The 512,220-nt window shown below is 43.0% G+C and overlaps 3 protein-coding genes, 1 long non-coding RNA gene, 1 other non-coding gene and 1 pseudogene across 5 annotated transcripts; 3 read left to right on the forward strand and 3 right to left on the reverse strand.

Annotated features, from left to right (window-relative positions):
- Positions 1–20,601: 20,601 nt before the first annotated feature.
- On the reverse strand, positions 20,602–356,046 carry BABAM2 (BRISC and BRCA1 A complex member 2). The gene is made up of 12 exons (XM_024552599.4): positions 355,915–356,046; positions 353,037–353,188; positions 322,471–322,547; positions 285,493–285,587; positions 248,476–248,670; positions 239,056–239,130; positions 177,304–177,413; positions 95,664–95,763; positions 92,374–92,444; positions 88,958–89,040; positions 51,139–51,292; positions 20,602–21,046 (listed from the first exon to the last, which is right to left on the reverse strand). The coding sequence occupies exons 2-12, from the start codon at positions 353,162–353,164 to the stop codon at positions 20,983–20,985; spliced, it is 1,152 nt and encodes a 383-aa protein (XP_024408367.3). The 5' UTR covers positions 353,165–353,188; positions 355,915–356,046; the 3' UTR covers positions 20,602–20,982.
- LOC112298205 (U4 spliceosomal RNA) lies at positions 81,711–81,873 on the reverse strand (annotated as a pseudogene).
- On the forward strand, positions 213,990–214,115 carry LOC112298189 (U4atac minor spliceosomal RNA). Its single transcript, XR_002974111.2, has one exon. It is a non-coding gene; the product is annotated as a U4atac minor spliceosomal RNA (small nuclear RNA).
- Positions 356,047–356,330: 284 nt separating the features above from the next.
- Positions 356,331–439,124, forward strand: RBKS (ribokinase). The gene is made up of 8 exons (XM_024552603.4): positions 356,331–356,497; positions 376,825–376,957; positions 387,521–387,584; positions 388,515–388,577; positions 391,275–391,439; positions 399,210–399,301; positions 406,772–406,960; positions 438,073–439,124. Exons 1-8 carry the CDS (start codon positions 356,409–356,411, stop codon positions 438,244–438,246), a joined length of 969 nt encoding a protein of 322 aa, XP_024408371.1. The 5' UTR covers positions 356,331–356,408; the 3' UTR covers positions 438,247–439,124.
- Positions 439,125–439,894: 770 nt separating this feature from the next.
- On the reverse strand, positions 439,895–449,164 carry MRPL33 (mitochondrial ribosomal protein L33). Its single transcript, XM_024552604.4, has 4 exons — positions 449,082–449,164; positions 448,214–448,232; positions 446,138–446,244; positions 439,895–440,198 (listed from the first exon to the last, which is right to left on the reverse strand). The coding sequence occupies exons 1-4, from the start codon at positions 449,101–449,103 to the stop codon at positions 440,149–440,151; spliced, it is 198 nt and encodes a 65-aa protein (XP_024408372.2). The 5' UTR covers positions 449,104–449,164; the 3' UTR covers positions 439,895–440,148.
- Positions 449,165–471,089: 21,925 nt separating this feature from the next.
- LOC123478924 (uncharacterized) lies at positions 471,090–480,801 on the forward strand. Its single transcript, XR_006654338.2, has 3 exons — positions 471,090–471,288; positions 472,973–473,098; positions 480,675–480,801. It is a non-coding gene; the product is annotated as an uncharacterized lncRNA (long non-coding RNA).
- The last annotated feature ends 31,419 nt before the right edge of the window (positions 480,802–512,220 follow it).

The following is a 512,220-nucleotide window of genomic DNA, read 5'->3' on the forward strand; positions in this document are numbered from 1 at the left end:
ACCCGGAGACCACCTGATCTGAACTTTCATGTTACAGCGGGGAAACTGATGCTGGGGAGGGAAAGAGAACTCCCAGCCCCAGCCCCCCCTCACTCTGACTAACCTCTGGCACATGCAGGGCTGGAGCCCGGCTGCCCTTTCCACTGCCCACGGCTTTCGTCCTTACAGTCCCAGCCACAGGGCAAGAGGGCTGCAGGCGACAGACCCCAGAGCGCCTGCTGGGGCCAGCCTGGTTTCTTCAGGCTCTCTGTGTCTTGGGCCATGAGTCAGAAAAGCATCGCTGTGGCACCAACTCAGTGAACTCTGACTTTTGGGGTCAACCAGTTGCTTATGACTAATCCTCACAGACAAGGTGCTGTGTGGGCCTTGGGAAAGTGGCAAAAGACGTTAATTCTCTCTTTGGCAGCTGACCCTAGAACCCCGGGACCCTCTCTCAGCTCCACACCCACTGGCCAGGGCCCCTCAACCCCAAGCCTGCCCTCCACTTGCAGCTGGTGGCATCTCGGAGAGGACACAATGTCCTGTGAGACTGACAGCCGTGACCGGGAGGGAAAGCCCCAGCGTGAGATCGAGGACAGTGGGCGCTTGCTCCTGTACCGCCGCCAGCTAACTGTGTGGTCCACGACAAATCCTTTCTCCTCTCTGGTCTCAGTTTTCGCCATCGTGACACAAGACCTTGTGCTGGGCATCTGCGTGTCCCTCTGCACTCCAACTGTCCAGGGTGACGAGGTGCTGCCCTCCCTGGGTGGGGGGGTTACATTATTGAGGAAAAGAATGAAGAGGGCGAGCCTCCACCCAAACAGCCGGGACTCCAGTGAAGAAACCTGGGGCACTAGGAGGCCTGGGAGAGGAGCGGGGCCGACTTTCCGCCTCCTGTCCCCTGATGGGGCCAGTTGTCCCTGCAGGCTGTCAGAGCAGGTCAAGGCCAGCCCTGTGGTCCTGCTTCAAGGTCTCAGGACCCAGGCTATGCCTGGGGCAGGTCTGTGCACGTGGCCAGTCTTGACCATAGGACCAGGCATCACGCCCACCCTTACACTCCCACCCAGACACTCCCCCTTTAGGCAGCACCCCACTCATACAGCCCTGCAGTTGGGGGGTGTGGAGAACCCAAGAAAAGTGAGGCTCCTCCTGGTCTCCCCAGACAGCTCTGTCCTCATCAAGCTGCTCACTGACCCCCCACCACCCAGTGGGGACCCCCGCCAGCCCACCAGGACCCATGCACACCCAGGCCTGTTCTCTGAAGCCAGTTTCTCCAGAGAGACCCGCTCAGAGCTTTGACAAAGCAGGGACGACGTTGAAGAACAGGGTTCGCTTCAGGAAGTCTCTTGTCTCTGAGGCAGGACACTGGAGGAAGAAGCCAGGCTCACACGGGGAACGCAGTGGGGCTGGGGCTTGAACCTAGGAGCCCTCTGCTCAGGCCTCGGGGTGGACAGACACCCAGCCTGTGGGCAAGTAAGCTGTGTGGTTTTGACGGGGAAGGCCCAGGCCGAGACCCAGCAGCCGACTGTCCCTTGTCTGCACGTGGGAGTTACACCTGCCTCAGTGGGTCCGATCTCATGGGTGCTGTTGAGGCGCTCACAGGACCCCCTAAATGGCACTTATTGCAATGTTCTTGTTATTATTATTATCATTGGCAGCCATCATTTACACAACAGTAAACACCTCGGGTGCCAAGGCTGGAACTCGTGAGCAACCAGCACGGTTGCCCCACCCAGCGGGCCACCCCTCCACAGCCCCCAGGAAGCTGTCCTGCAGGCCTCTGACGTCCGTCCTTCGTGGGGGCCCTTTCCTTCCTTGTGGTTCCAGGTTTGAGAATCTGCCCGTCTTCCCAGACACCCTCTGACCAGAACGGCCCAGGCTCTCTGCCCCTCCGTGCCCGGAGTGGCTGTTGCTGAAAAGCAAATACCACTGGGACGCCCAGCCTCGTGGTTTCAGGCTGTGCGGTTTACCTCATGACGTCATTTTCCTTCCTCCAGATAAACCAGAAGAGACTCTACTGCTAACATTTCGGCTGATCCTGGGGAAATGGTGTCTGCCCTGGCTCTTTGTGTGAAATTCGGAGAGGGCAGCCGGGCTGAGGGACGGCCAGGGAAGGTGTCCCCAGGCTTGGACAGGGGCCAGGCTGACCTGGGGTGACGGAGGGGATTCTCCATCCCCGAAGATTCTGGGTAGCACAGGCTCCGACAGGGCTCTCAGCCCAGGCCAGGGGCCGAGGCCTCCCTGGGAGTCCTTTTTCCATCCTCTCTCCGGGGCTGCACCTCCTGGGCTCCAGGGGACAGAACACAGGGCTCTGAGCCACCCTCCACGCAAAACAAGAAGGCAGCACCAGCCTGCGCCCAGGGAGACCTCCGCTTCCTCAGACCAGGGCACACTCCCCCACTCTCCTCCCCTGCCAGCCAGACAAGAGATGGGGTACGCCAGGGAGGAGCATGGGGGAAAGGACAGCTTGCATCTGTTGAATACCCACCTTGTCCCAGGCTCTATTACTATCTCACTTAATGTTCCAGCAGCCCTTTGAAGTGGGTAATTTATAGAGTGCTCAGCTGACAGATGACAGACCCAGGCTGGGAGAGGTCTGGGGCTTGCCCAAGGCCCCGTCAGCAAGGGGCCTGGAACGTAGACGCAGTCAGCGCGCAGGAATGCTTGCCGCACGGAAAGGAGCCAGGACGCTACCTTTCTTCAGAGAAGTGGAGGGCTGCCGGGCTCACGTGGCAAGACCACGTCCCTGCCCGGTGTGACTGTGCCCACGGGCCCTGCCTGACCTGGGGCCTCTGCAGAGGGAGCCCAGACACCAGGCTGGAGCTGTGGGTGGCCTGGGGAACACGCTGTTCCCTCGGTTCAGGTCTGTCCATTGCTGGGGAACACGATGGCCCTTCTGCCTTCCCAGAGGAGCCCCATTTCCTTCCACTTGACCCACATTCTTTTTTAAGATTTTATTTATTTATTTTTAGAGAAAGGGGGAGGGAAGGAGAGAAGCATCAATCAGTTGCCTCTCGTACATGCTGTGAGGGACTGAACCCGAAATCCAGGCGTGTGCCCTCACCAGGAATCAAACAGGCAACCTTTCACCTTGCGGGCTGACACCCAACCAACTGAGCCACACCAGTCAGGGCGGCCCAAATTCTTACTGGGCTTCTATCCGGTGCCTGTCGTGCTCACTCTGCAGGGGGCTTGGGGAGCCGTGGACAAAAGAACATGGCTCCCGTCCTCAGGGAACCACACCCTTTCCAGAGGTAATGACGGGAACAAGGGCCACCGTCACCACTACTGCCAGTGTTCGTAGCCGCTGTTTCCCCAGCACTACTGTGTGCCTGGCCCCTTAGAAAGCATGTCACATACATGTCTGACTTAACCCCTGTTAACAAAAACCACCTGTGAAGTGGCCATTATTCCCCATTTTGTAGGTGAGACAAACGAGCTTCAGTCTCCTGCCCCAGCTCACCCAGGCAGGAGGTGGCAGAGCTGGGATTTGAACCTGGGGCCACCACACTGCAGGAGCCTGGCGCTGGCTGCTGCACACCCTCAACTCAGACCTGATGCAGAAGGACCCACATTCCAGAAAGATGCGCTGAGCGTGCCCAGGAGGGGGTGCTGGGACACTGGGCCCCTGTAGGGTGGACAGGACCCGGCCAGGCAGATGCGAGGCAAAGGTGCTCCCAGAAGGGCACTGGCATGAGCCCAGGTCGAGGGTGCAGACTCCAGGAGCCCCCGCGAGTCCCACTGGGGCAGAGGCAGGGTGGGAAGAAAGTGCTGTTAGGAGGGGACATCAAGGCAAACCAGGAGCTGGGTGGCAGCCCCTGCTCTGATTCAGGCCCAGGCTCCTCTCAGAAGGCTGTGTCCTCAAGGTCAAAGGCCAGTCCAGGGCAGAGCTCCTCTAGCACCACGCCACCCTTCTTTGTGCTGCATCAACCTCCTGAATCCCTCCCTGTGGTCCAGATGCCTTCCCAGGGCAGCTGTTGGGACTCAGCAATCCCAGCTCAGAGATGGCTGGGCTTGTGGGCTGAGCTAGAGATCTGGAGACTCAGACTAATCTGAGCTGATAGAGCCCACGTGGGTGGTCTCTGGAGAGCCTGGGCCCAGAGCCTGGGAGGTTACCGTGGTGGGGGGGCTTGGAGGAGGGGACAGGGAGGCTCTGTCCTTGGCCTGGGCTCCCAGAGCTCATTTGGGTCAGGAGTGGTGTTCATGCTGTAGGCTGGGCCAGCTGCAGGGCCTCCAGACCTGCCCCAAAGTCACTGCTGGTCATCAGGGTCACTCCTGGTAGCCACAGCTGCCTGCTGCCTGCTCCTCCTGTGGCTCCCAGGGGAAGTGGGGGCAGGGGAGGCCTTTCCCGCACTCCCGGGGCTCAGTCCATAGCCAGGGCCCTGGCCATCTCCTTTATGCCCCTTGTCCTTGGGCACCCTCTTCTCTAGTCACCCGTCCTCTGCTGCTTCCTTATCAGGAGTTGGGCCTCAGCTAAGTGGCTCTTTGCGGCCCCAGCGTGGAGGCAGGCGAGACCCTGTGCTGGACTGCAGGTCCGAGGACAACTGGGGGTGGAGAAGGGGCAGGACCGAGGCAGCAAGCCCTGACAGAGACGGTGCTGAGCCCAGCTCTCCCCTGAGCACAATCCTGGCAGGAGGCCCAGGCTCCAAGCTGGCCTCACAGGCAGATTCGTGACTGAGAAAGTGCCTCCCAGGCCCTGCTCTGGGTGGGAGGGGCCTGGGAAAGCCAAGTCTCTGGGCCTTCACAGCCCTGTGGGGCCTGCCCAGGCTGTGGGTGGCGGCTAGGGAGCCATGGAAAGCCGTTTTCTCCATAAGCAGCTGGGTGGAGAGTGAAGGGATCAGCAGGAATGCTTTTCCAATTCCCCAGACCCAGCTGGGCTGGGGGGGGGTGGGGGGAAGCGGGTCTGCCTCCCTCAGTCCTTCACGAGGCTCCTGGCTCTCCCTCCTGCTGTGGTAATGAGTTGGGAGTGCTGCGGGTGGGGGTGGGGGTGGCATTTTTCTATACTGTCCTGCCATCCCGCTGTCCAGCTGCAGCCCTTGACTCTGGAACCCAGGAGGAGCAGGGCCCTCAGCTGCCACCCGCACGGTGGGCTTAGGGGAGGCTCACTCACAGGCCCAGTTTCGGGGGCCAGGGACCAGTGAGCAGCCCCCTGGCTTCCCTGGAAGCCATCGGGCCCCGAGCTCAGCACCCTGGCAGGGCTGCTGCCTTCAAGGCCTGCTCTCAAAGAGCACGCGTGCAGGCAGACCCCATCCTGGGGACCCCAGGGGTGCAGCCTCATCTCTTCCCCTTGTCAACCTCCAGAGGGCCACCCCACAGTCTGGCTGTGTCCGTTTGCTGACCTGCTGTCCCCACCTGCTGTGGCCTGGGATAGACTAGGGCGGAGTGGGCAGTGCACAGACCGATGGGGCAGGAGGGTGACCCGGGAGTCCACACGGGGGCCACGGGGGTCGGCAGGGGGAACGGTGGTGGGCATGGGACGGGGGCAGAGAGTGTGGGGCTGGGGTGCAGGTGTGAGAGAGAGTTTGGGGGAGTTATACATAGGACTAGGGGCTGGCTGGATGTGGTCATCCGAGAGAGTGTAGAGTTGCCTTCATCTCCCAGCCCCAGAGCACCCCAACCCCGTCCACTTCCGATGCAGGGTGAGTGAGGTCGTGTATGCCCAGCTCCCATTGCCCCATGGGGTCAGGGAGCTGGAAACTCACACACAAAAGAAGCAAACAGGAGTACCGTGACCCCCAGGTCAGGTCGGCTCAGCCACCTCTTCCTAAAAGGCTTAGCCCTGTGTTGGGGGCCGGTCTATGGGGTGGTGGGGACAGGATCTGCCCCAGAGGACGCTGATGTGGAAATCGCTAAGGGCGCTTCCATGTGGCCACTGCCACGACCAGCCTGGAACCAGGAAGACATGAGATCCTCTCTGGACTCCCCAGCATCTTCAGGATCAACTCGATGGGGCCAGGAGGTCCTTCAACGGGCCCCACGTCTACCTTGGTCCCCTGTCACCACGTACTGCCCTCTCTGTGTTGCCTGTGCCCCAACCTGCTGGAGTGACCAGACCTGTCCCCTGGCCTAGAACACCCCTTCTCCCTCCCTCCAGGGTCCTGCAAAGCCCTCCCTGAAATTCTGGGTCACTCCTGTGCCCCCACCATACCCCCCAGCCCTTTTCTGATGCCTGTTCAGTATGCCCGGGGCTTTCCACAGGGCAGGACTGTGTCTGCTTCGTGGGCCAGTCCTCCACAGTGGGGATGTTCGCATGTTGGCTGTGTGACCACGGGTGCAGACAGAGGACAGAACTCGTGGGAGAACAGTGTGCGGAGGAAGGGAGCAGTGCCTGGGAACCTGTGAGAGTGGGGGAACGCTCTCCCAGAGTTCTCCGCCCACCTCTAGAAACAAAAAAGAGATGGCACCAGTGAGAAGTGCTGGGGCGCCTCTCTCCTCTCAGGGAAGAGGGCCTCCCGCCCCTTCCCATCGGCCACGGCCTGTCCTGCCCTGTCCAGTGTCCTATGTCACTGGCCTCTCTGAACCTCCAGGGCGGTTTCCCTCCCTGGAGCAGGCTGGGAGCAGGCACGGGGAGCTCGGCACCTGGAACCTGTGCCTGCTCCTGGGGTCTGTTTGCACAGGGTCATCTGGTTTCAATCAGGTGAACTCCTAAAACTTTCCACGGGGACATCTTCTGTCTTAAATGCCCCCCCCCCCCATGGGCTGCACAGACTCAGCCAGGGGGCCTGTGAGCTCCTGGGCAGCTGCTGGGGGACTTGCCACCCCCAGGCCTGTCCCCTGCCCGCCACCGTGACCCACAATAGCAGGGGTGGGCGTGGCCAGGGAGTGCCAGGGCCTGGGCCCAGCCCCACTGTGGGTCCCTGGACCACCCTGTATAAGTCCTTCCTTCTTCCTCCAGACACCACCCGCCCTTAAGTCTGCGACTTTGGCAAAGTTACTGCTCCTCCCGGACTTCAATTTCTTCATCTCTTCAACGGAAATGAGTTGATGTGTTGAGACTACAGTTGGCCCTCCTTATCTGCAGGTTCCACATCTATGGATTCAACCAACCATGAATTGAAAAAAAAAAAATTCCAGAAAGTTACATAAAGCCAACCTGGACTTTGCCGTGTGCCCCGCACGACAATGAAGCCACGCAAATGAAGTGACACGCAGGCCCACCCTGGGGCAGCCTCTGTACAAATATAGGCTACATGCAAATACCGCGCTGTTTTAGACAAGGCACTTGGGCATCTGCAGGTTTCGGTATCTGCTGGGTTCCCAGAGCCCCCTGGGACACTCGGGGACAACTGTACACGACGTAATCCCGGGAAGTGCTAAGCTGAGGGCCGGGATACCGCAAGGCCTGTTCTAAGTGTGGGTTATCGCAGATCCACGATTTCTTATCTGAAACCTTTGGCCTCATGTTGCAGAATTTATGTGGCTGCTGTTCTAGAGAAGTAGTGGTATGCATGTCCCTACACCCTATGTGAACCAGTGAGGTCTGGGCGGCAGCCCACGATCGAACACATTAGTATTTCCTCACTAACCCCTGTGACTGTTTACCCTCCATGGGAAAAAGAAAGTTCAGAGGCAGCTTCCCAGAGCTTTTGGGAGTTTGGAAGTTCAGATAAAGGGTTGCGGAACCTGGTGCTGAAATGCTTCCCATCGCTCTGGGGTGGCCTGCGCTGAGAAGGCAAGGTTAGCACCCTGCGGAGAGGGGGGCTGGGGATCTCCTGCCCCTGGGAAGTGTCCCAGGCAGGGCCACCACTACACACCTTGTGCCTTTGTGTGAGTTAGAATAATTCCCACAGGCTTGGCAAGCAGACAGCAACCCCGGGCACAGAAAAGGCAGGCTTTCCCCTGGGGAGGCCAGCACCACGCCAGCAAATGCCACAGCCCAATGGGAGTCCTGCAGCCTGCGGGAACCGGGGGACTGGCACTTCCCTCACCCAACACAGACCCGCTCTGAGGCCTGCCTGCGTCTTGAAGAGTCATGGATAACACAGGCTGTCCCTGGAGTGGTGCTCTGGAAGGAGCCCCTTCCGGGCAGCCATCTATCTGTCTGGGGCCCTGGGGCTGCCTCCCTCCCCACCCTCCACTCCGGCTGCGTGGACCAAGGGGCTCAGGTGCAGAATCCAAGTAAGAATGCCAGGCTGATGTCCCCATGGGGCCATCTCTTCCAACCCCGTCCTCCTGGCAGGGGCAACGCCCTGGACATTCACACAGAACTTTAGCCTTTGCAGAGAACTTTCACAGACAGTTCTCATGAATCTGATATTCATGAGAGTCCCTATCCCCCACCCCCACCCCCACCATTGTATGTTTCGATAAAAACCAGGTTCACAGGCAAAGGGACTTGCCCCAGGTCACACAGCAGAGGTCGGCACAGCCCAGCTTCCCCATTTGGTGCTCCCCCACACCTCCCTGCGTCCGTGGGTTCTGGGAACAGACACAGAGACGAAGACAGGTACGGAGGGGCACCAGCCTGGGGAGGACCTGGCCCTGGGCCCAGATGGGCTGGCCGGGGAGGTGTCCTTGGCCTGCTCCGCCCCCGGGTTGGGAAATTCCCCCTGGACTGGTGCCTGCGGGGTCCCCACACACCTCAGCTAATAATACAATATGAAGCGAAACAAGACAACAGAAGGAGACTCACGCTGATGAAAGTGCTCTGAGCCCGTGGCAGAAAGGACACACCAAACACAAAGCTTCATCCCAGCCTCAGGTCGGGGGCAGGTGGCTCTGCGCCTCACAACGGTGGAGAGGGAGGGGGAGGAGATGGCCAAGCCCACCAGGCAGAAGACAGCCACCTCCGTCTTGTCCAGAGCTCAGGGCATCCCTCGAGGAAGGGGGTGAGACACCAGCAGCACCAGACTCCAGAGAGTGGTCTCGCCCCGGGTCACACAGTCTGCAAGGCAGAGGGAGGCCACCTCCAGCCGCTGTGTGTGGGGCCCTGCCACCAGCCTTGGGCTGGGACACGATGCAGGGAGATGACCTGCCCTCGGGCTCAGAGCCCATGTGGCTGAAGAGGTGTGGCAGACCCCACACAGATTAAGGGCAGCCCCAGTGGGGCTCTGTGCGGGCCGGGGCCAGGTGGGAAGAGGCAGGAGCCCAAAGCAGGTGCCAGCACCTTTGCAGGAACGGGCGCAAAGTGCAGAAATGGCCCCAGGGGCCAGACCAGCCTCTGGAAACGGGAGCGGAGCCCCAGCTCCCAGGCCAGGCAGGAGGCACAAGGAAATCAGCCCAGAGCCAGGCCCTCGCTGCTGCTACAGCCCTTCCTGCCCTCCCCCAGGCCAGGCGGGGGCTCCAGCTGCAGTGACTTACCCAGAATGGGGCAGGTGGTTTGAGTGTGGGCCGCCCGTGGACCCTACAGGGGGCAGATTGGAAAAAGGGGTCCCCTACCCCCAGCAGATGCAGTCCCAGGCCCAGGTTTGCTGTGTGGATGTGGGGCTGGGCCTGCAGTTCACCTCCCCTCTGCACCCCACCCCGACAGGGTGCTGGTGCCTGTCCCCCTTCTCACTGCACAAGGGGGGCCTGACCTGGCACGTCTTCCGAAGACCCAGGACCCTCCTGCCTTCACGAGGCCTCTGCGGTCTAGCGCCCCACCTCACCTGCAGGCAACACCTCACCATGGGGAAGGGCCATCCTGCCTTGTCCCTGCCTTGCCAAAGAGGCAGGTGAAAACCCACTGACCTCCTTGGCAGACCAGGGCCTCTGCCCCAAGACCCTGCCCCTCTAGCCTCAGTTTGCCTACCTGTATTATCTTTGGACCAGATGGTCTCGATGATGGCACGCAGCAGCCCAGGCATCGGGTGACCCACCAACAGGTGCCAGAGAAAAGGCTGCCCACCACCCTGGGGGAGGCCCCTGCCCTGCCTTTCCCGCAGAGCACCGAGCTAGCCCCAGAGGCAGAGGTGGGGGAGGGAGCAGGGAGCGTGGGAAGGGCCTAGGCCTTTCCCTGAGGCCTAGTCTCCTGGGTCCCAGGCAGATGCCTCAGAAGGGACTCATGCTGGGGGACAGCATGGCCCTTCCAGAGTGGACAACAACCCTGGGTTGTGTGGGTGTGGCCTCCCCACGCAGCTCCTCTCCTCCTCCGCTCAGACCCCAGCCCTTCACCCTCGCCCCGCCTGAGGCCTGGGGGGAGCCTGGCATCACAGAGCTCAGGCGGCCAGGCAGAGTCCCAGTCCCCGCAGTGCCCGTTAGGAACTGTGCGGTCATTCTCTGGGGCCTCTATATTCCGGTCTGTAACATGGGGAGAAAAAACTTCACTTTTTAGGGTGCCGTGAGGGGAAAGGCGATGCGGGCAGGGTCTTGGCCCTGGGGTGGGCACAGGCTAGAACACTCAACAGGCAGGACCAGTGGCCATCGTCCCACCCCCGGGCCAGCTGCCACCTGGTCAGAGGCCCAGCCGTTCTGACAGCCTGAGACCCCGTGACAGACAAGTGCCTCCTCCACCCAGGTGCATTTTCTGACCCTCCTGCTGGACTCTATCTCAAGGGCCCTTTCACCTTCACCATAGACTCTCTCTCTTCCAGAGCGTCCCTGGAGCGCAGTTGCTTCTCTGTGTGGGCCCTGGGGCCGGCCAGGTCTGCTGCCTCGTGGGAGTGGTTTCTCGGTGCCCAGCATGGAGCTGGCACACAGGGGCATGCTGAGACAGTGGGAAATGCCCGACATGGAGGCCGCCGTTGGGGCCCTCACGGGGGAAACTCAGGGAAACCTCTGGATGTGCTGGGTGAGTGCACGGTGGCCTAGCCGGAGGGAGCCAGGCCTGTGGCCCCAGGCCGGCCAGGTGTGCCTGGGCTTCTTAGTCATCCCAGTCACAGGAACCACAGCTCCCATCCCCTGGCTCCTCATTACGTCCACTATCTCGGCCAAAAGGCACAAACGCCAGCCTACGTATGTGCTATTATTATTCCGTTTTATAGACAAAGAAACTGAGGTTTAGCGAGATGAAGATCAGGTAGCCCATGACTGGCTTAGCAAGGATTTTCATCTCTTTGGCTCCAGACCCAGGCTCCTAAGCCCAACTATTTCCTGCCTTCCCTCTAGCCTGGGGGCCTGGGCTGGGTTCAGGCGAAGCCCTCTGGGCCTCCCATCAGCCCTACCTGGCAAGAGGCTGGCGGAAGAGGCCATCGGAACATCCTCTGAGACTCCAAGGCCTCCCCTTCTGTCTCAGAGCTCCTTCCACCTCCACCCCGACCCCCCTACCCCTGTCTGTATAGACTGAGGTTTCAGGCCCACCCCCACGCCAGCCCTCCCGCTTCTTCCATTCCCAGGGCTTGCAGCCAGGCTCCCCGCTCCTCCCTTCATCCTTGGTGAACGTGTGGCCTGGATGGCAATGCCTATGCTTGCTCAGGCCCCTGCTCATGCTTCGTGCCCGCTGGTCTCAAGGCTTGAGGACGTCACCCTAGCTGGTGTGGCTCAGCTGGCTGGAGCGTCATCCTGTACACAGTAAACAGTAACTGAAGGGTTGCAGGCTCAGTCCCAGTCAGGGCGCATACGGGAGGAAACCAGTGGGTGTTTCTCTCTCACACTGATGTTTCTCTCCCCACAGCACCTCCCCCCCGCCATCCCTCTCTCTAAAAAATCAATAAGCATGTCCTCCGGTGAGGATTAAAAAGAAAAAAACCTTGAGGAAGTGTCTTCAAATGTTTTCTCACTTCCATCTCTTTCTGTTCACTCCCTTCTAGTACCTTCTGCCCAGGGCCCCCCACCCTGCCCCACCTCCAGCTGAGATTCCTTCCGAGGTTGCCTGCCTGGGCTCCCTCTGCCCTTTGCTGGCTGACCAACCTTCCCAGACATTGCTTTGATCCCGTCTCCCCCCTGCTCACAAGCCCTGGGGGCTCCGCCTCCACCAGCTACAGCCGAACACCCAGCCTTCCCGAGAAGGCCTTCACAAGCCAACATGTTCCCTTCTCCTTGCTCCCCCCACTCAGCTCCTCCTGGAAGAGCGACACCATCTCATTGTCCCGCCACCTGGCCCCCAAATTCCAGCACGTTCTCCCATCTTTCCCCTCTCTGAAGTCTTTGAGGCATGAACTAGCACCCGCCCACACACTCACCCTCCCTGTTGTTTGCTGAATGACCACCTTGGGTTAGTCTTGCCCAAGCGCCTTTCCCACAGTAGGTTATAAGGGGTTATTTATGGGATATGCTTGTAACAGGGATAATCGAGAAATAATTCAAACGGCCAAATGTGAGGCAAGTGGTGTGTGAGCGATGAAGGAGCACAAGGCAGACACTAAAGGTGGTAGTGAAGACCGCAGCACCTATGGCCACATGGTGACAAAGGCTAGCGAATAATGTTGGGTTTGCTCAGTCGGGACGATGGAGTGCGGGCTGCTCTCTGCTCCTTCCCTGCTGCGAAGAAGCCATCACTGAGCACTGTTCTGATGGGAACGACGCGAGAGGACAGGCACCCTTCCAGGTCATGCCCGCCGCGGGCTGATCTAGGGCCCCAGAAGCAGCTTTTAGGCAGGACCCACTGCGGGCCCCTCTCAGGTCCTCTCGGGCTGGGAGGGGAAGGTGGCCCAAGCCTATAGAGAGGGCTTGCTGTGTTACAGAGGAGGGACCTGTGTGAGGCTCGGAGAAATTAATGTGCCAGGTGGTCAGCGAGCAGCCAGCCAGGACTCGGCCCAGTCCTGCTTCACTGCTCTTTGCCTACCACCTCTGGACATCCAGGTTTGGGGGATGATGCCATGGAGTGGGTGCCTGGGCGGGGGTCAGGGGAAGAGGCAAGCCCATACTGGGCCCCGGAAACAGGCTGGTTTTAGGAGGGGAGGAAGGGGCTGCTGCACCCTGCCCCCCTCACTTGCCTCTTCAATGGGGCCCCCTGGATCACCCTGCCTCATTTTTCTTCTCCTTCTCACCCTCACATACTACCCACCTCCCTATGCATCTTATTCCTGCTCTCTCTGCCACCCCGATGGGAATGGTAGCCCCACGAAGGCAGGAATTGATGTTTCAGTCACTGCTGTTATCTCCAGGGTCTAGAACAGTGCCCGGCACCAGGGAGATGCTCAACAAATAATGGAACACATGAGAACTAGGCATCGGTGCTCCTCAGCCCAGTTGGAGAGCCCGTCAGGAAGCCAAACCACCACAGTGAGGCGAAGGGATACAATATGGGTAGAGCCAAGAGGCCGAATCTGTGCCCAGCTGGCCCCTCCTCCAGGAAGCCCTACCTGACTCCCCTGGGCAGACAGTAGGCAGTGCAGATCTGCTGCTCTCCCTCAGAGCTTAGCACCGTCTCCTCTGATAGCTGGGGGTGGGTACTCCCCTTACCTCCCAGCTCCTCCACCATCTGTACATCCCCAGGGCCAGGACACGGGGGGGGGGGGGGTGCTCCACACATCTGTCAAGTGCATGGATGGGACTCAAGTTCTGCTTTTCCTCCAGAAGCAGCTCCCACCTCCAAGCACATAGAAAGTGCTCAGCAAACATGCACGGAATTCGGGAGGGCCCTCCTGGCTTTCCTGGCGGTGCTTTCCTCTTCCTTACATCTGTTTAGTCGGCACCCACCTCAGACGCCCAAGCCCGGACCTGTGGGCTCACCCGTGTCCTGCGTGCACTAGGCCCACCTCAGTCAAGGCCCTGGGGGCTCCAGGACAGCCCCAGCACCTGCTCCCACAGCGTCGGCAGGCCTGGCCGCCCTTCCATGGGTGTGGGCGCTCCTCAAGGTTTCTGCGTGATGCTGCCCTCTCTGGCCCTGGAGACCTGCTCCTCGTTCTCTGGGCTGCTGGTCATGGCCAAGGCAGCTCACGTGTGAACAAGGGGCGGGGAGGGGTGCTGGATGGTTTTGCTGCATGTTCATCCTGCTTCTCCAGTTGGACCTCGGGCCTGGCCCCGGGCATGCCACGTTCCCCCACCGGAGTCTGGAGAGCAGTTAAGGGGTCTGAGACTGACAGGCAGGTTTCAGGAAGGCTGATGTTTTTTGTATGTCTACCAGAGAGAAGGAACCCTTGGCTCGGAAAGTGTCCCAGCTTTGACTGGAAACGGGCCCACTCAGGGAGGTAACTTTGGTCTTCAGCACTCGGTGGAATCCCTAGCATGCAAGTATGTGAGTTGTTGATTAAAAGGGGAGAAATCAGTGATTACTTACTACATACAGTTTGATAACCAAAACTTTTGAAACAAGGCGTCCTAGCAGATGGAAGTGAAGAGTTGGGGACCCCAGGTCAAGCCGCTCAGCACAGGCTCACTGAGAGACCCCAGAGAAGGGGGTCCCAGACACTCCAGGAGGGACTGGCATCTACAAAGCTAGAAGGCAGGGGCAAAAGTGATTTTTTGGGGGGGGTCAGGTGAAGCTTAAGGGCAGGAATATGAAAGGTAAGGAAGGAGCAAAAATGGGGCAAGGGGTCACCTGTGCCTGACCCGAGACAGTAAGGGGACCGGGGCCTTTTCCGCGCCTAGGGGGTGCACCAGCGCCGCTCTCAGCTGTCCCCGCGCCCGGACTCAGCGAGCCCTCTGCCGCAGGTGAGGGCAGTCAGCCCATTTTTCAGAGAAGGAACCTGAGGTCAAGTGCCTTGCTCAAGTTCAAGCCTTCCTAGTAAGTGATGGAAGCGGGTGGGCTGGCTCCAGAGCCCACAGGCCGCAACTCTCACAACAAGCCGCAACTCTCACAACAAGCCAATTCGCCAAGGGCTTGGTTTCACCAGAGAGAGGCTCCGGTCTGAACCTCGCTCTGTGAAGGGGTTGCTCCCTAGTGGCTGCTGACTAAAGGAAGTGGGGGTGGGCAATGTTGGAGGCCAGTGGGCCTGGGTGGCCAGGGCAACAGCAGGAGAGACAGAGGAGGCACCCTGGAGGGCAGCCTGGGGTGCCACAGCGGGCTGGGAAAAGGCAGAGGAGACAGAGGTGGCAGCTGGTTGCGCTACTCAGCAGCCCACGCAGGCTGAGAGCCCCGGTGTGGAGCCGGGGGAGGAGTCCTGCCCACCTGTGGGCCTGCGCTGGAGTCCTGAGAGCAGGCCCTGAGGCGGGGCAAGGGGCATCAGTCACCGAAAGCCCGGTTGTGTGCCAGTGCGGGTGTGGTGCACTCAGGCAAGGAGCGAGCCTCTGAGGAGTGACCCCTCCCCAGGGCAATCTGGCCGTGGCGGGCTGACCCGGGCCCCAGACCCTGTGGCCCAGGCATGACACCAGCCCCCGGCAGGGCTGTGAAATGAGTCCAAGGTAAAAATCCCTCCACAGACCTACTTGAGCTTATGCACCCGAATGACCACTGACCCCTTCCTTCCAAGTTGTTCCCTGGGGAGCTGGCAGCCTTGTTCTGTGGGCAGTGTCTTATTCAAATGGTTTTTGGCCTACCCGGGAAGTGCCGTCACAACCCTGACGCCTTCCTTTGGCTCTCAGCGTGGCCTGTCCCAGTTCTCTGGCGGGTTGGAGGGCCAAGAAGGCAATGGCTGCAAAGGGCTTGGAATGAGGACGGGAATATCAGGCTCGGTGCTCCAGAGGGCAGCCATCACTGTTAACACCACCCACCACCTTATTTCTAGAGGGCACCTGGCACTCTCCTGGCTTCTGTTCTACCAGCACCTGTCCAAACAGCCAAAGGTTGTCGAAGCCGGGGAGTTCTGTTTCGCGGCACAAGTATGTTCCTGGGGTTGAAAGAGATGGATTTTCTTGGGTGGCTTCTAAACCATCTCAAAGGGCATGTTCCAAAGAGAACCTTTGGAACGAGGAGAGGGACTCTGTGCCACGGGGGCTTTGAGGAGGGGTGGGGGGGCTCTGTTTTGGAGGAACGAGTGTCACACGCTCCACATGCCATTTGGCATGTCCCGAGTGGTGCGGAGGCAGCTGGCCCGCAGCAGGGAGGGTCGTTCCAGCCATTCCTGGGTTGCTTGCAGGGCTGCTTTTATTGCCACGATTACTCATCGTTTCTCATGACCCCAAGCATGACCTCTCAGGCTCGTAAAGTGCGGCTCTTCCCAAGAAGTCAGAGAAGAATGGAGGTGCGCATGCGGCAACCATGAGCTAGGTGAGGAAACCACCCCGGGAGTGATTCCATGTGTGACCTGGAGTCCGGTCCTGGGCCCCACTGCCTTTGGTAATACCTCGGCAATTTTCTTTAATAATCATGACAACTATTTTTATCTTGTTTTCCTCAGGTAATAGGCCATTATTTCAACCAAGTGTGTTTTGGACTTTAACCTGAGGATATGACACACACTTTGAAGTCCTGGCTCAACCATCTGAACATCAGTTGGTATTTACATATATTTACACAGCCACAGAGCAGACCTATCTGCACAGACCAGGGCAGCTTCCAAGTTTGTCTTAGTTGGGTGCAGGCAGACTCACAGAAGCCCCTGTGGGGACGTCTAGCCTGGGGCCCCACACACCTGGGCCTGGTTCCCTCTGACCTCAGCCTGTCCCAACAATGCCAAGCCCCTCTCCTCCCATGGAAAATAACAAAACAAGGGTATTTCTCACACAGGGCCTTGTGCAGAGGAGATGCCGAATACCTATCTTTTCATTTGGGGAAGCTGGATAAGGTAAGTAGAAAGAAGCAGGAGGATGTGGCTTCACTTCCTTTGTGTAATAAAGATGAAAAGGGAGAGAAGGAAGAAGGGAGGAAAGGAAGAAGAAAGAAAGGGAAGGGAGAGGAGGTAGGATAGATGATAAGTAACCATACCAGCTTGCTGTCCTTCGGTAAGTTATCTGCCCTCTTTGAGGCTCAGTTGCTTTATCTATAAAAGGGGGATAACGACACCGACCCTCATGTAGTTGTTCTGAGGACTAAAAAAGAGAACATACGAAAGTAGCCAGTACAGAGTATCGTTCACAGCTCAGAAAGAGCAGCTATCACCACCACCACGCACGCATTTCTGTCTGACATCGGGTGTACTCGCCCAGCTTTTACTCTCCTGGCGCTGTGCACGAGCCCTCTGGATGCACAAACAAAAGCTGATGTTCCTTCTCTTGTCTTCATTTTAAAAAGCACCGATGAATTAATTATGGTGCCATTAATAGAATTCCATGTCATTTTACCATGAGATGCAGTTCTTAAGATCCAGCCTGTCCCTATGCACTGGGGCAGGTTTGGGGCTAGTGCTATTTAGAGGCCCAAGCAAGAGGCAATCTGAATGTGGGTGTTTCTCTGGCAAGGCTATGACCCCAAAACGAGAGTTTGTAGCTACCAGGAACTGAAACTGAGTCAGAAGCAAAAGTGACCGGCCTGTTCTGATTTTTCTGCCTGTGGGAAAGCACGGGCCCGGGGGAATAAGCAGGTCAGTGGGTTGTTTACACTCAAGCCCTGCTGAGAGTGCGAGAGCCAGTGGGGTATGTGTGCGTGTGTGTGTGTGTGTGTGTGTGTTGCGGGAAGGGGGGCTGCTGGGAACTCCCATTGATACAGCTAATCTCTCATTCGTTAAAATTGAAATGACTCACTCTTTTGTCTTCCTAGTTCACCAGACAGGGCCACCTTCTAAAGGCCACATTCATGGGCAGGACTTTCTAACAGGGGCATCCTGACATTTTAGAAGAAGGCCAAAGTCAACATCAGAAACTCCTTTCTGGTCTGCTGTTAGCAAACGTTTGTGTGTGCCAAGCACCCTGCTTGGGGCTGTATGTACTTGCTTAATTTTCACAACGCGGGAGGCAGATATTACTTGTTCCCATTTTATAGATGAGGGAAACAAAACTCGGAGAGATCCAGCCAAGACCCAAACTGGAGCCCACTCAGCCGGCAAGCTCCTACCACAGCAACCTCCCTGCTCTTCCCCACTCTGTGTCTGGCCACCTCTCCTTCGGGGCCTGCAATGGGCCAGGGTGGGAGTACTTACACATCGGTAAGATGGCAAACAGTAGAAACGAGGGCCCCTCCTGTTTTTAACCGCTGCAGAACTGCTTGTTCAGTATTTACCAGGCACTAAATGGGCAGAGTCAGGATTCAAATATAAGTCTCTTGCCTCCTCGGGCTCATACTGCTTCCAGTTGACCCCAGAAGACGACAGGCTCTCTCTGATGGAGCACCACCTGCCTGTAGGTCGGGGTGAGGCATCCCCCAGGTTGCCAGCCCAGCGGCAGGGAGCAGGCTGGACACAGACTGCCAGGTTTCTGTGCCGCCTGCCGGGCCCCCAGGAGATGCCCCCATCACAACTGGGTATTAGTAGTAAACATATCTGCGTCCTTCTTCTGAGCTGTGCTGAGCTAAAGATTCACCGAAATCACAAGGGCTGAGTAAGCCGGAGACAGGATTTACGAGGTAGTAATAATGTGCTCTCACATACGGCACTTTTCATCTTCAAAGCGTTTGATGGCCATTTACTAATTAGTCCTGGGCTGCACTCTGTGTACAGCACAATGCTCGATGACGGGCCGAACTCAAAAGAAGTGTTTAAAAATATACAGGTGACTGTCACTCATTTACAAGCGCCACTTGCTTCTGTTGCTGTTGGGGATAGAGATAAAATCTCACAAACGCTGGTGTTGAATCCCAGGTATTTGAAATGTGAAGTTGCCATTACCACCTTCCACTGTTTGGTTTCCCTTAAGAAAACCAGTCCAAACCCTTCCCCTGTGCTGAGGGGGCTGCAAGTCTTTAAAAAACACATTATCTCCACACTCACGAGCTATATACACACACTACATCACCCTTTACTGGGAAAGATAAAATAAGCCTCGGTTTACTAGAGTTGTGGGCCTACATGAAAAGCGGCTTTGGATCTGGAGCCAGGAGCCTGGGTGGAGTCCTGACCTGACCTGACCTGATACGGGCTGGCTGGTGACCATGACTAACTCACTTAACCTCTCTGGTCCTGTTTCCTCACCCGTGGAACAGGGCAATCCTCCTCACGAGCCACTTCACAGGTCTGCTGCGGAGACGCGCTGAGAGAAAGCGAGCAGCAGCACTTCTGAGTGAGACTCGTACGCGGCAGGTGTGCGGGCGGAATCTTCAATGGCCCGGCCAGCCTGAGCGGACGTGGACCCTAGGGGTGGGCAGGGGCAGGAGGGTCACTCCCAGATCACATGGCCCACTGCTGACGGCTGTCAGTACGGACTGGCTACTTGAAATGCCAAGGGTCTGGGACACATGACCTCACCCCACCCCACAACTGCCTCTGCTAAAATGAGCTGGACACCCCTACTGGGTCGGTCAACTCTCGGCTCTCTAGGTGGCGAGCCCACTCCAAGCCCCTCTGTAGGGGAGGGTGGCACAGCAATCCTAAATGAGAGTTACGGAGCAGAGAGAGCAGAGCTTGGCACACAGGTAGGGGGACAGGCAGCAGGCTGAGGGGGTCACTCAGCAGAATCACTTGGGGAGTATTATCAGGCTCCAGATGCCTGAGCCCCAGCTAGTGAGCTCTGAACCCACAGGCCAGCAGTGGGACCCAGGGCAGTGGTCCTTTAAACACCTCCTAGGAGGTTCTGATGAGCCCAGTCCTCTACAACAGAGCAGGGACTTACTCAAGGCCACCCAGCCAGCTAGTGGCAGGGCTGGGGTGTGGACACAGGACACTGGACTATTCCCTGCCATGGGAGTTCCCAAGGTGTCAGGGCTAGGGACAAAGTACCCGTGCAGTGAAAGTACCCGCGAGCTGGGCAGCTGTCGGGCGAGCCGCCACGCTGGGCCACCATGCCAGGCGTCTGCTGGAGCTCTGCTCTGGCCTCCTGGGCACCTCCCTGGGTGCACAGAATACAGGAAGGAGAGATATTCCTCACCAGTCCCCACAAAGGACTGAGCTGGTTCCCTGCCAGGCTCACATGGTAAAACTGGGCTCTAAGAGCCACAAGGGGAACTCCAGAGACAGTGAGAGTCCAGAGTAAGCCTCGTGCTTCACCTTGAAATAGGAAGCAAGTGGGTCTAAGGAGCCGCACAGGCAACTCAGGTCAGCTGCTTGCGTCTCTTCCCCTTGTGCGTAGGTCCTGCTTCCTTCCGGTGAAAGCCCCCAGGCTGGAAGGACGCTGAACTAAACTGCGGACCTTGTAGAGCTGCCAAGCTGGCTGTAGTCAGCTGGTGTGGGAGTTAAGGGGAGTCGTGTGATGGTACAGAGGCCTGGCTCCCAACTCCCAGCTTTACCCCTCCTCTGTTGGGAAGCTTTCTGTGCTCTTGGGCCTCAGTTTTCTCCTCTATGCACTAGGGAGTAGCAAGGGGGAGAACTGGGGGTGGGAAGCAAGAAGACCTCTGAGACCCCATCCAACTTCACTAATCCATACATTTAGGACAAATGCTATCTTCCTCAGCTCTGTTCCTGATGGCTGAAGACCTGCCAGGCCTGAGCCTGGGTATCTCCTACTTGCCAGCGAGGACCCGCGAGGCCCCACCTGGGTCTTGCAGGAATCATTCCCTCGGTGCTGCAAATGCCCCAGTAGCTCTTCCATCAGCCCAGGGAGGGGTGAGGGGAGAGAGGGGCAGGTTCACTGATGCACGCAGCAAGCTTTACTGACGGCCTGTAGGGCCAGGCAGGCTGTGCACACGCACTCAGGGGGCTGTGAGGGGGAGGGCAGGGGAGGCACTGGTACCCTGTTGTTCTGAGCTTCAGCTTGGGGCCTGGCTGAGTAGACGGCTGACACGGTGCAAGTCAGCCAGTTTCATTCAGGCAGCACCTTTTCCAACAGAGGACCTGCCCCAAATGGGAAATGCTGGGGTGTAAATGAAACACGCACACATGTGCACGCACACATGCGCGCACACACACACGTAAGACATTAGTTTCAGGGGGTGGAAAAGGCAAAGGAGGGTTTGGTCTTAAAACTTAAAAGAGGTCTTAGAGACAAAGAACAAGGGTGTGTGCGTTTATGACGTCTTACTTTCCCTGGAAAAACACTGCGTCATGGCTTTTGTGACTTTATTTCTTCCAACTAAGAAACACATTGAGGGAAACAAAGAGGGTGCAACCAGAGGCGGGGGGCTCGAGGACGGGTTACCGCCAGCCAGCTCAAGTGTGGGTTCCAGACGGGGCTCGCAAAGCTGCTGTGTGAGCAGACCGTTGCCATGAAGACATTCCGAGTGGCTTCCAGGAAGCGGCCCTGTGTGCTGACACGCGTGTGGACAGAGCAGTCTGGCTGGCCACCTCTCAAGACTGGTGTTTCCTAGAGCTTTCCATTGGCAAAGGCTGCCTCCTGGAACTGAGGGACAAAGGTTTTGAAATAAGCCCTGGTGGGAAAGAGGGGGAGAAAAAATTGTGGTTAGCACAAACAACTTGAAAAAAGCGCAACTCAGAGCTTTCAGCCTAACTCAGAACAGTTGTTATTTATTGTCCATGTGTCTCGGGTCGGATTTTCCTTCCTGCTGATGCAAAGCTTTCTGGATTTTTCCAAGGGAGGTGCATGCACTTCACTGTTGTGCTATCTCGTGTGGATATTTAAAGGGCCTGTACAAAGACCTTCCTGGCTGCCAATTACTCTTAGACATCAGTACTTAGGCTCTGCCTGCCGTTTCCCAGGCCAAAGACAAGGCTGTCCAAACTACAAGCCAGAGACTGCCCAGGCCAACTGCACAGTCGTCGTCGTGATCTAGAATATTAAAAGGGCTGCACTTTTTACTCAATTGGATATTCACGCAGACAAAGAGGTTCTAATAAAAAGGATTTCTAAGTGATCCATGGTCTCCAATTATTTCCAAACATATGAGGTCTGTCCAGAAGAAGTCCAGCCATTGTTAATATAATGAGAACAGTTTGTGCAACATCGATGTAGCTGGGCAGCCAAGGAGAGTGGACTGGGATGTGCATGAGTGAACAATGATAACTTCACTGTACTAGTCAGTGGAAGTGGTAGATGCCATTGGGTAAGCATGTGTCCTGTGTGGCTGTGGCATTCAAAATGAATGAATGATTAGAGCAACGAATCTGCATCAAATTTTGTGTTGAGCTTGAACAGTCCTCTGCAGAAACTATTCAGATGATTCAGAAGGTCACAGCTATGGGCAACGGGTGATTGGCAGCTCCATCATGACATCGCGCCCACTCATGCATCACGTCTTGTGCAGTTTTTTTTGCAAAACATCAAATCACCCAGGTGACTCAGTCTCCCTACAGCCCAGATTTGGAGTCCTGCAACTTCTGGCTTTTCCCAAAACTAAAATCACCTTTGAAAGAGAAGAGATTTCAGACTGTCAATGAGTTCAGGAAAATAGGACAGCACAGCTGATGGAGACTGGGAGAACTGTGTGAGGTCCCAAGGTACCCACTATGAAGGGGACTGAGGTGTCACTGTCCTATGTACAATGTTTCTTGTATCTTTTTCAATAAACGGTCTCTATTTTTCACAGTAGATGGCTGGAGACCTCTGGACACACCTTGAACATGCAGCTTGGTCTCCTGGAAAGACAGCTGGGTGGGTATCAAGAGAATCTTCCCCCGTCAAAGACGTGATCTGGGGCAGACCCGCCTGCTGTTGGGCTTCTCTGGCACCCAGGTTCGAATCTGTAGAAGTGGGGTCTGCACATGCATCGGTTCAGGGGCCTACTCTGTGCAGGCCCTCCGTGAGGTGCCCGGGGCTGCGAGATGATACAGATGTGGCACCTGCCACCCAGGGATCTCCGTTTAGAGGAGGAGACAGACACAAATGTAACACCAACTGAGGTGGAGGGGAAATGAGGCACTGACCCGGGGTAATCAGTGCAGGCGGAGGTACGGTAGGCGTAGGCGTTACAGGGGTTCTAGGAGAAAGACACAGCAGAACAGTGGCTTGGGGGCATGGGACAGCTCGCTGAGAGCTAAACACAGTAAGTGCAGGGGAAGAAGCCGGACAGGTCAGAGTGGGCAGCCCACGCCCTTGTCACCTGGGTTTGCGAGAGGCCAGGAGAGCCTCCTGAAGCCCATTTTCTTTAGGCTGCGGTTCTAACAGGCTCGGGTTCCAGGCCCCCGGGACAGTAGGAGCACCAGACAGACCCCGAGAGGCTACCTGGAAGACAGCAGGAGGCCGTGAAAACTCAAACAGGGATCCCCCAGCAACTCAGTGGGCAGGGGCCATCCCCAGGTCATAGTGCTGAGCCGTTACAGGTGACCCCTGACCGTCTCCCCTCCCCCAACACCAAGTCCACGGAAACAGGTATTTGAATTTCACCCCTTCGCTCTGGCTTTCTCAGTCCTAGGCTCTGCTGCCCTTGGCAGCGCTGAACTGTTGGCTCCCAACCCTGGAAGCGCTCCTTTGTGCGACACCACACCTTACGGATCCCCTTCCCCACGCTCAGATGGCCTCCCCACCCTCCACCCAGCGTCCCCCCAACTCACAGCCTGGCACTCTGTGATTTTCCTTTTCTGGCTCCACAACACATTACAAACTGTGCCCTCCCCTTATCCTCACTTTGAGAAGCTAAGAAAACTGAGGATCCTCTCCCAGAAAACTGCTGGTAAGTCTCTCCACCGAGACATTACTTGCAACGGGGGGATGTCCCAGACCCCCTGAAGCCCATGTATAATCCAGTGTTTGACCCTCCGCCCCTCACCATCCAGCCACCTGCTCTTCCCTCACACATGCCACCTTTCACCTCTGGGCTTCAGTCATGCTCGGGCCAAACACCCTTGTCCTCATCGAGGCTTCCCCCATCACCAGGGATCTCTCCCTGCACGTAGACACTGTGTCTCCCAGGCATCTGTCACATGCGCGCACGTCTTACTCGCCGGGCTGCTGCCAGCCCTGGAAAGCAGTCAGCAAGTCCGTTCTCGGGGCCCCACAGGCCTGCCCGCAGATGGCACACGGCGGGGCCTCTTGGACTGTAGTGAAGGTAACTACCGAAGGCTGCCTGTGTGCAAGGAGTAAGCTGTCTGGGCCCGCCCATTATATGCTGTTTAAGAAGCAGGGAGACAGCAACCCCAGAGAGCAGGCAAATGTAACATTTAGGTACTGAGGAAGAAAACGCAGCCCACTCTCATGCTTCCTGCCATGAGGAAGAAAGACAAAGCCCCCTCCTTCATCCACATCTTGCTCAACATGGCCCTGAGCCGGCTGAACTTTCTCCATGACTTAAGACCCCAGAGCCCTAACCCACTCACTGCACCACGCCACAGTGGTCCTCACGGGAAGGGGGACTGTGACTGGGTACGAAGTGCCCTAGACCTAGAGTGAGACGCCCTGAGCTCTGTTTCCCCATGGTGAGGAGGGGGGACAAGCCCACCGTGATGTGACGCTTGCAAGAGACAACGTGCAGGAGCAAAAAAGCAGTTTAGTTTTTCCTTGGAAACTTCTGGGGGAAGGGGCTGCTGCAGTGCAAGCTCCTTAGACCAAAAGGTCTTGGCGAGAGGGAGCAGGCCTGACAGCAAGCTCTTTCCTCCTTCAGAAAGTTCTGAAGTTTCCTGTCCTGTCCTGGGCTTCCCCTGCCAGGGCCAACTGCGTGACCTGGAGGGGAAGCTGTGTGGAGAAGGGCTGTTCCCAGGCACGATGCCACCGGCATCCGTCGGTGACTGCCTCTCAGTGGTCCTCAGGAGGCCAGTCACGGGAGGGGGAGGAGGTAGGCAGGCAAAATGACAATGGCTCCCACCCATGGAGAGATTTTTCTAAAGCGCTCTTTTCATTTATTTCACTTTTGTATTGGAGAAAATGGACAGCTTCCAGGAGCATATCTTGCCATAGGCATTAGTTACGTCACCTTTTAAAAACTCTTTGACCCAAAGACAAAGTGGGTGATGCAGGGTGGGGAGGGAAGGACCCCTCACCCCCCAGGAGCCGGCCAAGGTGGCCGGCCAGGCCCCTCACTCTCCTCACACTGGAAGGGAGCTTACTTTCAGGTGGCTGGAGCTCAGTGTGCTGCAGGACAAAGGCTCCGACCCTCTTCACTGAGCTTGGTCCCTTTGCTCTGGTTCTGTAAAACCAGAACCCAGGCCAGTCCAAGGGTCTTGGGCTGGGAGAGCAGAACGGAAAGAACGGGCCCCAGAGTGCAGCCGGGTGGGTTTTCCACTAATGGGAGCAGCACTGGCCTCTGTCCAGGCCTCAGTGCACGGGCAGAGCAGGGGCAGGGCTGAGGCCCCCTGAAGCACAGGTCAGGGACCGAGGTGCTCAGAGAGTCTACTCTTCCGGACCTCGGGTCCAGGGGTGAGTCTCTTCCCTGCTCTGGGCTCATGTACAAAATGGGGAGCTGAGCTGGATGACCTCCAGGGCCCTGCAGGCGGCAGGCTGTGAGGGACAGGTAGTGTGGTGGGGGCTCTGCAGCCCCCCACACCTGGGCTCCAAGCGGGGCCCTGCTCCTCACTGGTGCTATCACTTGGGCAAGCAAGTCACACACTTAGTTTTAGTTTCATCAACTCTAAAGAGGAAAATAATGCCTGCTTAAAGGGTGATCCTCCGGGGACTACATGAGAGGGTCCCAGTGCCTGTCACAACAGACGATCAATAGATGTTGACTGTCACCAAGCTGCGTCTGAGAGGGCGAGGCCATGCATCTGAGGGGACAGGCAGACCTTGTGTGGAAAGGGAGGTCCCCAGGGCCATTGCCCTCAGTTTGTCCTTTCCCTGTGGCTTCTTGGGTCACTCTGCACTTATATGGAGCTGACAGATGGAGGCACAGGGATGGCCAACCTTGGGGATGAATGTCCAGCCAGTCATTGGGACACTGTGCATCTCTTGAAATCCAGTCCAGAGCTGCTAGTGACATACTATGGCACCTAAGGATGAGCTCTGCAGTGAGTGGCACCTGCACGCCGGCACGTGCAAACTGGCAGGTGTGCTCTGGTGTGAGGCTCTGGTCAAAGGCTTGGTCAGGGAAGAGGCTGAAGCTGTGGACGTTTAAGAATCATGGGGCTCTGCCCTGACTTGGGTGGCTCAGTTGGTTAGAGCACTGTCCTGATGCGCCAAAGTTGCAGGTTCGATCCCCATTCAGGACACATGTAAGAATTAAGCAATGAATGCATCAGTAAGTGAAACAACAAACTGATGTTTCTCTCTCTCTCTACTTTCTAAAATCAATAAATAAAAACAAACAAAAAAAAATCTTGGGGTTCTGACTACCCATGATGGGAGTATTGAAACTGGCCTCAAACAGATCTTCTACTGTCCAGGATAGCATGTGTCATAAAGGAGAGAAAGTGGGGAAGTGGGAAGCACATTGAACCATGAGGCACAAGACGTGGGTTCTAGTCCAGGCCCTGGCTTGTTATGTCATCAGAAACTGGGACTCAGTTTCTTCACCTGTAACAAGAAGATTTACACTTGATGATCTTCAAGTGCCACCCAGGTATGGTTCTAAGATATCCATGTGACCTTGAGTAAGCCACTTGACCTCACTGTCTTGACTCTTCATCTGTTAAATCAGGGCGCTAGCCGAACCCAGGGTCCGGCGTGTCGTACATGGCAGCAGTATGGGGAGGTGGGGTGGCAGTTGTCATTTTGTGGGACACCTTTTCACAAACGGGACAGGGTTAGTGATGAGCACTGCAGAGCACCGCAAGCAGTTCATCAGTGTGTGTGGGGGGGTCCGGCCTGCCGCTCTCAGCCCTCCCCCGAGAGGAGGCCCGCAGTCAGGAAGCTCACGGTAAGGTGTCCTAGAGACAGTGTGTGAGAAATTCAGTAGTCCGAGTGCTTTGGGGAAGGGGTTCTGGGGGCACCGAAGAGAGTTACAACAGGAGGCCATCAGGAACCTCCTCAAAGGCCTTGGGGGGGAGGCGGTTAGAAATCTTTGTTCAAAAGGTCTCATCAACAGGGATTTTCCCTACTGGAAGCACAGTTCTTAATTAAGTGGGGCTTTTCAAAAGAATAAAAATCCATGCAGTCTGAAAATCTGAATCAAAAAAGCTTTAAGAAAGTGAAAATAAAAACAGGCTCTACCGCGTGAAGAGGCTGGGGACTCTGGGCGAAGGGAAGGAGCCACACGAGGCAGGCTGTGCACACAGCTGGGCTCACAGAAGTGCATTCTGGCCAGTGCGGCGGCAGCCACTCTGCCGTTTTGCCCGTGGGAAAGCGAGCTTCTCGAGAAGCTTGGTGAAGACGCTTGCCCAGTGTCGTTCTGGTCCCAGTGCCACTGGAGCACAGCCACATGGAGGGGAGCCTGTGGTCTTGCTGCCCTTAGCCTCCCTTACTCATGACTTTTTATTTTGCAAGAGCCTGAACAACTGCCGCCTTCCAAAACAGGACCCAAAGTAGACTCGCTCTGGAATTCAAAAATGCTTTTCTCTGGGCAATCATAAGATGAGCCTTATGATGCCTCCCAGAGTCAGGCCGACGTGGTGGCAGGGCGGGCGGGAGAAGTGGTTCAGGGACACGACCCTCATTGTCAGGAAAACGAGAACATATAAATCAAGTCAGAATTCATTCTGGCAAATAGAGGTAAGTTCCAAAACATCTAAGGCTCATTTCTTTTTCCAGTTTTCTTCTGCAGTGGTGACTTCAACTGGCACATGTTTTCAATCACCCATATGAAAACCGATTGCGGTCTGAGAAATCAAGCAGCCTTGTAAATAGTGTAAGTCAAGTCCTGCTAATTATTCCTCGTGGTCTCGCCTCGTCTGCATTGTCCTGAACGGCCACTGTAAATAGTGACTCATCTGGGGTTACTCTCCCCACGTCAAAGGGGTCATCCTGGCAATAGGATCTCCACAAAGAGACCGGTTCTACTTCAATGCCCTTCACCCCAAGCCCTCTGAAGGCCCCCTTGCAGACCTGGCACCATGGGAGTTTTTTGTAGCTGTGCCCCGGGCCATGTCAGCCTGGCTTTAGGAACAAACAAGAGCTTGTAACTGGTTCACACACTCAGTCTCCCTACATGCACCAACCCCTGAGCAGGCCCTGTTCGTTTTTAGGGGGCCCAAACTTACAAAACAAGTAAGTCAACATACTTGGGATGCAAAGGCTTGATATCTTACTGAGAACAAAATATCAGAGCTCAGTGTCAGGGAGTGGCCCTTGTCCTCAGCTGGAACCAACCTCCCCTCTGCTGAATTCCATGGCACACAGGGCCACCGACCTCAGGCCCAGCCACGGTCGGCCTCGAGTCTGAGATGTTGAGGTTGGTGTCTAGACTACGTCTTACACAGCTCAGGCTCCTCGCCTGTGATATGTCTGAGACCATAGTCTCAGTATGTGTTGAATTAAATCAAAAGCTGTTTAGGAGGACTTCAACCAACTGGGATCCATTTCTAGACATCAAAGTATTGGGATGAAATCTGGCTTCGTCTAAATCATAGGGTATTTTTAAATGCTTTTCTAAAATGATCAAAATTACCTAGTAGTTCTCTCTCCTCCTGAGGCACTCCAAGGAGGCCACCTGGAGCCTGGCCAGTTCCCCTGGGCTGGAGCTGCTTGCAGCCGGCTTCTGCAGCTGCAGGGGCCGGGCCCTGCTCCCAGGGGCTGCTGGCAGCTCTGCTCCCTGGACATTATCGGTGAAGTGTATGGTGGCGGGGGGAGGAGGGCAGGAGAGGGCCAGCCAGCCAAGTGAGAGGGAGGGACAGGGCTGTCCTCACAGGCTCCTGAGCCTCCCCCAGCCCCAGGGCTGCCCCCCTCCTCTGGGCTCCATCTCTGTGCGCATGTGTCTGTTGTGTCCCAGCCGCTCTCCCACACCCCAGCAGAGGCTCCTTCGTGACAAGGCCCATTGTCATGTTTACCCATCTCTGCACCCTACCTTCGAGTATACTGCCCAATGCACAGCAGCTCAGTATTTCTCAAGCAAATGGAGACATCTGGCTTATTTAAAGAGAACTTTAGAATTGTAGAGTTTTGTAACAGAAAGAAACCTCAGAGTTCATATAGTCCAATCATTACTGAGAAGGGAAAGCTGAGGGCCAGCGGTCGACCGTCACTCTAATGCATACAATAATGCCGGCGGTTAGCACAGGTCTCCTCTGTGAGCTCACTGAGGCCAGAGTTTGGGGAGGGCTTGGCCTTAAAGCCCCTGGTGCTCACCTTCCTTGGGGCTCCGCAGCAGGAGAATGTAAAGTTAGTGCATGCATGAATGAATGAATGAAGGCCTCCCAGGGGCTGACCTAAGACCCCAGCGCTAGCAGGCAGTCTGAGCCAGTCTTCCCTGTCTCCTTACTCTCAGGCTGATGCCATTTCCATCATGAACCTACCTTATGAGAGGCTGGGAGGAAAAGGAGGTGACAGTGTGGCCACTGAGAAGGGATGGGTCCTGGGGTGAGGGGTCATCTGAGATGATGGCGGGCACCTGGCTGGGCTGAGGCCAGACAATAGGTGCAGGGAACTAAGAAGCATGGTGCTGCCTGGGGCCTGGGACCCCAGAGCAGAGCCACAGTCCAGTGCTCATTTTGCTTCCCCATCTGCACCTGCCAGGTGTGACTCAGGTGGCAGGTACCTCGGCAGCGGGGAACCTCAAGTCCTCTGCTCCTGCAGCCCACCTGCACTGCGCTGCCAGGGAGAAGATGGTCGCCTGCTGGCGGTGGTGAGTCACTGCCAAGATCACCAACTACCCTCTCCTTCTTAGTCAGCAAAAGGGGAAAAACCAATGGATGGACCTCAAAGAGGAAGTGCTCAGGGTCCCAGCAGAGCTGACCAGGCGGAGTGTGAGTCCTGGCTAGTATGGGGTCCAGCACCCAAGTCCCACTCTGGCGGGGAGGTGCCTCAAGGCTTCTGCTCAGCATTGCCAGGCAGCAGCCTCCACAGGAAAGCACCAGACCCCCAAAGAACTGACAAACCGCTTAGGAGATCAACTCTTTGGGGTATAAAACCATCCTCCCCTTCCCAGAGAGTCCCCCTGAGGCTTTTGAGTATTGTTTGCCTGGCTACAAATCTGGTTTCTCCCCTGGACCTCAGCATCGAGAGGCTGCAGCTCACGTCTCCCATGGCAGCCCGGGCCCCTGCCGGCTGCCTTTGGGGCACAGCGTGTGGTCACTCCAGCACTCTGGGTATTCCCCCTCCTAGCCGGGTGTCCACAAAACCCCTTGGAGATCTAGAGGAGGGGCAGCGAGAACAGCCATAGTGACTCTTCTTTTCACTCTAATCTCCCAGCCTGGCAGCTGAAATAATCTCCCCAGATGCCTGGCTTTCTGGGCCTATAGGTGGAAAAGCAGCAATTCCAAATAAAGGAACTCTTCCATGGGAGAGAAAACCAGGGGCCCACCCTCCCTGGTGAAGTGCCAGGCCCTCCCCAGGGGCTGGGCGGGGGCGTGGGGAAGGTCCATGGCAGGCTGGCAGGAGGAGGCAGAACTGAGGGCAGGCAGCGCACCTTCAGGGTCCTCTCGATCACACTGAGGTGCACTGCAGAGGGTGGGGCGGGCACTCTGCCCTGTTGGTCCGCGGGGCTCACTCCACTCGGCACAGGCCCAGGGCCCCCACACATGCTGTGGACAGGTAGCTCTGTGGCCCCATGTGCCAGTCACAGAAAGGAAAGGAGGAACACATGCAGTGCAGATGAATGACAGCCACACGCGGTGCCAGACAGGCTTGTTCGCATGGTGGGTGTGGCCCACAAGTGCTGTGCACTCAATCCAGTGGGTCCGGAGCAGCATGGAAATAAGATTCCATAAAAGCAGAGTATATCACACGTGGCAAGGATGAGCCATTTTTTGTGAAACGTTTGTTTCAGTTACACATACTGGGTTAGCATATAAAATGCACGTCTTCCTGTGGATTGTGGGAAAGTCTGGAAGCCAGGAGTGTAAAGGAAGGGAGGTGCCTAACACATGCCAGACATCACGGGATTTGCTTTTATCCATGTTATTTTATTCTTACTCCGCTGGTAGGCCTACTACCAGTTAGGTATCATTCTCTCTCTTTTTGCCAATGAGAAATCTACGATTCAGAGATGCAAAGCAACTTTTTGAAGATTATGCATCTCATAGGTGGCAATGCTACTGATGATCCAGAGCTGCTCGACCTCAAAGCGCGCACTGTCTCCACCCAGCCAGGACTTCCGGTGGGGAGAGCACTGGAGGGTGAGTGGGGAGTCCAGGGCTCAGCTTTCCGATTCACTGAACGACATTGAGTCACTCCTCCATTTCCTCATCTACACAATGGAGCGAGACAGGTGATATCTAAATTTTTTTGATGTGGTGATCCTCCCCCTGCCCGAACATCTAAGCTATTTTTCAGTTTCCTCCATTAAAACTGGAATTACCAACAGCCTGGTAGTGAACTTCGAGAGCTGTTTCCTGCCAACTCCTGTTACCCCTACACTTGTTCTTACAACCCCTTCTGGATAGAGGCGTGGACTGCTATCTCATCCCTCTCCAGGGGCCTGTTCAGGGTGGCTTTTCAGTAGAACTATGACTGTGATAGCAATGGACAGCGGGGATGAACTGACTTCCCTCTTGCTCGTCCACCTGCTTCCTGATGGTGCTGACTCACCCTGGGAGAGTGAGGCCAGCCTTGGGTGTCTGGGAGGAGGGAGAGAACGAGTGTGAAGGGCACGTGCAATCTGCCAGCAGCGTGCGGGAGGCGCCGTAAGTGTTCTCCAAATAATGGGCCCCAGAAGGTCCCTGTGACATAAAAGCCCCCCGTCTGGAAAGTGCTGTAAAATGGCAGGTATTGTAATCCCAATGTAACTGAGCTACGCACTGGAAATGGGGAGGCCGGAGCTGTGGTTCTGGCTCCACTCCTTACTTACTTTGCGACCTTGGACAAGCACCTCTCTGCTCTGTGTCCCAGAGGCCTCATCTATAAAGTGAAGGGCTGGCTTCCAAGTTCACTTCCAGGTCTAATATACTATTATCCACTACTCTTATTATTGCTTTGGTATCAATCCAACCACTTGAGCCAGAGGCAGTTTCTGAAGTGGAAGCAGTAATTAATAAATGACCCTTCCCCTGTGCTTTGCTACAGGGGTGCCCTCAGAAACCTTGATAATCATCATCAGAGGCATTATATGTGTGAGGTTCCTATACATCCCCCCTTTGTCTCCAGAGAGGACCTCAAGGATGGATGGCCAACAGCCATCCTGGCCTTCTGCCTTCCATCCTTCAGAGCACTCGACAACCAAAACCCCACTCATTCGTGGTTGGCTCCTATGCTAGTAAAGGGCTGCTTCCTGCAGGGGCCAAGGGACAGATCTGAGCAGGGAGCTCATGCTGACCCTGGTCAGGTGTCGATGGCTTCACTTCCACAGCCATGGGCCAAGCCCTCCTTGGCCAGCTCCTTCTTCCTGCCATCGCTCTGGGACAACCACAGCGAACTTTCTGCCTGGGGTTCGACCTCTTTCCTCTCAGAGTTAAAACAGGGCATTATCCTACAGGCCAGACGTCTAGCACCTTTAATGACAATAATAATAATTTGCATTTATACAAGGTCTTTCATCAAGGGAATCTTAAAGTATATCACAAACAATAATTAATTCCCTTTTGCAACTATGGGAGCCAGCTAAGTAGGAGTCCCTCCAGTTTGCAGGTTAGGGGTACTTTCCTGAACCATGTAATGTGTTGGGGGTCTTCCTGTCTACCCCACACCTACCCACCCTCAAGGTCTGGCATGAGCATCAAGCCCCCCACAGAGTCTGCCACCGCCAACCTGGCCCAGTCACTTGTCCTGCCTCTGAAGCTCCCCAGCATGGACCGCTGAGCCGCTCATTTGGTACTAATCAGACACTCACAGTTGGAAGAGATCTTAGGATCTTGTCCAAGACAGGACTTGCCCTAACAGCACTTCGAGAGGAGAGCCTCCAACCTCTGCCTGAGTATCTTTGGTACGGGACAGCTCATCACCTAAAGGCATTGCTAAGTTACAATGTTCTCCCTTCTCCTGAACTGAAATCCGTCCCCTGGAAACTCCCACACACAGGCCTCACTTTTGCCGTCTTTAACAAACCAATCCTACCCAAGTGGTCTGGGGTTGCTGGTTGGTTTCTCTAGTATACACGCCACTTGCTTCTGTGGTCAGCCTTGGGGAGAGATTGGCAGCTCACACCTGCCGAGGCTCAGTGGGGCCTTGTGAACTGAGGGGAGGGGGCAGCATGTGAGGCCTCCATCATGTGCTCTGAGCTCTGAGGCCAGGCTGCCATCCTGCGCAGTGCAGGCAGATGCTCCCTGGGGGTTGCTGGCGCTGGAGCCTTGGGTCCGCCCAGCTTTAAATGTAGCTCTTTAGATTCCCCACCTCTGGTGTGGATACCAGAGGCTTCTGTGACCATTTCTGGGGGTTGCACCCCAGGGACACAGAAATACCCTGATTTTCTGCTGAATGATTGACTGGCCAAATGAATGAATATCCTTCTTTCTTTCCTAAGTCTATTCTGAAGTCTAGGCAATGACTGCCAATTGCAGGGACCGGTTTTGGAGACCAAGCCAGACCATAACTTCTTTAGTTCTTCTTTTTCACCATTCTTTATTAGAGTAAATACTTGGTGCTAAATTTCAGCACAGGACACACTGAGCTGGGCTGGGAACCAACACGAGGACACATGCTCCGTGACCATCCTCTTCTCCAAGGAGTTGGAGGCGAGAGGCCTCAGGATGGGGGCAGGGCCAGAGGGGCCAGTGAAATCGTCTACAATTTTATTTCAAAAAGCTGGATCCTCTGGGGAAACCAACAGCTCCCTCAAAGGATTCTGGGTCCTTGCTAGTAGCTTTATGCCTGAAGAGATAGCTGCGCCCCTCTGCCCGAGTACACCGTGTAGGTGAGATTTTTCTTGCAGTGGCTTACACCGGAGGCTGTTGTTTCCCTGAAACCCCTGCCCTTGTGGGCACCAGGTTTGGCTTATATTAATGGAGCCTCATTCTGCTTTGATTTCATGTGGTTCCAGCTTTCCAGCCTAGAATCGGGGAGTACCATTTTTGGCTTGGGTTTGACCTGGGTCATTGATCCAGGGGATCCTTGGGAGAAGAAAAATGGATCAGGTGGGAACCTGCTAGGGTCGTTCATTCTCTGGCAAGGAGCACACCCTATAGCCATTCCCACCTGTTCGGAGGTGAGAACATGGACACTGGAGTCAGAGAGAACTGAGTTCAGATGCGGCTCTGTCACTTAGTAACTTTGTGTCTCGGGAAGTTACTTCCTGAGTCCGCATGTATTGTGTTTTCCCTCCGATGGACCCACAGGACCGACAGGGCTGTTGTGAGGCAGCGGTGCCGGGACATGGTAAGAACTCAAGCCGCGTTCGTTTCCTTTCCTCCCATCCTCCACTTGTTTCTCATAGCTGCATAAACACACTATGACAAGCCCCCACATCACATTAATGCGACAAAGATTTACAGACTAGCGCCTGTTTACGAGGAGGCCTGGGACGCCTGGACCGCGGCCTGGACCTAGTAAGGATTAATAGTTGTTGCATGAGTAAATAAACTAAACTACCTTCATACTCGGTATCTGATAATATGCTTTCAAAATTACCTCATTTTTCAAGCAACAATCACATCTATGAAACAGAGGCACGTGGTAAAAGCCAGAAACAAGTGGCAGCACACGCCAGCCCCAGAAGATCCTCTGTGACTTCTGTGGCCACAGGCTTAGGGCAGGAAGGGCATGGCTCTGCGGACCCCACGTTCCACTAGAAGGACCCTGCTGAGTGCTACTCCCAACCCATGCCTGGCCATAGCATCTGTAGCTAAAAGTGAGGGCATTATCGAGAGCTTGGTGACTGAGAGTAGTACGTTTTTAAAACTGAAAACATTTGCTAACTGGGAGAGTTCTTTCCCTCAGGCCCCAGGCCCCTGAGGCCAGCTAGCGTTCAGAGCTATTCCCCAGTGTGGACTCCACTGGGCTCCCATCACCTTTCCTGTGGGCTGCCAGCCTCCCTCTCATCTTTCAGGGCACACAGAGAAGCGCTCCTGTCCACAGGGCTCTCACCGTTCCTTAGCTGGGCACTCCGCACGTTTCAGAGGCTCAGAACCTTGACGACTGACTACATTCCCTCTTGGTGCCAGTAGCCTTTTGGAACCAAGAAAGGGGACAGGAAATAATGTTGAGTTCTCAGCTATGATAGGTCCCAGCCTTTCTTCTGTCTCAATCTTCTAGCCTCTGAACTGCTCAGAACCGCTGACAGATGCAGAATGTAAAGGGTGAGTTAGGAGTCTTTCAAAATGTGCGCACATGGCTGGCCCAGATGCAATTTCAGTGTCAGCGGAGAGTTGGGAATCAGATCTGACCACGCAGCCGTCTCACCCACGGAGAGCTCTCAAAACCACTGACAGCACGCCCTGCAGAGTGGTGTCTCGGCAGTGTCATCACCACGCACACCGGGCAGCGTGTAGCCCTACGCCCCGGGGGTGAGGTCAGTCCCACCACCTCGAGCTTGTCTATTCTGGACCTCTGAAAAGACATTTCTTTGGGCTGTTGCATGTCACCTTTGAGATACAACTGTATAGAAAATCATGTGCATTCCTTAAGCTGAGCCAGTTTTAGGTCAGAGGTTGGCAGAGAAGAGCCAGGACCTGAACTAGAGCAGGGCCTACAGTGCCTGCTGGGAGAGGCCCCAGCCTCCGGGCACCCGTGTTCTCTCCCTGAGACTCTGAGCTGCTGGCCTCAAACGCCAAGGCCGCGCAGAGTCACCCTGCTGTTGGCTGGCAAGGCTCCTGGGCGAGGACCCCACAGACTTCTAGGACGCCAGGGGTCAGGAATGGCCGCTGCAGTTGGGAGTGCAGCTTCTGCCCTGCGCAGAGGGTCTGGCCTGGGAGCCAGTGACGCTGAAACCTAGGCCCCACTCTACTCACTGAGCTGTGTGCTCTCCCAGGGCTAGGTGCCCAGAAAAAGGCACAGGTTTTCCTTACACAAAGCTATTAGTTGAATTCTGCACCAACCCAAGGGGGCACCTTTTACCAGTTTGCACAAAAGTTCTTTATAGGCCGGGGGGGACTTTGCTAAGAGGACTGTTTGATTCTGTGTTCCGGTTTCCCTATGATGCGTCTGGAACATGGGTTTGGGATGCATGTCACCGGGATACTAATTTTATAAATGAAAAGATTAGAAAGACAAGCTCTTTCCTAGTCTCTGCATTTGAAAGGCATCTTCAGGACTCATTCTTGTCCTTCTCACCCGTCACCCACCTACCCCGCCACTCCAAGCTATCCCTGCCCCATCCACTGCTCTGGCCTACAGACTGAGGCAAACACAGGCTCTCAGGCAGCGTCTGGCTCCCTTTCCTGTCACAGTTGTCAAGCAGACAAATCAGTGCTCCCTTCCACGTATATGCAAATGGGTGGCCCACCTCGAACCATGCTGCCGGATGAAGTCAGACCTCCATGGCTGCAGTGTCTTTTTTCAAAATGGGCGGACACCATGGATACAGAGCCATCAGATCAATAAACAAATACAGACATACAGCAAAGTACACCCCCGCCCTCTGCAGATTTCAACAATCTGAACGCAGGCTTGGAATGGAACTACCACAGAGGGGAGAGAGGCCCCGTCTAGTTGGCTCTCCTTAATTACTTCAGGAGCGCTGGCTGCAAAAGAACTGCCACAAGGCCAAAGTCCTAGAAAGTGGGACTTGAAAACACTGCGGATTAGCTAGTCCAGAGATTAGTGACCTTTTCTGTAAAGAACCAGATCGTAGGTATTTTCAGCTTAGCAGGCCAAATACGGTGTCTCCACGATGCTTTCCTTGTAGTGATAGTGGCCATGCTTAATTTGTAAGTGAATGGGGGTGGCTGTGTTCTGGTGAAACTGTACTTATAAAAACAGGCAGCTAGCTATATGTGTGTGCCCTTAGGCTATTGTTGGCCAGTTCTTTATCTAGTTCAACCCTCTCTTTGCAGAGGAGGAGTGAAGTGATCCCTTCACAGCCTAAGGACACACCCAAGACCACCAGAGACCAAAGCCTGCATGGCTGGGCAGGAGGAGCAGAGGTGTGGCCGCAGCCGTGCAGCCACCCATGCAGTAGGCCAAACTAGCCCCCGGGCTAGCTGCAAGTGGGAAACCACAGGCTAAAATCTAATGGGATGGGGGAAGACAACCCTCAGAGATGTGACTGACAGTTATATCCTCTTAAGTATATGTTGCTAATGGTCATTCGTCAGTAGACTCAGGCACAGCCTTAAAGTGTCTCTGGGGAAGCTGGAGAAAGGGGGAACAAGGACCTGGAAAGCCACCGGCACTGGCCTGTGCACAATGTAGGAGAAAAACAGCACACTCATTTTCTCCAGTCAGCTGCTAGTTCGACAGCTCACAGCGCACGAGGGTCAGAGAGGACAAACCCTCTCATCCAGGGCTGGGAGCAGGTTGTTTCGGCTGTCGAGCATGTTCAAAACAAGTTTTCTTGGTCCCATGACAAGTTGTGGCAAGAACAAGAAAATAAAAAGAGTGGAAGATCCCATGATCGCCGCTCCGGGCTTCCACGTGGGCTGGCCCTGCCTGCAGCGTCAGGCTTGCTTTCAGAGTGTGCAGATAAACCCCGTCTTAGGGCTAATGCCGCCTCGCCAGCAACACCATTAATAAAGTGATTCCTCTAAGAACTCTCTGGCAGCTGGATAATCATTCTAGTCTGAGAGGAATAGGTCAAAGTCACTCTTAAGCCCAAGGGCGCTGCTCTGCGCAAACTACGCCCTGCTTTATTTTAATTTTCACCTCATGGTCCACGGGTCAATTATTCCTCTGAAACGCAGGTTAAAAGCCATCTGCTCTGAGGTGGATTTTTCCACCTCAACCGCAGAACACTTGGTCAGGGTGGGGCAGGGATCCGCATGGAGGCACCCAGGGGGAGGGCCAGGATCACGCTGGTCTTAGTGCCAGGATCTCCCTGCCGGCAGTGGCCTCGCTCTTAAGGGCTTAACAGACTCCAGCCGAAGGAGAGGCCACGTGGGGCTGCGCCAAAGGACGCGCGGCGAGTGGAGATCTGGAGACCACTGTTACCAAGTAATCCAGAGAAAAGCCTCAGAAATCCGCCAAGCGAGTGTGGCGGGAACTCAGACGCACTAGATGATTACTGAAGAGTCCGGAGAGGCAGACCCAGACTTCAGTTCAGGCTAAATTCTGGAGAGCTGTGTGGCCTCGGGCCCAGCACTTTCCTCCGCTGGGGCCCTCAGACTCGGCAGGGCCGGGCAGTCTCGGTCAGTTACCATCATGCCTGCTGCTGTGGCCGCCCCAGTGTCGCACCGCGGGGCAGTTAAAGTTCCTGGGAGCAACTCTGCTCTTATTCCACGACACAAGTTGTCAGACCACAAAGGCTTTCTCCGTTCTGCCAACTGTCTGAATGTTCCGCAGGAAGAGGGCCAGGGACATGTGAAGACTGGGACAAGACTCCCCAGCCCTCTGCCCTCACCCCCGAACACATACAGTGGCACCAGCATTTAATGTCTCTCCCAGGAAGTGATGTGAAGACACGGCTAAGGTCTGCTGTGCAGGGCCTTCATCCCCCGACAGAGAAGCCAGGGAAGGGACGGATATACTACACTAAGTTATTTTTCGTTTGCCTGAAATTCAAATGTAACTGGGCATCTTGAGTTTTCAATTGCTAAAACTGGCAGCCCTGGCCCTGGAGAACAAGAGTGGGTTTTCAAAGCCCTGGGCATCGAGGTGGCCAATACAGGGTGAAAGGGGCCAGGACAAACATTCCTTGATAGTGTTCCACAAGCGTGACCGTAGTACTTAGTTCTTCCTGCCTTTCTTAGTATTTTTCCAAGGCCAAGAGGACCTACTATGATTTACCTATCTCCACCAAGGTAGATCATTGTATCAATATACAATTTGTTCATTTAAAAAAAACCTCATTGCCTACATAAAAAAAGACAGAATGTCTCAGCATGGCAGTTAGTAACAATAGTGAGCATTACTGGAACACCAACAATATGCCAGGCATTTTACGATCACTTTTGCATTTAACAGTCCCAGTGCCCTGCGAGAGAGGACTGTTTATCCTCCTGCGCAGATAAGGAAACCAATGTCCACAGAGGAAACAAAACACTACAGAAAACGGTAGCACCAGAGTTTGAGTTCTGGTTGGTTTGATTCCAGAGCATATTCCCTCCACTTCGCAGCACTCGGCCCACCTGCCTGTCCTTCCCTTTCTCTGGCCTCGTATACCGCCCCCTCCTCAGTGCAGCCTGGCCCAGGAACCCCGTGCAGCCTGGCCAGGGAACCCGTGCCTCCTGGCCGCAGGGCACTCTGCTCCATCAGGCAGGAGTCTCCTCCCTCCACCTCTGCCCATCAAATCCTACCCACCCTCCAACGTCAGCATCCTTGATCTCAGGAAACAGACATCCTCTCCTTTCCTCAGGACCCCTGCTGCGTTTCACCTGCACTCTGCACGAATTGCTGCCTTAATATAGTGTTATTTATACAGAATTTTCACCTCACCTCTGGTTCAGCAAAGGTGGGGAGTAAATCCAAGACATCACTTAACGTGGTGCCTAATACCTAATTTGAATTCAAAAAACATTTGCTTAAGGAAAGAATGAATACATGGGAAAAGGGCTGGGGATCTGGGCAGAACCTGATCAAAACACTTGTCACTACAAACCCACACTGGGGCACACCAAGCCCGAGTGTCAACAAGGCAGAGCGCTTGGGGACCCCAGAGCTGAACAGACAGCTGAGCTCAGCTGCCTGGCGAATTGGGGTAATTCAGGCCATCAATCTGAGGAAGACAGACAGGGTATTTTGACAGCAGAATACCAGTCTAAAATTTAGAAAACTGATGTATATTTTCAGTTCCTGTGCTAATTTGCTCTGTGACCTTGGACCAGTCACCTCACTTGGTGGGGGGTGCTCAGTTTCACAATCTGTGAAGTAGGTGTAATGCAGGACCTGTCTCCTGGGGTTGTTATGAGAATTACAGGAGGTAGGACACACAAAGCATTCACAGCTGCGCTGGTGCAGTGTGCGCTCAGCACATTGTTATTACCATCTACAAGGTGATTGGGCTTTGTGGGTGGGGCTCTTCAGAACGGGGGATGAGTTTTAGCACCTGGAGGGCAGCACCTTGAGTGTGTGTGTGTGTGTGTGTGTGTGTGTGTGCGCGCGCGTGTGTGCCGCTGTGGCCTCCCCAGTGCTTTGCACGTACTCTGTATGTAGTGTAGGTCACTCTAAGATGTTTGCAGAATGAACCACTAGCAGTAACATAACTGCAGAAACCATTGTTACACTTGATACTTATAATCAAGACTCTTCTGAAGTCTGTTCTCCCGACTGCCCTGGCAGCTCTCCCTGGCAACAGAGCCCTGACCACCCAGGGCACGCAGGGGGCAAATCACTCTTCTCCTCAGAGGTGGCTCTGGATTAATGACTACCCCAGATCACCCCAGCCTCACTTCTGCTTTCTTGGCTTCCATTTTCCATTAGGCATGACTAAGCGCCAGAGGTTCTGTCTGTCTGGGAAAATAGGAGTCACTGGAGTTTTTCGTCCTCCTGTCAATGTGCAGCCTTCCTGCTGGTGCAGTGGCGGCTGGGAAGCAGTGTCTTTCCTTCGGCCTGCTCCATTGCCACATCCCTTTTCTTCTTCTGCACACTGATTCTAGTGATAAGTTCGGCCACAGGAGTGTTTCCCTCCCCTTGCAGGCAGGTACTCAGCGCCAGGCCTTTATACTCTCAGGAGAGCTATTTTTGTTCAAGAACACCCTGGGCTTTCCCCATGGCCTCCGCAGCCCTCAGCCTCCCGAATGAGCCACCCATGGGCAGGTGGATGGGTGTGTGTGTGCAGAAATGCGAACTGCAGCCCTAGACTCCACTGTGCTGCTCCTGCGAGCGAGGGAGCAGGAAACGGGCTTAACAAAGGGAGGCGGTCAGAGGTAGCTTGGGTTTGGCTCTGGACCAGTGACCGGGGGCAGAGGGTTCTAATCTTAGTACTGACTGTGTGGCCTTGAACAAATCCTTCCAGGAAATGAAAATGATGAATTGAGTGTCAAGTGTATGCCAATCACTGTATAAAGGGTTTGATAGCATTATTTCCTAATTTGCACCACAATGGTTAATGCTTACCACACTCAGCCTTGGCCGTGCTAGATGATCTCTAATGGTCTTTTCTGTTCCAAGTCCTGAGACTAGCCCCCAGTGTCACACTTCCTAGATGCATGCCTGCTCGGTCTCCCAACTTAGCCCTGCTATTGGCTGTGGATTTTGCATATCACTGGAGTAGTGGTAACTGCCCCCAAATCTGCTTCTGGTTTTGCTCACCTCTAGAAAGCTTCCAGTTCAAAAGTCATGAATTCAGTGCATTTCCGCAGGCGGCCCCCGTGCTGAACGATCTGACAGCAGACAAGAGAGAAGCCCGTTTCTACAGAAGCAAGACCTCAGCTCGTCACTAACGATGTGCACAGAGTGGATGGTCCTGATTGTTCTCTGAGGCTCCCTTTTCCCCCTGGAATTCATGCCTTAACGAGACGTGATAGAAATAAACACTTGGCCCCCCTGCCTTGGCTGGACTCCACATCACACACGAGAGCCCTGAGCAGCCCTGGCGGCATCTGTCAGAACCCAACACGCACATCTGAACAGTCAAGCCCGATTCCCAGGAAGCTGTTTTAACTTGACATCTGAAAATGTGTTACATCTAGAATTGTTTCGCTGGGTGTGTGTTCAGGGCTGTGTGTGCACGTTCCACAGCTGAAGTGCTCTGCAAGTATCAGATGCGGGTTGTACAAAAAATATCACGTACTAGTGTGCTTAATTCCATTTAGAAATGTTTTCAATTCGTGTCTGACCTCTGGCAAGGGAGATGAGATTTTCTCAAGATGAATACAAAAGCACGCTAAACCACCTTAAACACAATTTTCACTTAAAATGCCAGAAACAAATTAAGACTCGGTGATTATCTGCAAATAGCCCAGTACTTTCAGACGAGGGTACCGAGGCCCCGAAAGGTAGAGGGTCTTTCCCAGGATCACACAGCACATCAAGAATGGTGCCAGATGAGACCCAGGTCTCCCGAGTCCCGGACCACTATTCTTAGCACTTTCTTTATTTACTACACATGTCTTCTTCCAACAGTTCAAAGGCAACTCTGATTCCATTAGTGAGTCCATGTTTCTACTGTGGTTTTTTATCATTTTATAAAAATCCAAAATCAACTCCTCTACCCTTTCCTTTCTGACTCCCTAAGACGTCTATTTCCACACGAAAGAACACATATGACCACAACTCACAAACAAGGGGGCAGCTGCACTTGGTTATCACAGACAGTCCCAACAGCCGAAAGGGATCATCAGAACCCAGGCCTGAGCCCTCGGGAGCTCTCACAGGTACCACTGAGTCAACTTCCTCGACAGAGATGTGCCGACCTTCCAGTTATTCTTTCCACGAGCAGCTTCTTCCGGTCCAAGACTGAGACCAGTCAGTAACCCCTAAGCCTGTTTTTCACTGAGAAAGCGGGAAGGACAGGGGTGGGGTGCTGTCCTTACTACAGCCCTCGGAGGGGCCACGGGAGGGAATCACAGGTGCCAGGAACAGAGACAGTGGGCCTGGGAAAGGTCTGCGGGTCCTGCCCGAGGGGGGTGCGGAAGCTGAGACGGGCTGCAAGCGCTCTGTGCCTGGTACAGCCTGAGAGGCTGGTGAGCAGCTCAGCCTGGGATGAGGGCTGTATTGGCAGTAACTGATGGCCATGCTTTTTAATGGAGCTTATCACTTCACAGCAACAGATGTCAGGTTCTAATAAATAACATGTTCTCGCTGACCTACGCAATTTGGAGAGGATGCCTGGACGTCAGGCAGATCTGGATTCCTCCCCATCTCTGTTGCTCTCTCCTCTGAAAGGAAAAACAAACCAAATCCCTTGAAGAGACTTTTTAAAATGATTCTCTTTGAGAGTTCAAGGATCCCCAAATGCCACGTTATTTATCGGCTTTATTTTTCTTCTCACATCTTCCGTATTTCGAAACCCCAGGTCGGATGGGTGAGCTTGCTCATGCAGGAACCCAGGGCAGGCATGTGAGTGGAGGGCGTTGAGGACCTCCACCCTCCTCAGTCCCCTGGTGGGCTCACCCTCACTGGCCCCTTTCCTGTCCTCTCAGGGCACTCCCGCACACCCAGGCTCTGCTGGCTGGGGCCTGGAAAATTCCCTATTCTCTCCTGAGGGGAAGATGAAGTTGGGATTTTTGTAAAGGGAACTATTCCTAAGAAACTCAAGGCAAATCAAAAGAAAACAGAAAACCCATGAATCATAGCAGCAGTTGGGCTTGGAGTTTCTGTCACTAGTCACTAGGGTCTGACCCTGATAGGCCCCTGCAGCAGAGCTTCCCAGGGGCCCAGACTCCCCGCTGTGCTGTCTCTGCGGGGCAGTTAACCTTCCTGCCCAGTGGCTCAGCTGCAGCTGCTCCCCTTGCACAGGGGCTGTGGTCACAGCTGGCCACAGTCCTTAACTTTCTGGTCATCCCCCTACCTTTGGTGTCAGAAATACAGATAGAAAGGGAAGAGATGGGGGGGAGGGGGAGTAAGCCGAGGGAGAGGGAGAGGTGTTGCTGTGAAGTCCGCACCAGGGTTCTCCCTACACCGAGCGGGGTCTGGACACCAGGGCACCAAAGCTGGTTGGGCTCCGGCTCCCTCCGGCTGGCTTACCAAGCACAGGGACTGCTGGACTCGGCCACTAAACTGCGGCAGAGACAACGCATAATTGGAGCTGCCTTAAAGAGCTGCCAACAAAGGAGTGAGTGAGTGATTAACTTCTAGAGAAACAAACACATAGGCTCACATTATAACCACTTACACTTCAGGAACGCCCGAGTCCCCTGGGACCACACTGTGACATACCCTCTTAGAACGGATTTCCATACCATGCTCCCTGGCATCCTGGGGGTTCAGAGGGGCCTCAGAGGCCACAGTAAAGGAGTAGGGATGGGGTACAAACCAAGTGGGGACATCTACTGCCTTCCCCTGAATCAAACAGAGATCTATTTTTGTCTGTTTTATTTAGAGGACTGGACTGAAGCATTTGGCAGCTAATGAGAAGTTTGAAGAAAACAGTATCTTTGAGAATACTAAGGTATCAACAGTGCAAAATAATTTAAATAGTCCAGAATATACCATTTAAAAAATATTGAAAGAGAAAGTTATTCTGCACAAACAACTGGATGACAGACAATGCAAGTGTGCGCGGTGAAGAGCGGCACGTGGGAAATCACCGACTGCTTCGGCAGCACATGGACAGGTTTCCAAATAGGAAAATAGCATCTTTCTGACCTGGAGACCAGAAGGGAAACAACATATGCCTTTGGGAGGTTCATGATGAATTTCTCCCATGTGTGGACCGAGGAGGTATTTTTCAAACATTCTTTAGTAATTCCACTTATATCATAAATTTAATGTGGGACACTGCAGTAGGTGGTTCCCCAAATTAAATTAAATTGCATTCTATGCTAAGAACCTGCTCAGGCCTTTAGGATCAACCTGTACTTTGCACAGTGAAGTCCATGGAAAACTCTCTCCGTGTATTTACAGAGTTATCTGACTAGAAAGAATTACAAAAATCACTTGGTCCACTCTTCTAGGCATCTCCAAAGCTACATAGAGGAGAGCAAGTAGGTAACTAGCGGGTCCAGCTTTTTTTAAGTGAAAGTTGAGTCTATGTGAATTAAACTGCTCAAGGGCAGATTTCCCCCGCTTTTCAAACCAGCTGTGCCGGCACCAGGTAGACACAACCAAGGGGAGCAGCAGCTGTGGATGGGACAGCCCAGAAGTAAGAGGCTCTGGCCAAGTCACTGAAGTTGGGAGACTGTTTACTGGGGTACATGTGAAGACAGCAACGTTGACTCTGCTATCTTTAAAAAAAAAGTCTCTTTCTTCCTCCAGGTGTGAAGATGCTGAGACTTAACGCTGACCGAATGCTCAGCACTGGCCAGGCCCCGTGCTGGACAGTCGCCTACACAGCACCATGTAGCAGGCAGAATTCTGAGATGGCCCCCAAGCTTCTGTGCCTTTGGTTTACACTCCCTGTGTAATCCGCAGGACTGCTAAAATGATGGTTTCATTCCTGTCATTGGGCTATGATACACGGAACAGATGTTTTTAAGGAAGGTAGATTAACCGGTAGGCCTGACCTTACCAAATGACCCTTTAAATCTGGGTCTAGAGGTCAGCGACAGGGAAGTCAGAGAGCAGCAACATGAGAAAGACTGGATGCACTGCTACAGACTTGAGAACGGTGGGGACCACGTGGCACGGAATGGCCCCCAGTTGACAGCCAGCAAGGAAACAGGGACCTCAGTCCTATAGTCACAAGAAACGGAACTCTGCTGACAACCTGCATAAGCTGGGGAGAGGCCCTCAGCCTCAGACGAGAGGGCAGCGCCAGGCAACACCTTGAGTTTGGTCATTTGGGACCTGAACACGGCACCCAGGCATGTTGTCCTGGACTCCTGACCCACAAAAACCGGGAGACAATAACTTGTGATGTTTTAAGCTGTTCAGTTTGGGGCAACTTGTTAACCTACAATAGAAATCACCCCATTTAATACTCATAAAACCCTCTAAACTAGCCTCAACATTTTGTAGATAAGCAGATGGCCTCAGGAAAACTATGAATTTGTCCAAAGTCATACTTGCTGGCCACTGAGGGGCAGAGACGGGTTTTAACAGAGTTCTGTCTTGACTAGGGCCAGTGCTCTTTAAACGCCGCATGAATTCCCTCTCTATATTTACGTCAATCAAGTGCCCGGACTCTGAGGAGAGGGCTCGCCCGTGGGGAAGGGGATGGGGATGCCATCTCTCTGCCTGGGTATGAACATGCCGAGAGGCCAGAGGCCCTGGGCTGAGCCCTGACTCTGCTGGAAGTTAGCTGTTTGCCCGTAGGTAAGTCATTTACCGTATTTTGCAGTGTATAATGTACACTTATTTGCCCAAATTTTTGAGGGAAAAATAAGGATGTGTATTATATGTGGGTATAATGACTACATACCATGGGCATGATAATCCCGTATATAATGCACACAGAAACCGTGGGTGTGCATTGTACACAGCAAATATATGGGTAACCACTGAACCTCAGTATCTTTATCTGCAGGAAGGAAGGTGAGGATTCCCACACTGTACCCCTCACAGGGCTGCAGGGATGGCCCATGGAAGGGTGGCAGGGTGCCTGTAAATGCTGAAGTCCACAGGGAAAGCAGAGGGGCTGGGATGTCACACACCTAGTGTTCTTTTCTGGAAGATGGTGAGTCTCAATGTCCTCTGTATATAGGCCGAATATAGGCTCTTTGATAGTTTGTTCCAAGGAAGACATTTAAAAATAAGTGGTGTTTTTCTATTTTTGAGGGAGAGGAAATGATTCTCCATTATCTTTATTTAGAAATTATAAAATAAAATTAAATTAAATGTAATTTTTCTTTTTTTTTCTTTAATTCTTTATAAGCTAAGAGAACACTAAAAGCCAAAGTAATAACAATGTATTGTGGGATTAATAAAACATGTGAAAGTAAATATACGAGAGTTCAAAGGACAGTAGTCGAAAGTATAAAGAGAATTACACTGTTTTTATACATTATACTTAAAGTATTATGTTAACTCATGCTACAGTATGACATATTAAGGAAATATTATAGTGTATTAATAACTAAAATAGAATACAAAGAGCTATAGCTCAAAAGCCAATAGAAGAGAGAATGGTACTAAAAAATATTCAAATAAATCAAAGGGAAGATTTGGAAGGGAAGAATGAAGGAATAAATAAATAAATGAAATGAGACAACAAATAGCAAGATGTTAGACAAACTCCATCAACTTATTAATTATATGAAATGTAAATGAACCAAATACTCCAATTAACAGTCAGGGATTACCAGACTAGATCACAAAGCAATTTATAAAAGGTTTCTCTGCAATATGAAGATATACATAGGACAAAAGGAGACACGCCATGAAAAAAATAAGCCTAAGAAATCAAGTGCAAGTGTGTTACATCAGGAAAGACTTCAAGTCAAGAAATATTACCAGGAATAGTTGTTTCATAGTGATAGAAAGGCCAATTTATCAAGACATAACAACTCTAAATATGTATGTACCTTAATAGCAAAAATTCAAAGTACAGAAAGCAAAAATTGATAGAACTAAAAGGGAAAACAGACAAATCCAAAATCATAGGTAGAAATTTTAACACCTCCATTCAGAGGCTGATCTAGTAATAAACACAAAAAATTACAGTAACGATACAGAAGATTTGAATAACACTAATAAGTAATTTGGCTAAATGTATATATATAATATTATACCTCAAAACTGCAGGACACACATTCAAGTTCACATGGATTAATTACCAAGATATGTTGAGCCATAAAACAAATCTCAACAGATTTCAATGGATTAAAATCTTACATATTATGATCTTTGACCAAAACAGAATTCAATCAGAAATCAATAATAAGATATCTAGAAAACCCCTCAAACACTTGAAATTCAAGCAGCACAATTTTAAATAACCCAGGAATCAAAAAGAAACCACAAAGGAAATTAGAAAACATTTCTAAATATTTCCAACAAAATGATAATGAAAAACAACATCAAAATTTGTGGGATGCAGCTAAAGCAAACCTCAGAAAGTTTAGAATCATAAAGGCTTATATTAAAAAAGAAGAAAGGACTAAAACCAATGACCTAAGCTTCCATTCTCAGAAGGCTGAAAAAATAATGAATTAAACTGAAACTAAGTAGAAGAAAATAGTGAAGATAAAAGCATAAGTTAATAAAATAGAAAAGAAATCATGGGTAAAATCAGCAAGGTCAAACTTGTTTCTTTGAAAAGATTAGTAAAATTGATAACCCCCTAGCTAGACTGTTTAAAAAAAAAGGAGAAAAATATACAAATTTTCAGCATAAGGAATGAAAGTGGTAATATCACTATAGCTCCTATAGGTAGTAAAAGAAAAATGAGAAAATATTACAAAAATTATGCAAAAACTTAGACATGATGGATAAATTCCTTAAAAACAAACAGGCACACAATGTGCTAGAATTAGCACAAGAAGAAATTTTAAAAATCTGAGTCTCTCTGTATTTAATAAAGACATCAATTTTGGGGGCCACAAATAAAACTCAAATACTGAGAAAAAAACAGAGCCGAACCTACACAAACCCTTTCAGAGAGTGGAGGAGGAAGGAAAACGTGCCAGTTCATTTTATGAAACCATCATTGTGCTGTTACTAAAATCCAACAAGGACAACTCAAAGAAAAGAAATTTCAGACCAATATCATCAATGAGCATAGACATAAACACCTTAACACAATTTTGGCTACCAAATACAGTAAAGGGTAAAATATCATGACTGAGAGAGGTTTGTTTATCCCTGGAATGCAAGGTTGGTCTAACTTCTAAAAACTAATTAAAGCAATTCACCACTTTAATAGCATGAAGAAAACCCACAGGATCTATGCCAGTACATGCAGAAAAAGCATTCTACAGAATTCAGGCCCACTCATGATAAACACTCTTAGCAAAGTAGGAATATGTGGGAATTTCTTCAACGTGAGAAGGACGTCTATGTACAACCTATTGCTAATACAACTTGAATGTGTAAACATAAGGCCAGATGTCTGCTCTCACATTTGTGTACACATCCTACTGGAGGCCCCAGTCAACTAGGAAAAAGAAATTTAAAAAAGGGAGAGAGTACAAAGATGAGAAAGAAAGAAGTAAAGCTGCTAACAGATGACATGACTGTGTGTAAAAAAAAGCTAAGAGGGAAAATAGCTGCTGGCAAGTTAGCACGGATGGGAAAACCTTAAGGAAGAACACTGTGTAAGGAGTGGATCTGGAAGGACAGAAAAAGGGCAGGGGGAAGGAGTGAGCAAAGGCACAGTGGGACAGAAACTAAACCCAAGGGTCTTTCACAGGTCTGCTCACAGACAGACCCTTCCTATCAAGCCTATCCAGCAGGGAGGAGAACAGACCTGTTTTACAGGATGAAGTTCAAGAGGTTAACAGCCTTGCTCAAGGCCACAGAGCCTCCAGGGTTAGACCTTATGATAGGAACTGGGGCATGCAGGACCCTAGAGCCTGTGCTCACCCAGGGAAGGGCACTTCACTTGTGCAAACAGAATTTGCTAGGCTACCCCGAGTAAGAAGCGCACGTCCCAGGAAAAGCCCTTGTCGGTGCCAGCAAGTGTCCTTTTTGAGTTCACATGTGCAGAATTTTGCTCGACAGGAGGGAACACACAGCCGTCTCCACTCAAAGGGATCTACCGCTGTTCATAAACCGTGAGACTGTTTATGCCACGGGCAGAGCTCTCGAAATGAATCGGAGCCTTTCACGCACTGTGTGCATACAATGCCTCCTCAGGACAAAGAAAATGGGTGTGGGGGGAGCGCTGCAGTGAACCTTTCTTTCCGGCCTTTCTCTCCACCTTTCCCCACCAGGCTCCGATCTGTATTGCAGGACAGTGCCCCGGCTGTGCTTACCCACTGCCCAGCCTTCTGACACGACCCAGGGAAGCCACCCAGTTCCACTTAAGAAGAAAGCTTTTAAACTGTTTCTTCTTCCTGGCATGAAGCTGCTGGCTTTTTCTCTTATTACATTTAAAATGAATCCTTCTCACTACAGTAGAAGGCAGATTTTTTTCTCAATGTTACTTCAGATGTTTTCTTTAGACTGGTGTTAACATAAAGCAAATGTCTCTTCCAACTCTGAACCAATCTGTTAAGATAAACAAGCTTCACTTACAATATTCCCATACTGAAATCACAGGCTTGTGGTCTGCAGCTCCTTAAAGACTCAATTCATACACGCTAAAATGTCTACTCAGTATGCCCCGCCCCCCCCCCCCCCCCCCGATAGTTTTGCCATGGAAACCACAAAGACACATCTGGTTCAGACTCCACAGCACACACCACAAATAACAGCCCGTTTTCTAGAGGCAGATCCTATGTATACACAGGGAAAGCCCAGAGAATTAAACAACGGCAGTACCTCAAACACAAAACTTACTGTATAATCCCTTTTTTCAAGTGTGTTTCAAGGTATGCAAGTCTTCGTCATTGTTATGAGTTACATTTGTATATCCTTGTGCTTTTCCTTAAATAGACTCTCAGACCTGGGTTATCATGGCTAAAAATGGCAAACACAGGGAAAACGGCACACCGAAGGGGCAGTAACAGCAACTCTGGGTTGCGCAGATGAATCTAGGGAGGCCTGGGTTTCCAGAGGACGCCACTCTGTCATTACTTGGAAGAGTCCCGATCCTGCTATAAGTGAAGGTCCTGTACCTTGGAAAGATGGGAGATGCCTGGGAGGGAGAGAAGTCTCAGGGAGGGGGAGGCTTGAGCAAGAAGTCCTACTAATCAAGAGCATTCTCGGTCTGGAAGGCCAGGTTTTGTTAGGAGGTACTTTAAAACGGTTGGAAGTGTGGTATGATGGAGGCTTTGGTCTCTCCTGCTGGCCTACAGACTCCATGAAGACACAGACAACTTCTCATTTGCTTATCATTGTACCCCCGGCATGGGGCACTTGCCTGGAACGTGGTAGATGCTCAGTAAATACTGGATGAGCAAATGAAGAGGATGCTTAATAGATAATTTTTCTTTTGTGTGATTCTTTGAATCTGGTCATCCTTCGATTGAGATCCCAGGTATGAGCATAAGGCTGTTCAGAGTGACAAAATAATAACCCCTTGCCGTTCAAACTATGACTTATTTTTAGAAACTATGATTTTGATCCCCTGTTGCTTCAGTCAAGGAGGCCATGGTTCATGAAGACTGGTTTGCACATACTGAAGTCTCACCTATACTCACCTATACGGCATGTTTCTACACTTCCCCATTCCACCTGACTGGTGACCTCTTTCTGCAGAGAGGTCCGTGTCGGATACTTGTAACTGTGAACTCCACACGCAGCTAACTTCAACCTCTACTAAATTCCCAACCTTCTCCCAAAGGGATTTTAATAGTTCTGGGCTATCTGTGTAGCCACTTATTTAATCAAGGTCAACGTGGGCCCTGCTTTGGGCGATGGCTGCAGAGATGCAGTGAGGTATATACGTCACCCTGTTCCTTCAGAGACATTGCAGCTCCATACGAAAGGGCAGGGACCAGATCCTTGCACTGACGACTAAGCAAAACATCTGCTGTCAGCTGAAATTTCCTGTTTTTTAAAAAAATATGAAAGCAGCTGCCCACACTTCCACGGACACCCTTTATCCACAACTCTAATTCCTATCTAGTACTTCTCTAAAGAGACCAGTAGATTTCTGCTAGATCCCGAAACCCATTGAAAATAACAACAGTAACAGCGCCGTGCTCCTGATTAGGCTGGCTGAGGGGTTGGCAAGTTTTTGCTGCAAAGGGCCAAACAGCAAGTATTTTTGGCTTTGCAGGCCATGTGCTGTCTGTTGCAATGACCCACTCTGCCACAGTAACATGAAAACAGCCACGGAAAACAGGTAAAGACATGGGCGTGGCTGTGTTTCCATAAACCTTTACTTACAAACAGAGGCCCAGGGCAGGCTTCACCCAGTGGGCAACACCTTGCCAACCCCTGAACTAAACAGACAACATGTTCTTCCCTGTAGGAAATAACAATGGATTCACTCACTTTGCTCTTTTGGCCATTTCGTTTCCATCCCATCTGGGGCTGTATGGGTAATTTTTCTGGGCCTGGGAATAAAGCTGTCCACTATTGGTGAAGTGATAGACGGACTGAAATGTGAGCGTCGGCTGGTCTCGAGGGAAAAACAGGGGCAGGTCAACTGCAAACACAGAAAAAAGGATAAGAAAGTTAGGGTTTCAGTGCATCTTCACACAATTTTTTGGCTAAATCTAAATGCTGGGTACAAGACTCTATTTAAGCCACACATACCGGTTGAGGCTTAGGTAAAAGGTGCAGAGAGAGGGACCAAGAAATACAAGGTGCCTTCCCTGCCTTCAGGGAGCTTACGGGTAGGTAGAGGCAGACCACACGTAAGTGAAAATGTGACCACTCTGAGGCATGGTGTGTAGGTGCTGAAGGATGCCACCTGAACCTCTCCTGGGGCACTTACCTTGCCCAGTGGTCTAAGCAGAGTTAGCTGTGTGCCTGCGTTAAGTCTATTAGACCATAAACACTTCGAAGGCTGAGCAGTGTCTTCCTCACCTGTAATCTGACGGAGGAAGTGCGGTGGAGGCTGTCCTCAATCATGAATCAGAAAGGGGCTCACCAAGAGGACAGCTGCTAATCTTTCCATATTACAGGATATGGCAACTGGACCCCCAGAGAAAATAAAGTGATCACTTTACTTCTAATCAAGCAGTGAATTTTGATACTCAGCAGTTTCAGGGCCTTCCGCGTGTGTGACTGCACAGACCTCCTCCTAACCAGCGGGAGCCCCCTGATGGCACGCACCCGACCGGAGCACTACGTGTCTGCTGCGAGGACAGACTGACGCTCATCTCCGTGGTTACCACGAATGATGCGCTTTCGCTGTTCGCCTGGGGTTCTTTAACTCCATTTTTAAAAAGAAAACGACACTGGTTTTACTGGAGGCAAACCATCAGTAAGAACAGATTGTCTCAATAGCTAAAATGTATATTTGTGGGAAGGTTACCCATCTCTAGAACAGAGAACAGGCACATTAATTTATCAAAAATAGTAACAAGAAGAACACGTGTAGAATTTCTAGCTTTACAGGGTACTTCTACATACTTTATCTAATTTGACAGTTATGACTCTGGGAAGAAGACATGATTTTTACCATCTGCATTTAACAGATGAACAAACTTGAGACTCCAAGAGGGTTATTCACTTGCTCACGCCACAGCGAGGCAGAGGCAGGACTCAAACCTAGTCTCACGATTTAAATCCTAAGCTCATTCTACGAGGCCACGTTGACTTGATTGGTACAACCTGCTTGCCACACACTCTGTCACAATTACAACTCAGTAAGTTCAAGTGTTTACTGTGAAGGATGTAAAAGGCTCATCTTTTTGGCGACACGAGGCAAATATATGAAAAAAAGAAACCCCAAATACTAGATTGTTATTCCAGTTTGGGGTGACATGTGACTTGGACTAGGTTCTCTTAGGACCCGCCATGATTTCTTGAAGAAAAAGTCAGGTTTGCAGCAAACTTGAAAAAGAAAAGAAAAGAAAAGAAAACACAAACAAACCAAGAAATAGAAAACTGTCCGGCCGGGGCGGAGGGCGGGGGGGGCCTCCAGCCTCGAGTGTGTCTGACTCTGACTCAGTGCTGCAGGGGGTTTCTGAGTGAGTCACTCCACAGCCAGAGAAAAGTGGCAAGATTTCGAAGGTCCACTCTTTAGTCACATTTTCCGCCTCAGTGCAGTCTCAGTGTCTATTTGTGCCAGAACACAGATTTAGTAACATATAGAACAATACAAAATATGAAAAACAGACTAATTCAAATTATAAGGAATTTGATCCAAAAAACACTTTGGAGTCCCGTATGTTACAAAGCATGGTCTGTAACATCTTTAGTCATTCTGAATAAATACTGCTTTCTAAAATAAGTTTATATTTGTCCTGATTACTCATTTATTTCTCCCGGTTAATTTTAGAAAAAATGCCTATTCACATACACTTGAATTATGTTTACGTATACATTTCCAAATATAAAACAAGATCCAGATTAACGCTGAAAACAATCACTAATAGCATAGGTGAAAAGTATATAACATGTAAGTTTCCATTCAAAAAACCAACACTTTTGAATAATAGAATTCAATGGCAATAATTGACTAATTTAAAGCAAACATAGTCACCATCCAGTATCAAAGTAACATCACAGATAACACCACAGGCTTCACGATGCTCAAGCTACCAGCTTTTTGGGCTTTGGAATGTATCATATTTCTTGTTCCTGTTGTTTTGTTTTGTTGCAAATGAATTGCTGGTGTTTTGATAATCTGAAAAATGATTTTCCCACCTAGTTCTGAACCATGCACTTTGTTCCCCAAAATGCCCAATTAGCATCAGAAATAATTCAAAATGTGAATGCAAATTTATTTACCTAGGCAAGTGAGTTGTTTTAATTAAAAAAAACAAATGCCAGCCACTTACAGGGACAGTGATCTCACAAAAGCATTGATTACACTATTTCTCCATGGAGGCTTTTCTATAAATGTACAGCTGAAGCCAATGTTAAAACCTGAACACAATACCTGGATATCAGGTGAGCAGGAATGGCTAGAGTATTTCAGAAACAACGTCAGTAATCCACATACTAATTCACATGTGAGAAAATTAGAAAAATATCTGGCTCAACTAAACTAAGTTGTATCCTGTCTGTATAAGTCAGCAGTCAATAAAAGAATGGCTTCTTTAAAAATGTTCTAGGCATAAGAAAAAATTAACGAAAATATTTATAAGAAATCCTTTGCATTCTTCTTGTGAGAATGATTTAAATGGTACAAATTAGTCAGAACTAAAGAAAAACAAAACCTGTTCCCCCATCCCCAATGTTTCTGTCACTTAACATCTGCCTATAGGCTCACTCATGATTTTCTGACGCACAGAACACCGCTTCAGGCCTTCAAAATAGCTTCCTTGTTCTGAAGAACTCCCAGGTTCTAAGCAGCTTCGGCTCATGGTTTCAACGATTTCAAAATTAAACATTTTAACCATTTACTTCCTCAGAACCCAACCCACCCACTGGCTCATGTTTGATTCCCGGAGTATTTGGGTCAGTTACTGCCAGTACTATTTTGACAACTGCTTTCTATTTCCTTCTTCCTGGATGCAGAGATTGAATTCTGGTCAGCTCTCTACCCGGGGGAGGGATGGTCCTCACTTGTTCAGTATAATCTCAATAACCCCTTTCAAAGCATTACTTCAGGAACTTGCTGAAACAGGCCACACCCAAACACTTCTAGTTCTGCACAACCTGGTCAGTGCACAGGACTCCTTCCCAGGGCCTTGGCGCCCTGGCACTGGGCAGGAATAACTGAACTCTGTACCACCTTGCCTCATGCTGGACAGTTGCTGCAGCGGCAGTCCCACTAGTCACGGTCCCAGAGCAGGTGGTGCTGTGCAGGCGGCCACCGGCCATGCAGCCTTGGGAGGGAGCAGGATGCTGCCAGTCTCTAAAGCACCCTGGCTTCAAATGGACAGAGGCAGTCTCCCTGTCTCTAGTGAAGGAGCCTAGCCACCCCCAAGTGCTCCTCCTTTCACGAGGAGACTTCACGCAAGTGGTATCGAAGTTCACAAGGCGCTCTAGAAACCTCCCTTCCACAAAACCTCACCTACGGAAAAAGGACACTGAGCGGCCAGAGGAAATTCGACACTGTGTATCTCACCCACAGGACAGCTGTCAGATACTCAGAACATTTCAGGCACAGTTCTAACGAGTCTGATTTATATGATTTTTCCAGAAAATAATCTAATTATGGCAAGATGAGGGCAAGGCATATTAACAGCGAACAGAGATAACTAGCAACCTGACACAAAGGAAGGAGAGGGAATAATATATAAAAGCAGACTTAGGAAATCAAAAAGAACCCTAGTCTGGGGTCGTTTAGTGTAGAAACAGAAATTCGATCATCCGTCCAGTTACGGCCATACAGGAAGTGATGTTCACCTCCAGCCCTGGAAACTACAGAAGACACTCTGTGGCCCGACCCAGAGCCATTCTCCATCCTTCTTCATGGGCAGAGCCCCGCCCACTCCGGAGCCCAGCAGTGCCGGATGCCCACTCTCTCGGCTTCCGAAGAACCGAAGCACAGAACGTGACTCAGCCCTACTGATGGGGCCCTAGGGAAGTTGGCTGGGGGTCTTCTGAGAAATACTTTCCTCTGTGATTACAGACATGTGTAAGGAGAGGCCCCCATTCCATTCATGTCAGATCCAGAGGCAAGGAGTTGTGTGCCCATCTTGTGACCACGAGGGGAAAGTCAGCCCCATGTCACTGGGGTGCGGGATTCGTCATCCTTGGGACTGACCAGCTCAGGGTTCTTCTTCTGTGAGGCAGTCACAAGTCCTAACTATTTAAACCTCTTTTTTTCCCTTTTCATTGCATCTGTTGGGCTGACACTGGTGAACAAAATTATACAGGTTTCAGGTGCACAGTTCCACAACACATCCTCTTTTCCCTGTGCTGTGTGTTCAGCACCCTTATTCCCTCAACCCCTCCTCCAACCCCCTCCCCCGCAATCACCACACTGTTGTCCGAGGCCATGAGTTTTTTCTAGGCCTCTTTTCAATCAGGTCTTCTCAGACTTGCAATCAAAGGCATCTAAGGAAATGCTACTTCTTGCAGCTTCTGTTTAAGAAGGCAGGATAATTGTATAATCTATTACAGAAATATTTCCACCAAGCATGGTTAAAAAACATTCAAGGCACATAAATAGGAAAGTTTTAGCCGTCTGGAAAATTCAGTTCTGTGGGACAGTTCCATCCTTGAAAATGCCAAACAAATGAGGGGTTAACCATAATTGCTTCCTCGGGAGTCGCATCATCAAATATTTTCACCGTTAGTCACAAGTCAGCCATTACTTCACTTCTCCAGTCCTTCCAAACGACACACTCCTGTGCTTTCCCCCCGTGCCCCTGGGTTAGTAGGGAAGACACTCATGGATTCGCTCTGCGGTGGTTACGGTTGTTCCCATTTCCAGGCCGCTCAGGCCTCTTCAGTTCCTCGAAGACTCACGAGGAGAGAGCTCTAACTCCCTGTGGCCTTGCTGTAAACCCCCCTCCGACAGCGACGCCATCAGTCTTTCCGAGAGCAGTCTGCACACAGCTCGTCCCAGGCTACCCCGTGGTGGGCACACAGCCAGCTAGGGAAGCCGGCCATCCATTTACTAACCAGCCCGATCTCACTAACTACACACTGCACCTTCAGGACACACGGGCTGTAACCACTAGGGAGTTAAACACCACGTATCCAAAATACTCGCCTACAGGCAATATAAAAGTAAGGTTTTCCAGTTCAGAAGTATCCCAGGCTAAGGCACCAAACATTTCCTTTTACTGACATCACTGCCTTTCATGTCAGTGACAGGGGAGACTAAATATTAACCGGATTTTGTTCAACTGGCTTCAGATTTTCACTCTTTTGTGTGATTTGATCATGCTAACAGGTTACCTTTGGGGTTTTAATATTACCAAACTGAAGCCTGGAGTTTCTTGAATTTTGCTGTAAGTTCAAAATATTAAGATTTGACTAAGGTAGATACATGGGTATCTGCTTTGGAGTGTAGACATTCTTCTATGAGTGGTGTTGCCCTTGAACATTTCTAGGGAAATACACCATTTCCACCCACTCCAGTGGGTCAGACATTTTCCTACAATTTAAACATCGTCAGCATAGTATAAATTCTCCAGAATGGAGAATGTTTGAAAGGTATGATGCACAAATCAAAAGTAAGTTGTTCATTATTAAAAGAGAGCAGCCATTCATTTCTCAGTATGGAAAGTGATTGCTCCTTACAAAACATCTCGAGACTCACTTGTGTGTCCCCTATAGTCAGGAGGCTGAGTGCAAAGCCTTAATAAAGGATGGGCTGTGGGCTTGGAAACCATATCCCTCCAGAGCGATGAGATAGGGTTAGCAGCCCTGGTCACCACGTCATTCCGCTATGCAGAAATCTTCACTTATTTTTAGTTGGGTGTCAGACTTTGCAAGCATTCCCCACTCCAAGCATACACTGTTCTGGGCTACTAAAATTGTAGAAAACTCTCCGACCCACTAGATTAGGTGGCAGGGGATACTTTCCTTAGGAAGGCTCGAAGATAAGCCACTCCATTCTTGGGCTGTGTCAGGTGAGATGGACAGGAAATGGCCAGTCTAGGTGGCACCGAATGTGTAAGTGGGGAAGGTGCATGCTTTGGTGATGGGCACTGGGTCAATTGACCTCTCTGGCCCTCTTTTCCTGTCCATAAACTGGAAAAACTCTAACCTCCAGGTTGAAAATAAAGCAGGGGCACAGTGTTTGGCACATAGAAAGTGCTTGATGAGGAGGGTGAACGCCCACAGGAATGTAAGAACAGGATGGTGTTGTGGAAAGAACATGACCTTCGGATTTTGACAGATCTGGGCTTGATTCCTGCTCTGCCAGTTGCTGCCTGGGTGACCTCAGGTAATTTACTAAACCCTGAGTCTAGGTTTTCTCACCTTTAAAATGGGGTAATACCTACCTTACAAGGCTGCTGAGTGGTTTACATGATATAATGAATATATGTAGAATACTTGGCGAGTAGCAGATACCCATAAGGATACCTATTATTAGTCGCTTTTCTCTTAGAAGCAATTAAAAAAACAAACTTGAGGCTATATTATTTTTTTCCAACCTGACTTCCAGCTCAGAAAATACAGTCCATAGGTTAAAAGTAGTCATGTTATTTCAATCAAGCTTCCAATTTAGTTTTGCCCATTTTTAAATTTGAGGCAAATTTGGGAGTCCTTAGGAACTCTTCACTTTTAATTCTATGATCTTCCTTAAAAAAGAAATCATAACTCTGGAGAATCCAAGATCATATACGGTTTTGCAGCAAAAGTTGACCACAGACCAGAAAACATCTGAACAGAAAAACCTGGTGAAAACTTGGTTAGACAATGTAATATTCTTTCCATTCTTGTAGGTGTTTCCTTTAAGGCAAAGAAAGGTTTTTACTTTTTTCACTAAACTACTTATTTGTGAGTGATTTTGTTTTTTTGGGAAAAAGAAGACCAGAAATGTAATCAATCTTTGTATACCTAAAGATGACCTACTTGGGCTGTGAACCACCCAGGTTTTTTGCTTAGTCATTGTTTTTCTGGCCAGTTCCTTGGCCATTATTTCTTCTACAAGAATGAGTTGGGAGATATAGTTGGGAAATGGACATTAATTCATGTTCTTTTTTGATAGCAATTCCAATTAGAAGTTTCGTTTGAGATGAAAGCAGGATTCTCTCTAAAAGGATGTTTTTAAACTGTCATATTCTCATATGTAACTAACTCGAATTGAAGAGAATAAACTGTGTAAACATGAGGTGATCACGTTGAGGTATGCCCTGGACTTAAATGAGCCTCTTGACTTATATATCCAAATTCAAAGGAATAGGATCATTTTCAGACAAAGGTACTGGATCAGTGGTACCTAAGAAAAGCATATTCACACCTAGTAACTAAGGATTTATTCTTGGAAGCTCCAAAACTTTTTTCCTTTTTATTGTTGTTGTTGTTGTTTTTTATAGACATCTTTCTAGAGTGGACTTCACATTTCCTTCTAAATGACTCGAAGTCAGAATTCTGAATATTAACTCCTGGAGTGGGACATACAGTTGGTAGTTTGTGGTTCCCATCACCCAGGACTCCCAGTCCAGGCTATGAGGTTAGTATACCTGTACACCACAGACCTTCTCTGGGCAGTCAAGTTGCTTGGGGCTTGGGAACTAGTGCACCAAGCATATGAGAGGGTGTAGCTCAGGCCTGGAGGGCTCCACACACTCTGCGACCCTCTTCAATCCACTCCCTGCCTTTTGGCTGCGTTTTGACAGGTACGCTTAAAGGGCTGGGCTAAGCTTCAGGGAGGTGAGAGAGTTCCTTAAAAATCTCCACATCTTGTTACAACAGAGGGCACATTCTTAAACCACAGTTCAGAAAGGGGCCTTGGAAGTCATCTTCCCGCTTGGTAACGGAGGAGCCCAGGGCCCAGAGTGGGGAACCGCTTGGGCTGCCACACTGGGAGCCCCAGGGTCTCAGCCCACAGCTGGGGAGCTACCCTGCTCCAGGTCACTGGTAGTCCAGTAAGCCTCCCTGCAGGAGCAAAGTAACACAGCTACCACAGCGGCTTTTGCAGTGGGACTGTGGGCTCCTCATTAACCCAAATCTGAAAAATCTCTTACTGCCGGTAACAGCGAGGTGTGTCTTCTTGTTTTGTTTTATCCTAATAAATAATGTTTTTAAATGCTAAGAAATGGAATGTATCCATGTTTATCGAATACCTACAATGTGCTGGGTGCTTTCTGCAACATGAGTCTCCCTTACCCCTTTTTATTACGGAACAAGTCCTCCTGGGGCAGGCCCAAGAACTTCCTTCAGCCACAAAGAAGAGATGGGCCAGGATTAGCACTGGTCCACCTGGTTCAAGAGCCCATGTTCTCCTCACCACAAGTGCTACAGATTACATTTATTGCTTGTTTCTGACGTTCTGGAAGGAGTTCCTACTCAGGGGCATTTGGCTCATCTACCATGTCAGCCGGGGGTTGCTACGGGAGAGCTTGTCCTCTGGCCGCTGATCACGAAAATGTACAGAAGTCTGGGACTGACACGCAGTCATAACAGACCAGGAAGAGGAATATAACGTGTGTGTCTTTCAGACCTGGTAAGTTACACTCGAGGGTGCAATGATCCCAGACTTTTAAGAATTTTTATTTTTGATGTTTCATTTTCTTTGTTTTCTTCCTTTTGATTTGGAAAGTATTTTATGGTCCTATCTATGGGGTTTTAATGGCATTTGACACTGTTGCTCACTTCTGTTCTTCTCCCATGGTTTCCATAACACTGTATCGATTGCTACTTCCTTTTCTTTTAAAATGTTTACTGCCTTCTTTTTTCTGTCTGCTTCACAGCCCCTCTCTCGAAGCTCAGTTGAGGGACACATTAACCCTGAAGCCTTGGCCCTCAGCTTTCCTCCTCCAGAAAGTCCCAGAAAGTCCCATCCATCAATACACAGATCATTTCAAAATCTCCATAACCTTCCCTGACCACTCACCTGGCTTTAGTCTGACCATCCCAGCAGCCCAGGGGATGGCATTAACATAAGCTTTATGGCTTAAATATCTTTTCACATATACTGTTTCATCTGTAATTTCCAAGGTGGCCATAGTACCCCATTTATAGGTAAGAACACTGAAACTCACGAACACAAAGTAGCTTGTTTAGAGTTAGAGTTCTATGGCAGAGCTGGACCTCAAATTCAGGTCTTCAGAGTTTGAACCCAATGGTTCTGATCCACTGGGGTGTTCTGCTATCACCTGGGAAAGAATTATACTACGTGTCTGAAATAAAGCCACAACTCGATTCCCATTTGCCCACGCACAGATGGGGACGAATACTCTGCCAAGCTCAAAACCTCCATGTCACCTTTGGCCCTTCATTCTGCCATTTCTACCTCTGGAAAGGCTCACCACTGACAGCGCATCCTGGGGAGGCCTGTCCACAAGGCTCTGTCCTACTGGGAGGGTATGGGGGAGGGGAGGACTGAGGGTCACATTTACTTCTGCTGTGGATAAACACAAGTGGGAATAGATATATTTAAAAACAACAACCTACTTGACACAGCTGACCATACTTTTGGTTATAAGAACATACACCCACTGTTTTAGGTCAGCTCCAAATACTAGTCAATTCACACCTGAAGTAATTCAATAAGCTTTCTCCGCCTCCAGGAGCTGCTTTGCTATCTGACCTACACCTTGACGCCAGCTTAATTACCTTAATTCTACCTCTTGTTCTAGTCCACAGGGACTAACCACGGTCTCCTGCTGGTGGGGGCAGCTCAGAAGAGGCCTACCTCCCCTCTTCTACTAAAGAAGGTGTGGTACAGTTCATGAGTCTCTGGTTGAAAGACTAAGATTTGAATACCGAAGTCCAAGTTCATATACAGAACACATTTAAGGACAATCAAAAGAGTCAGATTAGGGATAAAAAAGAGAAGGAAGTTCCAAAGGGCTTTAAAATAAAGTACCTTCAACCTGGTCACACCTGAGCAGAGCCTGGTGTGGACTCCACACTTAACCCCTTCTCATTCAGCCTGCGTTCTGCTCCTAAGCTCTCCTCCCTGCTCCACCTAATTCATGACCTGCCAATACTCTCTGCTGAAAATCTCTTTGTTTCTATAGCTAAACAGTTCACTTTAGGTATGTGATTAATTAGTTGCATGGAAAAACAGGTTTGATTCTTTAAATGGTCAACTTGCTCAGTCATCACTCAACCGGAGCTCACAGGAAAATTAAACTGAAATCTGCAGAGGACTGTGTGAGCAGGTATGCATACAGGTCCGAAGGAGAGGTGCAGGAACCCCAGGTCTGGAGAAATGTACCAAGTGGTGCCACATTTTATATGCATGCACACCCCCTGTCTAAATATACATGTGTATGTATGTGGATGTATCTGGTTTAAGGAACAGGGGAGTGTAAGGCTTGCACAAAAAGACAGAGAGCTGCTTGTCTGAAATTCAGAGGCTGACCATGGGCGTTCCTGACGTGAGAGGCGAGGCATTGTTTGGCACAGCACAGAATGGCCTACGGCACGTTACCTCTTTAAGGTCGGTAATGATTTGGTATGAGAGTGGGGCCGAAGGCACTGTTGTAGGTCAAATGAGAAGAGAGTGTGTGAGTTTGTGCATGGCTCTTTTCAGATGTCCGGTCTGCACTGACCCCTGTGCTAAGGGTGGGGGTTTTGAGATGAAGCACAAATGAACTCTGCCCTAACGGGCTCCTCATTGGGGAAGGTCCGTCAACAGAACGATCCCATATAGAGTGAGAAGTGCTAAAGCAGGAGGACGCCTCACGTGGCCTGGGGTGCAGAGGAAAAGAGCCTGCCCAGTTTCCGGGCAGGCTTTGTTTTCTCTTCTTTGTTTCATAAAGTGCTGTTTATCTTTAGTAGGTCCTTGGAAGTAGACAGTAATAAGATCAGTGGCCGTGCTTTGCTGTGGAGCTGTCCTTACATTCTGGCTGACTAGACCTCAGGTCCAGGGACAACTCCGCTTTGCCTCCCAAGCTGCTTCTTCCCTTGTGGGGGCGTTCAAAGCACAAACTTCACGGTGGCCCGACGGGCCGCTAGGGCAGGCCGGCCAGGGACACGAGCTGAGTGTTGCACTCTCTTCCATGTTTTGCTCACAAGGGGCTGCGCTCGATGGCCAAGAAATACTGTGGTTGGATTGGCTGTGACTGTCGCGCCCTGCACGCCAGGCAGGGCGACAGGCCACTGGGCCTGCCCCGAAGAGCAGGTGCTCCTGTGTTCAGGCTGAAGCGGAAGTGCTCTGTGGTTGTCCATTGTGAGGTGAAGGACCAGACTTGTTTTGTTTTAATTTCCAATCCGCCACAGACTTACAGAATAAAACTGAATGGCTGAAACCCCAATAATGTGCTGAACTGTCACGGCAGTGTCAAACTGCTACAAACATTTCGAGATGCTGACTCTCAATTTCTGCGTGTGTCTCTCCACAGTCAGGTAAGCCCGCAGACTGAGGAGCTCCGAAGAAGAGCCTCTGGCCAGACGGGCCCCCAGACATGCCTGATGTGTTCTGGAGCCGGGGGTCCAGGCCTCTGCAGTGGCTCTCCTGGAACAGGTGGCTTGTGCAGGCAGCCTGCTGGGCAATCTAATCACTGGCCTACCTGTGGCTTTTTGAGGGTCTGGCAGAGTTCCAGGCAGCGACAAGTTTTCCGCCATGACTTTCTGTGCTGCAGGGGCTGCCTTCTCACCCACTGCCTCTGCACAGACTCTCAGAGACCCCTCTCCTCACCCAGCTTCTCCCTAATCAGTCCCTGCCTCTCAGTGAGGCCCTTCTGTTATCCCTGCATAAATCTGCCCTCCCGACTCTTCCTAATGCCCTCTGTCACCCTGGATCCTCTCAGGACAAACATCCAGGACCACACCCTGGTGATCTCCACTCTTCTTCGAATGCTCCTGTTACCTCCTTGTCTCAGGGGGAAGCTGGCTTTCTTCCTTGGCCGCCCCCTTGAGTAGACCCGCCCACCCATGGACTTGCCCCTGCACAAAAGCATCCCATCTGAGGTTCATTCCATTTGGCTGGATCACCTCTGTTGATCCTCATTGCTGTCGTCTCTCTACTCGGTCTCCTGGTTACACATCTACAGCTGCTTCAAGTCTTCCCCTCTGTCCTAACTTCTCTAATTATCTGGTGTGACTGTGGCGCTTACAGGGCAGCCCTTCCAGCACCCGCTTCCCTGTGGCCACACCCTGAACCTTCTCATCATCGATTCATGCTCCAGCTGGAAAATAATAACTTCTAAAATCCTACTTTCTGACCACAAAGTAAAAACTGATTGATTCAGAGACATATTTGAGTGTTGACTATGTCCAGGCACCATTAGGTGCTGGTAACAAAGAGATAAATTAAACAACTCCTATTTTGCTGGGCCGGCTCTGATGACTACTCCAAAATGTCCCAACTCTTTAAAAATCCTAATCCCGTCCCTGTCACCCTCACTCAGGAGATAATCCTGCTTCTAATGTCTTAGAGAAAATGGACACTCAAGGGCAAACACCTCCATTTCCGGGCCCTCCCTCCCTACCTCTAAACTTATCAACGTTTGTCTGCATCCTCTCTTCCTCTCTCAGAGGAGGCTGAGTTCCTTCTGGTCCAAAGCTTCTTCCTTGACCTGCATCCCAGGTCCCACACTCTTAAGCCACCTCCAGGATTTTGCTCTTTTCAATTCTCTCTTCTCTCTCTCAATTTTAGCCCCCCACCCCCTACTGGTTCCTTCTCATCATGCTAAAGAATCTCTTATCCCCCGAAGTACCCCTCTTGACCAGTACCTATTCTAGCTACTGCTTATTCATTCTTCCTTTAATCCCCCAAACTCTTGGAAAGAGGATTGGCTCAGCTTCCTCCTTGTCAGTTAAGGCTGTAAAGCAGAAACACCTGGCTCCCACCTAGCCCGCTGCACGGATGCTGCTTTTGCTACTCCAGCACTGCGCACAATGGCCACTCATTACCAACACGGGTGCTGTTCATTTTCATCTCGCTTGCTACTCCTGCCTTCCGGATGTCCTGCTCTCCTGGCTCTCATCTTGCCTCTGATGCTTATGAGCCTGTGTCCAGGCCTAGCTGTTGTCGTCCCCAGAGCTGTTAGCAGGGCTCTCATGTGACAGGTAAGTCCTGTGCTTTTCCACTAGCCCCTCCCGTGTTAGGTGCTACGTGGCTCACAGATCTGCATCAATTAGGGTGGCTATTACCAGCTTCAGTCTCACATTTCTGGCCACTTACTGAATACCTCCACCGGGTTGTCACATAAACTCCTCAAACTCAGTATATTCAGACTCATTATCTTGCCCCCCAGTTCTGGTCCTCCTCTTAGATTTCCACTTTCTGCGCAGCAGTCCCAGCGCTCTGCAATTCTTCCCTCTCCCTTACTCTCAGTGCTTGCTAAGGCCAGCTGATTCTACCTTTGCAGGGTTTCTAGAATCTGTCCTTTCCTCTCCGTCCCTACTCCGTACCTTTGTTTTAGCACCTTATATTATTTTGCCTGGACCAGTTATCCCAAATGGTTTTCCTACCCCTGGCTTCCTCCCACTTGAACTCAGCCTCTACTCTGCCATCAGCTGTGTAACATGATTGAGACAATGTCACACCCATTTGAAATCTTCCCAAGGTTCTCCGTCAATAATAGCATATACTTTAAAGTCTTCACATGCACAGCCAGACACACTTCTTTCCCACCTCATCTCCTATTACTCCCTTAACTTGTGCGCCCTAAGCACGGAATTCCATGAATTATCCCCAGTCTTCGGAACGCACCACATCAGCTCATGAGCGCATTGTCCTCTCCGCCTGGGACACCCTTTCCTAGTTATCTGCATAGTAGATTTCTGTTTGTACCAGAAGACTCAGCTCTAAAACATTCCTTTTAAAAAAATATTTATTTTTAGAGAGAGGGAAGCGAGGGAGAAAGAGGTGGACAGAAACAACGATGAGTGAGAGATACCTGTTGCCTCTCTCACACCCCCAACCGGGGACCCGGCCCACAACCCAGGCATGCGCCCTGACTGGGAATCGAACTAGCAGCGCTCAATCCACTGAGCTACACCAGCCAGGGCTAAAACATCTCTATAAACTCCACAGAAGTTGATATAACACACCGTGTTATACACCTGTGTTATATTCAATAGCGTTTTCCACCCCGTAGTTATATCCATGTGTCTGCATACCTGCCTCCCCGCCCCCGACTGCAAACTCCTTGGAGCACCTGCCCATTTCTGTGACCACAGGGCCTAACACAGGACTCAGCCCTGGCAGATACTCAAACATTTGCTGAGTCGACTTGAGTGTACATGGGCTTTTCTCTGACAGTGGAACCAAGGTTTTGGTGAGGGTGCCTTCTCAGTAATGGTGCCACAGACACAGCAGGTGAGAAATAAACCAGTAACAGGGGCCAATGCCAATTAACAGACGTGGTTAAAAGTGACTGTCAGTGAGCAGGCGTGGGGCAGAGTACCTTTTTATTCCTATTTCTTTCGGGAATATTTGCTTCTGTAACCTTGTTCATGATTCCTTGGCAGGCAATAATAAATATAAAATTCCTTGTTGGTTATGAATAATCTATTGATATTTCTACCAACCACAAAGGACCATTTCCTGTCTATTTGCAAGGACAGGTCACAGTCTGAGGGCTTCACTCTGAACAGGCCGCACACTCAGCCTGTGCCAATGACGAGGGGGCGGTCCTGGCATGAGGCTGCACCCCAAGGGCCCCTTGGCCAACAGAGCCCTGTGCCTGAGAACAGAGTGGCAGCCCTGTGGGGACAACAACATGTTTGCTTCAACAAGTCGGTAAACGTGGAGAGATTATTCTTACCAATGTATGTGCATTAAACATTTTTTTGAAGCACAAGAATATACTTTAAAAAACATTATTTTATTTCTTCTACTGTCTGAGGTGGGCAGTGTGGAGGGGAATAGCCTTTGAAAGCTTTCTGCCAGCTTGTGAAAACTAAAATTTTCACATGTCAGCCCGAAGATTTTCACACATGCACACATTTGGTTAAAGGAATTGGGCCTGAATATTGGCTATCTTAGTGCAGAAAGGGTAAGCCTGAGGTTTTTACTGAGGACAGCTGGGCACAAGGGTCAAAGACCCAACCGTGGGAAGGTAACGCTGTAACATAGAGCAGCAGACTGAATGGGCATAGTAGGCAGCATGCATCACAAACAGATTCTTTCAAAGGCCAGAGATGAAGATAACTCCATCCTTGCTAAAATCATCTGATGGCTGCGTGGTACAAAGGCATATTTTGTTTTACTACGTAATTTCCTCACCACTTAACTAAAAATTGTGTCCCAGAATTGAATTCTAGTGCTCTTTCTAAATGGGAGCTGAGTCATAGGTACCTCAATGCTGTGTCTGCAATCTAAAGTGGGTGACTCACATCTGTAAAATTCTGAGAGAAAGTACCAACCGACCCGTTGCTTAGTCATCTTTTGCATGGATGCTGGGTTCATGAGCTCTGTAAACTATAATGAGCTATCTAGCCTTTTACCATCTCTTTATTCTTTTCTAAACAGTACAAATTACAACTCTAAAAATAACTTCATCCATGCAAGTGAGTCACTTCGACCTGACAAGCTCCCACAAGTCACCCAGCTAAACTGTAATATTGACTTGTGAAGGTACAAAATTACTGTCATATTAGCCCCATTTTTCCTTCTGAGATCAAAATGTGGTACTTGGGGAAGGGAGGAGGGTTTCATCAAATGTTTTAATGAAAATCTGGTTTACCCCTAACCTTCGACATGGGCAGAGGTTTGGAGTGGGGATGAGAGAAGAAATCCTTTGAAAGCTATTTCTGAGAGCCTATGAAAACTAGAATTTTAATATTTCAGGTTGAAGATTAATGAAAAACTCTGCACTTTTCTTTGGTGGGGGGTGCTTATTGGCTGTTGAAAGAAAAATGTTGGCAATCTTATTTACTTTAAAATCCTGAACCGTGACACTATGACTTTCTTTTTAGTTACGACATTTTGGACAAAAGGCCCAGCCACGCTAATAAATGCACATGCATTAAACATTAATCTCTAGTAGCTGATCCTCTCACCACACCTGGATTCTCGGGCCACACCCTGAAGCTTCGCTGCTCCACCTGTTTGCTGGCAGCAGCCCAGCCCGCAGGCCTGCTGGCCCTTCTGGGCCTGGAGTAGCCAGCTCTCAGCAGCCTCGCCCCAGCCTGTGCCGGTCAGGCGGTATGTATAAGGAATTCAAATGGACACAGGGGCAGGTTATCTGCAAGCAGCTAACACTGTTAATCTACACACTGGCTGAAGCCAGAGAAAAATAAAAGTATTCCTCATCAGTGTTTGGTCAGAAATGGAATGACTGATACCTCTGGCCTAGAATGTTTCCACTGCTGCTCAGGCTTCTCCTTTAAGAGATCAGTCCACTTGGCCTCAATAGGATGGCCATGCGAACAGGCTCTCCCAGGGCACGAGGGTGCTTTGGAACAGAAAGGTGAAATCACTGGTCCATCTGAAAATTCCCCAGGAAAGGACTCGCAAGGCCCACTAACTGGCACCAATGAGGGGGGGAGGCTGAATCACCGACATCCCTCCTGGCCCCTGTGCACTTGGCTTGTCCTAGGGAGGCCTGCTGGAATTCCCAGGGTGCTGCTGTTCACCCTGGTGGGCAGCCACCCCCTGCCATGGTGCCTACTGAGGGATCTTGGGTCTGGTCGCTTCTGCTAGGTCTTCACTAATTCAGCCTCTGACCCGAGGTGGGACCTCGGGTGTGTACCACCTGCATTGCCACACTCTGGCTCCTCCAGCACACGTGCCCTCTTGTCTCCCTTTCGTTCTGACAAGTTTGATGTCACCTCACCTCTCTAGGCCTCTCTGTTCTCCTTTGCAAAATGGGGAAAGCAGCCACGTCCCTCTCAGGGTGCGACGATGAAAATACATCCTGTCAATGAACGAGCTTTACAGACTGCAACTGTGCTCTGACCACTGGCCCCTCCCTGCTGAGTGCCTAACACCGTGCTGGGCACTGTGCATAATGTTAATGGAAAAATATCACTTAGATGTTGTCTTTGACTTTGGCAAGCAAATTAACCAGAGTAACCAAGCAAATACGCACGACAGCGACATCCAAGATAATCAAAGTCCCATAATTACATTATTCAGATCAAGTACTGTGAGATGCGGATAATCGGAGTGGAGAGAACACTGGAGACGGGCTCTAAGAAATGGTAAGAGACAAAGGGCAAGGAGAGAAGCAAGCAGGGGCAGCGAGGAGGCCAAGGCCGAGTGAGAGAGAAAGCCTCACGGACAAGACGAGCCTTGCTGCTGAGAAGCCAGTGGGAGCTTCCATGCATTAAAGAAACAAAATGACAAGTGATGTTCCAACGCCAATAACGTGGTGGCAGGGCACAGGGGCCACAGACAATCCAATCAGCCAGTGAAACAGCCCTGGAGTGAGGTGATTGATTATAAACTCGGGTGGAGGCATGGGAGTGGCCAACACCTTATATTTCTACGGCGCACAATGATCTCCAATGTGACTTAATTCTCATAAAAACCCTGTGAGGCAGGCAGGAGACGCACAGATGAGAAAAGTCTGAGGGCCAGATGTGACGACGCTGGGGACTTGACCCGGATTTTCAGACCGTGAGGTGAGTGTTTTCCCTACTATCTACGTAGTTCTCAGGACAAGCTGTGCATCAGACTTACCTATGACGCTGTTTTTAAAAAGAAACATGCTCAGCAACCACCTCCACCCCCTGTTCTGACTCAGTAATGGAGGGGAGCCGGGCAGAAGAGAAAGGCAGGGAGGTGTTCAGCGTCAGACCTTTTCAGGCCTTTGAGGGGTCTGGTGCAGGCTGGTAGAATGAACACACTGTGCTGTACTGCCTGGGGCCCAAACAGGTGAAGGGGTACAGGAGAAGAAGAAACTGCACACCACTCCAGGTTTGGAGCCTCCGTTCCCTGAGTCCGATCCTGCTATTGAAGGCTGGATGGAGGAGACGATGTTCAATCAGGGGAGCTGGTAAACCCGTCTCCTAGACGGGGGTGTTGTATCAGCTCCGTGTGCCTGTCTTCACTCCTGTCGTTTTTATCTTCACCAGCCCGAGTGGAAAAGAGTTGGGCAGCATTCCAGAAGACTGGCTGAGAGTGGCAGCTGTGAAGGCGCGTTCCTATGATGAGGGCTGGTCCACAGCTCTCATGAGACTTCAGCCTTGTCAGCCCCATGCAGACGGCGTCTTTGGGACGCCTCCCGCAGCTCCCGCAGGGCCTTCTTCAGTTCCACAAAACTCTGGAAGTCCCTACCACTGTGCGCTCTCTTGGGCTCAGACTTTCCCGAGACAATGAGTAACTTGAGGGCAGACACACCTCACGTGGGCTCGTACTTCTGACATGGCAGAAGCTCAGACACTATTCGCTTCCTCTGCGAACCAAACGGGATAAACCTTGGTCCGACATTCAGCGTTATCCTACACCCTTCTGGCGCTCTGCGACTAACGCTGACTCCTATCAAACCACAGCTTCAGCTGCCTGGTCTGACAAACACTTGATTTGAGCCATGTTGGCCTGCCCCTTATCTCTCTGCCTAAGCAAGAGGTTGACCCTTTTATTCCATGGGATTCATCTTCCACTCTGTTTCCCTCCCCAAAGCCATAAGTTTTAAAAGGTTTTGCCTTAATGACCATTTTCTCAGGCTGACACAATTCTAAACCAAGCACAAAACTTGATAATTCACTAAGCTTGTCCAACTCTCTCATGGACAGGTGTCTGATTTTTATTAGGCTTTTTGAATTACAGCTCTGAACATAGTTTGGTCATGGACCTCCATTGCTGCTTTCGTAAATAGTAACCTGGTCTAAATACCAGAAAGAATCTCTTGTCTCCTGCTTATCACACCAGCGCCCCCCTCCCTCCCTTAAAGGAGACTCTTAAAACCTCTTAGATGCTTTCCCAAAAGAATTCTCCCAGTTCTGTACCAGCTAACAAACTCTCCCTCTTCTGCCCCTCTTAGAACATATTGGTATCCATCGTATCCGCACCCTCTTTCTCTCTGCACGCAGGTTACTTGTGAATGCCCTTGGTGATGGGAATCACCTCTAAAGTCTATGTGCCCAGAACTAGAGGAGTGATCATCTGAAATTACTATGCATTGCTCATTAGCATAAATGTCATGGGCCAGGGGTAATTACGAAGCTTGAGCACACATTTGAGAAACTTGAAAATCCATTTTAAACCTGCCATTTTCAAATTGATAGGCAGAATCTTCTAATATGACAGTGAACCTGCAGGCTGGCCCTTTCCCTTTTACTGATGGCTCCATAAAGGCTGGCTTTGGGGCGACCCATGCTTCCTGGACTTACCTAAAACCCTTTCTGATTCCATGGGTCTGCCTCACTTTCTATACATCAGTGGAGCACTTGATGTGAGGGGCGCCGACGATTATCATGCTACGCCAAATGATCTACAGAGTCAGTGCAATTCCCATCGGAATCCCGACAGCATTCTGGACAGACGTTTTTTAAAAACCCTAAAATTCATATGAAACCACAAGACAGTGAATGGCCAAAGCCATCCTGAGCGAGAACAGAGCTGGAGGCAGCACACTTCCTGATTCCCAAGTACGTTAAGTGCTACAGCAATCTAATCCGCAAGGCACTGGCCTAAAAACAGACATACAGGCCAGTGAAACAGAAAAGAGAGCCCAGAAGTAAGTCCATCCATTTACAGTCAACTGACCTTTGCCAAGGTTACCAAGGACACAATGGAGAAAGGACTGTTTCTTCAACAGATGTTGCTGGGAAAACTGGATATCTACATGCAGAATAAAACTGGACCCTTATCTCACACCATGGACAAAATTCAACTCTAAATGCATGAAAGACTTGAATGTAAGGCTTGAAACTGTAAAACTACCAGAAGAAAACACAGAAAAAAAGATTCTTGATACTGGTCTAGGCAATAGCGTTTTTGGATATGACACCAAAAGCACAGGTAACAAAAGCAAAAATAGACACGCGTGATTGCATCACACTGAAAAGCTGCACAGCCAAGGAAGCAGTCAACAGAGTGAAAAGGCAACCTATGAAGTGGGAGAAAGCATCTGCAAAGCACGCATCTGATAAGGGGTTAATATCCTAAGGGACTCACACAACTCAAAGCCCAAACCCAAATAACCCAATTAGAAAACGGCCAAGGACCTGAATAGACATCTTTCTGAAGAAGATATACAAAGGGCTAACAGGTATATGAAAAGGTACCATTGCTAGTCATCAGGGAAATGCAAATTGAAACTACAGTGAGATATGACCTCACACCAATTAAGATGATTATCATCAAAAAAGACAAGTCATAACAAGTATGTAGGCAAGGATGTGAAGAAAAGGGAACCCTTGTGCACTGTTGGTGGGAATGTAAATTGGCGCAGCTACTATGGAAAACAGAATGGAGGTTCCTCAAAAAAACATTAAAAACAGAACTACTGTATGATCGAGCAATCCCATTTCTGGGTATATGAGGTCTGTCCAGGAAAATTCCAGCCATTGTTAATATAACCAGGATGATTTGCACAACATCGATGTAACCTGGCAGCCAAGGAGTGGACTGGAATGCACATGTGTGAACAACGACGACTTCACTGTACTAGTGAGTGGGGGCGGTAGATGCCATTGAGTGAGCCATGTGTCCTGTGTGGCTATGACATTAAAATGACTGAGTGAGAAGAACAACGAATCTGCATCAAATTTTGCATTTAGCTTGAACAGTCCTCTGCAGAAACTATTTAGATGATTCAGAAGGCTGCAGCTATGAGCAACTGGTGATTGGTAGCTTCATCACAACAACACGCCTGCTCATGTATCAGGTCTCACGCAGAGTTTTTCGGTGAAACATCAAATCTCCCAGGTGATTCAGCCCCTCTACAGCCCAGATTTGGCAACCTGCAATTTCTGGGTTTTCCCAAAACTAAAAAACTAAAATCACCTTTGAAAATGAAGAGATTTCAGAACATCAATGAGATTCAGGGAAATGGAAATACGACGGGCCAGCTGATGGCTATCGGGAGAACTGAGTGAGGTCCCATGGTGCCTACTTTGAAGGGGACTGAGGCATCACTGTCCCATGTACAATGTTTCTTGTATCTTCTTCAATAAATGTCTCTCTTTTTCATATTACATGGCTGGACACCTTCTGGACAGACCTCATATATCAGAAGGAAATGAAACAGGTACCTTGAACAGATAGCTGCACTTCCATGTTCATTGTAGCATCATTCACAATAGCCAACACACAGAAACAATCTAAATGTCTACCAATGGATGAAAGAGTCAAGAAAATGTGATACACATACACACACATACACACACACAGGAATATTTTTCTCCCTTTAAATAAAAGGAAATCCTGCTGTCTGTGATAAAATGGATGAACATGGAGGACATTTTGCTAAGAGAAATAAGACAAACACCACATAACTGTACTTATATGTGGGATCTACAACAGTCAAACTCACAGAGGCAGAGAGGAGAGTGGTGGTTGCCAGGGTCTTGGGAGGGGGACACAAGGAGCTGTTAAGTCAAGGGTACCAGTTTCAGTTATATGAGATGAATGAGTTCTGGAGATCTAATACACAGCCCAGTGACTACAGTCAACAATTCTGAATTGAATACTTGAAGTCTGCAAAGAGGGTAGATATGAAGTGTTCTTGCCACACACACACACACCCACAGAGAAAAAAATGGTAACTATGTGAGGTGATGGATATGTTAATTAGCTTAACTGTGATCATTTCACAGTGCACATGTGTGCCAAAACATCAAGTTTAACCCTGACTGATGTGGCTCAGTTGGTTGGGCATCAGTCATCTCACAAAGCAAAAGGCTGCCAGCTCGAGTCTGAGGTCAGGGCACATGCCCAGATTGGCTAGGGTGTATATGAGAGGTAACCAGTCAATGTTTCTCTCTCACACTGGTATTTCTTTCCCTCCCTTCTCCTGTCTCTTAAATAAATAAACAAACAAACAAATAAATAAATTCTTTTAAAAACTCCCATCAAGTTGTATACCTCAAATATATATAATTTTTATTTGTCAATTATATACCTCAATAAAGCTGGAAAAAAGGGGGCATGGCCATTTAAGAGGCTTGCTTCCTTCAGAATGTCTTGACAGGTTGACCTCTCAAAACTTCTTTCTTTGGAAAAGAAACCTGGGAACCATTTGGAGACTGTAACTGAGTCATGTCACTGCAATTGGAAGGACATCTCCCTGAGGGCCCATGTCATGAGGAGAGGAGGTCAAGTTGGTTTACTACCTGGGCAGGTGAGACCTTGAAGGAACAATGTCCTTGATGCAGCAGGAAGTCGCCCTGGTGGCAGGTGGAGGCTCTGGTCCAGCTCGAGGCCCAACCGAAGCACACACACCCAACCACCTTGCCTTTACAAAGACCTCCTCTACTTGGATGAGATGGATGAAAACCTCTAGGGCCTGGGTCTACAATCTTCTGTAGAATTGCACACATCTGAAGCAGTTGCCTCCTTTTATCTCAAACGCTGCCAAACAAGTTAAAAATGCCACTCAGCTCTAGCCACGTGTCCTTGGACGGTCATCTTCTACACTGGGAAAACCAAGTGAGGTGGCTCCACATCCTTTTTTGCATCCAAGGTTCTGTATATGTCAACTCGGTGTTCATGTACCGCCTGCATAACTGACTCCTGAATGCCGAGGAAACAGGGCAAGATCATATCACTACAGGAATCAAGAAATAACATCATTACGTGGTTGTGTGAGCAAGATAAAGCAAGGCAGAACAGAAAGGCTCAGGGTTTGAATGTGGACGGTCGGGCCCTGACTTAAATCATTCTGCAGTTCTGGCAGGTTACCAAACCTCTCTGCTCTCTATCTTTCCATTAGTAGAAGAGCAGTCATGACTTTTGTCTGGCAGGATTACTGGAAGGATTACATGACACAATGCACTGAGTGTATCTAGCACAGTTACTGCTGCATAGTGAATGTTCCATACGTGACGACTATTAGCGTGATTTGGATTGAGGGCTGAGACACTTTCTCCTCATAGAAATGGCAGGAGTCATCAACAGATCAAAGGGAAAACCATGCCGTCTGGGTGAGCGGCAGACTGACTCTTGGTTCAGGCGTGAGAAGATGAAGGTGGCGTCTGGTTTAGGTCTAATCAAATGCATGACCAATAGCAGCAGTGGCCAAAACCCTGTCCACAGCATAAAGGTCACAAAGTGGGGCTGTCGACACCCAACACCACCACATAGAGCTTTTTTGCAGATGTGGTCCTTTCTTAAGAGACAATGTTAGTATTATTTTCTGGAACAGTAGGATATAATGATAATTTTAAGTTCCATGAGGGAGGATACAGTGCCTGGCCCAGATCAGGGGTTCAGTAAATAACTTTTAACTGAATTATAACAGTGGGCCAAACCCTGTTTTCCAGGGCAGAGTAACAGCAAATAGCACACGTGCCATGAATAATGAATGCCAAGGCCACATTCCTTCCACCATTTTCATAACGTGTACAGTTAGCCAATTACTGCTAAGTACTATTAGTCAAGTACTGTTAGGGCCTCTGACGTGATCTTCATTCACACTGAAAAAAGACACGAATAAAATCCCAAATCTCTAAAGGTTATTCTTATTGCACAGCCTAGGTTTGTTTTTAATCTTTCCACAGCCAGGTTCACATCTGTGGCCTCCCTTTTATGGGCTCTGCAGCTGTAAATCTAAAAGAAGACAGATAAGGTAGAAACCTTGTTAAACAAATTCCCCACCAAAATAACAAACATTCAAACAGGAGTGGCTGCCTTTATCTCATCACCACCCAGGTTTGACGGAGTCTGTTTCCCTCTTACAAAGGGTTTGCTGTCTGAAAACCAAACCTTTTACCCGGGAGACCAAAGTCACTCCCTGGGCAGGTATTTCCCAAAGGAGCTGCACTGCACGTTCCAGGGCCGGGCTGCAGAGCCCACTCTCTGGGTGGCTATAAAATGCCTTGATTGTTATCTATGGTTGGACAGATCAGGTTTTTTGATAACTTCAGTCCATCTTCCTGGAAATGCAGGGATGTATCCACACGCTGACTCATTCGGGGTGAAGAGAGCACAGAATGCCCTACAGAGGGTGGAGACGGCAAAGGCTAAGGCTTGGGGTAAAGAGGAGAAGGAGCAGGGAGCGGGACACACAGGACTGCTCTGGATTGATTATTTACAGACAGTTTGCCTGTAGCCAGATAAGAGATGGATCCTGGCTGGCAACTATTACCGTGGTACTTCCTTCAGGTCTTTCACTTTAAGATCAAGAAGATTCAACTTGTTTATTAAGGAATTCTGTTGCCTTGGAAGTTGGGCATGTTCCCGTGGTGATACCTGTATAGGAATCACTCCTGTTTGTTACAAGCCTCTGCTTTTATTTGCTAAAATGTTGGATGTGGTTGCATCTTTCTAGGTATGAGACACTTTTAAAGAGACAGTATTTAGTATATTTAGATATATAAAACTTGTCTTTCCCTGGAAGGATTACAATATAACTTTGCAGGGTTTTTCTGCTGAGAACAGTCTCTACAGTAGACATCAAGTCACACTACACCCTCAGAGTATGAAGATGACTGAGTCACTGATTTAATGGGGATGCAGAGGAAACTTAGGAAAACTGCGGAGAACCAGATTGGACTTCGACCAGGGCACTGGGGCTGGTCAAAACAATGAGGACCAGCAACATCTGTGATCTTAGGCAGACCCAGCCCCAGCCAATTAATATGAGTCACCTTTTCAAGTGATGGGGCTATTCCTTGCTATGTTCTCATAACTAATAAAGATTTGTTTTTACTAATTATAGAGTTCTAGTTCATTCTTTTAAAAATTACTATGCAATGTGGTACCCCCATTTAAGTTCTGTAACACAGCGAAAACTCAGAACAGGCGTGAATCCACGCTCTCTCTCAGAACAAGGCTCCCTCTTTCTCGTTAATCTTCCTGTCTTTCTCCTCAGAGAGAGCCACTATTCTCTAATATGGGTTCACCATGCCTTTGTTTTATAAAAACATGGTTTTAATGCCTGTTTATTCATCCCTAAACAATATATTGCCTTGTTCTGCTTGTTTTTGAGCTTTTTACATAAAAATTCTCCTGTGACTTGCTTTTTTTCCAGTTAACATTAATTTTGTTTTTGTTTTTTTAAAGATTTTTGTCTTTACTGTTTGTAAATATAGTTTTGCCATTTTCACAACTGTATAATATTCCATGGGGTGAGTTTCACACTTTATCCATTCTCTTATCAGTGAGCATTTGGTTTTTTCTGGCTTTTACCACAACTAACAATACTACCGTGACTAGGCTTGTTTGTGTGTTCCTCAAATGTTTTTTCTGTCCAGGTACAGCCAAACAAATTTCTCAGCCTTCCTGCGGAGAGGTGGTGCCAAATCTGAGCAATGGACTATGGATGGGAGGCATAAATGCGACTTCTAAACCTGGCCCTTTCAACCCTGACCTGCTGGCCTGGGGCAGAAGATGCAGGGGAGGCTGCTGAGCCCAGAGGGGAGGGTGGAGATGGGAGAAGCCAGGCCCTAGAATGCCCACAGGTGGCAGATCCTTTCCCCAGTGACCCACCAATGACCAGCACTGAACTGATACCACAAAAAAATAAACCTAGTTGTGTTAGCTACAGTGACTGGGGTTGCTTGTTATAGCCTCGTGTCAAGGTCAAAGTCCTGGTTGTTGATACTGTGCTACAGTGGTTCAGATGTCACCGCTGGAGGAAACTGGGTAAGACTACATAGGACCTGTCTGTATGAACTGTTACCCTTACATGTGAATATACAATTGTCTCAAAATGAAAAGTTTTTAAATACCACGAAAAGCTGTACGGTAAATATGGAGAAGCATTAACAAAACTACAGAAGGCAGTTTCTTCTCGTTTTTGGAAAACAAAAGTAAAGTGGCATTAGGTACAGAGGACAGCCCTTAGCCCCAGGTGTGTGACCCAAGGCAAACCCTTCACCCTTGATTTCCTCACCTCAGAGACAAGGATGGTACCTGCCCTTCCAACTTCATGGGAGATTTGGAGACTCAAATTAAATGAGATGATAAATGGGAAAGTACTTCAAAATACTGGAAAGTCTTACATTGGGATTGAAGAGTCATTTCTAATAACAACTTGGGAACGACAGAATCTTTTGTAAGAGCTAGAAAGCTGCAGGTTCCAAGCCTTTGCATTAACTCAGCAACCAAAATTAAGGAGAGGTTAGGATTTGCACATGCATAGTAACAAGACATCAGAAACTTGTTCCAGGCACTAAAAGGGCATATAATATGCTACTCTCCATAAAAGAAATTAGAAGATTGGAAATATATACTTGTATTAATTTTATACACACAAAGAAACTGATAGGCTGAATTTAAAAACAACTAATAAAAGTGGGAAGAAGAAGAACAGGGTGGACTGAGCAGGGTTGAGTGAGAGACTTTTCATAGTGTGTATTTTTTTAAATTTTTATTGTTATTCAATTACAGTTGTATGCCTTTTCTCCCCTTCCCTCCCCTCCACCCCAGCTGAACCCACCTCCCTCGTGATTTTTTTTAACAAGATGAATATATTGCATAATCAAGTAATAAAATAAAAAAAAATTAAAGGAACTCTTAGGCAGGGTCCCTATGTATTTTTGCATGTGTAAGAGGGACAATTATTCTTTCTTCCTCAAAGTCTTAGTTCCAGGAGTAGCAGTTAGCTGAATGTTATCACCGAGGTATGTGTTTTTGTGCATATGCCTGTGTGTGTGTGTGTGTGTGTGTGTGTGTGTGAAAGAACATGCCTGCACATGCCGGAGAATTTTGGCCAAGCCCTACCTCCTTCCTGTTTCCCCCATATTGGGAATACCAGGAGTCGTGGAGGGGGGATCACTGTAGCAGCAACCCCCGCTTTTCCATTTTCTGCCTCTTAGTGTACTTTAAGGACATCAACGGACTTAATTAGATCATTACCTTATTTGGGGAAACTGAGACTGACCTAACTCACTTGACAGGACAAAATGAGACCAGAAACGGGAGCTGAGGTCTTCCCTCCCACTTCAGTACTATAACCACTGGTCAGTCCCTTTTTGGGTCATATGTGGCTTAAAAAACTAAGGCTCTCGGGGTACCAGGGTTAAATCTGGCTTGTTTCAAAGGACTTCCTAGTTTTAAAATAATCAAACTTGCAAAGCTGAAATCAAGAAGCAGTCCTGATTGTGTAGGTTTTCTGCGGCCCCATGACCTCTGGAACAGTGAAAACCATGCATGCCATTGGCGTAAACTGTCTCTGAACATCAGAGTGTATAGTCTCTTTCTGTTTACCCTCTGTGGAGTCCACGGAGCCTGCAATCTTGGGCTGTTCACCTCCCAGAAGAATGGATCCTTTAAAGTATTCTATCCTCTTGGTTACAGGCCAAATGAACATGTTTTCGTCTCTTATAAACATAAGTGTTCAGGCACTGGCCCGCTGCAATGGGTCCTCCCTTCTCATCGACTAACAGTGGGACAGTCTGAACTACGGGTTTGGGCCCGCTCCACCCCTCCAACATAAAACAAGAGCTATGCCATTTGGAGACGCTTTCTTGAGACCACAATTCATTTCTGAGGTCTCAATCAAACAAGAACTTAAGGAAAGACTTTGCAAATCCTTTCAATTTGTCTGACATAGGAGACAGTTTACAATACATATGAGGTTTCCGAACTACAGTCAAATTAAAAATAAAAAAATATCAGCATAGCCAAAGACAGCATTCACTGGTAAAAGCCTCAGGGAAGCCGAGTATAATATACTGTGAGCTCCCTTGGAAAAGGAACATGTCCCACTCAGCCCTGTATCTTTAGGGTTCATTGCACCATTGCCTGGCACAAAGAACACGCTAAATGTTCACAGAGTTAAATTCACGTGTGACCTGGGAGTACATGAACAGGCAAACCTCATTTCTACAAATGTTTAGGCCTATGAATCTAAATAAGACTCCATGTATAACCTGAAAGACTAACTGGAAAAAATGAAACTAAATTTGTATCTTTATTGGGAAACAGACTGAGTGGAGACAATGGTTTGGGTGAGAGATTGTGGGGTGGCTGGCATTTAACATGTGAATGTAATCGCTAGTTCCCTGGCCTCAATCCCACCAAGAGAGTCCCTTTTGCAGTGAACTTCACCAGGCTCACCTGCATGCAAAGTCTGCTGATCAATGGCGGGAACCATGGTTTCCCTGGAGACAGGGAATCCTTACTCCACCTTTTCAACAATGGAGAGAGTTCAAAAGACTTACAGTACAAAGAAACAGATTCACAGTTGGAGGCATCAGAACTAACACTGGAACACTGCAGGACCTCATTTGCAGAAAGGAACGAGGAATTAAGATCCCTACTCATCAGGTATACTGGGGTTGGGAATCTCTTGACCATATACTTATCTAGGGTTTTCTAATTGTTATAGAAGAGGCCATACAGTGTTGTACTGCACTCCCCTGCCTCTTGCAAATCATGACATGTACTCAGAAAAACGGTATGATTTTATGGCACCCTAGGGAAAGCGTGTGAAGGTGGCAGAAGTCGTTGACCATGGGTCCAGCTCCCCCAAGGACTGAAGCAATCAGTAGCCTGTCCCTATTTCCAACCCAGTGCTGCCTGGCACATGGATTGGGAAGCTTTAGCGAACTCTTGAGAGAGTAAGAGTTCTAGAATCCAAAGGTCTTAGTTCAAATGCTGTTTCCTTCAACTACTGGCTGTGGGACTTCTGGCAAGTTACTTTATTGCTAAGTGTTCTGGTTTCTGCTAATGTAAAGTGGGGTAAGTAGCCGGCTTATAGAACTATTGAGAGAATTATATGGAATTATGAATGTAAAGTACTTAGCACAGTAGTGAGCACTCAATAAGTGATTTTATTTCTATATGACAATGGCATTATTATTTACTACTACTAGAGGTCACTTCTTATCATCTCAGCAACCTCTGACTGCAAATGGATTAGAAAAAAAATACCAGGTTGACTGAGACTGAAGAAAGGTCGCCAACAAAATGCCGACTAATGAAGTGTTATTTAAATTTGTTCGGTTTCAAACTTGTGGTAAAATATACATGACACATAACCATTTTAAATGTTCAGTTCAGTGGCATTAAGTATACTCACCACCAGCCAACGCCAGGGCGTTTTTCATCGCCCCAAACTGAAGGCGTACCTGTTAAACACAGTGACCCAGCCCTGGGAACCTCGTGCTCCCTTCGGTCTCTGTGAGTTTGACTACTCTAGGGTCCTCAGGTAAGTAGAATCATATAGCATTTGTCGTTTGGTGAGATAAACTGTGTTTTGACATTCCCTTCACCCTCAGCTGACTAAAGGCAAAGGTTTAAATTCAGCCAGGGCTCATTCTCAGTCCAGAACTCACTCCCAGTATCCACTTTCGGCACATCGTAGGCCAGGCCACCTCAAGAATTCGAACGACCTTTTTGGGGGAAAGTGTTATCAGTAAGGCTTCAACTTCCAAACCAGATCCTGTCCAGTGAGAAGCATGACTGAATCCTTTTGCTAAGGGTTTAGTCAGGCCAAATAGTTCTGAGCCGTCCAAACTGCAGATGGGGACCAGGGGTTGCTAGGTAGGAATGGACTCCCGGTTAAGGGGATGAGAACCTCTACTACACATTTGTTCTATGGGAATGTTCACTCATTCATTCTTCCCCTGGATACCCAGTGGCTCAAAAAAGTCCACGTACCCCAAACTGGGCTCAGCATTTCCACATCTGTTCCCTCTGATATAATGCCTGCTTCAAATGACAGCATCACCAGCTACCTAGATGCCTAAGAAAGAAACCTGTGAATCACCCCAAATTCTTCTTAGTCCTTTACCTTCTTGGGACCAATCACTAAATTCTGCTGGTTTTACTTCTAAAATATTCTCTGAGACATTTTCTTCCCCTCCATCCCTAGTGTGGCTGCTCTCGTTCAGGTTAAATCACGTTTTTAGGTTTCCTGGCCCCCATTCCAAACCACCTTCTGCGTAACACCCAACAGTCGCTTTTTAAGACAGCAAACATATGCCACTTCCCCAACGAGGGCTCTGCAGTACGCCTCACTGCCCTCAGGGCAAAGCCCGAGTCCGCCAGCCTGGAGCAGGTCTCTGAGTTTCGGGCTCTGCCTGCCTCTTTAGCTCAGTATACCGCCCCCCCACCCGGCCCCCCCGCCGCGCTCCTCAGGATCCCCTCTGTACCTGAGCAATTCATGGCCACTTTGATTTCTAGCGTGTATTCTATTTCTTCCCTCAGTGCCTTTGTTGATGCTAGTCTCTGTCTGAGATGCTCTTACAGCCCTCCTGCCCTACTGGGTCCATTTTAAAACAATTTCACTCCATAGTTTTTAAACTAAATCATGCGGAAAGAAAATGGGCAGCGATAACCATTATTTGGGTGCACATGCATTCTCTTCTAAAAAAAGATTTTCAAGATTCATGTGTCCTGACTTGTCTGGATTCTGATTTGGACAAACCAACTGTAAAAAAACATGTTTGCGACAAACAGGGAAATTTGAACAGAGGCTGGGTACCAGTTGTAATAATGTTGTATTAGGTACATCTTCCAATTAGCAATAATCACGCCTTGGACAAACCTCATTGGCTATGATACTGCCACTGCGCAAAGCTATATATTAGGTATATCTTTTAAAAAAATCCTTGTCTGTTAGAGTTACACACTGAACTATTTACAGGTGAAATGAAATTTCATATTTGCTTCAAAATATTACAGAAAAATTTCAAAAATTAAATTAAAAGGAGAGAGGGATAGATAAGGTGGACAAAATTGCAATATGGGTGATGGGCACATGGGGGTTCATTATATTTTTCTCTCTACCTTTGTATTTGTTTGAAATTTTTATAATACAATATTTTTAAAAAAATTCATGGACCATCAGGGTAGACCCAGCCCATAGAAATGTTTGGATTATACTGTTTTTGTTTAAATCAAAACCACGTAAAGGGGCATGCAGTTCACCACCATCCCCACTACTCCGTCCTGCCAGGGAGCCTGGGGTGCTCTCACAGCCACACTGCCTGTTTGGCCCAGCCAGCATTTGATTTTGTAGGTCTGCATGCACTTGTACCATGAACCTATGTCTAAACAGATTTAACCTAGTTTTTGATGATCGGTAGCTGGTTAATTCTTTAATTAAGCCACTTAGTTTTGCATTTCCTGTGGCCATAGAGTAAAACCTTACAAGAGCCAATATATTTGTGCTACTGGGTAGGAACAGAGATGAACAACCTGTCACCGCTAGTGAGAAGTGACACCAGCTTCCTGCCTTCAGATCAGTAACATCTTTGGAGAGATGTCCCTTCATGTTCCTGAGAGACGAGACAGCCTACACATCCCCAAGTGCATGGTGGACACTGACTCTCTATTTTTGTTCCTGGGGCTTCCAGGTTCTTTGAGAAGCTCCAAAGACTTTCACCATTGATCACATATGTGGAGACCGCACTCCCCATAACGTGAAGCAGCACAGCAATGCAGTGTAGCACAAGGGCTCTGGAATCTGTCCCTGGATTGAAAGCCTAGCTCTGTTGCAGTGAATACAGTCCCTCTTTCTAAGCCACAGTTTTGTCATTTGTTAGATGGGGCATTACTAGGAATCATCCTCAGAAGCATGTTTTGAGGACTGAGTAACACGAGTATATGCCAAGTACTGAGAACGGTGTCTGGAGCCTGCTACGCACTCAATACCTGTTTGCTGTTATTACAATAACAATGATCTTCAACAACAGCAAAGGTCTTGCACCAAAATCATGCCAATGTTTCCCCAAGCCAATAATACTTCAAAATTAATTTTAAGAAAGGTTACACTGAACTAGGTCAACACTATATAAGTTATTTTCTCTCATTGACTTTGATGTCTTCTTGGGTTACAATTTATTAACTTCAAAGCAGCTGCGCAAACTTTTAAGTTAAAATCACTGAGTTTTCATGACCTTTCTTTGATCGGATAAACTCACTTCAGTAATTACTTTAATCCAATAATTACTGAAAAGAGTCCTACAACATATATAAAAGGTACGGGAGCAAAAACATCATATTGGTAACGTGCATCTGCTTTACAACCTCCCTCCTTACAAGAGGTCCCACAAGGTCACTAAAAAGGGTGTTGCATAAATCCAAGATATTAGAATGAAGGGAATATTCCCAATGAAGATTGATGAAATAAATTCTCAAATCAGCATCAGAAATGATCAAATAATGCTTTCTGAAAGCAGACTCTAAAGACAAAACTCAAGTCTCACTCTGAATCAGTGACAGCGGCTGCTGCAGGAGCCGAGGTGTCCAGCTGCAAACTGTGCACGGGGCTTGCTCGTCTCTGTGTGAGCAAGAGAGAAACACCGCTTTGCCCGGCAGAGCTCCCCACGCACAAAGACGTCCGGGCTAAAAATTAACAACAGTGTTTAAAGCAGCTGAAGGACCCACCAGGTCTCATAATCAAAGCAAAAGGCACTTAGAAAGTAAATTTTATCTTTTTCCACATCCTTTTATCATTTTGAACAATACAGAGAACTGGTTGGTTTCACTTTTTGTTCATAATCAATTTTAGTTCTGACTGCTTTTGATAGCTATTATTACTACTAGAAATAAGAAAATTAAACCACAAATCTTAAACATGCCTAATCTGAGGTAAACACATTAATTCTAAAATAGATTTGTGTAGATTTGGTTTGAAATGAATTCTAATACGTAACATTATAGTTTATAATTTTAATCACTTTATCAACTCTGACTTGCGCTTCAAATCTATTTATATAAGAATATGATTTGTATCCCAAAAGTATGCAAATTTGAGATACCCACAAACTGATACTTCAGTTTTGGTTTCGCTGAATTATCCAGCAGCCAGCTGTCATGTTTGTGGCTGCTAACTATCTCACAAGTCACGGTTTCTGTGGCAGTGAGGAAAGCCCACACCACTCTGCTCAGGGACAGTGGCTACAACTACAGGGGCTCAGCCTTTGGTGGTGAAGTGACAGTGCCCCGTCAATGTCAGTAACCGCCGTGGCTCTGCCGGCAATCATACAGCCTGACAAAGTCAGAGCTTAGAAGGGGCATTTGTCGCAGTAAACAGAAACTTCTGATTTTTACTTAAAATTTCAAAAGCCGTCCTAATTTCTAAGTCATTGGCCTTGATTACAGGCCTATGAGGAAAGAATTATTTAAATGACTAGCAGAATTAGTCTACAGTTGTCAACTTCCTCTAGCTAGGGGGAAAAAAATCTTACCAGAAACTGAGCTCTCTTGAAAAATAAAATAACTCTTTTCTGAAATTAATCTAAGAGTGAAACTAATGAACAAATGAATGAATGAAAGAAAAGATGAAGACAAATACCAAAAAAAATTTAAAGAAATTCAAATACCAACCCCCCAAAAAAAGGGTTGAAAGCAGCAAAGGGAAAAATATGTACCAAGTAAACAGTAAACATAAGAAACTGGGGTGGGAATATTTACACCAAATAAACGAGACTTTAAGAGAAGGAGTGTCATTAGAGACAAAGAGGGACATTCCATAATGATAAAAAGGTCAATACACCAGGAAGACAGAACAATTGTAAATGTGTATGTACCCAAGGGGAGATTGCCCTCAGCCCAGCTACAGGTTAGCAGCAGCCACATTACTCTACCAAAGGCCCTGCCCAGCCCCGGCCAGGAAACCCTCTCCTACAGCTACTGTTCCAGCTCTCTCCAGCCTTTGGGGACCATGCTCTCCTCTTGCCCAGCAGACCTAGAGAAGGTAAGACTCCCTGCTGCTGCTGCCCATCCCTTTTGGTTTTCTTTCACCCTGTCCACACCTCCGGACACAGTCCTTCCACTGAGTTCTCCCTAGTTTCCTGTGTGATGGGTCATCTATTTCCTGATGGGACCTTAACCTAGAAAAATCCAAACTCCTAGCTTTGGTTTGAAAGTGACTAGTAGTTGCTTATTAGTATCCATTCTCTCTCACTCAAAGAAGTTTGATTTTTAGTTGGGCATTTGCCGTCCAAACTAAAGAACTACACTTCCCAGTCTGCCCTAGCTCATATGCTGAGGCCACATGAACCAGTTCTGGAACATTGAGACGTAACTGGAAGTGGTGCATGAGATTTCTTATAAGTCTCAGTGAACAAGGTCTGTACCCTTCTCCCATCTTTCTTCTACACATATTCACTTAGTATGTGATGGGATGGCTGGAGCTCCAACAGCGTTCTTGGACTATAAGCAAGACAGACACACCCAAGGGTTGGTGGAGAAAATGCTTGAAGGAACCTGGGTCCTATGTGACCTTTGGACCTGTCATTCCAGCCCTAGACTGCCTACCTATACACAAGTGAGAAGTAAACTTCTATCTTGCAACCCGTTGTTAATGGATGAAGGAAAGAAAGAAGAAATAAATGGATAAAAAAAGCTCCATGGCCACAATCCCTACTCCTGGAATCACCAGGATGCCAGGAAGCTGCAAGATCTCCTGAGAGATCCAGAATAAGTACAATGTTTTCCCCTAGGGCATGACTGCTTCCGCACACTCTGGCAGAGTCTGAGGTCAGAGCCGCCTGTCTCCAGAGAGGAGTGCCTCTTTCCTCCGGCGCCCAAAATGCTCAGAATTATTGCCAGCACCTGCCCTCTTGACAGTCCTCTTCCCAGGCCTGGGCAGAGTGGGGGAAGAGGGAGCAGATATGTTATTTGCGGTCCTGCCAGGTCTGCAACCTCATGAAGTAGTGCAGCCAGCCACAGAGGACTGGCTCCATCTCTAGGCACTTCCTTCTTCCTTTACAAGTTCTTGAGATCTCAGAATAATTCACTGCAGTGTTCTATCATTAAGTCTTTGCCACCCCATATTCACATCCCCATCTTCACAGAGAAAAAGGGGAACAAGTGGTCCCTTGGGTGTTGTAACCAAACAAGCAGATGCTTCCAAAGGAAGGTAAGTGTCAGATGCTTAACTGCATGACTGAGTAAACACATTATCTAACCAAGCTTCATTCTGATGCAGCAAGTCCTAGACATAAGGAAGAAGCAAAAAGGAAACGATTTAGTTAAAGACAGGCTGTGAGTTAATGATGCAGCAGGAAGCAGCATCCAGATCCCCAGGGACGAGGTCTCATCATCTGCCAGAAGAGCCCAACAAGGGCAGTGACGCTAAGAGACCAGAAGTGAACAGACTGTGGAGGAAAGGAGTTGCAGGCCGAGGAAACACTTTGCTAAAAGTAAGTTAAACGAAGTCCCTGTAGCTATTCTAATGAGTGCCTGGGAGTTTTATGTTTCTGAATAAGGTAATCCATACTAAGTGAAAACATGGCTTTGGGACTTGATTTTGCATGGACGTCTGACTTGGAAAAGCTACGACAGACAGTGGAGAAGGGGCTGTGAGAACTACTGGACTCATGCTGCCATGGACGGCACTTTTGGGGAGAGAGCTTCCCGAGGAAAAGAACCGTTAGAGTACTGGAGGCCCTGAGAAGAAAGCTGGCCGGAGCTGAGAGGTACGTGTGTCCTTTTATCCCTGAACATCCATCACTCTTGCTAGTCACCACTGAGTCACATGTAAAAAACATGGGTTAGAATGAGCAATGCCAAGGATATCTTTTTCCCCCTTATATCTGACATAATGGGACATCAAGTTTTTTGAAAGTAGAACCACAGCTAGAAACTAAAGTAAGTTTCAGGGAAGAGGTGAGATTTCGTGCCACTTTGGGATAAAGAAACTGGTCGAAGCATGCATCTCATTTAATGTTTGCAACTGTCCTTCTGTGTGTCCTTCCATCTGCATCCTTCTCCCATAGCAACTCTGGGTGGACTCAGACTGTTGCCACCACCATTCAAGGCAGGGGACAGGTCTTTCTTGCTGAGCTGGACTAGGGGACTCACACCAGACTAATCACCCAGCCACTGTCCAGGGTCACGGGAGATAAACCAAGGATGCAATCAGCACCTGGGGTCAGGTCAACAGGCTGGAAAGAGAATCACTGGGGTCAGGTGGTGGGGCCAAGTGGATATGGCCAATAGGAAGTGAGCTCTCCCTAAGGAATTATGGCTCAGAATGGAAACCAAGCAGCGACAAAAGTCAGAATCAAAAGTAGTGGCTGGAAGTGGCAGTATGGCCACAGAAGATGGTCAGCAAAGAGGGGACTGCCAGGAGACCTCGATTGTGAGGCTACCTCTCCCACCTGGCCCTGTGCTGCAGGTTAAGCTTTCTACGCAGACGTCTCCACGGGACTTAACAACGAGATTCCCAGTGCACAGAGAAGAAAACTAAAGTAGAAGGAGGCTTGTCCTAGTAATGTGAACAAGGTCATGTAAGTAGTTGGAGGTACAGCCAAGATTAAAATCTACCTCTCCAACTCCGCCTGTGCACATTACTAACACAAAATGAATGCTTACATTTTTTGGATGCACTTGAGAGCATGGTCCCATGTGTGACTAGCTGCAGAGGAGCACGAGGCAAAGCACTGCGTGAAAGCGGCTCGTCCCTGCGGAGCACCGGAAAGGCAGGGAGAACCAACTCCTCACTAGTACGGCCAGCCACCTCTCAGTCGTGTCCGCGTGGAGTTCAGGTACGGTTTGATTAGAGTCTTTCTTCCCTCTGTCACTATGGACATTTTAGTGTTTCTTCCCTTACTATCTGTTGGTGTGAAATAAGGTAAGACAAACCAATTTAAGAACTATTTTAGCCTAAGCAAATCACAACCAAGAAGGTCAATCTGCTGGGGAGTAAAAACCTCCCCAAACCAGTATCTTTACACTATCTGATGTCTTGGCTAAATAGGACAAAAGCTTTGCTTCCTGAAATAGTGTATTAAGGTCTAGAGTAGTTCCAGCTACTGAGTGAAGTCAACCCTAACCCACTGCTTTTCTGTAATTTTACTTGAATAAGCTGAAACTTCCTTGCCTTTAGCTTGAAAACTGGGCATTTTGCATTTCAAATGAATAAAGAACAAAGGTCTTGGTTACTTGCAACTTGAATCTGTCACCATGGGTTACTGGTTCTTATACAACAAAGAAATAAACAAAAAGACTCTAAATTACCCATCAAGAGAAAGCTGGACCAAAATTGATGGACTTACTGATTAGTGTAACAAAACAAACATTTAAATACACCTACCCTGCAGAATAAAACTGAAAAATGTTGGGAATACATTAAAACATCATTTCACCTTGAAGATATATACATTGAAGGTATTACCAAAGCTGTACACTTTTAACTTAATAAGGATGATAACCATATGATCAAAGCAAGTATGTTTTGAGGGATCCTGAGAGTTCTGAGACCTGATACTGGAAAGATTCTTTGAAAGAGAAATCTGTCTTGGGAAGAGTTTCTTAAGTTCAGCACCCCTGGTATTTTGCACACAATGATTGTTTGGGGAGCGGGTGGTCGTGGGAACCCGTCCTGTGCACTGTAGGATGTTCAGCAACATCCTTGGCCTCTACCAACTAAAAGCCAGTAGCAATAACAACCTTAACAACCTTCCCCGCCTCTCCCCATCTAAATCACGGCAATCAAAAATGCCTTCAGACATTGCCAAGTGCCCGCTGAGGGGAAAATTACACCTGGCTGAGAGTCACTGATATAGAGATATTCCTCTTTAAAAGCAGCGATACACATACTGAAGTAAAAGAAACCAAGTCAGGACACGACAGGTTCCCGTGCTCATTAGTGCGTGTGGTTTTTACATCTGCAAAGGTATGCTGACATGCTGACAGCAGAAGTATACTCACTGTGTACAAGAAAACAAAAATCTTTCCACATCAGCAGTAGAGTGAGTTTTGTAAAGCCTTCTGCATCGTATTCCACGACACCTCTAAGTAATAAAAACACACACACACACACAAACAAAAACTCATAAAATAAGGTATAAGAGAAATAGAACCAAGTACAGAGTATATTCACAAAGTCAGGGTTACTGAACCTGAGACGCATTTAAGGCGAGGGAGTGTTACCACAGGGAGGATGTGGATTCGGAAGGAGAGCATCTAGGTTTAAGTTACAGCTTTGCCATTTACTAGCTATCATAATCTCAGGCAAATCACTTAACCTTCGGAACCTCAGTTCCTTTATCCGTAAAACAAACATAATGTTTCCAAACTTCATTACAGGGTTGTGAAAAACAAGTAAGATAAACCATAAAATGCTATGCAAATGTGAGTTCCTAGTCATGAGTAAAAGGACACATGAAGGAACCAGGCCAGCGAGGTCTGTGTGGTGACTGTAAGCGGCACTTTGGCGTAGGCACTGAACAGTGATGAGCACTGACAACATTATGAAGTTCAGGGCTACCTATTATTTTCTTCCCAAGTTGGCCAAAAAGTCCGTTTGGTTTTTTTCCATAAAATAAAAGACATATTTTTCATTTTCACCAATAACTTTATTGATTTGGATACTTTGAGTATGTTGGCTATCTCCCACATGATATAACATTGATTGTTCTCAGTTAACGTCTACATTTGATTGCTATCAATTTCAACTGGTCTATCCAACCATGGAGCATCATCCAGTGAGAAATCTCCAGCGTGAAATTTCGCAAACCGCTTTTGACACGTTCGATCAGTCACAGCACCTTCTCCATACACGGCACAAATCTTTTTATTTTTGCATTTCAGTTGCATTTTTACCTTTCCTGAAATAATAAAGCATAATATGCCAAAAATGTTGCATATTTTCTTCCATCTTCAATATTAAAATGGCAACACAAAAATTCACCAATTTTGATGTTTTTATTTTTTAAATGCATGCTGATATGACATTTGCCACAATACAATTTAACAAAATTGTTCTGAATGAAGTTAAAGACAACTAAGCGCTACTAGAGCCATCTTATGGGAAAAACCAAACAAACCTTTTGGCCAGCCCAATACCTGGAATCCTTTACTTGTGTCCCCCTGCCCTCCCCACCGGGCACAAGATGAAATGTTAGCTGGGCGGACACTGGTCTCAGGTGGGAGGTGCACTCCTCACGTGGCAAGGAAAACAGGTCCTGACAGCTGAGGGGCCCGGCAGGGTTCTGGAAGGCTCTCTCCCCCATTTCCTTCAAGAGCTGAGTGCTTGGGGAACGTCACCGTAATGTAACAACACTAACTGCACCCCGAGGACAGGGTTAATGTTCTCTGTCATCCACACAAGAAGGCCTCTGCTGTCCCTGGAGATGTCTTCTCCCTGGCTGAGTCAGGCCAATCAGACCACTAATACTGGTGGCCACCCAGTTTAGGTTCAGAAATAAAGGAACAGCTGCACCCATTGTAAAGGTAAAGGAACGAAGACACTGAAGGCTAAGTGATTTGCTCAGAGACTATTTCTATATCATTCAGGTTTGCTGGCTTAAGTCAGTATTTTATTCACCAGCATATACTTCTTTCCATGAACTTATAACTAACTCAATATATTACAACACTGCTAATCTGAACTTTTTAGATCCTGCATTCCATGGGCAAAAACAATCCCAGAATCCTTCTCATCATGTACACAGGGTTGGGCGAAGGCAGGTTTACAGTCACTTGTATGGAAAATGATACAATAGTTAATAAATAACAATGCGGGGTTGAACTTTCATGTACTCACAACTGTAAACCTCCTTTTGTCCCACCTTGTATGGTACAGTAATACAGTAGAGTTGGTACAGAATTTAGTAGTTGTATACAAGTACTACTGTAGTATATGTACAATGAAACCACACAAAAACGTACGTTAAAAAGAATGAGATTTAAAAACAAACGTGGAATTTTCGTATTTTTTCTGTACGACCATGGAGCGAGGTAAGTCACTGGGGTATGTGCACCCTACTTGGGAGCTCACTGTGCTGGCTTCCTCGTTTGCAGTCACATGTACTAAAGACAGTCTTACTCAGAAAAGACATACACTAAAGACGATCTTACTGATAAACAGTGTCATTTATTAGCCACCGTTTGCATCATAAGTACTTTCTCAAAATGCTCATAAATAAAGCCGAAAAGACCTTAAGTATTAGAGGCTCATGTGAGAGACAGTCATACTGTTCAGATATTGACAGATCTATTTTGGAGGCATAAAAATTCCATGGTGGATAATAAGAACATTTCTTGAAATTGTTTTGAGGAGTCAGAAATTTTGCTTATAATTATGCCACAGTGTGTAAATTTATATCCTGGGGGACGGCCAACCTTAGTTTTTATTTCATTTTCTCTTTCCTATTCCCACTTTCCTTTGTCCCAATTTCCTCTTTAATTTGCTGTTACTGTATCTATCTTCATATATTTAGAAACCTTCTCTGCAACATGGTGGGCTATAACCAGACCACTGAAACCCTTGGTGCCTGGCCCCCCCAAATGGGTAGAAGGATCCATCTGTAACGCAGCCTGGCAGGAAAAGGCGGTCCTTCTCCCACCGAGCCCCGCCCTGCGAGGCCTCTGCCGTCAGGGACAGAAATGGAGCTGCAGAGCAGCACTGCCCCGGCCACAGCAGGCAGCAGCAGCAGGACATGCCCACCCTGTCACTGCACTTACACGCTGCCCCCCTTTCCCTCTAAGTGCCTTCTTCCAACTCTGAGTCCCGGTGGGGGTGGGGGTCCCGTCGGGAGGCCTGAGTCCCAAGAATCTAGGCTCCCGCCCTGACGGCTCTAGCTCTTCTGGGGCTCTAGCTCTTCTGGGGCTCTAGCTCTTCTGGGCGTGTGACTTCCACCGGGTCACTAAACTTCTCAAAGTCACAGGGCTTTCCACCAGTAACGTGTGTCACTACCGCCTGCCTGGTGCACCTCCCAACGACTGTGAGCCGCGGGAGCTGACAGGGCTGTGCAAACTGTAAAGGGCTCTGTGACAGCAGGTGGGGCTCCCGTCACCACTGCTGTGCTTGGCGCTGGTCATGCTGCTGCTTCAGGGACATATTTCATTTTGGTATTTACTAAAGCTAAAAAAAAGTCTTCTTGGGAACTTTATTGTAAGCAGTATATGAAATGCTTACTGTAAGGTTCTGAACGATTTCTTTTAATAGTTGTGTGTTGTTTAATTTAAATGGAAGAGGGAATCTCCATGACAGTTCTGGATACTATTTCTGGATCAACATTGTGTCTTAGCTCTTAGACCAGTGACTTTTGACTGCACCTCACATTAGGTCATCAGAGAGCAAGCACACTGGTAACATGTGGCTCAAGCAAAGACAAACTTACGTGCCAAAGTGACTGAGGAAAGCAGCAATATACTCTCTTCGTTTGTGATATCCTTGGATCACATACTGCACCTGGAATAGGAACCCAAAGCTGAGAAAACTTTAAATGCTTTATTAAGAACAATTTCAAAGATTCAGAGGAGTAGAAGTAATAGTAAAATGAATACCCGTATCCCTGCCACCTATATTCAACAACCGTGAATATTCTGTCTAGTTGCTTCATCCAGCCATCTACCTACCTATCAATCTATCAATCAATCTAGCTGAAACATTTCAAAGAAAATTAGAGACATCATGATAGTTTGCCCTAAATACTTCAACATGCGTCTCCAAAAAACAAGACATGTTCCTGCATAACCACACGCCCCTGTGATATCGTCATCACACCCAGCATGTCCAGCAATCATCCTCTGAATTCATCCAGTATCCTGTCCATCGTCAAATTTCCCAGTTGTCCTCAAGACATTTTTTTTAAGGCAGGGTATGACCAATCAGGGATTGGGCAACTTAATCTAGAAAGCCTTCCAGTCTACGCTAACACTGCCTCGCAGGCTGTGTGTCCAAGCGTCTGTGTGTGAGCCTGTAACCACTGACTTTTCAAAGAGGCCAGGCAAGTTATCTTGGAGGAAGTTCTGCATTCTAGATTCTCTGATCCTTTCCTTTTTCCACTACCCTCTGTATTTCCTATACAGGGAAAGTTAGAGCTAAAGGTGTAATTAGATTCAGGTTAAATATTTTTGGCAAAAATTTCATAGTTAATCCTGGCTTGATCACTGGTTAAGGTGATCACCCCACTGTAAAGGGATGCTTCCCCTTTGCTGGGGTGAGTGAGCCATGGGTGCACCTCTCCAAGCATGTACAGATCTAGTTCTCCACAGCTTTTCACCTAATGGTTTGAGTACCTGTTGGAGATCCTTGTCTGAACCAATTATTTCATTATGACCTAAGAACTGGTAATTTTTTGAATTCTATCATTTCTTCTGCATGTATCAGCTGGAATTCTTTGAAAAGAGCTTCCTCTAATCAAACAGGACTATTTAGTTATCCTGATCTACAACTCATATTGAAAAGGCAGAATAATGCTTAAGTCTTTCTTTCTAAAGTGTTAATATTCAGAATAAGGAGTGTTGCAATAGAAGACTTTATTTTGCCTTTTTTTTTCCTTGTTATCACCAAATGACAGTTTCTTTTGAGAATTGTGAACTTGCCCTGGCCAGTGTGGCTCAGTTTGTTGGGGTGCTGTCCCATAGCTGGAAAGGTCACGGACAGGTTCTATTTCTGGTCAGGGCACATACTTAGGTTGTAGGTTCAATCCCCAGTCGGGACACATACATGAAGGCAACCAAAGTGTTCCTTTCTCTCTCCCAAAGCAATGAAAAAATGTCCTCAGGTGAGGATAAAACAATAATAATAAAAATAAAAGTAAAAACAATTGTGAACTCAGTAAGCTAGACATCTATCTGAAAGTTAGTTATTTATCCATCAGCTTTTAACACAAAAATACAATCCTTACAATGTCTGCAAGAAACAGTGGGGGTAGGAGATCCCCAAATTGTTTACACTGGCTGTAGCCACAATGAGTTTCCATGGCTAACAAAAGCTCGAGATAAATTGCTTGAATAACCTTGACACAATTGGTACTGATAGCCATGTTGTACACTTTAAAAGTAAAACAATTCTATTTATATAATAGGGCTTTATGTCAATTTATAAAAACAGTGCTTACTTTGCAGGCTTAATGCAGGATCAGAAATGTTATTTCAGGAAAAGACAAACAGATGATAAGTTTGCTTTAAGTGGCTTTGTTTAAAAAGGGGATGAAAACAGTTCTGTATACTTGATTTTAAAAACAGAAAACCATTTTAACAGAAACCCACAACAAAACTGGCTATAAAGATAGATTCCAATGTAATTATGGAAATTCATTTGAAGAGATTGTTTCTAAAAGCAGCCATACTGTCCTCATTTGTAGCAAACAGAAGAAAATCCATTTTAAAAGACAAGTAAAATTAATGAAAGGGAAACAGATAAGAAAAACAAACTGATTCTTTTATTTCTGGGGAAATGGTATTATAAATTTTTGAGAAAAATGCACAACTAGAAAATCTCAACTGAAGAGCTTTAAAAAGGCTTTTCTACTCAGTTCTGGAAGACCAGATACACGTTTTTCTCCATAATACTGGGACACAGCTTTGCAGGCAGTGCAAAGCCCCGCAATAGAAGAAGAATTCTGTCCTCTGATCAGTTTTGGAGGAGGGTAGAAGCTGGGGAATTTGGTCCAATGAGAAGCAACCACCCTGTGAAAGTTAAATACCCTGGAATCTGTGCCAAGCCCACAGACTGCAGAGTTGCCAGATTTTAGTTTCTCTGACATTTAAAAAATAATATTGAAGCATTTGAAATATTACTGTACGTTTAAGAGATTTTCTATGTAGACATAAGCTGTCTTTTTTTTTTTTTTTTTTTGAGATGAGCTATCTTTTGAATGAAAGAGACAAACAAAAGCTTTTTATTCCAAGGCAATGTGCACGAATCAATAGGAGCAAAGAAAATAGCACTTTGGGAATTAAGCAAACTGAGTCAGTCCATGTAGGAGAAGAAAGTCAGTATTGCTTGTAGATTAACTATCTCCAGTTTTTAGCTAAATACACATGCTAGACATTTAAAAAATATATGATGACAATCATTAATGCAAATTCAGCTACTTGCCAATGTAATGGCTCATCAATGCAGCTAACCGAAAGCTTCAGATAGTCAGATGTGCCTGGAGATAAGTCCTGAAACCCCGCCCCTAGGAGCAGGACTTGGCAAACTGCTCCCAGACAGGACAGGGAGAATCAAGAAGTGACTATTAAAAAGCGAGGTACAGAAAAGCAGCAGGAGATGAAGGCAGCTCTTTAGAATTATCCTAATATTAACTAGTGCAAACACTAGTTAATACACAAATACACGCATGCACGGGGTACTGAAAAGTGAAGGGAGTTCAAAAATTTTAAGCCGTAAGAAGATGTAAATGTAGCAAATAATTAGGGCGTAAAGGAAGTTCTAGAAAGCAGAGATACGATTTAAAAGATGAAGGTAAGACCGGAACAAGAGGTCAGAATCCCCAGACAGGGAAGAAGGAGGCAAAGAAACAGGGAGAGAAATCCAGGACCCGCATTCAAAGTAGGAAAGGCCGCTGTCAGATGGAGGCTGGAGCTAAGATGGGGTGAAGAGGAGGGGCTTGCACGAGGATGCTGGGTGGGTGCTACACTGGAGGGAGGCGCCTCACAAGGCGGGGAGCCCCTTTACCTTGTTGGTGAGCAGGTGGCACACTTGAGGAACGTAATCAATGAGACATCCTCCTCCTGGAAAAGCCGGAATATGAAGAGCTGAGGAGCCTCCAAGTGCACTGAAAAGATAAGAGTACAATGGATGCTTTTCCTAGGGCTCAAGCAATACAAGAAGTGATACCCCCAAACAGACTTGGCTTCTCTTAGCAAAGTCTGCCTACGAACTGCCTGAATTAATGATGGTGGGAATCAGGCTTAACTTTCCGATCGCATTTCTGTATTTCAATCTGTTTTGTTAAATCAGCACGTTCATGTTACACATGACTAACGACTAAGGATTAATAACAACTAATGATCCCATCACACAACAGTAAAAATTAGCAAATTTTAATTGGCATGGCTATATGCCTTACCAACATTAATGGGTTGTATCTATTACTGAAACAGACTTTTTACTCTTCATTATGTCCAGTTCAGTGCTTTGCAAAGATAAGTCATTCATTAAACACCTTAACGGAACTAAACTGAACCAATGCAACACTGTTACAGTGTTACAGTTATAACACTGTAGTGAAGGCACCAGTTCTGCAGTTTACCAGCTTTGTTGCCCTAGGCAGCCTCCCCTGGGCTTTACTTCCCTCATTTTTAGTGTGAGGCAGGGAGGGGTCTGGGGTAGGTGTCACAAACTCCAGGGTCTACTCAGCCCAGGCAGGTGATGTAACCGAGTGGAGGAACTGGAAGTTCTGTGCACAGTGGGAAGGGCTCTCCATTGCTCAGCTCCAACTGATCTCTGACATGCAGGAACATGGGCCTGGTCTTACCAGATTATTTAATCTCTCAATTTTTAAATGCTGACAACTAATTAAACACTTCCTGAAATACTGTGCTACCTGGTCTCATGTCTGTGGGCTAATAGGAGTAAGGAGTCTGCAACTAGTCCAAATAAATGTTGACATTCAACTCATCTAAACAAGAAGGTCAAAAATCACCGATCTAAGAACTAAGACCCAAGCTGATCCAGTAATAGTTCCCAGAACTTTCATGAAGATTCCCTTTTCAGTTTAAATTAACCAGCATATGATTATTAAAAGAAATTTTTCAGAACCTTATAGCATACTTTTCATATATCCTTAATCTCAATTTTGTCTTCTTTCCTCCTCTTAGTTTCCTTTGGTACTAATGTATTTTTTTCTTATTTGAACTTTATTTTAATGTACTATATATTTCTGTAACCCCTTAAACCCTCTCTATAATACGATGGAATATAAAGACCCCTAAAACCTGTTAATGCTGTGATTATTCATCATCCAAGTCCCCATAGCTACAAGATTATAAATGGAAGCAAAGCATCTCCAACTAACAGTCTAGAAAATCATTCCTATGTAGTTTAGAGCAGACGGAATGAGGCTAGAGTTGTGATACAGGAAATAATACGGATATCTACTACCAGGACTCCAGACCCAGCCTGTCTCCCTATTGACTAAACTTCTGAAATCATGTTTTCTGATAATGAATATTATCTCTATTTGTGGGAATGAAAAACCCACAAACGAATAAAATCCCAGGTGATGGGAGGAAGTCAACATGGAGTAGCAATATTCACCACAGACTTTTTCTACTTAGATGACACCTAAAAAGCACAGACACTGAGGAAATCATCACAGCACAGGACTAAGTACAACATTAATGAATCATCTACACACTGAAACTGCGCACAGTCAGCACCAACATCGCTTCCGTTTGCTACTCTTGGAGGAGACACTGGATCAGATTTAGCCTAAAGCCTGAGGGAGGCCAGGACAATTCCTATGACTTCTTGTGAACTGGAGGAAGGCTTTACACCCCCTCTTTTGCATTAACAAGCACACAGAGGGCACACATCTTACAGGAGGTTCTAATGGTACCATTAGGATGAAAAGCTGATTAGGAAGAAAACTCCATAGTACAAGAAAAATAAATCCAATATTTATATCCTGTAGTTACTGGTGAAATATCTGTATAACACAGAGAATACACAGGCCCAGGCTTCTCATAGCTTACTCAGAGAGCAACAATCCTTAGCATAACAAAATTCCAAAACAATAAAATAATTTGAACAATTCCTTGGAATTGACTGTAATGGGCTGTGACCTGCATAAAATACTACAGGATAAGTTTTTAATCATTCATGAAAGGAATGAAAATAGTCTGTGGCTAATCCCTGAAACTGGAAACTCTCTCTCTGCTTCTGAAATACAGCATTAAGCAAAAATTACCTATAATCATGGAAAGAAGCGGAGGTGTGGATAAATCCAAAGACCAGCTGCTTTGCTGCCAAGCACACATCTCTGCTCTCTGCTTTTGTGATTATCAAGAATTCACACTTGTTGCTAGGAGCTTCCTCATTATCTAATTTCATCCTCCCCACAATTTCAGTGAGGCAGGAATTACCACTGTAATTTTACAGGTAAAGAAACTGAGATTCAGAGAGCAGAAGAAATTTCCCTGGGTTTGCACAAACTAGAAAATGGTAAAGCCAAGATCTGAACTTGGGCCTTCCTGCTGCAAGAGTCTGTGCTGTTATTGCTGAATTATGCGCCTCTCTGCGAGCCAGAGAGTTCCAATCTCGCAAGGGCTACAGGAGTGAAAGGAAACGGTCAGTCTGGTGCGGCTACCAGTGAGCTGGGCTGGGAGTCCAGTGAGGCCGAAGGGCGAGCGGCACTCAGGCCACTACTACCGCCGGTGCTGTGATGTACGGCCCGTCCCCCTTTACAATTTTCCACAGAGCAGCAGAGCAAGCCTTCTTCTCAGATCTGCTCATACGTCATCCTCTCCAACCCCAACCATCAAACAACCGGGTTCACTGAATCTTGGATGTGAAGGACTAACCACTCTGTCATGTCCGATTGCGAATGACTTTGATAGCTGCGCAGGGTAAGCCTCAATGTGGGAAGCATTTCGGATACTGTAATGGATATTTTAAATGAGAGTTTATTTTTAAAGGGCACAATGCCCCTTTATTTAGCTCAGTACAGTATAGTTTCTTAGCTTGAGAGCGTACTGAACCTGACTTCCAGCGTCACACACTGATAACTGCTGCTGATTCATGTATAAATATCCGCCTCATGGGTAAATATTTAACAGCTTGCTATAGCTTGAATGCTGCCCTGATCATGCTGAATAAACAAAGTTAAGTGCCATAAAATAAAAGAGCTATTCTGTTTGGAAAGGGTACAAGATGGAGGTAAGACCCTGTGATCTCTAACTATTTAATATTCACGAATCAAAATACATGGGGCTGAGTGTGTACAACAGAAAACTCACTCTGGGCCGAGATTCCAGGGCTCACTGAGCTATCCCCAGGAATGCAGGGCTGGCTGGAGAGAATGCAGAGCCTGACTAACCCACTGAGTGGCTGGGCAGGGGCGGCAAGAGATGAAAGGGCTTCTGATCTTCAGAGCAATGTGGGGGGGCGGGAAGCAGGGATGAAAGGGGAGGGAAATACTGGTGTGGCAGAGTCTCAGGCTGAACTTTGGAGGAGAAAGGTGAAAAGGCTGTTTTGAGAAAGTAATTTCTATCTCGTTATGGAGTGAAATGAAACAGGAAATTAGGTGATAATTTTTAGAACTGAAACCGTAGATATAAATTAGAAGGACAGGCCAGAGTTTGAGAAGCCTTTCCAACAATGGGGCTGAACAGACCAAAAGGTAACCAGAAAAGCATTTAATGTCTCACTGGCTCTAAAAGTCAAATGTAAAAACTGTCTATGTTAAATGTACTAATACCATTGTTTTTCATGCAAATAACAGCTAATAGAGCCCTTCATGAACGCTGCTGTTTGCAAATATTCAGAGCATCTCTAATACTGGGGGTTTGCTGTGGCTACAGCACAACAGCAGAAGGGAAATATTTCTGAGCATTTTGACATGAAAAAGTACAAGGAGTCAGCCTGTCTGAAAGCTTGACTTGGGACGATGGGGTTGGATTTTGACCCACTGTGGGAGAGCAATTCCCTCCTCCCATGTGGGGTTCTACGTTGCTAGCCAAATAGAATGAGCAAACGGTGATTGGACACTAGAGCAAACCAGAAGGGCCAGTGAGTCTTGCTTCTTGCTTCTGCCAAGTTTGCCTTTTGGTTCTACTCAACTTTCTCATCAGGGTGGTGGGGATGACCCAACTCCCAACAAGGCCCAACTCTCTCAGGGGTTAAAGGGTTTGAGTAGCAATAAGAGTTACATTAACATTCAAATGGCACCAAGCACTCCAAGTAAGACTTTATTCAGAAATGCCTCTTGTTCCAGTGTTCTGTGCCCCAGGGTTCTGTTCAGGAGCTGTCAGAGACCCTGGGGTCAGCCTCAGTGAGCTGCTTCCCTCTTCCACAGCACAACTGGGGAACTTCCAGGTGGTAGACAGACGCAAGCTTCCACTAGCCCCCAAGTTAAGAGAAATCCTAAGGAAAGGCAGGCCATCAATTCAAGAACCACTAACTGCATGCACGAATTCTGTTTAAGGTCTTGCGTTTCCCATTCTGAATATGTAACTAGGGCACCACTGTTAGTTTCCCTCAAGGCAGGGAAAGGCCGAGGACCTCACAAATCTGCGGCCCTCTGTAATGTCAGAGTATGTTTCCTTGTGGCCTGCCAGGAAAGCTATGACAATAAAACAAAAGTCACTGTTCTTTATTGAGTACCCGCTTTTGCCAGGCACTCTAACAGGCATTTCATTATCTCTAAACCTTACAAGAACCCTGCCAAATGGACTTACTTAGCCCAATTTACATATGAAGAAACTGAAGTTCTAAGAGTCTAAGTATCTTGTCCAAGATTACTCAGCAAGTAAGTTGCAGAGATGGGCTTGAATCCCAGCCATTCTCGCTCCAAAGCCTCTGTCCTTTTCCATGCGAAATTCTGTCACAGAAAGATGATGTGAAGCTTACTGAAACAGTAGTATAAGTGGCTGAAATTATCCTCAATAAGGCTTTCATCCATAAAATTCATCACCTTGTCATCTCACTTTTTCTTATCTTAAGATATCTTATGTCACAACAAGTTAACTTGGTAGGATAAAAAAAAAAATCATATATAGGATCTGAAAATCCGAGGAGAGACTCTTAAAAACCAACAACAACAACTGCATTTTCTTTTTCCCAGTAAAGCATTTTCAGAGCATGGTTTGCTCTCATCTCATCTTACAGATTCAACTCTGAGCCGTCTCCAGGGTCTCTGATCACTCGGTTAAACAAAATCAAGGAATAACTCAAAACGGAAACATCTCAATGCGTCTAACAGGAGATGAAAACAAAAGACCAGAATGACAAGGGAAGCTCCTACGTAGAAGAAAATTTGGGGAGTCCAGCTCGATCAGAGGCTCACTGAAGCGCCGATGAAGGCCTGGCCCTATCACATCTGTGACTGATCTAGGGTTTCCACTCAACACACTTCCTCGCAGAAACTGGGTCTTTATTTAGAGTGGTCTACTAACGGGTCTACTTCACAGTAAAGCACTGCATTCCATTCCTGGTTTCCCGTTTTTAGAGGGACATATAAATATGGAAATGTTCTGAGACAACAATAAATATGATTAAATACTCAAAAAATGTTCCTTGGGAACAAAGCTTTAAGAAGTTGAAATTGTGAAGTTAAATTACTTAGAAGGCTATGAAGTTATTAAATAGAATAATTTAAAAACGTGGATGCATACGATATGAACACTTTAAATCAGCTGTTCTTTGCTGAGGCACAGTACACGTGAAGAGAGTTTACCAGGCGGTGTGAGAAATTTAGCTGGAAAATGAGTTCTCCACAGAAAGGGGTAGAGAGTACAGCTCCACTTACGCAGCACTGTGGATCAGGCGCTTTTCTACACAGTACCATCTCTTCTTCACACTAATCTGTGAGAGAAGTGTTGTCCCACTTGATAGATGAGAAGGCCGGGGGCTTGGAGGAACAATGTAACCTAAGGTCACATGGATGGTAAATGGCAGAAAGGCGCCTAAATCCAGGTCGTTCTGCCCTGAACCTACCCCACTGTCAGGTCTTCAGTTATCACTTTCGTGACTTCTGAACCCTTGCCAGGACCTGCCATCTGGTTCCACGTGTGTGAGATTCATCAGGCTCCTGGCTTGGGTGTCTCAGGCAGATAGCTAGGCTCATTAAGCCCCTGCGGCTGTTCCCAGGAACCGTTATTAAACTTATTCAGGTAACTGAACTGAACGATTGGGGCCTTTTTCATTCTAGACAAATGAACCCCTGGAAACCTGAAGAACTTTGAGAGCCAGAGGACCTGAGGGAGACTTCCCAGCGGAGAAGGGTGGGTGCAAGCAAGGCGACTTTACACCTAGAGCAAAACGACGATGGGAATATTGTAACTGCAAGCAGAATAGGTCTAATGGCATGAACACTAGTTTTTGTTCAGAAATGTGCATTCTAAGTTTGTTAACATCTCAAAAAAGCCTTTAAGGGACGGTAATCTTAACAGATGTCCACCATCAGGATTTTGTTAGCATGTGGGAAAGCATTTAAAGTAAGCTCCCTAAAACAACAATGGTCTTAGCAGGTGTTCTACTAAAATTTGGTATAAACTATTTAGAACGATGCCCGGCCATGCACGATGAACAGGCTAAGGGAGAGAAAAGCCTTTTTCCTTTTGCTGCATTTTAAAAAAGTTTTTTTAAATTGATTTCAGAGAGAGAGGAAGGGGCGGGGGAGAGAGTTCGTCCCATTTATTTATGCAGTCGCTGCTGCGTGTGCCCTGACCCAGGATCAAACCCGCAACCTTGGCGTATCCAGACAACGCTCTAACCAACTGGGCTACCTGGCCAGGAGGCCCTCTTGCTGCATTTTGATCCCTGGCCTATTACTTAAAGCTGTTTTCATCACAATTTCTTTAAGAAGTAGAATTGTTTCCAAATACCGGTCAGGAACGAGTAAATTTACTATGAGCTTGTTATAAATTTACAACTTTCAGGCTCCAGTGAATGACTTTACTGCTCTGCTATGAACATGTAGAGGTTACTTTTCCTATAAATTGCCTTTAAGTCATATTTACTGAAAAAAAAAAAAAACCCTAACACATACAGATATCAAATCATCACATTGTATATTTTAAATATCCTGCATTCTGTCAATGATACTTCAGTAAAGTTGGAAAATAATCGATGCATACAATAGTTACCCTGGACTAAATCCACATGCATTTTTGTAACTCCCTCCTCCTTGCTGCATACAGGTTTTGATGGCGGTCAAAGACAGAGCAGAGAATTAGAAAACAACCCTCCACCCCACTGACAGTACTGGAGGCTCAGGCACAGGTACGGCGTCAGACAGCTTCATGCACACGTTACTGGTCGCTGTGGTCAAACAGCTCATGCGTGGGGAGCTGGAGAACGAGATGACCTGGGTACTGGTACACAGCACTTTACCATGTTTCCAAAGTGCTACCCAGCTGTTTTTTTACAACAGCCTTACAAAGTAGGTAGCAGGTATGAATCTCAGCCAGTTTCATTGCTTAACATGTATCTTTTATGCTGATAATTTCCAAGTTTATACTCTAGCTCAGACCTTCCTTTAACCTGGGACTCGTATAGCCAACTGCCCACTCAACACCTCCACTTGTGTCTAAAATGCACCACAAACTTAACCTGCTCACAAGCAAACCCTGAATGCAAAACCCACTGTTCTAGCACTCAGCTCGTTACAGTCAATGGCAGCTCCAACCCACTGGTTTTTCAGACCAAAAACCTCAGTCACCTTTGACTCCTCTCTCTCATACCCCACGTTCAATTAGCTGGGTCCAATCTTCCATAACTTCTCATTGGAATTATTGCCTCCATGGATGAGCTGGGGCTGGGCCCACTCAAGGCACTGGTCCAGTTCTTCTGCTGTTCCCTCTACTTGGAACTCTCTTCCCATCTGCAGGGCTTGCTTCCTCACCTGCTTCTGGTCTCACTCAAACATCAGCTTCTCAGAAGGCTTCTTGAATAGCCTATTTAAATGACCCACCTCCAGCTCCGTGTCACCTCTTCTTCATTTTATTATTATTTTTTGCATATATCTCCATAGGACATTCTACATATTTTATTTGTCTCTCTCCACCCCCACCACCCTTGATGAGAATATAAACTCCTCCAGGATGGGAAACTTGTCTGTATTCACTGCAGTAACACCAGATACAAGAAGAATGTCAAGTTCATAGGAAACAATAAGTATTTGTGTCCAGAATGGACACCGGAAGTCAGTAAATGTATATGTGTCTTCTCTGAAATAGTCACTGTGAAAAGGAAGGTCTGAAGGGCGTAGGACAGGGGCTGGCAAACTTTCTCAGTAAAGAGCCAGGCAGTAAGTATTGTTGGTGTTGCAGCCATAAGGTCTGTTGCAACAACTCAACTCTGATGCTGTAGCACAGAAACAGCCACAGACAGCATGTAAACAAATGAGCACATCTGCGTTCCAATAAAATTTTATTACGGACACACTGAAATGTGAATTTCACATAATTTTTATGAGTCACAAAATATTATTTTTTCAACGTTTTACTAATCATTTTTAAAAATGCAAAAATCATTCTTAGCTTGCAGGCCATACGAAGCAGGCCGCAGGCCAATCTGGCTACTGGGCAGTAGTATGCTGACTCTTGATCTAGGATCGCAGCATCATTCGACAGTTTCACAGATGCCGAAGGTAGGGAAACAGCCCGCAAGAAACACAGGCAAAAGGACCTATGTTGGTTAAGAAAACTGAAAAGCGGGTAAACCACAAGCAGTAGCCTTTTGCAGGCGAGGGCGAGGTGCACATTAGGCAACCCATGGACTGACTGTGGGAGTTCTCGTACTGACGCTGGATTGGAACTGTGCAAGAAGGAGCTATTTATATGATTTCGAAGGAAGCTTAAGGCATATATTCTGGTGCTTTTTACTTCTATGCTAGGTGAAAAAGCTGCCTACAAAAAGTCTTCCTCCCACCCAAAATACTAGCTGTTAGTCGGTGACTGATCCTCAGAAATATTAAGATGAATCATATATGCTCTTTTCACAGTACAGAAAAGATAATTTTAAAACTCAGAAATGTCACTTTGGGTAGTCACAAACCACACAATCGGAAAGCTGGCCAGCCTGAAAATTGTAAATAAATAAAATCCTGTTCCTGCACGGAAACTTTTTCCCTCATTTAGATTCCAATGCTTGTTTCAGGACTTGCCGCCAAGGTTGGCTGGTGTTAAAACGTGTTGGGTCCCATAATCTGATGATGGAAGGCAGCCTTTGTTCTCCGCCCCGCTTCCCTGGGGCCCTGCTCGGGTAACTGCTGTTCCTGGTAACCCAGCACACTCAGTCTTGATGTTCTCAAGTTCTCAAGCTGTGGCCTCCCTGTCTACTGAGCTCTGCCTGGGTTGGCATGAAAGGCACCAGTGGACAGGGGGGCTCAGCCTTTACCCAGGCACAGGGAGAGGGATCCCATGTTTCTTTCTTCTTCCTGCTTGGAGGAACAGGTAGTTTTGTCTTTGATCCTTAAGGTCTGCTTTCTTTCTCTTGTTACTGAACAGTTCACTCCCAATCTCCCCCCTAGCCCCTCCCTCGCCCTTTTTTGCAACTTCATCATTTTTCCACATTGCACCGTTTGGCACAGGAGGAGGAGGGAACCACATCAAATAAAGGAATGCAACCACAAAAGCTGCCTTGAGAAGCAAGGCCCCCACGATTTTTGTGTGTGTGTCAATTTACCATTTTTAGACTTGTTCTCCCATAATCAAATCCTCCCTATCGTGTTAACAGTGTGGTGGTGTGTCAATGCATTGGAATTCTGCTTCAATCAGCAACCCAGGGATAAATAGAAAGATGGAGCAACAAAATGTTGGTCTTGCTGCTATCCTTGAGCTAGGCCTGTACTTAGGATGGGGATGTTGGCTTCCTGACGGTTCTCAGGCCAAACCTTCAGAGCGCTGAGAGAGCTCAAGGCTGTCAGCAGAGGCCCAAAGCCATGTCTCGAGCATTATTTAGGCATGCTTCTGCCCCTGCGAGAGGAACCGCCAGTCTGAGTACCACACACTGAAGCATGAAGTGCCCCAAATTTTAGTAAGCTTGCAGAAATTTAAAAGACACATTCAGCTTACTGGCAGCAATTCCCGGGTTTGGCTCTGTGACACCTAAGATGTCAGTAGTTATCACAAAAGGGCTGTGTCAAGTTAAAGTGGGTTTAAAAAAATGAAAAACATGTGTCCATCCTATAAACTATTTAGGGACAACAATAACATGCCACGATTCCAAACTTTGGAAGTCACTATTCCATGTCCTCAGGACATGTGTTATAGTTAATGTTTAACAAGAGCTGGCTAATAGTCATCGCAGATGAAAACACCAGGTAGATGTAGTGATTTTATCTTCTGTGACTAACTTGGAAGTATTTCTGTTGTTGTTTGAGTTTGGTTCACATGGAGTAGTCACACACCGTTCTGGTTAATGGTGGAAGTCAGCCTGTTGTTGAACATCACCTACAGCCGATAGAAGCAGTCAACACACAGCCACGAGGCCGCGGTTCCCCATCTTCATCTGCCCCAGCACACCCAAGTCATGTGACGTCTCTCTCCAGAGACGAGGGCTAGAAGAAGAAATACCCCTTTCCCATCCCTGTTGTAGGCTAGCATGTTAGGCAGAGAAATGCACGACTTGAAAAAAATAAAAAACCCCAAACCCTATAGCTGGTTCTGATATGAACAGGACAGATTTTTCAACTGCCCCACCCCAGCATGAGAATCACTGTGTCGAACATACAGAAGGAGGAATCTTACATCCTAGAAGTTAGAGCCCTTCCCAACTAATAGGTGAAATTACTGTCAATTTTGGCAATATTCAGCCTGGCCCAAGCTCCACCTTTAAGAGTGTAACCACCTGTGTTGTGCCAGTTGCCCACTGATGTTCCTGCCCCGTTTCCAGCTCCTGTTCCCTGTCACATCGCCACAGCTGCCCAAGTGTGATCCAGTCAAGGTGGTGGGCAGGAGCTTGCTTAGGTGGCCCCTCTCTACCGTCTGCTGACACAGCTGAGCTACTGCCCCAGGAAAGGCCACAAATGCGCACCAGGGACACTGACACAGGATGGGCATGCTGCTCCCCTCCACAAACCACAGGCAGTGGGCTCCCAAAGCCACAGGGAAAGCAAGGGCCTTTTCTGGAGCACACTGGGGAGAGGGAATCAGGGGAATCTGAAGAGGTGAGGCATTGAGGAGGCTATAGTATAATGAGAACTTTAACAAAAATAACATGTATTCAGTAGATCCCTGTCATTTAAATAACATTTTATCTTCATATTGTTTACTTACTAAGGGAGAAAAGTGGGAGTTCAGTTCTGTTAATGTCCATCTGTGCAAAATTGGGAGCCTATTTCTAAATAGCATAATTTATTTACCTGTATCTTTTACTTTAAAAAAATCCATAGGTTTAAATACTATTTTTATCAAATTTTCTAAAATAGATGATTCAGAACAGCCCTGACAGTAAGCAAGGGCCTGCACACCTGCAGGGCAGGCCTGAGGCGAAGCGGCAGGAGACTGGGGGATTGCGAGGTCCGGCAGTTCAGGGCAATCTGTGTTTGGGGGGACCTGATAATCCAGAAGGCAGATGTGTTTGCTTTCTTTAACCCGGGGGCACGGATGCAACCAAAGAAGAAAGGTTCGGCAGAAAGGAATGGGGTTCTGGCAAATGCAGACAGGACAACGCCAATTTAATTAGCTAAAAATAATTCAGGTTGAATTGAAAACACACTTTCTTGGTTGCTTCAGAATTTTGATTTTCTTAAGCTTTCAAAACCAAAACATTCAACATTTATTAACAGAGCAATATGAATTGCATAGAGGGAACTGCAAACACAACCTCCTTTAAAAGCTGTAGGCTGTTGAATCCTGACCCTGCAGTGGGAACGCATCAATACTGCGTCGGTGGCGTCTATGGGCCTGAAGTAATTAACCCACACTCACACAGGAGGAGCTGAATGGGCCTCTTGGTGTAAGGATTCAGTTCAAGACACTCTTAACTCTCAGAAACGCTGGTACTCTCACAGAATAGCAATCCTATAGAAGTTCATGTGGGTATTTATAGTCTTTGAGGCAGGGAGGGACCCATCATTTCTGGGCCACCTGGCAAACCCTGAGCATCCAAGTACGCAGGACTTAGTGGTCTATCCCAGAGCTTTCAGCCACTCAGGAGTGGCCACAGGCCGTATCAGTACCTGTCTTTCCCAGTCCACCAAGACTGCTTCCCAATAGGGGCTGCAGCAAACTCAGGACAGCTCACTTTTCTGGATGCTTACTCATTTCTCTAGGAAATGGCCTGGGTCAGGGCGACTTCAGAGCAGGGGAGCCCTGAAGCTCACTTACATCACATCCTCAAATTGTTAAGCTGCAGCCATGCTCGGAGCCTGGGCAGCAACCATCACAGTTGACCTCCAGAATCAACATACGGATCGGGCGTATCTGAGAGAGGGGAGCATCTTCAGAAGGGTGAGGACTGATGCCAAATGCTAGAGAGAGTAATGACAAGTTCATATGGATAGGGCCAAATCACAAACATCCACAACAAATTTCAAACAACTAAAATATCTGTCGATTGAGCATTTGAATACATTAAAGTAAAATCTTCCAGTGGAATACCATGTAGCTGCTAGAAAGAATGCAAGTGACCTACAGTCCTGATTTAGAATAATGGCCATGATAGATTGTTAAAGAAAAAAAAAAGCAAGTCGTAGAATAGCATATAATATATCATACCTTTTTTATGGCCAAATTAAAACAACAGCAGCAAAAACCCAAACTGGGTGAACAGGGACAACATGGTGAAAATACTAAACCCACATACTTGGCATTTCCCAGGAAATCCTATTTTGCTCTGCCTTTTGAGTGAGGAGAAGACTTGAGGCTTACTGTGCTGAGGAAGGCGGCGGCACTGTGCAGGCCAGAGAAGCCCCCAGCAGAGGGAAGAAGAAGGATACAGCACCGATGAGCACATCCTCCCGATGGGAACGGACAGAAACTGGCAGCAGGGGGAGAGATTCAGAGAGAACAGGGTCTGCCCGGGGGTCTCAGAGACCTTCCTTGGGCCTCAGTGGAGGGAGGGAGGGAGAGAGAGGCCGACAGAGAGGTATGCAGTGGGTGAAAGGACAGCTCTAGATCAACTGAGGGAAATTCACATGGAGGGCGGTTTTAACTCCACTTCCCACTGGGGGATGAGGTTATCACGTTGTAGAGTGGCTTTCAGAGTAATAGGGAGCGGCAGTGACACAAAATGACGGCATTTCACCTTGTATACTTTGTCCTTTGGTGGTACTGAAATTGGGATTGGTAGTTACAATCAACACATATTACTTCTGGCGGGGGGGGGGGGTGGAGACACACACACACACACACCAAGGGATAAAAATAAGTGAATGAGAGGAACAGAAGGAGTTGAACTTGGTGGGTGCAGGTGTAACAGGAAGGGCCACAACCAAATGAATGAAGCGCCTGAGTGGTGTGCACAGGATTTCACAGTTTGGTTTGGTTGAGGGGCTGGGAATCTAGAAGTCCAAGGGCTTTGGGATTTCATATTATGGATCTGAATTCTACTATTTAATAGAAGAACAGTAATAACAGCTGACATATACTTTTTATACTGAGCACTTTTCATGAACCAGGCATTGTATTGCCAGCTTTCATTTACTAGCGTTACTCCAACCTTACAAAAGCTCTGTGAGGTGGGTAAGTCTTACAGCTAAACGAGGCTTGGCGGGTTAGGTAACTGGGTCGATGAACTCATCCAGTAAATGATGGGCACTGGGTTGAACCAGGCCATCCAATTCCTGAAGCCACATGTTTCACCAGCACTCCACTCCCTGCCTTCCCCACAGAACATCTGTAACATCTGGCCATGGGGGCTTTAGCAACCACGTAGCTTTTCTGGTGTCCTGTTTCCTTAGATACACAATGAGCATGAGACCAAGTAACTCAAATGCCTTCTAGTTCTGTCATTATACTCTGGTGTAATGCAGTAGTGAAGACAGGAAGGTAGCTATTTGGATTCAAAAAGCTAGGGGTATATTTTATTAAAGAAATCTTCACAAGAACTGTAACAATTAAAGATCCAATCTTAATGTACAAACTTTCCCAGCACAAAATTAAGAAACTGTGACTAGTTGGCAAAAACATATTATTCGGAAGCAGAAGGTCAAGGTGCTGGGAAAGGAGCAGGTCCGAGGTTTGGGAAACAGGAACACAGCCCTGACTGTGTCCAGTGTGATTTTTCTCAGCAGCCCTGGGTGCACCGAAGTCCCTGCAGCCAGGAGCAACATGGTTTCGTCCTGCCACAGGGACACTTGGACACTGAGGCTACATGCTTGCTTGGCTCCTCGCCAGGCTGCCCAATCCTTCAAACAGCGTCTTCGAGGTCCTGTTACTGCCACATGCTCTTCTCAGCCCCCACTCTTGACTACAAGCCTATCCCTATGAGCTCAACATGACACCTTCTTGCACTGAATGGCTTCTTTGCTGGCAATCCTCTGACATTTCCTCTGACTAAATAAAAGTAACCTCCTAGCACAAGCCTTGAACAAGGGCAGGCATTTGTGGCGGGCAGCACAATGGCTCCCCAAAAGTGTCCAAGCCCTAATCTCCAGACCCTGCAAATATGTGACCTTCCATGGGAAAGGACTTTGCAGATGAAATAGAGGCTAAGGACCTCAACACATCCCGGAGGACCTGGGTGGGCCCAAGCTAATCCCCTGAGAGTAGGACAGGAAAACAGAGGAGTACGTGCCAGAGATGGGACAACAGAAGAACAGACAGAAAAGACTCGGGAGTGAGAGGGAACGGACCTGCTACCGCTGGCTTTGGAGAGGGAGGGAGAGGGCCACGCCGAGGGGGGCAGGAGCCCCCACTACCTGGACGAGGCCCTCTGCTGACCTCCAGCAAGAATGTGGACCTCACCAAGTCTCACGACTGCAAGGACCTGGATTCTTCCAGCAGCCCGAGGGAGCAAGCAATTTTCCCACAGGGTTTCCATAAAGGAATATGCAGCTTGCTGACACCTTGATTTCAGCCCAGTGAGACCTGGGCTGGGCTCTGACCTACAGAACAGTAAGATAATAAAGCTGTGTTGTTTGAAGCTGCTCAACATGTGGTGGTTTGTTACAGCAGCAATGCAAATCTGACACAGTACTCGAAATACAACTGTTTCTTCCAGGACACATGATGAGATGGTATCTTTCTCTACACAACAAAACAACGAAGGTAATGGCATTTGTCTCATCAAATAATATAAAATTAGTAAGTCCTTTCTGATATGAATAGATGAATGGATAAATAAATAACCTGCTACAGCAGAAAGACAACTAATAAGTGTATAAGGGAAGATGAAACCAGAAAATCATCAGTGGGTGTTAACACTAGCAGTTGAAAGTCTGGTAAGGACATTTATAGTCTCAACATATCTCCCCACAAATTTCTCATTAACTACAAAGATAAAATCGGTGATGTCAGAGTAAAGAACCTCGTGGACATCAGCTAAACCGAGCGATCCATGTTAACGTCGTCGGTCCTTGGACGCGCCGGCCCCGTGTACACCTGGGTCCCATGCCCCCCAAACACACGGTGTGTCTGCAGCACTGCTTCCCAGAAGTCACCGCCTGAATCTAAACTCGAGGAAACATCTAATGAACCCAAACTAAGGAGCAAACTAGCTGGACGGTGTCCTTCCAAACTGCTAAGGTCAGGAAAGATAAAGGAAGACTGAGAAACTGCTCCCGACTGAAAAAATAAAATAGAGAGAGGCTGACGGCTGAAGACAGTGTGTGATTCTGGCTTGGATCCTGGGCCAGGGTAAAAATTAGCTAAAAGGGTGTTATTGGAACAATGGACAGAATTGGAATACGGACTGTGCTGGATAATAGTGTTGTGCCAACGATATGTTTCCTCATTTGACAACTGCACCGTGGCTATGTAAGAGAACATCCGCGTTCTTAGGAAACACATTGTGAAGCAGTCAGGGTAAAGGGCATCATGTCCCCAACTTGCTCTCCAATGGCTGAGTTAAAGGGTAATCGTAATATATAAATACATAGAATGATAAGGTGAATGCGGCAAATGTAAACAATTGGTGAAACTGGGTAAAAGATATGAGGCAGCTCCTCATTCTCTTAGAACCTTTTCCCTTAAGTTTAAATATCAACAGAAAAAAAGTCATCCAAAAAACCCTATAAATTAATCTTTCAACTCTTATGCTTATATTAGATCCACTATTACACGACACACAAAGAGAAGTTGGGGGACAGAAAACCTAAGTTCAATGAGTTTAATTTTTTTCTAATGGAATACAATATATAACTGCCTGGGTGATTTTTCAGTTCATGGTGTTAATACGTGATGCAATACCTTGAATATAGTAGGTAAACGGTAAGTGTCTGTGGACTGAGCATCAAATAAACTATTTTGGGGAGGAAAGTCAGTACCCCAAATAGAAGCATGAAGATACATTACATCATATGAAATAAGAACTTGAAAAAACAAGCTTGCAGTGTGAATAAGCCATGACAACGAGGCGGTTAAGAGCCCTTGGCTCTGGAATCAGATGGACCATGAGGATTTGAGATCCAATTTGGCCACGTAGTGTACTGACCACGGGCAAGTTGTTTTAAACTCCCCTAAGCCTCGGTTTGCTCATCTGTGAAATGGGGATAAAAAAGTTCACAGGGCTACTGTGAAAAGTGAAGATTCATGGAAGGTATTTAATGAGTGCCTCACACATAATTTTAAATATTAACATTATCATGGAGTTCTAATACTTACATACTTGTTTAATTGTTTCTTTTATAATAGAGAATCAACATTCGAACCAAAGTAAAAAATTAATTCATTAAGGAAGGTAGCTACTGTCAAATGCTTGAAGAAAAAATCAAACTTTTAATGGAACTTAAAAAAAGAAAAACCAATCTGCTCTGGAGGAAAGGGCAGTTACAGGGATCTCCTTATACTTCCTAGGTCACTAGTCCAACTGGCTTCTCCTTCTCCCTCCCCTCACCCAAGACTCCACAACTTCAGACATGTTTCTTCAAAGAGAGAACTGCTTGAGCATGTTAGGGTTTCCGCTCTCCCTGCTGTAGGCCCACTGTTTATTTCCTTGAATCTAGGATGGCTAATGGTGTCTTTCTGGTCAAACTTGAACTGTTTCTTTAAAATTCTAAACTCCATCTATCCAGCTTCCCTCCTGCTCACTCTCCAAGTGATCCCTTCACTACGGTTCAGCTGGGCACCAAAAAATGCTCTTACTGATCGAAGGATCACTGACCTCCAAACAGCACTTATGAATATAGATAATTCCTCACACATAAAATGACATTATCTCTGCCCAAGCACATCCATCATCTTTCCTAAAACACTTAAATAAATGCCAATCCGTGAATCCTTCCTTTTCTCCCTGTTTTAATCACTTTGTTATTTTTTTATTTTTCAGAAATGCATTTTTTGGTCTTGTTAGAGAACTGTGCAATAAGCAAGCACTTTGCTATTAATCTATTAAGAATAGATAGAGATAATTGCAAGGAAATTATGTTATTTCAATTGCTGAGTACTACAGCTGATCTGAAGCCTTTCTTGACCACCATAAAATTTACCACTCTACTCTTCATTAATTCAAGAAGTATTATGAAACATGGTAGAGAACAAGATAAGTACAATTCTTGCTCTCATAGAATTTATATTCTAGGAAGCGACAATGCAGTAACAAAACAATACTAACCTGAAGAGAACAGAAAGCACGAAGAAGGAGATAAAATACAATGTTGAAGAGCCTGCCTATATAAGTGGGAAGGCAGCGGGAGGCATCATCAGGGCGATCAGGGAAAGCCTCTCAGGAAATCAATTTAAACAGACTAAATGATGAAGTGGAGCCAACCAAGTAAACACTGGGAGGAAAAGAGTCTTTCTGGTAGAGGGAACAGCAAGTGCAAAAGCCCCAAGGTGGCTATGAGCCCTGAGTGCTTGAAGCACAGGAAGAGGCCCATGTGGCCAAAGTGGAGGGCGCCAGGGAGGGCCGGAGGAGAAGGGCACACGTGCCAGAGTATGAGGTGATGGCATGATGTTTGGATTTTATTCTTTATCCTTGAGAGCATTTTACATTGCTTCTTTCTTCTTATGGAAGATCGTGGGTTTACATAAGCTCCCCACGTAGCAGGTGCTTGTTAGGGGCACAAGTTACAGAAAAGGAGCTGGGAGAGAAATGGACCCAATGCCCTAGGATGTTGGGTGACGGTGTCTGTCACCAACATGTGCATGTGCTTCATCAGCCTGAACCTGTGGGCCGTAGGTCTGTTATACTACCTGAAAACAGAGTTGTCATGGCAACTCTAATTAGGTGGTTTTCTTTCCAAGGAGGATGGGCCTGACACCGCACTTACAGGCTGGTTGGGTTCTCTAAAGTACTGGAAGGACTGCAATCCTCTACAAGCTGAAACAGTCAGCACAGGGAGTGCCCCACTTACCAACACAGTAGGTTCCCAAAGCTGGCTTATTGGGGAGGAGTTTAGGGAATGCACGTTCCCTCAGAAATAATGTTATAAAAGAGGCCAGACTCTTAGGCCAATCCACTAAAGCTTTTAAAATTCACAAAGTGGCAGACATACTATAAATCTGCATCGAGAAAATAACGAAAATGAATTCTTTTGAAATGTAGCAATTAAACAAAAATTAAGTTGGTGCTTTTAATTTGTCTTGACGCTGTTATTTGAGGAAAAGAGGGTTTAATTAGAATAAAACGAGCAGAGAAGTGGAAATTTTAGCAGAGATTCTATTAAAGAATTCTGGGCACCATCAAGGCTTTTAGAGGTTAATGTCACTAATTTTTTTGTTATTATGACTTTCGATGCAGGTGTCTCTCGGATAGCTTAGTCACGACCATAATCACTTTTGCCTCAGAGTAGCTGAGCACAGCAGGAGGAGAGGCTGCCCTGAGGTTGCTGTGCTGTGTTGAGGTTCTCTATGGAAACGGAAGAGATTAAAGAGAAAGATGGCTTAAAATATAATTAAGAGAACTATGAGAAACTGAAAAAGAAAAATGAGGGAGAAACAGAAGGAGAAAATTCATACAAGAGTAGGCAAGACTGGAGGGGTAGAAACTGGTTCACCTAGGACTGCTGGATTGTTACCAAAACCCTGGGAGGAGGAGGAGAGAGAAAAGAGGAGAGGGAGAAAGAGAGGACAGGTACAAAGGGAATGAGTGAGAAGTTAAGGACCAAAGACTGACTGGTCTTGGATGAGTGGAAGAAAATTTTCATTCATTTATTCAAACATATGGGATGTTTGAAAATTGAATGTCACATTCTTCTAAGATTGAATCTATGCTTCATATAACTGTCTCATCTTCAGGTTAAGTGCCCAGCATAGCACTTAAAAAGTAAGAGAGTTTAATAACTTATTGTGAAATATGTGAATGTTTTAACAACAATAACATCTAATTACTTATTAAATGCCTATTATGTGTTAAGCAATATTTATATTATCTCATTTAATCCTCACAACAACATGACATAGTTATTAGCCCCATTTCACGGATGAGGAAACAAAGGTCACACAGAGTTAGAAAATGATGAAGGCCACATTAGAACCAAGTCTAATTCCCAAATGCATGCTCTTAACCTCTCTGTTCTGTATCTGCCTCAAAGGCCAGACCATCAACAAGTATCTGATCAATTCCCCAGACATATATCAATGTAGAATTAGTAGTAACATGAATTCATATCTCAAATTGCTTTGTCTAGGATCTTCCTCTTTTTTAGGTTACTATATTTTACCACTGGCAATATGAAGCCTGCAGTGAGTACTTGGGGAAGGCAGCAGTTACAGGATAAATTTCATTTGCCAAATTATATATGAATATCAATAGACGCAGGAAAATATTCAACAAACTGCCACAACCATTCATGATAAAAATGCCTGGCAAACTAGGAATAAAGGAAAACTTTCTCAAGTTGATAAAGAACATCTACAAAAAAACCAGAAACTCTACAGCAAACATCATATTTACTGGTAAAACCCTGAATGCTTCCCCATCTAGGATCAGAAAGAAGGCAAAAATGTCTACTTTTACTACTCTTATTCAACAGAGTACCTGCAGTCCTAGCTAATTCAATAAGACATGAAAATAAAAGGAAAGGCATACAGATCAGAAAGAAAAAATAAAACTGTCCTTACTTGGAGATGCACGACTGTCTATGTAGAAATTCCCTAGAAATCTGCAAAAAGCACACAGAACTAAAACACAAATTCAGAAAAGTTGTAGGATATAAGATTACCAAACAAAAAATAATCATATTACCATACACTGGTAATGAATATGGAAATCAAGATTAAAAGCACAGTACCATTTAAATAGCTCTCCAAAAGTAAGTAAGCAAATAAATAAATAAATTCCTATGTATAAATGCTAGTACAGAAAGATCACACAAAGGAATTCTTTTGCAGTGATGTGACCGCTCTGGACCATGACTGTCGTAATGGTTACATAAAACTATACATCGGATAAAGCTGCACAGAGCTCCACACACATGTGCATATATATGCACAATGAATGAAGAATAAAAAGATGATGAGGACTGGATAGATGGAGGAAGTATGACAGGAATGTTAAATATGGAGGATGAGTATCTGGAGTCCATTACACTATGTTCTCTGGTTTTGTGTATGTGTGAAAACTTTAACAAGTTATTTTTAAGTTCAAACCTAATTCAACATAAAGGTGGCAGTTATCTCTTGAAGTTCTCCAAACCAACCTTAGTATTTTCTTTTTTGGTGACCACAGGAAATTCAGATGACATTAGAATGAAATTCTGTAGTACCCTCTGAAGGTTTTGGCAATAAATTGCTTAGGGAATACAAACTCATCTTATTATCAATCCAAGAAAAGTATGGTAAACTTGGAGAGCCAAATCATACAGATTGCATTCTGAAAACAGATTTAAAATATTTGAATTGTCGTTACCACTGCCCTTCGTTTGCATAATAAATTAAGGGTTAACACTGAGATGAAGTTATTTTATATCTCTGTTCCAAAATGTCTAAATGCTCTGCTTAAATGCTTAAAATATTTTGTTTAGGAGAAATATAATCATTCTAAGAAGTCTGCTCTGAGGAAGTACTTTTTAAAAAATCTATCCTTCTGGAGATTCATTTCTAAGGAACTGGGCAAAAGTATTTAATGACTGAGCTTTGATACTGTACTTCAGTTTCATGGAACACCTAACCCAGGAGCTTCTACTGACACTGTTAGGAGTAGGGATTCTTGCTTGCTCTTGCTTTTCCTTTCTGTTACATTTTGTGATGCTCTAAATGTAAACACAGAAAATCCTTTTTCACTGGAAAAAAGGTCACTAGAGCACATGCTTTTGGCATCTCTTTCCTTAAGCTATAAAGGTGAAAAACTATGTTCTACCATGACCTTTGCTACCTGGCAAACTCCAAGGCCTTATTTCATACCTAGCTCAACCATCATCTTACCTTGGTGAAATCCCTATGCCCTAGTCTTTCTGGAAGTTTCTAGCACTCTCTTCTTTTTAAAAAATTAAAAATATTTTTCAATTACACTTGACAAACAGAATTATATTAGTTTCAGGTATGATGATTAGACATTTATATAACTTATGAAGTAATACCCCGATAAGTCTAATACCCATCTGACATCATACATAGTTATTACAATATTATTGACTATATTTCCTAACTAGCACTCTCTTCTATCCCTCTAGTATACTTTGCTTGGAACTCAAACACGGCCATTTTCTACACTGTAGCATAATTTACTATTTCATATGTTGTTCTCCCTCCCTAGACTGTGAGTACCTCAAGGGTGGAAACACATATTTCTTATTTATCTTTATAGCTACAGGACCTGGCTCTATCCCAAGCACACAACAGGTACTGAATACCTAATAAATTAGTAAAAGGTAGGAAAGCAGGAGAGGAGAACCAGAAAAGAGACGCTCTCCCCTTGCCAACTGCCCCTACAAGCTTTTTTCTGGAGGCTAACGTGTTAAAGAGATGAAGGACATTCGGGGAAGCCACAGAGCCGGTCCACTCCAGGGGTCCCTAACGTTTAGGGATGGAAGTGCAAGAACAGAATGGAAAGTTCCTCTTTTAGACAAAATGGAAAGAGGACCCCCAGATTAAGAATTAGAACAGTGAACTATGTGAATAAGGTACTTAATTATATTTAGACTTCTGTTTTCTTTTGCATTTCTCTCTCATCAATTGCTTTAAAACAAGGATATGCCAGCCTTAAGTTCTAGAGTTATCTTATGAAATAATTTTATTTCTAAAAAGAAAAATCATATTAGAATCTCCAGCTCAGGTAAACCATGTTTATATTTTGATCCCTAGATTAGCTGGATTATGTAGATGATTAAAAAAAAACACTACCTCCTAATGGCAGGAAACCCTAACTGCAGGCCAAGTCTAAGAAAAAAACAAACAGTGCTCAGTACTGGTCCTACCAGTACTAGGAGTAAAGAATCCCCAGTGGCTGGACGAGCATCTGATACACAGCTTCAGTGCACACAGGCCGAAGGAAGGAGTGAGTAATGTGACGATGACAACAACAATGACAACAAAATTACAGCACATACATCATCTCCAACTAATCTGGCAGGCCTTCTCTCTTCTCTCTCAGTTGGCAATGCTGTAACTCAGTGTCTTGAAACTTAAAACTTTTTACTGTTTCTTATCAAGGTAACCTTTACCCCCACCCAGGCCACACCTTCTACAGGGAATCTGAAGATCAGGCTAAAGTCCAAAGTTTCTATTATTAGCAAAGTCCCCACCCCCCAATTTATGGGATGCCAACCCTAGCAGATTGCTAATAGGTAGGTAATCAGAACCTTCTCCACCCAGTGCAGCTACTTACAGAAAACAACTCTAACTCCGAGATAAATTAGTCACCCAACTCCACCCCCATTGGGAGAGCGAATCAGGAGAGGGACGTGGACTTCCTGCTGTGGACCCGCAGACCAGTACCCACACTGAGCCAGCAGAGGATTGCTGAGCTAATGGGGTGTGACCATGACCAAGTCAGCCGGCTGCAAGGATCAAAACTTATTATTGAAAATAACTTACTAGGGACCCTCAGACCTAATTTAGCCTCATTACATTTCAGGAAACCAAGACCCAGACACATTAAAAGACTTGTCAAAGCCTATGCAAGCACTCTGAGGGGAAAACTGCTAGTCGGGTATCATCTACTTATGAACTTACAAAATGGTCTGAAGAATAGGAGAAAAGGGTGAGCACAAAAGCACATGTGCAGAAAGAGAAAAAAGAAAACAAAATCATATGAAAGGTATATACAAGAAGAATGTGTCTAGAAGAGAGTGCCTTTGCGGGGCCCCTTCTGCACATCAGAAGGAACAAGTCCCACCAGGCTGGGTTCTGATTCCGCGTTGTGCAAACTGGTATTGGGAAAGGGGGCATTTCTGTCAACTTAAAATCTCCCGCTGAGTGAAAGTTCAGACTGAGTTGGAATTTAATTTAATGACTGATCTCTGCACCTACCTGGGCACATGAAATGACCCTGTTCCTAACCAGGCTAAGGAAGATATTCCAGAGAGCCAGGACGACCCCCACAGCTGACCCCAGGGCTGTACACACTGCAGGCGCCTGCGGAGCCTCCCGTGTGTTTGCTTCCCAGAAAGTTCCTAGGAAGTGCAATCTGCACACTGCTCTGTCTCAGAGATCAGGCTGGCTCTTGAATTCTCTAAGGTCTTGGTTGAAACACCCTAATTTTCAATACCCTCTACTGCCAATCTCTAATTCAATACAGATACAAAATATATGTTTCCCCCCAATGCTACAAAAATTTAAGTAGAATAAATAAGGATTTCCATTTAAGGAGGAACATAACAGACAAAATGAACAGATAGGTAACGTACAGGAAGAAGATAATGGCAAAGATTAAAACAAGCCATTAATATCTAAAATATAGAAGGAACTCTAGTAAATTAGTAAGACAAGAAAAAATGTAAAATTGGACAAAAATATGAATAGGGGAAACTTATATGGGTAAAGCAAATAAAGTGATCAACCTACTAGTAATCCGAGAAATAAAAAATTTAATGCACAATGTCATAAAGAATGGCAAAACTGGTAGTTCATACAATACAAAGTGCTGGCAAGGGTGTGGGGAAACGGGCACCCTCAAGCACTGCTGACGAGCTTCTGGCCTGGCCCCGCCTCCCTGGAAGGGCCGTCCCTGAAGGACGTCCACCAGGGCACACTGAGGCACCTAAGCCAGTTCTCACTTAGGGATGAAAAGAAAAATATGGCGGGGGCCTGCTACGGAACCATGCCTGCTGTCAGATTCCACAAGCTAGACATTAAAGGAAAGATCTTACAAACATAAAGCCTAGTGAGTGTAAGACATAGAACAGAAACCTTAGTATATCACCTATGTAAATAAAAAACATCACTCATGGAAAGTCCACAGAACAACACTATGTGTTTTAGAGTATATCAAGAACATTATTAACAGGAATGGGAATAAAATAGAGATGGGATGGGGAATGAAGTAAAAAAAAAAAAGAAAAGAGAAAAAGAAAAAGCAAGGCCTTGCACAGACTGGTGGTGTGGACAATACTAACTAATAAGTATGAAGACTTCCAGTTTCTCCCCCGAGGTTCCACTGATACTCACACCCACATGAAAAAGTAGAAAATACCTAGAAGGAATTAGCTGATACTCATCCATGAAGTTCTGCCTAAAATTACTGACTGATATATGTAGATAAATGGAATAAAACAGGCTATGGGGTGATGAGGACCTGAACAGAAAAGACTTTAATGCAAATAAACACTGATGCTTTACTTGCTTTTTAACTGCTAGAGTGGATCAAAATGGTTTCACAGCAGCCTTTAAAAGTAAGCCCTTTCCTTTCGATAAATGTTGTGAAATGAGAAACCCAGACCCTATGATATAAGGCAGCCAGCCCTAGTGGGACATTTTCACAGAGGCTTCAAAGAAGTACATAAATGAATTTATCATAAAGGTCAAAGTACAACCTGCCACCTTAGCTCACTCTGACCTTCATTTTGCCTTTCCTAATTCTGGTTCGTGTTAATTTTGGCACCTCATTAGCCTATACACGAGTCAGGAAGTGTCCATAATGATTCATCAATAAGAATGTATTCTTTCTGCGGGGGTGTGTAGGAACACAGGTGAGCTTAAGGTACAAAACATATGCTACTTAGCCATAATCAACAGCACTAAAAAATGGGAGCAATTTTTTCCCAAGTGTGAAGCACTAAAGGCATATATTCAGGTTATATATTCATGTTGTTTTATAGGCTTTATTTTGTATTACCTGTTGAAGACTTTTATTATATTTGTCTTTTTACTTCCTGTTTCTTTTATTTTTCCCTCCCTTCTTCCTTCTCTGCCTCCTTCCCTCCCTCACTCTTTTGTTACATCTAAAATAAAAAGAGAATTTTGATTATTTGTGCTCACAGATTCAATTTTCTGGCATATTTGAAGATAATGTTAAGGAGAAGTTATATAATGCCACGTCCTTTCCCCACAGCTGCGTGGATTAAATTAACAAAAGCCCCAAATAAAATGTCCAAATCACATAAACCAGAGCAACATCACTGAGTCCAGCTTTGGCAAATCCAATCCACCCTGCTATCTGTGAGCAACTAGATGCTGGAATTAAAGCAGAATTTTCTATCTTTCGAGGACTGCTTACTCAACATGGTAAGAATATAAGCAGTCCTCCATAAAGCTACTGACAGAACTTAAATCAGAGGAGGAGGGAGAAGGACAGGGAGGAGGAAAGAAAGGGAGGAAGGGGGACAAATGGGGAAAGGAAGGGAGAGGGAACAAGCAGCAGGGGAAGGTGGGGTGAGTGAGGAGACAGGGAGGGGGACAGGAGGGTCAAAGTTGAGGCAGACTAACAGAGCAAAGCTAAAGGAATCCTGTACTGGGAACCAGCAAGTACCCTGGTCATGAACTGTGCTCCATAAAGCGGCACTGAACCACAGCTCTGTGGTGTTGGCTCCAGGATTTATTCTCACTCTCCGACCCAGGAGTGCCGCCCCAGCTGGTCTCACACTCCCCATCAGAGTGGAGGTGTGAACGGCACCTAGAGAAGGTTCCCAGGCCTCAGAGCACTCTCAGTTCCAAAAGCCTTTAACTTGCTCTGGCGAATGATGCCTCTGGCTGGCTGCTCCCAATGGCTCCACTGGCCAACTGGGCTCGTGGCTCAACCCATGTGACCCCCCCAGATGCAAGAACGTCCCGTCTCTGCGTCTGTTCGGTGACCACAGCGATCTTTCGCCACCTGGGGCTCCAGCTCCATTTTTGCGGCCTGGCCTCTATCAATCCTCCGTGTCTTGCCAGGGGCTTTGTCTTCTTTTTGCAACCTGTTCCTGCTGATGCGCTGTATTTCTTGCCAGCGTCTCTGTAAGTATCAAGACTTAAGAAATCCCTGGCAAGTAGCTGTGCAGGATTAGATGAGGCTACAAAATGGAGATGAAACCTCTGACAGAGCCAAATTGTCAGAGTTTGGCCCTGCTCATTCTTGATTTTCTTCCCCTTCCCTTCATATTAAAAATCTGCCTAAACATAACAGTAGAGCTTTTAATCAAAATTAGCAGTGGTCTCTTGGTGACAACTACAGCCAGGACCCGAAGGCTGCTCCTTATGCACACAGAGATTTAGAGCCCCATGCAACACCTAGGCCAGCACCATATCCTGTTTGAGTGGGCACTGGCTTCCTCAAAAATATCATCGCTCTTGGCATCCTCCTCAAAGCTCTGTATATATAGAAAGAAATATAAATGAAAATGTGTGCGTAAGGCAGCAAACAAATGTTGAGGAGATTGGGTCCACATTAGCCATATGGTATTTTTGGGTAAAAACAACCATTATGTGATATTAGAACCAAAGAATATGAAATTCAAATTCATCTAAAATCTGGCATCTTGTTTATTTCTGCTATCATGTTGTATACTGGGAGCTCTCTACTTATAGTGAAGACCTCAAAACAACAACAAAAAGACACTATCATACAGAATAGTACACTGATGTTTTTAAAAATGGACTATAGGACATAGGTCCTTGGTTATTACTGAAATCTACTGCCACTCCCCATCCCCTCCCATGGGAAAAACAACACGAGAACTCGGTAAACTTGTAAATAGCCTAGAGTTTTTAACAACAAAAGACAAACCTTGTAGTTTTAGTCTATTTTTGGAAAGGTCAATGATGCTCTCTATTCTTTGAGTTTGATTGGCTGTTCAGTCAACTGAGCAAGAAGAGGAAGTTATTTAAACTATTATTTATAGATGATGAGGCCGATTAATTGCTTCAGCAAACTCCCAGCTGCTTACTAATATGCACTTGACCCCTCTGGCTAATTGAGTGTGTGCACAGGACGGTTGTAAATGGCAAGCTTATGGTCCTCTCTTCCATCTGAAATGATATACTGCTTTTATTAACAGGGAGTGAAGACGAGGGTTAATATCTATAGATAACACTATATTTCATTCACATCTCTAAAATATTAGCCCTTTCAGCCTTCCATTAGTAGAGGGTAATAAGGTACAAACATACTCAATGGAAAGACACTTGGACTTTGTGAGAGGCGAACGGCAAATGATGATCCATGAAACATGGATAAGGAAGACTCAGCAGTGACTAATGAGGGGAAAAAATGAGTGAAAAGTTCCAATCTTTTGTCTTTAGCCTAATAGACATGAGAGGTTGTCCAGAAAGTAGATTCTAAATAACGATAAAGAAGGTAAACCAAAGTGAAACATGTATTATATTTCCCTAAAAGGCACATTTCACACATTCAGTAGAGAAGAAACCAGTGCTAACTGTGATTAGCAGTTCACTTTTTTTCAAACACATACAGAATGAATAGGGGTTTCCTAGTACTTACTTTACACCACAGCTGGGTGTTAGGAACTGCCCAGCAGTACCCATGCTCTGCTCGAATGTTAATCCCAGACTAGGGGCACTTATGTGGGCTTATTATCTGGGTTATTTTGTTCTGTACAGGCTGACAATGGCTCCCAAATTTTGGCCAGACACCTATCAGCCTGCGGGTTTCTCCACTGTTACACACTTCCACCTTCCTGGAACCCAATCTGTTGACCTGACCCAGAACACTCACTGGTTCTCCTCTCCTGACCTGCTTTAGTGTCAACTAAAGGGACAACACAGCTTCTGACATCTTCTTCGGCTGGGCTTCAGACATGAGTACCTAGCCAATCTTACCTCCTTGGGCTAATAATACCTAGTTTCAGTTTTACCTTCTGGAGTTTGAACTATAGTCTAAACAAAATAATAATTCATTCAAAAAATTTACTGAGTGCTTACTATTTGCCAAGCAGAATTCTAGGAGTTGGGCATACAGACATGAACAAAGGCACTTGTAACTTTTCAGAACTTAGAAACAAAGACTGTAATCTGCTAGAAAAAACCCACAGCCACCAAACAGCAAATACAGGCTGGGAACAGGAAGAGCTGGATGGCTCGTACCTGGGCCAGCAGAGCCAAGAATGTGCACGTAAAACATGCAGCTTGCTGCAAGCATGTAATGAAAGAACAGGGTTGTGTGTTGGCCAAGAAGTCAATTCAAAATGTAATGTAACACATGCCACCTTGTTTCTGGGATCATACCAACTGGCACAACACTTGTAAAATCCACTGTTGCCCTCAATGCTGACCCGGCACAGGGATTAGCACTGCTTTGTAAAATGAAATCCAAGAAGCACAAAAACAAGGAAGGCACTAAAAGGTGAGCTGGGACAGAACCGTGGTAACAGTTGACAGGTATACAAATTCGAGCCAATAAACCCAAGATTCTACGTTTTAATAAAGTTACCCAAATAGTGGGTATTCCTGAGCCTGTGCTTAGTGTGAGTGGCCCTCTGGGGAACCCAAAGGCCCGGCCACTTAATTCTTCCTCTGGCTGCCATAGGGGGTCTCACCCTGGTCAGAACGTTCCCCTCTCTGTCCTGTTGCCAAAATTACCACACTCTTAATCCATGACCCCTGACCTCTGTCCCTAAAACCCACACAGGGCCTGCTTTAGGGTTTTGTTTTGGGGGGGAGCTGTTATTGTTAGAAATGATTTTTAATATAGTTAGGGCATAAAAAAACTGTCATTTCTCTCCCCTCCCCCCCCCCACCCCGCTTGTCTCCTTCAGGCCAAGACCAAAGACTGTGGATGCAAAAGTTGTTCTCTGCTTACTAAAGGCCCAAGGTAAGCCTGATATTAACTGAGCCTATTTCAGCCAACTGCAATATCTGTAGGTCAAAAGAAGACCCAGTCGCATGGTATTCAATCATAAGGAGGGGGCAGGTGCTTTGGAGGTTGGGCAGAAAGACAGCTTGGGTGCCAACCACCTAAAACAATGTTAAAGCAAGTTTTTGGTTGAAGGTTTTCAGACCCTCTGACAGTGTAAATGCAGGCTGCAAGCTTGCTTGAAGGCTGTCTGTGGTTTTGAATTCTCAGGAGAGAACTTTTGCTCCCTGATACCCAACGCCAAGGTCAAGGAGAACGTTATTCCTTGCTGTCCTCTTCTGCAGTACAGATTCCTTTCTAATTTATCCTTCCTTAGAGGGCACTGCACTTCGGAGTCCCATTTTTTATGTACTCCTCGCCTGAAGCAAATCCTTGGATCTTCCTCTTGTCCTTTACATCCAGTGAGCTATCAGAACCTTGGTCCAAGGACATCATTGTTACATACACGTCTGTGGGCTGAAAGCTGACTCTACTGCCAACTTACGCCACTGGATTCGCACTTACACATTATTTCTGGCCTTTGAAGTTATGTTACTTTCAGTTTTTATTTTATCTTATTTCATTCCCAGAGTTTTTAGTCAGAGAGTTGTTCAGGTACTTAATCTTACAAAAAGATGGGACACGTATTTTTCATCAGAAAGTTCCCCAAGTCATACTGAAGTAGAATCAGCTTTGGTTACTAGTGCTTTCAACAATGGATGCAGTCGACATGATTTCCTGATTCCTTCTAACAGAAACAGCCATTACCTAGGTAAGCTCTTTTACCCCATCTTCAGCTCCCACCTGGGTTTAAAGGTAGGACATGTAAATTGTAAAGAGGAAATATTCTGATATAAGAAGGAGAGAAGCACATTCTTCTTCATGGGTTTTTACTTCTTTAACCTAGTAAGTTAAGTGTTATTAGCTGTATGTTCACAGATAAGGGAGCAAGGTCAGAGAGGCTAAATGAACTGGTCAAGGACCTCCATACACTGAAGCCGCACTTTGGACCAGAGTCAGTGGGACTCAAAAGAATGTTTCTCCTCCACCCATGACACTGTTCCTTAGAGGTGTACAACACAGTCTCCTGTCCCCCTGGAGCGCACATGTGCACTGGGAAACTGGTGTGCCACTTCAGAGGGGGAGAAACTGAGGTTTAAAAAAACGTTAGTGATAAGCTCACAGACACAGTTCAGGTTAAAGACAGAGTGGGCAGAGTGAGCATGCGTAGCCTTAAACATATTCTTATGTATGGAAAAAATCTTCACTTTGGGTTAATTATGCACTATGGTGGGAAGTGCAGTGCTCACTGCACTTGGGAAGGTGATGCTTGCTCAGAAAGTATGGCAGCTCTCCACGTACCACCTTCCCACCTGCTAGGTACCGGGGCGACCCCGGCGGTATCTGTGGGATGCAGCATGGGATACTGCTTTTTGGCTTGCTCAAACTAATATGTTACGTGGGCTTTAGACTCACCCAAAGCATCTTCCATATTAGGCAGACTTGAATTTTCAACTATTTTGTGTGGAAAATGCGTCATGTTCAACTTAGCACTCTTGTTTCTGCTGGTAAGTTAACTAAGGCCTGTGTCCCACACGCTTACTGAGACCTCATGTCCAGGGACAGCCACTTTCACAGTCAGGCCCTGTTCAGTCTGAACTGTGCTGCACGTGTATACGCACACCACACATGTGTATGTGCAGGGTGGGGCAAGTAGTTTTACAGTTGTGAGTACGTGAAACAGAGTTTGTTCCTGTATAATTGTTATTAATTATTTTATTTTCCATATGAACAACTCTAAACCCGCTTTTGCCACTTCTGGTATACATGTCCCAAACATGTATACTGGACAGACGTTGTCCCAAACATACGCTGGTATTTCTTTCCCTAAGGATTCTCTGGCATACCTGGGGCTCTGGGCTTCTCGACAGGCTCCCACTGCCCAAAAGAGCGGAGACTGGCTGACGCGGTTGCTAAGAGGACCCAAACCTGGACTTCTCACGTCACAGGAATGGTTTCCCAGATAGAAATCTGAGTATTAGATGATAAAATGCCTTGACACCTGGGGGAAATTCTGTAAAGATTATATATTATTATTATCATCTGTAATAGAGATCAAGGAATCTGAAAAGTAACCTAAAGCTATAAAAGAGAAAGATAAAAGGAAGAGCAACACAAGTACAAATAAGCAAAAAGTACAGATACTTTTTTTGTTTTTAAATCCTCACCTGAGGTAACATTTATTGATTCCAGGGAGAAAGGAAGATGGGGGGCGGGGAGAGAAACATAGATTGGTGGCCTCCCATACATGCCTTGACTGGGGACCAAATCCATAGCCTAGGCCTGAGCCCTGAACAGGAATTGAACCCATGACCTTTTGGTTTATGGGACAATGCTCCAAACTAGTGAGCCACCCTGGCCAGGGCTGTAGATGCATTCTTAATATTCTTAAGGCCTGTCTAAGTGCCTAAGCACACCTTCCCCACAGGGGTTTTTAAAATGTCAATGTGGTATCTAGGAAAAGGGAAACAGAAGTGAACTGTCTCACTGTTTAAAAACAAAATCTCATTGCACTTGACCTCAGAGAGCTTCCCCCTATATTCAAATCTTTCCCAGTCTTCTCTGCTAGAGCACAATCTTCTCTCTAATGTGGGGTTCCCATTTAAAATGTCTATGTTGCAACCATAGAATATATTGTGAGGGAAACACTGAACAGTATGGTTTTACTAAACCGCACGTGTGATACTCACTGTTTATTTGGAGAGGTTTCTGTTTTCTTGGCAGAAAAGCACTGTAAATAGTCAATTTGGTCACCATAAGCCAAGTTCTATCCAAGAAAACCTTGCCTAGACAGTGGTCACCAGAATTCTCAGTCATGAGGACCACCAACGGGACTTCACAAGGGACTTGGGAGCTGTAAGCAGGAAGCCCACTGCAGAGACAGGGAGCTGGAAGATCCACCCCATGCGGCTCTCTGCTGCCCTTCACATGGCTTTCAAGGCCCCCCAGTGATCCTTCCCCAGAAAACGCCCCATTCCACCTCCTGTCTTCCCATTTGCCTTTCCCTCTAACCCCAGTCCTACTACACCTTTGCCTGTGCAGCTCCTTTTGAGTGGGACACTCTTTCCTAGTCTTTGCACAGCTAATCCTTACTTATGCTCAGGTCTCAAGTTAGAGCTCACTTCCCCTGACTCCCAAATCTGGGTTATGGGTCCTGCCAGGCACTCCAGAGCACCCCCAATTCTTCCTCTCTGAGCATGTATCAAACTGCATCACACCCCCCACTGGAATGTCAGCTTCTCAGAGGCAGTGACTCATGTGTTTTCTTCCTTGATTTATTTCAATTGCCTACAGGACGTGATACCTGGCAGGTGCTTAGCAAACATCTGTTGGCTAAATGAGTGAAGCAAAATGAGGAAGTAGAGGAGGGAAAAGAAAACTGGGGAGAGAACTGCTTTGGAAGGAGCAGGGTGGAGTGTCCATGGCAACAGTATCATACATCTTAGTGACATTATCTGTTTCTAAATAGAAGTTAAATTATGACATAGTCTTCTTTTCCCTCTTGCAGATTGCAAAGATTACATACTTTTGTTTTTCTTGAGCAATGGATAAGCACACAGTGAGATTCCAGACGAGATAACAGCAGAAGTAACACTAACCCCTTACATGTTTATGCCACAATTCAGCTTTTAAAAAGTGGTCATATGTCTCTCATGTCAATTCTGGGAGGTAAGCAGCACAGGTGTTATTATTGCTCTTATTTTACACCTAGAGAAACTGGGGCTCTGCAACATGTGACTTGTCAATGTCATGCGTTTATTAAGGGGCAAAGCCACAGCCAGAGACCAGGCCTTCACACTCCTGGTTCAGGGTTGACTTGGGTCCACTCAGCCCAATGGATCTTTCCAGCATCTTGCCTAACACCTGAGGAACCGGGCTCAAGAGTGCAGAATTATTAGTATCTATTTACAGAAAATTAAAATCTAGTCAAAATGTAATTTTATAATGTGCCCAATTTATTCTCCATAGGTACTGTAAACAGAACTGTTGCCCAAGAGTAGTGTCTCTGAAATAAACACAAACACAAGCTAAAAACAGGAGCTGGAATCCCAATCAAGTTAACGAAGTCTCACAAATGGTGGCTGCTTTAGCTTTTCTACCTGGCTTAGTATATAATCTCCTGCCAACACCAACGGGACGCTGAGCTCCTCTTAAAAAAATCTTTTTGACGGATATCAAATAAAAATGACTGTATTAAGCAATCCATTTTGTACAGCTTTGAAGGATAACTGGCATACAATAAACTGCACATTTTCAAAGTTCACAATGTTAATGACTTTTGACATATACACCCAAGAACCCTCACTACAGTCAAGATAATGAACATATCCATCATCCCCCAAAGCTTCTCTTATACTTTGCAACTCTCACTCCTGCAACCACACCACTCCTACCCCCAGGCAACCACAGACCTGCCTTCTGTCTTCATACATTAGCTTGCATACTCTAGAATTTTAGATAAATGGAATCACACAGTATATAACTCTCCTTGGTCTAGTTTCCTTCACACAGCATGATTATTTGGAGATTCATCCACCGTTGTATGTATCAATAGCACATTCCTTTTTTATTGCTGAGTAGTATTCCACTGTATATACATACCGCAATTTATTTATCCAATCACCTGTCATTTGGGTGGTTTCTACCTCTGGGCTATTACAAAGGCGCTATGAAAATTCACCTGGACATATGTTTTTATTTCTTTTGGCTACGTACCCAGGAGTAGAATGACTGGGTAATATGGCAGGTGTGTTTAAGTTTGTAAGAAGCTGTACTTTTAAAAAATACATGTACCGTTTTATATTTCCATGAAAGTTCCAGTTCCTCTATATTTTTGCTGACACTTGGCTGGGTCAGTCTTTTTCACCATCACAGTGGGTGTATAGTGTTATGTCCTTGTCGTTTTAACCTGCATTTCCCCAATGCCTATGTTATATTTTCAAATCTCTTTCACCTCTATTTTACTGAGCTACATGTCTGTTATTCTTATGTTGTAAGAGTTCTTTGTATATAAGAATAAGAAGTCTTTCGTCAGATGTATATTTTGAAACTTTTCTCTTTAGTCTGTTGGCTTGCCATTTTGTTTTTGTAAATGTGCCTTTGAAGAGCAACCATTTTTATTTCGACCAAGTCCACTTTATTGATTTTTTCCTTTTATATTTCCTGTTCTTTTGTGTACCACACTTAAGAAATCTCTGCCAAACCCAAAGTCACTAAGATTTTTCCCTTCTGTTTTCTTCTAGGTGTTCTATCTATAGTTTTAGCTCTTATACTTAGTTAGGTCTATAATCCCTTTTGAATTAACTTTATATATGGAATGGGGAAAAAACTGATGTTTATCATTTTGCTTATGGCTATCCAATTGTTCCAGCATCGTTTGTTGAAATGATTATCCTTTCTTTGTTGAATAAATTTAGCACCTTTGTAAAAAAAATTTTTTAAATCAATTGTCCATATAGTGTTTGGCTCTATTTCTGGACTGAATGATCTGTTTCATTTAGCTATTTTTATTTCTTTATATTAATACACTACTTTGATTATGGTAACATTATAGTAAGTCTTGAAATCAGGCAGTGTCAAGTCCTTTCTCCAACTATGCTCTTCTTTTTAAAAAAAAAAAATCTTGATGGCTATCCTTGGTCATCTGCATTGACATACACATTTTAGGGCCAGCTCGTCAATTCCTACGAAAAAGTCAGCTAAGATTTTTGACTGGGATTGCCTTGAATCTAAGGTCCATCTGGGAAGAACTGATATCTTACTATTAAACCTTATGATCCATGGACAATATATTTTCTACTTATTCAGGTCTTCTGTAATTTCTTAAAATTTTCAGCATAGAGGTTTTGAATTGTTTTTTATCAAATCGCTAAGTGCTTCCTATTTTTGATGCTACTGTAAATAGTATTTAACAAAAATAACCCCTTTGCAAAAGAAAGATGTAAACTCTTCCTCCTGTTCTGCCTATCTCTAAATCCCCTGTCCTGCAGTTTAACCAGTATTTTCTGCATGACCACCATGAGCCACGATCTGAAGACTGGCCCAGGCTGACCACTCCCCCTTTGCTCTGGCCCAGGCCGACCACCCCGCCTCTGCTCTGGCCCAGGCTGACCACTCCCCCTGTGCTCTCACTGCCGTGACGCTTAATCAGCACTCACTCTTACTGCACCGCACAACTGAATGTTGTCACCTACGCTGTTGTGTGCTTACTTGTTTTTGTTTGGGTGTGCATCTTATCTAGCCAATGAAATTACAAGCTCCTTAGAAGTAAAAACTATAATTTGTACTTATTTGTAATTCCACAATGCTCGGAACATATTGACAGGCAAACCAAAAGTGAATCTTTTTTTAATAAGGCATTCACAAAGTTCAGCAAACAAAACTTGTCTGAATCTCTAGTCTATTTGTATTCAATAATAACTTACAATTACACAAACAAATAAAAACCCAACTATTTAATGTGTATTTGTTGTGTTCAACTGTAGCCCAGGGAGGCAGGGGTCAAGGAGCAGGGGATGGCCTCCTTGTCCCTGGGGAGCTCACAGGAAGGGAAGCACGGGGAGACTGGAGCCCGCCCCACACATCTAGATGGCAGTTCTCACAGGCCCCCCGGGCCTATTGCTGAGGGAAGCCTGGCTCTGGGATGGCTTCTGTCCACTTTCCATTTCAGTCTCTGGTATGTGCGATTCGGACAAATAGCTGTTAGCATCTGACTGAATCTGTTTACAAGACACAGGCAGATGTTTACAAGACACGGGCCAAACTCTACCCTTCAACATCCAAGAATTATTTTCAGTGGTTTCAGGCCCGTTATTGGATTCTGGATTCCAGCCCTAACCATTTATCAATACAGTTTAAGACTGCAACCAACTCGCATTGCAGGATCTCTCCTCTCCCCCAACAGTAAATCAGTTTCAAGCTTATCCACTACAAAGAATATGAGGCAGTTTAAGGAAGTCATCACCAGCGTTTTTTAAGAGGCACGCCGGTTAGACGGCTGGGCTGCTCTGCCACTGCCACACAGATGCATGTGTGAGTGGGAGGGGGGAGGAGGTGTGTGTCCAGAAATGATAGCACGAGAGGCATCGGGAGCAAGCATACGAGGCGGGCACTGTTGCAGAGCATACAACTGCATTTGTCCCAGGGCGCACCTCGTTCAGAGATTAAAACATCAAAATTGCAAGTACGAGACTTAGGATCTAGTCGATGTTTACAATTTAGCATCTTAGCAAGTACAACTTTTCTGAGTTTCTCCATGTCAACCATCTCAATCCACATTATAAATTGCAGGTAACAGAGACTGTATAAGCAAATGGCTGTGGCAGCCATATGCAACACTGTATTTGACAGGTAGCTGCTTAACCCAAACTCAATACAGAGAGTGCTAGGGGTATCCTATCCACCCTTCTCTTAAAAATAAAAATAGGCATAGTGATAGACATGCGTGAAAGGGAGAAGTAAACAGCGTCACTATGGCATGGTTAATTAACAAGCATGAGTTCAAAACCCACCACACCTCGTTATAAAGTCGCTGTTATTTTTGGACTCAACAACATGGTTTTGGATCGCACGTTCTTTCAGATACCAAGCAACCATACATGTCTACTGTGTGGAGTAGGGGTGGGGGTGGGGGAAGCGTGTGCTAAAAAAAATTTTATTTATTAAATTTCGAGAGAGAGAGAGATCAATCAATCAATTTGTTGTTCCATTTATTTATGCATTCATCAGTTGATTCTTGTGTGTGCTCTGACCGGGGATCGAACTCACAACCTTGGCGTATCAGGGATGACACTCTAAGCCACTGAGCTACTTGGCCAGGGCTGAAGCAGGCCTTTTTAAATTGCAACTACAGTAAAAAAAACATCTTTCAAACACCCCAATGGTCAATGGTCAAATGAATGATAATCACTATGTTATTGAGTGTATTACAATTCCATTGGTAAAAGCCAACAGTCATTATGAAGAATTTTTTTTTCAGATTTCAGACAGATAGATAAATAGATAGGACAGACAAATTTTTACGCTAAAAGACTTAAAGCACAAGAATCCCACCAACTGTTCCTGTAACTCTGCTTTGTCTTTAAAGCTCTGTGTCGGGGAACTCTATGTAAAAAGGGTCTCACAAGTCTTCCCCCACTTACTCAAGGGAGAGCTCCACAGATGGAAGCCTTCATTCACTCAACAAACATCTACCAGGGCCTGTGGAAGCCACAACAAAACAGCCATGGCTTCCACCCTCAAGAGGCTCAGCTGGGTGGCCCCTCTTTACAGGCCTCTAGGAAGTTACTATGTTGCTACTGCCGCTTCACCAGGCAAGACTCTGAGTGCTAGAGGTGGTCATGAGAGGTAAGTGCACTTCATGGAAAAGTCAGCGACCAAGGCTCACATACCACAGAGCCAGTGACATGCATAACCAAAACCGTTTCTCCATTATTACAAATGGTGAATTCCTATGAGCCACATTACAATAGTACAGAATAGCAGGATAGGCTACCACCCTTCCTTAGCGCTGTTCCAATTTGACTCGCCTTTCCCCTCCCCTCCCTTCCCCTCCCCTCCTTTCTTCTCTTTTCTACTTTACAATATACTTCTCGTCTCCCTTTTGCTTTCTTTGTGTGTGACAGTAATGGTAAGTCCTCTAAAATGTCCCCCAAAAGACAAAAGTTCTTACTCACATTTTTGTATTTGTTTCAAAGTAACCCAGTGGGCAGTGGGGTGCTGGGGCTGGGATGGAAGTGGGAACAGGACTGACTACATATAAAGAAGTAGGGTGACAGGTACCTGAGGTTTATTATGCCATCCTACTTTTGTATATTTTTGCAATTACCCATAAAAGAGGTTACAATAAAATAAATAATTAAAAAAAAACATCACCACCTCAACATTTTCTCCTGTGGTGGGAGGCTAAGGTAGGAATTAACCATGGATCTGCAGACATGACAGAAATGCATTAAATTTACATTTATAAGTCACTGTCTTTTAAAATAAGGAAGCCCTGTCTTCAACTTTATCTCTTTACCCCTCTTTACCGTCTCCCACATTAAATTCTACCTTTGGGAATTTGCCTGCTTTTAAAGAAAGAAATCAGTGATATTCTACATTAGACCAACTAACTCTCTTAGCAGGCACTTTAAACTGTCACATTTTAAAATAACTTTCACGAAAAAGATAAGTTTAAAAAGGTAAAAAAAAAACCCTCAAACATTTTAGATAAATAGTGAAAATAGAAGAAATGCGGTGATCCCGGTGATTACTTCCCTGTCTAAGCAGCTTGTCCCACTCGTCCTCCTCCGTGACCAGAAAGACCACAGGCACTGACTCCCGCCCCGGGGTCATGTGTGTAGAACACACACTCAGACAAAAGTCTCTGGTGTGACAGTGGAATTCGAGACCTAATATATTTTCAATGTAACCGAAGTTCAATATTCCAGGAGTTCAAGTCAGTTCCAAAACTATGCCCAACAATGTTTCTGGTAGACGTGCATTCTGGATCATTCATGGAGCTATTTACAACTGCCTGTCAGGTAACCACGACGGATTTTAGAGATCAAAACACAGGTGTGTATCAGTGTTGCACAATTCTGCATTAAGGGCAGAACATGAGATCACTCCACATAGAAACAGACCCAAACACAAACACCCACCTGGGGCTCAGGTGTATGGCTTTGTAGGAAGGCAGATGAATTTATCTCTGGAGTTTTGTTCTAATATAATTATCTACTGATAAGAAATGAGATTTTGCTATGTTAATATTACTCTAAACTGGGTGGGTCTTTGTAGCTGGCAAGCATCTTATACACCTGCCTTTATGTTCTTTTTAACCTATTCAAAGAGACTTTTCTCAATCTAAATGGATTATCATCTCCCATTATTGAAGTAACCTTTTTTATTCTTTTTAGCCTTGATAAAAATAGGTAGCACAAAAGTTTCAGGTCGGTAGAAGGCATAAAATCTTTTCCATTTCACTATGAACCAAGAAGGAATATTATTAAGATAAAGCCTTAAGAAAGTAATTCAATGAAAGCCACCTCACAAAGTAGCATGTGCACTTCATCCAATGTTCACTTAATGTTAAACATCTCCCATACATAAGGCATTACACACTAACTGTTTCGTGAGTTAGAAAACTACTTGGGGGGGGGGGGAGAAAACTGAATAGAGGCAGTGCAGGTAACCTTTGCAAGTCTTGTCCTGGACCATGGTTTGTGTGAGTAAGGGCACAAATAAAGAGTTATGTAGGCATCTTCGTGAACAAATAACTATGTTGTTACTCTGAATTTAGGCTTTCCCACGAGAAATAAATCCTTTCCTTAAAAAAAACTAAGAAAAAGAAAAACACACACTTAAACAGGAGATGCGTTTTGTCCACTACCAACATCTGATGAGCAGAGGCTGGCGTCTGCCCTCAGCTCTCACAAACCAATCGATGTACTTTATTTCTGTGTAGCAGCTTCTACCCAAGAGTAACACGAAAAGCCATGCGGCTGGTTTGACGGTGTGTCTGCAGAATCTGCGGAAGAATTATAACGGAGCGAACACCTGTCAGGCTTGTTCAGATGCTGTCTCAGCCAGTGACGGGCTCCGTGGTAACGGGGCTGCTGGGCGGGCGAAATCTTCAGTCTTTTCTAAAGCAAAGCCAGGCCCCATCATTTGTCACAATGTGTTATTGCGCGCTTGCTTCGTGCCTCATTATTATATGACCTTCACTTATACTGAGAAAAGGAGAGTATTTTGTGAATTTTCCTGATTCATAGGGATGTTTTGGATTAATGGGAACCATAAATGACAGACTTTAAAAAACAACAATAAAAACAACACTTAACTTCTGAATCCAACAGAACCCAGATCTGGTTCCAGCTTTGCCACAGACAATCTCCCCAGGGCTGTGGCAGTCACGTAACTCCTCTGGATTTCCGAGTCCCGGCTTGCAAAGGAAGTTGGAGATTTGTGTTTACCAACCTTTTCAGGAGTGAGGGACATTTTAACACATCAAAACCTCTCTCAGACTGATCAAATGACAGCAGGTATACTTTAAGAATCTGTGCAGTTAGAAAACTTGTAATGATAAAAAGATGCTTGTGATGCAGTTAGAGTTGGAAATAAAATTCCAATTTATTAATCGCAGCGGAGTCTGAACTCATGTTTAAAGTAATGGTATGCAGATGTTGGATATTGTTTATTTAGTATGAAAACAACACTGGTTTACCTAGGAATTTGCCATCTTTGCAGTAACTCCATAGCAGATCTTCCCACCTCAACAACGCCTCCTGTTTAAAGGCTGGGAACCCTGAACAATACAGGCGCGCCAGGTCCTTTCTGACACTGACCTCCATTACTCTAGTCCTACCGCCATCGTTTACTAGGCCATGTTACTCTGAACATGCTCATCAGCTCTGACACATTGCCAGCCACCCCATACATTCCATCCCACCCCCCCAAAAAAAACAAGAGAGAGATTCTAGGCCCTAGAATCTAGGGGAACAATCTCTTTGAATTTGAGACAAAATCTGGGGACACCCACACTTGGCTTTCTCCAAAAAAACCTGTGGCAGACACCCAGACCAACCCACAGGGTCCGCACAGTCCTTGAGAACTTCATTATCAGCTTCAGGTCAACTGAGGTATCGTCCTTATATACCTATTTACTGCCTAGGCAGGCACTACACAGTGATAAATTCAGTTATGCTAGAACCATCGTAATGGAATAATTTCTCAAAAATGACATGAAACAAAGCTACGGAACAGTCTCTATTTTCTAAGGACAAAAATCCAGACCTTTGCCTTTGGTAAACTTTTACTACTCAACTCCTGTTACTATTACCCCAAGTTCTTTAGAGGGTGACAAGGTCCTCCTACACATCAGTGACAATTGTTTGGAAGCACTTACCTAATCCCTCCCACTAAACCAACCAACCGACCAACACACAATTACAAAACACCTCCAATAAAAAATGGACTGAAGACCTCAGCAGATGCTTCACCAAAGAAGACAGGCAGATAGCAGATAAGCATATAAAAGATGTCCCCCATCATATGTCATCAGAGAAAGAGATACCACTGTACCCCTATTAGAAGGCCCCAAATCTAGAAAACTGCCAGTACCAAATGCTGATGAAGATATGGAGAAAACAAGACCTCTCATGCATTGCTAGTGGAAGTGCAAAATGGTACAGACACTTTGGAAGACAGTTTGGTGGTTTCTTACAAAGCTAAACACTGTTACCATACATGCCAGCAATTGTGCTCCTTGGTATTTTCCCCAAAAAGTTTAACACGTGTGCCCACACAAAAACCTGCTCAGGGATGTTCATAGCAGCCTTACTCACAGTTGCCAACACTCGGAAACAACCAAGATGTCCTTTAATAGGTGGATGGATAAAAACTGTGGTACATCCAGACAGTGGAATATTATTCAGTACGAAAAGAAATGACCTATTGTGCCATGAAAAAACATAAATGCATATTACCTTACCTTACCTTGTACGTATATTACATAATGCATTACCTTAAATGCATACTACTAGGTGAACAGGTAATTATTATCAATGGTCAAAAAGAGAACCAAATGTCATGTACTTATGCCTTTGTCCCCAAACTATAAAATGCACACAAGTTATCCCCAAATTGTAGAAATAACCTTAAAAAACAAAATCAAAAGGAAACATACATCTTTCTATACAGGTATCCCATGAATTACCTTGGGTAAAATGTTTAACAATCTTTACCATCAAACGGTTATTACTTACATAACCCCAATCTCTCCTGCTACAAATTTGCGTCTTTTTCTGAAACTGACCTCTGCTGATCACACATCTTCACATCTCCAGTAATTTTTATGTACTTCTCATGTAAGACAAAAAAACGATAAGGCACCAAACTTAAAGTAAAATCTTGAAATTAGGACTTTTCTGGCTAGATTGGGCCAAACCAATTTAATAAAGTGTAATGTGATAGCTTGGCTCTGTTACACATTGTCTAATCAAAAGGGATTCCTGGAAATCCTGCCATCTAAGAAAGAAAGCAAAGAAGGAAAAGTCTTGGCATAAAAACAAGTGCAGGGATATACCAGGTTCAACATATTAGGGCTCATGGGCCAAATCCAGCTTGCCGCCTGTTTCTGTGAAGTTTTACTGGACACAGCCATGAGTGTTAGTTTATGTGTTGTCTATGGCTGCTTTGCACTCCGCTGGCAGAGATAAATAGTTGGCCCACAAAGAATAAACTAGTTACTATATGGCCCTTTGCAGAAAAAGTCTGCTGACCCTTGACTTCAACATTCATCTTGCCCTGAACTGGTTTATGGTGGAGCTCCAGGGTTCAAATTTTACTCTTGCTTGCTACATGAGCTCATCCAGTTTCAAGACTTTAAATGTCACCTATCCACCAACAACTCCTAAGCATGCTTTTCCAGACCAGACCTCTCCCTGAGCTCCAGACTCACATATCCGATTGTCTAATGGTCGTGACTACTTGGAGAGCTAACAGATATCTCAAGCTTAATGCATTCAAAACCTAATTCCTGACCCCAGTCCCATCTTTACCCACAGTGTTTTTGATTTTAGTAGAGGGCAACTCCATTCTTCTAGCTGAACCAATCAGACAAAAACCCTGGAATTACCCTAATTCCACTCTCAGCAAATCCTCAATCTTCATCTATCAACAAATCTCCAACATACTCAAAGTGATCTTGTTAAAATGACAGTTGGATCATCATTCATCTCTTCCCCACTGTCCGCCTCCCCCCCCCGCCCCCCAGCCCCACTGCCCCGCCAGCCAACACACACACACACACACACACACACACACACACACACACACAGCTCCAGCCACAATGGGATCCTTGATGATCCTGGATCACTCTGGGTGAGCTCCCACCCTGGGCCTTGGTGCTTGCTGATTCTCCTCCCCGGAGTACTCCCCCCCAGATATACAAATGGCTTACTCTTGTACTTCCTTCTGCTCAAATGTCACTTTCCCGGTGAGGCTTTTCCATGACCCCTCAATCCAAAATAAAAACTTCATCTTGCAACCCCACCCCACCCTCATACCCTGTCCCTCTTCTCTGTTTTATTTTTCTCTGTTTTTTGTGTTTATTTTGTTGTCTGTCTCCACCAGCTCGAGTGTCATCTCCAGGAAGTCAGGAATTTCTGTATGTTCTATTCACTGCTGTATCCTCAGTGCCTGGTACATAGTAAGTGCCCAGCAAATATTTGTGGAATGAATAAATGGATGTATAGGCCTTCCCAAAGGAAAACAACATTTCTGATTTTATCATGAAAATTAATGGAAACATTAAAACTCCTTAGTGAAATGTACTTCACAGACAAATTGGCTGGCAGGTACCATTCTACCCTAAAGCAAGGCATCCTATCCCTCAATAATCTTTTTCTTTGTTTTTCACTTGAATACCTGTATACTAGAGGAGTTTATAGTTCATCTTTACCTTTCTTTTCATCCTCCTAACTCTTTTAACCTTTGTAAACCCTATTTCTCAATCTCGTCTTCGTTTTTTGTTTTTTCCTAGATTATTTTTTTTAAATCCAAACTTATTAATTAGTAACTTTATTGCAAACCCAAAGGTCATGTACCAACTTGTACCACAGAACACTTTACGCTGCTGTCATTGACGTCCTGGCAGTACATCACCGACAGATGCTTGGGTAAGTCAAAGAGAAATGACGATATCACGTCACTCTAAACACGACACCTGACTGAGTTAAAAATCTAAAAACAGCAAGGGACTATCAGGAAGGCTGCGGTCCCAGCATGAAGTCGGTCTGCACACACGAGCGCCACACTCAGCGTGATCAGGAGCCTTGCCACCCCCGGACCGCTGAGCTGTGCTGGGTCACTGCAGTTGCTTTTAATGACTTCAAGTACATCCTTACAGTGCTCTGAACCTGAGGACATCCAGAGAGCTAATTTTAGAAATCCCCTCCTTACCCTTCTAGGGGTTGTTTGGATCTGGGGGATCTGACAGACTACCTGGTCCTTATCTAAAGTCTTATGAGACCTAGAGGCTTGGACTACATGGTGAATTGTAAGCACCAAAGGGGAAAAAGTAAATAGAGCCAATTATCTATATATCACTAGTCGGTTTCTGCTCAGTCAGTGTCTTGTTAAAAGTAAATGGTAACCTGTACCAGGGCAACCCCCACTAAGCAAACTCAAGCAAGAACTGAATGTTTATGCCTCCCTCAAACTCCTGTGTTGAAGCTCTAACTCCCACATGATGGTATTTGGAGAAGAGGCCTTTGGGAGGTAGTTGGGGTGAGTTGAAGTCATGAAGGTGAGGTCCTGATCTGGTGGAGTTAGTGCCTTTATAAGAAGAGATATGGGGAGATCGCTCACTCTCGCCATGTGAGTACACAGCAAAAAGGCAGCCATCTGCAAGCCAGGAAGAGAGCCCTCAGAAACTGAGCAGACTGGCTGCCTTGAACTTGAATTGCGGAGCCTCCAGAACTGTGGGGAGACAAATTTCTGTTGTTTAAGCCACCCAGTCTATAGTGTTTTGTTATGGCAGCCTGAGCTGACCGATATATAAGGTTTTAGAGTTTAAAACTTGCTTTAAATTGTCAAGTCCCAGAAAGAAAATTTGGAATGCTCTGCCGATGACATGCTAAACTTGATTTCTTCTAAACAATCATCTATTCTCATTACACACACACACAGAGTACTCTGAAAGCAACCACACCTTGCTGAGACAAGGTTTTTCTTTGTAGGGAAGTATAAACTGATTAAAGACCAGTCGTAGGATGTCCTGGGGGAAAAAGACATAACAGGGCAGAGTCCCACTGCCCTAGACTTCTGGTCCGGTCCCCTTCCAGCATTCTTCTGGCCCAAAGGAGTCACTGAAACAGAATGAGGAGGAAGATACATGCTGGGTGGATATATTGGGGCTAAATGTGGGTCATTAGGGGTATAAAACACATCTGTATCTTTCCTGCTTTGTAACCGTTTAGAGGAGATCCTTCAAATGCTTAAAAGAACCTCTTCTTGTCTTTTTAATGAGAAAAATTAACATAATGAATACGAACAACTAGAAAAAGGAGAACAAACCCATGTATATTATCGCAGATGCTGTTCTCCAGAGCACTGAACAAATGCACTCATCTAATTATGCTATCAGATGCCAGAAAAAATGGTCCATTCTGTTAAGCATGCTATGCTGAATAATACACACACACACACACACACACACAGCTCGAAACAAAAGAAAACAGGAGAGGCAGGTAATCTTTAGGAGGGTCACATTTCCTGAGTTCCTCTGTCTTCTTAGTTCCCTTTTGATCACATCCCTGAACTATAAACTCTGAGTAGCGTAACACATTAGGAAAGTCCTTTGTTCTAAAATTATACACACAAAGGAATCAATTAGTCATTTATTCTAACCAAAGAGAAGGAAATAAAATTAATTTTAAAATCTGAAGAAAATAAACTCTTTTAATTTATAGCCTTCTCTGACACACACATCTCTTAAAAGTCACTAAACGTTCCAGGTGCTATACATACCCTAGGAAAGCCAGCTCTGGTATTAATGATGTAACTTATTAATTAACAAGGAATTGTGAGGTGCCCCAAGCAAGGGGTAAATAAAATTCTCAACCACAATTGTCCAATTAAAAATGTGCATAGGGCACTAAACATAAAAAAATAAAATAAAAATACAGAGAGATTTCCCTCCTTCTTTCCGTCTTCAGTTATTATTAGTAAGAAAAACCACCAACTGCTAAAAAAATGTTCTTATAACTGGAAGACCTATTGGACAGGGAAGCAAGAGTGGACTGCCTCACCTCTCCACTGCCTAGCCAGAAGGCACCCCAACCATTAAATGAATGATCCGCTCTCCCTACCAGCCTTGTAAATGCACCTGATGGCCGACCACCTCCATCAGTGAAGAACTAACCATTTCTAAAGGCAAAACAAACGGGGCAAATAAGGTTCTACATGGGAAAAGCTTTGGAAACTGTCAAGTACTATAGAAATATGAGAATCCCATCACCATCTCTAGTCATTTAACAGATGTGACTGTTACAATAGTCCTCCTCAGCATATGTACGAAGATATTCATTGTTAGATAGTAGTAAAAGACCAAAAAAAACCCCAAAACAAAAACCCAACCCCAAATCTCATGTCATTCAACAAGGATTTGGTTAAATAAATTACCTTATAATCATTCAGTGGACCTATCTGGTTTAATATGGATCAATCTCCACATTACATTTTTAATTTGAGAAAAAAAGAAGGCTGCAGCACACTGTGTACGGTACGCTACGGCGACAGAAAGGATACATTCACTGACACTTGCGTATTCGTGAAGGACACAGACCTGTGACTGGCTGTGTTTGGGAAGAGGAACTAGAAGTCTAGGGGCTCTGGGGTTACCTACCTCTTCTGTGTTTTCTCTTGTTTCGAGCTGGGGTTGTAGGCAAAGTACTCTGCACTGTATATCCTTCTGTATCTTTTCTTCACTTACATTTTTAAATATCTTTCATATGGATATACTTCTTAATTTTTCTTTAAAAATGGTGTTTAAAAAAGATTTTACTTATTTATTTATTTTTAGAGAGAGGGGAGGGAGGGAGAAAGAGAGGGAGAGAAACATCAATACACAGATAGCTTGCCTCTCGCACACCCCAAGCTGGGGACCTGGCCCATAACCCAGGCATGTGCCCTGAATGGGAATTGAACTGGTTACCTTTCAGTTCCCAGGCCAAAAAATGTTTAAAATGTGAGCGAGAAATGAATTTCTTGCAAAGTTAAATTCTTTTCCTTTATGCTTATGAACCTACTTAATCTCTTAGAAACAAAAACTATAAAACAATAATAATAAAAGTCCTCTAATCTCCCTTTGACAGTTACATGATTCTGCTGTAGTTCAAAACTTTAAAAAATGACTTTTTAAAACTATAATACTATCAATCAACAGCAAAGATATGGAGCATAGCTTTTAACTTTTAGGGAGGAATACTTCTTATATTTTAATTGTTCTATATTTTCATCATTAATAGCTAAGTTAATTACTTTAATGGCAATTGGTGGGTAGAGTTAATATTTCAGCTTTTTAAACACACTAATTATGATACTTTGGGTATCAGAGAAGTCAAAATATTGGCTCTATTATTTCAAGGATTCCAATAACATTTTTCTGAATAGAAAGTAGTGCACTGTGGAAAACTTGAAAAATAGAGAAAAGCCAAGAAGAAAATTAAAACAATTCATTATCCCAGCACTTGAGAGGAAATCACTATTAATTCTGATGTATAGCTTTCCTTTTTTATTTTCAGTGTAAGCAAGTATATTTTTTTTATATAATTGGAGTCAAACTGCACATATTGTTTAGAAAGTCTGCTTTAATAAATTATCAGCCCTACTTATCTTGTTTTATAACTTTTGTGCTTATGATTATAAAATATACATTACTTGTAAAATTTCAAAGATAAATTTTTAATTCTAATTTTTTGTTTCAGTTCGATAAATGTTAACTGAAAAAAATTTTAACTAGCCAAAATTCAAAGTGAAATCAGTATTATAAAAGAAATTTAAATAATGTTTGTTAAAATCTGAAGCATTCACACTCCTGAAGTTATTAAAGCTTAAAACTGAACTAAGACTTTTGGAATGTATTATTATATTATCCTATATTATAAATATATCCTTATAAATGTAAATATAGGATACATTTATAAACATAAATATGCATTTATATAAATATAAATGTATCTATGCATTTATAAATATAAGATATAAATGTATATGAATGATTTATACATTTATAAATATAAATGTATCCTATACTATAAATATATTTCCATGTGGTTAGTTCTAAAAATGCCTAATGGGTTTCTGTTATTCTGATATGTCATAATAGACTAATCTAACCCCTTATTACAAATATTTAGATTGTTTCTTTGAAGAGGTCATAAAGAACATAAAGATAGGTAAGTAAATGCTTATAAGCTATAAAGGCCCCACCCAGGTTACAGTTATATTAATAGATTGAAATCTTGGAAAAAACAGGCATGCACCTTGAAAAAGTGCTTAACAACTATCATCAAGTTCTCTTCTAGAATGAGTAACCAGCAACGATGCCATCGATGGGCATATTCGGAGTAAAATAAAAATGTCTTTTAAAATGTAAGTGTTTTTCCCCCCTTAACCAAAGACACCTATCCATAACAATGATTAAAGTAATATGTTTCAGGCTTAATTTGTTACCACAGCTTGGAATAAAATTCCAATATATGGCTTAAGGACTCTTAAAAACTGACCCACAATCCTTATTGGGGTTTACAAGGAAGTAAAGTTTTAAATAAACCCATAATAAAATAAGTTAGTCAGGTCTTCAATGGGAGTAGTACCATAAGAAGCCTACATCTTGGAGCTCAGCTAAAGTTTTCATCAGTTTTCGCAGAAGCCCCACCACACCATGAAGAAATGTAAGAGGCCATTAGTGTCAAATCTATGAATGACTGAGTAATAAGACCGAATGCTTACCTGCAGTGTCACTGTATTTCTGAAAGTTTGGTTGCATTAACTGACTTGGGTAAGTTACTAGATCTGTGCCCAGATAGGATACAAAGAAAAAACATGTGAGGATAGTAATCCATTCCAGGTGCAAGTTTCAGAGATTAGAAACTTGCTCAGAACTAAGCTTATTGTCTTCTAAGCATCATAAATATAATAATAACTTTCAACAATGAATTGGACAAAAAAGGCAATAAGGACCTTGGGCCATAAACCATTTCATCTTTGCATGCCCCCACCTTTCAAAACCTCAAAAGTGGGAGAATTTGATATGAATACAAGGAAAATATGCATAGTCACTAGCAGTGACCACGGCCTGTACAAAGCAGACTGGTAAACTCCCATGACACATACCAAGCCACACGCACACTTCCAGAAGCAGCAGACCATGGCTTATAAAAGTACCAAATGTACTCTGAGTATAATACATGAGCCTGTGAGTGATGGCCTTCCAAGGAAATGAGATTCTGGCTACATTATTTAATTTGGTACAAAGGAAACAATTTTATACTAGCCAAAGATAAAAAGGATATATTTTATCCCTCCTACACGGGCAATCCTGGCCCTTTATGATAAAAGGTTCAGCTTTGTGCTGGACCTTCTTTAAAGGTACCTTTCGAGTCTAGACCACAGGAACACCTTTTAGGTCAAAGCGTGTTCGTTACATTGGGTTCCCTGAGTTCTTCTGTAACAAAAAGCCCTTGCATGCAGTCCAAGAAAGTCTTTTTAAGTATTAATGAAAACCCTCATTTATTCAGATAAATAGAAGAATTTGGCTTTGACATTTACTAGCTGTGTGCTCTTGGGAAAATTATTAACTTCTCTAAGCCTCTGTTTCATCAACAGTAATAAGGCAGTATTAGTGGTACCCAGATCACGCAGGAGGAATGCAGATTAAATAAGCCAGTTCATGAAAAACATTTAGCATCTGAACATTATTATTATTATCATTATTTCAATTTTATAGGTACTATAGGTTAACTACTTTGGAATATACAGAGTAACTGAATCTCAGCCAATAAAGTGTCAGCTACCAAAGGGACTTCTCAAACTGTTTTAACAAATAGATAAAAATTACCTGTCATTAACTATTGATTACTTATAAATAAATGTATTCCTGAAATCTTTAAGGATACTCAAAAGTGGTTTCCTTTGTTAACCTACTTAAAGTTCTCTTTGAAACTCTTTCAGTCGTTACTGACTTAAGCAACAGAACTTTATTTCCTTGCAGTTCTGGAAGCTAGAAGTCCAAGATCTACGTGTTGACATAACTGGTTTTTTCAGAGGCCTCTCTCCTTGGCATGTAGATGGCCTTCTTCTTCCTGTGTTTTCACACGGTCTTCCCTCTGTACATGTGTCTGTCCTAATTTCCTCTTTTTCTAAGGACACAAGTCACATTGGATTAGCACCACACTAATGACCTCATTTTCACTTTATTACCTCTTTAAAAGTCCCACTTCCAAACACAGTCACATTTTGACATACAGGAGGTTAGGACTGCAACACGTGAATCTGGGGGCAACAATCAGGGGGCAACAATCAGTCCATGACACAGACTACGTATTTTTTCACTGCCCCCCGCCTTTCTGTAAGACATACTCTAGACTTGTAAGGGTGACATGCAAAATGACCTTAACAACCTGGCTGCCCATCTTACTTTCCAGCCTCATCTCTCATAGCTTCTGTTTCTGCACCCTGGACACCGACCCCACTGTTTCCCACACTCTCTCATGCTTCCCTGTCTCTGGATATGCTGGTGTCTCCGTCTAGAATACTTTCACATGTCAGGTATTCTGTGAAGTTATTTTTGATGCCTGAGGCAGGGCCAATTATACTCTCCCCATTCCTCAAAGAACCTTCATACCCTACTATTATATCATGTAGCACCCTGAATTGAAATTAACTCTTTACATGTCTTCCTGCCCCCCCATTCTGGGAATTCCTTGAAGGCAAGGATGATGTCTGATATTGCATTACTAATTCCTCTGTACCTGGCACAGACCTGGTACACAGGAGGACCTAATATATATATTTCTTAAATGAAGGAAATGAACAAATAAAAGCATGAACAAACTAATGAGTGAGAAAAGGGTTTAATTTCTCTTTAATGCCAAATACAGTGCTTAATAAGTGACTGCTCAATAAAATACTAACTAAACCATAGGAGAAAAACCCCAAACTGGGAAGGAGTCTGGAGTCATTTACTTTAAGAAAAGTTGTAGAGGCTGATCGTCTTCGGGGTAAAAAGAAAATGGGTTTTAAAAAGTCCACAAACTTCAGGAAGAAACGCCAAGACACTCGTACTCGTGACAGGCAATCTGAGCCCCACTCAGGTCCAAGAACAACGGGTTCCTGGTCGAAGCCATGGAAGGGTCTGCTCCAGAAAGCAGCTGGGCAGAGTTTCCTCACACGAATAGCTCTCAATGTATGGAAAAAAGAAAAGAGCAAAAGAAAACAAGCAAAGGCAGCAAAAGGGAATAATCAGTACAAACAGTTTTTTTAAGTGCCTTGGACAAACCCCAAGAAGACAAATGCTGTGGGATAAACATCTGTTCATTCGGAATGCGACCGAGCCCGACGGGCTCTGTGGCCTGTGTGTGTCCTCGTGTGCCCGAGGTTTCTGTTTGTGCTTCCACGCTCAGACGGCCCAGACGCTGGCCCAGAAAGAGGCCCACTCCAGGCCAGGACGCACTCCACTAACTTCAGCTGGGGCTGCTGGGGAGTTGGGGGTCGGTTACTCTCACTCAGTTGTGTTGGACATGACAAAAGCCACATCGAAGAGAACAAATATCAACCCTATGTATGTGCAGAACTGCCTTGCTCTGTTTGTACAGGTTTCCACCAACATTTTTTTTTTACTGCTTGCATCAAAGTGACCAGCCGTGTCACCGTTAGAGAGATTAGTATCTGTTTTCCATCCTAAGATCCTAGCTATCAAGATAGGAAGTACAATAAGTTAAAAGAGTCTGTTTCCTGGGCCAGATGTGCCTGCTGCAATCAGTCACTGAGTCCAGGCGTTTCTGTTAGGGAGAGTTTCATGGGAAAATTCTCCCATCTCCAGTTATCACCTATTATAGCTTCTGCCTCCCCAACTAAGCAGAGGTGAGTAGCTGTGGTACTAGAGATGAAGCCAGATGGGACCAATCTAGCAATTTTCAATGGGCAGTGCCAAGGGGTGGGTGGCCTTAATTCCCCTTCTCATGACACTAGATCACCGTACGTGGGTCCACTCCTGAGCCCTCCGACCCAGGTCCGTCGGCCCCGCCCATCTTGCGCAAGCTGCCCTCTGTGGAACACCTTGTATTGAGATGGAGACAGACTGGGCCTCACCCTTCGTCTTTCTTTCTGGCTGTGGTCAAACTTGTCTTGCTTTGCCACCCAATTCACTTCCCTTTTACTTTCCAAAGGCCCCATGTTCCCAGTGTCTCAGTATTGTCATGGCATTAATGTCTAAATCTGGTGTTTTATTAAACACCCGGCAGGGCGACTACCTTATGCTTCTTTCCCAGACCTCTGTTTCTAGCTCCGAGCGGTCTATAAAGGGAGTCACAGACATTATAACTGTAGTGCCCTGATCGTCGAAGGTGTGTTTGTTTTTCAGACGTCATCTTCTGTTACCTGCCTCAAGTCCAGAAAAATGTGCCGCCCGCCCCAGACCCAGACCCAGAGCTCTCTACATGTCTACAGTCTCCTGGTAGAGCCAGCAACTGACCTACCCTATAGAACACAAGAGGCCACATTTAACAGAACTATTTTGAGACTGGCCAGTTGGGTTAGAAAACTAATTATACGTATTCTGGTCCACCTACTGAGTTGGCTGGAACAAGTACCAACACTCAGAGCTTCACATTCAGAAGAAGGTCACAGAGAAAGCAGAGTAGCTGCAGGCTGGGAAGGCGTGTACGGAAGAGCAAGGATTTCACCAGAACGAAAATGCCATAAGCTGGCCCCAAACCACAATTCCAGCACCTTTTCTTTGGGGCGTCCCACTCCATCTGTCCACATATTCACGATAAAAAAGGTTTATAAATAAAGATATTTGGTACCAGTTTTTATTTTCTACAGAATTTTGACTGAGACCGAAAAAACAGTTTATTCTTATGGATTGACTGGTTACTCCAGTTTACTTTTATCTGAAGTGTAAAAAAAAAAGGTGACATCTAGCAGTTAAGTCTTTGTCACCAGAGGCCTGTGACACAAATCTCAATGGTATTTTAGGGGCACATGTATAGCTTTTCTTCCTTTGTGGCTATAAATGCTGCTGGAGAAGCCCCAACATGTAAAGGTTGATGCTTCTGAATGTGCTGAAAGATGCTGGAACTAAACCATGCAGTGACAGCTATCAAAATGTCACCAATGCAGTGTCATATTCAGTCAAGATGCTTAAAAATTCAAATGTTCAACTAACACCGTTCTAGCCCTAGAAGGAAGAGGATGACCTGCCTGGGTGGTGGGGAAAGGAAATGAGGCGATGCACGCACCAGCACTCAGTAAGGAGCTTGGCACCGGGCGAGCCACAGAGTACAGGCCCGCAATCACGGGGCGCTCCCCAAAGTGCGGGAGTGTGTGCCAGCTGCTGCTCTCAGTGTGTATGTGTTCTAGCCCAATGAATCCTCATGACTATCCTTAGGCCCAGCTCACAGGCGACAAACTGACGCACAGAGAGGTTAAGGAGCTTGTTCAGTATTACCCAGCCAGTAAGTACTGGATTCAAATACAGGTCTGCCTGCCTCTGGGGTCTACACTTTAACCAGCATGCGAGCTCTCGCTCCACACGAGCGTCCTCCTGTAGAAAGCGGACTACACTTCAGGTGCCTTTTATCTTTATGGCCCAGGTGTGAGTCATGCACTCAGAGCCCACAGATGATACTCACTTCATCCTGGCCTAAACACATACTGGAGGCAGCATTAAAAAAGCAAAAGTACATTGCAAATTTCTAAGTAATTTCTGTTTAAATGATTGCAACTCCTAGTCATGTGACCATAAATTCAAAAGGCTTCATTTGAAACCACTGGTATTCATTTTGGGAATTAATAACTTGTCTGAAGATATGGACGCAACGGCCAAAATTTAGACTTTTGCTAATGAAGGGGGCAGCAAACAGTACAGGGACATGGGTTATGTTTGAAAGTGAAAGCAAACAAAAGGATGCCCGGATCCTGGTCCCGGACCTGTCAGTCAGTTTCTGCTTTAAAGCAAGTAATCACAGGTCTCAGTCCTCAGTTTACCCCAACTGCAAAATGGAAATGCAATAGTACCTCCCTAAACACGTAAGTGGTTAAATTAGCTGCAGCTGTGCCAGCTTGGCATTGAGTAACTGCTGTGCAAGATTCTTTGACCACAAAGAACAAACTGGAGGGGGACAAGGGCCAAAAAGGACACACCCACTTGTGTTCCCTTTTATGCTGTGAATGCAGGGCTCAGCGCTGCTTAAGGGGTTTCAGGATACAATCCTGGGCGGGTCTGCCACCAAGTCTGGCTAACCCTTGCTTGAAAAGTGGAAGGAGAGTCTGGGTTCTAAGGCATTCCAGAGCAAAATGAAGAAGGCCCTTTGATACACTTTGGGAGACTGGACAAAATCAGAGACTCTCTGAAAATGGGGAAAACAAACTGGTATATCCAACCTATATGAAATACCTGCTTTCTACCTATTCCCAGCCCGACTCTTGTCCTCATCCCTACACACAAGCTCTGGAGTCATTTGCCCTGGAAACCTGCTCAAGCCTGAGTGGATCACTGTCTTCCTCTAGTACCAACCTGGATCCCTGGAGCTACTCCCTAGCCCTAGGGGTCACAGAGCAGCCCTTGGCTCAAGAAACACAAAACAAGAATATGCCAACTACTGTCCCTCTCCAAAAAAGGGCAAGGGTTAGATGTGTGTTCTTTGCTCTACAATGACATTGTTCAAATGCTTTATAAGCCACTTAAAAAGAAAACTGCCAATCCATAATTCCCTGAAGATGTCTGCCTGGTTTAAATAATTCCTTAGTTATGAGCCTTTCCTTTAAGGGGAATCTATTGGGAAGCTGGCTCTTCACAATTAGAAAACTTGGCATCATCACAATTATGAACCACCATCAATAAATCCCCAGAGAACCACACTTAATAGTTTTAACTTTGCGGAAATTTGACTGACATTAAATTAAAAGGAAGAAAGCATGGATAGTAGACATCTTTCATGCACCAGATCCTGACAACTCTCAGAACACAAGTTTCTGTCCTTTCCAAACTCTCCTCTTCATCACTTTCTAACACCCACCCAATCACATCCTTTGCTCCTTGGCCCACAGACACTGTTTCATTATGATGAGCCACATACCAACTATTTTTAAAGACAATTTATTGTGCCTCTTTCCATGTTCACTTAATTCAGTTCCCTGAGTAAGTACGTATCTAGTGCTTGTGCAACCCCTCCCTCAAAAAAGTCCCCACCAAATATTTAGAAAGTACCTCCTGGGGACTCAACTTTTTATTGAGAATAATGGAAGGGCGTACAAAAAGCCTATCTACATGACTGAGTCTGTGGTGATTATGCGTACGTTCGGGGTGGGGGGGGACTTTAAACTACTGCCTCTGCAGCCCAACACTGTGGCTGAGTGAATGGGAAAAATACTGCCAGCATGATGTGTGAAGAGCCATTAGCACAGCTGGCTGGGTGGCTGCAGACCTGGAGGGGACTGGCTGCGGCCTAAACACACAGAGAGCTCCGTGCACAGGACCCAGCAGGAAGAGGACATACTACACACTAACAATTTTCTGAGAGGGAGGAGGAGGAGGTTAAACCCTTCTGGATCATTACTCTTTACCTAACTAAATTCCGGCACTGACTGAGCTACAGCCAGGATCACTCATGATTAAACATCTATACTGCTCAACTCGCAGTGCCTGGAAATGCCAGGCACACACTTGCCTCGGTCTGGTTCACACGTCCCTTCTGTCTGGAATGCCCATCCTCTCCTTCACCCCCTGGAAAAACTTTATTCTTCCATCAGTGCCCTAGTCAGCAGCCACCCCCCTGTGACTGCCTGGACCTTCACGCAGACAGAGATCATAGCTCTACAGCCCGGCTCCTGTGTGCGTAACTCCAGCAGAGCATTCATTACGCTGCTCCGGCTAGTCTCTAGTCACTTGTGTGCTGGTCTCTGCTAGCAGACTGCATTCTTCTTGTGGGCTGGACATCCTCATCCTCCTTCCACACCCTGAAATAGTGTCAGCAGAGTGTCAGGCATATGAAAGGAACTCAAAAATGTTGGTGGAAAGAATGAAGGACCGACATTTTTCTTAAAAAACCAACAGAAACTCCTGAAATGCTTTGACATAGATCAATTCCCTCAGAATGTAGGAATTTCAGGTAAAATGTTATTCTCCCACAGCCATTCAAGTGAAAAGAGAATCTTGATGATGCTAAAGCTCCAAAAATGCTTTCCATACCGGTAAAATTTTCAGGCATGAACTGTAAAGCAGAGCTGAGGCTGCCACAGAGCTTAAACTGCTGTTGATAACCTGAAGCTGGGAAAGCAAGCGCAATGCCATTAATGAGAATGAGCAACAATTTCCTACTCTGCCAGCTTTAAACTTTTCCTATTAAAAAAACCTCCCACAGTCCCTATGTAAAAATCCACATTGTAAATCATGCAATAATAACGAGAATGCAGGCGAAAACTGCATTAACAAGTAGGATCAAGAAATAAGGTAGAGGTCTCAAATTATGTTATACTGCCTTTCTGTAATGTTGGAAGAGTAAGAATTTGGCTTCCAATAATGACGAGGACAGAGAGCAACAAATGGAGGATACGAAGCTAAGTGTAGTCCTAAGACAGAGCACTCCTGGAAACTCTCACGGGTCAAACAGCACCACCACAGAGACCCAGAACGGAGGCCAGAGCTCCTCACCTGAAAGCACCTTTGCTACTGACAGTCTGAGGGCCACCAGGCAGCTCGAAGTGGGCGCTGCCTTACTAAGGGAACATCCTGTAAACAGTCATTTTGTGTTTCCTTCAGGTCTGTCTTTTCTCCCTGTGTGAGTTTCTTCGTTTAGAATTCATTTGCAAAGTTTTACTGTCCTGCTGAGTTACACCTGACGCAAGTACTTTGTTGTTTTTATTTTGAACTTTCCGATCATCGGAGGAGGGTGAACACTGTTCACGTTCATTAGTTGCCTTATTTTGTCTTTTGTAAACTGAATGGCATTATTCTTTACACCCTTTTACAAAGACAGTTTGGGTTTTTTCGCATCAATTTATACAAAAAAGATGTTAGCTTGTCATATTTGTAACAGGTACCTTTCCATTTGTTTTCATATTTCTGACATAGGAAAGAAGCTCCACTTAAACAGTTGGCTAAATTATTAATGATCATATCTGAGATTACAGGCCATGACACGAGGGCATGTCTGACCCCACAGTTCATGTCCTTAAATAATTTGCTGAACATAATTAATGAATTTTGGTACAAATTCTATTACTGTAGAGCTATCATTAGGGATGTCAGTTAATATATTGTATTTTTTCCTGTCTTTTTAAAAAGATTTTATTTACTTATTTTTAGAGACAGGGGAAGGGAGAGAGAAAGAGAGGGAAGGAAACATCAATGTGTGGTTTACCCTCGCACGCTTCCTACGGGGGACCTGGCCCACAACACAGGCATGTGCCCTGACTGGGAATCGAACCAGCGATCTTTTGCTTCGCAGGCCGGCACTCAATCCACTGGGCCACACCAGCCAGGGCTGCTTTTTATAGCTGTCTTCTTTGCTGCTATCGAAGCATGTCTTTCCATAGCAGCCCACCTCTACTTAACCCACTGTTTCATATGTGCCAGGAGTATAAAACTAGGCTAACCATATTTGCCGGGTCAGATAAAACAAAATAGCTGAGTGAATTTTTAAAACAGGTTCTTTAGCTACACAGACTCCCTTTCTCTGAGCCCAGGGATCAAGGCTCCTTTCCAGGGGGTTGCCAGGAGTCTCACCTTCGGAGAAGTGGGGTTTTTCCAAGGGACTGGGAATATGACTTTCCCATAGCAGGCACTTGATAAATGTTTGTTGAAGATGATGAAATACTTTTCTTCAGTTTTCTAAATTACCCAGGAGGAAACTTTTCCAGTCAAGATTAGAGAAATGGAAATTTTCCATACACAGGGAAGTAACCGGGATGTCATTCTTATAAGGAAAAAAAAAAGTCTTTCAATATTCTTTAAGTTAAAAACACTATTTTTATTCTCACAGAAACCTAAAAATTATAGACCAATACATTTGTTTTCTGAAGAGAAATACTTAATTCACTTTAAAGAAAAGTTGGCTATAAAAATATTTCTATCAATTGAACTGAATGGAATAAATCATATGTTCCTATCAAATTCCACTTAAAAATTTATAATACAGAATCAAATTTGGCCTACTACTCAAAGGTGTCCCTAGACTACTTAAACTTATTTAAGCAAAAGATCTATATTTTTTTCAATTAAAATAGTAAGTAAATCCATTCCAAATAATCCACAAACTTAAAATTTCAAATAAGTCTTAGAACTCCAAAGTCTGCTATAGTGGGCGGAGACTTAAAAGTAAGATAAGATAAGCCTTACCTACAACAAGGTCCTTGGAACTAATCCTCCAACCCTTTCCCCTTAAGATAAATACTTCTTTCTAAAAGTCTTCTAAGTCTCTTATTTAGTAAGCTGACTCCTGTTAGCTTATTTATAATCCTGGGGAAGACTGCTCAGTTACTGTTACTAACTTTACATTCTTTAAATAGTCTATGAAAACTACAATTCACAGATATTTAAGTGTTGCTCTTTAATTTTTTCTAAGATCTTATTTATTTATTTAGAGAGAGGGAAGAGAAGGAGAATGAGAGGAAGAGAAACATCAATGTGTGGTTGCCTCTCATATGCCCCATACTGGGGACCTGGCCAGCAACCCAGGCATGTGCTCTGACTGGGAATCAAACCTGCGACCCTTTGGTTCACAGTCCAGCGCTCAATCCGCTGAGCCACACCAGGCTTATTCTGTGAGTACTCAGTTTTGTACTCAGCAGTGGGAACAGAAATACATAGTTTCAAGAATCTTCCAGTTAGGGGCATACATAGGTAAAAAAAAAAACTATTATAATAAGAACTCTTATAGAGAATAAACAGTCATGTAGACGTAGAAAAGAGGGCATTCTTAACTCTGTCTGGTAGAAAGGTAACAAGAAAGGTTTGGAGAAGAGCTGGTACTTGAGCTGAATCTTGAATGAAGAGTAGAAATTAACTAGGAAAGGAAGGTACAGAGAAAATAGGAAATAACTTTTCTTGTGCTCTCTCTTAACTCTGGGAATGTATACTCAGAAAAATATACCTGAACTTTCCCCCAAATAAATTTGTAAGCATCAGAAAGCTGATAAAAAGTAGCACTATTCCATAAATAAATCTAAGCAAATTACTCTAATTTTCTTCTCAGATAAAAGGTGCAAAAACAGTAAAGTGACCTAGAGAATATAAGTAAATATTCTGCCTAAGAGAGAGCTACCTCGCGTTATCAATTACCCACACACACAACTGTGAGTTTCACAGGTCTTTCACCCCTACCATCTATCCAACAAGAAACAGGTGCACAGCAACTGAGCTGCCTATGGCTGACAGCCCCCCCTGGTGGTTTGTGTGGGGTACTATGTGGTCAGGTTTCCATCCCTCTGCTCAGTCTACTGTACTTTTTCTTCTTCCCTACATTGAAGAATGAATGTACCAGGTTCCCTCACTGTCTCTGCCTTCCTCCTGTAGCTCAGTATCTCCAGCCCCTGGTCCTTAGTACACAAATACTTGTTTTGTAAAAGAATCACTAATTCAAAGATTTTGTTTGGCCCTTTCCATTTTTCTCAAGCACTTTTACATTTACTGAGTACTTTTAGCTCAATCATCTTAGTAAGAAGATGAAAAACAATGTTGCATAAATCACCAGGATTTTGATCAGCTTGCATTAAAATGCGTGTCTTAGTTCAATATCTTACTTAGTAAGAAGATGAAGAACAATGTTGCATAAATCACCAGATTTTGATCAGCTTGCATTAAAATATGTGTACTCTATAAAGAGAAGATCCCTCTCTAACAATCAATTATTTGATGAATTAATGAATAAATTTCCTATCCTCTTCTCTTCAAATTCTTAATCTTTTATGTTAGGAACTGTTCATTTTATTTGTAAGGCAAAGGTCACCATAAATCACCCATAAAAGCAATGCTAGTTATGCATACACCTGCAGCTGAGCAAACGGAAGCCGAAGATTGTGATAATAAAGAACCATCTATTTCCACAGCTGGTGAAGTGCTTAAAAAAACCAAACTCAAATACTCCATAAGTCTCCCAGTACTTTTTTTTCTTTATCCTTTAAGTAAGTCTGCTTTTTCTAAAGGGTTGATCTTCAGGATTTAAAAAAAAACTTATTCAATTTGATTTTTCTGTGATATTTAATTACGTTGAAACAGTATTGTTCATAAAAGCAAAAGACAGAGAAGGAAGATCATAAGAAGAATACATAGAATGAAAATGAAAGAAAACTTAAGGTAATAATAGCAAGGAAATACCAAAGGATCAAAAGTTGAGGTGAAAGAAAGAAAAATGGGAAGAAAAAATGGTGATAAATAAGGTCTGTGAAAGACCCGAACTGATTCTCAACTCTAAACTGCATCCATTTAATACATACGCCAACCCATCTGAGAAAAGATATAATGAAACATGCAAATACAAGAACTCATAGAAACAGAGTAGGAAAGCGGCTCCTAGGGGCTGTTTCCTAGGGGGAAACAGAGGTAAGTTGGTACGAAGGCACATACATGCCGTAAGATGAGTAAGTTTTGCGGACCTAATGTACAATACAACATGGTGACCACAGTTGATCACACTGTGCTGCATAAATGAAATCTGCTAAGAGCGTGAACTTCTCATCTCCCATACCCAAACTTTCTGGGTCATTTTGGGTGAGTCTTTTACTTAACCTTTTCCAGTCTAAAGTATCTTGTTCTGTAAAACAAAGGGGCCTGGTGATATTATCTTTAAGGTCCTTTCTAGAAGCTTCTGCTTCTTCCTCTTTTTTTGAACATTCTCTGACTTTATAAATAATTTAAAAATAAAGAAGGCCAGGGAAAGGCAAGGCAGACGAAGAAGCCAGAAGGAATACGTGATGTGCAGTACAGAAATGCTGATGAGAGAAACGATGGTGCTTTCCCACTGAACTTCTCTAGTTATTGAAGGCATTAATTAACCAAAAATGGTTGTTTTCACTCAGGATATACCCTGAAATGCCAAAATAGCTACCACCCTACCACCACCACTTCCCACCCCCAAATCACAAATGTTTCCTTTGAAATATTCCCATTTCTGCAAGTTGAATGTCATTATCTAAGAAAAGTATCTAAGCTAAACTTTTGTGTTCAGCTTCAAGTTTTAAATCTATAAAATGAGGAACTTAACACTGACCTTTCTTGCCAGGGTGCTGCACACTATGTTTAATAAGGTGCTTTAAGGCTTTCAGTTTAAAGAAACTTGAGAAATACTATCATTATGTTAATTACTATTATTATAAGGCTCCAGAGCTTAGACTAGCTATAGTTTAATGTCTAATGTACTAAGTAGTCCTCTGTGACCCAGGAAGGTAATTTCCAAGCATCATGTGTAGGTCTGCTGCCCCTGTCTACCTCCAAAGTGCCACACATAACAGACGTAAGAGGCTCCCGTGACTTGGGCTTTGAGAATATTGGTGGAGTCTGTCCTGGTCGGTGTGGCTCAGTCGGTTGGCATGTTGTCCCATAACTGAAGGGTGGCGGGTTTGATTCCCAGTCAGGGCACACAGCTAGGCTGCAGATGCCATCTCCCATCCAGGCGCCTATGGGAGGCAACCAGTTGATGCTTCTCTCTTGCATCGATGTTTCTCTCCTTCCTCACTCTCTAAAAGCAATAAAAAGTGTCCTTGGGTGAGGGTAAAACATGTTGGGAGTCTAACCTTTTCTAAAACTCTCTTTAATACCAGGGAGATGACCCAACTCATTCCTAGCAGTATTCTTCACAGAATTCAAGTCAAAGACAAAAGAAAGGCCCAAACTCATTTGTCCTGGAAAAAAATCAGGTAATAAATCCCAAGTGAATGAGTGCCGAGCCAACTTCAAGCAGAGGTTCTCACACTTCGTGTGCATACAACCACCCATAATCCAGATTTCTGAGCCTTCAAGATTCTGATTTGTAGGTATAAGGGGGATTTGAGGATTCTATCCTATTAATTTCCAAGACTAGTGCAAGGGATCTGCTGACCATACTTTTCAGAAACACTTTTTGGGGTTCCAGAAAGTCATTGAATAAAACAGCAAGATTCTGATTCAATGCATTCAACAAAGATTTAGAGCTCTCAAGGCAGTAACATGAAGTGGACGTATTAATTACTTTTTAGTTTCAATTAAACAGCAACTTATGGGGCTAGGATTTAGACTACTCATTCAAAAGTCAACAACAACAACAAAAAAGCTGAATTGAGAAACTGTTTCAAAAATGTAATATCAAGAAATCTACTCTATATGAACAGAATGAAGCAGAAGAGCCTTTTAGATAGCAAAAGTGATTGTTACACACTTTGTATCTTGAAATGCATCCACTAGCAGCTCAGAGAACGGGTGTGACGAACAATGGATCAATTTAATGCCCAATAAAAGAAGTAGGAGCAAAGAAACCATTTGTGAGTAAGCCTCTAAGGAGGAGCATCCAAGGAACAGCATCCAAAAATCCTAATGTGCCTTTACATTCTTAAATGCTAAAGTCATGGGGGAGAAAAAAAAACCCAACTCCAAGTGAAATGTTATGAGGTGTTAATGTATCAAAGTGTTAACCACTAAGAATAACACACAAAACTGCTCAAGTGATTACTGGAAGCTTTTATTACAAAGACAAGCAGAGGTAGAAGAGATGTAGCTGAATAAAGCAGAGAACGACTCTGCAGAACAACAGAAGGTCCACACACTCCCATCCTCCAGCAACTAAATTACACACTGAACTACTGGTAAGGAATAAATAGCATATAAACTTTATGTAAAACTCCTGGTGTAGCTAAATCAACTGGACCTGTAATTAGAGCTCAAGTCCTAGTAGCTGGTGACCGTCCTTTAAGACTGCTCAAATCCCACCTCTTCTGACAAACTTTCTATTCTTTACTAGTGAGTATAATACAGGTTTTAGGTATCCTGGTATCATACTATTCTTACAACCAAAATACCGGTATTTCAGTTGGCCTAAGAACATGATTTCAGACTGGGAGAGCAGCTCCATTTGTCCTTGGCTCTCCAATGATTGGTTCTCTACACTTCTTCCTCTGCCCCTCTTCCTGCCTCTCAACCACTCTCTCCAGACACCTTTACTATAAAGCAGATGAAGCCTCCCTGCTCCTGCAAGGCCCCCTCCCCGCACCAAAACCAAAAAAGGCCCAGGCTAGACCTGGAGAAGGGGGAAGACCCCCTGAGTTGAGAGACCTTTACCCTGGGGAAAGAGTCAGCCTAGAGACAAATAGAGGTCATACAGACTCCTCAAAGAAATTAGTTCCTTCTTCCCTCTTATGCTGTTATTGTTGAGATTTCAGACAAGTAATTTAACTAGTTAACCTCCCCTATATAATGAAAGATAATAAATGCTTCTGATGAAACGACACTATATAAAAATATAATTATTAACCATCAAGATTAATACCTGAAGGCATTAATTCACTTTGTAAAATATGCAAAGGTACCAATTCACTGATAAATATACTGTGGCAGGAGCTTGTCCTAAGGTGCCAATTTGCTGAAGTAAGAGGGATGCTGAAGCCAAAGTGCCAAGAACGCTGACTAGAGCAGCCAGAGAGGCATGCCAAGCTCTCTACTAGAGATGTTTAGCATGGACGGGCTCAGCTGAGCTGAAGGGCAAACCCTGCATCCCAGCTCCAGACCTGTAGGAGAGGTTGAGAGAGTCGGGCACGTCCTTTCAACATTGATTTTAATTCTGGAAAACAGGGAAGACAACGCCTGTCCCATCTAGCTTGCAAAGGTAATACTGGAGAATGTGCTTCTAAAGTACAAAGTGCAATATAAACGTAAGGTTAAATTACTGTTACCAAACCAGCATACAAAGATAGGAAGTAAATACAGGGAGGAAGCCCTGAACGGTCATGACAAGTCAGGAGGAGAGGCACCACCCCTAAGAGAGGAGGACACCAGTGAAGACTCGAAGCAATGGCCAGAGAAGGACTCGGTACTACCTACCCTGCGCCCAGCAGGCCTATGATGACCTACCATGCCCAGGGACAGGGCAGGTGATAAACAGGCACAATAAGCATCTAAGTTGCACTCAGCTTAATTTCAAACAAGAATAGAAGGGCACAATGACAAAAATGCTGGTACTCTTCCAGCGTTCTCTCAGTTCCTTAGTGCAAGAACCCAGACCATGGGGTGATGAGCTTTTGTGGACAGGCCCCACGGCCAGTTTGAGTCAGCTGGCTTTAGGGAGGGTGACACAGGGTCCACATAGACGACTCACAGAGACAATCGCTTGTTGCAAGGACCGTTGGTCACATAAGAAAGACAGGAAAGAACTCCATCTGCTCTCTGCTCACTCTGGCTCCAGTTACGGCTCTGGGACATGGAGTGGGTTTCATGGGCGGGGGTGGGGGTAGGCAAGTTGCAAATAACAATCCAGAACTGAGTGACAGCTCAGCTGTCGTTTGCCCTGCCCTTATACTTTGTGCAGAGAGGATATGCCTGTGCTTGGGGGGCCTCTTGGTATATGGACTTCTGTTGGGTGAACTGAGCCTGGCCCATCTGCTGTGGCTGAATCCCTGCTGGCTCCCTGCCACCCCCCAACAAGGCAAGCTGTACAGCCGACAGCCACTGAAGATTAAAAAAAAAAAGGGCGTTGTTCTGTCCCTCAAAATGTGGTGAAATACATGGCAGGCACCATGACTTGATGGAATCCTTCAGAACATCCAGTTTCCTTGGTAACCTAACTAAGTACTAAATGGTTTCCATAGCAAAACATATCCCAGAATCCAAACAATCAACAGACGCATACAGTCTGAAATGTAACTTACTACTGGTGGGGAGCTGCCCACATTCAAAAAAATTAGTAAGCTTAAAAACCAGTCCTGATCACCTTACTGTGGCACCGACGCAGGTGTCTTGGGGAAGCCCTGTTGAAAAGGCACCACTGCTGTCACAGAAGGGACAGGGGAAGGGGGAGTCAAACCTACAGTGTGCCAGCCTGAGCAATGTGACACTGTTTCCACAGTATCCTATGTTCCAAGACACAAGATCCTGGTCTGAGAGACGCCGGACAGCCACAGAATACAAGTAAACTTCCGGGATTCCTAGAACTCTCTTCTAAGAACAGGAATAAGATTCTCAAATAAACAACCTCACCAGGTGTTCGGTGTGTAATCTGGAATTCACAGGAAGAGCAGTTAGTACTTTCTTCCCCAGCTGAGGTAACAGAACCCCTTAGGGGGCACATGGGAGTGTATGGGGACCTAGTAAGTGGTCTCAGTCCCTGAGGGGCTCCTCATGTAAGAGGCTGGAGCCAAGAAGGCTAAATGTCCTGCACTGCACAGGATGGTGCCACTCGATAAAATGGGTCATATCACCAAAAGAATTTCCTAATGGAAATAATTATCAATTTTTGATGTATTTCTTGCCATTTACCCTTTCTTCTTTAAAAACAAAAGATAGAAGGGGAATAAACAATAATTAGGTAATATTTTAAAAGTTCTTAATCTATTTAATAAGGGTCTTATATCACAGAGATGTGAACTTAAACAAATGAGATACAAGAAGTTAAAAATGACTTGTTAAAATGAGAAAGGAAGCAACTTTACTTTCTAAGAAAGGACAGTGCTCCAAAAGCAGGCGTCGAGACTCCATGACAGCTCAGATGGGTGACTCCCCTGGGGCCTACTGTCACCTTTGAATTCAGATCCCCTTGGCCCAAGGTCAGGGTCCCTACAGGCCCTCTTTTCACCCTGCAATTTCCCAAGGCTCTCCAGCAGCCTTGACTGCAAGCAGTGTAGAGGACAGTCCCTGAGTGCAAAATCCCTCCTTTCAGATCTTCAGAAAGCCTCCAAGTGACTGGGTCTGGGAGAGGCAGAGCCTCCACAGCCTGTCCTGCTGCGAGTCCAGTTTCCGGTCCCGACAACCCACTGCAATCAGAAGACTTCCTTAGTTCACGGCTCCCTTTGGAAGACCTGAACATCTTTAAATTTGGACTGAACTAAAAAGCACCTATTGGCTTTTCTTAAAATTTGTAGAAATGCTGGGAATTTAATCCATGTAAGAGTTGTTAAGATTAGGATTCGAGCCAGGATGAGAATGGATTCACTAGGGAGCTGAAGACTTCTCAGGCCTTCTAGTTCTGATTGAGAGCCCTGTTCCGCCTAAGATCTCAGAGGCTGAGCGGCATCCAGAGTCACTCAGTAGTTCCAACGGCTCAACAGCCTACTGTGGTCCGCTGACGGAATACCAGTTCCTACTTTATTAGTCATTCACATTTCCTTGTCTGTGAAGTGGCTGTTCATGTTTTTTGTCCATTTTTCTGTAAGAATTTTTGCCATTTCTTATTAATTTTAACGAGTTCTTTATTCTGAATATGAATCCTATATCAGTTATTTTAGGTTTACCATGTATTTCAATGTTATAAAACTAAGAAATGGCAATTTGTATCTTCAATCAGGGACATAAATGAGCTAAAGTAGGAAATGTTGAATGTATACATGGGAAAACTTTAAAATATGATTGCAGTAGGAAGGAGATAAAAATACTAGCCAAAAGAACTTCAATAACTGGCTGACTTCAAAGAACACCACCAAGAAAGTGAAAAGACAACCCACAGAATGGAAGAAAATATTTGCAAATCATGCATCTGATAAGGGTCTAGTATCCAAAATACATAACGAGCTTTTAAAAAGAACCCAATTTTAAAATGGGCAAAACATCTCAGTAGACATTACCCCAAGGGATTTGAAACCATATGTCCACAGAAAAACTTGTCACATCAATGCTTGTAGCAGTATTATTCCTAACAAAAACTGAAAACAATCCCAATGTCCACTGACTGATGAATGAATGAATGAATGAAATGTCCTAGCCATACAATGGCGTATCATTCACCAATAAACAGGGATGAAGTTCTGGTATACAAGAAAACACGGATGAACCTTGAAAACATTATGCTAAGTGAAAGAGGTCAGTCACAGAAGACCACACATGCGTGACTCCATTATATGACATGTCCCGAACAGGTAACTCCACAGATAGAGAAAGTAGATTATTGTTTGCCGGGGCCAGGGCAGAAATGGGGAGATGCTGTTAAGGGGTATGGAGTTTCTTTTAGGGCTGATGATAATGTTCTAAAACTGTGGCGATGGTTGCACAGCTCTGTGAATACACTAAAAAATGCTGAATTGTATACATTATAGGTGAATTGTGTAGTATAAATATTATATCTCAAAATAAAATAGTAGGCTTAGGCAAAGCAGTGGTCAAGAGGGCAAGAGTGACAGAACACCCTAAAATCAGGGTGACAACTTTAGGTGTCATACACAGTGCATTTTCCCGTGGGTCACAGGGGGGTAAATGCCATTAAAAAGTGGGCAGAAAACACCACTGGGAAGAGGCAGTGAAAGTCAGGAAGAGAGCGTGTAGGAGCCAGGACTCCCCCAAGGGAAAGGGGTGGACCAAACCATCTGAAAAATAGAAGGGTCCAGATTGAAAACAGCAAGGGTTGAGACACAGCACGCACAGTATGTGTTTAAAGGTAAGAGCACATGCAGGGCATACTCGTAGTTCTGCCCTTCACCTTTCTCCTCGGTTTCAGTTCTGTCCAGCTCTCTCGATAAATAAACCACATCACGTGAGAATGACTAGTGGCTCTCAGACACTCAGTGAGCAAAAGAATCACCAGGTACTCGTTCAAGGCACAGGTTCCTGAACCCATTCCCAGACCTTAGATTCAGAACGTATCTGTGGCCTCAGAAGTCCAATTCTATCCAACCCCACACTCATACCGATGCAGGTGTTCTGAGGCCCCACTCTGAGCACTGCCCTCAGTGGTCTGTGCCCCGCCCCCCGCAGTGAAGCATTAGGTGGTATGTAAGAACAAAGGCTTCGGAAGATACGGATCTTGGTTTGAATCCCACTGCTGCCGCATACGTGTTGTTGACCTTTGACAGTTAACTACTCTGTGCCCCGATATCCCCATGCATAACTGAGCCAGTGACTCCTGTTGTGCAGATGGAATAAAGTGGAATTTCTAACATGTTCTGCACAGTGCCCAGCGGCTGCCGGACTGCTCTTGTCTCTGATCCTTGTCCTTGGCCAGCTTACACACTGCCACTGCCACTGAGGTGGCCAGCAGACATCTCACTGGTTTCTCAATGAGAAACTTTAGAGAAGGGGGTCTTGATTCAGGGTCAGTGGATCCCTAATCGGTTGGGGCTTAGATATAAAAAAAAATCTATGAATCCTCTGACAAATATGCAAGATTATCTGGGATAGAAGGGACTACGGGTAGTCATAGTTATTATGAGATTCTCAAATCCAAAATGAGGTTGTGATTAAAAAAAAAAAGTCAACTTGCTCCCTCATAGAAATCTTTAGTTCGTTTCTCTCCCTCACTCCAGATTTCTGTTTCTACATTTCCCCCCACTAGCTTACCCTAAATGGACTCAGGTAACCTGCTACCACCTAAGGACCTGGCGCATAGCACCTAGAGTGGAATTTTCAATAATTGGTGTCCCTGAACATTTCAAGAGTAGGAGGAAGATGCTGATTGAGATGACAGTAATAACAGCAACTTACCATGTACTGGGTGTTTACAACGTGCCAGGCACTATGCGAAAATAAACACTATGTACATATTCTCTCATTCAACCCTGACAAAAACTCTATGAGGATTACAGATGAAGAAACTGAGTTACAGAGGTTAAGTAATTTACACTAGTTTCCATAACCAGAAAGAGGCAGTCAGGCCTCAACCCCAAATCTGTCCTGTTGCAAAGCATGGCTCTTAGCCAGTGCCTGCCTTTGGATTTTGCTAAAGACTTAATCACGATGGGAGGGGTAGATGCCTGGGACAGAGGGTCAAGTGAATGCTGGGAGCAGAGGTGAAGATTCTGCTTCTGGCTGAAGCACAGTTATCTCCCAAGAATTGAGAATTTGGGCCCAAGGCAGAACTGGGCTCTGTGCCCTGTTGATCTTTGGAGATGTCAGTCTGGAACTAAAATGTTGGGGGACGCTTCCAGTAAGGCAATAAAAATCAGCCCAAAAATGTAAACATGCAAAACTGCTCAGATCAACAAGTCTGTGAACAAACCAAGGACTAGGAAATATTTGTCTGTGGAACGGAAAGTAGGAAAAAGATCAAAGGAGAAAGGAGAAACACACCTTAAATATGGTACCAAGTCCCAGCTGTGGACTTCCTTCCTGAGCTTAAGGGAGGATAGGAAGTAGTGCGCTGGAGAGACACTAAAAGCAAGCTGGCTGTACAGCTCACTCAGCACGTGTAAATGCCAGCGGCTCTGAGTTTGGGGGTAGGACGGGAATAGGGCAATAACAGGAGAGTACCTGGTCCAAAATTTTATCTCAATTTCCAATGGCTGTGCATGACCTAGGCATGGCAAGCTGTATGGATACGAGTGGAAAACAGTTCAGTGGTGTGAATGAAAGATATTTCTAAAACTCAGCACAGGTACAACTGGACTCTCGCAGGTCCCTAAAGACTGATGACAGTAGATGGCCGGTGGTCAACTGGGAATAACTCTGCTTCCCCCGCCACCCTCTGCCCAGGGAACACTACAGACACGGCTGATTGTCGTGACTAGTGTGCAGAGGGCAGGGATGCTGCTAAACATGTTTAGGAACAGGAGAGCCCCCCCACAAAGAATTATCCATCCCCAAATGTCATAGATGAGAGGGATCACAGCATAGCACTGCTGACAATTACTAAATGTTCGAAGCCCCACACAGAATAGTATTTATTATATACAGCAAACAGGTTCCACCAAAAAGTATCTCAGTCATCAAATATCCAGTAAATTTATACCAATGTATTTCAATTTTTTTTACAAATTAATTTTAATTTCATAATGAAAATGCCTAGATCCACCCAGAAAAAAATTAAAACCTCACCAATAGGCTAAAGCTCCCTTTGCTCTCTACCCTCAATCCTGTTGGAGTCCAGGATTTTCTTAAAAATCTGTATTTTTAAGAAAGAGCTTGCAAAAAGTGAATGGGCAGCTCGCCACTGGTGAATAACCCTAATAAGAGTGGAAATAATAACAAAAACAAATAATATCTACAACTAAATATTTTGAATGATTCTCTTATTGTATAAAGAGAAAAATCTAAAATTTTAAAATAATAATATGCTCTATAATCTGTTTTTAAAGGAATCATATAGAATCATATATGACATTACAGTTAATAAATCCTTAAAAGCTTTCGAAATAATTTCCTTGGGCTTTAACATACATAAGATTGGTTATGTTGAACTCCAACAAAGTCGAAGTGAGGAAAACATACCAGGTCTTGAGGAGAGTATGAAAACATGGAAGTGTTATCACCCTTTGGTCATAAACTCCTTCCTCAGAGAAACATGGCTATAAAACTCCGTTCCAGGATGAAAACTTGGCACAAAATGACCCAATATTACATTATATTTTTTAAAGACTGGGGTGGAGTATGGAGGGAAGGAGGCATTACAAAGAGGGAGGGTGAAGTTCTTGCTTGTAGGGGGGAAAAAAGGTTGTCAGTAAAATAAATTTTCCACTGATGTATATAACTTCTTCAACTTAATGGTTTGGTTTAGCTAAAATTTGGCAAGGTAGCAGATTTTAGTCTTTTTCAAGAATGACCTCTATTTTGTGGAAGCTGTCTGTAAAATACAATGTGCACAAACAGGATGGTCATTCCCTGTTTTGGTCCTATATAGAGTATTATGTCAACTCATCAGCTGTTTGTTTTAAACTAAAGGCTTCTTCATTCATTAAAGTCATTGATGCTGCTAGTGAAAGCCAGCGTGTCTGAATTTTGGCAAGTACAGAAAAACTCCAGTGTAATTATTAGCCCTGTACTACGGGAATCAAAATGAGGCATCCCAGAATCAAATCACGTGCTCTGTGATAAAAGCTCACCCAGTGAACTCTGACCACATAGGTGTTACACCTTTCCTCCAACGACAGTGTAAGGGGTTCCGCTTTACACATTGAAAGCCTTGGTCATTGCCTTCTTACACCAAACTTGTAACCAAGAACCACGCCATTACTTTGGTACTAAATATTACCCTTTGAAACCATGTTGTGGACATAAGAAACCATATACTTTTTTAGGGAGAAGATGAGGTGGAATGACTTTATTTTTAAAACCCAACTGATGTATCTCCCGATCCACACCTACACTCTTCTCTGAAAACTAAGTGAAAGATATTATGTTAGTGTAATAGGCCAATTCACAGATCACTGTGTAGGTGGAAACACAGTGAGAAACATAAGAAGACACTGGAACATCTGAGAGCCAGGAGCCCTGGAAAAGGAAGTGCTGGGAACCACGTGAGTTTCATGGAGGCCAGGCAAGCGCAACGTGAGAGCTCCAAGGGTTAGTTTCAATTCCCTGGATCCTAGCTCTGCAGAGCTCCTCTGCCCCCACCACGAGCTAAACTAAGAAAGCTGGGTGTTTGTGTTGGGCAGAGAGGAGTCAAACTGGCAGCGCTCTTCATGCATCAGTCATTCCACGGTGAGACAGAGCTGAAAGGTTAGAACTGCTTCCTAACACAGGAATTATGTTAGCTATTTTAAGAGAAAGAAAGTTAAAATGTGTTCTTATTTAAGCAGATACCAATAAATATAAACAACAGAATTCTTGGGGAAATGGTCATTCATTATACATCCTATATAATAAATGTTCCCAAACTGTTGGCTTCATGGCATTATGGGACCTTAATATAGGGACCTTAGACGTGATATAACAGGTTTACTAATTTATTAGACACCAAGCATCTGAAGACTGAATAAAGGTTGTGTGTGGTATCACATGTATAAAGTATGTATAGTGTGTGTATACACATATATGCATGCACACACACATATATACATATCCATGTACATACAACACATGAAAGTGTATATATTTATCCATTTTTAAATATATATACATGCCCCATTGTAATTAATAAAATATAAGTTCATTGAAAAAGCATTTAACTCATCATTTATTAATAGGAAGTGTTAAAATGTATTCTTTATACCTGTTTTGTTCTGTGAAATTGTTCTTTAATCTTCACCCAAGGCTATATTTATTGATTTTGGAAAGGAGGGAAGTGGAAGAACAGAGAGAGAAGAAGAAAGAAACATTTATGTGAGAGAGAAACACCAATCAGTTACCTCCTGTACACTCCCTGACCAGGGATCAAACCCACAACCTAGGTATGTGCCCTGACAGGAAATTGAACCTTCAACCTTTTGGTGCATGGGATGATGCTCAACCAACTAAGCCACCCAGCCAGAGCTGCAATGTTTTTAAAATTTATTTGTAACACACAGTAAAATCCACTCTTCGCTATGCGCAGTTCTAAGGGTCCTGACAAGTGTGTAAAGTTGTATAGCCACCACCACGGTCATGAGACAGAACAATTCCGTCATCCTGAAAAGCCCTCTTAGGCTCCCTCTTTGTAGTCAAGCCCCCCTCCACCCTCACGTAAAAGGTTTTGACACTCGGAACAGGTTCTCACACATGAAAGGGGTAGAAATAACTGCCTTATAGTGCTGATGACCATCTTTTTCATAGTCTTATGCCACCATTTTTACACATTAGTTTCCAGTTCTACCCAGTGCTTAACAAAAGAATTAAAGGAAACTATAGGATAAGAGGAAATAAAGAGTTGGAGAAGTTCAGCCTTTAATACAGTATGAAGAAAAAAAACTGCTAGAACTTGATAATAAGCTAGATATAGGTAGATTTCAAAAATAAATATGCCTCAGAGACAAAGGGAAAAGCTCCGAGTTGGATAAAGCGGATGAGTGATCATTTATGAGAAAAGATAATGAACTTGTTTTTAAGCAAGACAATGATGAGATCAGATCTGTTTCAGAAAGGCCACTCTGCCTGCAGTGTGGCAACTGGATGGAAGTGGGGAAAGAGGGGATGCAGAGACCAGCTGGAATGTTTCAATGGTCCAGCTGAAAGAGGACAGTAGTTCAGATCCGTTATCTCAGAGAATGGAGGCTTACTCAAAACCACAGGAGGAAAGACAGAAAAGAGTTTCACCAGCTCCACAGCGGACTACCACTGGAACAGCATTCAGAGCAAGTCTATAATCACAGTCGTCCCTGCAGAAAACCGGGATCAAGACACAGTGCCAGGAAGCAGATGGCACAGTACAGCCAACCACATAGGGTCTTCCTAACACAAGACACCTAAAAATGGTGGACAAAAAACTTAAACAAATATAGCTACACTCCTAAAACATTAAGAAAATTTCCCAGAAGTACTTCTCCCTGGTTCAAGCACCTGTGGGGCTGGGAGTGCGGGGGGCACTGAGGCTTCTCAGACAGGACAATGTAACAGGCATGTTTCACAGCTGTCCGGTAAAGAGGCATGCAGAGTGTTGAAGCAAGGGAGAAGCGCGGATTGAGCTGTGCTTTCCAAAGACTAATCTGGCAATGGTAAGATACACAGAGGCTTGAAAGAAGGCTGGGCGAAAGGGTGAGGAGAAGAAATTGAGATACTGTGGAGGCAAAATCAACTGGCTGTTGCTTAGATATGGGAAACAATGGCGAAAGAAAGGCCAAAAATAGGATGCCTAGGTTTCGTGGTTGGAGTCAGTAAGACGGTAAAGTCATTAATAAAAATAAAGAACAATGGAGAAGAGCAGTTTGGGGGAGGGGAGGTGGGCAGTGGTGGACGATAATTTGCACTTCAGATGTTAAAGCTTCAGTGATTATTCTAGCATGAGATGGTACAGAAGGCTAAAAACACAGGACTGAAATCTAGAACAAGGATTCTTAAATGCAGCTTATGAATTGGCTTCAGGGGAAGGTGTTATTCTCAAAACTGTAAATAAATTTTCCTGGGGGTAAAGTCCATGTCTCTAGTCCTATTTTCAAAGAAGTCTGTCTCAACTTGCTATTCCTTTAAACAGAATGGTCAATTCTGAATACTTTTATGGTGTTCTGCAGTTTCAGATGGTATGTCTAGGTGTCAATTTCTTTTTATTTAGCCTGTTTGAGAGTCTCTGTACTTCCTGTTTCTGGGGATTGGTACCTTCCATCAGTTCTAAAACATTGTAGGCCATTTTCTCCTCCACTTCATAATTTCTTTGCTCCTAATGGTTTTTGTTAACTGCCACTCCTCATTTCAGACCTTCCATTGAGGAATATTTTCCTACTTGTGAATAAATATAAATGAACATTCACTGCATAAAACAGCAATGCTCAGTGTTCAGAGCCCTGCTGTTGAGATATAACGTCGCACTGAAAATCATGGATTTCTCATCTTCGGTACTGAACAAATTGCACTAAACCCTTGAGGTGTTTAGCAGAAAGGTGCTAGGCCTGATTTTTAAAATAAAAACTAATCATTACTCTATAGAGAAGAGAATAGCACTTAAGAAAAACAAGGCACAGAACTGCCCACAGACACAGAATAAATCTAAGGGCTTAAGGGTCAGACAAGTTTAAGACACATGTACCAGCGAGATTTGAGTTATCTCAGATGTATATATTTCTTCTTTCTAAATGCGTATCTTCTGCCTAAAAAGAAAGCCAGATAAAAAAACATTGATATATCACTAACTTAGGCGGCTGGGGAGGTGAGAGTTCTATACCAGAATGTTTCCAAAAATATGGTATTTGGGGGCTGATTGATTTTCACCCTCAACTAAATTCCATCCTGGTTCTTTTTTTGTAATTTTTCAAAGTGCAGGCTGAGCTCTTAATCTTTTGAGAGGCACAAGCAAGACAAAATGCCAAACTCACTAATGAAAACTTGCTGCGCTTACTTTTCAAAATTCCATTCTAAGTCACGAAGAGCCCCTTTGGCCCTGCTCCCGGACTAGGAAAATGAACATCTCAAGTCCCTAGAGGCTAGGATAGCTCGCTCCACTAAAACCAAATACATGTCTTCTCCTGACAGCCGGTTGTCTTAAGCATACTCAGAAGTGTGTATTTATCCAAGTGGGGGGACCCTCTAGGACACAGTATTTATTAAGATTATCTCAGTGACTCAAGGAAATAGGAGTGATGCTAAATTAAACCATGTTTACTATGATATTCCATTACTTAAATTCTAACATAGAATCACCCCCAGAGATTTGAGGTCTCATTTCTTGAAACAATTGATACAGGTTAAAAAAATGTCAAGAATTATCTTTTCTTTCAAATCTATCTGTGTTAACTTGCATAATTTTTCTAATTATTCTTAAAAAATATTTGAGCACCTAAAATGACAATTTTCCATGCTGTCCAGATGTTGAATTCAGTATTAAATTCTAATAAAATCACAAAATATTGAATCTGCTCATTGCTTTAAAAATGTGTTATAAAAATCTGATTTTTCTGGATTTAATGTCCATAATCTCATTGAATCTCACCCATAATTCTAAGTAGCACTACATTAATTTTCAGCTCCCTGTACCCTTGCCCTAGGTCCTTCAGTCAAGTTGCCATTTATCCCTGCCTCTATGGATTCCAGGCTATCCAAATGTTCTAAGGGACCGTGTCTGTGGCATGGCATGCTGTTGGGTAAAGGGAGGGAAAGGAAGACTGGAGAGACCACAACAGGAGTAGATGAGAGGTTAACATGAGGTCACAATCATGTTTAGCACCTCCAGGATTCAGCTGATAAACCACCTGTGAAATAAAGCTCCATTTCTCAGAAACATGAGCAGGGGCCCACAGGGAAACAAGCCCGCTGGCTAGCCACAAGGCACAGCAATGAGAAAGGGCTTATGGAGACCCCCTCCTGTGCAGGCGAAGGAGGCAGGCAGGTTCAAAGCCTTCTGCCCCACTGGGGAGACTGCTGTGGCTGAGCTCAGGCAGGGCCAAGGGCAGGGCCAGCTTGGGAGAAGATGGGCTGTGGCTCACCAGCCCTCAGCTGATGGAAGCAAAGGCCACCCTTAAGGAGTTTATAGTCCAGGGAAATTATATGACAACAGAGGCACAAACATAGGAGGGGAAAGTGCAGTCTTGTTGGGGAGGCAGGTGGTAGTGGTCATTCCGTGGAGGAGGTGGTGACTGAGAATATCAAAGAGGATAGACAGAACTTTGACAGCCCCTATGGGAGAGGGAAATAAATGCAGTGTTCTGGTATAAGAAGCAGCCCAAGCAAAGGTATGGGAGTGAGAAAAACACAAAGTGAGTTCACAGGAAATCACTAAAAACCTCAGTCTGAACAAGAGGGTATGTACAGAACCCAGACTGGAGGAGAAAGGTCAGTTAGGACAGCAACAGAAAACACTCCGAATGCCAGGCTGGGAGATGTGCGCCCAATGCAGTCGGTCATAGGAAGGCACTGATGATGCTGAGCGAGGAGAAGACATTACGTGACCAGAACTCATTTCAGGAAGATGGTGACAGTTCTGTGCTGGATAAACTCAAATGGGAAGAAGAGTTAAAAGGCAATCAGGAGACAAGGCAACTGAAGGACTGACTAGGAAATGACAATAGGAATGACAAAAATGAGAGCTATTGTGGAGAGAAGATTTCTAGCACAAAACAACGGTTGGCTAATGCCTTTGAGATGTGGCACCTGGGCACCTAAGAAAAAGAAACATTAGTTTGGAGAAATGATGAGTTTGGGTTCAGACACTTTGAATTTGAAGTGTCACTGAACACACAGACAGACCCGTCTACCAGGTGGCTAGAAAAATGGACCTGTAAACAGGGGAAAGATGGGATTAGATATGGGGATTTGGGGGCCCTCCACAGGGATGTAAGACGACAAAAGAGCCCTAGGGATAGAATCACAGAAAACATTACTAAGCATAATTCAATGGGTTCAAAAGGAAAGCAGAGCAGCAAAGGAGGCCAGGAAGGGTCCGAGAACTCCAGGTTATAGAGGAAAGAAGGTGTATTATGAAACACACGCCAGGACTGCTACCATGGGGGTCTGATGGGATGGAGGGTAAAGTGAAAAGCAGTTTAAACGTTTTAAAGTACTAAACAAATGTATTTTTATTATGATTACAGTAGCACATGTTTAATCTCTAGAAAAGCCACATTACATTGGAAGAGCCAGGCTTCCCAAGTCCTTCCTAAGTCCCCTCTCCACCAAATCAAATGGAAATACAACCTCCTCCTCCTCCCTTGAACTATTACAGTGCTCAGTAAGTCTTTTCCTGGGTATTTATCTAACTCAAGATGTACAGAGCATCACCCATGTGCCAAACACTACAGTGGAGACTTTCTTATATATATATATATATGAGATACGTATGTATCTCCTCCCCTTGGCGTTAGATGATTCTGAAATTTAAGACTTATCCCCCTTTACAGAAGATGAAATGAAGCTCAAAAAGGTGAAGTACCTTGAGTAAGACTGCCAGGCAATAAGTGGAGGAACAGAATCTGATGCCAAGTCTTACTGTTGCCTTCTCCACTAAAACACAAGTTGGAACCTGCTATATTTGTTCTTAGTTCCCTTACTATATTATCAGCAAATTAAGGGCACAGGCCTCATCTCGCTTATCTTGCTATCCTCTACAGAACCTAGCAAAGGGCCTTTTCTCATTGTGGTCACTTACTGTGTTTTGTTGTCCGGCAGGATAAACATACAAATTTGCAGGCACACAGGCCACATTAATGGTGAGCGTTGGTGGGCCGGTAAGATTTGAGTACTTATTTCTAAGGCGGACTGCAACCTAACAACAAAAAGTTCTAAAAACAAATTCTGTACTTGTGAAAGATGCCACCTGGTCTGCCTCAGGGGCTGAAGGCCTCTTTTTATGCACCGAGTGGGAACAGCACAGGGAGTGATGAGCTCGTTTTCTTCAAACCACTCCCACAGATCGGCTCACGCCAAGAAAAGGGCCCACACGTTTCAGGGAAGAGGACTGTGCAGCACATGTGACCTCTGGTGTCACTGCGGGAACTGCCAACCGTCTGGGGAGGAGGGAAAGGTGGGGCGCGCTTAGTGCCAGCGCTGATGATGTAACTTTACAATCCCACCTTTCGTGCCAGGACAAACAGACAGCTGGTTTGGAAACTACATCCCCCCACCCTAATATCCAGCCAATGTCTTGCATAACTGACCACTAGATGTGCATACCTCATCCTTTTTTAAAAACTAATTCAATTGACTGATTTGGATCCCTTGGAAAACAAATATATAGGGTCTGAAATATGTACATTTCATAAATGTCCCTGTGTGAGAAGAGCAGGAAATTCTCAGAAGCATTTACTTTGCAAGTTGTATACAGGCACAGTGGGACACCAGGAAACAACATGCATCTAAGCCCCATAAAGGTGAGCAGTCGTGTGTGCCAGCTGCCAGAAACACCAGACAACTGTGCCAGGGCCCTGGGTAAACAGAGGGCCTTCTGAAGTGGGATTGCATTTCAGAGCTCCATAAATTACAACACACTGGGGAGTTGTCTACCCAATGTCTCTGACAGATGTTCCTGCTAGTGGGGAATGTCTAATTTGGAGACATTTGGTATCCATGTCCCTAGAAATCTTTAGGGTACAACAAACTGATCTCTTTTCCTACATGTGAAGGCCAAAAGTCCAAAGTAGCCTCTCCCTATTTCTAAGACTAGTTAATGTGAGCATAACATCTTTGCCCACTGCACAGTCAAGCTGGGCCAGACAGAGATGAGCCATACTGAAATGGGGTATCTCCCAGGCTTAAGATATCCTTCCATGCTCATGGAGAGCAGATGGTGAGAATGCAAGCCTTTACTCATCAATATTTACCTAATATGGGCTCAGGCTATTAGCCTCACTTAGACCTCTGCCTGTCAAACCACTGCATGGGGCTTAGGACTTCCTAGAAAGAGGACCCACAGCAGAAGCCAAAAAGAGTACAAGCCTCAGCTAGGGCAAGTGTCTGGCATCAGTTTTGGGCGGGTCCACATGGGATGCTTTCCCCATGACTCCTGAAAGAACTCTCCAAGTCTGAGTCTATAACCAATGCTTGGATAGCTAACAGTTGACAGGATAGTATGAAACACAGAAAAGAGATGAGAGCTTAACACAGTGTCAGAGACAGTACTGACCCCGCTTCTCACAGTTCTTAATATCTTTCCTATGACCTTTGCCTCACTGAAATGGCATTACTTCCATTCTAATCTGATCTCTGTAAGAGTTAACCAAAGATATTAATAACTTTAGCAAATATGTAAGCCCTTAGAAAGTTATAACACAATTTGGCCACTTTCCATTTTAACCTTTCTCTAAAACCTCATTTGTACAACTTCTACTTAAGGATGCGAGTGGTGGTGGTAGTGGGGTTGTTAACACAAGTACAGCCCTAAGTAAATTTTTACTAACAAGGAAAAATATAATAGCTTTCATGCAGCATTTTCAAATTTTCTTGTAAGAATTACTTACTGACCTAGAACACTGCCATTCAGGCTATTAAAGGAATGAAAAGACTTGTTCCTTGCCCCTGAGTAGCTTGCAATTGAGTAAAAGATGAAAAAAAAAAAGTGCACATCATAACTAAATCTATGGTGAGCAGATAATAAGAGTAATACAAATTCAGTATTATAAGAACTCAGGGAAAGGCTAGGCTAATTGTGCTCAAGGAAATGATTGGTAGAGATGGCATATTGAATAAGGCCTTAGAAAATGTATAACATTTCAACAGGAAGAGGGCATTAGAGAAGGGCATTTTATGAGGAGATGACAGCTTTAGCAAAAGCACAGAAGACGAGTACAGGAGAATTAAGAAAACTTCAAGTGAGAAAGTCTGGCTGAAGGACAGGTTACAGGAGGAAAAATGAGAAACTGATCTGGAAAGGTACCCTGTGGCCAGTTCTTAACCTAAAATGAATGTGGAGGAAAATGTAGAAAGCTGGACTTTAGAAATAGGCAACAACTTAAAATATATCCTGCACTAATAATTTTTCACATCATGCCTTAAATTTTTAGAGGGAGAAATATTTTATTAGAAAGCTTATTTGCAAGCTAGATGCAATAACTTCTGGGAAAAACAGTGTGGGGGCTGGGAAAATTGTTTTTTCAGAGCTGGCAACTTCTTGACTGCAGCTTAACTGATAGATTCTTATTACCTACCTCCTGGGATTGTCTCATTAACATCTCTCTTTTCGCATCACCAGAATACCTTCTTAACTCATCACATACGTACTGAGTGGCTACTCTAGAACTACCTTCTAGTCACTCATTTACCCATCCACTTGTCCTGCTAACCACTCACTCACTCACTCACTCTTTCTCCCCTATGAACTATATCACTAATAGTAACATTAACAGCTACTACTTGCTATAATGCCAGTCAGGCCCTGCAATTACTTAATGCTTTACGAACAGTATTTAATATAATCCTCAAAACAACACTATAAAATAAGTACTATTATCCCTATTTTATGGATGAGAAAACAAGTTCAAAGATGTTAAATATTTTGCCAACTGGTGTTGCAGAACCCAGGTTTAAACCAGATGTGCTTGTTACAGAACCGTGTTTGTTACCACTTCCCTGTAATGCCTCCAGCACTCTTTGATCTCTTACTGATATGTGTTAGTATTTTAAATTAAAGATTAAAATACTCATTGAGTGCCTGCTACTGTACAACCCTGCCCTAGGTGCTGCCAGTGGTACATAAATAAAAGAGAGCACGTCTACAGATTGTCGGTGCTCATAATCTTCCATATGTGAGCACAAACAGCTACGCCATATCAGTGTGCAAGATGGTGTGTCCACGATTCATGATTTAGAGCAACTCATGTCAGAGGGGGTGAAGATGGCTTAGTATATGAATGCTGAATGGTGACCGCATCTCACAGACAAAAACCAGCCAACCCTGACTATGACTTACTGAGAATTTTAATAACACACTTCAATCAGTGTCTGTAAAAACTCTCTCTGCTGATGAAAAATCTGTCCGAAGTTCCCAAGCAAATCTGGTTGCAATCTATTTTCAATGAACTTCAGCTCCCTTTGAAGTAAAATAAGCTACTAAAGCATTTTAACCAACAATACGCAGATTGTGAGGCGAGTCCTGGTAAAATTCATTACCAATGAGTAAAGTTATTCGGTTAACACCAATGTGACATCAAACTACTTGTACCATGTAGCCTGAATGCTGTGTACAATTACATAGAGCTATTTAGACACAGAAAAATAATTCAAACATATCCTCTTTTTAAGCTATCGGCTTTTAATAGACCTGTACTAACTTCCGAATAAGTATTTGCTTAATATTTTCAGGAGACTAGTTACATTTTTAAAAATAGCTATACTAGTTACAAATATATTAAGAAATTGGGTAGGTGGTGTTGTTCAGCAGTCCTCCTCAAGCTGTAACCATCCGTACCCAAGGAACAATTGGAAGGAGTCACAGTTTCAGACTCAGTCTGCCTACTCATCTCTCTGCGAAGGTGCAGTGTTCACATCACAAATTACACAACCAAGACTCATCCAAAGATTGCAGGGGCCAATACTAATCGCATTTACTCTGTAATCTAAACTCCTAATACAATTCATTTTTAAGAAAACAAAGTCAATTAAGAAAATCATTTGAAGACTTCAAGAGTGGCAAAAGAATTACCGAGGCACGCTTGGTCAACAAGGAGAAGCACTGGACTACAGAAGACTAATGACACTGACACTTACTGTTCAATTCGGGGTGACAAGTACAGCTTGGGGTACACCTGAGTGGCTTCAGTATCCTCAAAACTGACGGAAAGGAGGGCCACATCTTCTCCAGGGTCTTCATTTACATCCTTAAACAGGAAGTGAAAAACACAATGTTATCAGTAGCCACTCTCACAACATCTTTTGGGTGGCGAGCTCACAGTCCACTGTCATTTAGGCTAGGAGGTCTGAGTTACCTGTATTTGAATTTGGCGGCTCTGTACATCCTTCGCCACATACCTAGTCACTCCTGTAGAGTGATGGTTTCCAAACTTTCTGACCAAAGCCTACTGTGGTGAGGAAAAGACCCTCATCTATCTACTTGTTCCCACACTCCAAGAGGGGAAAAGTGAATCTGGTGATAACAAAGAATTAGACAAAAACATCATTAACAAATGATAGTAAACATGTTGCTGGAAGCGAATATACATACATATATATAAAATGGCTTATAATTTATATATTTATAAATGGCTTCTAATTTACTTTTTATAAAAAGAGTATGAATTATAAACATGATTTCTATAACAAAGACAACCAAAAAATCTTAAATTACCCAGTAATCTTATTATACCTACATTGATAGTATGTTGTAAGTTATTTTAAAAGGCAAAAATTCCCAAGAAACCTATCAGTTTGAAGTGAGCCACCACAAATGGCAGGGGGTTATATACACATGTACTTTAGCAAAATTATCATAGATGATTCATACAAGAACCATAAGACATACATATCCTAAAGTCAAGTTGTAAGAATATTATAAGACAAAAATATTGTTGATCCAAGTATATAGTAAGAAATGCTGAGCCCTGGCTGGTATGGCTCAGTGGATTGAGTACAGGCCTGCGGAACAAAGGTCGCTGGTTTGATTCCTGGTCAGGGCACATGCCTGGGTTGCAGGCCAGGTCCCCAGTTTGGGGTGTGCAAGAGGCAACTGATCAATGTTTCTCTCCTCTTTCTCCCTCCTTTCCCCTCTCTCTAAAAATAAATAAGTAAAATCTTAAAAAAAAATAAAATTAAAATAAACTTCATTAGACAAGTACTATAATCTTTAAAAAAATAAAAAGAAACACTGAATAGTTAACTAAACAACCAACAAAAAATTAAACTGATAATGATAAAGTTAAATTGTAATTTACAATTAAAAAGCAAGAACAGCAACAATTGAATGCCATAACCAACTCAAGCCAACACTGATGATACACTGAGTCAAAACTGTGGGACCTACAACTGTGTGTATACTTTACAATTATTGCCAAGCACCGAGTGTTGGCCAGACTTCTGAATAGAATACTGACTTAGAATAAATTCTAGTAGCATGTGCTTTTAATTTGTGAATACCAAATTTTAGTAACCCTTAATAATTTATTGTTGGTGGATAGTGGCTCCAAGTGAAATATAAATTAAAAAAAAAACTGAATAGAATTACACATCTTTCACCCACAGAGACTAGTAAGAACTGACCTGTATTTCTGGATTAGTTCATAGGTCCCCTGGAGAGCTGAGCAGCCATCCTACAAGGGTCCCAACCTGGAAGCTAAGAACCACTGCCTGTGAACACTGAGAGCCTCAGGTGTGATGTCCTGCCTTCTGTCTAAACTAACTTCACCCCTTCCCTCCTTGCCATGCTGGGGCACTGTCGTCACACTCATCCTGCTCAGCATTTACATCATCAGTCTCTACAGCAATTATAAGATGGACAAGCATGACATGTTTACAGAGGGTTAGAAGTCTCTTCCACCTTAAAAAATAAAAATAAAATCATGCTTGTCTCTACACAACCCCCTGGATTCTCTCTCATTTCTCTCTTCCCCTTCACAGCCTCCCTCCCCTCCCATGGGTCCCCTAGCCCCAACACTTAAGCCTCTGACCCTACTGGCCACCAAGGTAGCTCCCACAGAGTACATCCACTCAACACAGCAAATGCTTCTCTATCCTTACTTTACTTGCTCTCTAACAGTATTTGACTCGGGTGATCTCTCTCCTCTGGAATCCCCTCTATTCTGGTTTCTAAGAAATTATACTCTCCTGGTCTTCTGCCAATTTGGCTACTTCTTCCTCCTTTTCATCCTTTGTTTCTTAACTTATCAATTGTTTTTTGGTTTTTCATTATAAAATTTAGGCTTCTAGCAAGTCAAATCATAGAGAAGTTTATAAAGGAAAAGTCCTTCCACCCTCACTTTTTAAGGTAACTAATATTAACTGTGTGTAGCCTCAAAGAGCTTCTTCTTTTTCTTTTTTTAAGATTTTATTTATTTATTTTTGGAGAGAGGGGAAAGGAGGGAGAAATAGAGGGAGAGAAACATCAATGTGTGGTTGCCTCTCACTCACACCATACTGGGGATCTGGCCCGCAACCCAGGCATGTGCCCACACTGGGAATCAAACCAACGACCCCTTTGGTTCACAGGCTGGTACTCAATCCACTGAGCCACACCAGCCAGGGCAAACAGCTTTTTCTATGCTCATTAAAAACATACACACATACATGCATTTGCATATAAATAACTGTTTAACCTTTCTTTCTGTTTTGTTTTCCCTAATGGAATCACATTATACACATCACTCTACTGACTGCTTTCCAAATAGCCACACAGTGCTCCACGGCATGCTCCCAGCCATGAACATGCAGGTTGTTTGTAGCTCTTAGCCACTTGATTGTGCTACAAGAAACATCCATATGTGTGTCCTTTACTAGTGGGGCTTACTTTTCTTAATAAATTAGAGCTGAGCTTGTTGGGTCAAAGGTTCTGAACATTTTACCTTTTAATAGAGTTTAACAGATTATTTTTCTAAAAATTTATAGCAATTCACATTGGGACCCATAAATTTTCATCAGTATGAGAGCCTGTTTCCACTCATCTTGAATAACTAAGTAATAGTGCTGTTGTCATTCTTTTTAATTAATGTTGGCAATCTGACAGCTGGAAAATGGTGTCTGGATTTAGATTCAAAGATCAAGCAGAGCAACTTTTCACCTCGTTTACTGGTCATTTACACTTCTTTAAATTTTCTGGTCAAATCCCTTGCCCATTTCCCTTTCAGGTTCTTAGACTTTTTGTTATTGACATTTATTAGGTTTATTAATGCTTGTCTATTCACATGTTATATATTTTTTCTCTCAGTCTAGCTTTGAAGTTTTACTTTGGTTTTGGAATTTTGTTTTTACTTTGGTTTTGGAATTTTGATACGCAGAAAATTTAGATTTCTCTATAGAGTTAAATCTGGTCAAAATAACTGAGGTTATTTAACTATTTCCCTAGTTTTTCACCTAACACTGTTATAATTTTATTTTTACATGGACATTTGAATAGCTCTGAAATACATCTTTAGGTGGTATGATACAGGAAGTTTGTAAAAGGAAGCCCTTAGTACAGTAGCACCTGGACCACGGAAACTACTCAATGTTTGCCAAATGAATAAATTAGTGAACAAATTAATGTTAATTCCTAACCTTTACTCTCCATACCTATTTATTTTCAGGAACCTGCTTTACACAAGCTGCCACCATCGAAGATGTCTAGCAACTCAGTACTGACTCCTTGCTCCTCTCCCCCCCACCAATAATACACCAAGTTTCCTGAACTACTGGTTTTAAAAAGAGAGCCAAGATCGAGAGTCTGAGTTTACCTATAATAGAGTATTCATCCTTGAATATTCTTTCCTGTAAAATGAGGATAGATGCTTTTAAAAATATGGCCGTAACAAATAGAAACTACATAATTATATGACAAGTCATAAAATATCTAAGATTAGGGTTAAAGCTCAGTTTGAAAAAATTTACATTTAGAGGGACAAATTCATTTTATAATCTAAATTTACAAGTAGTCCCCTTTGGAGTTAGATTGGTCACATTAAGAAAGACAATAAAAAAAAGAACTAACATTGATTTTCATATACCTTCCTCAAATGGCTGAGTTTCCTTGTTAAAAGTCAAGGCCCCGACTACAAGTCACAAAACCCTGTTTAAAACAAAATGCAATAATGAGGGGCCACTGAAAACCTTTTTCATTAGCAGCTTCATTCCATATGCCTATCTCTTTTCTACTTTTTAACTTCTCACTTCACTATTATTTAAATAAAACATAGAAATGCTCAGGGACAGTCCTCCAAACAAGTGGAGTGACCCTGGTCTCTATAATCAGCATTTATCATGACATCTTACAAAAAGTATACATGAAACATCAGTCAATATAAAAACGGTTGTTTCCAGGAGTTCCTTTTCCTAACTACTATAATATGACTTACTCCCCTTGGAGTGACACATGAGTTTTCCCCGAACTAGTATTTGATTCCTAATGGATACCTAAGTTTGACTTGGAGTGCTTAAATAAGCCCAAAGAGTTCCAAAAATACAAACCCACACAGTGCTGTTTCCAGTTTCTGCAACTCTACCCAGCGTGTACATGTGTTCCTTCCCATCTGGGAAATTATAAAAGCAGCTCTTGTACCACGGTTCTTAGAAGCTAACATTACAGATGATTATTGTAACCACTAATGGCAGCACTTGGAAAACAGGAGGTGGTTACAGTGTAGTAGGGGACATTTAAAAATGTACAATTGTACATTTGCAGGGCTTTCTTCCTGCACCATTTGGAACTGCAGCGGGCTAAAATGGAGGAAAAGGGGGCGGACCTGCTGAAGCTAAAGAAGCGTGCTGCCTGCCACCTTTGTAAAGTGTGTCAGGCAGTGCCGTACACACAGGGAGGCGATAATGGCTATGATTTATTGCTAAGATTTAACAGTGGATTTGGCTCAGCCTTTGACTATATCGGAAAGGAGTTCCTACGGCCTATAGTGAATGATAACTAGATGGTAAGTTCCTTGTAGGCTGGGAGCTTTTACTATTCCTTTTTGTATCCCCAGCACCTGGGACACTGTAGATACATGGCAAACTGAAATAAAATGAATTAATGGTGGAGTGCCTATAAGAATGAGTAAATGATGGGAATTAAGTAAAGTCTTTCAGTTAGAAAAGTTCCCAATATTTCTCTCTCTAGTTCCTTCAATATGTAACTAAGGTTTTATTAAAGCAAACTCAAATCTGAACCACATATGAGCAAAGGGTACATGTACTAATAAGATTCACCATTTTGCTTAGGTCATAATGGTTTATTTATATAACTATTCTCAAATGGAGCTCTTTTAAATGTCAAAAGGGTGCAGAAAGCCCTGCAACAATTAGCTTTGGAGGAATTAGTAAACACGAGTACAGTTGTTCATTATGCTGTACCCCTTTGCTACGTTGATTTTCTAAGTGAAGACAGCAGCCATAAGCAGCCCCTCTACGCTGAGTGTCGATATAGGTACAAACTACCAATTAACCAATTGCTGACAGACATTAGCTGAACAACAAATATTACAAACCACAAGTCACACAGGAGACTGTAAAAAGGCCATTGTATTTCTCCATTCAAAAAGGCCTACAACAAAGCTATAACCATTACTAGCAAAACCAGTTTATAGGCATAAAAATTATAAAGAAGCTATTACACAATATGTCAAAAATCAAGAAAGAACCATTTTAAGTTACATTTAAAATGGCATTAAATTAGACCCAGGATTAATCATGATTCCTGGGGTGACAAAAAACTAGGTCTGGCAAGCACCTCATTATATAAAAGCTCTGAGTTTTTTAAAACCTGTAGGCGAATTATAATCTCCAAAACAGCATTTTTTAAAAATTGTGCTAAGTGTGGTTTGTACTTACAAGGTCCCAGGATTCTGATAACATAGATTCATCATCAAACTACATAAACTTACATTTTTCAAAGTCAAGATTCTTTTAAGAGAACAAGACTCTCATGGTGCTACCATTCATTTATGCATTTAACAAAGTAAGTAAAGTATATACAGTATGTTACAAATGTTCCAGAGGAAAAAAAAGAAAGAAAGAAAAGGGGATGAGGAGTGAGGAAGGAATGGAAGTTTAAAGAGGGTGGTCCAAGACAGCCTTATGGTGACTCAGCAGCAGCCTCTCACTACTTAAGACAGGAGATTTAAGATTTAAGAAAAAAAAAATCCTTGACTCATCGTGTTATATATCAACGTAAGCAGCCCCAATCAAAATCTGAGTTTGGATTCTACTGGCATTAAGACGTGTCAGTGAAAGCCCTGCTCAGTTGGTTAGAGCATCGCCCAGTACACCAACCTGTGGGTTCAATCCCCAGTCAGGGCACATCCATGAACCAACCAATGAATGCATAAATAAGTGGAACAACAAATCGATGTTTCTTTCTCTCAAAAAAAATCAATCAATAAATATAAATTTTTAAAAAGACATGTCAATAAATATTCTAGGAATGGAATTAAATATAAGCAGAAGAAATATTGAAGAAAAAGGAAAATGATGTATGCAAAATAAGACCTTGGTCTCACTGTTAAGAAGTATCTGCCCAATAATAACACCAGTTATTCTAGAAATCAGGTCATTTCCTCTTCATCAAAGAGCTGGGAAATCTACAAGTGCTAGGGAAAGCAGCATAGTCAGAAAGTAAAGCAAACGCAAGAGTGAGGAAGTTGAGCCAAACAGCTGAGGAAGAGCAATAAATGGGCCCCCTGTCTGGCTCTTTTGCCTGATGCTGTGGCTCCCAGCCCCCGGCCCCCTCCTGTCCATGCAGCAGGGAACTGCAGCACTGGGCAGGTTCCTGAGGGCCTAGGAGCAGCCTATCTCTACCACAAACTGTGTTCTTGCTAAAAATCCATTTGATATTTTGGTATCTCATATGAAGATACCATTTAAGAGAGTTACTTCTGATTCGGTTTCCCCAAATGGGAATGGGAGTAAAAAGATTCTCCTTGCCTGGTCCAGACAAATTGGGTCACTTCCCATGTATTTTACTAGATCTTGACTAAATGCATTTATACTTTTCCATTCCGCTTATCAGGAGCTCTTTCTCTCCTTTTCTTAATTGGCTGTGGTTTTAATTTCTTTAACTGTGACTGCAAATTCACTTGTTCTATTAAGATTCCTATGAAATCCATGTCTGCCCTTGGTACTTTTCACCACATTGCTTCATGAATTCCCCAAGCTGTTTACACAGTATACAAGGTCTGTCCGGAAAAGGTCCAGCCATTGTTAATATATCAAGAACGGTCTGTGCGACAATGATGTAACCTGGCAGCCAGACAGTGGACTGGAATGTACATGCGTGACCAATGACAACTTCAATGTACTAGTCAATGGCAGTGGTAGATGCCATTGAATGAGCATGTGTACTGTGTGGCTGTCATGTTCAAAATGACTGAGCAAGTAGAAAAATAAGTCTGCATCAAATTTTGTGTTAAGCTTGAATATTCCTCCATGGAAACTATTCAGATGATTCAGAAGGCCGCAGCTATGGGCAACTGGTGATTGGCAGCTTCGTCACAAAAATGTGCCTGCTCATGAATCACGTCTTGTGCAGTTTTTTGGCAAAATCACCCAGGTGACTCAGCCCCCTACAGCCCAGGCTTGGTGCTCTGTGACTTCCGGCTTTTCCCAAAACTAAAATTTTGGGAAAGCAAAAAAATTTCAGACTGTCAATGAGATTCAGGAAAATACTATAGGCAGCTGATGGTGAGTGAGAGAAATGTGTTCGGTCCCAAGCTGCTGTATTTGAAGGGGACTGAGGCATCACTATCCTATGTACAATGTTTCTAGTATCTTGTAGCTTCTTCAGTAAATGTCTGTATTTTTTATATTGCAGGATTGTGTACGTTCTGGACAGATCTCATATATTTTATATTCCAAATAGATTGTATTTGGAATAGGTAGAAATTGTATTTGGCAGGGTAGAGATCTTTTACTTCCTGTTATGTGTAATAACAACAGTTGACATGATAACAGCGTTTAATCAACAGTCACTTTGCCTAGTGCTTAAATGCATTATCGCATACAGTCATCATAACACCCTTATAAGGTAGGTACTATTAATATACATTCGCAGTTGAAGAAACTGAGGCTGAAAGAGATTAAATGGGGAAGATGAGTTTTGAACCCAGATATATTGACTCAGAACCTGGACTCTTAATCACCCATGCTATACCAGCACATAGAAGAGACTCAGTATCAATACTCAGAGAAAGGTATAAAAAACTTAGAAACCCACAATGCCAAAAAGATAGCAAAGAGTTACTATACATTTACTTGTTCTCCATGTAGCGTCTAAATCCTCTATGCTCCAAAAGACCACATGCAACTTAAGAAACCATTTCTTATTCCCTTTTTACTCAAAATAGACTCTCCCACCTGCACCAGACACATAATAAGTATTCAAAACAAACTGAGAAGTATATGCTTTAAGTGTTTTAGTTTACTTTTAGAAACTATGGAGCAAGAAATTCAAATTCTTAAGTATATACTAACTAAAAGCTATCAAGGCCACTATGCCAAATAAAATGCATTCCTTTGACATCTTGACACCGACTCAGCTAAGGAAGGGGATGGCTTCTCGAGTACTGGTGAGGACTGTGGAGCTCTGAGCCACAGATCAACCTTCCCCCAGCCATATATGGTTAGGCATGTTCTATGATTAACTAACTATACTCAGTGAAATAAGAAGAGCTGATTGTCAGGTCAGGAAAGGATAACTGCAGTGTTCTAGAAATAGCTGGGGTGAGTCCAGGACACCGGGATAGCTTTTGTCACCTACCCATGTTTTCCAGAACTAACATCTTGAGTCCATTACTACTAGATGTCATGATACAGGATGGTGTTAGGGTTTTTTAAAAATTTATACCTTATTATTTTCATAAACAAAGACCACTTCACTGCGCTCGTTTATGCAGGAATCTACTTGTGAAGCTGTACTTACCCTAATATGCTGGTTATAGCTTCTGTTTATAAAGTTAAATTGAAACACATGCTGTGCAAATAAACGCTGGGAGGAAAAATCCTGGCTCTTTCAAAATAATGGTGATCAGGGTTTCGCTGGTCAAATACTGTCCCCTAGGTTCTTGTGCCAATCAGACGGAGCCTGCAGAACCACCAATTTTCTTTGAATGGTCACGGCACTACTCTAAAGGTGTGTGAAATGGAGTCTTTTCTCCAGCAGGCAGAAGAGGGGGTGGGGACAGGAAGCCTTGGCAGTACAGCCAGGGTCCTCACTGGAAGCAAACGATGGCTTCTTGCTTCCACCACCTTCTCTAAAAACTCACCAGAGTTTTTAGGGAAAGAATCTGGAGTGTGAGGTTTCTCTGTTGCCCTAACATTGTGTTCTTAATGAGTCCGATAAGAAGCTGAACTTAGTTAAGTAATCATCCATATCTTTGCAATTGTCTTACAAATCATACCGAACCACATCTTCAGACATCTCTGAGTTGTGATGTTATGCACACAGACTGATATAAACGTTGTGCCAGACTTTTATCTAAGAGCCTAACAAAACAAATTAAAACAATCATGAGTTTTACGTCAGCCCATTCAGAAAAAATATGAACACCATTTACCACATCTCCAGTATGTCTCCAAAACTTAAAGAAAAGGCAGCTAAAGCTTTCACATAAATGTTTTACACAGCTCTTTGTAAGGGACAGAAAATTACAGCTCGAACGTGGTAGCTGATACAGCGGTCACTGTGATATTGCTTGCCTGCCACCCTCTCTTCCGGGCAGCGCCTTTCTCTTTCAGTCCCTGCCGCTAGGGCCCAATCCTTGGAGTTCCTGGCCAAGCTGCCTGTTCCTACCCTCTGGGAACAGTTTTGGGTCCAGGGAGAGGCTGGGTTTTTTTTTCTTCAAGATTTGTGAGCTCAAGAGTCTAGTATAGGCCAGTCCTTCTGCAGAGGCAAAAGAAACTGTCGGCAGTCACGTTTCCCACACATGGAAGAGGTCAGGCTGTGCTATGAGAGAAGCTGAGTGTGAGCAGAGAGTCCTGGCACCATGCACACCCTTAGTCCCCGTGGTTCCTGGCCCAACCGCGTCCTGCTTCTACTGTGGTTTGGCTATTCAACGTTCTCCTGGCTCTGGAAAGCTAATAAACTGCCCATATGCTTAAGATGGTTTGAAGTGGTTTTCCTTCACTTATAACCAACATTCTCTCTTGTAAATTATTAAAGTAATATAGATGAAAACCCAAATCTGCAGAATTCCGTGCTAAAGGGAGACTTTCATTCCTGAGTTATTTGAATACTTGTTACACGCTACACAATGTCAGGCCCTAATCAGAACCTAGAAAGGGTTGTTAGAGTAAAGATGGCAGAAGCAACCTTTGCTACAGTAATCTGCCTGCAGCTCCAGGCTCTGGCTGCAGCTAGGCTACTTCCCTGGACTTGCTGCTTCTCATCCTGGTGAGCCTGAAACAGCACAGCAACCCACCCCGGGTCTTGGATGAACACCTTGCACCCTCTGCTCTAGAGCCCCCTCTAAACCTCACCCAGTGAACAAAAAGGTAGTAGAGGTGCCAATGCTTAGAGCAGAAAATTCCACAGCAGTATGCCATATGAGTACATGAAATGTTTTGCAAGTTTGTAATGCAACTTAAAAACTGTACAAAAATGGTGATCTCCTAGCTGTAGAAATGATTTTTTTTTGCAAAGAGTTTACATGTTTTTGGTTTTTCCATATGATATGCTAAATGTGGGCCTTATGGAAAGCAACATGCTTGCACAGCTTTGGCAAGTGTGTGTGTAAGTGCTGAGCACAAAGCGAGGCATGAAGAAAGTGCTCGGTAAATGTCAGCTTCACTTCTCTTACTCTTTCAGGACTCTGGTGTGACACCATTTCCACTACCTGCTATTCTTCCTACTAATTATTCCTACTATTAAAGCTCCACCTTAACCTTTCCTCTGAAGGTTGCTTTGCACTGTGGGGTTTAGAGATTCTTCCCAAGTGGGTTCTGTCTGTGAGGGAGAAGGGAAAGGCACCCTAGAAGCTCATAACACCTTTGCACCCACCCACTCACCCACCAGCAAGTCACTTGGCTCAAACTTCCTGATGCCCAATGACAACTAGGCAACTGGTTACTTCCAAGTTATTTCAACCACCTGGCTTCACATCCTCATTAACTGGAGACAATCACAAACCACAGGTGTTAAAGCAGAAAACGGAGCCTACTAGACACTCTCTCCTTGAAGTAATCTGGGACCTCTGATTTGCATACTTGATGTTATCCGCAGAACCTACCAGGCAGCTAGTTAGGAGCTCTGGAAAAAATGAGAGGCTTGGAGCCATATCCCTCTGGAAATGGCTGGAGGGATGGTTCCTGTGTAGAAAATTAGTTTTGCGAAGCAGAGTGAAGACTGCGTCTTCCTCCCAGCTTCAAAAGCCCTCCCCTGTCTACAGTGGCCTGGTATTCAAGCCCCTCCAAGGCATCTTTCCAACCCCATTTTCTCCCCTAACTGCAGCAGGTGCCCACACTCCCTCACGTCTACTCTGCCTCTCAATCCTGAATGCCTTCTTCCAGCCCTGTCTCCCCTACCCCCACAACTTCCAACTCTACCTTCTTTAAGGTCCCAATAAGACTCCATGTCCTCTCACAAGATATCCTTGATCCCACCCTCTGATGTAATGGTTTCTCCTCTGAAATTCTACAGGTCTTTAGCTGCACCGTTATATGGTGACATGTCACTGTTTCTTCTGTGGTGTAAAGTTATTTATACATATGCTCTTATTTATCTGATTGACAAGTTCCTTAAGAGCAATGCCTGTGTTCAATTCATTTTTGTATTCCCAGTGCCCAGTATGATGCCCATCACAAAAACAGGCAGCCAGCCCTGTCCAGGGGGCTCAGTGGGTGGCAATGTCATGCCATACGCCAAAAGGCTGTGGGTTTGATCCCCAGTCGGGGGGCATATGGGAGGCAATTGATTGATGTTTCTCTCTCTCTCTCTTCTTCTTCTTCTTCTTCGTCTCCCCTCCCTCTCTCCCTCCCTCTCCCTCCTCTTCCACTCTCTCTAGAATCAATAAACATGTCCTTGGGTGAGGATTTAACAAAGCCACCAGTAAACGTCTGATGCACAGTATCTGCATGACAGAATGCTACGCAGGCTGGCCAGCGGACTGCTGGCCCAGAAGCGGCTCCGCAAGCGGACTCCCGAATAGAAACAGCTGAGGTCTGCGCAATCAGCAGCCTGACTTTCCAGTACAAACCAGTCAGTGCAAATTTGGGCAGAATGAGCCATTATCCCTTGGGTTCAAAATAAAAGAAAAATTCAAGTTTGAACACTGAGAGACCAAACCCTAAATTACCGAAAGGCAAGAGCAATTTTTGCCACTTCTAACAAATTTCCAAATAAGACACCACGTCCTGTCACTAAGTCAACACCAATTTATGATTTCCCTGCCGTGGGCAAGACACTCTGATAAACACATGAGGAAAAAAAATGGCAAAAATCAGTCTCCTACTCAAAAAGGCAGATGTAAACACATGTGGATGAGGAGGGTTATTTTCTTCTGTTCAGTAAGAGATCCTATAAGATAGTACGTGATTAATTGTCAAAACCCCTACAAGGAAAGGCTGGCAAATTCATCAGCTGTTTCTGTGTATTGAGAATGAATTTATCAGACTCTTTCCTGGCCTTAGGTTTTTACAAGAGAGGAGGTAAAGCAAGCAGGGCAGTAACAGGTATCTCAAGACGAAAATATGAAGCTTCTAAAAGTGGCAAAAGGTGGAGAAACAGGGTCTGGCTTTCTCAGCCTCCATGATGTTAAAAAACAAGCTTCGGGTGTTTCCAGTAAAGAATGTTCTACCTCTTACATATTTCAGACTATCAGTTCAAAATGCATAGAGACAGAGGACCCATACCAGGTCAGAACTGCAAGGGTGGCATAACACTTGTGAACAGCATGCAGCTGAAGCCTGAATGAATGGAGCCTTGCTGCTCAGACCAGCAGCAGCTTCACCGAGGGATATGTACGTACATTAAAGTTTGAGAAGCACTTAAAGTTACAGAACTAGCACTTAAGGAAAAGAAAATGGATCCAAAGATGAAACGGAGCCTGGAAAGCAGTGGACTGAGATATCCATCCTGTAATTAAGCAGAACACAGATGAACTGTGATGTTTCCACTGGGCGAAGATAGTACAAGGTGTCTTAGAGATTATGATTTAAAAATAAGTATCTATGGCATAGACCAAAAGTGGAGGAAAGAATCATGGCAGAAACTGAAAAGTACATTAAGTATTCTCAAATATTTTTACAACTAGCCACATAGTATGCTATGGAGAAGCCAGAGAGAGAGGGCAGGTGGAGAGAGCTGAGACTCTTCCCGTCTGGGTCAATGACACTGGCGAAACTGTGCCGTAATTGGAGTATGTATGAGGGTAAATAAAATCAGAGACCGTTAAAGGTAAAAAAGACCCCTTGCAGATCTGGTCCAGTGGCTGTTGCCTGTGTTCCAAGGAGAATTAGGGATCATGTATACCTTAAGAGTATGTATCTTAGAGCAGCCACTATTCTGTTTTGTATATTGGACACTGGGAGAAAGCTTTTATTTGTATAAAGGTTTCCAGCATATTAAAAATAAAGTCTGTGACCACTGACTCCAACACCCACACTTCACAGGTTTACAGATGGAAAGACTGAGATAAGGGAAGTGATTTGTCTAATTTGTGTGGCTAATTAGTCACAGGGCTGAAACCAAAACCCATGACTGTTGATTCCCGCATCAAAGCCTTTTTTCACTACATCATTCTGCTACATCCAAATTTGCTTGGAAAACTCTTTGCCACTTCCTAAATGAGGTCTGTGTGAATCAAAAAGGAAATGTAATATCCAAAGAGGAGGGAGTTATGAAGAGTAGGAGTCATATGAGAAAGAACATATTGTATTAAAAGCTCCAAGAAATGAAAAACTATAAATGTTGGACTTAGCATAACTATTGAGTGGGTGGCTTTGTTATTTAGAACTTTACTAAGTATAGAACTGCTGACGACCATATTTAGAACTATAAATTGAGTTAGACTTTATCACTGACTTAGGTTAGTGAATAGTTCTTTAATTTCTAAACTAATGAGAGGTTTAAGATAGACCAATTGACGAACATTTGCAGTTTTGTGCTTATGATCAGAACCTGTGACATTTCACGATGCATTAATGATGATGAAAGTATTGAAGCCTCCTAGCAAATTGTAATCCTCCAGAGGAGCTATTAACAGCTTAACATTTCTAGTTCACATTGGAATGTGAATTCAACTTACTGAAAAAAGTTTATACTAAATAAGCATGAAAAAAGTAATTAAGATAGCAAACTAGGCTGAGCCCTTTAGATTCTTGAGTTTCTTGGGTCTATTACGGAATCAAACCTTCGTAAGTATACAAGAAAACCTGTATAACAATCCAAAACAGGTTGCACAAACTATGTAAAAAACCAAACAATTTTAAAAACAATACAACAGCAAAAAAAAAAAAACCTTCCCAATGTCTCAAAAAACTAAACTGGGTTTTTGCCCCAGATGAAGCATAGCTGGATCCATGATTGCCTATGCAGCCTGGGCAACATATGTTGCAGATTTTTAAATTTTCTTCTGTCTTCAGTTACTTCCATTCTCCTTACCTACTGAGGATACTGTTGGGGGCTGACCTCAGGATTCAATTATTCACTGATTCTACAAACATGTAATAATGTCCCACTGTGTATTAGGCACCATCTAGAAGGCACTAGAGACACATGCCCTCAAAACCTTCACAGTTGAGTAGGAAAAAATAAACAAGAACTTCTGGTTAAGATGGTGGCATAGGCAGACATGGCTTGCCTCTTCAAACTACCACATCGAAATTACAAGTAAAATATAGAAAAACCATCACTCAGAACCATCAGAAACCAAGTTTAATGTTAGTCTGACAACAACAGAATTAAAGAAATCACATCCATCCAGACTGGTAAGAGAGGGTGCAGATACAGAATAGGCTGGCCCCTCACACACGTAAGGTGGATAAAAATTCAGAAGGGATATATTGGGAGCAAGGAGTCCCAGGCCCCACAGCCAACGGTTCCAGTGCCAAGAATATAAGTCCCCACAACTTTCAGCTGCAAAAACCAGCAGGGATTCAGTCAGTGGAAGAAAGTGCTGGAACCCCAAGCAATTCCTCTTAACGAACCCACACACAGGCTCACCTACTCAGACTCATTCCCTCTGAGCTCCAGCACCAGGTGGCAGCTTGAAAGGCACCAGTGGTATATAGGGAGAGACTGAAGTGTCCAGCATCAAGGTGAGCAGAGGTCATTGTCCCTTTTCTAAACCCTCCCCCTACCAAGCCAGAAAGCTGGTGCCATATTTGAGACTCCATCAACCTGGTGAACACTGGTTGACTGGCCTTGGAAATACCCAGAGACTCTGCCCCACTCAACTTATGGGCCTTCCCAAGCTGCTTTTCCATATGAATGGCTGGTCATGGCTCATGCTTCACAACTTCCTAAATCCTACCAAACAAGCAACAGCTGGCCTCAGTGAGCCCCAGGTTCAGCACTAGCAGCAGCCAGTCTAGATTCATAGCCTGAACATCTCCTGGGAATCTCCAAGCCTAGCACAAGTAGCAGCCTTCTCACATTGCTTTATAACTCAGGCAGGGTGGCCCTGGGAAAAACACAGGAGGGGGGGGGCTGACCTTAGCCTGTACCACCTTGGAAACCCAAGGGCCCACACACCCAGTGGACAGCTACAGGCCATGTTGGAGCACCACCACCCTACCCCTGCACAGCTGATCCTCCATGGAGGGTGGAGGTTGGTGGTAAGTGGTCACAGCCAATCCTTGCAGCTGACTGGCCTGGGTAAATCCCTCCCACTGATCTGCCAACAGCAACCAAGGCTCAACTACAAGAGGAGGGTGTATTCAGCCCACATGAAGGTTGCACCTCAAGTACTCAGCTTGGGTGATAGGGGAGGCTGTGCCACTGATCCTACAGGACACCTACTACATTAGGCCATGCTACCAAGACAAGGAGTCAAAGCAGCTCTACCTATTACAGAGAAACAAACACAGGGAGGCTGCCAAAACAAGAAGACAAAGAAACATGGCCCAAATGAAAGAACAGATCAAAACTCCAGAAAAAGAGATAAACAAAATGGAGATAAGCAATCTATCAGATGTAGAGTTCAAAACACTGGTTCTAAGGATGCTAGAGGAACTTAGGGAGGACCTTAGCAGCATAAAAAAGATCCAGTCAGAAACAAAGGATGCACTAATTGAAATAAAGAACAATATACAGGAAAACAACAGTAGAGTGGATAAAGCTGAGAATCAAATCAATGATTTGGAACATAGGAAGCAAAAAACAACCAATCAGAACAACAAAAAGAAAAGAGAATCCAAAAAAATGAGGATACTATAAGCAGCCTCTGGGGCAATTTCAGTAAGTCCAACATTCTCATCATACAAGTGCCAGAAGGAGAAGAGAAATAGTAAGAAAATGGAAATCTATCTGAAAAAATAGTGAAAGAAAACTTCCCTAATTTGGTGAAGGAAATAGACATGCAAGTCCAGGAAGCACAGAGAGTCCCAAACAAGATGGATGCAAAGAGGCCCACTCCAAAAAATGTCATAATTAAAATGCCAAAGGTTAAAGAGAGAATCTTAAAAGCAGCAAGAGAAAAGAAGTTAGTTACCTGCAAATGAGTTCCCATAAGACTGTCAGCTGATTTCTCAAAAGAAACTGTAGGCTGGAAGGGACTGGTAAGAAATATTCAAAGCCATGAAAAGCAGGGACCTACAGCCAAGACTGCTGTACCCAGCAAAGATATAATTTAGAATCAAAGGGCAGATAATGAGCTTTCCAGGCAAGAAAAAACTAAAGGAGTTCATCATCACCAAATAATTATTATATGAAATGTTAAAGGGACTCATTTAAGAAATAAATCAAAACTATGAACAATACAATGGCAAAAAATACACATCTACCAACAATTGAATCTAAACAAACAAACTAAGCAAACAAGAAGAACAGAGACAGAATCATGGATACAGAGAGTGTTTTGATGGTTGCCAGGTGGGAGTAGGGGTGTGGGGAGAATGGGTAAAGAGGTGAGGAGATTAAGAAGTACAAATAGGTAGTTACAGAATAGCCATGCGTACATAAAGTACAGTATAGCAAATGGATTGGCCAAAGAACCTACATGCATGACCCATGGACATGAACAATGGTGGGGGATTGCCTTAGGGAGTGGGGCATGCTGGGTGGAGGGGCACAAAGGGAGAAAAATCAGGACAACTGTAATAGCATAATCAATAAAATATAAAAAAAGAAAAGGAAAAATAAACAAGTAGACAGACCATTAGTTTAAGGTGAAACTATAGTGGTTAGGTTGGCATTGAGGTGTGTTATAAGAGAGATGTGCCCATGTGGCAGGACAAAGGCAGGTACTAAAGAACTGGTTGTCATGTATGGCTTCTCAAAAAGAAGAAAATGTTTTTAGTTGGAACAAATCCAAGTGCTCTAAAGGAATAAAAAGTATAAGGAAGTAGGAGGAAGGAAGAACAGCACAAGGAAAGACAATGACGTATATAGTGCCCACGGCACATCAGGGCTCTGTTCCAGAGGGCAGAAACAGTGGACACTAGTGAGGAATAGTAGAAGATGAAGCTGGACAAGTTTATGGGCCTGATCATAAACAACCTTGATGCATTTAGGTTAAGGAACTTGTTTTATTTTGACAATGCAAAAAGGAAACATAAACATGGTAACAGCATGATCCGACTGTTTTAGAAAGAGTATTCTAACAGCTTGCGTAGGAAGGATGGACTGAAGGAGTGGTTGGGGAGGGAGGTCCACAGTGGTCCAGAGGAGAGTGAGACGGATGTCCCTGTAGAAAGGCAACTTGGTGCAGGTGTCAGAGCCCAGGCAGAGTAAGAAGGGTACCCACATGAGAGGGGGCAGCAGCAACAGTGCAACAATTGAAGCTCCTCATGGGAAACTGGTTACAAATAGGGGGATGTGTATAATATACATAGTGCATTATAATAGTGCATTACAATGTACTAAGGATGAGAACCAGATTACCACCTTCACAGAAGGAAGTTACAAATATGTATAAAGAGAAAAATAGAACAAACTCGGCATACTGAATTAGAATTGGAGGTATCAGTGTGAACATGTTTGTCAACATACACAGACAGAGAAATAATATTGGTATATTATAAAATAAAAAGGCATAGTAAGAGACTATAATCCATTAAAAAACATGGGAAGTCCACGAGTCCATACTACGATAAATAAATAAATTTAACATTTGATGAAAAATGGGATATTTATATAGTTTCAAAGGACCTCCCCACAAAACACTTAGCAATTACAAGAGGAAAACAAGTGACTTTACAGTGCATTGCCGTGAACAGGTGGTTAAGGTGAACACAATCAGGAAGGAGTCCCCCGGCCGTGCCACTTGAGGAAGGGCAGTGAGAAGGAGGAACTGGCCTCACCTCTGTGAGACTCCTGCCACGGACGTGTGACCAGAATCCGATCACGATGGAGTATCAGACAAACCCAAATTGAGAGACACTTTATAAAACTGGCTTATCGTATTGAAAAAGGTCGTAAATGTCATGAAAAACTGAGGAACTATTACAGATTGAAGAGACATAACTGAATGTAACACATAACTCTAAGTGAAATTCTTCTACTATAAGAAAATCATTAGGACAATTGGTAAAATCTGAATGGGTCTTAGAATTGGGTGGCTGTATTATATCAATGTTAATTTCCTGATTTTTATAACTATATTATAATCATGTATGAGAATGTACTTATTTATAAGAAATACACTTACCAGTATTTGGAGATGAAGGACACCACATGGGAAACTTACTCTCAAAATGTTTTTTAGAAAGTGCTTTATACTAGTCTTACATTTCTATTATAAATTTGAGATTGTTTCAAAATTAAAAAAAAATAATAATTAAAGATGATCAAATCCAGACCAGACAATACAAAGACGCTGTAGAGAAGCTGGAATTTTAAATCATAAACCCATTACACATGCTTTAAAGTTTTATGGTACATATTTATACTTAATTGCATAATAAAAATACATATTCTTCTCAAAGCTGGGCTTAGTAATTTCCCCAAGCATTACTATTTTCTCCAAATAAGGGCTCTTGCCAGGTTTGGTTACAGCCATCTCCCAGGAATGACTGACCTCTACCTGGTCCCGGAGTCAAGATTCGATGCTTACAGTCAAGCCTCGGTTAGTGCTTCCTAGAGACAACTGCTTGATGAGGTTTATTTCTGTCCAGGTGTTACATATCACATCTACATTTATATCAACAACAACCCTGTTAGGATGAACACTGTTACTATCTCCATTTTGCAGATTTAAGAATTTCTCAAAGGGATGATGCAAAATGTCCAGTCTTCAGTAAAAGGAGCATCATTAAACAAATTCAATCTGCTCTAACTCATAACCCATGCTTTCCCCACTGCTATCCAACAGCTTGCTATGTACAAGGCAGCATGCTATGCAGTGCGGGAGCGACAAAAGGTGAATGAGACGTGTCCTTAGAGAACAAACTATCACTGCCTTCTCCCCTTCTTGCTGTGGTCACAGTCTTCTGTCTCTTACCTCTTGCCATGACTCTCCCACACCCCAGTTTTCATCACTGGAGAGATGCTACAACAATTCTGAAGAATTACAAATGTGCCTCAGGAGAGGTACTGTGTGAAATGAGTTTACTGAGTATGTAACAATCATTTATCAAGCTCAAAATAGAACAAATGACACAGAAATAAAATAGTATTACTTCTGAATATCTGACATTGGATAAGCAAGCCAAAGACCAACCCAAGAAATGTTAGGAGTTCTGGACAAATGAACTGCTTACTCCCAAACCTTTAATGTTTCATTTGGTTGAAGAGATCACCTAAGAAGCTCTCAGAAATCAGAGTCAGGCCCCTGACTAAAAGAAATGGGACCGCTGCTTCCTGAAGAAGCAATGGAATCTTAAATTGTTCAATTATCTGTGAAGATCACAGTATTGTTCTAACTTCAGTGATAGTTCAGGAGAAACTAACTGCGAGACAAAGGCAGAGGGAGGAGAGTAACTCGTGAAATGCCACTTTACTAAGGCAGTAATGAATTCCCTCAACCAAGCTCATAATACAAAGTATGTTATGCGTAATATCATTTCTGCAATTCTGATTTACCCATCTGGAACACTGGATGTAAGGTCTTGGTAGAATTTTGAGAAGCTTGTATGTATTGAGTAAATTTTCCCATAAAACAAATATTCTAAAATTCAAGATATCACATGTGGAATCACATAATTACTTTAGAGAGAAAAGAAAACTCTCCCCATAAAACAAAACTCAACTCTAGGCTTGTTTATAGAGTAGTCAAATCAACATAATTTAGAAATTATTTTAACACAGGAACACATAGGAAAATTCAATGTTGTTATGTTTCTCGTCCTTAGAACTATGTCAGGGAGGTTAGTGGCTTCGGTTTACCTCCAACTGGTCTCTCTTAAAAAAACCCAACTGACCGTACTATTCCTGGAATTGCTCTACCCTCCCCTAGCACTCCATCCTCTCGCACACAGCAATGCACTGGGAACAGTGGTAATATGTGAAACAAGTTCAAAGATCCCGTCATGGAAGGCATTGTTTTCCTGCATCCTACCTACTGTAATTGAAAACTGGGAATTTACTGGAATTGAGGATTTATTATGAGTCAGATGGTTGATAGCCTTTCCAACCAAAACATCTGCTCTACAAAGGCACAACTGCTACAGTCCATTTCCCCTTGGACCTGGAGAATGACCAAATTGTAGCTTAGCCCTTTCCTTAAAGACACATGGACTTAAAATGAGAAATGATATAAAAGCAGGCCTCTACCTCACCTTCCAACTTCCACTACTTTCTTTGATGGTATTAAAAATACAATAAAATATGAGAATTAACATAATTTTTGAACATTAAAAAATTGTAATCAGCTCAGTGGAATAATAAGGACTTTATCAGATTGTTCAAATTTATAGCAGCACAGCTGAAACCAATTACTTCTTTAGTACCTGAGGAAAGAAGGGGCAAGTATTACGTAAACACAGTGGGAAAAGGGTTTCATCATTCACTCATTCATTCAACAAATATTTACCGAGCACTTCTATGTGTCAAGCTCTATTCTAGGAACAAGCTAGATAATGACCCACCCACGTGGAGCTTACTTTTCAACAGGAGATAACAATAAACAAGTAAGCCAATTCATAAACAGTCTTCAAAGCACTACAGGTTTTCAATAGTCTATTTGTTACAATTGGCACCAAGATTTTTCCAGCAACTATAAGTGGTAAGATAGTTTTTAGGGACTGTACCATCCCAGAGCAGTGGTTCAAATTCTGGCACTTGTCAAAAAATCACATTCCTGGGCCCTGGAGATTATAATTCAGTCGTAAGTATGGGTGGGCCAAAAAAATCTGAACTTTTTTAAAAAAAACCTTACCAGGAGATTGAACCGCCCAGCCAGGATTGCAGTCTACTGCCCTAGAGAACTGACCTCCAAACATGTAAAATCATATCCCATCAGTAAAACAATGTTTGAACTCACATCAATGTGTCTGTATGTATTTACTTACAAGCTATATACATAAACTGATGAACTAATACATTATGAACATCATAAAAATAAACAGTAGAAATTCTAAGATGGTGAGCTAAAAATACATGCAGTAAAAACAAAGTCCTTCCCCCACTCTGGGTAGCTGTCTGCACTCCGTACAGCTCACTACTTACTACATGGGGCATCAGGGGGCCTACAGGCTCCTCAGACGGACCAGGGCTTTGCAGGACACTGGCCCTGCCCAAAATGTCCATGCGTATAATTGGTCCACACCACACGATCCTTGACATTTGGTCCTTTCCGAAATATCCATGCTTAGAAAATGTCCCCAGGTTCAAACAGCCCATAATGTTTATTTCTGCTTTTGGTTTACAAGATTAATACATCGAAAATACTGCCATGTTTTATTGGTGCAACAACTGTGCTGTGATTGCATTGCCAGTAACAACCCTTCTGGTCTCAGTTAGCCTAGCTGGTTAGCACATGGGGTTAGGTAGATGGGTTAGGGTTTCATTTTGCAGAAGAACGAGATTTGGGACAGGATCAAATGTCCACTAAGTGGACCAGGGAGTAAACAACCGCAGGAAAGCCCTCTGATCCACAGCCTGGGAAGACAGCCTATCTCAGCCCTCACTTACAAAAATATCACTTCTAGCAGAGGAGCATTTGGTTATAATCATCTCAGTGACAGGTATTTGCCAGTACATACCTACCAGTTCTTGCTAACAAAGTATGGAAAAGCCAGACCTGAAAAAAATACAACCCCAGTCCTAGGCTGAGCAGCTGTGACAGTGCCGCACCAATGTTTGAATCACGTGAATGCGCCCACACTTTTGGATCCCAGGCAATGCAGTGTAGCTGAAAGATCACAGGCCTTGGATTTATAGAGTAGCAAGCATCACGGCTCCACTGCTGCTTACTTGCTGAGTGTCAGCCTGGCTGGGTAACTTACTTAAAACATGGATAGACTCTGTTTCCTCAACTGTAAAATGCAAAGAGTGATAAAACTGTTGTATCAGAAACAACAAGTATAAAGGGAGGCCGCTAACACGGCCACCATCATTGTCACTGTTACCCTCAGTCACCTTGGAACATCTGAGCCACGTGTTCCCTGCTGTATGCACACAATGAGCCTGGCCCATGTCCCTGGCATGATACCTGCCTGTTGCTTCTTGGCAAGTCCCGGCCTGTCTGCAGAATCAGTTTCTTGTTTGGTCCCTGCTGACCATGCTGAATGAGTGGCACCACAACTGGTCACGTTGGAAGCCACGCCCCATTCTGCCTGGCCTACACACAGCCCCTTGACTTTGAATTCAGTGTTACACCTCATGGACCAACAGCCTTCATCTGCCCCTTCGTTTGGCAACTGACTTCCTGGCCGTTTTCTCTCAGCTGGCACAAAATCCCAACAGGTAATAGCTGTTCTCTAGTCACAGGCTCCACACTAGCGTCTTCTTGTTTGTGCTTCCCATTGTTACTACTCACAGAGTTACATAAAATGAAGCCATTTGAGTCTGAAGATTAAAAGGCAATAGTCAAATGATTTCCTCACAACTGCAGGTAGGGCCGTCTACACAAACCCATAACGAGAGTATTTCAACTAACAAGACTGAAAAGGCCGGCGGCCATCTTAAGGAAAATCAGGCCTCTTAAGCAAAGAGTTTCCAACTGTCTAGATTACTAAGGAAAAATAATTAAAACAATTAAAAATATATCTAAAGGAGTTACGAAAAAGAGCAAAGAAGCAATATCAAACTACAATTAGAAAAGGCCAAAAAAACAGAACTAAAAGCAGGAAAAACATAACAAACAAGCTAAGCATCTGCCATCAGCACAAAAGAGAGAATAACCATATTATTAAATCAAGACTATTAGCAGTTTTTTAAAATTATGGCATTAAATTTTAGCTATATGCTAATAAATTTAGTAAAAAAATGGAAATGAATAAAAAATCAAAATTAAAAGAGAATAAAAAGAGAGGTATCCGGAAATAGCAAATTTGAATGGACATTGAAGAACAAAAAGAAAGGTTATTTTAAAAATTACAGTTTTAAAAGACACCTACAGTCAATTAGTTTGTTATAGAATTTTTCTAAACTTCCTAAATAAATAAGAATGGTTATGCTTTTCAATCTACTTTGTAAAGCATTATACTTTTATTTTCCATAAACAGACAAGACATTCACAATGTTTTATGAGCATGGCTCTAATAACTAAATAAAAATCTGAGTAAATAAAATACAAGACCACATTAAAATAATATTCCACTGTGAGCAAAAAAATTTATACTTGGACTGCACAGCTGGACGTAAGGAAAACAATATAACTTGCTACATGAAGAGGGGAAGTGGTAAGAACCATCTCACTATTACAGTAAGTGCTCACAGAAAACTAAAGTTCTCATTCAGCCCCGCCGCGAGGCAAACACCACAACCAGGCTGCAAGGCCCTCTCCCAGATGCCTCAGGAGTGCAGTCTGTGTTCTTGGTAAGCCCTCTGGGCTCAGAAACTCAATTGTGTTTGCACACCTACTGCAGAGCCATCACCCAAGGGTAGGTGACATACAGCTAGAATGCTCACTAATTTATTAGGGGAAATTAACTAGGTACTAAAATAGTCTAGGTTCATATGGCAAGTGCATCCTTTCCCCATAATGCCAGTCTATTAATTTGCAAATCATAGTCGCAGGCTCCTAAGATCATTACATTCTCTAAGGCAGGAGTGTCAAACTCATTTTAACCGGGGGCCACATCAGCCTCAAGGATGCCTTCAAAGGGCCGAAATAATTTTAGAGCTGCATAAATGTAACTACTCCTTCACTGTTAAGGAGTTGAAATTACATTCAGCCTTTGAAGGCAACCACGAGGCTGATGTGGCCCCCAGTGAAAACGAGTCTGACACCCCTGCTCTAAGGGAAGACTCATGTGGGAGCAAGGAATCAGAAGGGCAATTAGAGGAACTGCATTCTAATAAAGCCTGACACAATCATCTCATCCTGGGGATGACGTTGTCGGCAGCACCAGTGGGGCACTAAGAGTACTTGGAGACACGCCTGCACCCTCCTGCACCCACAGCCACTTTCAGATTATTCAAAACTCAGTGGCTAACACATCCTTTGTTTTGGATAAGGCTGGAATAGTCACTGCCAAAATTTAACTCTATAACATTCCTTATTCTTTCCCTAGTTTTGGTTTGATACATTTTTTCTTCAGATGTATGAACACATTTAAACAGGTTTAATACTGTTCACCTGAGATCCATTTCATCTCCCCAGAAATATCATGTGTTGATATCTTTATCCATTTGTGTTCCGGCTGCACCTTTCACAGGGCATTCTGATTGCCGCATTTCCTAGTTTAGGAAAGCAAGGGTAGTCACTTCACTGAATGGGTAATTACGTATGAGAAAGGAAAATAATTAAAAAGTATAAACACAGGAAGGAATGAAAAAATATATTTTATGTATGAAATCATTCCATATCATTAAGTTATAAAGTTAAATGATTATACAGGGTGGGGCAAAAGTAGGTTTACAGTTGTATGTGAAACAGTTTATTCTCATATTATTATTTATTAATCATTCTATTATTTTCCATATGAACAACTATAAACCTACTTTTGCCTCACCCTGTATAACTCAAAATCAACTTTAAAAAAACAAATGTTAACAAATTACTTCAGAAAAGTTGCAAAATAAAAACCCATCTGAAACTACTACAAACCTATGTACCATGGGCCACAGCTAGAAAATGCATTAGAAGAGACCCCATTTACAATGCTGGCAAAAAGTGCAGTACACGGGCATGCATTCAAACCAGAACGTGAGAGGCCTGTCCAGTGAGTCTGACAGCAGACCTAGAGACAGACGAGTAAGTGGAGAGACATGACTTGCTCCACGCTGGAAAAACTAAATATAGTAAAGATGACAACATTCCCTAAATTATTATGTAGATTAAATAAAACACTGATTTTACAAATCTTGATATTGGTACTAAAACACATGTGTTTGAAAACAGAAAAAATACCACCCCCAAAAAACACTAAGTTATGATAGTAGTTCAAACTATCAAATTTTAATGTTACAAAAGAAGAAATTATTTTTAAAAAATATATGGTATTAGTTAAAGTAGAAAAACTCAAAATAGAATTCATAAATAAATATAAAAGATTAGTACATGATAAGCCAAAAGTAATCTTCTCACAGAGGAAAAGCAAGAGGTTCAGATGGATATTAGAACTAAGGTGAAAACAAATTAACTTTTCTGTCTTTATACAAAGTCTGAACTTAAAAAGTAAATTTATAAGGGTAGTATACCAAGGGCAAAATATATGTTAAGGCTCAGGAATGAGGAAGATAATATTATCATCATAGTAGATGAAAAAACAATGATATCCAATATTTGTATAGCTCTTGGCAGTTAAGAATATGTTTTCACACACCTCATTTGATTCTACTAGAACCCAGGAAAATGGGAAGATAAATAGTACTATCCTAACTGTCACAATGAGGAAGTAGTTTCAGAAACTGAGTATCTTGCTCAAGTTTGCACTAAGAGCAAATGGCAAATCTGGGCCTTAACGCCTGTCCTCTAATTGCCAGCAACAAAAGCAATATAAGCTGCCATGGGCCCTCCCTCTGGTTGACTATACATAACTTATACACGAGTATGTCCAGAGGTAAACCAAAAAAACTCTCTATATTTTAAAAAAACAGATCTTAAGGAAGTATAATCCCCTTGGAGCACCCCTGAACTAGAAGCATACCTATTTCAAGTCTAAAATTAAATATTCTGATAAGTGATACCTACAGAAAAGACATTAAGGACGTGAAAACAACAGCTAGAATAGAAATTACAAGAAGTAAGTTACTTTTCTCAAAAACCTAAGTTCTTTGTGCAAGATACAAGCACGCTGTCATTTGGCCATCTCCTGATTACTATATTTTACTCATGCATTAGGAATTAAGAAGTTATAAGTGTAATTCCTATTAACAAAGACCAGTAAAAATTATCCCAAGATTCTCTGAACACTGGAGACTGAAAAACCCTGCCTCACGATATCTGTGGCTCCACCAGTTCATCTCAGGGCACCTCCAAATCCCCAAATCTTTCTATAAAATAATGCTAACTCATTAAACACACACATACATATATACACACAAACCAAAAACAAAACAAATACCATAGAGCTAACAATGATAACTACCAGGTAATTTCAAAACAAATGTTAAAGGCACTGAAACTGTTTTTTTGTGACTGAATTTTTTTGTAGTTTTTAACTTTACTGCCCCAAGTACAAAATCAGACCAAACCAGCCATTACATAACGAATGAAATACTGATAGGATTTGAAGTCAGAGGAACTGGATTAAAGTCCCACCCAGCTGAGCTACTTACTACTACTGATTATGAGCTTGGGCCAGTTACTCAAAGGACAATAAAAATGTTTCCTTTTTTGTCAAATAAGGATAATAAAAATAACTATCCATGTTTTTCTTCATCATGTTGTTTATTATAAACTTCAAGTGTAATATGGATTTCCTCATCTATTATAATACCTAGAAATCTATCATTTGGGCTCTGGCCCAAAATCTGATTGTGAAGGAAGAATGAAAATTAGGCCCTAAAGTCGCATTTTTAAATTATTTAACAAAATCAGGGAATTTGTTAAATTCACATCAGGGCCTCCTGCATTTAGAATAGCGATTAGAAGATAAAATGGCCAAGACATACTTGTTAAATGGACAAATGATTCTAGTTCACCGTAATTTTCACTTTTTATATTATTTTTCGTAACAAGCTGTTTTTCAGTTAACAATATTTTGTGATGGAGACTTCCAGTTAAGATGAGAGATTAAACTGCAGAAGGTAATACTGCTGAGAAGTAAATTCCCATTTGCTTTTTCACATTGAGAAATACCTAAAGGGCAGGATAGAGGTACTAGGTTCTGTAGAAGTTGAGGTCAGAGGCAGGGCTGAAAAGAGGGGTATTGATTCAAAGTCTGTAGAAGTTTGCAAAAGTGTAAGAACCCTCCTATGATCTCAGGCCCCAGAAACTTCTTATTCTCAATAGCCTCAGCTTCCAGCAATTCATCAAAATTCTAGTTTAATTTTCCTACAAGCATCCAGCAACTTCTGTCTCAGGTAAGCAAATGCTCATGTGCTGGTCTCAATTAAGGGCCCTGTCTCTTTCCAGATTCTGAGGCGGCTCTTTGTTCTGTGACCTTGGCTCTGTGATGGGCTCATGAAAATCTGCCTGTCCAGCATTTTGCTTGGGGTAAGGATGGGATTTACATCATCATTTCAGCTCTTTATATGATGGAGCTGAAGCCAAAAATTCACTCCTAGAATGTCAGCAGCCAGGCTTATATGATCTAACACCCCACCTTCATCCCCAGGCAAGAGACTGAAAATTTATTCTTCAGAGAAAAGATGGACTAATACGGGTATTTGAGGATCTCCCAATGAAAAAGTTCACTGCCTGATCTTCCCATAGTTAAATCTTCAATTAATGAGCACTCCCTACACACACACACACACACACACACATCATCTGCCCCCCAAACACACACAAACATAGCTTTCATTCAGCCTTTTAGTATTCTCTTACATGTAAAAGAACCACCAGGCTTTCGAGGAAAGTCTCTAATACAAAAAAGAAGGAACTCAGGAGAAAGCAGTATGATTAAGATAAAAAACCCAAAATATCCTAAAATATGATACCAAAACTTAGAATTCAATGGAAAAATGAAAGATAAGCTCAATGAAATCTCCACAAAAGCAGAATCAAAAAAGCAAAGAGAACCTGGGGAGACATAACACAATAAAAAGAAAGAGGAAATCCAAAAGTCCAACATCCAACAAACTGGGGTTCTAGAGAAAAAGATCAAAGAAAATGGAATGGAAAAATGTTCAGGCCTGGCTGGTGTGGCTCAGTGGATAGAGTGGATTGAAAGGTCACTGGTTCAATTCCTAGTCAGGGCACACACCTGGTTGCAGGCCAGGTCCCCAGTTGGAAGCAAGGGAGAGGCAAGTGTATTTCTCATTCTCCCTCCCTCCCACTATAAACAAACAAACAAATAAACAAAATCTTTAAAAAAGAAAAAATTTTCAAATGAAAAATATAATTTCTAAGAACTAGAAGACAGGAGTCTCAGTATAGGAAGGGTCCAACAGTCACCTTCTGTTTATCCATACTAAAGAAGAAAAAAAATGAACAGGCAGATAAACCATAATGATTTATCTTTAACACAGTAAGTAACCCTTAAACAGCAGGGTTGCTTCCCTGCTAATTAAGGTTTGCTTAAACTGTTATTAAAATTAATTTTGCATTCTTGAAACAAAAATATATCAGGAGGCTTCTAAAGTATGGTGGCAAGGCAGAAGAAAACCAAGTCAAAGCAAATATTTCTTTTTTCCTACTTTAGAAGGCAGGTGATTAAAAGTTGACTTAATATGAAGCCATTCAGGAAACTATGTCAGAATCAAAGAATAATCATTTATTGGAAATTCATAGGAGCATTTCTGTGCTTATCAAAAGACCTCTTCTGAAATTATTAATCTTAAGAGGGAGAAAGTACACCTTAAATTCTTATATTGCTATTTTATATGTTAGAGAAGTTTTAGAGCAGTTAATTAACAATCATAGGACTAGAAAAATAGATAAAGACCCTTGAAAACATATTTCACCATTCTCCTTCCTTCAAGCAAAAATAAAAAAAAAACCTCAATCAGCCATAAAAGTAACTATCTGCCATGTTAAACTTAAAAAAAAAAAAATTTAACCCTGAATCAGGTGTCCACATACATTAAGCAAGTATTTATAGATAAACTTGTCCACCTGAAAACGGAAAATTGTTAACCTCCCCAAGATGGCACTATATTTACTTTAGAATCTAAATTAACTCCCTGTGGTTAATAAATAATAAAACAAAATTAATTTAACTAGGAAGAAAAATATGCTATGAACTCAAAGGGTGTTCAGGTCTATCCCTTATTGCTTTGGGCCATGTCAGTGTGTTGGTATACTGAGTCATCTACAAACCAGCCTATTCTTGGATATGAGCTTTACACAGATATGCGGCATTCAAAATTCTTTCTTCTATTTGTCTAAGCTCAAAATCACATTTTTTTACACTTGGGCATATCCTATCAACAATTTACAGATGGACAAGCTCATTTAAAAACTGACTAATTAAAATATATTGATCATAAAATATGTACTGTTATTTTTTTACCTTAACACATCCTAAAGCTAATCTTAGTTGAAAATGTATACATACTTCTCCTTGCACAGCGTAAGAGAAGAATATAATTCAATGAAACCTTTATAAAATGTCAGATTAGTTACATTTTTTCAGTGCAGATGGATTTAAGGAAATCATCTCTGCAAACAGTACTTCATTTAAAGTAAAACAAAGACATAATCTTCCCTGATAAGTCAATGTGTAGGAGATGCCAACATATTAAAACTGCCATATATTGCCAATGCTCTGATATGAATTTTTAACGTAAATACAAGTAGTTTGCAATGACCTTGAGGCAATGTCCCAGACACACTAAGGTTCTCAGTGGGCAGCCCAACAGGAAGGATCTATGACAGACACACAAGAAATAAACTTCCAGTTATTGGAGCTAAAAATGCAGAATTTCAGGGGAATCATTAATATATGACTCAAGTAACAAGTTAAATATTCATTCATTTACCTAACACTTACTCAGTACATGCAATGTGTAAGTTTTCAACTGTATCTGTAACTGTAAAGAAAAGCTCGTACGAAGTTAATCATACCAGAAAAGTTTACCTCTCCCTCAACACAGGTCAGCATGACATTTCCCTAAAATGACGTCTTTATGAGATTTTGAAATTCAGTGCCATAAAAGTCGGATGCATAAATCACTTCTAAAGAATACATTTATAACGTACCATTCACTGAGCAATGACTTCATGCTGTGGTGGACTTAAAAGATTTACTGTTACTTGAGTAAAACATTAACAGAGACAAAATATCTCTTTGCCTAATAAAGCTTAATATGCACCTTAAAACAATTTATATTTATGCACTTGTTAACACGATGCGAGTAATGTTTTATTCATCCCAAACTGGAATTTGGTAGTTAAAACATTCCCTATGTTATGTGACTACAAACGACATGCAAAAGCAATATTCAGGTTAGGAAATGCTCCTACGTGGAGTGGTTGGAAAGCATTCTTTCTTGTAAAAATGCATTGATGCTTTCCTTCTATTGTTTCTAGTACTATTACACCTCATTCTGTAACAGCAATCTTTTTTATATTTTTAAATAAAAATAAAGAAGAAAACTTCATTTGCCTCTAGTGCTACACTAAGTAAAAATGGCACTGGGCCTGCCTGAATACACAGTCTGTTTTTTAAAATAAATTACACAGGACTGGGAAAGTGTCAAAATGCAGACATTCAAGGTTCCCTTAGGTTTCCTCTCTCGGTCGGGGTTTCCTAACAGACTATGAGCTGGGAGAAGGACTTCTCAGGCCAGGTTTTCACAGACCACGAGCCACGGTCCCTCAACTACTGCCCCAGACCTGTGAGAGTTTGCAAGCTGTCCTCCTGGGCTCTTTCAGTAAGTGAACTTCTCCGATTAATTCTCTCCAGCAACAGATTAAAATGCCAATAGCACACGTACAAGGCACTGACACTAGGTCTTCGGGAAGCTCCCCAAAGTGAAGACACCCACAGGCACCTTCAGGGTAGAAATCTTTCCTTCCATGTACCCTCGCAACCTGTAGCTCTACAAAGGGAAGAAACTGACTGACCTATGGATCCCACCCAAGTTCTACTTTTAACAGAATTCAACCAAAACGCTGGTGGGCAATTCCATCCATAAACTTCTACGATGGTTTACATTTACATCTTCCTCCAGAGAAATGCCCCATCTCCTCCATCTCTCAGCGAGGTGAGGCCTGCTCTCAGGCTTTTCCAGCCCAGGTCCCGCCTTACATCCCTGAGATGGCCTTCGACACCACCTCATCAGATGACACCTCTCCCTCCCAAGCCCGGCTCTGCTTTCCCTCTCAACATACCCTATGGAGGCCTTTCCAGGGCCACTATTCTAGGTGATTCGGTAGTTCCTACTACTTTTCTGCCTTTAGACCCTCTCTAAGTCTTTAGCACAAATGTAAAGATTCTGTATAGGTGGCTGCTGTGTCTCTGTCACTCATGTGAATAATAACAGCTATGACAGCCCTGGAGTCAGAAGGAAAAGACAGCCATCCAACCCAACAAGCAGCAACCTGTTCCACCCTGCACCCAAGAAAGGGCAGGGTACTGTTAAGGTAACCAATGTCTTGGTAAGAACCAAGTGCATAATAATGAAATAGGTTTGTCTCTCACATTATCAATCCAGAGAAAGGAAGGGTGGGCTGTGTGTTTTATTCTCTTTCTTTCTAATTTTCTTTACTACCTGCCCAACACAGGGCACTGTACTCAATAAGTACCAATCCCTGAGTGACTGAATATATACATACAAGTAAAGAAACTTCATCTATTTCAAAGATAGCCACCTTCTTAAGCTGGGACACAGGTAACAGGTACCTGGTTATTTAAAGGCTCAGACCTCAGAGACACAATAACAAAACTTAAGGCTTTTACAAAAAAAGGAGTATAACATTTTGTTCATCAATCTCCCAGGCACAATGAAAGTACATGCGCAACAGCAAAAAACATTAATAATCTTAGGAAAATAAGAGGGAAGATCATGTCCCAAGAGGAAGAGAGGGCTAGTTAGGACTGGACAGATGCACAGAAAGAATGGAAAATATTTATTAGTCATTGAAGAAATATACTAAAGAATTGATAAGAAATTACAGTCATGCCACAATAAAAGCCCAAAATGAAATTAGAATCACAATTTATAGTGGGTCAAGTCAGTATGGTTCTGGAAATTCCTGCCGAAGTGTTCTACCATAAGATTGTAAAAAGGGGAAAGCACGTGGAGACTCCCGCAGTAGAGCGAGCACGTGGTTAGGAGGGCCACGAAGGGGGCACTGAAGCAGCAGGTCTTTGGGACGGGACTGGGCAGCGAATCAGCAGTCTCTGAGACAGAACGGCTCGAGGCAAAGATCCACCTCCACAGATCAGAGTGGAAGGGGCAGCAGTTCAGGACTTTGCAAATAGAGAAGGAGAGTTGTAAGATCTCAGAAGGAAAGCAGCGATGATAAAGTGCAAAGCAAAGCGATAAGGAGAGGTGGGGAGGAGAGATGGAGGTAGAAAGAATCTAGCAGGCTGAAGAATAAAGAACAGATCACCACCTCACATGCCACAACAGGTAAGGAGGACGGCAGAGGATGGAGAAAAGACAGGGCGCGGGCATTGAGGCCGTCCAGCAGAGTGGGAATGAGTCTTACAGTGGGCAGTGCAGATGGACAGAAGATTATGTATAAATACTTCCCCAATGAATCAGGAGAAGTGGGAAAAGGTGAGGCCTCCATAGAGGGAAAAACCAATTTTCTCTTAGGACAAGAGGGGAAGCTACATAAAGGAACAGAGAAATGACTTAAGTATGAGGGCGTATGTCTCCAAATGAACGTTTGTATTACTGTAACACTTACTGGCTTAATCAAGCTTAGAGTCTATTAGTAAAATATTCTGAAAGCCCTTGAGCTGAAGTACCACAAAAATAATAACTACCAAATACTTCAACTCTTACTTTCTAAGAACTTAAACGCTAGGCACTGTATGAAGTGGTACATGCGTTATTTCATCACAACCTGACAACTAGACTATGAGACAGGTATGACACTGATTTTAGAGAAGAGGATACAAAGGCATAAATAAGTTAAATAACTTGCCCAAGGTCAGAGTTGGTGACAAAGCTGGAACTGGAACTAGGGATGACTTGATAGCCCTTGCTGTTCTTAACCACTAACAGAATTCAGATGGCATAAAGTATTCCCTCTTTCCATATTTCTGCTCTTCCTTCTTTTATCTTTAAAGCATTTCTTTTAAAGCTATGCAATACCAATTCTCAACCACATCAGAGAACCCACACTGCACACTTATTTGCATTGCACTGAGAATGTACTGGAGTATCTTCCCAGGAATGCAACGCTTTTAACCTAAAACTCAAAAATGCATTATGCTGAGGAGCAATTGCTCTTCACTTTCCAAGTACTGATAGAATAATAAATGGCTCGGGGTTTCCCCCTATAGCAACATGCCATGCTCACATCACCCCAAAATCTTAGGCAGTTCTTACTGTTTCATCTCAATATCTATTTCCTCTCCTCCAAAGAAAATAAACAACTTGAGGGTGTCTTCATTTTGTTACTATTCACTCATTACTAAAAAGCACAAAACACAGCCCTGGTCAGGCAGCTCTGCTGGCTGAAGCGCCTTCCCAATACACCAAGGTTGCCAGCTCAGTCCCCAGTCAGGGCACATACAAGAATCAACCAATGCATGCATAGATAAGTGGAACAACAAATTGATATTTCTCTCTCTCTCTGTCTCTCTCTCAAATCAATAAATATAAAAAATTAAAATTAAAAAGCACAAAACATACTATATTGTTACCTTAATTCTTATATATACCAGAATTGGTTTAAAAATAAACCACACATAAAAATGTCTTCAGAGGAACATTTGATAAAACATATGCCTGTGCCTTTTTGACAACTGCATCATTTCCACACCCGAGAACGAGGCAGGTTTGGTTCGCTGAAACTAAAGAAACCACAGGTCTCTTCTAATTTGGCTTAAAAAGAGACTTATGGTCATTTCTACACTTGATCTTGGCCAAAAGACTGAGAAGTGATTCCTGGTCATTTCTTTTCAGCAACTTAAATTCTTTTAGGAATGAAATGGTAGAAAATGAAGTATGAGTAGCATAGCATTAAAAATGTGTGAGGGGCCCAATGTAAATTAGGCTGGTCGAAAATGTGGGCTCTTAAGATGTGCTGAAGAGTAATAATCACTCTCAGTGGTTCTCAAATCCATAGCTCAGGTGCATCAATCTTAGTAATGATGGTCAACAATGTTTAAGTTACCACTGGAAACACTAAAAGCCACGATTTCTATTCTGAGTGATTTACCTCACAGAAAACATCTTAACACAATGGGTACTCCTCTGGTCTTAGCCACAGATTGGCAATTAGGGAAGTGTGGCTCTCGCCTCTCTGTGCCAGTGGTCTGCACCCCAGCCTTTGACAAGTTCCTCTTCCAGAGGAAAGGAAGCTACTACTCATCCTGCCTGTCTGAGAGGGCTGTGCAAAGAGGCACAGAAAGGCGCCTCCGCCGGGGCACAGGGCTGTGCAGACACAGAAGCGCCGGGCCTGGAACCAGGGGCTTCCTGACCAGCCCCGAGTCTGTGTGCCTGCACTCCGCTTCCCTGCCTTCCTCTCCCACTGCTAGAGAAGATTGTTTTTTAGGCTCATTATTGCTTCACACACTGCTAGGAAGGAAATATTTCTATGCAATAAAAATTCTTTTGGTGTTTTTTACTCCCTTCTCATCCATGCAAAACAGGAAAGCAGACACATTGCCTTGTATGGTTATAAAAGATCCAGACTACGGTTCTTAATGTTCTTAGACAACTGCACTCACAACATTACCACAACACTTTCCTAACTTAACACTGTTTAAAGAGGAAGAGATGCCTCACATACTCCAAGCTTAATATACATCTCCAGAGAAGGCATATCCTAACAGATATTTACTAAATCAGGCCACAGCTAATCAAATAGAGAGTTCAGTGATATAAAAACAAATGATATTCTTGTAGAGGATTACTTACAGTAAGAATGCCAAGAAAATTTTACATGGTTTTAAAAGCAACTTATTTCTGTTTGAAACATGCTCCAAACAATGTGTTCTGAGGGCACCAGAACACACCGGGGGCAATGTGTTCTGTGGGGCACTGAGAACTTAGGGCTCAGATTTCTCTCATCACATGATTGTTTTGTTCACTATTCTTCAACAACCATCACCAGAAAAACTGTGGGAAAAACTGGACAGGCAGAAGAGTGAAAGTGGGCCCTACCTAATATCATATAAGAAAATCAACTCAAAATGGATAAAAGATGTAAGACCTAAAACAGAACTCTTGTAGAAGACACAGGACAAAAATGTCACAACATTAGATTTGGCAATGATTTTTTAGATATGATACCAAAGGCACAGTTAACAAAAGAAAAAATAAACTAGGCTTCATGAAAAATTTTAAATTTTGTGCATCAAAAGGTAGTATCGACTGAGTCAGAAGGCACCCACGGAATGGAAGAAAACATTTACAAATCATACATCTAATAATGTCCAGAATATATAGAGAACTCCTAAAACTCGACAACAACAAAAATCAACAACCCAATTCAAAAACAGGCAAAGGATTTGAACAGACATTTCTCCAAAGAAGATATATGAATGGCCAATAAGCACATGAAAAGACTACTCAACATCACTAATCACTAGGAAAATGCAAATCAAAACAATGAGTTAGCACATCGCACTTATTCGGATGGCTACTGTCAAAAGAAATCACAAAACAGCGTATAGTGGTGAGGATGTAGAGAAGTTAGAACACTTGTGTACTGTTGGTGGGAATATGAAATGGTAAAGGTACTGTGAAAACAATGTAACAGTTTCTTAAAAAATTAAAAATAGATGCCATATCATCCAGCTTCTAGATACATACCCAAAAGAGTTAAAGGCAAGGCCTTGAAGAGCTATTTGTATATTTGTACACCTATGTTCATAGCAGCATTATTCACAACAGCTAAAACACAGATGTAACCCAAGTGTCCATTGACAGATGAATGGATATGCAAAATATGTTACATACACACAATGGAACATTATTTAGTCTTTAAAAAGGAAATTCTGCAATATGCTACAACATGGGTTAATCTTGAGGACGTCACTAAGTGAAATAAACCAGTCACAAAAAAAGACAAACAGTGTATGATTCCACTTACATGAGGTACTTACAGTAGTTAAAATCATAAGAGACAGAAAGTCTAATGGTGGTTTCCCTGGGCCGGAAGGAAGGGAGAGTGGGAAGTTGTTGTTCAATGGCATAAAGTTTCAGCTTTACAAGATGAAGATGGGTAGTGGTGACAGCTGTACAACGCAACAATGTGAATGTATTTAAGCCACTGAATTGTATACGTAAAAATAATCAAAACGGCAAATTTTATGTTACGTGTATTTTACCACAATTTTTAAAAAGCTATCAGACCATCCTTTTCCAGGGGTTGTGCTGCTGTCCAATGGGCATGCAGTGAGGGCAGTACTGCTGACGCCTAACCAACACACTCGCACGGACCCGAGCTCTGCTTTACCTTGGTGCAATTTTTGAAAAAGGGAAAAAAAGCCATCACCTGAGGGACAGCTCATCTTTAAAGCCATACCATCTCTCCCACCATTTCTGGAGATTTCTTTTCCCCTTAAGTTAAGCCAGGTGGTCTATGAATTCTTCTGTCTTATCCAAGTGAATCTGCCCAACAGACAAATCTATGTTACTGGGATCAAACCCACCTTTTTCTTTTCCAGTACTCTGACACTGCTTTTATTTAGGGATTTACAAGTCGTTAATTATTTTTAAACACTGTACAGTATAGTTATTTTTAAATGAGTGTCACAGAATTTTAAGGCTGAACCTCAGAGATTATCTAGTCCAATTCCAGAATTAGAGATAAGAAGGCTGAAACTCAAAGAGATTTCTCAACTCCCCAGAGTCACACCATCAGTTAAGGACAAGTATGATAAAGGCACCCCAGTTAACTACTTTGAAAAATCTGATCTAAAAATGTGAACTTAAGTTATTCATTTTGTGGATGAACTGGCTTAAGAATTTCTTAAATAATGAGCTCCTAAGTTCCTTTTTAAGAATTTACTATGCAAAATAAATGTATAAAATACATTTGTATAAATGTATAAAATAAATGTACAGTAAAAACACAGAAATGGATCTATAGCATGAAGTTAACTATGAGCCTAGATTTATGATTGATTTTTAGGTAACATAATAATGTTTTTATGTTTGTAAAATACTTTTAAAATTTGCAAAACAAAATAAATTAACTTTTACTATTTATGCCACCATCAATAAAACGTTAGGGTAATTCTGTCTTCTTCAAACAGGGTTCATTTGAGAAAAAAGAGTGAACAGTTTACTTTCTAATGTCTATAACAGTTTCAATCAAAAAAATGAAATCAACCCACCCTTAATTCATACTAAAGGTAGTTCTTACATTTACAGAGAATTACTTTCCTCATAAGAATTGTAAATCCAAATAATGTAATTAAACCCTGAATTTCCCATGAAAAGAATTATGAAGGAAGGATACCTGACCAAGAACCTAGTGCTCAAAAGAATTTTTTTTAAGATTTTACTTACTTCTAGAGAGAGGGGAAGGAAGGGAGAAAAGAAGGGAGAGAAACATCAATGTGTGGTTGCCTCTGGAGCACCCCTTACTGAGGACCTGGCCCGCAACCCAGGCATGTTTTCCTGACTGGGAATCGAACTGGTGACCCTTTAGTTTGCAGGCCAGCACTCAATCCACTGAGCCACACCAGCCAGGGCATCAAAGTTTTTATTTGAAAATATATACAATGGTCCTACTTTACCAGCAATAAAATAATATACTTATTTATTTACTATGTAGAATAAAAGTTACATAAATAATACTACAATTCTATAATTAATCATGAAACTTTTCTTCAGTTACCTACATTTTCTAATTGAGGGAACAAAAAGCTCTTATTTTACCTCTTTCCAATTCCTGCCTCACTTGCACTACAACAAAAAGAAAACAAAGAAACATTGTGGTCATCAAATTCTAAAGATACGTGCAAGTTTTTTTTCTTAAATGACACTGATATATATCCAGACACTGATTATAATACCAATCTACCCACCGTGTGGATAAAGAAACATTAAACACAAAAGAAGTGTTGGTATATTCCCAACCCCTTTCCCCCAACTTACGACCCAGGTACCCACCATGCTGAAATTTCTGTTTGGGGAGCACTTTGGAACACTTAATGGCTTTTTGAGAAATGTTTATATTGCCATGTATTTCCTCTCTGCAAATTTCTCTATATTAAACTTAGAAAGTAAGTTGCTAAAGAAGTTGGTATCAATAATCCTCAATTTATTGTAAGGTATATGTTAATTTGTATGCCAAAATTGGCACAAAAAAGATGAAAAATGGTTCATGCTGTAAATGTAATAACTTCAAGATCTAAGTTGAAAACTAGCACCTGTTTAATAAATAATTACAGATGAATGAACGAATGAACAAATGAATGACAAGCAAGTTGGCCACCATACTTTTAACACTGTTTTCCTCTTAATCAGCTGACCATGCTCTCTCCTGGAACATCTCTCTATCTTGGCTCCTGCAGTGCTACTCTCTCCTGGTTTTCCTACTATTTCAATAACCACCCTTGTTAGTCTTCTTCAGTGACAGCTTTTCCTCTAAATAACCTCTAATTATCCCTTTGGACTTGGGGCTCTTCTCTCTCTACATTCTCCCCAGGTGACCTCTAGCATTCCAATGGATGTAAGTAAGGTCTTCATGTCAAGCACTTCCAAGTTTATATTTCCACTTCAGCCTCCCTTCTAAACTCTAGCCTTACATATCCTACTTATGGGACATCTCCACTTAGATGTCTAGTACGCAGCTCCAAGTTAACATGTTCAAACTGGAATTCTTGATCAAGGCCTTAACCTGCTCACCGCACCCCAAACTTGTATGGCTCTCCAGTCCTTACTTTCTCCATCTAGGCAAACAGCACCAGCACCTACTCAAGCCAGAAACCTAGTGGTCATTCTTGATGCCTCTCTGTAGTACTTGATTTTTGTGACATGATGGATTTCATGAAAACTACAATCACCATTGTCCTACCTTCCCAAGACATTGGCACTCTAGAGAACAAAAGAAAGGAGGTCTGATAACATGATACGGCACCTTTGCTGCATTTCCTGAGCATCTTCTTTGGGGTGACGTTGAGGGAGTAGGAGAGGTTAGGAAAGGAACCAAAGCAATATGATCAAACAGGTATGGCTAGACATTCTGGGTGTTCACAATAACTCACGCTGAAGAATATTTGTTTCAAGACCAAAGACAGTGTCCTTAATAAAAAAATTAATCATTATCTGAAAAGAACACTTATTTAGGTTTAAATTACCTCAAAAAGAACAGTCTTTATTTAGAATGTAAGTTCTAGAATCTTACGTGAAATTTTTTGTAACATAAACAGCCCTTCCATACACTACCTCTTCTTAAGTCTGTAATCAAGGATAATTATACTATAGAATAAAAGCCCAAAGTTACTACAATTTTAATAACATCTCATACACCCTATAAAAACATTTTAAATTCATTAAACATGTAAAAAACAGAGAAAGAGTCTTCTCTTAAAACTAGTCCCTAAAGAGGAAACACTTTACTTACATAAGCTGTAAGATGTTCAATACAGCAGGATGTCCTTTGTTGTTACAAACATTTGTGTAATTTTGTAACTAACCAGTCTCTCTACCCCCACTAATTATATTTAATTCCATTGTCAGTAAGTAGGCAAAGCTCTGGGTAATTTTAATACTGTCTCCAAAACCTAAAGCCTGAAAGGTTTGCTCAGTCTCTTAAAATGAAAGACCACAGCATCTGAGAGAATATCTGCAGGTTCTCTAAGTCATTTACTCCCACAGTCAATTTCCAAGTGCTGAAAGAACGCGTTGATTTGATGAACACTGCTGGTCGTCTAAATCAGGTATCGATGATGCAAAGACAATGCACTTAGTCTGTCTTTGAAGAGCTCACGGTATGAAAATACCTTCACACAAAGTAAGAAAAAAACTGGGGTGCCAAAACTCTTAAAAATGTTAACTGGTCATCTAAAATTTAAACAATCTCAAATTGTATATTAAATTACTGAAACAAGAGTTATTCTCACCAACATTTTTAATCTAAAATTTTACAAACACAGGGACAAAATTTTCTACCTCAAAAAAATTAAATCTGATAATCTACAATATAAAATCCATAATGTATACAACAAATGAGGAAAAGTACATGAGACAAGAGTCTTACTAAAATAAAGGGAAAATGATGACTCTATTGCATTCAAAGTGTTTCTTTCATTTGTGACTCCATGAACCATTCATAAATCCTCTGTATCTCTGAAGATTTCACTCAAACTTTGCATCTGAGAGTTTGAAATTACTTGATGTAAAAATAAACTTTTAAAATAAAGACAAAAAATAATGATTCTGCCATGGTTATAGGAAACACAAATGCTGAAGAACACTCCATTTGAGCTGGCTGTCCACTGCCATGACATCCGAAGCACAAGGAGCAAGCGCTGCACACCGCATTTGAAAAATCAGTTAGAAACTGCAGACCAATCGCTTCTCCACCTCTTGGCTAAGATCAAGTGAAACTGTAGACCACGAAGACTTGTATGATAAACGAAAGCAGGCAACGGCCCCTAAAAGGACACCTGTGCAGGTGCGCGCACAGTCCTTGTTTAGTAGTTATAATTTGAAGTGGCAGTAAGACTTTATAATGCTCCTTCAAATTTAACCTTATTCTCATCCTTCCTTTCCTAAGTACAAATTCTCCTTGCCTAGAAGGGAATGGGAAGCCACTGTTAACTACAGGGGTGGGGCCCCTTGGCTGTACAGCTCTAGCTCCATCATTAACTTGTTAGGAGCCTAAAGGTCAAGATAATCTGCATTTAAAAAATAGAAAATGAGGGAGGAAGGGATGGAGGGAGGAAGAGCAGCCCTCACAGCTTTTAAACATAGATGTGGCCCAATCTAGACAATTGTGTGTCCCAGCATAATCTCCCAGATTCGAAAAGTTTCCACTGTGATCCAGAAAAAGACTTGCTTGTAAAAACTTGTATTAGCTTTAGCGGGTGTACTTTGTATTAAAATGGGAACAGGCAAAGGCAACAGCCGGCGTCTTAAGTTTGTACAGCAGTATAGAAAATCTTCAGGGTTCAATGCAGATGTAGTCCCAAGGGGTCCATGAGCTGGAAAAATCTCTGACTACCTTAGGCCTGTCCTGGGGAACTCCTTCAAAAACTGCCTTCCTTTTCCCTGATCTGCATCAAATCTCCCATCCCCCCAAAATCTTGAGACCAGAAGCATGGTCTCAAATATCTATTTAGTTAAATGTACACTAGAAGTATAAACTTTACTATTCTCAAGGGAAATTTATATTCCAAGCAAGATCTTGAAAACAGAGAGTCTCTGGGTGATGAACAGGTACCTTCCAATGGTCTCTGTCTAGGTGACCATTCCCTCAAAAAGCACTCCACACCTTCCCTCAGCCCTGCCCAAGCCACAGAGGGCAGGAAATACAGAAGAGAATGCAGAAGTCCACAGACAGGGAAATCAGTCTCCTGAAGGTTTACCAATAGGATAATGGCACTGCTTCTTTGGAAGAGTTAGGGAAATAAAAACCCTGTTTCACTAATCAACGCACACACAATCCAACAAAAGGCTACATTTGCATTTTGCTCTGTAAGTGTTGGTCCTGGCCCCTTCTCTCAGAATCAAGGCACTCTGTATCTGCTGACATAAATATCACAGCATCCAAATACGAGAAGTGAGATTAGAAAGAACTCATGGTCCTACGAGATGTTAATCTGAACAACAACTAATTCTGAATTTGACTTTTTCCATAAATAAACAAAGAAAAAGGGAGACTTCAAAGCGCAGTGGACTCCAAGTTTTCTTAAAGTCAGTGCAAGGAAGAATCTGAAGGTCAAGTGGGCTTGATCATTTGGGAATATGACCCTAAGGAAGCGACAGCATTCCACTTACTTCTAGCACTTCCCAAAGTGAGTAACGGGCTATTCACTAGAAAATGCATTTGCAATAGTAAATCTTAGTAATAGTTAATAGGAACCGAGCTGAAGCAGGGGCTAGAGTCCTAGAAAGTAAATCAGGATCAAAAATGGACTTTGTTGTCATGGCTTCTGTCACAAAAGCAAAACTGTGGCAAAGAATGTTTATTATTTCCTTACACACCACTGCAAATAGATTTGAAAAGTAAAATGGACAAAATGCAGTCTGCTCTCCACAACAGTCAAATCTGGTCTCTAGCAGCTTCACCAGTTTCAATTCCAATGGACATATCATATATGCAATTTCTGAGGTGAAATAAAATTCCAAGATTATGCTCTTCGAATTCATTTGTGATTTGGCGGGAGGGGAGGTATTAAACTCTTAAGTGGAATCATGGCCAGATAAATAAGCAACAAAGGGCCACCACTACCAGAGTAAAGGTCGGGTCCTCAGATCCGCTGCCGAAGGCAAAGGGAGGGTGACGGACGCTGGCTGCCAGCCAGCCTCACACAGAGAAGGCGGGGACGGAGCACAGCAAGACAGCAGCGCCAAGCTTAAAGAACATCTTAGGTTGAGGGTTGGAAATTTCTGTATTTCATAAACAACTCAATATGTTCGTGTTTCCCACGAATTTTCTTTATCGTTAAAGGAACAAGGTAAGAACAACTATAGTTTTACCAGTGGAACTGAACCCAGACAGTTTTTCCCTCAAACTACGATAATGTATAGGAGAAAATACTTAACTACTTTTCAGGGATTTAATCAATATGTAAATTGGATGCAGAGACTAAGAATTAAATTTAACAGACTTGTGTTATAGAAAAAAAATGGGAGAAAATTCAGTTATTTTCCACTTGGGGACATGTTGCCCTCCAGGGGACATCTGGGAATGTTTAGAGATATTTTTGGTTGTCACAACTGGGAGCAGGTGACAGTTCTACTGGCATCTAGGGGGTAGAGGCCAGGGATGCTACTAAATATCCCACAAGGCACAGAACCACCCCTCAAAAAAAGAATTACCTGGCTGAAAAAGTCAATAGTGCTGGGGTTGAAATGGCAACCTGTCACAGGTAAATTTGTGTCTATGCTTTACCATGTGTCCACAAGCCCAACTGTAAAGAGTCCCGGCAAATTGCTCCCAAGTGTAACCAAGCCTTAAAGCACTGATCACAAAAATTAGAGGAAGTATAAACTGATACAATCTTCTGGAAGAAAAAATACATATATTATATATTATTTTATAACATCACAAAACAAAGTGTGTCAACCAGACATTCGTATCTCTCTTGATAAAAGAACACAACATACCTATAGTCTTGCCAAAGCACTTAAACTCAGATCTGATAAAGCCTTTTGATTCAGCTGCCAATTTGCAGGAAATACAGCGAAGCATGCTGACCCGCACGCTCAGTCTGCAATCAGCAAAATCTAGACCACGGGAAACTCTCTAAGTAAATGACCTGGGCTCTTCAACAGCAACAACAACAACAACTGTAAGGAAAAGAGAAGAATAAAGGATGAATCTGTAGATGAAAAGACTTCGAAGACATGTCTAATTTAGAACAACAGGGAAGACACAGCGATAGGTGAAGGATACACACTCAGGTGATGAAATCATCAAGAAGAGTCCCAGGGGTTCCTTTCTCAGAGTTAGGGTAGTGGTTACTTTTGGAGGGAAGAAGTGGTTACTCTGGGGATAGGGCACATTGAGTCAGGAGAGCTCTCTAACAAGATGACATTTAGGACGGATACTACTATTTTCATTCTGTAATAAGGAATCTGAGGCTTAGGGGGCTTGAGTAATTTGCCAAGGTTACACAGTAAGTGGCGGGCATGTAGTGTTAGTTAGAATAGGCGATCTCACAAGCTTCAGCTCTTGCCCAGAGTTTGTGATTTAACACCCCCTTTTTAAAGGCATAACTTACAAAATCTAAAGTGGACAAATCTTCAGTATAACTTGAGAGTAAAGTTCAATGAACTTTACACATGAAAGACTGTTTTGTTCTGATCGTTTTAACTGTCCTTATAAAGAGAGGAATGCATAACCTCTTTAAGAAAACATCTTCCTCAGTGCAAAGCCCAGTTGTTGACAATTTAAGATTTGTAAGAAAGGCACTGCATAAGCTGCAGGAGTAAGAGATTTTTTCCCTAGAACTGGATGTAGGTAATCTAATGATTTAGTTTTCTTTTTCTTACTGATCAAAAATAAACTACTATCCTGAGGACTTCTGAAGAAAACCCAGGTATGTTACTGCAGGTGGGAGATGACAGAGTAGCTTCCCTCCATAGAAAAAGAGACATGTGTAGAGCATTTGAATAAATTTTTTTAAAAAAGAAAAAACTTGTCAGGTTAGCTAACAAAAGGGAGAGTTTACATAGCACCACAGCAAGTGAGAAAAACACTACAACGCTTTTGTGCTAATTACAAGATTTTCTTAAAGCAATAAAGAAAAAGTAATTCAATTGTAGTTAGGCCACAGAAAGCTATTTGAAACTGTCCCTTAAAGTAGGTCTAACTCTTTTAAATTAATTCCATGTGATGAAGTTAATTCATATTTCAGGACCCACGACATGGAGGCCACCCCAGTGGCTCCGGCCCCCATCACATATCTAAACCCAAGTCAGCTACACCTGTCAAGGAAACCTAAGAGACGCCATCACAATCCTCCGGCTCAGCTTTAGCTAGTTTACCCTTCTCTAGGAAATAAGACCTGCTGGCCTTAGGAAACCCTCAACCTCCTAACCAATCACGCCCTGTTACCGTGCTGCCTCTTCGAACATTCTATAGAACTTGCTCTGGCCCAATACCCCTCAGGAAGAATGCTCCACAGCTTGTGAGGACACCAAACTCCACATTAGTTTGTTTCAGTTTCGTCACTTGACACGTGTAACATTTAGGCCTGGACGTGCTTTGTAAATCATAGTAATTAGTAAATATTTGTCCTGTTATTAGAAGAATTTTTATAACAATCATAGTAATAGGAATGATAATGATTAACATAGTGTTCTGAACTAACCAGTTAAATGTGTTAACTCATTTCATCTTCACAACCACTACAAGTAGGTAGTTATATCCTTATTATTTAATTTTTTTAGGTGAAGAAACCAAGTCACACAACTAAGTAGCAGCAGACTGGAACACTGACACCTTTGCGTTTGCATTTTACACAGCTTTGCAGTTAGTTGTCAGCTAATCTTCCTGTGGGGCCACTCCCACACTACATTAGCAGGACGTCTCCTGTGGTGGGCAATCTTAATGGAATTTGGGGGAAACTAAGAATTCTCTAGAGGTCACGCCTCTCTGAATCATTCCGAGGAAGGAAACATTAGAAGTAGACCTGGCCTGCGACTGAACTTGCCATAACTCTTTCACCCATTATATTCTGAACACACGGAATACCCCAAACACATGTTCTGGAAATACCACATACAGGATTCGGCCTGCAAACTAGCACAGTGTTGGCACATAGTAGGTAGTCAACATTTACTAAATGATAGTGAAAGTAAACACATGAGAAAACAATCACATAACGTGCACAATCTAATACCAAGAAATCAAACCACATAATCTCTATTGGCCCCTTTCTTTTTTAGTAGCTGAAAGTCTGAAGTAGAGAAAGGGAGAAAGGGGGATCCCTGGAGAGAAGAGAGAGGAAGAGAACAAATGCAGGGAGTGTGTAACTGAGAGAACCAACAATAAGGAAAACAGATGATGATGGGCATTTTCTCACTAACATATACATGTACATGGATATCTAGCTGTCTCCACTTTCAGTTTGCTAGGGGTCAGGAAAGGTGAAAGGTGAAAATATAATTAGCATGTAGCCCTTCATCACTCTCATACAGACACACACATTCCATTAAAAACATGCTCTGAAATAAAAGTGAAAAAAATCACAGTAAAATTATTGAAATTCACGCATTCTTCCTATGGAGAGAGGGAGGTCTAACCCAATTTAGAGGTTGTTATTCACTAAAAACTGTAAGATATGTCAGTGTCGGGGCCATATGTTGAGAGTCAACGGGATTCTTTTTCTTCCAGCAGCCTCTCTCTCATTGGCAGGCTCTCTTAGATCTGTCATCGGGAAGCGCTCGTTCTGCACAGCTGATGATTTTCCATAGGTTATGTTTTCAGGCTGAATCATAATCTTTTGTAGCCATAATCTGCTGAAGTTCTCATCACGTTCATACAATATTTAAAACATTTTGGTATTTTTTCAAAATGTAATATATGAGTTTTTCCCCATCTTCAGAATTAAACCAGTATCAAAATGTCTTAGAAGAATTAATTACTGGGTGAGGGATAATTAAATTTTAGAATTTAAAACCCCAAGTCTACCATAAAGGTGTAAACTTAGTATTTTACGTATTCTTAACAAAGGCTGTTTGCATCAGTCAAGCCAGTTCACAAATGCTACACTGCGTGACTTGATTCTGATTTACAGTTAAGATTGTTAGAACTTGTATTCAGTGTCCTCGCTACACTCGTACCTTGTAAATATTGCATAAGAAAACTGGAATGCAATAGCCATAAAAATAATTGCAGGCTATTACATAATCATGAGTCTGTTTCTATTCTTTATTAGGCTGGTCTCATCATACCAAGGAAAATATAGGTACTGGATAAAAATAGAATGAGTTCTAGAATTATATCTCCTTTTATGTTTTCTTCAGATTTAAGATTTTAATTGCTATAATTATAAATCATGTTTCTTGTTTTAAAAATCAGTAGAAAAATAGAGTTCACTTAAATAATGTAAGAACTCATCTACATTATCGTTCAATCATTTTATACATACTATATACACGGACATACTGTTTTTCTTTAAAAGCAAATTCTCCCTGAACACTGTCTTCAGGGCACTGTGCTAGAATACAGGGAAGCACAAAGCTGAATTAGACTAACTCTTCCATAGGAGCTTAAAACTCACAGGTATCAGTCTTTCTCTCCTACTGATACTGCTACCAGTGTATCACTTCACTTCCAGACTGGAGAATGGGCTAAAGAGGTAAATAAATTAAGTTGAACTTTTAGCTATATGCCATCAAGAACAAATTTTTTAATGCAATTAGTATTGTCTGGGTGTCTTACCATAAAACCTCAGTTTATCCACATCAATTCTCAACATACAGGTTTATGAAAATTCTTTAAAATTGATCAACTATCAACTGAACATCTAAAAGGATGATTCTGAAAAACAGAAAAGAATATCCTCAGGAGACTTCCAGTCAAGATGGAGGCATAGGTAAATATGCCTCGACTCCAAGCACAACTAGAGCAAAAAATACAACTAGACTACAAAACAAATATCACCCAGAATTGTCAGAAAATCAAGCTGTGTGGAAGTCCAACAACCAAGGATGTAAAGAAGCCACATTCATCCAAATGGGTAGGAGGGGAGGAGACGTAGAGAAGCACGGAGAGGCACAGAGAGGTGTGGAGAGGTGGAAAGGCACGGAGATGCAGAGTGGTATGGAGAGGCCCAGGGACTGGAACTGGCAGGCCCACATCCACATGTGGTAGATAAAAATCAGGAGGGACACCTTGGGAGTGAGGGAGCCCAGCCCCAGTCCAGACCACCCAGCCCAGGCTTCCAGCACCAGAAGATAAACTCCCATAACTTCTGGCTGTGAAAGCCAGCAGGGGCTGGGGCAGTGGAAGAAACTCCTCTTAAAGGACCTGCAACAGACTTAGGACTCACATAGACCCACCCAGCCCGCTCAGGGATACAGCACCAGGGCAACATCTGGAAGGGTACCAGTGACATATAGGGAAAATATATGGGGAGAAAGTGAAGTGTGAGTACCGAGAGATAGCTTCCTCCTGGGCAAAACTCCAGAGGCCAGGCAGCATAACTGTCTCCTCTGCGAGCCCTCCCTGATACAGAGGAACAGAGGTATGACATGGGTTGTATCACCCTACCAATAACCTAAGGCTCCACCCCATATGACTTAACAGGTGCACTTTTCTACAATAGTCCATACTATGAAAACAGGGAGTTAAAGCAGCTCTACCTAATACGTGGAAACAAACACAGGGAGGCTACCAAAATGAGGAGAGAAAGAAATATGGCCCAAATGAAAGAGCAGAAAAAAAACTCCAGAAAAAGAACTAAATGAAATGGAGATAAGCAACCCATCAGATGCACAGTTCAAAACACTGGTTATCAGGATGATAACCTGTGAACTCATGAACTCACTGGGTATTTCAATAGCATGAAAAAGACCCAGGCAGAAATGAAGGTTGCATTGAGTGAAATAAAGAAAAATCTACAGGGAACCAACAGTGGAGAGAATGAAGCCAAGAATCAAATCAATGATTTAGAACAAAAGGAAAGAAAAATCATTCAATCAGAAGAGCAGGAAGAAAAAAGAATTTAAAAAAAAAATGAGGGGAGGCTTAGGAGTGCCAGAAGAAGAGAAAGAGCAAGAAATTGAAAACGTATTTGAAAAAATAATCAAAGAAAACATCTCTAACTTGGTAAAGAAAATAGACATACAAGTCCAGGAAGCACAGAGAGTCCCAAACAAGTTGGACCCAAAAAGAACCACACCAAGACACATCGTAATTAAAATGCCAAAGGTTAAAGATAAAGAGAGAATCTTAAAAGCAGCAAGAGAAAAGCAGACAATTAATTACCTACAAAGGAGTTCCCATAAGACTGTCAGATGATTTCTCAAAAGAAACTTTGCAGGTTAGAAGGGACTGGCAAGAAGTATTCAAAGTGATGAAAAGCAAGGACCTACAACCAAGATTGCTCTATCCAGCAAAGCTATCACTTAGAATGGAAGAGGATAAAGTGCTTGGTAGACAAGGTAAAACTACAGGAGTTCACCATCACCAAGCCATTATTATATGAAATGCTAAAGGGAATTATATAAGAAAAAGAAAATTAAAACAATGAATGTTAAAATGGCAATAAATTCACAATTATCAATAATTGAATCCAAGTAACAAACTATGCAGACAAGCAGAACAGGAACAGAATCACAGATATGGAGATCATCTGGAGAGGTACCAGCTGGGAGGGGGAAGAGGGAAAACGATGGGGAAAGGTGCAGGGATTAAGATGTACCAACTGGTAGTTACAAAATAGACAGGGAGATGTTAAGAACAGTAAAGGTAAGGGAGTAGCCAAAGAACTTATATGCATGACCCATGGACATGAACTAAGGGGGAACTGCTGGAGGGAATGGGGGTACTGGGTAGAGGGGGACAAAGGGGAAAAACTGGGACAACTAATAGCATACTCAATAAAATATATTTAAAAAAAAAAGAATAGCCTCAAGTTGATGTCCAAGATTTTATAACATCAGTTGTAACACTTAGAAAAGGCTGAATCATTCTAAAATTATGAGAACTTGCTTAACTTTATTCAGCGTGGAAAACAGATCTCACATAGCCTTAACAGAGCTCGTAAGTCTTGCTCTTTAATGACATAATTGTTTAGAGGTGCTAATCAGGTTTCCTGGACCGGCTAGAGTATTTCAAATGAAATAAGGCTGGATTACTACACCAGTCTACAAGGCAGCATGTATGTGACCAAAGAACTGAAGTAGGTCCCATTCACTGCCAAGCGACTCGCTGAAGTCACTTTTTCGCAAAGGGTGGAGGTGAAATGTGTTAACAGGACTACTGTGTGTTCCCACCAGAAAGTTCCTGTCAAAAAAACATTGGGCTAGCCAAAAAGTCTGTTTGGTTTTTCCATAAAATAAAGGACACACTTTTCACTTTCATCAATAACTTTATTTGATTTGGACATTTTGAATATGCCAGCTATCTCCTGTGGTATAATGTTGATTGTTCTCAATTAATGTCTCAATTTGGTCGCTATCAACTTCCACTGGTCTACCTGACCATGAAGCATCGTCCAGTGAGAAACCTCCAGCACGGAACTTCACAAACGACGCTTGACAGGTTCTATCGGTCACAGCACCTTCTCCATATGCTGTACAAATCTTTTTTTTTTTTTTTGCATTTCATTTGTGTTTTTACCTTTCTTGAAATAGTAAAGCATAATATGCCAAAACGTTGCATATTTTCTCCCATCTTCAATATTAAAATGACCACACAAAAATTCACCTGTTTTAATGATTTTTTTCTAAGTGCACGCTGATATGACAGCTGTCACAATACCATCTAAGAAAATTATTTCAAATTAGGTTAAAGACAACTAAGTGCTTCTACAGCCACCTTATGGAAGAAACCAAATGAACTTTTTGGTCAACCCAATAAGTATTTTAATAACCACATCGTATCGGAGTCTAGAAAGAACTACGTTGGGCACTGAATGTGCAAGAATAAAGTCCCATCCCTTTGTGCAGGGAAAAGGGCCTGCTCTACAAGGAGCGTCCATGGACACTCTCTTGTGGTGGGAAGAGTGTGGCTTTTAAGAAATGAGGCAAACCTGTGCTCAGCAATACACAGTTAAGATAACCTTGGGTAACCCATCCAAAAGAAATGGAGCTAATAATGCTGGCCCGTACGATACAAGATTTTTCTGACTATAAATGACAGAAACCTAAATCATACTACTCACTTCAGCAAAAAATATTATTTTTTAGAAAACTATGGGAGGGGCTCAAAGACTCCAAAGCCAAGACAGCTCCTCCAACTTGAAGAATGGAAACCAAAAATCTCACCACTGGCTTTCTTTTTAAATCTCTATCTCTCATCTTTACTTTTTCCATCTTTACTTCTTCACTTCCACAGTACAGAGCTGCACTGTCAAAAATGGTAGCCATTAACAAAAAGTGGCCAATGAGCATTTGGAATATGACTAGTCCAAATTGAGAGATGTTAAAGAATAAAATGTACACAGATCTCAAAGATTTTGTACACTATATATATATATAAAAGCTCATTAATAATTCTAATTTTGATTATATAGTGAAATAACATATTTAACGTGTTAAGTAAAATATATTATTGAATCTAATTTCACCTGTTTCTTCGTAGCTGTTTTAATGTGGCTAGTAGAAATTACGTATGTGGCTCGCATTTCTGGCTTGCATTACATTTCTACTGGGTGGTGCTGACCCAGAGGCTTTTGCCCCATGGTGAGGAACACGGTGACCTGTAGTCCTAGATTCAGTTCATGCCAGCTTATAAACATCATAGCAAAGAAAAAGTTTTTCTCTTCCTCCTTCAATTTTCAAAAGCTCTAGGAAACACTGTACCTGGGCCAGCTTGGATGATGTATCCAGCCCTTGGACTAACCCCTCCCAGGCAGAACAGGAATTTAACACACAGCTACCAGAATCACAGGGATGGTACAGGGAAAGGAAGGTGGACACAGGATACACGGAACACAGGAAAAGGGCAAGAGAGATGCTAGGCAGACAGAAACAACAGGTACTCACTGGGCCACCTTATAGGGCGGGTGTGAGGATTAAATATAAACATATGTAGCACTGACCTCTCTATCAATGGCAAGATGCTGACCAAAATCCTTCTCTAAAGCTAGCTATGACATAAAATTACATAGTCTTTGAATAAAAGGATGGCTGTGAGTCCTAACAGAAACCCAAAGGGACAAGCACTTTGGGTTTCAATTACTATTCATCAAATGGACCCAAACCAACAAAGTTTTTTTTTTTTTAAATCCTCACCTGAGGATGTTTATTGATTTTTAGAGAGAAAGGAAGGGAGGGAGGGAGGGACAGAGGGACAGAGGGATGAGGGAGGGTGAGTGGGAGGGAGGAGAGAGAGAGAAACTTCAAGCAGTTTTCTCCCCTGCATGCCCTGATGAACCGAGGACTGAACCCACAGCTTTCTGGCATGCAGGACAGCACTCCAAGCAACTGCGCCACCCAGCCAGGGCCCAAGGATACTTTTGCTGAACGCTGGATGCTGGCAGTTTATGAGTAGGACTGATTTTTAAAAAGCAATTTATTAGATTTGTCTCTAAATATTTCATATTTTGATGCTATTTTAAATTACATTTTTAAAATTTCAATTTTCAATTATCTGTAGTTAATATACATAGAAATTCAATTGATTTTTATATAGTGATCTTATATTCTGCAACATTACAGAATTCACTTATTAGTTCTAGAGCTTTCTTGTAGATTCCTTAGGGTATTCTACAAAAATAATCATATCATTAATGAATAAAGACAGTTTTGCTTCTTCCTTTCTACTGTATCTTTTATTCTTTTTTCTTGCCTTGCTGCGCTGGCTAGAACCTCCAGTAGTAAGCAGATTTAGTGAGAGCGAACATGTTTGCCTTGCTTTGAACCTCAGGAGAATGCATTTGGTCTTTCATCACGAAGTCAGTATATTATTTATAGGACTTTCATAGATGCACTCTACCAGGTTGAAGAAGTCCCTTTCTATTCCTAGAATGCTAAGAATTTTTTTATCAGGAAAAGATGTTCAGTTTTATCAAATATTTTTCTGTGTCTATTAAAATGACCATATGGTCTTTATTAGTTTGTTAAAATGGTGAATTACACTGTTGATATTTTAACTTTCAGCCTGCCTTACAAGCCTGGGATAAACCCCACTTGGATATAACATCCTTTCTATATATTATTGTATTGAATTTCTTAAAATTTTGTTTTGAATTTTACATATATACCTCTGTCTGCTTTTTATTCTATGCGGACAGGTAATGCTGTCCTCATAGAATCATAGAAAGTATTCCCTCCTTTTCAATTTTTCAAAGAGTATATGTAGAATCTGTGTATTATTCCTTCCTTGAATGACTGGCAAAACTCACCAGTGAAGTCATCTGTGCCTGGAGTTTTCCTTATTGAAAGGTATTTAACTATGATAGACACAAGGCCATTCAAGTTATCTATTTCTTCTTGAATATTCTTTGGTAAAAACTCAGAAATTTTATAAATATAAGAACACACAAGCAAACACACCATTCGGCCATCAGAGTAACAATAACATGCTAACATAACACACCATGTAGCCTACGGAAAACTCCACTATTCACTCATGAAGTAAACAAATTTTTAACCTTCTTCTGAAAATAGTACTTCTTTTCTCTCTGAATAGGTCTTGGGGATACCAGGAGTCCCAGAACCACACTTTATGAAGTGCTGGTCTGTGGAACAGAGATTAAGAATACCGGCATCATCAATATCCCCGGATTTTATGCTAAAGAGCATTTTTGTGAATACCCACCTACTGAAGAAACGCTCGTGGCATGGTAGACTATTTTCTAGAGTTAGCACAAAGTTTGAAAAACTAAATCACCATCTCATCCCGCTTCATGAGAGCCAAACCCTTGTATAAGCAACCTGGAGCAAAAAAATGACACCCACCTTGTTTCTGGATGTCCCCTATTCCGACAGTGCGCTTGCCATGTAAAAACAGCTGCACTGAAGGGGTTCAGGAAAGAAAATGGGTCTTCAGGGAAATGGGAGGAAGATGGTGGGTATCACTGTGACATTATTTTATCATGAAACTAGATCAACATTAAGTAAAATGTTAAAAATTATTTTAAAAGAAAATTTCCCTTTAAGCTCTATATTAAATACTATTCCAACCAAGAGCTGCAGGTTCCTTCTCCTACTCCAAATCCTAGGGATGCATTTATAAAGAAAAAGGGGGTAGGGGGCCATGGGTAACAGTGGATACAAATCTGGAAAACCCCCAGGATACTCCAAAGACCACTGAGTCCAGGGCAGGGGGAGCAATGGCAGCCAGGAGCCGCAGGGGCCGAGTGAGGGCTAGAGCAGTGACTGTCAGACCATCTACAGTGAAGGCACAGTTAGTGTTTGGTTTGCTTTTTTATTTTCCTATTTCTACAGATTGATGGCTTCATAAAATACATTAAAAAGTTATTAGAAGAAGAAAAATGTAAAACATCATAATGTACACACAATGTTTTTATCATTAGTGAAGAGACATATGATTATTCCATCAAACTGTTATAAATGTTTCTAAAAACTCTCAATTTTCTCTTTATCTCACCATGAACCAGAACAGATACACTGTGGCTACCACTGACCAGAAGGTTCTTACTGCGCCCCCCTTTCCTCACCCTCATTCTCCCGGGTTGATCACCGGACTAGGGGAGTGAGTTCCACAGCTACGAGTGTGCAAACTTCAACAGGGTCTGAAGCTCTGGGCTGTTTCATCTCCCTTGATCCCTGACTATCAGCCTAATTTCCCTCCTCCTCCTCTCCAATCATTTTGTATATTATTTCCTGGCAGATTTCTCTTCTTAAATACAGTTCTGATCATTAGTACTACTCAAAACAATCATTAAGGCTCTATCTATATCATCGTATTCAGTACCTTTAAAATGCACTTCCTTTTCTTATCTCTCACTACTTCGTACACACGTTCAATGACTTAGCCAAAGTGCACTGTTCTCCTGTTCTCCAAGTGTGCCATTTTGCCACCTGAATTCTTGCTCATTCATTCTCTCTAGCTTCTCTCTATCAATACTGACCATTTTCCAAAACCCATCCTAAATGTCACCTCCTTCACAAAGGTTTTTCCCAACCAGAAGCATCTCTCAACCCGCTGAAGAACTCTGTACTTCCAGGAAATTCTGGCTTGCACTGCCATTGTTAAATAGGCACTCCCCAACCATATTCTACTTTTCACTCGTAGGTCTGGTTGACAAAATGGTTTAACAATAACAGATGACAGAGAGAGACTGACACTACCTGTTAGGTGCCAGCCGGTACCTTTATCATGTGGACAGAGAAAACGTTACCACAGAGAAAAGGAGCTACAGATTTTATTTTTTAAAATGGTCACCTATAATGATTACATCCCATAATTCCACAGTACTACTCGGTTCCAATGTGTACCCCTTTCCTGGATTGTAGGTGTCAATCCCTCTCCCATAAACAGACTGGAAAAGGGGGCAAACCCACAAGGACAGCATGATGGGATTAGTCTATGCTGTTGTAAGAGACCAGCTGTATAGGACAGGATTGGTAAGACAAGGAAGTGTGGTTTCTTACGAGCTCAAAAGCACTAATCAACGATGGGGTTCAGCGCGCTAATGAACACTGACCTGATCAGTGCTTTCTGAGGTGTTGTGCTTGTTCTGGCGCCACAGTGTAAGAGAGACACGGACAATCCGGACCGTGTCCTGAAGAGAAGTGTGAGGACACAGAAGGACCTCACAACTCACACATACATTGAGAGTGTAAAGGACTAAGGATGCCTGAGTGATTAAAGAAGAGATTTTGTGGTCAATTTAAAATGCAAGTGTTTTTGCTACGGTATGATATATACATTCCTATAAAAATGCATTCTAGTGAATTATACATTAAGAATAAGAGGCTAATGAGAAAAATACGGGACAGCCAGACCTTACCTTACAGTTGCTGTACAACTCTGTAACCATAGCATCGACACAAACCAAAGTGATTACAATAAAAACACTAACATACTTAAAATAACATGTTATATCCCGCATAAATAAAGAATCACTATAGTATATATAGGGCTTTTTAAAAGGTAAAGGTAAGATTGAAACTGCTATGGTTGCAGTTCTGTGAACCCACTAAAACCACTGAACTGCACATCTTACATGTGTGAATTGCTTGGTATTCAATATGTGCATTACATCTCAATAAAGCTGATACAGAGAGATCTGATCAGATCACTGAGGAGGAGCAGGAAGGGGCTAAAGGAGAAGGCTGCCAAAGGCAATGGTAAACAGCCTAGGACATGACTGGCTGAGAAGCTGAATGCCTCCAGAGGACATGGAATTACAGGCCAGAAGATTTGAAATCAAAGCAGGGCTCTGGGGCTCTCGGATGGGGCTAGCTCAGGCTTCTTCCTCAAGGATGCCTGGATGATCGGGCTGCAGCTGCCTGCATTTCCCAAGGGACAGTATTTCGGATGGGAAGGAACTCCGGGTGCAGCCTCGGATCGGGCTGGCCTGGCTGAGGATGGCAGGGTTATACTCTTCTTTGGGTGATCTAGAGAGAACGAGCTCTCAGACAGAAGCCTGCCATTCTTCCAAAATTGTGTAGCTTTTGTATCTTATGTTATTCTAGTTTGTAAACTAACCCTATAAAAACAAGATAATTAAAACAGGGGGAATGATAAGAGAACCCACATGTTAAAGAGTTTAGCCTTAATGGATAGGCTTAAGTGATTAACGAATGCACTTAATCACTTAACACTTTGGAAAAGTGTTATTCCAAATTTGTGAAGCTTTTGAATAAAAACTCCTTCCTTTTATCACCAAAATTTCGCCTCTAGAATTTTGCCTTAGAGGGTGGCAGCAGGCAGCTGGGCCCCAACTGCTGTTTGGTAATAAAGCTATTGTAAAAAAAAAAAGGTAAAAAAGATAGAGACTGCTGCATTATTGAAAAGAGAGACACCATCACTAGAAGTACAGTGAAGACGCAGGTTTTGGACAAAACGTAAGGATGCAGGACAGAGCTAGCTCTGGCTCACTGTCTTGTGTTATTTTTTCTACAAAGAGAGGGGAAACCACCCAACACATAAATGAAGACAGTGTCAAACTGAGCCAAGTGGAAGGGAATGGCGTGAATGGACATAGAGTGCAGTTACGATATACTTCCTCAGCTTGCTTGTTCATTTGCATTTAGCTGCTATTACTTAGTGGTCAAAATATTAATGTGCTATGCCCTGGTTGGTGGGGTTCAGCTGGCTGGAACATCATCCTGTGACTAAGAGGTTGTGGGTTCGATTCCCAGTCAGGGCACATACCGAGGCTGCGGGTTTGATCCCCATAGAGGCACTTATGGTAGGCAACCAATCAAAGCTTCTCTCTCGCATCAATGTTTCTCTCTCTCTCCCTTTCTCCCTTCCTCTCTCTCTAAAAATCAATGAAAAAAATGTCCTCAGATGAGGGTAAAAAATAATAATTAAAAAATATTAATGTGCTAGAAAAAAATCAACTATAAACCATGGCAACTTCTGCATTATACTGACTTGCTTCCAGTATTTATCAATCATGTATGAACTAATTTATGTCACTAAAGCATACTCTGTAGCAGAATAGACTGTACTTAAAAGACTATCACTATATATGGGGACAAGGTAGCAAAGCAGGTGAACTGATAATCACCTAAGATAGAACTATATCCTAAAACTCTAATTCAGACAACAAAAACACAAGCATACCATAAGAAATAAAAGCAAAATAAAACTAAAAGAAACACAAAAGGAGAAAACTCACAGAAACGAAACTACCTGTGACTGTTTGTTTTTAGTAGAAATTATATTATTGTCAGAATTAACTGAAATTATATCTAGAAATTTGGTGCAAGTGAAAATTCGAGTTTTGAACTGTAGATAGAGGAAGTCAAGAAAGAGGAAAGGAGTAGTATAAATGTAACTATCTAAATTTCAATGAAATACTTTCTAGTCCACAATAAATTCAATACTCCGAAATACAAATTAAATGACTACAATCAAAACCACTTCTCTTTGGGATCTACTTGAAGTTCAGAGTACCATCATATTCATTATCTTATTAATATTCTCAAAACAATCTGATGTGATGTGTAATACAGCCTGACATCTTTTTTAAGTGTCCTCACCTGAGGTCACTTTTTCATGGCTTTGTTAGAGAGGAAGGGAGAAAGGAAGGGAAAGACAGAAACATCAATGTGAGAGAGAAACACTGATCGGCCACCTCCCACGCACACCCAGACTGGGGATTGTACGTGCCAGGACTGGGGATTGAACCCACAACCCAGGCATGTGCTCTGACCAGGAATCAAACCCACAATCTTTGGGTTACGGGTGACGCTCCAACCAACTGAGCCACACCAGCCAGGGCCAGCCTGGCAACATTTTAACAGTTAGGGAAACAAAGAAACGAAGACTTGGAAGGGAATTTAGTAAATTATATGTCACCAGCAAATTATTTTAAAGTGAGAGAGAAGGTGAAATTTTTTTTTTTTTTAAAAAGGGAGAAAACAGGAAGGAAAGGAAGAAAGGAAGAAGGAAAAGAGGGAAGGGGAATTCATTAAGTTGAAGGTGCTAGTAAAATATCAGCTGAGAGAGCACAGTATTAAAATCCACTCACACTCCTTAAACCTGTTTACTTGTCTTACTGTGCCACCCCAGGTGCATTTGTGAAGAAATATTCCCCTCCATAATCTAGAAATGGGGTGGGCAAACAATTGCCCACAGGCCAAATCTAGCCCTATACCTGTTTTTGAAAATAAAGTTTTATTGGAACTCAGCCACATGCATTCATTTACATATTACTGTAGCTGTTTTCATGCTCCAACAGCAGAGCTGAGTAGTGACAGAGACCATCTGGCCTGCAAGCCTAAAATTTTACTATCTTGCCCTTTAGAGAAGGCGTCTGGCGGCCTCTGATCGGAGTGCATTTTTCTCTAAGCTCTGCTTCTGTCCCTAGAGAAAGGAGGCAGGACAAGAACAATAAACTGAGAGCAGTCATGGGCCCCCTACTTCATGAAAGAAGAAAGGGCAGTTCCCTGCAGAGTAAGTTTTTAGACCATCTCACTACTTTCTTTGCGATTAAGTCTCAAATGCAAATTTTGGCTCAAATTGAGCCATGATAAGTCTGGAATAAAAAGTACCCTACTTTTATGGCACTTTCTTCCAGGTACACATTCCTCCCTGTATAAAAGCATGCCCACTCCTATTTGGTTAGACACAAACTATTTCCTTTAAGATAAGATGAGGGTTCTCTGTGAATTCTTTATGGTATTTCAAGAAACAGACAACTGTTTTGCTTTAAAACCAGATTTCACAAGAGTGAGTTAAAGCAGTCTTTATTTCTAAAAGCTGCTTATTAAGTGTGACTTTATTGGATTCAAAAAATTCCCTCAACTAAACGGTCTCAAATTTTGAAGCATCATGTAATCTGTGGTTTAGAGGAAAATCTTTATGAGGTCAGCCTTTGTATTTATACTCATTTATCAGGATCAGGGGACTTTTTAATGTTTGCTATCTTATGCTTGCTGAGAAACAATTATATTCAATACACAGCACCCTAAAAAAACTTGCTGCATTTTAAACAAAGAGCACATTTGGGGAAAATTATCAGTTTCCTTCCTAGCAAATATGTAGAAGTAAATGAACTTTCAAACAGTCCCAAATAATTAAGGGCAATGCAACAATTCATCCAAAAAGAATTCTAGGAACATTAGTTAGCCTAATTCTCTTCTTCTGGGTACACAGAATGCAAAATCCTCCCCTGTTCCTAAGAAAGGTGAAAGGAATGAGAAATTTCAAATTGCAAATTCATTAAGATTCAATCTTTAATGACAAAGTCATATGCATATTTAACTCAACATCATTGCCTGCTCTCCCCAAGTACATGAAAGAATGATAGCACCACTTGGAATGGTTTTTCCCCAGCAACATTTCCTTTCAATTTCTCAAAGAGAAGAAGGTCAGTTAGATTATCATAGTCAAGTATATCAATTAAAACTTTCTTGAAAAGGCTTCTCTATGATTACTTTAGCCAGTATGTTACCACTTTAGTTGTTTCTTAATGATTACACATGATCATTTCAGATTTTCAAGTTTCCATTCCATTTTCACAGCTCATTTTGTCTAATACCCATGGAGCAAATTTCCTGTTCATTCACATCTTCATTAAAACCAATAATCTGGTCTCTATTTGGCCATTATACTGAAGTATTCTCTCTAGTCTCAGTATCCCTGTGCCCTGGCCAAATCAAATGCCTTTTCTTGAGTGCAGCCTTGTTTATTCAATGGCATGTGAGCATTTCCTTCTTCATGGACATTTTAAAGCCCCTGGCTTATACAGCTCTGGGCTCCTGTAGACCTTCTACCTACACAGTTCTCTTTCATTGGATCTCCCAAGTTCAGGCTTTGGCTTTCCCATAGTTGTATGTTACACTTCCTCTTTCAAAAGGCTCACTTTAATTTCATGATCCCCTTGTCCTCCATCTCGAACTCTTAGCTCCTCTCTAGTTCCAGGTGCCAATAATCAAAACTAGATATTCTGTCAACGGCCTCAAATAAACACTTAGGGTCTTGAGCAAGTAAGTTGAACTTCTTTGGACTTCACTTTATTCTTAGGTCAATTAAGTAAATTCTCTAGGAAAAGATGAAAGAGGAGGGGCTTCAGAGTTGGGAGGGAGAGCCAGAGCAAAGTGACAGCACCGGGAATTCTCACAGCACTGGCAGGACAGGGAGGAGAGACGCTTGTTTCAGACCAACAGCACAGGCTGGGAAACAACATACAAAATAGCACGGCCTGGACAGGCAGGCTGTGGAAGTGACTGTTTGTTTCAAAAGGAACCATTATTTGTTTTAAGAGGAGATTAAAGTAGACTACTCTGGAAGTAATATTGCAGAGAGATTGGGCGTGGGAGGGAATGAGACCACGGAAATAAAATAGGAAGTTAATCCAGGGAAAAAGAAGTTAATACCACCTGCTTAATGAAATCTGAAGTGATTCTTCAAGCATTCATGGTCTTTCCAATTCCTCTTTCCAGCTTTATCTCTCATTACTCTCTTGCGAAAAAACCCCTTCTCTTCCAGACTAGATTATTATCTGCTCCCTAATTTCAGTTTGCCCACAGAGTCCCACTACTAATGACTAGAGTGAAATATATTTTTAAAAAGTGTTCCGTAATCTTTCGTATGGTCTACACTTCATATTCCACCAGACCACACTTCTAGTCATTGTCCAGATTAATATCTAGTATTATTTACTGACTACCGCAATATGCAGGAAACCCTGTACAAGGATTCTAGCTTCTCTCTAGACTGTTAGAAATACTTTTAACTCTTTCAACAACATCAAATTAGGAAGATAGACATTTTTCTTACATTAGATGAAAGGTACATAACCATGGTTGAAATATGGAACTGAGGGCGGTCACAACCAAAATCCACATCTCTGATGACCCTAGGCCGCTGTCTCAAGGGTACGTGTTCAGAACCTGCTCCCTGGTCCACTTAGTTTGTTTCCCACGTACCACAGCGTAGTCACACACCTTCCACCTTTCCTCCACAAAGCATCTGCAGATCCCTTCTCAAGCCACAGCTTGCCCGCATCACATTTTAAAGAATGCCAATTACACTGGCCTAACTCCACTCTCGATCTGCAGGACAGGCCAACTATGAAGGTGTCTGAGAACAACTGCTAATATAAATTAAAAAAATAAAATGCCCTTGGGCAATGCACAGTTAATGTGTAATCTGACTTAAAGACAATACACATTAGGCAATTTCTAACAGAGCCGTTCATCCCAAAAAGGTTATTAACTAAAGGTATTTTTTTCCAAAGTTTAATTTATATTCCTTTTATCTTATAAAAAGGTCATTTCAAAATTACTTTTAGGGCTACTATTTTAGCTCCTAGGTACCAAAGGAACTTAATGAATTTTCATGCAATTAATATTTTAATAGAATTCATCATTCGGACGAAAGCTGGTAAACCAACCATACAGATATTCAGAGTTAAATAATTTCTTAAAAGCTCATTTATATTCTCACATTGACAATTATATATTTTTACCTTGAGAAGGTATGTAGGAATATTACTGAAATCCACCGGCAACTTCAAAAGGAAACGAGCTGAAAATTCACCAGTCTGTACAAAGAAAGGCATAAAATAATATGATTATAACCAGAAATAGATTGTGACATGACAATTGTAGCCAAGACCACAAATTCAACCTGTTCAAAATGTAGGCATCTTCAGTTTGGGTAAAGCAACATAGAACAAGAAAAGAAGGATGAAAAAGTAGGGGAGGATCAGAAAAAGTATTAAATTACTAGCTACTAAACAGTACAAATTAGAATTCTTTAAGTCTGTATTATAAATGCAATAAAATTAAATGCAGCAGTACTACCTTTTGTTTTTTAACTATAAAAAGAATACCTTAATGTATGATTTAAAAAAAAATTCAAACAGTAGAGACGGACTTGCCTCTTTGACTCTTGTTTGTACTGAAGCATTCAGATCAGTTCACTAACACAGGGTGGGCAAAAGTAGGTTAATAATAATAATAAGTAATAGTACAGCAACTAATAAATAAATAATAATACAAGAATAAGCTGTTCCACATGCTCACAACTGCAAACCTGCTCTTGCCCACCCCTGTGTTTAGAACCCACAGGGTCATGGCCCGCACCACCGGCCTCCACCGTCTGTCTGTAAGTGCGCATGGAAGTCAAACCTCTACCCGGACAAAGCAGGACATCGGTGGGTACCCCAAATAAGATCTAATTCCCTGACAATCTGCTAACATTATCATCACCCCATATTTTTCAGTAATTTACCTATAAACCAGTATTCATAGGAAAAATGTACAGGGGCTCAGCAATTTAAAATGTTTAACTAAGCCCCGGGCAGTGTGGCTCAGGTGGTTGGAGAGTGGTCCTGTACACAGAAAGGTAGCAGGTTCGATTTCCGGTCAGGGCACAAACCTGAGTTGCAGATTTGATCCCTGGTTGGGGTGCGTATGGGGAGGCAAGTGATCAATGCTTCTCTTTCTCATCAATGTTTCTCTCTCTCTCTCACAAACACACACACACAAAGACACACACACATTCTCTCTCTCTCTCATTTCCCCTCGCCCCCAGAATCAATAAATATATCCTCAGGTAAGGATTAAAAACAATACAATTAAAATTTAAAAAATAAAACATTTAAGCTATAAATAACACCTTCTATTTTTTAAAAGAGAAACCTCATGTAAAAGAAAAAAGTTTCTCAATTTTTATGATGGGAAAGGCTAAGAAATCACATTTTTTTAAAATCTTGTCATGATCTAGAGGAGGGGTTTTACACTTGGGCCATGCAGACACCCAGGGGTTCCCAGGGAAGTCTTGCAAAGGCAACAAAAATGGGTGCTGAGCTCATGGGATCCTGGATCTTTCTAGCCTCTCTCATTGCAAGTCTGCAGCTCAGCTTGGGATTTGGGCATGCTGGGCTTCACTACGACAGGCTGTTCGGACAGAGAACTCCAGGGATAATCTAGAACTACTCTAAAGAGTGGTTCTCTATCCTTTTCATTCCGTGACTACTAAAGACCTCCCAATACCTCCACTCCCTTCCCCCCTCATAGAAACAGGTACCTCAAACTCCCCAAAACATATCTTTCAACACACAGTATGCATTCACAGGCTGTTTTATGGGTGAGTGGACGAACACACATAAGCGCGCACACACGCTTCTTACGTTGATTGCACAACATGCACCACTCTTTTCTACAGACACGCTGGCAACTGGCTTCAAGGTGCTGGCCCTAATGTTAAAACTCTGACCTAAAACCTTGAAAATGCAAACAGAAATATAAACCTTGAGTTCAGAGATCACAATGATAACTACGATCTGCCTAGTTGTTTGCTGTTTGTTTTACTGCTTACAACATCTTTTAACTCACATCAACCTCTGGCTAAGGACAGAGCACTTTTTCATCACCACAGGCCTAACCCGGGGACAGAAAAGACAGACTCAGAGAACTGAATGAACAGAATCAAAGCTGAGCAAGCCAGACAGAGTCACAGCGGGCACCACGCCACCAGGAATGCCAGTGGTGAGAAACAGGGCTCCCTCTCAGAGCCGAGCAGCTGGACTCAGTATGAAACAACAGTACACGCGGGCTCCTCAAAACCCAACATCTGAGAGAGTAGTTAGGAACCACTCAAGGGCACACAAACAACTCCTCATGGCGGATGGGTGGGAAGAGAAGGTCTTTGAAAGATCCTAATAAAATTCTTACCTTCTGTTGTAGTCCAAGATGACTAAAAAGGTGCGCTCCTAGAACTCTAGAACTAACGTACCCTGTTAAGTATGATTCCGTGGCCCTGAAAGAGTCTGTTTTTAAGTATATACAAGAGTCATACTTTAAAAGGAGTAAGTATAGGGGCAACATAAAAAGTACGGAGTTAACTAGGAGCTTATAAGAGGGGCATCTAGCCCAGTGAGAGTTTGGTGGCGGATGGTGGAAGAAGAACAGAAGTGTCTTCCTTATCTACTGACCAAAATAAACAAACAAACAGAATAGAACAGACTCACAGATATGGAGAACAGACTGACAGCTGTGAGTGGGGAGGAGTACTGAAGGACCAACCGGGTGAAAAGGGTGAAGAGATTAAGCAGAACAAAAACAAAACAGAACCTCATAGACACAGAAACAGTATGGTGGTGACTAGAGGGAAAGGGGGTTGCAGTAGGTGGAAACGGGTGCAGTGGGGGACGAGTGGTGGCAGAGGGAGACCTGTCGTGGGGAGATGAGCACACAATGCAGTATACGGATGATGCATTGCTACAGAATTGTGCACCTGAAGCCTACAGAATTTTAGTAACCAAAGTCACCCCAATAAAGTCAATAAAAATTAAAAAACAAAAAGTCTTCCTTTAGTTCTTTGTATGGTGCTATAGAGGAAGGAACACGCATAAAAGAATACACGTCCCAACAACTGTCCCCTTCTCTTTCTTCTTTACCCACTCACTCCCAACAGCAAGCACACATCATTTAAAAAGTCTTTCTTGACTTCATACTCCTCCTCAGGTCCCATGTCATTTCTCTGTTACACTCTGCAGAATGATGTCCTATAAAGAATTTGGCTGTATTTGAGGTCTACGCTTCCTCTTTGATTATTCTCTCTTGAACCCGCTCCAGTCAGCTTTTCCTCCCCACCACGCTGCCAGAACAGCTCGTCAGTGACTTCCCCATTGCCAAACCCAATGTCATCTCCCAGTCCTCACTTATTACATATTCTATCAGCAGCATTTCCACACAGCTAAGCACTCCTTCCCTGGAACATCCTTCACTTGGTTTCCAGGACCCCCTCTCTTGGTTCCTCCCTATTTTACCGGCCTTCCCTCTGTTTTCCCCAACCTCTGGACACTGGAGCGCACCAGGGCCTAATAACCTCAAGGCCTCACTCCTTTATCTATACTTCCTACTAGATCTCATCCAGGCTCACGATTTTATATACCACATAGTACATGCTAATGATTCCTAAATACTATATCTCCATCCCAGACCTCCTACTGATGCAAGTTTCGTTCTTCCAACTACCAGGACTAAAACCAAACTTGTTCTTCCTTGGATATTTATCCATTTTAGTAAAGAGCAATTCCATTCTTTCAGTCTCTCAGGCCAAAAACCTCAGAATCATCTTTGACTCCTGGAATCTTTCTCTCATTCCACATTCAAAGTGGCAGCAAATCCTGCTGACTCTCCCTTCAGTTTATATCACTTCTCACCACCTCCACAACCACCTGATCTGAGCCAGGATTGTTTCTACCGGTGGTAACTGCAACCACCCCTCACTGCCTCAGCCCTTGTTCACCTGCAGTTCAGTCCCATCACCACAGGCAAAGGGATACTTTCAACACATTAGTCAAATTATGACCCTCCTTTGCTCAAAACTCTCCAATGGCAGCAGGGCTGTCCAACCCAAGGCCCACAGGGCCGCATGCAGCACAGGATGCCTATGAATACGGCCTGACCCAAAGTCGTAAATTTACTTAAAACGTTTTTTTGCTCATCGGCTTTTGTTAGTGTTTGTGTATTTAATGTGTGGCCCAAGACAACTCTTCTTCCTCCAGTGTGGCCCAGAGATGCCAAAAGGCTGGACACCCCTGTTAGGGAGTTAGCTCCTTTATAGAATAATCTGACAACATAACAATTGAGGAAACGAGTGAAAGAGGCGAGGCAGCAACCCATAGGAAGTGGGGTAGAAAAACATCCCAGGCAAAAAGAGCAGCAAGTGTAAAAAAGGCCGATGATGTAAAACATGCCTGGATGTTCAAGAAAGAGCAAGGTCAGTGTTGCTGGAGCAAACAAGCACCGACGCTGATCTGAGGTCACCCAGAAGCTCTCTGCCCACAGTGTGAGCTATTTCCAAGCCCCTTGTCCCAAGCCCCAGGATGTGCACCAGTCATTCATAAAATTAGTGAACACTACAATGGTTACTACATCTACGTTGAACATGTGTTAAGTCATTCCTGTGGATGTTGAGACAGGTTTTTTAAAAAGTACCAAGGAATAAGAAGAGGTTGGTTGGTTAGGCAATAAGAAGTCAAACACAATTCATTTCTTATTCATTTTCAAATTCTAGAGGCAAACAACCTCTAAATCAATATGTGGTCATTTCTAACTACCAGTCTAAAATGTCAACCTCAAAACTTTGAGTCTCTTAGACACAATGATTCTTACATTTTTAAATAATAAAAAGAGTCAAATATGGGATTTAAAAATTAAAAGAATTCGCCCTAACCGCATGGCAGTTGGATGGAGAGGCGTTCTGTACACTTAAAGGTTGCAGGTTCGATGCCCGGTTAGGGTGCATATTCAAGGCAACAGATCGATGTTTCTCGTTTCTCTCCCTCCCTCCCTCTCTCCTTTCCTCTCTCTCTAAAAATTCAATGGAAACATGTCCTTGGGTGAGGATTTAAAAAAAAAATTAAAAGACCTCTTGTACATATAAGGTAATCAGAAAAATAATTGCATATTTAGCACTGGGAATCATCTGAACTGCTAGTTATTTTAGTTCACACGCTGAATTTTAGCTCTTTTGCCCTTTTTTAGTTTGTACAATATATTTTTATTCTACCAGCTATTTGAGAACAACATTCTTTTATAAATGCTCAGATGATCCTACTTTATTCCTTCTCAAAATGTTGATCCTAGAGTTAGTATAAATTTATATTTATTGGCAAAGACTGATTTATACTATACCACTAAATTTACAATAAATGAAACAACACTGAAAAAATTTGATTAGAAACCATAAAAAGTGCTTTATGATCTCCAACTTTCAAGCTTACCATACATTCTTATTTTGCCTTTGAGAGACTAGAGAAAATTTAGCACTTGTTTCTAATAGTACTGGAAATGTTAGAAACTTGACAAGAGCTCAGGGTGTAGTTCTACCTCGGATTTTCCTTGTGACCTGTAAGCTAATCTTCCTCTGTGACACTGAGTAAATGGTGACTTAAAACATATCTTACTGTAAAATATGAGCTATAAACATGACAGGAGGAGCAAAACCTAAGTAGAGAAATCCTGAGTTTTAGAACCTCAGACAAGACTTTTCCTGTGTTTTTTATATTTGAAGTTCCAACATTATTCAAGCAATTTATGATCACTCTGTTGTAACGTCAAAGACTGCTTCCATAGCAATCATTCCTGTGAGCTGAAAATGAGACATTTAGATGCAGCCAAGCAAACAGAATAATTTGATTTTTTTTTCTGTCAATACTTGGTCAAATCTTTTCTAGGATAGATGTTGAAAATTATCTGACCTATGACTGTCAAAATGTCAGCCATTCTGCCAACGGCCTTCATGGCAATTTCCCCAGCACTAGCGACAAATATATATGTCCTTCCTTTGTTCAAGTTATGGTACATTGGGAAGTAACTTAAACTAACATGACTCAGTTTGGGCAATTTATTAAATCTATGCTTTTCTTCTGGTAACAGCTGCTGTGTCATAGTTCTGTCCTCCTCGTGGAAGTAAAAGGTAGGCATCTTATCCAGAATGGATTCCAAACCCAGGCTGCTCTGGGAAGGGAAATTTTATTTTCTTTCTTAGAGCCTAGTCCCTGTCAACAAACAAGCTTTCATCTGAAGTCAACTGCTCTTACCACACAGATAGCTAGAAGCTAAGAAATACTCAAGAGTGACCATAATTTTAGCTGGGTGACAGCCTCATAGAAGTGACTCTTCAAACGGACTCTGACAACTAATAGTCGAAGTCTGGAGATTGTTCCTTGGCAAATGCATAATTATCTACTACATGCAAAAAGGAAAGCCAAAGTTAGGCTAATTAGAACACCACATACCTTACAAAAAGGTTTTCTAAGATACACTCTTTAATTATCCCCAAAACCCTGTTCAGTGGAGCTAATTCATTTATGCCTATTTTAGAAATGAGAAAACCAAGGCTTAGAATAGTCAAGAAACTGGCCTACAGTAATTGAGAGGGTAATAAAGAGTCAGAGCTCAAGCTCTGGCTCTAGATGTACTCACCCATTCATTACCATAGGTTGAGAGCCTAAAATGTCTCGGGCCCTACAGCAGCACCACAAATATAGGGAGTAAAATGGAAATGATGCGGTCAACATGAAGAAAGAGGAAAAAAAACAACAGTTAAGAATACTCTACCCAAGAAGGTTATCATTCAGAATTGAATATCCCAGACAGCAAAGCCAAAGAAGTCCATCACCACTATACTGGCATTACAAGAAATGTTAAAGAAAATTCTTTAAGTGGAAAAGAAAAGGCCAAAACTAGGAATAAGAAAACATATGAAAGAAAAAAAAATCTCACTAGTAAAGGCAAACATATATAAAAGTAGTAGACCAACCATTTGTAAAGCTAGTGTGAAAACAATTATAATGACTATACGTACATACCTATCAACAATTACTTTAAATGTAAATGGACTGAGTGCTCCATTCAAAAGATAGAGGGTTTGTGAATGAATTAAGAAAAACACAGGACCCTTACATACACTGCCCACGAGACTCCTTCAGATTGAAAGACACACACTGACTGAAAGTAAAGACATAGAAAAGATATTTCATGAAAATGGAAATTTAAAAAAAGCTGCGATAGCAACACTTAGAGACAAAATAGACTTTAAAACAAAGGCTACAACAAGAGACAAAGAAGGATCCAGAAATTCCACTTCTGGGTGCTTACCCAAAGAAAATAAAACACTAATTCAAAAAAATGCATACACCTCTATGTTCACTGTAGCATGATTTGTAATAGCCATAATATGGAAGCCGACAACCGAGGTGTCCGCTGACAGATGAACGCGGAGAAAAGGTGTTGTGCACATGTGCACACACGTGTGCATGTACACACGTGCACTGGCACCTTACTCTGCCAAGAAAAAGAACAAAATCTTGCCATTTGCAACAACAGGGATGGACTTAGAGGGTATTATACTAAGTAAAACAAGTCAGAGAAATACAAATACGGTATCATTTCACTTGTATCTGGAATCTAAAAACCTAAACAAATGAACATACAAAACACAAATAGACTCATAGCAGAGAACTGATAGTTGCCGAAGAGTTGGGCATGGAGGGGGGAGGTACTGGGGAATGGGCAAACTTGATGAGATGTCACTCCTAAGATTAGGGTAGAAAGGCTGTGACTTCTGGCTTGCTCACACACTCACTCTCTCCTGACTGATCTGATAAGGCCAGCTGCCATCTAGTGAGCTGCCCTGGGGAAAGGCCCTGTGAAGAGGCAAGAATTCAGGGCAGCCTGCAGCCAGCACGGAACTGACGCCCTCAGTTCAACACCCCACAATGAACTGCGTGGCACCACAACCACATGAATGACCTTAGAACGGACTCCTCCCCAGTTGAGTCCTGGGAGGACTGCAGCCCTGGCCAGTGCCTCAAGGGCAGCCTGGGAGAGACCCTGACACAGAGTCAATGTACACGGATAAGTGACAAACAAAAACTATGATAATAAATGTTGTTTTAAACCACTAATTTCTGGAATAATTATTTTATGCAGCAACGTATAACTGATACAAGTTAATCATATGGTATGTTAAAAAGAGATGCCAAAAATGTAGGGCAGGGTAAAGGTGGGGGCATGCCAGTTATAGTTTTAAAAAGGGGTGGTACAAAGACCCCTTTGTACCTTAAAAAGGGGTGCTGCGAGTGAAGTGTTTATAGCAGCATTATCCATAACAGTCACAGTGGAAGCCCAAATGCCCATCGACTGGTGAATGGATAAACAAAATGTGGTTACATCTATCCAACAGAGCATCAGCCACAAAAAGGAATGAGATACTGAGACAGGCTACAACATGGGTGAGCCTCACACACATCATGCTGAGTGAGAGAAGCCAGGCACAGAAGACCACATGTTGTATGACTGCGCTACAGGGAGTGTTCAGGAAGAGAAATCTGTGCAGCAGAGAGCATTGTCACCCAGGTCTGGAAATGGCAACGGGATGAACTGCAAATGGCAGGCGGGACCTTACTGGGTGATGAAATCATCCTAGAACTGGACTGTGGTGGTAGCTGTTCAACTCAGCGATTGTAGTAAAACTCATGGCATTGCACACTTACAACAGGTGAATTTAAGGGATGTAAATCATACCTCAAAAAAGTTGTTTTAAAAAACTAGGCATGTGAACACAGGCATTGCTGAGAATGTGAGTTATGAGTAAAAACTTTCAGGAGCAAAGGTATTAGGCATGCAAATACTTGGGGGAAATACGCCAGACAACAGGAAAGCTATTTATAAAACCTAGGGCACAAGCATCCCTGGGGTATCTGCAGCACAGCAAGGTGCACGTGGGCTAGGGCTGAATACTTTTAAATAGAAAGGTAGGAGATGACGCGAGAGAAGTAATGATGGATAAAGGAGGGTGGTGACAGAAATGACATGGAACATTTTATGCCACTGGCTTTTCCCATGAGAGTAAAAGAGAGGTACACGGAAGTTCTGGGCTGAGGAGTGATAGGGTCTGACTTGTATTTTAAAAGGATCACATAACACAAAGAAACTATAAAAAGAAATTATAAAAAGCTCCATATAGGCTAGCTACCTCCAGAGTTAGCCTCTCGTATCTGCCTGGGGTACTGAAGAAGGTCTACCTTGAAAAGGAGAAACTTGTCAGTGTCTCAAAATGTCGCCTCTAAGCCACCTGCATCAAAACCCGACTTCTGACTACGTGGGGCTGGGGATGTGAGACTCCAGATCTTACGAACCTCCCGGGTGATACCTTTGAGAAACACTCTGAGCCAGATAAACATTAAGGCCCCTCAAAGTGTAAGTTCCGAGAAAGTATGAAGGCAACCTGGACCGTGTTTAAGGAAATGGCTAGGGTTTATAAGTAGAAACTTAACTTACAAGTTTTTATAAGTAGACATCTGAACGGATTGTTTTATTTTATTATAGATAAAGTGGCTTTTCTCCCCATTCTCAAAAAATCTTACCCAGTTGTTTTTTTTCCCAGCATAAATTTCCATGTTCTCTCCATACTGTGGCTCTTCCAGTAATGTCTGGTATTCAAACATGAGACGGGAGCTCTCACGGAGACGGCTGCATTGAAATCGGTGATATTGTTGCACAAGTTCCTTCACCACAAGTAAGAGACATTCAGGATTTGAAGGATTCCAGGAAGCAAGGTTCTGTAAAAGCCATAAATAAAAGACCGGTTAAAAACAAGTGTTCATGCAAATCCACCATCACACTAGCATGTCAATATAGGGGGAAAGAAGGGTGACACTCTAAAGAGGGGCAGACTACTCTTAGTGACAAACTCAGCGCTGAAGTTAGGAGAGTCTTTCAAGCTTGCTGATTTCTCCTCCATTCTAAAAATCCTTGCAGAAAAGCAAGAGAAATTCCATCATGAGTAGCCAGAAACAGTAAAGTATAAAGCAGGGTAGTAATAAACAAGAAATCTAAATATCCTAGAAAAGCATAATTTTAGCTTTGGAAGACTTCATTTGTTTCTTATTCTTATAATTTAAATTTTTTTCCATCTGCTCCTAAATTCAGCATTATATGCTAATGTCATCAACTGGGATCCACGGACCATCTGCATCTGTAATACCAGATATAAATAAATGTTCTGTAAACACTACAGCCCCAAAGAAATATCAGCACAATGGTGATGGTTCAGCCTGGAAGAAACAGGAATGGAGTAGAGAAGAGAGAAAATACAATTAGGAAATGCAAGGCTCAGAGAAAAAGTGGAAGAAAATGGCTGTGAGAGTTTGTGACCAGGAAAGGAGCTGGGAATGAGGGAAGAGCTGGTGAGTATATACTCGTTTTTATGTGCACATTCATTCATTGGACAGTTACCAAGCACCTATGATGCATGTGCCACTGTTCTTGGCAGTGATGAGAACGAGCCAAAACCTTACTCTCAAGGTGTTTACATTTTAGGGGACCAAAATAAACAATAAACAAATAATTAAATATATTAGAGGGTGATGAATGCTACTCAGAAAAATGGAGCATGCATCCCAGAAGCCTAGTGAAGGAAGAACTGAAAGGAAAAAGAAGGGATCGGCTGTGTCAAATGGCACTGCCAAGTAAGACGAGGCCTGAGAATTGACTGCTGGGTCCGGTGACATGCAGGTTAATTGTGTCCTCAACAAGTGCAATTTGTTGACATAAAGCCTGATTGTCAAGGGTTTAGAAGAGAATGGGCAGAAAGGAATAGCAGATAGCTACACTGACGATTCAATCTGGTAACTAGAGGGGGAAGTGGGGTCAAGGGGAAGTGTTGCTCAGATATCTGAAGCCCAATGGAATGTCAATGTAGAGAGGGATAAACACGATGATGTGAGGCAGGGGGGTGGGGGGCGGGGTGGGGGGCAATACCCAGAGAGAAGATAACAAATAGGCAGTTAGAAGTGGGATCTCACAGAGGCTTGGCCTGAGAAATGAGCAGGGAGTCCATCCAAAGGCACAAGAGGAAAGTAAAATTAAATGAGAGTGAACACGGGCGGGGCAGTCCACGTGGTGAGAGGAGCTTGCGGTGGTTCCCTCCTGAGAGCTCGTGCGTTCTCCTCCAAGTAGGAAGGAAGGGCATCAGCTGACAGCAAGGAAGAAGAAACGGATATTGGAAGTCTGAGAAGTCTGAAACAGTCATTTAGAAAAATAAATGGACTGAGGAAATGAAGGAGGAATTCCTCGCAGCACTAAAAGCTCCTCTGAGGTTGGAGGTATGACTATTAAGTGAGACTAATTAGCATAAATTCCACTGTCTGGGTGCAGTGTGGAGTGGGAGGAATTTGAATTTAACGAAAGTTGGGATTTTGCCAGACAAGTACAATAGATAGAAAGAGGGGTTAAGAAATCTTAGAAAGTTTACAAAACGATTATAATTATAAACCATTACTTTAAGCCAGGGAAAAGCCACGCTCATAAGGGAAGTGAGCGTTAGTGAAAAGGTGGTAGGACCAGTAGTCCTGGTGAGCTGGAAGAATAGTTGGGGTTGAGATACAGGAAGAGTGAACTGGACAGACAGGAGGTGCGGTCAGAGGACAGGAGTTTGCAACTGTGATGAGGGAGGTCATGGGTAGCTGCTTTGACCAGGCCTTGCAAAGAGTGTGCCTGGCTCGGATAGAGGGGACAGAGGACGACGAGGTCACAGAGGGAAAGAAGTTGGGGGCTGACTGGAGGCCAGGATGTTGGAAGTGTTGTTACTCACATGAACATTAAATCACCTGGAACCACGACAGGTTCCTACATTCCCTGGGGGGTCCTACATTCTGCAGGCATGAGTTTCAAAGAGGGGGATAGGGGATTAAAGAAAAGGGACTGACGTTATCCTTGACTGAAGCATGGAAGAAAAAGGAGAACACCTACCACACCTCCATATATTATTATATCAATTTATAGATGAGGAAACTGAGGCAAAAGTAGTTCAGTGTCCTGTCCAAGGTCACAGGGCTATTAAACAATAAAGCTGGATTCTGACAAGCGATTTGGCTTCAAGCATTATGCCAGATGCTCTTATACATGTTGGTCTCAGGAACCTTTTACATTCTTAAAAAGTTTGAGGATCCTGAAGAGCTTCTGTATATATAAATTGTATAATTAAATTTACTATAGTAAAATGAAAACAGAAATTTTTTACAATTTTTATTAATTTTAAAATAACCTACTACATGTTAATATAGAAATATTTTAATGAGATAACTGTATTTTCTAAAAAATAGTGACAAGCATGACATCATTTTAGATTCTTGCAAATCCCTATGTCTGTTTCTTTTAAAAAGCTGGATTCTCCTATATGCTTTTACAGAATTCAGTGTTGCAATACGTTGTTTTGGCTAAAGTATATAAAGAAAATCCAGCCTCATTCAAATATGTACTTTGAAAGAGAGGAGTATTTTCAATAGCCTTTTCAAATAATTCTGGATATTCTTTGATACTACACCAAAACTCAACAAGTGGTAGCTGAATTTGAAGGTATATTAATAAACATTTCATATTCTTACATTAATTCCATTTGCCTAACAATGTTTCAATTACAGGTAACATACAACATAGTAGTTTCAGTTGTACAACATAATGATCAGACAGTTATATAACTTCCGAAGTGATCACTCGACAAGTCTAGTGGCGCCCATCTGGCACCATGCGTGCTTATTACAATACTGTTGACTGTGGTCCCTGTGCTGTGCTTTACATCCCGTGACTGCTTTAATAACCGCGGATCTGTGCTTTGTAATTAACCTTCCCCTCTTCCACCAGTCCCCGACCGCCTCCCATCTGGCAGCCATCAGTTTGTTCTCTTCATCTATGGATTTGGTTGTTTGTTTACTTTGTCTTTTAGACTCCACATGTAAGTGAAATCATATGATATTTGTCTTTCTCTGTCTGACTTGTTTCACTTAGACTTTAAATTGGTCTTTTCCCCTTGTGTGATTTTGTACCACATGCAGTGGTCATCTAGAAAATATTGATTCACTGAGTTATGCAGATCTTCCAACTGTTGACACGTTTCATTTATATAATGTCAAAAAATAACATTCATTAATATCATGACCAACTCACCAGAAAGTCATCCATCAAAAGACAAACAAAAGTTAAAGAAATGCATCCACAAAAGGAAAATAACTACTTTGCTCTGCAGAGTGTATGGATGTAAAGGGACTAAATGGCAATGGGGAAATCATTAAATGTTCCTTTATTTATAGGAAAGATAGGTCCTAAGGGCTGTTCAACTAAAGACTTGATGAACAGAGAAAGAAGTGTGAGCTTCAGCATTACACAGTGATTGAAAGAGCCTCCTGCTATGAAGTAATGGGATAAAGAGTACAAAGTCCTGTCCTCACTGGCAAACCTCTCGACCTCAAGAGCCTGAAAATTCCTTGTGAGCTACTTAAAGTATCAATAGGATAATATCAACATAGTATAAAACTTAAAATGATCATTAGGTAGCTTGCTATGCATTTCCTTCAGAGATCAATCAAACAGTAATAAACAGAAAAACTATACAATACTCTATTTCTTGGTTAAGTATTCCTTTTAAGTCCTTGCTCCAGTACAAAAATTAAAAAGCTTTAGTTGCTTCATTAAGAAAGAAAAAGAAAAAGCTTTTTTCTATTTTTATTTATTTACTTTTGTTTCATAAATTACTTTATTGTTGCTCAATGACAGTTGTCTGCATTTCCTCCCCACCACCCCAGCCAAACCCACCTCCCTCCCCTGATCCCACCTCCCTTGGTTTTGTCCATGTGTCCTTTATAGTAGTTCCTGAAAACCCTTCTTCCCCCAGTCCCCTCCCTTCTCCCCTCTGGCTATTGTTAGATTTTTCTTAATTTCAATGTCTCTGGCTATATTTTATTTACTCTTTTCTTTTGGTGATTATGTTCCAGTTAAAGGTGAGATCACATGGTATTTGTCCCTCACCACCTGGCTCATTTCACTTAGCATAATGCTCTCCAGTTCCATCCATGCTGTCACAAAGGGTAGGAGCTCCTTCTTTCTCTCTGCTGCGTAGAATTCCATTGTGTAAATGTACCATCGTTTTTTGATCCACTCATTTGCTGATGGGCACTTAGGTTGCTTCCAGCACTTGGCTACTGTAAATTGTGCTGCTATGAACACTGGGGTGCACAGGTTCTTTTGAATTGGTGTTTCAGGGCTCATAGGGCATAATCCCAGCAGTGGAACTGCCGGGTCAAAAGGCAGTTCCATTTTTAGTTAAGAAAAAGCTTTTTTAATTCTATCATTTCTCTCTAGCTATTTGCAAGTTACATCTATACACACACACACCAAAAAAATTACAAGAGCATGTAAGTTGGCAAACATCTCTTACCAATTTGAATTCATTTCAATTGATTCAATCTAATTGTTAAATGCATAGTAAAGACAGACCAGCCAGTCCCTTTCCATTAAAATACAATCTCCCAATATGTGGAAATGCATCCGACCTCTTTGGCCATTAAACGCACCCTTCCCTGGGAAATGACCTAGCTGAGAAACATCCCCATCAAGGAAGATGCAGACCTGCTCAGTAAGATAAAATTTCCTCTACTGTTGCTACATGACTACTTTTACTCATTAGGTAATTTGTGGTCCGAACCGCTTTGCCTAGAAGAGAACACAGAAGGTACACAAGGTCTTGGCCACTTCCTCAGCCTTGAGTATATTTTAAAAACAGGTCTAGCAATGCAGGACATTGGAACTTGCCACTCTCTTGAGAAGCAGAGAGAGAAAAATGCCCAAAGCTTCTTTAGGAAAAGAGAGCACGGGCATAAACTAAGTATGAAAGAGAGAGAAATAAGTATTTTTCTACTCACAAAGCTCTTACTGTACTTCTTTTGGGTAGTGCATGAAAGAAGAAATCTGAAATGAGGAGGACTGTGAAGAGTAGGCATTGGGCTCATATATATTAACAAAGAGACTTCAAAAACGAGTAATGAAAAATGCATTAAGAGAAAGTGATAAAATACAATAAAACAGACCAAAGCAAAAGAATTAACTGCTATTATGGAACCTATTCCTTCAAACTACATACCTACGGAGCCGTTCAGGGGAGGTATTGTGCCAGCTGGTTTTAAACACTGGTTAACCGGCCGGAGAGGCTGAGGAACCGCTGACATTCAGGTGTGGGAAACTGACAGTGTGGCAGGTAGGCCTGTCACCCCTACCCCGGTTGGTGCACTGAAACTTCACTTTCTAACCACCTGCCTCTGGGCACAACCTATCTCACGTCTAGTGATAATTCTGACTCCACACTTTGGCTCCCCTGTGCAGGATGCCTGACTTGAGGGATGCTGTTGCTCAGGTAACCCTCAACCTTCCCACATTTCTCTCTCATAAACACACTCCACCATGCATTTACACTCCCAAATCAATGACCCCACAGACTTGAAAAAGCCCAACCAACCCTCAGCTCCTACTGGGCCTCCTTACGTCAAAAACATAACGAAGGACAATGTTTACAGACGCCTAGCTTCCCCCATTCACGTCTCACTTATTCAAAACATAGCTTCACAGTCATGCTGAAGCGAACTGATGCACAAGGACCCAACAAATGAAAAAAGGTGGGAAACAACACACTAGGTTTGCATCTTTGGGGAGGAGAAGAAGAAGATAAGCAATTTAGCAAACAAGTCCTGGGACCATCACTGCCTAATAGTGGACAAAGAAAATCTTCTACAGGAAAAATATTTCTTCTACACAATGAAAGCTTATAATAAAAGTTTTCAATTAATTAAAGGATAAAGTACATAACTAAAATAGAAATATTACTAAAAAGTTATCAGAAACTTGCTACGAAATCTAGCACTGTGCAAGACACACAATACTGTGTTATACATTTGAAAGTTGCTAAAAGAATAAATCTTAGAAGTTCTCATTACAAGAAAATTTAGAACTATGTGTGATGATAGAGGTTAGTGGAACTTATTGTGGTACTAATTATTCCCCAATATATACATATATCAAATCAAAATGTTGTACACCCAAAACTAATACAATGTGATACATCGATTAAATCTCAATAAAAATTTTAAAAACAATATATGAAAAGTATGTAATCTTATTGATAAAGAAATGTAATTTTTCTGGTTTCTTCTTTTCATAAGCTATTGTTTCCTTGAAAAAGTAATATATGCACATGGTAAAATAATTTGTTTCCCAATAGCATAAGAGAGTAAGGAGAACAAAATTAAGTCTCCCTCTCAAACTATGCTATCGGATGCCCCGACTCCCCCAAGAACACTACTCTCATTCCACAGAAGAAGCTACACTGGGAACCCATAAGGTACCAACACTTGACCCTACTTAATCCTACAGAGCACCTCTGGCTTTGCTCACTCTAAGCCTCCTCCCCTACTCTACGAAGCTCCATACCCTGACTCCCACGGTCAACAGCCCCCTTGCATGAGGTCTTGGTCTGAACTCATTAGCCTGACTTTTATTCCAAGACTGAGCCTCAGCCCCACAGATTGCTTCCTGTTTTCATGGGACTCACTGATTTGGCCTGGCCCTTGCCCAGCATTCCTCGCAAGAGAAGAAAAGTGGGCAATAATTATAAGAAACAAAGTTTATTATTTTAAACTAGCCAAGTTCTTTTAGGCAAACAGCTAATGCTGGTGTGGATGTAGTTTATTTTTTATTTGTTTTTTATTTTTATTTTGTATTATATTTTTTCCATTACCATTTATCCCCTCTATACCTTCTTCCACCTCCCCCCTCCCACAATCCGCACACTGTTGGCTGTGTCCATGAGTTCTTTCTCTTGGTATGGATGTAGTTTAATGGACACTTTTACAAATCAAAGTATATTTTGGTTCAAGCAATTTATTTTCATTTTTTCAAGAATCTTTTTTCCAAAAATCATTCTCAATACCCCCTAGAAATCCTTTTCTAGGAATTTAAGAAAACAAAAATGAGTCATTTATAACATCATGAAACTGCCAAATAACCTAAATGCCTGATAAGAAATAGCTGAAAAACTGTTACAATCATTAAAAGGAATAATATGTAGCTAATATGTTTACAAATACTGTGTAATAGCATAGAAAATATTAAATGAAGGCAAATTTTTAAAACTCTGTGTATACATAATGATCTTAACTCTGATTATCCCCACACCCTCCCAAACCTCCACAGCAAAAACCATCTATGCTTAGAAAAATTACTAGAAGAAATGTTAACAACTGATGTTGGTTGGAGTTATTTAGAAGAGGATTTTCCCTTCTATATCTTCTGTATTTTCCAAATTTTCTGAGTTCATGTTTATACATACATGTGCATGTGTGCACACGTATAACACATGCATGTACTTTCATAAAGAAAATACAGATTTTAAGAAATAGAATAGCATACTTCAGATATTTCATTTCAAACTGTTTCTCAACCTCAAAGTTTAAGAAATTCCACTTGCCATTTACATATTTTATGAAGTCAGACTTCAATTGTGCCTCTGATCAACAAAAAGTTAGCCAATTCCAGAGCCTTGGAGAACAAGTCTTGCATCACGTAACCCTAACTAAATATGCTTCAAGTAGCCTTGAACTCGCTGTTCTTAAATTCTAAGCCTCACGGAACATTTCCAGAAAGCTAACGCAATTACTGCAATGTCACAGTCACAGTTGTAGGAATTTATTATGTTTTTCTCAACCAAAACTCTTTCGTGTTTCACTCCTCTGATTGGAAGTCTTAGGAAACGACCGATGAGATCGTGCATTTCTAACAGGGCCGTAACTAGACAGCAGGAATTTTTTTTAATGCCACTTCATCTGCAGAATACAAGACAACAAAAATAAATGTGCTATTTCACCTATTTGTAAGAGGACCAAGTATTAACAGAAATGTCTACACTCTACATTAAGACAGAGATGGATATGTATAACACCTCTAATATACCATCTAAAATAATTTAAATAAAAATTATCTTAACATTTTTATACTTCCTTAAAATACAGCAACTTCTTAACTTCTTAAAATCGAGGTAACATAATATGAATTTGGGGGTGGCTGAGAGGGAAGTTGGAGAAACTAACTTTGGGGCTACACAGAGCAAACCTGCTCCCACCTCCATATAACTATCCTTCACATAGATGCATGTGGCTAGCAAAGAAGACAATACAGCCCTCCCAATGGCATAAAAGGGTATAAAAAGTATATCCCTTAGAGTTACAGCTAATTTTTAGTTAATGTTTTGGGATTTTATTTTTGAGAAGATTCAGCTATTCTTAAAAGTGGGGTACATGGAAAGGGAAAGAAATCATGGTAGAATTCTGCTGCACTACAATTTGTAGGATCCTCACAGAAATAAATCTTGGTAAGGCAAAAATTTAAATAGGGTCATTGCGCAACCCTCAGTGGCTTTGTTTTCAAATATCCTAATAATTCTCTTTATCCTTAACAGCAGAGCCTACTGAGCCTGAGATGTGCGACCGTTGCCACGATGTTTGAAGCTGTTGTTAATTACAGTCTTTGGAAACTCAGTGGATTCTGGGAAGTACAAAAGCTAATTCTGACAGCCAAATGAATAGCTCGGGAGACAACCAACATACAGGCATTTCTCAGATTAATATGAGCTAGTAAAGGTACTCCCACTTAGGAACTGTGTCTGACAAGTACACTGAATGTACTCTGATGAAAGGTGGCCACTTGCGACCTGTGGTTGGTGGCTGCTGCGGGAGCCAGGAGTAATCTGAGTAGAAGGCACTCCAGGCCTCTGAAACCCAGCTTTAACTGCAACACCTCTGCCATTCATTTTTTGGCTTGGTTTCATTTCATTTCGTTGAAGTTTTACCTAAGATGTCATTTGAAAAAAAATTTTTTTTGATAAATGGATCTCATCTAACACATAGAGTGAATACTTCAGTGAAATCTTATATTCCTTCTGCCCTTCCTATTTGTGACCATCTTCACTTCGGTATCACAAGTTCTGCTAAGGAAAACCCAGAATCATAAAATGGCCTGGAGGATCTTTAAGACATGTGCTAAAATTTTCTCTAGTTTTTAAGACATTCACCCCAAGTCACTAAGATAGTCTATAAATACACAGTTCATGCTGGGAGTAAAGGGATTTGTCTCCTTAAATCATGCATATCTTGTCAATAAGCAAAGTGGAATTGGCATCTCCTCAAAATATCTAGTGTGTTTGGGTCCAGCCATAGAAGCTTCTGGCTGTGGTTCTGCCCAGGTTTCTATAGAGCTCTCCAAGGTTCTGACCTGCCTCATAACCAACAACCAAATTCTCTGGATTAAAAAAAAAAATTGTGACCTAGGATCTTTCTAAAAGAGTTTCTTTTATTGCCTTGCAGAATACTGGCTACTAATGGTAATATGACCCTGCGTCTATGCTGACACAGAACATGACAATTACACATCCTTGAGAAGAACAAAGATAATGTCTTGGGCAAATATACAAATACCTTAGTAGCTAAAAATCACTTTTCCATGCGATTTTATGATAGAACTGACAGACTCATAATAGAGAAAGAGCAAAATAGGGAATCTTTTGATCTTAACTTTTTGAAATGCTTCACCCAGTTGCTAGGTAAAGGAAACTTCCAATTAAAAGGGAGTTCTGGGAAATCTTCAAATACCCATCAAGAGATGATCTACTGGTTCATCACACCAGAATTTCTCTATTATCCCAATTTTGTGCTAGGATGTCAGAATCATCAGAATTGGTACACTTTACTTATTTAGTTTCTTCCACAGGAGGCATGCTCTTAATCTAAAATACTACACAAAAGCATCTCAAAATTATACCTTTGGCTCCATTTTAAAAATTCAAAAAAAATGGCTATCTCTTCTTGCCCATCAGAAATTGCTGTAAGATTACCTTCCCATTCCTCTTCAAGTGACCAGCATGAAGCCCCATGTCATGCTGAACTGCCCCCTTGAATAGTCTGAAGGATCCCATGTCTCACTTCTGCTTCTTTCTTTGGAATTAGGGGTCAATAGGTGGGAGGAAACAAGGATGGGAAGGTACAGGGGATGGAAAGTACTTCAAAGCACACCAATTGGCCCAGACTTCCTTGTTTATTTTATTTTATTTTTTATTCTCACCCAAGGACATGCTTATTGATTTTTTGGAGAGATGGGAAGGGAGGGAGACAGAGATGGAGAAAAACATCAATGCAAGAGAGAAATATTGATCAGTTGTCTCCCACAGACGCCCCAAGTGGCAACCAAACCTGCAACCCAGGCACATGCTGACCGGGAATTGAACCCACAACCATTCGCTTTACAGGACAACACTCCACCCAGCTGAGCCACACCGGCCAAGGCGTTCCTCATTTATTAAGGGGAAGAAAGAGAGCAGATACCTCTCCATCTTGGAAACCTCCTCAAGTGGAACAAGTCTGAGAGGAAAGGAAATATCCTCCACAGAACCTTTACTAGTCTTTCTTGTCTTAACACTATAACCACTTGGAGAATAGAAATGTTATCTTTTCCACATTCATAAAAGAACTAAGACTGGGAACACTAAAATCACTGAATATAAACATGAATATAGAAAAACTAGAGTGGATTTAGTTATTATTCAATAATATTATTCAACTCTTTGGAAAATGCTGAATTGAATAATAACTAAATCCACTCTATTTCTTCTATATAACCTTGTCTTTATCCATACAACTTTAAGGTGCTTATCTTTTATCTTTTACATAAAAATCAAATCTATCTGAGGTTAAAATGCTCAAGTTTTGTAACTCTTATTTCTCAGAAAAAAATAAATAATATTCTTCTTATTAAGTTCAATTTTGGATAAAATGCCAGTGTAGACTAAAATTTGATTAATAAGACCTGTACATTAAAAATGTCATTTTTTCTATGCAATGAAGTGTTCTAAAAAAATTTTTTAAACAAATTCCTTTAAAGCTGAGCATCCACTGAATTCACCAAGACCACCATAATTACCACCCCCCCCCCCCCGTTAAAATCCTTCTGTGGTTCCGGATTAGCTGGGGCTCCAAAATGATTATTGCTATTGACCGGAATCACTAATGCCGCGTACCTTCTCAATCAACGCTACTCAGACTCTGAGAATAAAAGGCAACACTGCAATGGCAGAAAAGAAATTAGCAAATATGGTTTCTAACTTAATTCAAATTGTTTTTCCTGGGGATGTATTTAAATTGTCCAGGTTGCTCGAATATCATCCAGGGATGTGATTATGAAGGAGACAGCTTGTTACTGGTTTTCCTGGCTGTACTACAAGAAACAACAGTGTGAGCTTATTTTAAGTTAATGTGTGCTTCTGCGTTTCTTTACAAGAAATTAACTGCAATCATTTACTTAGAGCAAACACTTTGTTCGGGTTTCACGTTTCATTAGAAAATGTCTTCAGGAGTCTTTAAAAAAATTTTTTTTATTATTGTTCAAGTACAGTTTTCTGCCTTTTCCCCCACCCCAGCCCAACACCCCAGCCCTCCCCACCTCCCTCCCCTGTTTCCACACCCCCTGTTATTGTCCATGTGTCTTTTATAATTGTTCCTGCAAATCCTTCTTCCTTTCCCTTGAAATTCCCTCCCCTCTCCCCTGTGGTATCTTCAGGAGTCTTTTAAACTTAGAAGGTTAAGTATCCCAATTTCTGCCCATAGATTTTTAAGTTTGGAGCAAATTCTTTATATCATGATGACAGAGAGTTCAAGTTCAGTGACCCTTTGCTGCCAGCGAGTATTTTCCAGCCATGGGTGAGTCACACGTCGAAGAGCCCTATCCATTCTCCTGTATCAAGACAACAACTCTTTTCCCGCCTCAGTCAGGACCAGATCTCAGGGTAGATTCTCATTTCTTTCCACTAATGACAATCACAAAGAGACCCGTAGGAATAAACAGCATGGAGTGAGACAGAGAACAAACAGCTCCAACCAAGTTGTTAGTTTTAACTAGGGAAACACCTGCAGGCTCTGACACCTGCTTTCTGACCCCTGCCTAGATGACTTCCCCAGCTAGACGTGGCCCCTGCGCCACAGTCTACAGTTGTTCAGACTGTACAACTGCCTTCCCTCACCTCAGCTGAGCTCCCTGGACTTAATTCCAGCCCTGCAGCCCTTGCCAGACCTTCTTCTTTTAGACAATATCCCAGTCTCGAGCCATCAGGGCCAGTGGTCTTAAAGACAACAATGTTCTAGAGACACAATTTGTGTGTGAATAATTAGGGGAAACTCCAACTGAATAGGAGGCTACCCCAAGCTCTTCCTGTTATACCAGCCACATGCAGCTATAAGAGCAAGAAAGGAAAAGCCACACAAAGTAGGCCATCAACTAAAGGAAAAGATATCCACAAAATTCAACACCCAGGGTGGGTAAGAGCTTTCAGTGTCTTTGTCATTCCCCCTAAAATCTGTGCCTCCCAGCCCCAGGTCCATAGTAGACATCTATTGTTTGATCTCCATTTCCCTCCTTCTGGTAACACAAACCCAAATTTCCTCGGGAAAGCCACTCATCCTCCTCTCGGGCATGGGTTTGGAGTAAGAACCTCCAGTTCAAGTTCTTTGGGCTCTGACTGCCTATCTCCATCATTATTTTCCATGCATCTATCATGGGCAACTGATCCAACACACACCTAACCAAACCCAAGGAGATAAATGAAACATCAGCTGGGACTTCTGAGAAATAAAAGTGTTCTTTCTTCTCAGGATAGGAGAACATAAAAGTCTCAACTGGAATAACAATTCTGTATTCACAAGGGATGAGGCTTAAGATCCTGGGTGAATATGGAGACTAAGAATAAAGTCAACACAGTGGGAGGCCACGAAGAGAAGAAAGAGACAGAAACTAGATCTTTAAATGATGTTATTTCAGCCACTAGATCAAGCCTTATTATCTGAAGCCCTTTTAAGTTCTGTAGGCCAATGAATTCCCCTTTTAGTCTAAGCCAACTTCAGTCAGGTTTTCTTCACTTAAAATAAAAAGCAGGGAGGACAAGAGGGAGAAGAAAGAGAAAGAGAAAAGGGAAAGGAAAAGAGAAGGGGAGAAGGAGAAGAAGAGAAAGAAGAGCTGGGGGAAAGAGAAGTAATAAAAGAGGGCTGATAACACCAAAACACTACCTTTTCACCTCCTCTAAGAGAAAGAATAGAGGGAGAGGTGCATGAACTCTTACCAGGCCATAGAACTATTAAAGAACCCTTTAATCCACAGTGTAGACAAGATTTGGAACCTTATGTTTCCTGCCAGATAAAAAAGTTAATGTAGCTCCTACCTTATCTGCAGAAAAATCTACATAGAGGGTTAACCCATTCCCACTAATCCAACAAAGATTACAATCATTCTTCTTAAGGAAAAAATAAATAAAAAGGAAGGAAAGATGGAAGACTACACCTTTGTATATTAAAACTCATTCAATGGACTTAAGTTAAAAAGGATCTAAAATAGGTATCTAAGATGTTCCCCATCCCAGAGCTTTTTAAACAACAGTAAGGTATTTGATTCAGTGGGCAATAAAGCCAGACTTCTGTAAAAGCCAAGGGTCCTGTGAAAAAGCGAGGAGTCCTGTTGAAGAATGCAAAGGTGAAAAGTAAACAACCGTTGCAGACCAGCAAGGGTACTTGCATTACTGACATGTGTCTTGGGGCTAGAAAGGTGGTCTTCACTGGCTTTGTGGTCCTATAAACAGGAGATATTTTTAGCTTTCCTCCACCTGATTGCAACATAATCAGCACTACAAATTGTACTGTGGTATCTTACGAATGCTGGCTCCATGTCAAACTTGAAATGAATACTTTGACTAGTAAACTTTTTACATCTTTTGCACACATTCTCTCTCCAGACAGACTGAAAAGTGGGCCACCACAAAGCATCCAGAGCCACCACCTTCCAACCATTTGTCAGCTTAGCAATACCTAGTGATTACACAGTTTCATCAATTCTCATTTCCTTAAACTCACCATCCCTTTGCAGCCCCCAAGGCCATTCCCCACCAGACCCTTTAACTGGTATGCTCCTCACAGTTAACTGAAGTATCTGTTTCAAACTGTGCCATCCAAACAGCCTTTCCTGGGTTTCAGGGTAAACGATCATGAATATAGACCCCTCCAATGAAATGCCTCAAGAACCTTAACAAAGCCCTTGAATCCTAAGCTTCAAATTTCTATTTCCTTCAACTCACTATCCTCAGACAGAATGGGGTTCTATCGATAAACACCATTTTTTAAAAAAATTCCTTAATAGAAGGCTGTGAATACACCATCTTCCATGACCAAAGAAGCCTACTGTCTTGCAGTAAGTATGTGAAACCTTTTCAGCCTCCAGCTATAGCTCCCATCAGAGTGGTCACCAACCATGAGGGCATTTTAACAATACGGACTTCTCGGGGCCTCCCTCTAAGGCACTGATTCGGCAGGCCTGGAGTGGTACCTGCTCCTGGGCCCCAGAACATCTGTTTTGTGATTTCGGGTGTCATGTTCAGGCATTCTGATGGCAAGGTGGAAACCCAGAAAATTTGATCATCTTCCCGATGAATTTTCTCATTGTAATCAAAGGCCCAAATTATTTCACATAAACTCATTAGGTCTTCACATAGGATCCACTGTCTAATGATGGCTAAAGGCTCCATCCACTTGGAGCCTTTTAAGTGGAAAAGGCTCCAAGTTACCTTTTCCACTTGGAGCATCAAGTTGCCCCTCCCACATTTCCTAGGAAGTAACAGAATGTGTCTCCAGACCTCAGATCTACTTATAACCCAGAACTATACACACCCAGAAGAAAAAAAAAATCAACAATGGAGAGCCAATATCATTCTTACTAGTTCCTACTTCTCCTATAGTAGTGGATTCTTAAACTTGATCTCCTCATCTGCCTAAACCTAGAATATCTCTCAGGGTCGTCCTGGGATCCCATCATTCTTAATTTAAATGTCACCTATGCCCAAGGAAAAAAAAAGCACCAAATCACTTACTAAATTGTGTGATCATTCTTAATTGGATTACTTATTTGAGTTTAATTTTAAATCACCATTTTTTTCCTCTCGATTGTTTTTGCAAAGGTTCCATTAAGATTAAGGAATTATGAAGGGGTCCCAAACTGGCAGCCTTGGCCTGTAGTCATGCTTTCTTTGACGCACAAAATGATTTTATTTGAAAATCCTGAGACAAAGCATACACAGTTCAGTAGGTCACAATCCTTACCAATCACAACTGTTTTATACCCATCTTTTCCATTCATGTGTATTACTTGGCTGGCTCTTTTAGGCATCTGACTTTGCAACACCAGAATTAGTATTTCAGAGCATTTCCTACATATATGCTTTAGTTCCTTCCATGTTTCTTTCACTTACAGTGAATACATAAGGTGTTTCCTGGTGTCATGTAAGCAAAATGCAGCAGAACGAATGGCTAAAGTTCCTCAGGGCTGGAAATTAAAGATAAAAAGAAAGTTCTCCTATTCAGTGTACCCACTAATGTCCATAAAGAATGACACTGTCTGGATGATATACTTACTTCATATTATTGTCCCTCTGAGAACAGGGACAGTGTCTTATTCATCTTTGTGGAAGGGCTATGCCAGACATCATGGGCTATTCAAAGTGGGCACTCATTATTTGTCAAGTGAATAATCACTATTGTTCAATTCATTATAAACTAAGATAAATATAATATGTTAAAGGATCCAAATTTTTTTCAGGGTCAATAGAAATACTGGCTACTAGAAGCCAAGCTAATCTGTGGTTATGAGCAGAAGTAGACAGCAATTCTGAAAATACAATATTGCAATATGACTAATTATCGTCATCAGTCACTAACAGAGGGACTTGACTTTGGGTCGTGAGTGCACGATGCAGTGTGCAGATCATGTGTTACTGAGTTGAACCCTTGAAACCTGTGTGGTTTTATTAACCAATGTCATCCCAATAAACTCAACAAAAAATAAATTAAAATAATATGCTAAAAAATTTTGAGCAGTCTAAAAAATATTATCTTAAAGCATTTTAAGATATAATTTCTTTCCAAAGGCTAACAAAGTTAAAAATAGGAATGTAAAAGAAAAAGTCAATACAAACAAAAATCAAATTATCATCGCTCAATAGAAAAGGACTAAGGAGTACAAAATAGCACATTAAATCAGTTCCCAGTTATAAAAAAAAAAATGCATGAGATGTTGATCTTCCTGTTTTTCATAAACCTTATAATTGCACTTCCAGAAAACCACCAAGCATCTGCCTCCACGGAGCTAGTTCTCTTCATCTCGGAGCTCTCACAAGGAAATACAGAGCACACTGTGCCAGGATCACTATCTTCTCCAGCCAAAATCATTCTGCCTTGGAGCCAATTTCCTTTTGGTAAATTTTGATCAAATTCCTCAAATTTACAGCTTCCTTAGTACTAGCAATGGCTGCACATGTCACATGGTGGTATATGTGTGTATATGTTTAACAATTACATTACGAATTTAACAGTAATACGTACACACATGCAGACAGGTAAACATCCATCTCTGTACACAGCTGCACATACACACCCTGCCTATCAGTTCCTGCAAGTCTCTGTCTGACTCTCCTGTGAATTCCACAGTCACGAAGCCCACTTGGGCTTTCTTAATTCAGTGATAATTCTCTGTGGTAATTCTCAGTGGTAACTAACAGTACGTTGGAACTCTGCATTAATCAAATCTGTAACACAGCTACAATTTAATGATAATCAAGACTAATCACAACAATTCTGTAAAGTTGTACACCTGAAATTTATATAATGTTATTAACCAATGTTATTCCATAAAAGTTAATTTAAAAAAAAAAACATAATTCTGAAGTAATAAACACTCCCTCAGAAGTTTCTGAATCATCAAAGAAAGATAAATTATGTTCTACCTTTAGTGTTAGGGGTATTTTATCAAAAATCAATTATTTTAAAACAACTGGTGATCTGTATATAGTTTATACAGCAAATTTTATGAGTATGAATATTCAATTAACCAGAATACCTTATTTCCCACTTATTCATATGAGAATTTCTGTAATTTGTATATGTGATTATCTTTAATATATCCATATCATATATATATTTACAGGGATTTCAGATTAACCACATCATATTTTACAAATATGATATATAATTCTTCAAACCTTTAAGTACAAAATGGTTGACTCTCTACCTGTTGTGATTCCAAAAAATAATCCATATTAAATGTAATTCCCTTGCCTAATGAATCAAGGTCATTCTTAAAAAAGCATGTACTTTTTAAAAACAGTGATAAAAATAAGCATTTGATTTCTAAAAATGGCATCTAAAATTTATACTTGGATTTTTAAAATGGCTAGTTACAAATTTACAGTCATGAAATGATGCTAAAAGTTAAAGAAGCAATATCATTAAACTAATCTTAATTTTTTAATCTGACTAAAAGTTTCTCAATTTTCAAAACCTTCATTAAATTTTTATAGTAAATATTATAAACATCTTATATTGCATTATTTTCTTAGAAAACAAAAATTCTCACAAGGTATGTTGTAACAGAGCACAAAAGTTTACAGCACAGTTTTAGTGGTTACAAATTAAAAGGTCAAAAAAGCTACTAACAAAAAGTAAGAAATAGTTCCTGGGCTCTCTTCAGGAAATTAAAGGCCATTAGGTTAAGGGATATTTCAATTGTTTGGTTTTAGTCTTGAAAGACTGAAAATTACTACTACAGATTTTTGATTCAGTAAAATATTATTGAGGTTGCCTATTTTCTTCACTATGAACTAGAAATTATACATTTATAACATAATCTATAGCTAATCCCAACTGAAATACTTATTTCATCTTTTCCTAATTCTAAAATGCTTTTAATTTCCCTGACTTCTAAAATGCTTTCAACTCTTACTTAGGTACTACTCCTAAACCCAAATTCATTAAATCCAGGATAGGCAAGAGTTGAAAGTTAAACAAATGGTTAGCCTAAGTTAGTCTAAGGCTAACTTAGACTTTTAAGATAATAAATCAGTAGGACTTCCAGTCAAGATGGAGGCATAAGTAAACAGGGCTCACCTCCTCACACAACCACATCAAAATTACAACTAAATTATACAGCAACCATCACTCAGTACTGTGAGAAACTGAGTTGAATGGAAGTCCTACAACTATGGAATTAAAGAAACCATATCCATCCAGACTGGTAGGAAGGGCAGAGACGCAGAGACACAGAACAGGCTGGTTCCACACTCATGAGTGGTGGATAAAAATTTGGGATGAATATCTTAGGAACAAGGAGTCCCAGCCCCACACCAGGTCCCCAGGCTCAGCGTTCCAGTGCCCGGAAGATAAGTCCCCATAATTCTGGCTGTAAAATCCAGCAAGGATTGAGTCAGTGGAAGAAACTTCTGGAGTCACAATCAGTTTCTCTTAAAGAAACTACAGACAGACTCTCCTACTCAGACTCACTCCCTCTGAACTCCAGGACCGGGGTAGCAGCTTGAAAGGCACCAGTGGCTTATAGGGAGGAACTGAAATGTCTGGTATCAAGGCAGGAGCTGGGAGAGAGCTTTCTCTAAGACAGAAAGGCAGGTAGAGGCCATTGTTCCTTTTCTGAACCTTCCCCCTACAAAGTCACAGAGTCCACAGGCAGGTACCATATGTGAGACTCATCAACTTGGCTAACACTGATTGACCTGCCCTGGAGATCTGAAGGCTCTGCCCCACCCAAATTATGGGCCCTCCCAAGCTACTAGCAGTGGCTTTTCCATATGAATGATCTGGTCTTGGCTCATGCTTCACAATTTCTTAAATTCTCTCAAACAAGCAACAGCCAGTCTCAGTAAGCCCCCATCCCCCTAAACCCCATACCTCTTGATAAGTGGCCCCAGGCCTGGCACTAGCAGGAGCCATCCTAGGTTCACAGCTTGACTTCGCCTGGGAACCTCTAAACCTAGAGCAACTAGAAGCCATCTGCATATTGCTTTGTAGCTTATGCAAGGTGGCCTCAGGACAGCTACAGACCACATCAGAGCACCACCAACCTGCCCCTGCACAGCTGATCCTCCACAGGGGGTGGGGGTTGGTGGTAAGTGGTCACAGCCAATCCTTGCAGCTGACTGGCCTGGATCCCTCCCATTGATCTGCCAACAGCAACCAAGGCTCAACTACAAAAGGAGTGTATACTCAGCCGAAACAAACGGAGAATGTTGAGTATCCAGCCTGTGTGATAAGGGTGATTGTGCCACTGGGCCACACAGGACACCTACTACATGAGGCCACACTACCAAGACACGGAGGCAAAGCAGCTCTACCTAGTACACAGAAACAAACACAGGAAGGCTGCCAAAACAAGGAGACAAAGAAATGTGGCCCAAAGGAAAGAACAGATCAAAACTCCAGAAAAAGAGCTAAACTAAATGGAGATAAGCAATCTATCAGATGCAGAGTTCAAAACACGGGTTCTAAGAATGCTAGAGGAACTTAGTGAAGACCTCAGCAGCATAAAAAAGATCCAGTCAGAAACAAAGGATGCACTAGTTGAAATAAAGAATAATTTATAGGGAAACAATAGTAGGGTGTATGAAGCCTAGAATCAAATCAATGATATGGAACATAAGGAAGCAAAAAAAACCCAATCAGAACAATAAGAAGAAAGAAAAATCAAAAAAAAATGAGGATACTATGAGCAGCAGCCTCTGGTACAACTTAAAGAGGTCCAACATTCTCATCATAGGGGTGCCAGAAGGAAAAGAGGAAGAGCAAGAAACTGGAAGTCTATCTGAAAAAATAGTGAAAGAAAACTTCCCTACTTTGGTGGAGGAAACAGACAGGCAAGTCCAGGAAGCACAGAGTCTCAAACAAGATGGATGCAAAGAGGCCCACTCCAAGATATGTCATAATTAAAATGCCAAAGGTTAAAGATAAAGAGAGAATCTTAAAACCAGCAAGAGAAAAGAAGTTAGTTACCTATAGGGGAGTTCCCATAAGACTGTCAGGTGATTTCTCAAAAGAAATTTTGCAGGCTGGAAGGGACTGGCAAGAAATATTCAAAGTCATGAAAAGCAGGGACCTACAACCAAAATTGCTCTACCTGGCAAGCTATCATTTAGAATCTAAGGGCAGATAACGAACTTCCCAGACAATAAAAAAGTAAAGGAGTTCATCATCACCAAACCATGATTATATGATATGTTAAAGGGATTTACTTAAGAAAGAGAAGATCAAAACTATGAACAATAAAATGGCAACAAATACATACTTATCAACAATTGAATCTAAAAAACAAATTAAGCAAACAAGAAGAACAGAGATAGAATCGTGGATACTGGAGAGCATTTTGATGGTTGCCATGGGGGAATGGGCAAAGAGGTGAGGGGATTAAGAAGTACAAATAGGTAGGTACAGAATAGCCTTGGGGATGTACAGTACAGCATAGGAAAGGGAGTAGCCACAGAACTTACATGCATGACCAATGGAAATGAACAGAAGTATGGGGATTGCGTGAGGGAGTGGAGGGTACTGGGTGGATTGGGGCAAAGGGGGAAAAACTGGGACAACTGTAATAGCATAATCAATAAGATATAATTTTAAAAAGATAAGTTAGTGTTTAAATCAAGCTTCACTAGGACACATTTTGCATTTTTTAAATAATTCCCATAGAGGTGACTGAGCTATAGCTCTTGTTAACCTTGCAAACATCTCCAAATTTAGAAAATAAATAAATCCTTTAAAAATCTACCGTTAAACACCCAAATTATATATAATCGTTACATTAATCAGTATTCTTACCAATACATTTTTTCAACTCCTAAAGGACCCCTTTAACTTAAAAATGTGACTGATGGTCTCTGGTAGACTATTTCAGATACTGTAAATAATCAGTTGCCCTTCTTTTTTAAAATCTACAATAATCCAGACATTTTACTTCTTAATTTGACTTCCTCATAAATGTTCCTAAAACATAGTCAAGAAACTACATTAAATGTGTTGAATGGTTTGTTTATAATAATACTGTGCTTCTATGGCATTTTCATAATTCCAACAACTTAACTTTTTTTTAACTGTTTACAAGGTCTCCTGAGCCATTGTTAACTCAAGGCTACAAACCACTGTGTGGTTAAATGACTGCATCAGACCAGAGTAAAGGTTGAGCTGGCACTTCACTTTGCAGGTTTAGATTTCTTGGCTCTCTAAAGCTTGTGTGGGGGCTGCAGCTTGGCATAAAATTCTCAGCAGGATGCAGATAATTTCTCTGAAACATGTTTTTAAATGGCTAAGGTTTTTTGCTTTTTTAAAATGTTGGAGAAAGCATACATTAGAACCAGGTTCAAAATTTATAAGATTTTTTCATTTTAATGTTCCCATCCCTGTAGAAAACCCAAGAACAGAATAATCCCAAACCTAAAGACTTTCAATAAGTACAAAACCTCACTTCTACATCAATTTAAATGTAAACTTAAACATATGAATAAACTGTTTCAAATCATAAAGGGACACTCGAGGACTACTTTGAAAATACAAACATTTGCTAAACCCTCTAGGTATGATTATAGACTTCCACACCATTCTGGCTTCCACACCTTCAGTTTCATTTCCATTTATCCATTCAAATGTTATGTTTTTTTATCCCTCATAACAGCCTTGTGAGCTAAGTACTAATGGAAGTAGTTTTATCAATAAATAAATGCATAAATGTTAGGGACCTTGGCCGACATAATCTGCCTTGTAATCAACAGAGCTGAGCCTAGAATTCAGATCTCTCTCACCCATACCTGTTTTCAGAACCTGTCGTCTCAGTCCTGGTCATACATTAGAGCTGACTTTCTAAAACCACTGACGCCAAGGCTCTCCCTCAGACTAAATAACTAAACAAGAACCTTTGAGAGATAAGACCCAGACTCAGGATGTTTCCTGTTGTCCCCGTTAAAGAATCACAGCATTACACACAGCAACACAAGAGAAGAGCAGAATGAAGGGTGGCAGACATGGTCAGCATGAGGTTCTTCACTTGCAAAGCCAAGCTTTAATGCCCTGTGCTTTTTCACCTATAGGCACACATTCCTCACTCCCAAATCAGCAAACACCAAGAAGAAGTTACTTCATTTTAATATTCGTCTAGATGACGCGTACTGGGAACATAAATCCTAACAGCCATCAAAACGTACGATCCTAGTAAAAACACCCTCTAGATGATTTATAATTTTATAACTCTTTACTGCTATCTCCCATTGCTTTCCACATGTCTGACCTTCAAACAGGGATTTTTTTCCTTCCCCCTAAACAATTAGTAAAGTTAAATTTTAAACGGTGATTGTTTTCTTTTATCACATTAAAGATATCATTAAACTGTCTTCTACCCTCCATTGTGGCTATAAGAAGTCAGCTAATAGTCTAATGATTGCTGTTTTGTTTTCTCTGGCTGTTTTTAGATTTTTTTCATTGTTTTTGGTTTCCTGTAATTTTGCCATGATATGTCTAGAAGTGGATTTCTTTATTTTTACCTGCTTAGAATTTACTGGACTTCCTGAGTCCAAGGAATTACACTGATTAATTTTTGTATGCATGCTGGATATAGTCAGTTCTTTCAAAAACTTTATTATAAAATATAACAAATATAGAGACAGGTTCACAAAACATAAATGTATAGATCAATTAATAATCACAAAGCCACCCTGACTGGTGTGGCTCAGTGGATTGAGCGATTCCACTGCAACTCAAAGGGTCCTCGATTCAATTCCCGGTCAGGGGCACATGCCTGGGTTGCTGGTCAGGTCCCCAGCAGAGAGAGCATGAGAGGCAACCACACACTGATGTTTCTCTCCCTTTCTTTCTCCCTCCCTTCCGCTCTCTCTAAAAATAAATAAATAAAATCTTTCAAAAGAACCCCAAAGGTTTAAAAAAAATCACAAAGCCAACACATGGGAAAGGGATGCAACACATGTACAGAGCTAAGCTGCCCAGCACATTCTAGCCCCCAGGGTAACAACGCTCATGGACATGACGACCCAAGTGAGGCTAACAGGGCTGACTCTAAGACTTGCATTCACGATGTCAGACTTCCTCTTCTTCTGCTACAGACGTTGGTCTGGAGGTACTGGGAGATACTAAGAAGGCCTGAGAACAATGCCAGCAGAGCAGAAGGCAAAGCAAAGCCCCAATGACATTGTCTGAGCCCTAAATACAGTAGTGTCCCAAGCTACCTTCACCCCTGGTCTTTTCTGTTATATGACCCAATAAATTCTCTTTTTACTTGAGCCAGTTTGATTACGTTTTCTGTCACTTGAATGCTACCAGGTTCTAACTGCTACAATTCATCATGTGATTTCCCTTCCTGAAGTATTTCTCCTTCATTTGAATTTTACTATTTTTCCTTTGGACCAGCCTGTGAAACAGGTGGAGAATGTGAAATAATTTAGATTTGGGGGGAGTACAACCAACAACCAACTGCACACTTTTAAATGTATAATAAAAACCTGACTCCTCTAAAAAAACTAATGTACACACATGAAGTTTACAACTATTCCAGAAGTGTACTTAACAGCAGGTGGCTAGAAAGTAAAGGCATCAAAAATTTCTGAAATCCTTAATACCAAAAGAAAAAGTTCTTCAAGTCATAAACACCTCACAAAAGCTTCCATGTCTTTGTAAACCACATATTTTTAAAAAGAAAAGAACAAAACCTAAGGCTGCAGCATTTCTTAAAATCATAGCCTAAAGTAGTAATGAACAATATTAAGCTTGCATTCTGAACCCCTTACTACTTTGCCTCAATCTACCTCTGTAACTGTTTTCTGCTTTTTGCCAACGCAAACTCTCCTCCAAGAAAACTGGTGTGCTCAGTGCTTCTGATACGTCATCCTTGGTTTGTGAGGATCCTCTGTAGCTTCGTCTCCCTGCCCACAGTGCCATCCTTCTGTCCATCTTCTAAATCCTACTCCTGCTTGAAGACCCAGCTAAAACCCTCCCTCCTCCATAAAACCTCAGACCACCACAGGCTTAAGAATCACTGCTTTATAAGAACTCATGTACCATTAATGTGGTATGGGGCAGAGTCATTCTTTTTTTTTTTTAAATATATACTTACTATGTACCTGAACTGCAAATAATAAAATTACATTCTCATAACTTAAAAACCCAACCCTTTGAGGACAGAGGAGAGAACAGGAAGCAATAAAGGATGACAATGAGAGACGACCAACCAAAGACAATAAACAACTTGAAAACTGACCATTAAATAACTCCTGTGGATAAGCAAATTCTTTTTTTAAAAAAGATTTTTTTAAAAAATTTTTTAGAGAGAAAGGAAAGAGAGGAAGAGAAACACTGATGTGAGAAACATCGGTCAGTTGCCTCTCATATGCACCCCAGGGACCCAACCCACAACCCAGGCATGTGTCCTATCCAGGAATCGAACTGGCAACCTTTCCTTTCACTTTGCTGGATGACACCCAACCAACTGAGCCACATCTGTCAGGGCTGGATAAGCAAATTCTTGAGCTACAATATTTCATACTCAACTCAGTACCTCATTTTTCCCCAAAGCATTTTTACATATTCAATGGAGTAAATCAAAACTAGCAACATCTGCTAAATGTTATATTTGCCATCGGGTTTGAAAAAATGACTTGGGTTGCCTTTTTTTCACTTGTTTCATGAGACTGAACATTTTAAATGTACCTTGTTTGTACTTTCAAGATACTCTGTTTTTCTACAACGATGCGTAAAAGCCTTGTTTATAACACATGCCTTCAAAATTGTGTGCATTGCATATGTATATATACTAATATTCCTTTCCTTAATCCAAAATTGATCATAACAGCAACACCTTTGGAAAAACAGGTGAAACCATAAATCATCATTTTTAAACCAGGGCCTTTCCGCTGTGTCCCTTAGGAAGGACACTTACAAAGAACAATGCCAACACATTGTTGTTCATGACGTAGGTCTTCCTACTTCATGACATGTTTCCATGGCTGATGCATGAAAATGGATACGGTAGAAGTTCAAATAGTTTTTAATTCATCCGCACATAAACCAATTCTGCACTGAAATTTCTCATAATTTACTTGGATCACACATTGATGCATCCTTTGAACACAAGATGCATTCAACTCAAGAGAGCCAGAGATGCCATGTCTAAATAATGTTTACCCTTTTCTCTACCTTAGGAAAATATACTGAAACTTAAAATCTAGGTTTTCATAAAAAAGGAGATACATTGTTTCCCAGCATTTAGTTTTATTAACTTAACTAATGTTAATGAACATGTTTATTAATATTAAACATTTTATTAATTATTAATAATTAATTTTCAGTAAGTCTTTATTTCTGCCAACCAGATGAGTGGTATGTCATGGTCCACTAAAGCTTTTTTTGTTCTTTTGCTTTGAAAGTAGAGGGTAAAAATTATATATTCAAAAATGTAGGACAACTGCCTTGTGCTTCCAGGTAGGATGAAGTAGCCTTTGGACAGAGCAGCACTCTCAATAAAAAGCAATCCTAGAAAGCTGGACAACATATAGACATCTATCTGAAGGCATTCAACATCCGCTGAAGTAATGAGAACTGGAAAGAGCTGAGAATTCACGAACATCAAGGAGAGAACATCAAGGAGAGGAGCTGATTCCTGCTTTTATGGGAGAGGGGGAGGGAGGTGGGGGAGCAGTGGAGTTCGCAAATTCCAAGCACTGGAGGGAGGCTGAAAATCCAGCATTTGCACAATAACAAAGCTGCTGCGGGACTCACAAAAATCATCAGAAGTTTTGGCAATCTTGAAAGACCTCAAACATGCAGCCACTTCGCCTCAAGACATCTGATGAATTCTGGGGCAGCCAAGGATTAAGAGACTACCATATTTTGCCACGTATAATGCACACCCACGTATTGGGCCCCATCTTTCAAGGAAAAACACCTTCCTTTTTAATTTTTAATTCATTTATTTTTTTATATTTAGAGACAAAACCGATTATCATATTCCAGGGTATTATTTTACATACGGATATCATTATTGCTTTCTAGAGTTACACTTTTAACACATAAGTATAAATAAAAGAACTAAAAACATTTCTATAGATACGGAATTAGTAGTACCCATGTATAACGCGCCTCCTTATTTTTCCCTCAAAAATTTGGGAGAAAAGTATGTATTATACATGGCAAAATACGGTACTTCTGAAAAGCAGAATGGAGTTATCAGCAGTCTTACAGGACAAAATTTAGAATCTGGGATCCTTCAGGGCACAGATCCGCACTGTCCGGGTGGTTTAATACTTGACAAATGACAGGACATTCTATTTCAAAATATTTTAAAGGCCAAGGCACTTAAAAGTGTCTAGGAACATTGATTGCTCCAGACCTAAAGAGCTCCACCTCAGGAACACCAGGGAGCCCAGAGGTGGACAGTCCCTTACCAAAGCCACAAACCAGCCAAACTCAGCAGAGTCCCCATCTAGATTAAGGTGACTGGTCAACACTTATCTGCCTGTGAGAAGGGACAATGAACCCTCTCTCCAGAAGAAGACAGCTTCATCTGGAGCCTCCACAGTTTTTAACTGAACTGTCTAACTTTCACACAAAACTATTAGAAACACCAAACACATTACCACATGGTCGATAACCAAAGTAAAAAGCTGGCAAAAAAAAGAGACTCAGTGATATTCCAGACACTAGAATTGACCCATAAGAACTTAAGAATAAGTATGATTAGCATGTGCAAGAAAATGGTGAAAAATATAGATGAAAAGATAAATTCACCAAAGAATTTATGGAAAGTAATCGCATAGAAATGAAAAATATGTTACCTAAAATTAAGAATGCATTAGATGGGCTTAACAGCAGGTTCGACACAGCAGAAAACAATGTACTGGAAGATAAGTTAGGGGTTATCTACTCGTGCTAGTTATTTATTTATTGCCTCTTATCTCCCCAAAATCTACTCTTCTTTGTCCTATTTACGAAACTGGGGCTGGATCTTGTAAACCTTTTTTCTTTTGCCAGCTGGTGTTTAGCCTGTCAACAGAAGTGACAAAGGGACAGTACAAGGCTTAGCAGGGCTTCTTACCCTGGTCTGGCATACTCTTTATAGCTGTTCCTACGGTGCAGCTGCCAGAGGCATGCAGGAGACCCAGCTGTGCTCACCCTTCAGCCCGTTTAACCGGCACCCAGTCCATGTCTCCTCGCCAGCCCCAGCCAACCAGAACCCAGCAGCAGCCCACGTACCAGTGCTGGCCTGCAGCACCCCAAGTGAGGGTCTCCATCATCCAGTGGGCTCTAGCCACACTCTCCAACTCAAGAGGCCAGAGTCTCAGCCTCAGGGGTAGGGGCAGATATGAGGGAAGGCTCTTCCAAGTTTGTTCCTTCTGGGTATTCTCCCTCGGCCGTGGAGGAGCTACTCTATACAACTGCCATTGCATCTGTTAGCATTCTCTTTTTACTCCTTTAAGTAGTTCATAATTCTCTATATTCAATTTTCCTATTAAAATTACTGGTATGGCTTCTCCTAACTGAACTCCAGCTGATAAACTGATCAAGTTTCATTTTAATTGTACCTTCAAGATGTCGTTTTCCTATAACTTCTTTTAAAGCCATGTTTATAACACACACCTTCAAAATTTTATCTGTATGCATGTGTATATACAGTTATAGTCCTCTCCTTAATTATCTCTACCACGGGACCCGGTAAGTCCACTCTCCATTGGATAGCCATCAGAAATGTGCACATATATTCACTGAGACATGTACAAGAATACTCACAGGAGCACTGCTCACAGCAGCAAAAACCTGAAATAATCCAAATGTCAATCAGTGAGAATGGATAAATAAACTGTGGTATGCTCGGTTAATTTGTGGAATACTATGAGCAATGAGCACACAACCAACTACATGGGTGAAGCTCACAGATAAATGTTGCACGAAACAAATCAGACATACAAGCCCATACTTGATCCCATTTGTAGAAAGATCAGAAAGAAGCAAAATTAATAATGGTAATAAAAGTCAGCATAGTGTCTACTCTTTGGCAAAATGGTCACAGTGACAAAAGGGGCATGAACAGGGCTTCTGGGTCCTGGAAATGTTCTGTTTCTTGATCTAGGTGCTGGTTACGTGGCGTCACTTACTTTGAAATTTGCCATGCTATGCACTTGTGATTTGTACACTCTTTTGTAGGTATATTGTTCTTCAATAAGTTACACCAAAATACAGAGTACTTACGAACAATCAAATAATAGGTTTCTAAGTCCCTGACACCTACTATGTGTGGGTCTGGTAAACTGCTCCTCCCACCTGTCCCCACAGCACCCCATGCGCATGCTTGTACCTCCAACCCTGCATGAGTCCACCGTGGCTGCAAATCTACATGCTCATCTGTCTTGAGCACTATGTCCAGCTTAAAGGCTAAAGATGAATTATTTACAGATCTCAAATGAGGCATTCAGTAGGCATGTGAAAAATGACAGACCATTCCATTTTAAAAGATGGTATAGGCCACAGCACACGGAAGCGTCTAGGAATAGGAGCACCGCACATCTGGACAGCAGTTGTCAACAGTGGGCCGTGCAGTCCCTATCAGCTTTGTGCATTCTTCACACACACTTCATGTGTACAGGGCATGAGCACTGTTTTGCAAGGACACATTCAAAAGATGTCTTTCTGTAGGGAGCACAGTGAAGAGCAGGGGAAGAGAAGTGATGAGGTGTTGGTACGATACTTCTTCCTATCCTCACATTCCCCACAAGCAGCATGGAATCCTACTGCCAGCGCAGAGTGCCTGCTGGAGCCGTGTGTGCCCCACCCTGAAGATGACTGTCTCAAACACAGAGCCGCCCTCACCTTCTTCAAACTAGGAAGTCAGATTTCAGTGGTTTCCAGTATCGCTGTGATTACAACATGTTCTTCCCATTTAAATTTGTGATCCACCCTTCCTCCTTTATGCAACTTTATTTTAAAGTGAATTATCATTATTATTTTGGGGGAAATAATTTCACAATACCCTTTGAGGTAGCCAAATATACCACAGGGTGTTGCAAAAGCAAGGCTGAAAATCACTGCTTCAGAGCTTCTGTTAACTGATTTTCATCCCTCAAACTTCTCTAAAACCAAATCTTTTTCTCTATTTTGAAATTTTCTCTCAAAACATATTTCCTAGTTTCAGAAACCAACAAGTCCCTGAAGGAATACAGAACCTTAAAGGCAACCTCTGTTCACCTAACAAACACGGATTTGCACACCTCGATGCACCAGGCGCTCTCCTAGGGACCAGGGCACAGCATGAACAGAACAAATCCCATCCTCTCATGGAGCCTCCCTCCCAGAGAAGAACCCAGGGTGACCCTCTGCCCCAGTCTGCCTGTGACTAGCCTGTCTCAGCACTGAAGATGCTACATCTCAGCCCCAGGCAGTTGGTCACCCTAGCAAAGGTGGATACCAAACAAATAAGGAACCAAAAATGGATCCAACGTGAAAAGTGTAATGAAGACAATAAAGCACAATGAAGATATGAGAGAGTAATGTGAAGGGTGTTACTACAGCTTTATATAGGCCCCTCTGACACAATGACATATGACGATAAGAGGGAGCAAGCCCTTCAGAATACTGAGGAAGAGAGCTGCACGCAGAGGTGAATGAAAATGATAAACAGCAAGTAAAAGGTCCTAAGGTGAGAGTGTGCTTAAATGTTTGAGGAAGAGCAAGGGGGTCTGGGTGGCTGGAGAGCAGTGAGCAAGGAACGGAATGAACAGAGACAAAATTAGGGAAGCGACTGAGTGATAGGTATAGTCTAACAGCCACGGCATAGCCATCACTTGTGGTTCTGTACAAGTTCCAGCGTTTTCCTGATCACTTTAACCCCACACTTCCAACCTATGGTAATTTTCTTTCTTCATTATAATGGAGCGTGTCTTAATTTATTGATCATCCTCTCTTCTTACCCTAGACAGTGCATAAGAAAACACTATCTAATTATCCTACAGCATTCTAGTATCTACTGTCTGTGTCTATTTGTATTCATGGAGCTGTATCCCCCTGAAATTCAGCCTCCATGAGGTCAAGTTCCATAGGAGACACTGTTGGGCACATAGTGCACAATCAATAAACACCAGGTAGGATTTCCCCCAGTTTGTCTTCTGTTGACTTTCATGTTTTTCATGAGTAACAGAGGGCACCAGTATGTCAGCACCTTATTCACAGTATGACATGTGATACAGTACAACAAATACGTGGGACAGAATACGGTAAAAGTCCAGCCACTGACGAATTAACTCACACTGCAGAGACAGCTCTTTCATCCGCAAATGCTTACAACGTCAGGCTCAGAGCAAAAGTGCAGACAGCAAAAAGCTCTACAAATAACCACCACTCAAACCAAGAAGAACTCTTCTAAATGTTCCTGGAAAACTCTCATGGGCCCGGTTTATCGGGATGATTATCATGTTATTGTTGTTTAAATAACTTTCCATGACCACCCTCAAACCAATTATCTGCTCCCTCTGCTATGTAGTACCATGCTTTTTTACATGATCGTCTCACACCATCTATTAATTAAGGCATATGTCTGTCTTCGGGGAATTCATCTAGAATAGAATTCAGCCTTTATATATATTGACTAGGTACTAGGTCATAACTTCGATCAATGTTGACTTAAATGGTTTGGTGAATGAATTATTAGCATATAGAATGCAGAGGACTGAAGCACATTTTTAACAAACCTACTAGAATTTGTGAGTATTGATCTTAAAAGTACATCTCAGAAATACTGTAAGCTTCTTGCAATAGTGTTTCCCTCTCTATCTTAGAAAATGCTGTAAGTTCAATTTATGAGAGCAAAGGAAAAGCAATGTCACTTTTTTATAATCATATTCTGATAATGAAATCTGTCATTGTCCAGCTTCCGCAACAAATTGATTTATCTCGAAATAGAGAAAGATAAAGAACATAAGTCTGTAAAGAGATTTTTAGCTCATTAGAGAGAAAAACTTTACTGCAAAAAAAAAGTTAGACCTGTAAAGTTGCAGTATACAATATCAATAGTCAAAAATCAATTGTATTTCTAGCAACAATGTGAAACTGAAACTGAAATTAATAAACAATTCCATTTACAATAGCATCAAAAAACCCAAAATATTTAGGAATAAATTTAACAAAAGAAATGCAAAACTTCTACTCTGCAAATTACAAAACATTATTGAAAGATATTAAAGGACTAAAAAAATGGAAAGACATTTCATGTTCCTGGATTGGCAGACTTACTATTGTTAAGATGCCAATAATCTCTAGCATCGTCTAGAGATTCAATACAATCCCTATCAAGATCCCAGTTAGATTCTTTGCAAAAATTGACAAACTGATTCTAAAATTAATATGTAAATGTGAGGGACTCATAATAGTCAAAGCTAGCAAAGCAATCTTGGAAAAGAAAACAAAGTTGGAAAACTCATACTTCCCAATCTCAAAACTTATTACAAAGTCACAACGATCAAGACAAAGTGGTAGTGACAAAAGGTTAAAATATAGGCCAGTGGAATCGAACTGAGAATCCAGAAATAAACCCTCATATTTATAGTCAACTGAATTTCAACAAGAATGCAAAGACAATTCAATAGGGAAAAAATAGTCTTTCTAATAAACTGTACTGGGAGATCTTGCTCTCCACTTGTAAAACATAAAGCAAGGCCCCTACTTCACAAAAATTAAAAGTATCAAAAACCTAAATGTAAGAGCAAAAATTATAAAACTCTTCAATAAAAACCTAACAGTAGGTATTTTTTATACCTTGGACTAGACAATGGTTTCTTAGATATGAAACCAGAAGCACAAGCAACAAAAGAAAAAGATAAATTAGACTTCATAAAAAATGTAAAATTGTTCTCCTTCAAACAATACTATCTGGAAAATAAAAAGACAATCCACAGAATGGGAGAAAATTTTGGTCACTCATGTATCTGACAAAAAGAACTTGTACCCAGAACATAAAAAGAAAAAGAAAAAAAAAAAGAACCCTTACAACGCAACAATAAAAAGGCAAATAACCCAATTTTAAAACTGCTGAAGGATTTAAATTGACATTTCTCCAGAGAGGATATACAAATGACCAAGAACACATAAAAAGATTAAAAAAAAACATCATTATGATGCACAGACATCAGGAAATACAAACCAAACCACAAGGCGATAACACTTCATACCCACTAAAACGGCTACAATCACAGACAGACAGTAACAAGTGTTGCTGAGGAAGCAGAGAACTTGGAATACTTATACACTGCTGCTAGGTATGTAAAATGGTACAGGTACTTTGGAAAACAGTCTGGGAGTTTCTCAAAATTTAAACACAGAGTTACTATTTGACCCTGAAAATCCACTCCTAGGGATATAACCAAAGGAAATAAAAATGTATCCACTCAAAAGCAATATTTATAGTAGCCAAAATGGGGAAACAACCCAAATATCCAACAACTAACAATGGATAAATAGGTGGTATATGAATACAATGGGATATTATTTGGCAATTAAAAAATAGTGATACAAGCTACATTAAAACTTGTATAATAAGTGAAAGTCTATCACAAAATCCACATGTTGTAGGCAAATCCATATAGACTGAATATAGATTAGTTACTGCCTAGAGTGGACAACAAGAAGTTTCTGCTAATGGGTTTGCAGTTTCTTTTAGGGGTGATGACACCATTCTAAATTTGACTGATGATGGTCGCACAACTCAATGAATAACTAAAAACCATTCAATTATACACTTTAAATGAGTAAATTGCATGGCATATAATTATGTCTCAGTAATGCTGTTGTTAAAAAAAATTAGAATTGTCCCCAAAATGGAAAATGATACATCACTGGAAATAATGTTAAGCAAAGGCAAATGGCCTTCTGTTGGAAATATTACTGCAAAAGATGGATTCAATTATAATAGTCCAATAGCAGTTCAAACTAATACATAAAAATCATCCAGGGAATTTAATGACACTAACTCCCTAAAGTTTCTAATTCAGACCTGGCCGGTGTGGCTCAGTTGGTTGGAGCATCATCCCATAACCAAAGGGTAGCAGGTTTAATTCCCAGTCAGGGCATATGACTAGGTTGCAGGTTTGATCCCAGGTCCAGGCACATACAGGAGATAACTGATCGATGCCTCTCTCTCATACCGATGTTTCTCTCTCTCCCTTCCTCTCTCTGAAAAAAATGTCCTTACATAAGGGTTTTTTAAAAAATCTAATTCAGTATGTCCACTGGGGTCCAGGAATCTGTATTTTTAACTGGCTCCCTAAATTATTCTAATGCACACCAGAAGTGGGAAATCACTAGACCACTAAGATCCTCATTCAATGATTTATGACAGTGGTCCCCAACCTTTTTGACACCAGCACCCAGTTTTACGGAAGACAATTTTTCCACAGGCCAAGAGGGTGCAGTGGGGGGATGATTTCAGGATGATTCAAGTGCATTATACTCAAGTTCACCTCCTGCTGTGCAGCCTGGTTCCTAACAAGCCCAAACCAGTACCTGTCCATCACCCAGAGGTTGGGGACCCCTGGTTTATGATTTTCTGGTATCTATGAGAGACCTAGCTCTAGATCTGGTATCTATCTAGTATTTTCCATTCACCTAAGAATCTCAAAGTCCTTAATGGCACTCACCTCTCTGAATTATGAAGGTTTGAGTTTACAAAGAGGTAGTTTCATCTGATGGATTACAGCACCTCACATATCTGTATTAACCTTATGTATATCCTTTATTTAAGCTACTTCGAATCTTTTTTTTGGAAAGGAACAGAATATATGTGATCTTTTACTTATTAACAATTGAATAAGTAAAAGATCACATATATTCTCTAAAGCTTTACTTCTCAAACTGGGACACTCTGGAGAGTCCATTTTTTTTCAAATGTATATAATTTAAGATATTTTTATATTAAAAATACAGGTATATTATAAAATCAAATATAAAACTTTTATAAATCCTTAAGATAGAACTCAGAAACTTCAAGGAAATCCCCTATTTGCCACAGGAACTACTCTGGACTACACTCCCAGATTCTAAGGGTACATATTCAGTCTCTTCTGCAATTAATACTTCAATGGAAAAATCCAAGGCGTCTAGGCATTGTTTCCATTCCACGGGTGATGAAATATGCAGTCTCCATGCATTCAAAACCATATACAGTACAGACAATTGGGTAACTAGAGACTGTGCTCTGTGCACTTCAAGTAGGGAGAAGAGAAGTCTGAACTGAATCTGAGAACTAAAGCATCATCAGTGAACAAGTCCCATGAATGAAAGTCCTTCATAAGCCTGCAGTGTTCATGGACATGTTCATGTCCTCAGACCAGGCCTTGTGTTGTAGTTTATCCTGTCCTAGAGTTTTAGCCAGATGACAGTGAATGTCAAGGGTACCCTCCAAGGCTGTGTGGACTTCACCCAGCTGGTGGAAGGTGGACCCTTGTACACTGACTGCTTATCTAGGCTTGCCCAGCCCACAGGTCCGTGAAGCAGCACTAGGTAGGCAGCTGCAGAGAAGGTGTTCTACTGGATATGTAATCTTTCTTTTAGATATAGTGCTTTAAATTTTTTTTAGCTGTTCTTTTTCATATAATTTCTCAAAACATTTGTGGTAACTTCTCTCAGGGACAAAATATCAGCAGAGTGAATTTATAATATCAACTTTGACACAATCATATAAATCAATTTCCTCAATACTAACATAGAAAAGTGGAATAAAATAAATATTAATGTCTTTCTAGCTTTTAAATTCTACATTCTCACAATACTCGTCAATATTGAAGATACTCTTTTTTAAATTTTAAAGCCAATTCCAAAACGAGAAGTTGCAAACACGTATTTCTTATCCTCTGCATGTAGTGTTCCCTCTTGTAGCATCCCAGCTCCAAGCCCTATGGGTCCGCTCGCTCTTGGACTGTTGCAACTCTTCTCAGTTCTGGTGTCCCTCGATGTCCCCCTAATCCACGCACTGCTGTCAGACAGCTGTCCTGTCACTTCCTCCTGTGGCTCTCAACCCAGCATTCAAGGCACTTATCTTTCTAACCCTTTTTAGTCCTTCGCTGTATCAACTGACATTTCAGCCTGCCTATCAGTTCCTTTTTCTACAATCTATTACACATAACTTCTCCAAATGTATGTCCCTCCCCCTACTTGAAATACTCTCTACTGTATTCCCCACTTTTCTTCTTTTCTTCAAGAACGAGTAAAAGTCTCAACTCTACTACAGGGCTTTTCTGACAACCTTCTTTAAATCCTGAAGCACCTGGCCTGAAATACGTCTCTGGCATTTAACATATGCTACCCTCCACTGGGCAGAGTTAATACACAAGAGGTCTGCAGGGAAACTTCTGCCTCCTTTTCTCCAGGGAAACCCTTGAGCTTCAATATGGGGTGAACATCTAACAGATCTAAAGGCGCCATATTTAAACTACAATTTTATTTAAAAATCAGCCAAAAATTGTGTAATGATTACAAATTTAGCAACAAACCCATCCCACCCTTGCCAATCATATTTTACAGCTACGTTACAGAACATAAGAGAGGTCTTTAGATGGAGCCCTAGCCGGGTTGCTTGGTTGGTTGGAGAGTCATCCAGGTGCCCCAAGGTTGCAGGTTTGAGCTCCCATCAGGGCACATACAAGAAGCAACCAATGAATGCATGAATAAGTGGAACAACAAATCTCTCTCTCTCTTTTCTCTCAAATCAATAAATTTTAAAAAAATTTAATAAATTCATTAGGTTTTAAACGTCCTGGTTAATACTCCCCTTTTAAAAAAGGGAGTGGGGCAAGATTTCAAAGTAAAGTCATCAAAACTGAAAATTATAAAACTTAAAGGAAACACAAGATATCCAGAAAACAAAACAAAGAACATAGTTTTGAACAACAATAAAACGTCTTACAGTATAAGCATCATAGCAAAATCGTGCTGGGAAAGAAAGAGATGTTTTTTGTCTGGTCAGACTTTGAAACAAAATGGCACGTTTTTCTCCACCAGTCATGCAAAACTCGCAATTTTTACACAAACCACATGTGCCCTGACAAGCACCACCACCCCTTCCTCTGCCTTAATTCCACACACATTTTACTTCAACTGCAAAGTTTCGGGTCTAGCTTGGTAAAGTACACTTAATCTGGTCTTTACCCCTTTGATAATCACGCTGAGATAATGCGGACACAGCTCCAAATTTGCCACTTTCACTTCGAGTACCAAAAAAGGCCTCCTGAAGGGCCCCAAACCGCTCCCCTAACAAGCCTGTGATGAAGTGTTAGTAAACATTAGAAAATTGATTGCAGGCATGAAATATTAAGTTAAAACAAAGAAAATGTTTTCAACATGTCTCCTTAAGATGAAGTAAAAATATTTTAACCAATATGCTAGAGACTTTCATTAATTCAAATGGTTTGAAAGTAAAACTGCAATAAAAAAAAAAACCCTCTTATTTAAACTATTTCAGCACATGAAGAGTTGTACTTATTTTACAGAACAGAGAAAAAAGGAATGGAAAAAAGTCCACATGTTTGGCAATTCATCTATTAAGCAATTGTCAAAAGCTCACTTTACTTTCTTTCAACAAAGAACATACATACAAATGAGCTGGCAGTTACTCACATGCAGAGCGGAGGGGTCCGGCAGGAATTCAGCATCTTCACCAAAGATAAAATCAGGGGGCAGCTCTGGGTATTGGGCATTGAAAATGATATCCCCTGAAATAAAAGAAAACGTCAGGCCCTTCTTATTTCCTCGCTAGTGCATGAATGTTCTGAGGAATGCATCGACAAACTTCTGAAAGAAGTTTATATTATTTTAACAAAAAAAAATTGAAAAACACTTTCTGAATGATTAATTCTCCAAACAAAAGAACTGATATCCTCTTTTAAATTAACATCCACAACATGCAATCAAAAAATTTTGATCTCCTAACACAGTCTAAATATAAATACCCAAGCAGAAAAGTATAAGCAGCCACAAATAAAACACATGGAGATATTTGTTACAGAAAATGTTACTGTCCAATCACTGCCTGCTAATTAACAGGCCTTTACTGAGGGCTGATTCTCTAAAGATGCAGTCCTTTACTTGAAGAAATTAAACATACAAGCCTGTGGTATAACGGAAAGAACATTTGGCTTGGAGTCAAAAAAGTCTGGTTTGTGTCTACGAGGTCTCCTAATCATTTATTACTCGGGTCATCTTGAGCAAGTTTTAACTTCTTTAGAATCCAGTTTCCTCACCAGTAAAAGGGGGAGATAATATCACTAACATCACAGATTGGTTGTGAGGATCAAAGAAACCACTATGTCCTAGCATGGTGTCCGGTGCACAGCAGTAAGTGGCACGGGAATACTGCTGTTGCTATTACTACTATTATTTTAATACATAAGACAAATTTGCCAAGTCTCCTTGGCAAATTTGTGTTGTAAATTCTTCTACCTCTCTGTTTCTTTCCTGTCTCCTTTTTTAGCTCCATTTTTTTCCCCTCCACTCATCTGAAGGATCAATTCTCACCACTGTGCTAATATAAATGAACAAATTAGTACACCAGTAATCTAACACACATATATTGGGTTCTAGTATATAAGGGTATGTACACTTTGTGTACATGCAGACCACAGTACCCATGCACACATATACATTACTAATCATTTTTATTGCGCAAACAGTAATACCATTGTGGTGATATCCAAATTTAAATATTAACACTTTAGTTCTCATTTGAGCCTTTCTGTCTCTATGTACTATGTACGTCTTTCAATGTCAAACTCAACAAATCTAAAAACATGCTCCTCACCGTCCCTTTTCTCACTCCTCTCTTTGCCTAAATGACTTCCCTGTTTCTAGTGAGGACACTGCTATTCCTTAATCACCATGCTGAAAATTTAACATCATCTTCAACCTCACCCATACTCTTCATACTCACAGAAACAAATGTTTCTCATATACGGGCATTTCCTACTGCGAACAGCTCTCTCCAGGCCCAGATGACCTAGTCCATACATTCACGCATCCAATGCACGAACATGTGAACTCTGCTCTAGGCATTACACTAGGCACTGAAGATCAAACCCAAAACTATGTTCTCGAAGAGTTGGCAAGACTAGAGGAATTCAACTATTGCTATATCCTCCTAAATCATCTCCTGTTACCAGTTTCCCTCCAGCCCACAACACACACAACACAGAGTATATCTTCTTGAAGGGCTACTTTGACCCAAAACTTCCTAGCTCAAAAAACTTAAATGATTCTCTAATATCAAGCAGAGTAAGGGCCAACTTTTCCAACTGCTATTGAAGGCCTCCAAGATACGATGTTCCTGCTTGTTTATCCATCCTTCTCTCTGTCTACCAGCCAATACCAATCTTCTATTCCAGTCAATATGATCCACTCGCTGACCTCCAAATACTATGACACATGGTTAAAATGCTCTTTCCCCTTGCTCAGTTCTTGCCCACACTTTACGAGCTTACTTAATTACCTTTTCTTGCATGAAGACTTCCCTATTAAATCCAGAACAAACTGATCACTGTTACTTCTGAAATTCAACAATACTAACTGGTTATGCCATTCACTTGGGTACTGAAATGCAGTCATGTTATTTTTATTGTTTCATTAACTTCAAAAATTCATAATAAACACATGCTACCATGTGAGGCACTGTGATATACACTGCACCAACTCCAAGGTGCTTACCATCAAGGAGCTTACATTGAGTAAGAGACAAGGCGCACACACAAAATCACAAATACAAAGCAGTTCGAGCTAAGTACACGTACTTGATCCTCCTAAATCTCCTGTAAGCATTCACAGAGTACACATGCTCTTATACTTATTTCATGTCTTCGACGAGGCAAAATGCCACACACATAGACTAGATGTGAGAAATGCTCAATCCAGGAAGTAAATTCCATTCTCCGCATTGAACATCTGAGCACCGACAACATCTACAGTGAAGAATAAAATACGCAAGAGTTATTTATTACTTTTGCCGCTTTCTCTAGAGAATAAATTTGAGCACAAATATATCCTTCAGAAGTTGGGTGGAGAATTAAATTATCAAAAGTTAGTACAATCACACCCTTCGCCCTACCCACTCTCATCTCTGGTTTTCAACTAAATCTATTACAAACTTAAGATCTCTCCAAACCTGCCAACTATAAAGCGCTAACCTAAGCCAAGACAAAAAAGAACTAGTGAAGACAATATTAATGCCCTGATTACTCATTTCTATTCAACTATAGCAGCACGCACAATTCCTCAGGACGACATGGACATTACAGATAATGTTTTTAAAAGTCCTATACTTGGCTTACTTCAGTGACTTTTAGAAAAAAATCATAAATTAATAAAGCAAAGGCATTAAAGTTTTGGAAAAAGCCAAGCTAGAATCTATCATGCCTTGATGCTCAAAAAGTAAATAGCATGCTGAATTCCATTAGAAGAAATTTTATCATTTTTGTTTCTACTGAGGACACAAAGCTGGATTTTCAAGTTCTCAAAGGAACATTGTCAGTAATACATATTTCCAAACCACTAAACATTAAAACTTTGAGCCAAAGATATTCACTCTTGCCAATTCTATTCAACATTATACTGGAATTTCTAGCCAGGGCACTTAGGCAAGAAAAAGAAATGAATGGTATCTATTGCGTTGGCCAACAAGTTCATTTGGTTTTTTCTGTGAAATGGCTCTAGTAGCACTTAGCTGCCTTCAACTTCATTCAAAACAACTTTGTTAGATTATATTGTGAAAGCTGTCACATCAGCATGCATTGAAAAAAAACATCAAAATGGGTGAATTTTTGTGTAGGCATTTTAATACTGAAATGGAAAAATGTGCAACATTTTCAGCATATCATGCTTTATTGTTTCAAGAAAGGTAAAAACACAACTGAAACACAAGAAAAAGATCTGTGCAGTGTGTGGAAAACGGGCTGTGACTGATTGAACAAGTCAAAAGTGGTTTGTGAAGCTTTGTGCTGGAGATTTCTCACTAGACGATGCTCCACGGTCGGGTAGACCAGTTGCACTTGATAGAATCAAACTGAAACATTAATTGAGAACAATCAATGTTATACCACACAGGAGGTAGCTGACATACCCAAAATATCCAAATCAAATGAAATTACTGGTGAAAATGAAAAATGTGTTTTTTATTTTTCGGAAAAGAAACATACAGACTTTTTGGCCAACCCCATAGATTGGATTAAAAAAAAAACAACTATGAGAACCGATAAGATCAGCAGGGTTACAACATAAATGTATAAAATCAATTGCATCTCTACATATTACCAATGAACAATCTATTTCATTTACAACAGCATCAATCAAAATACTTAGAAACAAACTTAACAAAACAAATGTAGATTTGTATACTTAAAAACTACAAAAACATTGTTGAAAAACATTAAAGAAGGTCTATAAAAATGGGAAGACATCTCATGTCCGTGGAAAAGAAGACTCAATATTGTTAGGATGCCAATACTACTTGAATTGATTGACAGACTTCAACAATCCCTATCAAAATCCCTGCTTGATTTTTATTTTTTCCATAAATTGACTGGCCAATCCTAAAAGTCACACAGAGATGCAAAGAATCCATAATGGCCAAAAAGCAATCTTGAAAAAGCAAAATTGGAGAAATCACACTTTCCAATTCAAAGCCACAGTAATCAAGGCAGTGTGGTGCTGGCATAAAGTGAGACATTCCGGTCACTGGAGTGGAATCAAAGTCTAGGAATAAACTTCCACATCTATAGTCAATTGGTTTTGACAAGGGTACCGAGATAATTCAAGATGGGGCAAAAAGAGAGAGAGAGGGAGAAAAATAGAGTGCTGACAAGGTTGTGGAGAAATTGGAACCCCTGTGAACCACTCATTGGTGGGAATGTAGAATGGTGCAGCCACCACGGAAAACAATAAGGTAGCTCCTCAAAAATTTTTAAATAGTATTACCATATAATTCAGCAATTCCACCCTCAGTATATACTCAAAAAAAGTAAAATCAGTGTTTCAAAGACATTTGTATACCCATGTCCACAGCAGCATTATTCACAATAGTCTAATGAAAGTAACCCAAGTGTCCATCAACAGTTAAACAGATAAATACGTACATTCTGGCACATGCTATAACATGCATAAACATTGAGAATGTTACGGTAAGCAAAATAAGCCAGTTACAAAAAGGCAAATACTGGGTGGTTCCACTCATGTGATGAGGTATCTAGAGTAGCCAAATTCGTAGAGACAGAAAAAAAAGTTGGCTGGCAAGGGCTGGCGGAGAGGGAAGAGGGATTATTTAATGGGTATGAAGTTTTAGTCTTGCAAGATAAAAAATAGAGTTAGGGAAGCTGGTTGCAGACCAATGGGAATGCACTTAACGCTACCGAAATGTACACTTGAAAAGTATTAAGATGTTAAATTTTTTGTTATGTATATTTTGCCACAATTAGATTTTTTTTAAATAGAAGAGTCTGCTACAGATTGAATGTTTGTGTCCTCTTAAAATTCGTATGTGGAAACCTAGTCCCCCATGTAATAGTACTTGGAGGTGGGGCCTTTGGGAGGTGATTATGTCACAAGGGCAGAGCCCTCATAAATGGGATTAGTGCCCTTAAAGAAAAACCCGGGAGAGCTCCTGTGCCCCCTCTGCCATGTAGGGTTACAACAAAAACACAGACTGAACTGGGAAGCAGACCCTCACCGGACACTGAATCTGCCAGCATCCTGATTTCAGAGTTCCCAGCCTCCAGAACTATGAAAAACAAATGTTTGTTGTCTGGCTATTCAAGGTATAACACTGTTACAGCAGCCTAAACAGATTAGGAGAGAGTCCTCTCAACACATGGTGCTGAAACAATTGGATATCTTCATGCTAAAGAATAAAGCTGACTCCCTACCTTACAACATATATCAAAATTAACTCAAAATGAATCAAAGATCTAAGTGTAAGAGCAAAAACTATAGAACTCTTTGAAGAAAACATAAGAGTAGATCTTTATAACAAGGCAGTGTTTACATATGAAATCAAAAGCACAAGCAGTAACAACAATAAAAAACTAAGTGAACTGGACGACATAAAAATTTTAAATTTTTGTCCTTCAATGACACTGTCTAGGAAGTAAAGACAACTCACTGAATGGGACAAAATGTGTGATTTGCAAATCATATATCTGATCAAGAACTTGTACCCAGAATATATATAACACACAATTACACCTCAACAATAAAAAAACAAATAACCCAACTTAAAAATGGATGAAGGATGTGGATATTTCTTCAAAGGAGATACAGAAACACCTAACAAACATATGAAAAGATGCTCAAATCATTAATCATTGAGGAAATCAAAATCAAAATCACAATGAGGTAGCACTTCACGCCCACTAGGATGGCCACGATCAAAGTGACATGTAACAACAGGTCTTGGTAAGGACGTGGAGAAACTGAAACCCGCATACACTGTTGCAGGGACTGGAATGGTGCCACCACTTTGGAAAACTCTGGCAGTTCCTCAAAATGTTAAACATGGAGTTACCTTATGACTCCTAGGTATATACTCAAGAAAAATGAAAGCATGCTCACACTAAAACCAGCAGCATTATTTACAATAGACAGAAAGTAGAAACAGCCCAATGTCCATCAACAGCAGAACAGATGAATAAAGTGTGATATATATATATATAATAGATATAAATAATGGAGTATCGTTCAGCTACTTTTAAAAAAGGTAGTTACGTGTTACAATGTAGATGAACCTTGAAAACTTTACGCTAAGTGAGAACAGCCAGACACCAAAGGCCATCTATGAGTACTGTATGATTACTGTATAATTTCATTTACATGAAATGTGCAGAATATGTAAATCCAAAAGACGGAAAATAGATAAATGGTTGCCAGGAGCTGGAAAAGGAGAAAATGCGGAGTGACCACTAACGAGCACAAGGCTTATTTCTGTGGTAATGAAAATGCTCTGGAACAGCGATGGTGGTTGCACAACTCCGTGAATGCATTAAAAACCACTGAAATGAACACTTCAAAGCGTGGTATGTAAACTGTATCTCAATAAATCTGTTATTGTTTTAATGTGACGCAAAAATTTGTCCCACTTTAATCTTAAACAAATAAATTAGAAAGTATTTACTCAATGGTTATGAGTAAATTTATTTTTTATAAATAAAATCATCTTGAAAATACAATTAGGGAGTTCTCCACTTAAAAAACAACTCTGCAATGAGCTCTTTTTAAAAACAAAGAATGTTTTTATAAAATGAATACTTATAAAGACCTTTAATTTTCAAGAAGTTCCCATATGGATCCTTTTAGAGAAGAGTACTAGGGAAGTTCATTTTTTTTTAATTTTAGTTGATATTTTTTTAATTTTAAAGCAGCCAAAAGTATTTGAATATACAATAATTTTTTAAATAAAAATGTACAATGTTCTTAATTTCAATGTCTCTGGTTATAGCCACAGGGGAGTAGGGAGGGGATAGTGGGGAGAGGGGTCTATAGGAGCTACTATAAAGGACACAAGGACAAAATCAAGGGGGAGGGTAGAGGTGGGGGAGGGAGGTGGGACTGGCTGGGGTAGGGTGCCGGGAAGGGGAGAAAATGCAGACAATTATAACTGAATAAAAATAAATTAATTAATTTAAAAAATAAAATAAAACAAAATAAAAATGTATACCAAATTATCCAAATTCACACCCTCAACTGAGAGGATCTTTTTAGAGAGAGAGAGAGAAGTTACTCTATTACATGAGGTAAAAAACATCACACGAGTATTTTTCGAAACAAGGAAGTACATTTAAATACCTTTCAGAATCTCACACTCTCACATTTTAGAATTCTCAAACTCTTCCCTTCAACTTCAAAGATCTCCCGAAACACTGTGCTCAGTACTGTGTAGCCTCTTTGGGATAAAATGTGGCGTTGTTTTCTTGCTATGGAGAACAGTAAATCAGTCAAGAACGTTTATTAAAAACCCACCATGCACAGATGCACATACTGGACACCTGGGGAGTTCTATGGGAAGGAGAAACACAGTCCCTGACCTCAAGGCGGAGAAAAGACCAACACAAATCATACAGAAGAGCAACAGCCTTGCACGTCCTTTATTTCTCCCTGGAGAAGATGAAACAAGCACAGTACAGACTCCTTGGATACTGCTTATTTCAACTTTTCATAAAAAAGAAGAGTGAGCAAGAGAACAAAAAAATAAAAATAGGATCAGAGGTGACATAAGGTGAGCTTAAAAAAAAAGGAAAGAAATGAAACACCTAAAATGGCCAGCAGTTGTGACTACCTAAAAAACAAAATGGTAGTTTTAAGTTTTACTTTTCATCACTCCCTGAAAATTTCCAGGCTGTAACACTGGGACCACTGGGGCAGGAATTCCTCTCTTAGAAAATACACATTTACAATGCTTCATGATATGACACATACATGAAATCGCTGAATTTCTGGGCACAGTGCAGTTTGTCTGTGCACACTTGTGCCTCAGGCGCTAACGATCTTTGCAGGACACGCACCACCTCGGGAAGGCCCAGTCACCAGACCTGCAGAGTGAACCGTGCGTCCTGCTCCCCGGCCACAGAGGGGACAGAGCGGGGCCAAAGACTCCTCAGTCTTACCACTGAAACTGCATCATGCTATGCTGTCTATCTAAAAGTTTAAATAACTGCTAGGAAAATGCAGTTTCAAAGAAACAACTCAAATAGGAGTTTTGCCAATGATGAAAGAATTATTCCTGTCAGTTGTTACATAAAATGACTATTTACTGAAACTTCAAGTATGGGAAGGAAGGGTCAGGCAAGAATCTTTGAAAATGCCAGGTTGAAGGAGATTCTAAATGGGCAAGTAGATTCAATCAATAATTTGACAAAAAACTTTGCTGAAGTGGCTCATTTCCAAGGGTTAGTTCTAACCCTTGAGTGTTTCCTTACACTGAAATTTAATCTCTCTTAAAATTTCATCCATTGGTTCTTAGGAAGTTATGGAATAATTCTAGTTTCACTTTAATAGCATCGCCCTTCTACTCCCTTCACAGGCAGTTCTTGTGACCTCTCTTTCAACCCCACTATGAGTCACCTCCTGACCGGACTAAATACCCCAGTTTCTTTCACTATTCCTCTTGTGACTTGGTCTCAGTTTATCATTCATTCCTCTCTCTTCTCTGCAGGTGTACCAGACTATAATCCTCTTAGAACTAACCTGTAAGAGTCCAGGTGTGCTATAATGAGCACACAATCAAGTTCAAAATTCCATGCCTTCACTTTAGATACTAAACTTCTATTAATAAATACCATTGCAAATTGAAATAGCTTGCTTTCTTTGGCAGGTACATCAATGTTGACTTTTATTATACTTCCTATCAACTAAATGCCCCAAGACTTTTATTTTAATATATATATATAATATACGCATAATACATATACTATATATATATAAAACACACACACACACACACACACACACACACTATTGTTAAGCCACACAGTCTTCATTCTTAATTTGGACAGCTAAATTTCAGAATCTATTTCAGGATTTTAAATTTATCCCTATTATATTTTGATCTTGTTAGAGTCACCTCTCTGTTTACAGCCCATCATAGTATTCTTAGTTGCTATTCCAATTCTGGGTCGGCACTCCCAGTTCAAGTTATACACAGTGAAGTTCACCTTTTTGAGTACAGTTATGAGTTTTGTCATATGAATAGATTCACATGCATAGATTTGGGGGAGCACCACCGAAGTTAGGATATAGACCAATTCCATCACCCTCTCAAATGTCCTCCTGCTATCCTTCTGTAGTTAAACGTTCCCACCATCCCTCATCCCCGGCAACGTCTGATCTGCTCTGTCCCTTCAGTTTCACGTTTTCCACAATGTCACAAAAATGGAATCATATAGTATATATAATCTTTTGAAACTGGCTTCTTTCACTTAGCATAAGGTATTTAAGAATCAGCCAAATGTATCAACACATTCAAGTGCTTGTATCAATAGTTTCTGCCTTTTTATAGCTGACTAGTATAATTCATACAATTCATCCATTGTATGAATGTAGCACAATTTGTTTACCCATGTACCCAATGGAGCTAGTTCCAGTTTTTGATTATGAATAATACTGCTACAAAGATCCACATACATGCTTTTGTGTAAACATAAAATTTCCATTTCTAGAAAAATGATTATCATTGCAAGATAAATACCTAAGAGTGGAATCATTAGGTCATATGAAGAAGTATATCTATCACCTTAAAACAAACTGCCAAACTGTTTTCCAGAATAACTGTTCCACTTAACAGTCACCCAAGCCATTCATGAGAGTTCCAATTGCCACACATTCCCACCAACACTTGATATGGTCCATTTCTGGTTGTCATTGTCCTTACTGTTTTAGTCTTTCTAACAGCTGTGTCATGAGACGTCTCATTGTGGCTTTGATTTACATTTCCCCAGTGACCAGTGAAATTGAGCACCTTCCCATATGTTTATTTGCTATCTGTATATTTTCTCTGGTGGAATGTCCGTTCAAATCTATTGCCCATTAGTTTTTATTCAGTTGTTTCTTTTATTATTGTTGACTTTTGAGAGCTCTTTATATGTTCTAGAAATCTGTCCTCTTTGTAAGATTTCTCCACTATACTTTATCTTTTCACTTTCTTAACAGTATCTTCAGCAGAGCAAAAGTTTTTCAATTGGAGAAATCTAATTTATTAAATTTTTTCTTTGATGAATTGTTTTCGATGTTGTATCTGAGAATTCATAGCCTAACTAAAGTCACAAAGATTCCCTCCTATGTTGTCTTCTCAGAGTTTTATAGTTTGAAATTTTATATTTGGGTTATTTTTTGTACATGGTTTAAGATAAAGGTCAAAATATTTATTTATTATTATTATTATTATTTTGGCAAATGGATGTGCAGTGTTCTACACCATTCCCCAAGAGGACTATCCTTTTTCCATCAAAGTGTTTTTGCATAATCATGAAAAATCAATTAATCACATTTACATGGTTCCATTTTTTTACCTTTTAATTTAGTTGTATTGATGTATCTATCCTTTTGCCAATACTGCACTGCCCTGAAATAAGACTTAAAATTTAGTAGTCTGACTCATGCAACTTTGTTCTTCTTTTCAAAATTATTTTGGTTATTCTCATTCCTTTGCGTTTCCAAATAAATTTTAAAATCATCTTGACAATATATACAAAATCCTGCTGGGATTTTGATGGTAATTGCATTAAAACCATAGATTAACAAAAAGAAAATTGACTTCTTAACTGTATTCAGTCTTCTAATCCATGAATATAATATGTTTCCATTTACTGAGGTTTGTTATTCCTTACATCTAATACAGATCCTGAACAGATCTTACTGGATTTATAACTAAATTTTTCTTTTTTATTTTTGTTAGAGGGCAGCTATTACAATGGCACTATTTGTAAAGTTTCTATTTCCAACCATTCTTGCTAGTATAAACAAAAATATGATTTATTTTCCTATGTTGACCTGTATCCTCCAATCCTGGAAAACCCATTTAGTAGTTTTTTTAGAAATTTCTTGGGATCTTCTACATAGACAATCATGTCATATCTGAATAGAAGCAGTTTTCATTCTTTCTTTCCAATCTGTATGCCCTTTATTTCTTTTTCCTGCTTTATTACAATGTCTATGATTTTCAATGTTATATTGGAGTTGGGAAAGTGAACATCCTCGCATTATTCTCAATCTTAGGAAGAAAACATTTAGTCTTTCACCATGAATGATGTTAGTTGTAGCTTTTGTGTAGAAATCCTTTATCAGGTTCAGGTTCAGGAAATTCCCCCTAGTCTGCTGAGGTGTTTTCCCATGAACAGATTTTGAATACCGTTAATGTCTTTTCTGCATCTATTGATATGACATATGGTTTCTCTTGTATTAATCCATAAATATGGAGAGTAACATTGATTTTCAAATGTTGAATCTGTCATTTATTCCCAGGATAAAACCTACGTGGTCACGATGCATTTCATTCTATTTTTTTTGCTGGATTAAATTTGCTAATATTTTTTTAATAGTTTTGCTTCTCTCTTCAAATGAGGGATATTAGTCTATGGTTTGTTTTGTACAAGAAAGTACTTTCTTTGACTGATTTTGGTATTAGAAAAATGTTGGCCTTATAAAATAAACTGGGAAATTTGGTGTCCACTCCAATTTCTAGAAGAAATTATGTGGAACTGGTGCTACTTATTCCTTAAATATTTGGTAGAATTCATCTCAAATAATCTGGGCCTGGAGTTTTACTTTTGAAAGGTTATTTTCTTAACTATGAATTCAGTTGTTTTAACAGATATGAGACAATTCAGAACACCTATTTCTTCTTGAGTTTTTAAGTGTGTGTCTTACAAGGAATTTCTCATTTAAGTTGCCAAATGGACTTGCATAAAGTTAGGTCAGAATGAAAGTATTAAACCATTGTCTGTGGACTTGGTTCAAATGTCAGTATAGTTTCCAAAGCCTTATAATGCTGTTCTGGTTTTTCCCAAGTGTGTGTTACTGAGAAACCAGTCTGGGGTCTGGTTACTGAACTACACTACAGTTCAACACTCAAAGCCTTTGCTACAATGACTCTGCTCAGTTGCATACTTATGCAACTCAAGAATAAGCCTGAGACTTCATATACAAATTGAAGAATCCTCTTCTCCAGCTTCCCCCTCTCCCCCATACTCTCTGGCACCTTTTCCTGGTGCTCTGGCTAGATCATGGGAGTTTTAGCCTCCACCTATTCTTGTGCACTTCCCATGACTGTATCCAGCTGGAGGTGAAGCAACAAAAGAAAAGAGTCAGAGGCTGTGGGAGGAGTCGAGTTTCATAACTGGAGCTTGTCTGAGTTAAGGCCAGAAGAGTCAGATAAGCTCCATCTCAAAGGGCCCCCTTTTGTGTCTTCTGACCCAAGACAGAGGATTTCCATTGGAGCTTTTACTGCCCATGCCCATGGCATAGTTCCAGCTATGCCCTAGGGTGCCCTAGGACCTAAACCAGGAAACACTGCATGAAATAAAAAAGCTGGGGGTGGCAAGAGGGAGTGGCAGGACACAAAGGAAACTAACGTCTCTATGGATCATTCTCTGAATTTTGGTTTCTCTTCCTAGTATGTCTGCTATTATCTACTTTTGAGAGTCTTCAAGTAATGCTGTATGTATTCTTTAGATGCAACCACTGAAAGAGATAGGGTAAAGAGTGTTTACTCCTTATCTGGAACTAATAATTAATCTTAATAAATATTTAATAAATAATCATAAATAACTAATCTTAACATATTTATCCAATAGATACAAAATAGTGCCATGCATGCAATCAATATAAAATTAATTAGGGAGATACTTTACATTATTTCAAAATCTGATGTGTCACACTTACAGCACATCTCAATTCAGGCTAGCCATATGCCAAGTACTCCATAGCCGCATGTGGCTAGTAGCAACCATACTGAGCAGCATAGATCTAGAGGACAAAATGAAAGGAAAGAAGAGAACAAAGGGAATGAAGAAAAGGGAAGAAGACAAGGTCATCCATTTTTCCATGACCACTTCTAGGTAACACGTGCTCACTACTTCATTAGGCAGCATGCTCTGTTGCCGGGCATTATTAGTTGCTGGGGAAAGTCCTTGCTTATATCTGAAAAAAATATATATGCTTATAAATCACTTTTAGTTATTAATACTAGCTCTACCTTAAGCATTATTCTACATGGCAGCCCCTGATTTAAGAAATCATCTGCAAATGACCTCTTAGTCTTGCCTTCTCCAAGTTAAGCATGCCCAGTTATTTCAGTGTTTACAATAAAAGACAGTTCTCAGGAAGTGAGCTACGTGATTCTTAGGTGTATCAGAGGGAATCTGCTATGTTGCTCATCCTTGGAAACTCAGACTAATTAGGAAAGGGGTATAATGCCCTATCTTCAGATGTTAGAATGTTTTAAACGCACCTTTAACCTTGTACTTCAGTATATTTATTTCAGTGCATAAAATAACAATATTTTAAGCCAAATGCTATGAATTAGCATTACTTTATTGAGTAATAAACATTCTACTGTAGGAATTTTTAGTCTTAATAATTTTCTAATGCATAGTCATAAAATGTTTCATTAATACAATTTATTACCAATTCTTTTTTAACGATTACAATGCATTTGACCCCATAAAAAGAAAGTAAGCTTTCTCAACCTTTCTATGATTTTGTTTATAGTTTTTAAAAGTAGCTAGAACTTAAATATAATTTTAAAACAAATCAGTAATGATGACTATCATGAAACAGTAAAAAAGCTGAGAAAACAATAATAAAAAACTTAGCCCATAAGCTTGACATTTATCTATACACACACAAACCACTAACTTAGATACAGCCTCTAGACGACCATGTATTTACATTTCACTTCTTCTGAACTGAACACCATAGTGGGACGGTTTTAAAGGCTGGTACCAATGTACAGAGTACGCATCGCTCCACATTTCCAGAGAAGAAAAAAGACATTGTCATTTGGTAGACGTTATGGAAAAAATCCTGAAATGTGAAGCAACATTAAAAAAAATCACAACTGATTCCTCCATACTAGAGGAAGCTTAAGAAAAAGAGTATGCAACCCTAAAGATCTGGGCAAACTGGCAGGATAAAAGAAGACATTTTCTCATTTTCTAAAGAGAGAATCTTCACTTCTTAATTCACTTAATACCTCAAAAAATATTATAAATAGTGTCACTAACAGAAAAAGAATTTAGAGATTCTGCCCCAATAAAACTTGCAAATCCAGGAGATATGATCTTAGAGGTAAGACATTTATAAAAATAACTATAAATATTAATACATAATTGATTCAGGATAGGATCAACAATGGATACTAAAACCATTAGGCAAAAAGTTTTTTTGGGAAAAAGATACAGTCTCAAAGTATCACCCCACAGATTACTAAGAAATTACAAAGGGAAAAAATATATTTTATGATAGCGGTATCTGGCAGATGCCAACTTTATTTAACCACGTGGTCAAATTCAGCAGCACCAACAAGGGAGCAAATGGACATCGTGGACCTCTGATGACTGCACTGAGAAGACAGAGTTTCACCTACTTGGAAAGCTCGACAGAAGTGTATAACCTAAACACAATCGTGAGGAGACACTCAGACACCCCAAATGGCAGGGCATTCTACAAGGCAACATGCTAGGCTCCTCAAAACCACTGACAGCATGAATGACAAACACGAAGGAAGAAAGTTAAAAGAACTAGTCTAGATTATGTATCGACCAGGGAATTTAAATACTGACTGGTATTAAAGATTTAAGAAGTGTAACAATATTAAAGTTATGTTTTAAAAGAGTTGTTATCTCAGCAATACATGCTAACATACTAATGAATGACATGACACTTTGAATTTACTTCAAAATCATCTGGGAAAAAGGTGATGGAGGACAAATGAAACATGGCTGACCACGAGCTGACAATTGTGAAGCTGGGTGACAGGTTCCTAGAAATTCATTATACCACTCTACCTACTTTTATGTTTGAAATTGTCCTTTTTAAAAAATTATGTGACTTTCTCAAAGACTCACATACTGTCACCATGACGTGATCTCAGATGACAACATAATTTTCATTCAGCAGACTTATCGAGTCAGAAGAGACTTTCCAATGAAGGCAATCATATAATTTATCACCCAAAGTGGGATAGCCTAGAGTAGGAAAGAAGGCATTGTCAATAATTAACCAGGACAAGAGACGTAGAGGAATATGGTTGATTGCCCTCCACATATGATATCCAGGTCAGTTTCTGAGAGCTCAGAATTATCCCTTAAAACATACAAAATCTCCGGGAAAGAGGTTGTACGGTTATCTATTTCACTTCTTTCAATAACAAATAACTCATTATTTCCCAAAGCAGTTTCTGATATTAGAGGACAACCCCAATTACTAAAAACTCTTGTGCAGAGTCTAAATCTGATTCCTAATAACTTCTCCCTAGTAGGATTGGTTTTGTTCTTGTGGAAGAACAAAATGTGATGAGTAGAATGAACCCTGAGCTAACAGTAGAGAACTTGGTCTGCCATTAACTAATGATACCATCTTGAACAATTTACTTAACTTCTCTTGGCCTTGATTTCTAGTCCTTTCTATCTTTAAAAACTAGCACTCCTCGCTCCTTCAAGCAATGACTATGTGTCATGATTTTGTCAAGCACACACTAGTTTCATGTTTCTTCTACACTGTGACACGCAGATACCAACACAGCACTTGAGTATGACTACTACGGCACAGGCAGAACACAGGAACCTCATTCCAAGCGGACGACCCGACGTTTCTGTTGACACAGCACAAGCCTGCATGAGCTTCTTGAGCAGTCATGTCACATCATTGGTTCATTCTATATGTGTCCCGGACTGGTTTTCACGTAACTGCTCTCCTCTAACTACACAACGAATTTGTGAAACCTGAGTAAGAGACTTTACACTATTAAATCTCCTCCTGTTGTTTCCAAACCAACATACTAGCCTACTGGGATAAATTTAATTTTGTCTGTCACACATAACAGTATCCATCTCTTTAAACCTGTATCCTCCACAAGTTGAACAAGTATGTCCATATCATTCACAAAAATGTTGAACAAAATATAGTTTAAAAGACTAGAGTAACTCATTAGACTTTCCAAAGAATTGTTCAATTTACTGCAAATCTACTTAACCATTTTTTGGTTTAATAACACAGAATATCCAGAGAGATATCACAGGGAAGTGGTCAAATTTCTGTTGAAATAATTTTCTATATTAAGTGATCTACCATCAAAAAAGAAATTAGGTTAGTTTGCATAATTTGTTTCTAAGCAAACCTGTTGATTTGTACAGATACAACATGTTTTAAATTTTCTGAAACCATTTATTTAATAATCAGCTCTTGAATCTTACCCAACATCAATGTAAAAATTAAACTGTAATTTTTAAGACTTTCCTTCCTTTTCTTTAAATATTGGCATGTTTTTCTCCATCTGTAGTCTGCTGTCATTATCCACAATTTCTCCACCCTGATAATTATTTGGTAATTCTAGTAATTCTAGTTTTAAAAAGAAGACCACCATTATAAAAGCAAAATTGCTATAGTTAATTGAAAACAATTCTGCTCAGTGCCCCTTTCAGCACCATGAAACTGTCGTGCAGACGAGGAATAATGTTGTTTTGTCCCTAGGACAAAAATATTTTTTGAGGGACACTGTAATATTGTCTCATAAATAATGAGATTCCTATTAATGACAGTAGGTATAGATTGTCAACTGATGGTCACCGGTGCCAATTCAACACTAACAACAATTTTCAATGTGGGGAGCGGTGAAGAAGGAAACTTTATTCAGTGCCAATAGCTCAGTTGTAACACAGCATGGCCGCGAAAACAACACTGCAGTTAGGAGGCCCTGGGGAGAGGCTCCTCTCCAGCTAGACAGCTCTGCTCCACTCCATGCCTGTCTGCTCCACCCAGCACTAGTCTGCTCTGGCAAGGCATCTTTGGTGTTTCATCATCAGTGTTTCAGCTCCAGCCAGGGAAACACACTCTTCCATCTTCAGTGGGAAGGGAAAATATACTCCCGGAGTCAGAAGGGCTGACTTATATAAACAGAAGTCCCTGCCCCAGTCCCCGATTGCTTCTCCTCATGAAATGAGGGATCCAAATCCTCACAGAGTAACTAATCCAAAAGGCACAGTCCTGATTGGTCAGAAGAGAGCTGCTCTGATTGGTTGGTGAAGAAGCTGATGGTGATACAGCTGCATAGCTCTGATGAGATGAAGAAAGCCTCAGTTCTATTGGTTGAAACAGGATTCCAGAAACTCCTTTATAAGGGCTGACTCAGATGGCAGAAACACAGTGCAGGCAGGCAGTTCCATGCAGGAGGGAGGCAGCTTAGTGTAGGCTTCTGAAGTCCATGCAGTTTGCATGAGAGGTCCTTGTGTAGAAATGGCTGCTAGGCTCCGTTTTTTAAATTTGAGTCCAAGTTAGCCGCCAGGAGCCCTTCTTGGTATCTTCTTTCTCAGGGTCCACAATATCCACTTACCAAAGACGCCACTAAAGGAACTGCTGCAATCAGGAGTAGATTAGATGACACCAAAGGGTCTTTAGTTCTAAAAATAAAGTTCTTCCACTCCAGTTAATTATTAGGATGACATAAATTCTGACAAATCCATGTCCCTTAAGAAGAACCAATACTAATAGGTTGAGGGGAGAATATTCTACTTGAATCAAATTTGCTTTTGATCATATCTAATTTCTTTCAGATCCCTTCTGATCATAAAATAAACTACTTGATATTTAAAATATATACTAAGGTTAAAATAATTGATCATTGAATTTTCAAATAAATTTTAAGTGCATTTTAAAATGAAAACCCAATTTTTTTCATTCACAGATGCCCAAAGTTCAGTTGTACAGATCTGGTCCATGTTATTATCTGGATCTTTAAGTTGTCTTGACCTTTAAGTTTTCTTCCTTCATCTTTCCCACCTTAAAGGAAATGAACCAACTCATTTTAGAAAGTGACTCAAAACTGTTTTAATTTACAATCTGATCACAAATTAAACCAGTTTTTTAGCATATCAAAAAGACAGAATTAAGACAATTAAAGATGTATCAGCACACAAGATAAACCTGAATCGTAAAGCCATGTTACTAGGTCAGGGTCCACAAAATAACTTAAGATCATAGATTAACTAGTCTTAAAGACACATGCAGTAAAATACAGCATTGAACACTATTCTCTATATCTCATAGCTGAAACTGAGCCTTTCTCTCTCATGAACCTGATTAACTTCTCACCCTATTTTCAGCAAATTCTGCTTGTGATTTATACCCTCAAAAACAAGCAAAACAAAAATAATCACAAGTTATTACTCTTCAAGTGTCCAAGAGAAACCCACACAAAAGTGGTAATTTGTCAGTTAATTTCCCAATCAGGTATTTGTCAAATGACCATACCTTTTCTAGCTGATGTATAGCAGGCGTCATTACAATTTGACATTGTGTTTACCTATTTGGCAACGTCATTGCTTGTTCTCATTTCCTGTATAACTTTCTCACCATGAGTAGCTGATTATTCACCTTGATTTGCTTTTTTTCTGTTTCTTCTGAGAAACAAATTGTTTCTGTGTGGTAATAAAAACAGTATTTCCTTCCCAGCATGTCACAGTGGGCAAAGCATTGAGCTTGTACATGGAAGCCTTGCATTTGACTTCTGGATCCCTGACTTCCTGGTTAAGTGACCTCAGACTAGTCACTTAGACCCTATGAACCCTCCCTTACACACAACGCAGGGTAACTGGCCTTCCGAAAGCTGTTGGGAGATTAGAGTGAGATCATTAGAGTAAAAATACATTGGAAAAAGTGGAATGCTATAAGACTGTAAATACTTCTTCCTAACTCCTAGCTGAACTATATATACAAAGCAGAAATTTCAGGCCAATGTGGCAAAGCTTGACACAGATGAGCAACACCTGCCAAAAAATCAGGAGAAATAACCACAGTATACTAGATGGGGAAGGGGGGGAGGAACCATACCAATCTCGCTTACAATTCTGAGTCCATTGTTTAACAATATGTCTTTTGCTGACTGCATCCACAGGCACAAACCACAACGCTAGCAGCAGAACCAAACTGGCACACAAAGAACAGTATCAGATTGGACCTTGTACTTCAGCTCCCACAAAACCGAGCTTGGAAGATCGTGCAAAAACCCATTCATAAATGCTCAGAAACACTGCGCAAACTAAGCACGAGCCTTTGGAATTCATGAAGAAAAAAAATGAATACTTTCTACTGTCAAATAATTCTGAAATGCCCAGCAACTGGACCAAGAGAGATGTGAAACAAAAATAGTATGAAGGATCCTTTGAGTTCACACACAACAGAGCTAAACAACAAGTCTAACAATGAACCAAAGCAAGTCTCGTAATCCACAGAAGCTAAAGTGGGGGAAATCTATAGAAATGAATGAAAATTTAGGATGCCGAAAAACAAAGATGAATAAATTAAAATTCTTCAAAAGTAGATATAAGAAATGCTTTTTAGAAACAATGAATAAAATAAATAAAAATAAAACTACTATCAGAGTAAAAATGATTAAAGGTATACAAGCTCTAGCCAAGTTACCAAAAATAGGAAAAAATAAAAAATAATCAAGCAATAGAAAATGAGAAGTTTTTTTTAAAAGTAATGGTATCACAGTGATAGTTTTTCTGTTTGATAATTTAAAGTTGATGAAAACAAAGGACGAAGACAACCACGCTCCTGCCAGGAAAATTATGCAAGTCAGAAAGAAATCAAGCAGGGTCTGTAAAAGCAAGTTATCTACGTGGGCCACAATTTCCAGGGAAAGGGTGGAGAAATAAGCAAAACACAAGCCACACAACATCTCAGAAGCGCCAAGGTCACTCCAACACAGGCGGGAGAAATTGTGAAATAAAAGCATCCAACAGAGACCAATGGGAACACAGCAGACTCTGATAACACCGGGGCAGATTCTGTCTTGTAAGTCTAATGCATAAAGCGAAGGTGTGATGCGCCACGTTACCTGTCATGAAAGCAGTGTTATCCAGCAATAATGCTCCAGTGAGATTCTACAGCATCTCTCTCTGTACAACATTAAAATCAGGCATTTTACTAAGGAAAACTACAACTTGCGGGATTCCCAGACTCTTAAGAGTGCACACAGACGTGGAGTATGTCCTCCTTCACAGAAACAAACTGACTTGCATGTGGCCAGTGGCCAGACTGCAGAACACTACAGAAAACAATTCTGTTGGAGAATAAACTCCCCCACTCAATTAATGACACTGGCTGAGTGCTCAGTGTGGACAAAGGCCCTATGAAGCTCCAGAACTAAAACTAGATGTCTTTCCTCTCCTCTCAAGAAAGCTGCTACTTAAAATCAAAGTCCCCACTCTAAAGGCAGACCTCCTTTCCTTCCCCAAGACCACAAGCAGCTTTGGGTCATTCGAAATCCTAAAGAGTCAAGTTGCAGTTCAGAACTTATAAACAGAGCTACAGTGGCCCAAGGCTCTCCTCGGGGAAGAATCACCCTGACCTCTTCTAAAGGCTCAGGTACTTCGCACTTACAGCATTCACTATACACACAACTCTCGTGAGGAAGGCAGACCAGAATGATAAAAGGCCCTGTCTCCATTTTTCCTCATGTGAGTATGTGTTAAAGGCAAGGACCTAAAGCCAATAAGCCTCAACCAGGCAGCTAGGCCCTCTCTGGACCTTCCACCTCTTGGTAAGTAACTCCAACTCCAACTTCATCCAAATATAAACATACATAAATATATGCCTATATATTTATATAGTGAATTGCCCACACTTTCTCCTCAATACTTACCCATTTCTTTCCTAATCCTTTTGTCTTTTCCTCCTCCCTCTGAAGACTTAACCTCTGTATCTCAGCTCCTAGTCCGATCTCTTCCACCTCCTACAGGCTCTTGTTCCATTCCTGTTTGTCAGGGTCTCTGTTCCAATTACTAATGCCACCTAACACACTACCCCAAAACTCCAGAGGCTTCAAACCACCACCATTGTATTGCGCTCACAGATTCTGTGGGTTAGAAATGTAGGCAGAATGTAGATGGGGGATTCTTTTGCCCCTGACAGTGTTGGGAGAGACCTCTCAGTGGTATACAGCTGGTATGCAGGCTGGTTTGAAGGGTCCAGTGTGGTTCCACTCACACATCTGGTGCCTGGGCTGGGACAACTCCGAGACAAGAGCATCCAGCTGCACGTGGCCTTTCCCTGTGGCCTGGCTACCTGACAGCACAGCACCTCACAGCAGTCAGGCTTGAGCGCGGTGGCTCAGGGCCCCACGCACAAGGGTCCCTGCTGACAAAATGGAAGTTATATTGCCATTAAAACCCAGCCTCAAAGTCACACAACATTATTTTCATCTTATTCTATTGGTCAAAACGGTCACAAATCCACCCATATTCAAGGGGAGCAAAATTATACTCCAATTCTCGAAGGAGGAGTGGCAAGATCACACACTATGTAGAGAGCATGTGGGACAGGAGATCCTGTTGGGCCACCTTTGGACAATCTGCTGTAGTCTCCAAGTTCATTGATGATTTCTTTTCAGTCTAAAGTCAGACTCAGTCTACTCCACTCTTTTTAAAAATGCCCACTCTTAGTGCTGTCCATCGTCAGCTGAGATAAAAAAATATAAGAAGGTAATTATAGGCAAGGGTAAAAGAATTAGCAAAATTTAATAAGTAGAAAGCAAATTATATGCCCCTTAGAATAGACAACACTGGTAGAAACAAGATATTCAAAAGGAGAGCAACAGATGGAGCTGGAAATGAAAGCTCGGGACAGGCTGTCAAAGCAATCAGGTTTAGTAGGGAAGGGGGAAAGGGAAGAGAAGACGCTGGAGACGCTCTGATGGTGCCAAACGAGGGAGGCCCTCACACACTGTACTTCCGGACGGGACTGAGTACGTGCTCACTGACAACTGGGTAAGGGTGGGGTGGAAGTATTCTGAGATTTGGGGGTTCTTTCTTTTCTTGCTAGAGGAAATGGTCAACCCTGTCAAAGTAGGTAAAAAATCTGATATTTGAGCGATTGGCTGGAACTTGTCTTACCCAAGTGTAGTGAAATTACACTCAGAAAAACAGAAAAAGGAGAAACAAGAAGACAGGAACAATAGAATAAATTAACCAGAGAAGAAACAATTTTGCAATATGTTCTATGTTAAAATGACCAAACTGTCTTATTTCAACATTAGGCAGCATTCACTCTTTACCGTGAGAGGCTCTAGGCATATGGTTAAGTAACACATTTTATGTCTAACTAATTATTTCATGGTATGCTAATCAGATCCAACCCAAGGACAGAAGCAAAGGCCCTGCTACTCTTAGGATAAATTCAATTTATTTTTTTCTTCCCAATGTGCTATACTCATCATTCTGTAATAAGAGATCAACCTATCGACAGTTGTTCCTTACAAAGTAAAATTAGTTAGTCCAAGTCTAGCCCAAGTTGTTGGCAGACTACTTTTGCACATCTTTTCCTAGGTTCTTCCTAAATATGCCTGTAAACCAGGTAGGTCTATATAACATTTGTAGTTCTTATCCCTTTCTTCAATGCAGAAACTATGGTGCTTTCTCAAATCCTTAGATATACCCTTGTCTCATTTAAAGGTCCCCCAAATTAGTATCCTTCCAATTGAAGACTTTCCACGTAAGACATAATCATTGAGTTCCCTGGTTTTACTCATGTAATAAACAAACATTTCCTGATCAGCTACTATGTGAGTCATACACACCTTAAAGATCACAGAGGTTCCCACCCCTAGAGTTTAACAACATACTATTTCAGGAACTACAGATTTGATTTGACATAATCTGGTTATCAACTTCTCCCACGTCCTAAACCCATAATTTCTTCTTTCTTGCCATCTTAGTGCACTACCAGGATTTGGGCTATCTCTATGACGGCTCATACATCTGCCTGATGTCCATACATCTGACATAAAGTCTACCATCAGAAAGTTTGCTTTTTTTTTTTTCTGTAAAGCAACACAATTTATCTTTCCTTTCCCTTCTTTCATCTTAAGAACCAGAACACAAAAGAAACTAAGAGCTATGCTAATGATGTTGTTGAACCTTACAGAGAATGGAGTTTTAATAAAGATGAAAAGAAGAAGAATCATAAGTAGAAATGATCTATGCCATGATGGGCAGTTAGGAATAATATTTAAAATAACTCATGCATGAGTTTGTATTCTTTAGAAATAGGTTCTTCTCTTAGATGAACTGGGCTAAAGGTAATTCCTATTCTACATAAATAAAATCAACTTGCCAAAATGAGAATTCTGAGTCATAAGAGAGGAGGAAAATTGCTCATTTTTCTAAATTCCACAACATAGTTCACCCATTATGGCATAAATTGGAACAACTCAAAAGATACATTTATCTTAACATTAAACAGTGAAGAAATGTGCTTTAAATATCTGTGTTCCATAGAGTTTGAAAATCCAATGCAAATACTCAAGTCATATCCAAAGTGCATAGTCTTAATGGATGCTGGAACAGGAATAGAAAAATCCCACTGTTAAGGGAAAGAAACAGAGAAAAACTAACCAGGCAATAATATGGCCTAAGTAATTAGACTATTCATGAAAATCAAATCCCAAAAACAAAACATCTTGATGTGACTGATGACTTAAGCATGACTTCATTTACAATGAATGGGGGAAAAGGGTCTTCCACTAATGCACATGTATGTATTACGGAAAAAACAGACAAGATTTCAAATGATGTCAAAGATCACTCAAGTTTTTGCCTTTTTGCCCTAGATCAACAAAATAGAAAGGATAATTTCAAATTGCTACCCAGCACTTTTCAAATTTGCCAAAGTTCTAAGATTTTTGTCCTCTCAAAGGAAGAAAGCAGCGATGGAAAACAATAGTGTACTTCCTGGCTTTAGGAAGAGGGAGACAGAAGCTCTCCAGCTGCACTTCCTCGAGAAGTATACCAGCTGCCTTCTGCAAACTGAGATCAAATTGCCAAGAATTTACAAGATAGCAGTTATGATAGATGGCCTAAAATGCTGATATACAGCAAAGAGGATATAGTGCAAACCACACAGGAACTGACAGGAAATCAGCCTTCAAGCTGGCACTTACACATTCAAGAAGGCTAGGAATCCTGGACCTTTGACAGCCAAATTACACCATCTTCTTTTGCAGGAAGAGGTATCCTTCAGAGAGAACAGTGAGAAAAATCTTGCACAAAGATTTCTGGTGCCTATTCCTATTTAATAACACTGCACCTGCCTGAACCGGTGGTTTCCTCACATGTGTTAAAAGTCCATCTAGGGTCCTACAGCATTACTTGCCCAAAAATCACAAGTTTGCTGGCACACACCTTCATTCTCTCAGCCATGAGCCCACTGAATGCCATAAATGATTCACAGGCTGTGATGATAGTAAGAAGAAAAACTAATATTTGGAGTTCACCGAATAATGACTCATACTCCTGGAAGAAAAGGAAGCATCATCATATTGGCAGCCTAGTGGGATGAAATTTTAAAAATTGTTTTTAACATTAATATTCCTTTCATCAAAAGTTGGCTAAAGGAAAACAATTGAGAAGCGTGTGATATCTGGTTTGCTTATGCCTTATAAAAGTCTAGTTCATGCTCCAAGAATAAGAACGAGTAGGTATCTATTACCTATTCCTAGATTTGCCTTCTGGATTCACTGCTGCCAAGTTACTCACTCTCCCACACAACACTTCCCATACTAATTTTGACCCTTAAGAATCAAAAAAATATCTTGCCTTCTTAGCACCCAAATGCCAAAATGGAATCTTTTAGTATCTCACCTTTATAAAGGGAATGTTTGAAAACAGGCCTCGCTGGCTGTGACATCAGCGAGCTCCTGCGGCCTCCCAGGGCCCAGGAAGCATTCCCAGTCCCTCGCAGTGCTGCTGCACTCCTACGGTGCAATCTGGCAATGGCCAGGGACCAAGTCTTTAAAGCTGTTTTATGGTATTTAACATATGGTCATAAATTGCTCAGTGCTCTAAAGAGGGGCTAAATTTGCCACCCCTATTGATGAGAAATGTTCTTATTTATTTAAATTTAGTGGCAAACTGGCACCTCTCCAAATGGAGAGGTTTAGGCAGAAGTACAAAGGAAGAACTACTCGAGATGAGTTGTAACTTTCCTGTATGCTGAATGCAACCACATCCTCTTAGGCTCACAGCGCCACTATCAAACGGGGTGACCATATAGAATGACAATAATTTGAAAAGATTCTAATTTCTAAGGCCCAAGGAAAAGGGAAGCATAATTTTTATTCAGGCTGCATAAGAAGAACTGATTTTTAAAAAAATTATTTTAATCTTCAGGCTAACTCTATCCCCACCATCTCTCTCTTCCCTTGTCCCTTCATACCCCCCATTAGTTAAATGTATCTGGGGTTCGTTTGAAATCATGTACCTACAAAACTCCCTTGAACTTCCTAGATCCTCTAGCATCCACTTTTCTATTTTGCTGTATTTTTAAGTTGTTTATTTTTTTTAATGGCTCTAATTCCCCATCACCAAAGATGACCCTACTAAAACATTTTGTTCTCTTCCTTTTACAACCTAGCCCTGTAGCCAAAGGCAGAACAAAAACAAGGATTTATTTTTTTGGTGGGGTTGTTACTGATGATATTAAGTGTGAATGGTATCAAAAGGGAAATGTGAAGGGTAAAGCCCCTGCTGGTTTTCTTTTTTATATGCTGATATAGAACTGGCTGAAGACTCAACAGATGATTATCTTACCTAATTCTAGAAACCTGAAGAAAAATTTCAATAAATTAAAAATTTGATAGCAGCCTGGGAACAGTATTAAAAGAACTGTTCTATGAAGAATTAATAGGCTGGTTATATCAGGCAAAAGTCTCACTTTTCAATTTCAATAGAAACAAAGAGTCATATCTGCCACATAAATTAAATACGTATAAAAAGATAGATTTACTAAGAATCAACATACAGAAGTTAATGTGAATGACGTCATGTACTAGAAATTAAGACATGGTTCATATCTTTTGGGAAAATGGAAATATGAAAATCTCAATTATTTCTGCTAAAGCAGACTGATGACCCAGTGAAAATCAATGGGGACCAACTGCCAGGTGGTGCCACGTAGAGCCTGCCATGCAACAGCCTGAAGTGGCTGGAGTGCCTGTGCCAACTGGAATGGCCACCAAATGTCCCCAAAGGTCTTATGCCAACTTCTGCCTGAAATGTCCTAGAGATGAAGGCAATTCAATGTTCATACAGGCCAAAATAATTTTTACAGAGGGACTAATTCAAAACAAACAGAAGCACATCGGGCTTCCAAACACTTCCTTCCCTTAAGAACCTAGTTTCCTAAGTACCCTTTGTTCTTAGGTCAGACCAGCACTTTAAAATCTCTGCTTTACCTCCCCCAAGAAAGTATGAGTTCCTCTTTTCTGATCTGAAGGCACTATCGCCAGTGCCATTATCTTGGGAAAAAAAAAAAGAGGGACCACCCTAAATACAAAGATAATTAATAGACATATAGGCATTTGTTGGCACCAACTTTGTACCCTCACAGGATGCTATACATTTACTAAAATAGTCCACATCCTAGGCCATAAAACAAGTCTCCATACATTAAAAAGGATGTAAGTTATACAAAGCATGTTTTTGGATCATAATGGAATTAAATTCAAAATCAGTAAAAGAAAGATTTCTGAAAAATCCAGAAAATTCTGCACATTTCCAAATAACCCATGAGTCTAAGAAGAAATCAAAAGGGAAACTAAAAATATAATGAATTAAAATGAAAATACAACATATCCAGGCCAGTGGGATACAGCTAAAGGAGTAGTTAAAAATTTATACTATTAAACAACAATATTAGAGAAGAAGAAAGTTCTCAAATCAATGACCAGAACTTCCATCTTAACAAACTAGAAAAAGAAGTGCAAGAGAAGTAAGAGAAGATCAGAATGGAAACTGATATAAAAGAAAACAGAGGAACAGAGAGGACGGATAAAACCAAAAGCTGGTTCTCTGAGAAGATTAATACAATTGAAAAATTAGCCAGACTGGTAAAAAAAAAAGGGGGGGGTGGGGGGAGGAGAAGAAAACAAATTACCAATATCAGGAAAAACAGATGTAAATCATTACAGATTTTACATATTTTTTTTAAATGAGTGCTATGAAAAACCTTGTGCCAATAAGTTCAACAACTTAGATGAAAAGGACAAACTCCTTTCAAGATTATGAACTGCCAACACTCACCCAAGAAGAAGTAGATAGCCTGACTAGTTCTACTAAGGAAGTTGAATGAGTACTTTAAAGCCTTTCCATAAAGAAAACTCCAGACCCAGATGGCTTCACTAGCAAATCACACCTAATAGCTAAGGAAGAATTAATATGACTTCCTCACAGACCATTCCCAAAAAAATGAAGAAAAGGGTTTTCATCACAACACATTCTTTCTCAAAGTAAGCTTTGTTATGATGCCAAAACCAGAAAAAAGGATTAAATGAAAATTATCATACAAACCAATTATCACCCATGAACATAACTGCAAAATTCTAAACAAACTTTTATAAAATTGAATCCAACAGTATATAAAAAAGTTAATACATCATGAACAACTAAACTTCATATGAGAGACGCAAGGTAAGTGGATATTCAAAAATCAATCAGTGAAATCCATCATATTAGTAACATAAAAATCAACAATACATGATCATCATAATAGATGAAGGAATGCATTTGTCAAAATCCAACCTCCATTTTGGATTTTAAAACAACAAAACAAATTTAAAAAACCTCTCTACTAACTAGGAATAGAAGGAAACTTCCTCAAACTAATAAAGGGTATCAGTGAAAAATATACAGCCAAATTGTACTTAATGGTGAAAGACTAAACGCTTTTCTGCTAAAATCTGGAACAAGGAACGAATGTTTGCTCTCATCACTTGTATTCAACACGAAGTAGGACATTCTAGTCAGTGCACTAAGGCAAGAGAAATAAAAGACATTCAGATTGGACAGGAAGAAATAAAACTGTCAATTTTCACAGTTGACAGCTCATGTATGAGTGTAGTAGCTTGTGTGTGGAAAATCCTACAGAATCTACATACAAGCTACTACGACTCATACATGAGCTTACCAAGGTTGCAGGAGCTAATGTCAATAGACAAAAAAATCAATTGTATCTCTATATACCAGTAATGAACAATCAGAAACTGAAACCCCCCAAAAACACAATTTACAATAACATCAAAATAAACATGACAAAAAAAGTACAAGATCTATACATGGAATACTGAAAAACATGGAAAACTAAAAAACTGACAAATGATTCCATATTTTATATGCAAATGCTAAAGGACCTAGAATTTCCAAATCCATTAAAAAAAAAAGAGAAAGAAAGAATAAAATTGTAGTATTTACACTACTTAATTTCAAGACTTACTATACAACTAAAATCTGTACAAGAATAATCAAAACCTAAAATTAGACATACAAGTCAACAGAACAGACTAGACAGTCCAGAAAGAGCCTTGTACATATATGGACAATTAATTTTTGACCTTGAACCATATACAAAAATGAACTCAAAATGGGTCATAGACTTAAATGTAAAACCTAACCCTATGAAATGTCTAGAAGAAAGCATATTATGAAAAACTTTATGTCTTGGGTTACTCAAAAAATATCTGTAAATCATACATCTGATAAAGGACTTGTATATAAAATATATAAAGAGTTCTCAAAACTGAATTACAGGAAAAAAGTAGTTTAGAAAAATATGGGTAAAAGGTTTGAAAAGACAGTTTACTAAAGACAAAGCCCATAAGCTTTATAATATATAAAGAAATAAAATGTATGACAACAATAGCACAGAAGAACAACTGGGGGTGGAGGAAAGAGAAGTATAAACTGTTGTTAGGTTCTTACATTATAAATGAAAAGTTACAGTATCTTTAATAGCAGACTGTGAAAAGCTAAAGATGCGTATTCTAAACACTGGACTAGTCATGGAAAAGACTAATAAAATTGTGAATCCTCTAGCTAAACTAACAAGAAAAGCAGAGAAAAGACAGGCACAATTTTACCAGCATCAGGAAAGATGAAAGGGGTCATTAGTACAGATCATACAGGCAGTAAAAAGATGATAAGGAAAGTATTATAAATAGCAATATGCTGATACATTCAACAGCTTGGACAAAATGGACAAATTCCTTGAAAGAGAAGACTACAAAACCTCACTTATAAATAATTAAATAGCCTGTTTGCCTTATTTATATCTGTTAAATTGCATTTGTAATTTTTAAAAAAGCTACCCAAACATACACTCCAGACCTAGATGGCTTCACTAGTGAACCCTACCAAACATTTAAGGAATAAATAAAATCAGTGCTTCAGAAACTCAGAAAACAGAAGAGCACTGAACACTTCCCAACTCACTTTATGAGGCCAGCATTAACTCTGATACTAAAACCAAGCAAAGAACTAGAAGAAAGTACAGAAATTACAGCATCAAATATAAATGCAAACATCCTTAAAAGAATATGTTAATCAAATCCAGCAATACATAAAAAGGATAATACCTAATGATCAAGTGGGATGAATTCCAGAAATGAAATATTGGCTCAACATTTGAAAATCAGAACGAAAGAAGCCATATACAAAAACTACATAGTATATGGTTCAATTTATGTGACATTCTAAAACAGAAAAAACTTTTTTAATTTCAAAGAGGATAAAAGTTTAGAGGGTGGGGAGATGGTGATTTATGGAAGGAAGGAAACGCTCTAGATCTTTTGAGGGATGAAAATACATATATTTGACTGTGGTATAGTACTCAATATAGGTGCTTACAAGTGCCAAACTTTATGTAACTGTACAACTAAAACAGATACATTTTATTATATATAAATTATACCTCAATAAAGTTAATATTAAAAAATGGGATATAAATCTGTATCTCAGAATTACTGTGTGATTAAATGAGATGTAATGTATATAAATAAACCTAACTCTTTATAAAATAAATGCTCAGTTAGTTTAGCAATTTATCAGTCATATTTTAATAAGTTATAATCATCATCAAAGCCGGATTTATTTATTTTTATATATGTATTCAGCTATAACTAAGCTGATTTTAATATTAATGCTAATTCTTAAAAATTTTTTTCAAACATTCCATGAATTCCAAGAAAATAAAATACTCTGAAACACCAGAACAAAGGGATCCTCCAAATCGATGGGAGAGATAATGTCTAATCCACAAAATTAGCACTTCTTACTTGCCTTTCAATGAGCATTTTTTAGAACATTCACCAAATCAAAGGTGACCTGCCTCCCTAATTAGCCTCTAAAAATACCTTGAATGCTACATAATAATCTTTAAGTAAATGAATCCTTTGAAAAGATAAAAATAAAGTAAAATGAACTATGCTACCAAGGAAAATTATAATGCCTCTCAGCATGATGCAAAACACTAAGTCTGCTAACATAATGTCCAACTTTTTACTTAACTGTTACAAGACACAGGAAAAATGGTTAACTGCTGCTTTCCCTGCAGATGACCTGGGAGACTAGGGGAGTGGTGGCCAAAGAGCCCCCGAGAGCACATCCATTAGAGTGCAGATTTGTGAGTGCAAATGAAGAACCCAATGTAACAAAACAAAACGAGCTATTTTATTACTTCCTTGGTCGGTCCAACTGAAGCCAAATCAGTGCGAACAAAAGCAGAAACAGAAAAAGCAGGGTATTTGAGAAGTACAACCTGCAAATCACTTATGTGACTTGGATGGTTTGTCGTCAGCTGAGCTCCCACGCAAGAAGGGCAATGAGAGGCTGAAATGGCAGACAGTGGACATTAGGCTGAGGGACTCAGTCGCTAAATGACGAAAGGTAAGGGAGAAAGAGTTAAAGCAAAACAATCACTTGGTTAACATTTTCCAAACAGATTATTTATTTTAAACAATACAAGGTATTTTTAATAAAATGACACTGCCATCCCAACAAAACTGTCAACAGCTACAGCCACAGCAGCAAGCTTTTGAACTATTGGCCAAAGTTCAAAATAAAAGGTATCATAATACACCAAACAAAGTGCAAAATTCTTATTCGATAAGAGAACTCAACAGAGCTTCAACATCTCTTTCAGCTGATGCAACAAACTTCTCGGCTGGGCCCTGCGGGTGCCACCAGTGTGGTGTTCGGTTGCCTGACAGCCATCGGCGTCAAGCCCTTGAGTCGTCTACACAGAGCTGCACGGGTGAGTTTTTAGAGGACAAAGAGCGTTGGGAGTGGACTACCCTGACTGGCTATGACGAAGTACTGGGTAACAGACCTGAGAGGCGAGAAGCACTACACTAATGCGCGCACATACACACAGAGAGCAGACAAACCACTTGGGAGGATCAAAATGAAAGTGATTTCAAGAGTCAGTAAAGCAGTTCTTGAACACTATTTACAACGGGTCTATAAAAACCTTTGTATATGTTTGACCATTGTTCAATTGAATGGTGCATTCCATTTAAACAGCATTTCAAAAGTAGGTTTCATTTTGTTGTAATCATTCTCCAAAAAAATTTTAATTCAGTGATGTATTATCAGAGCCTCGGAAATGAACGGTAATTGTACACTGCTCTTCTGAGAACATGGGAGAGAATGTATTACCCAAATCATAACCATTTTTTTTTTTCAGTTTTTCCTCTGAATGAAGGCTTTTCCTCTGGAATAGTCAACTTCAAAACCTTTGAAGATAATTTTTTGGTATGACTTCTTCACTCTGTTACAAATGGCTTCGAAATATCCATCATTCCTCTCAGATGATAAAATGTTATTGTATCTATTGTTGAAGACAAAGTGAAAAATGTCGGTAATTTCTTTTGGAAGCTCTTTAGAAATAATTCCTGAGACACTGGAATAGATGACTGTCTGGGTCCCTGCCCACGTCCATGCTGACCTTGTGCTAAACTGGCCTCTCGTAACCAGGCTGATACCCAGAACTCTTGGAGCAGAAGTGGACACCCAGCTCAAGCTGCCAATCAGACCAGAGCCCCTCTCCCAGGAATTTAGATTCCAAGACCACAGGCAATCTCTGGTGACCTTGAACTGAGTCACCACTTAAAGGACTCAGGAAATCGGGATGGGGGTGGGGCGGAATAAAGTGAATATAATGACAATAGAATAAGATGCAGGAGAAAGACACAGGCAAACAAGGACACAGTCACTGACTGGCCTCTATGGTGTCTACCATCGAGAGTCCCTGATTCCACTGAGAGTCCCTGATTCCTACGAGGAGTGGCTACACGTCCCACCCTTGGGCACCATGGAATTCACTTAATTTCTTATAAAGACAAACAAAAACCTCTTTAATTTATGTTTGTTCCAATGGGTTTCTCATAACCAAACAGTCCCTGATTAAAGTAAATTGTTAGTATAAAAAACAGAAATTTTAAACAAAAGATCATTTTAATTTTGAAGCCTAGGTTAGCAAACCATTTGCTTTACCAGCTACATTACAGACTTGCTTGATATAACTTACAGTCTTTCAATAATCTCTCTTTATAGTTATATAGTGTTATCCAACAAACTTGTAACATTGAGAATACTTCAGAGTTCTGAACCTCACCAAACCTCATCACTGCCAGGTCCAAAGAGTGAACACGGTTCATTTGTCCCCCACACACGTATAGGGCCCCTCTGGATGCCACGCAGTACAACAGAGACTGGAAGTAAAATATGAGCAAAACGGCCTATTCCCTGCCCTAGGTTCAATAGGGTACACAAAAACACAAACACAGTTTCCTCAAGAATTAAGTGCTGTAGCCCTGACTGGTGTGGCCCAGTGGACTGAGTGCCGGCCTGAGAACCAAAGGGTGGCCGGTTCAATTCCCAGTCAGGGCACTTGCCTGGGGTGCGGGCCAGGTCCCCAGTTGGGGAACATGCAAGAAGCAACTGATTGATTTATCTCTCACATATCAATATTTCTTTCCCTCTAGTTCTCCCTCCCTTCCCCTCTCTCTAAAAATAAATTAAATAAAATCCTAAAAAAAAAAAAAAAGAATTAAGCACTGTACATCATGACTAGGGCAGTTATTTTTACAAATATGCATTATATGAAGCCCAATGATCTTCCTCTGTGAATTTTGCTATAACTAGTAAATTTTCACTCATTTTAGTGGCACCATCCTAGACCTTAACATACATTTTATTTAAATCAACCTGGATCATTGAATTTGCACTTTTTAAATCCTCTTTAAGTAAGTGCCAGTTGTCTCTTCCACAATCATGAAATTCAAGGACTTCTCTTAAATTCGAATATCCTTTGATGACTTCCCATAAGACTCGTACACAAATTAGTAACTCAAATTTCACTGTGCCAACACTGAAAAACTGTCTCTTCACACTAAAGAGCTGAGGAAACAATAACATCACTCATGAGGTACTGCAATTTTCTGGTCCTTCTTATTTCAATTATTTCATTTTGAATGTGGGTAATTTTTGTAGGAATCAATTCACGAATTGGTGGGCAGAAATATACTCTCCCCTTGTCTTTCAGTCTCACTACCTTACCTGCACAAAAGTTCCTTTATTCACAGATGAAACATTTGTAGAAGAACTGTTTTCTAATATACAAAATATTCTGAAGTATAAAATTTAGTTATATGCCATTTTCACTAATCTGCTTTGAACAAGTAGAGTAAAATATACAAAGACAAAGTTGATACAGACTCCAAATCTGTACAGTACTATATGTGTTTCCTGTTTTCTGAACTGTTAAGAGCAATGTTCCAATTACAAATTCCTTGTAATAATAAATAACTTCTAAAGACTGAATTTCTGTTGGCAAAAGACTGATACAACTAACAGAATGTCACATTCTCTATAACGGTATATTTCAACCAACAAAAATCCCTACACTAAAATTCATTAATTTATGCATGAATTCATTTCATTTCTTCAACAAATACTTAATTGAATATCTTAACTGTGCTAGGGATTGAAGATATAATTTAATAAACAAAAGACTCTCCCTCTCTAACTTCATTGAGTTTAAAGGTATGAAATTTAATTACCAAAAGCTACAAATAGTTTGATTCAGCCTTGGTTAAAATTATAATTTAAACCATACAATGGGATTTAATGAAAAACTTAATAAAGTTGTATATTATGGTTATTGCAAGACCCAACCTCCCATTAAATGATAGTGAAGAAACACTAAGATAAAAATCCAAAACAGCAGGGGAATGAAGAGGAAGAGGAGAGAGTAGGAATCGGTAGAGACATTTCAACAAATTCCTGGAAGGCAGAATGCAGACGGAAGAGTAGAACTTGATGAGACAGGGCAGAGAAAGCTCTGGCTGCAATTACGTGAGGAAGAGGCTACTGATGAGGAGGAAGCCATCTGTCCTGGTAAATCCATAAAAATCTGCAGTCATCCGGTGTAAGGAAAGGCAAGAATGGGACACGAGGCTAAGAACAGGGAAACTTATAATTAAAAGCTCCATAGGGAATCAACTATTTACTGTTGACATAAGAAACATCCAAACCTGTAGAGAATTTTTATGAGTTTATTTGAGCCAAAGTGATAACACATGCCAGGGAGCAAGAACTCAAATGCTTCTTCAGAGTAATGGTTTTGTAGCTTCTTTCATGCATTTGAAATTAAGGAGGGTACATAAGGAAGACTGAAGAAAGGAAGAAAAGGACTGGACTACAAGATACTTAATACAATTAATTACGTGCTCTCTTGAGGGTTAATACCCCGTTACAGGCATTTCAAAGGTGTGTTAGCTTAGATGCACAAGAACAACAGACAGGGCTAGCTTAAAACCTTTCACTAAAGAAGTTATAGGTCTAGATAGCACATTAGACTAGATTACTCTAATTGACATTTTTAGAGCATTTTACCCCAAAGCTGCAGAATATACATTCTTTTCAAGTACACATAGAACCAGTATTATTTACAAGAGCCAAGATATGGAAGCAACCAAAGTGCCCATCAGTGGATGATAAAGGAGAGGTGGTACATATATATCACAGTGGAACATTACTCAGCCAAGAAAAAAAATGAAATCTAACCATTTGTGACAACATGGGAGTGTCATAGGCCTGGGGCACAATTAAGTGAAGTAAGTCAAACAGAGTAAATGCAAATACCATAAGATTTCACTTATATGTGAAATCTAAAGAACAAAATAAATGAACACACAAAATAGAAACAGAGTCATAGATTCATAGGAAAGACTGATAGAAGGGAGAAAGGTTGGGGAGCTGGATGAAAAAGGTGAAGGGATTAAGAAGTGCCAATTGGTAGTTACAAAACAGTCATGGGAATGTAAAGTACAGCACAGGGAAAGTAGTCAATAACTATGTTGAAAATAGTTGTAATAACTGGTATGGTGCCAGGTGGGTACTAGACTTGGGGAGGAGTCACTTCACAAATTATATAAATGTCTAACCACACTTCTATACACCTGAAACTAATATAAAATAATACTGTATGTCAATTATAACTGAAATTTTTAAAAAATAAATGAAACAAAGAAATTATAGGCCTGCCCAGTTAGGAATTTATAATCAGATCATCCTATGAAGTTACTTTCCATAGGGTGGAATCCCTTTTTTTTCCATCCATAATACCCACTCACCCCCAAAAACGTCATAGTGGCCAGATGTGTAACCCCAGAAAAAAAATACAGAGGATTTCCTAATGAAATAGAACAAACTCTTTAAGGGAAAGCTACAACAGTTAAGCTCTGAACTGTGATGCATAGGGATCCCTCGTACTCACAGCTGGCCCACCCTTAGCCCATATACTCAGTAAGCCCGGCCTATACAGAAGTCCCAGTCAAGAGTTTTACTGTCTGTCTTAAATATAAATGGACAACTCAGAACCACTTTTTATTTGAGGAAAGGCTATAGAATAACAGAGAGGAAAAAAAGATGATAAAAAAATAAAAATATAACCCACGGGGGGAAATAAGATAATTCAGAAAACAGGGGGAAAAAAATCTATATCCTTTGCAAACTTTTAAGATACAGTATTCATGAAATAAGAACAAGATGTTGTGAAAGAGAAACAGAGAGCAAGAGCAAGAAAGAGCTCTTGGAAATTAGGATGCCTGATCATGACTGAGGTAATAAAAAAGTATGAGAAGAGCTACAAGAAAGGTGGGAGAAGGAAAGGTGAGCAGGAAAGGTGGAAAGATGGACAGAAATGTGCAATCCGAGCAAGTTATTTGAGACTATGTTCCAGCAACATAAAGGGTTAACCTACTTAGCAAGATACAATCCTACAAAACATTTCTCAATACACAGATTCTACAAAACAAGGTCAAATCCAAGGGAATAACAAAGGAAATCCCATAGTGATAACTGTGCAGGAGCAGGCCTGCAGAGCAATCATTCAAGCAATTTATAAACAAAGACCAGAAGACAATTACAGATTTAGAATCGATAGTTAGTTACCAATCTTGACAATGCAAAAGGAAAACAACAGAAAACAGAAGTTGGGAGGTGAAGGGAGAGGGCTGGAAAGAAGCACAGGGGCTAAAATCTTCATCTTATAAAGTGGGGGGCCAAAAGCCACTATGGTTAACGGCAAACTAAATAAAAGCATACTCAGTGTTCATCATTACTGCATAGAGATTGTGCTTCAGTATAACAGTGCTGACTCTGCCAGGCACTCACTAAGAATTTTACATGCTGTTCACTTAGCTGTACAACACAGTGCTTAAAATGATCCTTTAAAAAAATGTTTTAAAGCTACAGGATACCCAACACAGGAACCAATATTGGTGATACGGTTACACTAAAGAGGAGGAGAAGAGAGAGAGAAAGGATGCAGTGAAAATAGGCTGATGCCTCATGTATCAGAGCAGGAACTCAAAAGATACTAATACCTAAAATCGGTAAGTCAAGAAACAGAAGCATAAACGTATTATTTAAATATAGGAATCATTTGCAGAAGAACTAAACACTGAAGCAATTTCTGTAATCTACATTTTCAGTAAAACAGCCATCATTTACTTACATTTTAATGTCTCTCCAGCATAGGGTATGTGCAGTTTAAATCGGTCACAGTTGGGTCCAGGAGTCAATGACGTGCAGCTTTAAAAAAAAGGAAAAGAAAAGATTTTTTTTAATCTCACATATTTAAGATATTTCATAGAGTAAATAAAAAGTGATCTTTATAAATAGAAGATTAAAACACTGGCTTACAGAACAAAATAAAAACCCATAGTGGTCATGAAGGCCAAGACAGTAATACTTGCCCTAAAACAAATAATTCATTTATCTCGCCTTCTAAGAACAAACACTGCTTCAACTATTTCTCTCAAAGAAGCACATCCCTCTTTCCAAATAGATACATTATCCAAAAGAGGTCTGTAGTCTTTGATGCCAAGGATTGTAAAACAAGAGTAATGTTATGGTCATATTTTAAATATGGGCTATTAGCTTTCACTCAATACTAAGAAGAGCCCACTTTTGGCCTTTTTTTGGTACCAGACAGTTTTCTCTCCTTCCCTGAAGGTGCGGTGTTTCCTCTAAACTTGGCACCCCACGGCTTACCTCTGCAGGAGAGCAGGAGAGCACAGTGCCCTGCGCTCAGCCTCAGATACAATACAGATTCATTCAAAAGGGCGGCGAGTTAGTCACCCAGGTCTTGACAGCTTGGTATTTTTTTTAATCTATTACTTCACAAAGTTATACAATGTGCTTTGTTCTTTATACAAATTTACTTTCATGAGTTATCTTTCATGATCTTACAAGTCATAACTTCAACTGTGTAACAGCAGTATTGACTCCATGAACTAATAAAATATTGATGTGAAGACTGAGGAAGTTACTAAATAAATGTCTTCATTTAGTTTTCTAAAGTGAGGTTTTAATTTATAAAATAAAGCAAGAAGGCTAATTTTCTTTCATAATTCCAAAACTTGCTATGAAACATTTCTGAAACAGAGCCGACGAAAGTAGCTGAAAGAAAGGAAGCACAGTAAAGGCACAACTTCCCGAGATGTCCAGTTGAAGGGCAAAGGCCATTTGGAAAAAAATTTGAGAAATGCTGGCTTTAAAAATATCTAACTCAGACCTCATATTAAATTTATTATTTTTCCCCATAACTATGTGAATGTGAAAGAGAAAAGAACATGACAGAAACATCAACTCAGATGTATTTAATATAAATCACTAGGTTGGCTGTTCCTCTTTATCTTTGCTGGCCAATAGAAACACCAGTTTATAAACGACACAGCAAAGTTGCACTAGTAATTGCATACTAACGTATTTTAGTTTTTCACAAGTTTTAAGAACATATTCTCCTTTACCTATCAATATTAAACATTCTGCAGAGCACATTTTATTAAGTATTTCCTTTATAGTATAATCTTGTCTAGTCCATAGCAGAATATTTGAAAACACTTATAGAAAATAATTATAGCATTACAAAATGTAAAGTATAATCTAACGACAGAAATGATCCTACAAGAAAGTGAGAATGTTTTCTTATAGTCAATCAATACTTTAATATAATTTTTAATAAAAAATTTCATAATCAAGTATCTTTTGGGGATTAAAGATCAAGTTATGTATCTCTTAAGTTATTAATAGTACAGGAAATCCTCAGGATTAATCTGATTGTAGTTGTTTGAATTAGTCATCGTTCTTCAATGTGAAATTAGTTTCTGAACTGTTACTTTCACTGTTGGGCCACAATTTATACTATTTACTTTAAGCTTTAACCAGGCCTGGGAAAGTGTTCTGGAGCCGTGTCCCTTCGCCCTCCTGTCTTACTATTTGTAATGCTGGTTCCAGCCACCCCAGGGTGTAAAAAGGTACATTTCTCCCTCTGAGTGATTCATCCATTGATTTTTTTTCACTAAGATAAGATTTACTGAGCATTGTTCTAGTTGTCAGGAATACAGGGTGGATAAGACAGACAAGATCTACAGTCTCATGGAAATGTAATTCTGGCAAGGGAAGAAAAAAACAATACACAAGAGACAAATAAACGAAGATGGTTTAAGATTGCTAAATGCTATGAAGAAAATGTAACAGGGTGCCGCGATAAAACAGGAGTTACACTGAGCGACTGGGGAAAACCTCTGAGGAAGTGAAATCCAAAACCCGAATAACACAGAGGGGCCAATCATGGTCTGGGGAAGAACATTCCAGGCAGAGGAAAAGGCTGGTGCAAAGGAGTGAAGGCAGGATCAAGTTCAATATTTGGGGGAAGAAATCTGGACCTGTGTGGGGAATGCCACTAGAATAGAGTGGATGAGGGAGAGAATCGCAAAGGATTAGGACAACTGGTAAGGAAGGGACATACCTGCAGAGCCTTGTAGGTAGTAGCAATTATTCCAAGTGCAAGGAAAAGTTCTAAGAAGAGTAATCTTACCTGCTTCTATGCTTTTGAAGGATCACTCTGTCTACTCTGTGGGAAAGGGACTGTAAAGAGTTCAATGCAAATGGGGAGACCAGACAGAAGTCCATTTCAGGCAAGAAAGATGATGGATACTTCGACTAGAACAGCAGCAGTGGCGACAGAGACAAAATACATTTACTCAGTAGGGTGACCGGGAGAGGAGTAAGTTTAGGGATAAGGGAAATCAGGAGTATAAAGCAGCGATTTTAAACCTTTTCACTTCATGGCACTCATAAACTAATTACTAAAATCTGCAGCACACCAAAAATATATTATATTTTTTGGCAATCAAACAAAAAAAAGTATAATTTTGATTCATTCATAACAGATGGCTATTTTTGTGTTTGCTGTTGTCACTTTTTTATTTGACAACCTAAGGGAAAAGAGGTCAGTACCCCTGACTAAACAGTCAGGTATTGCATGTTTTAAAAATTCTTGACTGGCCAAGTAAGTAGGTCAGTTGGTTAAAGCATCAAAATGACACACCAAGGTTGGTTCAATCCCTGGGACACATAAAATAACCAACCAATGAGTGCATAAATAACTGGAACAACAAATAAATGCACACTCGCTTGCACCCTCTCCCCCACTCCCACTTCCTTCTTTTCCCTCCTCCCCCTCTTCCTGTCTTAAAAAAAGAAAAAACAAAAAAATTCTTGTGGCACACAGGTGGAAAATCGCTGGTATAAAGTGTGAGATGATAACCAAATCTTATATGGAAACAGAGCCAGATTAATGGGTGGGCTAGCCAAAATTTACCTTAGAGAGTGTGCTATATACATTGTTGGTAAGATCACTCACTTGGAGTAGGGATGGGAATGAAGGTAATACTCCCCAAATTAAAATATTAAAATTAGAAGAATTACAAATTTGGGACCAAGAGCTAAACTGTTCATGGCGACGAGGAAAGGCCAAGCTTCCATCAGCAGGACTCTCTCCTATAGAGCACCAGCCTCTGCTCCAATAAAATATTGAGCGAATTATTTAAAAGATCTGGTAAGTTCTATCTTCCATAATACACAGGATAAAAACATAGGTTTATGGGGGGAAAGTTGATGTCATGGTACATAAAGGTTCTTTTAAGACTAAACTGAAGTGTTTCTTCTTTAATTACCTCTGTCTAAAATTGGTTTTGGTCATGTTATTTAACTTACTGTGAAATCTCAAATCGCACTGAAGGGGGGCATGACTTTTTCTGTTAACCAAAAAAGGGCACGGGTTGAAAAAAAAAGACTGAAAAACACACATGAACAGTGTGGCGTGCATTTATAGAAAAGATGATCTACGTATGTACATTCTTGTGTACATAAACAGATTTCAGAAGAATCACCAAAATGTAGCAGGATTTGGGGTGATTTTTACAACTTTCTTCAATTGCCTTTCTGCACTGTTTTGATTTTTATAATTAACAAACTATTTTATAATTATATAAATAGTTTAAGGCTAACTACATCCTTTTTTATATTTGACTAAGTTAAGGTGGCAATGGCTGCTTGATTTACCTCTTTCTCCAAAAGTGCTCCACTCCTTTACAGAAGGAAAGAATGCAGGTCATTTACTGATAAAGAGCCTTCCAGTAAAGTATATGAAAGTCTTTACATTGTAGTATCGAAAACTTCACATTTCTAGCATTCATTGTGTCTCCCATTTTCCCTGTGTCGGAATTCTGGCAATGGCTTGGCTGGGCACTGCCCGTGTAAAGCCTCCTGTAAAGTTGCGCTCAGATGTCAGTAACAGGTAACTAACACAATGGGAAAGTTCACTCATCTAGAAAGTCATTTCTTACACAAGTATGAAAATGCTAAGTAAAAAGTTACTAACTCCATTAAAACTTTATTTGTATAGTGGCAACTCGTCCTACCATATAGTTAGATCCATGGCTTAAAAAGCCAGTATTACAAATTGAGTAACTTTTAATAATCAGTCTTCAAGGATTTAAAATTGCTGGTAATTAAATTGTAATTTCAAATTTGTCCCTCTACTGTTTGCTGAGTGCTGCTTACTATATGTCAGGCACTATGCTAGGTGCTGAGACTACAGCGATGACAAGAACAAAAAACATATCTTGGCACTGCAATGGAAAAAGTTTTTGGATGAAGAACTACTCTCTTAAAAACTATCTTTTACTAAATTCTAATTGCTTCCATATACTGGAAATGCACTATTTTAAAGTGGGAGAACAAAAGGAGCTAAGCTGTCACTACAGATTATCCGAATGGGAATATCAAGTGGAAATTCTTGATAGCATCAAATCAGGCAGTTTAGCCTAGTACTTCACAACAAAAACTGCAGCTCACCATCAATAAAATAAAACGCTAAATAAAATAATCTCACATACTCTCATCCATTTGGTATCTTGCCTCACATCTAATCACACACTGCCAATATTATTACCTATCTTGTAACTGTGGCTTGTTTTCCCAGCCAGATCATAAGATTCTTGGTGCCAAGAACTATTTTATACTTTTTTAAATGTCTTAGTACAACATTTAGCAGAGTGCTAAGCACCCGGCACTGATGAAATTTTAGTGTATGTTTATAATTAGAAACTAAACCTAAAAAGTGTCACTTTACAGATGACGACAGTGAAGCCCAGAGGGTCTCACAGGCACTCAGTAAGAGCACTGGGAGTGGAAATCACTTCCAGGGCACTCCAGCCACATCTTAGTGCCTGGACCTAGACACCTTTAAATCATCTTTAAATCTCCAGCATCTGGCGCCAGTGTCCAGGATGTGGATACTCCAACCCCTGTGTGTGGAGATAAAGATTTGCTGAATGAATGCAAACACCTTAACTCCCAGTCCTGTGCTCTTTTTGTGCCAAAAATTTATGATTTAACTGCAGTTGGGAAGATGCTCTCATTCTCCCCTCTGAGAAAGGAAAAAGTATAATTACTTGTGAAAGGTCGTCCCTTTGAAGAGCTGTACATGCGATCCCGAATTTAAAGTCAGTAACTAAAATTACTCTCTTTTCACAATAAATAATAACAAACAGCTAATATTTTTTAAGCATTTACTATGTGGCAGACACTATTCTAAGTTCTTTAATTAAATTATTTAAGTCCACAGTAACCTTCAGAGAGAGGTGCTATCATTACCTCCATTTAACAGATGAGGAAACTGAGGCACATAGAAGATACGTGCTAGTAAATGACAAAATTGGAATCCAAGCTCCAGGTCCATTTCCTTAACCGCTACACTAAATCATCTCTCAATAATGAAAGGTGAAACCTAGAGAAAAATGTGAATTATGATTTTTTCAACAAAAGCCATTTTATTAAGTACCTATAATAATGAAAAGTAAAAGGGGACAAAACACTGCCAAAAAGGTGTTCTACCACATGCATTTTAATGAAGAGAAAATGATTTAACAATAATGTGTATAAGACCTATATACATGTAAATCAATGATGCAAAAGAGGGAACAAGGCTCTTATAACTTAATTAAATAGACTCTACAATATTGACACTATTGATTTATTTAGCAAACTCTTTAAAAAAAATAGTGACAGGTAAATTTGGATTTGAATTCTCTTTAAAACATTACTTGGGCCCTGGCTGGTGTGGCTTAGTGGATTGAGCACCAGCCTACGAACCAAAGAGTCGCCGGGTTGATTCCCAGTCAGGGCACATGCCTAGGTTGCAGGCCAGGTCCCCAGTTCAGGGCATGTGAAGGGCAACCACAAATTGATGTTTCTCTCCTTCTTTTTCTCCTTCCCTTACCCTCTCTCTAAAAAATAAATAAAATCTAAAAAAAATATTACTTGGACTTTTAACCACTAATTTGACAATTAATTTTCTGAAGTTACTGAGATCTGACTCAAATTATTAAAGTACAAATATAAAGGGAAAAAGTTGGCAACTTCACTACACTTTATATGATTTTAATGACAACCAAGAATTAATCTGGATTAATACAGCTAAAAAAGATGTAATACAACCTTTAAAACATTAGCATTTTTAAGACAATGCAAAATATAAGCAAAATATGTGCTTTCTAATTTAATGCTAAACCTATCATTTGATGTATTTTCTGGAAAAAAATGTATTTTAAACCGTATCTATTCCTCAAGCCCTGTAAAAAGAACAAAGTAGATTAGTGCAGGGTTCCTTCCCTCAGTCTACGTCAGTTTCCTTTCCCCTGAGTATTAATTTACCATTTGGCCTGTTCTCCTACACAACTTCCTGTTTTCTTGATAATGACGTTTGTGCTTAACTAACAATATTCAACATCAGCTGAGAAGGAAGTCTTGGCTTCTGCAACCTAAAACAGCAGGTGTCTGTGAAAAAAACAGGCTCTAAGACCAGTAACTGCCTGTTAAATAACTGCTAAGTCACAAACTGGAGTGAATTATTGTTACCTGATGTTCACCGCATTTTCATTTTACAGAATTAATTCATTTTCTCTGCATTAAATCTATCATTAATGATTCCACTCAGATTAAATTAGTTTAAAAATTATCATGGTTTCTACACTGAAACACAGCCATAAAGAAGCTACAGGACTGATATGGGCTATCCTAACAGCTATCTAAATAATCTATAAAATGGGCAGCAAAATTGCCCTAAGGTAGTTTTTTCACATTGTTCTCCAGGAGAATGGAACTACCTACTTGATGGCATATGGTTCTGATACACCAAATATATCCTCTAAGCCTGAAATCTATTTCTAGGCCCTACTAGAAAGTGATGGTTCAATTTTTAGCATAAGTTTTCAAAATGCCATTACCAAAATAAGTGACTTAGCCAGGAATGTTTTTAAAATTATAAAAATAAAATATTTTTTAAATGTGTTTGCCAGTTCATGTGGCATCAACTGTTATTCCCAGTTTCTATGCTGTATCTCCATTTAGAGATGATAGATTTCCAATCTACTTTAGGGCAGGGAGTATTTTTAAATGTTAGTAAGTGTTCCTATACCAAATATGTGGTTTAGATTAAGCATTAATTCAGTAGGAATGACAGGCTCTAACAGTTAACTAGGAGGAGAAAAATCTTTTAATTTTTTGAGACAGATGCTTAGGTCATTAATGTTTAAGCTTTCTTTTCTATTATGTGCATTTATCCCTCTGTTAACAGAATAAAAGAGAAAATTAATAGTATTATCTCAATAAATGCAATATAAGTGTTTGATAAAATTACACATCCATTCATGATTTTAAAAACTCTGCAAACAAGGATAAAAAAGGAACTTCCTTAATGTGATAAAGGCCATCTACAAAAAAACCTACAGCAACATTATACTAAATAACAAAATGTTAAATTTTTCCCTTTGACATAAAAAAATGAGACAAGGATACTGTGGACCCTGGGGAAGAAGACACCTACTAAGAAGGGCTCCTGGTGGCTAACTGGGCTCAAATTTTAAAAAACAGAGCCTAGCAGCTATTTCTACAAAGGGGTCTCTCTTGCAAACTGCACTTCATGGAGAAGACTGCACTGAACTATCAGCCTCTGCACTGAACTGCCTGCCTTGCACTGTCTTTCTGCCATCCAAGCTAGCCCTTATAAAGGAGTTCCTATTTCAACCAATAGGACTAAAGCTTTCGCCATCCAACTGGAGTTGTGCAGCTATATCCCCATCAACATCTTCACTGGCCAATCAGGAGAGTCCACTTTGGAGCAATCCAACTATGGATTTGGAGTCCTTATTTGCAGGAGGGCAGCCCAATCAAGGACCAGAGCAGGTACCTCTGTCTATAAAAGCAATCTCCCCCCTGGATCTGGGAGCGCATTTTCCCTTTCCACTGAGGACTGACTACTGTGTTTCCCTGGCTGAGCTGACACACTGGAGCTGTCTCCCCAGAGCAGAGTGGAGCAGACCAACGCAGTAGGAGGAGGGCAGAGCAGACCAGCAAGGAGCAGAGCACTGCTGCATAGCCAGAAAGGGGCCTAGCCCTAGGGCTGCTTCACATTTCACAGCCACGCTATATCACAACTGAGCTGTTCCACAGCTGTGCTGCATCACAATTGAGCTGTTTTGCACTGTTGGTGTTGAAAGACCATTAGCTGACAACACTATCTAGCAGCTTTTACCAGTTTTATTCAACATTGTACTGGAGGTCCTAGCAAGTAAAGTAGCATGGGGAAATAAGGGCACAAATATTGAAAAGAAACAACTAAAACTGTACTTTTTTTGCAGATAATATGACTGTGCATGTACAAGTTTTTCAATCTTCAGATGCATTATTGGAAATAATATGTTTAGCAAAGTTGCTAGACAAAGAACATCAAAAATCAACAGTATACTGTATGTATATCTACATACCATCAATAATCGGTTGAAAAGTTTTAGAAAGCTGCCATTGAAAATAACATCAAATGAGCAAATCCATTTCACAAAATATGCACAAGATATCTCTAAAGAAAGCAATTTTTAAGAAGAAAATAAAGAATAAATGAAGACACATGTATTTTCAAAGGTTAAAAGACAGGTAATGAAAAGATACCGGTGACTCATAAATTGACTTGGAAACTAAAAGACAGATTCATTCACTCAATCTTTCTTTCTTTCTCTCCTTTCTTCCTTTCTTTTTATTTTATTTTTGTTCAAGTACAGTTGTCTGCATTTGCCTGCCACTACACCCCTCTGCCCTACCCATCCCCGCCTCCCAGCTTCAAACCTACCCCTTTGGCTTTGTCTATGTGTCCTTTATACATGTTCCTTGATGGCCCTTCCCCTATTTCCCCCATTATCCCTCTCCCCTCTCCCCTCCGGTTACTGTCAGTTTGTTCTTTATTTCAATATCTCTGGTTATATTTTTCTTGCTTGTTTTGTTGATTAGGTTCCATGTAAAGGTGAGATCATACGGTATTTGTGTTTCACCGCCTGGCTTATTTGACTTAGCATAATGCTCTCCAGTTCCTTCCATGCTGTTGCAAAGGGTAGGAGCTCCTTCTTTCTTTCTGCTGTGTAGTATTCCATTGTGTAAATGTACCATAGCTTCTTTATCCACTCATTTACTGGCAGGCACTTAGGTTGCTTCCAGCACTTGGCTATTGTAAATTGTGCTTCTATGAACATTGGGGTGCATAGGTTCTTCTGAATTGGTGTTTCGGGATTCTTAGGGTATAAAAGACAGATTCTTAAAATGTTAATAACAACAGCATTCTTTGAAAATAGTCCCAAACTGAGTGATTAAAATGCAATTTCAAACTGAATCCCCAAATGCCCATCAGCTATGGGACAGAGAAATAAATTAGGATGCAATCATAAAATGAAATATAAAGCCATGGAATAAATAAGCTACATCCTCATTCAACAACACAGATGAATCCCACAAACATACTGATGAATGAAAGACTAAATAATGTATGATTCCATTTGTTTAAAGTTCAAAGCCAGAAAACACTACAGTGTTTGTGTGCTGATAAAAACAGAGAGAAGCAGGGAAGTGATGGCTGTAAAAGTCCAAGCAGTGGTTTATCTGCGGGGAAAGAAGAGGGTGGTGACTGGGAGAAGGCACATAGGGGGCTCTGGAGGCACTGCCAACATTTGATGCCTTGATTAGGTAGTGGCAACACAGATGTTCATGTTGTGATATTTATTGAGGTGCAAGAATATGTTTTGCTCTCTGTGTTTTAACAAGCACTCCAGGTGACTCTGATGCACTCAAATTTGAGGACCACTGCTTTACCTATACACTATGTCTGGGCCTAGTAATAACCATAATAGTAATTTCAGTTGCATTTGCTAATGCCATGGATCCACACGGCCATCTGCATATGCAAGTTCATTTTCGTTTCTGTGAGGGGTTGATGGTGGTTCTCTCAATCATTCAGCTGCCTTCAGCATAGTGTGATGTGCTACATGGATGTAAGGAACCCACTGTCTAGTTTTAACCATACTAAAGTACTAAAGAAATGGACAAGTGGCTTACGCTGATTCTTGCAAAGAATCTGTGGCTAGAAAAATAATGCCATCAAGGACAGGCAATCTTCAGGTGAGTGAGGTTGGAAACTAGTCTTATGGCACAGTGTATGCAGCCAACATTGCATTTCTTCCATTAGTATCTATATGTTTTTTGAGATTTATTTTTCAGGTATGACAGGTGAAAATATCATATTATAAGTAACATTTTTATAATAGTGCTTATTTCATCTTATATCATTCTATAAATATAGTTATAATTAAATAAGTATGCATGTATTGGGGTTCATAATCAAATTATTTGAGGTACATAATCAAAAAAGTTTAGAGATTGCTGCTATGAGTCAAAGAATGGAGTTCATTCTCAGGAAACTGGAACTGTAATCAGAACACAAAAACCAGGCCCTGGCCCAGTAGCTCAGTGGGTTAGAGCGTCGTCCTGATTCACCAAGGTTGCAGGTTCACCTCAGGTCAGGGCACATACAAGAATCAACCAATGAATGCATGAGAAAGTGGAACAACAAATTGATGTTTTTCTCTCTCTCACCAATAAATGGAAATTTTTCAATAGGTAAAAAAAAAAGACAAAAATCAAACTTATGAAAGTCAAACAAGACACAATTTAAATTAACAATTCAAGACAACAATAGATACAAGTCACAAAGCAATTAGCATGATTAATTGCCAAATTAGTGGTTAAAGGAAATAAGCACAATAGAAGTTGAGAGAGCAGAGAAACCACTTTTAGCTGGGATAATCAAGGAAGGTTCATTGGAATATGACTGGCCTCTAAGAATGAGTTGGATCTGGTCAAACTGGGAGAAAGAAAAATATTTACCTACCCATTGTCCTTAAACAGGAGTAAAACAAAGGAACATACTCTGCTAGACTGAAAGTGCTATAAGGAAACAGAGTTCATTAAACTTTGAATCCCTCAGTGTGCCACAGCACACCCGCTGGGACACAGGAAGCACCTATTAACTAGTGCATAAATAGTGCAGGTGAGCAAGTGGAACTGGAGAGGACAAGCACACTCCATGGTCATGTCAAAGTCAAAGCAAATCACATAAATGTCCTGGACTGATTACTATTCCAACTGTGGGAATGCTGGTAATTCTTACATTAATAAATATCACAGGAAATACTCAGGGACAAGGCCAACTTACATGCTATTTCTATACAATAAATGTACATCATCATTTTATAACAGTAATTTTTTTATCAAACAGTATGTTCAATAAATAGAGTCCTGTAACCGTTTTAGGCCACCACTTTCGTTCCTTGACCCAAAGCATGTGGGAAATGGATGTATTTCCTAATCTCTGAATTCTGGGACCTTATATTTTATACCAGTTGTATACAGTTGACCTTTGAACAACACAGGTTTGAACCATGCAGATTTTTTTCAATCAATACTGTAAAAGTATTTTCTGTTCCTTATGTTTTTCTTAATAACATTTTCTTTTCTCTAGCTTAGTTTAATATTAGACTATCATACATACTACATGTAACATACAAAATATGGGTTAATCAACTGTTTACTGTATCAGTAAGCCTTCCAGTCAAAGGTAGGCTGTTAGTACTTAAGTTTGGGGGAAGTCAAAAGTTATATATGGATTTTCAACTGTGCAGGGGGTAAGGGGTTTTGAGCCCCTAAGCCCTGCATTGTTCTTTACGGGAAAGGAATGGAGCACGTCTTGGCATGTAACTCAGATTCTCAAGGGAATCAACAGGCAGAACTTAGATCTCTTCCCCTTTTTGGCTTTTATGATATTTGCTTTATTTATGTTTGTATCTCCACATCGCCTCACACTTACTAGGTGCTCAATAAATGCTTTTAAAAAATAATAAATTTGAGTGAACATGAACAGTACAAAGGCGTGGTACAGGAAAGAATGGAAAACCAGTAGGAAGTAGGGTGGAGGTGGAGAGGTCAGGGAGAAGAAAAACAAGAAGTGGATGAGTGACCTGCAGTGGAAACAGACAGCAAAGTGAAGGTAACCATGGAGAATGAGAGATGGAATGGAAGAGTGGAGAAGAGGGAGAATGAACAGATTCTAAGGTGTCATTAAAGGATCCCCTTTCCTGTTGGTACAGGTGATTTCTAATATGGAAGAAACGTGTTTTAAACCCTCAGATTCTTCTATTTAAATGCTTAAGAAAAGACTTAGCATCTGCTACATGAGCATATCTGGAATTATCAAGTAATGAGATAAATATACCCTTCATGTACTTATGGTTGTTAGATGGTTTTAGAGGATTTTTATTTCTTAGATTGTTGTTTAAGATGCTATTGTCATACACTATGAATTGTGTAAGTTAAATAACCTGCCTCTTCATTGGTTTCCTTGTCTGTAAAACAGATGCTCTGTAAAACAGAGTGGAGCTAATAGCCACACTCCAAGGGAGTTGTTACGAGGATCCACTGACCTGGTATTATAAAGTTTGCAGAACAGTGCCTGGCACCGGGTAAGTATTTACTGTTACGTGTATTCAAAACCATAAAATGCAAAACCAAAAATACAGAAAAGAAAGTCTATGTCAATCACTGTTTTCAATAAATCCTTAATTTTGCTTGGGTAGTAATATTCAGGATTAAAAACAACTTCAGTTGCCCCCCTCTCTTACAATACTTCCTTCATTTCATAGACAAAATTTCTCACAAGGGGTCCCACCATGAAGAGATTGAATCAGAGCAGTAAAACAATTTTCCCAGGTCCTAAAGCATATCTAATGGAGCCTATGAAGTCACTGGGCTGCCCAGCAGGGACCCTCAGGGGAACAAAGGGAGGCCCATACCAAGACAGGATATCTCAGTAGTCAGCGGAGCCAGAAGAGAATGAAAGGAGCTGTCAGAGAAAAACAAGGAAGGGAGCCTCAAGTCTTGACCCAAGGCTTTCAAACTTTTCTGACACACAGTAAGTTTTAAATCACCATTTTATATCACCAGTAGGTATGCATGTATGTACTGAGTATGCATGTGCCTATACCCTATACTTATATGTGTATGTGTGCATATATGAATTGAAATAATTTTCATACAACAGTAATTAGATTTATTACATGAAATGCACTGATATTTTGTTCTTTTCTATTTCATATTTCTTAAATGTGAATTGAAACCCACTAAAATGATTTCTTAGCACACCAATGGGTCAAAACCTACCAATGGTTTGCAACCAAAGCTCTGTCCAATATAACCTCAGGGAATGAGCTTCCAGAAAAATGAAGGTAACAGTACTCTGCTCCACACTGGTCAAAACCATTCCTCGAACACTTCACACATTCGAGGATTACACTTTAAGAAGGATGGACACTAACTGGATCACATTCAGAAGAAGCCAACAAGGATAGTGGAAGGTCACAAATCACAGGGTAAACGCAGCAAGGCATGATGGCTGTCCTCATTTGTGTGAGGTGTTGCCTCACAGAGGGCTGACCAAGCTTCTTCTACACAGCACCCAGAGTGACACAAGAAAGGGTTCCGGGTAAACACAGGAAAGCACTTCCTGAGAGTGTTAGCTGCCGAGTGAGCCTCAGGGCGTTTCCCTGGGACATGAGATACTATGCTTGGACACAGACTGGACAGTCACTAGTCGGAGAAGCACAAGGAGGGGCTCATACATCACATGGTGGCCACTGGGGTGTAATGCCTTCCCATCCTGAAATTCTGTAAGTCTAGACTGTTAAGACAATGTTATACAATGATATGACTTTCAATACCAGCTCTTTAAGTTTTTTAAAAGAAACAAATTCTACAATGAGCCACAAAAAACAAACCTGAAATGGTAAATGATAATATTTTAACAAAAGCAATGTAATAAAAATAGCAGTCTTTAAAAATCTTCACCGGTTACAATTATATTTTCTAAGTTGATGGTTATCCATACATAACTTTAACAAGTAAATAGCAAAATAATGTTTGATCATTAAAATGTGCAGGAATAAAGGAAAAGTGTTTACAAAAAAAGACTGTATTATAAACATTTTCTCCTTACGTCAAAGCCACACATCATAAGTACAGCATAGGAAACAGAGCCAATAATATTGTAGTAACTGTATATGGTGTCAGGTGGGGTACTAGGCATATAGGGGGATCACCCCGGAGTTATATAAATGTCTAACCACTATGCTGTACACCTCATACTAATGTAATAGTGAGTGTCAACTGTAACTGAAGTAAAACTATAAATAAATAAGTGTCATGCTTCTTTGATATACATGCAGAATACTTAAAGTTATGATGCTCTGAGTTTTTACTGACCCAACTAACTGAAAATTTTCATAATTTTGAGAGACATCTCATTCTTATAACCATCTATCATATTGTTCTACTATATTTATTTAAAAAGAAAAAAACACTATCTCAGACCACCCAATAGTCAGGAATCACCACTTATTACTAATGTACTACTGTCCAAACTTTGAGACAGAATTCTAAACAGGCCAACTCCTGGACTGGAGGAAAGCAGAAACCCTTCCAGAGCAGGACTGCTCCAAGGTGGGTCCATGGAGTAGTGCTACACCATCAACAGTTACTCATCCACCAGTGAGATAAGCACAGAAACTGAGTAAGAACTGGAAACTTTTATAGCAATAAGTAAGAGCAGCTTTAAGTCTTAGGAATCCAATATTAAAAAACCCAACCCTGGATGTCATATGTGTTTTTTTTTCAGACCTAAAATAGTTCATTTTTAATTTATTTTTTATTGTATTTTATTGATTATGCAATTATAGTTATCCTGATTTTTCCCCCTTTGCCTTCCTCCACTCAGCATCCCTCACTCCCTCAGGCAATCCTCGTACCATTGTTCATGTCCATGGGTCATGCATAGGTTCTTTGTCTACTCCATTTCCTATACTGTACTTTACATCCCCAGGGCTATTCTGTGACTACCTATTTACACTTCTTAATCCCCTCACCTCCTCACTCATCACCCATTCCCCCACACACCCATTCCATCTGGCAACCATCAAAAAGCTCTCCATATCCATGATTCTGTCTCTGTTCTTGTTTGCTGAGTTTGTTTTTTAGATTCAATTGTTGATAGATATGTATTTGTTGCCATTTTATTGTTCAGAGTTTTGATCTTTCCTTAAATAAGTCCCTTTGACATTTCATATAACAATGGTTTGATGATGATGAGCTCCTTTAGTTTTTCCTTACCTGTGAAGCTCTTTATCTGCCCTTCAATTCTAAATGATATCTTTGCTGGGCAGAGCAATCTTGGCTGTAGGTCCCTGCTTTTCATGACTTTGGATATTTCTTTCCAATCCCTTCTAGCCTCCAAAGTTTCTTTTGAGAAATCAGCTGATAGTCTTATGAGAACTCCCTTATAGGTAACTAACTTCTTTTCTCTTGCTGCTTTTAAGATTCTCTCTTTATCTTTAACTTTTGGCATTTTAATCATGATGTGTCTTGGAGTGAGCCTCTTTGCATAATCCTGTCTGGGACTCTCTGTGTGTCCTGGACTTGCATGTCTATTTCTTTCACCAAATTAGGGAAGTTTTCTTTCATTATTTTTCAAATTAATTTCCAATTTCCTACTCTTTCTATTCTCCTTCTGGCACCCCTAAGATGCAAATGTTGGACCTCTTGGAGTTGTCCCAGAGGCTGCTTACACTAGCATCATTTTTTTTGGATTCCTTATTCTTCTCATTGTTCTAATTGGTTATATTTTGCTTCCTGATGTTCCAAATATTGATTTGATTCTCAGCTTCATCCACTCTACTGTTGTTTCCTTGTGCATTGTTCTTTATTTCAATTAGTGTATCCTTTATTTCTGACTGGGTCTTTTTTATGCTGCTGAAGTCCTCAAAGAGTTCCTGGAACATCCCTAGAACCAGTGTTTTGAACACTGGTTCAAAAGATCTGCATCTGATAGATTGCTTATCTTCATTTTGTTTAGCTCTTTTTCTGTAGTTGTGATCTGCTCTTTGATTTGGACTCTGGTTTTTTGTCTCATTTTGGCAGCCTCCCTGTGTTTGTTTCTGTGTATTAGGTAGAGCTGCTTTGACTCCATGTCTTGGTAGCATGGTCTAACATAGTAGGTGTCCTTCAGGGTCCCATGGCACAGCCTCCGTTATCACCCAGGCTGGGTACTTGAGGTGCGCCCACTGTGTGTGCTGTGTATACCCTCCTCTTGAAGTTGAGCCTTGGTTGCTGTTGACATTCAATAGAAGGGATTTACCCAGGCCAGTCAGCTGCAAGGACTGGCTGTGACCAGTTACCACCAACCTCCGCCCTCCATGGAGGATCAGCTGTGCAGGGGCAGGGTGGTGGTGCTCCAACATGGTCTGCAGCTGTCCACAGGATGCACTGGCCTGAGGTTTCCTAGGTGGTACAGGCCAAGGTCAGCCCCCACCTGTGTTTTGCCCAGGACCTCCCTACCTGAGCTATAAAGCAATCTGAGATGGCTACTACTTGTGCTAGGCTTGGAGGTTCCCAAGAGATGTTCAAGCTGTGAATCTAGGCTGGCTGCTGCTAGTGCTGGACCTGGGGCTCACTGAAGCCAACTGCTGCATATTTGAGAGGATTTAGGAAGTTGTGAAGCATAAACCAAGACCAGCCTTTCATATGGAAAAGTCGCTCCAGTGGGTCAGTATGTTGGGTGGGGTGGAGTCTCTGGGGATCTTCAAGGCGGGTCAAACAGTGTTGGCCAGATTGTGGGGAAAGGGTTCAGTTTCTCCCTGTATAACACTGGAGTCTTTCAAGCTGCTACCCCTTTGCTGGAGCTCAGAAGGAATGAGTCTGAGTACATGAGTCTATGTGTGGGCTCCTTAAGAGGAACTGCGTGCGGCTCCTGAAGTTTCTTCCACCAACTCAATCTCCGCTGGTTTTTGTAGCCAGAAGTTGTGGGGACTTATCTTCCTGGCTTTGGAACCTTGGGCTGGGGGCCTGGTGTGGGCGTAGGACTCCTCACTCCTGAGATATCCCTCCTTAATTTTTATCCACCACTCATGGGTGAGAGACCAGCCCCCTTCCACATCTGCACCCCTCCTACCAGTCTGGATGGATGTGGTTTCTTTAATTCCACAGTTGTCGGACTTCCATTCAATTTGATTTCTGACAGTTCTAAGTAATAGTTGTTCTATATTTTAGTTGTAATGTTGATGTGGTTGTGCAAAGAGGCGAGCCATGGCTGCCTATGCCACCATCTTGACCAGAAGTCCTATGTGTTTTTAATATCATTTTTCTAGTAATTCAATTTTATCATATTTTACAAAAAGTTATCACTTGGTGGCAGATTGAAAAATTTTTTAAACATGTTTAAAAGTCTGGGGTTTCACCAATGACAGTTTGAGAAGCACATCTCTAAAGATCCTTTAAATGCTGAAGGTCCTTGGATATGAAGACAAACTGCTTTACTTTTATGTCCCTCAATCTCCTATTCACCTTGGTTTCCCTACTGCAATAACAAGCGCAATTAATTTATTCCGTTCCAAGGGTTCTTTTGATATATCTGCTGAATTGATAGTAATATCAATATAGTTCACTGCTTAAAATTTATCATCAGATTATCTTTCTGGCTGCTTAGAATTTGTAACACTACTTCATTTGTATTCAGATGTAGTTCCAACAAATTATTGCATTCATTCATTATGAGAAAACATTAGCTAATTTGATGATCTAGTTTGGAAGGGTCACCTAATCTCACCACATGACCGCTGGCATAACCCATGGCAGTCAGTCATATAATTTTTTAGAAAGTCTAAAGATACTACATTCCAGCTCAGTTTTCAATCCCAGACATCCACACTTTAGGAAGGGCCTGCAGAACCCTAAACTCAGGCTGAAAGACCTGTTATCTCTGCAATTTTGCCCATCTTCCTCGACTCTCAATTTTCCATTTGAACTATTTTGGCCCCCAGAGTCCTTTTCTGACTTAAATATTATTTTATTTCTTATATAGATATGTACAGAGATAGATTTGGTAAGTATATTTATAAAAACCTGCCAATAAAAAATTCCTAATGATATTTTCATTACACAAAAATGTCATAAGCACTCCCCCTGGGAAACAATGAGTAAATACACAGTGTTGTGCTACAAGAAACTGTTCCACTATGACAATCATTACATACGTTCCGTGAAGATTTACAGCCTCACTCAAGTGTCCAAATCTTCAGTAACTCAAATAACAGGAAAAAAAACAACCCAACAATAAAATACTTACGTGTATTTAATTTCTGCCCCAGTACCAACTATGGAATTTTATTCCTTCCCCATAGTCTTTAATTTGTAGACCTCTACAAACTCTTGTCAAAGTATCTATTGCTCTGAGATCCAGCCCATTTGTAGTAATCTGTTGCCTAGAAAAATTTACTCTTTTAGATAGCTACTTTTTCTGAATGATTTCTCATACTGAACTATTCCTAATGTTTAAGTTTTAGTCCAATTGCCTAACAAATTTCAGGATTTTAACCAGTCATTTTTTTCATGTTCATATCTAAAGATATCTCACAAATGTAGATGGCTGGAAAATCCATTCTACAGTATAATACATAAATAAGTGATTCCTATCTTTTCCTGACCAGTGCTTTCTTGAAAAAAAAAAAAAAAGAATCATAACATCTAGTAGAGAAGACCTAGGATCTAGTCCTAGACTCCCACCACTTAACACCCTGAATGAGAGTTTCTTACCCTCTCAGAGACATATATCCTCACGTGTTTAAAAAAATCTTTTTAAGGAGAATTATAAAAACATTCTTCATAGATCTACTGAGGGCAAACACAGCTTATGGGGGGGGGCAATTTTATACTGCTCACAAATACTAAATTCATCTACTGCTCATTTCTTTAGAGAAATATATATACATATACATACGTATATATGTGTATATATATAAATAAAATAGCCATTGTCTATTAAGAGCTCTGAATCTACTGTTGGCCTTGGTTAGTATCCACTACAGGATTCCCGGTAAAATCAATTTTAAAGTCTTTCCAAGAATGCTATTAAAAATTCTCTCATTTCTACAATATAAACTATACTCACACAAAGAGTCCTGATGACAAACCTATACTGGGAATAGCACGAAAAATGACAAAGCTGCTTTCCTTTGAATTTCATTCTTCCTCCAGTCCATTTCTTTTGCCTTCTTTCCCAATGTCTGTCTTTATTCCTAATACCAATGCGACTTTCCCCTTCTGCTATCTCACCCCACTGGGGCCCTATAGCAGAAACTAAGCCATATTCACTTTTTTTTTTTTTTACAAATTACATTTAAAAATTTCACTGTAGAAAATGGTAGTATACAGAAATGGAAAGTACCAAGTAACCCCCTTCATTGTTCATCCCTCTTCCCATTCCTGAGTTTACACTGAGTTTGTCAAAACAGCCCTGGCCAGGTGGCTCTCTTGGTTGGAGCGTCCCCCTGTGCATCAGAAAAGTAGTGGATTCGATCCCTGTTCAGGGCATATACCTAGGTTGTGAGTTGCACCCTGGGTTGGGGCCTGTACAGGAGGCAATCTGATTGGTTTCTTTCTCTCTCTCTCCTTCCCTCCCTCCCTCCCTCCTTCCTTCCTCTCTAAAATTAATAAACAGCCCTGGCTGGTGTGGCTCAGTGGACTGAGTGCAGGCCTGCGAACTGAAGGGTTGCCAGACTGATTCCCTGTTAGGGCATATGCCTGGGTTGCAGGCCAGGTCCTCAGTTGGGGATGTGTGAAGGGCAACCTATCGATGTTTTCCTTGTACACAGGTGTTTCTCTCCCTCTCTTTCTCCTTCCCTCCCCTACTCTAAAAATAAATAAAATCTTTTTTTTAAATTTTAAAATTAATAAACATATATTGGAATGAGGATTTATAAAAAGGAGTGTGGTAACAGCATTAAGAAAGACATAAAGACTGACTGTGAAGAGAATGGAGAACACAGAAATAAACCCGCACATATATGGTCAAATGATTTTCACCAACGGTGCCAAAATCATTAAACAGGGAAAAGACTGTCTTTTCAACAAAAAGTGTTGGGAAAACTGAATATCCACATGAAGTTGGGCCCTTATTGTACACCACATACAAAAATTCTTAATTAAAAAATCAAAATGGATCAAAGACCTAACCACAGGAGCTAAAATGATAAAGCTCTTAGAAAAAAACAGAGGGAAAGCTTCATGACATTGAATTTGGCAATGATTTCTCGGGTATGACACCAAAAGGACAGGCAACAAAAGAAAAAACAGATAAGTTAGACTTCATCAAAAGAAAGAAAAATATGGTGCATCAAAGGACACTATCAACAGAGTAGAAGGCAACCTATGGAATGGGAGAAGGTATGTGCAAATCACACATCTGACAAGGGACTGGGATCCACAATATACAGGGTCCGGCAGAAGTAACACCTGCTTGAGTGTGGTTGGTAGGGTAATAATACGGGTGTAATAATTTATACTTCTAACTTGAACATTTCACCTAAAATGTCACATTGTGTGCTTGAGGGTGGTATTGTTATGTTACAGAATTACACGCTTATGATTTTGTAATAAAACAGGGGTGCTATTTATGCCAGACCCTGTATTTAGAACTCCTACAATTCAACAACAAAAACCAGTTAAAAAATGGGCAAGGGTCTTGAATAGACAATTCTCCAAAGAAGATATACAAATGACCATCAGCATATGAAAAGATGCTGAATATCACTAATCATTGGGGAAATGCAAGTAAAAACCACACTCTGATACCACTTCACATCCAATAGGATGGCTATTGTTAAAGAAATTTTTAACCAAGAAAGAAATAAAATAACAAGTGTTGGTGAGGTTGTAGAAAACTGGAACCCTTGTGCTTTGCTGGTGGCAGTGTAAGACTGTACAGCCACTATGGAAAACAGTACGGAGATTCCTCCAAGAAATTACACACAGAATTACCATATGATCTAGCAACTGCACATTTAGGAAATTCCACATTTAGGAATGTGGAATTGGAAACAGGGACTCAAAGAGATACTCGTACACCCAGGTTCATAGCAGCAGTACTCACAGTAAGCAAAAGGTAGAAGCAACGAAAGTGTCCATTAGTGGACGAATGGATAAACTGAATGGGCTACATTTATACAATGGAATACTTATTCAGCCTTAAAAAGGAAGGAAGTTTTAATACATGCTGTAACATGAGTAAACCCTAAAGACATGCTAAGTAACATACTCCAGTCACAAAGGTACACACACTGCGTAATTCCACTTAGATGAGACATCCGAGGTAGTCAAGTCCACAAACAAACACTAAGACTGCGAGGGAGCTGCCTAGGGCTGAGGGAGGTGGAAGGAGGGGTGCTGTTCAATGGGCATGGAGTTTCAGCTCTCCAAGATTGACAGGTTCTGGAGACGGACGGCGACGACAGCTGCACGACAGTGTGAATGTGTTTCACGCCACTGAACTGCGCACTGAAACACGGTTAAAGCGGTGAGTTTATGTTATGTCCATTTACCACATTAAAAAACAGAACGTGCCAAGCCTCAAAGTGAACATGATGATAATGTACTGAACCACAAAAAATTTTAAGTAATGTTTTTTAAGTGAAGAGTGTCTTAGGAGTCTGTAGATGAAAAAAACAATTGTTCTCAGGGTGTTATACCTACTTAACAGTGGAACATCAAAATGTTCTCCAAAACTTCCACTTGATTCAAAATCTCTTATCAATAAGTTGGCAAGAGCAAAGGTTGAGATAAAAACCTTTTCAGAAAACAAAAAGAATATATTTTTCAAAAAGTCAAAAGAAGCAAGGTCAATGGGAAAAACTACTTTCATAACAAGCCGTTAGAGAGATAACCAAATTACTCAGGAAATGTGGCCCTGAAAAGGAAGATTACAAAATTATTTCTCAAGAACATAGCACCAAAAAACAAGATTAGTCAAGTAACATGGATGCTGAAAATGGACCTGATCTACATGGGCACAAGGCACATGTGGGCGCTTCAACAGTGATGACACGGAAATCATTAATTTGGAACCTTAAAACATGTACTAAATGAGCCTCACTTACCCTCTAATCTTAAAGGACTTGGCAAACTTTTTGTTCTAATGCAACAAAGCTAGTCAAAAGCTACTACCTTAAAATTGTACAGAATAGAGAGGACAAAGATAACAGCAGGAGTTTTTGTTTCCTTGAACAATGCAAAGCAGAGCTAGGAATAGACTAAATGAATCTTCTATGCCCTTTCCTTTACACAGTAGACTGGCTACTTCCCTCCACCTCTTCCCCTACCCCGACCTCCAGACCAAACGCAGTCACCCCGAAAAGAAGTCACTGCAAGGCACAAAAAGCCCAAAATTCACAATCACCTGAAACTCCAGACCCAGACTTCTTCTAGCACTTACTATCCAGACTCTGTGGGAACACTGTGGAATTCTAGCAAAAGTTCCCAAAGTCGGCAATATCATAGTTCGCGTTGACTTTTTCTGCAAAAATACTAAGTACAAAATACAAGTGACAGCACTTTGAAATGTTAAAAGATCCATAAGCTGTTTAAGTAACCAAATTACACAATTCTAATAAAAGAAGACTGAACAGGCAGCTACCCAGGTTAAAGATCTAAGAGTAGAAAAGAGTATGAGCTGAGGCATGAGGAGTAGGGGAACTTTGTTTCTTTTGGGTAAAAAAGCCCAAGAAATAATTCCCAAACAACAACTTGGATTCAGTAATAGCACTCAAAATATCAACACCCTGCACTTGTCCACTGGGTTTCTGGATGCTCTGGTACCCAGAAGCACCCAAACCCTAGCAAATGTTCTGCCCTGTAACATCTCCAACCCCACCCACTCACTGCCCACACTAGGTCTCCGCCCTCCCCCAGAACTCCTACTCTAGTTTGCACGCCTTCATGAGAGGCCTTGGCAGGCAGTCTTCCTCAACCTTCCGTCAAGAACTGTTCCATGTCTCTGCTTGAGACAACTAACGTTCAATCTTTACTAACTATTGAAAACTGCCAGGTCTATCCGCTAAAATAAGTTGGTATCCCTAACCCATTCATCCTTCAACCTTATCGATCTTCATAACATATAAAAAGTTTTGCAAATCAATAAGAAAAAGACAAATACCCCACCAGAAAAATAGACAAATGTCATGATTTGGTCATTTTTACATGCACATGTGTGCATGCCAATAAATAAAGCAAAATAAAAGGGCAATTAAATACAATTTCCATCTACTGAATTAGCAAATAATCCTATAAAATTTGTAATACTGATATTATCAAAACTATAGAAGTACTGGCCTCCTCATATACTGCTAGTAGGAGTGTAAACTGATGTTTCTGGAGAGAAATATAACATGCCTGTTTATATGTCTTTACATATAAATAGACCAACATATTAAATATAGCAAAATTCTTAAAATTTATATACTCTTTAGCCCGAAAATTGGAAGTTTGCTGACACATAGGAATATATGCATCCATGTAGGCACTCTTATTTTTTATAGCCCCAGAGCAGATCTCCAGGTAATGAATCTGACAATCACCTAACAAAAGGCCAGGTTGCTGAGGCTCAGTAACTGACAAGCCCACCTAGGCCCAGAGCTTCAATTCACACTCTAAAGCCTCACTTCTTAATAGACAGGGACAGCCAAGAATCATCAGCTGGGGGAAAGCCACCAACATGAGAGACAGCACAAACCACAGATAATGCAAGGTATGGTGGGGGGAGGATTTTTATACTGCAATTAGTCAAGTGTATCTTGATTTTTACAAAAACCATAATTAATATCCTTACAGAGAAGAGAAGACACTGCATCCATACATGTTGAAGAAACTACAACATGTATGTTGAGGGTCTCCACAATTATAGATCGAGGCTTCCAAAATTCGAAGGGAAGATAATTTGCAACCTAGACCTGCCGAAATTATCAATCAATTTTAAAAGTAAAGACATTTTCAGACTTCCAGGAGCTCCAAAAATGAACCTCCTGCTCTCCCTTTCATAGGATGCTGATGGAGTACATGGTCCAACACAGCAAGAGGGCACAAGAAAGTAATATATGAGATTCAACACAGGGAAGACACAAAGGGAAACCTACAATGAGAGCTGGAGGGCATAGCTAGACTACAGTCAATCCCGACTAAAGGGGTTCTCCCACCAATCTTCCCACCTCAGCAGATGGCATGGCCATCTACCTCCCTTCTTAAGCTCTCTCAAACCCCCAATTCAACAGCCTTGTGATTTTACCTCGAAATATCTGCTCCCTTCTTTCCATCTCCATTGCCACCACCCTATGCTAAGACTCCATCATCTCTCACCTGGTCTGTTGCAATGGACAGCTAACTAGTCTGCCTTATCCCGTACAAGCTATTTTCCCTATAACAACCAGAGATTTCTTTAATATAAATAAGATCATGTGACTCTGCTTAAAGTCCTCTAGTACCTTCTCATCCCACCCAGAATTAAACTCAAGTTTCCAAATACAGCTCACAGACCTCTGCATAACCTGGCCCCTGACTATCTTTAGAATCTCATGTCCCTCCCACCCGCTCTCACTACATTCCAGGCACAGTGGCCTCTGATCCTTGAACATGTGAAGCTCTATCCCACATTTGCACACTGTATCCTTTTCACATCCACTTCCCCAGCTCTTCACACTGAATTATTCTCATCTTTCCTGATTCAACTTAAATGTCACTTCCTCAGAGCTTTCCTGACCATCAGCTCTCAATCAGCCCCTCACCAGGTCAGTTTCCCTTCATTTCCTTTTCTCAGTGAGTTAAAAAAAAAGGGGGGGGGGGTAACTGAATTATGGTATGTCCTAGTAGAACAGTATGCAACTATTTAAATGAGGTTATCAAAAAGTATTTAGGATATATGGCTCAGCAAGACAATTTTTAAGAATTAGAAGATGGAAAAGGAGAATTTTTCCACCAGTTACCATGGCATTCTATAAAGCTGTAATAGTTAAGACAATGTAGAACTGGCACAAGGACAATGAGGCTGACATGTCAGGACAGGAAACCTGGAACAGATTATATGTGATGTAAACTTGACCCAACAGCAGCAGCATTACAGATCCATGGGCAAAGAATAGCCTTCTCCATAAACTATGCTGGACAACCAGTTACCTAGATGGGGGGGGGGGGGGGGGAAATATATCCCTATCTCACAACATATTTTATAGAAAATATAAATTTCTATTTAAAGACCAAAAAGGAAAACAGGTAAACTTTAAAATTCTTAGAGGAAGATTTATTACTTTGGGGGAGGTCAGAATTTCTTGAAATGGTCCCTTTCTCTCTCTTACAAACACACACACACGGACACAAATCTCAAAAATATAGACAGGGTCCAGCAGAAGTAACGCCTCCTTGAGTGTGGTTGGTAGGGAAATAATTTATAGTTTTAAGTTGAACATTTCACCTAAAATGTCATATAATATGCTTGAGTATGATATTGTTATGTTACAGAATTACATGCTTATGATTTTGTAATAGAAGATTTTGTAGTAAAAAGGGGTGATTTGTGCCGGACCCTATATATTAATAAATGTGACTTCGGGAAAATTAAAACTTCTGGACATCAATAGCACCAAAGTAAGAATATAAACCACAGATTGAATGTAGATGTTTGTAATATATATAACTGCCAAAAGATCAATATCCAAAATGTTTAGAGAATGTCTTAAAATCTATACAAAAATATAATCACGAAAAAGATAGACAAAGGATACTCCCCCCCTAAAAGAAATCTGAATGGGCAAGAAAGATACGAAAAGACGTTTCACTACACTAGCAGTCAGGGAAATACAAATTAAAGCCATGAGATACCATTTCACACCGAACAACTAGGCAAAATTTAAGTCTGACAACACAGAATATTGTTGAGGCTGTAAAATAAAGGGAACTCTCATTTCTGGTAGAAGAAAATTGATACAATCTGGCAATATCTAATAAGATAGAAGATGCATATATTCTAATAGCCAGAAATTCTATTTCTAGAAATATACCCTAGAGGGGTACCTTTCAAACTTTTTCATCATCACAAACATATTTTGCCTTGTGACCCAGTGCACACATACTTATTTAACTGAAACAAAAATTCACAAAACAAGAGTTCATTCTTATTATGTGTCACACATTCTAATAGTTTCCATTGTATTTTCATTCATTTTTTAAATGTTGGAGTGACTCACTTAATTGATTTTGGAACCACTAAGTATAAACATACCCAGTTCAAAAAAACTCTGCCCAAGAAAATATTCTCATATATATCTTCTTGCACAAAGGTAGAAGAATGTTCATTATGACATTCTTTGTCAAAATAAATTTAAAACAACATAAAAGTCAATCAGTAGGAGAGTGAATAGAAAATTGAGGGCATAGTCATACAACAAAATTGTATGTAACATGGAAGTGCAAATGGAAGAACTAGGACCTGAAGTATTAATGAAGATAAACCTCATGAACTTAATACTAAGCAAAACAAGCAAGTTGCGGAAGACTACATATAGTATGATATGATTTATATGAACTTATTAAACATGGGAAACAAGACTATATATTGTCTAGACACACACTTTTCCACACTGAATATATAGTGTATAAAGATATGCACAGAGAAAAAGAAAATAGATCCCAGAAAAGAAAGTGAAAGGAAAAGCCAAGTGAACAATTAGATACTAAACTGTTAATTAAGAGTTGCCCATCTTAAAATTAAAATTGCCTCCTAGGTCAGCAGCTTCCTTCCAGGCACCAGGCGAATAAAGAAAGGTTCAACTGCCCTCTAGAGAGTGACACAGCCATACTGAGACCAGTCTTCAAAGCTTACAACACTCGTCTTTTAAAACTGTTCTATTGAGTAGTCAAGTACCCTGAGTATCTATTTTTAACTAGGTAATGAAATTCAGAACATGGACAAAAAACGCAACAGGTACTTGTGGGCGGATGAAATGTCACAGCAGATGCCCCAAACATAGCTATGTGCCAATAAGGTTGAGTCACTGTGATATGCTGAAAAAAGATATTAAGGCTCAGCTGCCACAGGTTGCAGTGAGCCCTCTCCGCTTTCCTCTCTGTTATATTTGCCAGGCATCATTCCAGAATGCTGAGCACTCAGACATCTTCAAGAATAGTAAATCACTAAAAATGACAAAATATGGCATCTTACAAACAGCATATGCTCGTGATCAAATTAACACAGAGCAGAGAGCTAATAAACATTCAGTGGGCTCATGGAATAACTCCCTAAAATTAAAAATGTGGCCCCTCTAGGTCTCACTATATATTCCATCTAGAAGAGTAAACCCAGTGCTGTAATTTCAAACATGTCAATTCATTTGTCAGAGAATGTCATTGAAAACGATTATGTGTAACAGAATTTAAGCAATAAACTACCAGACCAATAAACATGCTTCTGAGCAGCAAGTCCAAACCACTCTGATCTCCAAACCAAGCAGCTTCTCTAAGAAAACATCTAATCCATTCATTCATTCAACCCTTACTTACTATACTACATGTAAAGCATACCTGCAGGAGGCATAAAAATAAATTAAACAAGAACTCTGCCCTTAGAACACTGAAAGCCTAGCAATGGAGTTTGAAAACATACACAGTCGTAAGATAAGGTAGGAAGATTTGGGTACCACAAGGGAAATAAAGATGAATTGCTTTTTTAAAAACCTATTGTGAGTAGATTCTTGCCTATCTATTCCTCCTGTAAGCCGGATCTAGAATATACTTAGACCTCATATCTCCAAGACCAAGTAGGTATATATAGTAACAAGACTGGTTCTCATGACTTCTAAAATTCAGTCCTCATTTTACACCTTCTATGCATACTGCGTCCTATGGGGCGTGTCCCTCGGAGTTAATGAAAGTCACAAATGTGGATCCCAAGTCTAATAACTAACTCTCTCCCTCTCTCTCCCTCTCGCCAATAAATGAAAAATTAAAAGGAAGGGAAATGCCAAAAGTGACACCAAAAAGAAACCATTCTTTTCCCTAATTCTGCCACGGTTTGGCTAAAGGAACTTGAGGAATTCACACTTTGGTTGAAGGAAAGACGGAAGAAAGAACTGTTAATGAACTTCTAAAAATCATTCCTGGATCTTTCACACAAGTACTACATAAAAGGCATCAGTAATGCTCTAAATTAATAAGGCTTTTCATATCACCATATACATAGCAACTTTATTAATGCAGGTAGAGGTATTTTTATTCCTTTTTTTAAATCTGAATAAAATAAATTCCACAAATACTAAACATCATTAAATGCCGTTTCAAATTATTTTTCACAGAGCTAGTCCAGACAGGGCCAGGTCTAGTGGATTCATTTCAAAGTTATCTCAGATCCACTATTTACACTTAAACATTCAACTAAACGTTCGGAATCTGGGAACACCAAAGAGGGAGTCTGCAGAAAAGAAGTGAAGCGACTTTGTATCAGTGAACCCAACTGTTCTCCTAGGACACGGATAAAGAAGCAACAAGTGCGGATTTGTATTATCTTACATAAACCAGTCCCCAGCCTTCTGACATCAGTCCCCTGTCATGTCTTCAATATCTCTGAAAAGAATGTTTGTGACAACTAGAGAATAAAGACCTATTTTTGTGCCCTACCCATTCAGGCCAGTAAACATCCCTGGTTCACAGGTTTGCTTGCTTTTCAATGACAGCTTTACTGAGATATAACTCACATGCCATAAAATTCACCCTGATAAGTGCACAGTTCAGTCATTTTCAATATATTTACAGAGTTGTATAACCTGTTGGTTATACAACTTAAATTTAAACATTTTCGCCACCCCAAAAAGAAACCCCATACCTACTGATTGACTAATTAAATTGATGGCAATACCAGATATTTTAAAAAGAATCCTACTATTCCAATGGCATGTCCAACTAACTTAGCCTTCTTTATCTTACTACTAAAGAATGTCAGTCTCTGTCCTTATATCCATGTCTTCAGCTAAGTCAAAAAATAGCAAGATCTATAGAAAGCAAAAGGCAAAGAGCCTAAAAAGAAAAGCTACAGAGAATCAAGAATGTAACATTTCTAGTAAGAAATTGCTCAAAAAATGACGGAGATGTCAAAAGGACACAAAACCCAACTTGACGAGCTCCCAATGACAAAGGCTAGACCAGCTGAGTAATAAAATAAATGAAGATAGTGTCTGGATATTAACCCACAGGACAAGATAAATACATAAAAATTCATACTGATGTAAATAAATAACTGAATAAATAAGTAGTTGGGGGGGAAGGGATAGCACCTCTTTATAGCAGAACTGAAATTAATACATGTGGAAGGAATAAGGGAAACAGAAAATCACTCTTAGGCAAGCACCAAAGTAAAAACAGTTGCAGGCAAGAACCATCAGTAGATGCTGATATCAATGGTCAAAAGTACGGTGAGAAACAGAACATCTACACAGTCTCAAAGCATCATTCTCCAGGATGCTTACTACTTACAAAGGGGAAATCACTCGACTTCAGAGAGAAGAAACCTGGAATTCACAATCTTAACCAAGTGGTCAAAACGAGCACACCAGCAACAAGATACATGAACATCGGCACACCCTGATGGGATGCGCTGAAAAGCTACAACACCACTTTTGTAGTATTCTTGCAAAAAGCGCATTTCTTTTTTTTTTTCTTTCTGCATTTCTCACTCTAATGAAGAGAAAACATTAGACAAACCCATACTGAGCGACACTTTACAAAATCACTAACCAGGCTATCTTTAAAATCGTGAAAAACAAAGTCAGGTACTGTCACAGGCTGGGAAGACTAAGAAGACGTGACAGCTAATGCAGTTTATATCCTGGAGATGCTGGACCAAAACGGGGCATGAATGGGAAAGCTGGCAAAATTCAAATAAGGCTTGTAGAAAAATTTATTTCAAAATAAAACATTGAGTTTTTTTAATGCCACTTCTGTAGGCATGAGATCTCACCATTTCAACCCCATTATGAAAAATGACTCATTTTCACTACCTATTATAATTTTCTTATTAGGAAACATTATCAAATGATGTCAAATTCAAAATCTCCAAACCCAATTCTTATAGTGCATACTGGATTACAGAAGACATAACTAGAAAACGAATCAGTGAATGAAAAATACACATGCCAGATTCAACATAGCATACTGTTAACAAAGATATGTGCCCCCCCCCCAAAAGGACACAAAGCAATGATCATAAAGGAATGTCCCACAACACAAATAAAATGACTTAAAACATAAAAGGTCAAGAACTGGACAAAACCAACTGAATCGATATGTGATAAAACCATGACTTGATGGATTTCTGCAGCCAATCTTCACGAGCCTGGCAGAAAAGACTTTCCATTAGGTAAAGGTTGGATTGGTTCTGTTACATACCCAGATTTCAAGTCAGTTATCCTCAAACAGTTTGTAGCATCCAGTCCCACCTTTCCATTGCGGACCACACTAGATATGAATGGGGAAAGCATTGGAGAAATTCGGTTCAAGGCCACTTCTGGGGACATTTGAACTGGACTTGTAAATCACCACTGAAAGCAGAAAGAAAGAATGGTGATCAGAGTATCCAAAAGAACTCCATATAACAAGCTTCCTGAACACTAGCCCAGCACGCAGAAGTTTCTCCTGCAGGAATAAATACAATGCCTCATTTCCTGTGTTAAGCAGCCTCTCCCAATGAAACCATCTCCCTGCTACTCTCCTAGTTGGGACATAGACTACACCACTGCTTTTCGGGAACAGTGGAAACCCTTGAAATCCAATTCCCTCCTCCTTTCCAAAGCTGATTTCCACACTGACACGCTCCACTTAGTGCTGCCCTATTCTGTTTTTACAACTGGCAGGTTCCACTTTAGTTGAGGCCTTAAGGGGTCTTCACTGACGATCCTCTCCCTCTAATGTACAAAACCCACCTACCACTAGGTTAGGAATCCTTCTGTGAGCAAGAATGTTGCTGATCACACTATATAAAAACCTAGAACAAGCATAACTTGCTTACAATTGGAACTTACTAGAAATTGTTTACTTCTGATGCACGTCTCTTCTTAACTGTTGCTGCACAGCATATTATAACCACCTGCTTAGCGATCTCTTTCCTGGAGAGATCTCAAACTAAACACCCAATAAACATTTTTAAATAAATAAATGAATAAGGAGACAAAAGCTAGAGAAATATTTATGTGTGGAGAGAATATGCACTCAAAAAATTTGGTAGAGGACAGCACATCTGAAGAATAAATGTAGCAAAAATCTACTTAACAATTAAATCATGAAAACATCCATCCATCCGGATACTTGGCAACACAAACGTAGATCTGAAAGTCTTTGACTGTAGGGCACTAAGAAGTTCTTAAACTTGAAAATACAAAAATAAAACCAATAAACCATATCTAAATTACTTGGAAATCCACGGGGGTGGCAGAGGGAGTACATGAATTCCTCTTAATAGACTTCTAAATGAAAGCCTCTACTTTCAGATGTGATTAAGTCAACTTAGATGCTCATTTTCTTCCTCAATCTGAATGGATAACTCCACATCAAAAGCAGTTAATTTCCTGCAAGTTACAAGTAAATGATGTTCTGGTTCTAGTTTCCATGTATTATACCATATGAGAACTTACATGTTCCTGCTAAAATAAGTGTTGAAAACTAGTACCTGTTTTAATCATTTCAGACAGTAATAAAGGGAAGAACTGCAATGATCTTTCAAGAAATAATACTGTGACCCTTCTGGGTGACGACACACAGCGGTATCTTTGAGTCAGTAAAAGCCTTATACTTTAAACCTAAGCCATCCTCCCCGTAAATATAAAACAAGCTCCTCTTCCGAACATTCAAGACGACCTCCCTCCACCAATATGTCCTCCCAGAGTAAGAATAAACATCTAACGCATGGTAGTATCCATTTCACAGATACAAAAACTAATACTCAGCAAGACTAACTAACTTGTCAAAGTCACCAACCTAGCAAGCAGAAGGACCAGGGTTCAAATCCAGATCTCTCTCAAAGTACACTATTGTCATCTTCCTCTCAAATAAACACAACTTTAATCACCAAAGAGAAAAGCATCAAAGTGAATTTTTTAAGTAAATATCTTGTAAAATTTTGACAAGACAGCATGAATTTAAACTCGTGGTTGCTTTACAACTAGAAACAAATTAGACTACTGCTGAAATTGGCCTGATCAATGGCACTCGTCAACTGCTAAAAGGAACCAACCTGCTCCAGAAGCCAAACTATACTTAAGGTGCCTACAACCCATTCATTCTATTTCAGCAACTGTCGTGACCTTAGAATGACACCTGAAGAAATTAATTTCTTTGTTTCCAGAAGAGCCAAAATACAATTCTTTGACAGTTCAAGGTTTCATGCAGTGTTAAAATCTGTTTCAACTGTGAGGTGCTGAGACTTCTCTAAAGGAGAGGGAAAAAATACTCCAAAATCCAAGGTCACACAATAGATGATGCTCCTTTGGTGCAGTCCTTCTGAGTCAGGGGCGTGGCTGGGGGGATCATCCCCCAGTAGTAGCTTTTACAATTCTCAACACTGTAATACATGTCAGACAGGCAAAAATGTATGGTGGCCAGCCTCCCTTGAATGCCAGTCAGGAATTTGTATTTCCTGATTTTGACATATTACAGAAGGAAAACGCAGCAATACAATTTTTACAGGTGTCTGCTGACTCGAAATAAGGTCACATAAGGCCTTTTGATCGGCCTCCTGGGTAATACAAAGACGTCTACAGCGTCGTCCAGTTTTTTGCAATTAAGATGGGATGACAAACACGGAAACATGTGCCCTGCTGACGTCATGGAACGGAAAGGGGGGTAGCGTCCAGCTGCGTCATGTCAACGTCATGCAACGCACGAGGGAAGTTACACTGGAGAATTTCTCAAAGGGGCAGCATTTAAGCAAAACAAGCCGGCTAAGACCCAAAGAATGACCACCCCTCTCTAGGAGACATTTAAAAGGGGCACCCTCCCTTCTCCTAAATTGTATGATTCCATCAAGCGGGAAAGAGGAAGTCAGGTTAATCCGGGACCAGGGGGCGGACTAGGTGAGGAGAAAGAGTAACTCCTGGCCTTGGGGTCTCCTTCTTGAGGGAACCAGCGTGAAGGGATGAGCAGGGCATCTTTGGAACAGGGGCCTTCTCCACAGGAAAGGGAGGCGAGCTCTGGGCATATTTAAACCACGGTCCTCAGCACCACCTGTGCGACTCGGGATCCAACCTCCCCACACCAGCCCCAGTCTAGGTACCTGGAACTTAATCCGTTCGGTAACCGGCGACTACTTGGGGTACAGGTTACCCGAGCGCGCCCCCGAACGACGCACCGACCTGCGCGCGCACCGCGGGGCGCTGCGTGCGCGCCCCCGGACGTCCGCCCCGCCCCGCCCCGTCTGCGGCCCTGCCTGGCTGCGTGCGCGTTCCCGGCCGCACGGAGCGGCCGCTCGGGAAGGCGTCCCGGCAGTGCCTGAAAGTTCCGTCCTTGAGGCCTTCCTCGTGCGTGGCGAGCGGCACGGAGTCTGGAACTATCACGGGGGTCTTATAAGGAGAGGCGGTGCAGGGAGACAATTCCTGGAAGAACTGGGGACAGTTGGTGGGCGGGGTTCTTCGGGCATTCAGGTGGGCGACCCGCCTAGACGTCTGGAAGCCCCGGGTAGTTAGGTAGCGTAGGAGCGGCGTCTCTGGTTACGGGGTTGGACAAAGGGTAAAGGGCACCGTCCAGATTGGAGAGCGCCACCTTAGAGCCATGGCCGCGTCTGGGGAACCCGGGAGGCAGTGGCAGGAGGAGGTGGCCGCGGTGGTGGTGGTGGGCTCCTGCATGACAGACCTGGTCAGGTTAGTCTGGGGCCAGTACGCTGAGTCCCGCTGGGGGAGGGAGCGAACTGTGTGCTCTTCTCTCTGTCTTGGGACTGGGGCCTTGGGGATGGAGAGGGCCGCCTTTTGGAGTGCGCTACAGGTTTCCCCAGCCCGCAGGGTGCATTGATGGGGTGGAGGAGGTAGGATAAGTTTGTTAGGTGAGGGAACCTAAAGGCCAGGGTACAGTGAGTGCTTTACTAGTACCAGAAGCGCCTGCTCCTCTGTTCTTGACCAGGTTACAAAGCCTCTGCCCTGGCGAGCCGAATGAGTTTGGCATGAATGGGGTGTGCCTGCCTCCCTGAGTTGTTGTGAGGACTAAATGAAATAAAGGGTTTTGTGGCCCGGAATACTATCCAGATTGGGTATTCTTCGTCTGAACTTGTATTAAGGAGTGGAGCAGAGGTCAAAAAGGCGGTAATCGGTCACCTTTCACCATATTGATTGTTGGCGTTCCTGCAGTATTTCATACTTGCAACTTATTTTACATTATTCTAGTATCCATGGATTACCCATGGCAACCCAAGTGTGAGTCAAAATAAAAACCGGTAAACACAGTATTTACAACCATTTTTAAAAGTGAGCAAATAATGAAAGAAAATATGCTAAACGGAAATAATTGAGTTAGGTTGGTGAGATTAACTGGAGAGATCCTTTCAATTTTTTTTTGAATGAATATGGCTTTTCTGATTACAAAACTATTCATTTAAAAAAAAAAAGATATTCCAAGAAAATCCTACCACTCATACAGCTTCAGTTTAATATTTTGGTGAATAGCTTTTCAGATACAATGCTATTTTTATATTAAAAAAATTTTTTAAATGATCAGGCCATACTACTGTAAGGCCTCGTCTGCCCTGCAACCTTACTTTTCCAAAGGATGGCAGAGAACCTAGAAATAAATAAAAAGGACTTGGGACATTCAAAGTAAGTCACCAAATCCCTGCACCAAACCACCTGGATTTTACCTGGAAACTAGTTCTAGGGTCTTCACATAATCAACTTAATCTTTCATAGCTTAAAATGTTTATAAGTTCATATATCCAGGCCAAAATTGGGAAAGTGGAGAGTGGAAAGGAGAGAGACTGCTCGGGGCAGATACAGTGATTGCCAGAAACCTGAAAGTGAATGGGAGTGTGTAACAGCAAGCGACAAAAGAATTTGAAATGCCAGCGGCCTTTGTTTTTCCACAAATATTTGAGCTACCTGTCAGACACTGCCAAGATAAATGTGCTTCCTTTGGTGACAGAGCATAAGTCAGCAAACCTTTCTGTAAAGGGCCAGAGAGTAAATACTAAGGGTCTAGGTTACATCTTTTTGTTGTTGTTGTTTCAACAACCCTTTCAAAGTGTAAAAACTATTCCTATCCCCCAAACCTTGCAGAAACAGCCTTCAGGCCACGGTTTGCTGACTACTCTCTAGAGCATCACTGGCTTACAGCCCACTATAGTAATTAATGTTCGTAAAAGGACTCTTTTCAAGAAAAGATAATATGGTGCCCATTAATTTTTCATAGAAGTATAAGGGGCATATGTTTCTTTTTAGAAATAGTTTCATCAAATATATTGAAAGTTTGTTACCTAAAGGAATAAACCTTCAATAAACCTTTAGACATCTAAAATAATTCATTTCTTAGAAAATCCATCTAGCTAAATGTTTACTATAGGTGAAGTGGCAGAAGAGTAAGAGAGCTAAACAGTTTTCCCAAGAAACCTCCATAAGCAAGAGTGTCAGGGTTAAAATTCAGAGCTACTTCCTTGTTAATCTAAGTCAGAGCTTTCTGTGAAGCTTGACCATCAGACATTAAAGATAATTATAGTACTTCCGAAAATCAATACCCTTGCCCTGACCCGTGTGGCTCATTTGGTTGGGTGTCGTCCAGCAAAGCAAAAGGTCTCTGGTTCAATTCCTGGTCAGGGCATATGCTTGGGTTGCAAGTTCCATCATCCTGGTGGGTCCCCAGTTGGGGCACATATGAGAGGCAACTGATTAATGTTTCTCAGCTCTATCTCCCTCCCTCCTGCCCCCTTTCTAAAAATAAATAAAATCTTTACTCTTTAACTTTGGGGATGGTGGAGTGTTAGAGACCCATGTTAGCATCTGTCAGGGTTTTACTATCTCATGTCAGAGCTAGAGGAAGTTAGAAATGATTTATCCCAGCCCTTCAGTTTATAGGTAAGTAAACTGAAGTCTGGCACCGCGTATCACCTCTAATGTCTCTTCTCTTGCTGTCTCCTTTCCTGCATAAAAGGTGTCTACTCTTCACATGAATAACTAGTAAAAATTTTGTTCCCATAGACTCTCTCCCATGACATTTCTACAAACTTCTCATGGTATCTGACTATTTCTGCCTCTGAAGATCTTATACAAAATACTTGAATATAGTATTTTTAGTTAAAACCATGCATCTGTGATAAACTTGAGTCCAGCTTTGCTAGTTATGATACATATCATGATTGTATCAGTTTCCTATTGCTGCTGTAACAAATAGAAACTTAATGGCTTAAACAATATAAATTTAGTACAGTTCTGGAGATCAGAGGTCTGACACAGATCTCACTGGGCCAAAATCAAGGTGTCTGTAGGGCTGTGCCCCTTTCTGAAGGCCCTAAGGGAAAGCTGTTTTCTTGCCTTTTCCAACTTGTGGCGGCTCCGCGCATTCCTTGACTCGTGGCCCCTTCCTCCATCTTCAGAGCCAGCAATTGGTCAGTCCGGTCTTTCTAATATGGCATTGCTCCGGCACTCCCACCTCTGCCTCCCTCTTCTACATCATAAGGACTCTTGTGATTATAGTCAGCCCAAACACATCATTTAGGATAATCTCCTTATTTTAAGGCATCTTATTAGCAATCTCAGTTACTATTGCCTTGTAACATAACATATATGCAAGTTCCAGGGATTAGGATGTGGACATCTTTGGGGTAGGGTGAGGGGTGGGGAGGCATTATTTCAGTGGTTAAGCTTAAAGTCAAAAAGACTTATAATTCTTAGAGGATCATTGAAGACTATCAGTCCCTCATCCACATTTTACAGCTGAGGTAACAAGAGAAGTTAAATAACTCACCCCACGTCGCGCAGCCAATAGAGGCATAGTGAAAAGCTGGAATCCGGTTCCCTGACCTTCATCCTCCCAGTATATCATTTCACCTGCACCTCTTTCCAGTATTTATTGCCCTTTTCATCGACAATTCATTTGAGAACTTGTAGCCTGTACATTTATTAACTCTTTACTTTGTAAGCTAATAAGGATAACAACTAAGGACTTATAATTCTCACATCTAAAGATAATATCTTCATTACTATTCCTTATTTTACTTCTAAGTTTAACTGTGACCTGCCTGGATACCTATGCCTATGCTGTAGAATCACTAGAAATGGAACTACTTCAGTAACTAAGCCCTCTTGGATGGCATCCAAGTCTAACTCACTTTATATATTACATTACTGTGTGCCAGACACAGCTAATTCAATCAATGAGCAACGTTTTTTTATTCATTTCTAATTTTAGTTCTCTATGAATAGTAAGCTCTGTACTAATAATTTTTTTAAATCATTAACTCACCTAACATGGCAAACATTGAACATTATTTAATACCTACCTGTATTTATCATTATTCTCTTCCTTCTTTGTGAACACTGGTCTTTGAAGTTCCACGTTGCTAAAATAAATCAAGCCTGTCATTGTGGAAAATTAAGTCAGTTCCTCCAAAGACAGATGACCATGAAAACCCAATAACAAATGAATTTGTTTGACATTAGGCTCACACACCTTAGTTCGTCATGCTTTCACTAATAATCTTTATTTCTTATGACATGTATCACACATTTTTTCAATTATTCATTCAACAAATATTTGTTGATTTTATACTGTGTGCCAGGCACTCTTCTTAGATGCAAAGGATACAGCAAAGAAAAACACAGCCCAAAATCCCTGCCTCATGGAGCGTACATCCTAGTGGAAGAAGACAATATCAGTACAAATAAGTAAAATACGTAGTATGTTAGATAAATGCTAAGGAGGAAAATAAAGCACAAAAGGGAGGTGGGATGGGAGTAGTAATTTTAGATCACTGGCCAGAGAAAGCCTGAGAAGCTGATTTTGAATAAAGACGTAAAAGAGGAAAAGAAGCAAGCCATGCAGACACCCGGTCTTCCCCACGTGCAAAGGCCCTGAGGTGGGAGCGTGCTCTTATGATCCGTGAACGACACAGAGTTCAGTGTGGCTGAAGAAGAACATTGATGATTAAAGGATGTTGGGTCATAACCTGAATCAGGTGGAAATCCGTTGGCAAATTTGAGCAGAGGAGTGACATAATCTGACTGACATTTTAGTAAAACCCCCCTGGGAGCTATGTGTGAGCATGGACTGCAGGAAGGCAAGGGCAGAAGCAGGGGGACCAGTTCAAATGATCACAATAATCTACGTGAGAAGTGATAGTAGCTCAAAAGCAGTGCAAGTGGGAAGAAGCAAGCATCTTTCGATTGTATTTTGAAAGCAGAGCTGGCAGGACTTGCTGAGGAGTACGAGATAGGCCAAGGATTACTCCAAATTCTACGGCCTCTGCAGGCGGACGGGGATGTTACCTCTGCTGAGATACAGGAGACTGTGGGCAGAGCGAGGTGGGTAGGGGGAGGGCGTTATTGGGAGGGGAGGGTAGATGTGAGATTTGAGGTGCCTGACATCCAGCTGAAGGGTCAGGAAGGCCGGTGTATGAGTTTAGATTTCAGAGGAGAGGTCCGGCTGCAGAGATAAATTTGAGAGTCATCAGTGCACAGTTGGTATTTAAAGCTGTGAGGCAGGATGAGATCAGGAGGGGCTGAGCTCCTAGGGCACTCACTCCACCATTTAGAGGACACGTTTTTTTACGTAATTTATCTCGTGTCCCAGGCTCTCCGCACCACTAACACTTGCTTCAAAACAAGTCTTAATAGAAACCCATGTTTACATTTCCATGGCAATAGACTGTGATGTCAACTCAAACCCTGTGTTATCCCTTCACATGCTCCAATTAAAAGTGATAGCTTGAGAGATAAGGCTCATGTTCAGCCAAGCGTCCAAATTTAATCCTTGGCAAGTCAGGAAATGATTGCTTAGTTCTCAGAAGATTTTAATTGGATAGTGGAATAAGTGAATTTAGAAGCTTTTAGATCCAAAGCAGATGAAATTTTGAACCTATGTTACTAAATTTTTTTTAAATCAGCCAAAATTCTATACTGTACCCAGAATGTATTTGACATAGTTACCCTCCAACCTGCATTCACCAGAAGCCTCTTGACTTGTCATATTTAGAACATAAAAATCTTTTGCAATCACAATTTCAGAAAAGCAAGAACCAAAGGAATATTGGCCCAAAAAGTATCATGCTTTCCCAATGTTAGAAGAATATAATATCCTTTATTATTCTTTGTGCCACTTAAATTGGTCTTGAAAGTTGCTTATCAGTTATCAATCAAAATTTAAATTACCGTATTTTGCTGCGTATAATGCGCTTCTGTGTATAGTGTGCACATTTTTGGCCCAAACTTCCAGGAAAAAAATCTTTCATTTTAATTTTTTAATCCAATTTTTTATTATTTATATTTAGAAACAAAAATGATTATTGTATTCCAGGGTATTATTTTGCATATGGATATCGTTATTGCTTTCTAGAGTTACACTTTTAATGCATAAGCATAAATAAAAGAGTTAAAAACATAGATGTGGATTGAGTACTACCCATGTATAATGCACATCCTTATTTTTCCCTCGAAAATTTGGGGAAAAATATATGCATTATACATGGCAAAATATGGTAGTATTTTGTTAAACATGTTTCTGCCACCTGAATTCACTAATATCAAAAGAAATCATTCATGGACCATTTGCTAATTTGGTCCCTTCAAAGGAAATATGTTCAAAAGTACTTACATGTAACAGAGAGCACACACTGTGTCGAATCACTAAGCAGTCCCTTTGTAATCCAGTCCTTCACCAGCTCTGTGTCCTAGTGTCTGTGTTCTTGGGGGAGAGAGGTCAGGAGGGCTTTGGGGTAAAAGTTGCTCCAGTATTTTGATTACTTGTAAATAATATTGAAATACAGGCACTGCACTAAGTTCTAGATACTGCAATTAGTAACACATGGGCATTGTTCTTGAGGAACTTAGAGTCAGAAAAACAGATCATGGTAGTCTGATGTTGTAAGTGCCTGCAGGTTCTGTGGGAGCACAGGAAAAAGTTCCTGGATGAAATGCCTCCTGAGTCAACTCTTGAAAACTGAGCAGATACTAGCCCAGCAAAAAAGAGGAGGGTGTCACAGATATGGGTGTGCACGAGGTGTGCTGGGGGCAGCAACCACTGGGTCTGTAGCACATCAGATGTGAGATGTTGGTGAAAGTCCTTACCAGCCATGCTGCAGTGCTTGGGTTTCATTCCTCAGGCCTGGGAGCCAGCGATGGGCTCAGGGCACAGGAATGACGTGGTCTGTTTGTACTTCACATAGCTCGCTCCGTGCCAAAGGCAGATTTAACAGAAGGCAATGTTTTGAAGGTACCAAAGGCATTCTTTTTTAATTTTAATTTTATTTTTTACATTACATTTTATTATATTTTCTCCATTACCATTTATCCCCTCTATACCCTATTCCACCTCCACCCACTCCCCCACCCCCTACAATCACCATACTGTTGTCCATGTCCATTAGTTCTTTTCTCTTTTTTCTTTTACTCAATCCCTCCAACCCCCCGCCCCCACCCCTGAGCTGTCAACCTGCTCTCTGTCTCATTCTTGAAGACAGGGAGACCCATTAGAAAGGTAAAGCAATAGTCTTCACAAAAGATGATGAAGGCCAGAACTAGGACAGGAGTGATGGGGGCAAAGAAGAGGAAAAGGGTTAAATAAATATTTAGGGGATAAAACAGTTGAAAACATCTGTTAAGTACAAATGAGCATGAATCAAACATTACTCTCCTGGTCCTTTATGAGCAAACCCTGGTGCTGACAGTTAGCTTTCCCAAATTAACAAGACCTAGAAAGTGGAGTTCTTGGAAAGACCTCCACTTATGGAACAAAAGTGTTCTATGCTTCGTGCTTTATTTTGGCGGGGGGGGGGCGGGGGGACCACCATGTTATCATTTAGTTTCACTCCTTAAATACCATTATTATGTCTTCTTTGATCTATCAGTTATGGAGAAGCATTTTTTAATCTCTTAAATATGGAGGTTTTTAATTCATCTTTTTATTATTAGCCCCTAACTTAACCTGTTAAGATCATAAAATATTTTCTAAACAGACTATTCTTTGAAGAGACTTCAAGTATAGCCTAGCACCTGGTTGATTTTGGTAAAGATGTAAAGGAGGAAAGGAAGCAAGCCATGCAGATACCTGGGTCTTCCCCACGTGCTAAGGCCCTGAGGTGGGACCATGCGTCTTATGATCAGTAAACAAGAAGTTCAATGTGTACATTAGAAAATTTATTATTCAATAGATGTTATTAGCCATGGTGTTTTCTATACGTTCATTAGGCCACCCTGACTTTTTGTCTGATGCATCTGTTGATTACTTAAGGAATTGTGTTAAAAATTACCAAACATGATGGTAAATTTGTCAGGTTCTCCTAGGTATGTGTAAAATATATACATATACACACATACATACTATTTTTTAAAGATTGTTTTTATTTATTGTTAGAGAGGGGGAGGGAGGGAGAAAGAGGGAGAAAAGCATTGATCGGTTGCCTCTCATATGTGCTCCGACCGGGGACTAAACCCGCAACCCAGGCACGTGCCCTGACCAGGAGTCGAAGTGGCGGCCTTTCGCTTTGCGGGAGGACACCTGACCAACTGAGCCACACGGGTCAGGGCTGCATGTACTATTTTATTAGTTGTATTAGAATTGGAACCTTTTGCTGATCAGTTTGATTCTTTGGTAAAGTTAATAATCATCTTTATCTCTTTTTACTCTAAGCTTTTACTTTGGATGACATTGATAAAGCTATCCAGATTTATCTTGGTTGATATTTGCTACCTGTACCATTTCCCACCTTTTTATTTTAGACTTTCTCTGTTCTTATGGTTTAGGTGTGTGTCTTATAAAGACCGCTTAGCTGGATTTAGTCTTTTTGTTGGTTCTATTTCTTTTTTATGACTGTAATTTTTGTTTTTTTATCTGAAGAATGTAATCCATTCATATTTAATATGAATTCTGATGTATTTGGACTTGTTTCAAACTACTCTTTAGAATATTGTTTATCAAACTCATTAAGGTTGTACAGCACAAGGAAGTCGTGACGTTTTTGTGGGCCATAATAGAATATTACGCTTAAGTTAACTATTCATATTTCACACGAAATTACATCTTCTCTTCTATTAAATTGTAGTTGCACAGTAGTGAGCCCAGGGGTTTGAGAAGAAAAGTTAAATTAGAGAACATTCTGTTCATCAACTTAATTTCTTCTGAACTCTGGGGAGAGGAGCATCTTATTTGGTCTTTCCGTCACAGCATCTGGTTCAGTGTTCTTCAGGAGCATAGCTACCAGAGACTACACAAGGGGTTATAGAAACATGAAATACAGACAGGTTTCCAAGGGGCTTTCGGGACATTTATGGGTAAAGTACTACGATGGGTATTGGAGTCAGACCAACCTTGGTTTGAATCCTGGCTCTGCCATCTTCTACTCAGTGAACTTGGGTATTTTTTTCCAAGATTTTATTTTTATTTATTTTTAGAGAGAGGAGAAGAGAGAGAGAAGGAGAGGGAAAGAAACATCCATGTGCGAGAGATACATCAATCAGTTGCCTTTCACAAACCCCCAACTGGGGACCTGGCCCAGAGCCCAGGCACATGCCATGACTGGGAATTGAACCGACGACCTCTTGGTTCTCAGGCCAGCTCTCAGTCCGCTAAGCCACGCCAGCCAGGGCTTGAGTATGTTTCTTATTCTAATTTTAATTCTCCTTATCTGTGAAATGGAGACAGAAATAATGACTTTTTTATGGAGTTATTGTAAGGATTAAGTGATTCAGTGGTCATAAAGTGGTTAGTGCAGTATTTCTCTTACAATAAACACCTAAGAAATGGTATCTGGCATAATTGATGTATTATATATTTTAACAAATGTTTATTGGGCACATAGGGTGCACAGGCACAGTCTGAGGCCACAGCGACACAGAAGTGAATGCAATACATGCTATGAGAGAAACAAGCAGAGACTGCTAGGACGCAGCCACAGAGCAACTAACCAACATGGTCACATGAGGACTCCTAGAAGAGGTACCATCTGAGTTGAATTTTAAAGAATGCATATGTATAAGCTTAGCACAGAAGCAGGGAAAGAACTTTCCAGGCATAGGGAATCGGCTATAAAAAGAGATTTGAAATGCTAATAAATTTTATGTATTTATTTTTATGAGAGAGGGGAGGGAGGGAGAAAGAGAGGGAGAGAAACACTGATGTGTGAGAGAAACATTGACTGGTTGCCACTTGCATGCCCCCAACAGGGGACCTGGCCCACAACCCAGGCATGTGCCCTGACCAGGAATTGAACCAGTGACCTCTCGGTTTGTAGGCTGACTTGAGCCACAGCAGCCAGGGCTGAAATGTTAATAAGATTTTAAGAATGAACACATATCTAACAGGACATTGCGGTGGAGGCCGCACTCTCTCCACTGTAACATCACTTAGTGCTGCAGCCAAAAGTAGAGGGATGGAATGGACTACATATAGGTCTTTTTAATAAAGAGTTGTTCATTTTTTTGCTCTTATTAATAATGCTAAACAAATATTTGTCTGTTATATCTACTGACTGTCCAACATGTTAGTCAAAACTGAGAGGGGAAAAAAATCCAAAATACAGAAAGAATTAATACAACTAAATAGCAAAAAAGCAAACAATCTGATTTAAAAATGGTCAGAAAATCTGAAGACATTTTTCCAAAGAAGATATACAGATGCCCAAAAGGTACAGGAAAAGATGCTCAACATCAATAACTAGGGAAACGCAGATCAAAACCACCATGTGACATTGTGCCACACCTGTCAGAATGATTATCAAAAAGACAGAAATAGTAAGTATTGGTGAGGATGTGGAGAAAAGGGAACCCTGTGTACTGTTGGCGGGAATGTAAATTGGCACAGCCACTATGGAAAACACTATGGAGTTTCCTCAAAAAATTAAAAGTAGAACTTCCATATGCTTCAACAATGCCTCTCTGGTATTATCCAAAGAAAACAAAAACACTAACTGAAAAAAACATTCAGCCCTATGTTCATTGCAGTATTATTTTCAATAACCAAGATGTGGAAACGACTTAAGTGTTCATGAGTGGATGGATGGATGGATGGATGGATGGATGAACAGACAAACAAAGACAATGGGATGCACATACATAATGGAATATTATTGAGCCATAAAAGAGAAGGATATCTTGCCCTTTGCAACAATATGGATGGACCTCGAGGGCAGCATGCTCAGTGAAGTAAGTCAGACAGAGAACAGATTCGTGGTTGCCAAAGACAGGTGGTGGGAGCGTGGGCGAAATAGGTAAAAGGTCAAAAGGTACTGTTTTATAACTTCCAGTTATTGAATAAGTGTCACGGGGACGTATTATACAGCAGGGATACTATAGTTAATAATACTGTATTGCATATTTGAAAGTTACTAAGAAGGTGGATCTTTAAAAATTCTCATTAAGAAATTGAGAGAAAGCTGACTGTCAAAGAAAGTAGCATAGCATGGTTTGAAGACTCTAACCATGGAATCATAAGAGCTGAGTTAAAATTAGACTCAACCACCTAACAGCCAACGTGCATTTTGGTAAGCCACTACTGTTTTGAATTCTCACTTTCTCCCTAAAATAGAGATGATAAGGCCTATGCTACCACATCTTACGAACGTATTGTGAAGCTCAAATAAATTGGTTCTTGATTATTCATGATGATGGGAAGGCAAAAAAGCATAAGCACCAAAAACCAAAAACAGTAAATTAAAATTCATAATAATTGGTTCCAGAATACATTTTTGTATGCTGATTTATCCTTCTAATTATATTTGCTTAGGATAAAATTAATTCCATTTGTATTTCTTTAACCTACACCAGCAGATGGCAGGAAGAAGTAGCCTAGATAATTACAGCATGGTGCCAGAAGTCATTTTGGAATTTTAAAATTACTAAATTAATTGTCAAAATAGAAAATGAAATATCGATTTTGTAGTTATTTGTCACTTCATACTTCACTTGTGTTCAATGAATTAAAAGGTTTTTCACTAGTAACTTTGATAAATGCTTTAGTCTCACTAATTCCCTATCCGCTCTATATTTCTGCATCCTGATTTTCCCACACACCTTATACGCCAATCCTTACTCCCTTAACCCCCGTGTAAATGTGTATGTGTATACATATATGTATTTCTCCTGCCCTGTCCTGTTGCAGCTTCTAGTTCTGAAATTCGCTCACTCCGTACCTCCCTGTGCAAGTTTCTATCCTTTCTCAGGACTTTTCTCAGCTGGGCGTAAGGATACACACACACACACACACACACACACACACATATGATTATTCAAAAATTAGTTGACATTACATGGTATTTTCATTTTTAAATACATCTTTATATTTTGACATTTACGCCTCTCCTTGGCACCTTCTATACCCAGTCCTCCACCACACACATTAAGGAGGAAGAAGGATGTGGCTCTTTTGTCCCCCTTAGTCTGACCATATTCTTGTTTGGTAACTGGCTTACTTTTCTCCTTGGGCTGCAGTCGAACACCGCACGTTTTGCCCTGCTCTCACCGCATCGTTTGATTTATTGTGTCCATAGGCATATGTCATCCCAACCATCTAAATAAATGTCCTTTAACGTATACCAGGTGTCCAACCCTTTGGTGTCTCTGGGCCAAGCTGGAAGAAGAAGAGGTGCTGTCTTGAGCCACACATTAATACACAAACACCAATGAAAACAAAAAAATCTCATGTCTTAAGTAAATTTGCGATTTTGTGTTGGGCCACATTCAGAGCCATCCTAGGCTGCTTGCGGGCCGCAGGCCATGGGTTGGACATCCCTGGTAGACCATTCATTAAAAAAATATTTACTTCCAACCACACTGGAGTAACTAGTACCAGAACCGCCTTCCCCCCATTAACAACTAGAAAATGGGACATATGTGACACAAAATACATGAAGCAGCCCTGTCAGATGTTGAACAACAGATGTGTTGTCCAGAAGAGAAAGGAAACAAGTAAGGTGATTCCTGGAGGCACGTTACTGACCACGGCCCAGAGAGGAAGAACGCCAGGGAATCGTGGCAATATCAGTGAGGGGAGAAAACCGCCTTTATAGCTTATGGAGACCGAAGAGGCAAGAATTTATGCGAACGTGTACTAAAGAGGAAGGAGCTAATCAGGGAAAGGTCCAGAAATCTGCAGAAAAGTCCCCTTAAGTCTGTTACTAAATACTAAATGAAAATCCATAGAGAGAAACTCCACAAAGCAGGACAATGACTGGGGAGCTCTAAGCTGAACATTTCTCAGGAATCATACCGGAATGGGAAGTGCTGGGTTCTAACCAGCCAGAGACGTTGAACCCCTGGAGCATTCGGTAGAGATCCCAGAAGAAAAACATGAATATAGTAAGGAGGAAAGTGGAAGATGTAAAAAGAACCAAACAGAGGTTTAAGAAATGAAAGAATACAGTGCCTGAAATGAAGGATTCACTTGATGCTACTGATGAAAATCAGTAGACTTTCCAGAAGAAAGGATCAGTGTACTGGAAGACAGGAATAGACATCATCTGAATTGAAGCAAGAGGGAAACAGTAGCTGAATAAAATGCACAGTGGTCTACCATATGTGTTACTGGAGTCTAAGAAGAGAGAGAGTAGGAAAGACAAAATTTGAAGAAGTAATGGTGGGAAATTTTTCAAATGTTATGAAAACTATAAATGTCTACATCTAAGGATTTCAACGAGCCCCACACAGGATAAGCATTAAAAAAAACAACCCACATCAAAGTACATTGTAGTCAAGTTCTTGAAAACCAATTATAAGTAGAAACTCTTAAAATCATCCAGAGGAAAAGAATACACATTACCTATAGGGGAACAAAGATTGATTACAGACTTCTTATCAGAAACAATGCAAGCCAGAAAAAATTAAATCTTTAAAGTGCTTGAAACATAAACTATCAATGTAGAATCGTATACCCTACAAACACAAAGGGGAAATAAGGACAGAGAAACGATCGCTGAAAGAACTTGTCGCCGGACACCTGCACGACAGTAAACATGGAGGAAGTTCTTTAGGCGGGACCACGAGGACACCAGGTGGAAACTCCGAACCACCCAAAGGCATGAGGAGCCCCAGAAATGCTAAATACATGGGTGAATACAAAGACTTTTTTTCTTCATTTCTTAATTTCTTTAAAAGGCAATGAAGCCCCCACCAGGAGGCTCCGTTGATTGGAGAGTCATCCCGTACACTGAAAGTTAGCGGGTGTGGTCCTGGTCGGGGCGTGTGTGAGGGGCAACCAATCGATGTTTCTCTCTGGCTTGCTCACTCTCTCTCAAATGGATAAAATATATACGTATCTCCCCTCAGGTGAGGATTAAAAAATGTACAAAGGCGAGTGGCGGTTTAAATAACAGTGAACACCAAATTGTAAGGTTTACGTGGAGAGGTAGAACGCACGACAATAGGAGCACAAAGGTCAGGGAAGGGAAATGGAAGAATGCCGTTGTAAAATAAATTACCTTTATAGATAAAGTGGTATGTTTGAAAATAAACTGGTTAAGGTAAAGATGTATATAGTAAACCCTAGATCAATCACTTCTAAAAAAAAAAACAGAAAAAAGTGGTAGAGTTAATAACACACCAAAGTGAAGATGAAATACAGTTAATGCAAGAGCAACCAGGGAAAGAGGAAAGAAGTAAACGAGTATTGTAATGTTGGGTAGAGATACTGCTGTGAAGAAAGCTGTTGGCAAGCAATGCTCTGTGAATGCTCTCACATTTCTGCGTGGTCAGGACTTGCTGAGCAAAGATTGCTAGCACCTAAATTAAAGAATGTTTGAATGGCAGACCCCGAAGTCAGAAGCCTCTGGAGAGATTGAGACTTCTCCAGACACATTGATTTACATTCTAGGGTTGGAAACCTAGAGACCTACCCCTCCCCTCCCCGAGAGAGCTTATCTGTATTACAAAGCGAAGGTCAGTAGGTCTTCTCCCCTTCCCCCTTCCCTCCTTCCTCACCTTCCCAGTCCCCACCCCAGAGGGAAGGAGGAGCAGCAGCTGTCAGCTGTCCTATATAAATTCCAAAAACTCATTATTTGGAAGTTTCTCTCATCATGTCACCTGGTCATGACTGGGACATAGAGAACTAGCATAAGTATGAACAATTGAAAGGCTGTCTCTGATCCAGAAACCTAGTGTTTCTTGCCAGAATGAATGAATGAATGCTTAACAGAAATTAAAATAGGAAGGGGGTATCTCCTGTAAGGTGGCTGAGAAGGCCCAAGGAGGTAACATTTCAGCAGAGGCGTGAATGAGGTAAGCCATGTGAGACCTTAACATGGGAAAAGACTATCACGTATTCATCTTATTGGCTCTCCCAGGGCCTAGCACAGTTACTCACACATAAGCAGACATAAGCAGAATTTAGATGAATAAGACTGAAGGATGTGGCACTCTGAAAGGCTGGCCCCTCTGGCTAGAGGGTTGTTTTTCTGTTCTACAAATTCAAGCGTAGCTACATCTTCAGACAGAATGACTCTTTAGCCACAGACTTATTATGTTAGCCAGGAAAAGATCAGCTAGACATCAAACTCAGTTAAGAACTGTTTCGAGCATAATTCATGTTTCGTTTCCTTGAATAAATCTGGGTTAGGGAGCACAGGATGAAGTTGTAGTTGAGAGGCTAAGTTCTTTTTACAGAGGCAGCGGTAGGTACTGACATGGTTGGAAATTACTCTCATCCTTGTAAATGTGACATATACAAATGCTGAGAAGAACAGATATGGGTGAAGAGCACAGGCAGTAGGAATACTAAATGAGTGTAATGAATTTTAATTGGGTCATAACTAATAGTACAATCCTTATTTTAGTTGTCGTGTGTCGGAAGCTTGCAGCTAGAAGAAAGGATGCAGTGCAGAAGGCGAAGGGCAGCGTAGTCCTTGACCTTGGGCTGGAGCCAGCAATAGTGTGACCTTTTTGGTGGAAACCCTTCTCACCACTATTTCACCAGGTCACTCCTTCCGTTGCTATGAATCATCTCTGGGAATCTGTAACAAGCACATCATTGTCAAGAAGTTAAAAGCAATGATAAGTTGTTCTGCTAACACCTGTCAGTGAAATAACTCAGAGCACAAAACCCAGGCATTTAAGGAGTTGACAAGTATTATTAAACCTGTTTTGCAAGAGAAGAAGCTGGTTCAAAGAGGGGAAAGCTGTCAAAGGCAATACAATCAGTAAATGGCTCAGGCCTCCTGCCTCACACAGCCAGGCACTAACCCTGGGCCCTCGTGGCCCAGGAGACTGTGGGTCCATCCCTGAGCAACTGTTGGTGGTGTTTCCTTCTGTCCAACTTTAAAATGTTGCGACCACTTTAAAGCTACGACTATGTCTTAAATTGAAATGTATTTCTTAAGACTGGTTTTCTCTGGGTTTTCACCCTCATTCAGAAATGTACACTATTTTAAATGTTTAAATGCTAACAGCATGGTATTTCTACCAGTACTGCTTTCATTTTTTTCCTTTGAACACTTAATTTGTCTGTCTTTTGGCACCTTGCTAAACCTCCTATTTGAATTAGGACAAATCACAGTAATGCTTTCATCCAGGGATGGTGCTTCATGCCAGTCCTCGAATGGGACCTTAATTTCATGATTTCATTAAAGAAAAAAGATAGGAAAGCCTAATTGAAAGTAAATTAGGATTTACAATTGTGAAATGCTTCTACCTGTTTATGACTAACTTTCTGGTTGCTCTCCACTCCATTTTCCACTCTCCATTTACTTTTATTAAAAAAAAAAATACATATGGAAGAAACTGCCTTGGTGTGCGTCTAACAGAAAGCAGAGTGTGAGACAAAGACGTAAGTGCACATCCTCTATTCAGGACTCTGATCCAGGGAGCAAGAGCAAGGGACAGGGAAAGTGAAGCACAGGAGTGGGAAGCACCCATACAAAGATGCTTGACATGTTCAAGTTGGCCACCCGTATAGGCCACTGATCACTCAATCCTGCGGGACAGCCTGAAGAACCGTAACAAAGAAACAGAAATCCAGGAGTGGAAAGAGAGTGGCACTGGGCAAGGCGCTGCTAGGTTGCACCTGCAAGAAGCCAGCTGGAGCCCCGGAAGAACCGGTGACTGGAAAAAGATGCAGGGAAGACAGAAGTAGTAACAGTAGAAGTGGTCTCCCATAACACACAACTCTATTCTTGTTGCATATACTTCCTGTGCATAAGTATATGAAGTAAAACATGAATTTTTTGCTCCCCACTTCCACCCTTCTCATGGACACTTGTCATTAACATTTCATTGTCTATGAATTTACATATAATCTGAGAACATACACATACGAGGTCTGTCTGGAAAAGATCCAGCCATTGTTAATATAACAAGAATGGTTTGCACAACATCTATGTAACTGGCAGCCAAGGAGAGTGGATTGGAATGCACATGTGTGAACAATGACGACTTCACTGTACTAGTCAGTGGGGGCAGTAGATGCCTTTGAGTGAGCATGTGTACTGTGTGGCCATGGCATGCAAAATGACTGAGTGAGTAGAGCAAAAAATCTGCATCAAATTTTGCGTTAAGCTTCAATATTCCTCCACAGAAACTATTCAGACCATTAATGAGATTCAGGAAAATATGATGGGACAGCTGATGGCAATTGAAAAAACTGTGTGAGCTCCCAAGATGCCTCTTTAAAGGGTACTGAGGCGTCATTTTCCTATGTAGAGTGTTTCTTGTATCTTCTATCTTCTTCAGTAAATGTCTCTATTTTTCATATTACATGGCTGGATACCTTCTGGACAGGCCTCGTACATCTTTTCCTTTTAAAAAACATGAATCGGAACATACTGATCTCCTTGTTCCGTGACATGTTTGTTTTGTTTTGTTCTCAACTCGTATTACTCGCATTGTGGTTAGGTTTCCCCATTGGAAAGCACTGGCTTGACATTTGTTCAGCCAGTGCACTGATGAAGGAATGACAGTGTGAGTTCCAGCTGGACCTCGTGCCTGTAGAAGAGGAGTGCTGCTAACACGGGGAGTGCAGCGGGCACAGTTTGGCAAACCCAGAACTGTACTGCCAGCCAGTGGAACCGTCATCCCTTCCCATCTGCTCCTCCTTCCCATCATCAGCACTTCCACAGCCTCAGTCCAGAAGAATGCAGACTACACAAAGGAGGCATGGAAAAGAGGTGTAGATGAATAAAGTAATTTTCCCTCTACCCTTCTGAGTTCTTTGACTGAGACCCCCGTAATAAACGATTAATAAGAGAAAAGCAAACGAAAGTATTAACATGTATCCCCCAGGTATACATGGGAGAAACCTAGGAAAAAATGAGTAACTCCCCAAGGTGACATCAAATTCAGGATTAAATTCCATTTTAATAGGCAAAGGGGAGGGGGAGGTAGGCCTGTTAGGGGAGAATCAGTGACTTTTAGGAAAGGTGAATGGGCCCTTGGAAGAGATGTCAGGACTGATGGTTTGTGTCCACGTGTGTCTGGGGGTGGTGAGGACTTCTGGTCTCTCCTGTGACCAGCGTCCTTTTTCCCTGGTTGATGAAACTCCCAGGGAGGGGATTGATGGCAGCTGAGTTCCTTTTGGAGGATCTGCCTTCAGGCAGATACCGGAAGTACAGAGAAAGCCTCTTCCTGCTGTTTCCCAAATGCCTCAGCTCAAAATCATCAATATGCCAGAGCGACATATTTCTGGGTGGCATGTCCTGATCTCCTACAGTCATGTTTTGGGGTGGCATACTCTGCTACCCTTGAGAGATCAGGGAGGACACTTACAAAGACTTGTTCAGTCAGCAAATGTTGACCCCATGTTAAGAGACAGGCGCTAATGGTAAAGTGGGGAACACGACAGACTTGGGCCCTGACCTCATGCAGGGGAAGTCCACAACTGAGAGAAGAAAGAGGGAAGAGTAGGGCAAAGACGCAGAAGGAAAAGAAAGTAGAATTCTGAAGGACTGAGGAATTTCTGTAATGGCTAAGTCAGTCCAGTGCCTGTGTTAATATCCATTGTTTAAGCCCAGCCCTCTGCTCCCGCATCAAACAGTCCACGCTGCACCCGATTTCACTCGTCCCCCACATACGTATGCACCCCAACGATAAGGTGGCGATACGTTTTTCAAGATTTCCCTCAGTTGATAACAAAAATACACTTGATTCAAACCAATGAATGCTGACCCAGATCAAGTATACGAGAAATACAGTGGAAGTCATAACTTTCTTTAGTGAGTCTTACTAATTAAATTATTTGGCCTGGTTTTAGCCACATTGGATATTTTTTCTTTTCAAAGTCGTTGTGAATGTTGTTTGTAGCCGCATCAATAAGCCAAGAATTCACATAGTTACTCAACCACACAGATTACTCATCATCGCCTGTTCATAACAGAACCCTAAAATGTTTAAGATTTCTGATGCAAATCAAAATCTCATCATTACTTGTCATTGCTAAATTAAATGACAGGATAATAACATTACATTAAAACCATTTTTCTCTTGATTGAGTACCTTTTTCAGAAATGAACCTTGTAGATGTATATTTTTTTCATCAGTACTATAAATGCATTTAGAATCCAAGCTAAAAATAGAATTGAAAAGGGGAGGAGTGGAGTGGGATGTTTTCAAATTATTGATGAATCTCTTGAATCTCAAGTAACCATATTTGACAGTGCAGTGCTGGGGAATGGAGTCGTTTAGTGAGACTTAAAACTGCATACGGGAGGTCCACAGGTCGAACTTGGTCTTTATTCACACCATCATGTGTCCCTGTCACCAGCCCTACGGCATCCCATGGCAGACAGGCAGTGAGTGACCTGTGGGGACTGGCACTGTTCTGTTACTCTAACATAATAAGATGATGGTTTCAGATAGCTCACAGCCTATGTGGGAAGTGAATATAAATTCCGAATATGCTAAAACAAAGTAGGTTCTCAGTTGACTTACCATCTCTCCTGGTCTTTCTTTTCTGCCTAAAGCTAATTAACCTTTTTGGTCACACCTCCCATCTCTCCATCTGCTCCATCGGGCCCTTGGCCCACTTCTGTGTGGCCAGTCAACCAGTCCTCCTACCACCGGGCCCCTCCACCCAGAACCCCTCTTCCATTTAAAGTCTACTGTCCTCCGAAGATGTTGTCCCCTCACATCTCCCACCTTTGGTGTTGTGGAAATCATATACTGGGGCACACCTTTTACTCTTGGCCTCATTTAATGCTGTCCTTGTCAGGCAGTAACATGTCATAGTAACCTATCAGTAAAAACCCTCAGTTCTTGCAGAAGCTGATGAAGGTTTAGATGGAAAGAAGATTGGCTGTGAGTGGACAATAGTTGGATCTGGGTGATAGGTATAGGGGAAATCAGTATACTCTGTTCTCTAGTTTTGTATGTTTGGGTTTTCTACAGTAAAAATTTAAAACCAAACTTAGCTCTTTAGAATTCATTTTTTAGAACAGGTGTTTTGTGTTTTGTTTTGTTTTTGAGTCAGTGCATGAAATGGGTTCTGTACAGGGTGGATTAGGGTGGAAACCTGAACCTAAATACCCCACTCCCAGCCCACCCTCCAGGAGGCAGAGAAGATTCTTTGTTGCCTGGAACTGCAACTTCTCTCTCCTCCTTGGGTCCTGGACGTGCTTGCCAGCCCCTGCTACCCTTCCTGCTTCATATCAAAGTGACCAAATAAACCTGGAAGGAAACACACCTTATCTTGACCCCGTTTATTAAGTCCCACCGTGAATAGGCTGGGTGCTGGGCGTTGAGAAGGGGGAATGTGAAGTTACCGCGCCCGCGAGTTCCCCAACATGAACACGGGCACCGTGAAGAAGCTGATGCAGCACAGGCACTAGGACCTGCCATCTGGAGTAGCGCTACGGTAGTGCAGGGCAGTGGGGGAGAGCAGGCCTGCCAGGCAGGCGCATTCTCAGCAGTGACGCAAACTACTGAATGTTCTCAAGAAGGAAAAGGCACCCTTCCCTGCTTCTGCTCACAGTTCTGATTGCTTAGAGCTCCCTCCGATAACTTTCCCTCTCTCCTGAAGAACTTAAATTGATTGCAGCTACCAATGTGGGGTTTTTTTTTTCTGTCTCTTTTTTAAATTATTATAGTCTTACTTCTCGTTTGCCAAAAACTGGAGAAACCATCCATGGACATAAGTTTTTTATTGGCTTTGGAGGGAAAGGTGCCAACCAGTGTGTCCAAGCTGCTAGGCTTGGAGCAAAGACATCCATGGTGTGCAAGGTAAGTGTAAAGTACAGTGGAGAGTATTCTAAAGGTATTGTAAGAATATGGTTTTGAGGCTTGAGTTCATTGTTTTTGTTTATTAAACTATTTTAAAGTGAACAATTCAGTGACATTTAGTACAATCACAATGTACAACCACCAGCACATTTCCATCACTCCAGAATAAAACTCCTTATATTAAGCAGCTTCTCCCCATTTCCCCCTCCCCTCAGCCCCTGGCAACCACCAATCTACATCCTGTCTCTGTGGATTTAATCTATTTCTGAAGATTTCCTATAAATGGAATCATGCGATGTGACATTTTGTGTCTGGCTTCTCTCACTTAGCATAATGTTTGTAAGCTTCATCAGCTTTATAGCACGTATCAATACTTCACCTGCTTTGTGGCTGAACCGCTCCCGGTCGGACCTGGCACAACGAGTTTATCCATTTACCTGCTGGTGGACACGTGGGCTGTCTCCACCTTTTGACGTGTGAACAGTGCTGCTATAAACATGCGTGTACATGTGCTTGTTTGAATACCTGTTTATTTCTTCTAAAAGTTCATTGTTAAATATTTAAAATATTTAAATAGGAGAGAACAAGCTTCCTTTTTTTTTTTTGTATTAGTTCCTACCTCCCTGGATCCTCTGGGAGGTAGCAGTGTTCGCATAACTTAATGCTCTGTTCCCCGAATTGAATTGAGATTATAACTAGAGTGTGAGAAGCGAGGAGAATTAGTCTACTCTGATGGGTTTTCTAGTCCAGCCTCTAAACAACAGCAGCAGTCATTCTGTTTGTAGCAGGTTTCACTGCAGCAACACAGCTTTTGGAAACTTTGTTAAATAACTAGTGACTTACTCATCTCTGAGTTATTGTCCTCTAACGCTGTATCTTGGATCAGAATGAAATCTGGGCCTTACCGAACTACACATCACTGATCTGTAGGCCCAGTTTTGTTTTCAGAAGAAATGCCAAGTACAGTAGTCCTATTCCCATCCACCTACTGAAATTACCTGAAAATAAATAAAACAAAATTGGCTGCCACAAGTTCAACTTCTGCATCTTTAATGAAATTTTAAGATGCTGTCGTTACTGGTATAACAGGAAAGATAGTTCACTTGCTTTAGGAAGGCTAGACTGGTTCTGCACAGTAGAGAATAAGAAAAAAACATAAGAAGTGTAAAAGAATGAACTCTCTGCTGTCAATTGGGTAGATTTTACCAAAATTTCTCCGAAGTGTCACTTCCCACTGCATACAGCACTTCTGCTCCACAGGAGTCTTTAAATGATGCATAAACTGCACAGCTATCGCTTCATCTACTAATGAACTGTAACTTTGTTCCTAATTTATAGTTAACATGATGTAATTCTCATCTGGCTATTTGGTCAAAAATATCTCATGAAGCACAAGATTCGGTGTAAGAAACTCTCCTTTGCTAAGGTTGAGCTCTTTATAGATTTAAAATATCAATCACTTAATTGGCAATTAGTTATTGATGACCTATTATGTGCTAGAAATTATGGGGCTTGGAGAGAGAGCCAATTAAAAATGTTAAGTGTGCCCTGGCTGGTGTGGCTCAGTAGAGTGCCGGCCTGCGAACCAAAGCATTGCCAGTTCAATTCCCAGTCAAGGCACATGCCTGGGTTGCAGGCCAGGTCCCCAGCGCAGGGAACATGAGAGGCAACCACACACTGATGTTTCTCTCCCTCTCTTTCTCCCTCCCTTCCCCTCTCTAAAAATAAATAAATAAAATCTTTTTTAAAAAAAAGAAAATTTTTTTTAAAGTGTTAGGCCTGCCCTGCATGGCTCAGTTGGTTGGAGCAGCATCTCCTACACCGACAGATTGAGGGTTTAATCCCTGGTCAGGGCACATACCTAAGCTGCAGGTTCAATCCCCAGTCAGGGCACGAATGGAATGGACGTTTCTCACATCAAAGTTTCTCCCTCTTCCTGTCTCACTCTCTCTCTCTCTCTCTCTCTCTCTCTCTCACACACACACACACACACACACACACAATATCAATAAACATATCCTCGGGTGAGGATTTAAAAATAATAATTAAAAATAAATGAAAATGTTAGGCTTGATCCATCTTATACTTGATTAGAAACGGAGGGTTTGAGGACTAATCAGACGGTGCTGGCTTAAGGGGTCTTGGAAGCTGGAAAGACGGTATCATTTCCTGGCTGGGAAAACCTGGACAGAGAACTGGTATTGGAAGCAGGGCACTGAGAGTAGCCATGGGGCAAGAGGAGGTCCCTAGAGCTGGAGCTGAGGAGAGATGAGAGAACCCCCTCTTGGAAGTTGTGTAAAAGCTACTCATTTAGCCATTAAAGTCAAAATTGGATGTCCCCTAGGATCTCATCAAACTCCAGGGTTTTGAGATTTGTTTTATTTTAGGTCTGTTGACTTGGAGGCAAAGAGAGAAATGAAAACTAGAAATATTTGAGTTGTGGAACTGCACTTGGGAAACGAATCGTGAAACCATAGCAGTGGATGTGAGAGGACTGGAAGGCAGGGAGCTGCATGCGGGGCAGTGTTCCTGCTAGGAGACTGACCAAGCAAAGGCGCTTTTTGTTTTACTCTGGTCTGGCTATGATGCTTTGTGTGGGTGCCTGTCCAGTTTTGAAAGTTCTTTATACCTAGCCTGCCCCTGACTTAGTTACCTAGTGTTTAGCCCCACTGTGGAACTTACCTGGGAATCTGCACAGAGAGGGTAAGAAAACAGTGGCTTCAGCTAAAACCTACACAGGGTTACTTTGCTTGGATAGCCTGGGACATTTAGATATCGATTTATTTAAGATTAAATAAATTTCATAATATTCTTAGACATCTTAACAAGAAAAATAAAATCTCTTTTATAGTAGTAGTTATTGTTATCCATTAATCATTATATTTCTTCCCATTGTGAAATATATTTTTATTAAGCAAATTAGCCACACTGCTTTATGGCAGTTTTTTAAAGATGAAAAGTTGTAGGTAGAAACCAAAATCATGAAATTAATCAAGATAAAATTGAACAGAACAAAAACAAAAAAAATCAGAACATTTCCTATGGTTTTCTTAGCAACATTAATTTACCTATTACTGCCCTGCAACAAAGTAAAATTCAAGCTCCGATGGAGTAAGATTGTTTGATGGCACATGCAAAGCATCTTATATTGAGCTAAGGAGAAAGATTTGTCCAGATACTACGGCAAGGGACTATTAAGCAGGAGTCCATCAATATGCGTACAGTGAAATATGTATAGCGAAACATTTCAGCTAGTTAAGAGTTGTGTAGTTAGAATTTTAACTGAGTCATGGCCCAGGCTCTAGTCCAAGGATAATTGGAGATATTTTGAGATTAAAAATCCAGGCAGATACAAAAAACCCTTGGCAGGGCAAAGAGTTTGGTAGGACACCTTTCATAGGACTCCCCTGATTTGGTTAAGTGTTTCCTCCTCCTCCCTCCCACTGAGGCCTAATGTTAGAGAGGAGGAAGGTATTTCTAAACGTCAGAAACTGGCAGCTCGGGAGGACCCTGGTAGAATAAAGAGCTGAAGGAGCAGTGGGCCAATATGAGCCCAGAGGCCCTGCTTGACGTGCAGGTGGAAGGAAGCCCCAGTTCCCCAGATCAGAAGTCAGCAAACTGGGAGGGCCTTCGAGAAATTACCTGGTCGTGCTCCCTTCAAACGTTGAGACTCAAGTCTCTGATATGAGTAGCCATTTTCCTTTCTGAATGGTCGGGTGTGAAGCCCCGTGACAGGCGCTCTGGGAGAGCAGCACCCCTCAAGGCACAGCCCTCGGGCCAGGCCCACACACGGGGTGGGCCGCGAGGTGCAGAAACCGAGTGAACAGGTACTTGCAGCAGTTTGACAGAGTAAGTCTATAGCTGTCGGATGTGATACCAATAAATTAGGCTCTGTATTTTGTATGACTGTTTTCATTTCACTGTTACTGTATTTTACAAAATTACTAGCCTGCAAATAGATTGAAAATTTAAAGAAAAACAACAGGCCTTCACCACAGATAACTTGAAAGCAGTGTATTACAGTGCCCATCCTGTTAACCGCAAAGGTACCCTCTATGCTTCTATGTTAGATTACTCTGGGACAACCAGCCAATCCTGCATTCGGATTTTAATTCTCGAAGGTCAAAAATCAGCCCCCTGGCCTCTCCGGGGAAAATATAATGAAGTGAAATCTCTCCTTTCCTGAACCCTGTTGAAGGATGACTGGCTAAAACTGTTGATTGGAATGCCGGGCCGTAAGACCAAGTAAATGACCCTAACCACAACAATAAAATGCCTCCTATAGAAAGAATGGAAGAAATAATTGGGTTATCACAAACCCACTACCACTCTCAGATAAGCAGGCCTGACAATGGTGATTGTAACATTAACTTTGTATATTAAAGGCCATTACTAAGATAAATACCCATTTATCGGGGATTTAAACAACCAGCAAGCTTCAACTGGAATTTTATGTATTTTTCTTTCCTGGTTTATGATAAAGCCACAAATGACAAGTCAAGTGTTAATATGAGGGATTTATTCAAAAAACTAACTGCTGCCCTGGCTGGGTACTCAGTTGGTGGGAGCATCGTCCCGGGCACCAACGCGTTGTGGGTTTGATTCCCTGTCAGGGCACTTACCGGCGTGGCAGTTTCGCCCCCTGGTCAGGGTGCACACAGGAGGCCACCGATAGATGTTTCTGTTTCACTCGATATTTCTCTCTGTGTCTCTGTGTCTCTCTGCCCTTCCTTCTCTCTCTAAAATCAGTAGAAACATATCCTTGGGTGAGGATTTTTAAAAAAACAACTGCTGGGTTTTGTTACATGACATCAAATGCAGCTTAGTCTCCTAAACCTGCTGTTCATTTTGACCCGCAGGCACCGGGAGTCACAATACGTCTTGAATCCCAGCTTAGTTTTACTGTTAATTATATTTGCGTGTATTCTAACTTGGAAAATTTGTAACCTGTTTTAATATACATGATAACATTTTTAGCAGAATATTCAAGATAACTTCCTTCAGAGAAGATATCTTGGTCCTCTATGTTCTCTTTACCTCAAATATATGGTGATGGGTGGAATTACTGGATGTTTTCTGGCATTCAAGGATTCCAGCAGCCCATTCCTCAACCATTTTGAAATTTAGATGTTTATATGATAGTGTTAACTGAAGTCACCCTCCTCAGCATTAGGTCATCGTTCTGGACTGTGGAAGCCGCTGACTGGCTCTCCCTCAACGCAAAGAGAGCCTTCCCCATGGCGAGGGTGAAGGAAGCACTTCAGGACCCTTAGCTGGAGGGAACCAAGCCCTTTTGTTTCCCACGATCCTCATTCATACCCCTCTACAGCTGCACTGTCCAGTACAGTACCCACCAGCTACATGTGGCTATTTAGATTTAAGCGTAATTAAAATTAAATTAAAAATTGAGGTCCTCAATCACACTGCTGCATTTTAAGTGGCACAGCAGAAATACAGAACATGTCATCATTGCAGAAAGTTCCACTCAACAGGACAACTCTACAATACTCAGGGTAGAGCTGAGCCTGGGACTCCCTAAGAGCATCGGGGGTTCTGTGAGTCACCTGAGTTCAAGTGTGAGTAGTTGTCTGCAGTTGCTGACATCTCAGAGTCTTTCCCCTGGAACGGGCACACACAGGCTACCTCAGACTGCGCCGTTTTCCCTGAATCTTTCTGCCCAGAAGTACCTACTTCACTGCTGCTGCTAAACCAGCCCTGGAGTGCCTTCAAGAGGGCTGTTAGAGGCAAAACCTCAGGCAAAACCTTCCTGCAGCCCCAACTAGCGCAGTATGGGTGCCTGTAGTCGTGTCCTTTTACGAATGATAAATAGGCCCAAGGAAGATGAACAGACAGGGAACTAAGATGATCGAATACTCAGAAAACGCCTTTAGTGCAGAAGGCTTAAGAGTGGATAAATGCATGCTAAGCCAGAGTCTCCAGTAAGCTTTTAGGAAGACTAGAGTTAAGGAAGTTTGTTTAGGCAAATATAAGATGGTATTCAATTCAACCCTTAATTAGTTAGTATCCATTAGGAACGCTGTAGGAGTTCTGAAAATAAAAAGATTAACAAGGGGTCAATAGGAAAGGTAGGCCTTAAGGTGATGCTTGAAAAAAGGTGAGGTTCAATTAAGTGGAGGAGAGAGGAAAGGATTTCCAAGTTCTCATAAGTAAAGGCAAGGAGATAGATGTGACTGTATGGTACTCGTATAGCGTTGTAACACAGTCGAATGGTAATGTCAAGTTAACAGTGCCGCCACTGACCACTCTGAAAAGCATAGACCCAACTAATGTTGCCAAATAAGAGTTTCAGAAGGGTAGAGGCAAAAGAAGCAAGGGGATCAAGATTGGGCCACGTCAGAGTGAGACTAGAGTCAGCAAGCACAGCCAAAGTCATCTTTCAGGCTTCACAACACCTCGAGCCCCACGTAGGACCCTGATGGGCTCCTCGCCCCCAGCAGCTTCTGCAGGTCACACTTCTCCAGGCGCCCACTTAGTTGACTTTCCAACCTCGTACCAGACAGGACTGCGCTCTCCCTCTTCATTTCATCCACACAGACAAACCTTCACAGACACTCCCCCTGCTTTAATCCTGCAACCACTGGTCCTCAAGGGAGGACACACGTAATCATGTGGGGAACGTGCCCCGGTCCCACCTGCAGAGGTTCGGATTGAATCGGTCTGGGGTATAACCTGGGCCTCAGGGTGTTCACGAGCTCCTTGGGAGACACTGAGGAGCAGCTGAGGTTGGGAACCATTGGCCGCCTGTCTGCCAGAGAGAACTCACATCAGTCCCACCCTACAGCCTGGCTCAGATGGAACAGTTTGCTGCAAAATATAGCACAGAATTTTAATTAGCTTGATAATAGCAGAACTGAAATTAGATCCCAGGTTTCTTCACTCCCATATGCAGCATTTTGCCTCATGGCCACGATACTTAAAGTTTCCACATCAACTTGATAGTCGGAGTCTGGTCAGGAAGACAGGGAAGCCTCCGAACACACCTGTGAGGTTCCTTTATAACAGTCCTTAGTAGTCAGGACTTTCATTCACTGTGATTTTCAAGACACTTGCACTCACTCTCAATGGCAAGCTATGAATGACACTGAATGACAAGCTGTGAATGACAAGCTGTGAAAGCAAAAGTGTGGGTTCTGCTCCTCTGATTTCTGGTTATCAATTTCCAATTATTGGGGAAGAGGCTTAAATTTGAGCCAGAAGTAAGCAAAGGGGATTGGAAGGTGTTCACTTCTCGCACCATTTTAAAACATAAATCCAGAAGAATAAAGGAATGTGTGAGGGGTGTTGAGGGGGTAAGTCGGGGAGATGGCATTCTTTTAGTGTCGCCTTGCACACGTGTCATCTGTGTGACTCTGTAATGCATGAAGAAAAGGGGGATCCTTTTAAGTAGGACTCAGACCTCCACTGCTTTCTGTCCACACTCGGATATGTGATTTAGATCTACTTAAAGCTTAACTATTACTACCAAGGCAGAGATGCCCTCCCACTTGGCTATACTATTCTGAAAGTAACGGGATACATATTACATTGAAAAGCATTAATTTCACCAAAGCACTAAAGAGATGTTATGTTTTTGCTACAATAATACCATTAATAAATACAGTCTCATTTTAAAAATAATTTAATGTGCCCATATGCTTGCTTCCATGATCAAATGCTCTTCTGTTTGAAAACAGGAAGCAACAGGAAGGACTGAAGCATAGGGAGAACCAGACGGGCACGAAAGTAGTTCATTAGGTTGAACCCAAGCAGCAGGAGCCCGGCCCTTTCCCCCGGGAGAAACAGCCTGATGGTGATGGTGGTGATGGCAGCACCTTACTTAACCTTTTACAGCTTTAAACGTATTTTCATGCATATTGTTTTATTTCATCTGCACGGCTCCCTTGCTGTGACTTTCCAGATCAGGACACTGAGGCCTAGAGAGAATTTAAGTGGCTTCCCAGAAATCACACAGCTAGTGGGAAGGGGCCTCCATGACACAAATGAAATACTGTCTTCTCGTTCTTAGGCTTTTCATCCTTCCTGCACTTTGTAATGTACACTACAATGTAGATGATGTAAAGGTAATGGAGCTCAGGTGGTTTTCTCTTAATCCTCAGCAGTGTTGTAACTTTCCCATTATTTTTTAGTTACCAAATTTTTATTTTTGACAAGGGAACATCAAAGATGGCAAAAACAAGGTATTTTGACTCACGTCTCACATAGAGTTTAGAAGGCCAGTCAACAGACTTGCCAGGAAATCACTGTTAGAATAAACCTGGAACCCGAACCGTCACCAGGGGATATGCCAGTCAGATGATGCTCTGAGCAGGAAAAGGACAGGCAGCTCCTGCAGCCTCTGAAATACAACTCAGCAGCCTGCAAAATGCCGTTGCCCGAGCACGAAATCCCGCCCCAGTTATGCCTTGGATGCTCACGCTATTCCACCTGCTATGTCTCATTTCCCTCCAATGTTATCAGTTTCTTGAGGGCAAAGCTGCATGTTTTTAGGTTTCCTCCTCCCCTCCAACAATTCTTCCTAACCCCTGCACTTCTTAATGTTCAGTTCATTACCACCGTTTATCAACTGCCCTTGATATTCACCTATATGAAACCAATAGGAAAGGGAAGAGAAGTTTCTTTGCTCTAATTTGTGTCACACCCCACATGCCTAGGGATGGCCTTTGCCTAATCCCCAGAACATTCTTTTAGTGATACTTTCCTAACTATGTAACACCCTGATTACCCATGGGAGAGAGTTAAATAATGTCAAAAAAAAGTGAAAGAACAAACAACTCGTTTCTGCTATGAATCTTTGACCTAAGAAAAAGGATGCTTTGGCACTTACCTGCTGGGTAAATGAATGGCCAGCCTTCCATGAGGGAAATCTTTGGCAGGTGACCTCCTGCCACCAGGAACTCTCCTTACAGGCACACTTTGTAGTGGACATACTTCATTACAAAGACAGAGATTCTGCTAGGAAGAAGTTACTATATATTGTTTGAGATTATTGCCTCATCGTCATTTGGGCCAGAAAAGGAGCACAGGCAAGAGTGTTCTTCCAGGAAGAAGGTATCGGAAGTGGCATTTAAATCAGGGGTCAGCAAATATGACCCGTGGAGCAAATCTTGCCCACTACATATTTTTGTAAATAAAGTTTTATTGGAACACAGCCACATCCATTTGTTGACATATTTTCTTTGGATGCTTTCACACTACAATGGCAGGGGTGAATTGTTACAAAAGAGATAATATGGCCCACAAAGTCTACAATATTACCTATTTGGTCCTTTACCAAAAAAAAAATGCCCAACCCTTGATCTAGACAGTCCAAAAGCTCACCAGCAAATTTTATGGCCACTCACTGAGGATCTTGACCCAAGTAAATGTCTAGGTTTCTGCTATATCCAGAGAGGAACGGCACTGTGTGGAAGAGCAGAACACACCAGGAGCAGCCGAGAGCTGGGTGGACACAGCCCATTGATGGAGCACTCAGTGCAGGACAGAAAAGTGGGCGTGCGGGAGTGGTTCCCGCTGAGCGGCATTCTGGCAGAGGCGAAACAACAGAGACAGTGAAAAGATCAGTAGCTGCCAGGGGCTAGGGAGCAGACAGTGAGGAGTAGGCAGAGCACAGAGGATTTTAGGACAGTGAAACCATTCTGTATGACAAATAATCGCAAATACACACCTGTACATTTGTCAAAACCCACAGAATGTACACCATCTGCATGAACCCTAATGTGAACTATGGAGTTTGGGGAGTGTGTGTGATGTGTCAACGTAGGTTCATTGATTTTAACAACTCTGCCTCCTTAATCATGTTGCCTTTGAATGGAAGAGGAATGCATGTTTAAAGGAAAAACTGAAGTCTCATGACCAGAATGCATGCAAGGGTGCAAAAACAACAGAATTCCACTCTACCAGGTTAACTAGGGCTGTTTTAAGTTGATTTGAAAGAAAGAGAGAAGAAAAAATATCAATTTCGTGTTCCATTTATACATTCATTGGTTGACTCTTGTATGTGCCCTGACTGGATACTGAACCTGCCACCTTGGTGCATCCGGAGGAGGCTCTAACCAACTGAGCACCCATCCAGGGCCAGCGGGAGGGTTTTATATTCCCTCCTTTTTGTGCTGCTCCATGTCAGGGTCAGGGGAAGAGACAAGAAGATCCTAAAACACCAGGCAAGGCATTACAAAGAGGCCGTCATTTATAGTGAAGTACGAACAACTGAGACTCTGCCTAAGTACTGAGGACTGCAGATGGTGGGCAGCTCTGTCTCGTACGAATCTTCACGTGAACAGATCAAAGTGAGAGTGAACCTATAGAACTGGTGCGAGTCATTAAATGCTTCACAATTTAAGCAGGATATAAGTAGAACATTAGTATATAACAAGTCTTTGGGCTGAAATCAAGTCTTTCAACTTACATTAAGAAGATTAATTAGTTAGTGTTTATAAAGTACTGTGCAGATATGCCCTTTCCAAATGCTAAGTATTCTATAAACTACATTGTAGCATTTTCCTAAATGTAAAAGATCTAACATTCATCATTTCTTTGGTACAGGTTGGCAAAGATTCTTTTGGCAACAATTATATAGAAAACTTAAAACAGAACGATATTTCTACAGGTAAAGTTTAATCTCTTTTAAAGTTGGTTTTTATAACTTACTTCTGTGATCTGATCACAAGAAGAGTTGAATATCAAATAGAATTATTAGAGCCTCCCCTGCTGACCAGGGAATTTTTACACACAGCTTTGTGTAGTTGTGCTTAAAGAGCCTGTGGTTGATTCTTTCGTGTACACTCCTCCAGACGGGAATAAAGCAATAGGAGGTTACAAACCTTCGTCTCACGGAAATGTTTCAGAAGCAGGTAACAAGAGAAAATAGGTGCTACATTCACAAAAGATATCTTAGGAAAAGCCAGTGAGTATCATAGCTGGAAATTATTTTAGGAACCATTGAGGCTGATACTGTTATTTCCCCGAAAAAGAAAACCAAAGGCCAGAGAGGTTCTGCGATTGTCCAAGAGCTCACAGCTAGTTGGAGCCACAGCCGAGACTAGAAGGCGGCCTTTGGCTCCAGCTCAAGGCTCTCGCTGCTGCCAAAGGCCACCTGATCCGCGTCACCATGTAGATGCCAGGCCCTAATTCTTGATGAGATGCGGAGCTTACGAGAAGGAAGAAAAACAAACACGTTGATTTTATAGGTTTGACCTTTCATCTTTCATCTCAGTCATTTTTCTCACTGGAGAAATATGGTAGTGTAGAAAAATGTATATGTGTACAACCATGAATAAGAGGGAGGAATTGGAAGCGGGGGTGGTTTGCTAGGTTGTCACTCATGTAGAGAAAAGGCACAACTAAGTGTGAAGACTTCTATTTTCCTCGTTGTATAGGTGATGAGTATAAATTAGCACTAATTACTTATTTATTTTTTATCATTCCAGATGGTTAAAGGTTAAAAAAGTTTTCTAAGGATTAGTGATGCATTGAAATTGTTAAAATAAATTATCCATGCCAGGCTGTGTATATGTGATTTTAATTTCTTTTCTTTTAGAATTTGCGTATCAGACTGAAGATGCCGCTACAGGAACTGCTTCCATAATTGTTAATAAAGAAGGTATGTGTTTTGCATATGGAAGTGTCATTTGATAAAACAATTCATTTCCAGAACCAGAGCAGAAGCATCAATTTGTATCCTGATCTTACAGATCTCTTGCCATACCCCCCGGGCCTAAAGCATGGTCTTCCCAAACTAAATGTGAATGTCCCCTTCATTTACACATCCCAGGTTGATCACTCAAATATCAAAGTGTGCGTCCAATACATGCGAAGCATCATAGTTGCCTCACAATAACGTTTATATCCTGTAAAGTGCGTTACCCTTCACATGAACTCAGAACTGATATCTGTCTCTAACAGCAGCTTACACCTCGCACTTCAGTTACACCAGGGAAGTAAATGTAAATAGAAGGTGCAAAAGAAAGTTGATGAATCATATTTATAGAATATGTACTGAGCAAATGGCAGCAACTAATTACTTCTAACTTATCGTTAGTGTTCAATTCTGTCTGCTCTTTAACCAGCAATCAAATCTCAAAAGTCTGTGTGTACAGCTACGTCTGTCACCAGGCCTTGCAATAATAGTCAAACATTTGTCTTTGAAAAGAGTAACTTCCCTTTACCCTCACATCAAGTTTTCATAATTTCTGCCAGCTATTTTAAGTATAAATCAGCTCTGTAAGATTTTTTAAATCAGAATTAATATTCAGAAGGGCCAGGCATTTGGTGGGGCACCCAGAACACTGAGCCTAGTGCATTACGGGCCATCAGGGTGCATTGCGTTACATTAGGGTCTGTCACAACATGCCCTCAATGTATAATGCAGCTTCACAAGGTCACTCCTCACAGGACACATGAGCCTGTTACCATGAGTGATCCCCAACCTGCAATAATAAAAAGAAAAAATCGTGTTCCACTTAAAGACAGTAGGTTAAAGTTCTTATTCTAACAATAATCTATGTTCATTACTTTAAGCTACCTCACAGCTCATTCTCTGCCTTAAACCTTTTTTGTGTTCTAATGATATCTTCGTGTTCTGTTTCTTCCTTATCTGTGAACAAAATACTGCATTTTCATGCAAAGATATAATTTAAAACTGTGTATTGAGTGCCTGGTGTGGTAGATATGTCTGGTTTATAGTGTATGGCAATGCCCTCGAGAGTACAGGTTGTAGCAGAAGAGCTAATCCAAATGCCCAGAGGTGACAGTCAGCTCCTTTAAATGAGTAGCACAGTAAAGTAAGGAGGTCAGTTCTGACAAGTTTAGTTGAGGCATGAGTGAGCTAGCCACATGGCAGTGTCCAGCGTACAGCTGTGTCTTGGGTTTGTTTCTCATCAGCCAAGGCCAGGCCAGAAATGTAGACTCAGGGGTCAGCAACACAGAAGCAGCAGCTGACTCCAGCAGAGAGAGTGAGGTCACCGAAGGAGAAAAGGAAGGAGGTATGCTGTCTTTCAGCATGTGAGTACTTTGAATTTTTCCAGTGCCAAGATTGGGTTGATGCCGAACCATCCCCGCTCCGTTAAGTCCTCCTTGTGGCCAACAAACACATCTGTGGGAAGGTGATAGGCTCGCACGTGTTCTGTGTTCGGAGGTAATTTTAGGTCACGCCTATACAAGAGCAACACGAGCAGCCTGCGGCACAAAGATGCTGCTGCAATTTGTCCCCCTCAGTCAGTGCTGTCTAGTAGAAACATAATGCAAGCCACGTACACAGTTTTAAATTTCCCATTAGCCACATTCAAAAAGGTAAACAGAAGCAGGTAAAATTCATCTTAATATATTCCCTTAACCCAGTATATCCAAAATATTATCCTTTCAACATGCAATCAAAAAAGTCCTTAAAAATGAATGAGGTAGTTTACCTTCTCTTTGTACTCAGCCCTGGAACTCTCCCGTGTATGTACAATTAAAGCACAGCTCGTTTCGGCCTGGCACATCCAGGTGCTCCGTGGGCGCACGTGGCTCGTGCTCATGACTGTCGTATTGGACAGCACAGCTCTTGAGAGTTCACCTGGCAGGTAAAATGTACCACCACACCTCCCACGTTCCGGTGGGATTATAGAGAATGAGTCCAAGTGATGGGTATACAGGGTGGGGCAAAAGGAATTTTGCAGTTTTTTGGATGGAAAATACAATAATTTGTAAATAATAATACAAGTGGATACTCTCAACCAAGCTTCTGCTTGGTCTGGTGCCATCGAGACCACATGTCCTTCTCTCTACCTTAAGTTACCGAGGGCAGTTTTCCATCTGCTGCATGTTATAAAATGTGTTTGGATTTACAAAATCACGTTACAGAACACACTAGGGTACACCTTGCACTGACTGCGTACTACAGAGGATTAGTTTTAATGTTAGGCAAGTTTATTCCTGTTTATACTTATCATTGTGACATCTGTCATTTAGGATTAAGAACCTTTACCACATACGTTGTACCAGCCATTTCCCATAAAAGAAAATTTGAAAGTATGTTATATATCCTTTCTCAGCTAACATTCTTTGTATATCAAAATATTGGGGAAATCATTTTTAGATTTTATTCAAAATAATTAGAATAATAATTAGAATAATCTTACAGAGATACTGTAAAAGAAGCTGCCTTAGGAATAGGAAGTTTAACCTAAATGGCCTGGAAATGTTAAGATTAATACAACACATTTCATGTCATGACTTTGCAAGAGTGACTGTAACACTGCAGAGTGTCACGGCTTGGCTTTGCTTGGTTTCAATATAAATACGTAGAAATCCTTTATAGGCCAGAATATCATCGTGATCGTGGCTGGAGCAAACCTACTTTTGAATTCCGAAGACCTGAGAGCAGCAGCCGGCGCCATCAGCAGAGCCAGGGTGCTGATCTGCCAGCTGGAAGTAACTCCAGCAACGTCTCTGGAAGCCCTGGCGATGGCCCGCAGCAGGGGAGGTAGTGATTTTACGTACTCGTCATTCTTCTGTCAGAGCTTTTATCTCTGTCTTAGAGTTCACCTTTTAAGCCAAGCAATACTTTTCTGTAGCAAAATATTCTTCTTCCATCTGTCTTCTAATTCCTATAATGTTAGAAAACCTTATGAATAGGGTAAAAATAACGTGAGCAGCAGTTCTGATATCCCACATTGTAAATCTTCTATCTAGCTAGCAGGAATAATACAGTAGTAACTAGAATCTCTGAAGCAGCCCATTGTCCACGCTACACTCCAGGCAGTACAACGATTCCCATTCCGAGAAGCAGAGCTGAGCTGCATGCCAGGTATAATCACTGTCCAGGTACATACTGATAAACAGCTCTATAAATGAAAGATTAGTTCTCTCTTCTGTTATAAAACTTTGCTTTCTTTTCTATAAACAACAAAAGATTATTTGTATGTAATATTCTCTATGTAGTCAAGATCCTTTAAGCAGCTCTTCTGTGTTGTTTGGCCTTTGATTTTGGAAATTTTTTAGCATGCAAAAGCAGGCAGAATTGCAAACCGAAACCCATCACCAGCTTCAACATTATCAACCTTTGGCCAATCTTGCTTCATCTGTTCTCCTACCCAGGCCCCCCCCTCACCCCCAGCAAATGACAGACTTTGAAAAATCCAGAGTTTCTTTCTGCCTGTTGCTTTTTCCTTATGTACCAGTGGAGAGAGCATCTTGGGAATTAGAAGCCCATTTCTGAGCCTGGTTAGCTTTGTGGTCTTTGCAGAACTACCTGACTTTTCTGAGCCTCGCCCATTAAATGCATACACTCCACTACAGAATTGTTCTAAGAATGGAATAAAATAAAATACGATGCCAAGCTAGTGTAGTAAGTTTCAGTAAATTCCAATTTTCTTCTCTCTTTAAATTAAAATTTGGATAATATCCTGATCAGCACCATCTGGCCAAAAAAAAGAATCAAAATCAAAACTAGCCACTCTAAGACAATGGCTTTTTCTTGTAATAGTTCTGTGATTTATATTAAGAAGAACATAGAGAGAGAACCACATTGCTTTTCCAGATAAAACTTTCTCATCAAGATACAATAAAAAAAGAACTCTGTGTGTGGGGGGGCGGGGGGTCATATAAGTGATTTCTCCTAAAGTGTGTAGTGTCCTACATAGCAATAAATGGGAAAGAACTTACTGATATGATCTTGTGGAGAGTTTTTAAATGTATGTCCTGATTTAACAAATTTTCCTCATGGCAAAACAAGATGCTGTGACAAATTCTCACTGACATTTAATGTGTTTCTAACGGACTCAAAGCCGTCGGAAAGAATTCTAACCTAAACCCATTTGGTTACATTTTCTCCGAGGAGCGTCGCAGACAGAGGCGGTAAGTAAGCCCTCTCTGCGCCGCATCCGTCTCTCCGCTGATGTGAGCACACGTGCCGCTTCATCAGGCTCCTGTCTTTCCCTGTTTAGATCAGAGCCTATTCTCACGTAACTTCTCTTTTTTTCCTGCTACCCCTCCTTCTCAGAGATCACTGCTTCCTCTGTCCTAGTCTAGTTACCTGTTCCCTACCCAGCTTGTGGAGGAGAGAAAGGTACAGCAACCACAGCTGAGGATCCAAACTTTCACAGGTGAGGCTAGAGTTACCCAGATGGTCAGGCAGCCTGACCCTGGGCTGTCATTTGGGCGGGGTCCAGAAATGCTTCCTCCATCACCTGCCAGGCAGTTCCTCCAGTTGAGGAGCTAGAGGACCAGGGACCCCAGATGGGGGTTAGATGATGGTGGGCCAAAGACCGCTTAGCCTCCTTCACATTTCTATGAAGAGCTAGCATGCCTAAGTATTAATTCTTCAGTATCTTATACAATCAAACTGGAAGTAGTAATACCTTGCATTTGTATGTACTTTACAGCTTATAAACACTTTCATGTATATTTGATCCTCCAAAAAACCATATGGCAAAGATATGACAGGTGTTATGGTCAAACCTGAGTTCTCAAACAACTTGGTTCTCGGCCAGGTTGCTCACAGAAAAAAAGTCTCAGCTGTTGAACAAAACTTCAGTGCTTGACCCAACAACCTTTTCATGCTGATACTTGTATTTCTAACAGGAAAAAAACGGTTCAATTTTCGAACAAATCACTTCTCAATCACCTTCCAGAATGAATTAAGTTTGAGAACCGAGGAACCGCTGTATTCCCCCAGACTGAAAACTGAGACTTGGAGAGGTTCAGTAATTGGCTCGACCAAGGTCATACTTTTAGTCAGTGTGGAAACCAGGACTTCAGGCTCCAAGACTCAAGTTCTGTGTCCTAGACCACACTTTAAATAAAGAAACTTGAAAATCCCTGTGATTTCTAGTAACTGAGCCTTTATGAAGACTCTCTCTCAAAAAGTAAAATCCGTGAACTGTAACATTGTCCAATATGTAGCCTAAGCTTTGAGTGTCTTGCTGCTCAAGTCACAGAGAAGGGACCCTAGAGTGTTTTCAGCTATACGTCCCCCAACCACACCGTTAAATACACACACACAAGTGCACACACAAACACACATATACCCATGCTCCTCTGTCCAGAACTCAGCTGGCCCCCGTTGGGTGGTGAGCAGCCAAACGCAGCTGAATTCTGTACTGAGAGCGGGGCCATGAGGGTGAATGTAGTGCATCTTCATTCTTACATGAGACCAGTACACTGGACAGAGCACTGGTTTGGGAGTCATGGAGCATGGCTTTGAGTTCAGAATCAATCACTTAGCAAATGGGGGGCATCAGGCAAGTCAGTCGGTTCCGTGTTCTAGGAAATGAGAATTGGACTCAGAGCTCTCACTGTTGTTTACTGTGACGATGTGTGACTGGACTGATCGCAGGGCAGAGCAGGCAAAGCTTCCAGATCGGTTGCGAGCCACTGAACGTCCCTCCCATTGCCCCACGATGCTGCATATATGCTAATCACGTTACTCCATTACAAGAAAGATGGTGAAATCATCATCCTCATCACCATCTGTGGGGTTCTTACCACAGCTCCCTTATCTGTACTACTTAATGGAGTTTGAATTAAACACACTGTATAACTAGCTCATATATCAGTCATTAAAATACACAGGGAGAAAACCCATCCATCTTCGTATATACTGTTTCAGGATTCTCTTGCTGTCTTTACCAAAACGAAATCAGTAATTTTAAAGAGACAGCACCGGCAACATCAAAAAGGAATTGTCAGCCCTCTATAGAGTCCCCCATCCTTTCCAGGTCGCGTGCTGCGAGGGAGCCCCACAGCAGAGCTGGTGCTGCAGCTGCTTGTGATGAAATTATGCGTGTTGGTTCTGGTCTTTATATTCATTTCAAAGCAAATGAAACATTACAGGAACAATTATAAATAATTGAGATTTGTAAAATTGCCAAGATTAAATTCTAGGTAGGACACAGAATATCTTTTAATGCCACTTCAGGCCTTTTCCATTCGCCAAACAAAACTTCTTGGCTGGCTACCTGGACTTTCACAATAACACTGTCTAGCAGGTAACCCAAACTTTGAGTGTTTTTTTCTGATAAAGTCACAGAAGAGAACCCGTAGAGTGGGAGGCGGCCAAGCCAGCCTTGTGCGCACGCCAGCCTCTCCGTAGTTGCTCTGCTTAGGGATTTCTTCCCTGTTTCTCTGAGCTAGTTCCTGGGGCCTTCTTAACTGTGCAGCCGCTGCCTTCCACAGTCAGAGCTCTTCCACATTCAGAGCTTCTGCCTTGTGTTGCTGTCTTTGCACCTCTACAACTGCCCCCCTAGGCCCAACAGTTCCTCACCGAGGTTACTGTGCCAGCCATTGACATGCTGTCGGGAAAACCAGGATTTCAGTCCATCTTACATTGTCATAAGCAGTAATTACTCTTGGGTGCTGTCAATCACCTCTGCAGCCCCAAGGCTCTCCATTGTACATCCTGTGCTCTCTCTTCTGCATGGTTCCAGGATAGCCTCCTCTTTTTCCATCATGTCTATTAACAATTTGCATTCTTCTTTGATTGACTGCATCTACTATACTAATTCTTCGTGTTTTTTTCATCATGGTGAAGTATTTATTCTTATTTATGGTAGCATAAGCCAAAGAGAGATCTTTCGTTAAGGCATTTTCACTTTTTCCCTAAATTTAGTTACTAATCAGACCCTAAGCATATATGGCCAGTTACTACTGGTAAGAATGCTTTCCCCCAGTAAAATACAAGCAAGATTCGATTGATTTTTATGCAATACTTATGGTCAAATTAAATTGTAGAATTCCTAACTTCAGCAATCATTGCTTAAAAACCAATGTAATTGTGTTTTTTTTTAAAGAGTTTATTTATTTCTTTTTAGAGAGAGGGGAAGGAGAGGGAGAGAAACATCAATGTGTGGTTGCCTCTTGCATGCCCCCTGCTGGGGACCTGACCTGCAACCCAAGCATGTGCCCTGAATAGGAATCAACCCGTGACCCTTTGGTTCGCAGGCCCATGCTCAATCCACTGAGCTACACCAGCCAGGGCAGTCTTTTTTTAAGTTTGTTTTTATTGTGGAAAACTAAGTACATACAGATGTATAGAGAATATACATCTCTCTTATCTACTGTCATTTAGCTTCAACAATTATCAACACATGACCTGTCTTGCTTCATCTATACCCTAACTCTCTACCCCCCACTGCAGCCTTGGACTGTTTTGAAGCAAAACAGACATGATATCATTTCATTCACAGTATACTTATTTTTGATGTAAATATGTTTTGAGAACAATGTCTTTGCATGGTGTATAGCAAGTAATCTGGCGAGATTTTTTTTCCCACTAGCCTTTTGTAATTAATCACTTACTAGTTTAATGAGTAACCTCTCAAGACTTTTTTTCTCTTCTATGTAAGTGTATGAATATAAATACATGTATATTGGGTTGGCCAAAAAGTCTATATGGTTTTTTCTGTAAAATAAAAGACACATTTTTCATTTTCACCAATAGCTTTATTGATTTGGATATTTTGAGTATGTCAGCTGTCTCCGGTGTGGGAGAATGGTGATCATTCTCAATGTCTTGATTTGATCGCTATCGACTTCAGCTGGTCTCCCCGACTGAGGAGCATCATCCAGCAAGAAATCTCCCGCACAAAACTTTGCAAACCACTTTTGACATGTTCAATCAGTCACAGCACCTTCTCCATACACTGCACAAATCTTTTTTTGAGTTTCAGTTGCGTTTTTACCTTTCTTGAAATAATACAGCATAATATGCCAAAAATGTTACGTATTTTCTTCCATCTTCAATATTAATATGACTACACAAAAATTCCCCAATTCTGATAATTTTTTAAATGCACACTGATATGACAGGTGTCACAATACAATCTAACAAAACTGTTTCGAATGAAGTTTAAAGACAACTAAGCACTACTAGAGCCATCGTATGGAAAAAAAGGTTTTGGCCAACCCAATAGTTATGTTTTATTTGTTTTGTTAAAAAAAAAAGGGGGGGGGTATCATACTCTATAGATTTTATTACAGAACTGCCTTCCTCATTTATAAATAAACTGTAGAAATCCTTCTGTGACAAGTCAGAGATCTGCTTCATTCGTTTCCATAGCAGCCGAGTGCTCCATTGGGTGTGTGTCACCACTTCTTTAACCAATCCGCTCTGCTTGATGCATGGCTTTCCTTTTGTTCTTGGTTTTGGTTTTTGGTTTTGGTTTTTGTTACAAACAGAGCTGAATGAACAGCACTGTACCACATCTCTGGATGCCTGTGTATTTCTGTAGAAGAGGTTCAAAAAAGACGTTGCTGGGTCAGGGACCTCCTGAGACAGAATGGAACTTCATAAGAATGGCCCTGCCCTGTTGCTCCGTACCAGTAGCTTGCTCTAACCTGTGCCCAAATGCTGCGCAGTGCGAACTTGAGGGTTATGTAGGCGAGCACTGGTGCCTCAATTTAATGCTCCTTAAGGAAAATAGCCAACAGTATATTTGTTCTGAAAACCTAAAAAGTAAATGGGTGTGTTAAAGTGCTGGGCCTAACTGACATCTCTAAGACCTTGCAAAAAGCAGGAAAGCCCATGAGAGAGATCATTGCCAGGCTACAAACTCCAACAGACAGCAGGAGAGATGGGTGGACAGGTGGGGGTGTTGGGCTCGGTGTAAAGGACAATATAATAACGGTAATAATCCCTTACATTTGTACAACACTTTATGGGTTACACGGGGCTTTTACATCCATTTCTAACTTAAGCTACACAATAACCCCGTACAGAAATATGAGCAGCCGAAAATAGACCATAGACTTTCCATGGGTGGACATTCTGGACTCCAAAATGATGAAAATGTGGGAACAGCATCATCCTGTAAACCACTGACCAGATCCACTGACTGAACCAAAATGTAGAGATCAAAGCAGAAGCAGAGGTTGTGGACAGTGTCCTTTAGCCACACGCTGGTAAGCGTCTCCCCAAGAACGTGGAATGGATCGGAGCCAGGGGAGCTGCGGAAGGGGCACTTGGAGAACTTGTCAACGTTCACATCCCCCGACCTTACCCCAAGAGATGCTGATTCAGTGGGTTTGAGGTGGACCCCGAAGTCATGCATTTTTTAAGCTCTCCTAGCGAAGCTGATGTGCAGCCGAGTTTGGGAACCACTGTTCTAGAAGAGGCTCTGAGGATTTTACTCTATGGGTCTATGGTAAATTGGGGTTACTAAGCCCATACGTCAGTGGACCTGGGTAGAGGAAAAGAATACCAACCAGTCTAGCTGCGTACACTGATATATAAGTATGTGTTTTGACAAGGGGGAACTTCCTTTGAATATAATTTCTAAAGACTTTCAAAAAATACTTACAAAGCCTCACATTATATTATGAATATAATATTTTATATTCATAAAATATTATGAATTGGGATTGGGGGCTTGTGTTGCTGTGAATGGGGTCTTGGCCTAGAGAGGCAACTATTTTAGAGATGGCCAGACCCTGGACTTGAAGCTGAAGGATCCCTGGTAGGGATCCAGGTTACCCAAGTCCCGCTGATGACCATAGACTGTGACCTCAGCTCTGAGGCTCACTTTCCTCCTCTGAAAGAGGTAATGGCTGTGCCAGTCTCCTGCGTCCCGTTTCTGCTCTCCCCACCCGTCCTCGCCCGCAGTCTCCTAGCCTGAACTAGCTCTCAGCCTCTGATTGAATTTCTCCTCCTTTCTGTCTTTCCTTTATGTTCTTAGATTGCTTACAGAGCCAAGACTGTAAGCATTTATGTGAGTGTGTATGTTTGCATGAGTAATCCTGCTACATTTAGGAGACATACGTAGGGGTTCAAAATATACATATGTATGTGCGTGAACTTCCTATTGACTAGTCTTACCAGGAAAATTTTGAGCTTTATTGTTTCTTTTCTAGCATCTCTTTTTTTCTTTCCTGGAAAATGGACTTATGAACTAGCCTGCTGAGCACTTAAAGTAACCCACAAAAATGTTCACCAGCCTGAACGTTCACATTCATACATGTCCTTTCATGCCACAGCATGTAAAATCTTCTTTAATCCTCTTGTTGCCGTTTGCCATAACTTTGTGATCACCTCGGTTGTAAATACTGATGCTTACCCTTGAAGCTGAAATGTTGTAGAGTGAAGAGTAGAGCACATGGAAATACGGGCTTCCATCATGGAGACTGAGATTTCGTATCGCTAAGCTGATTTTTAATCTAATGGGAAAAATGGTTGTACTTGGGGATTTCCCTTACTGAATATGTAAATGCACCACATTAAACACAGTGAGCACTGAACCCCTCTTCCATTCCTTTGTAGTGAAAACATTGTTCAACCCAGCCCCTGCCACTGCTGACCTGGACCCCCAGTTCTACGCCCTCTCAGACGTGTTCTGCTGCAACGAAAGTGAGGTAAGGGGAGACGGTCTTGCTCATTCCGTGAGAAACCAGAGACTGTCACGCAAGTGGGTAAAGCAAAGAAGCAGGACTAACCACATCAATTGGATTGCATGCAAATTTGGGGGCCCCGTGAAAACAGACTTTTCAGTTGCGGGGGGGTGGGAGGTAGGAGAAAGGAAATCAGTGAGTCCTAGGAGGAAAAAGGATTCCCTGAGCCATCCCCACAATCTGGCACCTAGCAAACCTCAGCTAATTTTAGTGCCCTCCCTGCCCTCGCAGCATTGGTGTTTTGCTTTCCTTTTTAATCAGTCCGCACCCTGTGGGTCTAGGGTAAAATATCCTGTGGACTGATTAGTATTAGAGTTGCCAGATTTAGCAAATAAAAATACAGGACAGCCAGTTAAATGTGAATTTCAAATAAGCCACAAGTAATACACTAAATGTACTTATACTAGAAAATGATCTGTTGTTTATCTGAAATTTGAATTTAACTAGGTGCCCTGTATTTGATCTAGCAACCCGTTAACGTATCACCCCTGGTGCATTTGCTGCATTCCACTGTGAAGTTTCTGTGACGACACTGGTGGGCAGACGTAGCTTTTACGTCGATGCCGTGGGAAGACCATGGGGGCCACTCCACTGGGGAGGTGCCCTCTAAGTACAGCTCAGGGTCATAATTTACAGATCTGCAATAAATATCTATCAGTGTATTCGTATTATGCCATTCATCCTGAAGTATTTTAGGAAGATGATCTTAATATTTCTCCCTTTTATAGATAGATAATTTTAGACCAGAGCTCTCTACCAACCTTGGGAGTCAGGACATATTATACAATGTAACATGCAGAGAGACAAAGTTAATAATTAATGAACTACACGGTCACTTTCCATTTGTTTTGAAGGCTGAATGACAATTTCTAGGATTTCTTGACCTGCCTTTTTGTTAATTTCATCTCTTAGAACATAAAGTAAACAAGCAAGAAGACTGCCACAGGGAACTAATTTTAACCACAACATACTAGGCAATATTTTTGAGCAACCACCATGGCCAGGCTTTGTACTAGGAAAAAGGAATTGTGGGAGACAGGGACCATTGCACAATTAGGGGTTAGATTACCATCAACTGCCAAACGGCCTTAGGTTTCCCTGCTGGATACTTACAGAGCAGGGTACTTGTTCTTCAAACACTAACCACAGCTTAAATTACTTGCCTGATACTTGTCTTCTCCATTAAATTACCAGTCCTGTGAGGACAGGTATGCCTGCCTTATTCGCTCTTCTATCCCCAATGTCTATCCCTATGTGTATAGTTATCTATTGCTACATAATACAGTAAATTACCCAACTTTTAGTGGTTTACAACAATAGTAATTATTTGCTATCCCTCACGGACTCTGTGCATCAGGAACTGGCACAGGGCACAGCATGGCTTGTCTCCCCTCCATAATGTGTGGGGCCTGGAAGACTCAAAGGCTGAGAGCCGGAATTGTCCGAAGGCTCCTTCCTTCACACGCTTGCTCTCTGATGCTGGCTGTGGGCCAGAACACTCACACAAGGCCTCTTTGTGGCCCGGGCTTCCTCACAATATGGAAGCTGGGTTTCAAGACCCAATATCCAGAGAGAGGAGGGGGATCTAGGCAGAACACATGTTGGCTTTTATGGCCTAGCTTTGGAAGTCACACAGCATCTCTTCTGACCCATTCTGTCCATTAAGACAGGAAAGTCCACCCTGGTCCCCACCTCTCAACTGAATTTTGTCATTGTCACTGTGTGAAAAAGATCATGTGTGTTAAATACATTGACACAGTTAACTTTATAAATTACTGTCTCTTATACTGTGCCTGGCTCATAGTTGGCACCTAGTAAATGCTCATAGAATGAATGAATGAACACATGAACAAACTCTGGTCTTTAAGGAAATTGATCTGAAAAATGTAATGGAAAGAAAACTTTGCAAGCTTAACATTCTTATGGGTGACTTTAAGTCAGAATAATAAAGTAAATTCATGCTCTAAGATACTCCCTCTGCTCTACATACAAACCACTGATATATAAATATAAAAAGAAATAAGGAAAAGATACTCACAAGCTCAGAACAACTCCACAGATTGGAAATGGAACAGCCCTGGTATGCTTGCTCCAGTCCTAGAAGCAGGTCTTGTGGCAGGGAGTTTTCCTCCTATGAACTGTGGGCACTGAACATGTGCCACTCATGGGAGCCTGGAGCAGTACCCACTGCCAGAAACCAGAGATGCTGAGCGCAGGCTCCTCTGCTAACAAAAATGGTGCAGGAAGCTGCTACTCCTGCTGCCAAGACTACAATCTATATACAACTCCGAACCTGTGAGATAGGAGGACAGAGATACTACCTCTGATCAGGAAAGAAACCAGGCCAACTGCCAGTATACCACCCAGCTCTGGTTTAGAGATCCGTGGAGGCCTGACGGATGCCCCTGGGAACCCTATACGGCAGGGACGCCATGTGGGAGCTGAAGTGTGAAGCCTCTCCAACTCACTGAGCAAAGTGAGCCTGAAAGTGAAGAGACATAGTTGGCAAATTTTCCAACAGAAACAACAATCTAAAGATGAATTTGCACAAAATGAAATTTAAATAAAAAAGCAATGCAAAAAAGTCTTTAAAAAATAGGATTACGAATGTCATTCATTTTAAAAGGAGAATTGTGAAAGAAAAACACAATCAAAGCAATAACATGTGAATATAAAAACCAATCAGTTAGAAGCCTTGAAAATGAAAAACAGTAAAAAAACTGTAAAGCACTCATGAGAAATGTGAACACTAGACTGAAATGAAGAATTAGTGAATTGGAAGAAAACCTGGGTCAGCTCTCACCTAGAAGCGGGAAACTCAATGCACCTAGAAAGAGGCACAGAGGAAAATATTTTCAAATATTAAAAAGGAATTTAGAGAGGTAAAAGATGATTTGTGAGGCTCCAACACACATCTAATTGGAGTGAAAGAAGAGAATGGAGGGAACTGAAGAGAAGCCATACTAGAGGGCAAACTGCAAGGTGTTTTCTAGAATTGAAAAAACACCCGAGTCCCTAGATCAAAAGTGTATTAAAAATACCACATGAGATAAACAGACGTGACTTTCTACTACCTTATACTTAGTGGAATTGCATAAAATTAAAGGTAAAGAGCAAAAATATTTTTTAACAGCCAGAGGAAAAAAAGACATTACATATAAATGATAAGAATATCTAAAACTTCACTACTTGTAAAAGGGAAAAAAGGAAAACCAAGTGTCCATGAAAAAGAGAACAGATTTTGTTTCAAAACAATGTATTTGCAATATGGAATACTGTGTGGATTAAGGTGGGAGGAGATAAAGCTACATATATCAACACAATTTAAATAACATTAAGGAAAAACACATTGCTAAATACCAGTAATATATGTGGAAGATATCATTTACCGTCTTTAAATAAAAATATCTGAAGTGAATAAAGTAAAATGTAAAGGTTTGTTGAAGGTGGATGGTGGGTACAAGGGTGTTTGTTGCATTATTGTTTATGTTCAAGGTATTTTGTCAAAGAATAGTTTTTTTAAAAGGTTTTCAGAAATCACAAGTCAGTGTTTCTCCAAACAGACCGACTCAACAGACATAACTGATCCCAGTAAGAAAAATCAATGAAAAACTTATAAAAACAAAAAAAAGAAAGTGACCTCAAGCATAACCACTCACTCAGGCTGAAAGGGTCTTGAAAAAAGATGGGAACTTCCAGTCAAGATGGCAGCACAGGTGGACTTGAATCGCCTCTTTACACAACCACCTCAAAATTACAACTAAAATATAAAACAACCATCACTCAGAACCATCAGAATCTAGTTGAATGGAAGCCCGACAACTATGGAATTAAAGAAACCACATCCATCCAGACTGGCAGGAGGGGTGCAGACGTGGAATGAGCTGGCCCATCGCCCATGAGTGGTGGATAAAAATTCAGGAGGGATGATATCTCGGGAGTGAGGGGTCCCAGCCCCACACCAGGCCCCCAGCCCAGGGTTCCAGTGCCAGGAAGATAAGTCCCCACAACTTCTGTTTGCATAAAACAGTGAGAATTGAGTTGTTGGAAGAAAATTCTAGAGCCCCAAGCAGTTCCTCTTAAATAACCCACACAAAGACTCAATCCTTCAAAGCTTGAGCGCTGGGTGGCTGCTTGAAAGGCACCATTGTTACACAGGGAGAAACTGAAGTATCTGGCATTAAGGTGAGCAGAGGCCAGTGTCCCTTTTCTAAACCCTCCAGCCACAGAGCCCACAAGCTGGTGCTGTATCTGAGACTCCATCAACCTGACCAACACTATTTGACCCTCCTGGAAGATCCCCAGAGACTCCGCCCAACGTAGGGGCCCACCCAAGCTGCTTTTCCATATGAATGATCTGGTCTTGGTCCATGCTTTACAACTCCCCAAATCCCATCCGACAAGCAACAGCTGGCCTCAGGGAGCCCCAGGGCTGGCACTAGCAGCAGCCAGCCTAGATTCACAGCTTGGCTTCACCTGGGAATCTCCAAGCCCAGCACAACTAGCAGCCATCTCAGATTGCTCTATAGTTCAGGCAGGGTGGCCCCAGGCAAAACACAGGTGGGAGCTGACCTTGGCTTGTACCACCTGGGAAACCCCAGGGCCAGCACACCCAGTGGACAGCTACAGATCACATCAGGCACTATCACCCTGCCCCTGCACAGCTGATCCTGGGTGGTGGTTGCTGGTAAGTGGTCACAGCCAATCCTTGCAGTTGACTGGCCTGGGTAAATCCCTCCCACTGATCTGCTAACAGCAACCAAGGCTCAACTATATGAAGAGGGTGTACTAAACCCACATGAGGGTTCCAAGTACCCATCTTGGGTGATAGGGGAGGCTGTACCACTAAACCATACAGGATATCTACTACATTAGGCCACAGTACCAAGACACAGAGTCAAGGCTGCTCTAGCTAATACACAGAAACAAACACAGGGAGGCTGCCAAAATGAGGAGACAAGGAAACATGGCCCACATGAAAGAACAGACCAAAACTCCAGAAAAAGAGATAAACAAAATGGAGATAAGCAATCTATCAGATGCAGAGTTCAAAACACTGGTTATAAGGATGCTCAAGGAACTTAGTGAGGACCTCAGCAGCATGAAAAGGTCCAGTCAGTAACGAAGGATACACTAGTGAAATAAAGAACAATTTACAGGGAAACAACAGTAGAGTGGATAAAGCCAAGAATCAAATCAATGATATGGAACCTAAGGAAGCAAAAAACAACCCATCAGAACCATAAGAAGAATAAAGAATCCAAAAAAAACAAGGCTAGTGCAAGCAGCCTCTGGGACAACTTAAAGCATTCCAACATTTGCATCTTAGGGGTACCAACAGGGTAAGAGAAAGAACAAGAAATTGGAAATTGATTTGAAAAAATAATGAAAGAAAACTTACTTAATTTGGTGAAGGAAATAGACATGCAAGTCCAGGAAGTACAGAGTCCCAATGCAAAGATGCCCATTCCAAGACACATCATAATTAAAATGCCAATGGTTAAAGATAAAGAATCTTAAAAGCAGCAAAAGAAAAGCAGTTAGTTACCTAGCGGGGAGTTTCCATAAGACTGTCAGCTGATTTCTCAAGAGAGACTTTGCAGGCTAGAAGGGATTGGCAAGAAATATTGAAAGCTATGAAATGCAGGGACCTACAGCTAAGATTGCTCTCCCAAGCAAAGCTATCATTTAGAATCGAAGGGCAGATAAAGGTCTTCTCAGGCAAGAAAAAACCTAAAGGAGCTCATCATCTCCAAACCATTGTTATATGAAATGTTAAAGGGACTTATTTAATAAAAAGAAGAAGAGCAAAACTATGAACATTAAAGTAGCAAAAAATACAAACCTATCAACAATTGAATCTAAAAATCAAGATAAGCAAGCAAGAACAGAGATAGAATCATGGATAGAGAGCTTTTTTTTTTTAGATTTTATTTATTTATTTTTAGAGAGAGGGGAAGGGAGGGAGAGAAATATCAATGGTGGTTGCCTCTCATGTGCCATCTACTGGGGACCTGGCCTGCAATCCAGGCATGCGCCCTGACTGGAAATCAAACCACCAACCTTTTGGTTCGCAGGCCAGCGCTCAATCCACTGAGCCATACAAATCAGAGTGGATACAGAGAGCATTTAGATGGTTGCTAGATGGGAGGGAGCTGTGGGGAGGAATGGGTGAAGAGGTGAGGGGATTAAGATGTACAAATAGGTAGGTACAAAATAGCCATGGGGATATACAGTGCAGTATAGGAAATGGAGTAGACAAAGAACCTACAGCATGACCCCTGGACGTGAACAACGGTGGAGGAATTGCCTGAGGGAATAGGTGGTGCCGGGTGGAGGCATGGCAAAGGGGGGGGGGGAATCAGGACAACTGTAATAGTGTAATCAATAAAATACAATTAAATAAGAAAAAAAATTAAAAGGTGGTAAGAGAGGACATGTTCAAGTTAATGAGACCTGTGCTCCTAGGAAGACTGAAGCCCAGAATGAGCAGACACCGTGGGAAGATTTATAGGAGACAGACAGAAAGGGTTAAGCTGGGCATAATCCAAGCAAGCACAGGAAGGGCTGGAACCATTCTTACGAAGAGGCAGTACCTGGTTAGGTTGTAGTACAGAAGACAGAACTTGATCAGAGTATCATATAATTCATCTAGTTTCGTGATTTTTTCAACCACCCATCTCAGAACCATCGAGGTTCCTCGGAGAAGCTGGAGGCATGCCCAGGGGATGAGGAAGCAGGGCTACAGCCCGTCACTCCTACTTTAGCCAGAGACCTTTCCACAGCATATTCTGGGAGAGAACTGCTGATCCTGGGCAAGCCCCTCCTTTTCGAAACCGCACATGCCTGGGGACAGTCACAAAGTTAGTACGTAGTAGAGACCTGAATGTCACGGCATTCGTTACTGTTTCTGCCACCTCTCGGTGCCTCTCCTCCTCTGCCTCCATCTTCTCTAGAGAAACGAACAGAGAAATGGCCATGTGTAAACATGGAAAGCTGTAACTAATGATAGGAGAAAGGCACACGGCCCGAGAGAGGCCTGGAGGATTTCGTCCGGACAGGGGCGGTTCACAGCTGTGCCTTACCCATGAAAGGCGCGGCAGTGGCTCCTTCCCTTCTCCTGTTCTCCCTCCACTTTCCCTTCTTTGTTTTGTAGGGTTCTCTTTGTTCCCCCACCTCTTTATTATGAAAATTGTTGTACCTTCACACAGAAAAGCTGTAATAACAATACAGTGAATACTCATATACGCTTCACCTATACAGGTGCTAACATTTTGCTATATTTCTTTTTCTGAGCCAGTGTCTGTCAGAGTTCTTTATGGCATTGGTTCTTACACAAAATAAGGGAGACATTTTCTAGAAAAACAAATCCAGTGTGCAATGGACCCCGTTTACTTTTCTTACCACTGCTTCCTCGCACTCTGTGTCTTCCAGGCTGAGATTCTAACCGGCCTCACGGTCAGCAGCCCGGCGGACGCTGGGAAGGCTGCGCTGGTGCTCATGGGAAGGGGCTGCCAGGTGGTAATCATCACCTTAGGTGCTGAAGGATGTGTGATGCTGTCACAGTCGGAACCTGGTCCACAGCACATTCCCACAGAGAACGTCAAGGCTGTGGATACCACGGTAGGTTCTAAAATGTCAGAATCATTCGGGGCCCTTACAATGGTCATGTAGTTACTAAAATACTGCACTTCAGTTTGTGGGTCATGAGGTCACAGCTCCAGGAGATGATATGGTCGAAAAGAAACACAACCAGGCAGGAGAGCCATATCCTAATGCCTCCCTAACCCACTGTAGAACTTTCTACAAGTTGCCTAAGCTGTCTGAGCCTCAGTTTTCTCATCTATAAAATTGGAATATCAGTAAAATGATACCGGTATTACCTATATTTGTTCATTCAATAAATATTTATTGAATACCTATTATATGCCAGTAAATAGTAGGTGCTGGGGCTATAACAACGAACAAGGCAGTTTCTGCCATCAAGGGTCTTAGATTTTAGACAATAAACAAATCACCAGGTCTACAAGCTTCCTATGGAATGAACTAGCAAGGAGCGCTGGTTAGCAGAGCTCATTCTTTCAGCCAACAAATAGTAACAGCTAACATTTACTATATGCTTCCTGTGTCTCTTTGGTATACATCTCATTTAACCTTTACAATAATTATATGAGATAGGTACAATTGTTATCCCCATTTTACAGATTTAGAAGCATGCTCAGGGTCATAATGCTAGGAAGTAACAGAGCTGAGGCTTCGAACCTGGGCCTGCGGGGACTCCACAGGTACTTTGTGCAGAAGGCACTGTGGGAAGGACAAGCAGGTCAGGTGGGCACGTCACGGCTAGCTACGGAGCAGGGATGAAAAGTAAACAAGTTAGAAAAAGGGCTCAGAGCTCCTCTAAAGCTGGGCAAATACAAACGGTCTCTTTATGGCCTAGCATTCAGCAGAGCTGACTACAAAAGTAAGCACATGTCAGGAACTCAAAACTAGAGGAAGAGTAAAACTTTTAGAATTTTTATTTATAAGAAACTGCTGCATAATTATTAATAAAATATGTTTTGGTTTTTGTGCTTAGAAAACACTTGAAAATGTGGGTCATTTATCAAAAAAGAAGCCTAAGAAGATCTGATGAGGTTTTGGATACAAATATGCTTTAAAAAATAGATAAGTGCAAGGCATGCTTTTATAACATGAAATTACATTGTCATTGCCTTTCAAGATGTGCTTTATTGGGTATTGATAAATAGTACTTGACGTTGTTATTCTCTTCACATTTAATCATTTGTGAAATCATTCTTTTCTTCTGCTTTGTCAAGATGGACAGTAACCTGACTTTGAAAGGTTTCTTATTAGTTCTGAAGCTGATCCTGCATTAGACTGAAACTATCCCAGGTCCTGAACCAGAGCAGAAGAGTTTACTCTCCTCTCGCTAACCATTAAATGAGGGGTCCTTGTGAAGATGCTGGACTCAGTGGGTTCCCAGACGTGGCCTAGACTCAGCTCTCAGTGCCTGCGTCAGTCACGATTCCTTTTGCTCAGAAGCACCAGAAACATAGCTCACATGGGCTCGCACAGTACAGGGGATTTATTTGGTGCACATAACTAGAAAGTTCGAAAGCGGGGCAGAATGCGGAGGCCAGCCCATGTCACTGGCCCTCTCCCTGTCAGCTCTGCTTGCCCTGCGGTGGGCTCTGAGCTCAGGCCGGCCCCCTCCACGTGATGGGCCCTGGCAGCCTCCTGCCACACCATGCCCCACATCCTGTCCCCATCTCTGGTGTCAAATGAAAATCAAAGAACTCTTATGGGAGGATGGGATGCTGGTCAAACAAAACAACGCGTGCCTGCCACAGAACGCTGGTATGGAACTGCACGGTGTGGGCAGGGGGCTAGATCATGAGGGAACTCCCCCGGGAAGCGTTCGAATTAGGATCAATAGTAATAATCCTCCGAGTAGCTTCCTGTTGAAGGACTGGATTTCTGGATCATGATGGAGGGCAGCAGTGAGCATCTTAAACACAGCGATGTGCACTAAGGAAGTTTTCACTTTGTTCTGTGCCCTTTCGTTTGGTTTCCCAGCACTTGCCATTAAGTTTTAGGTTTCAGAAAAGGTGAAACGCACTGAGAGTCCAGGGGACAGATAACTTAACGCTCGGAGGCAGGAGATAGAAAATGGGGTCAGGAAGACCAGGGCACTGGGTCAAGATCAGCTGGTTTTTTCTGTAAAGGGCCAGGCAATAAAGTTTTCAGTCCATGGGCTGAAACATGCAACATGCTCTGTCACAGCTACTCACCTCTCATGCCATGGCAGCATGAGAGCAACATAAACAGCTGTGTGTCGTCGGGACTAAGGTGGTGTTCAGTTACAGCTGGATTGCTTTAAAGTAAGGTGTTAATTGGAATCACCAGTGCACTCACTAGAACAAGAGCTAAAAAAGAAAAACAACAACACTAAAATAAACAAGGGAATTGAAATGGTACACGAGGAAAGATCTAACACAAAAGACCTAGTGATGGAGGAACAGAGGAATAAAGAAGCTATAGGAAGATATCCCCTTGCAAACTGAGTAATAAAACTAAGACAGTGAAAGGTATGGGATCTAGGAGCCAGGCTATGCAACACAGCAGAGAAGTCAGGGATGATGATGTCAAGGATCATGGAGGAAAGTTCCAGAACAGCAGCTGTGCAGCAAGCTCATAAGCATTCAGTCCAGATGAGAGCCAGTGAGTGGAGGGCTCTAGGAGGAGAGTCTCCCAGAAGAAAAAAAAAAAAAAAGCAAAAGCAAAAAAGGAAAAAGAAAGAAATAGTGGGTTAGTCATAGGTTTGAATATGCCCAGAGATTTTTAGTTTTCTTGAGGAATTTGAGGATTTAGTAATTAATATGTAGAAAATTGAGGGAATTTTTTCAAAGAGGAAAATTTACCCTCTAGGTCATCTGGAGTCTAGGGGGAAAAGTATGATTGAGGAAATATAATCTCAGTACACCACATGATTACGAATTCACAGTCAGAACAATGTAAGTGCCGATTATTGATTTAACCAAAAATGGAGATTCCAGCCACACTGTGGAGACTGACAGAAAAACTGAGTGTGTACTTGTGTGCGCACGGAGGAAGAAAGGAGAACGAAATGCTCGTCTTCCATAGTTGGAAGTCAAGAGATAATATCTAAAACTGATTTTAAAAATAGCGGTATAAAGCATATCACCAAAAATAGAAGATAAATACCAGGAGAAACAGCTAAAGGAATTTAAAGTGGTTGCCTCATGGGAATGGTGGTAGAGAGAGCTGGGGGATTTTCACTTGAAGCCTCGTCTTTTTAAACTGGGCGTATGGATGGCTCCGATTCTTTTTAAGTGAAAAACCGCAAGGAGGTAGCACGTCACGTCCACTAGGATGGCTATAATCAAAAAAAGGCAATGACAAGTGCTGGCGAGTAGGTGGAGAAATTGGACCCTTCAAACAATGCTGGTACGAATGAAAACTGGTATAGCCACTTTGGAAAACAGTCTGGAAAAGCTTCCAAAAGTTAAATTTAGAGTTAGTTATAATATGCCCGAGCAATTCAACTCCTAGTATATACCCCAGAGAAATGAAAGAAAGTTCGCACAAAAACATACACATGAATGTTCGTAGCAGCATTATTCATAACAGCCCAAAATTGGAGGCAACCCAAACTTTCATCAACAGATGAATGAATAAACAAATTGTGGTACATACTGTGGGGGAAGAAGAAAATTTCCTTTACCCTGCTAGGTTCTTCTGGCTGATCTAAATAATTAAATCAACATGAGACAGAGTAACAGGAGAAAATAACCAAAGTCAATTACATGTGTACGGGGACTCCACTTACAGGAGAGGTTCTGAGACAGAGACTTAAAGTGAGGTACACTGAGCTGACGATGAGGTCAGGCACTGGGGGCTGCTGAGGGGAGGAGGGTCATTCGCAGGGTGGTAAGAAGAGCAGTTACTGACCAATTGGTAATTACTGACCAATACCCTCTGGTCAGTAATTAGAAGTTTGCCCTGCCCTATAGAAAAGTCATAAAAAGTTATTTCTACTAATAATTCTTATTATGGACAAGGACCCAAATTTAAGTTCTTTAAGAAAGAGGTAAAATTTTCTCATGAGTCCACAGGGTGTTGACTGCCTTCAGCTCACAATAATTCACATGCCAAAGTACCATGTCTTGAGGAGGCCTGTTCTGAACCCCTTCGATACATAAAATAGAGTATTGTTCAGCCATAAAAGGAATAATGATACATCCTACAACATGGATGAACATCCAAAACATTATACTAAGTGAAAGAAGCTACATATAAAAGGCCACGTGTTACACGCTTCCATTCCTGTGGAATATCCAGGAGAGGTGAACCCACACACACAAAGCAGGCTGATGGTTGCCAGTGCCCGGGGAGAGGGCGTAAGGGAAGTGAGGGCCAGCGGGTGCAGGGTTCCTCTTTGGGGTGATGAAAGTGTCCTGGAATGGTGGTGGTTGCACAATCTTGTGGATACACTAAAACCACTGAATGGTGCACTTTGAAAGGGCGAACTTTATGTGAATGGTATCTCAATTTAGAAAACAAAGGTCAAAAAAATAACAAAAAGATCCATTTAGGCACTTCGCTAAAGGATGGATATGCTTGTGATAAAGAATCCTGCATGTAATTGCTCCGCTGAACCTACTGAATGGCTCTCAAGGTCCCCCCGGTAGAGCGGAGGTGACACAGGAAACAAGGGTGGTTATTTTCTGGGTGTAGAATCTCCCTCGGCTTTATTATGCTGTCTTTGTCCTCTCATCCAGCACTCTCATTATTAAAATTCTTGTGTCTTCTGCACACAACTGTTCGGCCTCTTCATACGCCTGAAAAAGAGGAGCTAATTCACACGGTGAGGTGAGGAACTCCCACGGAGGCATTTTGTTCTGATCAGTGGGCTCCTTCACTTTTCTGTCAGGAGGGTATTACTTGCTCTCACTTGGTTTGTAACCTTCTTGCTTTTCCCCTCCTCCTAATCTCTTACAATACACACATTTTTTAAAATCACCTTATGCAACCTAAATATACACAGTTTTTGTTTGTCAATCACACCTCAATAAAGCTGGAAAAAATTAAACAAGTAAACAGGGACGGCATGGATGGTGGAGATACCTCCCGTGGGCCGGCACTTGGTCCACTTGGGCCAGACAGCCGGCCCCAGGAGCAGCCGTCTCCCTCCCGTTCGACGTCAGTACTTCTGTAGACGGCTATATTCGGCTTTGCCTCAGTGTTCATAGTTGGATGTATCACTTCTATTTTTGCATCTGTTTTCCCGTTGTACTAGAGCGAGATGGTGGCAGTAGCTGCAGATGTCCTCAGCTCAGTTTGGAAGACATGACAGATGTGTCTCTTTTCCCATCTCTATGTTGTCTGAATCTCAGCCTCAAAATGACACAGCACCGATGTCCTCGCTCCAGTCCTTCCAACCTGAAGGTTAGGGGCTTCACCACCTTGTGTTCGCAGTCGCACAGAATGATCGCTCCACAGTCAGAGCTACACGCATGTAAGCGTGGCACTATTTTAAGGTCTTTGGGCTAGTGTGACATAATACATTGTAATATTAATTATCCCTGGCCCATAAGCTCTGTAGAATTCTTTATATGTGCTTTTCTACGTGTGAGTGGTTATATCCTAGAATCTACACTGACACTCTGACTTTAAGAATTTAGCCCACAGGCTAAATCTATCTTTTCAAGAATCACTCACTCTATAATAAATCATAATTTAAGGGATATAAGCAAGCAGAGAGTAATCGAAAGCCAGGGGCGTGGGGATTCTCTTCATCACACTTTACTCCCTTTCTTTCTATCTGTATAACTGAGTCTGGCAGAGGTCACAGCTGCCAGCGAGGCCCTAGCTGCACGGACGCCCCCAAGGGGCAGCTCAGGACTTGAGATTCCGCTCCAAACTAGACAGTGCACCAGTAAGAAGTGGGGATAGTTTCTATTCCAGTTTGCGTGGAAGCACTGGTGAGAGTGGGGGGACTGCCGGGGCTGATGGGTTACCCCAGCTTTCCAAGGTAACTTCTTGTATTCCCCTCACCCTGGGTCTGCCCTCAGCCATCGAGCTGCTCTCAAGGATAGGTTCCTATCCATCCACCTCTGAGGTACCATCCAGAATGATCACCCAGTTGGGTCTTTGAAAACCCAGCATCTGAAGAGCCATTGTTCCCAACTTGGTGTGACCTTTCCCCACAACCTATACCTTCTTCTCACCCCCAACCCCCTGGCCGGGGGGAAAGCCAAATGAATATTGCCAGGTGTAATTAGAGCCAGTGAATGTCTGTGCCCTTAAGGGGTGTTTCTCAACTCCAGCAAACTGAGATGCTGCTTCCTACTTGGCCGTAGTCTCCTGAGAGGCCCAGACACACAGGCACTGCCCCCGCTAGTCTCTGTGACGCCCTTCAAGCTGTGTTTCCCCAGCACGACGCTCCTTCCTCCTCCCACTGCCTCCTTTCCGACAAGACTTACATTCTTCGCACTTGTTAATAATTAGTGTGGTTTCTGAGGCATGTTTCTGTCCAGAAACTTCTGTCACAGCCAAGATGTTCAAGTGGCCCCTCGCTGTTGACTGCCAGTACTTGAAAGGGGTTGGAATGGTAAAATACTGTGGGTAAAGAGTGGTAGACTCTTGGTGCGGAAGAGGTAATTATAAAATGATAAGGCTAATGTGGACTACCATATCAGTTTGTTATCCAAGAAATTGTTTTTCCTTCAAATTTTGATCTTAGGAGAATTAAGTATCTATAGATAGTGCCACTACTCAAAGCACCCTGGGAAATCCTCCTTTAGAAGCACCTTGAGAGCCTTCATCACCTTTACCCCACTTATAAATCTACTGGGGGGGGTTCTACTCATGAAGTTAATACATGCTTAGTGTTCGAGGGGAGAAAGAAAGCAGACGACATACAAAGGTCTTTATAAAGAAGACAGTCAAATACCCATGACCCTGCCACTTAGACGTGACCTCTGTAACCCTTGTAGTGTAAGTCCTTCCACGTTCGTCTGTGCACGCTCATGCATGAATATCTATTAACAGAATGTTTATTAACAGAAAATTTGAATATTTGCAATAGCAGAAATTATTATGGGTAATTATGGGAAGCATCTACAACTCAAAAAAATCAAATATGTCTCTAGAGTAATGTAAATGGGCAATTCACTGAAGAAATACAAAAAAGTAATAATAATAAAGACACGAGGCAATGTTCAGCCTCGCAGGAAATCAGGAACACGCAAATCAAAGTAACAGTCAGATTCCCCTTTACTGCCTGTCAGGTTGGCAAAAACTAACGATTGATAATGTCAAAGTCCAAATAAATTGGAAAACACATGCTCTCATGTAATTCTCGTGGGAGTGTAAATTCATGCAAAGTTTTCAGAGGGCAACTCAACAGTACTGCTTTTTAAAATATGCTTTCCCTTTGACCAGTAAATCTTCTTCTAAGAGTCTATCCTGCAGAAATGCGCATTTGTATAAATATTTGTACAAGAATGTTTGTTTTGTTTGTAATAAGAAAATAGTAATAAGACAGAGCTACATAATCATCAGTAGAAGGAAGTCAAGTTATAACAGAATGGTGCCATTTATTTTTAAATAATTCTAGTTATCTGTAAGTAAAAGCATATTTAAAATCTGGGAAAAACCCACCAAATTCTATGGTTATTACTCATATAAAGAAGAACTCCTACATTCAACTCCATACTCTTCTGAATTATTTGAGTTTTTCCATAATGCTGTATTTTTCATGTATTACCTTGAAATTTGGAGTAAATATGACTTTGGGGCATAGCAAAACAACTATTTGGAGCCACATGTAACAAATAAGATGGACGATATTTCTCAAAAGGTGTACTGGGCATTACCCTCATGAAGGAGCCAGTGACAGGCCACGGCCCACTCTTGATCTCATAAAGAACCTCCCAAGCAGGCAGAACCCCTGTATACGTGGGCTGAGTAGCCCTCCGACTTCAGGTGACTTCTGAATGAAGAGTCTTCTGATGCCAGAGAAACAGATCTACATTATCGTCAGAGCCAGGGCTCTCGAGCCTCTTTAGGTCTAGATATTTCACTACATGCTTTTAACAGCTTTTTTTCTTACTCCTTCTAAAAAAAAATAATTCCCTCAAAAATATGTTACTTTATTCAGTTTCCCTTGGAAATATCAGAATAAATGTCAAAGCTGCACTTTCTGTCCATGACTCAAATGCACAGTAGATCTTCAGAAAAACTTTACTCATGTTCAAGTTTTCGTTCTGAATGGGTCTGCTTCTATATCTCAGTTTAACTCTTCAGTCCTCGTTCTCACAATTAAGAATATATTGAATGCTCTAAACTTTGGCTTTTGACACATTGCTTGGTCTAATTATGCCCCGGAGGAAAAGGGCCAGGCCACAGGTGATGCCTCATGTCTAGGTACCTAGTAGTTCACGTGGTTTATCCTTCAGGTACCTCATATTTGAAAGAGACCTAAATGGAATGGCTCGTGAGAGGTGAAGGGACATAGGTAGCGCAGTCCTTCGGACTGAATTGTGTCCCCTCCAAAATCCGTATGTTGGATTTTGCCCCTAATCCCCATTGTGACTGTATTTGGAGGCTAGGGCCTGTAAGGATGTAATTAAGGTTAAGTGAGGTCATTAGGATGGAGCCCACGGGGTGAATGTCCTTGTAAGAGAGACACCAGAGCTCTGTGTGCACTCAAAGAAGAGGTCATGTGAGCACACAGCAAGATGGTGGCCAACCGCAGGCCAGGAGAAGGGGCTGAGAATGAAACCTACTTTGCCAGCACCTTGATCTTGGACTTCTAGCCTCCATAACTATGAGAAATAGTTTCTGCTGTTTATGCCCCCAAGCTGTGGTATTTTGTTATGGTGGCCCAAGCGGACTAACACATGCAAGAAAGCAAGTAAGTGTGTTTCAGAAGTGACCTGAAGTGAATACAGAAAAATCATCTGTTCTGCAAGGAGAAAATAATCAGATGTGAACTAACAAGATCAGCCTAAATGACCTACTTGGTGAAATATGTTGAGTGTTTTGCATATGGTTTAATGGAAATCATTGGTCCCAGTGGGTAAGGGCAGATGAAGTCCTGAGTTCTAATCCTGGTTTAGCCATTAACTAGCAGGCTGCTGTGGGCAAATAGGTTGTGCATCCAAACATGATGTGTCTGGAGTGGGTGATCTGAGGCACCTTTGACCTCTAAAATTTCTGATTCTTACAGATTCTTGGAAATGGGGATTCTTTGGCTAATAGTGAAAAGCAGGCACTATTCTGTGCCAGGTGCTTATGCTGGACTCTTTATGCATTATCTCACATGTTCATAACCACCCTGCAAGAGGGGTTAATGCCCATTGCAGAGAGGAGGGAACAATACTCCCAAAAGTAAATAACCTGCCCCGAGAGTCATACAGCTGGAAACTTGGCAGAGCCAGGAATTGATTCTGGGTCTGCCTATCTGTCTGTCTGCCCTTTTTCTAACACCCAATGTACTTTCTACTGCACCACTCTACCTCTTAAATTGGTGGCAATTTGCCTAGCCTTCAATCTCTCCTATTTGGCCTTCCAGCACCAACTTTCCTTGTCACTCGTCATGATAGATGCTTTTATAATTGCTCCATTTATCTAGAACTTCAGAAGGTGCCAGATCTCGCAAAGCCATTGCTTGCCTTGTACAGTACAGTGCAGCCTCATTTAAATGCAATAACCCACATTTAGCCCTAAAAACAGTGCCTGGCACACAAAAGCGCTCAGTTTGTGTTCTGTCTCATTAGTGAGTCCCTCTGTGTCTGACTGTTCACTTTCCCTGGATCATTTGGGAGTAACAGGTAGCATGGACCAGGAGCTTGCATCCCTCACCATTACATAGACTGGGAATGACTCTGACTCTGCACATTACTGACAGGAAACCCAGGTCCCACTCCCATTCAACTGCAGCATCTTCCTATGCAGGGCAAGGAGCTGAGCTGCATGGGCGGTGGTGTGGCAGGACCATGCCAGTCCAGAGATCACAGGTTCTGGCAAAGATCACACTCGTGCATTGCTGTCATTGAATGACCAGACCAAAAAGGGAGGTGTACCACTCTGACAGACTACAACCAAATCATCTTTTCATTAAATTCCTGTAAATAGGGGCCTGAAATGCTAACGAGAGAGGCTAGGGAAAGGCAATTCCTCTTTTCTTAGCATTCCCAAACTATCTCTGAAGTTTAAGGAAAGAAAAATCACTCCTTCCCTGCCTAGCATACTCTTAGCCATGCTCAGGTCCAGCTCAGCGTTCTCTCTGGGCAGCCCCACTGCTTAATGCAATGCTTGGCATATATTAATGGGCCCTCCTGAAATAACGAGAGAGTTCTGGTTCCTTCGGAGAAAACTAATAGGCGTGTGTGTGAGATTACGCAGCCTCACTGAGCCCTTGTGTTCTCGGGGGACAGAGGACCCACAGGGTCCTCACAGTCCTGAAATTCTATATTGCATATGCCAAGGGAAAGACTAAATCTCAGATTAAAAAGGCTCTGTTTTTAATGATTTGAGAAGAAAAAAATTACCTACTTTCCTATTTTAAAACATATCCTTAGATTGTCTTTACCTACAGGCAGAGAAAGGCCAGGCCGAAAAAAAGAAGAAGTTCCAGAGGGCAAATGGTGTCTCTGAAATTGGCATCATGAAATAAAGTGGACCCAGCAGGGCTCTGAAATTGCCATCTTCACCTCAGGAATGATGTCAATAAATGGACAAGGTGCCTGTGCAAATTCTGCCGCCTCTGGCTGCCGGAAACAATGGAGACAACAAGTTCTCCGACCAGAAAGGACAGAGGATGAGGCAATTGCAGAGGCTGACCGACAAGGCACAAGGCATCTGTCATGCCCCGGGTGGGGGTGGAGGGGGGCGTATTAGCTCTATTACATTACTTCCACCTCAGCAGAACACCTCACTTACTAGCTAATCAGGCAGAATGAAATATTTTAAATTATCTTTCTTAATCCTGCATGTGATCAGTGGAAAACACAGGGCTCTTAAAATCTAATTGTAACTGCTGACCAGAAATGTCATCCTCACTTTGAGGAACTGAAACGGGACCAATTATGAAGCTGTTTTTTCCATTTTCCTGAGTCCTGTCCCTTAGCCAGACCTGGACATGCATGTATGTGTGCCTAGGGCTGTCCGTCCCGGGGGCTCCTGAGGATCCCTGGGATCCCTGGCCCTGCTTCAGAACTCAAATATGGCCAGAGACGAAAAGAAGAGCAACGGTAGTAGAGAAGAGGGTGGAGGTAGGATGTAGAGGAAGAAAACAACTGTTTAAACCTTAGGAAAAGTCAGGACAGCAAAATCTAAACCTAGACTTAGCGTTCTGTGGGCCTAGGTGGTACCCAATTGAAGAGACAGGAACTTGTCCTTCCGGTAAGAAGCAATGGTATGCGGTTATGGCAGCTTGTTTGCCCGTCTACAGCTAAGACTTCCTTTCTCTTAGCTTCAGACCCCTCAGCCCCACTCCTTAACTGTCCCAGCTCTCAGTGTGATGCCAGGGCAGGGAGCCAGGGGCCGCTCCTGGCCGCTTTCCTCGAGTGCTACAGCGCTGCTCTCAGGCGCAGAGCTGCCAGGACTAAACTGCAGGTCTTCTAAGTGGTTTCCACTGTGTGGTGATACTTCTTGGGTGGACCTGAAATGATGAGGAGGTGAGAAAACCATCTGGAGCCAAACTGTAGAGCCTAGGGAGTTGGAGCCGTGCCCACTACCCTCAATGCCCATTGATGATAGAGGTGGGCGAGGAAGTGAAAAAAGCAGGCGTAATTCCTAGCTGGCTGAACATCTGTCTGCCTTTTGTGTGAAAGTGTGCGTGTCGTCAGTGAGTGATGTATATCTGTGTCGAAGGGCTCTGTGTGGCTAAACTGTGAATGCCGTGTGTGTGTGTGTGTGTGTGTGTGTGAGTAGAATGTGCTACCGTGGGACACAGTTCAAAGAAGCAACTAGTCCACTGTTGTCCTCCCGCTTCCATTCCTTTAAAAACCAAAGGAGCGCTTTCTGCTATAGGACAGCCTCTGAAAAGCTATGTGACTGGGGGTGGAAGGGGCCCAGGGGTTAGATGGGTGATGTCTTCCCTAAAAGATTCTCTAAAACCTGCAGGTTTTATATCCTTTTCCTCACTTGCCCAAAATAAACCAAATTTGGATAAAGAAAGATCATGGTTACATTTGCTAGATGACTTCCCCATAACTATTCTGTTCCCAGTTAGGAAAATGTTTCCCTTTGCTTAGCCTTCTCTCTAACTTTTGGTCTTGGCATGTGGGGATCTAATTTGTGTAGATTACTCTGAGTGAATATACTTTCCATCAAATACTTACATTTACTACTTCCCTCAGTAGTCCCAAGGCCAGCGGGATCGTCTGCCTTCCTTCCTTCCTTCACTCCTTTTTAAATTATGAAACATTTCAATTCTTTATACTGAAAAGTATAAAGAAAAATATCATGAACACTCATTGATCTACTGCCCAGCTTTGCTAATTCTTAACGTTTTTCTATTTCTGTCTCAGGTGGTCTTTAAAAAATAAAAAGTTATAAACACAATATGACCTTCTTGCTTAAGGTGCTAAGTGCTGTGAAAATTCAGCCTGTATCAGAACCTAGCTTTTAAGGCATTTGAACAGAAGAATAGTACTATTCTGTAAGAATTTCTCTTGGCCTTCGCCATTCTGCAGTTTTACTACAGGGAGTCCAGTCTGAACTTACTCTCATTTATACTGCTCATGGCTCTTTGCTCTTCCTGCATCTCAGTATTTGTGTTTTTCATCAGCCCTGAAAAACTTTAACCAATTTATTACTCCCTCTCCTCTACATTCTCAATCTTCTCCTTCTGGAATCCCTACGAGATATATGTTAGAGCTTCTCTTTTCTATTCTTCTTGTCTTTTTCCAAAAATTGACTGAGTTGTCATTCTCTCTTCTCCCTTGTCTCACGCCATAAAGAAGAGAACCGCAGAGCTCTGAAGAGTAGAGCGGCAAGTGCCCCAGATGGACAGAGAGGGGGACATTCTGAGCGATGGCCTTAGGTGCCAGGACTTAGAGGGGCTTCTGTGTTTACCTGGTGGCTGCTCAGATGCGTGTCTACTCTGTTGGATATTCTGCTAGAGAGAGAGAACTAAACAGGGTTTGTTCACAGTCCGGATCCATGGGTAATGGACCAAAAGCGGCCTCTAGCCCTGAAAACAGTTCTTTCAGAAGTGGAAAAGAACCCTGTGGGAAACTGTGGCCAAGTGGGGTGAACAGCACCCCGGTATGACCTCGTTTATTCAGCACACTTTATTTGAATGTTCCGCATACCAAGCAGCAGGCGTGCCCTGGGGTAACAAGACAGTCCCTGCCCACAAAGAGCTGAAGTCTAGATGAGTATGTAGCCCACGCAGTCAGAAGCAGTGACGGGACAGGGGTGCACCTGGGGTGCCCCGGGAGTGTCACTGGGGGCCCACCTGCTTTGAGAGGGCAAGGGAAGGAGGTGAGCTGGAGGAAAAGTCAGCTTGGTCAAGGGTCACCCAGGCAGAGACAGCAGTTCATGAAGCAGCCCAGAGCCAAGGCAGCATGTCACATTCCTGCCTTTTCAAGTTGTTCTGTTTGGGAAAAGCTTACAGCGCAAGGAAGAGTGGAGAAGCTGTGACAGGGACGGGTTGTGGAGAGCATCATTTGCCACACAGGGGAATTTGCACTTTCTCCTGAGGGCAGTGGGGAACCGTGGAAGGGTTTAGGCAGGGGAAGATTTGGTCAGATTTGTACTCTATAAAAAGATTAGCATGGTTGTGGTGTGAAGAATAAATTGGAGATTACAGTAGTGGGGCAGGGAGAACTGCCCACAAACTCTTGCACTGACCTGGTGAGAGATTATGGCGGCCTGGACTGGCGGTGGCAACAGGGATGTTGAGAAGTGGGCTGGAAAACTCTTCAGGATTCAGAGGACACATTGGCAGCTCATTTCCTTTTCAAAAAGATGTGGGAGGGGGCCTAAGTAAGATGCTTATTTCATGATCAAAACAAGTAGATTATTCTACCAGTCTCAGTGGTTCTCGGCATTTTTTTCAGCCCTGACTCACCTAAGAGCTAACATGTACTCCTATTAGGAACAGTTCGTATCAGTGATTCTGCAGATGGCACGGGAAGTGATTTACAAAAAAAGGTGAGATGAAATGAAATGAAATGATGTTCAGGTGGTTCCTGTGTACCTTCTGTTGGGCATTCCTGGCTGCCTCTTTGGGGAATCACTGATCTGTGCAACAGAGAAGCATTAGGAGCAGGCATTTATCCTGCACTTAAAGTAAATAATATTTGAAGGAAAACTCTTTTGCAACTTAACGCTAGTTCTGATATCTTGCCCTACCGCCTGTGCTGTAGACACTAGCTTACTCCTGATGGAAACACGGCCTTCAGATAACTCCAGGCGCTCCCCTTAACGAAGTGACAAATGAGCCAGTATGTGAAGAATCTGAGTTGTATAGACAGAAACAGCAGGTATTCCAGCCAAGGCATACCCAGTTTATTGTGAATCATTCAGCCACTGTCAGCAGCTAGGTTCACAGAACAATCGCTCAGTTCCTTCATTTCTACCGAGTAGACCTGGCCCAAGACCCAGGAGTGCAGCAGCAACTGTGAGGAAGCAGAACATTATAAATAACCCAGAGAACCCTTTTATAACAGCAACTGCCTGCTGAATTTGTGGCCTAACAGCTCAAGCAAAAAGGATATAAATACAGTATTGTGCAATGACTAATTACTCAAAATTCTGTGCATCAGCAGAAGTGGAACCTGTGGTCGGTGCTAATATTATCAAATGCCTTTGCTGTTTAATAATCTGTTAGCTCTTTATTATTTAGCATGCAAGTTCCACAGAGAACAATGATTTTATTTCAAGTACCTCTCTGCAATAAAAAAAAAAAGCAGCTGTTAGAAGATGAATATTTGGCAGAAAATATTTTAGCAGAATCATCTGTGAGATATTAAGTCATATTGGATTAACTGTTTTCTGTCTAGAATAGTGGAGTCACAAAGAAGAAAGATCACTGACCACAGAAGACAGGGCCAGTCTTCAGAACCCAGTGAATCACTAACAGACATTTTAGTTTTAAGTGCCATTTATTCACCAATATATAAAGTTTTTTATACACAAAGCTTCCATTAATATTGCCTGAAGAATGAGCCTTTTTTATTCCAGTTTTAGCTCATACTCAGGATTGTGCTTCTCGCTCATTTATAATGGAATTCTTTAAATTATAGAATAAATTAACCCACCACAGACTTTGCGGCCAGAGCAGGGTTTGTAGCCAGTGCTAAGTCTTCACAGGCCGTTCTCTGTGGCTGGCCAGACAGAAGAGCAGGGGGTTGTGACTGGGAGTGGCGCCTGCTGAGCCATGTTAGCCCCACTCCTGAACCTGAAAAGGGGTGAGGGCTGCCCCTGGGCTCCTGGCCTCGTGGCCTACCCTCTCCCAGGTTGCCAGAGCAGGGCCGAGCCCCAGGTTGACAGCAGACCCCCACATGTCCCTCAGGCTGGCCAACCACCGGTCGAGCAGCAGCTGTACTGGAGAAAAGTGACGTCACGACACGGCTGCTGGGCACAGCCAGTTTCATCCAAAGAACTTTAGGATAGAGGGGCTTCTGTGTGGCCATACTGATTCAAGAAAATTTCTTACAATAAATTATTATAACTAAAACATAAAAGTCTCCTCTTTTCTAAACTGCTGAGCAATATACAAAGCAATCCTTTGCCTTGTCAGTTCCCACTCCTGAGGTCGGGTGGGCGAGGGGTAAAGATTTAAAATGCAGAGTTTTCAGAGATGGCTGAGGGTTGCTCACAGGGTAAAGCCCAGGCTTGGGGTCAGGGTGGCGTGAGGTGCATGATGGGATGGGGTTAGAGACATCTGTTCTGTGTGTGATTTAGTGATGTGAGACAGTATGTCTACATTTTTTATGTGGTCACGTGGATGCAAGTACTAGCTCAAAACAGCTTCATCAAAATGCCCCCTTTCAATAATGGCACAACTAGCCAGCCCAGCCCAGAACCCACCAAAACCCAGAAGCTGGAGTGGACCCTGAGACACTGAGTCAGGCCCCAGATATATCCAGCAAATGACCTCTGTCATTGTGGACCATGGGCTGACTTAAACCAGGAGCCGTCTGTCACCAGTAATGGGGCCTGGTCAGTCCATGGCACTGACCTCTGAGGCAGACACCACAACTGTACACATTCATGTGGGTCGGAGAGGGCGAAGCACACTGTAGCAAGCTGGTGGTTTTTGTTGCCTTTGACTCAATCTTAGATCAAATTGAAGTGATACAGTTATTATGATCATCTGTAGTCATACAAATGATACTAAATACTCCTGGGTATCAATAAATGAGGAATCTGACAGTTCTGGGATGAAGGTTGGTAGGGTTTTTCTTGTTCTCTAGTAGTTGAATTGTAATCAATATATTGAAAATGGAAAGACCAGTTTCATTTTTTAATACCACTTACACTCTTTTTGGGCAGTGAAATGCCACCCTGGACATATATCATGTCCCCCACCCTTCAATTTTGTACTCAACCCCCCATTGACCCCTCTGTTTCATCCATCTACATGAAAGGAGGCTTTTAGCCCCATAAGCCTCATTCTGGATGGAAATGCATAATTCAAGAGAAATACTGATGTCAAAGAAGAGAAGGCACATCAATTTGTGTCAGCAGTTGCTGTAAATTAAAGAGGAGTGCAAGGAGAGTTTAATGTAATGTAGATTTGAAAATAAAATTAGAACCAATATTTAGGCAGTCCTCCGCCTCTTTTCCCCTGCTGTGACATGAAGGATTGACGCCCAGCTTAAGTACCTTTTTTTGCTGAATTTTTTTCCCCCCATAAAATGTTGCATGTTTATCTTTGGCATCCAAAATTAGATCTTTTCACTATTTCCATTCTAATCTCAACAGAACAGTCAAGGTAGGAAGAGTCCAAGCTTTCCCCTAACCTTCCACACCCATCATGCCTGCAGAATAGGAAGGACCCCTGCCATGCCAGTGTGACTGGTTCAGCTGCTGTGAATAGCTGTTAGTTCTTCCTTAATACTGCTTCTGTCTACCGTGGGTGTCACCTCCATGGCTTCTTTTCGTTTTCTAAAGCTGGAAAATAAAAGGCTGGTAATGAACATCTCACCAGCTATCACTACGCAAGGTGCTCCGAAACTTGACTCAGGAGAAGAGTTCTTCAGCACACATCCAAGGCTGCACTCCCCTTTAAAGAAGCTGTGGTGGGAAGCTTCACATTCAGTCCAAACTGCCATTGTTTGGAACCTTCTTGGGGGCTCTTTATTTGAATGTCCTTTAGAGCTGGCGTGCATTATCATTGCCCACTGTTTTTGCCAATCATGGAATTCCCTAGCTTAATTCTCCACCTTAATCACTAGACTAGGTTTTAAAGGATTCACTCTTTCCCGAAATGAATGCATGAGGATTGTGTTCTCCAAGTGTGGACCTGGACCAGCAACATCAGCACCACCTGGGAACTCATTAGAAACAAACCCTGGGTGGGATCAGAAACTTTGGGGGTGGAGCCCAGCAGTTTTAACAAGCCCTCCAGGCAATTCTGAAGCACACTCTAGTTTGAGGACCACCAACTTAGAAGATGAAATATTGCCTTTACTGACGATAGTCAAAGGTGTGCTCCAGACTTTAAAGGTATACCCAAAAAGAAGTTTCAAAATCTTCGTGAGCAGAGCTGGAGTACGAGTACAGCCTCCACAGAAGGCTGAAGCTGGTCTTCACAAGAGGGGTCCCAGGCCTGCCACCTAGCCATAACCTTGAGCAAGTTCTCACACTTGATTTCTCATCTGGAAAATGAAAGACCCACCCTACCTACCTCTCAGGATTATAATGAGATTCAAAATGAAACATATCTACAAACCGCTCTGTAAACCAGAAAGTACCGAGAACGAGTAAAACTCACGTCATTCTGCAGACTGGATTCTGGCAGTCCGAACATTATGTCAGGGCAGGGTTATAATTTCCCTGGCCAGATCCACCTTTTTGTGTATATAATGACTGATTCATCACCGTGGTGAATGTGCCTCAGATTCTGCCATTTCGGCCCGCCGATTTATCTGGGGTTAAGACAGGAAAACCATTGCTTGGTTAGTGGCTACAAGGGGCTAGAAACACGTATCAGCTTTCCAGCATGCCGCTTCCTACAAAAGCTTCGTGATGATCGTTAAGGACAGACACGTTTGGGGGCACTGAAGCTCTCATGCCCAGAACTTGCCACACGCTAGGAGTGAGTCTGTACTAAACCACCCGTTTCAGCCCTGTGCGAGGGAGTCACAACCTTCAACGAGGAAGCCAGGTGTCCATTGCCACATATTAATTGCAGAGAGGACCAAAAAGAAAATATTTGGTGACGGAAGGAGATTGGACTTTGGGTGGTAAACACACAAGGCAATATACAGATGATATATTATAGAATTGTACACTTGAGACCTATATAATTTTATTAGCCAATGTCACCCCCGTAAATTTAATTTAAAATTTTTTAAAGTAAAGAAAATCCCTCAAGCAAACCAAATCTGTAGAACTCGAGATTTATGAGCCAGACCAGTTAATGTGTCTGTGCTTGAGAAGAATGTGGGTGGATTTTACCTTAGAGGTTAGCCTTTACAAACAACTTCACCACAGGAATTCTTAAACAGGGAGCTCCTGGCGCATTTATAATTTAACCTAAAAACTTCATAGCGTATTCAGTGAACATATCTGGGCAGGAAGGGAGCTAAATCTGTTGCCTTAATGCTTATTGGGAATGCAGTTTTAGTAACAAAGCAGCCCCCACCAGGCCAACATCAGCTTCACTTTTCACAAAAAGCACCAGCTAACAAGAGATTAGGTATGAATCTCATTGGTCAATTATGATTAAGTTATTGGTTAGTTGTGGAATAATAAGCTATTGGTTAATTATGGATTTAGACTATGAAATGATTTTGCTCAAAAATGTGTGCCCATTTAACAAATCATACTATAGAGACAAAGTAGATTAGAAGTTCCTAGGCCTGGGGGTAGAGGGAAGGAAGGAGGAATGAGTGTTAATAGGGACAAGGTTTCTTGGGGAGGGAGTGTGAAAATTTCTAAAATTAGACTCTGAGACAGTCGCTCAACACTGTGAATGCACTAGAGACACTGAATTGCATATTTTAAACAGGCAGATTTTATGGTATGTGAATTATATCTCATTAAAGCCGTTTTTTACTCAAATAGCTAATAAGTTGTAGAGCCATGGAAAACATTATGCCTATTTAAAAGACAGAAATAAAAGCACATCAAAATGTCACTGCATGCAGTTCCATACTTGATTAATATGAAATAGTGATTACTTGAAATATAAGGCAGAAAATATTTGCTTTCTTTTAATCACAAGAGTATTTTAAAAGCAGACAATCTCAGCATAATTGAAATTTAAATGTAATAAATTAAGGTGGCTTAATTTATAGAAATTTAAATGTAACAAATTAAGGTGGCTTAGTAATAGAAGCCAAAGTCCTTGACATTTAAGATGCAATGATTTGTCGTGTTCCCTACAGACTTATTTAGAATGAAAGTCAGCAGCACTTACACAATAATGATAAGAAAAGTAGATTCTCACTGTCCATTATGATGTTCCTAAAATGGTCTGTTTGGGGAAAGTTGGAAGGTTGAGGTTGGGAAGGATGTGATCTCATCCTCATGATCTAAATATGTGCTGATAAGAGAAGCTAGAAATACTCAGACATGAGCCGTGACAACAAACTCTCGGCTTGTGTAACCAGCATTGTATCTCCTGGTATGTGTATCGGTCTTGTCTGCCTAGGAGAGAACCTTTGCACTTTCCTGCCTTGGGAAGTAGACAAGCTGGCCACATAGTTCTAATCTCCCTGTAAAAGTCCTCATTCCAGGGCGTGGGTTTGCCCTTGGCTTACCGGTGGCCATGGAGACTGGAGACCAAGGTAAACAGGAGAGGAACTGGCTGGGGGATGTGGGAACTTCTGGCTCAGTGGAAAGACAGCAAGTGCCCGCGGTGCCTTGCAATGGAGGGGTTGCTAGGCAGGGCTCCGTAAGTCTCCAGCAGCCCCTGGTACTGGCAAGTGCTGTAGGACGTGAGGCCCTGCCTCACTGTTTCTCAGCCTTTTTTTCATTAGTCACCACCCACCTCAAGGAGCCTTTTAAGATTTTTTTTCATCATTACTCTCTTCTCCCATGAACCTTTAATACCACAGATATTCTATCTGTCTATCTGTCTCTCATATCTGTTTATGTACTGTGGCTCTTCGGAGAGCCACAAACCATCAAATCGGAGGTTTTTTTCACCATCACCCTGTCTCCCTGCGAGAATGAATTTTGCCCCGGTGGGGACACACTGCCCCAGCTGAGGATGTGTGCATGCCCTGGGTGGAATGAAAGGTCTAGGCAGGGCCTTTCTCTGTCTCTGCTGACACTTGAGTGAGTGGTGAGGTCAGTCACAAAGCGAGGGTGAATCAGGTGGCCCAATGTCCATCCCTTACCAGGACAAGAGCCAACTTCAGCTTCCAGCATGACTAGAGAATGTCCTCCAAAATCACATTGTCCCCGCACCATCTGTTCAGCCTGCCTGCTGCCCTCCAGACGCTGCCACCACCTTGTCTCCCTGGGCAGCAGCCTGGCGCACTGGCTGGCCGGCTGGCTGTGACAGGAAGCAGGCCCCTCCATCGAGGCGGCCCACTGTGCGGAGGTGTGCAGCCCGCAGGTCTCCCTCTCCCCACGCTGTCTCCCGGCCCTTCCCTGCCCAGGCCTCTCCCCGAAGCCTCGCTTGTCCTCCTCCCTCTGTTTCTTCACCCCAGATAGAGCATGAGTTTACCAGGCTCCCCCGCTCTTGCACCAACTAGAGGAACTTTTATACTCTTCACTTTACATTTCTTTAATGCCCCACTCGAAACCTCTGTAAAGGTCTCATGTAGTACCTCCCCTGCCCCCACACGGGAGTGGATTTCAGAGACCCTGGCACACACAGATGGCCCCTGCTGCGACTCTGCAGCTGGGCCTCCCTCGCAATCAGCAGCTACAGGATGCTGGCTCTGCCTCTTCTGCCTCCTCCTGGCTGCCAGAACCTTCCTGGATACCCTCATCCTTCTAGTCCGAGCTGGGAGCACAAGGCCAGTCACAGCATAAGCCCCTTGCCCTGATACCCATAGGATCATGCCCTAGAATCTTGACCTTTGTTTCCTGGAACCCTCGCCTGGTCCCTTCTGACCTAGGTCATGGGCTTTCATTTTCAAAAACATGGTTAGCAAGTGAAAGGGCCTCCAGGTGACACCATGGGTCTCTCCCACCTTTGTTGACCGCAGCTCTGCTGCAGACACTGGGCTAGGCCTCCTCACAAACGTGCATTATCTAACTCAGTATTTACAACAGCCCTGCCTCCTGGGTCACAGAGAGGTTGAATAACTTGCCAGAGGGGTGAAATCGGGGCTTAAACTCAGGTCTGTCTCATTCCAAACCATTTACTGCATTGTCCCAGTTGAGAGAACACATTCCCAGTGGAGGAAAACACTTTTCCCTGCTATGTACAGAGGGGCTTCGCTGTGGGTGTGCAGATAATGAATTCACTGCTCTCAGGAGGTGACACAGCTAACAAAAAGGGGAGGAGGCGGGATTTCAAACCAGGTCTGTTTGTTTTCTCCCTGTGCTGCCTCCCCAAGGGTCATGACACCATGTCTCCTGCCAGTCCCTGACTAGCCCTGGAAGGAGAGAGAATGACTTTTACTTTCCCAGGCCCAGGCGCCTGCAAACAGGAACAAGGCAGAAGGCCCCTTGGTGGAACTTGGGAGTAAGAGCAGAGCAGGACTTGCTACCAAGCCAGCCTGAGGGTGAGCCACCTCGGCCCTGCCTGCATGGGGTGGACAGCAAAAGGCACCCTGACGGGCTGACAATGTTCCCTCTGCCTTTCCTGAGCCCCTTGCAATAGCCTTTTTTTATGGAGAAAACATTAGCTTGGGATTTAGCCATGTTTCATCGCATTTGCCTTTTCCCTGGCCTCTAAAACCACAGGCCTGGCTGAGGAATTCAGGTCCACAGTGCGGGCTTTGGATAGCTTTGTGTAGGGAGAGGTTTTGAAAAGAAAGGAAAGTGGTCTATACATGTCCAATGGAATGCGTCAAGACATCGAGAAGGAATGCAAGGGCTTTAACTGTTAGGGTCCCTCAGCAGTTTGGTGATGAATCATACAGTGTGGGTACAGATTCCTAACAAATGAAGCCTCGTGATGACATCATTCTTGCAAGATTATCTGAGATCTGTAGCCACTTGGCAAGTTCTTACCTTGGGAATTTCATCACTTGGGTTTTTTCCCCAACCACACTTTACTCATCCATTTCTCTATCATCTGGAATTTAGCAAACTAGGACTTTCACAAGTCTGTCTCATTGTTATCCCTCCTACAGGCATTCTGGACAGTGCGTGCTCCTTGTCGGGGGCCAAGGAGGAGGGCAGGGGCATCCAGGAGGGTTCCCAACCCAGCTCATGGGGTCAGGGAAAACACAGCACTTTCAATATAGTGCCAGTCAGCAAATATGTGTTGACTTAGTTAATATCTGAGATAAATCTTAGAAGTTAGTCTAGGGAAGAGTCGAAGCTGATCTGTCTCCATGAATGGAGACCCAAAGTTCAATACGTGAATTGGAAGAAGGAGATGAAACTGGGAAGGTGGGCTAGGGAGCCTCCTGTGCCATGCTAAGGAGCTAAAACGTTATCCTAAGAAAGATGAGAAGTATTCAGAGAGCTTTAGGCCTGGAGGCGAGCTGGCCATTTGTACAGTAGTGTCAAGAGCGGATGGAAGGGGCCAGACTGGAGGCAGGGAGATGGGTTAGGAAGTCGATGTGGGCTCTAGAAGTGATTGAGCATGAAGCAGGGCAGTGGGAGTAGGGATGGAGATGAGAGGACAGATTCGAGAAATATTTACATTTAAACTTGGCAACTGGTGGTTAGTTAGGTACATGGAAGAGAGATACTCAGAAGATGCCCAGATTTTCAGTGTGGAGGTGCCACAAACTGAAAAGGTAAGAAGCAGACCGTGTCAGGCAGTTATGAGTTCAATGCAGGCATGTTAAGTTAGAGTGTGTGAGGCTGGTGGGCCAGACTCACAGCTAGTTATATGACTGAAGACACAGAAGAGGCTGGGCTACATATATGATGAGTACTTATAACAGTTTAAACTGTAACTGCATGGTGGTTGAGACACCCAAGAAATTATGGGGAATGAGAAAGGCAATGAGCCAAGGGCAGAACCCAAGGGAATACCAATCTCACTGGTGTGGGACAAGGAAGAGGGACCTGTGATAGAGACAAAGAAGGTCAGAGAGACACAGGGACCCAGGAGAGTCCTTACTGCTCTGTGCCTCTCCCTCCTAAACCTTCCACCTATATGCCCTCTGGCTCTCCTATTCCTTAAAAGCTAGCTCTTTTATATCCTTAACTCCCCACACAGCCCTTGCTGGCGAAAGCTGCTCCTGATCCCAAAGCTTCCAGGCATCCCTCCTGTACCCTCCTGTAGCGTTTCCTGTATCTTTGAGGTGCATGCAATTCAGTTGTAAAGCCTGGCTTCCTTTTTGCATCATCCTGTTTATCTAAGACTCTGGCATCTGCCTCACCACTTCTTTCCGTGCCAGTACTACATCCAACACCATGAGGATGACCGTCACCAAGTCTCGGAGTTCCTAGACGCCCTTCCCCCCATGACTCTCCACTTCCATGCCAGCCTCCCGTCCCACGATGACTCCCAGGAAATGGCCAAGACCTGGCACTGCTCCAGTTCTGTGGGGATAAACCTCACACCCTACAATGATCACCACCAGCTCTCTCTCCTCTCTTCCGACACGTGTTCTCACTGTCCTTAGCCCCCTTTCATTTTCCTCGGACCCATTGACTCCCTCCTGACCTCTCTCCCTTCCTCACCCATGTTGGACTCTGGCTGTTCATCTGAAGTATTCTTTCTCAAAACCTGCACTGTCTTTGCACGCCCACTCCCCACCCCACCCCCCACCTGCCCAGGGCAGCTCTAGTTCACATTCTCTTCTCTACTCCTGCCCAAGCACGCAGAGGAAAATAGGACCCCACACAGAGGGACACCATTAAACTCATGGTCTTCACTACAGAGAACATAAGCCCTTCCCACAGGGAAACAGGAAAATCCTCGCTGCAGCCAAAAGCCCAATCTCTCTCTCTCCCAAAATAGCTTCTCCACCTGCTCTGGTGCTGGATTTCCACAGATGTCCTTGGTACCGCTCTTGACTGCCACTCTGCCACCTTTATTTTCACCTTGGACAAGTTACTCAACCTCTCTGAATCTTAGGAATCCCCAGGGTTGCTGCCAGTCTCTACGGCACTTGGTGCAAATTAAAAGGTGTCCCTGTGGACCGGCACACGGCTTGGTGAGCCGAGCGTGGCCTGCAGGCCCATGGTCACGCCTCACCTGGGTCCCTTGCGCAGAACCAGTGGCATAACCATACACCGCAGCCCCACGTACACCTGCCTCCACAGTCGTTGTTCACGAGAGGTGGAAACAGGCACAGCGCCCACCAGAGAGCCTGACTCTGAGCAGACTCAGACAAAAGGGCTAAAGGGGGCCCCCAGGACTTGGACTAGCACGTAGGTGTGCTCTGCTAGAGTGACACTGTCAGCCATTTTACTAGCGGCGTCCCCAGCATTTACTGCCAGCTCCACGAGGTCTATCAGTGTGTTCCTGTCTCTCAGCAGACAGCAGAGCCCTAAGAGGCTGGGATGTGAGCAGGTAAATTCAGTGAGGGGGCAGACCCCTGGCCATGGTCAAGGGCTCCAGGCAGGCAAGGCACAGTGGGAGGGAATGGGGAGCGGAGCAAAGAGGATGGTCTGAGGGAGGAGAAGGGAAATGAGTGACCACCCTTCCCAGGGCAACACTGCCTCAGGTCCTAGTGGCGAGGTGGGTGCTGTCCTTAGGAGCACCCCCTCTCAGGCTCTCCCCTCAGGGTCCTCTTGCCAGCCTCTTATGAGTGTCATCCCCACCCTGCCAGCCCTGCAGAGTGCCTCAACCCCTCCACCCACCCACCTACCCCACCAGAGGGCTCACGTACCCCCTAGAGCATGCCTGTCTTTTCACTCCATGATATGCCAGCTACCTCTACCAGAACCACAGACCAGAACTCCTCAGAACCCAGGGGTGCGAAGGCCCTCGGGAGAGCAGGAATCTCGGAACGCCACATCCATTCTGTAAGAGCAGCCCTTCCTTTAGAGGAAGTCATTGTGAGAAGACAGTGAATAGTAGTCACAAGGGTATTTCTACTGAAGGGAGATGAATTATGCCATCACCCCCTTCAACACAAAAATCATTCTCAGTAAAAGGTTAAAACCATCACGTCGTATCAATGAGAACTATTCCATTATTCGTAGAATGATTGATTGGAAAGTACTTTACTTGCAGGAAAATCACAGCGATACAGTACTGCTTCCACTTTTAAAGCACTTTCCATTAAAAAAAAATTATACCTACATATAAAAATAGTTACAGTGAAGATGTGAATCAACAACCGAGCAATTTTTTGGCACTTGAAAGCCCTGTGGTATAAACAGATCCAACACAATGGGAATATCAAGTAAGCCTGGCTGTGGCAGCCTAACCTCCATTCTCGCAGACAAAAGGAAGTCACACGTAGTTCAGAGAGGGTCACCTGGCCACCTTGGAAGAGAGCATGGGAAGAGAACACGATGCACCTAGGACCAGTATATCAGATCACTCAAAGCACTGAGTGACACGGGAGAGACGGAGAGGACAGAGGTGTGGTCTCGGCCCTCGAAGAGTTTTTAAGGTGCCCCGACTATATGCAGGCCTGTACTCCAAATAGTACAGTGTCCTAAGAGTCCTAAGAAAAGTGCAAAGGAAAGTGAGATATTTGAAAGGAGGAAGATTCTTTTCAGCTTGAGGTCCTGCCTTCTCTCCTCCCTGCCTGCCTGCCTGCCTCCCACCTATGCCACGGGGTATAGTGTGAACGGGGCATGGGATCAGCCGGGTGTGGGTGCAGACTGCAGCTCTGCGCTGACTACCTGTGTGACCTTCAAGTTTCATGGGGGAGGACACTATAAAGATGAAATGAAGCCAGTCTCGCATGTGTATTAAAGTACCCAGCTCTATGGCCTCCTGATGCAGAGCAAACAATAAAAGTTCACTCCGTCCTTCCCCTTCTCCTCTGTGAAGGTGCCATACAAAGTACTTTCCCGCCCCTCTCATGCTTAAATCTTTGATTTAATCTCATGCTTAAATCAAAGAGCTTTTCCACTGTGTGAAGTAATGTGACTTTTAAGGTAGCTTGTACTGGTCTTCATGTCTTTGGGCTGATGGCGCATCAGCCAGGAGCCTCCTTACTTCTCTGTGATTTTGGACTCAGGGGACTGACTGCTGCCCTTTTGGTGACAGGACTGTGGGACTCCACCCCCAACCCCACGGTCTCCCTTCTGTGCACGTGAGAAGGTGGAGACTTGGGCAACTGAGAGTCGGGCCATCAGCAGCCATTAGTTAAGCATGTCGCTCTGTTGAGGACTAGCTAGGAAGTCATCAAGACATGAGCTACACACGATTTCCAGCCTCTCAGAAGCACTTCACACGTGGGATTGCCTCAGTCCAGGCCCTTGGTAGAAGACAAAAACGACCAGCTGTGTTGCAGGCATGGGGCACTGGATGCCATCACAGCAATGCTGCCACTAATATCCCAGACCTCAGTCTCTCTGCAGTCACTGGCAGAGCCAGAAATGTTGCTCCCGGTCCCCTTAACTTTCAGGGGGGTGTCACTGCCTAGTCTGCAATTGCAAAGAAAATTGCCTTGATGATGCGGGGCATTCCCAAACACAGGGAAGAGCTTCTGTCAGTGCAGTCCCGTCCAACCTGTAGTAGATGCCCACTTAACTAAGGAAGGAAGGGAAATAAATCATCCAGAGGCTGCAGCTGGCCAATCTGAAAATTCACAAAGTGACTGATACGGATTTTGAAAACTTTTGTAAAATTTCTTTTACCAAACGCTTCTCTTAATAATTTTTTTTATTTTTTAAAAGTAAAAGTTATAGGAAAGTTGCAGTACTCTGATATACTCTTCACATAGTTTCACCAATTATTAGCATTTTGCCACATTTGTTTAATTGCTGTCTCTCAAAACACATAAATATACTTTTTTATGATGAACCATTTGAGAGAAAGTGGCAGATATCTTGACTCTGTGCTTTCTAATACTTCAGGATCAATCTCCTAAGAACAAGGACACAGAACCACAACACAATTCAGGAACCTTGATACTGAAATAATCTTACACGCACAGCTCAGTAATGTTCTTCATGATTGTTTTGGTCCAGGAGCCAGTCCAGGACTATGTATTGCGTTTTATTCTTATGTTGCTCCTTTCATGTGAAACAAGTCCTCATCCTTTTTATCTTTCTTGATACTGAGATTTCTTGAAAAGCACAAGCTCATTGTTTTTGTGGACTTTTTCTCAATTTAAGGCTGTCCGATGCTTTCTCATGACCCAAGCTCAGTTATGCATTTTGGGCAGGAATACTGTCCAAGTAACCTTCCACCCTTGTCCAGGCCCCACGTAGGGAGCACATGGTGTCAGCTTCTCTCATGATTGACACGCCGACTACTTGGTCAAGGTGGTGCCCCCAGGTTTCTCCACTGTAGAGTTACTCCTTTTCACTTCGTAGTTAATAGGTAACCTGTGGGGAAATACTTCTAAACTTCAGCAAACCTTCATCCAGTAGTTCTAATGCATCCATTCATGATCTTGCCTGAATTAGTTATTACTATGATAGTTGCAAAGTGGTGATTTTCAAACTTCCGTATTTACTAGTTGACATTCTCCTTTAAGGATAAGATTTCCCTTCTCCATTATTTATTTATTTCATTGATTTATCAGTATAGACTCATGGATTCTTAATAAATTTTAGTGGGATCTTAACAAGTTACCTATTTTTGGAATCCATCTCTTAGATAAATCACTGCTCCATTTTGTGGATGGGTCAACCTAATTGCAAGCGGACCCCTTTCATGAGGTGCACTCAAGCATTTATCATGCCCCCTGATCTACAAAGGCAAACAGAAAATAGAAAACATCTTTTCATGGGGACTGTTGGGGCAAACACAAAGGTGACTGAAGTGTTTGGAGTGGCAGTGGCAAAATGGGGTACTCTGGGAAAACAAAGTAAAACAGGGCCTTTTAAAGAAAGAAGGAAAGGGCTCTTGCAGATGAGCGAGAGATGGTTAAGAAGACTGGCACAATCACTGGCTTTGAGACTACACATAAAAACGGGGGGAGGGGACTTGGCAGAACAAGGTGGGGTGGGGAAGGGCAGGGAGAGAACCAACAATGGAATGAACATGCCCAGCCTGTGGGTGGGTGTGCAGAAGAGCAAGGGAGGCCAAGGGAGTAAGGTAGCAACATGTGTCAATTGTTCTGTTAACTGATTTTGAGTGGGAAGACTGAGGAGCAGGGAATGAGAGACTCACGAAATACCTGAGGGAGAAGTTAATAGTTTCATTTTGTTTATAAGAAAACTAAGTCACAAGGAATTTACATCAATTTTCCCCCATGTCACAAAGCTACTAAGTGACAAAGCCAAGATTTAAATACAAATCTGATTTCAGATCCCCCACTGCCACAAGGAAGAGAAACATTTTTAGCAGAAGAAAGGTAGAAATAGGGTCTCCATATAAGGACAGGTAGGCTACAATATGCCAATCATAGCACTTAAGTAAGCCAGGCCCGAAGTACGCCTATTATCAGCCATGCACGAGGCCTAGGGCACTTAAGAAATACTTCCACAGTTTTCAAAATTCATGCTCCTGCATGACTCAATGCCCCCATCCCCACCTTTTTTTAAAAAAACAGCTTTACTGATATATATTTTTCAGATACCATTTTACATGTATGATTCAATGAGTTTTGACAAATGTATACAATCATTTGATCATGGCCACAATCACAATATAGAACTTCCTATCACCCTAGAAATGTCCCTGTGCAGCCCCTTTGCAATTGATAGTCTCCAGCCCCCAGCCTGCTTTCTGTCACAATACTGTTGCCTTTTCTAGGATTTCATATAAATGAAATAATACGATATGACATATAGTCTTTTGTGTCTGGCTTCTTTCACTTAGCGTAATGCTTTTGAAGTTCATCCATATTGTTGTATTAGCAGTTCAGTCCTTTATATTGATTGCCAAGTAGTATCCACTATGTGGATGTACCACCGTTTGTTTACCCATTCATCAGTTCAGGGACATCTGGGTTGTCTCAGATTTGGAGTGATTATAAATAATGCTGCTATAAACACTCACATCAGGTGGATTTATAGTTTCATTTCTCTTGAACAAATACCTAAGAATATGGTAAGTGTGTGTTAAATGTTTTTAGAAACAGGTTATATTCCAACAAACAAAGTTTGGGTTCCAGTTGTTCCACTTCTACTCCAAACCAGTATTTTCAGTCCTTCCTATTTTAGCCTTTCTAATGATTAGATAGTGTTATCTCATTACTTTGAATTTGCATTTCCCTAGTGTCTAATATTGTTGAGCATCTTTTTATATACTTATTTGCCATCTGTATATCTTTCTTGTTGAAGTATCTGTTCAAATTTTTACGCGTTTTTATTGGATTACATTATTAAGTTATAAGAATCCTTTATCAGATGTTTTGCAAATATTTTCTCTCAGTCTGTGGCTTGTCCTTTGGTAGTCTTTTGAAGGGTAAAAGTTTTTAATTTTGATAAAGTCCAATTTATTCATGTTTTTAAATGTTTTATGCTTTCATTGTCCTAAGAAATCTACAAGGTGAAAAAGATTTTCTCCTATATTTTCTTCTACACATTTTGTTATTTTATCTTGTACATTTAAGTCTATGGCCCACTAAGACTTAATTTTTGTACATGGTGTGAGGAAAAGGTTCGTGTTTCTGCATGTAAACATCCAGTGGTCCCAGAACCACTAGTGGAAAAGGCTGCCCTCTCCTCCAGCAAATTTCCTTGTTAGAGAGCAAGTTGACCATGTATCTGTGGATCTACTTCTAGACTGTCTTTTTTGTTCAAGTGACCTATAAACATCTGAACAGTTCTTACCACTTTCTGCATTAATTTTTAATACAAAAATGGCTAATTCTAGGGCTAGCACAGAGAATATACAAGACAAGATGAGCCTGGAACATCATATGATGTCAGAAAATAAGAAAGCACTCAAAAAAAACCCCAAATGATGGGGATATGTCAAGAAACACAGAGCTAACTGAAAGAACTCCCAATGGCCAAAGCTATAACAATTTGAGCAACAAAATAAATAATGTAGCATAGGATTATAACCCGAAGAATAAATATCCATGAGTTCATACTGATATAGATACACACAGTTGAACAAATAAGTGAGGGGGGGAGAGAGAACTCTCCTGTAGAGAATTCCCAATAATTTATGCAGATTCTTCACCCTCGGGCAGGTAGAGCATAACTCCCTACCCCATAGGTGTGGACCACACTTAGTGACTTGCTTCCGAGGAGTGCAGTGTGAGAAGGATGATGAAATAACTTTACAGTGGAGAAACGTGGCAAAGACTACCTTAGCCAAGTGATTGAGAACAACATCAGGGATAAGTCATGCTGATAGGAAGCACCCATTGATATGACGTGATGAAAATGACATTTCACCTCCGTGGTCTTCCTCCCCAAAACCATAACCACAGTCTAACTATGAGAAACACAGACAAATCCCAGTTAAGGTGCATTCTACAAAATACCTGACCAGTTTTCAAAACTATCAAGGTCATAAAAAAATAAAAGGAATATCTAAGACACTGTCACAGCCTATGGGAATCTAGGGAGACATGATGATTAAGTGTAATATGCGATGCTGGATGAGGTCTTAGCCCAGAAGAAGGACATTGGCAAAACTAGTGAAATCCAAACGAAGTGCGGCGTTCAGTTCATAATACTTCGATAGTACGTCCTTGGTTGTGTCACTTCCCCAGGGTAATGTGTTCATGGAACTGGGTGTGGGGCATACAGAAACTCTCCTGTCATATCCTTGTAACTTTTCTGTAAATCTAAAACTGTTCTAAAATAAAACTGTACTTAAATAATTTAGAAACAAAAGTTTGGGGGAAAAGATGACTACATGCTTAGCTCCACAACTGTACTTTTAATTACAGGGTGCTGGTGACAGTTTTGTGGGAGCTTTGGCCTTCTACCTGGCTTACTACCCCAATCTGCCCATGGAAGAAATGCTCAAGAGGTCCAACTTCATCGCAGCGGTCAGCGTCCAGGCTGCAGGAACACAGTCATCTTACCCATACAGGAAAGACCTGCCACTTCACTTGTTCTGATTGCTATGAACTCTGAAATAAATACACCTGGAAATAAAACACACTCGGGGGTGGACACTCTTACCTAGCAGCTTACTATAAAAGGTCTTCTCCCTTCTTTGCAAATATTATGTTCATTTACTAAGTCATCCTCCAGGTTACATTTTTTTTAAACTAACAATGATTAATGTCTTTGCTTTTCATGCAAGAGCTAGCCAGAAGTAAGGATCCCACAACCTGGCCCTGTACAGATTACCACCACTCAAGAACCCGCAAACTCTTATTGCCAACAGGTCACAAATACTGTAGGTACACACCACACAGCAGAGGTTGTGGACACGTGTCTGAAGTCAGAGCAGAGAATGCTGTGCAAGGGGATGGCCTGCTCAAGCAGTTCCTGAGAGGGGCAGCTGATACTCAGCTTTGGCTTTAGTGGTTTCAAACCCTCTGGTTTTCCAAGAGAAGCCAGAAGTTTTGGATGTTTATTGAACTCTGTTTCAGAGTTCAAGTGTCAGCAACTCATCTTTTAAAAATGTGAAAACCACCTGGGGGCCACATTCAGCCCATGTGCCGAATAGACAAGTCATTGGTTAAGCCAGACTTTTTTTTTAAGGCAATTCATGAGTGTCACAGACACTTTACAATGTACTTAGCTAAAAGGATCAAGTGAAAGATTTTTCTTGTAACCCAACGCCTTTATGTACAGTTTCTATCTAAAAATAGCCAAGATCTCACCTATTATCGCTGTGAACCAGAGCTTTAACAGAAGATGCCACAAAACAGCTGACTGACTATAATGGCACAGGCCTCTAAGACGCTACAACTGTCTACACCTAATTCCATTTCCAGAGAGCTGCTCCTGCATCTCCTCAGAAGGCAGACAGGGCCGGGGGGAGGAACACCTGTTATTTTGAAACAGTATTTGTTTTTTAATGCTGGTGATCATGCTGGACACTCTCCTTCTCCCACAAATCTTTAAATGGGGTAGGATGTGAGCCAGTAGAGCTCAAGAAATGAGCTGATCCTTCTTACCTTCAGCCAGAAATTTGACAAGGAGAAAACTGGGCAATTTTGAAAATCTGTGGGAAACAATAGCTTGAGGGAGAAAGTATGTATCAGGGTAGGGTAGGAGTCCTTATCAAACATGAGGGATCATCAGTGGAATTCTCAAGCTGGCTAGCTGTGCGGTAACATCAAGGCCCAGGGCCCTCATCATAGCTTTATGGAAATAACATTATAGTGCCTCTTACTAAAAATGAAAACAAAATCTAAGAGATAAAGGAGTCGAAAGTTGTCGTAGAAACCCGAGATACTGCTTTCGTGACCTGAGTTTAACTGTATGGACCAATGGCATTTTCCCTAATTAGACCAGCACAAATCACAGAAGTTCTCACAGTTTCTCTGGTGTTAACAGGGCTGAGGCTGGCTCCCTTCTTATCACTGCTCACCTTTGCCATCTCTGTTATTACATGGGAGTTTTTCAAGAACACTCTGGAATGTGGCTCTGTCTCCTCTGTGAAGTACAGGAGGAACAGCCTGGAAACTCTTGCACAAGTCCCAATGTGAAAATTTTCTTTCATTATGTGAAACAATGGTTATTTTTTAGAAATGTAGTTGTGTTTTTAATTTTAAATAGTGGGGGAAAACATCACTAAGAGACAATAGCGCAGGCTATTTTAATATTTTTTATTAAGGGCTACAAAAACACCCAGAAAGATAAATAAACGTGACACAGTGATACATGTCCTAATATGAAGAACTCTCTTTCACTGCATTGTTCTCCTTCACAATGGCCTCCAAATCACAGGAGGCAGTGGTTCCGTGTCATTTCCTCTTCTTTCATTACATGCTGCACAAGTTCTGAATCAGGATCCCACCCTCAGTCTTCTCCTTTATAAATCAAATTCATTTTCAATCCATTGTTTACAGGGAGCGTATTTTTTTCTGTTCCACAAAGAGGACTTTTGTTTTCACTACAGGAGGAGAAAAAAGGGTTATGGCAGAAAACTAAGAAGTATCACCACCATTCTCTAACAAAAGTACATCTTCAACCATGCGCCCTCTCCCTTCTCTTATGTTACCTTCAACAGGAGGATGGATTGACTTGCAAACTCAGTTCCTCAACCCCAGAGGCCAAAGCCGACGAGAGAAAATGGTAAGGAAAAAAGGGACGGTCCAGCCAAGCAGTGGCACCCTTGCTACCCTACAAGGTCACATTTCAACCACTGTGAAATATTCAAATTTTAAAAAAAAATTACAGGCAAAAGATAGAAAACACTCGATGTAACTTCACCCAGTTAACATCCACTCTTGTAGGAGGTAAGCAAGGATGGACTGGAGCGGGACTCCAGAAAAACAGCAGTAAGAACTGAGCAGACCACGGAAGAAAAGGCAGCCTGGCTGAGAGAGTAAAATACACAGGAAGTCTTGTGCTTTCCAAAGATGGCTTCATACACCCAAAAAAGGATTTTCTAGTTTGGTAATAGAATTAACACAATTACCACAATCACATTATTATAAATGAAAGAGAGAAGAGATTCAGTTCTCTGAAACAAAACCCAAACAAAAATGCTAATTGCCTGGATGAAAGATTGGAGACTAGATGCTAGGCAATAAGGTTTTCCTAGTTCCTATGTAATGCCCTATAGTACTCCATTAACTTTCTCTCTCTCTCTCTCTCTCTCTCTCTCTCTCTCACACACACACACACTCACACACATACACACACACACACTCCTTATTCTTCTTTGCCAAAAACAAACAGTGCACCTAGGAAGACCCAGCAACTCAAGCGATGATGATGCAACAACTCACTTGTCCCTACCATACAAAGATATTTTAGCTTTGTTTCTTTTCTTCTTCTATAATCAACATGGACACTCTGTATAGGAGATTCCCAAACTGTCTATAATTAAGAATTAGCTAGGGAGCCTATTGAAATAAATTCCGCTTCTTGCTTCTACCCTTACGCTAATTCTGGTTCAGTAGATCTAGAATAGGACCGAAAGTCTGTATTTTTAAAATCCTCATGATTCTAACGGGCATTTGGATTTGAGAACCATTAGCCAGACAATAGAATTTTATCTATAACGTTAATAAAAATAAAATATACACATTACATAGGGATATTTTTAATATACTTCAAACCATCTCATATTAAGTATAAGTAGGACTGATGTTCCTTCAAAGGTCAAAGAGGACTACAAAGCATTATAAAATTATAGTAAAAAACCAAAAGAGTTTCCTATCAGACAATATTATTCATTATAAGAACTACTTCCGATGTTTTTCTCCACAGAGCTAAAAAGATAGATAAAAAAAACTGTCTTACTGATAACCAATTGGGAGATTGTGTGACTGTGAACAGGAGGAATTTATGAAAATTTTAAATTCATTCACTGCATTCATTCTCCTAATTCAAAGAATAAATACTTAAGTCCACAGAGTTAGGCAGTGTGGAGTTCACACGTGTAAGGAGGGTCCTTGGGCCTCTGGTGTAGAGGAATGGCAGCAAGAGGCGGGCACGACAGCAGGGTTTCATGGCCTTAAATGCTTCGCTAACCACAGGGGAAGGTACAGACTAAGAAAAAAGAAAAACTAGGAAGATTAATTCGGCTCTGAGTAACAGAAACAGGAGGCCTGGAGTCAGGAAGGCTGGGCTCAGGCCTCAGCCCCAGCGTTTCTCTGCTCCGAGTCCCTGGGCAAATTTCTCAAAATCCCCTCCCGTCACTTTCTTTCCCTGGGAGAGGGGTAACTCCCACTGCCTCCCACAGGTGCTGCCAGGTACACGGCGAACACTCACTACATGCTAGCCGAGCTGAAATGACGCACTGCTATCCACACTCAAAAACATAAATTAATTGTGTCAAAGCATTTGCTGCTTAATACATACAAGAATGAATCTGTCAAGTTCTTGTCCCTACATCCAACCCAATCTATTCTGCTGTCTGTATTGTCTTGTTTAGTCATCCAAGGCACTGAAACTGACAAGTTTTCATTTTCTTTATGATAAACCTTCATATGTTTAACAAAGTTTAATAAGCTTATGCCTCAGCCTTTAATCCTGCTCAGAAATTCGCATCAGAAATTGCTCAGAAATTAGATGAGGAAAAGGTATATGAAAGGACAGAGGCTAGTTCCAGCCATACAGTACCCTCTGAAATGCTTGAGTAAGTGAGAATTTGTCTCCTTACCTGATTGCCTTCATAAAGCAAACTAACAAAATATTTCCCGTAAACTAACCATTTATTTACTGCAGTAAAATATGCTGGGAGAATTGCCAAGGTATTTGGTACCCTAAGCAATGGGCAGGCCCCAAGGCACATATCAGCACGCAAGCCTGCAGGGCATTCACTAAGTATTTAATAGGTGGGCAGAAAGCCAAGCAGTCTGATGTCCCAGAACATTCTCTTCTTCTGAAAAGATAAAGTGTGCTTCAAGGCTCAGACCACTCCTTATCACACTTTCTTATCACAAAGGCTCTAATCGGCCGTTTAAAATTTATATACGGTTCTTTCCCCCACTTTCCACTTTATGGGCAGAACTATTTATGACTGTACCCTTCCCCAATCTCAAAACTTACAGTCAATCCAACAAATAATAAGTTCTTAATCAGAGTCCCCTTGATATCCATGGGAGGCCAGGGGGACACTGGTTCTAGGAACCGCCCCCCCATACCAAAATGCATGGATGCTCAAGGCCCTCCCGTAGACGGGGCAGTGTTCGCATAACCTGCACACATCCTCCCGCACCACTTCGAATCATCGCTGGACTACCTGTACTACCTAACACATGTAAATGCTATGCAAACAGTTGTTACACTGTGGTGTTCAGGGAATGAAAGGGAAAGTCTGTACATGTTTAGTACAGACGCAACCATCACAGGCCTAACTACACAGCACACATCAGGCAAACGTGTAACTCCCTCCGGCCCCAATATTTCCGATGTGCAGTTGGTTAAACCACAGATGCAGAACTCATCAATACAGAGAGCCAACTAAGGATGAAAATTCCGATATATTTTCATACTTAATATATTTTAGAGGTTATTCAATCAACATTTATTAATGTTGTACAAGTTCCTAAAAAACTCTACAGGAACTAAGATGATAGAAAAACAAAAGGCAGAGCTCATTCTATTGCCTTCGCTTTACTGCACCTTGCAGGTTAACTACATTTCCTACAAAGTGAAGGTTAAGACCTTCCACCAGCAAAAAGACTGTTAACTCGCTGAAGGCTCAGATGATGGCTAGCTACTTTTAGCAATAAAATACTTCAAATTAAGGTATGTCCATTGTTTCTGTTAGACATAATGCTATTGTATACTTAATAGACTACAGTATAAACATGACTTTCATATTCCCTGGGAAACCAAACAATTCGTATGACTCACTTCATTGCACTATTGCAGTGGTCTTAAACTGAACCTGGAAGGTCTCCAAGGCATACCTCTGTTTTATTGTAAAAGTTCATCATTTTGAGTTTTCACCAACCGATACAAAGAAATCAGAGGGAGAAAAACACCACACCAATCCAAAACCATATTGCTGTGGTCTGAATGTTTGTGTCCCAACCACCCCAAATTCACATGCTGAAACCCTAACACCAAAAGATGATGGTATTTTAGGAGGCAGGGATTGGGGAGGTGCTTTGGTCAGGAGGGTGGCCCCTTCATGAATGGGACTAACGGTCTCATAAAAGAAACCCCACTGGGCACGCTTGCCCTTCCACCTTGTGAGGACACAGCACAAAGGAACAGGCTATGAACCAAGAGGGCCCTCACCAGAAAGTGACCATGGCTAGCACCTTGATCTTGGACTTCCTAGTCCCCAGAACTCTGAGAGACAAATTTCTGTGGTTTATAAGCCACCCAGCCTGAAGTATTTTGCTACAGCAGCCCAAATGGACTAAGACACGTAGCTTATCATTCTAGTAATTTTCCACCATATTGAACATTTTCCACCTGAATTTCAGGCGTCATCCTGAAATTCAGACTCCTGATCATCAGGTACAAATCTAGAATTCCCTTTTTATTACAATAAAGAATGACCAGAAAATTTAACACCACAAAAACAGCAAGGAATTTTATTTGTTAAAGAATAGAACTCACACAATTTTAAGCTGACAACTGCTCAGAGCCTGTTTTAAATGCCTCCTCACATTGGTACAGCCCTTATTTTTTGCAGGAGCTTTACTTTTATTTTTCTTAGGCAAATGATGAATTCAACACAATGAACAGTGGTTGTTAAGACCTTCCTAACAAACTCCAAAGGCAGCCAAGAATGTAGCTGGCAGCCAGCACTCACACTAAAGCCTGACCAGAGGTCCTGCAGCTGTAAGTAGGTTTTAGCCTCCTGTGAAATCTCTCAGTGACCGGTCCCCACATAAAGAGGTTCAGGGCCTGGCTCTGGGGCCAGTCCTGAGTTCAGATCGTTGTTCTGTCACATGTTTTGGCTGTGTGTCCTTGATTAAGACCCTTGGCAGCAGAGTCCTCGTGTATAAAATGGGATTCAGCCTGGAGAGGGCAGGTGCTTGTGTGACTGTGGGTTCCCAGCATCTGAAGACAGGAAGACTTGTGCAGGCAAGCAGAGAACACAGAACCTCCCATTTTGTCTGGGTATTCACAAGTACTAGTCTGTTTCCTTTCTTTCAGAGATCACTGTCTTTTGGTGCCTATATTGTCCTTTTTAGTTTCTGGTGGGAAGGTAAATGCATTCCCGATAACAAAATCTTGACCAGAGGCGAGACTCTATGAGTTCTTGTCCTTATTGAAAAAGTTGATTATGAGGTTAAGTACCTGTCTTTCATTATATAATGGATTAATTTTGGGAAATAAGATTCTGGTACCAATTCCAATTCTGATCACCAAATGGGTATCTTTCAATTCAACTCAATTCTAACACTATCTACCTGGAGATGATAACTCAGGAATAGCCAGGTGGAAGTGGCGCATGTGCACGGTGTGGGGAAGGGGCGCAGAGCTTCCAGAGCCTCTCGGAGTGTGCTACTCTCCTGGAATCCCCACATGTTCACCAACCCAAGCTCCAGTACAGCCCTTATTAAGAAGCCATCATAAAGGTGCTATTTAAAAGCAAGGGCAGAAAAATGAAATGTATGGCACCAAGTTTTCAGATAAGTAATGTCTGCTAATTTATTTTACATCAATCTGTTCATGAAATCCAAAGACAGAAATCAGGTGCTGACTCTTGTCTGTGAGCAGGCAATCTGGCCTTGGAAACACCTGTCCCTTTGGAACAACTATTTCTATATACTGAGACCGTTTAAAGTTACCACTTACTATGGTATTTTAGCAGATGTATAAAACAGAAAATGAAATTTCCTACCCTCCTGCACTAATATATAAAAACCCTGCTGCTTGAACTCAAATCTGGACCTAATTACTTGCCTCTGACAGACAGATGATCCCCGGAGAACATTCCCTCTCCTACGCAAGACACTCAACTCTTCCTGTTTCCAGAACAATACCACTTACTCTCTTTACATGGCGGTTTCTCACCTCAGACCTCTGGTTAACTACCTTCTACAAGAGAGACTGTCCCTGATCCATCCTATTTAAAGTCGAGATCCACCTCCTCCCAACTTTATTCTATATCTCAGCATCCTGCTTGTTTCTCTCATAGCACTTGGCTTAATTTGCATTTTTTCCTTTCTCTCCCTTCCAAATCAGATTTTAAGTACCAAGAGGGCAGGGGCTGAGCCTGTCGTGTGTCCTGGTATATCCCAGCACCAGGGATACTAACGGCATCATAGTGAACGTTCAGTACAGGCTTGCTGAATGCATGCTAATGTCTTGAGGGCAAAAAAATTCCCAAATATTCAGCATCAGTCTGGAGAGAGCAACAGGCCTTGAGCACACCTGAATTTACTGGGGAGTAGCTTTTCTGAATCTTACCAACTGGGTCATAATGCAGCAGAGTCAGTTTCTCCTGTAGTCGTCTTCTCTTAGCGTTGAAGGAGTAACCTGTCCCAGCTTGGCTTACCATTCTCACCAGAATGTTCCTAAAATTTAAAAGTAAGGTGTTAGAAGCTGAAGAAATCAGTAGATTAAAATCAGTCATAGTGGATGGCATATTCTGAGAACCCTATAGAGTAGTACTAGTGGTGGAATAACACTTGGCCCTAAGAAGGTTCAGTTCTAAGACAGACTACACTTTCTGTAAGTCACAATTTCAATGGTTTCCATTCCCAAAGTTTGTTCCATTATACAGAGTGCCTTGGCAATGACCTAACCAAAGCAACAAGAACAATCAAACCACATTATAGGAATAGACTCAGACCCCCGCCTCTCAGAAGGAACAGAGGTCAAGAGGAAAACAAAACACAAATGTACTGCTAACCACAGGTGGCCGTCAGGGAATCATAAAGATGGCTGTGTCAGAAGAGCTCTGTCCCTCAGGGATGAGCAGTCAGAGTAACATCAGGAAGAGACAAAATAAGGGATCAGAACATTTTTTATTTCTATAATGTGAAACCTTATTCCCCTTCATATATTTCATTTAAGTTACAGTCCTTGAAAGCATAACGTTCATGTTCTGCCTCACCGGACTTTTTAATACCTGCTACTGTTTGCTCCTTTTCATGTGTCTTGTCTCCCCGTGTAGCCCGTGCTGCTTTATTTCTCATCTAATTCCAAAAAGAATACGAAGCTTCTAAGACATATTGTACATCTTTGTATCCCTTTCCTTGTTAGTTAAGCAGCACATAGTATTTGTTGATTAAGAGACAATAATTAGCCATTCATTCAAAAAGATATAACAAAAGTTCATTAAGCCCTGGCTGGGTGGCTCAGTTAGTTGTCTTGTTCCATACACCAAGGAAGGTTTCGGGTTCAACCCCAGATCAGTTGCATACAGGAGGCAACTGATCAATGTTGCTCTCTCACACCCCTCTATCTCTATGCCTGTCTGTCTGTCTGTCTGTCTGTCTGTCTCCCTCTCTCCCTCTCTCTCCATCTCTTTCTAAAATCAATAGAAATGTCCTTGGGTGAGAATTAAAAATAAAAATCTACTCTGTGGAAAGCACGATGGGAAATACAAAACTATATTGAGGCTACATCTGTACCCTTGAGAAACTAACAGCAGAGTATGCAAGGTGAGAAGGTCTGTAAGGCAAATCATATACGACAAATGTCACGGTAAGGATACAAAGAACACGAGAGGCAGGGAGCAGCTCTAAAGAAACCGAAGGCATGAGAGATTCCTGAAGAACCCAGAGATGGGAAATTCTAACATGAATAACTGGACTGTGGGAAAAGATACATGAATCAGTGAAAGCTACTGGGCGGAGGGGGGGGGGCCACCAATATACATGTTCTTCATGTAATTTAACCCAAAAAATAAATTTAAAAAAAACCCTAGTCTTAAGGATTTGTGATGTTTATGATGTTTCTTGGGTTGTAAGCAAAGGCTGTTTTAGAATTCCTATTTTTTACACACACACACACAAAATCTTCTGTTACTGTCTATGAAAATTTTAAGGTAACAGTTTGGCGTTTATAGGCTCTCTGGTACATCATGAGTTCTTTAATCTTTGCTACTTTGAAATGTTTATACCATGAGTGCAAAGGACTGCAAAACTCACTGAAACAGGCTGTGTGGTTTAATCAAGTCACAGCTTGTTCTGCTAGATTCCTGTAGTGGGCTCCAAACAGCCACTGGTCCTCCAGCTGAGGCGACAGAAATATGATGACAGTCCACAGACAGCCTGGGGACCCTGACGGCTTCTTTAGGAACAGCTCCTTTAAGTAAATCATTTGACTACTCACTTAAGTAGGTCAGTTGGGCAGGAGGAAAAATTATTTTTTGAGGAGGTTCATTAGGCCAAAATAATTCATCAAGTAAGCAATGCTCAAACCAACTCTTAGAAAATCAAGGCCAAATGCTTAACTTAATATAAGGATGTATTGGCAGCAGCTGGACTAAGTAACGTAACATAAAGAAGTCTTTAAGAAAGAAAAACTTTTACTTACTTTGACTTGCTCTTGGCAACTTTTTGTAGCAAGGAAAGGTTGAAAGAGAAAAGAAAAATATCAATTTACTATCTTATGCAAAGTTCATATAAATGCCATTAGTAACTAAAAATATTTTCATCAAGTATGCCATGGGTTGTCACTCCAGTAACTACTGCCTAGCTACCAGGGATCTCGTTAGGATTTTACCGAAGGACGATAGAAAGATCCAATCAGACCAACACAATTCTGGATGTAATGCTTTGCACAATCTCTTTTCAGTCGGACTGCCTTTCACATCTTTCTAGAGTAGTATCTTCTCCATTTGTTCTTTCTAGGGTGCAAATATTTGCACTGGAACAAGCCCCTTGTTTGACAAGTTAACCAAATCTAACCCGGAAGTCAGCCTGGTGCAGGGAAGGGCACCGACTGGGGAGACGGCACCCTTGGCGCCCTTCTTTCGGGGCCCAGGTGTGTGACCCAGGGTAAGTGCCCGCCCCCTCGGAAGCCGCGTCCTTAACCTTAGAGTGCCGAAAGGTTGGGCAAGACGTTCTGGGGTCTCTCCCAGTCCAGACGCCCAGTGATTCTGCTGACACATCCCTACCGAGGGCGGGGAAAGCGCCCCATTCCCGCTGACCACACTCCACTGCCCCCGCGCACCACCACGACCAGACCCCGTAGCCCCTAAGACCCCCGGGACCCACTCGCCCCGCAGCGCCGCGCGCCGCGGGGCATGCCGGGCGCTGTAGTCCTCAGGCCTGGGAAGGCCGCCGTCGCAGCTTCCCGGCCGGCGCGCGCACTCCGCGCCGCGTCGTCCCGGGTCTGCCCGTCAGTGCCGCGCGCTCCCGCCGCAGACCTCGCCGCCGCCGCGTTCTCCAGCCCCACTTACAGGAGACAGCAGACAGGAACATGGTGACGGCACCCCTGCAGCCTCCGTTAGGTGCCTAAAGTCCCCGAGAAAACTGCTTCCGGGGCACGGGCCTGTTCCGGAACAGGAGGTCGGCCGCGGGCCCACAGCCACGCCCCTCGGGTATAAACCTGGAGCCCCAACGAGTTCTTTACAAGCCAGGTGTTTTGTTTTCGTGGTAGGGGATGTTGGAGTCCTCTTCCTTTTGGTGCGAGACTTTGCTGCGCTCAGGATTGGCGCCCCAGGCCCTGTGTCCTACTTCTGGATCAGAGCTAGGTGCTTTCCATACTTATTTGACCTAAGTAATAGCAACCACCTACGTTAAAGCCACAGAAAGGGTATGTGTTTCTCACCGCTCCAGGCTATCTCGGGCTTTTTTCTTTTCTTTTTTAAGGCAGCCCTAATAACTTGGGTAGAAAGGGAAAGTGGGCTCCACAAGTTAGCAAGAAGCTGGGTTTATATAGACAGATGGTCCTACGCCTGGTCCCTGATTGGTCCATCCTCGTGCAAATGAAGACTCCAAAGCCTCACAGTTTGAGTAGTGTAAGAGTAAGTGGCCAGAATGTTGCCACTCATACTGGTCAGTGAAGATGGTCAGGATGGGCAGTGCGGAGGGAGATAAAGCTGCACAGCTCCAATTGAACAAGGAAAGCCTCAGTCCTAATGGTTGAAATAGGCAGGATTCCAGGAACTATTCTATAAGGGCCGGCCCAGATAAAACAGCAGTGCAGGCTTCTCCCTGAACTGCAGTTTGCGTGAGAGGCCCCTATGTAGAAATATCTGCTAGGCTTTGTTTTTTGTTTTGAGCCCAGTGAAACCTCCAGGAGACCTTCCAGGTGGGTATCTCCTTTCTCAAGGTCCACAGTTTCTAGGAGGGCAGGACCCTGTGCATCCTGTTAACTGCTGTATCTAAGCACCTAGCACAGCATCAGGAATGCGTAACTAAGATTGGGACCTCTCACATACTTTGCTTAAGGTCACAAAACTAGTAAGTGGCAGAGTTAAAATTCTGACTGCAAAGACGCATGCCTTTCCCACTAGACTTTGGGACCTACAAGAACTGAAGAATCTTTCATTCTTCATGTCTCTGCAAGGAGCAGGGACCTCTTCAACACCATGGACTTCATTGGTAACCTCATTTCCCAACAAATAATGACTTTTAGGTTTTTTTCTAATCTGTGATTTTATCAATATATTAAATCTTACAAACACGTGAACTAAGATTCATTCTCATGGCCCTTGGCTGGTGTGGCTCAGTGGATTGAGTGCCGGCCTGTGAACCAAAAGGTTGCTGGTTCGACTGCCAGTCAGGACACATGCCTGAGTTGCAAGCCCAATCCGCAGTCGGGGTGTGTGAGAGGCAACCAATTGATATTTCCCTCACACATGAATGTTTCTCTCCCTCTGTTTCTCCCTTCCTTCCCCTCTTTCTAAGAGTAAATAAATAAACTCTTTAAAAAAAAGATTCGTTCTCACGGGTTATCCTCACTAAAAGTAATAAAATAAAGAGAAAATTGAGTTTTCCAATACAGTTCAACTCAATTTGTAAAATTAGGGCTGTCCCTGCTCTTAATGCCTCTAATGTTTATTTTACCCTCTAGTAGGTTTTGATCCTCATCTTCCCATCATCTGACTCCCACAACTGAGTGCTCTCTAGGTGCCCAAATCCTTCCTCACCTTGTACAGTTCAGCTGCTGACAAAAGCTTCAGGTGTTCAAGAGGGTAAGGTTTCCTTTAAAGGATTTATATATAAGAACAGAACACAGGGCTGGAAGCCCAGGAACATGAATCCTGGTCTTTGTTATGCTCCTTGGAAAGTCATTTCAACTCTGTAGACCTCGGTTTCACGCTCAGTGTAGGCATTGGATTGGTGGTTCTCATCCCCGAGGGTGCATCCCTTAATCACCTGTGGTCTTTTAAAAGACCGGCATGCCAGGGGTGAGGTGGAGAACCCATAAAGTAAGCCCCCCCCCCATGATTTTCTATAAAGAAGCATTTTAAACATATCAACAGGTTGACAGGATAGTACATTAAACAAACTATATACCTCATGTAACAATTGTTAATATTCTGTATCTCTGTATATTGAATTTAAGTATATACATATAATATGTAGTTTGTGCTTTTTGCTAAGCTGTGTGAAAATAAATTGCAGACATAACAATCTTTCAACCCTAAATATTTAAGTATCCCTAAATATTTAAGTATGTATCACTCAAAAATAGGATCATTCTAACTACAACATATACCATACAACATGTACTCCTTAAAAAATTAATAATAGTTTCATAATATCTATACCATATTCAACTTGTCTTTTATAGCTGGTTTCTTCAAAAGCAATATCCATTCAGGATTCACTTATTACCTTTTGTTGTTACAAATCTTTAATTCCTTTCAAATCTAAAACAAAACCTCTCATTTTTTTAAATCCTTACCCAAGAATTTTTTTATTATTGATTTTTAGAGACAGAGGAGGGGAGAGGAGAAAGAAAGAGGGAGAGAGAGAAACATCCATGGTAGAAAGAAACATCGATTGGTTGCCTCCAATATGAACCCCAACTGGGGATTGAACCTGCAGCCTACGTATGTGCCCTGACCAGGGATCGAACCTGCACCCTTTTGGTGCATGGGACAGTGAACTGAGCCACCCAGCCAGGGCCCCTCCCTTGTTTTTTATAATGACATTGAATTTTTAGAGACTGAGCTTGCTTCCTGTGGAGTCTCCCATATTCTGGATTTGTCTGATTGTGTTCTTATGGTGTCATTTTATTTGTTTTTCTATTCTCTGTATTTCCTGTAAATTGGAAGGCAAATCTAAAGCAGATTTGAGTGGAATCCACTTAAAACGTTTTTGACAAGAGGAGATCCTAGGCGATGCTCTCAACTTCATATCGCAACGTAACATGAGACCCAGAATGTCAGGCTGTCTGTCCCTTTGCAAGTGCCAGCGTGGATGGTCTCTAGATCTCTCCACTGTGAAAGTAGCTGTTTTTTCTCTCTGCAGATTTCTGTGGGGTGATACTTTGGCACATGAAAATATGCTGTCCCCCAACTACTTTTCCTCATGGTTTTAGCACCCACTGATGATTTTTCTGACTCAGTAGTTACATTGCAGGGGCACAATAGCTGTTTTTTAAGTTACAGCATTCCTTCTTCATTTCTTAGCTAGTTTTCTTTTGACTTCTGTCAATTTGGGCTAAATTATTGTTCCTCCTAAAAAGGCAGAATAAATCTTATCTTTTCTTTAATTACCAATATTCAAGTAAGAAGAGTCATTTCCACAAGAGTCACTTCCAATGGGGACAAAGAGGTTTTACCCCTTTCTGTAATTTCATTTTTTTTTAGTATCATTATCATGGATTTTTATCCATTGTTTTATAATCAGTCATGTTTATCAATATTCTCGATGATCAGATTTTCCCAAATCAGCCATTTCTCCCAGCTACTCTTGCCATTGGGAGCCCCCTCCAGCTGACCCAGTGTTCTTGAACACACTTCCGTCCTTGCTTTCTGTCACCAGCTGTGTCAGGGTAACCTTGTACTTTCCCTGGCCCAGACCTGACATCAGCCATTGCTCTAAGAGACCCTGCTTCCTATTTCAGGTGACATGTAGAGGCCACAATCTAATGCACAGCCACTGGACTAGATTTTAGTGGACTTCAAGCTTCATTTTAAATCATGGGCTCGTCATTCAAATGCAGTCTGTGTCAGGAGCTCACGGTATAAAACAAAGCTCCGTGTCTTGAGGATGTTCTCAGAACCTGGGACTCCACAGGTCACAGAAGGTCTGGACTATGCAATAGCCACATTGGCTTCCAGCCCCATTGCTCTGGATTCGAGTTTGAGCTTTCAAACCCCACCCACAGGGCCCAGGAGCTTTCTGCCATACTTCCCACTCTGTCTGACCATGCAAAGGCCTGGTCCAGCCAGGAGATAACCCTGTAGGCACTTAAGCAACAATGGCGAGAACAGCCTAGAGCAGAAGACTACTTAAGGCCTGGACTGCCTCAGAGATAGGAAACAGCATTTCAGAAATAATTCAGGACCAAGGTTATAACATGTCCACATAGGCTGAATGTTTGCGTCCCTACCCCCAACCACCAAATTCATACATTGAAACCTAATTCCCGGTGGATAATATTTGGAAGTGGAGCCTTTGGGAGGTGATTAGGTCATGAGAGCCGAGCCTTCATGAAGGAGATTGGTGCCCTTATAAAAGGGACCCCAGAGAGCTCCCTTGCTCCTTCTACTATGTGAGGACGCTACCAAAAGTCAGCAGTCTGCAGCCTGGCGGAAGGCCTTTACCCGAACTTTGGAACACGCTGGCACTCTGACTTCTAGCCTCCAGATCCTGAGAAACAAACTTCGCTTTTTTTGAGCCGCCCCATGGCAGCGCTGGGTTGTAGCAGTCTGCACAGACTAAGGGAGTGTCTCTGTCTGAGCATCTGCCATCCAGCTGTGGCCTCCTCCCCAACTCTCCAGAGAGTCCACTCTCGTGAAGCCCCCAAGTGCCCACGATGCCAAATCCATGGTCATTTTTGTGCTGCATTTTACTCAGCATCTATCAGGCTCATTCTCACAGTTGCTCACCTTCTCTTCCTTGAAACTCTTTCTTCACGTGCTCTCTAGGCATCCACTCTCTTGGCTCTCCTCCCACCTCATCGGTGATTCTCCATTTTTCTCTCTCGTACCTCTCAGGAGAGGCATGCGGCCTTGGACCTCTTCTCTGTCCACATTCATTTCCTGATGGTCACGCCCAGGCTCCTGGTTCTTAAAAAATCCACAGGCTGAAGATTTCTAAATTTATATCTCCAGTCCCGACCTTTCCTCAGAACTCCAGATTGGTGTATTTACCTAAACTACGTGACATCATACGTCCAAACTCAAATTCCCACACTTGCTTTGCACCTCTCCAGGCTCTCCTCACCCCAATCCCACCTTTCCAGTTGCTCAAGTAAAATACCTGGGCACCAGCTTGACGCTTCTTTGTCTCACACCCTAAATCTAAGCCACCTGTAAGTCCTACCACTCAAATGCCACCCGACCCAGACATGCACACTCCCTAGGCTCCTAGCCCTGCTTTATATTTTTCTACAGCGCTTATCACCATTTCATACTAATCTGTGTCCTTGCCGATTTCCTTATTGTCTGTCTTTGTCCACCAGAAACTAAACTTCTTCAGGTCAGGAGCTTGTCTTATTTACCCACTGCTGTGTTCTGGTGCCCAGAACAATGCCTGCTTCATCTATTAAATACTGCTGAATAAAGGAATGAATGAATGAATGACTCTGAAAGGAGATGCACCACACAAATGTGAAATTATTACTAATTAGTTACATTTAAATGGCAAACAATGATAAGTATTTGTGTTTTGTCCATAGTTTCAGGGTTCGGGAGAATTTAGAAGCTTGCTTTTAAGAAGAGCTAAGCATACAAACTGTTTCTTTATATTCTTGGGGTAGAAATGAAGGCATGGCTTTCTAATCTCATTCCTCAACCTACCTCCACCTGTTATTTACACCTAACACATTGTTGGTAGTTGGTGTCAATTAAAATGTTTACTAACACAGATGTAATTCGTGATTTAAAGGGGTTTTGCCTGAATTTACATAATGAGCCCTCTGTACCTCATTAAAGTGCAGAACATTGAGAGCATCCTGGCAGGCCGAGTGGAAAGGGTGGGGCACCCCCCCACCTCTGGGTGCAGGAGGCGCTGAAAAGAGCAAAAGGTACAGCCGTTTAACCTGCATCCTCAGCCAAGGAGAGTAGGTGGAGGAAGAGAGCAACATTTTCTCTGGGATACCGTGCCTGTGTCATGTGGGTCAACACAGCACTGGAGCTCCAGCCCAGGGGTCTGGAGGCTGGCCCCTCCTCCTCCAATGTGCTGAGAGGTCCCACGGACCATTGTCCAGCCCACTGTCATACCTGGGTCCCACCTAACTGTTCTTGTCTACAGGGTCACGATTGTGGCTCCCTGGCCGGCCCCAAGGCCAGTGGCGGAGAGGGCGATTGCAGAAGGCTGGGGCTCCCTACAAAAAGCTGGCACCTTCACAAGCTCAGACACCCCCAGGCAGACGGGACAGCTTCAGAATTGGGTCCTGTGCCTGAACAACTTGGTATCACAGCAAAGACTTCCTGAGAGAGCAAGACTAAAAGCTGGCAAGACCAGGGCCACCAACCAGGTTCAGTCCGGGAGCAGTAGGTATCTTCAGTTTGGCATGCAATTGCCTCCCACAGTCTGGCCTCAGCCTCCCAATTCAGCCCCATCTCCCTGCACTGGGCCCTGCTGGGTATCAGTCCCTTTCTGGATGAAGTCTGTCCTCACCCTCCACTCCCCAGCCCACCTGACACCTCCCCTCCACACACTCCACTCCGCACACCTATTGTGCTCCCTGCACTCCTCACACCACTGGCCTGCCGCCCCACCTGGCATCTAAGTCCCTTGAGGGCCAGAACTTCTGAATCTCCCTACGTATATATATCATCCACTAGACTACCCCAAGCAGAAGCTCCTAACACAAGGAGGCTGCCCTGCTCACTCTGACAAATAGGAACGGCGCACCTTCTGTAATCTGGGAACCGTGCCTCTAGCCATTCTCTGTCTCTTCAATCCTCCCTCCCCTCCCGGGCTGCCTGAGACAGGCAGAGTGGGAGGAACTGGGGAAAGAATAAGAACAAAGGAACAGAGGAGTCTTAAAAATGAACAGTGAGCATCCTCCTGGGACTAGAGCGTGTGAAGAAATGAGGGAGATGAGCTAGACAGAGAGGATGACCAGGGCTGGGTAAGGAAGGAGCCAGGGTGTTACAGTTGAGGGTTAGGCCTCGGTTCTAGTGGGAGTGGGGGAGCTAAGTGATGTGATCAGATCTCTGTAGTGGCATCATATGAAATCACACCATTTTCCTGGCCAATTGGAAGAGAGGCAGGGACTCTCCCATCCCACCAAACACATTCCCAAAGTCCCCTTCACTTGTGAAGCCACAATAGACACTTTCTCTGCTCTGCATGTTAATGCCTATTTATTTAGTTAATACATGCATTTGGTGTTTCCTTAATAATTGGCCAGTTCTTCCTGCTTATTTATTATCTTCAACCATTCCCTGAGCTTGTTTTGAGGGCGAGAAAGGTATCATAGAAGCCTGCAAAAACTGGCTAAAAGCTATGGCTTAGCTTTTCCAGGAACTGCGCTGTTGCCTGTCCAGAAACAATTCTATTTTCCAGTGTTCTCAACCTTGGCTGCCCATTGGAATCACCTGGGGAGCTTCATAAACTACTGATGCCTGCCTGCCACCCCCAGAATTTTTCATTTAATTGATCTGCGTGCAGTCTGAACTTTAAAAAAAAAAAAAAAAACCCTCCCTAGGAGACTCCAGTGTACTCTCCAGAATGAAAGTATCAGGTAGGGATTTGTGGGCTCCAAGGTAAGACCCCTACCTTAGACCGTAAGTTCCAGGTATGCCCATTTACCTTTGCATCGTGAGCAGCACTACCTGGGGAGAGGCAAGAGGGAGAAAGTGGCCAATTTAGAAGAATGAGGAAGTCTTGGAGCTGTAAATACCGAGAGTCGGTGCTCACAGACATTCCAGGAGGCCGCAGGACACTTAGTAAAAGAGATGCTGAAACAGAAGACAAGAGCAGGAAGCTTAATTGCCTTCCTGAAAGATGGATGGAAGTCCAGCAGACAACGCCCTTCCCACCCACATACTTTACCTGCCCCAAGAAGAGCCACAAACATTATAAAAGGCTGACAGAATCAGTCTTTGAGGAGAATCAACCAATTAAACATGGTTTGGTTAGTGCGTGACATGGGTGGGGAGAGAATGGCATCAGTGGGAGCCAAAGAAAAGCATCTGTGAGGGAGTGGAGGTTTGCAGGTAATGGACTGAAACTCTCCAGTGGGGGAGGGGGAGATTTGGGTCATGGTCAAGGAGAGGCATTCCTGAGATGGGTGGGAAGCTGGGCTGATTGAAGCAGCAGGAGAGGCAGCTGTAGTGACAGAAGAATTACATGAGCTCTGGAGGCCTGGCTCCACGTTTACTAACCACGTGACCCTGGGCAAGAACTTGGCTTTGGTTTCCTATCTGGGATTTGTGTGACAATAACTTTGGAAAAGCCCACAATCTCAGATAATTATCATGAGATCATCTCTGAACCTTTTCCACTGTGAAGTCCCATGAATTTGGGAGAGTGCCCTGCAAAGATGCCCTTTAGGGTTTTCAAACCTATCCCTCAGAATCCCCTGGGGTGCTCACTGCCACATAATGTAATTCTGTGGGAGGGGATGAGGGGTCACCCTGGGTACTTTATAATTCCCATCTGGTGCTTCTGATGTGGCGAGTGCTTTGGGAATCGCTGTTGTAGATCACTGTTTCTAAGCCCTGGGGATCTTGTCAAAGGGCAGATTCTAAGCAGACAGTCCTGAAGTGAGGCCTGATATTCTGTTTTCCTAACAAAATGTGCTGCTGGCTGCACACCCTTGCCACTCAAAGTGTAATCCAGGCAGCATCCCCAGCAGCAGCAGCATTTTTGAGCTTGTTACAAACCCAGAATCTTAGGCTCCACCCCGACCTGCTGAATTAGAATTGCAGTTTAAGAAGATGCCCTGGTGATTTGTACTCACGTTAAAGTTTGAGAAACGTTGGTCTAGAAGAAATGACTCACTGATCAGGGAACCAAGGTTGATATTTGGGAGTGGGAGGATGAGACTCAATTCCTTAAAATGAAGAAGTTAGAGAAGGGCAGGGATTCCGTCATGTTTAGTTATTGTCATGTTTGTGGGCCTGGCACATAGTAGGTGCTCAGTAAATACATGTCAAATGAATGGACAAGGTGAGAGTGCAGTGTCTGGAGCCCGGGCACGAGGCCAAACTGGGGCCAGTAACCACCGTGATTTGATGCTAACTGCTAAGGCCAAGGTCTTTCTAGCCCTCTGCCTAGGACGAGATTGTTCCTGATAAAGGCACAGAGGAAAACTCATGGCCATTTGAGGCAGGAACGTGTTAAGTTGCAAAGATTAAAAGGACCCATGGAAAAATAAATAATAAAACCTTTAAAAAGGACACATGGAAATGCAACCAAGAAAACGCAGTGGCCTTCTCAGGTATGCCTTCTCCTAACCCAGGCACTGACCCATCCAATGGGGAGGGAGGTGGCCAGAGAAGCCCCAGGTCCAGAAAAAACTCATCCGGTCTGTAGAAGTGATTCTATGAAGCAACCAGCATGTGGGTGAAGCCCAAATTCTATGTGATATAAGCAGGTTGGAGGAACATTAAATCCTACAAAGAAAAAGCAGGATTCATTATTAAATAGCCCTGGAGGAACGGATCATTAACTCATGTCCGAAGTGACGGTTTTCCCCAGTCTCCAGGGGTGCCAGCCTAGAAAAGAAAACGTTTCTGTTTGGCTTTCCTGCGTGTGACATTATCCAGACTTCCCCTGACTGTAGAGGCTGGGGTTGCAGCTAAAATAAATCCGTTCTCGTCTTGCCCGAGGGGAAAGAAGTGTGCTGCGGATTTCCGACAGGCTCTTCAAACGCCGGGCCCTTTCCCTGGTGATGATTTGAAATACACGGTGCACGTGAGAATCTGCCTTCTAAAACAGCGTCATTTTCCTCGTCAGGCAGTTCCACTCGCTCGGTTCCCCCAGGTGGACTGAGTGCACAGTAACTGTGCGTTCCCAGGGACGCATATCCCTTCCCCTTGGGCTGAATCCCACATTTAAGGTAACAGGAAATGCCCGTGCCGATGGCCATCCCAGTCATGGAGACATACCCATGAACAGCTATCTTCAAAGGAATAACAATTTTCCATTATTTCTTCCTCCACACTAACCTGATCCTCAACCTAATTCCTAACTGCCCCAGAGAGACTGGTCCCACACAGGGACACTGCTGTGTCTCTGCAATTTCTCCAGGGGCTTAGAAAGATGGTTTCTGTCCAGCACGCAGTCCTACCAGTTGCCAGGGGCATACGAAGGGGGAACAAGAAATCAGACATTGTACTTACTCACTGGGGACCAGACAAGTGATTTAAACTTGTGTCCTCAACTGCCCTGCTGTGAAGGGACCCTGCACCTTTCCTGGCTGGTGAAAAGGATTGGCGAATTCACTTTCTCCTGTGTGTTAGAACAGCATTCAGCAGCAAGTCCCCACAGTCACACAAATTCTCAGTCTTTTTAAGGCAGTTTTGACTGAGTCTATGTTTCGTTTTGTTGACTGAGAGAGACACCAAGTTGTCATGTTCACGAGGATGACCTAACTTGAGCTTCTGTGGCTTGGGATCCTGCCTGCCTGTGTTCCACCCTGTTTGCCTCCAAGGCAGGGGCCTGAGTATCATAGCCAGGAGATTGTGGTTAGTTTCCTGGCTTTTGACAGAGGTGGGGACACACCTGCACCCCTGAGGGAGGGAGAGCCTGTGGAGGGTCCACGAGGCCAGGGCTGAGTCACTAGGCTGGGAGAATGTCAAACGGCATTAGAACATCAGTTTGGCGCTTCAGGAGCGAGAGCCCACACAAAAATTCCTCTGTATGTTAACAGTGTAGCCCATTTTCAAACTAAACCGAGGAAAGAAATTGAAGTTTGCTGTTGCCGTACTGCAGCACTGGGGTGAAATCACCCCATAAGAAACCTCAGGTCACCCACGAATCCAAGGGGGTGAAGGGCCCCCACCTGATAATATTTCAGCCCACAGGCCCTCTCTACGACTCCTGCACTTCACAGCCCTGTTCTAAGACTGTGCACATCCAGAAAACCCCACTGTAAGGCATCTGAGATTTTTTTTTTTACCCAAATTACTTTCTTCTCTCAGAAAATCATTTGAAATGTAACTTGAATAAATCTGAGCCTTCTTTCTCCTTCAACACATGAATAAATCTTCATGTGTTGTTCTATTCAAAAGAAACATAAATTGAACTTCAAGTGCCTTAAAAGTTATGTAAATCTTTAATAAGTTTCTTGAAGTGGCCATTTTTCTCACCCAAAATCCCACTTAGCTGCACTCAGCCCATTTTCGCTCCAGAGAGTAACCTAGTTTTTCCTCATGTGAATTAATTTAACCTGCTCAATTTCTATCATCCTACCATCCTAGCCATCACCTTAATCAAGCCACAAGAGTTTGGGGGGGGTGGGGAGGTGGCACGAGCAGCCCAGAATCCTCGGGGAGAAGGGGAGAAAGGCTGTTAACTACTTGTGCCTCAGGGTGGCAGTGCCAGAAGGGAGGACAGGGGAAAGGAAACCAAAGGATGCCTATAGCGCTGTTAGTACCGAGGGACCTTCTCCTGCCTCAAGATGCAGTTTCCTGGGCAGGGGCTCCCCATGTGGCTCACCAACAGGCTCACCAACAGGCAGAAGGCAGGCGGTGAAATCCTCAGGACCCTCTTGGGAGGAGTTTACCCAAACAGGGGTAATCGCAACAATCTATGTTTGTCTCTGTGAAGCAAGAGCTTTTGAGAAATTCAAATTGTTTGATGCAATATGGCGTGCAGCCATAAGAGAAAATCAGGGTCCGCATTGAGTTTGATTTCCATTCCAATAAGCCATTTCAAATGAAGGAGGCAAAGGCTTTCAGAAGATGTCCTCTATGATTCGGAATAATTGGGTCCATTTTAATTTGGTGCACAGCGAAGTTAAGGAGATATATGATTGCTTCCAAGTGTGTTTTGCAGTTCCCAGAGTCACCAATTAGCTCCATGACGTAAAGGTTAATGAGATAAAACATCTATAAATCAAGTTGATGGCTCAGGCAAGAAGAAAGCCCCCAACTCCTGCTCTACCGTGATAACACTGTAATTTCCCTCTTCCAGGTGGTCCATTTGATTAAATTTGATTATGTATAAATATATATAAACAAATGTATAATTATAAAATTCATACTCCAATCATAAGCTGCCTTGCCCAAAGCTCCTTTCTAAATTTAGCTACTCAATGCCAGGAAGAAGATAAGTCCATCGGTAACTATTAATAGAACTAGTCGTCTGTGAATTAACTAACTTGATGAAAGTTTCAGGAAAGTCTCTGGGACCCTGCCCAGAGAGCAAAGCCCATGTGTTATATTCCACAAAATGTGTTCCTTAAAATGTGGGCATAAACTCCAGAAAATAAAATTATGGATTTTATTGACTGACATTATAGTGGAATTTGGGATTTAGAGACCATTCTGGTGAATAAATTTATAATTTGAAGGACTCTATGCCACTTACCTCCTCCATTTGCATATGTGGGCGCTCCAGACAGCTGTGAGTGTGGGCTCCAGGGGGGCTGTGCTAACGCCTGGGCTCTACCGCTTACTAGCCCAGTGTCCTTGGATGAGTTACTTAAACTTTTTTTTAAGTGTATTTTATTGATTATGCTATTACAGTTGTCCCAATTTTTCCCCCTTTGCGCTCCTCCACCTGGTACCCCCCTCCCACCAGCATCACCCCCTCCTTAGTTCATGTCCATGGGTCATATACATAAGTTCTTTGGCTTCTCCATTTTCCATACTGTTCTTAACATCCCCCTGTTTATTTTGTACCTACCAATTATGCTTCTTAATCCCTGCATCTTTTCCTCCATTCTCCCCCTTCACCCTCCCAGCTGATAACCTTCCAAATCATCTCCATACCTATGATTCTATTCCTGTTCTGGTTGTTTGCTTAGGTTTTATTTGTTTGTTTGTTTTTGTTTTTTAGATTTAGTTGTTGATAGTTGTGAATATGTTGCCTTTTTAATGTATATAGTTTTGATCATCTTCTTTTTCTTAATTAAGTCCCTTCAACATTTCTTGTAATAATGGCTTGATGATGATGAACTCCTTTCACTTTACCTTGTCTGGGAAACACTTTATCTGTCCTTCCATTCTAAATGATGGCTTTGCTGGATAGAGTAATCTAGATTGTAGGTCCTTGCTTTTCATCACTTTCAACACTTCTTGCCAGGCCCTTCTTGCCTGTAAGGTCTCTTTTGAGAAGTCAGCTGACAGTCTTATGGGAACTCCTTTGTAGGTAACTCTCTGCTTTTCTCTTGCTGCTTTTAAGATTGTCTCTTTATCTTTAACCTTTGGCATTTTAATTATGATGTGTCTTGGTGTGTTCCTCCTTGGATCCAACTTGTCTGGGACTCTGCTTCCTAGACTCATACGTCTATTTCCTTTGCCAAATTAGGGAAGTTTTTTTTGATTATTTTTTTCAAATAAGTTTTCAGTTTCTTGCTCTTCCTCTTCTCTTTCTGGCATCCCTATGATTCAGATATTGGCCCTTTTGAAGATATCCCAGAGTCTTCTTAAACTCTCATTTCTTTGAATTCTTGTTTCTTCATTTTGTTCTGCTTGAATTTTTTTCTTCCTTATGTTTCAAATCACTGATTGAATCCTGGCTTCCTTCCTTTCGCTATTGGTTCCCTGTAGATTTTTCTTCATTTCACCTCACGTCGCCTTCATCTCTGCCTTTATGTTGGTGGCGTACTCAGTGAGTTCTTTGAGCATCTGGATCACTAGTGTTTTGAACTCTGCATCTGAGAGGTTGGCTTCTTTCAATTGGGCCACATTTCTTTGTCTCCTCAATTTGGCAGCCTGTGCTTCTGTTTGTTTCTGTATATTAGGTAGAGCTGCTTTGACTCCCTATAAAAGGCACCTGTAAATCAATCAGGGAGGAGCCTTAGGTAACTGCCAGGGTGGGGCAACCCACCTCACCACTTTGTGGTTCTGTGTAGGGGGAGGGCTCAGAGAGGGAACTGTGCTGCTGCCTGGCTTATGAGGGTTTGCCCAGCACTTGTCCCATTTCCAGTCACTTTACCCACTCCCCCTATGTGACTGGCACCCTTCCAGCTGTTGCCCTGGTGTTGAATCCCAGAGTGGGTGGGTTTGTGTATGTTTTAAGACTGTTCAGGCCCTTTAAGCAAAGTTTCCTGAAAATCCAGTTTTTTCTGCTACCCCAACCCCATTGGTTTTTATAGCCAGAAGTGATGGGGATTTATCTTCCTGGCACTAGAATCCTGGGCTGTGCAGTCTGGCCTGCGGCTGGGATCGCTCACTCCCGAGGTATCCCTCCTGATTTTTATCTACCACACATGAACATGGGACCACCTGTGCCTGTTCCACCACCACCTCCTCTCTGTACCACACCATATATCCATGACTCTCTGCCCCATCTCTGCATCTCCGCCCCTTCTACCCGTCTGGATGAATGTGGCTTCTTTAAATCCTTGGTTGCTGAATTTCCATAAGTTTGATTTTCTGACAGTTCTGGGAGTTATTTAAAATTTAGATGTAACTCCTTTTTGTGGTTGCAGGAGGAGGTCAAGCGTGTCTACCTATGCCTCCATCTTGATCGGAAGTCTGAGTCACTTAAACTTCTGTCCCTCAGTTTGCACATCTGTCAAGTGAAGATAATGACAGACTATCTCAGGGTTTTTGTGAGGATGAAATATGATAACTCACATAAGTCATTTAGCACAGGGCCTAGCACATAATAAGGGGACAGTGAGTTATGATGATATCAAAACGTAGGGCCTATGTTTACATGCCTTTCTTGAGCTGTTTTCGGGGAATAGGCAGCCCTGAAGCATGGATTTAGTAAGACAGACTTCTTTGCAATTGGTGATAGAGGTGGAGCTGCTCATTATCAGGCTAGTTTGAGTACAATATTCAGCGGTTTTCCTTTTGTCAAGGACTTGATGCACCTTCTCTCTTTTCCCCTCACAGACTCTTTCTTTCTTTTTTAAACTTAAAAGATTAAAAGAGTTATTGTGTTCTAGGCATCCAGGTCCCTGTGAGAAGTAGACTGGAGCCTCCTTTATAGCTGGGGCCTTGAATAAAAATGCATTCCCTAAGGCATATTTTGAAGCTTTGACTACACAGGAAATTTCCAGATCTTCTGAGCTCTCCATTCCTTCTAACTGGGTCCACTTCCTCCTAGAAGAGCTTGTGGGAAACATGGTCCGGTAGAAGCAGATTTTCAGAGCAACCATCCCACTCCTGGGGGTGCCCACTGTGCAGGTGTGCAGTGCATGTGTATACGTGGGCACATGTGCTTCCTAGCAGGCAGCGATATTCTTTCCCACCACAGGTTAGAGAGCACAAGTAAGTGGATGTGGGTTGTCCTGAATGGTGTGGCTCAGTTGGTTGGGGGCCCTTCTGTGAAACAAAAGTTCCCTGGTTTGATTTCTGGTGAGGGCACATGCTTGGGTTATGAGTTTAGTCTCCAGTTTCGGAGCCTATGAGAGGCAACCATTAATGTTTCTCTTCCTTTCTTTCTCCTTCCCTTCTACAAAATAAATGCATACTTTAAAAAAAATGGATGCGGGTTCATCTTAACACACAATTACTGCCTCTCATGATGAGAGTGGACCCCATTTAATAATGAGGATTAGTCAAAAAGAGAAAGCGGGAACTCTGCAGAGAGCTGGGCCTCACAGCTGCAGCCCATGATGGCCCAGCCAGCTGACCTACGCTTAGTCTTCGAAGAACAACACAGGCTTGCAAATGCCTATTGCATCAGCCTCTACCCATCTGCCCTTCCCTGCCCCACCCTGGAGGGTGGTAAGGAGGATTAAGTAACAGCCTGTGAGGCAACCCTTCAGGCAGGGGTAAGTCTGGAGGAGGCTGTCTCACTCTTTCCAGCCAGGACCCACCCAACAGGTGCTCCTCAAATCCAAGTCCATAAAGGGCAAGCACTCACCTGGCTGAAAGTCCCCCCACTGTCCTGACACCACACGGACTCCCTTCTCCCTCCCACCTGGGCATGGGGGCGGTAACCGACAGGACCTCTGAGCCTTCTGTTTGCGCCCAGGTAGGCTCCAGAACCTCAAGCTGGAAGACCTCAGATGGCATCTGAAGCAACACTGCCATTTTACGGAAAATAAAACTAAGGCCCAGAGTAGCAAACTGACTTGCCAGAGGGCCCATGGCTAGATTGCATCAGCTCGTTCAGGCTACAGCCCACATCTCCCCTGCACAACCTCAGACACAGCTAAAGCACCAAAGTGTTCAGACTTGTCCAGTCTTTGGATGGAAGACAGCCCTGGGAATGAGTGCTCAGTGGTCTGTGAAGTCATGTAAGCTCGAAAGTAGGATGCTTAGGAGATTCGAAGGACTGAGGGTGAAATCCATTCCGAACATACATAGAAGGATCCTTTAATCCAAGTCATACAAGAGAGTGAGCCAGGTTCAGGCTGAGATGGGCCAGGAGCAAACTGTGGCGGAGGGGAGGGACCCATTCTGGGGCAGCCCAAGACCCTGTGCCTGGGTCTTCCCCAGCCCCTCAGGTCCCCTGGGCCCTGGGAAGTCCACCTGAGGCGGGCCAGCAGGTTGCAGGTTGAACTCAACTACCAGGCCCACTGTGGGAGGCTCAGATGGGCAAAGACGGTGGCCATTAACAGGTGTTTACGTGGGATCCAGGGGACCTGTTACAATAACAACTATTGCCAATGTGTTGTTGGTTTAAAGTGTATATTAAATACTATAACTGCACACAAATTCTTACACATATTCTTTTTAACCACTTTATTGAGGTATGATTGACATACAAAAAGCTGGAGATACTTAATGTATACAGTTTGCTGAGTTTGGAATGCACATGTATTCCTTCTGAAAGTGTAGTTCCACTGATGCGCAGTCTAGGACGGAGCCAGCTTTCCTGAGTCACTTGCAGCTGAGAAGTGCAGCCTCAGTGAGCTTCAGCTGATGGAGCCGACATGGGCTGCTGCTCTTCCTGGGGCCTTAACGGCCCCCTTCTTTGGCTTTTAACCCGAGGGCCACTGACGACACCTGATGTCCTGCATTTTTTCTCATCGTTTCCTGGACTCTGGAAACCTTGTGCCGAAAGTCTCCCTCTGTGTATCATGCTGATCTGGCACACACTCGGGCTGCTGATCTGGCACATGTGGTTTTGCTAAAGGTAATATATTCTTCAACCAATGTTCTAAAACTACCCACATTCTCACAGCCTCGCCAGGCTTGAGAGCTCAGCCATATTCTCTTGCTGACACCCAGGTCCTGAGTAATTAAAATTCCTCTACTCACCTGATTTAGGGCTCTACTTTTATAATGTAATTACTTGCCTCAAAGTCTTACAATCGTCTCAAAGGGACAAGAAATATTCTTCCTTCTTTTCAGCCTGATGCACATAGGAGGTTTTCCAGCTGCCAGTTAAACGCTGGGCCCCACTGGGTACCCTATGGGCACAGCCCCACCCATTACTGGGTAGGCTCCCGGGAGAACCTGCAGGTCCACGTGAAACCAGTAGGACAGGGCTTCAGTGTGTTTGCAGGCTCCCCCACTAGGCCACCGAGCCTTTGGTGCACCTAGTAAGGCAGCCTGACCCATCTCCCTGCTCCTCCTCAGAAGGAGGGTGGGCAAGGAAGAGCCTGTGGACAGGGGAACCCCATGGAGAAGAGCAGGGAAAGAGCTCACAGAGGAGACGGGGATGGTCATGTGAGGAGGGGACTCTGGCATGGTCACAGTGGGAAGGCAGGTGACAGAAGATGGGCTGGGGAAAAGACCCATGTGAGGAGCCTCCGCAGGGGAGGGGAGTCCAAACCAATACTATTAGGTGGTTTCTATTTTCTACCTAATAAAGTTTCATGCATCCACTCAAGTGTTTGCTTAACATTCTGCCCCCAAAAGAGAAGGCAGAAAATAGCTGGTCCAAGGAGTTAGAATTTGGGACTATCAGTTTCCAAGTATGGGAAAAATCCATGAAAAATGAGTAGGTACTCATACTCTGTCTTCATTCCATTCCTGGTGCAGACAGCCTATTACTCCAAAGAAGGAGGGATGAATAACAGAAAGTAAAGGGACATCAGAGATGAGATTATTTAGTCAACAACATCCCCATTTGACACGTGAGGAACCTGAGGCCCAGAGAGGTGCTCAGAACCACTTAGCCAATAATTACAGAACAAGCAGGTGGGGCTAGAACTCTGGCTCCCGACTCCAAGCCCATGTGTTTTCTTCCCTTCTTCCTTCTCTGCCAGGTTCCCATCCCAGCTGCTAGAGCTGTCTCTGAGGGTGAAAGTTTGCCTTGGAGCGCCCTCCTCTGGCTCTGGGCAGCCGCTGGAACAGTTGGGGTGTAGGCCAGGGCTCTCAAATTCAAAATGAGTGCAGCAGAATCACCTGCAGGGCTAGTTAAAACCCAGATTGCTGGGCCTACCCTAAGAGTTTCTGATTAGTAGGCCTGAGGTGGGGCCCAGTAATTTGCATTTCTAACAAGTTCTCGGGTGATGCTGATCTGCTAATTTAAGGACCACTTATTGAGACTCTGGTATATGCAGAGGTCTTGTGAATCTTACAGACAGAATAATAGGGTTAGAGTCCCAGTTTTGCCATGCAGATCCTGTAACCTTGGACATAATGTTGGTTAATCTCTTGTTATCAAGTCTCTTCATCATATGATGGCAACTATAATGGCCACCCATAGGATTAATGTGTAAAACTAATAAATCAGGTGTAAAACGACCTGAGGAGTGGAGTACTGAGGCTGTGTGAAAGACACAAACTCACAAGCAGATGGCCCTTGTCTGGAGAGATGGCGCGGTGGGCCAGGGAATGTCCGCAGTGGCAGAAATATTCTCTGATTGCTACTCAAAATTCCATGAATCCAGCAGAAATGGTATTCATTCTTGCCCAATTATTGCTGGAGGAATTTAGGGCCTGGCCTGGTTTGCAAAGGTGAATGCCAGTCTGGGCCCCGGAGGAGCAACTAGGAGGAGGATAAACATGCAAATCCTCATAATTACCCTGCCAGGTGATGAGCCAGGGAAGGAACCCTGTGCCTCAGAGCACAGAGCAGCCAACTCTGGGAGTCATGCAAGGCTTCGAAGTACCATCTGACTTTTGAGTAGAGTGGTGAAGGGTGAATAGGAGTTCTCTAAGAAGAGAAGCAGCAGAGGGTACCCAGGCGGGGAAAAGAGCATACTCAAAGTAATCCCGGAGCGGTGAACACACGACACGGTCAGGGCAGCAGTGGTAGTCCTGCGCAGCTAGAGCTCAGTGGGTCTGGGGGCAGAGAGCAGAAGAGGACTTGGCCAGGAAGGGAGAGGAAGGTTCCGTAAAACCCTGGATGTCGCGTTGGGAAGTTTGAACCTGATGGTGAGTCAGGTGGGGAGCCACTGAAAAGACACCCCCCTCCGCCCTGGGGGGGATTCCTTGGGAAAAAAACACCCCGAGGAATCCAAAAGATGAAGACTTGGGAGCAGGCCCTCCCCAGCCTTGCCACCCATGTACTGTTAACCTTGAACATAATGTTGGTTAATCTCTTGTTATCTGAGTCTCTTCATCGTTTGATGGCAACTGCAATGGCCACCCATAGGGTTAACGTGTAAACCTAGTGAATCACACGTAAAACGACCTGGGCAGTGCCGTGCTGAGGCTGTGTGAAGACACAAACTCCGACACACGAATAGATAGCCCTCGTCTGGAGAGACGGCGCGGCGGGCCTGGGAATGTCCGCGGTGGCAGAAGCGTCCTCTGATTGCTACTCAGCACTGCACGAATCCAGCAGAAACGGTGTTCGTTCTTGCACAACGCGCACCCTCCTCAGCACCCACAGTGCCCCGGAGGCTCCCCTGCCAGGAAGCCCAGCCCAGAAAGGCCTCCCGCACTGGGCGGAGGCCCCGGAAGGCAAGAGGAGCAGAGGGGCAGCCGCTCACCCCTGCCCTTCATCAGATAGGTTTCCTCCTTCCCTCTCCCCGTGGGTGTGGAGTCCTTGCGAGAACAAAAGGGCGTTATCGCACACCGGGCGTGCGGGCGCCTGCGGGGGCTGGGGAAGGCGCGGCCCTGGCCGCGCAGCAAGGGTGCGATCCGGGAAGAAGCCCGTGGAAGCCTACCCCTGGGGGCGCGCCCCTGGCCGCATCGACCCCCGGGGTACGGAGCGCTTCGGGGCCGGAAGAGGCCCGAGAGCCCTTCTGCTCCAGGTGCCCCCGTTAAAGACGAAGTAACGAACACTCGGGGGTTGGGAGAACTGCCTGTGACCCCACGGCGGGCCCACGCGCGTCCCTCTCCGCCCCCATCTGCCTGCGGGACGTGCTGGGAACACTGGCGGTTTCTGCGCCCGCTGCCCTCCCCCCGGCACCCCCCAGGCACCCCCATGCTCCGGGCCGGCCCCGTGGTCCCGGCCAGCCGAGTCCCTGCCCCTCTCTGACTCGGGCTTGCGTTTCCCAGTAGGTCTGCGCCGCAGAGCGCAGAGCGGGGTCTCTGCGCTTTCAGAAGCTGCAGTGGCGAGAGAAAGTGGACAGACCGCTCCTCTGACTGCATGGGCTTAGGGTTTTCCCCCAGTTCCTCTCGTTCCTGTGGAGGTGGGAGCAAATGCTCTTGTGGGAATAATCCCGTTTGTTTTTAGGAAAATATTTTAATAGGTCTTTGGGTTATGCAGGGATAAAACTTAAACTTACTCTGGAGAAGAGACAATGCGATTCACGTGAAGCTACAGGCTCTGGTTGTGATTGTAAAAAGTGGTTTTCCTTTGGAACGAACGGCATCCTCTCGGAGTTCCTGAGGAATTTTGCTAAATGCTGCAGCCTGGCCTTAGCCGCGCCCGCAGAGGGAGAGAGCGGAGCTGACCTGGAGGCCGGCGGAGCGGGGGGGGAGGGCCCAGGCTGTGCGGGTCCCCAGCAGGCCCCCCACGCAGCGCGGAGGGGCTGCGGAAAGGCCCGGCCCGGCGGCCCTCTTAGGCTGGGCACTGGGGCCTGTCCCTCTGGACGGCACAGCTACCCAGAGCATCAAAGCTGGTGTGAAACCCACCGAGTTCGTTCCAAAAAGACGACAGAGGCAGGCAAAACTGCCACACCCGCCCCGGGTCCCGCCACAGCGGGAGCGAGCGCCCCGGCCCCCAACCCCGGGCAGAGCCCCCTCCGACCCCACCTTCCGCTCTGTTCCTTGAGGCCTGGGGTCTGACACGGCGTGAACGAAACCGGGAGAACCTCTTGGTTCCTAAATGTTTTACTTTGAAAAATTTCTTTTTCCTAAAGACGCTACTTAGAAAAGGTAAAATACTTACTTGAAAAAAATGTAGGAAACTGGGTATCCTGGGATTAATGGTGCGCATCCTGCCGGTCTAGCGACCTGGGTTTCGGACAGCGACCAAGGGAAGGAACAAACGGGCATTCGGGGCCCAAAGCACGTCCGCCTGATATCAATGTAATAACTACACTAGCCTATTACGTATGTAACAGCGTAAACATTACAAATGTAGCAATGTCTATTTATATTATTTTATAACATAACATTGTAAAATAATTTAAAACAATTATGACAGAAAAAATCCGTTAATATAAATGTCATACACTACTTACAGAAAATACATATAATATGTAAATGTGTAAAACCCATAAATATCACCAGTTATCCTACCACCAGAAATTCAGGTAAACATTCATTTGGGGGTACTTCCTTCCATTGCTCTATGCATACAAACAGATAACGAGGCAGACAAATAAGTAGATATATTGAACATCCACCCACACTCACTTTACAATCCCAACAGAAAGAGAGCATGCTCCTTTCCCAATAGTTCTAGCAGTAGTCCCTGGGCCAGCTCTCACTGGCGCAGCACGGCTCCTGTGCCCATCCCTGAACCTGAAACCTACAAACCCAAATTAACCCATAAACCAGTTTAAATGAACTAAATATATACTTTTCTGAGTTTTTATTCTTAATGAAATAAATGGACCATGCATGTTCTTTGCAAATATAACTCACTAATTATAAATATTATTATTATCATTATATCCACCCTCTCCCTGTTGTCTTTCTTCCTCTCCTTCCTGTTTCATCTGTTTGTCTGCTTTTTCCTCTCTCCATCAAGCCTCCCTCCCACCTGGGTCAAGCAGCCTGTGGCAGGCAGACTGGCAGGGGAACAAGCGCTATTTATATCCGTGTTTCCTGGGGCAGTGTGCTGTGCGGTGATATGGGAACACACCATTTAAGGGAGACTTCTGTCTCTCACTGCAGCCAAAGTGGCTTTTGAGAACTTCGTCCAGAGTGAGGAAGAATGTAAGAACACACTCCTCTCTCCCTGCAAAGGCAGGCCCTGCCTGTTACCCTGCCTGAGCAAGCACTTAGGGTACAGAGTGTGGTAGACTAGGAGTTTGTCACGCAACGGGTACCTGGGATGGACGCATTTTTTGTCAGTGGACTTCCAGGAGGAGTGAGACCAGTGGAAAACAACCGAGCCAGAGCCTGGAGAGGACAGCGATGTGAGAACTGGCATTTTAGTTTGGTGAGTTGAAGGCTGGGAACAGAGCAGGAATTGTAAGGACCCAGTGGCATAAAGTCCTATGTGAAATCTTGGACACATGAAATAAGTAGTTTGGGAACAATTTAAGTGAATTCCTACTTTAAAAAGTGTCTGGTTGACAAAATGTGGATACACACTGGAATTGAATAATTAGGAAAATTCATGGCAGATGGTGGGAGCCAGGTTTCTTATTGTTGGAGTAGGTGTTTACAGATAAAAGAGGAAATGAGTAGAACGATCCGTGCGGTGATGAATGAGAGTTGAAGACATTAGTGGGAACTCATGTGTAACTTAATAGATACAGATGGTTACAAATGGAAATACTTATAGATGTGTGTACACACCTGGGTTAGTACACACACCTCTATTTCCTTGCTTTGTCAGCCAAGCCATCCCAGCAGCAACAAGCACACCTACTGCCCTGAACTTGGTTTCTAATACCATTCTCCAATACAAAGACTAGGTCATCTTAGAGAAATGGGGGGAAGAGAACTGGGGCAGGAGATACACAGGATAATCTAGGAGCACCTTGTAGTACCAAAAAGTAAGGAAGAGCTCAAAGAGTCCACAACAATGGGGCGAGAGAACACAAAATTACACAGGAGCCAAATGAAAGACCTCCCAATAGCCAAAGCTGGAACAATCTGAGCAATAAAAGAAATAAAGTATTATTGTATTATAACCAAAAGTATAAAATAAAGATCCATAAGTCCATACTGGAATGAATAAATAACTGAATAATTAAATAAATGAGGGAGAACAGATAAATCTCCCAGGCAGGAGAATTCCAAATAATTTGTGTAGATACTCTGCCTTCGGGGAGGTGGGGCATAACTCCCCAGTCCTTAAACGTGAGCTACCTATAGTGACTTCCTTCCAAGAGTACAGTGTGGAAGGAGGGGATTAACTTTACTTGTGCAGGGTCAAGTACTACCTTAGCCGGATGATCAAGGTCAACATCAAAAGTGATGTCATGTTGATAATATGTACCCTTGATATAACGTGATGAGAATGGTGCTTCATCTCTGCAGTCTTCCTCCCCCAAAATCCATAGCCTAGGTCTGCTGATGAGAAAAACACCAGATAAATCCGAACCAAGGAACATTCTACAAAATATCTGACCAGTACCCCCCCAAACTGTTAAAGATCATCAAAAACAAGGAAAATGTGAGAAACTGTCATAATCAAGAGGAGCCTAAGGAGACATGACAACTAAATAATGTAGCATCCTGGGTGTGATCATGCCCCCCAAAAAGGACATTGGGCGGAAACTAAGGAAGTCTAAATAAAGATTGGATTCAGTTTATAATGGTACATCAATATTGGCTCATTGTGATGAATGCGCCCCACTAACGTGAGAACTTAGCAACAGAAGGAACTGGCTGTGGGGTGTATGAGAACATCGCACCATCGTTGTAATTCTTCTATAAATCTAAAACTATTCTAAAATTAAAAGCTTATTTTTTCAAAAGTCGGTGATTGTTTCATACACCAAAAAAATTTATATTGATTATTTCTGGGTGGTAGGACCATCAGTGTTTGCTTTAATGTACTACTCAAATTTTCTATAAAGTGTTATTTATAAAATCTGAAAACCCTTTAAAGTATAAACTTCCAGTTTGAGATAACAAATTCATCATATGCCTTCACCTCCTCTCCCTCACAGACCCCACGAAACTTTTTGAAAAGAGACCCATGAGAATACAAAGAGTGGAAGTGAGGACGTCCGCGGACAGGAGTTCAGTGATTTTGGGGTGACTGAAAGGGGCTGCAGAAACGGTCCCTGAATTAGGTAAGTAGGGAAAACTGAGACCTGGAAGGGCCTGGAGAGAGAGCCGGTGGTGAGGAGTGAGCAGATTCTCCCCATGGACTCCAAAGAAGGAGGTGACTTGGAAGTAGCAGGTTCTGCAAGAAGTGAGCTTAACACATGGGCTGAACTCTGAGGCAGGGGTGTCCAACCCTTTGGCATCTCTGGGCCACACTGGAAGAAGAGTTGTCTTGGGCCACTCATTAAATACATTGTGACACATAATTACAAAAAAAGCTCATCATCTTTTAAGTAAATTTATGATTTTGTGTTGGGCCGCATTCATAGCCATCCCGGGCCCCAGGCAGCCAGCGGTCCGTTGGTTGAACACCCCTGCTTTAGGGAATGGCTGAAAGACAAATATGGAGACATTACAACTGTAGATCCCCTCCCAATCCCACATGGTTAGGCAGCCGGGTCCCTGCCATACACTGGAGGTTTTTTCTTTAGAGAAACTGAACCAGAGCACCCCAAATTCAGGGATTCTGGCAGCAGTAGAGGGCAGCTGTCTGGCTGAAAATACAGGAGTTAAGGCCACTTGTTAAGAGTAGGGCCCTCTGCGAGGCCCCTTCCCTTATCTGACTCCCAGAAAGGGATGGTCAAGGATATGTCCCCTGTGGAAGACTGGAAGCTCTTCATTGGAAAAAAAATTCACTAGCCCCAGAGAGAAGTTCTGGAAGTGTTGCCTTTTTATTGTCTCCCAAAGGAATGGCCTGAGAGTGAGACCTGCCAGTCAAATCCTGGCCCACCCCCCACACACGGCTGCCAATCATGTCGATGCTCTCTGTCACATAGGAATGGAAAGCCCAGGATCACCAGGAATTTGCAGAAAGCATCACCCGTAAAAGAAAGACCAAAGTAAACATTTTTTTTTAAAGAAAATGAACTAAGAGGAATCATAGATGACATAAGAAGAAAACATATTTATTATTTTTATGTATACATTTAATTAATAGCCTCAGAGATCTAAAAGAAGATGCAAATCCATGAAAAAGTATAGGATGGTGTAAACAAGGAAAAGTCAGGGAATGAGTGACAGCAGTTGGAAATTTAAAATGTGACGGCAAAAACAAGATTCGACGAAAGAGTGGGACAATGAAGGTGAAGGAACCTCCCAGAAAGTAGAAAAGAAAGATAGATACCCACTGTGAAAGAAAAACTGTTAGAGGGTTGTTCAAGGAGTCCCAGCAATTTATGCAGTTTCACAAAACAGAAGACAAAGGATAGGAATTAGTTCCTGTTCTCTCTTGACTTTAACATTATTATTATTTTATAATAATAATGTCAGTGAATTTCCCAGAAGTGGAGATAAATCTCCAATTTGACAGTACCCACTAAATGTCCAGTAGAATGGAGGGAGGGAAGCCAAGGCAATAATTTTGCTTTTCAGAACACCAGAATAAAAGAAAGAACCTCATAACTTCTAGAGAGAAATACCACATCTGTGTGAAGGAGTAAGAAGCTGTGGCACCAGATGTCTCAACAGTGGTATAGGATGCTAGGGAATTCTGGCCCAAAGTTCTGAGTAAAAATTATTTTCATCCTAGAATTCTAGACTTATCCAAAAAGGGTAAGTGTGGAATGGAGATATTTTCAGATATGTAAGAACTCAAAAGTTATACCTCCCACACTCCTTTTCTTAGGAAGGTAGTGAAGGATATAATTCAGTGAAATGAAAGAAAGACTAAGCCAAGAAGGAGGAACAGAGACTCTGGAAAGCGAAGAAGCAATCCAAAGGAAAGACGGATGAAGGGAAGCCCTAAGCTGACACCTGGGCCCCTATGTTCAGAGTAGCCATTGTGAACGGGGAGCAAGATGACAGACGGTATAGAAGGGAGGGAGGGAGGGAAAGAGAAGATAGTGATTTTTGATACATTTGGATATTTGGAAAAGACACAGCTAGATGTTGAGCAGATACATAGAGAACATTTTGAAAATATTAGCAATAGTTATTAAAAAGAAACGAAGCAAAATAAAAACTATGGTAACTGTTAACTTCAGGAAAAACAAAGTTGGAAGGAATATAATTATTCAATAACATTGCTCAGTAGTAAACTGAGACTGGATAAAAAAGAAGTAGTAAAAGTCCTATAGTTGGAATTTTGGGAGGAAATTCAAAAAAAGATATAAAGAATTTGTAAAGAATACTTGTGAATTTTCTAGAAATGAGATAATATAAAAATATTGTAGTGAACCTAGAGAACATCAAGAATAAATTTCCATGTTAAAGTCAAGAGAGAACAGGAACTAATTACCTAAAGCCCCAGGGCTGGGGGCAGGGCAGGAAGCTGTATCTCATTGGAACCCTAAGGCAAGGAGACACTTCCTTGTAACAGCCTTCCAGGAAATGCTGGGAGGTGAGTGGAAGACTGCTGCTGAGCAGCTCCTCACAAGTCCCCCACCCTGTTCTGGGAGGACCACAGGCATCCCACCCGACAATCAGATTAGTTGTGGTTCAACCTTTTGCCTTCCTGGCCTGTTCAAGTATGTGCCAGGTCACAAGGGTACAAGGAGCTGTCCCCACGCAATATCAAGAAATACCAGTATAGCCCTGGCTGGGGTGGCTCAGTGGACTGAGCGCCAGGCTATGAACCAAAGGATAATGGGTTGATTTCCAGTCTAGGGCACATGCCTGGGTTGTGGGCCAGGTGCCCAGTGAGGGGCATATGAGAGGCAACCACACATTGACATTTCCCTCTCTCTCCTTCTTTCACCCTCCCCTTCTGTCTAAAAATAAGTTTATGAAAAAAAGAAAAAGAAATACCAGTGTAGCTCTTTCCAGTTGGCGCTGAACCATGGGCATCTCTCGGGACAACTGACACAAGTGCCCCGAGACTGGGGGCAAGACTGGGGGCAAGGGGGAGCCCTACCACAAAGGCGAAAATATTAACTGGGACGCCCGGATGACCCTACCACACACAACCAGTCCGCATACAAGGAGGCAACAAGAAGTGCCAGGCCTTGAGGCTGGATGTGGGCAACGTCTCCTGGGGTCCAGGGTGCTGTACACACAAAACAGGGACCACTGGTGGCGTCTACAGTGCGCGCAACGATGAACTAGTTTGTGCCAAGACAGCAGTGAAGAACCGCCTCTCGCTCACTGGCAGAGCACCAACGGAGGAACGAGTCCCACTAGGCACTGCCCCTGGGCCGCAGAAAGGGGGCCAAGCTGAGTGCTGAAGAGGAAGAGATTTTAAACAAAAAAAATGATCACAAGAAATTCAGAAAGAAGAAATATATGAGAGGAAACAGAATGCCACAACCGGCTGTCTTCTAGAGACGCAGTTCCAGCAGGGCGAGCTTCTTGCGTGCACAGCTCCAAGGCCCGGGGGTGTGGCCATGCAGACGGCCACGTATTGCAGGGCAAGGAGCTGGGGTCTAGCTGAGGGAAACCAAGGCCCAGGAAGGCAAGTAAATCCTCCTCCCTTCTATCTTAGCTCATGTAATAAAGGTTTTTATTGTTCTTTTAAAAAAAGAAAAAGAAAACGAAGAGAAAAAGAAATATCAGTATGAGCATAAGCATTTTTTAAAAGCAGAACTTATCAGAACAGCTAAAAGAGTTGAAAGTAACTATCTCCGGAAGGAAACTGCAAACGGGGCGGGGGTGGGGGGAGCAGAGAACTGATGTTTTTATAGAACTGGTTTTTTAATATAAAAGTTTCCATTTGATTTTTCCTATATACTTTGATAAAAATAGAAATCAATTTTTCCCAAGAAGTAGTGGAGACAGGGATTGGTCTCTGGACCCCTGAATCTTTAGTCTTTCCCCTGGGAAGTGACGTTGGGAGCCTCGAGCTACAGCTCTGGAAGCTTCGTACCCATCTCGTCCTCATCACTTTCCAAAGCCTGAAGCCCACTGTCCTAGAAGCAGAAGTCCTGAGACTCCAGGCTGAGAGGACCATGAAGTGCCTAGCAGGATGAAGGGCGGAAGACACTCACTGAAGTATCATGATGTTTCATAACAATGGGGAAAAGGGGACATCCCAAAACTGCCAGAAAGAAAAAAAATGAGCTAATAAAGGAGTCCTGGGAATCCGAACTACAGCTGACATCTCAAAGCAGCACTGGATCCCAGAAACAGTGGCTCCAAAATTCGGAGGGAAGATGATTTCACTCCAAAATTATTCTCCCATGCAAACTATCAAATAAATGCAATAGAAGACATTTTCAGTACTTGCAAATATTCAAAGTATTTACCTCCCAAGCACTCTTCTCATAGGAAGCTGATCTCTTTGCATACAGGCAGGAGCCAGGAGCACCCAACCCATCCATGAACTGGGACCACAGTATGTCCTCTCATGGCTTGGGGTAAATGAGAGTTGCGTGCAGAAGAATGAAACCTGTAGTTTCCAAATAATGTAAAACTATAATCCTAAACAATATTGTGAGACATACTTTCCAGAATCAGTGTTTCCAAAGTATTTGGGCAAAGATAACCACTAAATAGTCCATAAGGAGGCCTCCTCAATCCAGAGCATATTCAGAAGAAAACTCCCATAGAAAATAATTTCTAGAGAATACGAACTAAAACACAAGAATTGCAGAACACATAAGAAGTGGAGCACCATGAAAAACAATCTACAACTTCAAAAGCTGAAGGATACACAGCCAGGAATTAGCTGAAGAGAAGTATAAAAGGGACTTTAAAACAGGTGTGTCCAAACGAGGGAATATTATACATCAGGCAGGAACAGGTGACTATAGGACAAGAATACACACATGTAAAGAGAACTAATGATCTGGAAAATAGAAGTGAGGCAGTATCCTAGGTCACAGCTAGAGATATCAGATGTGATCAGAAAGAGATGCCAGCATTCTTCAAAGAATTCTGGGGAGTACGGATGGACCTGGAGGACATCATGCTAAGTGAAATAAGCCAGTCAGAGAAAGACGAATACCATATGATCTCACTCATATGTGGAATCTAATGAACAAACTGAACTAACAAGGAAAATGGGGACAGACTCATAGATGGAGAGCAGGATGACAGCCGGTTGGGGGGAGGTTTGCGGGTGGAGGGAGTGAGCACAAAGGAAGAAGGACTCATGGGCCTGGACCGCAGTGTGTGACTGCTGGGAGGAGCAGGGTACAAGGGGACTAAATGGTAATGCAAAAAATACAATTAAGATTATATGTTTATGAACCTCAAAGAATTCTGGGGAAAGTGGAGAGAATAGTAAATAGGCGTTTTTCTAAAAGATAACAATTGAGAAGTTTTCAGGAATAAGGAAATACAGCAGCATTGCAGGGAAGCAAGGGGACACCAGTAAAGAAGAATATACTCAGCCCTGGCTGGTGTGGCTCAGTGGCTGGAGCGCCGGCCTGCGGACTGAGAGGTCGCCAGTTTGATTCCCGATAGGGGCACATGCCTGGGTTGTGGGATAGGTCCCAGGTTGGGGGCATGCGAGAGGCAACCAATCGATGTTTCTCTCCCCCTCTTTCTCCCTCCTTTCCCCTCTCTCTAAAAATAAATAAATAAAGTTTGTTTGTTTAAAAAAAAAAAAGAAGAAATACTTAGAGCCGAGAGAAAGAACCTAAAAGAAACAACAATCAACCTGATAATAAGCTTCTCATCTACACAACAGAGACTAAAAGAGAAGTAATCGCATCAGTGTTCTAATGGAAAATCATTGTGAACAGAAATTGCTGCACGGAATTAAGGGGCTGCCATGCCAACATAAAAAAGAGAAAACAGCTACTATATCCGACATTGGCCTTGGACTTGGTCAGGGGATGGTGAGGAAAGGCTTATGGGAGGCTGGAAAAGTGATGACCCCCGTGTTGTGGTGGTACAGCATTTGAAAAACTGTCATTTGTGAACATTTGGAAGGCTTGGGTAGCTAATAAGCTCGTAGATTTAAGAGGCTGTGCAACAGAATGTTTAGTCGCGAGCCTTGGCCATTACTACGCACATTTGACACTGTTCTGTAATAGATTTATGTTAAAACCGCTAAGTAGAAATGGACCGAGAGTCCATCAATGAGAATGAGCAGTGGGCCCAGCTGCCGGCCTCCCCCTCTTCCTTCTCCACTCCAGACCGTTAGCTCCCGCAGGGCCAGGGTTGTGGTGCTTGTTTTTGCTCTTTTTCTTTTAGAACTGTAGCCCCAGTCCTTAGCACATGCCTGGCATATAGAGAGGCCCAATAAATGTTTATTATATAAATGAATAGTGGGCAGAGGTAGGGATGATATCACCTTTATGTTGCTGGGGAAGAACAGATGCCCAAAGATGGTCAAGAAACAAGTCAGAGTCACGTGAAGGTAAATTCTCCCAACTTCTGGCTCTGGCCTCAAGGTCGCACTGACCCATCATGGCTCTCTAACACCGACAGCACTGGCCATGCCACTCAAATGCAAGACGAAGATGACCTTCAGGACTTTCATAAGCAAAGCAGTGCCAATCGGAGCTCCCTGGAGCTCTTTCTCTAGGGTTCCAGTCAGACCTGCCCTGGGTGGCTGAAGGCATGTAGGACAGTGGAGGCGAATGTCCCATGGACACCAGCCCTTCCCTCCTGGGTTTCTCTACTTCGAACTCCACACTCAACAGGTACTCTCATGACCCCGGGGAGAGATCTGTGCCCTGACCCCTGGCCACTGTGCCCTGCAGAGTGAAAGGGGGCTCTCTGGAGCAGAAAGCTCCAACCTGGGCCAGAGGAAGGTGTTGGGGGAGGGACAGGGCAGAAGGGCAGGGCGATAACAGATGAGGCTAAATTAATTTTGGAAACCATTAAATCTTTGAAAAGAGAGCATGTTTTCAGCAGGGACAGTGAATCACTGTGATTTGCAGAAACAGGCACAAGGCAATTAGCCATCTGGATGCTGTGGCTTCCAGTCCCCCAGCGGAAACTGCAAGTAAGCGGAAGGCTGGTCATTACCCAGCCCAGGCCCAGTTTTCCAGGCCCCACAGATAAGTCTGTGCCTCCAACCAGCTGGGAGCCCAGAGGCCTAGGACAAAGGGCGACTTGGCAAGAGACAGAAAAAAGGGCAGGAAATGCAACACCAGCCACAGGGAGCCGGGACTACTTCCTTCTTCCTGTGAGCTCCCCTCCAAACTCAAGAACCCATCATGGCTAAGGGAGCAGTTCCGTGCTCGACAAGCATTTGTTAATCACTTACTACGGCCCAGGCCTTGTGCTAGTGCGTTAAATTGTGTCGTTTAATCCTCACAACATGCATGTGAGGAGTTCCACCCGCTGCACTGTTTCGACGGGGCCCAAAGTGGTATTCAAGGTGAACAGCACTATCTGGAGCAGCCTTGCGAGGAGAAATTTTTTTTTTTTAATCAGTGAGGAAATAAAAGCTAAAAAGGATGAAGTGAACTTGCCCAAGGTAAGTTTGAGAATGAGTCTCCAAATTCTTTGCCCTTTCTTAGATGATCTGTATTTGCCAATTGCTGCTCTGTCTGGCTCATAAAGTTGTGAAAACCAAATAATACACACGAATATAAAAGGGTTTTATAAAATGTGGATGCCATACGCAGCTGAGCTGTCCCTACAAAGCAGTTACCCTGTGTCTTCCGATGCCCCGTGACCCTAAGGTGCTGCCCCTCCATTCATCCCTAGAAACTACGAGAGTCCTGGACAAACCCAGCCAGGAAAAGGGTCAGCAAGCCTTTCCGGGAGGAGCCTGGACAGCTGACCGGGAGGAGCACTTTGCTTGAGGAAGCCTGACCGACGGACGGTGCTGTGATTTACAGACGATGACAGTTCTGGCGCTGTCGTGCCTTCGGCTCCTGCCATGTGCAGAAAGGTCAAGCAGAGCAAATGCTGCCCGAAGGAGACCGCTCCCAGAGGAGGGAGAGAAGCCAGGAAGGAGACACCAGCTAGACTGGCCAGAGGTCAGCACCCCGTGCCCGACCACGTCCTGCTCTGAGCTTTGGCAAAGTGTGGCCTCTGCAGAGCCTCAGTCCCCGGCTGTGTGGCCCTGCTCGGGACTCTGCTGCGGCCTGCAAGGCCCCACACCTGGATGGCCAGAGGGTTTTCATTTTCTGTCCACATCTGCAGTCCATCCAACTGCTGCTGGGAGCGCCAGCTCTCTGAACAGGAAAAGCTGAGGGGGGTGCAGAGACCACAGACCTGGAGGCAGATAACATGGGAGAGGCTCTCAGCTCTGCCTCTCCTTGGCTATGACCTTGGGCGAGGCTAGGGAACCTCTTCCCTTTCTTTCTTCATGTATAAAGTGGTCTCGCAGGGTGGCGTTGAGGCCTGAATAACAGGCAGGTAATGGAACTCACGAAGAGAGAGCTTCCATAATAAGGTTTCCTGGCAGGGTTGCCAGATCTTCTTATTTGCTGAGAAAAAATCACAAACCTGAATTTCTGTGTAAACTTTTCCAATTTTCAAAAGCCTGGGAGGACAGAACAGGCATGTCTGCAGGCTGTCCGTGCACGAACTCGACGACTGTGCTCCTGCAGGTCTGCCGGCACACTAAGCGCCAGAGTAGTTTCCTTCCTCCTCCTTCCTCTCCTTTCTGGCTGGCTCCCTAAGGCTCTGCCTTTCACCAGAGATGCCTGTCACCCACACTGTAAACTGGACCGGGGTCGGCTAGGCAATAGGGTGGCCTGAACCCAAGGCCCTGGGGCTAAGGGAGGACAGGTCTTACGGTGCTCTGAGGCCAGAAGCAGGCTGGAGACAGGACTGCCACCTGGAAGCCCCACCAAGCCTCTTCCCCAAGAGGGAGAGGGAAGGATGAGGAACAGGGATCTTCAGCCACAAAAATGTAATGAATGAATGAATGAGTGAGTGCATGAACGAGCCACTGATGCCTCTGGCAGAACTTTGCTTGGCAGTGTGGGGCAGGATCTAACTTTCTGCTGTTCTCAATAATGTTGAAGGAGCACCAGAAGGCCTCTTGCGAAGGTTGGTGGGGCCTTTGGCTGGGAGTCCTGGCCAAGCAAACTGGCTCAGGGCCAAGTGAAGCAAGATGCCTTCCAGTTCCCAACCAGCATCTCATGCCTCTGATTAGAATCAGGTCGAAATCTCCTCCCCCAGTGCCTTCCAGAGAATCAGACTGGGGCTGCCCAAAGCAGGAGTGCAGGGCGCAGGGGAGGGGAAGTGGGTGGAATCTTGCATCAGGATCCTTCCCAGAAAGGGGCAGTTCCTTCCTAGCACTGGGCCTGCGGGTCTCCCCCACCCGCCCCTTCCCGGACATCCTGGTGTCTCTCACTGCAGCCTTTCCCAGGCAGTGCTCAGGCTGGCCACGGCCTCGGGAGCCCTCAGTAAAGCCACAACGGGAAGCACTTGGCCCAGAGGCACACCCCTCCACTCTTAGCTATTCCTGGGAAAGGGTGGAAGAAGCCCCCACAGAGCCTCCTTCTTTCTGGTGGCACCTCTCAGTAAGTCCTCCAGGTGGGGGATTTCCACAGCAGTTCCCCCTCCCTGGGCCCAGGTCTGATGTGGTCTCTTCCGATGCGGAGAATTCCCCTTGGCCCCTCCCTGGGTTGGAGGGACAAGGAGAATGCCACGTCTCCTCTAGTCTGCAGCTGCAGCTTGACCTCAGTGCCCACCACACGGGCCATGGAGACTCATCCATCCAAAGATCAGACAAATCTAAATGAGGGACACTTTACAGAACAACAGAAAGATAAAGGGGGGCTAAGGGACTGTTCCAGACTGGGGGAGACTAAGAGACAGAACAACTACACACCCCGTGTGAGCCTGGACTGCATCTTACACTGCGTGCGGGAGGGAAATCGCTGTGACGGACGTAACTGGCAAAAGTTAACTATGGACTACGTAGTAGATAGTAATGTTGTATTGATGTTAAATTTCCTCAATTTGATCATTAAAGTGTGGTTATGAAAAGGGAGGTCCTTGGTTTGTCTCCTCTACATAGGAAATATGTAAGGCTAAAGGGGCATGCCTGCAATGTACTCTCCAAGGACTCAGAAATAATAGTAATAATAAGCACACTACTATTCTCAAACATGTAAGTAGACAGTTGTCATATGACCCAGCAATTCCACTCCTAGGCATGTGTCCCAGAGAAGTAAAAATGTGTCCACACAAAAACTGGTACACTAATGCCCACGGCAGCATTATCCACAGTAGCCAAAATGTAGAAGCAACTCAAACGCCCAGCGGCTGATGAACAGGTAAGCAGAACGTAGCACACATTGACATTCTGGGACGTTCGTTATTCGGCCATAAAAAGGTGTGAAACGCTGGCATGTGCTACACACGGGTGAACCTTGAAAACATGCTAAGTGAAAGCAGTGCATCAAAAGATGGCATTTCATATGATTGCTTTTCTATGTGACGTCCACAACAGGTAAATCGACAGAGACAGAGGGCAGATTCACAGGTCGGAGCTGGAGTGAGCAGGGGGTGGGGCGGAGATAGGTCGAGGGCGCAGGGTGTCTTTTTTGGGAAGATGAAGTGTTCTAAAGTCAACTGTGGTGATAGTTGCACATGTCTGTGAATATACTAAAAGCCATTGAACTGTACACCTTACATGTGTGACTTGTGTGGGGTGTGAATTAAATCTCAATAAAGCCATCATAAAAATAATACGTATATATGTCAAGAGAGAGAAAGTGGGTGATAAAGCAAATGTGGCAAAACATTATCTGGGAGAAGGATATTCTGAAGTGTGCTGTGCAATTCTTACATCTCTTCTGAGTTTGAAATTATTTCAAAATAAAAAGTTGATTTTTAAAAAAGAGAGACATTTACCCATCCACCCGTCTTCCATGGGTAGGGACTGGTTGCAGAGAGGCTGCAGTCCAGGCTCTGGAGTCTGACAAGCTGGACTCCAAGTTCAACTCCACTATTTACTAACGGTGTCACCTGGAGTGAGGTACTTGACCTCTCTGGACCTGTTACCTCATCGGCAAAATGGCAACAAGGCCGACAGTACTCACCAAAGAGACCAATTGTGAGGGTTAGAGACGGTGCACATAGAGCTCTGAATTTTCTATGTGGTAAGTGGCCAATGAGTACTAGCTATTATTATTCACTCATAAATAATGTTTTAATATTTTTTTTCTTTTGTATCATAAAAGGAATCCATGTTCATTATGTGGAGGGTCCCGACTACTCAGCTATAGACGCTGGAAAGGCTGTTCAGAGGTTCTCCGTGGATAACGAGGCAGCACAGACAGAGAAATGGGGAAGTGCTCTCTGGGAAGAGGAAACAGGACCTGCTGACCAGCCGGGCATGTTCCTGGCAGGGAGAGACAGCAGTGTGGCTGGGACCAGATCACCAGGGGCCCTGGACACCATGCCAGTGTTGCTAGACAAGAGCACAGCCTTCAAGGTTAGAGTAGGCTTCCTCTAACTCTCTAACCTTCTAACTCTCCCTTTAAAACACAGTAGTCGGAGTCCTGACCTAGAGGCAGATTGGCTGAGTTCAGATCCTGATGGTTTGCTCACCAGCTGTGTGACCTTAGGCAAGTTATTTAACCTGTCTGAACCTTGATGTCTCATGTTGATAATAGAAAAATAAACCAAGCTCACTCAATGGCTGTGAAGATTACATGAATTTACAGTAAATTGCTTAGAGCAATGTCTGGCTGGTAGGAACAACTAGGTATTTGTTATTGTTTTTCACCTAACATCACCTCAAGCCTCCCTGCTAGCAGCTGATTCAGTAATTTAACCCCAAGAAAGTGCAATCGAGATCAAGGTAGATGCCCAGGGCTCTCGGGATCAAAGGAGCTGGCTGTTTGCCAACGCTGGAGCCAGGGGCTCCCTTCCAGCCCAGCCCTGAGAGTAGTGGGAGGTCAGGAAAGGAGCCTTTTTACTTTGGGGGGCCCTCAGCAATGTCTGCACCCCCCAGTCAGGAAGCGGTCTCGTGGGTCTGGGCCTGGACCCACACAGCACCGCCTCCCCCCCCCAGTCTTGAGGAGAAAGTTGTGACGGGAACACTTTTCTCTAGGGAGGAAATGGGCAGGGAATGACATTTGTGTCACCCACCAGTATGCAAATAATCTCATGAGACAAATAATTTTGTAGGAAAACGCATCCCGTTCCTTCCAGAACATATCCCTAGACGTCTGGCGGGGAAACAAACTGGTCAGGGTCAGAACAACTGTTCAGGGAGCTCCTAAGCACTGACCCACGTCCCTCAGGCCTGAGGGTGGTGGAAAGGAGAGGCCTGTAGGCTGGAAAGCTCCAGGGTTGGCAGCTGAGCAGCGGAGTAGCCTAGGACCCCTCCCCAGGTGGGTTCCCCAACCACCAAGGAAGCTGGTGGAGCAGCGCCTGGGTAGCCAGGCGTCCTGGCTTCTGTGGCCGGTTCAGCTTCTAACCCACTGTGTGACCTTGGATGAGTCCTTTCTTTCTCTAGGCCCGAGTTTCCTGATCTATAAAATGAGGTTAAATTAGATCAAGTGTTCGCAACTGGGGGAACACAGACCCTTAAATCATAACTGGACTTCAGGGGATTGGTGCCGCCCTCAATGGTATGCAAATTTCCGTGCAAGCATGTATTTTTCTGGGGATTTGTGCAAAGTTGTCATCAGTTCACAGAAGGATCTCACCCAGACAAAAGTTTTGGTGATATCTGTGGTCCCTGGAGCTGGCTGTTGGGTAGATAGAAGCTTCTTGAAAATAAGGATGTATCTTATAACAACAGCATAGCATACTATCTGGTACACAGTAGATGCTCAACAAATATTTGTTGAATGAATGAATGACACTCATCAAATACTGGGTAATGTCCACAGCAAAGGCGTTCACGGGGGCCACACCTCAGCTGCGGGAGTCAGGTGGCCAGTGATGACGGGCTGGGGAGGGGAGAGGGTGGTGGGGAGGGGAGAGGGTGGTGGGGAGGGAAGCGAAGGGTCTGGAAATGCATCCTGGAATCCGCTCAGTTCATGGGTGTCTGGCTTGGACATCTGGTCTCCCCAGGGCAAGTACACCTCTAGTGTCCCCTTGTTCCTATTCGAAGACTCAGCCAAGCCAAACTCAGCCCAATGTTTAGCAACTACATCAGTTTGGTTATGACAATGAAAATTCTCAAGGTTCTCTAACCAGAAAATCCATCAAACCTGAAGAATGAGGCTCACTGCTTGGGGGTGGGGGTGGGGGGTCACTGGAGGGAGTGCATGCGGTGCCTCCTCCTGCAGCCCACCACCAGCCCTCACCCCGTCAGCGCCCTCCCTTCCAGGCCTGGCCCCACTCAGACTCCTGGCTGAACTACTTCACCGCGTAGCATCTTCGAGCATCCTCTCTCCACTCACACATTCTCCTTTGCCTCCAAACATACACTGGTCTCCCCTGGCCTTAATTAAAATGCCTTCACAAGTACTTTTTTATCTGGAGAAATGCTTGTGGTTTCGTGGTAAGTGAAAAAAAATAAAAGAGGGAGATACAAAGTGTTTATCTATAGTCTACCCCATAATATAAAAGATATGGAAATATGTATATTATATATATTTGTATATTATTATTTACGCATGTGTTTATAAAATATAACACTTCAATGCTGTCTTAAGACCATCCTATTTCTCCCCCATTTCTCCATTCAGGAAATGTGCTCAGGTGAAGGAAGTTCTGGGAACTCAGCAGCAGAGGAGGCACAGGGCTGGGGCATGGGGAGGTTCTGCATGGCAGGCCAGACCCTGGGGAGGACAACCCATGGTCCAAGCACCCTCTGGACCTGGCTGAAGGAAGCTCATCCTGCTCTCGTGCCCTGGGGATGCCAGGCAGGAGAAGAAAGGTTCCATCAAGTCAGGGCCTCCCAGACAGGACCTCAGCCCGTTGGGAGTATGGGGGCGGGTGGGTGCAGGGCTCATCAGGAGCCAGCTCCCCGGCAGAGGGAATGGGAAGCACTGGGGTCAGGCCTGGGGCTCAGGACTGAGCGTCCCATGACTGGAGACGTGTGGCAGAACAGCTGTTCCCCCAGGCAGAGGCCAGAGCCCAGGAGAAGGATGGGGAAGAGGGGAAGTAGTCCCAGCCGGTCTTCTCAGGGCTCACCCCACAGGGCTGGGGAAGAGGAGGGCGGGGGGAAATGCCTTCGCTCACTCCTCAAGGGAGGACTGAAAGCCATTTCCCTCTTTCTCCTCGACAGGCCGGCTTCCAGCCTCTCCTGGAAGACCTCTCCTCTCCTGGTTTTCTGGAACCATCTCTTTCCAGAGCCCCACGGGCCCCCTTCCAACAGCAGGAGTGTTATCACTGCCGGGGCCCCTGCCAACAGCCCTTTGCGTCTGGGCTTTCCCCTCGGACCAGCCTTTCTTCTTTCGCTGTGCCCTTCACACACCCTTCCTTCCCTGCTGGGCTCCCCACCTAGGCTCAGTCCTCTGGGCTCTGCTCTTTGTCCTCCGTGGTGGGCTCCCTCAGAGAACACGAACCCTCTCTTGGTTTCAATGGGTGCCTCTGTTTATAGCGTGAAGGACAGTAGAGGAACGTGTTCACCACTGAGTAGGGGAGAGGGTTTTTATGATATCCTCTTCACTTTGCAGGACAGGAAAGGATTCAAATGAGTTAGGTGACTCCCGCAGGGTCACCAACCCTAGGTGACCTGGCCCCTGTTGCCATTGTTCTTCCACATGGCCCTGTCTCCCACCACTGATCTGTAGCGCTACGACGAGACCAGCCAAGGGGGCATTTGCACACTCTCAGGAGCCTGCAAAGGAAGCACTACGTAGTTGTGAGAGGTGTGAGAGACTGGCCTGAAGACACGCCCTCTGCCCACCCCCACACCGCGTCCAGGTCCTTGTCAAACTGTCCCAGGTGTGTGTCAGGGCGACTCCCTGGGCTTGGGAGGGGTCCAGAGCTGGCAATTTGACTTCCTCTTCCTTTCTCCCTTCCGCCCCACTGAGAGCATTGGGAGGAGTTGTCACTGTCAGCTGTGCCTTTGTAGATTGCTATCCAATAATCGTAGGCTGTAGTAGTGGAGTCTCCACTCAATCAGTATCTAGCCCACTGCGCACCTGTTTCCATGGGCCTGGGGCTATGACAGTGAGCAGAACAAATCCTTATCCTATATAACAGAAATATGCTGAACTTTTCAGCCTGAATGACATATGTCTAACCACATTTGCTGGCCCAGGTGCTTTCATTATAGAGGAGATTTATCGTTTCGTCTGCGCAGAACAGCAGCCCCCTTCTTTGGGGGAACCTCTCCTTCCCCACCCTAGCAAGTAATGACGGAAAGAGGTGTAATCATGTGTAACAGGTGGGCCAGTCACAGAATCCAAGGGATTCTGCACATGGATTGGGCTAGGAATAGACACGTGACCCAAGTCGAAGCAATCAGATTGCTTCCATAGGTTTTTCCTTTAAAATTTTAATTCTGAATACATAAATTATGCATGAATGTTCGTAACCACACCGAAACTCCATTCATTAACATGACCTTTCTCCTGTCTGTCCACTTCCTTCCTTCATCAGTAAGCTCTCAGCACATCAGATTCTGGTCAGCATCAAACCGTCTTAGGAGCAAAGCTTCAGTCTGCCGCCATAGAAGCAGAGTTTTGGTCAAACTACAGACAACATCTTGGGTTTGGTCGTGTTTCAGCCCCAGGCCCGAGAGAGCAGAGACAACCTTACAGCCACACCATCACGAAACCAGACAGAACGGTGCCCTGGCTGACATCAGAACCTGATACAGCGATTAACTACTTCCTACCCTGGCCCCAGCCAATCAGTAGAGTCCGTGACCCAAACTCTATCCGTTGCCACGATTAATGACTTTCTCCTATTGACGCACCCCCTGGAAGCCATCAGGGAGCCAGGTCTTTGAGCCCCCTTACCTGTGACTCGGGGCTTGTTGCCATTCCCTCAACTAATGAACCCTCACTTTCTTGGCTGCAAACTCTTGTTTGTATTTGACTGGGCTTTGATGGACTCAGGCAAATGGACCTCTTTAGTCCGGTAACATGTTATCATAAACTCAAAACTGACAGCCCCCTTCAAACCCCATCACTAATCTGAGCTGTTCACCAGACCTTTTACTATCCATTTGGATACAGTTAGAAGTGCATGTTATAAACATACACAAACATGTCTGTTATTATTTCAAAGTTTTATTTTTGTTTAAGCTTGAGTGGTACCATATTGTATGTATCATTCTGAAAATTACTTTTTTCATTACTAACATATCTTAGGGTTTATGTCAGTACATATTTCATTCTTTTTAATCCTTTCCATATTTTTAGAATATGAATATACCATGTTTAAAGATGGACATTTAGGTTATTTCTAATTTTGTGCCACAAATAACACTTAAAAAAAAAAAAGAATGTATTGATTTATTTTTAGAGAGAGGGGAAGGGAGGAAGAGAGAGAGAAAAACATCCATCAGTTACCTCTCCCATGCCCCAACAGGGGACCAGCCCTGCAACTCAGGTATGTGACCTGACCGCGAATTGAACTGGTGATCTTTCCGCTTTGTGGGACAATGTGCAACCAGCTGAGCGACATCGGTCAAGGCCAAATAACACTTCAAATGACATCCTTGCCTGTATTTCCTTATACACATGTGTGAAAGTTATTGGTCTGGAACTTGAGAAGTAGCATCATCAAAGCAATAATATCCACATTTAAAGTCATAATAGGTAGAGCCAAATTCCCTCCAAAGTGGCTGGGACAATATATACTCCCCCCAGAAATGTATTAGAGCATCAGGGTCCCCATTTTCCCATTCCTCCACCAACAGTTGAGAGTATCAAAGTTTAACATTTTTTTTTTAATCTGTAACTAAAAAATGGTGTTATTGCTGTTTGCCGGAGCTTTCTAAATGGAAATAGTGGGGAGAGCTCTCCTGTCTGGCACAGCCTGAGAGCTGTGGATGAACCAGGCCCAACGAGGACAGGGAGAGTCCCTCCCAGCTGCTCCTTCTGCTGTCTCCACAGTCGGCACCTTCCCCTTTAGGGCTCAAGCTCATTAGAGGAGCTATTACTTTCAGCTAAAAGTTTGAACTGCAAATTAAAATGTATAAATGACCATTGTTTCTGTCATCCTTGCCCCTGAGTTCACAAAGGTTTTTTTTTAAGATTTTATTTATTTATTTTTAGAGAGAGGGGACAGGAGGGAGAAAGAGAAGGAGAGAAACATCAATGTGTGGTTGCCTCTCACACACCCCCCACTGGGGACCTGGCCTGCAACCCAGGTATGTGCCCTGACTGGGAATCGAACCAGCGATCCTTTGGTTCTAAGGTCAGCACTCAAACCACTGAGCCACACCAGCCAGGGCTGAGTTCACAGTTTACACTAGTTCTGTCGTCTCTCTCACTGTTACTATGTCTTTCTTTTCCTTCTTTGCCTTTCCTTTCTTGTCTTTTTCTTTTCCCTTGCTCTCCTCATTCACACCTCAGCATCGTGTTCAGAGCTCCAGATCACACACGGAGTCCTTTTCAGGGAGGGCAGGGCAGAGCCATGAAAAAGGCCCTGGGAAGAGAGGAGGGAAGGCACACTTGCCCGCCTCCCCAGTGAGAGTCTTCACAGAGAGAACACGGACACGCTGAGGGCCCAGTTTCTCTGCCTTGGCTGTGTCCGAGATGGCCAAGGTCAACCTTGACAGACAGGTCATCTGCTTTAAAGGAAAAAGAAAAAAGGAAGAAAAGGGAGAGAAAGAGAGCAAGAATGGAAAGATACAGAAGAAGGTCTCTCCCTTTTTGTTTTTAATTATCACACACCCTAACACTGGGTGAAAACTCACTTTGTTTAAAAAAATCTACGTAGCAGTTGTAGCTTCTCAGAGACAGATAAAGCACAAACACATAAACACGGGCCTTTTGATGGTGGTGTGTGTGTGTTTCATTTCGTCAACAGAAGAGTGAGAACAAGGTGCTAAATTACATCCAATCCAGAATACAGGAGGAACAGCCCAACCTTTGCTCCCATAGGGCGGTCATTGTCTTGGTTTGTAAGACACCAGAGCCCCCCTTCCTCTGGCTGAGCCAACACTGCCATCGAGGCTGTCGCTGGCTGACATGACCTGTGCGGTGCTGGAGAGTTCGGAGGACAACTCTTTTCAGAAACAGGCTCATTCCACCCAGGACTAGTTATGGGAAGTACAAACAGGAAGTAGGGGCACTGCAGAAAGAGACTTTCCTTCAAGGCCAAACAGTGGGAGGGGAAGAAGACAAGAGCCTTTCTTCCCAAGGTTGAATGTCTATGAGAAAACTGCTGCAGAAAAGCTGGCCAGGCTGGGAGCTCAGGGGTGGGAGGTGGAGGGAGGGAGGTGCACCCCCAGGATGGCTGCAGGGACAGAGGGACACTTGGCGGGAGGGTCTTGTACAGTGAGGATGCAGAGTGTGAGGCCGTGAGAAGAGCGACATGGCCTCCAATCACGACCAGAAAATCTTCAGTAAAATTAATGCCCTCCACCGCGCCCCGCCCCAGCCTCCACTCCATGTTTGGTGGGAAAGGACTTTTCTCTGGAATCTGGTAAAGGGGCTGAATTTTACATTATGTTTGCTGGGGTCAAATAGTCAACTCACCAGTGAGAGGGGGCAACCTGTGAGGCATCTGAGTGTGCACATTTGCTCCGCCCTGTGGCGCCCGTGTCTGGGATGGCACCTGGCATGTAGTGAACGGTCAGAAAATACTGGGCTGGCCAAAGAGTTCGTTTGGTTTTTTCCCTACGATGGCTCTAGTAGCACTTAGTGGTCTTTAACTTCATTCAAAACAATTTTGTTAGACTGTATTGTGGCAAATGACATATCAGCGTGCATTTTTTAAAAACTTACCAAAATTGTCAAATTTTTGTGTAGCTATTTTCATATTGAGGATGGGAGAAAATATGCAACTTTTTTGGCATATTATGCTTTGTTATTTCAAAAAAGGTAAAAACACAACTGAAACGCAAAAAAAGATTTGTGCAGTGTATGGAGAAGGTGCCGTGACTGATCGAACGTGTCAAACGCGGTTTGTGAAGTTTCACGCTGGATTTCTCACTGGACGATGCCCCACAGTCGGGTAGACCACTGGAAGTTGATAGTGATCAAATCGAGACATTTAATTGAGAGCAATCAATGTTATGCCATTCAGGAGATAAGCCGACATACTCAAAATATCCAAATCAACAAAGTTATTGGTAAAAATGAAAAATGTGTCTTCTATTTTACAGAAAAAACTAAATGGACTTTTTGGCCAGCCTAATATTTGTGGACTAAATATATACAACTCTGCACATAGGCAGTTTTGGCCACACACACCGCTGTCTTCCCCGTTCAAAATCTGGTTCAACGTTCAACAGCCTCTGCTGCAGCTGACCCAGATCCCCACTCACAACACCCAGCACCCTGTCTCACTGCCCCAGGAAGGGCAGCAGGCTATCTACCCAAGATCTCCACTGTCCACTGCATGTCCAGGAATGGGTACAGATAATCTCTATACAATGGAGAAGCTCTCCAAGCTCCGCCAATAAGAGTTGTCAGCCTGTCTTTTTTGCCTATGGCTGGGTCAGGGCTGTGGACTTGTCCACCTGGTCCTCAAAAGAAGGCCTCAGGTCTGCCCCCTACTGTACACATGGAGGAACGTCACCCAGAGCGTCATCCCCCAGGCTCCTGGGAGTTGCAGCATTATCACTCTCGTCTGTGCTGGTGTTAGGGTATGTGACTCTGGGCAAAGACTTAACCTCTCTCAGCCCTAGTTCATTCACCCAGAAAGGAGGGGCAGCTGAAATACCCTCCCTGCCCACCTGACAATGATGTGGTGAGGGTCAGATAAGGTCAGAGAGGAGAAAGCACCCTGAACTCTGTAAAACCCAGGCCAGGGATGGTACTACTCTTTTCTAACAGTAGGTCTCTGAATACGGACGTGTGCGCGCGCGCGCGCGCGCGCGCGCGCACACACACACACACACACACACACACACACACCTTCATTCCCCAGTCCCACAGCAGAGCTCACATTTCCCATTTCCTCTAGTCCTTAGCCCAAGCCCCTCAGTGCAAGCTATCGGCTGGCTGAGGGCTACAGGCTCCCAGGCCACCCACCAGGCCTGAATGTGACACCCTGCCCACAGCAGGAGAGCCCTGGCCTCCTCATTTATTAAGCCCCATGACTAGAGACAGCAGGCTATCTATGAGGATGGGGAGCCATTGGCATGTGGAAGGCCACCATACTGGGCCTGCGTCAGAAGCTGGAAGGCCATCAGAGACAGGGCTTGCCTCCCCATGTGACCCTGAGACCCACGTGAGGTGCCAGGGCAGGCTGAAGGGGTAGGGGCTAGTCTTACCATGACCTTGGACAACGGAAAATCCCCAAGGCCCTGGTACACAGGGGCAGTGAGGCACCCCCTATGGGTTGCCAACTTTAGCAAATAAAAATACTGGATAGACACCCAGTTAGACTTGAGTTTTCAGATGATTATCAAATACTTTTTACAAGTATGTCCCATAGAATGTTTGGGATATACTTATACTAAAAATTATTTTGTTTATCTGAAATTCAAAATTAACTGAATATCCCATACTTTATCTGGAAACCCTACTCACACCTTCCCAGGGCCAAAAGGGCTCAGGGAGCCCAGCCCACGGGAGATCCCAGGAACTCTCCTAAGAGACCACTTACTGGCTGCTGCCAAGGCTACATCCTCAGTTCCCGGGTGGTGACCGCACAGCCCAGCATTGGATGGAAGAGGAGAGGGACCACAACACAGGGAAGAACCAGGGGCCCCTCAGGTCATTTTGCCCCTGAGCCTCTATGAGGCAAGAGCAACCTGACTCCTTTGCAGGGCCTTGTCCACATGGGAGGAGGTCAAGGTGGGCGGGAGCCTTTATGTTAGGTCTTGCCTTCCTCCTATCATGCCACACCCACTTTTGCTCATCTCTTAAGTGCCCCTAGTGTCTCTCCCTCTTCCCTGAGCATCTCACCCCCGTCCAGCTCCACTCACCATCTACACAGAGCTCTGGCTCCCCTCACAGTGGAATGAATGCACACACTTTACTCAGGGGTGACCCCAGCCCAGGGGCCATTGCGCACAGGCAGACCGTCCACTCTCTACTGGCAGAGCCAGCCTCCCAGCTTACCCTGCTCCGGCTCCGGGCCACACCACCCCCAGGTCCCTGCTAGAAGACCCTCGGTGGTTTCCCATTGGTCTTGAGGTAAAGTCAAAACGCCTTGTCCGTCTTCTGTCCCCATGCAGTCACATGTCTTGTCCTGTCACAAACCAGCCAGCACCACCCCTTTCCTCAGCCGGCTGTCCAGTCCAGTGCCTTGCAGCTCCCCCGACAGCTCCATCCTCCCCAGCCCTCGATGCCTCTCAGTGATCCCCTGTTAGTCCCTTCACTTCATTGTCCTTCCCCGTCCTTCCCTGTAGAACAGTGATATCCACAGCCCTGCCAGGCTTCCTGAAGTCTCTGAGAGAATCCAATGAGAAAGGGGATGCAGAACTATTTTGCAAGCTGGGAAGTTTTGTGAGAGGTGAAGAACAGAATGATAGGCGGTCCAGGAGAGCTTTAGAACCCTCCTTATCAGCTGACCTCAGATGCCCCCAGGAAGCACGTGGAATGACCAAGTGAAGGAACCAAGGACATCATGGCAGTTTGAGCAGGGAGGTGTGGGTGAGTGGGCACTGCCTGGTTGGGGGCCTTTAATGGAGCAGCCATAACCTACGCATGAAGTCTGGGACTGCATGGGAGCCCCTGGGGAGGCAGGGGTGGTGATGGGGGCACACAAGATAGAATAGCTTTGGTCCCTTCCTTCCCCCTCAGTAGGGTGAGTCATCCCTCCTCCACTGGGGGCTAAGCTGCCACGGTTCAGAAGACGAGCTCGGGGCCTGGAGACGGCAATGTTGAGGGTGAGTCATGGAGCTGAGTCAGGGCCCACTCAGCCCTTCTCAGGGCTCTGACGAAGAGTGGCGTTCTTCCAGCCTTGCCCCTTCTCTCTCTCTGTCTCTGTCTCTGTCTCTCTCTCTCTCTCACACACACACACACACACACACACCCCTCCAGATCAGTGAATCAACATGCTTCCTCTGACTGCTAGCTAGCCTCACTTATCAGACAGGTTCGGTCAAATCCTACTGGGTCTTCCACGTGATGGGTTTTCTTCACTCACTCACTCATTCATTCATCGTGCATGTAGCAGGGATAAAAACCCAGGCCTTGTCTTCACGGAGCTCTCCACCTGCCAGAGGAAACACAGATTCGATCCAGGCCCCGCACTCCAGAGGAGTGGCCAGCAAGCCACAGGAGAGCCGGGGGAGCTGCACACATCGTGGGCACCCAGGGTCGGTCCGGGACAAGCCCCTCAACACTGGCAGGAGCCAGGAAGTCACTGCTCCAACAACCAGCGCCACAACTCCCAAGTCTGGGGCCCGCTGACCCTCAGGGGGGACGCAGCCTAAGGTGTGTCTATGCAGATTCGGCCAGCATTGTGTTTCTTCTTCGAGGTAACATGGAGGCGCACGTTAGCATACACAGCCTGAGCTAATGGTCACAGAACAGGTTCTAGCCCGACCTGCGCACTTTCGGTGTGAAGACTGAAGTTTGGCTTTAAATCTGTAACAGAAAGATCCTCCTGCTTATATCAGAGAATACACAACATCGGAACTGGGATGACTTAGAAGTCACCTACTTCTGGTCTAACTGCTTGATTTATAGAGGTGAAAACTCAAATCCAGAGAGAGGAAAGGAGGCAGAGTCCTTTGATAATTTCAATCTATTTTATAGCCTTTGAACAACTACAACTTTTACTAAAAAAATAAACCACATTACAGAAAGAACGAGAAAGTAAAACCACATTAGTCTCAACACTAACATAACCATTGATATAACTTTACTACTGTTACTTTAGTTTCTTTTTATGTAACTGTAATTAGATGTGCATATAGCTTTGTATATCACTTTTTCATTTGGCTTGACCTCCTAAGCATTCCCATCACGTACTAGAGTCTTCACAACCATTATTTTTAATGACAATATATTACTCCCGCACAGAAGTGGTCATAATTTTCTTCCTGACTTATTTAACCATTCCCTTATTGAAGGACATTTCGGTTATGCCCAAATCCTGCCAATCATAATGCTAAATATTACCTTCATCTATTTATTTCCTCGGGTTAGACAGGCTCCCATAAGTGGAATAGCTTGAAGGTAAAAAGGGTGAACATTTTTGAGTCTCTTGATATCTGTTAAATTCTTTCAGATTGTACTAATTAAACTGTTGCCAGCACTACAAGGGCCTACTTCCACCGCATTCATACCTTCCACTGTATACTACGGCTTAAAGTACTTCGTCCATTTGAACAAGTAACCAAAATATAAATGTTTATACCTTCTGGCCCACCAATTCCCCTGTGAGAACTAAGGAAATAACCATCAAGTGTGGACTGACACATGCAAAGATGTTCCCAAATAGAATAATGTGACACCAGGTACCTTAAAATGCAGAAGTATATTAAAGTCCATGGAGAGGGGCATTATGGGAAAGAACCTCAGTATTTTTACTTTGCACATTTCTGTATTGTTTTAATTCTTCATAGTAAGCATGCATTACTTTTTTTTTTTTTAATCCTTACCCAAGGACATTTTCTCATTGCTTCTAGAGAGACATAGGGAGAAAGAGAAACATTTACATGAGAGAGAAGCATCGACTGATTGCCTCCTGTATGTGCTTGGACTGGGGATTGAACCTGCAACCCAGCTATGTGCCTGACCAGGAAATGAACCCGCAACCATTTGGTTACAGGACAGTGCTCTGACCAACTGAGCGACACCAGATAGGGCCATGTGTTACTTTTATAATTAGCAAAATGATGACGATATTTCCATATCAAAGAAGAAATGTGCAGAAACCAGCACCCCTTTTCCATTTGCAGTTTGAGTGCTGGTTCAGAATCCCAGCCCCAAACCCTACACACCCTTGAGTTTTCTGTCAAATGGTGATGAGACTACTAATACCAAAGGGGTACAGAGTCACTTAAATTTGATATCATTTCCGTAAAATGTTTAGTGCAAAGTCTAGCAATTAGTAAGTGTTTAAAAAAAGTTAAGTATGGCCCAGGCCAGTGTGGCCCAGTTGGTTGGAGCTCCATCCCATACACCAAAAGTTGCGGATTTGATCCCCAGTTGGGGCACATACCTAGGTTATGGGTTCATTCCCCAATCAGGGCACGTAAGGCAGGCAACTGATCGATGTTTCTCTCACATCAATATTTCTCTTTCACTCACTCAAATCAATGAACATATCCTCGGGTGAGGATTTTTTTTATAAATGTTAACTATATTATTTTATTCTGATTTCTTTTAGTCTCCTACCCTAGCCACTATTTCTTACCACTTATTCTAGTAACACCCAGCCTCTAGGGAATGAAGCCTGTGTGAAGCCGCATCAGACACATGCCTTTTCTGTGAGTTCCATTCGGCAAACTGTAAGCCGTTAACCCCAGAGCGACACGAAGGCAAGTGTGATGTGGGAGGGAACTAGTGGCACACACGAGTGTGTGTGTGTGTGTGTGTATGCACATGCAGGGCCCTTGAGCACTAATGAGTGCCCACTTCATCCCAGATGGTAGTGAGCATGCACAGCATTAAAACTGGCAAAAATGAGAGTACTTGTTTTTAGTACACCAACAGCTGGGAGGGGGTGGGGAACATCCAGAAAAGTAAAAATAAGGACATCTGATATTTTTAAAGCACCCATAATAATTAGAACCTCAAATACCTTATGCTTGTTTTCAGAAAAAAAAACAAAACCCATAACACAACAAAAATCACTTTTTAGAAAGAAAAGCTGGGTAGAAGGGCACCAAGCTGAGAGGCCCTGGCGGGTGAAGTTCAACAGCAGGCCCTGCGGTCAAAACACTGGGGCACAGATCCTGGGCTTCCACCTGACTAGCTCTGCTAACGTGGCCAAGTTCATCCACCTTTTGTGTCTGTTTTGTCATCTGTAAAATGGGGATGAGGAAGGAACTGGCCCTAGGGGGTTGTTCTGAGGGCTGAGTCAGTCTGAACAGACAAACGCTAAGTGCGGGCCGGCCCTATCCTGTATAAGACTATTTGCTCTCAGCTGGCAAACCTCACAGCCAGTGGGGAACCTTTCTGAGGGTCCTGCCTGTGGACGAGGCCATGGAAGGAGAGCCAGCCCAGGTCTGCAGGCAGAGCTTTTGCTTTTTCTCAGCCCCTCTGGAGCAGGGGCCCAGGTGAAGGAATCTGCCCTGCTGGCCTTTCCTGGACACCAGGCCCCCAGTCTCACAGAGTAGGGAAGGGTCCAGGGTCCAGGGTGGTGGAGGGGTTACTGCAGCCAGGCCGTGGCAGGCTGACCCAGGGTTGCCACTGCTAGAATTTGGATTGAGTAGGAAGGCACCAAGGGCCTCCAGGCGGCTTTCTGTCTGGAGACCAAGGTGCTTACAAGGGAGGCTTAGAACAGAGGGGGCAGGGCCTGGGAGGAGGGAATAGAAATGTCGGGGCTGGTGTGTGAAAAAATAGAGGGGGAGGAGGAGAAAGAAGGGAGGGTTACAGGGAAGGTAGGGGGCTTAGGTGGGAGACAAATTTGGGGAGGGGGGAAGGAGGGACATTTGGGGAGGGGAGTTTGTGGGGAGGAGGAGGGAGGAAGGTGAAGGGACAGAAGGGAGGCCAGCAAAGCCCCTGGCCAGACCTGGCACCCTATCTCCAGTGAGTGACTGTTTACTGAGTGTCCCTCCTTCCCCAGCAGAAATGCAGTCTTGGTCTTTCTGGCATTTTCTGGCCGGGCTGCATCCACATGCCTCCCTCCGAGGCGCTTGTCAGGCAGCCACTGGGGAGGACTCCGCAGGAGCCTCAAATGCCACCTACTCCCGGCCTCTCTCCCAGTTGATGCTTCTATTTTAAGTACCACATTATTTCCTGCTGTGATTTTTTCAGCCTTCTAATTCAGGCTCTGAGGTAAGCCATGACATCCGCTCGCCTCCCCCTCCCGCCCCCTGGAAACAGAGACTCGACCCTTCTCTGGGGAGCTGGCACCCCTGCCTGAGGCCCAGGGATTCACTCAGCCACAGTGGCCCCCAAAAAAGGTTTTTAGAAGGAGGGACTCTGCTCCCTCTGCAGGGTGAAAGAGTTTAGCCAGAATATGTTTCTAGGCAAGGATTTAGAAAAAATGGCAGGGACCGGGTATAAATTACACCATTGTCTGCCAGATCCACTAATGGGGCTACAGGGACTTCCAAATCAATGGTTTTCCACTGTTTTTTTGGAAAAGGTCCCTTCGAGACTCTGATGAAAGATCTGCACCCTCTGCCCAGAAAGTACCCACGCGCAACCTCCCCCCGCCCCCCATACACACAGGCACTGCAATTCTGCTTATCATGTCAAGGTTGTGCCTGGAACCCTAGGGGCCCGGTGCAAAGGTCCTGAGAATCCCGTGGATCTGTCCCCTCCAGCCAGTCTCCTCCCAACCAGACCCAATACTCCTGTCCTGTCCTGTCCTCCCATCCGGTCCCCTCCCCTCCCCTGCGGTCAGCCTCATTACATTTAACCCCGTGTCTTTGTCTACACAGGGATTTCACCCCCAAGTGGGTGAAACGGAAGTTAGGTTGAAAAGTGCTTACTTGGGGTAGTGGGCATGCCCGAGTCTCCAGGCTAGTTCCTTACCCAAGTCTTACCTGAATCTGGTAGAAAGGACAAGGCCTTGGATTCGGGAACCCTGGCGCCTTGACCTCCCTGAGCCTCCGTCTCCCTCGCACAGTGGAACTCTGATAATAGAGCCGACAGTAGGGCTCCCCTCCCAGGACTAAATGAGGCAGTGCCATCCATCACAGGCACCTTTCACAGGTATTTCCGTGTCAGGGGAAGGGGCCCGTTTACTTCTTTTGAGTCACTCAGACCTTGTCTGTCGCCTCTCAGAGTGGGCAGCACCCCCTTTTTTTTTTTTAATCCAGACAGGCAAAATATGGAATGATGCAAAATAAGAAAGCAATGTCAGGAAATGTACCTCGAGAATGATGAGTGACAAGTCAACAGCCCACAAACATAGCAGCTAACATGGGAATCAAGCCTTCGAAACCTGGCTGATCTTGATTCAGGATATCCCCCTTTTCCACAGGTATTAGAAGGGAGCCCTCCAACTCTTCCTCTGTTGCCTGCTTCCCTACCATCTACAGGCACACCTCCCTCCCACCTTCCATGTTCTCTAGGGGCCCAGGCTTATTGTCTGAGTTCTTGCCCCAGCCCTGTGAGATGTCCCTAGAGTACCTCAATATGCACTCTGTGTGATGCCTTCCTACTTGTCTAGTTCAGGGACCTTTCTCAGTCCCCACTCTCAACTCCTGGGACATAATTTCTAATAGTTTCTGACACTGTAAAGGGCTCTTCTCAAGCTCTCTTCACCTGAGCTTCTCCAGTGACACCCGACTTGGTTCTCTTCCTCTCCGACTGCTCCTTCCCTGTCGTTGGCTCCTATTCCTCCTCTGCCCTTTTAAGGATGGTTTTTACCCAGGGCTCGTCACGTTGCCTTTAGTTCGCCACCCTCTGCCCTTTGGTAGAGGGTCTCACTGACTCTGGTGGTTTCAGCTACGTCCTCTAGGCTACCAGCTCTGACCTCTCTTGAGTTCCAGTCCCAATTTCTCTGGCCCACAGGGCAGCTGTAAGCCCTGCTGTCATCTCAAATTCAACATATCTAGAAATGAACTTCATCTTCCCCAAACCCACTTTCCCTTTTCCATTTGGGGCACGACCATTCCCCTGTCACCCAGGCGCAAAGGCTCCCTCGGCTTTGACGCTTCCCTTCTCCCCTTCCCACCTCCACACAGACACCAGATCCTGCCCACCCTCCCTTTGGGGTCTCTCTCTCTCGTATCCATCTCTTCCTGCCCTTTCCCACCCCAATTCACCTGACCCTAGCTCTCAGCTCTGGTGGCAGCATCAGACCATGAGCAGCATTTGCCCACAGTCTCTCCATTCTTAAATACAGGTTACCTTTTGGGTCAAGACCCACCTCCATTATAACTTTCTTGACTACCTGAACTGCTTCAGCAGATCTCGCCTACTCCATCACTTTGCCAGTGCATCTTATCTTGCCAAGTAGTATCCCTCCTATTGCTATTGAGCTCCTCTCATGTTTCACCTAAATGGGAGCCCCTAGAGCTCTTTCTCAGCCCTTACCCAGGGCCAGCCAGGGGTCCTGGTGCTGCACCCTGGCATTTAACACAACTGCTTCCGATTCCTTACTGTCTCCCCTACTTTTCAATCTGGCTCACTTCGGCCCTCTTTTTTTATTAACCAAGGAGTACGCTTCACCAGAAAGCAGAGCCCAAACTCCAATGCCTAGAGGGAGCAGTGGGCCATGACGTGAGGGGGGGGGGGGTTCATGCGCAGTGACAGGGAGTGATGGGACCTGGTATCAAGAGCCCATGACCCCAGTCTAGCACAGTTGCAACTCAGCCCTCCTTCATTGCCACTGGCCCATGTGGTCAGATCATCCAGTTTTTCAAAAGAAACACCAAATCTGCACTTTTATAGAAAATTTCCCAGTTTTTAAAAACACAGTGCAGGCCAGGCAAAACACTGTTGCAAGATAAATTCAGCCTTCCAGCAGGTAACCCTGGACAAAAGGTTTCCTGCTTTGTGATTATTCTTGATGCGGACAAAGCACTGGGGACTGGCAGTTTCTAGCTACAGTTATGTCAGTCAGGAGCTGTGTAACCTTGGGTAAGTTACAGCCCCTCTCTGAGCCTCAGTTTCCTCATCTGGACAATGAGGGATCCTATTAAATGATCCCCCATGCCTGTAATTCTGTGGTTCTATGGCTTCTCCTCAGTGGTGGGAAAATCCTGCTTAATGGAATTATCTGGTTATTGAGAGTTACTATAAATACACACTGAACATAGATTACCACATTTTAAAGAACTAGAATACAATAAGGCGTCGGTTAACTGAAATTCTCCGGGATTAACTGGAAAAATCCCCTTTTAATCAAGCTTATTGTTGAAAGACTTTCTAAACTACCGGAGTTCAATTTCCTGCCTTTCTAAGCACAGGAGATGCAGCAACGCCGGGCAGGGAACTGATGAATCAGTGTTGGGGGTGGTTCTGCCACCTGGGCTGAAAAGGCCCAGGAGGTCCTCTCAGGCCACGCCCCGCCAGGGGACTGATCTTGTTGTCAAAGACCACCTGACTGAGGCCAGAGGACCACTCCCCTGGGGCTTCCCCAGCCTCTTCGCAGGACTCGGACTCCTGGGCTCAGCACCCACTTTGGGAGAACACCTCACTCCTCAGCTGGGCATTAGTTGAAAACTGGCACTGCCTGGGGCGTGTGTCAAGGCTGAATGTCATGACCCAACCTAGTGCCCCTTCCCATTAAAAAGAGCAAGAGCCTTGGGGCCCAGCAGGTCCTGGTGGGAGTCCGACTCAAGCTGTACGACTTTAGGCAGCAGCCTTACCTGTCTGAGTCAGTGTCCTCATCTACAAATGGAAAATAACACGTCTCTCAGAGTTGTTAGGAGGATTAAGTGGAATCATTACCTGCTAAATGGCTCTGCGGAGTTTGGGACTCCGTAATGCTAGACAAGTGAGGACCCTTATACCACTAGGAGATAACATTTAGTATTTAAAATCGTTTGATTCTGGTTTTTTTTCTTTGTAAGGTTAGAAAGCCAATACCACCTTCCCATGATACAGTTGAGAAACAAACTGTTTACAGAACTGGATGCTATCTCTGGCTCCCTCTTCTCTTCCATCCTACCCTACTGTCCTGAAAACCAGTCTTAAAATCAGAACCAAGGCCTCAGTTTTGCAACCACCATACTAATAACTGATTCAGTTAAGAATCATCAATGGATGGAAAAGTTTGATGAGGGTGGGATACTCACAGGCTTAAAGTACCTATCCCTAAATTACTTGATTACAAAAGGAGAAAACCAGTAACTTTACGGTGGAGAGATACGGCAGACACCTCCTTCACCAAGTGCCTGAAGTCAATGCCGCCAGCAGTGGAACGGCACAGGCGTGGGGCTCCTGATGGGAGGCACCAAGAAGGACACAGCACTTCTGTGAGATTCCTGCCAACAAACGCCCACCTGAACCTGACCGCGAGCGGACATCGGACTAACCCAAGCTGAGGGACGTTCTACAAAGTGACTGGCCTGTGCTCCGGAAAAATGTCCATGTTATGAGAGAAAAAGAAGGGCTGAGGGACTATTAAAAACTACATTAAACACTAAAGAGTTATGACAGTTAAATGAATTGTGTGATCCTGAATTGGATCCTGGACTAGAAAAAAAATGCCTTTATAAAAAACATCATCACAACAACTGGATGAAATTTAATATGGATTGTGAATTAACAGTGTTATATCAATGTTAAATTATCTGCTTTTGATTTTGTGTAAAAGAATGTACTCATTCTTTAGAAATTCACACTATAGTATTTGAGGGTAAAGAGTTATAATGTTTGCAACTTACTCTAAAATAGTTTAAAAAAGAAAGTAAGTATACGTGTAAAAGGACATGTAAGGAGAAAAGAGAGAATATTAAAACAAATATAGCAAAACGTTGACAGAACCTGAGTGAACAGTACATGGGAGTTCTTTTTATTAGTCTTGCAGCTTTTTGGTAAACTGACATTATTTCAAAATAAAAAGGAAAAAATGCCACAGCCAGGATTAGTCAGAGGCAGGCGCAGCCTCATGTCATCTGTCCCTGCAGTGTGTTGGGGAAAGAGCCCCAGCGTGGGGATGGGGTTCGAATCCAGCCCTGCCAACGGCAAGGTCCTTAACAACCCTAGACTTCTTCTCTTCACCCTGAAATGTAGATAATAATAATAATGCTTCTCTCGGGGTTGTCAAGAGGGTGGAGTCAGTCCATGTGAAAAACCTGGCACATACCAAAATATAACTCACAAATTCTACAAGGATACGCCGCTGAGGGTCCAGAAGTGATAAATACAGATGGAATTCTTGCCCTCACATAGCTTATATTCTGGTCAGAGAGATGGAAAATCAATGACTAAATGAGCAGGCAGACATGTAATCACAAAGTGCCACAAAGCACAAGAGGACAGTGGAGTGCGGCAGGAGAGAAGGGAGCCTCCCACATGCAGGGTGCTCAGGGAGAGCCTCACTGAGGAAATGACACGAGCTGAGACTGAAGGACGAGGAGGAGGGAGGGGTGGGAACGGCAGGGCAAAGGCCAGTTCTCCTACAAGGGGGGCAAGAATTGGTATATGTGAGGACCTGTCACTTTCCCTCTTCTGCTAGAGTACTGACCACTTCTATGCTGGCTGAGGGAGGAGGCAGCACAGCGCCCGGCACGCGTTGGACACTCAGTGTTTCCTGAGTGAACAAATGACCGGTGTCCTTTGGTTTCAAATTTTGCCTTGAGATCTCTCCTCTCCCAGCCCTTAGCTACATTGTGCAGCAGGAAGGAGGCTGCTTCTGAACTGGCAGCTCTGGAGTTTCCCCCTTTATGGGCAACTTGCTTATATCACAGAGCTGGAAGGGACCCCAAAACTCCCATTCTCACTTCTCATGTTCAAAAGAATAAGCAGACTTGCTGGACCCCACAGATCTGGTCGGGGACCCATGTTCGGGGCTTCCCCGTCCCCGCAGCTGGCCTTGTTTATTTCTTCAACATGTTTGTTTCAGCCATGGCACAGCCTGTTCTGACTCTGGAACATTTGAAAGATGAGCCAAAGAAATCACAGAAAAATGGCTTGTTCTTGGAGCAAAGGCACGGTGCAGCCAGGGCGGGAGGCAGGTTTCAGGCCAACTCTGGGGCAGAGTTTTGGCTTGTCCTTCACTGTCTTTTTCCCTTCTACTCTTGGGAACCAAAGGGACTCCAGTGGGATTTCCGGCACCTTGGTTTCTCCAGGACCATGATAAATGTAAAGAATAGGACATTCAACCATAAGATAACGGGTTCTCCTTTCCATTCTCACTGGATCCATCCCAAACCCCAGCTTCCACCCTCAGAATTCAAGCCACAGCCTGATCCACTTGATCAGCCCAGGAATGGGGGTGTCAGGCTTAGCACCTGTCCTGCCCCTCTGCTGCCAGCTGCCTTTCTTTCTGCTTGTGCACCCTTGCTCAGTCTTCAAAACCCAGCTGTCATCTTACTACCTTTAGAACCTTGAACCGAACTCCCCCAGTAGTCTGCCAGCAACTGTTCAAATTTTATTCATTTAAGATTTTATTTATGTTTAGAGAGGGGGAAGGGAGGGAGAAAGAGAGGGAGAGAAACATCAATTGGTTGCCCAGGCATGTGCTCTGACTGGGAATTGAACCAGCAACCTTTGGGTCCATAGGCCAATACTCAACCCACTGAGCCACACCAGCCAGGGCTGTTTAAATTTTTAAAAGTCTGACCAGCGTCAACAGGATAGCTAAGATGCTGACTGTCTTTGCTTCTGTCTGACTGGACTATCTCAGTGTAGTAATGCCAGTGATTATCTCATATTGATAAGACGCACTTATTTTCAGTTATGTAAATATTTGATTACAAAAAACTGGACATGTTCAGGCTTGTGTGGCTCAGTGGATTGAGTGCTGGCCTGTGCACTGAATGGCTGCCGGTTCGATTCCCAGTCAGGGCACATGCCTGGGTTGTGGGCCAGGTCCCCATTGGGGGATGTGAAAGGCATCCAACCAATCGATGCTTCTCTTGCACATGGAGGTTTCTTTCCCTCTCTTCCTCCCTTCCCCTCTGTCTAAAAAATAAATTAAAAATCTTTAAAAAACAAAAACTCAGAAATAAATAATCAGTAAACAGATTTTTGCTGACAAAATAATTCATATAAACCTAAGTCCAGAGTGGTAGAGGGGAGCAAGAAAGACAACAAAAGGAAACCTGGTGGCCAAAAGGTGACTCAGATATCAGGCAGCCTGTTGATACACATGGCTGCCTCATTTCCGCAGAAGGCCCAGCACAGAGCAGGTGCTCAGAGTCTTCGCTGAATACCATGCATGTGAGAGGACGTAGGAGTGTGTGGTGATAATGACTCCCTGGCCCCTGGGGTCACTGAAGCCTCTGTCAACCCCACTTGGCTGTCCCAGGGGCGCCAGGCTAAGAACCAATTCAAGAACTACCCTAGCCCCAGGCTGTTTTTCCCCAGTTGGGTGATACGCCAATGCTTAGCTCTCATCCAAGTAGCACTAACATTGGTGAGAACCTGGGGACAGGGCCATGTGGTCTGGAGCCCCTCCAAGGAACAGGAGCAACGGCTGGATTCCAATGCCCACTGCAACGCCCCGCCCCCCTTGCCCTTTAGCTCTGGGCAGGCCTGCACAGCCTGGCCAGCTCTGGGAGGTGCTGTTCTCCTTCACTTCCAAGATTAGCTCAGACCTTAAAAATCACAGCCTGGTGCCTGCTCCTCTCATGCCAAGGAAAACAGTAGATGTCAGAAGCCTCCTTAGGTATCTGGAAGAGAACAGCTCCTTCTGCTCCCTCCCTTCCTTGTATGAGGTCATTGAATCAGGATGACAAAGCAAACAGTGACATGTGTTGGGACTTGTTCCCACACTGACTCCAGGCTTTCTCCAGTCTCTCTCCCCTCCCCATTCTCAGGATGGCAGACCCAGGTGTGGACAACAACCTGAGCTGGACTCAGTCGTTGGGACCCCGGACAATGGGGGGCATCCACTGTGGCAGGAAAGAGCGGGTCCTGGATAGACCTTGGTTAAAGGGGGAATCGGGATATTAGCACCACGAGACATTTGCACAGAGGTTTCCCAGGCTTCAGCATGCTTCCATTTATTCTCCTTTTAATTAAGAAGGGTGAGAATTCTTTCCTGACTTTCTCACAGATGAGGAAACCGGGGCTTATTTAAGGTCAGCAACTTAATCAGGGTTACATGGCTTAAGGGTCACAGAGCCGGACTTGAAATTAGTTTTGTGACTCCAGTTACAACATCTGCCCATCTCACCACGGTTCTTGAACTTCAGTCATTGGTATGCCTGCTTCATGCTTTTGCCTCATTGCAAAGGTGCCTACTATTATTTCCTTGACGTTTTTCTGTAAATAAAATCACTTTAAAAATTGACCTCATTCTAAGTAACAATAATACGTGTGTATATGTTTAAGTGATAATGTGTGCATGTATATGTACGTTGTTAAAATTGACCACGCTCACCCTCCTCCCAGAAAGCCAGCTCTCACGAGCCCAGGAGGACTAGTGCACACTTTGAGCACCTGTCCGACCGCCCTGCATCCACCCTGTGTTGCTAAGAACAGGACTTCCACAGGCTGGCAGTCACTAAGTGGCTGCCCTCGTGGAAATGCTCGGCCAGTAGGATCGCTCGAGGCCACTGCTGTCATTGTTAGGGCTGTGCCTCAAAGTCACAGAATTACTGAATCCTGGAGGTTGAGAGATCCTAAGGGGCAGGGCCTTATACAACACATTCAGTCACAGTCCTAAAGATTAAGGGGACACCATTCAAAGATAGAAAGATGAATCAGACAACTCCTTGCTCTTAAAAACACACAAAGATGACAAACATCAATAACTGAAAACTAGAAGAATAAGCAAAGGCTCTGGAATCAGAAAAACTCTAGACTTGGTTCTACCACATAATCACTTTTGAGCAAGTCCCTTAATGTTCCTGAGCCCCAACGTCCTTAAGGAGAGATGATAATACCTCTTCTTTTTACCTTTTAAGATTGATAGGAGATTCAGATTTTTTAAATGGGTGTGATGTATCAAAACATTGAAGTTTGCACCTTAATCCTGTACATTTTTTGTCAATGATAGATACGGGGGTGTGGGTGTGAAAAAGCACAAAGCCATAATATAGTGTGTGAAGACTACGCAGGCCGTGCCCAAACTCCTGCGCAGAATATTTGCAGTACAACTGCAGAATGACTTTCTCCAGGTGAGGACTACAAACAACAGGTTGGGGAGAGACTTGGGGGGCACCATATGGGCCTGACCAGGGTCCCTAACTTGCTGCTTTCAGGTCTTGGGCCTGGTCAAGAAGTTGGTGAGTTGAGCCTGCTTAGTGCCCTTCACTGCTTCAGAATCCTGCTTTTCTTCTAATTCTTACTCTTTTTGCTTTGAAACACGTAGCTTTCCAAACCATGGCCACGTTGCAGCATAGTAATGGGTCTTTACTGCCCTCTTGTGGTCACTTCCAGCAATAGTTGCACTGACTTTTCAAGGGGTGTGCGTGACAGCCTGAGGAAACCAGACCCAACCTTAAAGATCAAGATTTTCCAGGGCTGGCTGAAGACCTAAAACCTAATTAAAGCCCTGGCCGGTGTGGAACAGTGGTTGGTGCGTCATCGCATACTGCAAGGGTCGCGGGTTCATCCCCTGTCCCAGCGCGGATCCCCAGTCTGAATGCATATGAAGGCAACCAATCGATGCTTCTCTCGCACCGATGTTTCTCTCCCTTCCTCCCTTCCTCTAAAAACACAAAAAACAAAAACAGGCAAATTAAAATGTCCTCGGATGAGGGCTGAAAAACTACAAACAATGAAAGCCAGCTGCTGGAACCCAGAGCCCCTTAATGGGAAGGGGCAGTCCCCCCTGATTTTGTCCCAAGTAGGAAAAGACTTCAGGCCTCTGCATTCACCCCACTAAAACACTCGGTTCCTTGACTGTCCAGCTGGCCTGGAAATGAACACGGCTCGTCCTCCCTCTCTGGTTGGAACACGCAAGGGTAGGAGGGCCAGGACTAGCACATGCCCTCCAACCCCCACCCATTTAAAGCAACAGTCACCTGAGTACTTGTTTAGTGAACAGGTAAGTGCCATGTAGGTGGGGTACAAAGTAAGATATACAGTTCCTGTCCCCAACTCGAAGCTTACAAGTACAAAAAACGCAAGCACACATATAATTAACAGACATAGCAAACGTGAGCAAGGCAGACCACCATGACGCTAATGACGACGGCACTTTGGGAGAACTATTTAGGTGTCGAGCATGGCTGAGGGTTTTATAACTACATGGTATTTAATCCCCACCACAGTACCACGAGGTATTATTTTCTCTATTTACTAGACAAGGAAACCAAGGCTCAAGGCCATGTACACAGCAAGGATTAATAGAAAACATAGAAAGTAAAAGCAGAAGGTGTGTTTGGGGCAAATAACCTATTATTATTAGGGTATCAGGTACACCTGGTCAGGTGGCAGAAAGGAAGGGACAAAGGCATATGGTAGGGGGTGGTTATGATGACCAGAAAGTACAAGAACCCAAAAGGAAGGGAGTAAGAAGTACAGGTGGGCAGTTACAGAACAGTTACGGGGGTGTGAGGTACAGCACAGGAATACAGTCAATAATGTCGTAGTAACTGTGTGTGGGGTCAGATGGGCACCAGACTTATCAGGGTGATCACTTAGTAACTTATATAATGTCCAATCACTACTTATACACCTGAAACTAATATAATATCGTATGGCAACTGTAACTGAACAATGAAAAATTACTTATAAAAAGTACAGGAATCCCTATGACAAGGGACTTTAGACCTCGCTCTTTGGGTCGTGGAGAAGGCACTGAGATTTCAGAGCAGCGGTGGTGCTCAGACACGTCCTTTAGCAAGTGCGGACGTGTGGAGGGGCTTGATGAGGCAGATGCAAGAGGAAGGGGCTCTGCACAGAGTCAGAATTGAGGGGAACTTAGGTAAGACAGCGGGCAATGGAAAGGGAGGAGCCCTAAACTCCCTGCACAGAGAAACCGCTGAGAGTGACTTGGGGGATGGAGATGGTGCTGCTTCCCTCAGTGGGAGCCATGCCCCCTCATGTGCTGAGCCCTCCAGGCCACATCACCAATGCCAGGACCGACTAGGGGGAGACTTCTGGCTTCCCGTGGGCTAGAAGTCTCATTCTTGCCCTACCATAGTTGTACCAAACCTCTAAAACCAAAGCAAGGCAAAGTCCTTTCAGATTACAGAGGAGAAATCTTGAAAATTGTTCTCAATGTCCAAAACAAGTGAGGAATCTCAAGATCAAAAAGCAGCCTGCCACAAGAAGACACCAGTTCCATGCTCTGACCTTCCCACCTCCCCCCACAAAGGTCAAGGAGAGTTTTATGTCATTTCCCAGCAGTCCATCAAACCTTGTTAGGCCTAAACCCTGTGTGGAAATTCAACATCCCCCCCACACCCCCCCAACAGGGACTTGGATTCCTGCTTTTGACTGCCATAGGGCAGGCAGGCTTCCCTCTGGCTCCCACTCTCAGGAAGTCAGGCACAGCTGCCGGTCACTTGTCACATCCTATCCAGGAGGCGGCAGCATTTCAATGGTAAAGCAACAGATCCCCAGCCTGGGGCTGACGATTTCAAAGATTTTTAGGAATTGTGTCATATTTCCCAAAAGAGCTAATCCAAAGAAGTTAGTAATGGGTAAAGGCTCGGGCTACCAGGAAATGGTGGGGCTTCATACTTCCTGTCCTAGATCAAAACAATTCCAGAGAAAATATTTATAGCAAGCATTCAACAAGCATTTTTTAATATACCAGGCAGTGTAAAATCCTTAGAAATTTCCTAAAGCAAAGAGAGTTGTTTTAACATTAAAGACATATCCCTGGCCTTTTCCCTACAGAGAGCTAACTGTGGCACTTCACCTTACTACCCCCCCTCACCCCCACAAAAATGGGTACTCATAGCCAAGAAAACTTTGTTTCCAATGCAAAAGATACGGACTCCTAGGTTCATCTCTGGTGGAAAACCACAGCTGTCCTCTAGCACCCTTCTGAGATCCAGACCTCTATGTCCAGCTGCTTTCTGGACCGCTTTACTTAGATGTCTCAGAGGACAGCAAGCTCGACTGGTCCAAAACGGACCTGACAATATCCTCCACCTCCGCCCCATCCTCCCCCAGCGTCCCCTCATCTCAGTGAATGGTATCAGCAATCTAGAAATCACTCCCCGCCCTTCCTTGCTCTTTACTCCCAGACAATCCCTCACTCAGTCTCAGCAATTCTACTTCTACTGCCTTTTTTTTGGACCTGGCCCACAACCGAGGCATGTGCCCCGACTGGGAATCGAACCAGCAACCCTTTGGTTCTCCACTTAGTACAAGCTGGCATAATCTCTCACCTAGACTTTGGCAGGAGACGTCTAACTGGTCCTCTTGCACCCTCTTGCCCTCTTCATCCATCCTCCACCCTGGAGCTTGAATGTTCTTTTAAAAACCCCAATCTGATCATTTCACCATCACTAACACTCCGGTGACCTCACATTGCTCTGTAAATAGAGAGGAAGGTATGAGTTGATCTCCTGGGGAGTCCAGGATTGCTGAGCAGGGACACCTTGCTTTCAGTTAACTTACTGTGTTCTGCCCGTAATGATACTTTTGTGGTAATGGCTAATAACCTTACATTTGTTTCTGAGGAAGGAGACTGAATTACCTTGATTTCTGGTAACCATAAACTGTGATCGTTCAGGAGGGGATCATAAGCCTCTCAAACAAAAACACTCCAAACTGCCATGAACAGGGACACACATCACTTCCTAAAGATCCTGTAAGGTACCCCTTTAAGCAGATGAGACCTTGCAAGATTAGCCCAGCGCAGGGGGTGGGCCAGCGACAACCTGCTGGCCGACTCTGGCCTGCGGCCTGCTTTCGTAAGCAAGTATGTGGTGGAACACGGCCACACTCGCTCGTCGGTGGACCGTCTGCGCCATTTGCACTCCAACAGCAGGGCTGAGCAGTGGCAACAGGGACCATACGCTTGCAGAGCCCAGAGCACCCGGCCACTACCAGAAAAGGCTGGATGGCCGCGCTCGAGAGGTTCTCCACTACAGGCTGCACATTAAAGCCACCTCGAGTGCTTTTAAAAGGGATAATGGCAGAGATTTGATTAAAATGATCTGAGGTAGGATCCATGCTCTGGAATGAAAACCTTGAATTTCCCTAGGTGATTCTGATATGCAGCCACAGTTGAGAATCACCAATCTAATCCAGATGAGGACTCAGGTCCAGACGTCAGGATTTGTCTCCTTTTTGTAATGGAAGCCACCTGCTGACATCCACAAAGCCCTCTGAAGCAGGGGCATCCGCGTTATCTCATTCGATCCTCGGAACAAATCTGAGGTTCAAACAGCAGGAAGCACTGTCGTCTCGGCTTCACACATGGAAGAGCTGAGGCTCAGGGAACGTAAGTCATATCCCCAAAGCCTCCTATTTAGTAAAGGGGAGCTAAGACTCAAGGGCAGGCCTTTAGAATCAAGTCCACTGACCACTGATGTTAATTATACAAGTTACACATTTTATCACTTTACTTTGGCATGTGGAGTCCTATTCCCTTCAGCATCTCTGGATGTGGGACCATGCCTACCTCCCCAGAACACTTAGAAACCTGC

Source organism: Desmodus rotundus, chromosome 5 (assembly GCF_022682495.2).
Source record: "Desmodus rotundus isolate HL8 chromosome 5, HLdesRot8A.1, whole genome shotgun sequence".
Lineage (NCBI taxonomy): Eukaryota > Metazoa > Chordata > Mammalia > Chiroptera > Phyllostomidae > Desmodus > Desmodus rotundus.

Excerpts from the sequence above, each read along its gene's own strand:
- MRPL33 (XM_024552604.4), bottom strand. The coding sequence starts at position 449,103 with ATGTTCCTGTCTGCTGTCTCCT. Across the intron at positions 440,199-446,137 it reads GCTGCATTATGACCCAGTTG|TGAAAACAAAAGTCCTCTTT; the intron begins GTAAGATTCAGA and ends CTCCTCCTGTAG.
- BABAM2 (XM_024552599.4), bottom strand. The coding sequence starts at position 353,164 with ATGTCCCCAGAAGTGGCCTTGAACCGAATTTCTCCAATGCTTTCCCCA. Across the intron at positions 322,548-353,036 it reads ATAACTGACTTGAAATCTGG|CTGCACGTCATTGACTCCTG; the intron begins GTATGTAACAGA and ends TTTTTTTTAAAG. Across the intron at positions 248,671-285,492 it reads CGGACCCCTCCGCTCTGCAT|AACCTTGCTTCCTGGAATCC; the intron begins GTGAGTAACTGC and ends TGGCTTTTACAG.
- RBKS (XM_024552603.4), top strand. The coding sequence starts at position 356,409 with ATGGCCGCGTCTGGGGAACCCGGGAGGCAGTGGCAGGAGGAGGTGGCC. Across the intron at positions 387,585-388,514 it reads ACAGAACGATATTTCTACAG|AATTTGCGTATCAGACTGAA; the intron begins GTAAAGTTTAAT and ends CTTTTCTTTTAG. Across the intron at positions 388,578-391,274 it reads CATAATTGTTAATAAAGAAG|GCCAGAATATCATCGTGATC; the intron begins GTATGTGTTTTG and ends AATCCTTTATAG.